The following is a 486787-nucleotide window of genomic DNA, read 5'->3' as shown; positions in this document are numbered from 1 at the left end:
CTCTAAAGTGTTGCTAAAAGAAATTAAAGATACAAATAAACGGAAAGACAGTCTGTGCTCATGGATTTTTAGTACTACCCAAAGCAATATACAAATTTAATGCAGTCCCTATCAAATCCCAACATTTTTTGCAGAAATAGAAAAATCCATCATAAAGTTCGTATGGAGTCTCAAGGGACCCCGTATAGCCAAAACCATCTTGAAAAAAAAAAAAAAAAAAAAGCTGATTTCAAAACTTACTACACAAAACTACAGTAATCAAAACAGTATGGTACTGGCATAAAGACAGTCATGGAATAGAATAGAGTCCAGAAATAAACCCTCACATATAGTCAAATGATTTTTTAAAATAAATAAATAAATAAATTTATTTATTTATTTATTTTGGGCTGAGTTGGGTCTTTGTTGCTGCGTGCAGGCTTTCTCTAGTTGCGGCGAGTGGGGGTTACTGTTCGTTGCTGTGTGCAGGCTTCTCATTGCAGTGGCTTCTCTTGTTACGGAGCATGGACTCTAGGCTCGTGGGCTTCAGTAGTTGTGGCTCGCGGGCTCTAGAATGCAGGCTCAGTACTCGTGGCACATGGGCTTTGTTGCTCCGTGGCATGTGGGATCTTCCCGGACCAGGGCTCGAACCCGTGTCCCCTGAATTGGCAGGCAGATTCTTAACCACTGTGCCCCCAGGGAAGCCCTAGTCAAATGATTTTTGACAAGGATGCCAAGATCATTCAGTGGGGGAAAGGACAGTATTTTCAAAAAATGATGCTGGGAAAACTGGATATCCACATACAAAAGAATGAAATTAGGCCCTTTCCTTACACTATATACAAAAATTAACTCAAAATGGATCAAAGACCTAATGTAAAATCTAAAACTGTAAAACTCTTAGAAGAAAACAAAGGGGAAAAGCTTCATGATGTTGGATTTGGCAATGATTTCTTGGATATGACACCAAAGGCACAGACAACAAAAGAAAAAATAGACAAATTGGACTTCATGAAACACCACTGTGCATCAAAAGCCACTATCAACAAAGTGAAAAGGCAACCCATGGAATGGAAGTAATATTTGCAAATCATGTATCTGATAAGGAATTGCTATCCAGAATATATAAAGAACTTCTACAATTCAACAACAACCAAAACAAGCAAGCCGCTTCAAAAATGGTCAAAGGACTTGAAGAAGATATACAAAGGAGATATACAAATGGTCAAAAAGCACATAAAAAGATGCTTAACATCACTAATCATTTGGAAAATGCAAATCAAAACCACAATGATATACCACTTCATACCCATTAGGACAGCTATTATAAAATAATAATGTAAAAAAAAAAACAGAAAATTACTAGTGTTAGTGAGGATATGGGGAAATTGGAACCCTTGTGTGTTGCTGACGGGAACGTAAAATGGCAAAGCCACAGTGGAAAACTGATGGTTTCTCAAAAAGTTAAACATAGGATTACGAAATGATCCAGAAATTTCACTTCTAGGTATATACCCAAAATAATTGAAACTATGGACTCAAACAGATACTTGTATGCCAGTGTTCATTGTAGCATTATTCACAATAGCCAAAAGGTGGAAAAAACCCAAGTGTTCATCAACAGATGAATGGATAAACAAAATGTGTTATATCCATACAGTGAAATGGTATTTACCCATACAAAGGAAAGAAATACTGATACATACTACAACATATTGAAAACAATATGTTAAGTGAAAGAAGCCAGAAACAAAAGGTCACATATTGTATGATTCCATTTATATGAAATATTCAGAACAGGCAAATCCATAGAGACAGACAGCAGATTGGTGGTTGCCAGGAGCTAAAAGGGGTGGGGGGGAGAACAATGGAGAATAAGTACTTAATGGGTATGAGGTTTCATTTTGGGGTGATGAAAATGTTTTGAAATTAGATATGTGATTTCATAACATTGTAAATGTACTAAATGCCACTGTGTTGCTTACTTTATTTATTTTGTTGAAATATAGTTGACTACAATGTTGTGTTAATTTCTGTTGTACAGCAAAGTGATTCAGTTACACATATATGTATATATATATATATATACATTCTTTTTTAGTAGTTCACTTAAAATGGTTAATTTTTTGTTACATGAATTTTACCTCAATTTAAAAGAAACTAGGGACTTCTCTGGTGACACAGTGGTTAAGAATCCTCTTGCCAATGCAGGGGACACGGGTTCGATCCCTGGTCCGGGAAGATCCCACATGCGGAGCAACTAAGCCCGTGCGCCACAATTACTGAGGCTGCACTCTAGAGCCCGCTAGCCACAGCTACTGAGCCCACATGCCACAACTACTGAAGCCCACGTGCCTAGAGCCCGTGCTCTGCAACGAGAGAAGCTACCGCAATGAGAAGCCTGCACACCGGGACTTCCCTGGTGGTGCAGTGGTTAAGAATCCGCCTGCCAATGCAGGGGACACGGGTTCGGGCCTGGGTATGGGAAGATCCCACATGCCTTGGAGCAACTAAGCCCGTGCACCACAACTACTGAGCCTGTGCTCTGGAGCCCACGAGCCACAACTACTGAGCCCACGTGCCACAACTACTGAAGCCTGCGCGCCTAGAGCCCGTGCTCTGAAACAAGAGAAGCCACCACAATGAGAAGCCCACGCACCGCAACGAAGAGTTAGCCCCCGCTTGCCACAACTAGAGAAAGTCCGCGCACAGCAACGAAGCAAAAATAATAAATAAATTTTTAAAAAAAGCCCGCACACTGCAACGAAGAGTAGCTCCTGCTCGCCAGAACTAGAGAAAGCTGGCGTGCAGCAATTAAGACCCAACGCAGCCAAAAATAAATAAATAAATAAATTTTTTGTAAAAAGATTTATAAAAATAAATAAATAAAAGAAACTAAAGCTCAAAGAGGTTGAGTTACATGAGATTTCATAGCTGGTAACCGGTGGAGTTATAATTTGAACACAGATCTAAGAATATATATATATTCACAGATCTAAGAATATATATATATATATACTCACATTGCACAGTGAGAAGACAAAGTGTTTACTAATCCATAGGTAAATGACTGTTATGCTGGTGCTTTTCTGAGAGTAGGTTCCAACAAGGGAGTAGGGATGATGCCTTCCAAGTCGTAGGTGATCAATACACATTTTTCTGAATAGGGTGGGAAGAATGGTCCCCACTTACAGACTCCAAGGTCTGTAGAGACCTTGGAAGTATCTGGGAGGGGCTGAAACTTCCTCTAAGCAGTGAGGGGTTCTTCCTTAGGGTTGGTGGTAGGGGGGCAGAGGCAGCTCCTCTCACATTCTGTATGACCTTGGACAAATCACTTAACCTCCCTGAGATGGGTTCTTCATCTGTAAAATTGGAATAACATGCTTGCAATGGTGAGAAAGAAATGAGAAAAATGGCTATAAACAACCTTTCAAAGTGCTAAACGTATGTGCAGGTTTATTTAGTTCAGAGAAATTTTGGCTAACATCTTTGCTGTTTTAAGTCAGTTCCACCATCTCCTTCTAGAGGAATTATAAGCTCTTACTTCTACATGAGATTCGCTGGGATTCCCCAGACTCAGTTGCACTTTTGCAATTATCTTGGTGATAGCACCTACCTCATGCTTATTGGAATTGTGTTTGACTCTTACAGATGGGACCAGATTGGTCCATCTCAGTAGCCTCAAAGTCTGGTACAGGACTGGGTTCCATGAACATGTATTGAACAGAATATTAAGAGTTGTCCACAGCCCCCATTTGCCATGAGGTGATTCAGTTTCAATTAAAACAAAACAAAACAAAACCCTGGGGATTTGTTATAGAAAGACGAAAAGCACACAGGCCCTGAGGCTCCTGGAGGATACAGACACACAAACATAATTATAATACAGTCTTTTTTTTTTTAAGTACCATATATTTTTTAAAAATTAATTAATTTATTTATTTTTGGCTGCATTGGGTCTTCGTTGCTGCGTGCGGGCCTTCTCTAGTTGTGGCGAGCGGGTAGCGCTACTCTTCATTGTGGTGTGCGGGCTTCTCATTGTGGTGGCTTCTCTTGTTGTGGAGCACAGGCTCTAGGCGTGTGGGCTTCAGTAGTTGTGGCACGTGGGCTCAGTAGTTGTGGCTCACGGGCTCTAGAGAGCAGGCTCAGTAGCTGTGGCGCACGGGCTTAGTTGCTCCGCGGTATGTGGGATCTTCCCAGACCAGGGTTCTAACCCGTGTCCCCTGCATTGGCAGATGATTCTTAACCACTGCACCACCAGGGAAGCCCTATAATACACTCTTAACTCCTGTGAGAACCAACTATCAGCAGAGGTTCAAAGGAGGAAACATTTGGTTCGACACTCCAGGAGTCTTATCTCCCCTTCAGCTACTTTTTACTCATTTCTAGGCCTAACCCTATTCCCATAACATCACTCAATGTATTGTTCATCACTGGGTGCTCAGTAACGTGTGGTTGGACCAATTCAGGCCTCAGGGCCACCATTCCCTCTTGCTCAACCTCTACTCCCAGTTAGTAAACTTACTCTGCTTAAGGCCTGGCCCAAACATCACCTCTTCTGTGATGCCTCCATGAACCTGAAGGCCAGTCCTTTCTTTGGGCTTTCTTGGCACTTCATTCCACAAATACTTATTGGGCCATTCTGTTTCAGCCCTGTAGACAGAGTTATACAACTTGACCCCTGTCCTAAGAGCTTGTGCCCACTGGGGGAGGCAGACCAATAGAAGGCAGTTACACCACTGCAAAAGGGAAACACAGGGTAAATACCCTAAGGGTTGTAGGAGACACCTTTGGTGTCTACTTAGCAGTTACTCCCCTTTCCAAAACTGCCCACCCACTCAGGAGTGAGGCTCATAGAGTATGTTTGTACTATGTGTCAGTTCCCTAGCAGTAGCTGATTGGCCCAGGGAGAATACCTAATTACAATTGGATTTTATGGCCCCAAAACTTGGAGTCAAGTTTCAAAGATGCAGAGAGTTATGAAGTAAACAGTCAGAGGGCACTGGGCTGAGAGTCCCAAAGGAGAAAGGGAAGAAAGGACCAGGGTTCCTGGCTGTGGAGTCCAAAAAATACTCACCTCCTTTCTCTCCTTATAATCAGGTCCTTGTTTTGCTTAAAGAAGCTTCAGGGGCTTTGGATATCATCACAACCGCCCTAATTCAGACAGGATTGGCCAGGCAGGCTCCCAACCTAGATTGGGGTGAAAGGAGGGAGGGAATAGGCAAGCCAGGTCAGGAGCAGAAGTGGGAGTTGGGTGAAAGATGGATAAGAGGATTCTGAGTGGGGGGAACAGGATAGGTAAAGGCCAAGAGGGGGGAACTGCATGAGTAAGATACAAAGAAACAAGGCTAGGGATATGACCAGGGGTAGGGTCACACAGGCTCTTGTAAGTCACATTAAAAGTTTAAGACATGCTTAGGTGGAAGGCTGTGGGCTTCCTGGGAGAGCTAACTCACCCCTGTGTCTTTTCTTTCTCTTGCTCCAAGAAGAGCCCTGTCTGCGCTTTGCTACCTCTTGGAGTCTCCAGAGGACATATAGGTGGAGAGGGGTGTGTGAGGAGAGTTATTTGTTTTTTTTCTGTGCTTTCCTTCTATCCAGAACTCCTCCTCTTCCTGTGAGGCCACTCTTGGCTGTGCCATGAGCTTTCTCAGAAACAGGCATAAACAATCTCGAGTCTCTCTTCTGTCCTCCCGGCCGGGCTTTCGTATTCCACCCTTTCTCATGTCTGCACTGCATGGATGAGACCCCGGCTGTTTTTCTGCTCTGTTCTGGCCCTCCATGGAGCTTTGGGCCTGAGCTTTCATGGGTTCTCTCCCCTCAGTTTCCTCCTGCCACCAGCTCTTTGTGAGTGACCGAAACCGTTTTCTTAAATGTGACTCTCCAAGAGGAGAAACCGCTGGCTTTACCCATATGAAACTTGAAGGCACTTTAAATAAGGTGCCACCCACAAACTTTAAGGGAGCTAAACTAATTTTTTAAAAAGATTCAATGTCTTTTTCATTCTCCTGATGTAGCTATTGACGTACATTTCACACTGGAGTGTCTCAAATTGTGGTGGTCCTAATTTATAGGATTTCTTAATTAAAATGTCTGCTGAATAAATTTGGTTTTTGTTTTGGAAAAAAGAAAAGTTTAAGACAACTTACATTTGAAATTGCACCACAGGTGGAGGTTGGGGATCACACCTGGGGGTAAGGGGACCTCTACAATGGTCCAAGCAGGAGACGTTGGTGAACTAAACTGAAGAGGGGGGTACAAATGGACAAATGGAGTCAGAGATGTTTAGGAAATGGCATCTCAGGTCTTAGTAACTGAAAATGGGGTTAAGAGAAGGGAGGAGTAAAGGTGACACCTGCCTACCTGGGGATGCCTTTTATGGAGAGGGGAACTTACCTGAGAAGCAGAGCTAGAGGGTGTGTGGTTGTTTAGAGTCTCATTGCTCAAAGCATGACCAGAACAAACAGCCTGGCCTCCCTGGGAGCTTTTGAGAAATGCAGATGCTCAGGTCCCAACCCAACCTACCACAATAAAGTTCAAGAGGCTCTCGCTGATTCAGTGCCTGATGAGTTGTCAGTGCTGGTCCCTTTGCTTGTCTTATGCCTTGTTCTTTACCCAGTTTAATCTTTCAGGGACCACTGGAATTTTAAGCCCTTCAGCACCAAAATTTGTAAATGGAGATCCTTTGGTTTCAGGGGTCTGTGAAGACTGACTGTGTATGCAGACTCTGACATGTATGGACAGTTTTCTGGGGAAAGGACCCATAGCAAGGTAAGGACCTAGAAGATAAATAGAGAATGGAAAAATAGAGAAAGTCAATGAAACCAAAAGCTGGTTCTTTGAGAGATCAATAAGACTGACAAACCTTTACCTAGACTGACCAAGAAAAAAAAAAGATTCTAGTTACTAAAATCAGAAATGAAAGTGGGAGTCCGCTCCGAGGGTTCTGAGCCAACGGCTTCTTTGCGAAGCCTCGTTGGAGAGAAGATAGAGGGCCGGAACAGCGCCATCTCCGCCGGCGTGCGCGGGGCCCTTTTCATTGGGTCCTGCATTTACTTCGACCACAGGAGACGGAGTGACCCCAACTTCAAGAACAGGCTGCGAGAACAAAGAAAGAAACAGAAGCTTGCCAAGGAGAGAGCTGGACTTTCCAAGTTACCTGACCTTAAAGATGCTGAAGCCGTTCAGAAATTCTTCCTTGAAGAAATACAGCTTGGTGAAGAGTTACTACCTCAAGGTGAATATGAGAAGGGTGTGGACCATTTGACAAATGCAATTGCTGTGTGTGGACAGCCACAGCAGTTACTGCAAGTGTTGCAGCAAACTCTTCCACCACCAGTGTTCCAGAGGCTTCTGACTAAGCTCCCAACAATTAGTCAGAGAATTGTAAGTGCTCAGAGCTTGGCTGAAGATGATGTGGAATGAGAAACAAATGTCAACATAATAATCTCAATTTAAAAATATTTTTAAAATCTTAACTTGGAAGATGATCAGCTCTGGGGGAGTAAGGGCAAATAAGCTTGTTATGGACTGTCCCACACTGAAATTTACCAAAGTTAATTTTTACTTTGTGTAGATCCATTTGTCTGTTTTATTTATTTTTCCCAGTGAAAAGTGTATTTTGATAGAGAGGTTTTCATTTTATAAATACACTATCAGTTACTGAAATATGGATTTTATTTATTCCTAAAATGTGCAATTAGAATGTACATATATAACATCACATTACTTACATTAAAAATACCCAGTGCTCAGTTTTGAAGGATAGGCCAAAAAACATGTAGAAGAAAACTGAAGAATGCACTTTTTTTTTTAAGCTAGTACAGTTCGCTATACATCAGAAAATTGGATGGAAACTTGATTGTGTATTAAAACTGAGCATTAAAATCTTTAAGAGATTCTTTCTTTCCATTTAATATCTTACCTATGTATAATGTGCTGCTATGCTATAATAACAACTTCACCCCCACCGTTGAACTGTTTTGTTTAAATCAGTGGGCCTAATGTGTTCCGGATATTTATCTCCTTGTACTTTAGATATGTGTAGTTGCAAATAGCACCAGGAATTAGATCTGTGTACACCCTTAATCTAGCTGAGTAAGCTTCGCCAGTTAATGTCTGCCCTCATTTATAAAATGAGGGAATTGGTCTGCTAATTCAGCTTCTAATTCCTTTGGTTCTGTTTAGCATTTTCAAATCCCTTTTTCTGAGGGATATATCTGTTTGGGCAACCAGTTGCATTTTTTAATACTCTGAATTTTGCATGCTTGCCTGACTTAGCATTTCTGAATTGATTTTTTTTTTTAAGGTATAACTTGTGTTGATTTTCACTTAAATCATGGTACTGTCACTAATTTGTAAATTAATCTGAAATTTAACTTTCAAGGTAACTGGGACAATATGCTTGTAAAAGTGTGTGTTCCCCTTTGCTTTTATCGTCAGTGTACCTCCTTAATCCCCTTCCAGCCTGATTCACTTATCTTGTTATGAGAATAAGGTGTAACTTTGTGGCTGAAGACTTGCAAAGAATGAAGATAATTCTCAAAATAGTGACATTATCTGCAGCCACAGATTCAGTATAAGACCTGAGAATAAAGATCCTTGGTACTTAACAAAGAAAAAAGAAATGAAAGTTGGAATATTACTACAGATTCTATAGAAATAAAAAGGATTGTAAGAGATTACTATGAATAATTATATGCCAACAACTTGGATAACCTAGATGAAATGGATACATTCCTTAGAAACATAAAACCTACCAAGACTAAATAATGAAGAAATAGAAAATCTGAATAGACCTATAACTAGTAAGGAGATTGAATCAGTCATCAAAAATCTCCAGCAAAGAAAAGCCCTGGACCTGATGGCTTCGCTGGTGAATTCTACCAAACATTTAAAGAAGAACTAGTACCAATCCTTCTTAAACTTTTCCAAAAAATTGAAGAGGCGGGAACACCTGCTAACTCATTCTATGAGGCCCTGATACAAAAGCTAGATAAAGACACTACAAGAAAACTGCATACCACTATCCCTTATGAACACTGATGTAAAAATCCTCAACAAAATACTAGCAAACTAAATTTAGCAGCATATTAAGAGGATTACACACCACAACCAAGTGCAATTTCTTCCTGGAATGCAAGGATGTTTCATCATTCTAAAATCGATCAATGTAACACAGCACATTAATGGAATGAAGGGGGAAAAGCACATGATCATCTCAATTGATGCAGAAAAGGCATTTGACAAAATTCAACATCTTTTCATGATTAAAATGAAACAAACTAGGAACAGATGGAAACTACTTCAACATAATAAAAAACATAAATGAAAAACCCACAGCAAAAATCATACTCAATGGTGAAAATCTGAAAGCTTTTCTTCTAACAACAGAAACAGGTCAATGATGGCTGCTTTTGCCATTTCAGTACTGAAATTGATAACCAGAGCAATTCGGCGAGAAAAAGAAATTAAAGGCATCCAAATTGGAAAGGAAGAAGTAAAATAATCTCTGTTTGCAGACGGTAGGACCTTATGTGATAAACCCTAAAGATTCCACACAAAAAACTGTCAGAACTAATAAATGAATTCAGAAAATTAGGCTGATACAAACTCAATACACAACTGTGTATTTCTATATGCTAGCAATGAAATAAACAAGAATAAGAAGTGTTGGCAAGGATGTGGAGAAACTGCAACCCTTGTGCACTGTTGGTGGGAATGTAAAATGGTACTGCTACTATGGAACACAGTATAGCAGTTGCTCAAAAAATTAAAAATGGAATTATCATATGATCCAGCAGTTCCACTGCTGAGTATGTACCCAAAAGAACTGAAAGCAGATATTTACACACCCATGTTCATAGCAGCATTATTTACAATAGATAAAATGTGGAAGCAACCCAAGTGTCCATCAACAGCTAGACAGATAAACAAAAGATGGTATATAGATACAATGGAATACTATTCAACTTTACAAAGGAAGGAAATTCTGACATATGCTACAGCATGAATGAACCTTGAGGACATTATGCTAAGTGAAATAAGCCAGTCACAGAAAGACAAACACTGTATGATTCTACTTTATGAGGTATCTAGTCAAATTCATAGAACAGAAAGTAGAATGGCGGTTGCCAGGAGCTGGGGGGAGTAGAGAATGGGGAGGTATTGTTTAATGGGTATAGAGTTTCAGTTTTGCAAGATGAAAAGACTTAAGGTTATGGAGACAGATGGTGGTGATGGTTACACATTATGAATGTATTTAATACCACTTAACTGTACACTTATAATGGTTAAGATGGTCAATTTTATGTTGTGTGTACTTTATCACAATTTTAAAATGGAAAAAAAGAGCTAAGATCCACTAGGATCCAGAAAAAAATGTTCCACAGTTGGGTGTGGGGCTTACAAACACAATACTGGGGGAACTCAATATTGTTTAAGATCAAAGTAACATCTTTTTCCTATAAAAAGCATTCATTTGCTTTGTAAGCATATTTGGGAGTTAAGAAATATAAGTCTGGACTTTCAAGAGCTACATGTCAACTGTCCTGGATTCTCTAACCTCTTAAGCAGCCTTTGGGGGTCCCAGAACATGTTCATTGTAGCCTTTGTCACATTGTAAGGCTTTTTGTGTGGCTGTCTCTCCTAAGAGCCTATGAACATGAGGCAGGACCCTGTTTCCTGCCCAGCACATGATGCTCAATGAATAAATGAAGGAATGAGCAAATGAGTGAGCAGCAGGAGAGAGAGATGCATCTGCAGTTCTAAGGAGGCCGAGGGAAATCAGAGTTCGGGTTCTTCCTGTGGTTCCCTTCATCTATTTCTCTTAACCTCCTTTGCAGCCTATTTCTCATACCACCTGCAGGAGGCCTTCCCAAATTGTGCCCAGCTACCACATTGAAGGACTGGACCTCCAGGAGAGCTCCTCCTCCTCATCTCCCCTTCACCTGGAGGAGGCAGCAGGCAAGGGCTTCACAAAGGGAGGCATGAGCTGCCTAAAAAGGATGTGGTAGGCCAGGGGGAATCAGGCTTCCTGCTCCAGCACCTCCAACTCCAGGCCCTCTAAGAGGGGGAACTGGCATGCTTCCTCATCTCTCCTCAGGGCAGGTGTCCCAACACCTGGTGGAGGCCACTGGGCTGCTCCAGCCCCTCTGGGAAGAAGATGTTGTTCTCCAAGGTGGCATCTTCGTGAGGCTGCTGAGGGGCACGGTTGAGTGCCACAGGCCAAGAAGTCCCTGGTGTGTTGGCTGAATGCTCACCTCCTGTGCCTCCATTCCTAATGGATGAGAGAACAGCTCTGTTCTCTTTGTCCTTAGAGCTGAGCAGCCTTGCACAAGTTAGTCAACTTCTCTGAGCCATAGTTTACTTATTTGTCAAAATGGCGCACGATGCCTACCTCATAGGACTGATGAGGGAAACCTTCAAAGGGCTGAGCATAGGACCTTGCACAAAGTAGGTGCTCAGTACCTGTCAGGAGTCTGGAGTGAGTGCAAACTTCAGCCCCAACAGAGGTTAGAAACTGTCCCCAGAGGCCTGGCTGTTGCATCACCAGTTAAACCATGTGATTGAGCTAGTGACAAAGGCTCTGGTGCCTCAGCATCCTGAGATAAAGGATGGGAACGGCCTGTTTCTCCCATCTTCCTCCCATGAGTGGCACCTGAGAGGGAACCACAGGACAGAGATGGCTTTAGAATAAAACACAAAAGCCAACACATATTGAGCAATCACCGGGGTCAGGCTAAGCCCTTTATGTCCATTAGATCATGTAATCCTTGCAAACACCATGAGGAGGGTACTATTCTCTGCATTTGTCAGTTTTACTTTTATTTATTTATTTATGTTTGTTTATAAATAGACTCTTTTTAGAGCAGTTTTAAGTTCACAGCAACACTGAGTGGAAAGTAGAGTTCCCTAAAACCCCCCTTCCCGACACATGCACAGCCTCCCCGCCATCAGCATCCCCCAACACAGAGGTACGTTTTTCTCAATCAATGAACCTACGTTGACACATCATTGTCACCCAAAGTCCACAGTTTACATTAGGGTTCACTCTTGGTGCTTGTACATTCTACGGGTTTTGAGAAATCTATAATGACATGCAGAGTTTTACTTTTCAATACCAATTTTATTTTTTATCAAAGTAGTACATGCTCAGTGTAATGCTTTGGCTTCAAAGTCAGAGCACAAAAAAGGCTTATATGGAAAACCAACCATGCCTCTTCCCTGCCCTCTCTGCCCTTCCTAACTCCAGGTCCAGGCTCCAGGGGCAGGATGGCGTCCTTCTTGTACACCTAGGGGGCCACACAGTTGGCACCAAAGTACCAAGAACGTCAAAAGGGACTGGAGACAAACAGCACATTAGGGCCAAGTAGCCAGATAGGCTGAGCACATCCTCTGCCCCAAGGGTGTCAACCAGGCATCTCAAATAAGACATTCTAGAGGTATTTTAAAATCTTTGCTTGCTTCTTTAGAAGCCCCAGTACTCATTTTCGGAGTTTTGCTGGATGAGGGGAGCTAAAGCCACACACAGGAAGGGCACTGTGATGCAAAGCTGCCTGGGTGGAGGGAGACTACGGTTCTGGCTGGCTGCATGGCCTGTGAAAATTTCTCCCCTCTGGACTTTGAGGTCTTTGTGCAAAAAACCAAGCGATTGGACAGGTGATCACTAGGGCCCTGCCGTGCTGACAGATTGAGTTTGGGCTGCTACTGCTGCTAACAGCCCCATCTCTGGAGCTCTTCCTGTGAGCCAGGTGCTTCCTTGCAACCACCCTCAAAACAGGCAATATTGCCTCATTTTACAGATGAGGATTGAGACTCTGAAGGGCTGTCGGGGCCACACAGCTAGAGAGGGGCAGGGTCAAGATTCTAAACCAGAGTGCACACTCTCCTTCCCTGGAGCTGGATCCCTGAGCCTTCTGTCCTGTTTTCCCCAAAATAGATGCTCTAGTCTGTGTGTGGCGGGTGGGTGGGTGTGTAGGTAGGTGGGTAAGAGGGGGTCCCATGGCTTCCAGTGACAGCAGGGCCCAGCTTGCTTGGCCTCCAGGATTTCAAAACTCTAGGCCCCACCTCAGGGTGAAGACCATTATGCCCACATCCTGTTTAATGCTAATCTCTCCTCCTAGGCCACTGGTTCTCTGCCTTCGCTGTGAATTAATCACCTGGGGAGCTTCGGAAAACAAAGATGGCTGCGCCTCACCTGTAGAGATACTGCTTTAATTGGTCTGGAACAGGGTCCTAGCACTGGTTGTTCTGAAGAGCACCACAGGTGATTCAAATGTGCAGCCAAGGCTGGGAACCTCACATTAGCCTGTCGGCTTACTGAGGATCCTTGTTCATTCCCTCACCACGCTTGCCTGGCGGTGGGGAGTGTCTGCTCTTTACCATGCCTCCCCAGCCATAAAGGCAGAGCAGCCTTTGTTCTCAGCTGCAATGTAGCTGCCTTTCTCTGTAACAAGCTCCACAGCATCATTACTCTGCTCTCCTGAATTCGTTGTCCTCCTGAAAGTAGCCAAGGCCATGATGCTTCTCAGAGATTCTCTGGAACAAAAGCCCCTGGAATCCAGGTCTTCCCTGGCTTGTGGTGTGGAGAGCCCACCTTGCCTGGGTCCTCTCTGCTCTGCATCTTAGGGGAAGAGAACTGGGGAGGACAGGGTTTGTCCCCCACCCAGGCTGCCCTGGGCCTTTTCTGGCTCCTAGGTGAGGCTATCAGCCTCACAAAATCAAATATGTTCCGTATTAAAAAAAAGGACAAGGACAATTCTGGAAGCTACAAGGGTCTCAGAAGAGAGTCAAGCAAAGCTGAATGCTACCTGAAGGAAGGGAGCCTCCTGTTTCCTGCCTACTGAACTCAGCTACAGAAAGGTGCCTGATATGCTCCTGACTTAGGACTCCTATGTGGGCTTCGGGCCACAGAAGCTTGGATGCTGATTTTAGAGCCTGCAAGAGAGAAGCAAAGTTGGCAGCAGAAGGTCAGGTGAGAGGTGGGCTTGGGGATGCATTGGCCGTTGTAAATAAGCTGAGTCAGAACCAGGAACTGGAAGTGGTAGTGGGGGAAGGTACTCACGGCAGGGCTCTGAGGGGGGCACTAAACATGGCATTCCTTGGCCTGTTCTCATCCTCCATGAAGCCTGGGCTTTGAAGCCACAAATTCATGGCAGGCCAAACCTGGAAGTGTCTGAAAGCCATGTGGCATGTGGTTTTCAAACTGAGTTTATTGGAACTGTAGGGGGTTCTTCAGAATTGGTAGGGACTCTGACACACCATGTAATGCAACTACCAACATGGCTCTCTTATCTACTTAATGAACAGGTGTACAAGATTTCACTGCGTTAAAAAAAAAAAATTCTGTGCTAAAATAATGCTATCAAAATTTGAAAACCATGGATCTAGTAAACTTATGAGGGATGGATGGGGAAACTTACCCAGAGTCACCCTCTAGTCACTTACCCCTCAGGCCAGGTCTATCCCCACAGCATACCCACTGGCTTTATGGAGCAGACAGCAGGAGGTTCTCTCTGGAGGCCTGTCTTGAATGCAGCAACAAAAATGGCCAAGAGAGGAGCCACATGGGGAAGAGCCACTCTCAAAAGAATGAGTGACCCCAAGACCCAGACTTGCAGACCCTGAAGGGCAGGGTGAAACTGCCTTGGCTCAACTGTCAAAAGCCCTCAAGATTCTAGTCTGTTCTTACCTTCAGGGAAATGTAAGGCCTTGGCCTGGGAGGTGGGGCCCCTGGATTCTAGGCTGCCCCACCATTTCCTGGGACTTTGGGCCACATTCCTGGGACATTAGCCTTCTCTTTAAGGGAGGAAGCTGGGCACGCTCACTCAGTCCCTAGACTGTGGGCCCTTGAGGACAGGACCTGTCATCTCCACTGTGTGCTGCATCCTCCTCAGTCCAAGGGATTCAGGTACAGGGCTAGGCACAGGAATCCTTAACTTCACGGAAAACAGTTTTGTTCATTGGTTTTTAGAACAGGGCTCCCGTCAAGTGGTTCTCCTCATCCTCCACATACCAACTGTGACCTTCGACAACAGTGGCTGACTTTCCACACTTTCTGTAGTGAAGCTTTCTCCTCCCTCCTGTTTTCTCCCCTGGGTTGGCTCCTCTGGCAGTGAGAATCTCAACACTCTGGAGAGAGTGAACGCTGGGGACTTGCATTTCTTCTCCTGATAGTCTTCTTCCTCTGAGCAGTTCAACAGGTGAAGGTGCCCCAAGGCCATCAGGGCTGCTTATTAACGCAGCAGAATTTGGCCGCATGTGCTTGCCCGAGAAGCAGGTGGAATATTCAATAAGTAGATGATCATGGATGGATTGCGTTGAGGGGAAGATCTGGTCCCCAGCTCAGACAGAGGTCTTAACCTCTTTTTGCCATGGAACATCCAGAACACCAGTGAAAAGGACCTTTATATGTACTCATTTGGGGCAGGGCCCTCCTTTCCCCCCCTCCCCCTGGGTCTTGAGGGACAAACCCATAGCCAAAGACCACAGCCCCAAGCCCCAGCTGTTCTCACCTCCTGGCAATGACCAGAATCTGAGAAACTGTCTTCTTCCCCAGGTCTCCAACAGACCCCTTCACCCCCTACAACCTGAGCCCCTCAAGACCCCTCTCCAGAGTCCAAAGGCCACTTCTGAAGCCTTCCATCTCCCCAAGTCATGCCCAGTAGTCCCTGGTTGTCCTGGTCCCTGGTCCTGTGGGAGGCAGCCAGCTTTGTGACATCACAAAAGGCTATCCTGTGACAAGTTTGGGCCTGGTGAAGAAGGAGCAGGGCAGAGGGGCTCCCCCCAGGAAAATCATGTGACTTTTCATGGAGAGACACCCCTGCCTCTGAGGGAATGAAGAGGAACTGTCTCATAGTAAGAGCCCAGGACACCCTCTGCACTTAGAAACACCTCCCCTTGATAACTTCGGCTCCCAGGACTAACTGGATACTCCTGGCTATATCTGGCAATATCTCTTTGGGGTCCAGGTCCAACGTGGCCAGGTTTGGGGGTGGGGCAGTAGGTGATTACTTCAGGTGGTAGTGGTGGGTCTCTGACCTCTGAATTGACAGATCAGCTTCCTTCCATCAAACAGTCATTCTGCCCCAGGCCTTTCAAAGTGAAAGAACTGATAGGGTGGGAAGCTTTATCTGACCTGAGTCTTCCTCAGGGTCTATGCCAGCAGTCCCCAGAGTACCTTCAGGTGGGTCAGGCCAGAGATCCCCGAATCCTGTAGAAAAGTCTTGTGCTTACAAACAGGCATTGTCAAAATCCAAGGGCTTCTCTCTCCAATGCTGACTCCACTGTTGTTTCTTCCCGGAAGGATTTACAATTCTAAAAACCTGAGGCAAAAGAGGCTCCTTACCTCCCCTGTACCTGTTCTCCAACCTCTAACTCTTACCTGGAGCATAGCCTCTGGGAAGAGCAGGGCCCCAGGAGTCAGCAGGGATGATAACTGGCAGCCAGGCTCGGGGATCTGACAGGTCCTGGGAGTAGGTGGAGGGCAGAATTTGGGCCTTTTCATGCTCCAGCCCCTGTTTGTGCTGGGCGGGTCCATTGTAAGGGTGGCCCAGGGGACACCATCTCTGGCCATCCTCTCTGGACTCTACTTTGATTGTGACATCGCCATCCTGCCAGAGGACCCCAGGGAAAAAAGTGAGTGCACTCTGGGCAGGGTTCCAGATGCAGGCTTCATCTCAGCAGGGAGGCAGGGTCGACAGGCTGGTTTGGGGAGGGCGACATGTCTGAATTCACATCTAAGGAGCTCCTTGGCCTTGACTGCCCTCACTCTTGATCGATGGCAGCCTTTTCAGGCATGAGGAGGCCTAGGAGCAGATCCTCTTAAATCCACCCTCTGATATGGGGATATATGTATATGTATAGCTGATTCACTTTGTTATAAAGCAGAAACTAACACACCATTGTAAAGCAATTATACTCCAATAAAGATGTTAAAAAAAAAAATCCACCCTCTGACCCACTCAGTTTTTAGTTCTGTGCTGGGACAGAGAGTAGACAGATGATCCCTAAGAGTGGTTACTCCACTACTTCCCAGTGTGTCTGAAAATGTGCCCCAGGATTTTTCTGGTAAGGAGCTCATTTCTCATTTTGAGGAGGAAAGCTTGAGCTCTTCCAGCAGGCAGTAGTACCGAGGGCAAAGAGAAATCAGCCAGGGCTGAGGTAGTCCTGAAGAACAGCAATAGGGACAGCCACAGACCAAGAGTAATCACAATAGAAATAGCCACCACTTAGCTAGCACCTCCTGTGTGCCAGACCCCAAGCTAAGCACTTTACAGGCATGGTTCCACTTAGTCCTCATTACAATGCTAGAAAGGATGTATTATTCCCATTTTCCAGCTGGAGAAACTGAAGCTCGAGAGGTGAAGTAATTAGGCCAATTACAGGAGCACTAGTGTTAGGATGCAGGTCTGTCTACCTCCAAAGCTAGACTCAACTGCTGACCTATCTCCTTCTGCAAACTCTTCCCAATAAAGAGGTAAAGAAACTATTTTCTTATCTGTCACCATCGGTGATAGGGTTAAAGAGAGAAGGGGGAGAAGGGAGGACTTTGAGCCTGATATTACCCAGATCAGCTTTCAGATAAGGCAACCTTGACTGCTTGGCCCGTCTAATCTTTAATGAGACCCATTGGGAGGCAGCTGTTCTGATTTACTTCTAACTATTTTGCAGGTGATTTAAGTGAGGCCATGGGGGCCATCAAGGGGAGTCCTTGGGGTCTGTGGCTGAGCAGTGGTTCTGAGGTGGGGTTGCTAGATAATGTATAGAATGTCCGGTTCAATTTTAATTTCAGATAAAGAATAATTTAAAATATATAAGTATGTCCTCAATATTGCATGGGGCTCTTCTGGGGGCTCCTCACTCTGGCTGGGGTCCTGGTACGTGGGAATTGGGGTGGGGCTGGGGGGTCGTTGCTTCATTTCTCACCTGAGTCTTAGGTCCCTCTGTGAACTTGTGCCTGTGGGAGCAGGAGGGGGTACTGACTTCTGGAGACTGCAGCGTCTGTGGCCACTGGACGAGGTGGAGCCTCAGTTTCTCACTCTGTGAAATGAGAATGGTGGATGCGGATGCCGTCATACGGGGTGGTTGCTTTGCACACCTCTTGGGCAACAGGGGTAGTGTTCCATCTTTCTAGGGGGCTGTAGGGGCTCCCAGGAAGGGGGAGGGCACCAAGTGAATGATTAGAATTCCCTTTTTTGTCCAGGTTGGGGTCCCCAGTGCCTGGAAGCCCAGAGCCTGGAAGCCCTGAGCCTCTCCTTGGTGGCTCCTGTGACTCCTGGACACTTGCAGTAGCAGTCTTGTTCAGCAAACAGCAGAGTGGGAATAGATGTGGGACAGGAGGAGGCACAGGAGTTGTGGTGGCACCAGGGTGGGGAAGGGCTGATGGGAGCACCTGGGTCCGGTGAACCTGGAAGTAAGTGATGGGAAAGAAGGGGTGGTGGAAAAGGGAAGAGGGGGAGATGGGGAAGACAGAGGATAGGGGAAAGAGGAGGAGCATCCTGAAGCTCAGAGGACATGGTGCTATTGATTTTCCTACCCTAGTGCATGGGCATGTGTGGGGATGAGGGCAGGTTGGATCATACCTAAGTCTGTAGCCCTTCGTGCTGGGACCAGGGCTGGGCTGCTCTTGCTCTCCCTTTGCCACTGGGCAGCCCTGCAAGCATGACTTCTTGCCCTTTTGGATGGTGGCTGCTGCTTTTTGAGGCATACTATAAGGGGAGATAGGCACACGCAGAGCAGAGGGAGAGAGTCCAGAAATGTTCTTCTAAAGAGGTCAAGGAATCTCTTTTTCCAATGATTCAGGTGTGATGTGCCAGGTCAAGCTGGGTGTGTGGGCCTGATTTATCTGTAGCTTTGTACTTGCACGTACTTAGATGTGAAAGTGTTGGCTGTGAGGACTGGCGCCAGTGCATGGGAGTGCATGCTTGTGTCTCTGGCACACGTTACCTTCGCCTACGAAATGTGACAGTGAGTGTGCTTGAAATGTGTGTGCAGCCCAGAAAACCTGAGTGCAGTCTTTTCCCAGAGTGGGAGTCTGGGAGTGCCTGCAGGTCTGGCTGCAGGTATGTGGGGGGGCTTTTGGCAGAGGTATGGGGGGCACAGGCATTATATAACAGAGATTATGGAGGGAGCAGTTGCTAGACAGGTCCTGTATAGCTCCTGTTCTGGTTCCCCAGCCTCCTGGGCCCTGGCTTCTCCAAAGGCCCTCTGGCATGCCCCTTATTCCCATCATTTACCCAGGGCCCCAGGCTGATTTTCTGAAGGGGAGCAGTGCCATCTGGTGGCAGGCTGAGGCTGTGCCAGGAGGAGGCAAGCTGGAACCTGGGTTCCCACAAGGGATCTGCCTTTCAGGACCTCAGTCAGTGGGGAAGTCACCACCGCACTGGCTAGATCATGGAAAAATGGAGGGTATCTAAGGCTTGAGTGCTCCATTCTCATGCATTTTGGGTTCATGACCCAGGGAGGCATGGCAGGAAAGTCAGGTGAAGGATTGCTGTAGCACCGATGTAGGAAAGTTATCAGTCCAGCCTCTGGACCCATGAACCTGGGCCCCATTCCTTGGGCCACCAATCTGGGCTCAGATTTCTCATCTGTGTAGGCGGCAAACTGTACCTACCCTGTGGGGTGGTAGTGAGGGTTATATGAAAAAGTGTGGTTAAAACACTTGGCTCAGAGCTATATAAAGTCAGAGGTAATGGTAGTGGCCATTATAGGCAAAGACCCAGAAGCACAGAGAACAGAGCTATGTGTTGTGGCAGGTGAAAGCGTTGCAGAGAGGTGGCACGTCTGCCACACTGCCACCCAACATTCTAGAATTTTGTGCCTGAGTATCACCTGTTTCAAGTTACATACTTAAGAGAAGGGAGGTCTCTTTTCTGGAAAGCGGGGAATGGGGTCCGGTGGGGAACAGAATCAAGAGACCCAGCACCCAGGCTCTGGCTAGCTTCTTAATCTAGCTATGGAACCTGAGCATGGCAGCCGGCCTGCTGTGTCCAATGTTCCCCATGTGAAAGTGCTGATTGTGAGGACTCCGTAAAAATGCACAGAAACTTGCTCAGGACTCCCAGAGATAAAGGCTCGATAGGATCTTGTCAGGGAGAGATTCTGCTCAGCTGTGGAGTTTACCTTTCACGTCTCCAAAAAGGGATCCCCGAGTCAGAGTCAGGAGTCGTTCTGGTTCTGCTGCTAATTGGTTGTGTGATGTGAGTCAAGTCACTCACTCTCTCCGCGTCTCAATTTTCCCAGCTGCAAAATAAAGGAATTAGATGACCTCTAAGGTCAGCTCTGCCTTAATCTATATCTTTTTGATTTTTTCCTTTTCTCTGCCTCACATATAATACCTAGGATAAATATTTATTGATCCTACAGGCTAGGTCTTGAACAGGAAGACCAGAGCCTTCTGCTTAATGACTGCTGTGATTTCTCATACACTTCGGGAAATATTTTCTTAGATCCTGGTAGGTTGTAGGTATAATGCGGCCAATGGGAGAATAAAACAACGGCTCTTCCCTGTCACACAGGGCCGAATAAGGTACTGGGAAGGTATCCAGCCGTTCTAGCTTTCGCTTGGGAGGATCGAGTCTTTCGCTTTTCGCTTCCGCCTTCCTGAGCAGCCAATGAATATGTAGCAGTTCTCGTTTATGCTAAAAACTACAAACCCCAGAAGTCAACGCGCGGGGCAAACTGCTCACGCGCCAATCAAGACACGGTGGGCTCCGCCCCTAGAGGCGGAACTTCATTTTCCACGCGACTTCGGGGCTCGTAGATATTCCTCCGCTCGCCCTCGCGTTCTCCTCCCGCCTCCTGCCAGCAAGCCTCGCGCCAAGTCGGGGGACGCGCGCGCGTGCGCGCGCGCAGCGTACGTAGCGAACGAGTGACGCATAATATGTGGGCCGCTCCGGAGTCGCGGTCGCGTTGTGTGTGAGTGAGGGGGAGAGAGTGCGGGACCTGAGGCGGCGTGTGTGAGCTGTGGCCGCTGGCGGGGTCAGGGGGGCGCGGCGGAGCCGCCCAGGAAGGTGAGTGGGGAAGGGAGGGAGACGGCTCTGTGGGAGGGGCGCGAGGAGACAGGGCGCATGGTCGGTCGGGCGGGAGAGTGGGCGCCGGGCTGGGGGAGGGGCGGCACCTGCCTGGGCCGCCGGCTGGGAGGGGGCGGGCCGGGCCTCCCGGGACGCTTGGTCCGGGGCCTGACAGGACTTTTCATCCTCCAGATTCTTGGCTCGGGGGCGGGGCCTCCACGTTCTTCCTCCAGTCCGCAAAAGAAGCTTCCCAAGAGTAACTCTTCCGCCCGGATTGGGGGGCAAGGGTGTGCCCGCCCCTATCTTGGGGAGGGGCGCCTCTCATTCCTCTCATCACTTTTTACCTCCCAGTTCTCCCAGGCTTCGTTCCGTACGGGCCTGGGGTGGGGGTGGGTGGCTCCATCTTCCATGTCGTATGGCGGCCCCCTTCCCATACTGTGTCTCCGCCTCTAGTTCCAGTCACCTGGGCTGGCTCTCTCCTCCCTCGGTCTCGTGCCACCTCCCTTTGCATCCGCCCGGCTCTTGGTCGGGCGAGGGGGGGCGGGCTCTCTGGGCACTCCTCCCACAGCCCCCGCCCCCATGGTGGAGGAGATGGGTGGAAGGAGAGGTGTCCGGGTCCTGCAGCTTAGAGCCAAACCTTGGAGTGCCCGCCAAGCTTCCCGGGATCCTATTTCCGGGGGTTACAGTCGTTTTTAACTGGATGTCAGGCATTTGTTTAGCTCCTTCTTCGTAGACGGTTTGCGTCTCACTTCCTCTTATTGCACTGTTAGCGCTTGGCTTTTGCTTGTGCTGAAGAAGTAGTTTTGGAGTGTTTGTAGTAGTTCTTTTTGAGTCCTAGATGACTCGTCATTGACTGTGTCACGTTGGCCTCAGTTTTTCCTTACTCTGTCTTTTCAATGAAGCCTTTTAATTAGTCTACAAGTTTTAATTATTAACAGCATCTTCCTGTTCTAAACACTTTGTTAATGTACAGAGTGAGGGGTTCATTGGCAGTGTTGTCCTGTAATCTTCTTGTCTCAGTTTACTTTTAAGGTTTTTGTAAGCTTGTATAATTAGACTCTTTAGGAACGATTTGTTATTCTTCTTGACGCTGTCAAGATTTGGGTTTTGTATATTACACTTATTATCCATTTTCGAGTGGTGATATATTTTTGGATGTAAAGGAAATGATAGATACAGAATTTGGGAACTATGAAGGAAATCCTTTTATGCTCAGCATCTCTTGAGTAGTTGCAGAGCACAGTGTTTTACTATGTTATCTGCTGTACAGTAGTTAAACTTTATTGAGGAGGAATCTGGTGGAATGAACCACATGTTGGTTTGAAGTGATTGAAGTTGGTTTGTTACCAATGTTTCTGTCATGGTCATGGACAGTAATAGAGTATTGTTATACATGATCTAATATGTTATACTAATTATTAGGTAAATTTTACTTGAAGCTCCAGACTTGGGTTTTTTTCCCAGTGGGTTTTTTCCTTTTTTTTAAAAAAGAAGAGTGCTTACAGGCATTTGTTTCAGAATTGTAACCTTATGGGAATCCTTAACGTGAACTTTTTTTTAGGCTTTGGGATAGTTTTTGCCGAATAGGCCATATAGTATTGTGTATTAGAAGAGAACAGATTTTATGGATTAACTCAAAAGTTACAAAAGGTAACAAAATAGTGGGAAAATGGTAGAGCTAGGATAGTAACATATAGTGAAAAAAACCTTTCTTCTACCTTTATCCTTCAGAAGATCAGTTACTTGCCACAAAAGTAATAGTTATTATCCGTTTCTTATATGTTCTTGCAGGGACACACACACACACACACACACACACACACACGCAAAGAGTGTTCTTTGTTTTTCTCACTTGACAGTGTACTGAGAGTTGGTCCAAATTAGGAAAGGAAATTCTTATTAGTTTTCTCCTACTTTATTTATTTTTGGCTGGGTTGGGTCTTTGTGGCTGCGCGTGGGCTTTCTCTAGTTGCAGCAAGGGGGAGCTACTCTTTGTTGCGGTGCGTGGGCTTCTCATTGCAGTGGCTTCTCTTGTTGCGGAGCATGGGCTCTAGGCGCGCGGGCTTCAGTAGTTGTGGCACTCGGGCTCAGTAATTGTGGTGCATGGGCTTAGTTGCTCCGCGGCATGTGGGATCTTCCTGGACCAGGGCTTGAACCTGGGTCCCCTGCATTGGCAGGCGGATTCTTAACCACTGTGCCACCAGGGAAGCCCATCTCCTACTTTTTAATTAGAAAAAAATTCAAGCATATTAAAAATTTGAAAGGATAGTAAAATGAATACTTATTTATCCATCTAGATTCAACACTTGTTATTAATATTTTGCCATGTGTTCTTTTAGTAGGTAGATGTGGTATATATTTATTTCGTGGAACCATTTGAAAATAAGTTGCAGACACAGCACCCCTAAATACTTTGGCAGGCATCCTTCAGGATAAAGACTTTTTTTTGGCCGCATTGTGTGGCTTGCGGGATCTTAGCTCCCCTACCAGGGATTGAACCCGGGGCCCCAGCAGTGAGAGCGCCAAGTCCTAACCACTGGACCATCAGGGAATTCCCTCTACATATTTTTTGTAGGGCTTTATATTATTCCATTGTATGGACAGTATTATCATTTAACCCTTGCAACAATTATTTCCATTTTACAGATAAGGAAATTGAGATTTGGAGAAGTTAAATAACTTGACCAAGATCTCACAGGTATGTTGGCAGAGTTGGGATTTGAATGCTTGAACCCCTTTTCTACCAAGTACCAATTGAGTGGTCTTGGGGACCTCTCTGAGCCGTTTTCCTCATCTGTAAAGGGCAGGGTGGTTGTGAAAATTCAGAATAATGTAAATAAATTACTTAACCAAGTGTCTGTGTCATACAGATATTCAGTAATTGGTAACTACTGTATCACTATTAGGCCATAAATTCTGCATACCATTTAAAGAACTCACTTTGGAACATGGTGAATTGAGTAATGTACCTTCACTGTCTTGTCTGTAACAAGATGACTGCACCTTTTGCATTTTGTTAATCTTTCATTGAGAGTAAAATGAATTATCATTGATATTATTATTTTAGTTTTAAGTTTGTATTTTCCCTGGGCAAGTGAGTATTCCCAAAGTTATAATTATTTTTAGGCATAGTTAATTGGAAATTTTGAAAATGATACCAGAAGTACATGTGTGTTTCTAAATTGAACTCTAAAATTTTACTATTTTAATGTCGTTGAGTTGACCTTTGTTAGAGGTAGTATTTCTTTTAAACTTTGCTTTTATAAGCCCTACTAGGCTGATTGCTTAAGTTATCCAAGAGGCATTCCCTCCTGGGCCTTTTTTCCCCCCATTTAAAAAAAATTGTGGTAAAATTGACATACCATAAATTAACAATTAACCATTTTAAAGTGCACAATTCAGTTGCATTTAGTCGATTAACAATGTTGTACAACCATCACCTCTTTTAGTTCCAAGACATTTTCATTACCCCAAAAGGAAACCCTATATTCATTAAGTAGTCACTCCCTATTTCCCCCTCCCCCAAGTCCCTGGCAACCACTAGGTAGCTTTCTGTATATGGATTTACCTATTCTGAATGTTTCATATAAATAAAATCATAGACTATGTGACCTTTTGTGTCTGACATTTTTCACCTGGCGTATTGTTTTAAAGGTTCATCCACAGCTGTAACATGTCTCAGTACTCCATTCCTTTCTACGGCTGAATAATACTGCATTGTATGAATATAACCACATTTTGTTTATCCATTTATCTGTTGGTGAACATTTGGGGTTGTTTCCACCTTTTGGCTCTCGTGAATATGCTTTGAACATTTGTGTACAAGTGTTTGAATATCTGTTTTCAGTTATTTTGGGTATATAACTTGGAGTGGAACTGCTGGGTCATATGGTAATTCTATGTTTAACTTTTTTTTTTTAAACTTTTTGAGGAGCCACCAAACTGTTTTCTATAGCTGCTGTACCATTTTACATTCCTATCAGCAGTGTACATTCTAGTTTCTCCACACCCTTGCCAGTGCTTATTTTCTAATTTTTTGCTTTTGGTCATCCTAGTTGTATGATTGGTATCTCATTGTGGTTTTGTTTTTCATCTCCCTAATGGCTAATGATGTTGAACATCTTTTCATGTACTTGTTGGCCATTTGTATATCTTCGTTGGAGAAATGTCTGTTCAAGTCCTTTGCCCATTTTTGAATCAGGTGTTTTTGTCATTGTTGAGTTGTAGGAGTTCTTTATATATTATGGATACTAGATCCTTATCAGATATATGATTTGCAAAGATTTTCTTCTATTCTGTGGGTTGTCTTTTCACTTTCTTGATAATGTACTTTGACGCACAAAAGTTTTAAATGTTGAGGTCCAATTTATCTATTCCCTTGTTGCTTATACTTTTGATGTCAAATGAAAATCCCTTGCCAATTTCAAAGTCATTAAGATTTACCTCTAAGAGTTTTATAGTTTAAGCTCTTATATTTAAGTCTTTGATTCATTTTGAGGTAGTTTTTGTATATGGTGTGAGGCAAGGGTCCAACTTCATTCCTTTGTATGTGGATATCCAGTTGTCTCAGCACAATTTGTTGAAAACATTGGTCTTTCTAGTAATGGTCTAATGGTCTTTCAATAAATTCTTTCCCTGTTGACTAGTTTTGGCCCACTTGTTGAATATCAATTGACCATAAATGTGAGATTTTATTTCTGGACTCTCGATTCTATTGCATTGGTATCTATGTCTTTCCTTATGCTAGTACCATACTGTGTTGATGATCGTACTTTGTAGTTTTGAAGTCAGAAGTGTGAATTCTCTAACTTTCTTCTTTTTCAAGATTGTTTTGGTTATTCAGGATCCCTTGCAATTACATATAAATTTAGGATTGATGTTTGCACTAATGCAAGAGAGGTCATTAGGATTTTGGTAGGGATTGTACTGACGGTTGACCACTTTGGAGAGTATTGCCTTCTTAACAATATTAAGTCTTCTAATCCATGAACACAGGATGTCTTTCCATTTATTTAGGTCTTCTCTAATTTATTCTAGCAATGTTTTGTAGTTTTCCTTGTGGAAGCCTTGTGCCTTTTTGGCTTAAATTGATTCCTTAACATTTTATTCTTTTTAGTGCTATTTTAAGTGAAATTGTTTTCTTAATTTCATATTGGATTGTTTATTGCTTGTACATAGCAATACAACTGATTTTTGCATGTTAATCATGTATCCTGTAACTTTGCTAACTTGTTTATTAACTATAGTTTTTATTTGTAGATTCTTTAGGATTTACTCTATATAGGGTCATGTCATCTGTGAATAAAGATAATTTTACTTCTTCCTTTCCAACTTGGATGGCTTTTATTTTTCTTGTCTAATTGCTCTGGCTAGAACTCCAGTACAGTGTTTAAGTGGTGAAAGCAGGCATCTTTGTCTTATTTCTGATTTTAGGGGGAAAACGTTCGGTCCTTCACTATTGAGTATAATGTTAGCTCTTGGTTTTTATAATTAATGCCCTTTACCGTATTGAGGAAGCTCTCTTCTGTTCCCAGTTTATTGAGTGTTTTTATCACAAAAGGGTGTTGGATTTTGTCAGATGCTTTTTCCCTATCAATCACATGATTATTTTTTTCCCTTCATTTTGTTAATGTATTGTATTACTTTAATTGATTTTCATATGTCAAACCACCCTTGTATTCCTGGGTTAAATCCCACTTGGTCATGATATCTAATCCTCTTAATATGCTGCTGCATTCATCTTTCTAGTATTTTGTTAAGGATTTTTGCATCTATTTTCATAAAAGATGTTGGTCTATAGTTTTCTTGTGATGTTTTTATCTGTCTTTGGTGTCAGGGTAATGCTGGCTTTATGTAATAAATTAGGAAGTGTCCCTCCTCTTCAATTTTTGGAAGAATTTGAGGATTGATCTTAATTCTTCTTTAAATGTTTGGTAGAATGCACCAGTAAAGCCATCTCTCCCCTGCACTTTTAGGATGTGTCTTAAGAGATTAATTTTGCTGTTACCACATATACTACTTTGCCCAGTCTCTAGGTCTTTTACCTTAGCATAAAATTTTACTGTTGAAAAAAATTGGTTAAATTATTGCTCCTCTCTACCCGCTGGCTAATACTCCTCCAGATTGGCAAGGTCATAAAAACGAGGAAAGACTCAAAAAATGTCAGAGACCAGAGGACACTAGGGAGACGTGACAACTAAACGTCATGTAGTAGCCTGGATGAGATATTGGAACAGAAAAAGGACGTGAATGGAAAAACTGGTGAAATCTGAATCAAGTCTGGAGTTTAGTTAAGATAATATACCAGTTTTTGGTTTCTTAATTTTGACACCATATCACTATAAAATAAGATAACATTAGGGGAACCTGAACTGAGTGAGGGGTATATGGGAATTCTTCTTACTATCTTTGCAACTTTTTTTTTTTTTTTTTACAAATCTATAATTATTCCTATTAAATTTATTTTTAAAAATGCATATATAGTTAGTAGATTGCAGTCAGAAATACAGCCTAGGTCTTCTCAAGTTAAGGTCAGAAATCCATATTAGTTGGTCACATCTGTAGTATATCTTTGGCTAGAAAGACTGAAAATGTGGATTCTTTGTAGAAAAGCATTTTAACTTTTTTTTTTTTCTTTTTTGGAAATATTTGTTCTTTGGAGTAAGGGGTAGCTCAGGTGACATGAATCACTATCTACTATTAGAATTGCGTCAACTTGATTAAAACATAAATGTCTAAAATTTAGAGAGTTGGTGGTAAATATATTTCTTTTGGTCTTGTGGTAGAAGAGTGAACAATAATCCTAGATGAGCTAGTAATGCCTTTGTGGACTGAAACTTTTTACAGAACAGTTGCTATTTCTGTGAAAATACACATTTTGCATGGCAGGATTTGACATTTTGATCCTAAGACTGCTTTGGCAAAGAAGTTGATCTGTAAACCATCTAAACGTTTGGGTCTCATTTATTCCTTTTGGAGTCCCTTATAAACCTCTCTTCCCCATGTGGATGTCACATGCAGCTCCTTCAGAGCCTGTCTCACCTCCCTGTCCTTCTGTACCCCTGGACTGATCACTCAACCCAGCAACTTTTTCTGCCTTTCTCCAGCCTCTTATCCTCCTTCCAGAAGATCAGCTGTGAGACAGATTAGGAAGGCTGAAGGATGAATGGGTTTATAATATTCTTTCTCAGCTTTCATGTTGGTAATGATATCCACTTCAGTTCTTGATCTGTTGTTAAGAATTAACAGGAATGTGTTGCTTATCTTTCATAGAACTTTCCCTGAAGACTTACAAGAGCAAAATATTTCTGGGAGTAGTTTTTGCTGTATTCTGTATTTAAAAAAAAAAAGCCTCAAAGGTTTGGACCTCAGAGTTCTAGACTTGGGATTATTATACATGTGGTGTATAGGTACAGGTTGTAGAGTGTTCTTGTGAAACCTTTCGTAAGCTGAAATGACTTGACGAGGCAATTACCTTAGGACACATCTTGCTCACGGATGCACAGAAATTGAGATAAAGCACAGATGCTCACAGGCACAGTTCAGAGCTGTAGCAGCTTGCTGCTGAGTGTAGTTCCCATGGAAGGAGCTTGGCGGGGCCACTCTCACTGCTTGGGGTGCACACTGCCTTTATAATGGCTCGCTGCAAAGCAAACAACGCTGTTTTTGCTTTTCGCCTGTTTTCGTAAAAGCAGAAGTCCTCTTCAGATTTCTTTGGGTTAACAAAAACAGATACTAATGTAGTTCTTTCATAAAAATGAAGTGGCATAAAGCGAACTTCTCTGAAAAGCAGGGATACCTGTATGTGTGTTTCTGAGGGGAGAAAGGAACCATAGGTTTTGTCTGATTCCCAGGAATTCCTGATCCTAGAAAGGTTAAGAATCATGATTTTGATCCAGTACCCTGTCTCATTTGACAGTCTAGCAAACTGAGGTTGAGAGAGATGAAAAGACTTGTTTGTCATGACTTGATGAGTATCCAGGCTCCCAATCCTGGGTTTCCTACTGTACCACAAATAAAATTATCTACAGGGTCCAAGGGTTAAATTTCCCATGCTTTTAGTTATTTCCCTTGCTTGCTCATCCCTTTTTTCCTCCCTCCTCACTTTTCTTTTCATAGGAAGTATGTCAAGTTTATTTGCCTGTGTTCATTTGTGTGTGTGTGGTTTTTTTTTTTTTTTTTTTGCTTCCTTAGGCCAAGTCATGACTACAGTAGCGGTACATGTGGACTCCAAAGCTGAGCTCACTACCCTGCTGGAGCAGTGGGAAAAGGAACATGGCAGTGGGCAGGACATGGTACCTATCCTTACCAGGTATGAACAATTAAGTTGTTTTTTTTTTTTTAAAAAGGAAAAATTGGGAATTCCCTGGCAGTCCACTGCCGTGGGCCCAGGTTCAATCCCTGGTTGGGGAGCTAAGATCCTGCAAGCCACACGGCATGGCCAAAAAAAAAAAAAAATTGGAGAATGGTATAGAACATTTTTACTTTGTGAATTCTTTTTGTTTTTTTTTCCATAGAAGTTTTTTTTAATGATTCTACTTAATAAAATATTTGTTTGTAGGAAGAAAAAAATTTCCCCAAAACTAGAAAAGCATTTTTAAAGCAATTTTTCAAATTACAATGTTAAACTCATCTCTAGCTCTGTAAAAGTATATGACACGAGATCTTTAAAGTTTCACTGCATTTCAGGATTGTTCTTGGAAAAGATACTCTGCCAGAAAATCAATGGGGTCATTGGGTCTGACCTTACAACACTCATTCAGACCCTGCATAAGCGTTGGCATAACGTAGGCCATTAAATAGTTTCTCAAGAGAACAGACTGGGCCTTCAGTAATTCTCTTTCTTCTCTTTTCACTTCCTTTAGTTTATTCTCACTTCTCAGAGCAAAATAATTTCTGGCTGCCCAGATGAAGCAAAGTGAGAGAGAGGAAGGAAGGAAGGGAGAGAGGGAGGGAAAGAGAGAGAGACAGAAAGACAGAAGGAAAGAAGGAAGGAAAGAAAGGAGGAAGAAAGGAAGGCTCACTTCATGAATTCTCTATCCATTTTTTTTCCCTGTCAGAACTAGTCTTTTATCTCTCTACTTCTTGAACCTTTTAAAATTTCTTCCCTTTCCTCTCAGGCCCTTTTGTTGTCATTCTCTTTCCTAGGTTCTTCTCCTGCCAGTGTTTTAGCGCCAAGGTTTTGTTTGTGGTTCTCTTCTCTCTTCACCCTAAGTATTCTACCTAGATAGTTTCATCTCTGTCCATGATTTAAAAAATTATTCTCATGTTAACTTTCAAATTTCTATTTTCACTTCAGACCCTTCTTTTTAAAAATTTCAGACCCATTTCTCAGCTGATTGGTGTACACATGTTTAACCTGGTTATTCCACAGACACCTGAAACATACTGTGTTCAAAATAGAGCTTATCGTCTTCATCCTACCTCCCTCTTCATTCACAGCTTATGCTTTTGTACTCCCTGCCTTGGTGTAAATAGTTATAAACTAAAAACTGAAAATCATTCTCCCTAGTGTATTCCTTTACTAGCACAACTTAGTCACCAAGCCCTGAGGGTTTCTGCTTCCTCTTCTTCCCCATTCCCACTTCCTTTATTAGGTATTGATCATGTCTTGACTGGCTCATTAGGCAGTGTGCATTATCCCTCTGTCTGCAGTTTACCCTCTTCTAATATATCATCCCCTTTGCTGAAAGATTTATCTTTTTCATACACAAATCTGATTGTCATACCTCAGCTCATAATTCTTCCCTGGCACCCTTTTCCTTCAGAATGAAATGTAATTTAGAGTGGCCTATGAGGCCATTTATGATTTAGTCTGTACCTCCTTTTTCTGCCTCATAGTGTTGTTCTTCAGAGAGGAATAGAGCCATATTTTCCAGTGTCTGTGTGCCTTTACACTTGCTGTTTCTTTGGCCTGAAATACCTTTCCTTGGTATATCTGCCTGGCAAGCTCTAGTCCTTTCAGGAGGCAGTTCAAGAATCATGTTTGTAAATACCATATGATATCACTTATATGTGAAATCTGAAATATGACACAAATGAACCTATCTATGAAACAGAAATGGAATCATGGACATAGAGAACAGACTGGTGGTTGCCAAGGGGGTTGGGGGAGGGATGCAGTGGGAGGTTGGGGCTAGCAGATGTAATCTTTTATATATAGAATGGATAAACAACCAGGTCCTACTGTATAGCACAGAGAATTATATTTAATATCCTATGATAAACCATAATGGAAAAGAATATTTGAAAAAAGTGTATGTATATGTATATATATATATAACTGAATCACTTTGCTGTACAGCAGTAATTAACACAACATTGTAAATCAGCTATACTTCAATTAAAAAAAGTCTTCCCCCCATTTTAATTACCACTTGTATTACAATTATCTTTTTACATGTGTCTCCTCACTAAATTGTAAGTTTTTTTTGAAGTCAGGTACTACTCATTTTTATTGGTGTCTACTTGTGTTTCCTCAGACACTGACTTGCCCAATGCTTGGTACATAGTAAACTGTGTGGGACATAATTTTATTGAATGAATGTGTTAAGGAAGAAGAGAAAGTGAAAAAAAAAGGCTGGGTTGGGATGCCCATGGTTTTTCTAAGCAGGAAGCCTCTGGAACATGGGGCTCTTTAACATCTAATCTGTGATATCATAGCAGAGAAAAAAAACTTTGTTTATGCAATGATCTGTTCTCTAGGGATAAAGAGAACTATGATCTTATGAAAGTTTAAACAGGGATAAATGCTTTGTTCATAATTGCTCTTGATAGGTAGGGAACATGTGAAAGTACAGTTTTTTTTTTAGGGAAAGGTTTATTGCTGACTGGTGGAAAGTGGATTTTCATTTGTAGAGGCATTGGAGATTAAGAACTATTAATCACAAGCTACTTGAAGTGCAGCCACAGTGAATTAAAGAATCTTAAGTATTGTGCATTTAATGTGTGTGGATTATTGATTGATGTACCTTTGAAAGGAGGAGAGAGTCATAAATGGGGATGATAGTGTTAGTGGTAGATTCATTTAATTGATCAAAAAATATAAAATATAAAGTATTTTTTAATACTTTATTTTCGGGAATTCCCTGGCGGTCCAGTGGTTAGGACTCGGTGCTTCCACTGCTGGGGCCCATATTCAATCCCTGGGCAGGGAACTAAGATCCTGCAAGCTGCGTGGTGAGGCCAAAAAAAACCCAAAAACCAAAAAACTTTATTTTCAGGATTATTTCATATTAATTATCATATTTGACCCTGAACTTTGTCATTATGCTATGGTATTCAGCAGTGCAGAGCCTAAATGGAGGGACCCTATCTTCAAGGAGATAACCATCTGGGAGGCAACTAATGGTTCCAAAAAATGCATAGTAGTACAAAATGGTATATAATGAAGTGCTAGATTGGCAGTGTGGTTTGTAAATATTCTAGGGGTTAGGAGAATGGAAAGAATTTGAATGAGTCCGTTTCTTCTATTCATTCAACAAATGTTTGAGGACCTTTTGTGTGTCAGAACTGTAGGAGACACTTCTCTGAACCTCAGCTTCTTCATTTGTCACTAAAAGTATGAGAGCTACATTGTTAAAAGATAGCCATCCTCTGAGCTGCTTGCAAAAGACTATAGGACTTCCCTCGTGGTGCAGTGGTTAAGAATCCGCCTGCAATGCAGGGGACACGGGTTCGATCCCAGGTCTGGGAGGATCCCACATGCTGCGGAGCAACTAAACCCATGCACCACAACTACTGAGCCTGTGCTCTAGGGCCCGTGTGCTGCGACTACTGAAGCCCGCGCACCTAGAGCCCGTGCTCCACAACAAGAGAGGAGCCACCGCAACGAGAAGCCCGCGCACCACAACAAAGAGTACCCCCCTGCTTGCCGCAGCTAGAGAAAGCCTGCGCGCAGCAACAAAGACCCAACGTGGCCAAAACAAACAAAAAAACAAAACAAAAAAACCCAAAAGACTATAGCCAGGCAGTAGAAAGCTAAGGTTGAAATACTGGGTTTTAACTCCAATTCCAGTGGGCTTTCCAGTGTAGGATGTGGTAAAGGTTCCTTGGAACAGGGACTTGAAAGTTGGTAGAATATACCTTGATTGAAAGCAGAGACAAGGTTTTCTAGGAAAAGTTCAAATGTGACTGAAAAATGTATCTAGGGGAGAATGAACTGGGGCATGTTTTTGTGGCAATGAGGAAATGGGCCCCACCAAAGTGGAGGGTGAATATAAGGTAGGAATGGAAGATAAAGTTACATGGAGCAAGATCTTAAAAAGATCTTTAAGGTTAGACTGGGACTTTAAGAGACAGTAGGATGAATTCAAAGTACAGTTTATTTTAGATAGGGGCAAAACTCTTACCATCCTTCAAATTGTGGGTCTGTTAGTTCACTGGCTATTTCCTAAAGTACCTTCACATCTGTCATCCCTCTCACCCTCCAAACTGGCTTCAGTTTGGGTGTTTTGGTGCATTCCATGAAAAGCAAATGAATTTCAGGCTTACCTACTCCTTTACTGACTATTTTTTTAAATGATCTTTTGGCTATTTTCCTAAGAAAAATGTACAACTCTATAACTTGATTGACTTTTTATTTTTTATGTTGTTTTATTTATTATAATCAAGCCTTTGACTTAATTCTGTGAAAAAGGACTGGCATTGCACCAAGCTGTATGAGCTTAACCCAGGTTTTGTGGGTTTTTTTTTTTATATTATTGAGATATAATTTATAGTCGACCCACGGTTGCTTGAATCTGTGGATGTGGAGGGCCAACTGTACTATGCCATTTTATACAAAGGACTTGAGCATTAGAGGATTTTAGTATCCCTGGGAGGTCCTGGAACCAATTCCCTGTGGATACTGAGGGATGGATTGTTTACTTATAAAATCATCACCTAGATCAAATTATAGAACTTGAGTACTACCTCCAGAAGTCTCCCTCCTGCCCCATTGCATCAATATCTACCTTAGATTAATTTGTTTTCTATTTGTTATTGATTCCCAGTTTCCATAGGAACACCACCTAAATAGCTCTGACTTAAGTTCTGTTTTAAGCAGACTACATACATTAACTTTAACTTCAGGGAAACTCTGTAAGATAGGGACTGTTATCCTCATTTTACAGATTAGGCACAGAGAGGTTAAATAACTTGACCGAAGTCACAAACAGGGGAAGAGATATGATTTGAACATTGGCCATCTGGCTCCAGAATCCATGTTTTTAACTTCTGCTGTGCTATGTTGCTTAGTTTCCACTGAAGATACTCGTAGATCTTATAATATGTAATTTAAAATACATTTTGTGTGATCATCCTTTGTGGCAAAGAGAGTTTTCAGAGTTTAGGGGGAAAGGTAGAAAAGGTAGAAATACTTTTGAGGCTTGATGGGGAAAAATATACCAGAGTGGGCAAGAATTTTTGCAGGGAGCTTAACCCTTAAGACTAGAAAGTATGGTTTTGTGGAAATAAAGCATGCAGGAAAATTTGAGTTAGCATAGAACATCCTAGATACTGGAGAGCATGAAAGCCTTTTATTTGATTGTCATTATAATAGGTTAAAATGTCAGTCCTTAGGGTACTCAGAAAGTGATTTTTCTTATTTCAAAAAAAAAGTGTGAATAAAAAAGAACAGTTGATAACATGCAACAACATGGATGACTCAACGTGCTGAGTGAAAGAAGTCAAACATAAAAAGAGTACATGTGGAGCTTCCCTGGTCGTGCAGTGGTTAAGAATCCGCTTGCCAATGCAGGGGACACGGGTTGCATCCCTGTTCCGGGAAGATCCCACATGCCGTGAAGCAACTAAGCCTGTGCGCCACAACTACTGAGCCTGCGCTCTAGAGCCCACGAGCCACAACTACTGAAGCCCGCATGCCTAGAGCCCGTGCTCCGCAGCAAGAGAAGCCCACGCACCACAACGAAGAGTAGCCCCCGCTCGCTGCAACTAGAGAAAGCCCGCACGCAGCAACGAAGACCCAACGCAGCCAAAAGTAAATAAATAAATAAAATAAATTAAAAAAAAAAGAGTATATGTGATTTCATTTATATGAAATTGTAGAACAGGCAAAACTAATCTTTAGTGAGAAAAAGTAGGTGAGTGGTTGCTTAGGGCAGGGGTGGGAACCTGGGTGGGTGGAAGAATGTTATAGGCTGAGGTAACAGCACCTAGAAAGGTCCTGAAGCAGCTACGAGTTTGGACTCTGAAGAGCAGGGAAGGCCATGTGACTGTAGCTTAATAAAGGAGGGGTGGAGGAGTACAAGAAGTGGTCATAGATGCAGACAAGAACCAGGTTACTGTAAACCTTGTAGTGCTTGGGTTTAATTTAAGTTGAGGGTAAGTCATTGAAAGTTGGAGGTGTATTGTGTCAGGTCAAGCATGGAAGCAAGAAACAAGGAGACCAGGGAAAAGCCTATTGCAGGTAGTCCAGAAGTTGATAAAGGTGGTCTGGACAAGGGTAGGAATGGTCAAGATTTAAGGAAATGATTGAAGTCAGGAGATACTTTGTAGGTAGAGCTTATAGGAATTATTGCTGTGGGGGATGGGGAGAAAAAGGAAGGTTTTAATGATGACTCCTTGTTTTTGGCTTCTGAGGGGATAGTGCTATTTTTTGAGACAGGAGAGTTGGAGAGAAGAATGAATTTGGGAGTGGAAATTGTTTTATGGGATAGTTGTTTAGATCTTTATGTTTGTTGGGAAAATACCCTTTTTCTAATTTTTTGCTTTTATTTTGTACCTTGATTGTTTAATTGATTATTGTAGGTAGTGATACATTTTTTTTGTATGCTTGTCTAGAATTGACCCTGTCTTCTCTTTGTGCTAGGATGTCTGAATTGATTGAAAAAGAAACTGAAGAATATCGTAAGGGGGATCCAGACCCATTTGATGATCGACATCCTGGTGAGACTGTGTTCTCTTAAGCCTGGCTCTCATTTTCTTACAAAAGAAAACTGCTTAATATAAGGAATATTTTTCAATTGAAATAGAATTTATTTGTTAAAATATTGCTCAAGGTGGGGGCAGAGAGGAAAAATAAATTCCTGGAAAAATGGAAATACTTTTAATATTTACCTATTAAATGGAAGATTACTATTACTAGAAGCTAACTTAAAGGAACTGAATTATATAGATATACCTTATTGACTCAGTTGATACGATTACAAAGATGTAAAAAGAGAAAAATGTTCTCTGTTTCTGACTTTTAAACCAAAAGATGTTATCCTCTGTGCCTTCATTTTTCTAACAACAGTAATTATCCTTTTACTAACGGGGAGATGTGGTTGAGAATGCATTCAGTGCCTTGCTTTTAGTTATGAAATTGATGCTTGGAACCTTGAATAATGAATGAATGGATTTCTTGATGTCTACTTTAGTGTTCCAACAGCTAAAATATGCCATCTCATGTTAATGTGGTTTTCTTTTGGGCTAATTTAATTAGAGCCATGACAAACCAGCCTGCTTTGGCATGGAATTTGCTATAATACAGAACTGTATGGGACTTGAGACTGCTGTTTTATGTTCTCTCTAAGGTAGATTACCAGTGGGCAAAGCTTATGTCGTGTGGGCCCACACTGCATATAAATCTTCTCTTTGTAAAACCAGGAGTCCTTTTTGGAGAGAAGAGTCTGAGATTTTGTATGTGGAGAGATAGTGAGAATGAGTGGGACTTATAAAAATAAGAACATTGTATATCCACCCAAATGTTCCAGGGTTTATTTCTGTTTCTTAGACTTTTATTCCCAAATGTAAGTAAGCTAAGCATTTCAGATTGAGTGTCCAGTTGTTTATGTGATGTTACCTGCTGCTCTTGTCCTAGACATCCCCACTTGTGACTTTGAGAACGGCTATTGAACTCACATCTTCAGTAAGGCAATCAGAGCATGAAATAGTAGGAAAGTGAAAAGAAATTAAGTTAATTAATGAGATTGTGAAAAGAATTAAAGAGATGATCATGCTTAGTGACATTGCCTTGGAAAGGATAAAATGATAACGAGGAAGAAGGGAGAGAAGAATGCCTTTTTTCAGCAGAAATTTAAAGACAGTTTTTTTCCTTCCTAACTTATGTTAAGTCATATTTGTCATTAGGCATAATTTCTGTTAATAAAAATAAGGGTCACAGTTTCATCTTTTATAAAGAGAGAAAGTTAAGTAATCTGAGGTCCACGTTTGTTTTTATGGTACCATTCTCTAACTTCTGTTTTTGTGACTGACTTTGGGATATTAATTACAGCTTGGTAAAAACTTTATATCAGCAGCTTATATCTTTTCTTCATCCTAAATTGTATCCTTTGACTAAATTTGCCACTCTGAAAGGAAAATTAAATAGATGATATCTGTTTTAAAAGCAAACCAGTAATTTTCCCAACCATTAACTAATTCTTTTACGTTTAGGCTGTGTGTTGAGTAAATCCTAGGTTCCTGGCCTCCTTTCTTTCCCCAGGAGCTCAGAAGTTAAGATGACCAGGTTTATTTTATCTCTAGAATTGGTGATTTCTTGGTGGGATTCCCCCTGTCCCCCAAACCTGGAGTGTCATTACAGGTTTGAGGACACATGTCTGCTGCTGTTGGCATTATAGTTGAGAGATTGGACTTGGAGCCTATCTTCTCCAGGCCACTCATCAAAAGAAGCTGTGCTTCCTTCCTTTCTTTGTCTGGGAAGTCATGGGTTTTCATTCTCTTAGGCTCCTTTATGATTCTTTTGTAGACCTTGTATACTCTTAGTGATACTGGTCTGGGTCTAGTGCTCATTTATTTAATTCAGCATTGATGTGTAGGCAATATGCTGGGAGATGGGAAGGTTAGAGAGCAGTGTCTCAAATTTTTTATTGTCATTTTTAATTTTAAAGAATGTTCCTTATGAAATCTGATTCATCAAAAGAATCTTTTCTTTGTTTCTGTTAATTTTTGCTGGCCCTTTAATAGTACTTAAACAACCCAGGTGCCTTTCCAGATGTCTGAGTTGCTTGACTGGGATGACTTACTCATTCCTTTGTTTGTTCCTCCCCTCTTCTTTTGGTAGGTCGAGCTGATCCGGAGTGTATGCTGGGCCACTTGCTGAGAATACTCTTCAAGAATGATGATTTCATGAATGCAGTAGGTTTGCTTCTTACTTTTCTCCAGAGATTATCATCAGCAGATGCTGTACCTTTATTGTTTTTTTGTAAATAGTCTGTTTTCTCCTGAGGCCTTGACAAAGTTGGGAATTGAGTGGGTAGCTTTTTAAATTTGGTATTGGTTCAATGAAATAGACTAATCATGGACTTCTTTATTACCAAAGTCCTGGTTGTGGCCAAGGTGTTTTCTCTTTGGTGTGTACTTTGTTCAGTTGAATATTGGTGAGGGTTCCCAAGGCATCTTTGCTCATTCTGCGGTGAGATGATTTTGAGTTTGGGAATATAGGAGTTCTCTTGGGTTCCTGAATAGAAAAATAAGAGTGATATGTACCGTATGATTCTGCACTGACACTATGGGTGTGTGCATCGGGCATGTGGAGGGAGAGAAAGGTGCCTTATTTAACTCCGGTCTGTTGAGGAGTAAATGAGGGTAAAAAAAAAAAAAAGTATGTATTACTCACAGCTCCTGAACATAGTAATTATTCAATAAATTGTGGCTGTTAGGTTTGATTTTGGAGGTGGAATAGCATGATGCTTGAGAGCATGGGCTTTGGGGTCCATGTTTTGGGTTTAAGTGCAGCTCCACTCTTCATTGACATTTTGATCTTTAGGCAACTTAAGCCTCTCCAAGCTTTATTTTCTCGAAGCTTTATTTCCCTAATCTATAAAATAGGGATGATAGTTCTTACCTTAAAATGTTTTTGTAATCCTTGATTGAAATTAAGCATGAAAAGTGCTTAGTGCAGAACCTGGCACGTGAGGGCTCAGTAATTATTAGCTATTATTTTTATCTGTATTATATTAATTCCCAATTTTATTTCTTTATCATTGGTGTCTCTTCTCTGCTTCAGATCACTTCCAGCTGCCTTCTAGACGTTCCCACATGAATATTTCCCACAGGCACCTTGAATTCTGCATGTCTAATTGTTTGCCCCACAATCTGTTTCTCTTATGCTCTAGCTCAGTAATGGTGTCCTTTCCTAGCCAGCTGGAAGTTATCCTTTATTCCTCTAAGCTTTTTTATTCAGTGAACTTACAGGTCTTATTGTGCCCTCCCCCTTAACCTTCACAAATCTCTCCACTTCTTTCTGCCCTTGTTGCCAGACCTTAGGTTAGCTACCACCATCTCTCGATACTGCAATAGCCTTTTAATTGGTTTCTCTTCTTATCTTGTCCCAACCCATTCTTTACTTATATCCCGAAAATCTTTATCAAATGCAAAAAATGATCATGGCAGTCTCTTGCTTAAAATCCATTAGTGCTTTCCCATTGCTCTCAAGATAAATTTTAAATTTTTTATTTTGGTTTATAAACCCAATCTCATGGCCTCTGTTCTCTCATTTTCAGTTCCTGACCTTTGGCCCTCCTCTCTTTCCCACTCCTCCTTAGCTACTCCTACTTGTCCTTCATGTTCTCGCTTCTGTAGCATCCTGTACTTAATGATATTTGTTTTTCCAGCTGTCACCTCTTTTGGATTATGAACCCTTTGATGGTGGGACTGTGTCTTATTCACTGTTGTATACCCAGCAATAGAACACAGTGCCACTTAGAAATCCAGTATTTATTTGATGAGTGCCAAAAGGAAAGTTTTATTGATACATTTATATATATAAAATATAAAACTCAAATTTTTTCATTAACTATTGTCAAGAATCAGGGAGGGGTGAGGGGAGGCTTATCTTGCCCTGTTTTATCCTTCTGAAAAAGTGTATATGAGGATGGGGGGTGTTTTCTTTGTGATACCCCTTGAGCTTTAATTTCTATGGTTGCTGAGTTGTTTTAGGGGGATTTGACTTTAAAGTGGTAGAATAAATTATATGGTATTATCATGGCTCAGCAGGATCATAACTATTTCTAATAATTAGAGGTTTAATTAGTAATGTTAGGTATAGTCTTCTTTAATACCCTTTAGGCAAACTATGGGAATGTATTAAGGATTTATTAGATGTTATTAATTTGATTGGGTTGAATTTCAGATGAGAAATACTCCTTTTCTTTACAGCTGGTGAATGCATATGTGATGACAAGCCGAGAGCCCCCTTTAAACACTGCCGCTTGCAGACTCCTACTGGACATCATGCCAGGGCTAGAAACTGCTGTCGTCTTTCAAGAAAAGGTACTTACTAAAAAGAAAAGTCAACATTTTATTTTTTAGTTGAATGCTGATCTGTTTTTCTTTGTTAAAATAATTGTTATAGTTTTTTCTTATTATAGTAGTAATCTATATTATAGAATCTTAAGAAATTAAGACAAACAATAAAAAAAAATTTTTAAATAACTATTTTAATGAGTACTTGCTGCTTGGGTGCTGTAGTCTTTTTTAAAATCTTAAGATCATATGTTTTTAGATATGGATTTGTGGATTTAACGATTTATGATCTTATTCAAACTCTTATTCCTTTTTTTTTTTTATTGGAATGTAGGTGCTTTACAATGTTGTGTTAGTTTCTGCTGTATAGCAGAGTGAATCAGTTATACATATATGTATATCCACTCTTTTTTAGATTTCCTTCCCATTTAGGTCACCACAGAGCACTGAGTATAGTTCCCTGTGCTATACAGTAGGTTCTCATTAGTTATCTGTTTTGTATATAGTAGCATATATATATCATTCCCAATCTCCCAATTCATCCCACCCTCCCTTCCCCCTTGGTAACGATGTTTGTTTTCTACATCTGTGACTCTATTTCTGCTTTGCAAATAAGTTCATCTGTACCATTTTTGTAGATTCCACATACAAGCGATATTATAAGGTATTTGTCTTTCTCTTTATGACTTCACTCTGTATGACAATCTCTAGGTCCATCCACGTCACTGCAAATGACGTTATTTCGTTCCTTTTTTTTTTAAAATTAATTAATTTATTTATTTATTTTTGGCTGTGTTGGGTCTTCGTTTCTGTGCGAGGGCTTTCTCTAGTTGCGGCAAGCGGGGGCCACTCTTCATCGTGGTGTGCGGGCCTCTCACTATCGTGGCCTCTCCTGTTGCAGAGCACAGGCTCCAGATGCGCAGGCTCAGTAGTTGTGGCTCACGGGCCTAGTTGCTCCGCGGCATGTGGGATCTTCCCAGACCAGGGCTCGAACCCTTGTCCCCTGCATTAGCAGGCAGATTCTCAACCACTGCGCCACCAGGGAAGCCCTATTTCGTTCTTTTTTATGGCTGAGTAATATTCCATTGCATATATGTATCACATCTTCTTTATCCATTCCTCTGTCAATGGACATTTAGCTTGCTTCCATGTCCTGGCTATTGTAAATAGTGCTGCAGGGAATGTCGGGGTGCATGTATCTTTTTGAATTATGGTTTTTTCTGCGTATATGCCCATAGTGGGATTGCTGGGTCACATGGTAGTTCTATTTTTAGTTTTTTTAAAGGAACCTCCATACTGTTCTCCATAGTGGCTATACCAATTTACATTCCCACCAACAGTGTAGGAGGGTTCCCTTTTCTCCACACCCTCTTCAGCATTTATTGTTTGTAGATTTTTTAATGTTGGTGATTCTGACTGATGTGAGGTTACCTCATTGTAATTTTGATTTGCATTTCTCTAATAATTCAGACTCTTATTCTTAATGATGAGTAGTCTTCCCCGGTGATGAGGACATTCTGTTCTGAGGAAGGCTGTTCTATTCTTGACAGTATTTAATATTCACTTTGAAGGCTGTGCTGTGCTGTGTTTTATGCTATGTGCTGGGAATATTTTGTCAGCAAGATAGGAGCTTACATTTATATGTTTGGAAGAACAGAGACAAACTGATAATTTCAAGTAAGGATAAGTGCTATGAAGACCAGAAGATGGTAATTTGTTAGCGACTGTGTATATTTCAATTGTCAAAAATTAGTTGCTGTGTTTTTAGAAGTAATGTCGATATTTTGTCTCTTAGCGTTAAGAATTTCAGTGTGAATTGCGTATGCCATATAGCTTTCTTTGCTTTTAAAGACACTAAAAATTTAATCTTCTGAAAAAATCTGGAAGTCTCAGTATAGTTAAATGCATAAGCCAAGCGAAAGATCTGGAAACAGATTTTCTTAACTTTTAAGAAAATTTTATTACAGAATTGTACCACATAATGTATCTTAGAGAATAACATTGTTATTAATGCTATAGTTTGCAGTATTGTGTAGACTAGATTTAAAAATCTCTAATTAGCTACCACTGTGGGAGACCAAAAAAATCTATCTCCTGTCAAAAATGTTTTAATGTGAGTTCGTTTGAAAAGCAGGATGAAAATGAAGCACTTACAGCAGTGTATTTGTTATATGCAAGATTTATAGAAGATTACGGATGATTTTACTGTGCTTTGTAAAAGTTTCCTGGTTGTCATTGTAGGAAAATCATCTCTGATTCTTTATAGTTTTATTGTATGTTTAGAATGAAGTGAATACCCTCTGGATGTTGGAAGCATGAAGGGATATTTTGAATAATAAAGCTCTCTGCAAGAACAGTTTTGTATTTTTATTTTATTTATTTATTTATTTTCAATAAATTTATTTATTTATTTATTTGGCTGCATTGGGTCTTTGTTGCTGCGCGCGGGCTTTCTCTAGTTGAGGCAAGCGGGGGCTACTCTTTGTTGTGGTGAGCGGGCTTCTCATTGTGGTGGCTTCTCTTGTCGCGGAACACGAGCTCTAGGCGAGCGGGCTTCAGTAGTTGTGGCTCATGGGCTCTAGAGCGCAGGCTCAGTAGTTGTGGTGCATGGGCTTAGTTGCTCCTCGACATGTGGGATCTTCCTTGACCAGGGCTTGAATCCATGTCCCCTGCATTGACAGGCAGATTCTTAACCACCGCACCACCAGGGAAGTCCTAGAACAGTTTTGTTTCTTAATAACTGATTTTTATTAAGTTGAAAGAAGTGAATTATTCAAAGATAATCATAATTAGGTTGGAAATAACATTGCCTTGAATCCAATGTCCTAGAGCGTAGATTATAAACCTCTTTAACCTTGTGAGACCTTACCGCTGGATTATGTGATGTTCTTTACCTTTCAGAAATATCCTATGCACATATTTCGGTGTGAATCAATGTTTTACTTCTTTAAAAACATTTAATTATAGTGTGTAAATTAATGAGTCAGAAATCATTATTTTTGGGGACTTCCCTGGCGGTCCAGTGGTTAAGACTCCACACTTCCACTGCAGGGGGCACAGGTTCGATCCCTGGTCAGGGAACTTAGATTCTGCATTCTGCGCAGTGCAGCCCCCCCCCCCAAAAAAAAAGAAGAAGAAAATGAAAACAAAATCATTATTTTTAGACAGATTGGCAACTGGTGTTTCACAAAGCTGCAGTTAAGACTCATTGCTTTAGGGCTTCCCTGGTGGCACAGTGGTTAAGAATCCGCCTGCCAGTGCAGGGGACACGGGTTAGAGCCCTGGTCTGGGAAGATCCCACATGCCACGGAGCAGCTAAGCCCATGCGCCGCAACTACTGAGCCTGCACTCTAGAGCCTGTGCTCTGCAACAAGAGAAGCCACTGCAATGAGAGGCCTGCGCACCGCAACGAAGAGTAGCCCCCACTCGCCGCAACTAGAGAAAATCTGCGTGCAACAATGCAGACCCAGTGTAGCCAAAAATAAATAAAATAAAATAAATAAATTTATTAAAAAAAAAGATTCACTGCTTTAGAGCAGTGTTTCTCAAACTTTCTGAACCGATAGTTACACATTTTACTTTTTTTTTTTTCCAAAAGGTGGGTACATTTTGTTTTACATTGCAACCCATACATTATATGTATCAGAGAGTTTTCTTGAACATTGTTTACCCCTATGTGTAGTGCATCGTTATAGTTTCTATTTCATTTCTTTTTAAGAGCTGGTTGTAAGTTACTAAATTGATTGTATTCCAGCTGCTGTTTAAAAAAGTTGCTGGATTGTACTTTCACAGATGTTGAAATAGCTTTAAATTTTATTTTGTCTTATTGTTTTCTGTTTATGCTTGCTGCTCTTTTTTTTTAAGTATAGTTGATTTACAATGCTGTGTTAATTTCTGCTGTACAGCAAGGTGACTCATTTGTATACATATATACATTCTTTTTTTTTTTAATATTCTTTTCCATTATGGTTTATCCCAGGAGACTGGATATAGTTCCCTGTGCTGTACAGTAGGACCTTGTTGTTTGTCTGTTCTAAATGTAATAGTTTGCATCTGCTAACCCCAAATTCCCAGTCCATCCCTCTCCCTCCCTCCACCCCCCTTGGTAACCACAAGTCTGTTCTCTATGTCTGTGAGTCTGTTTCTGTTTTGTAGATAGGCTCATTTGTGCCATATTTTAGATTCCACATATAAGTGATATCACGTGGTATTTGTCTTTCTCTCTCTGACTTTACTTAGTATGATAATCTCAGGTTGTATCCATGTTGCTGCAAATGTCATTATTTCGTTCTGTTTTATGGCTGGATCGTATTTCATTATATATATGTGCCACATCTTCTTTATCCATTCATCTGTCGACGGACCTTTCGGTTGTTTCCATGTTTTGGCTATGGTGAATAGTGCTGCTATGAACATAGGGGTACCTGTATCTTTTTATTTATTTATTTTTGGCTGTGTTGGGTCTTTGTTGCTGCGTGTGGGCTTTCTCTAGTTGCGACGAGTGGGGGCTGCTCTTCGTTGTGGTGCGCGGGCTTCTCATTGCGGTGGCTTCTCTTGCTGCGGAGCACGGGCCCTAGGCGCGTGGGCTTCAGTAGTTGTGGCACGTGGGCTCAGTGGTTGTGGCTCGCGGGCCCTAGAGTGCAGGCACCGTAGTTGTGGCTCATGGGCTTAGTTGCTCCATGGCATGTGGGATCGTCCCGGAGCAGGGCTCAAACCTGTGTCCCTTGTATTGGCAGGCGGATTCTTAACCACTGTGCCACCAGGGAAGCCCCTGTCTTTTTGAATTATAGTTTTGTCTGGATATATGCCCAGGAGTGGGATTGCTGGATCATATGGTAACTGTATTTTTACTTTGCTGAGGAACCTCCATACTATTTTCCAGTATAGTGGCTGCACCAACTTACATTACCACCAACATTGTAGGAGGGTGCCCTTTTCTCCACACCCTCTCCAGCATTTGTTATTTGTAGACTTTAAAAAAAAAAAAAAAAGATAAATAAATAAATGGCTGTGTTGCATCTTCATTCTGCACGCAGGCTCTCTCTAGTTGCAGCGAGCAGGGGCTACTCTTCATTGCAGTGCGCAGGCTTCTCATTGCGGTGGCTTCTCTTGTTGTGGAGCTCTAGGCACACGGGCTTCAGTAGTTGTGGCACGCAGGCTCTAGAGCGCAGGCTCAGTAGTTGTGGCACACGGGCTTAGTTGCTCCGCGGCATGTGGGATCTTCCCGGACCAGGGCTTGAACCCGTGTCCCCTGCATTGGCAGGCGGATTCTTAACCACTATGCCACCAGGGAAGTCCCTGTTATTTGTAGACTTTTTAACGATGGCAATTCTGACTGGTGTGAGGTGGTACCTCATTTTTATTTTGTTCTACATTTCTCTAATAATTAGTGATGTTGAGCATCTTTTCATGTGCCTACTGACCATCTGCATGTCTCCTTTGGAGAAATGTCTATTAAGATCTTCTGTCGATTTTTCAATTGGGTTGTTTGTTTTTTTGTTGTTGAGTTGTATGAGCTGTTTGTATATTTTGGAGATTAAGCAGTTTTGATCGCATCATTTCAAATATTTTCTCCCATTCTGTAGGTTTTTTCGTTTTTTTTTTTTTTTTTAACATTTATTTATTTATTTGGCTGTGCCGGTTCTTAGTTGCCATGTGCGGGATCTTCGTTGCCGCGTGTGGGATCTTCCTTGCCACATGTGGGATCCTTGTTGCTGTGTACAGGATCTTCAGTTGCGACATGTGGGATCTTTTAGTTGCGGCATGAGAACTCTTAGTTGCAGCATGTGGGATCTAGTTTCCTGACCAGGGATTGAACCTGGGCCCCCTGTGTTGGGAGTGTGGAGTCTTAGCCACTGGACCACCAGGGAAGTCCCTCATTTCTTTTAAATGATTTCCTTTGCTGTGCAAAAGCTTTTAAGTTTGATTAGGTCCCATTTTATTTTTGTTTTTATTTCTGTTGCCTTGGGAGACTGACTTAAGAAACCATTGGTACAATTTATGTCAGAGAATGTTTAGCCTGTGCTTTCTTCTAGGAGTTTATGGTATTATGTCTTATGTTCAAGTCTTTAAGCCATTTTGAGTATTTTTGTGCATGGTGTGAGTGTGTGTCCTAACTTCACTGATTTACATGTGGCTGTCCAACTTTCCCAGTACCACTTGCTGAAGAGACTGTCTTTTTCCCATTTTATAGTCTTGCTTCCTTTGTCCACGATTAATTGAATGTAGGTGTGTAAGTTTATTTTTGGGCGCTCTATTCTGTTCCATTGATCCATATGTCTGTTTTTGTACTGATACCACACTGTTTTGATTACTGTACCTTTGTAGTATTGTCTGAAGCCTGGGAGAGTTATGCCTCCTGCTTTGTATTTTTTCCTCAGGATTACTTTGGCAATTCTGGGTCTTTTATGGCTCCATATGAATTTTTGCATTATTTGTTCTAGTTCTGCAAAAAATGTCATGGGTAATTTGATAGAGATTGCATTAAATCTGTGGATTGCTTTGGGTAGTATTGCCATTTTAATAATATTAATTCTTCCAGTCCAAGAGCATGGGATATCTTTCCATTTCTTTGCATTCTCTTTAATTTCCTTTAGTAATGTTTTATAGTTCTCAGCATATAAGTCTTTCACTTCCTTGGTCAGGTTTATTCCTAGGTATTTTATGTTTTTTGGTGTGATTTTAAAAGGTCTTGTTTTTATACATTCTCTTTCTGATATTTCATTGGTTTTTAAAAAATACTTTTATTTATTTATTTAGCTGTGTCGGGTCTTACTTGTGGCACTCCGGATCTTCATTGCGGCATGCAGGATCTTTCATTGCGGCGCATGCTCTTCATTGTGGTGCACGGACTCTAGAGAGCATGGGCTCAGTAGTTGTGGTGAGCAAGCTCTCTAGTTGTGGCACATGGGCTCCAGACTCTGCGGGCTTAGTAGTTGTGACGCACGGGCTCCATGGCCCGCGGACTGTCCAGTTGTGGCGCATGGGCTCTAGGGCATGCAGGCTCAGTAGTTGACAGCACACAGGCTTAGTTGCCCTGCGGCATGTGGGATCTTAGTTCCTCGACCAAGGATCGCACCTGTGTCCCCTGCATTGGACGGCGGATTCTTAAGCACTGGACCACCAGAGAAGTCCTTGATATTTCATCATTAGTGTCAAGAAATTTATGCAACCGATTTCTGAATGGTAATCTTGTATCCTGCTACTTTTCTGAATTCCTTTATAAGATCTAGTCGTTTTAGTGTGGAATTCTTAGGGTTTTCTATATATACTATCATGTCATCTGCATTTAGTGACAATTTTACCTCTTCCCTTCCAATTTGGATACCTTTTATTTTTCTTGTCGGATTGCTGTGGCTAGGACTTCCAATACTATGTTGAATAGCAGTGGTAAGAGTGGGCATCCTTGTCTTGTTCCAGGTTTTAGTGGGAAGGCTTTCAGCTTTTCACCACTGAGTATTATATTGGCTGTGGGTTTGTCATAAATGGCTTTTATTATGTTGAGATATGTTCCCTCTGTACTCACTTTGGTAAAAGTTTTTATCATGGATGATGTTGAATTTTGCCAAATGCTTTTTCTGCATCTATTGAGATAATCACGTGGTTTTTGACTTTTCTTTTGTTTATGTGGTGTATTACATTGATTGCTTTGTAGATATTGAACCGTTCTTGTGAACTTGGGATGAATCCCACTTGGTTGTGGTGTATGATCTTTTTTATGTGTTGTTGGATTCAGTTCGCTAATATTTTGTTGAGAATTTTTGCATCTATGTTCATCAAAGATATTGGCCTGTAATTTTCTTTTTTGGTGGTATCTTTGTCTGATTTTGGTATCAGGGTGATGGTGACTTCATAGAATGTCTTTGGGAGTGTTTCCTCCTCTTCAGTCTTTTGGAAGAGTTTTAGAAGAATCAGTGTAAGTTCTTCTTTGTATGTTTGGTAGAATTTGCCTGTGAAGGCACCTGGTCCCGGACTTTTGTTTGTAGGGAGTTTTTTAAATTACAGATTCTACTTCACTTCTAGTCGTCAGTCTGTTCAGATCATCTGTTTCTTCTTGATTCAATTTTGGTGGGCTGTATGTTTGTAGAAAGTTGTCTATTTCTTGTAGGTTGTCAAATTTGTTGGCATATAATTGTTCATATTATTCTTCTATGGTTTTTTTGTATTTCTATGGTACCAGCTGAGATTTCTCCTTTTTCATTTCTTATTTTATTTGGGTTCTTGCTCTTTTCTTCTTGGTGAGCCTGGCCAGAGGTTTGTCAATTTTGTTTACCCTTTCAAAGAACCAGCTCTTGGTTTCTTTTTTTTGGGGGGTCACGCTGCGTGGCTTGTGGGATCCTAGTTCCCTGACCAGCGATTGAACCTGGGCCCTCAGCAGTGAAAGTGCGGAGTCCTAACCGCTGGACCACTAGGGAATTCCCTTTCTGTTGTTTTTTAAACCTCTATTTTATTTATTTCCACTCTGATCTTTATTGTTTTCTTCCTTCTGCTGACTATGGGTTTCGTTTGTCCTTTTTCTAATTCTTTCAAGTGGTAGGTTAGGTTGTTTATTTGAGACTTTTCTTGTTTTTTGAGGAAGGCCCGTGTCACTATGAACTTCCCTCTAAGAACTGCTTTTGCTGCATCCCATGGATTTTGTATGGTTGTGTTTTCATTGTTGCTTTTCTCAAGGTATTTTTTAAATTTCCTTTTTGATTTCCTTGTTGACCCATTGGCTTTTTAGTAGCATGTTGTTTAGTCTCCATGTAATCATTTTTTTCTCATTTCTTTTCCTATGGTTGATTTCTAGTTTCATGCCATTGTGTTCAGAGGAGATGCTTGAAATAATTTCTGTACTCTTAAATTTGTTGAGGTTAGTTTTGTGCCCTAGTATGTGGTCAGTCCTAGAGAGAGTGTTCCATGTGCACTTGAAAAGAATGTTTATTCCGGTTTTTTTTTGGATGTAATATCCTGAAAATATCAATTAAATCTAAGTGTTGTATCATTTAGGATCTCTGTTGCCTTATTGATTTTCTGTCTAGAAGATCTCTTCATTGATGTGAGTGGGGTGTTAAAAGTCTCCTATTATATTCCCATCAATTTCTCCTGTTATGTCTATATTTGTTTTACGTATTTGGTTGCTCCTGTATCAGTCGCACATATGTTGACGAAGTGTAAAATCTTCTTCTTATATTGATCCTTTTACTGTTATATAGTGTCCTTCTTTATCTTTCTTATGGCCTTTGTTTTATTTTTTTAATTTTTAAAATATTTATTTATTTATTTATTTTGGCTGCACTGGGTGTTAGTTGCGGCACGTGGGATCTTAGTTGCAGCATGTGGACTTCTTGGTTGCGACATGCGGACTGGACTCTTAGTTGTGGCGTGAGGACTCTTAGTTGCGGCATGCGGAGTGTTTAGTTGTGGCATGCATGCGGTATCTAGTTCCCCGACCAGGGATCGAACCTGGGCTCCCTGCATTGGCACAGAGTCTTACACATTGGACCACCAGGGAAGTCCTTGGCCTTTGTTTTAAAGTCTGTTTTGTCTGCTAGGAATATTGTAGCTCCTGCTTTCTTGTCATTTCTGTTTGCATGAAATGAAATACCTTTTTCCATCCCCTCACTTTCAGTGTGTGTCCTTTGCCCTAAGATGGGTCTCTTGTAGGTCGAATATTGTAGGCTTTTGTTTTTTTTATCCAGTCTGCCACTCTTTGTTTTTGATTGGAGCATTCGGTCCATTGCCATTTAAGGTAATATTGATACATATATATTTATTGCCATTTTAAACCTTGTTTTCAGCTGTTTCTATATTCCTTGTTTGTTCCTTGTTCTTTTTGTTTTTCTTTTTGGGGTTTGATGATTTCTTTTTATTTTATGCTTGGGTTGTTTTTGGTTTTTGTGAATCTATTGTATGTTTTTGATTTGTGGTTGCCCTGTTTTTCAAGTATGTTAACCCCTTCCTAGTTCTGCTTGCTTTACACTGATAGTCATATAGGCCCAAACACATTCTAAAAAAAAAAAATCTACATTTTCTTAGTCTTTCCCCAAATTTTATGATTTTGATGTCCTTTTTTTACATCTTCATCTTTATCCTTTTGCTGTTCCTTGCATTTATGATCACTTTCACAAATAGGTGGTGGTTTTTTTTTTTCCTTTTTGATTTGTATATTAGCTAATTTAAGTGGTTTACTTTCCAATTGCTATCTCCCTGTATCTTCCTGCTTCTTTTAGAGAAGAGCTTTCAATATTTCTTTTAGGATAGATTTAGTATTGCTGTATTCTTTTAGTTTTTGCTTGTCAGAGAAATTATTTCTCCTCCTATTCTAAATGATAATTTTGCTGGGTAGAGTATTCTAGGTTGCAGATTTTTCCCGTTCAAGACTTTCAATATATTTTGCCACTCCCTTCTGGCCTGCAGCATTTCTGTAGAGAAATCAGCTGATAGCCTTATTGGGCCTTCCCTTGTAATTAACTCTTTGTTTTTCTCTTGCTGCCTTTAGTATTCTCTCTTTATCTTTAACTTTTGCCACTTTTATTATCATGTATCTTGGTATGTAGGTCTGTCTGGGTTCATCTTGTTTGGGACCCTCTGTGCTTCCTATATGTGGATATCTGTTTCCTTCTTTAAATTTGGGAAGTTTTCAGCCATAATTTCTTCAGATACATTTTCAATCCCCTTTTCTCTTTCTTCTCCCTCTGGAATCCCTGTTATGTGTATTTTGGCATGGTTTATATTATCCCATAGGTCTGTTAATGTTGCTTTCATTTTTTTTTCATTTGTTTTTCTTTTTAAAAAATTAACTAATTAATTAATTTGGATGTGCTGGGTCTTAGTTGCGGCATGTGGGATCTTTGTTGCTGTGTGCGGGGTCTTCATTTCCGTGTGTGGGATCTTTAGTTGCAGCATGCGGGTCTTAGTTGTGGCATCCAGGATTTTTTTTTAGTTGCGGCACGTGGGATTTTTAGTTGCGGCATGCAGGATCTTTTAGTTGCAGCATGCGGCTCTTAGTTGCGGCATGCGGGATCTAGTTCCCTGACCAGGGATCAAACCCAGGCCCCCTGCATGGGGAGCATGGAGTCTTAACTGCTGGACCACCAGGGATATCCCTCATTTGGTTTTCTGTCTACTCTTTTGTTTGGGTAATTTCTATTATTCTATCTTGCAGATTACTTATTCTTTCTTCTGCATTATTTATTTTGCTATTCGTTGCATTTAGCTTAGATTTCTCCTCAGCAAATGAATTTTCTAATTTTTCTTGTCTCCTCCTTATAGTTTCTAGTTCCTTTTTACAGTAATCTGCATTTCTGTCGAAAACCTTTCTTAGTTCCTTCACTATTTTCATTACCTCCTTTTTGAACTCGGTGTCTGTTAGACTGAAGAGGTCTGTTTCATTGTTCCTTCAGGGGAATTCTCTTGGTCTTTTAATTGGGAGTGGTTCCTCTGCTTCTTCATTTTGCTTATATTTCTCTTACTCTGTGAGTTTAAGAGATACAAATACCTACAGTAGTCTTGGAGGGCTATTTATATGTGGGCGCGTCGCTGCATAGCTTGTGTGGGTTTAATATTTTTTTGGTCTGAGGGCTGTTTTTGGTTTGGGTGCTTGCTGTTTCTTTCCTCAGCATGTGCTGGTCATTATCCCCTTGTTAGGGGGTATGCAGGCCTGCAGCCTGCTCATGGCACCCTTGGTGCCAGTGGGCTGCATGTACTTCCGGGGAGGCGGGGGCATTGGTTGGTGCCAGGTTTTGGGACCCTTGGCCAGCCATCCATGCCTGACTCTGCAGTCTAAGATGGCAGCGGCAGCTATTGCCCACCCCTGGAGCTTGTGTAGGTGGTGCCCTGCTGCCTGAGAGAGGGCGTGGAGAAAGAAGCTCCTGTGGCAGGCCCACCCCTCTCCTCGTGGGCCCCCCAACAATGGTGCCTTGCCCCTCTGGGGGGCCCAGGCTTCCTCCCATAGTCCCTTGGTTATAGCGCACCACACCCTAGCCCCCTCAGGCTGTCACCATGCAGCCAGCCCCAGTCCTCTTCCCGGTTCTGACCTTCAAAGCACAAGCCTCAGCACTCAGCCCCTGACCCCCTCAGTGGAAGAGTGAGCATCTTGGGCTGGGGAGTGCCAGGTGGCAGCACCGACTGGCTGTGCTGGTGTTTCTCCTCTTTGCCCTCTGCAAACTGGTTGCTGCGCTCTCCCCTGAGGCTCCGGAGCTCCCCCTCCGTTCGGGCTGTTCTCCCTGCCAGTGAGGGGACTTCCCAGTGTGTGGAAACCTTTCCTTTTTCACAGTTCTCTCCCAAGTATGCAGGTGCTGTCCCGTTTCCTTTCGTGTTTTTTTTTTCTTTTGTCCTACCCAGTTACATGGAGATTTTCTAGCCCTTTTTGAAGTCTGAGGTCTTCTGCCAGCATTCAGTAGGTGTTCTGTGAGAATCGTTCCACATGTAGATGTATTTTTGATGTATTTGTGGGAGAAGGTGAGCTCCATATCCTACTGCTCTGCCATCTTTATCATTCTTTTAAATTTTATTTTTATTTAAAATTATTTGGCTGTATAGTTTCTTCATTATATTAAGTGTGTTATAGAACAGAGTACTTTTATATTGTTTACGTACCAGGTTTTTCGTACTGTTTACATTTATCAGTGTATGCTCTTAATCCAGTGAGAACAGGACCTTTAAGGACTTAATTCTTTAAGAGTACTGCTTTAACGTTTTTTTTCTTTGAGGTTGTCTCAGATTATTGGAGGTCAGAGGGATAAAATCGGAGAGAATGAAATCTCAGAAAGTGTAACCTTTAAGCCAGCGTTTTCAAGATTTTATACTCTGGAACATTAAGATTCCCCTAAAATGTTAATAGGTGTTTTATGATGAAAATGTCCATGTGGTCAGTTAGATAGATGGCTACTGTTTATTGAGTGCCAGTCCTGTGCTAAGCATTTGATTTGCATCGTATCACTTAATTCTCACAGCATCCCATGAGGTAGGAAGAAAACCATGAGTCTATGGTATTTCAGAATCAGAGAGAGAAGAAATGGTTTTAATACAGAAGGGACAAGACCCAGATCTATCAAGGTGACTAACCAGGATAACTTACAAACTCTCCCGTTGCACACAAATACAAATTTCGGGTAAACTATAATAAACTCTTAGAGAAATTCCTAGGTGCCAGAAATGAAGATGGAACTGTAAAAGTAAAGTGGTAATTGAGGACAGGGACAAAATCTTGGGTGAGGAATTAGAATGGGGACCCTGACCTCCATATAAAACTGGGATTCCCTAAGGACCTTCATTGAAACAATGGAAAAGGAAACTATCTGCTTTATGCTGTGGGAAGATGATAGATTTCTCACTCTCTGACTCCACTCTGAGGGGCAGGGGCATGGGCATGTAAGTCTCCCCTGAGAAACTCTGGGCATGGGCCTTATTTGGGTATATGTTTGAAATTTCTATTTTGATTGGGAACCCCAAAGTCAAGATATTAACAACGAACAAAATTGTTTTGGACCAGTGATATTCTTTGGTTGTCTGGCAAAAGCAAATACAGAACTCCTGTGGAGGAGAAGCTTTCACAATCTGGGCCACAAGGGATTTCCACAAAAAGTGAGCTGACAAAAAAATTACAAAGTATCCCAGCAAATAATCCTCCATGATTAGGAGTCAACAATTAAACAACGACTGGATATGTTTCCTTTTCAGATTTTTCATTACTAGTGTATAGAAATGCAACTGATTTTTGTGTATTGATTTTGTATTCTGCAACTTTGCAGAATTCATTTATTCTAACAGGTTGTTTTGTGTGTGTGTGTGTGTGTTGTGTGTGTGTGTGGAAACTTTAGAGCTTTTTATGTATAAGATCATGTCATTTGTGAACAGAGATAATTTTATTTCTTCCTTTCCAACACAGATGCCTTTAATTTCTTTTTCTTGCCAGTACTATGTTGAATAGAAGTGGTGAAAGCAGACATCCTTGTCTTGTTTTTAATCTTTGGAGAAAGTCTGTCAGACTTTTACGGTTGAGTGTAGTGTTAGCTGTGATTTTTTCATGACTGGCATTTATTATGTTGAGGAAGTTTCCTTCTATTTCTAGTTTATTAAGTGTTTTTTAATGAAAGGGATTTTACTTTTGTCAAATTCTTTTTGCCTCAGTTGACATGGTCATGTGGTTTTCTACTAATTCACAAAAATTAATTCACACTGATTCTATTAATGTGGTGTGTTACATAGATTGATTTTTGTATTTTGAACCATATATACCTGGGTAAATCCACTTGGTCGTGGTATATACAGTAATCCTCTTAGTATGCTGCTGAATTGAGTTTGCAAGTATTTTTTGAGAATTTTTGCATCAGTATTCATAAGGAATATCTGTAGTTTTCTTGTACTATCTTTGTGTCTTGCTTTGGTATCAGGGTAATGCTGGATTCATAGAATGAGTTAGGAAGTGTTCCTTCTCATTAATTTTTTGGAAGAGTTTGAGAAGTCTTGGTATTAATTCCTTAAATGGTAGAATTTACCAGTTAAGGGATCTGGTCCTAGGTTTTTCTGTTTTGGGAGGGTTTTGACAACTGATTCAGTCTCCTTACTGGTTATACGTCTGTTCAGTTATTCTGTTTCTTCATTAGTCCATTTTGGTAGATTGTGTTTCTAGGAATATGTCCGTTTAGTCTAAGTTACTCAATTTGTTGGTGTACAGTTGTTTATAGTGTTCTCCTATAATCCACCCCCCCCCTTTTTTTTCTGGCCATGCCGCATGTGGCTTGTGGGATCTTAGTTCCCCGACCAGGGATTGAACCTGGGCCCTCGGCCATGAAAGTGTGGAGTCCTACCCACTGGACCACCGGGGAATTCCCTTATAATCCTCTTTATTCCTGTAAAATTGGTAGTCATGTTCCCCCTTTCTTTTTTAAAAAAAATTTTAAAATTTATTTATTTTTTTGGCTGCATTGGGTCTTTGTTGTGGTGCATGGGCTTCTTATAGCGGTGGCTTCTCTTGTTGCAGAGCACGGACTCTAGGCAGTGGGCTTCAGTAGTTGCAGCACGTGGGCTACGTAGTTGTGGTGGGTGGGCTCTAGGGTGCGTGGGCTCAGTAGTTGTGGCTCACGGGCTCAGTAGTCATGGCTTGTGGGCTCTAGAGCACAGGCTCAGTAGTTGTGGTGCATGGGCTTAGTTGCTCTGCGGCATGTGGGATCTTCCTGGACCAGGGCTTGAACCTGTGTCCCCTGCATTGGCAGGTGGATTCTTAACCACTGCACCACCGGGGAAGTCCTCCCTTTTCATTTTTGATTCTAGTAGTTTGTCTTCTCTCCTTTTTTTTTTTCTTGATCAGTTTAGCTAAAGGTTTGTCAATTTTGTTGATCTTTTCAAAGCAACAACTTTTGGTTTCATTAATTTTCTGTATTTTTCTATTTGCTATTTTGTTTATCTCCATTCTAATCTTTATTATTATTATTTTTTACTTCTGCTGTCTTTGGGTTTTATTTGCTCTTTCTTGTTCCTTAAAGTGTACAGTTAAGTTATTAATTTGACCTTTTTTTCTTTTTAACTTTATGTGCTTGCAGCTGTAAATTTCCCTCTTTGCATTGCTTTTGCGGTATCCCATAAATTTTGGTATGTTGTGTTTTTGTTTTCATTCATCTCAAGGTATTTTCTAATTTCCCTGTGATTTCTTCTTTGACACTTTCGTTGGTTAAGACTGTTGATTTCCACATATGAATTTTCCAGTTTTCTCTTGGGATGTTGATTTCTCATTTCATTCCATTGTGATCGGAAAAAATTATTTGTAATTTTTTACAGTTCTTTTTAAATTATTAAGACTTGTTTTGTGGCCTAACATATAGTCTCTTCTGGGAAATGTTCCATGTGTACTTGAGAAGAATGTATATTCTGCTCTTGTTGGATGGAGTGTTCTCTATATTTCTTTTAGATCTAATTGGTTTGTAGTGTTGTTCAACTCCTCTGTTTCCTTATTGATTTTCTTTTTGGTTGTTCTATCCATTATTGAAAGTTGGGGTAAAGAGTTTCTGTTTAGGATAATGAAATTCTGGAAATAGATAGTGTTGATGGTTACACAACATTGTGAACGTACTGAATCCCACCGAATTGCACACTGAAAAATGGTTAAAATGGTTAAAAGTTATGAATGTAAAAGAAAGAATCAGAACTCCAAGAAAAGTCTAAGACTATGAAAAAAATGGCCATTTGGAAAATGAACAAAGGAACTACTGGAAATAAAAATTACAGTTATTGAATTTTAAAACTTAATAGATGAGGTAGCGTGAAATTTAGACACAGCTAAAGATAGAATTAATAAACTGGAATATCTGACAGGATAATCAATAATGAAGCTCTTAGAAATAAGACTAGAATTAGAAATTTTTAAATGTATCTAAAAGGAGTTTCAATAAAAGAGAATAGAAGGGACTTCCCTGGTGGTCCAGTGGTTAACATTCTGTGCTTCCACTGCAAGGGGTGCGGGTTCAACCCCTGGTCAGGGAACTAGGATCCTGCATGGCATGCGGTGCGGCCAAAAAAGAAAAAAAAAATGTGTATGTGTATATATATACACACACACATATATATAAAAGAAAAAGAAAATAGAAAGGTAGTATTCAGAGAGATGAGGCTAGGATCTTACAAATAAATGAAAGACATGACCACTCAGATTCAGAAAGCCCAATGAAGAATACCAAAGACAAAACGATTTTAAAAGCAACTAGAGTGGGACTTGCCTGGTGGCGCAGTGGTCGAGAATCCGCCTGCTAATGCAGGGGACATGGGTTCGAGCCCTGGTCCGGGAAGATCCCACATGCCACGGAGCAACTGAGCCTGTGTGCCACAACTGCTGAGCTTGCGCTCTAGAGCCTGCAAGCCACAACTACTGAGCCCGTGTGCCACAACTACTGAAGCCCCGTGCCTAGAGCCCATGCTCCGCAACAAGAGAAGCCACCACAGTGAGAAGCCCGTGCACCGCAAAATGAAGAGTAGCCCCAGCTTGCTGCAACTAGAGAAAGCCTGCGTGCAGCAACGAAGACCCAACGCAGCCTAAATAAATGAATGAATGAATGAGTAAACAAAACCACTCAAAAAAATAGTAATAAAAAGCAACTAGATGGGACTTCCCTGGTGGCGCAGTGGTTGAGAATCTGCCTGCCAATGCAGGGGACACGGGTTCGAGCCCTGGTCTGGGAAGATCCCACATGCCACGGAGCAACTAGGCCCGTGAGCCACAACTAGTGAGCCTGCGCATCTGGAGCCTGTGCTCCGCAACAAGAGAGGCTGTGATAGTGAGAGGCCCGCGCACTGCGATGAAGAGTGGCCCCTGCTTGCCGCAACTGGAGAAAGCCCTCGCACAGAAACGAAGACCCAACATAGCCAAAAATAAAATAAATAAATAAATAATTATAGAATTATTATTAAAAAAAAAAAGCAACTAGAGTAAAAAAGATTCCTGCAGATTAACATAGCATGCTTTGCCACAGCATCAGTAGAGGCCAGATAATAGTAGAAAATGTCTTCGGAGAACTTCTGTAAACCTAGAAATATTGACCAAAATAAACAATTTTGGAGGGCAAAAGGGCAAACAAATTCTGGGTAACATGTAGATGGAAGGGAATAGTTGAAGTTAGTGTTTTAAGTTTCTTATACTGTTTGGATATAGGGAAGGATGATAGACTTAATATTGATGGTATGTATATTTTCATATCAATAAGTATTTTATTTTATAATTATTATTTTAAATTAATTAATTTTTTTGGGTTGTGCTGGGTGTTCGTTGCTGTGCGCGGGCTTTCTCTAGTTGCTGCGAGCGGGGGCTACTCTTCGTTGCTGTGCGCGGGCTTCTCATTGTCATGGCTTCTCTTGTTGCAGAGCACGGGCTCTAGGTGCACGGGCTTCAGTAGTTGTGGCACACGGGCTCTAGAGCACAGGCTTAGTAGTTGTGGCGCAAGGGGCTTAGTTGCTCCGCAGTATGTGGGATCTTCCCAGACCAGGGATTGAACCTGTGTCCCTGTATTGGCAGGCGGATTCTTAACCACTGCACCACCAGGGAAGCCCCTCAATAAGTATTTTAAAACAAAATTTCTCAAAATGTGTTTTCAGAGTGTTAATTTTTTTAAAAAAACTTTAAAACTTGGAAATATATAGGAGAATGACACCATGACCCTAGGGAAGAGTTTCTTAAGATATAAAGTGCACAACGTTTAAAAGAAAATATTGCTAAGTATGATTACATAAAAATTAAGAACTTGTGCTTATCATGAAACACTGGTAAAAGACATGAGTATTTCACAGAAAGTGGAAGTATGAATGGTTAGAAGGCATGAAAAAAAATGCTGCACTTCATTAGTAAATGAGAAAATTCAAGTTAAATGAAATGTTAATTTTTTATACCCACCAGAGTGTAAAAAATTAAAAGTCTGATAGTAGCCAGGTGTTGGTAAAGATGTAGGAAAAAAGAACTATTCGCTGTAGGAAATGTGAATCGTCATTTTGGAAAATAGTTTGGCCTCCTCTAGTAAAGTTGAGCAAACACACCTGTGACTTACTACTGTTCCTAGGTGTCTACTGTAGGGACATGCTTGCACAAAAATAAGTATAGTTAAGCCAACAGAATAGCAGCAGCAGAATACGGAGATGAAGAGCATGTGGAGGTACACTGCCTAGGATAAGATCCCAGCTTTGCCACTTACTAGTTTTGTGACTTTTGGTAAGTTACTTAACCTCATTGTGACAGTTTTCTCTTCTGTAAATATAGAACTTACCTAATCATATAGGGTTGATATGAGGATTAAATGTTATGTGTAAAGCCTGTCTTATATTGAGTGCTATTTGTGACAATTACATGTAACCATATAGATGAATGTAAAAAACATAATGTTGTGTAAAAGAAACAAGTTGCAGAAAAATACATATGGCACCACACAATTTATACAGTTCAAAGCATATAACGTTTAGCAAAAGCCTTACAAGAAAATTATTAAAATTTAGTAATGCAGATACCCTTTGGGGAGGGAGGAGGCAGGAGGTATAGGGAGGGGGGACACATGGGAGGTTTCTGTTTCTTAAACTCAGTGGTAAATCACAGAGGTGATTTTCATTTTCTGTGGACTGTACATGTTTATGTATTTTATTTCATAATAAAAACTAAAAATAAGGGTGGGATATGTGGAGTTAAATACTTGTTTGATGGAGGACTTCTCAGAGCACTGATAATGTTAATTGTGCATTGTGAACTTCAAAGAGAGATATAGAATTTTTAAGGCTCCCCACTTGGTCATGGAACCTTTTGGGTCTTAACAGCTAAAGTAGGACTGCATTATGTGATTGTTGATCTTTAGCTTGAGTTTTAGTGGATAAATAGGATTTTGTTTCACAGTGCACAGATATTTTAACTAAACCACCTACTATTGTACATTGAGTTCACTTGGATTTTTTAAACTTATGAGCAATTTTGAAATGTTTTATTAAAAATTTTTTTTTTACAAGACTGAAGTCTTTGCTTATATCTCTAGCTATGAATTTTTTTTCCCTGAATTGTGCTATTTCATTTCCTTTACTATAGGAAGGAATTGTTGAGAATCTTTTCAAATGGGCCCGAGAGGCTGATCAGCCACTGAGGACATATTCTACTGGTCTGTTAGGAGGTGCTATGGAAAATCAAGACATTGCTGCCAACTACAGGGATGAAAATTCACAGCTGGTAAGGACCATGTTAGAATGATTTTTTTTGCATAAGATAGGAGTGTATTCACTCGTTCTTTCTTGCTACTGAACTTGAATAGGTAGATCTTATTTGTTACCTTGTACTAGAGTATAGCTATAATTTCAGTATTTCAAGACTAATTTTCATAAGAGTTTTGATTGGACCTTTTTTTTTTTTTTTTTTACTAGAAAATAGCTGTTTTTCATTTTGTCAAGGATCATGATATTTTGTACCAGATAAATAGTACCATTCCCTTTCCCTTCCCAACATCTGGATTATGAAAAATTTCAAACGTATAGCAAAATATAATTTTACAGTGAACACCTGTATACACACCACTTACATTGTTGTGAATATTTTACTAAACTTATATTCATGACATACCCATCCATCCATTCACCCCTCTTTATATCCATCCACCATTCTTTTTTTTTTTTAATGCAGATTAAAATAAATTGCAGACCTAATCACTCTCTCTTTTTAAAACTAAGCATAATACTACAGTTTAGGATTGGCCCAAAAAATGAGTACTTAAAGGAAAAGGTAAAACATAAGTGGTGAACTTGAAAATTAGATTATGTAATTATGTATAATGTGGATGACAATATTTAACAATACAACTTATGGCAGATAAAAGTTTCAGAAACCTTCATGTTTGATTTTCAAAGACACTTTTTAAAAATTGTGAATATATCTAGCGTCTGCCTCTTCAGGTGTGATGGTCCACCCCAGCTTGATCCAGCCAGATATGTTGTGAATTAGGTGTTTTATGTGCAAATCTTCTGGTTTGGGTTCTCTGGGAAATTTTATGGGGAATGAGGCTTTTAGCCATTATTTATTTCATCAAGCTGTAGGAATCAGGTCAACATATTTATCAAATCTTTACTATTACCAGGCATTGAGATAATTGCATGAGTATCCTTAAGTGGAAGTAAGAATTATTTGAATCATTTAAATTAAGATACAGAAGAGACAACCCCTTTTATTCCAATATCTGTTGATAGGTGGCAATAGTACTTCGAAGACTGAGGGAGCTACAGCTTCAGGAAGTAGCTTTGAGGCAAGAAAGCAAGCGTCCTAGCCCACGAAAGCTCTCCTCTGAACCCCTTTTGCCTCTGGATGAAGAAGCTGTGGATATGGACTATGGCGACATGGCTGTAGATGTAGTGGATGGCGAACAAGAGGAAGCTTCTGGAGACATGGAGATCTCCTTTCATCTTGATTCAGGCCACAAGACCAGTAGCAGAGTGAACTCAGCAACTAAACCTGAGGAAGGAGGATTGAGGAAAAACAAGTCAGCAAAACAGGGTGACAGAGAGAGCTTTAGGAAAGCCAAGCAAAAGTTGGGTTTCTCATCATCTGATCCAGATCGCATGTTTGTTGAGCTGTCTAACAGCAGCTGGTCAGAAATGTCCCCCTGGGTGATTGGCACCAATTATACCCTTTATCCTATGACTCCTGCTATCGAGCAGCGACTTATTCTCCAGTATCTGACCCCTTTAGGAGAATATCAGGAGGTAAGCTTATTGGGAAGAGTAGTGTTCACATTTTGGGACCACTGTGTTTATTTCTGGGATATTTTGTGGTGTCATTTTATACATTGATGTGTTTTTACTCTAATACAGAAAAGTCTTTGCCTCAAACTGGTAAAGTCTTATGGAGGTCACTCCTGATAAGGCCTTTTCGATCAAAGTGTGTTTGTATGTTTATCTTCATAAAGGGGGGGAAGAGGCACCTCATTTCTTTAATCTTCTGTCCTCATAAAGGAATAGGAAATATGTGAAAATAAATTCAAATGTTAAGACTTGTTTTTGGTGTTGATTTCAGTTACTTCCCATATTCATGCAACTTGGATCACGGGATTTGATGATGTTCTATATTGACTTGAAACAGACTAACGATGTCCTACTTACATTTGAGGCACTCAAGGTAAAGTTCTTAAAAATATTAGGTCACTGAGCATTTTATTGACATGGATGTGCCTATATGTTTTGGTATGTAGTATCTCTGGATTTTATTGTTCAGGGTGGTGGTGTTTTTTTTTAATAAATTTTATTTATTTATTTATTTATTTTTGGCTGCATTCGGTCTTTGTTGCTGCATGCGGGCTTTCTCTAGTTGCAGCGAGTGGGGGCTACTCTCCGTTGCGGTGCACGGGCTTCTCATTGCGGTGGCTTCTCTTGTTGCAGAGCACAGGCACTAGGCGCGCAGGCTTCAGAAGTTGTGGCTCGCGGGCTCTAGAGCGCAGGCTCAGTAGTTGTGGTGCGTGAGCTTAGTTGCTCCGTGGCGTGTAGGATCTTCCCGGACCAGGAATAGAACCCGTGTCCCCTGCATTGGCAGGTGTGTTCTTTTTGTTTTTGTTTTTTAAATTAATTAATTAATTTTTGGCTGCACTGGGTCTTCGTTGCTGCATGCGGGCTTTCTCTAGTTGCGGTGAGTGGGGGCTACTCTTCGTTGCAGCGCGTGGGCTTCTTGTGGTGGCTTCTCGTTGTGGAGCGTGGGCTCTAGGTGCATGGGCTTCAGTAGTTGTGGCACGCGGGCTCAGTAGTTGTGGCGCACGAGCTTAGTTGCTCCGTGGCATGTGGGATCTTCCTGGAATAGGGATCGAACCTGTGTCCCCTGCATTGGCAGGCGGATTCTTAACCACTGCACCACCAGGGAAGTCCCAGCAGGCAGATTCTTAACCACTCTGCCACCAGGGAAGTCCCCAGGGTGTTTCTATTGCCAGATGTGTCAGTCGTGACAAATGAAAATTTCTTTTTTAGATAGAAGAAATGAGGCTTACCAAGTGCCTCCACAGAAATTCAGGGGTCAGTCCTAGAGGATTGAATGTTAAGGGAGAAAGTGGATCTAGACCTGAGAGTGGCCTCAGTTATTGTTACTGGATAGGAGGAGAAATTAAGTGTATAGTACCTTAGGTCATACTACCTTTTAAGTATTCTGTCAGCTAACAACACTTCTTCTCAATTATTAACTATATACATATTGTATGATGTTAGATTATTTAGAGTGAACAAAATATAAAGCAGAAAATGAGTAAAGAAATAGAGGCATACTCAAATTCAGTAAAGGTAAATGATTTTCTAGGTTGCAAAGGGGCTAAATGTAAGAGGGCAAGTATGTCTAGCCCACCAAATCCATACCTTTTCATGATAATTAAGGTAATCTGAAGGGAGAGAGGTTAAGTGGAATGAATAATTTTGTGGCTATTATAGTTCTACCCAACAGGTAACTAAACACAGTACTATTCTGTGATGTTTACAATATTAGACAAATTAAGTCTCTGCTGTTTATTGTTTGGTTAAGAGAGACAGGCATGTAAGCCTATGATTTCTTTTAGATATTATAGATGTTGTGAAAAAAGTATGGGGCACAAAGGAAGGAATGGTCTGTTGTCCTTGAGAAATAGTAGCTTCTAGACAAGACCTCTGAAAAAGAGATAATGTTCTCACTGGCTGTTCAAAGTTACAATTTCATTCCTGATATTCCAGAGCCACGCTGTCCAATAGAACTTTCTGTGACGATGGAAATGTTCTTTGTCTGTGCTGTTCAAAACAGTGGCTACTAGCCATATATGAGCACTTAAAATGTAGCTAGTGCCTCTGAGGCATTGAATTTTTAACTAAATTTTAATTAAATTAGCCATATGTGGCCAGTGACTAGTGCATTGGACAGCACAGTTCCAGAGTATATTGAAATTAAATAGAAATGAGGAAATTTGCCTTACAGACCCCAGAAATTTTAAGTTTGGAGGAGGTCAGACATAAATTGGAGTAACATGTATTCCTATGTATGGGATGCAGTGTGTGTGTGTGTGTGTGTGTGTAAAGTGTGTAAACTCATGATTATGCTTTGAACAGTGGGATGAAGCTGGAGGTCAGAGTTGTCTCCAGTGACCCAAAGTTATTGCTTTCAGATGCAGCATCCTGTCCTGAAAAGGAAATAGTGGAAGAAGGGATTTGGGCAGTTGCTATTTCTGTAGGTCTTTGTATGAGGAACTGTAATGGGTGTCATTATTCAGCTGTTTTCTGTGCAGACTCATATAAGGGATTAAAGAAAATGAAATAAGGATGAACAGGGAAAAATCAGACAAGAGATCCTTCTTATAGGGAAATAAAAAGTATAGAAAGTTATGTGTACTGTTTTGTTCAAGAAGAAGTCTCAGTTGTGTAGAAGGAACAGGTGTTGAAGTTAGTATTGGGTTGGCCAAAAAGTTCTGGTTTTTCTGTAAGATCTTATAGATCAATAGAAACAAAATGGGTTAAAATAGTAAATTAAGAACTAGAACCTTATATGGAGGTACAATAATACAAGGAGAGAAAATAGAATCTTTGCCCACATGAGTGAGGTGAGCCAGGTTATGGGCTATGTTGAGCCAAGTAGAATTAAGGTTCTTGGTGAAGATTGAGCCTGTTTGTTCTCTGTTTCCCTACCTACTGATTCTGGCAGTGGAACTGCCACTTTATGGTAGTGACATTATTGGAAAAAGCACGTGCAGTGGCCTAAGTATTGGGGAGGGAACCATACATGGTTTAGTTGTTTCTTGGGGAAAGAGTTGGTGGGAATGTGGTAGAGGTTTGTGTATCAGCCAAGTAAAGAGGGAAGGGATTTGAATTATATATAAGGATTAGTCTGAGTCTGTGTGTTAAGAGGACTTCTGAAGAGGGTACATACATGTTTTTGCCATTGACCTTGGTGAAATTTATACAGGTATCAAATCATGTAATTACAAATCTGTGTTGTCTTGTCTGTACCTACTGCCTGTATCACCACCCAGAAGACACCTTGACATGAGAAACAGGAGGCCAACAGAAACAGGAGGCTCCAGTTCTCCTGAGGCCCCATCCACGTTGGCCTGGGTTCAAAGTCATTGAGTAGCCTGCTGCTTGCATTGCACTCCCTGCCCTTAAAATTGCCCAGAAGATCAGGTCCACCCAGAGAGGCTAGTAAGAATTGAACAGCAAGTTAACAAAACTTGATAACAAAGTCCTGTCTAATGGAAACTTAATAAAATAATTCATTAATAAAGGTCTATTTAAAGTGCATTCTGATTAGTTCTAAAAATTTACCAATTTTGGTAATTTGCTGAAGACTTTTCTTTGGGGATATATTGAGGATCAATTTAAAAGAAAGCAGAGTTTTGGATTTTATTAGATGATGAGTCAGTGACTGAGCCAAAGCTAAAACATAGAGCTGATGATGTTAAAAGGATTAAAATGGGAAGGGTAACAAAAATCCTTTAGGGAAGCTATGTAATAATAAAATGGTGTAGGATTATGTCATTATGTACAGCAATATTCTTCATTTCTTGTTTTTCACCTTCATGAAAACCTTTGGTATTAGGAGGGAATATTATGGAATCCTAGAGTTTTTTTGTTTGTTTTGTTTTTGTTTTTTGTTTCCCTTAAGCAGTATTGGTTTTACTTCTGTTTTGAGGGAGTGGTTGTCTGCTTCAGAGGAGTCTTTGTGTTTAGCAACTGTGAAGAGATATTTGTTCTAGATTGTTCTGTGAAGAGATATTTGTTCTAGATTGTTCCACGGTGATGTGTGTCTTCTTTGTTTAGCACCTAGCATCTCTCCTGCTCCATAACAAGTTTGCCACGGAATTTGTTGCGCATGGTGGAGTACAGAAATTACTGGAAATTCCTCGTCCTTCTATGGCTGCAACTGGTGTATCCATGTGCTTGTATTACCTGTCCTACAACCAGGATGCCATGGAAAGAGTAAGTCCAGTCCATTCAGATGTATGGGAATGGGATAGGGTGGGGAATATTCTGGTACATTCACAGGAAAACTTTTGGATAAGAAAAAATGAATAGGTGGATTAGGTTTTAATGAAAGAAGCAAGGAGCATGAATGTCTGATCTTTACAGAGCATTCTAAAAATGTAAAATTCTTTAGAAAAGGTCCAAAATGTAAAATTTTGTAGTCCTTTTTTTCCTGACTCTCTGAAAGAAAAAAAACCAACAAAAAACCCAAGATGGATTGGGGTCACAGAACTTTTTTTTAGTTTTTGCCATTTTTACTGCATTAGAATTATTTTCAGGCTCTTCTCAGATGTCCCTCAGTGGAGTTATATTTTGCATTTTTGAGTCAGTCTATTATGAAAACAACAGATGATGCTTTGTGTATGTTAACAAATAGTTCGTGGTAGAGACAGTAAAATCATTCCAGTTGTTCTCAGGGCTCCAGAAGTACCCCCTCTGGTTTTTCTGTTTTTTCCAGCTAAGACTTTTTATTTAGTGATTTTTTAAAAAAGTGTAAGTGGGTTGTACATTTGAAAAGAAATGGGTCCGTGGACACCACTAGGGAAGCTCTTGTCATTTCTATGCCTGGAATATTTTTCTAATATTCTATGTGGTGTGGCTTTTCTGGTAGAGTGAAGTTGGTAAATTCTTCTTGGGTGGTGTCTTTATTCATCTTTGCATATTTATTACTATTAGGGTAATATTTTGATTTTAATTTTTTTACTCCTTAAGATTCAGCATTATGCAAGGATATTGAATCTTTTGAGAGTAGTAACCTAATCTGTGTGTGTATGTACAAAATTAATTGTGGTTAAGATAAAAAAGTATCAAACAAACCTGGGTAATGCTTCAGAATTCATTGTCTGACTTACAGGAGACAACAAAATGTGTGTGAACGAATCAGTGAGTGAATGGATATTAAACTTGTAGACTTTAGTATCAGAAGGCTCAGTCACTTTTATCAGCCTGGGGAAGTCCCTTATGTCTCTGAGCCACTTCTTCATCTGTTAGGTGGGACTACTAATATCTGTGTAACAGAGCGTTGTGAGCATTAAAGGATATAAATATTTGCAGAATTTAGCACTCAGTATGTTTAGGTGGAATTAAATATTTCTCTAAATTTAGGTTGTTTTCAGGCTTGGAATAGATTGTTACAAAATTTCATTTGTAACTTAAGCTTTAAACTCAGAATGACTTGCCCAGGAGTGATTATTGTATTTTGCAAAGATATCTATCTACACTGTGAATTTTTCTTCCCTTTTGTGAAGGTTCCTTTCCCCCAAATTTTTAAAAATCACGTTTTATTTTTATTTTTTGCAGGTTTGCATGCATCCCCACAACGTTCTGTCTGATGTGGTGAACTACACACTGTGGTTAATGGAATGTTCTCATGCTTCAGGATGCTGCCATGCTACCATGTTTTTCTCAATCTGCTTCTCCTTCCGGGCTGTATTGGAACTCTTTGACCGCTATGATGGTCTTCGTCGTCTGGTGAACTTGGTGAGGTTCTTCAGTGGCTTCTCTTTGTGAGGAGCAGGGGTCCTGCTTGTCTGGGCTGCCCTTCAGTGGCATTGAAGAGAGGAAGCTTCTGACTGGAGGAATTTTGCTATCATTTTTATGGATGAAGTCTTTTTTCCTCCTTCATTTACAAGTTTCTTTTCCTCTTAAGAGGACTATACCATTGTAAACTTGCCTTGAATATAGTAATCTTACAGGGGGAATTGCTTGATCCTTCTAAAAAGCAACAGTTTTGTGCCTCTCTGTCTTTCAACATGATTGAAAACTATGTAATTTTTCAATGTAGGTTTAATGTTTTGCTTTCATATGGCTACTCTTAGCATGTAGTATGGACAGATGTACTTTGATGTTTGTCAATCTTCATGAGCACAAAAGTTGATTGAAGTCTTTCTCCTCTCCTTTTACTTTTCTCTTCCTCTTTGTTCTTCCTCCTCTTTTGCCCCATTCTTTTGCCTCTTTCTTAATAGATCAGTACTTTGGAGATTCTAAATTTGGAAGATCAGGGTGCTCTTCTGAGTGATGATGAAATATTTGCTAGCCGCCAAACTGGGAAACATACCTGCATGGCCTTGCGCAAGTACTTTGAGGCTCACCTGGCCATTAAATTGGAACAAGTGAAGCAGTCACTTCAGAGGACTGAGGGTGGCATTCTTGTTCATCCTCAACCCCCGTACAAGGTGAGAGGACCTTGTCTAAAAAGGAAACGTTGTTGGCACTGTCTGTAGCATCTTGGGCCTGAAATGCACATTCATATCAGTGGAGTCCACGTGGGATGTACATTGTTGGATTATACTTGCACTGTGTGGAGGCAGAATACTTGAAAATGGATGTAGGGAATTCCCTGGTGGTCCAGCGGTAGGACTTGACATTTTCACTGCAGTGGCTTGGGTTTGATCCCTGGTTGGGGAACTAAGATCCTGCAAGTCACACGGTGTGGCCAAAAAAACCCACAAAAAAACAAAAAAAAAGAAAATGGATATATCGAGGACTTATTTTGCTCCCAGTTGTAAGTTTCTATTTCTGGGATACTAGAACTAAAAGATGAACTGAGATGTCTGTAAAAGGGCTTTCTTTTATGGAAAGTACTAGATATTCTACCTTCTGTGTGGAATTTTTTTTCTGAAAGGGTGCATCTATAATTCCACTTCACTGTCATTTTTGAACTTAGTATGTTTTGGAACAAAGATTAGTATCTGCGTGTTTTAAAAATCACAAATTGAAAAGAAACCAATTATTTTACGTGGTGCTTCTTTTTCTTTTTAAGCTGTGAAATATATGCACCAGTGATTTGAACATTTTGTTACCTTTTTGGGCAAAATGTATTATGAGTCTAGTTATAAATAAAAGATTAAACATCATTTATATATATTCATTGTTTCACATGTGGGCTGTGGACTCAAGTGTGGGATTTGAAAGCTATTATTACTTAGCTTTATTATTAAAATCTGTTGACCACTGAGCTGTGCTGGAGAAGATAGCAGGCAGATTGAGTTCTTTAATAATATGTATCTCTGGGCTTCCCTGGTGGTGCAGTGGTTAAGAAGCTGCCTGCCAATGCAGGGGACACGGGTTCGACCCCTGGTCCAGGAAGATCCCACATGCCGCAGAGCAGCTAAGCCCGTGTGCCACAACTACTGAGGCTGCAAGTCGCAACTACTGAGTGCACGAGCCTAGAGCCCATGCTCCGCAACAAGAGAAGCCACTGCAATGAGAAACCTGCGCACCACAACGAAGAGTAGCCCCCACTCACCGCAACTAGAGAAAGCCCTTGCGCAGCAACAAAGACCCAATGCAGCCAAAAATAAATTAATTAATTAAAAAAAAATAATAATATGTATCTCTCCTTTTAGGCATGTTCATATACTCATGAACAGATTGTGGAAATGATGGAGTTTTTGATAGAATATGGCCCAGCGCAGCTATATTGGGAGCCAGCTGAAGTCTTCCTCAAACTTTCTTGTGTCCAACTCTTGTTGCAGCTTATTTCTATTGCTTGTAATTGGAAGACCTATTATGCAAGGTGGGACCATGAAGTTAAGAGTCTGCTTTTTGCTAAAGTTAATGTTGGTTTTCACATAGTGTATGCTTAACAAACATTTGTTGAATTGAAATTTTGGACTTGAATCTGAGAAACTAGATTAAGCATGATAATTAAGCATGATAATATTATTTTAAATTTATAGAGTGCTTGGTCATGGTGATTATAAATACTGCAAAATAGGCAAGGATCATTATCTGTACTCTTACAGAAGTTACATAATCTACATGGCTACAGCTGCAGAGGTGGGGTTGAAGTCCTGTCTGAACACTGGAGTCCAGTATTCTTTGGTACTTAGACTTTAAATATCTTTCTATTGCTTGACAACCATATATAATATTTATCTTACCTTCACATAAAACTGTATTTTTTGCTCTTGTTATGATTTTCACCATTCAGTTGAAAACAGAGCAAAGCGGGACAAGGCTCAGGGAAAAACAGGTAATGGAATCAGGAGGTTGGGTAGGTTCTATTTGAGGATGATGTAAAAAGAATTAAAACTATATTTTGGAAAAGATGGAGTCTGAAGGGAAGATAGTAACAAAATTTATAAACAGTGGTTCTTGACCTCCTTTCCCTATCCACCCACTGCCATAAAGACAAGAGGTGCTTATTTAGGGTGCATAAAGCTTGTTTGCTAAATCCCAAGATAATTAAATCTAGAGGAATACTTTTGGAGTGGCCATTTTCAAACTTTTTGGTCTCAAGATCCCTTTACTGTATTAAAAATTATTAGAACCCCAAAAAGCTTTTGTTTTTACATCTATTGATATTTAACGTATTGGAAATTAAAACTGAGAAAATATAAAAATATTTATTTATTTAAAAATAATCTGAACCCATTGCTTTTTTAGCATTTTTTATGAAAAGTTTCCAAAATAAAACCAGGTGATTTCAGCAAGCTTTTAAAATGTCTGGTTTAATATCTCATATCTGCTTCTATATTCAATCTTTTGTGACATCACACATGACAAGCCTCTGGAAAGCTCTACTATACACTCTTGAAAGAATGAGAGTGAGGAAGGAAAATAACATCTTAGTGTTATTATAAAAATAGTTTTTATATCTCAGCACCTTTTGAAAGAGTCTCAGAGGCTCCTAGGGTCCCCTAACCACACTTCAAGAACCACTGTTTTAAAGTAGGTTATTATATTTACTTGGAGAACATTGCTTTAAAGATGATGGCAACTCAGAAGATAATGAGGAAGGTTATAAATACATTTTTTGAGTGGTAAATTCATATTTGATTACATAAGAAAATATAAATATGTCCTTTAAAAGCTTAACTTTAAAAATAAAATTAAATACTTGTTTTTGCTTAGAATATATAAAACCTTAGAAATGAAAATTATTCTTAGCCACTGTTAATTTCTTTAGTCTTTTTTCCATAATGTGTGTAAATATACATAATTGAGATTATAGTATTTAATCAAACTCATCTTTTAAATGAAATATCTCAAAATACATAAAGATACAGAGAATAATATAACAACTACTCCATACCCAGGCTTGGCATGTTGCTGTATTTGCTTCTTTTTCAGTTCCTTTCCATTTTCTGCCTCCTGAGAGTGACCAGTCTTCTGAACTTGGTGTGCATTCTATCCATTAATTTTTTTATGCTATACATATGTGTGGGTGTGTAAACAATAATATATTATTCTTTTGTATGTTTTAAAGTTATATAAAGTATTATCCTGTATATGTCTTTTGCAGCTTGCTTTTTTCACCCTTATTTTTATTTATTTACTTTTTAAATGTAAGTTTCAGGTATACAGCCACCCTTACGTGTTTGAGATTTATGTGTTGATATTTATTTGAACTCTTGTATTTCTGTACTGTAGTTTATTCTCCTATTGATGAACATTTAGTGTCTTTTGTTTCTTTTTTTCCTGTTAAATGAATGGTACCACAAACCTCTTTTTGGAGTCTCTCTTGAGGATATGATGTGTATAACCTGGGTTCTAGTGTGTCTTCATTTCATCCATAGTGGATGTTGCCAAGTTGCTTGGAAAATGCTCATACTATTTTCTTCTCCCACAGCAGTCTATGGGCGTTTTCATTTTTATACCTTCTTGCCAATACTTGGTATTGTCAGATTTAAAATTTTATATCTTAGTTTTCTATTTCATTAATGTTGTATTTTGAGCCTTTTCATTTGTCCTTTAGAGTTCTTTGAAAATAATTGTCAGTAGCTGCCAAATAGTTCATCATATGAGTGTACCATAATTTAACACATATATTCCTTTTGTCTGTGTAAGTTTTCTTAATTCTTTTGCTGTCCATGATGTGTTAATGGAGATCTTAATACATAAATACTTGTTTGTATTGAATACTTCTGATTATTTCCTTAGGACAGATTCCTAGAGGTGAAATTCCTGGGCCAAAGGTTATGAACGTTTTAAGAACTTTGTTTCATATTTCCAAATTATTTTCTGAAAAGAGCATCCTTATTTCTACTCCCACCAAAAGTTTGAGAGCATTTGTCTCTGTACATCTTCATCAGCATTGGGGATTATCCCTTGTTTTTAATCTTAGCAGTCTGATAGGTGAAAATTCCATCCCCGTGTTTTTTGAAATTAAAGTTGTGGTGACTTACAGGCCCTCTCCTGATGCCATGGCTAGGGACAGAGCCATAGTCCCTACTACATCAGTAGTAGTTCTGATCCATTGTCTCTCTCTTTTAGCTGTTGTTGTTTCTTGTGGCTGTATCCTAGTTTCCCTTTGACTAATTCTTCTTCCTGTCCAGGAATGACACCGTGCGCTTTGCTTTGGATGTCTTGGCTATTCTCACTGTTGTGCCAAAAATTCAGCTCCAGTTGGCAGAATCAGTGGATGTGCTGGATGAGGCTGGCTCCACCGTCTCCACTGTAGGTAGGTTGTACCTTGCCATTTTTGTTATTACGTGGTCTTTGTTTTCCTTTGCCATTTCTGGTTGTTACTTACCTGACCTAATTGTACAGTATTAGAACAGAAGGTAGTAGAGGAGGGTACCTTGTAAGTCTTATAAGTCATGCCATTAGTTTCATATAAGGGAGTCATGGTAGTGAATTCAGGTTTTCTGGATGGTATAGGCATTTCCTCTCTAATTGTACATGTGCATTCCTGAAAACCTTGTACTCTGCAGAGTGTTGTGCTAAAAATAGAATTTATGAGAAAAATAGATTGGGGCAGACAGTAAAAAACTTAAGCAACTTTGTAATCTGAGCCCTAACAAAATTAGTAATTGGCAAGCAGTGCAGAATGGATAGAAGCTATTATACACAAAAACAAAAGGAAAATACACTTTGTTTGAAAATACCCTTTATTAAGAGCAGGGCTGATGAGGGCTGCTGCTAAGGTGAGCATGGCAAGTTGTGTGACTGGCTGTGGGCCCTAGGATGTACCACTCTGGGGAGAAAGCCCAAGGCATAGCCACTTGTTTTTAACTTGCTGCCACTATAGCAGCCAGGCTGAGGGGTTTTTCTTTGCCTGCTGAAGGTTTTTATTTATTCCCACTATTTTTGCTCTACTTACCCAGGAAAGTTTGTACATGACCCTGGGTGACTTCCACATAATACTGACATCATTCCCCTATTTAACAACTTCATACAAGGTATTATGTCATAAAGATGCATTGTAGTAGAACTGATTGCATTTTATTACAAACTATTGCTTATACTTTTTTTTAAAAAAGTGTAGTTTTCTTTTAAGTGGAACAAAATGAATAGAACTCTAAATTCTGACTCTGGAATAACCGTTGAATTTGGCCATTAGTTTTATGAGGAATAATATAAAATGTTTATTTTTTCCCCAATAGGTATCAGCATTATTTTGGGAGTGGCTGAGGGTGAGTTCTTTATTCATGATGCTGAAATTCAGAAGTCAGCACTTCAGATTATCATCAACTGTGTGTGTGGCCCGGATAACAGAATTTCTAGTATTGGCAAATTTATCTCTGGAACTCCTCGGAGAAAGCTGCCTCAGACTCCCAAAAGCAGTGAGCACACTCTGGCTAAGATGTGGAATGTGGTCCAGTCCAACAATGGCATCAAGGTGCTTCTGTCCTTACTCTCCATCAAGATGCCCATCACAGATGCAGACCAGATCCGGGCCCTGGCCTGCAAGGCCCTGGTGGGCCTGTCTCGCAGTAGCACTGTCCGGCAGATCATCAGCAAACTGCCCCTTTTCAGCAGCTGTCAAATCCAGCAACTGATGAAAGAGCCTGTGCTGCAGGACAAGCGCAGTGACCATGTCAAGTTCTGCAAGTATGCTGCTGAGCTCATTGAACGGGTGTCAGGAAAGCCACTTCTCATTGGCACTGATGTGTCCCTGGCACGACTGCAGAAAGCAGATGTTGTTGCCCAGTCAAGGATCTCCTTTCCTGAGAAAGAGCTGCTTCTGCTGATACGAAACCATCTCATTTCTAAAGGGCTTGGGGAGACAGCAACTGTGCTGACTAAAGAGGCTGACCTGCCCATGACTGCTGCCTCCCATTCTTCTGCCTTCACCCCAGTCACTGCTGCTGCTTCTCCTGTTTCTCTTCCCCGTACCCCTCGCATCGCCAATGGCATTGCAACTCGACTGGGCAGCCATGCTGCTGTGGGTGCCTCTGCCCCTTCTGCCCCCACTGCTCATCCTCAGCCACGGGCCTCCCAGGGTTCACTAGCTCTGCCTGGCCCGTCTTATGCAGGCAACTCCCCTTTGATTGGTAGGATCAGTTTTATCAGAGAGAGGCCATCACCCTGCAATGGCAGGAAAATCAGAGTGTTGCGGCAGAAGTCGGACCATGGCGCCTACAGCCAAAGCCCAGCCATAAAGAAGCAGTTGGACAGACATCTTCCTTCCCCACCTACGCTGGACAGTATCATCACAGAATATCTTAGAGAGCAGCATGCTCGCTGCAAGAACCCAGTTGCCACCTGCCCACCTTTCTCTCTCTTTACTCCTCACCAATGTCCTGAGCCAAAACAGAGGCGGCAAGCGCCAATAAACTTTACCTCAAGGCTAAACCGCAGGGCATCATTTCCAAAGTATGGAGGGGTGGATGGCGGATGCTTTGATAGGCACCTTATCTTTAGCAGGTAAGGAGAGGTTACGTCACTTCCTGGGAATTGGAATGATTTTTCTATTTAAGTCAAAGTATGTGGGCAATATCAGCATAAAGTAATTAGTCCAGAAAACCATCTATTGGCCTGAAATACCAGGAATTATCACTGTGTGAATACATGAGCAATGTGACTATACCCCCTTTAGTCAACCATGGGTTCCTCGTGTGATTATTGGCAATATATTGTTAAGATACTGTGTTCTTACTCTAACTAGTATGTTTTCTAGAACCCATGCAACACTCTGTCCCTAACTAGGCTCTCAAGCTTGTTGTTGTGCTGGTCCAAGTTGTCTCCTCTTCTCATTCCTTAAAAATCTTAAGTGAAGGTCATGGTATCCCAGGTTTTACACATGGGAATTTTTGTTATTGTTAAAATTTTTAAGTGAAGGTCATTTTCTCTCTTTTAAAATGAAGATGAACCACTGAAGGTCACTGATATTTTGGAAGAACCCATTTGAAACATAAATGCTTTGTTTTTCCTTCTGTCCTTCTAACAGAGTTTTCTTTTTCTGAGTCCTTGCCTGTTCTTTGTCTCTGATTCTCTTTTGTTTGCTTAGGTTCCGTCCTATTTCAGTGTTCCGGGAAGCCAATGAGGATGAGAGTGGCTTCACCTGTTGTGCATTCTCAGCACGAGAGCGGTTCCTGATGCTTGGCACCTGCACTGGGCAATTGAAGCTCTATAATGTGTTTAGTGGACAGGAGGAGGCCAGCTATAACTGTCACAACTCAGCTATCACACACCTTGAACCTTCCAGGGTAAAGGTCCCTTCCTAGGTTATTCTCAATCATTCTTCTAGGATAGGTTGGTGAACTGTGGGCTTGTGGTCTGACTGGTTGTCTGTATTTGTGCATAAAGTTTTATTGGAACACAGCCATGCTCATACGTTTATGTATTGTCATGGCTACTTCTATGCTACCACGACAGAGTTGGGTACTGTAGTTGCATGCAACACAGACCATATGGCCTGCATAAACCTAAAGTATTTACTATCTGGCCCTATGTTTGCCAACCCTTGTTCTAAGACCTGAACATAGATAGATTTTTAATTTGCTTCATTTGGAAACAGAGATTATCAACTATGACCACTAAAGTTTTCTTTTTGTGTTGGAAGGAAATCTCAAAGTACTGTGAATTTTTAGAAAAACAAGCATATGATTCCAGTGGTAGTTCACAGTTTATTAACACTATTCTATGGATGAAATTGATGCCTTTGCTGTTTCTAAAAGTCAAGACTGTTAAGATGACAAGAATAATTTTCCTAATTTTAAAGTAAAGGAGGTTGACCTTTTATTGGGCTTTCTCTTTGAAAAACCTTTAAGAATCCTTAACTAGGAAGTCTGACAACTGTTTCCAGTTGACTGATATTTCAGATGAGAGAGATGGAGAAATATGGCCAAATATTAAGAAAGGAGGAACCATCTTTGACATCTTTCCAACTGTCGCACCCCCCCACCCCCCGCCTTGGAACTATTATATTTTAGGAGGATTTAATATTCTCTTAAATTTAGTTATTTTTTAGGACATAGGAGGTACATGTTACTTAAGTCCTAGCAGCTTCTGACCATTTCTTGGTTCCTAAAAGTTTGTTTTCTTTATAATCCAACAATATATTTTATATTTTAGAATGCTAATGGAAGATGGCATTTATATAAACACATGATTACCCACCTTGGGCCTCCCATCTTCTTTTAGGACGGGTCCTTGCTGCTGACATCTGCTACTTGGAGCCAGCCTCTGTCTGCACTTTGGGGAATGAAATCAGTATTTGATATGAAGTATGTATCTACTTTTATCACCTAGTCTCTCTGTTTTACAATTTATCCCCTTCATCTGATTCTTTGACTTAAAGGCTTTTGGGAAGAAGAGGAATGCTATAAGTTATATTGCTGACTTCTCTCTTCCTCATCTGTGGTACATGCTTAATAAGATTTTATTTTTCTTAATTCCTGGGTTTTCTTACCAGGTATATACATTCCCATCACACAGCAGACCCTTCACTAATCCAAAATGGCACATCTGCGTATTTTCTCACGTTCACATGTGTACATTGCTGTCTTTGCTGGAGCATATTTCAAAGGCACATGTACCCTGTTAGCCATTTCTTTAACCAGGTAGTTTCCATTAATTATTTTGGATCTGCTTGGACAAACTGGTGGAGGGAATTTTCGTTTTAATCTTACGTGTACAATTTTTTCCTCTTTGGGAGCTGAGAATCTTTAGGTGAGTATAGTCAGGCAAGAGGCTGAGGATCACCTTATTTTAAGTCAGTTGAATAATTATGTCCCAAAGGTCAGTTACATCAGTACTTCTGTTGTTTGTTCATAGGCATTCCTTCACAGAAGATCACTATGTTGAGTTCAGTAAGCACTCTCAGGATCGGGTCATAGGCACAAAAGGAGACATTGCCCATGTAAGTACTTGAGAATCCACTTCTTTCAAGTGATTTGTCTGTTTGTTTATACTGAAATTTTCTGGACTGAGTGTGAGGACTTAAGTCCTGTGGGTGACGAGAAATTACTCAGTGATATTCTTTCCAGATAGAATCTGGAAGTGTAATGAAGTAATTCTGAGCTATATGGGAAAAATGTGAAAAGAACTTAATCTGACAATTTGAGAACTATTTCATTAGCAGAGCAGATATTTTCAAACACAAAGTTTTAGATGAAATAAAGTCCTTGCCTTTATGGAGCCTCACTGGGGAGACAATGAATAAAGAAGCAAATATATAGTATGTCAGGTGGTAAGTGCTGCCAAGGAAAAGAAAGCAGGGTAAGAGGTAGGAAGTGCTTGGTGGTGGTGTGGGGGACTTCCCTTTTTATCTAGGAAATCAGTGTCACTGATTGGGTAATGTTTAAGCAGCGTCTTGAAGGAAGTGTGGGCATCATGCAGATGTCTGGGGAAAAGTGATCTAAGATGGGGAATGGCAAGGGAAAAGCCCTTACTTGGGAGGTGGGAGGAAGAAGGCGGGGTAAGAGCTGAGGTCAGTGGTGGGGCATAGCATGTAGCCTCTTGCAATGTGTTGTTTAAGACCTTTGGCTTTTCCTCTGAATGAGATGCAGACACTGGAGGGTGAGCAAGAAAGCACATGACTGGATGTAAAGTTCCTGAAGTGTGAGTCTGGTTTCTGTGAGAGAAGCAAGAGGAGGCTTTCCAGTTAGGAGGGTGTTGTGCCAGCTAATATGTGAGAGCTGCAGTGGGGCTGTGCCTAGGTGGGCGTGGTGGAGGCAATGAGAAGTGATGCAGCTGGGCCCTGGGGTTTTGGATACATGGAGTTTGTGATTCTCTTAGACACTCAAATAGGGAATGGGCAGTTGAATATACAAATTGGGGTTTCAGGAGAAAAGTCTGGGGTGGGAGATATAAATATGGGAGTTGTTCACTTGTCGACAGTATGAACCGTGAACTTGGATGAGATCATTCAGGAGGCTAGAGAAGAGAAGTGTGAGGACAGAGTCCTGGCATGTGCTGGTATTTAGAAGTTGCCCGTGTGAGAAGGAACTTGGGAAGGAGAACAAAGAGTGTGGCCAGTTAGGTAGCAGGAGACCTCAGGAAAAAGATGTGCTCTAGAAGGCAAGGGAAGACTCTTTTGAGGAAGGATTGATCTCCTGGGTCAGAAACTGCTGATAGGTTGCATAAGATGAGAATTGAGGGAATTCCCTGGCGGTTCATTGGTTAGGACTCTGGGCTTTCACTGCTGAGGGCTGGGGTTTGATCACTGGTCGGGGAACTAAGATTCTGCAAGCTGTGTGGCGTGGCCAAAAAAAAAAAAAAGAATGAGAATTGAGAAGTGACCTTTGACTAACCATGTGGAGGTCATTGTTAACCATGTCAGGAGCTAGTTCTTGCACTGGGATGAAAAATCTGATTAGAGTGGGTTCACGAGAGAACAGGAGAGAAGTGGAGACACTGAGTATAGACAAGTCTTTTGAAGTATTTTGCTGAAAAATAAAGAGAAGAGGGGGTAGTAGCTTGAGGTGGGGGATATGGAGTGGTGAAGGGAGGGTTTCTCCCAAACTTAATTTGAAAATGTTAAAATATATAGAAGAGTTGAAATAGTAGTACACATAACTACCACCTAGATTCATCAGTTTAGTATTTTGCCATAGTTTCTTTCTGTGTAAATATGTGTGTTTTTCTGAATCATAGAAAGTAAGTTGCAAACATTTTATCCCTAACTCTTATAACATGTATATCCTAGCAATAATGACATTTTATTACATAATCACACTCTGTTATCAAATATAAGAAAATTTATAGTAATTCCCAAATATCATCTAATATCCATCCCATACTCAGTTTTCCCAATTGTTCCTGATGTGTTTGGTTTCAAATGTTTTTTTTTTTGTTTTTTTTTTGAACCAGGATCCAGCCAAGATTCACATATTGCATTTGGTTGTTATGTCTCACTAATGTTTTAAAGCCAAGAACCATTTCTCCAGTTTTCATGACATTGACTTTTGAAGAGACCAGGCTAGTTGTCTTGTCCCACGATCTGGATTTGTTTGTTTCCTTGTGGTGTCTCCCTATTTGTTCCTCTATTAAAGGAGGATTTTTTAAAAAGATTGGATATATTACAGCATGTCTGTAAGCTGATGGGAAAGATCTGGTCTCTGCATGGGTTGCACATTGTAGACTTTGGATAGTATATTGGGAGATTTTAAGGAGAAAAGGGCATTTCGTTGATGCCTTTCTCCAAAAAGTAACCTATAAGAGTATTCTATGAGTAATGTTGGTTAGTCCACATGGAGAGTTTCTCAGTTTCAGTCTTAGAAACATTTTCTGTTTCTTGAAAGTGGGATGGGGAAGAAGAGGGTTTTCTTATCCCTATTGCAGTCTCACTTCTTATTTTCTTACTTGTGGCAAAGAGACTTTTCAAACCTTGAATGGGAACCAAAGTACATAAACTTTGCTTGTATGGGTGTGGTCTTCCTATTTTCCAGTTATTTTCAATGTTAGGCCTTTTATAATTTTGATGGGCTTTGGAAAGCGTGAGAGAGATATTTTACGCAGCTTCTGTTTGAATTTGTCAGTGGATGGATTGGTCTGATTTTTCTCTTCCCACCCCTTCTTCTCTAAAGATTTATGATATTCAGACTGGCAACAAGCTGTTGACTCTGTTTAACCCAGATCTTGCCAACAACTACAAGAGGAACTGTGCCACCTTTAATCCTACAGATGATCTTGTCTTAAATGATGGCGTCCTCTGGGATGTCCGCTCTGCACAGGCCATCCACAAGTTTGACAAGTTCAACATGAACATCAGTGGCGTTTTCCATCCGAATGGGCTGGAGGTCATCATTAATACTGAGATTGTATCCTTTATGCCCATGTCTTAATTGCCATTTGTTACCTAGTTTGTAATGTAGAAATTATTTATCTTTCTACCAATACCTGGTCGAAGTATCCACACAGGTAAATAACCTGGTTTTTTTCCTTTGGTTTGAAGTATTATTGAATCTCTAGTGGATTCTTGTTGATATTGGTAATTATCGTTGACTTTTACTAGCATGTTTTCTTTGTATTGGGAAGTGACCAGATTACTCCCTCCCACTTCCCCAGGTGTCAGATTGACTTTTATCTGTCTTCAGAAGGATTTTACTTTTGCTCTATAGAAATCACACATAAGAGTAAAAAGAAGTGCTTCTATTGGGAGAGAGGGAGCTCATGTAGTTCTTATGTATATGAGGATATCATAGGAGATTTTCAGGGTCATTATTCACTAATATGCATTCTACATGCTTTTGCTTTATCTTGATCTTGTTGACTTTTAAAGCATTAATACCTAGAAGGAGGGGAAAAGAAAGTGGTATTTCAGAATTTCCCTCATGAGGTTAAATAAGAAGTTTTGGGGAAAATAGTTTTCCTTGACCGTTCCCCTCCTAGTGGGACCTTCGTACTTTCCATCTTTTACACACAGTTCCTGCTCTAGATCAGTGTCGCGTGGTGTTCAACCACACGGGGACAGTGATGTATGGAGGTAATAAACTTTTCACTTTTCATTATTCTCTTTCTCCCTTCTCTCCCCACTCATTTAATTTGATACTTCCTATTTAGAAATATCTGTCAAATGTGAATTGAAAAACATTTCAAAGTTGTAACATAAAAGATAAAATAATAGTACAAATGGTGACAAAATTTGTTGATGAGAATAATGTTGATTTAGAGTGGAGGGCCACTGGCTTTGAAGATAACAAGTAAATCTTGTACAGAAAGAAATTTCATGAGTAATTTACCATGCGTATCATTATGAACTTAAACCTTTTTTGTCTTGTGATTTTTGTACGCTTTCAGCTGTAACAGTTGTGGGAAGCTAGATGAGAGGTTGAGGATATTGTTTGGATATGCAAGGAGGATGCTTTGAGAGGAATTTACTACAGGGAAACTCTCTGAAGTCTTGATTGTCCATTAATATTTTCTGCAGTTGTGAATAGGGGATGTTTCTGATTCTAATAGTATTTTGCTTCCCTTTCGCATTTCCCCTTTCCGTCCCAACTAGCTATGTTGCAGGCAGATGATGAAGATGACTTAATGGAAGAGAGGATGAAAAGCCCTTTTGGATCATCCTTCCGAACATTTAATGCAACTGATTACAAACCTATTGGTAAGTGTGAAGGTCAGGTATTGATGATTTTGCCTTGTTTTGGTGTTCCTTATTTAAGATCCTCCATTTTCTGAGAGAATTATAATTTTTCTGCTTTTGAAAAGCAGAGGAGTTAGGGAAATATTTATGAACAGTCACCTTGAATTCCTTTAACAGAAAGGCTGGTTTTAAGATCACAGCAGTAGTCTAGTCCTGAGTCTTGTCACATTCTGTTTTCCAGCGACCATTGATGTGAAACGGAACATTTTTGACCTATGTACAGACACCAAAGACTGCTATCTTGCTGTCATCGAGGTAAAGGGAGCTAGAAGAAATCCTACTGTTTTATTCTGATATTTAAGATCATTTTCAACTTATACTCCAGACATTTTTGTCTGTTATGTGTTCTAAAGATGATGCATTTCTGGTGACAGATTATGATAATCTACTCATCTGATGGGGAGATACACAGTATAAGAGAAGTAGGAAAATCCTGATATAGAGCATTGTGGAGCGTCCCATCTCCTATTATCCTGGACTCACACTGTCATCCCTTTCTTAGAGGAGTCAATCTCTCTCTAGAACATCCTTGGAACAGTGTTGTTCCCAGGGATGGTGGTCTCTCCCTTGCTGTCCAGGCCTTCTCATCCTGTTTTTCTTTCCCTCTCTGTGTCCTAGGCATAACATTTTCAGAATCAGTTGAAGAATTTTGGGTATTGGAAGCTTTGATAGTTACAGGGTCAAGGTGTGTGAGTGCCAGTCATAGCTGAGGTGCGGATATGGGCCTTCTAAAAACTAACTTCTTGTGGACTGGGTGTTCTATTTCAGAACCAAGGCAGCATGGATTCTCTGAACATGGACACGGTGTGCAGGCTGTATGAAGTAGGCAGGCAGCGTCTGGCAGAGGATGAGGATGAAGAGGAGGACCAGGTTAGTGGTCTTTGAAATTTCTTTCTGCTGAATAATGCTTTATTAGAAATTATGCATTTCTGCTTTTAGTTATAGGGTTTTTCTTTTCTTTTCTTTTTTTTTTTTTAAAGATTTTTGCTATAGGGGTGTTTGCTACCTGTTAGCATATTCTGAAGGCCTGTCATGTGTCCTTGATCACTGAAACTCATTAGAAGAAAGCAGATTTTTATTATTACAGGACTTTAAGCAGTATCTGATAGTCCTGTGAGTTCCATTTATAGATTAATTTGCAGGTCAGCAATCTCTGATTTTGTTTTAGAGATTTCCTTGTACTCAACCTCAAAACCAGTGCCCTGTCTGGCTTCAGGATAAGCAGGCCCCCATTTTCTCAATGTCAATACAAAACCGAAAAGTCACTCTGCTGAGCTGGATCATAGAAGTGGCTTAACCTCTATAAAGTTCTGGTTTGCATTTTCTCAGTTTTATGGCATAGTCTATTTTCAGAGTATAGAATGGAGCTTACAGGTAAAGAGAAGATATTGATGCTTTTGAGAAATTAAACATTTATAAAATGTGGGTAGATGGTATCATGTCTCAGAATCTTAGCTTTTCCTTTTTTATAGGGGATTTTAATTTATGGTCATGTTATGCTAGGTGCTTGTCTGTGTGGTGTGTCAGTTGATGTCAGTTATGAAGAGTTTCTTAAACTTCTGAGTTTCAGCAGATCTTTCCTGTCTACTAGGCTCACACCACATTCTTTTTCTAAGGATGTACTCTCTTGGCCCGATTCTCCAGACAAATCTGAGAAATGTTTATTGCTGAGTAATATAAAGTTGAAAATGAACGACTAGGTTTTTACATTTTGTTGTAGATAATAAAGCAGATAAAATATCTTTTTTCCAGATCTTGGATTCATTTCTGTTTTTTCTTCCACTATGGTGTTGCTTGGTCTTGGTGCTCTATATCCTCTTTAAGGGCACAGAAGTGCCCTGAGTGAGGGCAGGGGCCACCATAGGACAAGAGGAAGCACACTTTCTTCTTTTTGCCCTGCCATTGCTCTCTCATCCTCACCCCTCCCCTATTCTTTGGTAAATCGTGCTCAATGGTTAGGGCTAATGGAATACCTTTCTGTTAGCATTCTTCCCCAGCAGCTTGTATTTAAGATTTAAAATAATTTTTAAGAGCAAAATTTTTGAAAGTGGTAATTTTAAAAGTTTTTTTTTCATGCAAGTCTAATACTATGGGCCAGTGACTCATGTTTTTTTCTGACAGGACTTAGTACTGACTAAGCAAGGGTGATTTGTTGTGCCAGTTTGAGATTTAGGTATGTGTTCCACTATCGGGCTTTATAGGTTATGAACCTCTACTTTCTCCTCTAAATTGAATCCTTGAGTAAACCCTGTCACCTGGAATCAACAAGCTAAAACAGACTCACCTTACAGTCCTCTGTGTATACTCTCTTGATCGCCACTGTCTCTGGTAGAATGTTCTAACTGGCTAAGTATGCATTTTATTAGAGCTCAGAGATAATTCATAATCCCAAGAAATGGGTTTCTGAGTAGAGTGAGGAGAGGAGACTTGTATGTATTTGGGGTTAGTGGTCACTGTGGGATCAGAGCAGAGCCTTGTGCAGGGCTTGCTTCTTGACCCAGAGGCATCCTGTGCCAGTGCTTCCCTCGTGGGATGCCCTCTTAGGGAGGGGCAGTTTCCCAGCTCTATCTTCCCTCTCCCCTCACACACAGATAAGATAGTCATGATCCTTGTTGGATACCATGGGGATATTATTTTATAAAGCACTTTACTGAAAATGACATCCTCAGTACAATAGTTTTTGTTTTTTCTTGGATAGACTTTATTTTTTAGAGCAGCTTTAGGTTCACAGCAAAATTGAGCAGAAGGTACAGAGATTTCCCATAAATGCACTGTCCCTGTATGCATAGCCTCCCCCATGATCAACATCCCACAGCACAGTGGTACATTTGTTACAGATGATGAACCTACACTGACACATCATTATCTCTCAGAGTCCATAGTTTACATTAAGGTTCATTCTTGGTGTTACACATTCTGTGGTTTGGACAAACATGATGTGTATCCACCATTGTAGTATTGTACATAGTAGTTTCACTGCTCTAAAAATCCTCTGTGCTCCACCGATTCATTCCTCCCTCCCCTCAGCCCCTGACAACCACTGATCTTTTTACTGTCTCTATAGTTTTGCCTTTTCCAGAGTGTCATATAGTTGGAATCATACAGAATGTAGCCTTTTCAGATTGGCTTCTTTCATTGAGTAATATGCATTTAAGTTTGTTCCATATCTTCTCATGACTTGGTAGCTCATTTCATTTTAATGCTGAATACTATTCCATTGTTTGGGTATACCACAGTTTATTTATTCATTTACCTACTGAAGGACATCTTCATCGCAATGTTGAATAGTTTTGGCAATTATGTTCTGGAGTAATTTGAATAAAGTTTTGGCAATTCAGAGTAAAGCTCCTGTATCAACTATACCTCAAAGAAAAAAAATCAACATATTGTGTACCGTGTGCAGGTTTTTGTGTGGACATCAGTTTTCAACTCCTTTGTGTAAATACCAAGAAGTGTTATTGCTGGATCATATGGTAAAAGTATGTTTGGTTTTATAAGAAACTGCTAAATTGTCTACCAGAGTGGCTGTACCATTTTGCATTTGTCATCAATGAATGAAAGTTCCTGTTGCTCCATGTACTCACCTGCATTAGGTGCTGTCAGTGTTTTGCATTTTGGTCATTTTAATAGATATGTAGTGGTCTCACTATTTAATTAAAAAATTAATAGACATTTATTCCTTTAGTTGAACAATCAAAATGTGTGGTTTAAGATTTTTTTGAGTGGAAAGGAATTTAGGTCTTGCAGTTTTGTTTTGGTTTTTTTTTATTGAAGTATAGTTGATTTAAAATGTGTTAGTTTCAGGTGGACAGTAAAGTGATTCAGTGATATTTAGTGATATATATTTTTTATATATATATATTCTTTTTCAGATTCTTTTCCATTATAGGTTATTGCAAGATATTGAATGTAATTCCCTTTGCTTATGCAGTAGTTCCTTATTGTTTATCTGTTTTCTATATAGTAGTGTATATCTATTAATCCCGAACTCCTAATTTATCCTTCACCCTTTCCCCTTTGGTAACCGTAAGTTTGTTTTCTACGTCTGTGAGTCTGTTTCTGTTTTGTAAATAAGTTCATTTTTATCTTTTTTTTAGATTCCACATGTAAGTGATATGATAGGTCATATGATATTTGTCTTTTTCTGACTTACTTCACTTACTATGATAATCTCTAGGTCCATCTATGTTGCTGCAAATGGCATTTTGTTCTTTTTTTATGGCTGAGTAATATTCCATTGTATATGTGTACCACATCTTCTTTTTCCATTCATCTTTTGATGGCCGTACTTAGGTTGCTTCCATGTCTTGGCTGTTGTAAATAGTGCTGCTATGAATGAATATCGGGGCACATGTATCTTTTTGAATTAGAATTTTCATCTTTTCTGGATATGTGCCCAGGAGTGGGATTGCTGGATCACACAGTGACTCTGTTTTTAGTTTTTTTTTTCTTTTTTTTTAAGATTTATTTTTTATTTATGTATTTAATTTATTTTTGGCTGCATCGGGTCTTTGTTGCGGCATGCGGGATCTTCGTTCAGGCATACAGGATCTTTTGTTGTGGTGCGCGGACTTCTCTCTAGTTGGCGTGCGGGTTTTCTCTTCTCTAGTTGTGGTGTGCAGGCTCCAGGGCACATGGGCTCTGTAGTTGTGGCACACGGGCTGTACAGCATGTGGGCTCTGTAGTTTGCAGCATGTGGGCTCTCTCGTTGAGGTGCATGAGCTCAGTATTTGTGGTGTGCAGGCTTAGTTGCCTCGCGGCATGTGGGATCCTAGTTCTCCAACTAGGGATCAAACCCGCATCCCCTGCATTGTAAGGCGGATTCTTTACCACTGGACCACCAGGAAAGTCCCTATTTTTAGTTTTTTAAGAAACCTTCATACTGTTCTCCATAGTGGCTGCACCAACAGTGTAGGAGGGTTCCTTTTTCTCCACATCCTCGCCAGCATTTATTCTTTGTAGACTTTTTGATGATGGCCATTCTGACCGGTGTGAGGTGATACCTCATTGTAGTTTTGATTTTCATTTCTCTAATAATTAGTGATGTTGAGCATCGTTTCACGTGCCTGTTGACCATCTGTATGTCTTTGCAGAAATGTCTGTTTAGGTCTTCTGCACATTTTTTGATTGGGTTGTTTGTTTTTTTGATATTGAGCTGTATGAGCTGTTTGTATATTTTGGAAATGAAGCCCTTGTTTGTCACATCATTTGCAAATATTTTCTCCTAGTCTGTAGGTTGTCTTTTCATTTTGTTTCCCATATAATGCCTTCTTTTTCTCTTTTCTTTTTTTTTAAAGAACTAACATTTAGTGTTTATTTATTTATTTATTATTTTTGGGTGCGTTGGGTCTTCATTGCTGTGTGCAGGCTTTCTCTAGTTGCGGCGAGTGGGGACTACTCTTCGTTGTGGTGCGCAGGCTTCTCACTGCAGTGGCTTCTCTTGTGGAGCATGGGCTCTAGGCATGAGGGCTTCAGTAGTTGTGGCACGTGGGCTCAGTAGTTGTGGCTCACGGGCTCTAGAGCGCAGGCTCAGTAGTTGTGGCGCATGGGCTTAGTTGCTCCGCAGCATGTGGGATCTTCCTGGACTAGGGCTCAAACCCGTGTCCCCTGCATTGGCAGGTGGATTCTTAACCACTGCGCCACCAGGGAAACCCTAATGCCTTTCTTTATCTCTAGTAACTTTCCTTGGTGTGAGGTGCTTTGTCTGAAATTAATATAGCTACCCTGGCTTGCTTTCTTTCTCTCTTTCTCTTTCTCTCTTTTTGTTTTTTGGTGGCACCACATGCCTTGTGGGATCTTAGTTCCTCAACCAGGGATTGAACCCGGGGCCTCAGCAGTGAAACTGCCAAGTCCTAACTACTGGACCACTAGGAAATTCCCTACCCTGGCTTTCTTTTGATTCATGTTAGCATGGTATAGAGTTCTCTGTCCTTGTAGTTTTTTTTTTTTAAGATTTTTTTTTTGATGTGGACCATTTTTAAAGTCTTTATTGAATTTGTTAGAATATCACTTCTGTTTTATGTTTTGGTTTTTTGGCTACGAGGCATGTGGGATTTTAGCGTCCCGACCAGGGATCGAACTCACACACCCTACATTGGAACGTTAAGTCTTAACCACTGGACCACCAGGGAAGTCCCATGGCCATTTAGTTTTAATCTATATGTGTCTATATTTAAAGTGGGTTTCTTATAGACAACATGTAGTTGAGTCTTATTTATTGATCCACTCTGATTATGTCTCTCTTTTAATTGATGCATTTGGAACATTGACATTCAAAGTAATTATTGATATAGTAGGATTAACATCTACCATATTTGTTACTTTCTCTATTTGTTCTTTGCTCCTGTTTTTGTCTTCCATTCTTCTTTTGCTTTTTGTGTTTTTTTGTTTGTTTGTTTGGCCACGCTGTGCAGCTTGCGGGATCTTAGTTCCCCAACCGGGGATTGAACCCTGGCCCAGGGCACTGAAAGTGCAGAGTCCTAACCACTGGACCGCCAGGGAATTCCTTTTTGTGGTTTTAATTGAGTATTTTTTAGGATTCCCCTCTCTTCTTTATTAGCATATTAGTTATACGTTGTGTTTTTTTTTTTTTTAACTTTCTTTAGTGGTTACCCTAGAGGTTGCAGTGTACATTTACAAGTAATCCAAGTCCACTTTCAAATAGCACTGTATCTCTTCATGAATAGTGCAAGTAACTTATGATGACAAAATCTGTAGTCCTAATTCTTTCCTCCTATCCCTTGTTTCATTGCTGTCATTCATTTTACTTATATAAAAGCATACATAATTGAATACATTGTTGGTATTATTATTTTAAACAAACTACTATTATTTTGAACAAAGATCAGTTAAGAATAAGAAAAATAAAATGTTTATTCTACCTTCAATTATTCCTTCTCCAGTGCTCTTCCTTAATATATTCAGAGTTTCTAACTTTTTTTTTATTATTAATTAATTAATCAATTAATTCTTTTTTGGCTGTGTTGGGCCTTCGTTTCTGTGCGAGGGCTTTCTCTAGTTGCGGCGAGTGGGGGCCACTCCTCATTGCGGTGCGTGGGCCTCTCACTGTCGCGGCCTCTCTTGTTGCGGAGCACAAGCTCCAGACACGCAGGCTCAGTAGTTGTGGCTCACGGGCCCAGCTGCTCTGCGGCATGTGGGATCTTCCCAGACCAGGGCTCGAACCCGTGTCCCCTGCATCGGCAGGCAGACTCTCAACCACTGCACCACCAGGGAAGCCCCAGAGTTTCTAACTTTTTTCCTTCTCTCTGAAGAATTTCTTTTAACATTTTATTTATTTATTTACTTACTTACTTACTTATTTATTTATGGCTGTGTTGGGTCTTCTTTGCTGCACGCGGGCTTTCTCTAGTTGTGGCGAGTGGGGGCTACTCTTCATTGTGGTGCGGAGGCTTCTCATTGTTGTGGCTTCTCTTGTTGCAGAGCACGGGCTCTAGGCACGCGGGTTTCAGTAGTTGTGGCACACAGGCTCAGTAGTTGTGGCGCACGGGCTTAGTTGCTCCGTGGCATGTGGGATCTTCCCGGACCAGGGCTCGAACCCATGTCCCCTGCGTTGGCAGGTGGATTCTTAACCACTGCACCACCAGGGAAGCCCTCTTTTAACATTTCTTGCAAAACAGGTTTACTGGCAACAAATTCTCTCAGTTTTTGTTTGTCTGAAAAAGTATTTTTCCTTCACTTTTTTTAAAAAAAATTTATTTAGGCTGTGCTGGGTCTTAGTTGTGGCACGTGGGATCTTCTCTGCGGCGTGCGGACTTCTTCTTAGTTGTGGCACGCAGACTTCTTAGTTGAGGCATGCGGACTCTTAGTTGCGACATGTGGGACCTAGTTCCCCGACCAGGGATCAAACCCGGGCCCCCTACATTGGGAGTGCAGAGTCTTACCCACTGGACCACCAGGGAAGTCCCTCTCCTTCACTTTTGAAGGATACTTTCACACGGTACAGAATTATAGGTTGGTGGTTTTGGTCTCTCAACATTTTTTTTTTTTTTAAATAAATTTATTTATTTATTTTTGGCTGTGTTGGGTCTTCATTTCTGTGCGAGGGCTCTCTCTAGTTGAGGCGAGTGGGGGCCACTCTTCATCGCGGTGCGCGGGCCTCTCACTACCACGGCCTCTCGTTGCGGAGCACAGGCTCCAGACGCGCAGGCTCAGTAGTTGTGGCTCATGGGCCCAGTTGTTCCGCGGCATGTGGGATCTTCCCAGACCAGGGCTCGAACGCGTGTCCTCTGCGTTGGCAGGCGGATTCTCAACCACTGCACCACCAGGGAAGCCCTCTCAACATTTTTTAATACTCCATTCCACTTTCTTCTTGCTTTCATGGTTTTGGAGACATCGGGTGTAATTTTTTTCTTTGTTCCTCTATAGGTAAGGTGTTTTCCCCCTCTGGTTTCTTTCAGGATTTATTCTTTATCTTTGATTTTCTGTAGTTTAAAAAATGATGTCACTAGGTGTGGGGTTTTTTGGGCATTTATCCTGCTCAGTTTTCTCAGAGTTTCCTGGATCTGTGGTTTGGTATCTGACATTAATTTGGGGGACATTTTCAGTCTTTTTTTTTTTTTTAAGTATTTGTTTTTATTTATTTATTTATGGCTGTGTTGGGTCTTCGTTTCTGTGCGAGGGCTTTCTCTAGTTGTGGCAAGCAGGGGCCACTCTTCATTGCGATGCATGGGCCTCTCACTATCGCAGCCTCTCTTGTTGCGGAGCACAGGCTCCAGATGCGCAGGCTCAGTAGTTGTGGCTCACGGGCCCAGTTGCTCCGTGGCATGTGGGATCTTCCCAGACCAGGGCTCGAACCCGTGTCCCCTGCATTGGCAGGCAGATTCTCAACCACTGCACCACCAGGGAAGCCCCATTTTCAGTCATTATTGTTTCAAGTATCTCTTCTGTTCTTTTTTTTCTTCTACTTCTAGAATTTCCACTACATGTATGTTATGCCTTTTGTAGTTATCCCACAGTTGTTATTGGATATTCTGTTCTGTGTCTTTCAGTCTTTGTTCTCTTTGCTTTTTAGTTTTGGTGGTGTCTTTTGAGATATCCTCATGCTTAGAGATTCTTTCCTTAGCAGTGTCCATCCACTAAAAAATCCCATCAAAAGCATTCTTCATTTCTGTCACAGTATTTTTGATTGCTAGCATTTCTTTTTGGTTCTATCTTAGAACTTCCATCTCTCTGCTTCTGTTGTCCATCTATTCTTGCATGCTGTCTACTTAATCCATTAGCGAGCCCTTAGCATCTTAATCATAGATGTTTTAAATTCCTGGTCTATTAATCCCTCCCATATCTGAGTCTGGTTCTGATGCTTACATTGTCTCTTCAAACTGTGTTTTTCTTTTCCTTTTAGTATGTCTTGTAATTTTTCCTCCCCTCCCCTCCCCTCCCTTCCTTTCTTTTTGGCTGCATTGGGTCTTCGTTGCTGTGCATGGGCTTTCTCTAGTTGTGGTGAGCGGGGGCTACTCTTCATTGCAGTGCGTGGGCTTCTCACTGTGGTAGCTTCTCTTGTTGCGGAGCACGGGCTCTAGGTGCGTGGGCTTTAGTAGTTGTGGCTCACGGGCTCTAGAGTGCAGGCTCAGTAATTGTGGCACACAGGCTTAGTTGCTCTGTGACATATGGGATCCTCCCAGACCAGTGATTGAATCCATGTCCCCTGCATTGGCAGGTGGCTTCTTAACCACTGTGCCACCAGGGAAGTCCCTTGTAATTTTTCTTGATAGCCAGACATGATGTGCTGGATAAAAGGAACTGTTGTAGGCCTTTAGAATGTGGTGGTAAGATGTGGAGGAAGGGGAAGCATTTTATAGTCTTATAACTAGGTCTTAGTCTTTTAATGAGTCTGAACCTCTGTACTGTGAACTTCACACATCTTCTCATTTTTTTCCACCTCCTTTCGATGGTATAGATGGCTAGAGTGGGCTGGAATTGGTTATTTCCCTTCCTCCAGCAGTTCAGGCTCTGGTTAAATAGTTTCTCCTTAGAGCAGCCCTTGTTAAGAACAGAATGCTCTGATGTATTTCAAAATGTTACCTTTTACCTTCCCCCTGCCAGAAGCACTAGGGGATTTTTCTCCAATTTTTGCCACGAGAACCAGGTCAAGTTCCTGCAGGTAAAACTCACAAATGTGTGGGGGCCCTGATGACTGGCCCCAGAAGTTTTTATCTCTCAGACGTTGCTCAGAATTGTCTCCAGCCATTGGTCAGTTACAGTTCAGGTTTTCCTACCTTGGTACTGGTTCCTTTGGAGGTTTGTGTTTCTGGGTTTATGCTCTGGCAAGTTGCAGTTCTCTGTATTTCTCCAATTTTGGGGCAGTGGTTTGCCCTGTCACCCCACTTCTCTGTCGAATCGAAGAAGAGTTACTGATCTTTTTAGTTTGTTCAGCTTTTTACTTGTTAGGGTGGAGTGGCAACTTCTAGCTTCTTATGTGCCTAGAAACCAGAAGCAGTACCATAGGTTTTTAAATACCATATTTATTATAAAGGACAGTTAGGTTCCAGAGTTTAAACCACTTCACCAGATACGGCCAGGAAATCCCTATTATAGAAAGGATTTCCTTTAATGCTTTCTGGCTGCTTGGCCATAGAGTCCTCAGTGATTTCCTTGGTTTCATGGGTGAGAGGATCCCACAGTATTTAAACCTCATGTGAGTTGTGAGATCTGGGTAAAAGGGAGAGGTCTTCAGATGGATACTTGAGATCTTTGATTTATTTGTGACATGGATCTTCATGTTTTCTTGAATGCAGCAGTGTTTAACTCGTATGTGTTGCTAGTATTTCTTCATACCAGAGCTTGCAAGTGGTATTAGATCCTCCAAACATCATGTAGTTGCTTTGAGTCAGTTTCTTAATAGTGTCTGGTCTTTTATTCTTGTGGCCTTTTGCTTCCTCAGATACCACCTTCCCTTAATGCATACTCTTCTCCACTTTAGCTGTCATGAATCAAGATGTAGTTTATCCTTGAGTAGGTATAGAAGGTGATGTTGTCAAGCTGTTTGTTGGTATATTATAGTGGTACAGGTGGCTGCAGACTGTCTCGTCCTCCATGGGTTCATTCATCACTACGATGAATATAAACATTATAGATCACTACGAGATATCAGTTTTGTCTCAAGCTTCTTGGATGTTACATGTTGAACTGTAAATCTGAAGCAAAAACTGGGTTTATTTAAAGTTATTTATCAACACCATTATTCCTACTCTCCCACATCCTTGCAGTTTACAAAGCAGTGGGCAACAGTCTTCTCTGGGAGCTATCACATGGGTCCATGTGATACCTGGTGTCTGTCTTTGAGGAGGAGGTCAAGAAAAGAGAAGCTAGATATTTCGGATGCTGGGGGGCTATTATTGGGGTTGGCCTCATTCTTCTTGCAGATGTGGAGTGATGGATGAGAAGTGAATCTTGGGTGGCTGGCTGTGGAAGCAAGAGACCACCATAAAGGAACACCCTAAGTGTTCTTCTCTTATTCCACCCTCTACAGGGAGGCTTGGGTCAGAGAAGAGACTGGTTCATTCTTCTTCTGTGGTTCTATTTAACTTTCATTTTGAGAGGTTAAGGGAGAAAGATACTAGAGAGAGGTAGGGTGGTGTTTAGGGCTTCTGACTCTGGTTCAGGAAGGAAAAATAGAGGCATAGACAGCCAAGGCCGAGAGGGACAGACTCAAGAGGGCCCTAACGAGTGGCCCTAGGGCTCAGTCTGTGGAAGGGCCTGAAAGGTTTCTAGTTGGAAGAGGAGTAGGTGTCTGTGTAGGTGTGCAATGTGGGTGACTTAGCATTGTTTCTGGATTTCTTAGGGTCAAGGCACATTGCATGGCACATACTGATACCACTGTCCTTAGGGATCAGCTGGTGCATTTCATGTTGAAAGGACATCCGTTAGAGAACTTTTTTCCCCCTAAGCCCTTGACATTTTGGTTTTTGATTCAGAGATGTTTCAGTGTGATAATACTGTATCTATTTAAGCAGGCTTCCTTTGTAACCTTAATTCTGTTGATTCACATGTCCTCTTAGTATCTTGCAGTGGGGTTTTCCTGTATTTACTATCTTGATCAGATTTCTCCTCATCACCTCTTCCCTGTATCAGCTTGATTTTTTTTTTTTAACTTACTTTCCTTTGTTTGCTTCACCTGATTTTAAAACTGGAGACTTCATTTTCATTTGAGTCATTTGCTATTCAGAGTTTTGTCCTAGTCCAGATATCTGCTCTCAGGTCTTCTGAGATGTTCCAGGTATGACTTGCATGGCTCAGGGATGCAGGCACCTGTGACCAACACCTTTGAATTTGCCTTTTCACCTTAGCAAAATAAACTCAGAATCCTGAATGGTCAGCTGCCATCTGATAAGATGGTCTAGCATAAAGTGCCTATATAAATGGTTTTTATTGATTGAAAAAGCTTTATTGAGATATAATTTACATACATAAAAATGGTTGTCTTTTGCCCTTCTGTTTAAATAAGCTTGGAGATTAACAAGAAGGGATGAACTGTACCACTGTATTGTTGAATGAAAACATAATACAGTGTATTTGACAGCTATAAATATTTGATTCCTGAGGTTGGTAGTCTACCAGCCTTCAGGCATTTGGTGAAAGCAGAGATAAGCTAGTCACTTATCAAAACTCATATTATCCATTGGAATTTCGGTATATGTGTTGTTTTTAAAAATTCAGTCAACTTTGATGTTAGCTTTTGGGAAAATTATAAAACCAAAGATTAGTAATTGATCATTGTTCTTAGATTTTGGAAAGCCAATACATTTCAACTAACTATAGTTAATCTTAAATTTCTTTTAAAAACAAAAACAAAACAAGGGAATAATCTTTCTTTTCTCCACTCCATTTTGGAATCTGGGACACACTGTGTGCTGTGCTTCCTGTGTGTTCTCCACTGCCTAGAAGCGGATGGTAAGAGTCTTTACTGATTACGCACCTGCTGTAAGCTTGGTCATTGATTCCTGAAAAACCTTTTTTTCCCAACTAAGAAATTTAAAATATATGTGAATTAGATTCTGCTGATGAGGAGAGAAAAGCACAAGTGTTTATGACCCTGAAATGAATCTATAGCTTTTAAGGATAGTTAACAACAGGAACAAGTGTCAGAAGGAGAAGCAAGAGTTTAAATTTTGCAAATATGACATTGAAATGTCAAGACAGTAGGCTCAGGTTTTAATTGCATTTTAAAAAAAGCTAGTTTTTAGATTAACTGTTTTTAAAGTATGACGAGAGGTTTGGTTTTTTTCTAAGAGATCGGTTATATTTTTGAAGGCAGTGTAAGCTAAAAGCTGTTTCTCTTGAAAAAATAGACATGTATTCAAGAAGAATTTTGAATGGTCTAGAAACAAATGGTGCACTAGTTAAAAGAAAGTCAAATTAAGTCCTAGAGAGCAAGACAGTTTGATAGGAGGAGGGAAGGTCACTGGTAATACCTATGCAGGAATACCTTGGAGATATTGTGGGTTCAGTTCCATACTACTGCATTAAAGCGAATGTTACAATATAGCGAGTCACATGAATTTTTTTGGTTTCCCAGTGCATATAAAAGTTATGTTTACACTGTACTGTAGTTTATTAGGTGTACATACCTTAATTAAAATATGCTTTATTGCCAAAAATGCTAACCATCATCTGAGCCTTCAGGGAGTCGTAATAGTAACATCAAAGATCACTGATCACAGATCACCATAACAAATATAATAATAATGAAAAAGTTTGAAATTCTGAGAATTAGAAAATGTGACGTGAGACATGAAGTGAGCAAATGCTGTTGGAAAAATAGTGCTGATAGATTTGCTCGATGCAGGGTTGCTTCAAACCTTCAATTTGTAAAACAAAAACAAAAACAAAAAATCCCTGCAGTATCTGCAAAGTATAATTGCAATAAAACAAGGGATGCCTGTATTCACCTTTTTGGTTCTGTCATTGGGAGTCTTTGGATAGGGTACATTATTACAGAAGAGTAGAACTTTAGAACCAGAGGTCATCTTGTACAGTGGTTCTTCATAACGGTGCACTCCACAATTCCTGGGGCACCTTTCCAAAATCCTCCTGTTGGAGCTTAATTTGTAAAGATTGGTTCTGTCAGCCTGGACCCTGGGTGGGGTTTAGGCATGTGTATTTTGGAGAACTTTCCCAGTGCTCCAAAATACACATTCTGATGGCCATACCTGAGTAGGAACCACTGATGTAATTAAATCCTCTCATTTAACAAGAAATTAAGATTTAGAGAAGTTGGCATTAAATGGTTGTTTAGTAATCATTGCTTCTGTTGTACTTCTGTAATGTGGGCAGCATTATGGAGTGCCTGGGTTTTTTGATCTGGGAAGGGATAAGACCATAGAGAGTTGGAGAGACTGGAGGTAGACAGGAGGAGGGAGAATGCAGTAGGTGAGTGGAATGAGAGGGAGTGCTGGGCACCCCAGATCTGTGAGTGACATTAGTTAACTGGGTGTGAAGCCGTGAAAGTGGGAGAAGTGAAAGATGTTTGAGATTTCATCTGGTAACTGGGAGAGGTGTGGGAAAGGTGCCAGGTTTAGGGGGTACTTTGAGTTGTTTTAGAAGTTTCTGTGGTACAGATGGGTAGAGCTATCTAATGTGAGTTCAGGATTTATGAATGAGAGGAAATGTAAAGGCAGAAATAAATTTTAAGTTGTAGGAACCTTTATGCCTAGGAGATCTGGAAGGGATCTGGTAAAGATCAGCAGCCCAGTGTGGAAGCCAGTATTGGTTAGTGTCAGTCATTGTAGAGAAGCCCCGTGGTTAGCCATTCAGGCCTTCATATTCCTTTAGGAAGCTTCCAGTTATTATAATGAGAGCAACAGACTAACTGACCACTTAGTATATGCCAGGCACTTTGCAAAGAGATTATATACATACATGCATACACATTTTTTCCCCCATTAAATCCTATCAACAACCCTATGAGGCTAAGTAAACATAGTGTCAGCAGAGTTCGGATCCTGTGAGGCAGCCTGGCTCCAGAGCACATACCATTACCTGCTACACTGTGGAGTGCTGTGGGCAGAAGCTGGACTGTCAAGTGTTAGAGGAATAGAAGACAGAGTGAGTGGATGAGTGAGCACGTGGTGGCTGAGGACCTGGAGGTCAGGAGTAGGGTTCAGGTTACCATTTTTCAAAAGTTTATAGATGGAAGGAGTTTAAAGCCTGTGTAGATTGAGAAGTTGTTAGGTTTGGGGGAAAGAAAGCTAGTGGAGCCAAGTGTGAGGGTGGTTGTGAGTGGAGTGGGCATGAGAAAGGTGCAGCGTGGTAATGAGGACTGGGGGGGGACTGAGGTCCAGAGCGGAAGTGGAAGGCTTTCTTCTTCCTCAGACTATGGTTGAAGTCAGGTTTAGATGTGGTGAGGGGACCAGAGGGCAGCTGAGGGAGCTTATGCCAGTTGACCTGTTCTCTGTACAGGAGAGGAGTGGGTTGATGTATCTGCAGGGGTTTGGGCCTTCGGGTAACCATGAAATTGTCTTAAGATGGAACCAAGAAGGGAAGAGTTCTAGAATTTTTTCTGTAGAATTTATCAGTAGTTTAAAACAGCCTGGCCCTGAATTCCTGTTTCTAAGCCCTAAAAGAGAGGTCTTAGAGAATTTTAAAAAATCAATATTCCTGGATCCAAAACATTATCTAAATGTTGCTGGAGTTGAATCGGGATTCAAGCAAGATTTGCTTTTTTCATTAAGTAATAATTTTTGGTTTTTTGGACCACTTTTTTGACCACTCATTAGTGGAAGCTTTATTCTCTAGATATGAAGGAGAGTGCCTCATGTTACCAACCAGGTACTTAAACCTGCAAGAATGCTCTTAAAATTGCTTCCTAGACTCTCTTTTGGGTTCAACCACAGAATTAGATTCTACCACAGCACTTTGGATAGATCTTGTGAGCCTCTGTTCTGTTTCATGCTCCACGTTTCAGATTTAAAATTTAGAAAGTGAGTTTATGGCCATATCCATGTGTAACAAAATACATGTTAAACCACTGGTCATTAAATCCAGAGTATAAATGATGAAGTGATGTGTTTGAGATTCAGGTAGGTCTCCCCTTCCTATTCATTTCCCTTCTCCTGTTGTGGTCACATATGTCATCATGGCCTTCTGGGATGAATAAATATAAATTATTTCTTCTGCTACAAGATTAAGTAAAAGCTGGGTTTGTAGGCTTCTGGAAGAATTTGGAATGGTATCTGTAGTTCAAACCTTAGACCCTGGTTGACCTATTTTCTAGGATTGCTCTTGACTTTGGAGCTTTTTCTTAGTTCTCCTGGATCAGCTAAGTTTTGATGTTTTTAGAAATGAAGAACGATCTTCCTTAAATTTGCTGGCTAACAGATGCCTGTTTGAACAGTTTAGCCTTTTACATACTCACTCAACTGTGGGCCTTTAAAAGTTATTCTATCCTGAGACATTGAAAATTTATGTAAATTGCCCAAGTTCATACAACATATAATTGGCAGAGCCAGGATTCTAACCCAGGCTTGTTGGATCCCAAAGCCTGGGCATTTTCTCCTATCCCATACTCCGAAAACAATGATGAGTGTATCTATCAATAACTGTGTACTAAATTAACTTCAGAATCAAAAATAAAAATAATTAACACTATCTTCATGTAATTATTCTATTCCACAGAGGCTTAAGAAACACAGGGCCCTGGATACTCTTTTTAATGTGCTTGTTTTTAACTGAGGGAACTTTATTAATTAGAACTAATTTTGGTCAAATCCCTGAAAACGTGTGTGGAAAAAAGAGGCAAAAGTTGTAATCTGGTAAATACTTTGAATTATTTCCCTGAATTTTGATTCCTCTCTCCTTTCCCAGTTATTTGTATGAGCTGATGTATTTGTAGGGCCAGAAGCTAGTCTGTGCGTCAGTTTATTGTTACTGCCTCCAGGCATTCTCACTTCCTTTCCAGTGGGCAGATGCTTAGTAGCTGTCCACGTGGAGGTCATGTGTGGCCAGGCTGTGGAACAGTGGTCTCAGGTTATCATGGGGGTACGTTCACACACACGTGCACACACAAACTCTGGTGTGGACACATACTTGTACAGGCATTAGGAATACTGGGTATTTAAAGGGGCCAGTTTTTCCCATGTATTTGCCAGAAATTGTTGAAAAGTCTAAATCAGTGGGTCAAACAGCAAATCAAAAAGCCTCTAAATGGTGGTTCCAAAATTATCAAAAGTTCATAAAGCAGAGCTACCCTGCTGAATATGAGCCTAGTTTACTTTACAGCTGATGAACACTAGTGGCTGGATAAGCAGTGTTTGGTTTTTAAGTGATTAGCATGCGGCAGCACTTTTTTTTTTTTTGGCTGTGTTGGGTCTTCGTTGCTGTGCAAAGGCTTTCGCTGGTTGTGGTGAGCGGGGGCTAACTCTTCATTGCAGTGCGCGGGCTTCTCATTGTGGTGGCTTCTGTTGTTGCGGAGCACGGGCTCTAGGCACGCAGGCTTCAGTAGTTGTGGCTCGCAAGCTCAGTAGTTGTGGTGCATGAGTTGCTCCGCGGCATGTGGGATCTTCTTGGACCAGGGATCGAACCTGTGTTCCCTGCATTGGCAGGCGGATTCTTAACCACTGTTCCACTGGGGAAGTCCCTTTTTTTTTTTTTTTTTAAAGCACTTCCAAAATGTTTTTAAAGTATTTTTTCTGCTTATGTAGGGCTTGTTCTGTCTTGACTTTCATTAGGCCGGTGTGTTAAATGAATTTTATATTTTATTATTGCAGGAATTAGAATCCTTTTGCTACTGGCAGTGCTGACAGTTGATGTTTGAGCAGAACGATTAGTGACTGAATGTTGGTCACTTTAACTTGGGAACACCGGTCGTCCTTAGGAAAGCAAAAAGGTGTCTTTGTGTCCTCTCTTGCTTGAAGGGAAACAGTTTGGAGGGAATGGAAGGCTGGACAATTTCTCTAGCATACTTTTTTGGTGTGTGTGTGGCTTGAAACAGAAAATGCAAGTATCTCTTAGTGGTAAAAGTCTATTTTGTTGGACATTCAGATCATTGGATGCTTGTGATAGCATTGTCAGAGGTGCTGACCCACATCCATGGTTATAAATAAGATCAAGGACAAGAATTTGAAGGGCTTAGGAGCTGGTGACTCAGCAGCTGTGTTCTTCCTGTTTTATTAAAGCACTGCTTTTTAGATTCCAGGTAGAAGCTTTAGTTCCAGTGCCTCAAGTGATTTCATTTGGTTTGGTTGATACAGGATAGAGAGAGGAGCCCCTTTGGGTTTACTATTAGTTAGAAACATAGAATGTTGATGGCAGAGACCTCTGTGAAGTGTGTTGTCCATTTCCTTGGATAAGGGCTGTGTGACCAGTAATGCCTTTGTGGAGTGACCAGTAGTCCTTGTCTGAGGAGTGCTTGAGTGTCTTGGGGGACATGTATGTGCCTGTCTCAGCCTTCACTGACGAGTCAAGCTGGCCCATGAAGTGTGTGCTAACCTAGATTACCATGCTCTCTATTGACTGTTACCTCCTCTGTCCTTTGGGAAGGAGGAGAGAGACTCCCCATGTGGTCCACATGGGCTGGGTCTCTGTGTTTGTCCTAATGGACCTCATGCTCTCTTACCAGGAAGAGGAAGAACAGGAGGAAGAAGATGATGATGAAGATGATGACGACACTGATGATTTAGATGAGCTTGACACTGACCAGTTGCTGGAGGCGGAGTTGGAGGAGGATGACAACAATGAGAACGCAGGGGAGGATGGGGACAATGACTTTTCTCCCTCTGATGAGGAGCTAGCAAACCTGCTAGAGGAGGGAGAGGACGGAGAAGATGAAGACTCTGATGCAGATGAGGAAGTGGAACTGATCCTGGGGGACAGTAAGTCTAGGGCTGACCACGAGGCTGAGCTTGGGTACCTAGGGAAAGGGCCCTTCCCTGTGCCAGCCCAGCCCAGAGGGCAAGCCACACCAGGGCTCTGTGCCCCATAAGTAGAGTCACCACCTGGGCCCTTGAGGAAAAGCAGTTTCACATCTCTCATCCTCAGTGCTCCTGTCATGACGACTCTGTAACCAAATGGCTATTATCTCTTTAAAACAGGGGTTGGCAGACTTCTACAAAGGCAGGACAGTAAATAATTTTGGCTTTGTGGGCCGAATGGTCTCTTTTGCAGCTACTCAGCTTTGCTGTTGTAGTGTGAGAGCAGCCAGAGACAAGACATAAATTAATGATGTGGCTGTGTTCTAATAAAACTTTATTTACAAAAATAGCTGGTGGTCTTGGTTTGGCCCATGGGTTGTAGTTTGTCGACCCCTGCTTCAGAGGATTAGCCTTAGACTGGACGGCAAAAGTGTAGTTCTCCCAAGAGGCAGAGCTGGTATCATCAGATGCAGCTGCTCATGGGGGTGCTGTACCTGCTCTTTTCTAAAGTTGTAAAGAAATAAAAGCCCTCTTGTGGGTTGCAGCCCCTTCCTGTCTGCTTTTGCTTAATCCCTCTTAAAGGCCAGGGGACAGATGTTTCTCTTTGGCTTCTGTTTTGTTCCTCCCCACCCCTCTTTCTTATTCCAAGTTTTGAAGAACAAGCTCCAGTTTTTCCAGTACCTTTCCATTAGAACAGGTTTCTGAAGTCAAGTTGTCCCCTGCCTATACTAATGGACCCTGAGTAAATCACCTAATCGTTCTAAGAGTCTGTGAGCTCTGCTGCTATACTCTGCATGTTTTAAGAGGACATATTTGGCAGCATCACTGTGACGTGTGTCACTGTTGACAGACTCATGCTTGCTGTGGTCCTGGTTCTTCCTAGTGCTGCCCTGCCTGACTGGGGAGTAATCACTGTGATATCCAGTCATTTTTCATGTAGCTAACCTGGCCAGCATTCTCACAGCCAAGGTAGGTATTATGCCTAATATGGTAGCCAGTAACCACCTGTGGCCATTAGAATTTTAATTAAATTTAAAATACAGTCCCTCATTTTCATGTCCACATTTCAAGTGCTCAGTAGCCACATGTGGCTACCATATTGAACAGCACAGATATAGAACATTTACATCATTACAGAAAATGTTATTGTATTGGCCTAAGCTCAACAAACTCCAAGCCTCTTCAGAGTAGATGCCTGGTTTTTACAGTCATTGGTGTTTGGTGGTGGGGGCAGGGGGAGGGAGGGAGTGTGTATGTATGGTAGGAGAGGAGAGGGTGGGTGGCAGTATATATATTTAAGCATATATGTATAAGACTCTCCTGTTCCACAGTGACCTAAATCCATTTTCTTTGGGATAAATCTTATACATGCTTCTAGAGCTCAAGATTGAAGGCAGTTGGCTTAGGGGAGACTGTCTTTCTTACGTTAAGTCCTCTTGCCAAAGTTGCATTTTGAGGAAGCTCTGTGGGGTGGGAGGGATTGCCTTGTATCTGCCCATCTGCTGTTTGCCAACTTCATTTTTTCGTACTTGGAGGTTGAGATGATTCATTGAAGGAGGACTTCCTTTGTCCCTAGCGATGGTCAGAGAGCCAGGTAAGAGGGACTCAGGGGCAAGGGAAACATGACAATATTGATGGGAATAAAAAGGAAGGTTTTACTAACTTCTTTGTCACCTGTGACACGTGGGCACAAGTTCTGTTTCCCTTCAATTATAAGTAATATAAGGTAGGTTAGGGGAGCAGCTGGTACCCCCGACCTAAGAGTATCACTAATTTTTCCATTCTCAGTTTGAATATAAATTAATTTTGTATTTGGCCTGTAAAATTACTGCTTCCTTTAGCCTTTTACTGTTTATTCTAGGAAATTCATTCTTTTAAGCCCAAGAGGTAATCTGGAAAACCCTAATTCTATCAGAGAATGTTACTTTTAACTTGGTGGGAATATTTATGATGTGAAAATGCCATTACAGATGACAAGTTGAGGACATGTCAGTTTGGGCTCTAGAATTGAGGTGGTGGCATGTGCAGCGTGTGTACTCTATTGCTCTTTCTCTGTTTTACAGAGACTGATTGATAGCGGCTCGAAACAGAGCAGACACAGGGAGCACCCTCTGTATCCTTGGTTTGCTGATATTTTGCCTTACACTAATCATCTGGTGTATTAGCTCTTAACCTTTTGGGGCTTATGGAGCCCTTTTAGGATATGATGAAAGCCGCTGTGACTATAGAAAACCCACACCCACATGCCCCCCATGTAACATTGCATAGGCCCCAGATCCCAGAGATCCAATGATTGATTTCATATACAGAACCCCAGCCCTAGGAAGAGAAACACCTTGACTCTGAGGTCTTTGTTTCTCTGTTCCAGTCAGTTCTGACCCCCCCCCAAAAGCCTGTATGTTGTAGAGCAACAGGTTAAATAAACATGGTAGGGACTAACACTGCCTTTGCTTCCAGGGCCTTTCAGAGGGAGAGGTCCCCACCAGGGTCTGAGTTTGGGTCTCTTCAACATTTGGAGAATGAGAAAAGGCTAAGGAAGGTAGAGAAGGGAGTCCTGCCACCTGACCACCAGGAGGGGAATCACTGCCTGACCCCTGAAAGTTTTCTGTTAAACCCTGTGCCTGACAATTATTTGCTTATGGAAGATTGTGTTATCCTCCTCCAGCTGCATTTACAGTCCTTAGATGTGATGCAGAGTTGTTAAGATTCTTAATTCTTAGTAGCTCTACAGCTGATGGTTAGAATAGGTCTCAGGCAGGTGGGTCTGGCATTGTTGGTTCATAGATCGCATGAGCACGAGGGGATTCTTTACGGTCTGCCATGGGCCCTGGACACAGTGCTGTGCTCGAGTCACCCCCTTCCCTGCTCACTTCCTCCTGGAGTTCTTTCAGCAAGGAAGCTGATGAGGCTTCGTTTGTGGTTTAGCGGTGTCAGGTATTAGTTTGATCTCCATCTTGTTTTCCCCACTCCTCACCAATAAAGTCAAGCCGTTAGACCCAGGAACACTGGTTTTTCCAGCCATCACTTTTGCTTACCTTCAGGACTTCGTTTTATCACGGCCATGCTTTTCTTGGTTTTACTTTATCCACTTCAGTTTTCTTCCTAAAGGAGATTGTAGTGAATGGAAGGTTTGGGAACATGTAGTTCTTCGTCAGCTTTCCCCGATTGGAGTCTCTCAGGTACCTGGGAAAGGGCTGATGAGGGATTCTTTGGAACCAGTGGCTGTCCCTCTCCTCATGGGAACCCCAGGGCCTATGGGCATTTTCAGGACTCCAGCTCAGGACCTGCTGGCCCATTTCCCTGGGGACCTTGTTAAAATTGTTTCACAGCTTCCTAAGCTGAGAGTGATCAAAATGGGCACTAGAATTTTTCCTTTACCTTCACTCAGCAAATACTAGAGCTAGGTACTATGTTTCTCTCCGATTTCTATCATTCAGACAGGTGCCATCTACCTCACTTTGAGGGTTCTTTCTGTTACCACCTAGCTTCACCTCTTAATGGATCCTTCCAGAGGTGTTCATGTGGTCTGTTCACTGCCTGGAAGGCGGATGGTCAAGCAGAGGGTCAGACACAGTGCCACCTTCCAGGGTGCCATAGCTACTCCCTGCTGGCCTCCAGCCCAGTTTTTCTGGTATTGCTGCAAGCTCTGGCTTGTATCTTTCTGGGAATTTGTTCCCTGCAGATTATATTTAGAAGTTTCAGAGGAATGAATCCCAGGTTGACTACCTCTGCCTTTATGAGGTCTTCTGAGAAAAGAGTGGCTGACGAGTTTAAGAGAAATCTCATCCTTGCTTGGGCTCAGCCTGCCTTTTTAGTGGTCCTGGGGGTTAGGCAGGCCTGTGCCCACCGGAGGGACTCCAGAGGCCAAAGGACTACACGGGCTCACTCACTGCTCCTATCAGCCCTGCCCCTTTGCAGCCACTCAAAGCACCATGGGCGAAAGCTTCAGAGGGGGCTTGCCTGGTCCCTTTAGGGCCTTTCAGGCAGGAGGAAAAACCTCTAGGAAGCAAGAGGGTACCACGTCCAGGTCCTTTGAAAGGTAAGCAAGCAAGAGGTCCCAGGAGTAACCATCATTGCCAAAACAGTATATTTTCCAGAGCCAGCTCCGAGGAGTTAATTGACATGTTTTCTTCTTTTTGGAAACTGGTAATTAACCTTGCTCAGGCATAAATTTATGTGTATGCAGGTGCTTTCTCCCTGAAAGCTTCCTACAAGCCTAGTGCGTAATCTAGTTTCTCCCTTTCCTTACCTTTCAGCCGACAGCTCTGACAACTCTGATTTGGAAGATGACATCATCTTATCTCTAAATGAGTGAGGAGCCATCACCACGTGGAAGAGATTCTTGGCAGGCGAGAAACTGAGTCAAATGAATTCAGAACATCTTCCCTTCCCTTTCTCCCAGGGCTCTTTTAAGGAACTGCATGCCCTGCATTCAGAGGATTATGATTTAGAGTCTCACTGGAATCTGAGTCCTTCTAAAAACAATAACCACAAAAAAAAAAGACAACAGGGGTTAGGCCCTATTCTGCTTCCCCGTTCTCCTAGGATGGACATATCTTTCCTCAAGGGAAAAAAAAACAACACGTCTCTGGGGTTATTTCACAATATATTTTCTTTGTATAATGTTCTTTACTTAAAGAACAAGAAATAGTTTTTTATAAAACTTAAAAAGAAAAAAAAAAGGCATTTATAACTGAGGGTATGAACTTATATCCACCAGGTCTCTTGTCCCTGCAGTTCATTTTCTATGGAAGAAAATGATGTCTAAATAACAATAGAGGCATTTTTACATACGTATTTAAATGAAAAGGAAAATCGTGGTTTCTTAAATTGATAAGGATTAAGAATATTTTATTATAAATATAATATATGATTTTTTAACCTGTTTTGTTGCCTCATATGCTGTCAGGTTAATTTGTTTTCCTTTGTGCCAGAGGTGGGGAGGAGGTGCTGCTTGTTTGCTGAATAAATGCCTAGGTTCACCCACCTTCATGGTTTGGGGGGGGCAGCAAGGTCATTGTGGATATTGGTTTTGTGGAGTTGAGGGAACTTAGGATATAAGTTCACCCCCTCTATTTTTCTTTGTGATTCAGTTTTTCAGAAATCTTTTTTTCTTCCCTTTCTCCCCAATGTGGAAAGTACAAATCAAAGGCCTTTTTCTTTAATGTAAAGTGTATTTATTTAAAAAAAATACAAAATAAACTACAAGTCTGTCTTTCTTTCTTTATGGCCTTTCCCTGTTCTCTTTTACCAAAGTGGGGTCTGTCCCTTTCCTTGTGGCTCTAGCCAGGCAATAAAGACGCCTTCCAAGAGAGGCAGCCCAGGACGGGGTGAGAACACGTTCTGCCCAAATAAAGCACTCTGGGGAGAAAAGCAGCTTAGTCACAGCATCTAACCCTGGTCTGCTGCTCGCCCCGAGGAGGACTGGGCAGGGGGCAGAGGGAGGTGCTCAGGGCACTGCCCACTCCACATGCATCTCTCTATTCTGGGTTCTGAAGCAAGAAGGCAGCTCCAGAGTAGATTTGGTGGAGCTGGAACGTTAGGGGTTCTGGGATGTTGTGGAGCAATGAGCTGGCAAAGCTAGGGAGTGAAAGCATTTTGGCCATCCCTGTAGTTGGGTGACTGACTGACTGTCATTACTGTTTTCTGAAGGGAGTACAACAGTAGACCTGGGCAGTTCTTCAGTTTTGGCAGTTTAGGGGCAGCTAGGGCTTGGTCAGGCTGGGTTTGCGGGTACTTCACAGGCCTCTACAAGTGGCCTATGGTTAAACTGTGCTACCACCAGGGAAAGTACCAGGTGCTTTTACCTTTTCACTCACCCCACCCCACCCCCTTCTTACCCACAATTAATAGGAGACCCTCGTCTCCTTCCTTTGAGTTTGCCCGGTTTCTATCATATAGGTATTTATAGCTAAAGAGACTTTTCTCCCTTTGCTAAGAGGACAAATTTGTGAAGTAAATAAGCAAGACAAGACAGCTAAAACTCACCAGGGGCTGGTGAAGCCCTGCTGGGCTTCGGAGCACCATACAGTTCATCACACACACTGAAGTGGTTGGTCCTGTGTCACACACAGGCACCTCTTGGTCCTCTAGAGAGCAGAGGTCTCAGCTCTTACGTTGCTTCATGCCTCAGCTTAAATGGACTGCTAACACCTAACCAGTGGACTAGTCTGACTGCTGGTGCATTAGAAGAAAACAGGTTAAAAGTCAAGAAGCACTAAACGCATTGTATTCTAGTCATTAACTCAGCAGAGCCACAGTCTCTCTGAACTCTGCCAGCAGCTCTTGGGAACACCCACAGGTCTCTCGGGTGGAGATGGGGACCTGCAATAAGAAAGCACATTCCTGTTCAACTTGACAACACACCCTTAGGGAAGTGCCCTAAGAGGCTAAGGAAACATCAGCTCTCTTTATCTGCCAGGGCACATGATCTCAGTCACTTAGGAAGAAACGCGCGGAATAGTAGCAAACCACCAATGAGGCAAATTTCGCCTTAGGTTGATTTTTGCCTTTAAGCCACACCTCAGATAGAACCTGAACCCCAGGTGGAGGCACAGGTTGCCTGCAGTTAAATAGTTCTCTCTCTGGGGGCAGCATCATAAATCAACCAGGGCCTTGACCACCTGACCTACCCTTGCTAGTGCTGGCCAAGGCCTTTCTGAGAAACGTCACAGAAGCTGCTGTCTTAAGAGAGGAAGGAAGGAGTTGAGAAGAGGGTCCAAGGAAGAGGAGGATGGTCACACAGCGGGAAAACTCTGTAGTTCAATTTGGGGCCAGAAAGCACCTATCCCTCAAGAAGGGTGAACAAAGCAAGGGTTTAAGTGTCCTCTCCAGCCAGACTTCCTAGGTTTCTGTCTGGGAAAACGAGGAGGCGTAGTATTCTGGGTCCTGAGCACCCTCTCTATGAAGGAACAGCCCAGAGAAGTTTTGGGCTTAATACAGCAAGGCGGCTCCGGCCTGTGTCCCAGGCATTCGTCCCTACCTCATCTGCTCTAAACAAGATGAGGCCCATTCCTGCTTCTGGTGGTTCCAACTGCCTGGAATGGTGCAGCTGTGGCCTACTGTGCCTCGCACTGCTTTGCTCAGATACCTGGCAGTTGTGGCCAAAGCTCAAGTACAAACAGGCAAATAAACACATTTAACAGTTCTTGTGTTTGTCATGAACGTGCTTTTTCTCTCACGAGCACCAGCTGAAGCTTAGTGAGCAGTACTTCCCCAGGCACCTTCCTTGCCCTGTTTATTTTAAATCTCTAAGGTCTCAAAAAGTCACCTCTTTCACTGTCCTTGTGGAGAGGCATGTATTGTCCATGAGGTCCGCACTGAGCCCCCGCCTCCATCTCACGAACTGTCTCTCTCAACACATCCCAGCTGTCACCTGCGCTGCCTCGTGCCAGCCAGGGTAGTGGACCAGACCTAGAGAGAGGACAGCACGGTCAACAGAATCCGGAGTTCCTGGTCATTTGGGGGCTCATTTCCCTTACTGGAGCTTCTGTTCTCCCTCAGCCTTGACAATGATCCTTTTGAAACATCTAAACTGCCACAAACATTCTGAAAAAGTGTTTTGGCTGTGCTCTGTGGTGACAACTGCTGTGTGACTGATTTCCCTCCCTGGTCCCTAACACTGCTGGCTTCATCTGCCAATGCTGGCCATACTGTCTTAGTAGAGATATGTGGCCACAGAACTCAGACTCCTTTCAAGCCATCTTTCCCTCCCAGCTTGACCCCTCCACATTCCTCCCCAGCTCAGCTTGAATGGCTGTGAGCTCTAGCACTGCCCAACACCTCAGCAACTGTGACATTTCCCCAAAGAAGCACCTCTCTCCCAGTGGTCCCCACCTCTGCAATATCAGGGCAAGAGACCTAGGCTTAAGTGCCTACTTGTACCTGGGAAAGTTATGTCAGTTAAGAAGAGCATCTTCCTAACCCACTGTACTACCTCAAAAACTCTTCAGGCCAGGGATTCAGTGTCCCTCACAAAGCTCTAGTGACTGGGCAGAGGCCCACTCCATTGACACATCAGCTCCGAACAATCAAAGGAAAAGCCAGAATTCACATACACCGGGATGGGAAAGTTTCAAGAATTAACCAAGGAAAGCTGCCTCCCACTCTCCATTCCAGCATTTGGCCTCCACTGTCCCTTGGAGTCCGAGGCAGCTGTCTCCAACTGGGTATCCCTGGGCTGCTGCATTAAGGATAGAAGGGAGGCTAACAAGAGAAGGAGGCCTCACGGATCCATGGTACCAAGACCCCAATATTGCACTGCTCCTCCCATGACTACAAGACCACACAACTGCTAAAGTCTACGTGCTTTCAAAAAGGCCTGAAGACTAGGTGCTTTGTTCAACAGCTACAGCTCAAACTGATGGACACACACATTGTTTAGGGCAAGAAAACAAAAAACTACCACAGCTGCTGGCCAGACTTAGGCTCAACCCCTTCCTGTGCATGGGCTCTGCTCAAGCTGGCATGGCAGGGTCCAAAATGAAACCCACCTGCTCGCAGCCAACATAAAAAACAAATGTGAGTAAAGTCCTGATTCAGCCCAAAGAGCTGAGGGGCTGAGAGCCACCAATGCAGGAGGACTGTGAGATACGCCAGTGGTGGAAAGATGACGTAGGGCATTTGTGTGCATACAGCTGGGAAGTCTTCCATCCTTTGAGGAAAAAAACTTAATTAAACCAGGACTCTGAACAGGATTAAAAATCCATCCTCTGACAAAGGCTTTACTGACAACTTTCCATACAGTTAGTCAAAAAATAAAAAAATACAGAACACAGCAGACAGTATCTCATATACACTAGAAACCAACATGACAGGAGTCCCTTCTCATTTTTCTCATCACTGTAAAAAAAAAAAAAAACCCCAAAACCTAAGAATTTATAGTTTTGGTGGGGGACAGGACTTTGGTCCCCTACCAAATGAACCGAAATAATGCAGCAGAGAATTCAAACCAAGGGGGTAAGTTTTGGAGTGGGGGTGGGGTGGGGTGGGGGGTGGGGTCAGATCTTAAAATAACTGCTTTTGTGGAAAAGACAGATTCAGGCTAGGCTGTGTCTCTTACTATAACTATCACCATGTGTTCTTCCTCTAGCTTGCCCAATGTCCTCAGTGCTGACTGGAGGTACTGCTGTGAAAAGTCGCAGGGAGGGAAGGCATAGAGCATGCCCGTGCTGTCTCTGCCCTTGGACCCACCCACTGGCAGGCTGATCACCCCTGCAGCCTGCTTCTGTTTCAAGTAGGAGACCAGGTTCCTGAGAAGCCGCCTCTGTAGGCCTGGCTCCACCGTGGGCATCCCCTCAGTGCCAGGCCCACTGGGGGTCGCCTGTGTGGCTAGGAGCACTGCGTAGCCATTGGGGCTCCCCTGCTTGATGCGTCGTGTGACCTCATCGAGCTTGGGCTGGTCCAGTCGAAGGCGCTGGGCAATCTTCAGCTGGGTCAGCTTACTCCCAGAAGTGTGGTCTTTGAGGAGACTGCTGATAACCCCCAGGTCCCCCTCTAGGATGTGCATAGATGTCGGGAAGCAGCTATTTTTCAACACTAGAAGCCCATTCCAACCTAGCTGCAGTGTCTGGGCATACTCGGAAAGATTCTTGAGCTTTTTGGTCTCGTGTTTTGGCTCTTCAAGAGGCTTGGGCTCAGCCTCAGTGGTCCGATGATTGCGCTCGCTCTCCCGTGTCTTCTTCCCGTGGGAAGAGTCTGGAGCCTCGTGATGGTGGTGGTGGCTCCGCTCCTCAGCCCCGTGTCTGCTGTTGCTGAGGGAGTTGCTGCTCGATTCCTTGGTCCCTTCACTGGAGTGGTTTTCCTTGCGACTGCGCTCAGGGGTGCGGTCAGGGCCTCGGTCCACAAGCTGCCCAGCACCCTTGGTCCTGCTCCGTTCCTCATAAGGGGAGTGGGTTGTCCTCCCACGATCACTGGAAAGGCTCCGGCGCTTCCGCCTGTCCTCCCAGGGCTTGGGCAGGCCCCGGTCCCCATCTCCTCCCCAGCGCTCACCACTCCGGCTGCGCACTGAGCGGCTGTAGCCCTCGAGGCTGTTTCGGCGGTCAGAGCTTTTACTGGGGCTGGTCCAGTCCCCTTCCAAAAAGGTCCGGTCTCGGTCTGCGTACAGGAGGTGTGGGGGGGTCCTATCCCTCACCCGCAGGTCGGCATCCAGGTTTCGGTGCCTGGTGTATCCATCTGGGAGCAGCTCGTAATGCACAGGGAGGGGGGAGGGCTGGTACTGCTGGGGATACCGAGTCTCCTCTGCTTTGGCAAAATCCACCCGCAGCCTGCGGTCTGGACCTCCCAAGGGAAAGCCCCTCATTTTAGCACAGGCGGCCTGGGCTGCGTCCAAGCTTTCGTACTGGATGTAGGCAAAGCTATCTCCTTTGACATGATCAATGGTCCGAATGCTCCCAAAGCGGTCAAACTCCCGGGCCAGAGCCGCCAGTGAGGTGTTAGGTCCCAGGCCACCCACCCAGAGGCGAGTAGTGGGGTTGGCCTTGCCATATCCTATCTTAATGGGGTTGCGGCCAATCACCCGACCCGACATGGCCACCTTAGCCCTGTGGGCCATGTCCAGGTTCTGGAATTTGAGGAAGGCATACGCACCGCCCTGACCACGGGCGGGTCTCTTGATGACCACCTCCTCAATGATGCCGTACTTCTCGAAAGCCCGTCGCAGCTCCACCTCTGACACGCTGTGGTCCAGGTTCCCGATGAAGAGGTTGCGCGTGGCCCGCTGGTCGTCCTCAGGCATCAGGTCCTCCTCGCACACTGCCGGGTAGCCATAGGGTCGCCCGCGGTCGTCGTACAGCCCATAGTAGTCCAGGGCCCGCTCCCGGGATAGTCCTACGGCGGCGGCGGCGGCGGCAGCATCCAGGGCAAAGGCTGCAGCGGCGTGGCGGGCGCGGGGCTCCCGCAGTGGCGGGGCGGCAACCGGGGACAGCGAACGCTGCTTGTACTGGTAGCCGCCGTGCAGCGGGAGGTAGCCGAGCGGGTCGGCGGGCGCGGGTGGCCCCGGGGGCGGCGTGGAGGCGGCCGCGCTGCTGCTGCTGCTTCGCCGGCTGCTCCCGCCGCCGCCACCACCGCGCAGGTACACGGGCTCCACCTTGAGCGGACGATCGTAGAGCAGCAGCTGGCGGGCCAGGGCGTGCTGGCGGGCCTCGCGCGCGTCCTGCGGGTGCCGGAAGTTCACGTAGGCCACGCGGCCCAGCTCAGGCGTGTGCGACAGGCGCAGACTAATCTCGCCGAAGCGCTTGAACTGGTGGAAGAGCCGGTCTTCGAGGTGCTCGGCGGGCAGCGCGGGACTCAGGCTGCTGATGAGCAGCGTCTTGTATTCGGGTGCGGCTGCTGATGAGCCGGGACCCGCGGGCTCGGCCCCGGGCGGCGGCGGAGGTGGCGGTAGTGGAGACGCGCGGGGCGAAGCGCCCGAAGCGCCCGGGTCCCCCGAGGCCTTGGCACCGCGTCCCCCGCCACCGGCGCCCGAGCCTGAGGAGCGGCCGCTGCTCGCACGGTGATTCGCGTCCCCGGCGCCGCGGCCGTCGCGATGTCCACCGCCGCCGCCCCCGCTACCGCGGGGTTTGTCGCGGGCCCGCGTTGGAACGGGGTGCTTGGCGCCGCCTGAGGCCTTGTGCGCCGCCCGCCGCCCGCCCGCCTCCGCCTCCCGTTCGCGCTCCCGCGGCCGCTTGGCCGACGATGACGAGCCGCGCCCGCTCGGGCTCGAGTCTCGCTCGCTCTGCCTCTTCATGGCGCCGGCGCGGCGGGCGGGCGGGCGGCCCGCAGGCCCCTCACAGCGGCGGCGGCGGCGGCGGCCGAGGAGGCAGCGCCCCCGGCGCCGCCATCTTGGACAAAAGGACTCGGCGCGGCGGAGGGGCGGGGCGGGAGCTGCGCCCAGGGCCTGGGCGTCGCGTTATCAAGCTGCGCCGGCCGTGCCACGTGACCCCGTGGTGGGCGGGGCGAGAGCTGCGCCGGGCGTGCGTCATCGGGTTGCGCCCCCCCCATTCCACGTGACCCCGGGGCAAGCGGGCGAGCGCGGCCAGGCTGTGAGCTCTGGCGCCACTGCGCGGCCGGCGTGGACGAGGCTCGGGGCTCCACGAAGATTGGAGACCTCGAAAGAGCCAGCCCAGGTGGCTGCGGGACGTAGGCCTCTGGCTCCCGGCTCCGGGGCCCGCGCTGATGGCAGCGGCTGTGGCAGCCTCTGTCGGCGCGGGTGTCCCAGGCCTTGACCCAGCGGCTTCTTTACGTGGTATTCCCCCCAACTCCAGGACTAGGCTCGGGTGACCCCCGTGCCCTGCCACAGCATCTCCTGACTGGGATCCAGCATGGACAACCCCAAGGACCGAAACACGCCGCTCCCTAGGACCCACGCCCCATATCTCAAGCATCCCCTGCGTTCAGGTTCACCTGCAACAGCGCCCCCCCCCCCCACCCCGCCCCGAAAGGCCATGAGGACTATGCCTATGCATGCAGAAGGCGCGACCTGTCTGGGCCCTGGGCACAGAAATCCGAAACAAACCTGTGGTTTCCAGAGTGGGAATAGGCTCCTTGGCGCCACAGGGCCCCACCCTCTGCTCTGGGCATTCAAGCACACAGAGGGCTATAAGGGCAGGGCCATGGAGCCAAGGGCGAAGAGAATGCCAAACCCGGCGGTTACCCAGTTTGCCACGCTTACCTCTCCCTGGCCAGTGCCCTTCTGTCCACCTCCATGGTGGTGAGGTGAGGGGGAATCCTGCCCAGGTGCCAAGCCCCTTGGGGAAGCGTTCATTCTCCATGGAGAGTTGCTGGAGGCTTCGCAGAATCTGACCCAACTTCAGCCACAGAAACCGTGGAGTGGGGAAGAGCGGACCACAGCTCTTCCCTCCTCCTCCCATGGCCAGAACGCTGTGGGAGGAGCTCCTGCAACAGCGAAGGCAGGTGCAAGAGGAAAGTCTTAGAAGAAACACCTGTTAACATTCCACGCCTCCTTTCACAGATAATCTTGGGGATCAGCTCTAGGGTAGTAGTAGTTGGGCTGTTTTCCCTGCTCACTGTGGCCTGGAGGACACAAAGGCCACAGGAACAGAGACCTAGGATGCTAGGCTGAAACAGCTCCATCTCCTAAGACTTCTGGCTCCAGCCATGGATTGTCTCAGCACCGTTCAGGGGGGCTCAGGATACTTTGTGCTTGTCAGATCTTTTTTGCTTGTCAGATCTTAACAGCCCATCTAATTCCTCCAAACAGGGAACACTTGGCCTAAGAGACTCGACCTCACTTTCCTCTCAGACATGGTGCTGTAGAGGTGAAAAACGTGGGCCTGGGCCTGCTCCTGCCAGGCGTTAGTGGACCCCACAGCAAGCTGAGAGGGCCCTTTACGTAGGCAAACTGAATTTAGGGACTGCACAAATGATGTGACCCAAAGTCAGAGCAATTCCTTGGAAAGCACTGCTTCTTAGTCCTTCCCTTCAGGTGGTCTCTGCAGGCATGAGGAGCAGAGGTGTCTCCACTGATTCACAGTTCATGCTGATAACTGGGTTTCCCCAGCACCAACCCCAAAGAGAGCAACTAAAAAACCAGACTCCAGGGACATGCTCTTGGAACCTCAACTGTTTGGCTTATCTTGGGTAAACAAAGGCAAAAGGCAGCCTCTCATCGGCTCTTCGTACAAACCAACTCCTGCCAGTCTTGCAAAATCCCAATTAGGCACCAGAGACTTAGGACTGACACTAGACCACAGACTCAGATGAGCAAGTAGATGGCCAGATCTGGACACTGATTGGTGGAGGTAGCCAGGCCATCAGCATCTTTAGAAATGTGACAGTACTGAACATATGCAGTTATTGAAGTCATCGTCACAGAAAAGTGCACTAAACCTCAGTCCTGCTCACAGCCAAGCCCCATGTCAGCCCCTCTCATATGGGTAAGACAGTCCCTGTGGGCTGGGGGTATCAAGCCCAATATTCTCCTTGAGAGACCCTCCGGTCCTGCACAACCCCACGTGCCTCAGTCCCCCTGGCATCTCCAGCACTGATTGGTGGTCGGGGGACAAATGTGAATATACCTGAAAACTTTATAAACTGGAAAGCATAAACCGGTGAAATCTTCATTACGGGTAAAACCCAATTTCAGTATTCACTTTAATTCTTCAAGGACAGCTAGAAATTTTCTTCCTTTAATAAAAAAATCTCAGACATACTTTGAAGTCCTAGAGTAAATCGGCAACAGAACAAAGTGAATCCCCCCCAAGGGGGCGCTGTGGACCCAGCATCATCAGGAAAGCTCCAGGCTTCAAGCCTGACTTTGTCAGGAGCCTGCCTAAAAAATAAATTACAAAAAGGCTGTTTGGGACTGACACAGATGAAGTGTTTTTCCCCTCAGGTGCAGCAGGCATCGGGTAGACTACAAATCAGTCCGTGAACTGGCTGCCTTGGGGGCGTATTTAGGCATCAGTTCATTAATCTTCCGGATGTAGTCAGACTTTTCTGCACAGCCTTTGCACGTCTCTCCCCAGTCGTCCAGGATCTTCTTTAGCTCTTTAACTCGAAGCTTCTTCAGGTCCACTGTGCTCAGGTCGATCTGCTTGTCTGGAGAGAGCAGGGAGAATAACCAGCTGGGTGGGAGGAACAGCGGACCCCAATAGTCCCGCACATCCAAACCATCCCTTAAAACAAGCAGCCCTACTGACTGCAGGGAGAGAGACACATGCAGGTGTGTCAGTGCCCACTGCCCCCAAGAGGGGGAACTAGCCCAGGCCCCTTCACCAGGAAGGTGGGTCTCATGCTGGCAATGTCCACCACAGACATGCAGTGTCACCAGGGACAGGGCTGGAGGCCATGTGGTCCTTACAGGAGGAACCTTATAGGAGGAATGTGGCTCCTCACTCCAAGTGCCTCTTAAATAGTCACAGTGCAGCCCACACCACTGTAGAATAAGAGCTTCAGGGTGACAGAGCAGATAGATCCCCTAGCCTCAACTGCCCAACACAGACCCTGGTCGGGCCCTTGAGTTAGGAGCTTACTCTTCCATGACCACTTGTGCCCACAGAGAGACCCTGAGTCATCAGGACTGAACCAGGATCACTCTCAGAAGACCAGTTATCCTTGACACAAGTGGGCGAACACAGCCCTTGGACACTCAATTCACAATAAAATATGTTGGTGCTGTTTAAAGTTTACAGAAGAGGACAATGATTCCTGGCCCTGACTCTTTCTGAAGACCTGAACTGTTTTTCCCACCAGAGACTTATTCAGCAAAAGAGATGCTGTGTGCCCATAATCTTGGGCCTTCTTGTTGGGACACAGCCATTCTTTTCAAAATAATAAAGATCGCTGGGCCTTCAGAGCTTGCAGTCAGGACAAGCCTGTTAAAGGCAAGTCAGACTACATCCCTTCTCTGGCCGAAAACCAACATTCTCATCTTCCCTCAGACTAAAAGCCAAATCTTCACCAACTTGCAAGGCCCTCTGTGACCTGCCCACCCATCTGTCATGCCACTGGCTGCCTTTGCACTGCCTGTTTCCTCTGCCTGAAATGCTCCTCCATTAGTTATGCCCTTGGCTAATCCCCCACCTCCTTCAAAGTTTGCTGAAATGTCACCTCCTCGATGAGGCCTATTCTGACCTCCACCCACCATGATGCAAGGTGAGTCTGTGCACTGCGCCGCCCCCCCCCCCACCATTTAACACCACCAACCATGCTGTGTAACTCACTCGTGAAGGCTCTAGTTTATCACGTGCCTTCCCCAGCTAGAAAGTAAACTTCATTAATGCCTGAGCAAAGAGGGGGTTCGGTGTCGGTTAAATAAGGCCACGCTCACCGTATTTTAGCTCACAGATCTGGCTGTCCTTCTTCTTGAGCTTCTCACAGATCTTCTCCACAGGGATGTGGTGGGCCAGGGGCTTCGACACCTCGTTGATGATCTTGGTGGCTGCATCATCTGTGGCCCCAATGTAGTAGCACTGCAGCAAGAAAGGACAATGGCCTTCAGAAGGTGCCACTTGAGAGCTGTCTCCTCCAAAGCATATTGACATCTGAAAACATCTTCTTTCTCTGCCAGGGCCTCATTTTCCCATGCCCCGCCTGTATTGGCAGTCAGATTCAGTCAGTGTAAACCCAAGGCTCTTAATACACGCTTGGTCCCAGAGCTGACAGCCACCAGATGAATTTAAAAGTCACCACGGTTCAAACCTTTAAACAGAAAGACAGACAAACCAGAGACTGCCAGGGAAGTTAAAGCCACAAAAGCCATCGTTTCATTAGGGTTCTTGTCCTCAATTCAGCCTTGGCCTATCCTGGGCACACTTTGTAATCTTCTATTGCCCTCACACATGCCAAGATTGCTCTGGCCTCTGGGCATTCACACTGGCTATTCCCTCTGCCTGGGATGCTCTTCCCCCTTCACAATGATGACCCTTTCTCAGAAGAATTCTTGACTACTGTCTAAATCAGCACCCACTCATTCCATCCTGGTCCATTTTCTGCATGACACCCATCCCACTGCATCATTTGCCTGTCACTGCTCTCCCCTGATATTTCCAGTGCCCAGCACACAGTAGGTGCTTAATCAGTACTAAGAGGGTAACATCACAACTGCAGAACACAGAAAGCCCTTCAGTCCCACATTAGTTAACTGACAGAACATCTGGCCTCCTGAATAGACAAGTGGGCAGGGCCTTTTACTGCGACGCCTGTGAAGCAGAGGGTTAAACACTGGCCAGGGCCAGCTTGGGGAGGATCAGACAGCTACTCACCAACCGATTCTCTTTGCCTCTTGCTTCACGGCAGAACTTTATAAGTTCTTTTTCAATAGAGGCTGGTGAGAATGTGACACCTCTGTCTTTGAGGTCCTGGTAAAATCTTCCCAGATAAGAAATACAAACTGGAAAAGAGAGGGAAGGGAGATGCTCAGCAATCACCAAGTTGCACCGCAATTCACCAGGAGGGAACTCCGTCAGCAATTTTAATAGGAGACACGGAGAAAGGTGAGTTTTTCCATCACCGATTTTTTCAGGTACCCACAGGTAGACAGAACCGCGCTCCGGGTTGCTGGGTCCCCTGGTTCACCCGGGGCATACGGGGAACGAGCATCACCCAATGACCCACAAACGGCTCCTCCCTGCTTTTTCCATAAAGTTTAAGCCGAGACTGAACACGTGTCCTTGAGATGGACTCACTGTGACCTCATAAATGGACAAACTGGAGGCCGAAGAAAAAAGCGATCCAAATGCTGCTCATTTCCAAATACGACACCGAACTCCGAGGTGCGGCTTCGCAACCCCATCAGACAAGGCGCGGTGCCCACGGCCGGCCCTCAGGACTCCCCACCCCGGCCAGGGCCGCTGCCGAGAGCCTCTGCCCAGTGATGGGAAAGGACCAAAACTCCAGCGTTATCCCAATTTCAGGCCAAGTTTTCTGCACGATCTAGTCCCAACTTCTCGTCGGACCAATGTTTTGTAGGCCCAGGAAATGTTTTCTAGGCCCGGCGTCGGCCCCTCCTCTGGCGGACCCCGCTGGGGTCGGCCGCCCCCGCCTCCCCCGCCGCCCCCGCCCGTATCAGCCCCTGCCACTGGGCCGCTCAGTGGTTTGGTTAGGTTTGGCGGCGCCGCCGCCAGGCGGGCCACAGCGCACGGACCCCCAACCCCGCAGCACCTTCGCAGTCACCCGGTCGCAGCGCCCGGCTGCCCGGCAGCACGCTCAGAGCCAGCGCCACCGCCAGCCCGTGCGTAGCCCACATCCTCCTCCACCCGCCGCCGCCCGACTAAACCGCGCCCGCAGAGCAGCGCTTCCTCCAGGTCCAGGCCGCGCGCCGTGGCTCCCCATTGGCGGGTGCCCTCCGCGCCCTCCCACACGCCATGTCCCCATTGGTCCACGCGCCTCGGAGCCCAGACGGGCGGCTCCACGCTGCCCTTCCCCATTGGCTGGTGGCGTCGCCCGCCCTCGGCCCTAGACAGTTGTCGGCCGCTGATTGAACCAGGGCGGCCGGCAGGAAGCGGCCGTGGAGGCGGCGGAAGCGGCTCGGGCTGCCATCTTGGGTAGGTTTCCCGGGAGTGGCTGAGGCGGAGCGCTGCCGGCTGAAGTAGGGTTGGCCTGCGTACCCCGTGTTCTGGGCCCCAAGTCGGCCCGAAAAACCCACGGACCTCCCCGCCCAGGCCCCGAATCGTGGCGCAGGTCAGGGGCTCTGGGGCCAGCCGCAACCCAACAACGCAGGGACGGCGGGCGGCGGCAGGCGAGGCTCCGAAGAGGTTGTTTTTTTCTTTTCCTTTTTTTTTAAAGGATCACGTAGGCGGGGGGGGCTAGACTTTGGGGAGCCCCTGCGGAGGCTCTGGCGCCTGCGAGGCCGGCGGGCCACGTCCGAATTGCCCCAGCAGCTCAGGCGCCCACCCTCTTGAGCCCCGGGTAGCCGGAGCCCGCCTCGCGCGGGCCGTCAGGGGTACCCGGGCCGGGGTGGACAGACTGTGGGCTGGAGGGGCGCCCGTAGGAAGGGCTCTCCTCCGGGCTGCCTTCCCAGAGCTCAGAGAGGCACCCGGGCCAGGGTTGGTTGCGTGGCTTTGGGATCAGAAGCATCCTGCCTCAGAGTGGGGAGGTTGGGGGTTCGGAGGCTTGTCCCGCACGCTGGGAAGAGGTGCCCCCCTTTCCTCACAAGCCTCGGAAGCCTGGCCGACGTGGCTGGCACGCCGCCTCCTGCTTCCCACTGAGCGCTCAGGGCCCTTGGCTGCCCTCATTTCCAGGGCAGGCAGGGCTTGGCTACCTGTCTTTGAAGGCAGGACGTGGGAAAGGTTGGCTCTGCGCTCAGGGCAGAAAGGAGATTTCTATGGGGCTAAAAGGGCTTGGAGCCTAGCGACAAGGGTTGGAGAGGGGCACTTGCGCTGCTCCCAATTCAGTGAATTCAGTGGGTCAGTATCAGGTATTCATCTTTAATTCACATCACAGCAGTCAAAGGAGTGGGGAAAGGGGGGAAATAAAGTGGCAGATATTTACATTTAAAATTCACATTACTTGTTGGATTTAGAACATGCTACCACAATATATACAGTAAAATACCTTTTGGGACACCAGTACAAATTTTTTTTTTCTTTAACTTTGCTTTCTGGTACAGGTAAGACCATTTTTAAGTCACTTCTTATTTTAAACATAAATACACAAAAGAAATGGTTAGAAGTTTTCTTATTTTAAATAAGCACAGAATGCCAGAGGTTAAAAACACATTTATAGGGCTGAATACCAATTGGACATCACACTCTATACATTTTTTGCTCAAATTCCTGTACAAATACATAGCATTCAAATAGGTATTTACAAATAAGCTTGAAAGAATGAAAATCAGTATTTCACAATCTTTTCAGAGGATTCTCATCTCTTGCCTCCTACTTCCCTTCAGACTGGCTGATTCTCCAATGAAAGGAATTTGGATTATGTCCTTTTCATCGAATTAGGGAAAATGGAGAGGGAAAACAAACCGGGCTCACCCTGTATAAGGCAAGGCCAAATGAACCCACATTCCACTCTCTACCCTCCCATGCCACCAGGTGGAGAAGGTAGATGTTCTTATGTGAGGACTGCCTTGTCCAGGGATTGAGGTTCAGAAGTGCCCTAAAACCTAAATATGCTCTCCTACCTAAGAAATCCAAAGCTAGTCCCCGACGGTCACACTTGTGAACACCAGATGGTCCAGGCCTGCCAGGACTGACCCACTCTGCTTGGAGTCACCCTCGAAGTATCAGAAAGGACCCACAACGGTGATAAACACTCCCAGACGCCCTGAAGCTAATGCGGCCCCCCATCTTTCCTCATAGGTTACTTGCTGGCATTCCTATTAAACAACCTGGCATTTGTTTACAAGTGAAAAACACCCTAACCATGGAGGTCAGATGGGCCAGCAGAAGAGGAACTAGGGGAGAACACACCTGCTCAACAAGGAGAAGGCAGCCTTGGGACCATCAAAGTTGTGAATGCAAGCAAATAAATGTTTCATAGACTTTTTAAAAGTAACTTAGAAGCACCCTGGTAAAATATTATTACCACCCTACCCTATTCCCGCAAATAATAAACCAAGAGGAAAATCGGTGCCCTGACCTGAAAGAGTTTCCTATAAAGACACCACTGCCTTCTGCCCAACAGACTGGGGAGGCTGGAGAAACTGTCCTCCTGCCCGCCCTGAACGCTGAGTGGTGGTCCCCACGGGCCTGGAGCTGAGGCCCTGCACTTGGCTACTGGGAGAGGACAATTCAACCTGCGTGGCTCTCTGCTTCTAAGAGGAGAAGCTCCCTGCCACCGTTTTTACCCAGGAGCTTGCTGAACCTGACCACAAGTCCTCCGGCCGTAGAAGCCTGGCTGGGCAGCCAACCCCACTGCTTGGAGGTAGTGCTGATAATCCCTGATTCAGGAGCTGATGACAGGCACTCTGGCCACGTCTGAAAGTTTAGAGGATTTCCGGCCCCTGCCACACCCCAGCCTCACTCCTGTATCAGCTTGTTTCTCAACACGTGGCTGCCCGGGCCCTGGGGAGGAAGGTGGCGAGGGTAGTCCCTCTGGCGCTACACCCCCACTCAAGCTCCAGAGGGTAGGAGATAACCACTGCAGATCCATGCACCAAGGGGGCTCCTGCAGGGCATGGGGTGTATTAAGAGTGGAGAGGGGCAAAGGGTCAGAAATAAAAACGATGGAGGGAAAAATCCAAGGTAGAGTAGGAGGCAGGGCTGGCCCATGGAAGCCTGGCAGTATGCCCTGGGCATGCAGTTAGGCCAGGTCACATGCCTGAACTGGCAGGTTGGTCTAGCCAGCCTCTCAGTTGCACACTCCTGGATGGAAGAGGGAGCAGGTGGGCAGACATTTGTGCAAAATGGCTTGTAGCCCCCTTGTCCACCGGTGACGTAGTCCACGTGGTCCTTCCAATCCCTGAATACAACCGTGAGCTCTTCTGTCCACACAGCAAAGGAAGAGGTCCCTAGTGCAATTTCCATTCTTCTGTGCATCTCTTCCCTGGAGGGAGGGCCTGGGCTCCTACCCCCTGGGGCCCTGCAAAGCAATCGATTCTGTCTGTGCAATATCTCCATATAGCTCCACGTAGTCTGGAACTGCAGGAGGAAGAAAGCATCTACTCCACAAAGGAAAAAGGAAAATCCATAGAAATGGAATGTAGAAAATGAAATAAAAAGAGAAGCCACAACCCTTCATGCTGCTGTGGCCTCTGTACATGGCAACACATGAGTTCACGGCAGTAGAATGTAGACTCGGGGTGGTCCTCTCCTGAGTGCCAGGCCTCTCTGGCTCCCTGCGGGGGGACTTGCTTTTCAGACCTGGAGTGGTGGGGCAAGCTGCTCACTGAGGGTGGTGTCCCAGCTGCCTCCCTGCCCCTCATTGTTCCCCTCGGCTGTGCTCCCAGGCCATGCGAGCCTGCTCTTCCTTGGTGCTCCCAGGAGGCAGCGAGGCCTTGCGATGCAGGCCCCGAGGCCTCTCGGCCTCCTCGCGCAGCAGCACACCGTCGTCGTGCTCCAGGGCCGGCAGGCGGGGGTGGTAGGGCTTGGGGGGCAGCGCAGGTGGGTCCATGGGGTCCTGAGGGATGACACATCCCGGGGCTGAGTGGCTTCGGCACGGCTGGGCCTTGATGGAGTCCAGGACAGCGGACTCGGAGAGGCTGTAGTGGACGGGGAGGTAGGGCGGCTCAAGATCTTCGTCAGCATTCCAGGCCTGGCTCGGCACAGAGTCCATGGTGTCGGTTCGAGGAGGGGCCTCCGAGGAGTGCCCAAAGTTACTCTCGCTTAGGGAAGACACACCGCTGCTGGCACTGCCAGACAGCGTAGAGTTGCTGCCATCCAGGCCCGACTGGGGGCTTGTGGGGGAGGCTGGGATAGGGTGGAGAGGAGACTGCAAAAGAAAAGGTAGAAATGTTAGAATCCCTCTTTCCAAACAGGCTGGCTGGCCCACCATGGGAAGAGAAGACCAAGAGTCTGCTTATTAATGAACTTTAAAATAATCCTCATCAACAGCATGTTTCTTGTTTCATCATCAGTCACCCCCTAGCTCTTCCCTGCCCCCAACAAGCCAGTGGAGCCCCAGAATCACCTGCATTTCTGTGGCTAAAAAGTGGCCCTGTCTTGGCTGCTGGGCAGTTGTGCCCCCTGAAGCCATGTCCTAGGCTGCTGGCTGTGGCTCTGGGGTACAGACAGAAGGGCTGGGTCATCAGGCCAGTTGGTGAGGGTAGAAAGAACCCTAGTGGGCCATGGACCAGATGAGTGCATTCTGCTGCCAAAATCTGTGACAGTCTTTTCCAATTTGCAGAAAAGTTAACGAGTTTTTCGTAAAGGTCTGGTATCTGATGCGTCTTGCTTTGAGTGGACTCCAGTTTAAAGTGCTCTATGATCCACCACAGGAATGTTTCTTTACGTCTTGAACTGTGGTGTGTTGATAAGTTGGGTGTTGGAAGGGAACCCCCTGGCTTCTCACTGCTCGTTGCTCACATACTCTGGGTAACATGTGTTGCCGTCTCCAGGACCCTCTGACTTCCCTGCCCCCATCACATTTGTTGCAGGACACATTGGTCATGTGCATCCCAAATGTGGCTCTGGCCACCCCCAGCTTCTGCCATGCTGGGCTCTCACGGACAGAAGCAGGAGAGGTAGACCTCAGGTGTCTCAGGGGTAATTCTAGCAGCTGAGATGACTCCTCTCACATCCTGGTGGGGGTGTCACCTTCATTACCTTGCGCAGGGTCCGGGCTGGGAGGGCCGGGGGGGTGTCACCCAGGGGGTGGTGGAAGGCGTCAAAGTGTAGGGAGTAATGACCTGCAAAGGAAACAGAACCAGAGCCTCAGCTGGGCCCTTCTTGCGCTGCAAGTCAGCATATCTTGCAGGGCCAACTGGACAGATGTGAGTCTCCTGCAACCCCTCAGCATTGAAGGCCACTGGAAAACCTCTCTTTTCACTGAAGTTCTCCAAAACAAGCTGCTGGAGTAAAGACACCCATGCTACACAGGAGGTCAAGAAGGTCGAGTGCATCAGAGCCCATGGAACAACAGACCGCAGACAGTGGAGCTCTCAGCCCACTGCTTGGCGACGACAGGCTGGTGAGTATCATGCTTGGCACGGTCAGTTCTGATGTCTTCAGCCTCCACGGTTGGAAAGGCCTCACTGAGCTCACCTGCTGTGCTTGGAAACCTCACTGACCCCAAAGCCCAGCAGGATCCTTCCTGCAGTGGGGATGTTTTTTCCTTGGCTGAGTCGGCCCATCTTCTCAGCCTGGAGGGCTGTTGCCCTTGCCTGTGAGTAGAATCTGAGACTGGGGACTATCTGGGGGACCCGCTGGAGGTCTTCTTACCATGCAGCAGGCTTCGGGGAGGCACTGGGGGGGCCAGGATGCACCCCGTGTGGGCAGACAGGAAGGGCTGGGCCTCTCGGGCTCCGCTATCCAGGCTCCAGCTGCTGGGGGCTGCTGGCACCGCTGAAGGGTGAAAACAGATGGCATGAAGGGAGGTTACTTCTTGAGCCACCCTCTGAGAGAAGCCTGTCCTACAGCCTATGGCTTCTGCAGGTGCATACTATGTACTCAGCACACGTGGGAGTGGCACGCCAGCTCCTAAGACACAAAACACTGGCCAAGCAAGACACTGTGGCCCACAGGGGACCATGGTCAGGACAGAAGCCACTTAAGAGGATGGCAACAGAGTGAACTGATGTCTGAAGAGTACTCAGGATACGGTAAGCGGAGAGAAAGTGCAGCAAGGAGTGAGCATCTGCAGCCTCCAGGACTTGCCAGGAGGAGAAGAGAGAACAGAAGAGGTGAGAAGAGGAGAGTCAAACAGGCCGATGGGACTGCAAAAAAAGAGAGAGAGAGAGACTGCGAGCGCGCACCTATGGAGAGTCTTACCAAGGTCAGGATTCAGGGCTCTCCCATAGCCCTGGCCCAATGGGAAAAGCAGGGAGCAGGATGGGCGGGCAGCAGAGACTGCCTCCATCCACAGCTGGTGCACGGCCAGGGAGTGGGCAGGAGCTGTCCCCAAGCTGGCCCCACAAAGAGCCTGTGGTACGTACAAGCTTTGCCCATCCCTGTTGCTTCTGTGCCCACTGGCCGGGCTTGGGATGCACAGGGGTTTTCTAGATAAGGACTGGTATTCACTGTGTCTGCTGGAGGAGAGTCTAAAGCCTGTGAGTCATGGCCCAGGTCCAGCAGGGACCACTGCTTCCAGAGAGGAGGGAGGGCTGTGGAGCCCATGGGTGCTTTGGGGCATGTAGAGAGGCCCAGTTCCTGGCACCCACATGCTATGGATGCAGGGTAGAGCGGGCCCTGGACAAAGGGAAACACAGGGTGTCCACCTATGGTAAGGAAGAAGTCCAGTGCCAGAATACTGGCCCTTCAGCCACAGCTGGGGTGTGTGACTTTGTAGGAGGGGAGAGGAGAGGAGGAATGGCTGGACCTTGGGGTCCGAGGAGCAGAAGGGGGGCATGTGAATGCTACTGGCCAACTCCTCCTGGAGAACAAATAACACTGACAAGAAATATACCCTTTCTCTTACAAAGCCAGACAGGCACCAATTCCCTTTTGGGCTCTCCTAGAGAGAGAAGCGGCCTACCCACTGGCTTTGTTCTGAGGCAGTCATAGCTAAAGTGAGCCTGACGAGGCTGGGGTTTGGGTTCTTCCCACTCCAGGTCCTGAGTGGGGAATGCCAGGGCCTAATGGGACCTGAGAGGCCCTGGGAGGGAAGGAGCTGTAGCTTAGCCATTGAGGAGGATGTGGCCAGGAGGGGCTGGGCCCCATGTGGTCCAGGGATAAGGTGATGGGTGATGTCCACCCTAGTCCTCCTCACTGGTCCAGAACTGCTGTGGGCTTGCAGCAGAACACAGGGTAGAACTCAACGACCTCAACAGCTTCAGTTCTGAGGAGCGTGGCTCAGTCTCATGGGATGGCTGACGGCTGGTGGCAGAAGGGAGGGCGTGGCAGTGATTGGGTAGACAGACACTCAGCTGTCCACTGAAGGGAGGAAAGAATTCTGACTCTGGTGAACACCAGGTGGATTCCACCAGAAGGCCTCCTCAGAGAGCCTGAGCCACCCTAAGAACAGGACAGGCCTATTCTCATGTAGGCTTTCCTCAAGATGCAGCATGAGCTTCCTGGTCCTCAGCACTTAGCCTCCCTCTCCCGAAAAGGAGAAGTTCCATCTCCATAAAAAGCCACCAAACCTCACGGAATAAGAAGCTTGGAGGTGGGTCTGGGCAGCTTCCCCAAAGGGGCTCTGACAGCCCAAGATCTCATGTGCACATCTAGACCCCGGAAGAACTGTGGGACTGCAAAAGTTTACCCACAAGGGCCCAGAGGATCTTGCAGGTAGGAACGCTATGGGGGAAGAAAGCTGGCAAGGCTGCAATGGTGTACAAAGGGTACCTGCCTGAGCCCCTCCGTGTGAACCAGAAATCATCAAGCTCACCCTGTAGCCTGCTGTTGGTGACCATTGAGACCAGTGAACTTGTGCCATATAGCACAAGTGCGTTGGGGTTACTGGAAAATCTAAGATGCACAGACCTATCCTAGGAGAAGAGGGGCAATCCCCACTGTGTCTTGGCCATTTCTCTCTCTCTCTGTTACGGGCCACCACTGGCCTGAGGTCCCCTGTGCACAGCCCACAGCCTCGAGGGCAGGCTTGCTTGGTCTGGGAGTCACTGCCTGGCAAAGAGAGACACATGTAAGTGAGAAGTGGAGTTCTCATGGGACTCAAGATCCCAATGACAAGAGAATGGTGACAAGTATGCACAGTTCCTGCCCTGGAGGATCCAGGTAGAGACTTAGGGAGTTATTACTCTGGCCTATGTGTTCCCCCTAGGCAAATGTCTAGTTTGCTACGCACTGAGCACTGGCTTTGTGGCCTAAATGGGCTTGCTCTGGGCTCAGCCTTTGTTCTGAGACAACCCTCTTTCCTTCCCACACCTGGGGGGTGGTGGGCATATCCAGCTTCTTGCTGCAGCTTGGTCTGAAGCCTGAAGCTCTTCTGGGTCCGGTTGGCATTAAGGTCCTGGTCTGGCCACCAGCACCCACTTGAGCTCTGAGCCCATCTGTGCTCTTGGCTAGATCTGAGATTGCTCCACAACTCAGGTAAAGAGAAGCCACTGTGGATTCTGGCCCTCAAGGCCAAAAGGGCACTCTGTTTTGGGGCACAGGTGCAGGGGTCCAGGTAAGCCGCATGTTTTGGGGATGTGCAACCTTGAGGCTAGGAAGGCATCTTCAGCCAGAACCTCCATGCCCTTTGTGGTTGAGTACCCGGTGCTGATGCCTACCAGGCACTGAGGTCATGGACCCCGTGCGTGGTCTCCTTAAAGAGGACAGAGAGGCATATCCTCCATGATGAGCAAGGGAGGAACAATGACAGTGGGAACAGCAGACAGTACTTGGTGAAGAGGTGCAATGATGACATGACAACAGCTTTGGAGGGACATGTTCTGATGGGACAGCAGGTTGTATTGCGGGGGACTAAGTGTGCCCTGAACTCCAACAGATGGAGGAGAGGGGAGGGGAACCTACAGGGAGCGGGCTGACATGGGTACGGTTCTGTGTGGCAGGTAGGCTTAGCATAGTCCCCACACAGGTATTGTTCTATGTTAAATGAACTCAGGTCTCCGTGTTTGGGCTGGGGTCATATGGGTTCAAGTCTGGTTCTTCCTTCAGCTTGCTGAAGCAGAACACAGGGTAAAACTCCACTATCTATAAACAGCCTCTGTTCTAATTATTGCCTAGTCTCATGGTATAGTTGTTGGACTTGCAATGTGTAAAAAATGGACTCACAGTAGCTGCAGGCCAGAGCGGCTATAGGAGGACTGAAGTCCCTTGGACAGGACTGTCTCTGGGAAACTCACTTTGCCATGGCCTATCCTTCCCATTATTCTTGGGGGCAGACTTGGCCACAGGCCTGTTCTGAGCAACAAGGAGAGGTCCCCGTGGGCCCAAGTTGAGAGGGACCAAAGGGGCCACAGGGCCTGCTGAATTCTGGGGCTGGTTGGGAGGAGCCCCGGGGAGTGGCTGCCCACCGTTTGCATATGGCAGCCCAAGTTTTCATAAAGGTGGGCTCAGGGCAGGTGGCAGCTGGGGCTTCTCAGAGGGTGGGCCCTGGGGAGGGAGAGATACAAACAAACAGGATCCAAACCTTAGCATCAAGCCAGACGTGGGTTAAATAGTGAACACAGGAACTGGTCAGGACTCTGGACAGATAGACTGGCCTGGGCATTAGAGTGTGGCTCAGCCTTGGCCAGCTGGTGCTTAGGGACAAAAGTCAGACGCTCAGGATGGGGATAAACATGGGAGGAGGCCACCTGGGAAAGGGAATTATACCTTTTTCAGCCACAGACAGATTGGGATCACTGCAGGGTTTGCAGGCTCCAACCACTTGCTGGAACAGGGCCCGCTGGAAGTTTGGCAGCTGAGGGAAGGAGAAAAACATCAAAGAGTGAAAACAACCAGTTACACCTTGGGGGCAGTGTTGTGGGCCACAGGAGCCAGGATATTCCAGGATCAGATGGAAAAATCAAAGCAGTGGTACAGCTCATGCTTGAGATGTGTTGAGAACATCAGGCCAGCTGGAAAACTATCCATGCTATCTGGCTCTGAGTCCTGCCATGTGCAGTGTTTGAGGGTCCACCCTCCAGTGTCTGCCTGGGCTCCAGGTTGTCCTGTACATGGCCAAGAAAAAGGACACAGGCACCCGAGGGTATCTAACTGTATCCTTCTGTCCTACCAAGGAGACCCACTGGTAGAAAGGATTTAGGGACCCCTTTCACCCCTGAGCACTGGCAGGTTTAGTCTCCTGGAGATGCCCCACAGGCACAGGCCCATGTGAGCACTGAGGGTAGGGAAAGGGAAGCACTCAAGCCCAAAGTCACAGACAGGACCTACTGTTCTGATGGGCAGCTGCCAGGCAGACCTGCTCCTTCCACCTGGCAGGGCTGACCAGGCACAGAGAGGTACTGCTGGGAAAGTCCTGGCACTCTGGGACTAGGTAACAGTTGTTTGGAGGTGACTTTCATGGACCCTGACAGAAGGGCAGGGCAGACTGGACAGGAGGGGAAGGAGCTAATCCCTGCAGCTTCTTGTTCAAGGGCCCCATATAGGATATTTGGAGAGCTGTGCAAATGGTGTGGAGAGTAGTCCCAGCGGGTAGAGAGGGGCTTCAGGTGGATGGATGGATGGATGGATGGATGAAAGAGGCAGAGTTTGCCCCAGTGAGGATGTCCTTCACACACACAGGGAAGAAGGCCATTTTCTAGACCCACGTCCACCACTGCCTTCTTGGGACAGAAAAGAACCAATTTTCTCTGCCAGACTGTTTATAGATGAGGAGTCCAGGAGGCTGGCCAGAAGGATAGAGAGCCACACAAACAATGGTGGTTCCAACCCTGCCACCACTCTACCCACAGCTGTACTCCATCTGGACTGCTGGTCCGCACATTCACTGCAGTTCCCATCTAGGAGCCCAGCAGCCTTCTGAGGGTCTTATGGCAGAATGAGGGAGGCACGAAGGACAATGCAGAAAGCCTAGCAAGTGCAACGAGGGAAGCCCAGGCCAACACACTTGCAGCAAAGGGCAGTCAGTAGGCTGGCTCCATTACCTGTCCGTTCTCCAGGATGGCTGCTGGATACATGGCACTGCTTGGGCGATCCCGGTGTGTGGGCAGCAGCAACATCATTTCCCGGGCATGGCGGTACTTATCTGGCAGAGAGGGAGAGCCTGTAACCAAGTGAGAACAATCACGCACAGATGACAAGCCACAGATGGAGGGCCCAGAGGGCAGGCATCCTTGGGGCCAAGGAACCAGGGTGGGTGTCCCCTTGCAGTTGGGGTGAGGATGAACTCAGCAAGCACAGGAGGAATGAAGCAGAGCCTGGTGGTTAGATGGTGGCGGGGGCTGCACATGGCATCCCAGCCAAGGCACACATACTACAGCCTGGGGCAATGCAGACTCGCCGACAGCGCCCTCACCATGCTCAGAGGCAGATCATGAGGAGAGCTGGGGACTGGAGCTGGGGCCCTAGGGGCCCTCTGCATCCAGCACTCTTGGGAGATGGGTGTGGCCTGGATGCTGAGCTCTCTCAGGGGGCCCAGGCATGGGCCCAGGCCAGCTTGCAATGGAGCCATCACACAGAAACAGACACACTCAGATAACACGGCAGCACAGTTCTTACTTGACACACTGTTTCTACACACTTACCTTCTCCAGACACCACTGGCCCTGTTCCCAGCTGGCTCCCTACCACCTCTTCCCAGATTCCAAGCCTCCAGTGCCTGGCCTCTGCCTTCCTGGCCATCCTACTGCAGACCCAGCCACACTGGCTGGGGGCCCAGGGCCCTGCACACAGGGGGCTCTCCAGGGTTTCTAAGACTTGCCCTTCAGTGAACTCGGGAGCCATGGAGCTAGTCTGGGACTTGTGGGTCTTTAACCCAGGCTCTTGAGTTGACTTGGTTCATGCCCTTCTCTTGTGAGAACTCCTCTGGCCTGAGGGGCTGTTATGGAGGCCAGATGTGGTGTGGCTTAGTCCCCATTGATGCAGGCCACAGCTATGGGCCCAGGAACCTGTCAACCAATGGTCCTCAAGGGGACCTTCCACAGAAGTAGTGAGAATAAACTTGCAGGCTTCCGTTGGGAAGATATAATTTAGAAGGCCCTCCAAACGTGTATCACTCATTGTGCCAAACACCAGCATGTCCATGTCAAACTAGTGGGGTCTTCTGGACCCTTCGTGGGAGGGTCACCTGGACCCCAGTGCCCCCTACTTGCCCACTGGCAGCTCGGCAGCCTCTGGCTGGTTCAAGTGGTTGAAACCCCTCTCTGTGATGTTTTCTTAGTGAGGCTCCATCTGAGAGGTCAACCTGCAGCTCAGGAGGCTGTGTGTCCCTGAAAACCAGGGTCTCTGGGCCTTCCTGTGAGTGTGCCGTCCAGGCACTGTCAGGGTACAACTAAAAAAGGTCTTCTGCAGCCAGGCGTTCTTGAGAAATGCCTCTTGTACTCATTTTAGTCCAAGAAGATGAGACTTAAATATGTCGAAAAAGTCAGTATATTAAAAACAAGTAAGGCAATTATTATTTAAGTAAACTTTTTCCACAGCTGGTCTGAGCGATACTGTTTACAGAACCTCAGGGCTGGCTCTAAGACCTAGTTATAAAAATATCCTTCATTGATAAGGGAATGAGTAAAGTATGCTTTTTTGAAAAACTAGGCCTGAATTGCTACTATTTGGTGATTTTTTTTACTTACATCAATATTTTCTTTTAGAACTTATGCTCTGAGGCAACCTCAAAAAGACGGCTGTGTAAAGAAAAAAGGAAAAGGGCTCCTAATCCCACTGGTTTCTATAGTCCCTTTCCAGCAAGAAACTCTGAATACTCCCTGGGTCCTGCTGGCCACATCTCTGGACAGGGGTACCCCCAACTTGGCGTGCACAGAGACACAGCCCCTTTATACCAGCTCAGTTACATCAAACTCATATCTAATACCCATCCCGCACCAGGCATGTGGTTGGAACATGGTGTACCGCCTTGCTCAGCTTGGCCATGGTCCCTCACCTCACGGAGCTCACAGTCTGGCTCACCAGGCCAACCCCAGATCTGCACACTCAATATCCTGATACATGTTGCAGGGCTAGGATGGAGGGACAGCAGCCTGCAGGCCCCAGGGGCTATGCTGAGGATTTGTATCCATGTTATGGAGGCCTCTCTGGTGCGAAAACAAAAGGGTGCTCTGTGCTACCACTAGATTTTCTAACTCTATCATCTTACTTCCTTCCCAGTTGTCTTCCCTGGGCAGCCAATACCATGGTAGGAGAGAGTGATGGCTACTTTTCATGAAAACATTTAAACACCACAAGGGCTTTTGTGTCACAGGACTTTTGAACTACTTCAGTTGTAGTTTGGTAAACCCCAGGGGGGCTAAGTCCCAGCATGACTGAGTTATTCAAGGAGGATCAATCAAAATCTCCATGTTTCCTAGCCCCACTCAGCCTTTTGACCACCAGGGGGCGCTGCTGACGTACAAGAGTTTAGACTATGCCTTGCAGGCCATTCAACTTGAAGGTTTCCAAAGCAACAAGAACCACAGCAGAGTGTCAATGGGCATGGCAAGGAAGGCTATTGGTGACATGACCACTCCTGGGAGTGGGGAAAGTGACTCCAATGCAAAGGACTCTCCAGGACACTCTCCATGAAAGCCTTCCCCTCATCCATAACATCAGACATAAACCCCAGAGTGGGCCGCTCTGTTTCTTCGGTGACCCCAGTGCATCTACTACTTCACCTCCCACATTTATCTAAAAACATCAGTCTTCCTCTATGACACCAGGTCACAGTCTGTATCTTCTCTCACATGTGGGCCTGACACATGTTGGGCCCATGGTTTCCTCCAGATGGGCCTACACATGGATTGCATGGATGCTGTAGCCTAGAAGTGACTTCCTGCTCTTTCTTAATAGCCTCTGCTCTTATCACGATTCCCAGCTTTGGGCCCCGTTCTGTTTAACCATTTTGTTCACTTTTATACTTCATATCTACTCCAGAAAGGGAGGGAGCTCCTATCAGCCTTTCACTATATGATATTCTAGAGTTTGACCATCATGATAGCTTACCTCCAGAGATGGCGACCATCAATGTCTTCCCTCCCAAAATACACATGCCACTCCTCACATCATGAGGTGCAGTCTTATTCCACACCCTGGTATTTGGGTTGGCCTTAGTGACTTGATTAACCAACAGAATGTGGCAAAAGGGATGTTCTGGGACTTCCAAAGCTGGGTAATAAGAAGTCTTGCAGCTTTTGACTGGGTGTCTTGGAATGCTTGCTCTGGGGAAAATCGGTTGCATGCTGTGAGAAGCCCAAGCTACAGAGAGAGGTCATACGTAAGGACTCAGGTTGACAGCCCCAGCTGAGCTCCCAGCTGACAGGTACTATCACCTGCCAGCCACGTGAGCGAGCCATCTTGGATGTCCAGCCTAGCTGAGTCTTGAGATGATTCCAGCCCCCCGTGACATCTGACTGCAAGCTCATGAGAGACTGCAACTGAGAATTGCTCAGTGAGCCCTGTTAACCCACAGAATCACGCAAGATGATAATAAATTGTGGTTTTAAGCCACTAAGTTTTGGTGGGTGGTTTATTATGCAGCAATTGATAACCAAGCCTTTTGAAATAAAAAGGGATCACTTCCAAACAGGGAGAACATAACTTCTCTCTATTCAACTCCGATGGTGTAAGAGCAACGCAGACTTCTCACTGAGCACTCGTAAAAGCTTGATGAGGGAATAGATTAGTATATGGTTAGCTGGAAGGACAAACGTGGTACCAGAAAGCCTGTGAGGTCCCTGATGGCGTCTTTGTCCTCTTCAGGGCACCGAGTACCAGGCACTGCCTAGAGGAAGTGTCTGAGCAATGTCAGAGTGGAAGTGAGTTAAAATGTCCATCCTTTGCTGCCTCTGTTTTTATCAATAATCATGGTTCAGAGATCTGACTTCAGCAAGAATACCCAGCTAAAGACTTAGATATGGCTGAGTATATCTTAGAGAGTGTTCAGGTTAGGAAAAAACCCACACAACAGATTAGATTACAAAATCTGTTTCTGCAGCTCTATTCAGGAGCATTACCTTAAGACACTGCAAATGCTAACCTCCACTACAGAAGTCATGGCTGACTTCTCAGGGTTTCCTTCCTTTTTATTCCCCAAACCATCTTTTGATGTACCTTCTTTATAACACAAATCACTGTTGCTTCTCTATGTTTGCAGCCCTCACATACTGACAAATCTTCAACATGCACCCATTTGTTGGATCATTTTTCTTCTTTTACACTAGAAATACCTGCTTCCAAATGCTGGCTCCCCTTTTTTGAGTGCCTTGGTCCATGTTAGGGAGGCAATCATGGAAGTGGAATGGGCATCAGACTGAGGGCTGGCAAGTGTAAAGACTCCAACTCCAAAATCAACTTGGCCACAAACTGGTTGGATGGCCTTAAGCCCCTCTCACTGGACCTGTTTCCTCCACAGGGAATGAGGGGTTGGGCTGGATGCTTCAGGTGAAAGTCTGTAACTGTGCCTGTTGCAGCCTTACCCCCCTTCTGCTGTCTGCTGAGGCTTTTCCCAGTTGGCCACTGCATCTCTCTCTCCATCACTGCTACTGTGGGCCTTTCAGGTTTGTGTGCTATGAAAGAAAAGGGTTTTTTTTTCCCCTCAGTGACCCTCTATGTCATACATTTGTGCTATTTCTGTTTATCTTCATAATAATGAGAAGAACAAAGAGACTCCACCCCTCTGAAGCCTGGAAGCAACAGCCAGTGACTAGCTGGTAAGCTCACCACTCTCTTCTGCTACTATTCTGCACAGCCAACCCTGGGAAGTGCTAGATTTTAGTCACCATAGCTAATTTCCATTCCACTGTGAATGTTTCTATCTAAAAGGACAGAGAATCAAATTTTACTACAGGAACTAGAATCGGAATGTGAAAAAGATGCTGGCTCAGAACAATATTTATTCAACTGAACAAGAAATCAAGCAATAATTGGCAAAGTTAATAGCTTTTTACAGAGCCATCTCTCCTGATTAAGACTTTCCCAACTGAACAAAGATTTTTTGGCTGTCGTTACCGTTTATAATAATATTTTCCAGGGTTAATTTTAGTCTTCAAATTTAATTTTCATACTTTTTCATCATGTTTGATTACTCAAGACAAAACTCACTTTTGCCTTAACTTTGAGCTTTATTCTTGCAAACACTTCAATGGAAAAGAACTGAGCCTTCCCCTAGGCTGTGTGTCCTCTTACTGAGGTGGAGATGTGATGGCTAGCTACCTCGGTGGCAGCATAGCTGCAACCACTGCTCCAAGCAGGGTCTGAAGCCAGCCAGAGAAAAAGATTTGGAGGTAGGACCCCTCGAGTCCTTGGTGCTAAAAGCGCAGGTGAGCATTCTCTAAGTCACAGGGCCGCTTTCAAAGACATAGCCACAGATAAGAGGAGGAGAAGTGGGGCCCATGAGGCTCTCTCCTCTCCCTTCTGCAAGCAGCGCCCTGCCATCCTTACCTCGGGCACTGGAAGGGGCAGAGGTAATCATCTGGGATGGTGCTGAATGAGTGGAACTCAGGCTGGAGGAAGAAGGGCTTGCCTGGGACGAGGACAGAACAGAGACGTTGGTGACTGAGCCCTGGTACCTGGGGTTGGGATACGCGAGCTGCAAAGGGAGAAAAATTAGCAGGATAGAGGTCTGAATGGCCAGGATTGTAGACTGGCCCAGAGTTGGCTTCTTCATGCCATGAGGTGCCCAGACCCAGTGTCTGATACTGTACCCTTGCCCTGATGGAGGCCAGGCTGATGGCCAGCACTAAGGGTCACCTATAACCCCAAAGGAGCAGGGCTGTTGGGTAGACTCTAGTGATGGTGCCCATGGAGGAAGCAGGACTTAGCCATCAGGAATGCCAGGCAGGAAGGCAATCTGTCAGAGGATCATTCCCATGGGATCTCTAAGAGCAGCCAGGACTGAAGCTAGATTTCCTTCTTGGGAAAGAAGGCCTGGGAAGTGCAACATGGGATGGTGTGGAGGGAAGGCAGTTTTGCTAGCTCTGGGTGTTCTGAATTCAGGAACAAGAGAACTAGGCAGGGATGCCAGTCCTCAGGCCAGCAGAGAGGTGAATCCTCTAGGTATGGTGCCCTGGCCCATTCTCCTTGGACAGTTCTTGTACCTGCATGTGATGGTACAGGTCCTCAGGAGCCTCGCCCATGGAGCTGTCACCCAACATCACCACGTTTCCAGCTTCGCTAGATGTGTGTGAGGAGAGAGAGGATGATGAATGGCGGCCGGTCCCCATCAAGTTCATGGGGCTGTGAACAAGAGTGGGAGATAGGGAGGAGTCAGGTCTGGAGCTGAGACACTTTGCTAGGTGGTGGGGGGGAGAGTCATGGGTGTGTATAAAACAGTCATCCCCAAGCCTTAGCCATCACTGGTTTGGATGGTTCCATAGCCAATGCTCATACCCATCTGAGGCCTGGAGCAGTCCTGAACCCCACCAGGGGCCCCTAGTCTGGGAGGGCCAACGGTAGCTTGGCATAGCCTCGACCTAGAGTTAAATGGTTTATGGCCACTCAGTCTGATGACATCAGCAGTGTCGCAGGAGGAATGAGAGATATGCTGAACCAGGTCAAGGATCCCAGGTCCTCCTTGCTATGGGGTGTTTATCTGAGCCAGTGCCCACACCCGGATGGGATCTGCTCCTAGGTCAGGGTGTCTTCCTGGTTTGGGGAAGCTATCAAAATAGCTGGCTGTGAACCATCTGTTGGCCTCCTTCCATCTCTGTGGCCACAGGCTTGCCAACAGTTCTCTTCTGTCAGTTCTAGGCAGCCCCCCATTCATTCATTCCTTCTCATTTGCTGAGTACCCCTCTGTGCTGACTTGCTGCTCACATTGGAAAACAAACCCAAGTGAGGGCTCCTCTCCAGGGTCATCCCCTGGCCTGGGCTTCCTGCCCTAGAGACTTGAAGTCTCCCCAGTGGAGCCCCGGCGACCAGGACTCCCGAGTGCAGAGCAGGGACACCTTGATGTTCACATCACCATGTTGTCCTCTTCCTTAAAACCAGCTGGTGATCCTCATTCCCCCTGGGATCAAGTCCAAAGGCCTGAATGAACCGAGCCCATCCAGAGCTGGTCCTGGCCCTCTTCCATGCCCTGGAATCCTGCACTCCAGCCACTTGGCTCTACCTGGAGTGCTGACCAGACTGGCTTGCTCATATCTTGAGGTGTCTGCACATGTTAGTGACTTTGCCTGGATCTTTTCTGCCCAGCAAACTTCTACTTACCCTTCGACTTAACCCAAATGCCCCCTCCTCCGTGTTCCCACAATACCATGTATACTCCTCTGTCACCCAGGATGACTGGATGCAGAGTGTAGATCCTGTAGCAGGAGCTGTGTGTTTGCTGTGCACATGGGTAAGAGGGCATGTGCGTACACACAAGCACTATTTTGGACTTCCTTGCTCTGATCTTTGACAGTCAGACTTACCTTTGTGGAGGGGACCCTCCTCAGCCCTAAGGCCATACCTGTGCCGGTGGGTCATCCTGATGTTCTCTGGGCTCATGGGGCTATGGGATGCTAGGACATTTCCCCGTGGGGTGCTGGTGCCTGAACATGCAGGACTTAGCTTGTCCAAACCCGGAAACTCCTGTTGAGAAACGAATGCCCCTTCATAATAAATAATTAAGAATAAATAAGTAATTAAGAGGTGAGAGGGAAGAGCAGGCTGGTGGCAGGAATGTAAAAGAAAAAAAAATCATATACTGTTGGCTGAACCTGAACTACTGGCTTCTTTTGGGCAGTGATCCCTTCACGACTAAAGCACCCTCCTAACCACACTGCAGCCTGGGGCAGAGGCTGTGAGGCCTAGGTCAACCCACTAAGAGCACATCTGGAGTAGGCTGAGGTTGGTCTGAGTTCATAAGAGTGTGTTAACAGGCATTTCTCACTATAGGAAAAGTAGAACAAGAGCTGGGAAACAGGAGAGGAAGAGCTGATTATCATCTGTCAGACAGTGGACACCTCTTACATAAGAACTGGAGTTGGGTTTTATTGGATTGCTAAATGGCCCAGTTCTCAGTGACCTGGGTTAAGTTGTCTGTGACACAGTCTATGGGGAGACAGGACACAAAATCCTGATGCAAGTAACTGGAAAACAGTACAGTTCTATTTTTGCATAATTAAGTATGTAGACATTTTGGCAGAAACTTTTGATCCCAAATCCTCCTGGGTGACAGCACATTGGTTTGTGTCCCTATTTGTGACTCTGAGGAAACAAAGCACAACTGTCCAGGCTTCCTGAAGTCCTTCACAATCTGTGGGCCTTAGATGGGGATGTTTCTGAGCTTGCCCTGAAGAAGCAGGAGGTTTTCCACTCCCTTCTTCCAAAGCATGCAGAAGGCTGAAATGTGCTTCTGCAGCTGGAGAGGACACCTCCATGTGTGCCCTGGAGACCCTGAGGTATGTGGGTGAGCATTTTGTGCCTTTTCCTGCAGTGACCTGACAGCCTGCATGCTAGAGAGCTCCCCCAGTGGCCAGGCTCTAGCTTGCCTGGGTCACCTGCTGTGATGGGGAAGTTCACACACAGAGAGACCAGAAGTTTTCGCTCAAGACCACCTGAAGCCTACTCTCAGCCAGACAGCATTCCCTGTAAGACCCCTGGAGGGAAACTAGCCCTGGAATACAGACCCTGCTACTGCTTGTGTGCATCAGTCCTTGGGTCAAACCCTGCCATGGAGACCTAGGAGGCAGGTCAGAGTCAGGGAGATCTTCTGGGGCCTGGGCCAGCCCCAGAACCTGCCTGACCCTTCTAAGAGAGGCCAGTACAAAAGTACTGCCCACCCTAGGCCTTCTCAGATGTGAGCCTGGGTCATCAGACATGATGGAGGAAGAGGGAGGGAAGGGAGGCAGGGGGTTAAAGAGGAAGGGGAAAGAGAGGGGAAAGAGGGAGAGGGAGGAGAGGAGGCTGGCTCAGGCTATGCCTTACCTCTGTAGGTTCCTGGGATGAAAAATATCTCCAAAGAGATCCCTGCATGTGGGCCTTAAACTTTTCCTCCTCATATGAAAACCTCTCTTCACCAGCACAGTGCATTGAAAAAAACATTCTCTGTCTGTCCTTGAATATGACTCCTCCTTAGGGAGGAAGTGAATAAGAGGATCCTGGGTGTCCTTCTCCTGGCTAGAGCACCCACCTCTGCCTCCTGCTATCCTGTGGTGGGAACAGCTTTTCCTTCACGTTCGCCTCTCCAGCCCCTCTTCCCACGCCCCCTTCCTCTGGCTTGCTGCACAGGTCTGGAGGAAGTGACACCTGGTTATACTGCAGCAGGGACAGGACAGGGATCAGCTTACATGGTAGAGACTGGCCCGCATCATCTGGAACTGATCAATCAGCTTCTTATGCAGAGGGCGCATTTCTGGGTGCACGAACTTCTCATGAACTGCCAGCCCGACTCCAAGAACATGAACCTATCAGGGTGATAGACAACACTACTCCGTTAGCCAGGGAGCAGACCTTGGGTGCTGCAGCTATCCAGCTATCGTGTGGTGCCTAGCCTTTCCCTCCTAGACACTGGCCTCCAACCCCGGCAAGACATACCTGCTCTTGCATGAGTTCCTTGAGCTGAGTGATCTTCTCAGCATCTCCTGGGTGCTTGGTGATATAATCTTTATCAAAGAAGGCCTGTGAAAGAAAAGGCCAAGTCAGGAAGACTCTTCCCAGGGCTACTACTTAGAGTCTGAAGGTGCCACCTGAAAGGTAGCCGGGCTGCCTCCAAACAGGTACACACACCAACGTACCTCTAGCTTGGCCTGCTTGAACCTCCGGCAATCACAGATGTGTTTTTTTGTGTCTTAAGAAGGACCGAAGGTGACCAAGTAATCTAAGCCTGAATGCTGGTCTCAGCCCCTCATGGAGCCTTGCTGGCTTGGGTAGGGCAGGCAGGGCTGGTGGCCAGGGTGAGGGGACTAGTCTCTTAGCCAGCCCACAACTCACTTCTTGTGAAGGGCTGGGCTCTCAGGCTCCTCTTGGAGGCCACTTAACATCCTTCCATAATCAGATGGATTACCCATCTGTCAGAGTTCAGAGAATAAAAAGGAAGAAAAGGCCCCATCAGAGAGCTGTGCAATGTAAATAGGGAGTGGCAGGGAGCTTAAAGCCTCATCCCAGGACCATCCTTGGCCAGCTGAGGCACAGCCAGGAGAGGGCTTGTTGGGAAGGCTTCCCTCAGAGGCTGGAATCTCAAGAAGAGGCACCTGAGAACTGCTTTCCCAGCCAGGGTTTGGTCTGGGACCCCAGCTCACCTCTTGGTAGCGTGCAATGCCTCCGTTGACAGCGGCGTCAATGACGCCATTCAGACACATGCTGAGCAGGTTGACGTTGCCGTGCACCTGCTTGTGCTGATACTGGCTGATCAGGGCCCGCAGCTCCTGGTTCTTATTCTCAACCACCTGGATGGCATTCTCCAGGGGGCTCACCTCCACCTGGGGACACACAGCAATGGTGTCATCCCAGGCACAATGTCAACCCCTCCCTCATCACAGTTCTGACAGCAGGGATCTATGACCTGTGATTCTGACTCCCCGCCCTTGTTCCTGTGGAGTTGGGACTCCCTGAGCCCTTTGTAATTTCCTCTTCTCATCTGTAGGCACTTAGAAGTACAGTAAATAGAGAAGAGCACCAGTTCTGAAGTCAGAGGTCTCTGGCTTCCTGAACTTCAGAGAATAGTTTCTGCATTCATAAATTGTGAGAAAAAAAAAATACCTGGTGCCTAAGGGTGTTGTGAATATTAAATGAGAGAACGAAGGTGCACAAAGCCTCCAGCACAGGATTGCCTGTGGCAGCCTAGGCCAGATAGGCGGCCTAAGCACTCTTTCTCTCTTCAGTCCTTAGAGAAAGGCCCCCAAAGCAAGAACTGAGGAAGCAGCTGTGAAAATCAGCCCCATCTGAAACGTGTCTCACCAGCTCCCTCCTCTCCACTTCGAACCACCGAGAGATGCCAGGCAAGCTGTGGGTCAGGGTCAGCGTGGTACGCTCGATCCACAGGCTCTGCAGGGAAGGCACAGGTAGGTTCAGGCCATTAAGTGATTTTTACCACACCCTGCCTGCCCGAAGGGTGAGACACTGATGAGCTCCTGAGAAAGTGGGGCTTGCCCCGGCCTCGCTATAAGCACTGCCCCCACTTCCCTAGATTTGTTCACCTTGAATTCATTCTCCTTGTCCTTGGGGCCTTTGTGAAAAGGCCTGTCGTACCGGAACTTCCTCACATTGTTGACGCGGTAGAAGCTCTTGACGCGATCTGGGACCCTGTCCATCTGCAGGACGTCCACATAATCTGGAATGGGCGTCACTGCATAGATCTGCAAGTCTGGGCAGGAAGTGAAGGAGAAACCCAGAAAGACTGAAAGAGAGATGGACCTGAGTGGCTGACCCCTGTCATCCCCCCAAAGGAGAGAAGAACACCACAGCCCTTGTTCCCTACTGGCAGCAGCAGCATTTCAAGAGGCAGATCAGACCCAAACACAGACCGAATCTCCCTATCTGCCCCCCTCCCCGCTCCAGCAGTCAGTCTCCTGAGCACTCAGCCAAGGTGAGATGTCAACAGCTAGGTGTTCTCCAGTGCCCCTTTAAGAAACAAGGGAAAGGGGTCAGGAGAATGCAGGTGCCCACCCCACAGAAATGAAAACGCTGCAAGGGCCTGGGCCTGCCCACTGTGGGTAAACTGTATTTACTGCAAAACAACATTTTAACAAAGTACTCTTTGGGATCTCTGTGGCGAGATAACATATGGGAGTCTACCTGCCCTCCTCTCTCTGGAACAAGCTTGCCACAGTCATGGCGACCGTCATGAGGTCTTCAAGGAAGCTGTGTGTGGGGAATGAGGGGCAGGCCAGTGTTTGCATTCAGACTTTCAAGTGCCTCAGACCCCCTGTCTCCTCCCCCATCCCCAGAGCTGTGCCTCAGTCCTGCTGGCAAAGGCTCTGGGTAACAACAGATGCACGTGGGAGTAGAGCAGGACACAGAAGTGGAGTATCCCTGCAGCAAGAGTCCACAGTCATTGCTGCTGGCTGCCTAGGCAGACCCTTCATAGGGCAGGGTGGGGACTCAGGTGCTGGCAGCAGCCAACCAGAGGGATAAAGGTCCCCCTGAAGCTCAGCTGATGACCAGGCCCCCATGGCTAAGGGCATGCCACGGCCCCTCTGTGAAGCACGAGTGCCCTGCTAAGTGTCGGTCAGTAATGAGGACACACTCTGCTTCAGGACTTATAGGTAACCTGGCCTGTATGGCCAACGACATGGCAGAGGGGCAGCTGACTGGGTGGGCCTCACCTCCCAGGATCCCAGCCCTCCTTCCCCTACTAAGTGTCAAAAGATACACTGGGCATCACACTGCAGGATGGTGTCATCAGGGTGGTTGGGGTGCTGCATGGCGACAGCCTGTGGGAACTCGCTGAGCATCCTCTGCTGGAAGGCCTCCAGCCTCTCGTAGTCGTGGCCACGGCACACGTATTCTTTGTTCTGCCACAAACGGGAGAGCACACTCAATGCCTCGCCTGCAGCCACCCATCCCCCGCCTCCTCATCCCACAGACGTGTCCTAGGAACCCCTGTGGCAGGCATGGACACAGCATTAAGTCTCTGCCTTAAGGGAAACGATGGTCAAGAAGGGTGAGGGACAGCAGAAGGGAGAACTGCACTGTGGTGTGACAGCCCGGGGTGGTAGGTACGGCAAAGGCTGCAGGAAGCTCGAGGGAGGGAGGGCTCCTCACACAGGAAGGGATGCAAGTGGGGAGGCAGGGTGAGATTTTGGAAACAGCCATGCCTGAAAAGAGTCCTTAGAAGGTCCACCTGGGTTAGCGCAGTAGAGAAGAGTGGGGGGCAATCTATGTGGGTATGGTGACAACCAGGGCCACAAGCCAAGACAGGAAAAGGCACAGCTAGAAAGAAGGTGCTTGTGGAGAACTGGTGGGAGGGTGACTGAACATGCCTGCAGGTGTGTGCCAAGGAGTATCACTATGGGTACCACCAAATAATTTAGAAAAAGGGGTGATCAGGTGTGTGCTTTTGTAGGATCACTTTTGTCAGCTGGGAGAAACAGTCTAAACGTTGCCCAGTGTCCAGTGGGCATTTATCAACCTCTCTGGCAGCAACTCCTTTGCAACTGTGTCAGCAGAACATCATTCCAGCTACACATTTCTTTCTTTTTTTTAAAAAATAAATTTATTTAGTTTTGGCTGCATTGGGTCTTCGTTGCTGCGCGTGGGCTTTCTCTAGTTGCAGCGAGAGGGGGCTACTCTTCGTTGCGGTGCACGGACTTCTCATCGCAGTGGCTTCTCTTGTTGTGGAGCACAGGCTCTAGGCGCGCAGGCTTCAGTAGTTGTGGCACGTGGGCTCAGTAGTGTGGCTCGCGGGCTCTAGAGCACAGACTCAGTAGTTGTGGCGCACGGGCTTAGCTACTCTGCGACACGTGGGCTCTCCCCGGACCAGGGATCGAACCTGCGTCCCCCGCATTAGCAGGTGGATTCTTAACTACTGTGCCACCAGGGAAGTCCCCAATTACACATTTCTTAAAACCTCATGTTACATCACACTTGGTACAGGTTAGGTCTCAGTTTTTTTCTTTGTGTACGGAAGGCATGACAAGGCACCTTCAACCCTGCTGCTCTGCCTACCTCACAGCTGGTCAAGAGTGAGTGGCTGGAGGAGGCTCCTCTGAAGCCCTCTGGTGACATCTGTCTGCCTGCCTAGCTGCCTCACTAGATTCACTTTGGCAAATGGTGTCAGGCACTGGCAGCCCCTCTTGGCATGTCTTCAGAGGAACGGGGAGAGAGAGGTTCCACAGGGCCAGCCCTATGCTTCCCAGTACAGGGATAATCACAGGCCAGGCTGTGGATGACCTCAGCCTTTTTGGAATAGGATTTCTGCCCACTTTTCACTTCTTCTCTTACTATGGGAGAACTCAGCTAAGGCTAGGCCACATGTCCAGATGGATCAGAATGGAAGGGCAACACTGGAAGGGAAGTCAAGGTCAGGAGGAGCAGGCTGGCCTCTCCAGTGGAACAGACAGAGGACAGAGACATTTCTAAGTCCCTTGCTTGATAAGGAGAACTGACAAAGAAGGTAACTGTTTAGAACTGGCCTTTTCATATCCACTCACAAACGTACAATCCTCTCCAGTGTCTGTTCATAAATCAAATGAAGAGAAACAGAAATTCCCCCAAGGAGGGAGGGCTGGATGTTTTCCTGTCTCCATGCAGATTAGTAGATAATCACATTTGTGAAGCAAGATGGGCAGATGGTCCAGAGAACTCAAGCTGACAGAGCTAGAGTAATAGATGGCCTATGTGGGAAGGTGAAAGAGTAGCCTAGTGTTCTGGGGAAGACCAGCAGGAGGAAGGCACAGAGCATTGACCTTGAGGCTGGTTGCTGCTTTCAAGTCTGCTCAGGCGAGAGCCCCAGCATCCCTACATGAGACAGATCTGGCTGCCACTGCTTTCCATTTTGCCCATGCCATTTATAAGGCAAACGGCTACCTCCACTGGACTTATTCCATTTGCCACAGATGAACTGAGCAGCTGAGGGAAGGGAAGGCAGCATGTAGCCAGGCCAGGCAGATTTGTATGCATGAAACATAGCTCCTAGTGTGGAAATGAGGATGGACTGATGGACGGTATTTCCTAACACCTCTTGTTATTTTTCCTCCATTACTGGCACCCTTGAAACCACGTTTGAACATATAGACTGTCACTTGAGAACACTGTATGAATGGCTCAGATGCAGGTTCTATACCAGGTCCTACTTGTCAGAAAGCTCTGAGAGCCCTAAGACACTGACATTCCCTGTGACATGAGCATGAGGGGTGGGAGCCAGGTGGAACCATGATGGAGACCTCCTGCTTGACAAAGACAGAAATGGGGAACATCAGGGCCTGATTTTGTATTACTCAAAATAATGATGTTTTGGAGTAAAATCTGGTGGATGACATACAAATTGTGGGACTAAACAAGGAGAATAAAATGACAAGCATAATTTGCAAAGATAAAATGTGAAAGAAATAACTTACAGGGCTAGAATCATTAGCTTATCAAAGGGCTTTCTAGAGATGCTTTTGGTTTCTAATTCTTGTACTATTCCTTCTTTCTCTTTTTTTTTTTTTGCCTTCTTTCTCTTCTGTTGACCTCTACCCCCACTGCTGTTGTATGATCTATGCTGATGGGGGCAACAAACATGCCACTTCTGATATGCCTGGACTGGATGGTCCCTAGAGAATGAAGGAGGTCCAGTCTCCTGAGGAGATCCTCTACTCATTCACATTCTGCTACTATAAACACTCCTGTGCAATAGACTTAGAGCCTTCCGGGGATCACGATCAGGCAGAGAGTGCTTGCTGTCCCTATCACTATTGCTAGTTCCTGTAGAAATCATTTTCTTTTTAGCCTATAATGATTACTGCCCAAGAAATGTGCATGTTGACCTGCCTTACATCTGAAATGTAGTCAACCTGGACTTTGTTGCTTAGCAGACTGGCTTTTTTTAAGGAGCCATTAAGCTCAGTTGACCTTTGATGAGATACCAAGCTTATTATTGCTCACTGGCTAAAGCAATTTCTCCAGTAAGATAGGATCCCAAACACATCAAGGGAATCCTATGAATTTTCCCAGCTGATTCCTGGACACTGAACCTTAGTATGATACTGGAACTGGGGACAATTGGAGCTACTCTTAGGTCTCAACTGCAGCCCTAGGGCTCTTTCATCAGCACAGCTTCGTTTAGGTCATTTGAGAACAGCAAATCCGTATGGGCTACAGCCTACAAGCCCAGGCTGACTTCTCCTGGAGCCTCTGGGTTGTGCTGATTAAAGACAAAAAAATCGCAACTGTTTAACTGGTGTCAGTATGTCTATGCTCAGTCGTTCCTTCCACTCTGTTTATATACCAGCTCAGCCTTTCCAGCAATGGTGGAGGAAAATGGCTGTAATCATCATGGGCCAGAGAACTGGCTGCCTAGGAAAGGCTTTCTACAGCCAAATCCAATGTTTGGCAGCTCCCACAAACCCCAGGAGCAAGGGGACTATCCTCTGAAATCTCTCAAATCAATAATTCTCCACCGTGGCTGGACTGCCTACTGTTGAGGTCAGGGCTGTACTGATGTCCTGTCTGGCTGAGAATAGTCACACTGGAGGATTCCAGGCACTGGAAACAGAAGTTGGAAGGTTTCTAAACATACCTATGGGACATTCTCACACCCTGGTCATTTCCTGCAGGAACTTGGTTGATTTGGTAAGAAAACCACCCTCATACATTCCAGGTAGCTACAAAACAGTACTGCAGAGAGAAACAGAGTCTAAAGTTGGTAGCTAGTCCAGTCAAATTAAGCCAAATTTTTTTTTGTTGGCTGGTCAGTCCTTCAAAAAGATGTGTTCAGTAGAATAGGAAAAAGGTTAAAAAAAAAACCAGGTTATAAATAACTTACGTGTAAAATATGATAGAGGTTCTTGTGACTACCTGAATGGACTCACCCGAAGGAAAAAAGGAAACTTCCTGCCATAGAAGCCGACCCGAAAGAACTCAGGCTCCAGGCGTTGCTGCTCCATGATGTTGTCATAGTAGCTGGCCTCCATTTTCTGTGAACGAGAAAGGAAGTTGGCTTGACTGCTAGTTGTGTTGGTTGGCTTGACTGCTAGTGGTGTCCAAAGCAAGCTCTCCCAGGCCTAAGTAGACACTGTCTTTTGGAAAGAGAACATGGTGACTCAGTCTAGATAAAAAGTGAGCCCCTAGCCCTGATCAACCTCTCCCTGGGGAACTGCCTGATGGAGAGGAAGTCTTCGCTCTCCATTGTCCCCTGACGGTGAAGCAGCCCTGAGAGGCTGCTTGGAGTGTCCTTCCCAATGAGTGGACTCAGCCCCACAGAGACTCAGGCTTCCTGTACTTTCAGGGGTACACATTTAACATGGACTTCCTTTTTTTGCTCAGGAATTCCTGGTTTTGACTGATACTCACTACACCAATTGAGTATAAGCTAGTGTTGCTTATAGGTGGCACCATTTTCCATCAGTCCATCTGCGTTGCTCTTGTTCATTTATCATCTGACTCGACGCTAACAGAATGAGGAAGGCTTAGTTACCAGCATCACTGGTACTGGTCCCAATTTAGGAGATTTTAAACTTTAAAAGTTGAACTAATATCCATGATGTCTGGTATTACCAAGGTCAATAAGTTTTTTAGTCTTGGCTGGCCTGGCTTCAGGTTCAGAAAAACTCACTGAAATCTGACTGGGAAGACAGCCCTAATGCACTCAATCAAGCCAGCCTGCCAGGGGGCAGCGGCCTTCAAAGACCAGTCAAAAAGCTATTGCTAGAGAACCACATCTATTATATAGGTCCAAATCCTGATCAGGATCAGGGAACACAGAAGACCTAGCCATGCTGACAAGGGTGCAGGAGGAGGATGAACTGAGATTCCTGACTTCTCTTTGTCAATGACCTGTTACGATTTAATACCCAGCACCGGCAACTAGGAAAAATTTGGGAGACCTTCAAAGTCCATTTCACTTAATTTTGAATATTTTTCATCACAGAAGGGAAGAAGAACTTCCTTTACTTGGCTGCTTAGAATTGACCATAAGCCAAGGCACTGAAAGATCTTATAATGTTTTCAGATGAAGCATACCTGAACAAAATCATTTCAGGAAAAGCTTCTTCATGAAGTCGAGCTGCCACCTCCTCCTTGAAACCCCCATCCTATCCTGTGTATGCTGCTTCTCCCTTCCTTGAGCACCAGTGGCCCTTGGGGTCTGGATCATACAATCATTTGTCATGTGTTTGTTTTGGTTCCCCAGCCATAATGCAAGCATCTTGAGAGCAGGAACCTTGGCTTTTGCTTCTCCTGTACTGTCCACAGCACTAAACCAAGGGCTGGGTCCACAGTAAACGCTCCCTTAGAAGTTGATGCCAGAAAAGTGCTAGCACCTCCACTCAGGGTTGGGGTGGGGGAAGGGGCAAAGCTCACCCGAATCCAGCTGAGGCTCTGATAATCATAGAGGCTCTCATACTGACACGCCAGCTCCCTGCACAGTGGGATCCCAAATTCCCAACTCTGCATCAGAAATAGGAAAAAGGCTTCAGCACCTCAGGCAGCCTCGGAATGGCCCAAGCCCACATCAAACATATCAGAGGGCACAACCAAAGGCCTCCTGCAACTCATATGTCACAAAGAACATATGCTCAAAACCAATTTGTGGAGAACACACAGCACTGTGGTTTTCTGGCTTGAGGCATAGCTTTCAGGTTTCTACTCAAATGTTTCCACTTCCAAGAGGCCTTTCCCTAACTACCTTGTCAAGGACAGGCACTACCCCAACCATTCTTTCATTACTCTGAAGTTATCTGGTATAAAAAAAGTATTTACTTTTTCAAATTGAAGTACGGTTGATTTACAATATTGTGTTAGTTTCAGGTACACAAATGTGATCCAGTTACATAAATAAGACTATACACACACACACACACACACACACATACACACACACGCATAGATATATTTTCAGATTCCAATATTACTAGATATTGAGTGTAGTTATTACAAGATATTACAAGATATTGAATGTAGTTCCCTGTGCTATATAGTACGTCCTTGTTGTTTATCTATTTTATATATAGCAGTATCTGTTAATCCCAAACTCCTAATTTATCCCTCCTCCATCCTTTCCCCTTTGGTAGCAATAAGTTTGTTTTCTATGTCTGTGAGTCTGTTTCTGTTTTGTAAATAAGTTCATTTGTATAATTTTTTTAGATTCCACATGTGATATCATATAATATTTGTCTTCTCTGTCTGACTTACTTCACTTAGTATGATAATCTCTAGGTCCATCCATGTTGCTGCAAATGGCAGTATTTCATTCTTTTTAATGACTAATATTACATTATATATATAATATATATACATACACACACATACACACACCCTCCCCCCATCTTCTTTATCCATTCATATGTTGACGAACACAGGTTGCTTCTATGCCTTGGCTGTTGTAAATAGTGCTGGTATGAACATTAGGTGCATGTATCTTTTTGAATTAGAGTTTTTGTCTTTTCTGGATATATGCCCAGGAGTGGGATTGCTGAATCATGTAACTAAAACTAACTCTATTTTTAGTTTTTTAAGGAACCTCCATACTGCTCTCCATAGTGGCTGCACCAATTTACATTGCCCCCAACAGTGTAGGAGGTTCCCTTTCTCCACACCCTGTCCAGCATTTATTATTTGTAGACTTTTTGATGCTGGCCATTCTGACCAGTGTGAGGTGATATCTCACTGTAGTTTTGATTTGCATTTCTTTAGTAATTAGTGACACTGAGCATCTTTTCACGTGCCTGTTGGCCATCTTTATATCTCTTTTGGAGAAATGTCTATTTTGGTTTTCTGCCCTTTTTTTTTTTTTAATGGTGCAACCACATTTTTTGTTTTAATATTTTTTCTTTTCTTTAACATTTAATTAATTAATTAATTTTGGCTGTGCCAGGTCTTATTTGCGGCACCCGGGATCTTCAGTTGCGGCATGCGTGCGGGATCTAGTTCCCCGACCAGGGATCGAACCCGGGCCCCCTGCATTAGGAGCACGGAGTCTTACCCACTGGACCATCAGGGAAGTCCCTCTGCCCATTTTTTGATTGGGTTGTTTGTTTCTGATATTGAGCTATATGAGCTGTTTGTATATTTTGGAAATTAGGCCCTTGTCGGTTGCATCATTTGAAATACTTTCTCCCAGTCTGTAGGTTGTCTTTTCATTTTGTCTATGGTTTCCTTTGCTGTGCAAAAGCTTGTATGTTCGATTAGGTCCCATTTATTTTTGCTTTTATTTCTTTTGCCTTGGGAGACTGATCTAAGAAAATATTGCTACAATTTATGTCAGAGATTGTTTTGCCTATATTCTCTTCTAGGAGCTTTAAGCTGTCATGTCTTAAATTTAAATCTTTAAGCCATTTTGAGTTTATTTTTGTGTATGGTGTGAGGGAGTTTTCTAACTTCACTGATTTACATGCGGCCGTCGAGCTTTCCCAGCACCAATTGCTGAAGAGACTGTCTTTTCTCCACTGTATATTCGTGCCTGAAGATTAATTGACCATAGGTGTGTGGGTTTATTTCTGGGCTAAAAAGTATTTACTTTTATGTTGTATTAGTCTCAATTAGATGATAAGCTGCATGAGGGCAGGGATCCTGTTTATATCCTTTATCCTCAGAGCCTAGAACAGTGCCAGCCATGAGCAGGTACTCAATAAAGATTTATTTAATGAGTTAATGAAGGAAACAATGACTTTTAAATTAAGATCATTTAAGCTTAGAAACAAGTATGGAAGCTAAGTAGGAAGTAGCTACCCAAGGGCTTGGTAGTAGGTGTGATAATTTCCTTTACAGAAATATTCAAATCTTAGAGCAGGCTTCAGATAATCCTTGCCTAATCACAGCTCGGGCTGTTTCTGTGGTGTGGCTCCTATTATGGTGACAGGCTCATCTAACAGTGGCCTTCACTAAGGGGCAATATTGTCCATTTCCTCCTCTTTTTAATACAGTGCTTTCTCTCTTGGCGAGATTGGGAATCAAAGGTTTACTTGACATTTTAGCCAGGCTCTTCTCCCCAACTTCTAAGTACTAATTAAATTTTTTTATTATAGGAAAATTTTAAACATATAGAAACATAGAAGTATGAACCCCTACTCATCGTTGGGTGGTACTCATCACCCAACCTCAACAATGACCAACTCATGGCCAGTCTTGTATCATTAAATATCTCATCCACTTACTCCTCCCCATAGTTTTGGAAGCAAATATCAGATATCATACTATAATTTCACCCATCAATATTTCAGTATGAATGTTTAATAAGGACTATATTTAAAAAATAGATTTGAAATAGCATCAGGGAGAAGGACAACACTGTTTTATTCAGGACTGTGTTTCTTTCTTTTTTTAAAAATTTAATTAATTAATTAATTATTTTTGGCTGCGTTGCATCTTCGTTGCTGTGCGCGGGCTTTTCCTCTAGTTGCTGTGAGCGGGGGCTACTCCTCGCTGTGGTGCGCAGGCTTCTCATTGCAGTGGCTTCTCTTGTTGCGGAGCATGGGCTCTAGGCGCACGGGCCTCAGCAGTTGTGACTCGCGGGCTGCAGAGCGCAGGCTCAGCAGTTGTGGCGCATGGGCTTAGTTGCTCCGCGCCATGTGGGATCGTCCTGGACCAGGGCTCGAACCCGTGTCCTCTGCATTGGCAGGCGGATCCTCAACCACTGCGCCATGAGGGAAGCCCAGGACTGTGTTTCTTATCCTTTGAAGAAATTAACGCCATATGGATTGAACTGCAGGACCAATTAAAAATGTTGAAACAAACCAAAGAGAATTTTAAATAGACCCTGACTCCCTGCTCCGATACAATGCCTCTGCCTCAGTGAGCTAGAAAGCCTCTTGTACCCCCACATCACAGCTTTTAAGGGGGCACATGTCTGTCCTCTCTCTGGCTCCAAGTGCTGCTTGGGCAGGTTTCAGTGAAGGGCCCACAGGAGGGTCTGCCTGGCAGGCAGCTCCAAGGGGGCTGGCTAAGCAGCTGAGCTGTGTGCAGACTGCTAGCCAGCCTGTAAGGAGCGCCCAATGGGGAACTGCTCATTTAGGTGATGAGGAACCCATGTGAGGCTAAAGGCGCTTTGTCTGCTGACAGTAGCTCCCAGTAAAGCAGTTCTACTCTCCTATTAGGATCAATGCTTATCTGCCTCGCTGGCATCTCTGCCCTAATTTGTAGCCCTGCTGCTCCAAGCCTGCCCCCCCAACCCCCAAGTGTGAGCCAGGACACTCTGTCAGCCTTGAGGGTTGTGCTGGAATGCTGGGGGTTTTGAGAGCTACCTTGGAACACAGGGAGGGAACGCCCTGCAGATACAATGCATCCCATCTACATCTTCTCTCTTGGTGTCCTTCCTTCTGGCAGGAGGCAAAGCCAACTACACAACTACTAACCAGTGTCTGAAATCCAATCACTTCAACCAGCTTGGGCAGATGTGTGTTTATACATCCTTGTTGCCCCCACTGACAGGGATGGCACAAAAGTTGCACTGACTTGGCTCACTCTACTCAAACTGGAAAGGAAGGCAAAAGCCTGGGACTCCAGACTGTCAGTCTTTGTACTTCTGTCTACACACAACATTTTAGAAGCAACAGACTCATTCCTTCAAAGGAGTGTGAAGAATAGCAGCCCTCAGTAGTAGAGCCCAAGCCCACCCCCACATGGAGGGTTGGTTCAGTCCTGATGGTCTGTATGCCTTAGGGGTCAGAGGCCTCCTCCCAGCTTCCCTTTCTGTCTGCTCCCTCTTCCCTGAGATGAAGGACCAGCTCCCATCTTCATGCCTCCCCTTCCTTCTTTTTTTAAAAATTTATTTATTTATTTTATTTTTGGCTGCACTGGGTCTTCATTGCTGCGCACCGGCTTTTCTCTAGTTGCAGATAGCGGGGGCTACTCTTCGTTGTGGTGCGCGGGCTTCACATTGCGGTGGCTTCTCTTGTTGCAGAGCATGGGCTCTAGGGCACGTGGGCTTCAGTAGTTGTGGTGCGTGGGCTTAGTTGCTCCGTGGCATGTGGGATCTTTCCGGACCAGGGCTCGAACCCATGTCTCCTGCATTGGCAGGCAGATTCTTAACCACTGCGCCACCAGGGAAGCCCAGGAGCACTTTTCTTGTATCAGCCAGGTTTTGCTTTTCTGGAGCCATTAGAAAAAAAACCCTGAATGCTTTCAAGAGAACTGGTTAGCCCTATCCACTGGTTCCGTCAGGTATGAAGGTACAGAAACAGAAAAGTTGGACCTTCTGTATGAGCCCAAGAGAATGATTGTGATAAATACCCCTTTGAGGATGCGCTCATGAAAGGGCTCACTGAGTGGTCTGTTCTCAGCACAGAAGCTGCTCCCCCAGCAATTCACACCAAAGGCAGGGCTGCTAGAAGGAGTGGGAGATCCCTGAGAAGGTAGCCTATGGAGCCTCCCAGTCCTTCTCCCCTTCCTGCTTATCCACAATACTCAGGCAGGTTTTGCATTACCTTCCCTTGTTCATACTAACCTTTAAACCTGCTTTCTTAACACTACTGTAGTGTGGGGTGAAAAGGGGACCATTAACGCTCACGTGTCCCACTGCTGGGCTCAATCAGATAAGCATAACTCTACTCTGTACTCTATGCCCATGGAAAGAAAAATAAGAAAAATAAGCTAATATATTAACAACACTCATGCACACTCACACCATGCTTATGCCATTCCCTCAGAGCTGGGAGGGCTCGCTGGGCATATGGGTAGGTGGCAGCTCCAGGTGGGCTGGGTGCCAGGAAGACAGACCTAAAAGTGTGCTGGCATGGGGCCCTCCGTCCATCTCTGGACCAGCAAGGAGAGGAGGCTTTGGGCTGGCACTGTGGCTCAGTCACGTGTGGCTGGCTGACAGCTAAGCATGGGTCTCCTTTCTGGGCTAGGTGAAATGAGAGCTCCTGAGGTTTTGGAAAGGTTCCTGCTTACCAGTGCGTTCCCTACATGGGTGAATGTTTTTGACAAACAAAAGTCTCCCATGTTGTGTAAAACTGATGAATGTTTTCTGATTTATGGGCAGAAGTTATTAATGTTTAAATCTTCCCTTTTTATGATCAAAAAGCTTATTTTAAAAAACCAATTTCCATTCAAGTCTGGAGTTCAGCCACTATAGTTCCCTGAACAATCCTGTTTCAGCTTTTTAACATGCTCAAAGCTGAGTAATGAGAGAACAGCTTCAACAAGTTACACAAGCCCAGCCTTTCCAGTGTATGGGCCATAGGTGGGTCAGAGGGCCCCACAAGGAGCTCTCCCAGAGATTGGAGCAGAATGGCTGGGAAGTCCCAAGGAAGCCTGAACCAATGCTGACAATGCCTGCTAATTCCACAGAATCAGGTTTAATAGAGAATAACCCCAATGAGAGGAGCCCAGACTATGCTGTAAGGAAGGGAAATCCAAGACAAGAACATGTACCCGTAAGAGGCAGTACAGGCCTCCGTTGGCTGTGGTTAGAATCCATTAATTTTTACAGCTCACATTTTCTATAGCAGAGTAGAAAGCTACAATAATTTAAGTAAATCTAATAAATATAAGCAGGGGGCCCAGAAGCCCTGGCTGTTGGAGCATTAGTATTTACAGATGTGCAAAGCTGGTATGTGGGGTTGTCTCTTACATCCCCAATCTGGAATTGGCTTCCAAGCCACAGAATTAACCTGTTACTTTTTTTTTCCCCAGAGAAAGTCATGCTGCCTCCAAATCTAATGCACGCATATGGGCCTCCACCCCCTCACCACCCCACACAGCACCCTCTGCAGCTGCTGCCATCCCTGTAGCGTTAAGATGCCATGTAGTACAGTAGAAGCTGAGACGCTCAAAGCCTTGCCTAATAACACCCACCTTGCCTTTGTTGAAGTAGTGGATGATCTTGCGGCACAGTCCCTCTTTCCGCTGCCACTCTGTCTGGGATGGGTAATGGAGGAATTCCCGCAGTGGCCTTTCCTCCCACTGTAGCAGCTCACAGTAGAGGAGCAGAGTGAATGCAGCTTCTGTGGGGACAGGGGCTATGGAGGTCCAGGGGCAGCCAGGTGCCAAGGGACCAGGCTAAGCAGCATGCCAGCGCAAGGCATGTGCAGCCCAGATCAGGGATGCTGGATACCAAAGCTGAGATAGAGGGGCTGTCCAGCCAGCCAATAGCCCGTGACCACAGCATGAAGGAACCAAAGATCCTAGTAGACACCTTCCTCCCTCAGCCTGGTCGCCTGCTCTGGGTGCTAGATAAAGTATGGCTCAGGTACCTAAGGGTCTGTGTACAGGTTGCTTTGCTCTGGGACACACTGACATGTCAGAGAGAAGTCTTGGGTTCCTTTTTGCTCAACTGACTAGAGCTCCTTTTCCAACCTTCTCAGAACTGGCTCTGAGGGGTAAGCACTGACTAAGGCTTTTCTCAGCCCTCCCGAAGCCAGCCTCAATGCCTCCAGCTCCATTTTCTGAGCTCAGCATGGCCCTGGGAATGACCCTTTCTCCTTATCTTGACTGTTTCTAAAAGGACCAGAGAGAAGGAGTGTGTACGGTGATAACTGTGTGATGGGCTCCATTCCTGGAGGAAGCTAAAGTTGATGCTGGGCCCAGGGCGGGGCCCTGTGACACCTCCCATACATGTGGAAGTTAGAGAGGGTTTATAAAACAACCGCAGCTAAATACTGTAGCTTCCTAAATCCCAAAGAGTCAGTCAAACTGAGTTACAGCTGCTGCTCATGGTCCTATGACACAGTCTGCTCTTTCCTGTTCTATTTGCTCATTTTTAGTGGGCATTTCCTACTGGCAAGTTAATTAGTTCTAGCTTCTGCCTGGCCTTCAAGGCCCTATTCAAATCTGCTCCCCATGACTATGAAGAATCTCTTTTCTAATTATCTAGTGACCCACTTCCAGTTTTAGCCAGGTATATTGCCTGCAGCCACTTTCCAGGCTCCTGCTCATGTTTGCTGCGCTGCCTATGCTCTGGCTACTGGACCCTCCTGCCCAGGGATACACGTGCCTCCTCACTGGAGCTGTGAAGCCCCTTCTCACTGGGAACAAGCCAGTGAGGCCCTCAAGGCCTCCCTTCAGAACTTAGAAAACCATGTGAAATCTTTTCTTCCCTGCCAATATTCTTTTCAGATGTTATTCCTGAGGCCACCAGAGGCAAGGCTCAGCACCCTCTCTCTGTCCAAATTCCTGACATAGCCTCTCAGTGATGGCCCAGTCCTCCAGGAGTTTAGTAAATGCCTCTATTGATACATGGAATTTTTCAGTCTATCACTTCACTGCCCTCTCAAAGGGCTGCTGGGATCATGGGTGGAAGTGGACGCAGAGAATGGCAGATTCATCCCAGTCATTTCAGATTTAATTCTTGCCAAGCTGTGTCAGGAAAGGTGGAATCTATGCCAAACACTCTTTAACATCTAACATAAAATAAGGAAGGAGGATTCTCTGCTTCTACAAATTCATCTAATTCTAGTAATGCTGTGGACAAGAATAGCTTGAATTTCCTGGTCTATCACACAAATTCAAGTCCTATGGCTCAAGGGCTAAGATGTGATGGCTGGTCACCACAGTGAAGAAGTGGCTATTTTGGGGGAACTATGACACAAGGTGATCAGGCAGGACACACATGGGTACACATATCTTCCTGACTCAAAGTGGCGCTCAGTAAACAGAGTGCGACAGGTATGTTGAAACGCTTTTAAATTTGTTCTTTTAGAAAAGGCTGTAGTAATGGATTAAATTGTAGATACAATGAAAGGGTCCCTGTCTGGTCTGTCAGAAAGTCAAGTGAACATTCTCCATACTCTCCACTGGGAGCTCAATGTGGGGCTGTCGTGTACTTGCAGGGGAAGAGCCCAGACTGCAAGGCAGGTCTGCCAGCAAGTTCTGGAAGTCCCAGGGTTAGGCTGATGTTCCTGTGTTATGGCCTCACTTAGTTCCAGCTGTGAAGGTCCTCAGAGAAGTTCTGCTCATGAAGAGGGACAGTGAGCTCAGGATGCTCTGAACCTGGCACACCAGAATTTGGAGGTCACCCTTGAGGCCTCAGAGGGGGTGAATAGGAGGCAAGGAGAGTGGAAGAGCTTTGGGCAGCAAGGCACAAGTGGAAGTTCCACCTGCTTTTTCTCCACCACATTACAAAGGAGTTGAGGGAAAGGAGTGAGGTGATGGGCATCATGGGTCCGGACACTCTGCTAAAATCTGGGAGGCACTAGCTCAGAGCCTTTCTCTTCCAGCTGTGCATGTATGTCCAGTCTGTCCTCATGGGGAGGCGTAGCTCCCCCTTCCCACTTACCTGTGTAGTTTTCGGCCTGCAAATGCATGTCACAAAGCTTATGGATATAGCGGATATACATCTCTTCTTTGTTAATCTCAGATTTGTAAAAGTTCTGTAAGAGAGAAGGAAATATAAATGAATATGGGAGAGGCTGCTGCCTGTGGAGGCCATCTCTGAACTCCAGGCAGCTGGCCAAAACCCTGGGTGTGCTGGACAGGAGGGAAAAGACAGGCTGTGGAGGTAGCCAGCACCAGGAAGAGAAGGGACCAGCCAGAAGGCACACCTGCTGGGGGTAAAACCTCTGGCAGATCTGCAGGAGCCCTGAGTGATGAGATAGAGGAAGAGTACCAGGGCAGACTGGAAATTAGAGTATGTCAGGGTTGGCGGGACCTTGCCAAGAGGCCAGGCTAGAGCTCTGTCCAAAGAGAAGCTCATTTCATTCCTTTCCCAAGTAGGAATGTGAGTGATGAGGTGCAAGTTTCCAAGATACCAGTAACAGAGCTGATGTCCTGACTCAGACCCTTAGGCTTGGGACTTCCCTGGTGGCACAGTGGTTAAGACTCCGCGCTCCCAATGCAGGGGACCCGGGTTTGATCCCTGGTCAGGGAACTAGATCCCACATGCAAGCTGCAACTAAGAGTTCACATGCCGCAACTAAGGAGCCTGCCTGCTGCAACTAAGGAGCCCGCCTGCCACACCTAAGACCCAGTGCAACCAAATAAAAAACAAAAAACCAAAAAAACCCCTTAGGCTTATAGCCATGTATAGTAGAAAGGACAGGCCAATCGCAGGACAGAAGCCACACTACGAGGCAGAGAGGAGGAAGAGCCCATGTTCTCTCACCATCAGGTTAACAGTGCAGCCGATCTTCTTATTCTCTGTCTCCTCTCCTTTCATGCAATCCCTGGAAGGGAGAGCACAGATGAATGCACAAAGTGGTGCCTCTGGGACAACACAGAGACCTGCAGTGTCACTGAGGCATTAGTCTGTCCAAACCCCAGATGAGGATGCTCTCCAACAGACACTTCTTCCACAGATGAGACTGTACTGTGAGCTCCCTCTAAGCTTTGGACCCACTCCTAGGGTTCAAAGATCTCTGTTCAACCGGACCCCTTGCTATGGTGGCAGAGTGTAGAGCCCAGATGCTATATCAGGGCATTAAGTAACACCTACCAATGTCTTCAGCACAAAAGAGTATGTCAGTAAAGTAGAAGGTTAAATCCTCAAGTTTCCAAAAGGGGAGGCACAGAGCTTTCCTTAAAGGGCAGTTTTCATTTTGTAAGACAGTGTTTCATGGAAGCCAAGACACTCTACTCTAGGGACCTACCTTCAGGACCCTGTGGCCATAGCAACCACGGCATGGCTGCCATGTTCATCATCTCATTGGCTTTTCTCCCTATGGTGTCCTTCCTGTGCACTAGTCTTTGGAATCCCCTCTAACTAGGAGCAGTGGGTTTGGAGCTTTTTTCTGATTTAGGGGTAGCTTCGGCCAGGGCTGAGCTGCGTTCATGCTGAGTAGGGCTGGGTTTAGGAGGGGTCATGGCTGGCCTGCCAGACACAGAACAGCGGGAACACTGAGAATGAATCCTTGCCAAGGGAGGGCAGGGACTGGTCAAAGCCAAGCTCCTCTGGGAAGGAGAAAGGCCTAGCACAAGGAGATGAAAGAGAATGAGAACCAGACTGGTGAATCCAGCAAGAAGCTTCCTGTACATGCAGCTAGAAGGAGTCCCAGATGCTCTCCCTTGGCATCTGCATGACATGTAGCACAGAGAAGACAACTATTGCTTGGGTCTGGGTTTCCTCTATCATTCCTCCTCATTCCTTATCACCTTCCTCTAGGCTCCCAAAAGGCACTTAGCTATCACCTGAACTCTACTGAGAGAATAACTAAGGCTGCAATGGTAGCATTATTGTTACTTTTAGGCTAAGTCAAAAGCCATGATATGACTGAGAAGGCAGGCTTTCACAAAAAAATGAATTTCACATGAACTTCCAGACTGAATGTATCATAAAGATCTCTGAGCTCACAGGCTGCCTCCTCTAATCTGCTCATGGCCAGGATCAAGGGACAGAAATAAACAGATTTTACACAAAGAATGGAGGCATGGAAAAGTTGGGTCCCCCTTCCCTGGAAAAACCAAATGAAAGTCCTCCTGGGTCACACTTCTGTACCAGGTGATATTTTCCTGCCCATCTGCCACATGGCTCTGAGGAAGGTCTGCACTAAGGACCTAACTTGCTCTGGAGACAGCCTTTCTCTTCCTCTCTGCTGTGCCTATTCCTCTGAGCCTTGACTTTTCTGGATGAAAAGCCAGAAGGATACATGTCCCTGGGATACCTCTTGGGTACACGTGCCCACGTATTGGGGGTAAGCCCAGGAAGCCCTGGCCTACCCCTGGGAGAAGGCTTTCTTCCTCTTTCTCCTTGGCCATCAGGAGATTCCTAACGACTGGTGATGGCACACAACACCAGAACAGTCCTACCTCTCATGGCCACGAGGTCTCAATTTTAAGGTCAGGGGATCCTCCTGCTGGGGAGAGCATCTGACCAGAGAAGAGGTCAGGTAGGTTCCTGAGAAGATACCTGTAGTCAAGAAGGCGTTCCATGAGGCGGGTGACCGAGGTTACAAAGGAAATGCCGGTCTCGCGCCATGTTTCCTGTTCAACTTTCTCCAGCAGGCTATTGGTGGAAGCAAACACAATGCACAATGCATGAGCCTTCCTTGGGCACCAGAGGAAGGTCCCAGAGCCCGTGGGGCCTGTGATGGATCTGGAGACGGCAGACTTACCACACTGCAGTCTTACCTGGGGTAGGGCCCAAACAGCTGGGTTCTACTCCATGCAGCAGAAAGCAAAGACAAAGCAATTACTGAACTGGCCAGCAACCAATGAACACGTCTTCCATTCTCCATTGCAAGTTCCGAACTGAGGGAGCGGTTTCAAAGCCCCAGACCCTTTAGGTGTACACACTGTGAGATCTGTTCTGAAGAAGCGGCGGAGTAAGAGTCCACTGAGGGATAGACCTGGCTTTGCCAATTGGCTGGCTGCCTCTATCACTGCTTAGAACCATCCTCAGCAAACATACTAACCAACGTTTTCATGTAAACCAAGGGAAAGATTCCAACCAGTCTTGAGGGCCCAGCGTGAAGGACAGTGAGTCCAGGAGTTACACTGTCATCTTCACTGTCATGGGATACTCCCATGTAAAATGTGCCAGAGCCAAGAGCTAAATGCCCAGGTGCTTTTCTCACTTGCCAGCCCATGCTCCTGTCACCTCCAGGTAGCCTCTGACTTCTCCAAAGAGCCTGGCTTCTGAGATCCTCTGCCTTTTCACAGATCTCTCCTAGGGGATGATGACCTGGATGGACTCTTTCTGTTTGCTCTAGTGATTATCTCAGGTCCAGGTCTCACTCCTGATCCCTTTGCACACTGTCCCTAGCTCCCTAAGGTCATGAAAGTCACCTAGAGTGCAAGGCTCAGCCAGGGACCCAGCACTGGGAACTCACACCCACAGCCTGACTGCCATTAACACTGCAATGATGACAACTGTCTTCCTTGCACACAGCATCTAACTTGAGCCGAGGCTTCTGGGAAAGTGAGGGTTTCCATGTGACCCATGTTACTAGAGCGAGAAGGTAGGACCATTGTCTTTCACCTCTGAGCTGTGTGGAAAAAGCCACTGTGTTCACATTTCCCAAACTCCGTTCTACAGAGCTCTGCTGTCCTGGAGGACAGAGAGAGGTGTTCTGTAAGCAAAAAAGCATGGAAGATGCTGATCACTACACCTTCCTTTTAGAGATTTTTCACATCTTTCTAAATATTAAAGGTTTTGAGAAGTCCTATAATACAGAGGCCTGTTCGATTTTATTTAACTGAGTCTTTTCTAAACTGATTAGCCCATGATCCACTCCCACCTCCCCTCAGCATACCTACAAACATCTTCCCCAAACACAAATTGGGACATGCTGCTCCATGGTTATCAGTGGCTTTCAGTTCTCAGATGTGAACAGTGTTTATGTAACACTATTTGGTCAGGTAATTATTAATAGCAAGTTATTTTTGTGCTTTTTCCTTCATAGTAAAATCATCGGTTAGTGGCTTAGGAACAGATTTCTCTTCCTTATTTCCACAATTAGAAACATCTTCAGCTAAAAGAGAAATACTAAAGGATGGATTCATTTTCACAAATTAAAATTACTTAAATTTCAAATGAATTCACATTTTATTGCATGACTCGTCAAGGAACAAAGTAGGCAGGGTGTAGCGGAAAGATTTCCCCCTCTTGAAACTGGAATATCTGGGCTGTACCCCCAGAGCTGCTTCTTACTGGCCATGCAACTGAGGCCATGCTACCACTTCTCTGAGCTCAGTGTCATCGCCTCTACTCATCAGGATAATATCTGCCTTGCCCACCTCACAGGTGTGTTGTGAGGATTAAATCAGATATGTCAACAAATTTTGTACACTGTAAAGTTCTAAGCAAATGTACAGTATTATTATTAGAAAATATATTACAGGCTTATCTTAAAAATGTCACTAAAATAAAGAAAATCTCAAAGCTAGAAATAATGAGTGAGATAGGAGAGGGCTCTAGAGCTGTAAATGTCTTAAAATTTTGTTTTTTAGAAAGATAAAATACCCAACTTTACTATCTATCTGGGAGGACCACGGCTCTCCTGAGTCCCTCCTCTGGGCTTAGCCCTGTGGCTAGTCCTGTAAGGTCTCTTGGCCTCCATCAACTCAAGACAGAAGCCACAACTGGTGGACCTGGGACCCTTGACGTCAGTCAGTACAACCAACCTGTTTCACAAATGGAAACTGGTTTGGAAGGGGGTATAATTTGTTCAAGTCACAAAACTCATGGCAGTGTTTTTCAAGCTGATTGTACAATCTTACAAAGCAGAGATTTAATTCCCTCCCTCCCCCCACCCCGAAATGTCAGCCTTGAGCCCTCATTGAGTCCCCATGAACTGTTTGCCCAACTAGATACAGTACATGGTATGAAGATATATGATGATCCTTTTCCTATAAGCAAATCCAGGAGCTCAGAGTTATCACCTGTCCCTACATCTTTAGTCAACTATGGCAATCCCTGAGAGAGCTTGCTGTCATGATGTCACTTTCTTGTTGACAGAAGGTGAGCACTGCTACCACCAGGAACAACCCTGGTCTCTTCTGATACCCACCCTCTGAAGCCTGCCCAGCGCAGGTTGCACCCCTACCCTTCATTAGCCCACTTCACCCCCTCCCCCAACGTGAGGTGCTTGGGGCTGAAGCAGCTTACAGCAGGCCGAAGAGCTCCCTGTAGCTCTCATCGCCTTTCCCTTCTGACACCATGCTGTCCAGCTTGTCAATCAGCTCGGCCTCCACCTAGAGGGAAGCAGAGATTTTGTAAACCCAAACTGACCTCAGAGGAAGGATGGGAAATCCAGCCCCTGTGATAGGTGAGGATGGTGGGGAACTGCTTCCTGATTTTTTCCTTGCACCAAATAAATCCTAGAGAAGGCAGGATCTCATCTACAGCACTGAGAAACCACCCTGCCTCCCCAATCAGGAAGGGCTCCCACTCTAGTGGTTTAAATGAGTTGGAACTTACACATACGTCTCAGATACTCTTTTCCCTAGGGGCAAAAGGCAAGGACTCTCTGGTGAGAGAAGTATTTCGGATCCAAAAGAGGCCTTTGTCAAGTGTTTTTCTTTCTTAAAAAATGTTCATTCAAAGGAATTTGTATGTATAAAATACATTTGGTTAGAACTTTACCCTCTATCAGCCAGTCACAAAGAAAGCTTGCTTTGGGGGGCTGGTCCTCACTTTAATGACTGGCATTAGTCTGGGCTGAGGGAGATGTGTTTCCTTCAAAGAGTCCCCTTCAGGATAAAAGGCTCTATTCTTTGTCCTCACAGGACCTAAAGCCCTTGGAGCTGCTGCCCCTGCCGCTGCCTCGTCACTGGGGCCCCCTGCACTTGTTATTGGATTCTTAAACCATACGGAGCAATACTGCATTCATTCCTACCCCACTAATCTGCAAGGCATTCAACAGTGTTAAGCCACTTCTCTAACAGGCCTCAATGCATATACTCTGAGGTGAGAAATTAGTTGTAAGTGATGTGAGATAAAAATCTTTTAAACTGTTCATTAGCCTTTAAAATGTGGTATTGTGCAATTATTTATACAGATTTTTATATAAACAAAAGTGGCATGGCTGCATTTAATAATGAGCTATAACAAAAGCATTTTCTCACTCCACATAGGGCCAGAGTCCTAAGATGGTGAAGTATTAAAAAAATAATTGAATTAGGAAATTCATCAAAGGCAGTTAACGGTTTCTGAAACCCTATCAGCAGAAAATGAGAATGGATGAATAAATATGGCCCTTTTATAGTGGTCTGGTATGGCCAGGATGGAGACTGTTGTACATTTATGTTTGGCCTAATCAGTCAGCTGCTTGAATATACTTTCCAGAGGAAATACAAAGTCTGAGATCAGGGGTCCTTAGGGATCGAGGCCATCTGCCTTTCTCCGTGTGGAGAAAAGGCACCAGCAGGGACTTGCCTGGGGTCATGTAAAGTCAGGTTGGGATCTCTCATCACACACGCAGGTACAGGTTGTGCTTTCCAGAACAGGGCAAAGGTGGGGAAGGGACCTGGAGCAGCAGAGAGTACAACAGTGCAAATGTGGGTGCAGCAGTTCCCTGGAGTTCTCAAAATGGGTCCCTGGGCCAACAGCATCAAGTCACCAGAAATCTTGTTAGAAATACAAATTCTCAGGCTCCACTGGATTAAAAACTCAGGGGTTGGGGGGCAGCAATCTGTGTTTTAATAAGCCCTCCGGGTTGTTATGATGCTTATTCAAGTGTTAGAACTTCTGTATTAGGCAAAGGAGCTGGTGATGGAAGGATTCAGGGACATTACTTCCTCACTCCCTGCAGTGCTGATAAAGGAAGACGTTATTAAGAAAAATTGAGATATCCAAAACAGGACACTGAAGATCAATGTATGCAAAATCAATGTCTCTAAGTTAAACAAAATGCTAAGTTCTTCAGATATATCATGTCGTAACTGGTAATACTGATGATTTCAGGTCTGCGGAGTTACTTTTATTTTATAAAACCAATATTCCTGAAGTGACACCTTGTTATTCATTCAACAAACATTTGTCCTGTGACATAACCAGCTGCCTACTTCTGTACAAAATATTTACCTAAGGCTAAACTTCTGCATTTGTGAAATGGTAATGGTGGTTAACATTCCTCTTCAGTGTCACTGTGCCCTAGCTCTTGGGAAGTGCTCAATGAATGTTAGTTTTGATTTTCATCTTCATGAACCCACCATGTCTCAGGCATGGGTTCTAAGAAATAAAAGCACAAGAAATGGTCCTGGTCCCAATAACTCATCATCTGGTAGAGGAGGCAGGGATAACAGCTGACACAGCTCAGCATGTGCAGTGCTTGGATGGGGCACACACAGAAAGTGGCTTGGGGTCTGAGTAGTCTACAGACAACAGAGGTTGTTGGAGAGACATAGTGCTGTAAAAACTTAAGAAATGTTTTTGCTCTTTGATCCATCAATTACAGGTGAGAGATTTACCTAAGAAAGTAACTTAAAATGGATATGTTTTTTGTAATATTAACAGCAAAAATTTGGAATGAACCTAAGTTCCTAAAACTATGAGACTGGGAATTCCCTGGTGGTCCAGTGGTTAGGAGTTGGCAGACTTGGTGCTTTCACTGCCATTGGCCCCGGTTTGATCCCTGGTTGGGAAACTAATATCCCTCAAGCTGCAGGGCACCGCCAAAAAACAAACAAAAAAACCAAAAGCCCCACAAAACCTAGGAGTCTGATTAAATACACTGTGGTCCAAGCTATGCAGTGGAATACCACGTAGCCTCTAAACTGACAGTGTGGTGCAGAGGAGCATTAACTGACATGAAGGATAGTGATGACAAGGTGCTACTAAAAAAGGGAGATTAAAACCCAGTATACACAATGGTTCCAAAAAAACCAACGTACACAATGATTCCATTTTTTAACTTAAAAAACTCTATGCATTGGGAAAAAAAGTCTGAAAAAGACATGTCCAGCCCCTCTCCCCCACAAGTTACTAACAGTACAATTATGAGTTAAATCTTTTCACTATAGCTTACTTGCATTTTTAATTTTTCTACATTAAATAAGTACTGTTTTTATAATTAGAAGAAGTATTTATAGTAGGTGGTAAGAAGTAGGGGAGGAGTTAATAGAGCCAAAGCTGTGGAAAGCACAACTAGAACCAAGACCAAAAAGTCAACTGGGGGCTTCCCTGGTGGCGCAGTGGTTGAGAGTCTGCCTGCCAATGCAGGGGACACGGGTTCGAGCCCTGGTCTGGGAAGATCCCACATGCCGCGGAGCAACTGGGCCCGTGAGCCACAATTACTGAGCCTGCGCGTCTGGAGCCTGTGCTCCGCAACAAGAGAGGCCGCAATAGTGAGAGGCCCGCGCACCGCGATGAAGAGAGGCCCCCGCTTGCCACAACTAGAGAAAGCCCTCGCACAGAAACGAAGACCCAACACAGCCATAAAAAAAAAAAAAAAAAAAAAAAAGTCAATTGGATTTTAATGATTAGAAGGTTATTCGAGAGAGCAATGTCAACAAAAGTGGGTGCACAATATACATTAGACTGAACTGATAGGAGGGTGGGAAGTGGAAATGTGGGGATGAAAAGAGTAGACTACTCTTTTAAAATATGTAATGGCAAAGGGAAGCAGCAGCAAGATTTTTTTAACCAGGGACAACGAGGTTTACATGGCTTGCTGGATATCAGTTATTCATGACAGTCTTATTGGAGGAAAGAATGCTACCCATCAGCTGAGTCTTGAAGTGTGAGCCAAATGAGCTCCAACTTAGTCTTCCACAAAGCTAACCTTCCTTATTCAGTGTTAGTGATGGTTAAGTACAGCCCAGCTCTTCTTTTAGTAAACTCAGGTGACCCATGGTGCAGTTCCACAATGTCATCTACTTCTTGGTAACCAGGTTCTCTCATCAGGCAGTTGTGCATTTTGCACAATTAGAAGGCACATGTTGTGGCAACATAGAAAAGCAACAGTTCTTTTCTGTTTGAAGTTATTATTTCCTGAAGTTCTGAAGGCAAAAGAGCTGCACACTCTAAAAATGGATTCTTATCTTAAATACTATTTACTCAAGATAGAGAGCATCTATGAAAAACCTAGAACTAGCATCATACTTCAGTGAAACACTGAATGCTCTCTCCTAAGATTAAGAACAAGGCAAGGATGTCTACTTTTATCACTCTTATTTAACATCAGACCAGAGGCCCTAGCCAGTGCAATGAGGCAAGAAAAAGAAATAAGAGGCTTACAGATTAGAAAGGAAGAAATAAAACTGTGTCTTTTCACAGGTGATAGGATTATCTAAATATAAAATCACAAGGAATCTACAAAAAAGCTTCTAGAACTAATAAGTGAGTTTAGCAAGGGTGGAGGATACAATGTTAATGTACAAAGCAATTGTATTTCTACATAATAGCAACAAACTGAAAATTAAAAATTTTAAATCAGAATAATTTATAATAGCACCAAAAAAATCAGAAAATATTTACATATAAATCTAACAACATGTGCAAGATCTGTATGCTGAAACTACAAAACATTAATGAAAGAAATCAAAGAACACCTAAATAAATGGAGAGATATACTGTCTTCAAGGACTAGAAGTATTCATTAAGTACTATTAAGATATCAATTTTCCCAATTTGATCTATAGATTACAATGCAATCCCAATCAAAATCCCAGCAGGAATTTTTATAGATACTGACATGCTGATTCTAAGATTTATAAGAAAAGGAATTGGAATAGCTAATACAATATTGAAAAAAAAAGAACAAAGTCGGAGGATTCACACAACCTGATTTTAAGACTATAAAGCTACCATAATAAAGACTACGTGGTATGGTGACAGATTAGACATATAGATCAATGGAAAGACTAGTGAGTCCAGGAAGAGAACCACATGCATATGGTCAACTGATTTTCAACAAAGAATACAGTCTTTTCAACAAAATGTGCTGGACATCCACATGTAAAAAGGAAAAATAAAAAGCCTTGACCCATACTTCACACCTATACAAACATTACCTCAAAACAGATCATAGATCTAAATGTAGAATTATAAAACTTCTAGAAGAAACAAAAGAGAAAAATTTTATGGTCCCGGGTTAGGCAAAGAGTTCTCAGATATGATCCCAAAAGCACGATCCATACAAGAAAAATAATGATCAATTGGACAGCATAATAATTAAAAACTTTTGTTCTGTGAAAGACATTGTTTAGTAAATGAAAAGACAAGCTAAGAGAAAATATTGGTAAACCATATATTCAACAAAGGACTTATGTTCAGAATATATAAAGAACCCTAAAAACTCAACAATAAGAAAACAAACAGCCTAATTAAAAATGAACACACGTTTTGAATAAAATCATTTCACCAAAGAAGATACAAAGATGGCAGATAAGCACATTAAAAGACGTTTGGCATCATTAGTCATTAGGGAAGTGAAAATTAAAACCACAGTGATATACAACTACACACCTACTAGAATGGTTAAAATAAACAAAGAGATAATATCAAATTCTGATGAGTATGTGGATCAACTGGAACTTTCATACGCTGCTGTAGGGATTTCAAAATGGTATAGTCACTTTGGAAAACAGTTTGATAGCTTATAAAGTTAAATATACATTTACCACAATACCCAACAATCCTACTCCTAGGTATTTACCTAAGAAAAATGAAAGTTTATATTCATACAAAACCTGTAAAGAAAAGTTTTTCAGAAGCTTTATTCATAATCACCAAAAAGTGTAAATAACCCAAATGTCTTTCAAATGGTGAATGAATAAACTGCAATGGCATACTACTCAGCAAGAGAAAAACTGATACATTTAACAAAATGGATGCATCTCTCAAAGGCATTATGTTAAGTGAAAGAAGTCAGTCTCAAAAGGCTACAGTCTACATGATTCCCTTTACATGACATTCTGGAAAAGGCACACTTATAGTGAAGGAGAATAGATCAATGGCTGCCATGGGTTAAAGGGAAGGGAAGGGTTTGACTACAAAGGGGCAGCAAGATGGAATTTTTAGGAATTAAAAAAATCTTGACTGTGGTAGTGGTTACATGACTTTATGTGTTTACCAAAATTTACAGAGTTGGAAATCCCAAAGACTGAATTTTACTCTTTGTAAATTTAAAAATAAATAAAAATTTAAAAATTACTGCTTGCCTGGTCTGTTCCTCACTGTTACAGTCACTCACTCTGCGAGCGCTGGTTCATCCCAGAATCACAGGGTTGGGAGGGAGCTTAGTGGGGAACTGGTTATAGCCCCCAAGCCAAAGTAGGAATTTCTCCTCGAGGCCTACAGGGAGCTTCTGTCTGAGAACCACCAGCAAAGAGGAAATCCCCATCTCTGAAAGCAGGCCAGCTTACAGCAAATAACTTGTTGCTAGCAAATTATTTCTTTTGTTAGCTAAAATTGGCTTTTCTACCACTGTTTTCTACCTATTGTTCCTAATCCTATTCCCTGGAGCTCTAGATAAAAGGGCAGGGGCCATCTCCTCCACCTTAGGGGTGGCAGAAGAACTGCACAGAGGGACAACCTGAAGTCACTCAGTCAGAAGCCAAGGGCTTACACCTCATGGACCCACCCCTCTGTGCAGGAGTCTGTGAAATTCTAGGCTATGAGAAGTCACCTGGTCTGGGCTTTAGCCTTAGAAATGCCCAGACCACACACACTGGGGAACCTCCAGAGAGAAGAGACAACACTCCCAGGACCTCCTCCTGAATGAAGCTGGGAGGTTACAGTCTCAGTCATTCTCTCCTTGATCAGAAAGTTCCTTTCACATGATGTTCAATTCCTTTCCTCTGATTCTTTTCTGGCCTCTAACTTCATGAAGAAAATCCACAAATCAATTCTGGCCAGTAAGTAAAGGAAACCCTTGAACAGGACTCAAGATGGCCAAGTTACAGCCCACTTCCACTGGAACTATAGCCAGGCATCTGGATCACGTGCCTGGGCAAAAGGGGTCCATTCCAGGGGAGAGCACCCTTAACACTGCCAGGTGTTGTCTTACCTGTTTGAAGTTGCCATTTTTCCTTTGCTCCCAGTCCATCATGTCATGAAAGATGGGAATCATGATATTCCGCACTTCTGGCTGTGGGACCAGTGTCACACCCAGAAAAGGACCAATCATTCCCGGAATAAAGTGGATCTTATGTTCACCTGAACAACAAAACCCAACAGATATTAGTTTATGCTTGCTTTGCTCCTTCCATAGAAGCTTCCCAAGTGGGGCCACAACACATGATTTGATCTTCACTGGAAGCATCTGAGAGCATAGCAAGCTCTCCCCTATAGATTTATGAGATACCCGCTTCTTTTGGCTTTTTAGAGTTCATGGATTAAACTGGCCCAGTACAGTTAAAACAAACATTCAACAGGCACAAATTCTTTCCAAAGAATTTACTGGGAGGTTCTACAAACTATCTGAAAATCATTCTGAGGTCAAGGAACAGAGTTCACTACTCTAGACAGAATAGAATTTCTGAGTACACTGTAATAGTTTCAGATAATCTGTTCATAGTGTTTATTTAGCAAGGAAAATTCATCTATTTCTACTTAAACACAATGCACTATCCCTGGGGTTTCTGCCTCTAGCCCAGAGGCATTTAAGTGATAAGGATGTTCAGTCCCAGGTCCAGCCACTAGTGATCTGAAATCCATGGGCCTCTTCACTGCCTGTGCTCAAGTGTGCCCAAGAGCCCCCTCCTGAGTTAGCAGGAGCCTCCTGCACAGCCCTACCCTGACAGACTGGCTGAGAGACTCTCTGTGCACCCTCCAACCCCCACCCCTTGTCTTCACACTGCATTTTTTTTTTTTCACACTGCATTTTTGATGGTAGCATTACATTTATTCAGACCAGCTTGGCTGATCCCTCATTTTTCTTAATGAGGCCTTTCCATGGGAAGTGTGTGGTGACTCTCCCTGTGACTAGCTTGTCATTTGGGCATGTTCCCAGAAGCCAGGGCCAGTCTTGAAGACCGTGGGCGAACTTTTCCTTGTAATGGTAAAGCGAGTGAACCATCTTCCAGAGCTCTGCTTTCAGTACTTCAGAGACTAAGGAGACAAACTGTGGGCCTGTGCAGTGACTGTTATGGTCAAGTAAAATCAGTTCTTGAGAACTAGAAAATGTCATTTCCACCCAAAACAATGAGGCAGGAATGGCTTTATCAGGCAAATTTGACATGTTTTTTGATTTCTTCCATGTTAAAAGCCTATTTAAAGAGCAACTGTTAGCTCTGAGGCAGATTCTGCATATTCCAATCTTGGTATTTGGTACAGTTGCTAGTCCCATGTGTTCCTGGGAATTTCAGAGTCATCTTCGGGGTTAAAATCTATACCTGGACCATGCTGGATGCAGGGAGTAAGAGTACTGAAGCTAGAAAGCTGGTTTGGGGAAACGCATCCCCACTCATGGACGGAAGGCCCTAGTGCTGGCAGGAATGCCTTGCACCTTGCCTGCTGCCTCTAGAGTTGTGACTGGGATGGTTAATGGAGAACTATAAGATTTTATGGCCATCATTTCTAAGACTTCAGAGCCATGAGCTTAGTTGAAAGCAGCCTTCACTAGGAAGAAGAGCAGCAGCTTCTCTAGCATCCTGACAGGCCACTAAGAAGCTTACGGTATCAGAGGATGGCCCACCTAGTCACCAGGGCAATCCAAGGATTCTACCAAAAACTGACAATTTGAGATCCAAACCAGCGGATATTAGAGAAGCTGTAAAGAGAAGCTGTCAAAAGAAAGGAGATGAAAATCAATCTCACCTAGAGGCTGCAATTCCTTTCTTACACGCAATTGGCAGCAGGAACCTCGTCTGGATGCCTGAATACCAGAGACCCAAGAAGTGTTTCAATCTTTATTAAAATGAATAGCTGCCCTTGATCATGTGCTGACTATCTCCAAGATCTATGCTTGTGAGCCTGTATCATCTGGACTGGGACATGAAGAGCACAGAGGATCTTATAGTCTTAGAGCCTCATCTTCTTTTCCTTTTGACTTTGGTTCTCAAAAAAGGGATTGTGCATATGTATTACTGGGGTCTTATTTCTCAGCTTAACTCTCCCTGCCAAGGGCTTTGTGCACATGTGCTACACTATACCATCCATCTGAGGTGTTATGTTAAAGATATGTAAAGATCTCTTGGGTCTGAATTAACATTCACAAAACCTGGGGGACGTAATTAGTCTTGTCACTTTTTATTTGGCTATGCAATATGTGTAAGGGAAAAATATGGAGAAAAGACCTACCCAAATTCTGCCACATGCTGAACAGTTCATAAGCCATCATCACACGCATGTCCCCATACCTGGGAATAGAACACAGGAACCAGCTATTAGTGGGAGAAGGTTCAGGAAGACGGGGCTACAAACCCCAGGAGGCCAGTACTTCAGCACTGTTTCTAAAGCTTCCCAAAATACTAAGTCTTTTGGCTCTCAACTGAATTCTTATACTTGGCTCCTTGGGAGGCTACCTCAGTGAGAACCATGTGGACTTCTTAAGGAGCCCCTTATGGAAACATAACCCCATCTGGGCACATGGTAGGAAGATGAATAAGAGACATATGTCTTACTTATCTAGAATCTTCTTCCTCTTGGTGGAAGTAATGATTTCTAGCTGAAGGCTTGGCTGATTTATGAACAGAACTGCCAGGCTAAAATAAGAATTCCACACCTAGACAGAGAGAGAGAGAAAGAGGAAATATGTGAAAGCCTGAGTCCTTAACCTTGCAAGGAGAGATTCTAAATATATGCATGTAGCACAGAATTCATTTTACAGTGTTAAGATCTTGATTTCTTTAAAAATATCTTTGCAAACGGGACTTTTCCCCCCCTTTCTTGACTTCCCTGAAACCAGTAGTGTTGATTCTGGACTAGAAAACAAACTCATGGATGTCTGGCTCCCAACACCTCCAACAGGGGTCTTCTAGGTCATACTCTAATTACTATCAAGCTTGGAAACTGTTTGATACTATGAACATATTAAGAAAGCCCCCAGCCACTTAGCAGACACGTAGCTGAATCCTTCTCAAATTCCTGACCTGCAAACTTGTGAGCAAAATAAAATGGTTGTTTTAAGTAAAACAAAAACAAAACAGTGAGCTTGGTTTCTGGCTTTCTAGGGTTATTACAAAGACAGTGATGGATTTTAGGAGCTCCTACCTTAAAGTCGAAGTCTGTCTCTGTGAAATTCTTGTGCAGTGCAGAAGACAGGTACTGGACTGTAGTGACTATAATACTGTAGTAAGGGAACAAGGTGTTGGCAGAGTTAAAAGACTAACGATGGCATCCTATAGCTTAGCATCAATGGTCTATGGCCCGTGTGCAAACTTCTTGAGTACAACTAGCTCTCATGTAAGATGTGACTTTAAAGGAGAGAGAGAGATGGCACAAACCCCACAAAAAACCCAGCTTGGAGAAATGCCCCACCAGTCGGTTCTAGACCTAGCTCTGCCATTACCTGGCCTTGGTACTACTTCTCTCTGGGCCCCAGTTTCCCTGCCTATAAAAGGAGGGGAGTGAGGTTTAATGGTTCTTCAAGGTTTCTTCCAGTTCAAAGAGTGATTCTAGTATTTTGGGGACCTTGGATAATGAACATATATTATGACCACCAGAGGACTTAGAGTAGCATTCTATTATTTTACTTGATAATAGGGGTTTATAGTTATTAAACCTCTACTTTTATCATATACTATTATTTTCATGTATAAGTCATTTGATTTCAGCCTTTGATCTAGAATATCACTTTCAATTTTCACCTGGGCACATTTAAGGGGCAATGGGAGGCTGATTTGTTAGAACCGAGGGCACAGGTCAAGGGAGGGAGAAAGTGAAGTGGGACAGGCAGGTAAGGGTTTGATTACAGAGGGTGTTGGATGCCTGGCAAAGGAGCTTATATCTAACAATGACCACTGAAGCCTTGGTGCAGAAGAGGGGCAAGGCAAAAACAGTGCATTAGAGAGACTAGTCACCAGCAAACAAATTTGAAAAGTAAAAGCTTTGAAAGAAGAGGCTGCTCCTGCAGAATGGGCTGGAGAGCCTGAAGTGCCCTGACTAGAGCTAAGAGAAGCAAGAGGGGGTCAAATGGAAAATCCACTATTTAAGGAAATATCTGTGCAACTCTGTTTAAAACCCTTCCTCTGTTCTGTATAAAATGTTTGCAGTTTTGAAAAAAGAAAAAAGAGTGCTATAAAAGGTACAAAGTAGAAAGACCATGCTGACACCTTGGTAATACATCTAACATAAATAATTTCACCACACTGCATAATGTCAACATAAAAGGCAGATCAGAGGGAGCGGGCAGTAGACTAGAGAGGGGAGGCCAAGCGGCCTTCTCCCACAAGCAAGCACCTTACCACCCACATTACTTGTCTGGTTTGTCAGTTAGAAGCACAGGGTAGAAATATGAATGGGGCAGACAATTTGGGGTCAGCCTTAGAGTGAATTCTGTGGCCAGCATTAGAAGTGGTCAGAGAGAGCCTCACAGCCAGGTCTCAGGTGGGTAATTAGCACTAGTCGTGGGAGGCAAGCAGTGTCTGGCAGACAACACAAATCAAATCAAGAGGAGGCCTTGGGATACTGCCTGAAACTACAGAGCAACAGAGGCCAATGAACAGGCCCTCCTCAAGGAGGAGCCCTTCTCTGGGTATTATATTTCTCATTCTTAAAAGTTCCCTTTCTATCCTTACCATGACATCGTCTGCCAGGCACTTAGATTCCAGTTTTAAACTGTCTTTGACTATTTCTTCTCCTTGAACTTTGGTAAATGGCCAAGTCCTGCTGATTGTGCCTCCAGACATTTTCACATTTGCCCTCTCCTCTCTGTCCCCACGGCTTCGACCTTGATTTCTGACTTGCTTCTTCTCACACATATACACACTCTCCTTAGTCTGGGAACAGTTCTGTGGATGCTGGTGCAGGGCCCTTCCACACTCACTTGCTTGTGAGAAGTCTCATCACCATCCAGTCCCGAGGAAAGACACTCATCTTCATCAGGTTCCGGAACACACAGAAAATCTTCAGCAGGAATTCCTGGTCCGAGAGGAAAATCTGATGTGAGACACCACACCTCTACCACTGCAGCATACATTTCCTCAACAGGGCTCTCCTGATCTCTAGACCATGAGAATGGATGGAACCAGTAGGTGAGACTCTGGTTCCCTTTGTGAGCTGCTTTTCTCTTAGAGGGCTGCATTAGAGTGAAGTCTGGGCACTTTCACAGGCCAGTCCAAAACTGGGTAGAAGAGATGCACTATACCCACTCAGCCCAGTGCCTAACGACCAAAGCACAGGGGGTCCAGCAGAAATGGCATCCACCAGAGTCCATCGTTCTCAATCTTTGGGGCATGACCCCTGAGCACTTGACTGTAAGAACTTGCTTTCCTGGATGTTAAGAACGCATTGACAAGAGAAGCACTTTAGGGCTAGCAGAGTAAGTACCTCCAAAAATGTGCTCCTCCATGAAAGCAATGAGAACAGTCACAAAGACTGGTTAATGAAAGGCTTGCAACAATAAGAAGTGTTATTTAAGAAAAATGGTTGAATCTCAGTAGGAAAAGTGAGCTTTATTGTGTTTTAACTTTCCCCATTCCCATCCCCTCTCTCTCCCTATCTTCAAGGTATCCTTGAAAATAAGCAGCTGTAGAACCATGGTAGTAGTAAAAACCAGCACCCTAGCAGTCACTAGAAGGGACAAAATGGTTTTGGAGCTCCCCAAAAAGTGCCATCCCAAGAGAATTGTTACTGTTTGATCTGTTTGGCAGCAACCTGGGAAAGCCCCATTCAGAGGGCTTAATTGACCGGACTCAGAGTTCACTAAGTGAGAAAAGCCTTATCCCTAGTGCAGTTGTTGAAAAAATCAGCCATAATAATTTAACATCCCAGCTGCATGAAGCAATCATATCAGTTGGGACAAACAAGAGAGTGGCCAAAACACTTAAAAGAAAAATCTGGGTAATGAGACACACACTTGGGGCTTTGAAAAGCTCTGACATATTCCTAGGAATCTAGAAGGCCACATATGTGTGCAGGGCTGTACACATCCCCAGGAAAGACCTAAGAAGCCTAATCTGTCGCCTCTGGCTGACTTTGAGGCTCTATGCAAGCAAGAAGTGAAGGCTAAGGCAGCAACGTAGACTGCTGAAGCACTGAAGGTGAGCCCCAACCCCACACAGAGACACTTAGTGAAGTGGAAGACTCATTGATTTAAAGTGTTTAAGGAAATCTCTGTCTAGTTATTAAGCTGATCATTAAGCTAACTGAATGAAAACTTCAGGGGCTGCACACAACAAAAAACGCAGACATTAAAGAATTAGTCCAGGAAAGTCACTAAACAAACAAATATCAACAACAAAAATGAAACAACAACAAACCCTGGGGATGTGGGCAGGGAGAAGGGAATCTGATTTCCAGACTTGCTACATTATTTAAATTGTCCAGTTTTCAACGAAGAAATTATAAGATGTGAAATGAAACAGGAAATTATGGAAACATACATAAGATATAAAACAAATAGCAAAATGGCAGGTGTAAATCCTCTTATTGGTAATTACAACAAATGTAAATGGGTTAAGCATTCCAATCAAAAGGCAGAGACAGGAAGAATGGATTAAAAAATAAACATGATCCAATTGTATGTTATCTACAAGATACATAAATATTTTAGATTCAAAGACACAAATATATTGAATGTAAAAGGATAGACAAATACATACAATGAAAATAGTACCCAAAAGAAAACTGGTGTGGCTATGTTAACATCAAACAATATAGACTTTAACAAAAATTGTTAATAGAGATTAAAAAGAACATTTTATAGTGATAAAGGAGTCAGTTGGTATGGAAGATATAATTATAAACATAAATAAATGCACTTAAAAGAGAGCCTCAAAATACAGGAAGCAAAACCTAACAAAACTGAAAGGAAAAACAGACAATTCAACAATGACAGTTGGAGACTTTAATGTACCATTTTCAATAATGTATAGAACAACTAAATAGAAGATCAGCAAGGAAAAAGAAATCTTGAATGGGACTTCCCTGGTGGTCCAGTGGTTAAGAATCTGCCTTCCAATGCAGGGGATGTGAGTTCAATCTCTGGTCAGGGAACTAAGATCTCACATGCCACAGGGCAACTAAGCCCACATGCTCTAGAGCCCACGCACCACAACTAGAAAGCCCGCGCGCCGCAACTACTGAGCCCGTGTGCTCTGGAGCCCGCGTGCCACAACTAGAGAGCCCGTGTGCTGCAACTACTGAGCCCACATGCTCTAGAGCCCGTGCATCGCAACTATAGAGAAGTCCGCATGCCGCAATGAAAGATCCTGCATGCTGCAACTAAGATCCTGCGTGTCACAACTAAGACCTGACGTAACCAAATAAATAAATAAATATTTAAAAAGAAATCTTGAACAACACTATATACTAACTAGACCTAACTGACATCTATACAACACTCCATCCAACAATAGCAGAATACACACATTCTTCTCAAATGCACACAGAAGGACAAGTGCATTCTCTTCTTTAGGGTAGACCATGTTAGGCCATAAAGAAAGCCTCAGTAAATTTAAAAGAACTGAAATCACACACAGCATGCTCTCCAACCATCATGAAAGGGAGTTAGAAATCAATAAGGAAAGAAGGAATCAAGAAGGAAATTAAGGAAAATTTTTTAAAATGTGGAATTAAACAGTACACTCCCAAATAACCAATGCATCAAGGAAGAAACCACAAGGAAATCAGGAACAGCTTTGACATGAATAAAAGGGAAAACATATCAAATCAAAACTTAACGGATGAAGCTAAAGATTATAGCTGTAGTGCCTATATTAAAAAGAAGAAAGATCCCAAATAAATAACCTACATTACACCTTAAGAAACTAGAAAAAGAAGAGCAAACTAAAGTAAGCAGAAGGAAGGGAATAATAAAAATTAGAGCAGAAGTAAATGAAATAGAGAAGAGGAAAACAGAGGAGAAAATGAAACCAAAAGTTGGTTCTTTGAAAAGATAACAAAATTGACAAACTTTTAGCTAGTCTGACCAAGAAAAAAAAGGAGAGAGAAGACTCAAATTACTAAAATTAAGGATAGGACTTCCCTGGTGGCGCAGTGGTTAAGAATCCACCTGCCAATGCAGGGGACACAGGTTCGAGCCCTGGTCCGGGAAGATCCCACATGCCGCGGAGCAACTAAGCCCGTGCACCACAACTACTGAACCTGCACTCTAGAGCCCGCAAACCACAACTACTGAGCCCGCATGTTGCAATTACTGAAGCCTGCGCGCCTAGAGCCCATGCTCTGCAATGAAGAGAAGCCACTGCAATGAGAAGCCTGCGCACCACAATGTAGCCCCTGCTCGCCACAACTAGAAAAAGCCCACTTGCAGCAATGAAGACCCAATGCAGCCAATAAATTAATTAATTAAAAATAAATAAATAAATAATAAATAAATAAATAAAAATTAGGGATGAAAGAAGGGATATCATTACTAATGTTACAGAACTAGAAAGGTTTATAAGGGACTACTATGGACCAAATGCATGCCAACAAATTATATAATCTAGATGAAATGGACAAATTTTTAGAAAGATACAAACTACTAAAATTCATTTAAAGAAGAAACAGAAAATCTGAGTAGACCTATCATAAATGAAGAGATCAAATTAATAATTGAAAAGCTTCACACAAAGAAAAGCACAGGACCAGACGGCTTCACTGGTGAATTCTACCAAATGTTTAAGTTAGAATTAATACCAATACTTGTCTTTTTAATTATATCCACTTTGAAAGTGAAGCAGTATCTTACTGTGGTTTTGATCTGCATTTCCCTAATGACTAATGATGTTGAGCATCTTTTCAACTGTGTACTGACTATTTACATATCTTCTTTGGGGACATGTCTATTAAAATCCTTTGCTCATTATTAAATTGGGTTATTTGTCTTTTTATTGTTGAGTTGTAATAGTTCTTTATATAATAGATACAAGTCCTTTATTAGATTCATGCTTTGCCAATATTTTCTTTCATTCTGTGGGTTGTCTTTAACTTTCTTGATGGTGTCCTTTGAAATAGAAAAGTTTTTAATTTTGGTAAAGTCTAACTTATCTATTTTATCTTTTGTTGTTCCTACTTTTGGCGTCAAATCTCAGAAACCACAGCTAAACCCAAGGATTTAAAGATATACTCCTATGTTTCCTTCTAAGAGTTTTACAGTTTAGCTTTTACAAATAGGTCTACGATCCCTTCTGAGTTAATTTTTTATATGGTGTGAAGTAGGGGTACAATTTCATTCTTCTGTATGTAGATATCAAGTTGTCCCAGCACAATTTGTTAAAAAGACTCTTCTTTCCTCATTGAAACTGTCTTGGCACCATTATTGAATATCAATTGACTGTAAATATAAAGGTTTATTTCTGGACTCTCAATCCAATTCCATTGATTTATCTGTCTAACTTTAGGTCAGTACCAATCTTGATTACTGTTATTTTGTTGTAAGTTTTGAAACTGGGAAGTGTGAAGCCTCCAATTTTGTTTTCTTTTTCAAGACCATTTGGCTATTCTGAGTTCCTCACATTTCCATATGAATTATGGATCAGATTATCACTCTCTGCAAAAAGACAGCTGGAACATTGATAGGTCTTGTGAAGCCTGTTTCATGAGCAATCTACAAATCATCTGTTGAGTTCATAAGAAAGGGAAGAGTCCTGGTTTGCTGACAACCAGTGTGGCCCAGAGTAGCCTCTCATAGAGGCACATGGTCACAGGGCTGCTATCAGTCAGGGAAAACTTGCCAATGTTACTGGGGTCTGGATCTGTGGGAATATTGCTGGCTTTCAGCTTCTGGAAGCCATGCAGTCAGCTGTAAAGTGAGGCTGGTACATCTTATACCCTTGGCAACACTGGCCACTTGCACTCACCCTCTGGCAGGGGAAAGACTCCTGGGTAGTCTTAGTTGCATGCTTCCTTTCCCGGGTGAAAGGTCAATGTTTTTCTGCCTACCTTGAGCTCATCTTTGCTCTGGAAGTTGTCCAGGAGGTGCTGGTAATGGGTGTCACACATCTGGCGGAGCAATGAGAGAAGGCAGGACACATACTCGCCCTGGGGACCAACCCAAAAAACACTTAGCAAAGCCAATGACAAGAGCTGTGTTCCCCCAATCCACAGAGGGCAAGGAGAGAAGGAAGGGTCTGAGATGGCCCCAATGATCATGAAAGGGAAGGTGACAACTCTGGCCCTGAATATGAATTTTCTTTTCAGCTAAGGGGGGCCTGAGGGGTTGGGAGTTTTAATAAGACCTCTGCAGCATGGGGCTAATTGAAAAACCTTAACCTATAACAAAGAAGTACTGCCAAGTAAGACAGATATTCTAGCTTTTTCCTAGGAAAGTTTTGGCTTCATAGTCCTTTGTCATTATATGTTGCCAGGGTACCATACTGAAGTCTGGAGGGGCTACTGGGAACAGTGCTCTCAGCCTTCTCTGCACAGAATCTGGGCTCTGCCTATCCTGCTGGGCTGGAGAAGCCCTTCTACAAGGATCTCCTTGGGGACCTCCCAGAGCTTACATGTGATTACTGGACCAGGCAGATGGAACACAGTAGATCAACATAACTCTCTGGAAAGCAGAAGAGTCAAAACTGACCTTTATGAGTAGATGAGCTAATGGCTTTAAGTAAAAATTTAAAGATAAAAAAATGAGTCTTTAAAATTTCAAGTTCCAACTGGGGTACATGGATGAAAACCCCACCTTAAGGACTCCAAAGACTCATCTCATGGAAATTTTTGGCACGGGGCAGCTGAGCATGGCTTCCTCTTACAAGGTTGCCTCCTTAGAAGGGATGGAGGAAAAATTACTTCATTTGGGCAGTTTTCAAATGTTTTTAAACTCATGGGAATTTGACAACAGTTTTTTAGTCTCTCAGATCCTTTTTAGACTCATGAAATTATTATACATACATGTATTTAAAATATACACAGGTACATGAACCTCAGTTTTATCTGAAAAAAATGGACATAAGCCATAATTTATAGATTTGTTGTGAGGATCAGATGCATTAATGTACATAAAGCATTTAAGTAAACAGTTCGCTACACAAAGCTGTGCTCAATAAATTGTTGCTATCATCTTCATTAAATCCATATAAAATAGATCACTTCTTTAGTATTACTAATGAGTTAATATTTGTAGAGTGCATAAAGCAGGATCTGGCCCACAGCCAGCACTGTGTCATTGCTGGTTAGAAGGATGGGCTGCCAGGACATGCCAGGGTGCATATGTTTTTACCTACAGTGAGGGTGTCCTGAATAGGGGTTCCTAAGAGAGCAGATATTCTTTCCAAGCCCAATGCTCCAGAACTCACGTCTGCTCTTTGCTCTCCCTAACATGCTGGAGCTTGGCTTGCTCCCATAGAAGGTTTTCTACAAAGGGATCATTGTAGTCTTCCACCTGCCAACTAGAAGATTCCAAGCAATCTGTTTATCATGTTCCAACATCAGGGCTAAGAAGTCCACTCTGTATAGGGGTGGGGGTTCTGGGGGGTGTCTCTTTGCCACACCTGAGAAGCTTTCCCAGTCTGTTTCTCTTCTAATTTGATCATAGGATATCATTGTTCAGTAATGCCAGTCCAATTCTACCTCATCACATTTTTCCTGATGCTAGACATTTAGATACAAACACTATGGACAAAAGCGACTAATTTGTAGGTACAAGCAAATTGTGAGAAAATAACTGTCATGCATGTCATTTATAAGAGCCTGCTCCTAGAAGGAATAGTCTATATTTTTCACCTTCAACCTCTTACTATGTCTTTGCTTTATTCCACATTATAGAAAATGACTTGGCTCAAATGCAAAGGCCAATGGAGGTGGTGTGCAGGAAAACAGGACAGGAAGCATCACTGGCTCTGCCCCGAAGTAGACTCCTGTGAGTATGAACCTAGAGCGTTCAGAGTGGAGATGGAGTCCGACTCGAGAAGGAAAAAGGGCAGCATGCTGACAACCAGGCAGGAAGGGAAGCTGAGATGAAGGTGGTGTGATGGTGAGATGAGGTTTGGTGTGGAGGAACCCCAGGTTAGAAAAGAAAGCAAGAAAACCTGAATGTTAGTTACTAACAGTGATCTCCGCTGTGCACTGCGGGCACCGCTGCCCTCTTACCGCCTCCTGAGCGTGCGATTTGCTCATGATGGTGAGCAGAGTCTGTAAGAGCACGTCCAAGAGGCTCTCCACCATCATTTCTACCTCCTCCATGACATCTGCCTCCTGGAGTGAGCAGCGAGAGAGCACACCATTAGTGCCAGACCTGCTGACATGCAGCTGGCAGTACTTACTAAGTCAGCCACATCAGGAGTGGTCTTCTGACTTAATTCTCAACACTGAGCTCCTGGCCTCACTGGTATGCAGTGTCAAGGAACCTGGAACAATGGTTCTGAAAGGAGGTGAGGCACACCTGCTGCTGCTGCGCTGGTTTGGTGGCTGGGGCCTTACCCTAACGTAGCACCACCCTGACACCCACGGTTGTGAACCTCAGACAAATACATTAATTTCAATATACAGGGCAGAAGTGAAGGTTCTAAGTTAAATGTTTTCTTTGATTTTCCTAGAAAAGTCAGGAGGAAGCACAGCACTGCTGACTAACATTTTGAGAAAATGGTAAAGAATTCACACCACGGGGTGTGGTGGCAGCACCTTTACTATTGCTAATGCACACAGAAGTATCTCAGTCTTTCTGAGAACCATTTTCTCCTTGAGTGACCTCAATTTTTGCCAGGCCTGACTGCTGCCCAGATATGCCACTTCTAGCTCCTTGGCATTCTTGCTCACGTTCCCTGGTCCACCAGAAGGACTCTGGTCTCAGTGCGTCTCTTTCAGGCAGCCTCACAAAAACAACGGAGCACGCCTCCTCACTAAGGGCTGCTTCCCAGTCACCAGGTTCTGAATTTAGGCAGAGTCTGTGCTATCTTTTTATAGACCTCTCACATGCAATCTCAAACCCTATAACTTGATTTTCATTATCTCACAAAGAGATTCCCATTGCCTCTTCTCCAGTCTCTTTATATTATTACTGGTCCAAATGTCCATCCATCCATCAACCCACCATTCAGTAAGTATTTACCATGTACCAGTCACTGTTTGAGAACTGAGTATACAGAAGTGAACAAGAAAGGTAATATCTCTGCTTTCATGGAGCTTAAATTTCACCCACCCTCCATCCATTCAATATAGTTACACTGAGCCCCATTCCACGTGAAAAATTTGAGCAGCTCTTGGGACCAAAGTCTTCTTTCTCATTTGCTGAACTGATCATAACACTCTTAAAACCTGTGATGGCTCTTTAAGTAGTTGTAAGCAACTAATTGCACTTGACTCTCTAGACCCACAAACACAACCAGATCATCTCCTTCAGGTTTTTACCTGTTCCCATTCCTCTGCCATTCCTCCCCTACCCTTTCTTTTCCCGTTCAATTTCTCTCTTTCCTTTAGCAGTAAGCCTCCCATCCCAAGTCTGACCCTGGGTTACCAGTACACCTTATGTGCCTGGTGTTGCTTCTCTGAGGCCTGATGGGAAAGAGAGCTGCCAGGCCTTGCCTGGAGCCAAGATCAAACAAAAGGGCCACTACAACCATCACAGTCACTCTGCCAAGCTGGGCCCCCACCACCAGATGGTACTTTAAGTCTGGATACCAGAGCCCCCTATTGAGTCCTTGTATCCTGTTCAAACCAAGCACACTCTTTCTTTTCAGCACCTCTCCTGCTCTATCTTCCTGGATAACCTAACCTCGTATGTTCCTATCACTTGGCTACTGGCATTCATTTTAAATGCACTTGAAATTTTATTCTCCAAAAACCTTATCTCAACTTAATAAGATGGCGTAATTAAAAACTCATTCTTGTTTTAAATTTCTTTATATTTTCCTATAGTTTCCAAATTTTCTAAAAGAAATATGCATTTCTTCCATTATCATAAATATATAAAATAAATATAATTAAAATAAATTCCTACCCTTATTCATGCCTGATACATGTTTTCCCTCCTTTCCTACCTCCCTTCCCTCCTACCACAGATCTCTTCTAAAAAATAAAAATAAAGAAGAAAGAAAATAGGCAAAAGCACTACTAGTTGAAACCTGACCCCTAAAGTACAATTCTACCATCCCATAAGGCTCAGAACTCTTGTGGACAACATTTATCTCTCGTACACCCTGCTCTCATCCGGCATGGTATAGGAATGCCATGTGGGTGGAATCAAGCTGCCAGGAAGCTGCCAGAAAAGTCTGAATGAGCAAGCTGCCTCTCAGCCTGGGCCTGCCTCCCTGTGCTTGTGCCTGAGTATCCTTAGAACACTCCCAGGAATACAGAAGTAATACCTTTTGACAGAAATAGAGCATGCACAGGATTGGGCTTTTTGGTACTACAGATAACTTATGTTTCTGGGTGTATTTATGGCAGTACAATTTTTTAACATAGCAAGACTGTTATGTTGAGAAGCCTGCTGGGCACACACAGGGAGGCCTCCATTCACTTGGGAACCCCCATCACTGATGAAAGCTTCTCTGACTGGGAAGTGTACAGAGTGGTCTTTGTTGGTCTGCCTCTGGCTAAAGTAACACAAGAGAGGGACAGAGCTTAGGGTGGGGAGTGGAGCGGGTCTAGGGCCACTACCAGAGAGCTGGTCTTGACGATGGAGAAGATGCTGCCAAGAATCCCTGAGCAGATTAGCAGCTCTTTCTGCTGCCTCAGGTGAAGGTGAATGTGATGGAGAACCACAGGAAGCAGGATGCGGCGGGATTCTGAGAGAGAAAACACAAAGGTGAAGAAGCCCTTCAGAGGAGAACCAGCTACCTTTGGAAGCAAGTGGCAATGTGGGATGCAGCTGGTCTCAAAGTAGGTGGGGCTGAGACTGGAGCCAAGCTGGAAATCACCCCCTTCCCTTATGTGGGCCTAAGAGCCCACTTCCTGGACATTTTAAGACATTGCACAGCATTATCCTTCTATCTCTCTTTCCTTCTTTCTCATTTCAGGCCTATATATCTAGGGCATGTTATTCAGGATAATGTTAGGAGACTGCTTCCAAATAAAATCTCTTTACTGACTAGACTCCAAATTAAAAGCACAGATTACAGTGAAAACCCCATTTAAATGACACAGTTCTATGAACTACACTGATTTTTTTTTTTTAATAAATAAATTTATTTATTTTTGGCTGTGTTGGGTCTTCGTCACTGCGTGCGGGCTTTCTCTAGTTGCAACGAGCAGAGGCTACTCTTCATTGTGGTGCGCGGGCTTCTCATTGTGGTGGCTTCTCTTGTTGCAGAGCATGGGGTCTAGGCACACAGGCTTCAGTAGCTGTGGCACGTGGGCTCAGTAGTTGTGGCTCGCGGGCTCTAGAGCGCAGGCTCAGTAGTTGTGGCGCACGGGCTTAGTTGCTCCGTGGCATGTGGGATCTTTCTGGACCAGGGCTTGAACCCGTGTCCCCTGCATTGGCAGGCGGATTCTTAACCACTGCATCACCAGGGAAGCCCTGAACTACACTGATTGAACTTGCAGACTTGGTATGGATTATAAATGGTCCCTCTTCACAATGCCCTGGATGGCGGCCTGGCACTTCCACCCCCGTAAGTTACGCACTTTGTGTCAGCCATCAGGCCTGCCTCCTTTTCCCCTCAGGCTTGTGGGATGCTACATGTATCCACAGCAATGAAAGGAATAGAAGCAGGACTTTTATCTTGTCATAAGCCTGCGATAATCAGCTAAACCTCACTGTCAATCCTACTGCATACATTAAAATGTTTTTCTTTTCTTTTCTCTTCAATGCTACCTGAATAATATTTTCATCAGGGGGTGACTATATTTAGAACTCTGAATTCAAGAAGGCTAAATCCTAAATCAAGCTCTTTTATTAATTCACTCTAAGATTTTAGGCAGGTTGACTCCTCCTGTGGGCTTAATTTCCCCCATCTATGACTTCACAGGTGTGGTGAGAAGGTGAAATACAAGTGTGAACATGTTTCTGGTATCTTGCACTCCAGTGTGGTCGATGACTGTGTGATAAAAGTACCACCATACCTGGCCAGCATGATTCAGTCAGACTACCAGTAACACAAACAAGCCAAGGCATTTGGGATTTATTATTCATATTTGACCATAATTAAGTATTCCAGATGAAATTCAGAATGAAAATCTTTTTCAGCAAAAGACAAACTACATAACATACAAGAGGTTTTGGGGACTGCCTTGTCAAATACTTAGAATATGTTCAAATAAAATGGAATGACAGCTATTCTATGTTTAAAAGGATGCTTGGATAAAAGGGAAGTTCATACTGTATTTTGTAGACCAAAATACCAACAGAGCAAGATTTGTAACAACCAACAGCTGCCTGCAGACAAAATAGTAGTTTGTTATTGGAGCCTGCTGATGAAGAAAACAAACTGATATGCTCTGAGAATATGTGTTGGTTAATGACACCACTGGTAAAAGCCTTCCTGCTTCAGGGAAGATGCTTCAACTCAGGCATTCAATGAAAGTGAGATGCAAGTGAAAATTTGGTGGTGGCTTATTATCTCAATATCCAATTACATAGTTCCAGCCACATAAGAACAATTTTTCTTAAGTGATTATGGGAAGCAGCAAGTACATGCAAAAGTATTAGAAATAACTATGTCAATGGGGGCAGTCTGCTGTCCGCCTTCCCATATATCCAGAAAGCATCTGCTTTAGGCAGTGCTCAAAGCTTGAGTGTATGCAGTGGCTTCAGTGAAAGTATGTCCAAACCATTGATTTTATCTTCAATCCAAGAACTGATGAAGAGAAAAGTGTTTACCATAAAAAGTTATAGGTGGAGAAAAGCTGAATTTCTTGGTGGCAGCTTTACCATTAGCAATACTTTACACAGGTAGAGTTAAGTTAAAGAGAGTATTTATTTAGTACTGTAAATGTGTGTAGCTCTGGGCTGAGAAATTATTGTTCTTATACTTTAAAAGTCAAACTTAAAAAATTTTACTACCAAAAAATTCTAATTATAAAAATTCTAATAATAATTGCTTTACTAGCATTTCAGATTTATTACTGTGCCCTAGAAATTTATTCCACAATAGTGATATTCTGCTTAAAGGATCAGGCTCACATTGATCTTAACATCTGACTATTGAGTATTTGATCACATTCAATGTGGTTTCAGGTATGAATCCGGGGTTTCCGTCTGAAAGACAGTCTGGCCTGCTGACGGTATTTGTTAGGCTGTCCTGACCTCTTTTGGAGTGTGGAGGGCTCCCTGTCCATCACTTTGTCTAATCTTTAGAAGCTCCTTCAGAGAGAGGAAAAGGAATCTATCTGACTGGTGAGGAAAGGAACCAAGAAAGTATAGTGGGTCCTCAGCGCCCCCCTTTCAGGGTCTCTTTTATTTCCTTGACTTATCCTATCCCCTTGGGCTAGACCTTTCTCTCTTATTCCCCCTCCTTTCCTTCTGCTTTTTCATCCTGCTGGGGCTATGGCAGGCCCCATTCTTGGCAGCTGGCTAGACTTGTGGGCCTGGAGGCAGGCCACCGCATGTGGGTCTCTAGGAATAAATTGTGAGTAAGGCAGTAGGCCTAGGTTCTGGCTGCATTCTCTAACAGAGTTTACCAAAAACTCTGCATTTGAAGGGCCACTGGCGTCTTGCATGATGGCTGATGAAACTGATGCTTTGCTTCCCACTCGGCCAACACCCTGATAAGGAAGAAAGGTGAGTCTGACTCTCATCCCAACTTGATTTACCTGAGAAAGAAAATAGGCGGCTATCCACAGTTCTGGCAATGGACTGCAGCTTGACCACATCCATTGACTGCCCAATGTGCACAGTGCTGGGCATGCTCCCCAGAGTCCCTCTCACAAACTCTGCTACCTCCTGCACAGTGAACATTTGCAGCAGCTCGTCAAAGATCGTTGGGAAGGAATTGAGAAGTGCAGCCTGCAGAAGCAAGTGAAGCTCTGGTTAGCTCAGAGTTAGGTATGCATCTATCTTGCATGCTTAGACAATGATACATGGTGGTGAGAGGTTGAGAAGTCATTGCAGCACCCCTGCCTCGAATGGGCTCCTCCCTGGCCTTGGACTCCACCCATCCCTGCAGCACTCTTAGGGCATGGAGCAGGGAGAACCAAAAAGGAAACCAAAACAAGAGAATTTACTGGGTCCCAGGCCGCTTGAAGCTTTCAGAACTTGCCAAGGCATTTGCTGGCAAGAGAAGGGAATATATAGAGAAATTAACTCTAGGGTTTAACATCCATAGCTGTTTTTGCTCATAAAATGGATTTAAATTTTTTGTCTGTCTCTATGATCAAGCTCTTGACTTTCCAGTTTCAGTCCCAAATTCAAGCCAGGAAGCTCTCAAAGAACGTAGGCAAAGATAACTGAGCACCATCAAGCAGCACTAGGTGAACTCCATTCACAGTCCTGCAGCCAGCAATCCAGCTCTGAAAACTGGACCATTTCCCCAGAATAGTGTCATTTATTTGAAACCATGAAATCTAAAGACTTTGTAAATTATTTCCTTCACGTGTGATGCCTGGCAGTTTCAAGTGTAAATCCAAAAGGATGGAGAATGTGTGGATTTAGTCAGCCATGAACTCTTGAGGACTGCTGATAATGTTGGCATAGAGTTCAGAGACCTAGATGGCCTAGACAAGTGGAGTATGTGTGTGTTTGGAGAATTCTCTCCTCGGATCTTAGCTCTGGCAGACCCATACGGTAACCTCTTGAGAACAATCTGAGCCTTTGGGAGGCAGAATAGTTTAGGAGCAAGAGAATGGGTTTTGGAATTGGACAGACATGAGTTTAAATCCCAGCGTTACCACTTATCTGCCACATAACCTTGGGTGAGTTACTACGTAATCCTCACTTTTCTCATCTATAAAATGGGGATGATGCTATTACTTTTCTCCTCGTATTGGTATGAGGAAAAAGTTTAGGTACATAAAATTAATTTCCAGTAGACTGCCTGGCACACAATAGACCTTCAATAATTGCTGGCTCTTGTTCATTTCTCTTGTCTAAATGGAAGCAGCATGAAGGAGGCTCTTCGTACTTCTCAGTCCTCTTACACTATTAAGCCAAGATTTACAAAGGGAAATGGAGTGTCACCTTGACACGAGGTGAGAGTGTGCTCTTCCTAAGTGGCAGTTTGGGGGGCAGGGTGGGGAGCTGTTTTTCCTGATTGCTTCAACAGGCAATAAGACACTGGCCTAGAGTGAGTGAAAATTTATCACATGGGGAAATGGGTCTGTCATACTGCAGTCTGTGTTCAGGCCAGGACCAAGGACTGAACTTTTATGAATTCTATCTGCAGATTTATAACTCCCTGGGATATCAAGGAGATCATTTTGCAGTAATTAGAACCAGTACAAAAACTATCATCATAACAACTAGATACAAAAGACAAAGGGGGAAAAGCAGGTATTTCTTTTTTGTTCCTTTCCTTTTGGCTGCGCTGTGTGGCTTCCAGGATCTTAGTTCCCCAACCAGGGATTGAACCTGGGGCCATGGCAGTGAAAGTGCCGCGTCCTAACCACTGGACTGCTAGGGAATTCCCAGAAAAGCAGGTATTTCATAATCAACAACAAACAGTAGCTGATTTGCTCTCTTAAATGGTGAAATTTCCTATACTTATGGCATCGGAACAGAAGGACACTTGCACCATAACATCTCCTAGTGGTCAGAATCAAAGATATAAAGTCTGACTGAATAGCATACTTGCTGAAAGTTCTGAAACTGTGAAACATGAGCCTGGCACCAAAGAAGCAGGTCTGATTCTGACTCAGGTCTAAGATAACACTACATCTAAGCTATTTATCCTGATGTGATAGGAACATGCCATTGAGTACAGGGCATTGCTGAGTTCTCAGAAAGCGTATCTGGCTTGCTCTGCTAGCTCCCCATATCTCCACAGGCTGAGGGAGGAGTAGGTGTCCTGGGCCCTGGTTGGCAGGAACAGATAGGCTGGGGGAGAGGAAGGAAGGAGAAACATGACTGGCTTGGGGTGTTCAGGAGGGGAGACCATGGAAGGAGCCTTTCTTATAGAGATACCTGGTGACCTTGATGTATTCCACTCTTTAATAGAGGCTATCACCCAGTTGCTCACCTGTTCTCTGGGCCAAGGGGCTTATGGGCAACTGGCATCAAGGGGCAACATAGAAGCAAGTGGAAAACAAAAAAAGCAGACTATTCTAATCTTAAATGAGATATTTAAACATACATTTGCGCTGACAGACCTGGCAGTGACTGAATGAATGGACATGAGAAAGGCTGTCTGGTCTTTGCTCATAGGTTTTGATGTAATAATTGGCTTCAAAAAAATCAAAGAAGTGAAATTCATTAGATAAAATTCTGACATTTATTTATAAGCAAAAATAACCCCTTTGTGACTGGGGTAATGAACAATATCCGTGATCCCTTCTAGGGTAAGGTTGCATGTAAAAGGTAACTGATTAGCTGGCCAGACGTTTTTAATATAAGGAAGCAACTTCCTTCCCACACTGGTATTTCTAATAGAATCTAATCCTAATTCTTAGCCAAAGTTTTCTAGTTATTTCTGCTGTTTTTCAACCTATTTCATTCTTAACTGCTAGGATGGACCAATACTAACCTGAGGTTTTTAAAATTAATACAGTGGCTAGGAAATAAAATTCTCTATACATTCTGAATATCCTCTATAAATAAGATGTTCATGAACAACTAATAGCATGGTAGCTAAATAAATTTGGTCTAAAGAGGGCAAAGTTGTGCTTCTTCTCCACCATAAAGCCACTGGGCTGTCTTATATTTGGAAGCTGGGGCGTAGCTGGCTTTGAAGTAAAAGCAGCATTTTATTCTATTAGGTATTTCCTTATAACTCACCCCTTACCCAAAACACAGGAGCTTGGCAGGGCTTCTTTGACTCTGGAAGCCAGAGGACAAAGAAACCACCTGCTAAGACAGACAAGAATCCAGCAGCAAAACTTTCCTGTAGCTCACAGACCTGAGTGAAAAGGAGTGTTTCTGAGTTTCTGCTGTCCAAACTGAGCACAAACCGGATGGACTGGAAAAGTTCTTGGATGCTGGACCGGAATTGCTCCTCTTCCATCCCACAGGTGGCACGTGAGTACAGGATCCTTGACTGCACAATAAACTTGAAAAGGTACTCCAAGGCCTGGAGGTGTAGGAGAAAAAGGGATAGAGAGGTGTTAAAGATGTCCAGAAGCTAACATATGAGGGAATGAAGGGTGGAGTACCAGAAAATTATACACCAAAATTGGGAGGTGGACAATTCCAACTATGGAGACAAGCAGTTTAATTTTTAAAAAATTTTTATTGGAGTAGAGTTGATTTACAATGTTGTGTTAGTTTCTGCTGTGCAGCAAAGTGAATCAGTTATACATATACATATATCCACTCTGTTTTAGATTCTTTTCCTGTATAGGTCATAACAGAGTATTCAGTAGAATTCCCTGTACTATATAGCAGGTTATTATTAGTTATCTACTTTATATTTAGTAGTGAACTAAACCTTTTCTCAAAACTCCAATGGTCACTGAGCAGCAACTGTCTATGTACTGAGAGAATCATCAAATTATTTCATGTGATTATGGAAGTGTATAACCACAGACTATTATGGAAGCAGTTGAATTCAAGACCATATAGGATCAAAAGAAAATTAAATTTCTCTCATTTTTCTCAGGTCTGGAAATAAAAGGCTACAAAGGCAATGATATAAGAACCTCTCTTAAATTTATTCCAAGAAGGAAGAGTCCTTTAAGGAGTCTTCTGCATCTTCGAGAAACAGCTGGTCCCTGACACGTGCCAGCCTTCTCACCAGGGGTCAAGTCTGAAGAACTTGCCCCTAGTTGCACAGGAGCTGGTGGACCTAACCCACCCATTTTCCATCCTCTTCCAGACCAGGACACCTGCCATCAATAGTTCATGAACAATACAGAAGACAAAGCTCCCATAACATGTTTTGGGAGCAGAATCTGTTTCTGAGGAGTCCCTGCAGCTTGGCCCATGCTTATGAGCTGAATAATTATCTTTTAAGAGAATTCAAGATCCAAGACTATACTTTCTAATCAAAGAAAGGCTAACGATTTCCCAGACACTGGAAAGGCAGAGACATTGAAAACTGAGGAGAAACTTATCCAAGGATGAAATATGGAGCTCAGTTACTTGAACTATATAACAGGAAACAATTCCCAAGCTACTTTCACGATCTATTCATCTGTCAGGTTTAGCAAAGCAAAACTTTGTGTGTGTGTGTGTGTGTGTGTTTATGTGTCCCACACTAAACTCAGTTGGCACTGGAAAATGGCTAGTTCAGAAAAATGTGTGTTCCAAGGCCTGCACCAGAGGATTCTGTAGAATAATTTACAGTGTTTGGCCTCATCTCCATAAATGCTACAGTCTCTGTTTCAGTAGCCTTTTAATGCCTGGTCTACAAATAACCTGGAAATTTAATGCCTGGTCTGTAAAGAACCTGGAAAGTCTCTGCTAAATTTATAAAGGAAAGTGTTTTTTTTTGTTTTTTTTTTTCAGTTTGAAACAACTACCACAAGAGATGTACTGAGTGGCTTAAAACATCCACTAGTTTCAGAGTGAGAGGCAGAACCAGACAGCAAAGTCGCTTGCACTTCCTGGGTATGAAAGATCAGTTCCTCCATTAAGTCCTAAAATATAAAACACTCCGCAGAGGAGTACAAGGCTGTCGTCGAAGACAGCCTGTGAACACCTGGATGAGGGCAAGGAAAACAAGCTCACTTCCAGTCATCCATCATTACCTGACTTCCCCTTTCCCTACTCCTCTTGATTTTTACCATCAGCACCAGCTGATGGCCAGGACCAGGTGAAGTTGGCCACCTGTGACAGATGCAACTGCGTAAAGAGAGGAGAGCAGAAGAGTGGGATAAAAGGTGAGGGTGGATCCTATGGAAGTTGTTTGAAGTTTACAGGTGTTCCCAACCCCGTGTGGAGACGATGGAACACTTAACTATGGCTGAAGCAGCTTCTCTGTCTTTTTCTACTTAAGTTAATAAACCTGAAAGGAAAAGAGATCCTAAAAGTTATTACAACCTTTCTGTCACTAAGGAGATCATTGTGCTTCCTCTTTCCTGGCTCCCTGGTAAGAACCTGATGCAGCTCAGCAGTGAAAAGTATGCTGCCTTTTTGGAACGCCCTGCCAAAAGCCATCCTCAGACCCACCAAGGATACCCCCTCGTAAGTCATTCACACAGGAATAATGTAACCAAGTAAGAAAATAAAAGACTCTTTATTTTCATCTTCTTTAGTGGCATAACTTTGGAAGGTCATGACTCTGAAAGGGAAAGGAAGAGATGATGTACAAGTAGCAAGATGTATTGAATCAAGAGCAATAAAGAAGAGGAGGTTTCCTGGTCCACAGATTATGATACCAGAATAAGAAATGCCAGGTCAGAAGCATATGCATTCTGTGAATAAGGATGAAATTAGGATCAGATAGAGACTTACACATTTGGTCAAGAGGACTTGTAAACTGAAATTTGACGAAGAAGTGGAAATGGCCTGATAAAACTGTTGGGCTAGATGCATTAGTATCAGATGCCACTCAAATACATTTGAAAGGTAAGAACAAGTATGAAAGTACCCCCTGAAAAGTGCTCCCCCACAATGGAACTCTTCCTTTTCCCCACCCAAACCTGATATTCTCCAGGAGTTTTGTACCTCCATAGGTGACCCTGCCATCAACCCAGCTCATCTAGCCAGACCCCTGGAACCAGGCTCAGGTCTTCCTTTCTGCCACCTCTCACATCCAACCTAACACTTGAAAGCTTCTGCTTTTGTCACATCAGCCACTTTATGGTTGCTTGAAAACTCCAGCTCTTTCCCATCCAGGCTTTTAAACATGCTGTTTCCTCAGTCTGAAATGTGTGTCCCCCAGTTCTTAACACTGATTTCAGCTCAGGTCACCTCGTCAGAGAAGCTTTCCCTAAACTCTTGATCTGAAGTAAACCCTCCTCTCCAGCCATTCCATCCCAAGATCCTGCTTATTTCCCTCATAGCATCATCAATTTTCTTTTCTCACTTACTTTGTGTATTTATCTGTTTGACATGTTTACTATCTGTCTTTTCCCCACTTGAATGGAAGTGCTATGAAGGCCTAGCCTTTCTACTTGGGCTCCTGCTGAATCCCCAGTGGTTAACACAGTGTCTGACATATGGCAGGTATCAAGCAATACTGACTGAATGAATGGTTGAATGAATGACTCTTAGGAGAAAACTTCTGAGATAGCATCTCCAGTAACCTTAAGCAATTAATTTATGAACTCACATAGAATCTTTTGCATTTAACTCAACTTGTATCCCCTCAAATACTATGCAGGGCACTTCACAGGCACTGGGGTTCAGAGAAGAACAGAACCCAGTGCTTGCCCTCACATTACACTCAGAACCCTGCTCCACACTTGTGTTTGAGCCTGATTCCCCTTAGGACACAGGGGATGTGTTCTTCAAGGGGAGAGGTCAGTCTTACTCTTTGCATCTTAGCACCCATGACATGCTGATTGCTCAGCTGACATGTATTGCGTGAAGAAAGACAGAAGTGAGACTTGTGGCCTTACATTTTTACAGAATGTGCAAAGAAGAGGCAGGGGAAATATGGATTTATGATTTGATTTTGCCTCTTTAATCTGATGATGCTTGGGGGAACATCTGTTTCACCTGTTACCACGTGGACAAGAATAACAAAATCATAGGCCCAGAAGTACTTAGAGCAGATGATGGGATATTAAAAGAGGACAGAGAGAAAGCAGAACTACTTTGCTGCCATTCTTCTTTTATTACTAACTAGAAAGGATGGGAAAGACATGGTTAAAAAGCAACTAAAAAAAGAGAGTAACTCAAGAACAAGAAAAGACGGACAAAAAAGCAAGCAAGCAAGCAAGCATGAACTTGCTTTAAATGAGTTCTCAGAGGATACGACAGTTTTCTTCAAATAGCTATATGGAGAACTGCTGAGCAAAAGAGGGATCAACATTCTCATAGGCTGTTCTCTACAGTAGAAGCAGTAGCCATGAGAAGAAGTTACCAGAAAGTATAGTTAACTAACAATGAGGACAGTCCCCTGTAAAGTGGAGCTGTCCAGCAATGCAAAGGGCTGCCTGGTCACGGTTTTTCTCTTCTCACGATTATCTTCTTCTCAACATATCTGCATACAGTGAATCCACTCAGCTCTTTTAACTTAAAACAGTTATAAAAAACAATGTTTAGTAACTACTGAAGAAGGGAAAAGTATTGGAAGATCTTATTTCTAATCAATGTTGCCACCAACACTGGCTTAGAAGGAGATGTGATATTTTAGCCAGTGGAAGCAAAGACTGACATTGTTGGTAAAAACCAAGCAGGGAGGATGGCTCAGAGCCACATGCACATCATCCCTCCCTCCTGCTTTAAGATAAAATTATGAGGAATAAAGACCTTTTAGGGCACAATCAAAGTGAGGAAAGGGCAGTTATGTGGATCAAGGCAGTCTTTCCTGAAAGCAGAGCAGTGTACTGGCTGTCTACACTTGTCCCGCACACTACTCAGTTGAGGCTACTTGCAAAGTTCTGCAGGGGTGGGCCCTTTTTGTATAGCAAGCTCAGTACATTACCCTCATGGCTTCCTGAATGTGGTCCTGCCGAATCAGTTCTGCTGAGCAGTCCATGTACCACTTCAAACAGCGGATTAGCTCCCTAGGAAAAAGAACAGTTCCAGAAACCCCACTTTAATCCAAAAGCAATGCAGTCTAAAATATTTGCAGTCCTGAATTAGCCATATAGGAAATAATATACTGCTAATGAGCTAGAATGGAGTGATGGATCCAATACAGCTGTGGAATCTTTAGATCATCCAAGACCAGACAACACTCCCTGTCCAAAAAGAGTTGCCACATTTCAATCAGCAATTATAATCATTCTTTCCCACTTTCCCTGACACACATTTTTTCTGATTACAAGAAAGTTTTCCCGAAGTCTGGGACTGGATGTGTGTTTTGTTTTGTTTTGTTTAAAACTGCTAAGTCTCCAGAACATACAACAGACTCTGAATAAAGGTGTATAGTCCGGTGTGCCCCTCCTTGCCATCCCAATGATCTTATTTCCTTAGGACCAAGTCATCTGAGTGGAATGGGATTACAGGGTCAGAAGGCCTTCACGTTTACATGGCAAAAGAGTACCCAGGGCAAGAGTGCAGGCCCTCGTCAGATAACAGTTCGCATCTCAGGCCTATCAGTTTCTAGCTTTGCATCCTTGGGCAAGTTATTTGGATCCTCTGTCCTCATTCTTTTCATTTAAAATATAGAGGAAACAACAGTACATCTCAAACTGTGAATTCTAATGAGATGACACAGGTAAAATATATAGCACAGTGCCTGCTCTCCAAAGTGACATCAAAGTGTCAGAGTTCCAGTGATTCCACAGCCTCAGAACCCTTCGGTTTTGTTTGCTAAACTTGTGCTGGGACGACCCTAGTGGCACAGTGGATAAGACTCCACGCTCCCAATGCAGGGCCCAGGTTCGATCCCTGGTCAGGGAACTAGATCCCACGTGCATGCCACAACTAAGGAGTCTATGTGCCGCAACTAAGGAGCCCGCCTGCCGCAACTAAGACCTGATGCAACCAAATAAATAAATAAATATTAAAAAAAAAAACTTGTGCTCATTCCATAGAATAATATGGTGACTTTAAAAATTGCTTTAATAGTTTTAGATAACCTGTGAGTGTTTCCCATGTTTATTATTCATATTATCTCTTTTATTGACTATCTTTTTCTTTTCTTTGATATTTATTTGTCAGTACTATAGTTAGCTATTCACATGTTTCTCACTGAAAAAGCAAGACATATTTTTAGCAGCTCTGCCATCATTTCTTAGAAGGAAAAGTATGACAACTATGTAATAAACTCTAGTTTAAAACATCAGCGGAAAGCTAACATCTAACATCATACTCAATGGTAAAAGACTGAAATGTGTTCCTCTAAGATCAGAAACAAGGCAAGGATGCCTGCTTTTGCTACTTCTATTCAATGTATTAGTAGTGAAAGAGCAACTGGGCAAGAAAAAGCAATAAAAGGCATCCAAATTGGAAAGGAAGAAGTAAAATTATCTTTGTTTGTAGCTAACATGATCTTGTATGTAGAAAAATCTAAAGAATCCACAAAAAACCCTGTTAGAACTAATAAATGAATTCAGCAACACTGCAACAAAATCAACATATATAAATCATTTGCTTTTCTATATACTAACAACGAACAATCAAAAAGGAAAATTAAGAAAACAATCCATTTACGGTAGCATCAAAAAAGAATAAAATACTTAGGAATAAAGTTACCCAAGGGGGTGAAAGACTTATACTTTGAAAACAACAAAATGTTGCTGAAAAAAAAAAAGAAAGAAATTAAAGAAGTTAATAATAAACAGAAAGACATCCACATTCATGGATTGGGAGACTTAATTTGGTTAAGATGTCAACACTATCCAAAGTGATCTACAAATTCAATGCAATCTCTATCAAAATCCCAATGACATTTTTTGCAGAAACAGAAAAATCCATCCTAAAGTTCATATGGAATCTCTAGGGACCCCAAATAGCCAAAACAATCTTGAAAAAGAAGAACAAAGTTAGAGGATGCACACTTCCTGATTTCAAACGTCCTACAAAGCTACAAAGAGTAACTTTAACTTTGATTATAAAGACTAGTCAAAACAGGGTGGTACTGGCATAAAGACAGATACATACATCAATAGAATAAAACAGCCCAGAAATAAACCCTCATGTATACGGTCAAATGATTTTCATCATTAAATGGGAAAAGGATATTCTTTTTCTACAACTTGTATTGGGAAAACTAAATATCCACACACAAAAGAATAAAATTGGACTCTTATGTTGCACAATAAACAAAAATTAATTCAAAATTAATCAAATACCTAAATGTAAGAGCTAAAACTATAAAACTCTTATACAAAAACATAGGAGAAAAGTTTCATGACATTGGATTAAGCAATCATTTCATGGATAAGACATCAAAACATAGGCAATGAAAGAAAAATTAGATAAATTAAACTATATCAAAATTGAAGACTTCTGTGCATCAAAAGACACAATCAACAGATTAAAAAGGCAATGGGAGAAAATATTTCCAAATCATATCCCTGAAAATGGGTTAATATCCAAAATTACAGCTCAGCAACAAACAACCAAACAACCTGATTCAAAAATAGGCAAAGGACTTACAGATTTTTCTCCAAAGAAGATATATAAATGGTCAATAAGCACATGAAGAGATGCTCAACATCACTAATCATTAGGGAAATGCAAATCAAAACCACAAGATACCATCTCATATCCATTAGAAAGGCTACTACAAAAAAAAAACGAAAAAACCAGAAAGTAACAAGTATTGGCAAGAATGTGGAGATATTGGAACACTTGTGCATTATCGGTGGGAATGTAAAATGGTGCAGCTGCTGTGGAAAATAGTATGGTGGTTCCTCAAAAAATTAAAAATAGGATTATCATATTATCTACCCATTCCATTTCTGGGTATATACCCAAAAGACTTGAAAGCAGGGTCTCTAAGAGATATTTGTATGCCCATTTTCATAGTAGCATTATTCACAATAGCTGAAAGGTGGATAAATATAGCCAAGTATTCATCAACAGATGAATGGATAAACAAAATGTGGTATATACATACAGTGGAACATTATTTAGAATAAAAGGAAGGAAATTCTGACACATGCTATGACATGGATGAACACTGAGGACATTATGGTAAGTGAAATAAGCCAGTCACAAGGAGACAAATATTGTATGATTCAATTTATATGAGGTCCTAGATTAGCAAATCCATAGACAAAAAGTATAATGGTGATTACACGAGGGCTGGGTGGTGGTGGGGGGAATGGGAAGTTATTGGGTAATGGGTACAGAGCTTCAGTTTTGCAAGATGAAAACAGTTCTGGAGATGAATGGTGGTGACGGTTGTACAAAAATGTAGATATACTTAATGCCACTGAGCTGTACACTTAAAAATGGTTAAGGGACTTCCCTGGTGGCCCAGTGGTTAAGAATCCGCCTGCCAATGCAGGGGACACGGGTTCGACCCCTGGTCTGGGAAGATCCCACATGCTGCAGAGCAACTAAGCCCGTGTGCCACAACTACTGAGCCTGCATGCCTAGAGCCTGTGCTTCGCAACAAGAGAAGCCACCTCAATGAGAAGCCCGCACACCGCCACGGAGAGTAGCCCCCGCTCGCCACAACTACAGAAAGCCCACGTGCAGCAATGAAGACCCAATGCAACCAAAAATAAATAAATAAATAAAATTGATTCTTTAAAAAAAAAAAAAAAAAAGAGGTTACCCTTATAAAAAAAAAAAATTGGTTAAGATGATACATTTTATGCTATGTGTATTTTACCAGGGTTAAAAAATAAGTAAATGAAGTTTAAAAAAAAAAGGTCTGCTGAACGAATGTTGGTTGCCACTGAACTTTTTAAAAGCCCATCTTTCTAGTCAAACACAAGTCCTAATGATGGTGCCAAATGCAACTTACTTGTATGCCAGGGCTCCAGCAAAGTGCTTCTGGATGTATGTGTCCATTACAGGTCGGAAGTGGAAATATTTGATGTCTCGGAGCAGGTTGATGATGAATACCTGGGAGAGATGGAGGGTAGCAGAATTCATTGGAGGCCTCAAACCTAACCCCAGCAGGAAACAACTCTTGATTCTTCAAGGAATGGCAAACTGCTAGTGTTTTCTCCAGTGTTCCCAGTGAATGTAGGATTTCCATTCTGTGTCTGTATTTCTGTCATATTTGTTCTATTCCTAACATCCCTGGCCTCCTATTCCAAACTTGGGACTCATCTGTCAATGCCAGTGTTACTTTGATCTTCTCTCTTCACGAATGCTAGGTGGTTCAATATGGACCTGGGGAATCAAAACAATACCTGTGTAGGTGTCATAAACACTAAGTTGTTCTCAAAAAACTTGGAAAAGAGAGAGAGAAAAATATTGTCCTCTAAGCCAAACCAGCCTATGAAAGGCTGCACCCTTCGGAAACAGGGTCGGCTGGCCAGGGAAACAAGGAAGAAGAAAAGCCAGAGAAGCAAGCTTTGCAAGTACCATTCTAACTCTTGCCTCTGCTCCTCATCTATCAGGTAGACTCAGAGTATCTGGTTCTCCTTGAACATACAGCCCTCCTGTAGGACTGGATATATTCAACAAAATGCACTAAACATCCAAATCACTGTCCTTTCACACTAAGCAACCTTCTGAGACTCTGGTTCCCAAACAACTGCATAGAGGGAGAGAGTGTGATGCTCCACCAGCACAAGTGAGTCTCTGCTTTTCCTGGTGGTTGTATCCTACTTTTGTAAGTGGAAAAACAGGCTGTCTTGTTTCCTATATTAGTCTCTGGGCCTTTTGTTCGTGTAGGTCACTATTTCAGGGGCTAGGAAACCCTGTAACAGTGGTGAGACTGAGTATCAAAACTACAAAGTTGAAGTCCAGATTTGATCTTGTAGGGCTCTGCCTGGTAGGGAGATTGTTGGTCTTCCTTGGGTGACACTCCTCAGTTCCTTTTCTATTGGAAACATCTACATCTTGTGCTGACTCACTCTAATAAATTGCTTTCCTTAGATTTTTAAAAAATATGTGACAGGAATAATTAATAAAAATCAGGAAGGGTGAGACTTACCAAAGACTGAAACACCAACAGGCCATATTTCTCTGTATTATCATCCAAAATCACAAACAGCGTATCTAAGATGTCCTGTAGAAACTGCAACAGCATAAAAATCAGAGGGCTCAGGTCTTCAGACCTTGGACACATGGTCAAACTTCCATACACCAATGAATTTATTTCCCAGTAAACGAAGTCAAAGATCTCCTAAGATCTCAAACCACCGCTTAAAAATAACCTAGTACCCCACCTTCACCTAGCCAAGAAATAACTAGGTGGACTTGGGGGTGTTTGCTTACAGCCCAAAGGGCCCTAAGAGAGACCTAAAGAGGCTCTTCCTATTGGGTAAGTGCTAAACTTATAAGGAAAGAGCAATTACTTAAAAAACGTAGGACATCCAGGTAGAACAGTAATTTTGAAATGAAGACAATCTAAGTGATTCTTTTTTTTTTTCCTATAAATTTATTTATTTATTTATTGGCTGCATTGGGTCTTCGTTGCTGTGCGCAGGCTTTCTCTAGTTGCAGTGAGTGGGGGCTACTCTTTGTTGCGGTGCGTGGGCTTCTCATTGCAGTGGCTTCTCCTGTTGTGGAGCACAGGCTCTAGGCGTGCGGGCTTCGGTAGTCGTGGCTCACAGGCTCTAGAGCTCAGGCTCAGTAGTTGTGGCTCACAGGCTTAGCTGCTCCGCGGCATGTGGGATCTTCCCGGACCAGGGCTCGAACCTGTGTCCCCTGCATTGGCAGGTGGATTCTTAATCACTGTGCCACCAGGGAAGTCCCAATCTAAGTGATTCTGATGCCAAATCCATTTTGAGAAAAAGGGCTTACTTTCCTGGGTCCCCCAAAATTTGATAGTCCCTTGTTCTCCTCTATGGCCTAACTCTGTAGAGGACATTTGGATGAGGCTGTGGCAAGCTAGGCCTTAACTACAGAAACTATTCTTTGGTCTAGAAATTAGTATCCCAGGAGAAGGGAGAATGCAGCTGATGAGGGCTGTCAAAGAGGGTAAAATATCTGGAGTCACCATTTTTTTTTTGAGCACGTGCCTTTTCCTTTCTAAGATGCAAAAACCAAGAGAGAGAATAATAAATACTCACAGATGCTCCCAGTCTTTAAAAATCAAATCTAATATTCTGTTGGTCAAAATGCAATTTAATGATATAATGTTTACAACTTATTTCAAAACAATATAAGGTAGAATGCATGGATAAGGAGTTTATGGGCAGGACTGACCATGGGCTGATGACAGTCAGGGGTAACTGATAGGATACGTACATGTACGGTTATTTATTCTATTCTGTCAACTTTTTTTGGTATGTTTGAAATCTTACAATAAAAAGTAAAAATTAATTAAAATGCTAGCATAATCTCTTTAATTCTCTCTGGCTGGCTTGAGACAAATACTGATGCTAAAACCAGAAATGCTGGTAGGATGTTCTTTTGTCGGGAATGTAACAACTCAGCCTTAAAAAGATCACAGACTTTTCTTAATACCTGGTCTGTTTTACTGGTTAAATTTTTCATATGTTTAGAAGGAAAAAAATGCCCTGAGTATAAGGGCATTTATCTTAAGTTTCAAAAACTAGTATTAGCTTGTTTGTATAAAGAGTTCTTTTAAAAATTTATGATACTCTGATCAACTGATTAACACAAAATTCATACAAGACTTCATAAAAGTACAAAGCCATACACAGACTTTAAAATTATTCCTCGTTTGGAGACACCATGTTGTGTATTATTGAGTCAACGGAGCTGTAAAATGAAAGTACAGACAGTGCAATGCTAATAGATTTGACACTTGCAATGATAGAGCCAAGAATGCTCACTGATAGACAAGTTGCCTTCTTGACATTTAATCTCTATCCTACATTCCATTGCCCTTGCTGATCACCAAAAGCACTTCCATTTTCCTCAGTTGAGTTCAGTCCATTGTGCAGAATCCACCTACTGGGCTTTCACCCTCAGGAAGTGCCTGGGAGTTTTCTTGAGCTAAAGTCAGGTGGGCAAACACCTGGCTTCTACACACTGCGGAGAAGCCCTATGGAAAACAACTGGGGTCTGGTAGTGTTGCTGTCAGCCTGCTCAGGCCATTAGATAGGAAATGTCACGAAAGTGCTTGAAAAAGCAATTGAGGAAGGGAGTAAGGAAGGGTCCCCTATTACGGACTCTAGTGAGAGACTGGGCAAAATCAAGTTACAGTTAATGGAGAGTATTCAGAGTTCCTGTAGATAATCAAGAGAGTAGAGCCAAGAAGACATCAGGTTGGATTTGTGGTAAAGGTTTACAAAGTAAGGGAAGAGAGAGGAAGGGAGAGGAGACCTAAGGCATGTGGGCAGCAGCACACACTGGGATTGTTTCTGAGAGGGTGTTTTTATCACTGCCTTTTAATTACCAGTTTGCTTTCTAGGAAGAAAAACAAGACAGAAAATAGGGCTTAAAACTTAAAGGTAGTTTCTAAAAGGTAATAAACCTGATGTGATACCTACTTTAAAAAAAGAAGTTAAGAAAGAAAAATACCTTTATTTCTACTCACGTAATTATAAACCTCGAGAAATGGTCTTAGAGGCTTACTGGCAGAAATCAAGGGGAAGTGAGGCCTTCTGCCCAGATTCTTGCTCAGGTAGCATGTGTGAATTGTGTGAAGCCATACCTTAACAATTTCCTCCCCACTGACATGCCGCAGCCGCCCTAGGATGTCCATGATCCGGTCTGGAAAGGCCTTCCATTTCAGCAGAGCAAGGAGGTCCACTAGGAAGCAAGCCCAAAAGACGGTGAACCCTGGCTATGTTATGGACAAGCAAAGCCCAGACTCTCCCTGCCAAGGACAGGTGAGACCTAGAAGGACAGAAATAGCTACGAGCAGTATAACAGCCTCTGGAGTGCTGAGATAAAGGCTAAAGACACATCTGTAAAGTCTGAATGTCACTCAGGAGCTGCTAAAACCATGGAAAATCTCATAGGCTGCTATTGCCAAATGATTCCTTCAATTTCAAATGAAAAGAATTCCCTCACTGTGGCATGAAAAAGCAATAATTTGTCTCTTTTAACATGTATCAGCAACATGAACCAGCAAGTGAGAACAGTGGAGGGCACCACACTGCAGGCACCATCACCTACCATTCTGGGTGAGTTTGGTGGAGGAGAGCTGTGTGGAAATGAAGAAAGACTCTTTGGTGCTGCGTTGGAAGATGAGGCTGGAGGGGATGTTAGGGCAGCCGTTATAGTCCTCTTTGCAGCAGGGCAGGCCCAGGTACAGAGCATGGTTGTTAAATGTGCTATTCTCATCACACTATAGGCAAAAGTAGAGAATACAGAATGTTTCTTGAACCATGCCACCTGTAAAAAATCAGGTCCCAGGGGATTTCTGAGTTGATGTTTACTCTCATCTTCCTGAGGCTGGACCTTGGACCTCAGGTCCTCTTAGAAGAGTGCTTTCTAAGCACTTTAAAAGTGCTTTTCATTTCTTTCCCCAGAACGGCTCACACGCCTTTTAAAGAGAACATGGCGGGGCTCGTGGCCTCTACCTGGTATGCAGGCAACCTTGAGTGCCAGCTATGCTGTGACAGCTGACAGAACCCCAATCTCAAATAGCAGGTCTCCAAATGAACAAGCCAAGGCCATAACAGCACAGAGGGGTTGGTAATAGATTTCCATGACTAGTGGAGTGGGAGGTGGAAAACAAAGGCCCTGCTGGCATTACTTATGGGAGGAAGCTCACCTCATTTAGAAGACAAAAGACTGCCCACAGCTGTCCTGCTGTCTCAACCAGCGCATTACCCTGGATCCTCTGGCCCGCTCAGTGAAAACCACCTAACTGAGAACCATGTGTGAGAGTGGTCTCAGCAGGGTGAGAGACAGCCAGGCTCTGTACCTTGTACACATAGAGCTCGTGGATATCATCTGAGAGGGTGGTGCCATCGTCCCGCATCAGGGGTGAGAATGCAAAGCCAAAGAGTTTCTTTTCCCCTTTGTCCTTTGCTGCAATCAGAGCCAAGCATTAGTTGTTTTGCCTCACACTTTGCTTTTTAACAGCAATTTCCTTTTGGCTTATCACCGATGCTCTTTACTTCTTTGTCCCTTACTTTGTTCATTAATTAGGTAGCAACCTGACAGCAAGAATGATGAGAAATGTACTAGACTGAGTTTCCATTCATATCCCAAGGTACATAGGCAACCTAGACTCAAATAGAAACTAAATTGCTAGTCTTGATAAACCAGGGGCTCTTTAAGAAGGAGTTTAATACATACAAAGGAAACCCCCAAAGAGGAATGACACTGGCAATTATCCAGCATCCAGGTCTGACACTACAACAGGCCAATACCAGATCCCATGTTTCTGAATCACTGTCCAAAGGACAGCCTCTGATGATATCCCATCTCTGAGTACACAACTCCTAATTTTATTCCCCCAATAGTAAGAACTCTCTTACTTCTGTTCCAGAGAGGAAAGAGTTATATTCATATCTTCAAAGGAATGTGGAGAGAAGTCTCACTCACTGGAACAGTGTCTGAACTCGAAGCGCAGGTGGGAGCCCCGGAACCGGTCAATGGGGATGGGCAATTTGATAATTTCTCCCCAGCGAGGACTATTACTGTGGTAGAGGACGAAGGAGTGGTAGGAACTCCTATTCGGCTCTCCTGAACCCAAGCTGATGCAATCCTGGAAGAGAGAAGCAAGGTAAGGTGCCATCTTCCTGGAGGGATCCCTTGGATTTCCGTGTCACTAGGACATTTCATTTTCTCCTTTGTGCAGGTCTCATTTTCCTATCAGGCCAAACCTATAAGATGACTTAAATTCAGTACTTTTGGAAACAACTGTCTAGATGGTATAAGGAATGAGCAGTCACAATGCTCCTTGTTTTCCTTGGGGCAGAGGTAACCACACACATTGCTTAATAAACTTGAGGGAAGCTGAGTGGTGCACCTGAATCACTAAGGTAGGCTCTTCATCCTCATTAAGAAAGGAAACAACGAATTCATAGGAGAAGTCAACCCTATATGGCACTTTCCAGATCAGAAAAATAATTAAATAATAATAAAATTAAATTTAAAAAATTAAATAATTAATTAAATAATAATAAAGTGGAGCTTGTTTTCTAATCTTTGGCCTAATGTTGCACTGGCATTTTAGGTTGCCCATGGCTGACTGTCCTTGGATATAAACAAGGTAGACCAGATTTAACTTGACCCCAGTTCCCAAATGTTGCTGTGAAAATCCAGTCCCAGGCCCCCCAGGAAGCTGCGGACAATACAATCAGGAGCAGCTCCTTGTCCACACAGGGTGGTGTGAACAGCTGACAGCTCTGCTGACCTCAGCATTATTCATACAAACAATGAACATGCCTTAGTCCTTGAGGTGGGTTTTTAAAATGACACACAAATCATTGTTTCTACCACCATTTCAACATTACCCTCCATTTCTTTCTAGGTTTGGGAGATGATTCTGACTAACTTTACCTTTTTCCTTCTGTAAAATACGGACGATCACTCCTGGTCTGCCTACCTCATAAGGCTGTTGTCAACACACAGAAGCAAGGTTTGTAAAAGAGTGATTTGCCTTCTACCAAGTGACATGCAAATAATGCCTTTTTATTTGCCAGGGACTAGACTGAGGGAAAAACTGACATAATGACAGTAGAAAAACAGCACTCCAGGTCTTCTCTTTTAATGAAGAGTGACAGAGGATCCTTGTACTGCACTGGCTGGAAATCATCTTTTAGGGCCTGAGTCTGCTGTTCCTTGCCACATAACTTGGTAACAGCAAGTGGGTACCTAAGTTCCACTCTTTACTAAAGGGAAAATATAACTTTCTGTATTAGCTCAAGGAACAAAAAGCGTGGGACCTAATAACAGTTACCAAAACTAGGCAGCTCGATGCTAGACAGGTGGCTGAAAAAGTAACATGTAGGACAGAACTAGAGGGAATAGGTCTAAATTAGAACAGAAAGGATTCAGGTCAGACACTAGGAATAATTTCTAAAAAGGCTGTATGACACTGCAAGTCATTATCAGAGCATACTGTAGAGTTTCCTTGAAGAAAGGCTAAGGCGGAGAAGAATGCATATGGGGTGATTTGAGTTCAGCTCTTCCTGAAGAGGATGGGTCTCTGGACAAAGTCCACAGAAGCACTAAAATTATTACAGGATTAGCCTCCATTCCAAACTGACTGGCAAACTTTACCTTCAAGATTTCTCCATCTGCGTAAAGCACATACATGGTCACTTCAATATTCTTCTGTACACTCTTTCCCCCTCTCTCGAAGTCCCCCTTCTCCAGGGTTAGGTACAGGTCATTGCGGATATCACCTGTGTGGAAAGAAATATCATGTCTTCATGACCGCAGAAGCCACTCTGCCCCATGCGCATGGAGGACAAGGCTAGCATCTGGATCCTCCAGGGTTCAGGTGGGTGCTCAGGGCATTCCAAGCTTGGTCAATAACAATGGACATTCTACCAATATCAGTGCAGCAGTACTCAGGTTGGTTAGTCATGTGCTCTCTAAGTCTGAATCTTAAAGGTGTTCACCACAGCTTGTCTAGGGTGGGAAAAGGCAGACTGCAGGTGTCTGCTCAGTCTCTCTCCCCTCCAGGAGAACAGCTGTAATCTAAGTCCCCCAGAGAGGAAAGATTTTAGAATCAACAAGAATAACACTTATTTTAATCATGTCTATGTCTTAACTACTAATCCCTACTCCTTTCCCTCAAAAAAAAAAAAAAAAACCAACAAAAAAAGTCGTTTCTCTTTTTTTTGCTTGGTTTTCTTTTTGCAACCCTCAATCCTTCTGAGTCTGACTAGAGGATAAACTACTTCTTCCTTCTGGAGGCTTACCTCCAAATCCCATTCCCTGCTGGAGTGTCAGGCAGAGGTCACTGGACTGTCAGTTTTTCTTCTTTTTGTAGCAAGTGCTCTGGGAGCAGATGACTCTTCAAAAGCACAGGTGCCAAAGGACTGGGGCGACAGTCTGTTGTGCTCTGGTTGCTTCTGCGTGCTCTGACTCTAGCCCATGCAGCCCATACCTGCTGCTTGAGACTGGGCAGCAGTAGCTCAAACTGCACGTCTGAAATGACCTAAGTCTCAAATGCCTTTTTTTAGGGGGGATGGAATTGTCTGTTCATGCATAAAAGGAGCTTATTTAGGCTGCTCTAAGCTTCTAAACCCATAAAATGACGAATTTTACTTAACACAAACTAACGAAGGGCTTTTGACTTTCAAAAAAAATAGTAAAGGCTGTGGGAAAAAAAATCTTCAAAGGAAGAAAATGACAAAGGAAACCAGGTAAGGCCAAAGTGAAGATGTGTTAGCAGCCTGAAGAAATCAACAAAAAGTTAATGGAACAATTAATTAACTTGCAAAGCAAGCCAATTCAGAAGCCAGAAATTTTTTCTCCTTCAGTTTTTAGAAAAACTGGCACACCTGGACGAGCTCCAGAGACGGGCGCGAGCCGCGGCTATCAGCGCGGATCCCACAGCAACAGGGACGCAGAGGGAAAAACGGAGAGATTCCCGCACAGAGGCTCGGCGCCGAGCAGCACTCACCAGCCCGAGAGGCTTGTCTGCTCACCCGCCGGGGCGGGCGGGGGCTGGGAGCTGAGGCGCGGGCTTAGGTCGGATCCCAGGGAGAGGACTGGGGTTGGCTGCGTGAACACAGCCTGAAGGGTCTAGCGCACCACAACTAGCCGGGAGGGTGCACGAGAAAAAGTCTGCAGCTGCCGAAGAGGCAGGAGACTTTTTCTTGCCTCTTTGTTTCGCGGCGTGCAAGGAGAGGGGATTCAGAGCGCCACTTAAACGAACTCCAGAGACGGGCGCGAGCCGCGGCTATCAGCGCGGACCCCAGAGACGGGCATGAGACGCTAAGGCTGCTGCTGCCGCCACCAAACAGCCTGTGGGCGAGCACAGGTCATTCTCCACACCGCCCCTCCCGGGAGCCTGTGCAGCCCGCCACGGCCAGGCTCCCGTGATCCGGGGACAACTTCCCCGGGAGAGCACACGGCGCGCCTCAGGCTGCTGCAACGTCACGCCGGCTTCTGCCGCCGCAGGCTCACCCCGCCTCCTCTGTACCGCTCCCTCCCCCCGGCCTGACTGAGCCGGAGTCCCCGAATCAGCTGCTCCTTTAACCCCGTTCTGTCTGGGCGGGGAACAGACGCCCTCAGGCGACCTACACGCAGAGGCGGGTCCAAATCCAAAGCTGAACCCCGGGAGCTGTACGAACAAAGAAGAGAAAGGGAAATCTCTCCCAGCAGCCTCAGAAGCAGCGGATTAAAGCTCCACAAACAACTTGATGTGCCTGCATCTGTTGAATACCTGAATAGACAACGAATCATCCCAAATTTAGGAGATGGACTTTGGGAGCAGGATATATTAACTTTTCCCCTTTTCCTTTTTTTTGTGAGTGTAGATGTGTATGCTTCTGGGTGAGATTTTGTCTGTATAGCTTTGCTCTCACCCTTAGTCCTAGGGTTAGGTCCGTCCGTTTTTTTTTTTTTTTTTTTTTTTTTTTGGCTTAAAAATTTTTTTTTCCCTAATAAATGTTTTCTTAATAATTTTTTCCTTATTTTCTATTTTTAAAAAAATTTTTAATAAGTTTTTTCATATTTTTTATTTTAAAAAATTAAAAAATTTTTTTTCTTAATAAATTTTTTCTAAATAATTTTTTTCTTATTTTTAGTATAAAAAATTAATAAATCTATTTTTAAAAATTAAAAAAAATTTTTTTTCTTAATAAATTTACTCTTAATAATTTTTTTTCTTATTTTTTATTATAATTGCTTTATTTTATTTTATTTTATCCTCTTTTTTTCTTTCTTTCCATTTTTTCTCCCTTTTATTCTGAGCCGTGTGGATGAAAGGCTCTTGGTGCTCCAGCCAGGCATCAGGGCTGTGCCTCTGAGGTGGGAGAGCCAACTTCAGGACACTGGTCCACAAGAGACCTCTCAGCTCCACGTAATACCAAACGGCGAAAATCTCTCACAGATCTCCATCTCAACATCAAGACCCAGCTTCACTCAACGACCAGCAAGCTACAGTGCTGGACACCCTATGCCAAACAACTAGCAAGAGAGGAACACAGCCCCATCCATTAACAGAGAGGCTGCCTAAAATCATAATAAGGCCACAGACACCCCAAAACACACCACCAGACGTGGACGAACCCACCAGAAAGACAACATCCAGCCTCATCCACCAGAACACAGGCACTAGTTCCCTCCACCAGGAAACCTACACAACCCACTGAACCAACCTTAGCCACTGGGGACAGATACCAAAAACAACGGGAACTACGAACCTGCAGCCTGTGAAAAGGAGACCCCAAACACAGTAAGATAAGCAAAATGAGAAGACAGAAAAACACACAGCAGATGAAGGAGCAGGGTCAAAACACACCAGACCTAACAAATGAAGAGGAAATAGGTAGTCTACCTGAAAAAGAATTCAGAATAATGATAGTAAGGATGATCCAAAGTCTTGGAAATAGAATAGACAAAATGCAAGAAACATTTAACAAGGACGTAGAAGAACTAAAGAGGAACCAAGAAACGATGACAAGCACAATAAATGAAATTAAAAATACTCTAGATGGGATCAATAGCAGAATAACTGAGGCAGAAGAACGGATAAGTGACCTGGAAGATAAAATGGTGGAAATAACTACTGCAGACCAGAATAAAGAAAAAAGAATGAAAAGAACTGAGGACAGTCTCAGAGACCTCTGGGACAACATTAAACGCACCAACATTCGAATTATAGGGGTCCCAGAAGAAGAAGAGAAAAAGAAAGGGACTGAGAAAATATTTGAAGAGATTATAGTTGAAAACTTCCCTAATATGGGAAAGGAAATAGTTAATCAAGTCCTGGAAGCACAGAGAGTCCCATACAGGATAAATCCAAGGAGAAACACACCAAGACACATATTAATCAAACTATCAAAAATTAAATATAAAGAAAACATATTAAAAGCAGCAAGGGAAAAACAACAGATAACACACAAGGGCATCCCCATAAGGTTAACAGCTGATCTTTCAGCAGAAACGCTGCAAGCCAGAAGGGAGTGGCAGGATATACTTAAAGTGATGAAGGAGAAAAACCTACAACCAAGATTACTCTACCCAGCAAGGATCTCATTCAGATTTGATGGAGAAATTAAAACCTTTACAGACAAGCAAAAGCTGAGAGAGTTCAGCACCACCAAACCAGCTTTACAACAAATGCTAAAGGAACTTCTCTAGGCAAGAAACACAAGAGAAGGAAAACACCTACAATAACAAACCCAAAACATTTAAGAAAATGGGAATAGGAACATACATATCGATAATTACCTTAAATGTAAATGGATTAAATGCTCCCACCAAAAGACACAGACTGGCTGAATGGATACAAAAACAAGACCCATATATATGCTGTCTACAAGAGACCCACTTCAGACCTAGAGACACATACAGACTGAAAGTGAGGGGATGGAAAAAGATATTCCATGCAAATGGAAATCAAAAGAAAGCTGGAGTAGCAATTCTCATATCAGACAAAATAGACTTTAAAATAAAGACAATTACAAGAGACAAAGACGGACACTATATAATGATCAAGGGATCGATCCAAGAGGAAGGTATAACAATTGTAAATATTTATGCACCCAACATAGGAGCACCTCAATACATAAGGCAAATACTAACAGCCATAAAAGGGGAAATCGACAGTAACACAATCATAGTAGGGGACTTTAACACCCCACTTTCACCAATGGACAGATCATCCAAAATGAAAATCAATAAGGAAACACAAGCTTTAAATGATACATTAAACAAGATGGACTTAATTGATATTTATAGGACATTCCACCCAAAAACAACAGAATACACATTTTTCTCAAGTGCTCATGGAACATTCTCCAGGATAGATCATATCTTGGGTCACAAATCAAGCCTTGGTAAATTTAAAAAAATTGAAATCGTATCAAGTATCTTTTCCGACCACAACGCTATGAGACTAGATATCAATTACAGGAAAAGATCTGTAAAAAATACAAACACATGGAGGCTACACAATACACTACTTAATAACGAAGTGATCACTGAAGAAATCAAAGGGGAAATCAAAAAATACCTAGAAACAAATGACAATGGAGACACGACGATCCAAAACCTATGGGATGCAGCAAAAGCAGTTCTAAGAGGGAAGTTTATAGCAATACAAGCCTACATCAAGAAACAGGAAACATCTCGAATAAACAACCTAACCTTGCACCTAAAGCAATTAGAGAAAGAAGAACAAAAAAACCCCAAAGCTAGCAGAAGGAAAGAAATCATAAAGATCAGATCAGAAATAAATGAAAAAGAAATGAAGGAAACAATAGCAAAAATCAATGAAACTAAAAGCTGGTTCTTTGAGAAGATAAACAAAATTGATAAACCATTAGCCAGACTCATCAAGAGAAAAAAGGAGAAGACTCAAATTAATAGAATTAGAAATGAAAAAGGAGAAGTAACCACTGACACTGCAGAAATACAAACGATCATAAGAGATTACTACAAGCAACTCTATGCTAATAAAATGGACAACCTGGAAGAAATGGACAGATTCTTAGAAATGCACAACCTGCCGAGACTGAACCAGGAAGAAATAGAAAATATGAACAGACCAATCACAAGCACTGAAATTGAAACTGTGATTAAAAATCTTCCAACACACAAAAGCCCAGGACCAGATGGCTTCACAGGCGAATTCTATCAAACATTTAGAGAAGAGCTAACACCTATCCTTCTCAAACTCTTCCAAAATATTGCAGAGGGAGGAACACTCCCCAACTCATTCTACGAGGCCACCATCACCCTGATACCAAAACCAGACAAAGATGTCACAAAGAAAGAAAACTACAGGCCAATATCACTGATGAACATAGATGCAAAAATCCTCAACAAAATACTAGCAAACAGAATCCAACAGCACATTAAAAGGATCATACACCATGATCAAGTGGGGTTTATTCCAGGAATGCAAGGATTCTTCAATATACGCAAATCAATCAACGTGATACATCATATTAACAAATTGAAGGAGAAAAACCATATGATCATCTCAATAGATGCAGAGAAAGCTTTCGACAAAATTCAACACCCATTTATGATAAAAGTCCTGCAGAAAGTAGGCATAGAGGGAACTTTCCTCAACATAATAAAGGCCGTATATGACAAACCCACAGCCAACATTGTCCTCAATGGTGAAAAACTGAAACCATTTCCACTAAGATCAGGAACAAGACAAGGTTGCCCACTCTCACCACTATTATTCAACATAGTTTTGGAAGTGTTAGCCACAGCAATCAGAGACGAAAAAGAAATAAAAGGAATCCAAATCGGAAAAGAAGAAGTAAAGCTGTCACTGTTTGCAGATGACATGATACTATACATAGAGAATCCAAAAGATGCTACCAGAAAACTACTAGAGCTAATCAATGAATTTGGTAAAGTAGCAGGATACAAAATTAATGCACAGAAATCTCTTGCATTCCTGTATACTAATGATGAAAAATCTGAAAGTGAAATTAAGAAAACACTCCCGTTTACCATTGCAACAAAAAGAATAAAATACCTAGGAATAAACCTACCTAAGGAGACAAAAGACCTGTATGCAGAAAATTATAGGACACTGATGAAAGAAATTAAAGATGATACAAATAGATGGAGAGATATACCATGTTCTTGGATTGGAAGAATCAACATTGTGAAAATGACTCTGCTACCCAAAGCAATCTACAGATTCAATGCAATCCCTATCAAACTACCACTGGCATTTTTCACAGAACTAGAACAAAAAATTTCACAATTTGTATGGAAACACAAAAGACCCCGAATAGCCAAAGCAATCTTGAGAACGAAAAATGGAGCTGGAGGAATCAGGCTCCCTGACTTCAGACTATATTACAAAGCTACAGTAATCAAGACAGTTTGGTACTGGCACAAAAACAGAAATATAGATCAATGGAACAGGATAGAAAGCCCAGAGATAAGCCCACGCACATATGGTCACCTTATCTTTGATAAAGGAGGCAAGCATATACAGTGGAGAAAAGACAGCCTCTTCAATAAATGGTGCTGGGAAAATTGGACAGGTACATGTAAAAGTATGAAATTAGAACACTCCCTAACACCATACACAAAAATAAACTCAAAATGGATTAAAGACCTAAGTGTAAGGCCAGACACTATCAAACTCTTAGAGGAAAACATAGGCAGAACACTGTATGACATAAGTCACAGCAAGATCCTTTTTGACCCAGGTCCTAGAGAAATGGAAATAAAAACACAAATAAACAAATGGGACCTAATGAAACTTAAAAGCTTTTGCACAGCAAAGGAAACCATAAACAAGACCAAAAGACAACCCTCAGAATGGGAGAAAATATTTGCAAATGAAGCAACTGACAAAGGATTAATCTCCAAGATTTACAAGCAGCTCATGCAGCTCAATAACAAAAAAACAAACAACCCAATCCAAAAATGGGCAGAAGACCTAAATAGACATTTCTCCAAAGAAGAGATACAGATTGCCAACAGACACATGAAAGAATGCTCAACATCATTAATCATTAGAGAAATGCAAATCAAAACTACAATGAGGTATCATCTCACACCGGTCAGAATGGCCATCATCAAAAAATCTAGAAACAATAAATGCTGGAGAGGGTGTGGAGAAAAGGGAACACTCTTGCACTGTTGGTGGGAATGTAAATTGATACAGCCACTATGGAGAACAGTATGGAGGTTCCTTAAAAAACTAAAAATAGAACTACCATATGACCCAGCAATCCCACTACTGGGCATATACCCTGAGAAAACCATAATTCAGAAAGAGTCATGTACCAAAATATTCATTGCAGCTCTGTTTACAATAGCCAGGACATGGAAGCAACCTAGGTGTCCATCATCGGATGAATGGATAAAGAAGATGTGGCACATATATACAATGGAATATTACTCAGCCATAAAAAGAAATGAAATGGAGGTGTTTGTAATGAGGTGGATGGAGTTAGAGTCTGTCATACAGAGTGAAGTAAGTCAGAAAGAGAAAAACAAATACAGTATGCTAACACATATATATGGAATCTAAGGGAAAAAAAAAAAAAAAAAAAAAGAGGTCATGAAGAACCTAGTGGCAAGATGGGAATAAAGACACAGACCTACTAGAGAATGGACTTGAGGATATGGGGAGGGGGAGGGGTGAGATGTGACAGGGTGAGAGAGTGTCATGGACATATATACACTACCAAATGTAAAATAGATAACTAGTGGGAAGCAGCCGCATAGCACAGGGAGATCAGCTCGGTGCTTTGTGACCACCTAGAGGGGTGGGATAGGGAGGGTGGGAGGGAGGGAGATGCAAGAGGGAAGAGATATGGCAACATATGTATATGTGTAACTGATTCACTTTGTTGTAAAGCAGAAGCTAGCACACCATTGTAAAGCAATTATACTTCAATAAAGATGTTTAAAAAAAAAAAAAAAAAAAAAAAAAAAAACTGGCACAACTAAATCTGTTCATTACTTGGAATCACAATGACATAAGTCTTTGTTTTTGGTTAGCAACTGAGCTTTCTGGTTTGGTCAGATACATGATGACTGACGGCTCCTTTTCTGCACTGCCCACCTCTCTAACTGTGGAAGTGTCCGAGTGTCTCTTACACATGAAACAGTGATAGACCAGGACTGGCATATATCTTGGGCTTTGGGGGTCTTCATGACCAGACCTTCTATTCTTCAGGTCGCCTTCCTACCATAGGAATGCAATCATGGTTATTTGGTCACATAATACTCTCAAAACACTTTGACCCAAGTGGGGAAGAGCAGTCCCTGAGAAACAATTATTCTCTGACAGCACAGAGAACTTTCTCTAATGCGTGAAAGCTATTTCCCCAAACAAATAGCCCTGAGGCTACCATGAAGGGAACAGGAAAATGTGTTCTTGAAAATCACACACAAATGCAACTGCTGGGTAGGTGGGACAGACTTCAGGGTGTCCATCCTTGCAGTCCATATAGACTTTCCTCCTGGGTTGAGCAGAACCTCTACTTTGAATTCTGATGAGTTTGACACTTTAATCTTCCTCTTTTGGACATCCCTGCTTGGGCCCTCCTAGCAAGTCATTAAAATAGCACTCAGGTGTGTAGGTAGGGTGGGGAAGACTAGCAGAAGGAGAAGGAAAACTCAAATTCATCAGTTTGCTACCGTCAGGAGAGAGGCTGAATAAAATCAGCCCTGAAAGTAAAATTCAAAATTAACTGGGAACTTTACTATGGGTTATTGCCATTATAATGGGATAAATCAGAGTTGGTTACACCTTAAATTTTTAACAACTGGAACAGACATCTCAGAGCTTTCTCCTGATAAAAGCCTTTTAGTTACACATTAGCTTTTCTATGAAATTTAAGTAATTGTTCAATTTCTAGGACAATTTGGCATAAAGTGAATAGTCTAGAGAATTTTAATATCTAAAGAATAGGTGCTTTGTTTAAAATCACCGTGGTATAAATCAGCACTCTCTGGCAGTTATTCTCAAGATAATTCACGTGACTTTTAAAAGCAGATGTTGGCTACCAGCAATAGAAGTCTGGCTTGTACAAACATATAAATTTCTGTGGCTCTATACAAAAGTTAACCATATTATAATAAGTATGTCCTTAAATGGAACATTTCAAACTTTTCCTAGCAATATATGATATAAAATACTAATACTAAATTGGGTATTGTCTTGGAGATTGATAATGACAGAATTTGGTCTGTTTTGGTTTTATAGAGTGAGCTCATAGCTTCTGGGCAGCTCCTCCAGGGTATTTTAAACCAAAATGCCAATTTCAAATGGAAGGACTGAGCTAGATATTCCTACAGTTTTCATTCTTTTAAAATTTTCTATTTAAACAGAATGCTTTGGTGATCGTTTAGCTGAGAAAATTTATAAATACAAGCAACTGTACCTTCTGGGTTACACACTGAAGCAGCTAGATTTCATCAGATCTTTGCTCTTTATTTAGAGAACAGACCTGCCTAGACCAAGGTTGTTCTCAGTCAGAATAGGTATCAGGCTGCCTTACGGGTTGCAATTTTGCAAATTATGGCCTCAGTTTTGAAAGCAGCACTTTTTAATAGTTAATGGTGCTGGGGCCTTCTTGTCAAAAGCTCTCTGGAGGATCATTTAAATTGAGCTCTCCACTAATTCTCAAGGAACTAGAAGCAACAAATGTGAAAAGCTCCAGAATGTAATGACCCAGGCCTGCCTTACACAGAGCTTCCCAGGGTCCCTGCTCTTCAGCTATCCTTATTGTATGTTACATGTTCACAAAGCCTACAAGTGGAATCATGCCTCTGGGTTAAGGTACTGTCTCCAGGAGGCTCATGTAAACTTTAGCACCAATGGCCAAGAAATATTACCAAGAGAGGGATGAGGACAGGCACCTTATCATAAGAATGGGAAAGAGAAGTCCTGAACAGTGGTTTCTGTGGTTAGTCTGAAGACCACTGCCTAGCTGACTGTGTTTGAATCACGTAGGGAGCTTGTTAAAATTAGATTTCTAACATTCACCCTTTGAGATTCTAGTGGGTCTTGGGTGGGCTTGTGTACTTGTATTTTAAAAAAAATCATCAGGTAATTCTGATGCTCTCCAGGGTTTAACATCAGGGGACTATAAAGTGGGGGTCTGCTGGGAAGATACTAGTGAAGTCTGGCTGAGGGTGGGGGACTGGGCACCTCTTAGGCAGCATGGAGGAATGCTGGGACGGGTATGGAAGGGGGAGGCTTTTCCACGGGGACTGGGAGTGCGTATTGTTGAGGGCAGCCCTGACTCCATTTGCTAGGTGTCCTCTGCTTCCTAAGGTTGGCAGAGCCTCTAACAGCATCAGCAATGCCTTACATCTCTGAATGCTTAGTGCTCAGTTGACATGCAACAGAGTTTCTTGAATGGGAAGATGAATGAATGAGGTTGTTCTTGTAAGAGGGCTTCAGAATAAATAATCTTTGTCCCTTTCACAGTTTCACACAGCAGCCAGTGACAGCTGTTGGTATAGCTGCATGTCAGAGAACTAGGGACTTAAGAGTAGGCAGAGGTTGGCAAACTTTTTCTCTAAGAGGTCAGATAGTAAGTATCTTAGGCTTTGTAGGTCACATAGGTCTCTGTCACATGTTCTTTGTTTTCATAACCCTTTCAAAATGTAAAAAACCATTCTTAGCTGGTAGGTAGTACAAAAACAGGCTGCTGGATTTGGCCTATGGGCTATAGTTTGCTGATACCTGAATTGGAGAGTGTCAAGTGTCAAAAGCAGCATCACTACGCTGCAACCACACATCAAAAATCCAGATTCCTAGAAGTCTACAATAAACAACTGCTGGGAAGGAGCAAGGTAATGAACTTGAGGCCACCTTATTACGTCAGGGATTGGCGTGAAACATTCTGGGGTCCTTAGAGAGTGATAGGTCTTAGAAGGAAACAGTGCTTTTCAGCTACCAGTAATCTCAGAGGGCTGGGGAGCACTGTGACAGAGCTGCATCCAGCAGAGAGAAAAGTGCATGCTTCAGTGGCCAGGTCTCATCATCCAAAGACCTGAATCCTAGCATGACTTTTGAGAAACAGCTCAAAATGTGTTTGCAGGTCTCTTCTGAAAGCAATCTCCATAGAGGTTTCAGAATCTTCAAGGTCCAGCTCAGGCACCAGAGCATCTGTTAGCAAGATAATCTCTTGCCAGACACTCCAGCCTTACTTGAAGTTTTGGGGCCACATAGTTCCAGCCTGTGTAGAATTCTATGCCAGGAGAAATGGTCCAGGACAGCCTACACAGGTTTGGGCACTAAGTCTTTTATTAAATAAATAAATAAATAAATAAATAAATAAATAAATAAATAAATAAATAAATAAATAAATAAATATGGCTACGTTGGGTCTTCGTTGCTGGGCGCAGGCTTTCTCTAGTTGTGGTGAGTGGGGACTACTCTTCGTTGCGGTGTGCAGGCTTCTCATTGCGGTGGCTTCTCTTGTTGTGGAGCACGGGCTTCAGTAGTTGCAGCTCGCGGGCTTCAGTAGTTGTGGTTCGCAGGCTCTAGAGTGCAGGCTCAGTAGCTGTGGAGCACGGGCTCAGCTGCTCCGTGGCATGTGGGATCTTCCTGGACCAGGGCTCGAACCCGTGTCCCCTGCACTGGCAGGCGGATTCTAAACCACTGCGCCACCAGGAAAGTCCCTGGGCACTAAGACTTGCTTGGATTCTTTATTATATTCATGTTCCTTCTGTATAAATTACTCACACCACATGTGTGGAGGCTCTAGGTTCAAGGATAACAGTATTAAATACTACATTATTTAGACCTTGTCTAATTCTAGATAGGATTAGGAAGAGCTTCTGTGGATAGTGCTTTCTTTCCCTTAAGACCATGTAAAACTAGAACTAACTTTCTCCCAGCAGACACAGCAGCCTGCTTGGGATGGTGCCAATTCTGTCTCTTGGCAGAATAGGAGTCTCCTGACAGCATTCATGGAGATGTGGAGATGTTAACTACCATTTAATATGGACACTTTCAGACCACATGACCAATGCTTTATGTTGTAGTAATTCTTATTCTGAGGAAGAGACTAAAAAAAGACTCTCGGGAGGATTTCTTTAGTATCCAGGAAAGACAGGTTCCTTATTTTTCTAACCATGTCTTCAGTGTCAACACTTCTGGTTTCTTTTGCTACAAAGTCAGTGATGTTCTCTGCTCTAACAGGATGACAGGAATGGGCATAGTGTGACATCACTGTGTACGATTATTCCAGATCAGGGATGTGATGATCTTCCAACCTGTTGTGGGACCAGATGTGATTATTCCTAAACCCTCCCTTAGAGATACTGCCAAAGCTTCATTTGACACTCAGACTGACCACAGTCCTATGAATCTACTTGTGGTAAATACTTTCATCACTCTGCTGAGAAGAGCTTTTCTTTCAAAAGTCGTGTCTCTTTCAAAAGTCATGAGATGTGTCCAGCAGAGCTGAAAAGAGCAGCTTTCTGCCTTTCTGATTCTTTGTAGCTTGGGATAACCTACTCATTTTCTTTTCAATGGGAGTAGCTGATCCATCTCATAAAAATCCTTTCCTGTATCTATTCACCTACGGCTTTTTAAGGTTTTTTAAACACTCCAACATGTCCTTAGTTTTCTCTGATCTTAATGAACACCCTAAGTAATACACAGTCTCTAGGCTGGGCTGGTAGCTTCTCTAATGTCTTGTCAGTTATCCCAAAAGGTGAGGCTGATGAAGGATTAATAATGTAAATGACAACCCACCCCAGTATTGCAACATAACATTCCCATGAAACAAATGAAGATGGAAACAAAGCAGGCAAAAGCAGACAGGACACACAAAAGCAGGAACTTACACCCAACTATCTTCATCTCTGCACCAGAAAGAAAGGGGCAAGAATGAGGGAACAGCACAGAGAGAAACAAGAACAATTAAGACAAACAGGAAAAGAGAAAAAAAAACATCACTTGCAGGTTGGTGATGAAGCATGCACTTTTTATCAGGGGTCAAAGCAAAGGACAGAGTGTATTTTTGAGCACAAGGGCAAGAGTCAGGGGGCCCCCTAGAGGGCTGCCATGCCAGCATAGCTGTCTTCTCAATTAGGGCAAGGTCAGGGCAACCCAGAGAGGAGCTTGTGCCAGGTCTGACTCAGGGAAGGGCAAAGCATCCCTAAAGCAGAGTACTCTCTAGGGCATAGTTCTCAAAGGGGGTCCGAAACCAGCAGCATCACCGTCACTTGAGAGCCTGTGAGGGATACAAATTCTCAGGTCCCACCCCAATCCTACCGTCTCAGAAACTCTTGGGTTAGGCTTAGCAATCTTTCCAAGCACTGCAGGTGATTCTGATACATACTAAAGTTAGAGAACTACTGCTTTAGGAAAAACTTGGCCATCAGCTAGAACATACTAAATCAAAGGGCAGATTTCTTCTGACAAGAGAGAAGCTCATTTAACTAACATGAAACTTGGCCCATAACGCCCACAGTAAATGATAACCTTAAAAATTCAAGGTTTAGAAAACAAGTTAAAATATTTATTTGCCACAGAGGCATGACAGAGCTCTGTATTCCTACTGACTCCAGGGAACAGACTCTCCAGGAAAGCTAACAGTTAGAGAACTGCACAGAAGCTGGTGGCACATCTCTGCTGGCTTAGATGTGGTCTGGAGAAGGGTACAGACCATTCTTGAGCAAGTGGTTTTAAATCATTCCTTTCAGTTTACAGTCTTTTGGCAGACAGTTTTCTTTAAAGTTTTATTTTGGCTAATGCTGACAAGTGAGTCACAGAAAACAATGTTAACTTCAACATTCACCTCATTCACCTGAAACACCTGCCCTGCTCCAATATTTCCTCTCCAGTTTCTTGAAAAAAATCTAAGAAAGGAGTAAAAGTGTGCTATAGAGTTATTAGCTTTCGTACGCAACTAAAATGAGTTTGGAGGGAAGGAGGAAATACCCATAGAAATATGGTGATAAACCAACAAAAGTCTGTTAAGTGCTCAGTTTCAAAGTAAGGTTTATATTCCCGTATATGTTTATTCTTCTATAATCTTGGATGACATTTCCTGGGTTGATGTGCCTTCTCTGTGACCTCCCAGAACACCAGCAATGGCAGTCTTGCCTCCTGCTCAGCACCGTGGGTCATGAGCACAGCTGGATGGCTGTGTAGTCAGGGCCTCAGCTGTGGCAAAGAGTAGGATTAATAATGTAAATGACACCCCACCCCAGTATTGTTCACCCCAGTGTGAACATCTCCTGTTCACACCAGTCACATGGTATATGTGTACACACTCATGGAAAGCAATAGGAGACCATCAGAAAGACCTTTTTCGAAATGGTATGTTAGATACTGGTGTGGTTAGAACTTGTCTAAATGCTGAAACTCAGAGCTGGAAGCTCTGTCAATATGCTTTGACAAGGACCTATCTGGGCCATCTGACAAAAAGGACCTCTCCAAATGAATGTCTGGTGGTTTCTGCCAAATGCTGGTAGTTTCAAAATAAGAATCACAGTATATGAATAATTCTAATTTTCCCATTTACTCTAATTTCTCAGACTTAAGTGTTGAAATGCTCACAGTTACTAACATAATTTATTTCCTTGTTCATTTCCCATATGACCATGCATCAAGAAGTCGCAACTTCTTGTAACTCGGTCACACCAGGACCATGAGGGCTGAGGGATTGCTGCAGCCCAGGTACAATATTTCCACAGGTGATGAGTGGACCAGCTGCAGGTGGAGGGGTGAACTCACTTAGGGACTTCTTGCCACAGACATGGTTTCCCAAGACAGGTTGACCACAATTTAAGACACTGCTGCACACTTTTCCTGCTGCTCCAGCAGGACCTTCAGGGCTAGCCCTATCCCCTTGCCCAAGGATGGCAAACCTACTCTGATGATATCTTGGGGTGCATTAAGGGGGCTGTCAGTTGTTAGTGCACAGTCCTGAGAGTGGCTATCTATGCAAAAAATTCTTTCCTCAGGGGGAGGAAAGGTAAAGGAGAGGACAGATGCATAAAGGACTGCTTCCTGCCTGTGAATCAATCCTTACTTTCAGCTCCAGCACTCAGTACTTCAAGGGCAGACAACGCAGTGAAGAGCACACTCACAGCCCCAGTTTGGACATCCCAGGATTGCCGGCGTCTCTGCCCTATAGGGCAAATCATATGATGATCTCTTAGCTGCCCAAAGGAGGGAAACTCCCCTTAAACTCAGCTTGCCTCGCCAATGATACTGATACTGCTTATTTCCATGGTCATGTCTAACATTCTCAGAAATCCTTTATAAACCTGTGTGCCAATGATACAAAGAGATGCAGAGTGCTCCACAGAAAAACCTCTTTCCATAGATGAGGTTTGGATACTGCAACTCCTGAAATTAAAGTTTGCTTAAAAATTTTTGACTGAAGCTTGCTCCTTTCTAGTCTCTGCTCACTTTGTTTTGATTCTGTGACTGTGTGAAGGCTAAGAGGAAGGAAATGTCCAAATCTTAGACAAACAAGTTCTTAAAAGAGAGAAAGAACTTTAAGTACATCTTTTAGAATATATGACTCTACATCATGAGCCCGGATACCTAATTAAAATAAGATCACCAGAACAATTTTGGTAACCACTAATTATTTCTTCAGTGACATGTTGCCAAGAAGCCAGGGACTATGCCTGGGCTCTTCTTTTCCTGATTACCAGGGCTATAGAGGGCTGAGGAACACGTCGGGAAAGGATGGGAGAAACATCCTGTGGAGGACATCACCTCTACAATAGTCAGATGGGGGCCTTTCATAAGCATGAAGTCTCCTAAGTATTTAAAGATAAACACAGAATTGATTAGGAATTGATTAAATGGCCTAGGACTCCCATACAAAAGACCCTCCTGTGTGCATGAGCAGGAGACGAAGGCTGTCACAGCAGCTTGCTCTGCATTCACAGTGTCTATGGAGAGAGAACAAAGGCAACAGAAAACAAGTCTGGGCATAATGTGGGAAGTTGGAGGGCAGCTGGAATCCATCACACAGGCCTTCTCTATACTCAGGCCATACTCTCCTCTGGGTATGTGCTGGCAAATATTTCCAACAAAAGGATTTTACAGCACCAGGAAGAACTCCAAATAGGTGATATTTAGAGTGGTCACAATCAGTTTAGTCTAGCCTGGCTTGGCTCTTTTAAACAAAGGCAAATAAACTTTCAGCAGAACATTAAAACTCAGGGAGGGTGGGAGGGAGACGCAAGAGGGAGGAGATATGGGGATATATGTATATGTATAGCTGATTCACTTTGTTATAAAGCAGAAACCAACACACCATTATAAAGCAATTCTACTCCAATAAAGATGTTAAAAAAATAAAATAAAATAAAATCACATCACTAAAAAAAAAAAAAACCTCATTGGAAAAGGTAGGGCTACTCCTCCCATAATTCATCCAGACAAACAGCAATTTGCTTGTTCTGCTTTCCCTCTCCTTGTTCCCATCTTGTCTGGTTATCAGACCACCTGCCATCCATCGGAGCCATGCCTCTACCCTTCCCTCACTCCCTACAGCCCCCTTGGTTCTGATGGCCTGTTTGGATCCACTTCTCTAGCTTGGCCTGCATCCCCCTGACCAGGAAGCATGAACTTGAGATTGACCTGCTGGAACCACACTTGAGAGTCAATGCATTCCCACTTTCTGCCCTAGCTCTCCATCAGGAATTAGATGAAAGGAGTTAGACAATTTCTGAGAAACTGGCCAGATAGTACTATTCACAGTGCCTAACTTATACCATTTGCCTGACCCATTTTTCTTATACATTATGGTATTTTCATTATGATTCATTTTTCTGATACAAACATATCTGCTATTCCTACATGAACTGGGATTCATTGACACTACAGGCACTATTTTCCTTAAAGAGGATGTTCCTATGAGGGGATTCTCTTCTAGGAAATGTAATTGAAGAGAAGAGTATAAAAAAGGCATCCCCATGAGAAGTTCTGTATTGATTCCTACCATCCGGTCTCCATAGGAGACAAAAAAGCTCATCTGCTGGATTGCTGTGCTGCACTGGTGAACATATGCGGGGGCTTCTGGAAAAGAACAAATGCCAACAAGAGTCAAAGGAGCCACTGGCTGCAGACTGTAGTCAGCAACCTAACTTTGGCTGTAGAGGCTTTTAATGGCTGCAGGGCTCCTCCACAGCATAGTTCACCACCTGCTCACAAGGGGAGCACTGGACTCAATCCTCCTAACCCTTCTCCCACCCCAGCCCCAAGAAGTTCTGCCTACCTGGCATGATGACATCAGGAAATCCCAATTTTCTTGTAATTGCCAATCCCCTATTAAATATCATAGGATTTTCTCTCCTAATCTGTTCCATGTCTCCACGAAGAAGCTGCAGAGAAATGATAAGACCTGCAAAAACAAAAGCATTTTTTAAACTCAGTATCACACTTCTACCCTAGAAAACACAGAGTCACATTTTTTCAGGCAAAAATGTGCAAAATTCAGCATTTTTCTTGAGAAAAGTTTTGATGCAGAAAATATACATTATTCTGAAGAAACATGCTAGAAAGCTAAAAGAATCTAAGTCAAGATAATCTCAAAAATCCAAAGAACTATTCTATTAAACACAAACTGAGGTCTGGGAGATTAAGTTGCCTTCCTCTTTGTTCCCCAGCATCCAGCCCAGGGCCTGACTGGGTCTTAGTGAATATTGAATGAGAGGGTTGATTCACATAAACTGTACATTTAGGAACCCAGAGAAGCCTATAGAAACAATGGCAGACTAGAAACAAGTGTAGCCGAAGAAGACCTTGTGTGAGGGTGTCCCACCAGTTGGAAACAACTAAGTTAAGAGATGCTGTGTTTTATGCCAAAGTGCGGGATGCAATTTTCTGGTTCAACCTTGCAATGGCTTGTACAGAGGGCAGCAGAGCAGACATCACATTCTCCCTTCAGGGAACCAATGCACTGCAAGGAAAAGAAGGGATATTTTGTGGGGCTAACTGAGCCTTGCTTCAGACTGTAAGAGTTTCAGATCCTCCAGATGATCCCAGGGACTTTATTCAGAACTTGGGAGAATGTGCAATGTCCCCTAAAGTGATCTGGCTTTTGCTCATTACTTGTACCTTAGGAGTTCTGCACAAAGAAACAGTCTCCTGGAAATCACTCTCCTCTCCTGCCCTCAAGGATCCTCACTGCAGCCAATGGCTAGAAGTCTGTGAAGTCAAGCCTAGATGGAGTTTGGAGTGCCTCTGAGACTCTGTGAATGAGATTAGCCGGTAGGAGGATGAGTTTAGGTGCTGATCTATGGGTCAGCAGGAAGCACCCTCGTCAATCTGGAAACTTGGGAGTTGAGCAGAAGATGAATATCTAGAAATGAGGGAAGATGTTATGATAATCAGGACAATCAAAAGAGTGGTGGTTAGAATGGAGACAGTAACAGTAACAAGTGGAGATGTAGAGTAAGAACAGTCTGGGAATGGAGAAGGGAGAGGAGATGGAGAAGTGGAGAAAGAGAAGTCAGAAAGGAGAGTCACAGATACTGTATCTAGCAGGTCAAAGTATTCTAGGAACTAGGAATATGTATTCTCACTGCTGGGTCAGTGGAGGAAATACAGTTCTACTGCCGCCCAGACAGAACCTCAAGATGATCTCATTGCTTCAGCTAAGCGCATCTCCCTCAAGAAACCCTGGGATTACACATACGAAGTCGCAGGTGTCATGAACACCAGGATCACAGTGCCCTGAAAAGCAGACATACGATATTCCAGTTGGCGTTCTGGTTAGATAATCAGTGTTTGAGATTCAGCCACCCTAAAGTAATTTTTTATAACCTAATCACTTGATGGACTCAGTTACAATTAGTTTATGACCCTGAACGGCTGAAGGCCTTTGATTTCTATAGAAGACAGCAGTTGGGGAGGTACTCACCCTCCCTGACAACCTCAGCTCATTTATCTACAGTATCTTTACACAGCTATCATTACATCTCATCCTCTGGGTGAACAAAAATCCACTGACTTAGGAGATGGCCTAGCCTGGAGCAGATAGCTAAGAATGAAACAGTTTCCAGAATTTGAGATAGTGGATGGAGGGCAAAGGAAAAAAAAATCAGTGAGTGCACTCTTACCATTCTCTATTGGCAAGGATTTATTCCAATACCCACTGACTGCCTTTCATCTCCTCATTTTTTGAGCTATCGAATTGGCCTATATATGCAAAGTACAACCTGTGAGGATGTAGACTGAAGGTGCTGGGAGAATCACATCTAGCTTTCAAGCTACTCAAAAAGATCCTGAGTAGCTGCTCTCCTCTTCCAAACATGACAATTAAGAGGGCTTCAGTTTATGCAAGAGAGCAAGTGAAAAGGCACATGAAGAATGAAAGAAACCACCAATGGAGGCTATAAAAATTCCATCACTCAGATTAAGAGATACAAACTACTATGTATAAAATATATAAGCAATAAGCATATAGTGTGCAGTACAAGGAAATACAGCCATTATTTTGTAATAACTTTAAATGGAGTATCATCTATAAAAATGCTGAATTGCTATGAAAATAGCGATTCATAGTGCACATGAAACTAATATAAATTGTAAATCAACAATACTGCAAGTAAGAAATAAGAAAATAGAGGAAAACTCCATCCCCTTTTGTTGGGGCTGGAATCCCAGAACTTCTGGATCACTTTTCTGGCTCTGAAACCCTGAGTGATTGAGGCACATGCCAAATAATGGTAAGGCATGGTCCTTAGGACGGAAGAGCCTCCACGAATAACTCAGAAAAATGACCACTCACCTACCCAGTACACAACCAGTCCTTTAGCAATTCTTGGTATTCTACCTACCAATCATCTGGCTCTCAAGCCAAAGAACTTGAAAGTAAATACGTCTATACAAGTTCTCTGTTAATCTGATCCCTGACACAAGAAAACTGCCTTTTTAACCTCAAGTTAAACACTGTCCCCATAAAAAAGTTACTGGACACAACTGACACCTATTTGGAATACTGGAGGGCCAGCAATCTGGCCCTGGCCCCTCGCCATCCCCATCCCTTGTGGAAGAGCTGGATGAGGATTAATAATGCAAATTAATCTTAGCCCAAGATTTGTAAATAAAGCTGTACTTAATAGCCATTTAAAAATACATAGAAAAGATGTTAAAAAAATAAAATAAAATAAAAATACATAGAGGGCTTCCCTGGTGACGCAGTGGTTAAGAATCCGCCTGCCAATGCAGGGGACACAGGTTCGATTCCTGGTCCGGTAAGATCCCACATCCCATAGAGCAACTAAGCCCGTGTGCCACAACTACTGAGCCTGCACTCTAGAGCCCATGAACCATGACTAATGAAGCCCGCGTGCCACAACTACTGAAGCCCACACGCCTAGAGCCCGTGTTCTGCAACAAGAGAAGCCACCACAATGAGAAGCCCATGCACCACAATGAAGAGTAGCCCCCGCTCACTGCAACTAGAGAAAGCCCGCATGCAGCAACGAAGACCCAACGCAGCCAAAAATAAATAAATTTATAAAAATAAATAAAATACATAGAAAACCACGGCATCAACTGTATTATTTGCTAAAAGTTGGGTTTGTGGCTACATATCTAAGAGGCCAATAACAAAAATGAAGAGCCACATATATTAAAGCTGCACCTAAGAGATTTACTGCTGGATGACACATTTACTCTCAGCACTCAAAACCAATATAGCAGGACTTCCCTGGCAGTCCAGTGGTTAAGACTCCACCTTCCAATGCAGGGGCTGCAGGTTCAATCCCTGGTTGGGGAGCTAAGATCCCACATGCCTCACAGCCAAAAAACCAAAACATAAAACAGAAGCAATATTGTAACAAATTCAATAAAGACTTTAAAAATGGTCCACATCGAAAAAAAATCTTAAAAAAAAAAACCAATATAGCAACTCCTTCTGCATTTTTGTATGATTTGACTTGACGGGAAAGCACTAATGACTTCTGAAACAGACTGCCAAGGCAATGAACTGTTCGCGATGTTTAACAAAGATGGGTGAGAGTTTACAGTAAAGTAAATTAACTTTTTATAAAGAAGTATCTTTAATTAAGGAGACTAATAAAGACCTGAAATATTCTTTGAGCAATTATGAAATTCTCTGACACGAAGACCCTGGAGTCCAGCAGTGGAAAACCCATGCTCAGAAGCTTTGACAATAGAGTGGAAAGGTCAGTGGCCTGCAGTATGGAAACCTGGGCTCCCTGGTTAAGCCACTAAATCATTTCACTGAGCTTCAGTTTCTTCATTTATTTAATGAGGGAGTTGAAACACGTGATTTCCAAGATCTCAACCAGCTTCCAAGTTAAGCCTTGCCAAGAAGCAGTCAGACACACACTTCAAAGAAAAGCAGCCTATTTCTCCTCCTGGATTTCCCACAAGTGCATGAAGACCTCCTCTCACTACGGCCACCCTAACTGAGGCTCTCTGAAGTCTATGGTGCCTGCAGCACAGAGGATGGGGTGCTTTTCTAACACTGTTTAAGTGGCCAGTGTCTGTGAGTTCTGGACAAAAATCACGGACACTGAAGATGGCATGGTCTCTTGCTCACTCTGGGAAGTGAGACAAAATTCAGCATTTTAACCTGGTGAAGTGATGGTGGAAACTGCTCTTTAGTTGTTTCTTTTTTAAAAAAAAAAACCTTTTTAAATTAACTTATTTTAAAAATTTATTTATTTTTGGCTGCGTTGGGTCTTTGTTGCTGTGCATGAGCTTCCTCTAGTTGTGGCGAGCGGGGGCTACTCTTCATTGTGGTGCACGGGCGCTAGGTGTGCGGGCCTCAGTAGTTGTGGCACTCGGGCTCAGCAGTTGTGGTTTGCAGGCTCTAGAGCGCAGGCTCAGGAGTTGTGGCGCATGGGCTTAGTTGCTCCACGGCATGTGGGATCTTCCCGGACCAGGAATCGAACCCGTGTCCCCTGCATTGGCAGGTGGGTTCTTAACCACTGTGCACCAGGAAAGCCCCTCTCCATGTTTTAATCACATCATATCCCAAGAACTTGTAGCCAAGGGTAGCTCTTTATAAATAAAATAAGGAAATAAAGCAAAGAACACTATAAATATTGGTGTGAACAGTTTTCCAAATTGTAGTAACTTCTCTGTATTTTAAAAACAAGATTTGTCTCTTGCTTTAGCCTAGTTTTAGGTGAGGAATATGAACTCCCTTCCCCTTCCAGCATACTGCCTGTAGCTCCTTGGCATCCAGGCACATATAAGGGGAAATAGGCACTTAAAAACAGTGGAAAAGGCCCTGAGGAACCCCATGCTACAGAGTTTTAGAGAAGTCTCAAGCTCTGAAGCCTCTGATTTGGAGCTGCTCTGAGGACCCTCCTAGTTCAATATATGTTGACCCTGAAAAAGAAAAAAAAAGTTCTTTTCAACAACTTTGGGAACTGCCATGCCCTGCAGTGGCTTTACACTGTCATTTAAGGGCAACTTTTTATTTACAACAGGTCTATGGAAGTTAAAACAAAGAAGGCTATATAAAAGAGGTTATGAAACAATTTAGCGGTATTGGGTTGGCCAAAAAGTTCCTTCGGTTTTAAAGTAAAAATAAAAGACACACTTTTCTTTCCTTTAAAAAAAAAAAAAAATTTATTTATTTGGCTGCACCAGTCTTAGTTGCGGCACACGGGATCTTCATTGAAGCATGCGGGATTTTTTAGTTGCAACATGCAGGATCTTTTAGTTGCAGCAGGTGGATCTTTAGTTGCGGCATGTGGGTGGGGGGGGTCTTCCAATTTTGACATGCGGGATCTTCAGTTGCGTCATGCGAACTCCCAGGTGCACCAGCGGGATCCAGTTCCCTGACCAGGGCTCGAACCCACCTCCCCCCCACCCCAATTAAGAGCACGGAGACCTAGCCACTGGACCACCAGGGAAGTCCCAAACACACATTTTTCATTTTCACCAAGAACTTTATTGAACAATATATTCACCGTTTTGTTCCACTACCTTCTGCCATTTTTCATGCAATTTCATAATTCCAACTTCCCAAAATTTTTAATCTTTTTGAGCAAAGAACTGTTCCAGGTGCCTTTTACAGTCTTCCAGGGAATTGAAATATTTTTCCATTAAGAGAATTTTGTAAAGACTGAAATAAATGGGAATCCGAAGGTGCAATGTCTGGTGAATATGGCGGATAAATCAGAACTTCCCAGCCAAGCTGTAACAGTTTTTGCCTGGTCATCAAAGAAACATGCAGTCTTGCGTTATCCTGATGGAAGATTATGTGTTTTCTGTTGACTAATTCCAGACGCTTTTCGTCGAGTGCTGCTTTCAGTTGGTCTAACTGGGAGCAGTACTTGCTGGAATTAATTGTTTGGTTTTCCAGAAGCAGCTCATAATAGAGGACTCCCTTCCTATCCCACCATGTATAAAACATCACCTTCTTTGGATGAAGACCGGCCTTTGGTGTGGTTGGTGGTGGTTCATTTCGCTTGCCCCACGATCTCTTCCGTTCCACATTACTGTACAGTATCCACTTTTCATCGCCCGTCACAATTTGTTTTTAAAACAGAATGTTTTCGTTATGTTTAAGTAGAGAATTGCATGTGGAAATATGGTCAAGAAGGGTTTTTTCGCTTAACTTATGTGGAACCCAAACATCAAAGAGATTAACATAACCAAGCTGGTGCAAATGATTTTCAGCGCTTGATTTGGATATTTTGAGTATGTCGGCTATCTCCCACATGGTATAACGTTGACTGTTCTCAATTAATGTCTTGATTGGATCGCTATCAACTTCACCTGGTCTACCTGACCATGGAGCATCATCCAGCGAGAAATCTCCAGCATGAAAATTCACAAATCACCTTTGACACGTTCAATCAGTCACAGCACCTTCTCCATACACTGCACAAATCTTTTTTTGTGTTTCAGTTACATTTTTACCTTTCTAGAAATAATAAAGCATAATATGCTGAAAATGTTGCTTTTTTTCTTCCATCTTCGATATTAAAATGGCTACACAAAAATCACCAATTTTGATAAGTTTTTTTAAACGCACGCTGATATGACAGCTGTCACAATATAATCTAACAAAACTGTTTCGAATGAAGTTGAAGACAACTAAGCGCTACTAGAGCCATCTTACGGAAAACCAAACAAACTTTTTGGCCACCTCAATAAAAACTATCTGGAGAAACACAGTTCTATGTAAATTTGATAGCTATCTTCAAGGGTATATAAAAGCTCATAGGCTTTTATTTTTATTTATATTATATATGTATATTTCATTGAGGTATACTTGATGTACAATATTATATAATTTTCAGCTGTACAACCATGATCGACAACTTTTAAAGGTTATGTTCCATTTATAGTTATTATAAAATATTGGCTATATTCTCTGTGTTGTTATATCCTTGCAGCTTATTTATTTTATACATAGTAGTTTGTACCTCTTAATCCTCTACCCCTCCCCATGTCCCTCCCCTCACTGGAAACCAACAGTTTGTTCTCTATATCTGCGAGTCTGTTTCTTTCTTGTTATATTCACTAGTTTGTTTTACGTTTTAGATTCCACATACAAGTGATATCATACAGTATTTGTCTTTCTCTAACTTATGTCACTTAGCATAATACCCTCCAACTCCATCTATGTTTTTGCAAATGGCAAAATTTCATTCTTTTTTAAGGCTGAGTAGTATTCCATTGTACATATATATACACTACATCTTCTTTATCCGTTCATCTTTTGATGGACACAGGTTGCTTCCATATCTTGGCAACTGTAAATAATGCTTCTATGAACACTGGGGTGCATACATCTTTTCGAATTAGCGTTTTTTTTTTTTTCCGGATATATACCCAGAAGTGGAATTGTTGGGTCACATGGTAGTTCTATTTTCAGTTTTTTGAGAATCCTCCATACTGTTTTCCACAGTCACTGCACCAATTTACATTCCCACCAACAGTATGTGAGGGTTCCCTTTTCTCCACAGCCTCACCAACATTTGTTATTTGTGTCCTTTTTGATGATAGCCATTCTGACAGGTTTGAGGTGATATATCATTGTGGTTTTAATTTGCATTTCTCTGATGATTAATGATGTTGAGCATCTTTTCACGTGCCTGCTGGCCATCTGTACGTCTTCTTTGGAAAAACGTCTATTCAGATCTTATAGGCTTTTAAATAGTGCTTCTAATTTAATCAAGCAATATTCAGTTTAGAATTAATGTTAATAGGTACAACTGTACCAAGATTTAGATAGAAGTTAAACAGAGTTTTAAAATGAGGGAAAAAGAAAAGAAGAAGTTGAGCTAAGATGAAAGCTGCTTTGAAATAAAGATCTTCTATTTTAGTTCCAGAATGACTGATACTGGCAGACTAATCATTGATTCTCATTAGCGTCAGGCTTTCTTGGTGATGCTAACAGTGAACAGGAATAGAAAAAGTGACATTTATGTGTGTCTTTTTTGGGTGTGTAATCTTTGTTCAGGAAAAAACAGACTTCACAATGTGACAAACCGGGCAACACTTTTGTTCACTCTGGATTCAAACTGGAACTCAAGTTACCTATCAAAGCATAAGGAATCCACCATGGAAAGAGCAGAAAATGTATTTTGGTCAGAAGAAATGGCCAAAAAGCACATGAAAAGATGCTGAACATCACTAATTATCAGAGAAATGCAAATCAAAACTACAATGAGGTATCACTTCACACTGGTCAGAATGGCCATCATCAAAAAGTCTACAAATAAATACTAGAGATAGTGTGGAGAAAAGGGAGCCCTCCTATACTGTTGGTGGGAAAGTAAACTGGTACAGCCGTTGTGGAGAACAGTATGGAGGTTCCTTAAAAAACTAAAAATAGAACTACCATATAATCCTGCAATCCCACTCCTGGGCATATATCTGGAGAAAACCATAATCCAAAAGGATACGTGCACTCTAATGTTCACTGCAGTACTGTTTACAATAGCCAAGATGTGGAAGCAACCTAAATATCCATCGACAGAGGAATGGATAAAGAAAATGTGGTACATACATACAATGGAATATTAGCCATAAAAAAGAATGAAATAATGCCCTTTGCAGCAACATGGATGGACCTAGAGATTATCATACTAAGTGAAGTAAGTCAGACAGAGAAAGACAAAAATATCATATGATATCACTTATATGTGGAATCTAAAAATAACGGTACAAATGAACGTATTTACAAAACAGAAATAGTCACAGATGTAGATAACAAACTTATGGTTACTATGGGGGGTGGGGGGGGAGGGATAAATTGGGAGATTGGAATTGATGCATACACACTACTATGTATAAAATAGATAACTAATAAGGACCTACTATATAGCACAGGGAACTCTACTCAATACTCTGTAATGACCTATATGGGAAAAGAATCTAAAAAAGAGTGGATATATGTATAGGTATAACTGATTCACTTTGTTGTACAGCAGAAACTAACACACATTGTAAATCAACTATATTCCAATAAAAATTTAAAAAAAAAGTAATTAGGGAAGGTCTCAAATTATCACAAAAAGAAATAGAAATTGCCTGAACAGGAGAATAAATGTCTGTAGGAGACTGAACTTTACATCTGGCAACTGATCAGCACAAATCAACTAAGGTGTGTATGATCAGCAACTGCAAATGCAACACAAATTCTCCTAGTCAGAGAAGCACGTTACCATGACTGGCGCTGGGGGCAGAGTACTTGGCACTGGACTTGCGGATGATATTCTCGTGGATCTGGGACCACTCACTCTCGTTGTTGCACCTGCAACAGAAGGACAGGCATTATGATTCTCAACAGTTTTAAACATCTGGTCTGATGTTCAATGTGTAACACTAAGTTTGAAGGGATACTTCAAACTCACTTTCCTAAAGAAATGAACATATATTTTACTAAATTAGACAAGCCTCATTTTCTGGTAAGGCACACAGAAGATTCATATTTGGGGAAAGAGTAGAAACTCTAAAATGAACCTCTGCAAATATTTTTGAGTGGCAAAATATCCTATTCTCTGAAGTAACACTTTCCCACATGACAAGTTTTTTTCTTTTTTAGTTCCTTATACACCCTTAAAACTAGGCGCTAGAGGAAAGCTCCTGATAGAGGAAAAAACAGTTCCTTTCAACAAGCACTACTGTTTAGAAACTTCCATGTCACACTTGCTCTACATTGTCATTCAACTGTTGCTGTAATGGCCCCAGAGAAAAGTCCTGCTAAGCTCAGGGCAATGTTGATATTTGCCTGTGGCTGTATTTCAGCCAGACAACGATAAGAAGAAAAGTTTGGGAGAGCAGTGGGCTTGGTTCACTGTGAAATCCTCTGTAGTCAAGGGGAAGGAGGGCTTAGTAGAGAAGGCTGGATGCCTAAATATGTAAGAATAAAGTTCTTTCCTAGGGACTTCAGGATTGGGAGAAAAGAGACAATGGAGGAACAACACTGCACCTCTATTAATTTCTGACATTTTTAGAGTCTTCCCCTCTAAAGGAAAATTCCAAGAAAGCTGCAGTCATACAACCACTTGGTATGGTTTAGGAACAGAGACTAGGAAGGAATTCCTCATCCTAATGTAGACATCTTGATGAAACAACTGAAATGAGATTAGAATCATCTCTTGAAAATTCCATGTGACACCCAGAGTCTCCACAGCCTTGGCCCCTCCCTTCCCCTGTTGGATAGGGAGAACCCAGTGACCCCAGAAAACAGAGCCCATGCACAAAGGAAACCACACAGGATCTTTCCATGGTAACTTAGAAGTGTGTAGTCCAGCCACAGCAAGAGGAAACTCCAGCAAGAGTTATATCATGTGCCATCCAGCAGTGTGAAGCACAACAGGTTTCTAAATAAAGGAGTTTGTATAGAGACCATTCAGAGATAAAGGAGGTTGGTCACTAGACTAATTTTTCTTAGTAAGTAGCTCTTCGGACTCCTTAGTAGAAATAAGCCTCACTTACTCAGAGATGTTACAAAGAATTGTCAAAGATAAGGTTCTCAAAGTCCAGAGCTGTAAGAATAACTTCTGCTCACAGAATTCCTTCCAAGGAAAGGAAGGGGGAGACTGTTCTTTAAAATGATCACTTGTGATTAGCAACTCAGTTGGAAATCAAAAGTGAGAGGTGCTGGCAGCAGCACGTCTAGCCCTTCCTGTCTGACATGCACACTGTCTCAGCTCTTCCAATCAGTCCATCAGAGAAGTGCCCAGCTGGTGAGGACTCAGACTTGTCTTGCTGTCAGATTTTTGTCACTTTCTAGGTTTACAAAATCAGTAGTTACTTTCTCTAACGGAAATCTGACTATAGTTTGTTATAAATAGTGTACTCCCCCCCACTTCAAAATAAGAGTCTTGACTAATGCACAGTATAATGAATACAGACAACAATATTGTACTATAATGATGCAATGTGATAAATATTGCTTGACTGGCAATCATAACACAATATATAAATACATCAAAGTAACACGCTATACATCTCAAGTATATATATATATAAAATACACACACAAAGAATCCAAATAAATAAATAAAACCAAAAGAAAAAAAAAAGAGTCTTGAAAATTAACTCCCTCTCTCCAATGGGTGGTATAATTTCAGTATTTCTCCAATAAAACACTCACTGGTTCTTTGGCAGTATAGAACCAGTGAGCTGGTGCTTTATCAACCACATCAACAGGGACAATGTGTATTATTTCACTGACATGTACTTTTCCACCCAACACATACAATTCAGATGCCAGACACCTGATGGCTTGTCCCCTGTACTCCTCTCCCTTTGTATACCCCTTAACTATCATTGGCCTTCAAAGATCTGCATTTGAAGCCCATTTCCTTCCTACCATATAAGCTTTCTGGGCAATCTCACCTGCTCCCATGGTTTCAACCACCACCAAAAGCTGACAAGACCCAAAGCAGTGTCTCCAGCCCAGACTCACCCCTAAGTTCCTGACCTGCATGGCCACAAGACAGCTTATCATTTCCTACCCGCATGTCTGCTCCTAGAGACTCCTTCTGAGTAGAACCCACTAGTTCACTAAACCAGAACTCTTCCAGCTGCCATCACGTCCTGTAGATTTTGTTATCTTAAACTCTGTCACATCTGACCTCTCCTCTTCATCCCTTGGTTCAGCCATTACCACCTCTCTTCCAGACCAGTGTAATCACCTCTTAACTGGCCTTTCAATTATCTCCCTTTCTAGAATGCCAAGGGAGCTACTCAAATCATCTGAAACTAAGTGGATGTGGTGTCATCAGCATATTTTAACCAATCACTAGGATATTTTGTAAGGAAAAAATATAAATGTAAGCATTTATTAACCAAATGAGTTATGATTATAATGAAGCATGATTATGTTGTATCCAATCAAATTAGTATTTAGAGCATGATTACTGATGTTGATAGTTTGTCCTCAATCATAAGACTCATGAGGGATTGTAATCTAAAACAGGTCTGTGTGCCTCTGTGGCACACCTTCCCCACAGAGGAGGTAACCAGCACAGGCAATGAAGTAGCACTTCAACCACTACATGTCCAGGGATTTTACTCAAGGGTTAACACAGAGGGGTGAGAGGTTTTTGGTTTTCTGCATGGGATCACTAAGCATTCCAAAGCATCAGAGCAGGTGTGCAGATTCTGCTCAGCAAAGAGTGTTCAGAATACTGTTCTTATTCACTCATGTACTAGAGCACACTTTACCATTTGCCTCTTCCCTACTACCTCCTTATCTTCTTAATTTCTGTGTTTCTCACGGGTATTCACCTAACTTTCTTCTCATCTTTCCCCAAGGTGGGCAACCCAAAAAAGTATTCAAGAAGTTTTAAAGGGCTGTTTGTAAGACCTTTAAGTCTGCTTTTTTAGGATGCCTAATATAGGTAGGTATGATCAGGATATTCTCCCATATTTTATTTCACTAAGATAGGTATTCTCATGTTCATCTTACAGATGAGGAGAGTGAGGTGAAGCTGTAGTCTAAACACAGGTCTGTCTGGACCCAAAGCAGGGCAGGGGTGAGGGTGGAGGGGCAGAGAGGAAGAAGCTGCAGAGTACTGTGACCCTGAAAACCTTACTCCCACACCAGGCTTCAGTGTACTTGTCTCCCTGACACCAGTCAGAATTCCCATTCTGTCTACCTTCATCTAACTGCAACTATTCAGTTTTGACTATGGCTTAAAACTTAATGTAGTGCAAATAATCCATATTAAAATTCTTTCTTGTAGAGTGGCCAAGATGGCAGAATAAAAACACTCTGAGCTCACCTCTTCTCACACCAAAATCACAACTATTTGCAGAACGACCATTGATAAAAAATACTGGAACCTACCAGAAAAGATCTTCTACAGCCAAAGACATAAAGAAGGAACCACAACGAGATCAGAAGAAGGGGCAGACTCATAATCAAATCCCATATCTCCACATGGGTGACCCACAAACTGGAGAATAATTATATTGCAGAGGTTCTACCATAGGAGTGAGAGTTCTGAGCCCCACGTCAGGCTCCCCAGCCCAGCACTGGCAAGATGAGCCCTCAGAGCATTTGGTTTTGAAGGTCAGTGGGGTTTAGTTAAAATAGAGACTTCAATCTTAAAGGGAGTGAAAAAAGCTCCCTTTTTTTTCACACAAAAGCTCATGTGCACCAGCACATAGGGCAAAAAAAATAATTTGACAGGAGCCTGGGCCAGACCTTCCTGCTGGTTTTGGAGTGTCTCCTGGAGAGGTGAGGGGGTGGATGAAGCTCACCCTGGGGACAGAGACACTGGTGGCAAACATACTGGGGAACACTGTTGATGGCTGACATCTTGGCTCTTTAGTTCCAAGACCTGGCCCCACCCAACAGCCTCTAGGCAGCACTGCTGGGACACTTTAGGCCAAACAACTAACTGGGCGGGGACACAGTGCCAACAATCAGCAGACAGGCTGCCTAAAGACTAAAGAGCCCATAGCTACCTCTGGGCTTGCCCCTAGACATGGCCCGGCCCACCAGAGGGCCAAGATGGAGCTGTAACCACCAGTGGACAGGCACTAGCCCCTCCCACCAGGAAGCCAGACCAAGCCTCTAGACCAACCTCATCCACAAAGGGGCAGACACCAGAAGCAAGAAAACTACGACCCCTCAATACAGCGCAGACCTTACCCTGGGATCAGCTGGGCCCTGGCCTGGCCCACTAGCGGGCCAATGCAACCTTCAGGACACCCCAGAACCCATACCCAACTGTGTCAGGAACCAACATCCCCCCACAAAACAATCTGAAATGAGCTCTGGGATCCCTGGGCTGTAGCCAGACTCCAGGAACAAGCTCTGCTTGCTAGTAGACCGGCACTAACCCCAGGATCTGGCTTCAGCTGCCAGTGGGAGGGCAACAGCCCCAGAGTCTTGAGGACTCTGACTCCGCCCACCAGTAAGCCAGCACTAGCCCTGGGGGCCATGTAGGATTGCACAACCAGCCACCTCATGACCAGGCCCTGCTAAACAGCAGCCAGTAGCATCCACACAAAGCAGGTTCTGGCAACCAACCAGACTAGGGGTCTATCAGACCACCCACACAGTTAGCCTGCCACAACAGAAGGACCCACGTAGCCCTCTTTGAGTGAACCCTTAGATCACATAGCTTGGGTGACGGGGGTGCGGAACTGCTGGGATGCATAGGACGCTTCCTACAGAGGGCCGCTTCTCCAAGGTCGAGAAAAGTAACTAACCTACCATATACATAAAAATACAAATAGCAACTGAGATAAAATGAGAAATATGTTTCAGACGAAGGAACAAGATAAAACCCCAGAAGAACAACTAAGTGAAGGGGAGACAGGCAATCCACCCAAGGCGTTCAGAGTAATGACTGTAAAGATGATCAAAGAACTCAAGAGAAGAATGGATGCACAGAAAAAGAAGTCAGAAATTTTTTAACAAAAAGTTAGAAAATATAAAGAACAACCAAACAGAGATGAAGAATACAATAACTGAAATGAAAAATGCACTGGCAGGAATCAACAGTAGACTAAATGAATCAGAAGAATGGATCAGTGAGCTGGGAAGACAGAGTAGCGGAAATCACTGCTGCTGAACAGAAAAAAGAAAGAATAAACAGCAGTCAGAACAGATTAAGAGACCTCTGGGACAACATCAAGTCTGCTAATATTCACATTACAGGGGTCCCAGGAGAAGAGAGAAAGGGCCCAAGAAAATATCTGAAGAGATAACAGCTGAAAACCTCCCTAATCTGCAAAAGGAAACAGTCACCCAAGTCCAAGAAGCAGAGTCCCATACAGGATTAACCCAAAGAGGAATAGACAAGATACACTGTAATCAAAATGACAAAAATTAAAGATAGAGAATACTAAAAGCAGCTAGGGGAAAGCAACAAATAACATACAAGGGAACTCCCATAATACTATCAGCCAATTTTTCAGCAGAAACTCTGCAGGCTAGAAGGGAATGGTATGATATATTTAAAGTGATGAAAGGGAAAAACCTCCAACTAAGAATACTCTACCCAGCAAGGCTCTCACTCAGATTAGAAGGAGAAATCAAAAGCTTTACAGACAAGCAAAAGCTAAAGAATTCAGCACCACCAAACCAGCTTTACAACAAATGTTAAAGGAACTTCTCTAGGTGAAAAAGAAAAGGCCACAACTAGAAACAAGAAAATTACAGAATGAAAAAGCTCATTGGTAAAGGGAAACATACAGTAAAGGTAGAAAATATCCACAAACAAAGCTCATAGGGAGGTTAAAACACAAGAGTGATACAATCACCTGTATCCAAAATAAGCAGTTAAGAGATACACAAAACAATTAGATATAAAATATGATATCAAAAACAGTAATCATGAGAGGAAGAGAGTACAAATGCAAGGAATCTAAAATGCATCTGAAATTAAGAGATCAGCAACTTAGAACAATCACATATATACAAAGACAGCTATACAAACACCTGATGTAATTGCAAACCAAAATTTATAACAGATATACACACAAAAAAGAAAAAGGAATCCAGGGCTTCCCTGGTGGTGCAGTGGTTGAGAATCTGCTTGCCAATGCAGGGGACACGGGTTCGAGCCCTGGTCTGGGAAGATCCCACATGCTGCGGAGCGGCTGGGCCCGTGAGCCATGATTACTGAGGCTGCGCGTCTGGAGCCTGTGCTCCGCAACAAGAAAGGCCACGATAGTGAGAGGCCCGCGCACCGCGATGAAGAGTGGCCCCCGCTTGCCGCAACTGGGGAAAGCCCTCGCACAGAAACGAAGACCCAACGCAGCCAAAAATAAATAAAATTTAAAAATAATCTGTTAAAAAAAAAAAAGAGGCAAGAACCATATATAAGATTGCGAGAATCACTTAAAATAAATCTCACATAACAAAGAGATGAAGTAAAGGCTAAACTTCAGCATCCACCCTGCAAAGTTCTTCAAAAAAAAAAAAAAGAAAAAGAAAAAGGAATCCAAACATAACACTAAAGATAGTCATCAAATCACAAGAGAAGAGAGCAAAAGAAAAAGAGGAAAATAAGACCTACAAAAACAAATCCAAAACAATTAAAATGGCAATAGGAACATACATATCAATAATTACTTTAAATGTAAATGGGCTAAATGCACCAACCAAAAGACACACACTGGCTGAATGGATACAAAAACAGGACCTGTATATGCTGCCTACAAGAGACTCACATCAGATCTAGAGACACATATAGACTGAAAGTGAGGGGATGGAAAAATACAGTCCATGCAAATGGAAATCAAAAGAAAGCCAGAGTAGCAATACTTATATCAGACAAAATAGACTTTAAAATAAAGACTGTTATAAGAAACAAAGAAAGACACTACATAATGATCAAGGGATCAATCCAAGAAGAAGATATAATAACTGTAAATATATATGCACCCAACATAGAAGCACCTCAATATATAAGGCAAATATTAACAAACATAAAAGAAGGAATCAACAGTAACACAATAATAGTAGGGGACTTTAATACCCCACTTAGGGGACGTCCCTGCTGGCGCAGTGGTTAAGAATCCATCTGCCAAAGCAGAGGACACGGATTCGAGCCCTGGTCTGGGAAGATTCCACATGCTGCGGAGCAACTAAGCCTGTGCGCCACAACTACTGAGCCTGCATTCTAAAGCCCACGAGCCACAACTACTAAGCCTGTGTGCTGCAACTACTGAAGCCCACGCACCTAGAGAAGCCACCGCAATGAGAAGTCTGCGCACCGCAACGAAGAGTAGCCCCTGCTAGCCGCAACTAGAGAAAGCCCGCACAAGCAGCAACAAAGACCCAATGCAGCCAAAAATTAATAAATTAATAAATTAATTTATTTAAAAAATACCCCACTTACATCAATGGACACATTATCCAGACAGAAAATCAAAAAGGAAACACAGGCCTTAAATGACACGTTAGACCAGATGGATTTAATTAATATTTATAGAGCATTCCATCCGAAAGCAGCAGAATACACATTCTTTTCAAGTGCACATGTAACATTCTCCAGAACAGAACACATGCTGGGCCACAAGGCAAGCCTCAGTAAATTTAAGAAAACTAAAATCATATCAAGCATCTTTTCCAACCACAATGCTATGAGGCTAGAAATCAACCAGAAGAAAAAAACTGCAAAAAACACAAACACGTGGAGGCTAAACAATATGCTACTAAACAACCAGTGGATCACTGAAGAAATCGAAGAGGAAATTAAAAAATACCTAGACACAAATGAAAACAAGATGATCCAAAACCTATGGGGTGCAGCAAAAGCAGTTCTAAGAAGGAAGTTTATAGCGATACAAGCTTACCTCAGGAAACAAGAAAAATCTCAAATAAACAACCTAACCCTACACCTAAAGCAACTAGAGAAAAAAGAACAAACAAAACCCAAAGTTAGTAGAAGGAAAGAAATCATAAAATCAGAGCAAAAATAAATGAAACAGAGACTAAAAAAAAATAGAAAAGATCGATGAAACTAAAAGCTGGTTCTTGGCAAATATAAACAAAATGGATAAACCTTTAGCCAGACTCATCAAGAAAAAAAAGGGAGAGGGCCCAAATCAATGATATCAGAAATGGAAAAGGAGAAGTTACAACCAGCACCACAGAAATACAAAGGATCATAAGAGACTACTATGGGCAATTATATGCCAATAAAATGGACAACCTAGAAGAAATGGACAAATTCTTAGAAAGGTACAATCTTCCAAGACTTAACTAGGAAGAAATAGAAAATATGAACAGACCAATTACCAGTATTGAAAATGAATCAGTAATTTAAAAACTCCCAATAAACAAAAGTCCAGGACCAGATGCCTTCATAGATAAATTCCACCAAACATTTAGAGAAGAGTTAACACCCATCCTTCTGAAACTATTCCAAAAAAATTGCAGAGAAAACAACACTTCCAAACTCATCCTATGAGGCCACGATCACCCTGATATGAAAACCAGACAAAGATATCATAAAAAAAGAAAATTACAGGCCAATATCACTGATGAACAAAGACACCAAAATCCTCAACAAAATACTAGCAAACTGACTCAAACAATATATTAAAAGGATCATACACCATGGTCAAGTGGGATTTATCCTAGAAATGCAAGAATTTTTCAATATCCACAAATCACTCAATGTGATACACCACACTAACATATTGAAAAAAAAACCCCATATGATCATCTCAATAGATGCAGAAAAAGCTTTTGATGAAATTCAACATCATTTATGATAAAAACTCTTCAGAAAGCTGGCATAGAGGGAACACACCTCAACATAATAAAGGTCATAAATGAAAAACCCACAATTATCATACTCAACAGTGAAAAGCCGAAAGCATTCCCTCTAAGATCAGGAACAAGACAAGGATGTCCACTCTTGCTACTTTTATTCAACATAATTTTGGAAATCCTAGCCACAGCAATGAGAGAAGAAAAAGAAATAAAAGGAATCCAAATTGGAAAAGAAAAAGTAAAACTGTCACAGTTTGCCAGTGTCATGATACTATACACAGAAAATCCTAAAGACGCCACCAGAAAGCTACTAGAGCTCATCAATGAATTCGGTAAAGTTGCTGGATGCAAAATTAATATACAGAAATCTGCTGCATTTCTATACAATAGCAATGAACTATTAGAAAGAGAAATTAAGGAAATAACCCCATTTAGCATCACATCAAAAATAATAAAATACCTAGGAATAAACCTACCTAAGGAGGCAAAAGACCTGTCCTCTGAAAACTGTAAGATGCTCATGAAAAAAACTGAAGACCACACAAACAGATGGAAAGATACACCGTATTCTTGGATTGGGAGAATTAATATTGTTAAAATGACTATACTACCCAAGGCAATCTACAGATTCAGTGCAATTCCTACCAAACTACCAATGGCATTTTTCACAGAACTGGAGCAAAAAATTTAAAAATTTGTATGGAAACACAAAAGACCCTGAATAGCCAGAAAAACCTTAAGAAGAACGGAGTTGGGGGATTTCAGACTATACTACAAAGCTGAATTTATCAAAATAGTATGTTACTGTCACAAAAACAGACATAGAGATCAATGGAACAGGATAGAGAGCCCAGAAATAAACCCGTGCACTTACAGTCAATTAGTTTTCAACAAAGGAGGCAAGAATATACCAATACAATGGAGAAAAGATGGTCTCTTCAGTAAGTGGTGCTGGGAAAACTGGACAGGTACATGTAAAAGAATGGAATTAGAACATTCTCTAACATCATAAACAAAAATAAATTCAAAATGGATTAAAGACCTAAACATATAAAAGTCCTAGAGGAAAAGATGGGCAGGACACTCTCTGACATAAGTCACAGTAATATTTTTTTGGATCCATCTCTTAGAGTAACTAAAACAAAAACAAAAATAAACAAATGGGATCTAATTAAACTTAAAAGCTTTTGCACAGCAAAGGAAACCATAAACAAAATGAACATACAACCCATGGAATGGTAGAAAACATTTGCAAATGATGTAACCGACAAAGGCTTAATTTCCAAAATATACAAACAACTTATATAGCTCAACATCAAAAATAAATAAATAAATAAACAACCCAATCAAAAAATGGGCAGAAGACCTAAATAGACATTTCTCCAAAGACGACATCCAGATGGCCAACAGGCACATGAAAAGATGCTCAATATCACTGATAATTAGAGAAATGCAAATCAAACCTACAATGAGGTATTAACTCACGCTGGTCACAATGACCATCATCAAAAAGCCTACAAATAATAAATGCTGGAGAGGGTGTGGAGAAAAGGGAACCTTCCTATACTGTTGGTGGGAATGTAAATTGGTGCAGCCATTATGGAGAACAGTATGGAGGTTCCTTAAAAAACTAAAAATAGACCTACCATATGATCCTGCAATCCCACTCCTGGGCATATATCTGGAGAAAGCTCTAACTCGAAAAGATACATGCACCTCAATGTTCACTGCAGCACTATTTACTATAGCCAAGACATGGAAGCAACCTAAATGTCCATTGACAGAGGAATGGATAAAGAAGATGTGGTACATATATACATGGAATATTACTCAGCCATAAAAAAGAATGAAATAATGCCATTTGCAGCAACAAAGATGGACCTAGAGATTATCATACTAAGTGAAATAAGTCAGACAGAAAAAGAAAAATATCATATGCTATCACTTACATGTGGAACCCAGAAAATCGATACAAATGAACTTATTTATAAAACAGATATAGACTCACAGACATAGAAAACAAACTTATGGTTATCAAAGGGGTAAGGAGGGATAAATTTGGAATTTGTGATTAACAGATACAGACTACTATATATAAAACAGATAAACAATAAGGATCTACTGTACAGCACAAGGAACTATATTCAGTATCTTGTAATAACCTATAATGGAAAAGAATCTGAAAAAGAATATATATATATGTATAACTGAATCATTTTGCTATACACTTGAAACATTGTAAATCAACTACACTTAAATAAAACAATTTTTTAAAAGAATTAAACAATAAAGTCTACTTTTGGGACTTCCCTGGTGGTCCAGTGGTTAAGACTCCGTGCTTCCAATGCAGGGGGCACAGGTTTGATCCCTGGTCAGGGAACTAAGATCCCACACGCTGCACGGTGTGGCCAAAAAATTTAAAAAAAAATAAAAATAAAGTCTACTATGATATTAAAAAAATCTTTCTCTTTGGGTGTAACTTGCTTTATTTTGGCATTTATTTGGTTGCAAGTCCTAATAAGCTAGAAAATAGGCAACAATCTACAGATTTAGGAACACTACAGATGCTGACAACTGGTTCATGCAGTCCTTACCTATAGCGTAAAAGAAGAGAGAAGCATTGAGAAGCCTGCATTTCTGTTAAAATGGCCCAGTTGGACAGAGTCCCTAAGACCAAGCTGACACAAATCAACCAATCTGATTCTTTTTGGATGGTCTCTCATGGGCCATGAGAAACTGCCTTTTCACTCATGAAAAATTTAAACTATTTCTTATTTTATAACATATGTTTATTTAATACAGTCAATTAAAAAGGAAGTCAAACAGCACGTATATGTATATTTACACATATATATGTAAAATTATAGTGCTTTAGCAAGAATACTTATTTTTATTCCTCTTTCCAGGTGGTGAAAAGCCTTATGTGAGTAACACTTCCGCCCCTTCCATCACTTTCCTGGGAAAAGGAGTGACTTCTTTGGCCAGTGCTTCTAGGAGAAGGACCCACACATGAACATCTCAGATCTGCCTCTTCCCTCTTTTGGGAGCAACCTGTTTGCAGACAGCACACAATCTCTGCACCAACAGGCTCCACATTGACTGTGACTTTAAAAGTCTTTCTAATTCAGGGTTAATCAAAAGTTAGAATGGGTTGAATGGTGGCCCCTAAAAAGATATGTCCATATCCTAATCCCTAGAAATGTGAATGTTTCCTTATTTGGAAAAAGTGTCTTTGCAGTTGTAATTAAGTTGAGGATCTTGAGATGAAATCATCCTGGATTATCTGCACTAGCCCAAGTTCATATGGTAGTTCTATTTTTAGTTTTTTAAGGAACCTCCATATTGTTCTCCATAGTGGCTGTACCAATTTACATTCCCACCAATACTAATGATATCCATTAGTCCCCTCAAACTGCAACAAACAGCATTTTTATTCTTAGTTTACTAAGCCGAAATTGTTAAATAATTGGGAATGAAGGTTGACCTTTGTCAAGTTATCTTTTCTGATATCAGAATTATCGTAAGGTCTTTCCCCTCTGGATGACTAATATGCTAATTGCACTGGGATCAGAGTGTGGCTTGTGCCATGTGGAATTTATGAAAATTTTTTCTCTGAATAATTTTTGTAAAATGTTCCATGGGCCCTGGAAAAGATGTATTCTGTTTGTTGGACAAATCTTTTTTTCTTTTAGCACTGGAAGAATCATACAGCCTGGTGAGCTGGGATACTCCAGTTACATCTGCTGTCCTGGCAAGCAATAGCACTCCATTTGACTATCAGCACGTACTGATTTAGATGATAAATTATGCTCACCCTGTGTAGAGGTAGGAGAGGAAGTGGCTAAGAGTATGGTCTCTTAACAAGGCTGCTCAGGCATGTGCCTCACCACTCTGTGTCCTGTCTCCCTCATATGTAAAAAAGAGATAACAGCCCAGATGAGTGCTCAATGATGCTGTTATTCTCTGTCACATCAACCTTACTCAGATTCTCTTCTAAGTCAGATTTATTTATCTGATTTAGATATTTATCTCCATCCTTATTTTTGTCTTCTTATATGTCAAAAGGGATGTTAACAAATCTCTTGCTTTTCCTGTACTTTTAGCTCATCTTTATAATAAATTGGACATAATAATTTTGAGTCATTATTATATTCAAAGGTCACAACAATTAGATCTTCACTATAAATTTCACCATGTATCAGTATAAAATGCTCTTTCTATCCCTGTAAAGGAAAAAACAGGGCTTTCTGGAACACTGGTGAGCTGGAGGCAGAGATGCTGGCAAGGACACCTGGGCTTCTCACTCTGCTTTCTTTCCCCAGTTAAGAAGGTGAGTGTGTTAAGGCTAAGTTTGGTCAACGTTTCTTTAAACTGAAGAACATGAACTGTTGAGTAAATATCTCCGGAATGAAGTGTGAACCCTGAATTTAACGGTAGTAGAGTAGTCACCCTCTACTTTGCAGAGTCCAAGTATCAGGGGCTGCTTCTGCTGGGGATTCTAGGGCTGAGGGAGTGAGTGGTGCGTTACATGTTATGTGTGTGCCTACGCTGAGAGGCCATTTTGCTTCCCGTGAGATATGTATTCTTGGAGGATGAAAGAGGAAACCAAATTTAACTTTATTGTGTGTGTGTGTTTTCTTTTTCTGTCAATCCCTGATACTCCTTACACAGCACATTCATTGCATACGTTTTACATTAGAATTTATTTTTTATCATTAATATTATGACATTTCATTTTGTTTGTATTTTATTATTATACTTAGCTTGTTTGTTATTAATCTTTTTGTTTCTCTTATTATATTTGTGAGTCTCTCACTAATATATAGATGAATTTTGTTTTTTGCCTCTATTTTGAGAATTTTTACCTAATAGGATTTTCTTTCATCTCAATTATATTTATTGTCATAACTGATATGGGCTTTCTACTGTCCTTTGCTCGAGGCTTTCTGATTTTTTAATGCTCTCTTACAGCAGCTTTTGTACTGTATGATATATATGCTTACATGCACCTTTGTGCTGAATGATTATACATCCTGCATCTATTTATATTAGGGTTTCCTTTAGGATAGAAATGTCTAAATTTTTACTAACAGAAATATTAATACAGCTTTTAAATCTAATTTATGCCTTTATTACTGGTTAATAAAAGGTATGACAACCCAACAGCCATAAAAACTAAATGTTGACCATAAAGAAGAATAAACACTTTAAAAATAACACGTTCTAGGAAGGATGGGGGCAAGGGATAGTTAGGGAGTTTGGGACTGACATGTACACACTGCTGTATTTAAAACGGATAACCAACAAGGACCTACTGTACAGCACAGGAAGCTCTGCTCAATGTTATGTGGCAGCCTGGATGGGAGGGGAGTTTGGGGGGAGAATGGATACATGTATATGTATGGCTGAGTCGCTTTGCTGAAACTGCACCTGAAACTATCACAACACTGTTAATCGGCTATACTCCAATTTAAAATAAAAAGTTTAGGGCTTTCCTGGTGGCGCAGTGGCTAAGAATCTGCCTGCCAATGCAGGGTACATGGGTTCGAGCCCTGGTCTGGGAAGACCCCACATGCCGCAGAGCCTGCACTCTAGAGCCCACGAGCCACAACGACTGAGCCTGCGTGCCGCAACTACTGAGGCCCACGCACCTAGAGCCCATGCTCCGCAACAAGAGAAGCCACCGCAGTGAGAAGCCTGCACACTGCAACAAGGAGTGGCCCCTGCTTGCCGCAACTAGAGAAAAGCCCGTGTGCAGCAACAAAAGACCCAATACAGCCAAAAATAAAATAAAATAAAATAAATAAAAATTTTTAAAAAAATTAAAAAGAAAGTAACACGTTCTATAAAGCCCATGATATGATTCTATCCCTACATTTTTTGTTATTGGTGCTGTTTTTGAATCATTATAGGTTAAATGAAAAATTAATTTAAAATCAAAATATGATTACTACCATTCTTTTGTTCTTCCAAGAAATGTCATTAATTTGCTTAGTCACTTACTTAACTGGTGTTGACCACCTCTACCTCTGTAAGACGGTGAAGCCCCACTCAGTGCACAGGCTTGTTATGAAGTTTCAATGTGATTATATAGCCAGAAGGGCTCTGAGAGAGTACAGAGCACTAAACACATGCACACTGATATTACCATTGAAAACAGGTGACATTTTATGTGGCCACCATGGAGTAATTAAGATATTATGGATGGAACTATGTAGGATTTGTAGTTTAGATGTGAAAGTGGAACTTGCCAATAAACAAGAGTCATTAGCAAAAAACAAAAAAAAGACAGGAAACTCCTTTTAGATGGCATGTAATACACCCATTATTTGGGTATACCTCATTTCCTGAACCACCAATCCTCTCATTTATTTTTCCACCTCTTTCCTGTTTGATTCACTAGTTTAAATGGGTTATTTTTTTTCTGTCTCTCTTATATTACCTTATTCCATCCTCCCACCCCCAATTTTTTAGATGAGGAAACTAAAGTTTGGGGAATTAGGATGACTTTTCCAAATCTCACAGCTTCTATCTATCATCACATCTATCTAATCCATCTAATAGATGAAAGTATTATATCTATGTTTTTAAAAACCAAGCCGGGATCATACATACTACTGACATACTTTTAAGTCAGTTAAAGTTGTTATACAAAGCCAGCTCTATGTTTGTATACTTGTAGAGCCACTGTTCTTTCATATCACTCTTTCTAGAGTAGCAGCAGAACAAAAAAGGGAAGAGAAAGCACATTTGTTTTTTCAATCCTGTGGTAGAGAATACTTGGGACCTCATGTGCCAACACTAGATCCATGTTAGAGACTCCTGTTGTGAACCTCTCACCTCTGCATGAACAGGGAGTCATCCTGAGCTAACTTTCTTTATTTTGGTTCATTATTTAATGTGTTCTGTTTTGCAGCAGCACTAACACACACAAAAACCCAGTTAGACACTGAGGCTAGAGACAGTGGGCACGAGAAGTCAAAATAGAGCAGTTCCATGGACAGAGACCTACTGGATTTGAGTCTTCCTTGTATGGCCTGAAAAGACTCTTGGTGCAGATGCTCAAACAATGCATGTCTGAACACTGATAATGGACCCAGCAGATAATGGTCCTGGGTGGATGATGATCCACTGAAAATTGAGAAGGCCTAGGCTAGGAGAAAGAGAAACATGAGCTATTTCTTTACCTGACTTGCAAGTGAGAAGCAGAAGTTTTCATTTAGAGTTATTACATATAAAGACATCAGACTCCTTTAATCTGTACCAAAATGAGAGTGACCCAATGGTCCTTTACCCATTTAAGAATGAGCTTCCATTTAAGAATGGCTCCTAAACAAGTCCCCTCAACTTAAGGCAGTTTCACAGATAAGGTAGTGATGAAACAAAGAACCCAAAGGCAGTGTTCTGAGGAAATGCCTGTGTCTATTCCAAATACAAGGAGAGGTTCCCTTCCAGGCATCACTCACAGAAGAGGCTGCCACCTTGTATTTCCACCCTCACAAAGCCTTTCATGTTATAGGGCATTCTCTGAATCCCTTTATTTTTAACATCACAGCACTGTTTGGATAAGTTACATTATCCTGAAATATCCTCAATCAATGCAAGTTTTAGATGCTTATAAATTTTATCTTGGTTAAAACATTTTTTAAGAGCAAAACTACACAGATTTAGTAATCATCCTTGGGTATGACCTCCAAATTGAAGTACTGGATGCTATTGTAAAACTCACCTTAGAAGCAGCATAGTAAGTGGCTGTATCATTAAGGTCATATACATAGGCCTACATGACAAATGAAAACAAAAAAACATCAAGTGTCCAACTATTCAGCAAATATGTAATTGGGCCTCAAGATGAATCTCCAGTGAAAGCATCATTAAGGATTCAAAGAGTGATGTATCAAAACCAACCTGATAATGTGCCCTGGAAAACTGTCAGATGACTCAGAATATGGCTATAGTGATGACAAAGACCTGATGGCATGGTTGCACATAAAGAATTCAAATAAAATCTTCTCATAAAATGTGAGAGTGGGAAAAAGCAATACTTCTCAATTTTACATAATATGTGATTGAGTACATAGTGTGTAATACACATTTTATATAATATGATTTAAAATATAACTAAAATGATAAATTTAATATTCTAAGTAGTTATTTATTTCATTAAAGTTGGCCTAAAAGTGTCTGGACTTTTTTCAATGTGAAGTTGGAGAGTGGTCATCACATATTCAGAGGCATCTTGTATTTGGTCACATGTACTGTTTATGGACACCCTCCACCCCATACCAATGCTGGCTTTAGCTCCTTGGCATTCCTCTCCTTTCACATCCTAGGCTCCAGATTCAGCAAGCCTTGTGCCTGCCTGAGAGTCCAGTCCCTCTGTCCAAGAAGAAACATGATATCTATATCAGAATGAACTTAACATAGTGGTTATTCGTTTGTGATTTTTAAGGTTTCTAGCTCACTAAAAAGCTACCTAGTTTTTACACCTCAGCTTCTTGTTGTGATTTTTTTAAAAAGGATGTGGTGCCTTCCCAACACACATGATATTAAATATCTATAAAGCCAGAGCAGTGGTCATGGCAAGAGACATACAGGGGCTTGAGGCCTGAGGCTGACTCTGAATAATAAAAGAAACGATGAGAAGGTCAACAACTAATGAGGTATTTTGCTAATTCACTGATTAAAACTATACAAGAGGGCTTCCCTGGTGGTGCAGTGGTTGAGAATCTGCCTGCCAATGCAGGGGACACGGGTTCGAGCCCTGGTCTGGGAAGATCCCACATGCCGCGGAGCAACTAGGCCCGTGTGCCACAACTACTGAGCCCGCACGTCTGGAGCCTGTGCTCCGCAACAAGAGAGGCTGCGATAGTTGAGGCCTGCACACCGCGATGAAGAGTGGCCCCCGCTTGCCGCAACTAGAGAAAGCCCTCGCACAGAAACGAAGACCCAACACAGCCAAAAAAAAAAAAAAAAACTATACAAGAGATTTTTTTATCCTTGCAAAATTCTGTCCTAGCAAAGGCTAAAACACTATCAGTAGCTATTAGTAAAACCTTTAAGCTTCCAATTAAACCTAACAAACATGTCCCCTAAAATTTATTGGAAAATATTACTTCTCCGTAGGGCTGAATTCACTGTGCTGATGTGGATTTAAAACACTAACCCTAGAGGAATTCCATACCGTGCACAAAATCGATTTCACAAACATGGAAGTGTCTTTGAAAGTCTGTTAATATTATCAAGTGGAAAAATTATCCTACATTTTAACTCTATTAGTCCTTCAAAAAACTTTAAAAAAAAACTATCTTCTCTGTTGAAAACGATATCTTTCTTTGGCTTTTTAGAACTGATATATTAGGCACAGCTCAGAGAAAGGAGCTAAGAAAAAGCTACACATGAATCCCACTTCTTGAAAAGTGACATGTTAGTACTGAAAACTGTTGTTTTAGAAGCAGTTAGGCTAATTAAGCTTGACAGCATGATTTCAAGAGAGATGCTGTGCAAGCCCCTATCCACAATGAGAACTTGCATTGAAGCAAGGAACAGCTGATATGTGCAGAGAGATGCAACTCTGGAGTTCTATCTATAAACTCCATGCCCTTAGAAAGGATACAGTGGAGTAAGATGATAATGATGATGATTTTGGATTAACATTTAGTCCTTTTCAAAGGGAGGAAGTTGTATCAAGAAGCAGGTCCCGGGACTTCCCTGGTGGCGCAGTGGTTAAGAATCCGCCTGCCAATGCAGGGGACATGGGTTCGAGCCCTGGTCCGGGAAGATCCCACATGCTGCGAAGCAACTAAGCCCATGCACCACAACTACTGAGCCTGTGCTCTAGAGCCCGTGAGCCACAACTACTGAAGCCCGCGCACCTAGAGTCCGTGCTCCGCAACAAGAGAAGCCACCGCAATGAGAAGCCCGCACACCGCAACGAAGACCCAACACAGCCAAAAAGATAAAAATAATAACTAACTAAATAAATAAATTTATTTAAAAAAAAAAAAAGAAGCAGGTCCCACCACCCATCATTGAAGAGATTTCGTAAATGAAGAAAGGCTGTGACTGATGCATGAAAGGAAGAGGAAACCTGCCAAAATTTCCTTTGTAAGTTATTATTTCAAAGGAAGATCCTCATCACATCAAGTACACAACTCTGAACAAAACAGAGCTTAAGGCAAAATAGGTAATAAGGATATCTGGGCTTTTATTTTGAAATTAACAAAATGTGGTTGATTATACAAAGGTCTAAATTAAGCATAATTGTGAATTAAGTTTACTTCATGCCTGAATCAGACAGAACAGATAATTTAGAAAAATACACACAAATACTACAGTAAAGGTATATTAACCTGGTGATTGACAGCATTAGACTTAATTTGAAAAAACAATATTGGGTTAAAACCAAAAGGGGAGAGATTTCTTTTTTTAATTCTTACAGTTAGAAATACACTTGCTTTAAAAACTCACTAAACTCACCATTGATCATGTTTTCAGCATTATGATTCATGCCTAAGTCTCTACAAGCAAAGACAGACGATATACCTGGATTCTGTGTTACTTTTCTTTGTTTTTTCTATTGTTTAACAAGAGTCAGGAGGAGATGCACTGCTTCTGTAAGGCAGAGCCCTTGGATGATGAACACTAAAAATAATGCCATGCTTGGCTGGTGACTTATAGATCGGTGGTGGCAGAAATGAAGAGTAAAACCTTAGCTCCTCAGAAAAACTGGCTTTTCTTCAAAGACAGGGCAACCTGACTTGTGATCATTCTTTGAAGCAATTTACATCAGTAGCCAGCTCAGTTACAACAGCTGGTGGGCAAGTATTAGACACAGATGACTCTTTTACAGCCAAAACACAGGAGAAATTAGATTATTAGCTTTCCTGTAAATATGTAATAAGGTTGGCTAGTCCTGGAGAGAAGAGGAATTGTGTATTACCAGACTTTTACTTTAGAATAGAATGTTCCAAGTTCAGCTGCTTCAGAATCACCTGGGAAGCTTATTAAAAATACAGTTGCCTGGGCCCACCCCAAACCTTTAGAAGGAAATCTTTGCATTTTCAAAAAACTCCCTATCCTACATAACCTGATGAGTCTGTGTCCTGCAAAGCTTGAGAACTTCTGCTCTCAAGGGCAGTGCTGGGATGTCTTATGTTGCAAATCATTAATATTTCTGAGGTCCATTACTTACGTGTAAACCTTAAGAACAAAATCCTTCTCTTCCTTTAATTCTGTGAGCGACTGCAGGACATCCAGGATGCTTAGGACTGCACAGCCATATGGCCGCCGATAGTGCAGGTGAGCAGGGCCCTTCTTTGAGTCATTCAGGAGCATCCGGCCTGGGGCACAGCAGAAACACCAGTCAGACTGAGAACTCCATGCTCCTCTATAGCACCACCGAATTATCATCCAAGGATGCCAGAGCTATAGGCACCTTAGAGATCTTCTAAATTGGAAGACTGAAGATGAAGGGAGCCATCCAAGGATGCAAGGATATTTATGTAGGGGAATGCCAAACAGGCCTTTGGCCAGGGCTCTTCCCCTGCACCACATTCAGTTAATCATTCTTACTACCCACCTCAACACCAACAGTCCATTTATTAATCATATGAGAATGAAACAGTGGTTTCATGAATTTCTTAGAAAAACCAATGTGCTAATATATTTTAACTTCTTAGTTGAGTATTTTAGCTGACAGGTAAAAGTTATGTATACAGAGATAAGGAGGACAATGTACTATTCTTCCAACCAAATTCTTTCAGCCAAAGCTGCTCCTGAACCACTGTAGGAGCAAGAAGAGTCTCAGAAAGTAGATGGGAGGTTGATTTTCCTGCTTACCAAGGCTGTGCTTACAGTGGCAAGAGGACTTGCAAATGCAGAACTGGAACCTCAACAAATGCTTTATCAAGTACAGCAAAACAAAAACCCAAAAGTACAGCAAAAGAGTTGTTTTGTTGTTGGCAAAACAACTCTTTTGCTGTATAAGATATGCTAGAACCCACTATGAAAGAAGACTTGGTTAGTCATAGGCCCGCAAATTATGTCATAAACTTAAAATAAGACTGGACAAACAAACCACAGGTAGCAAAAATCTTGGGTGGGGTAGAAGTGAGATACCATCCATCTAGTGCAGTAATGACAGTAACTCTAATTTTGTAGAAAATAGCATAGATACATACTTTTTGATACAAAACACAGCAAAGGCCATTCACTACCTGTTAAGCTGGCAACCCTGGCAACCCGTTATAAGATCTCTGAGGCAGAGGGCTGGTACAGAGGCAGAACATTAGATGGAGAGAATGTAAAAAAGCAGACCACTTGAAATAAAAAGTATGGGTCCAAAAACAAATAGGGAGCAGAAAATGCTTTAATTTCTATCAAATTCAGCTATTGCAGCAGCTGAGCTTAAGGTACAGCTCCAGTACAAGCTGGACTCTAATCCTAAGACCTGAAGTACCTGAAGTAATCCTAAGACCTGAAGAGCTAGGCAGAAGACAAAGGTCATACACAGTGGATATCCCAAGTTGGGGTGGTCTTAGTCATGTGAATTGATAAAGTGGACCGTACCTATTCGTATCACATGGGCAACTATATATAAATCTCTCTTCATATCTTTGCTGCTCAGATCCTAAGAAAAGAGAAAAAATAAATTAAGGCAATGAATACATAGAAAATAATTAAAATTTCATTTTGAACCTCATAATGGTTTGCTTTTGCTGCTTTTAGCATATGCTATAGGTGGGGGAAGGGGATTAAAGTACATAGCAGTTTAGTGTTTATAAGATTCCTGCAGTGAAAGTCTGGACATCTTATATGCCCTTGGAAGATTATTTTGTTGACAATATTTTTCCAGCTCTTATTTAGACCACCTATCTCCGAAAGTTCTCACATTAGAAATCTTCATGACATTGACTTATCCATGTTTATTCCAAAATCATATAGAAACATTCTGTAACAAAAGAAATTTCCAATGCAGAAAAAAAAAATGGGAAAACACCAAAAGGCTCATTAATGACTGAAATTCTGAAAGTTTACTCTCTACTAATTTTACATTTATTCTGCTGTCCACAAATGATTATTATACACTAGATACGTTCCCTTGAAAAGCGATTACTTTGGTTTTAGTGAAACCTCAATAATTAGATCTCCCATTTCTAAATTTAGATATGCATCATTTATGCTGAAGTATAAAGCTGAAAGTAATTTTATCTGGAAAATTTTAAGGGCTTCCTTTAAGTAAACAAATCTGATCCAGAATCACTTTTAAAACTAGAGTTATAAAAATAATTTTATACATTATTTATGTGTAGAACACATTTTGAAAAAAAATGTTTGAGTATATATTTATACTTTATTTAACACATTATACTCGAAGTAATAAAACTTCATTTAATATGTATTGTTTCAGACTTTCACCAGGTCATCAACCGCTGCTCACTCCCAGCCACGTTATGAATTAATGATGAAGGAGTAACCTCTATCTTTAATGGGACAGGTTCCTGTGAGTTCCCTTTTGCTTCTAGGAAAAGGTCCCTTAGTTCCATTTCCTTCCCATCTTTCATCTTTTGATTTGTCCCAGATACTTGTCTCTTTTCAATAAAGCAGGAAAAGGGACAATCAAGCAGCAGTCATGATTTTGAATGAGCTTTGGATCCAGAATCCCCATGTTTGCTTTATGTTTATGTTTACCCTGTAGCAGGGTTAGGTCTAGGGTGAAGCAAGCAAACCATCTAAGGTATAAAATTTAAGGTCTCATTCTCAGGATCCTGCGCTTTGCTTGCCTCACCATAATCCCAGCTCTGCCCTGTAGAGTGGTCCTGAACATATGAAAGAAAAGGAGACATTAAAAAGTACTTTGTAATGGTGAAATTGAAGCTTTTAGATTCTAGATGGTTATAATATTTTGCCAAATTCTTGATAGAATAATGAAATATACTTACAATGAAATGGGTTACAAAATAATTTAACATAAATTGTTATCTCTGGAATCACAAAGATATATTTTTGCATGAAAGTTGTCTTTTGATATTGAAAAATATGTTTTAGACTCCATTTCAATAATTCCTTTAATTTAAAATGATATCCTCCAAACACTACTACATTTTGCTAAATATTAAGATGACTACTAAATAACAAATAGAAATTAAAAAACAGATTACCATTTTTATATAATTTTTGGGATAGAAACATGTCTATTGCTAAAAGATATGTAAATGTTTGACACATTTCAAAGTGAAATGGTCTTCTACATACCTTAGATTGTGTTAATCCAAACTATCAAATAACCAGTATAATTATAAATCCCAATATACGTAGAGAATTCAAGCTAGTTACCAAAGATGACCAAACACTAACCAGACAGGCTGTACACAAGACCATGGGATCTCTCCTTTGGTTCTGTTCAGGTGAATGAAAGGAAGAAGCCTAAAATGTAATTTATAGTATTTTCTAAATGGCTGGGTAGGGGCTCTTTCTTACCATGTTGTACATGGTACCCAGAACATTCTGTGGTATTTATTTGAGGTCAGTAAAAATAAGATGATAATAATCAGTACCAGAAAATACTTTAAGTAAAATTATTATTTGTGAGTTCCACATAATTTCAGTGTCAAAATTCAGTATAAAGGCTATCTTATTAGATATGAGCATGGTTAAACACAGTTACCATAGAGTTATGTCACAAGACCTGTAAAACCAAGGTGGGAAGAGAGGTGACTCACCCACCATTCATCTGGTGAGCAGGGTTTGAATTTAGACTTACTCACTGGACCTTACCCTCCAATCCTACATAACTAGGAAGTTGGTTCCCAACTACCTGGTGGGTAGAAAGGACACTGACTCGGGGATCAGCATCTTGACTCAGTTACTAATATTTCATCTGAAACATGGAAAAGTCAATTCACTTTCCTGTGCCTGGACTACCCTTTTTCTGTAGAGATAATAGGATTTACAAATATAAAACATAGACAATTTATTCATTCTTATGCTGCAGAAAAGGAGGCAGTATTAATAAATGATGTTATTGCACTAATAATTAAATTCATTCTTAATTCCAAGAAAGCACTACCTAAAATTCTATTTTGAAATGTGAAAAAGTAAATGTAAAAAATATGATGCCAATTAATGCAGGGAAAATAACACAAGTTCATTCCCTGAGCTGATCACTCACCTATAACAGAAAATAAACATGTATTCATTTATTTATGTAACAAATCATTAGTATTTGCCAGGCACTGTGTGTGAGGCACTGGATATCTAGTAAGGAGTAAATACACAGACATGCTCTCTCATACACATACCACACAGCCACTGTTAATCATGAAAGTCATCAAAATCCTCACTGTATTAGACATTTACATAAATATGAAACACCTCCTTCTTGGATAAAATTCTTCCTGCACAGGAAGCTCTGAAATCTAACATAGTCAGAAAAAAACAGGATTTACCAAGAGCAAGATTGTGCATGGATAATGTGACTGTAATGTGGCTCTGAAGTCAGCTTGAGTAACCCTGCAAAACTGCTCCATTTGTATGGTTCCCTTTTCTTGATGCTAAGGTAAGCTAACATGCTGGCACTGACCACAGCTGTACCTGCATTTTCTTGCATTTACTCGAAAACTCTGTAACACATATGCCAATCTGGAAAACTCCTCTGGCCCACAGGAGGAACTCAAGTCTTAGATAGTCAGAAAATAGTTTCCACCAAAATTATTATTTCGTATAAGCTTAAAGTAAAACATGAAAATCCTGGCTAGAACAATCTTGTTCAAAAATCTTCTAGGCTTTAAAAAAAATTCCTCATTTTTTGGGGGGATCTTTAAGAAAAGATCCAGGGCTGTACTGCAAAGGGAACTACAAAAGTGGGTATTTTTAGCAGCCTTGTGCCTTCTCGTTGTGGCAGAACAAGAGCACATAATAAGTGTTACGTGCATCTCTGATTTATAAAGCTGGAGCTACAGCCTAGGCCTCTGGGCCCCTATAGATAATTAAAATGCTGTTAAATGAAAATTTTGATTTACTGTATAATTACATTCAAATATCATAATTAAGTTCATTTTTCAAGAGACAAGGACTGCACTCATCACATTCAAGGACAGCACACATGCACACACACGCACATGCACACACACACACACACACACACACACCGCTCTGTTCCCACAGTGCCAAAGAACAAGGAATCGACAATTTCTTTTGCTGCTTTAACCAAACAATATCAGAGCATGAGGATCTATAAAAGACTCCTAAGGTCACTGGGACATTCTAGACAGATGGGTGTCTCATCTCATTCTAATCCTGTTTCAGGAAGGTGGCCCTAGAGAACCAGCTCAGTGTTCAGGTAGTCTCACTTCAGATGCTCTCCCCCAATATTCTAACCTACATCCCATTACCTGCAATTTCGACTCTTTCCCTTGTTCTCCTGCTGAAGAGAGAGCACTGATCTTTCCAGACTAAACCATCTCAATTCCCTTAGCCGTCTTCCTGGATCTGCTTTTCCTGCTTTTTCTTCCTGTATTATCTCCTAAGCTTTGAATGCTGAGCTCAAAGATGTACGAAACTTCATGTTAGCTTAGCTAGATTTGTAAATCCTTCATATCTGAAGCAATTTCAATAAAAGTTATTCCTGTAAAAGTGGCTTCTGATTCTGCAGTAACATCATTTGAGATTTCGATAAAGTTGTAGTAAATGAACAAAAAAAGTCAGGTAAACAAATCCAATTTTATCTTTCAGAGAAAGTCACATATCAGAGCCCTAGATAAATCCCATTTGTGTTTAAGAGGCACACCATAAGGTTTGAGACACCTGACTGTCACCTATCAATCATGCACCACAAACGAGGGCAGTGGCACTGTGACACTATCATACCTCCCTGTACTCAACAGGTTTTAATGTATCTCAGTATCACTGAAGCACATCAAAGAATCCATGATAGTCAAAAGTGGTTTAAAATTGTGACACGGTCTTATTTTCTTCTTCAGCAAATAAATTAACTGAAATAAATAAAGCTGGGCAGTTAAGTTTTATAACTGGGTAAAAAAAAAAATTTAGTAAATCAGTAAAGAATACACAAGGCAACGTGGTATTGTGAGGCTTAGCACTTTTCAATAAGCAGGATACCAAGCCTTCTCTGAGCTGATGAGTCCATGAGCTCAGAGACCACGAATAACAGCATGGTTATTCAGAAAAAACTGAAGTATGAATCATGGCACGAAAAGACGCTGTTCGGTATTTGAAAGAGGAGGACTATTTAGTTTGTCTCTCTTTATATAAACTCATTAAAAAACTGCAGAGCTGTAAATTTGGTGGGTGCCTTTAGAGAAACGATACTTACACATCAGAGAAATTCCCAGTGGCCTTGAAGAAGAATTGTAAGAAAGACTTTCCTCAAATTTTATGTGTCTATTATATTAAATAGCTTCTAAAATGTACATCAGTAAAAGGTACTTGATTATATTTCTTTAATAAATTCAATTAAAAACTGAAGCTAATTTCAGTTTTCTTAAATATTTCATTAAAACCTGATAGACACATAAATCAAGTTCTATTCTCACCAGTGTGTGGGGAAATAAGAATAAATGCTTGTTTCCAGGGCAACAATATCCACATAGCAGGGCCCTAGTTAGAGTCAACAGCAGAGAAGGGAAAGAGAATTTGCACATACTGTAAAAAGGGCACACATTCGTTCTATCTTCTCTGGGTTCCTTGGCCCACCATTCTTGTTCAGTCTCACCAGAAACCGCTCACTGAAATGTAGGAGAGAGAGACAGAGAAATGTAAGGGACTGCATGCTCGAGACCAAATAAAAAGGGCATTTATAGAGAAACCCTAAACACTTTCAGGACAGCCCATAGTGACAGGCAAGGCCAAAAGTACATGTCTAGTGGCAGGAGACTATCTTTCTTGCCAAGCAACGTGCAATAGAGACTACAAACTGCTTCACAGGTGTTGCTGTTTACTTGCCAGTTGTGGCTCTTATCTCCCTAAAGCTGTGTGCTCCCTGAGGGCAGCAATGAGGATTATGTCTTGTATTTTCCCAAATACCCTCAAAGCTCTGGGCGTAACAGTAAGCCCACAAGAAGCATATACATTCTTTGATGTGAACACTCAGATCATCATAAAAATATTCACCACACTAGGTGCGAAAGAGTCTACATTACCCAGTTTACATCTTCCTTTACAATTTTTGAGAATCATTTTAGAGCCAAGAAAAAATGTTACAGGGACTTACAACAGTTTGGGTGAAAAGTAAAAAAGAAATAATGTACTGTAATTAAAGCTGTAATCAGAATTTAATAGGGCCATTAAGATATTTTATTCCTCAAACAATATAGGTTAATTCTTGAAGGACTGAAAAACTTTAGAAACAGTGTTTGCAACATTCTGGAGAAATGTCTCCTTGCTCTCTTATCTCCTTCCTGCCCCTGTCTAGGATCTCATTCCCATCTCCTCATCCCAAGGTTCTCTACCAATTATAACAGGAAAACTGAGCCATGGCAAAGACAAAGTATGTGATTCTAAAAGTAATTTGCTTCTCCTGTGCCCAGAGTCATGTACTCATTACATCTATTAGGTATCAGTAAAAGGGCCAATACTAAAATATTGTACTAGAATTATAAGATATGTTATAATATCAGCTGCACAGGTTGCTTAGTTTGTTCACATATTTATTTGTTCATTTAGTCAACAAATAGTTATTAAGTTCTCTGTGCTAAACATAGGAACACAAATGTGAACACAATATATATAGGGCACTTTTCTTCCTAGAGCTCATGGTCCTTCCTAGAGCTTAACTTCCTAGGCAGTTAAACGTGCAGAAATGAAGCTCAGAAAAGATCTGGCTTTTATAAATCTGGCAAATATAAATTTGAGATGCTTCAGCCAGTGGATTAGATGGGAATAAGCAGGGAATATGCACAGAACAAGAAGAAAAGGGGCTTTGTTCAGAATCCTGAGGGACATTGATAATTAAGAAACAGGTAAAAGAAGAAGAACTAGCCAAGTAGATATGTAGGGACAAATAGAAAAACAGAAGAAAAATAAGAAGAATGGTGGGATGCTATGTTAGTTAAGGGAAAAAAGTGTCTGAAAGAGGAGGGAGGGGTCAAGGAGGCCCAAGGACACTGAGAATCACATGAGACAACAATACAACTGTCCACAGGATGTTAAAACAGATGTCACTGGTGATTCTGGCAAGAACCGTTTTTGTGGAATGATAGTGAAAGAGGCTAGTGTGAGGAGTAAGAAATAAGGAAGCAGAAACAGTGAGTCTAGACCACTCTTTGAAGAGGTGAAGATGTGGAAGTGATGAACTTTTAGTTAAATGGGCATGTTGAGTTGAGGGAGGTCTTTGTTTAAAGATGGGGTAACCCACATATATTCAATTAATTTTCAATAAAAGTATCAAAATTCAGTAAGGGAGCACAGCAGTTTCAACAAATGGTGAACAATCCATATAAAAAATTAAACCTTGGGCTCCCCTGGTGGCGCAGTGGTTAAGAATCAGCCTGCCAATGCAGGGGACACTGGTTCGAGCCCTGGTCCGGGAAGATCCCACATGCCGCGGAGCAACTAAGCCCGTGCGCCACAACTACTGAGCCTGTGCCCTAGAGCTGGAATGCCACAACTACTGAAGCCTACGCACCTAGACCCTGTGCCCCGCAACAAGAGAAGCCACCGCAATGAGAAGCCCATGCACCGCAACGAAGAGTAGTCCCTGTTCACCGCAATTAGAGAAAGCCTGCACACAGCAATGAAGACCCAACGCAGCCAAAAATAAATAAAATAAATAAATTAAAAAAAAAAATTAAACCTTGATCTTGCCTACAAGAAATGAACTTGAATTTATCATAGACCTAAATATAAGAGCTAAAACTATAAAACTGTAAGAATACACACATGAAAAATGAGACAAGTACCTTCGTGTATCTTGTTCACATTTGTTTTTCCATATTTAGCACACAGTAGAAAAACCTTTGTGATCTCAGATTATTAAGCATATAACATGAATCACAAAATGATAAATTGGACTTTATAAAATTAAAACCATCTTCTCTTCGAAAGACACTGATAAGCAAATGAAAAGACAAGCTATAGACTGGGAGAAAATATTTACACTCACCTAAGAAAGGACTGTATTGAGAACATATAAAGTAAGCTCAGACACAATAATAAATAACTCAAAAAATGGACCAAAAAATATGAACAGACCCTTCACCAAAGAATATACAGGGATGGAAAATAACCTCAAGAAAACATTATTAGTAACTAGAGAAACGTAAATTAAAACACAGTGAGATACCACTACACACATACTAGAATGGCTAAAATTAAAGACTGAATATACCAAGGATTGGCAAGAATGTAGAGCAACTAGAACTCTAATAATCTGTTGAGGAGAATGTGAAATGGTACAGCCACTTTGGAAAACAGCCTGACAGTTTCTTATAAAGTCAAACATGCACTTACTATATGCACCAACAATTTTACTCCTAGGTATTGACTCAGAAGAAATGAAAACATATGTCCACACAAAGACCTGACTGTGAATGTTCATTGCAGCTTTATTCATAATCGCTAGAAACTGTAAAGAACCCAAATGTTCATCAGGAGATGAACAGACAGATATACCATTGTATGGTATACCCATACAATGGAATATTACTTCACAATAGAAAGAGCAAACTACTAAGATTTATAACAATATGGATGAATCTCAAAGGCATTATGCTAAGTGAAAGAAGTCAACCACAAAAGAAAATATACTGTATGTCTCCATTTATAGTACATTCTAGAAACGTAAAATTATAGGAACAGAAATCACATCAGAAGTTGCCAAGACTGAGGAAGGAGGGCAGGGGTTGACTGCAAAGGTACATAAGGGAATTTTCTGGGGTGATGAAATGTCTGTTTCTTGACTATGGTAGTGGTTTCACAACTATAAATTTGTGAAAACTCATCAAACTATGCATTAAAAAGGGTGAATTTTACGATATGTAAATTGCAGTTCAATAAACCTGACTTCAAAAAAGATGGGACACACCTAAGAACATTTACATCTAATGGGAAAATGTTAGTAGAAGGGGAGAGATTGAAGACAGTGGAGAAAAAATGGGTAAAGGAAAAAAAGGTTCCCACCTACTCAGGGAATTGTGAGAATCCAGGAGAGAGTTAAGGAGAAAACAACAGGTGTGGATACAAAAAAATCTGTAGTTTTAGTAATGGAGAGTTGAAGGTTAACAGAGAAACAGGAAATAAGAACATACGGGTAAAGTTTAGAAAAAAAAGACATCCAAAAACATCAGGAAAAATTCTCAAGACCATCTGAAAGAAAATGTAACTAGGAAAAGTAAAAATGATGGTTGTCACATGGACAAGTGCAAAGTGGAAAAAAGGACATTCAGTTGAGTCAATTTTCTCTCGAAAGTATAATCTTGAAACTTTAAAAATCTCTCCATCTCTTTCACTACCTACCACTAGACTAGGCTACTACTGGACTGTAGCTGGGATTATTATAACAACTTCCCAGCTGATCTATTTCCCTTTTTGCCTCTCTATAATTCATTCTTCGGAGAGATTGATCCTTTTAAAATGTGAATCAGATTACACTACCTCCCATATTAAAAAATTTTTCATATGTTCAACGTGATTTTTTATACAAAGGTATCAAGACAATTCAATGAAGGAAAGAATAATATTTTTAACAAATGATGCTGGGACAACTGGAAATCCACATTCAAAAGAATGAAGTTGAATCTCTATTTCACACCATATGTAATAATTAACTAAAAATGGATTATAGCTGTAAATGTATGAGTGAAAACTATGTAACTCTTTAAAGAAAACATAAGCATAAATCTTCATGACCTTGGATTAAGCAATGGTTTCTTAGATAGGACTAGAATACTAAAAGCACAAGCAATGAAAGAAAAAAATAGGTAAGTTGGACTTCATCAAAATTAGAAACTTTTGTGCTTCAAAGGACATCATCAAGAAAGGGAAAGGTAATCCACTGAATGGAAGAAAATATTTTCAAATAATATATCTGATAAGGGACTTGTAGCTAGAATTTATAAAGAACTCTTACAACTCAATAATAAAAGAACGAATAGACATTTCTACATCGAAGATAAACAAATGGCCAATAAGGATATGAAAAGCTGTTCAACATCATTAGCCATCAGGGAAATGCAAATCAAAACCACAATGGGGGCACTACTTCACTTCCACTAGAATGACTTTCATCAAAAAGACAGATAATAACAAGTGTAGACAAGGAGGTGGAGAAATTGGAACCATCATATAATGTTGGTGGGAATGTAAAATGGTGCAGCCACTTTGGAAAACAGTCTGGTGGTTCCTCAAAAGGTTAAACATAGTTTAACATATGACCCACCAATTCCATCCTTAAGTATATATCCAAGAGAAATGAAAATATATGGCCACACAAAAAAGTACATGAACATTCATAGCAGCATTTTTCATAATAGCCAAAAGATGAAAACCACCAAAATATCCAACAACAAATGAATGGATAAATAAAATATGGTAGGTATATCCATACAATGGGTTATTATTTAGCCATAAAAGGAATGATGTATTGATATACACTACAATGTAGATGAACTTCAAAAACATCATGCTGAGTGATAGAAGCCAGACACAAAAGGCCACATATTATATGACCCCATTTCTATGAAATGTCCAGAATAGGCAAATATATAGGAACAGAAAATAGATTAGTGGTTGCCTAGGGCTCGGGATTTGGCAGAAAATGAGGTGACTTGTAAAGGGTATGGAATTTCTCTTGGGGGTGATGAAAATGTTTTAAAATTGACTGTGGTAAAGTTTGCACAACTCCAATATACTAAAAGCCACTGAATTGTACCCTTTGAATAGATGAATTCTATAGTGTGTGAATTGTATCTAATAAAGCTGTTGCAAAATCAAACAACAGCAAACTTTTTCATGGCTTACTCTTGCTCTCAGATAAAATAAAAATACCATATGCTAACACATATATATGGAATCTAAGAACAAAAAAAAATGGTTATGAAGAACCTAGGGGCAGGACGGGAATAAAGACGCAGACCTACTAGAGAATGGACTTGAGGACACGGGGAGGGGGAAGGGTAATAAGCTGGGACAAATTGAAAGAGTGGCATGGACATATATACACTACTAAATGTAAAATCGATAGCTAGTGGGAAGCAGCCGCATAGCACAGGGAGATCAGCTCGGTGCTTTGTGACCACCTAGAGGGGTGGGATAGGGAGGGTGGGAGGGAGGGAGACGCAAGAAGGAAGAGATATGGGGATATATGTATATGTATAGCTGATTCACTTTGTTATAAAGCAGAAACTAACACACCATTGTAAAGCAATTATACTCCAATAAAGATGTTAAAAAAAAAAAATCAGATCTCTAAGGTCTCCAAGGCCTTGTGTGGAACATTCAGTGTATCTTTATAGCCCCATCTCACAAGAGCTTTTCTTGCTTGCTATTCTCCATATACACTGTTCTCCTAGATACAAGTTTCTTGAACGAGCCAAGCTCCTTCTTGCTTTAGGACCTTTGCACATGCTGTTACCTCTGCCTGGCATACTGTTCTTTCAGCCCAAGTGGCTCGTTCAAATGCCAATTGCCCAGGGAAGCCAACTACAATGATGTTAGCAAGAGCAATACCCCTCCTCTCCCATACCCTCTCTCTCCTTTACAGCACTTGGCACAAACTAATTATTTTCTTTCTTTATTATCTTTCTCTTACATGAGAGAATAAGCTCCCTAATAATAAGGACGTTTGTTTACTGCTGTATCTCTAGTACTTCCAAGAGGCTAACCTACAATAGGTGCTCAATACATGTTGAATGAAAGAAGGTGGAAGTTCCCTGAAGAATTGCTGTGTGGTGTGTGGAAGCCTGCTGACAAAGGTCACCATAAACTGGATGGGTAGCATCACCATCATACTATGCAGAAACATTGATGAGCCAACAGTGAGCAAACAAGATGGTCAGGACAAACCAACCTTCTAACTTGGTGGATAAAGACTGAGAAACATCAAGCATGTTGTGGCAGTCAGAGTCTCCCAGCTACTCACTAAAATCCATGTTCTCTGTTTCTTCTTGGGCAGGCAGATAGACTATACTTCTCAGCCTCCCTTATAGTTGGGTGTGACCATGTAATGAGCTCCAGACACTGAATGCAGATAGAAGTGATGTACACCACTTCTCAGCTTAGCCCTAAACACGGGTTACATGTTTGTCTTCACGCTCTTTCCCCTCTCAGATGCCTAGAGTGGAGATGACCCCACAGGGCAACGTTGGGGCCATGTACTGGCGTTGACAGAGTATTTATTAGTCTGAGTCCCTGAATGATTGTATGGATGAGTCCCACCCTAGTTACTGCAAATTCACCCGCCTGGTATCAGTATACAAGCAAGAAATACATTTCTATTGTGCTTGAGCTGTTATGCATTTTTCTGTCTAACTGTTACAGAAGTTGATCTATCTTAATACGTATAAATGCATATAACAACCACTCAATTAGTTGTTAACTTGATAGATGAAAAAAAACAATTTTAAGAAGTTTATGCCTTTTCAAGAGAATTTATCATTACTTCTGTTCTCTTCTTTGGAAGGAAGACATACAACTGCTCTCACCCTCACATTACCTCACATTACCTCTCTCACTGAATCTCTCAAGCACAGACATCTACCAAGCAGGCTGCCATTTGGAGCTTCTTGTTACCAAACTAGGTGCTATTCGGAGGGGCTACACCAAGCTGTGATCCAAAGAAAAAAGGGTAGATAAAACAAATTCCAGGGTAGACCGTATTGCTGGCCCTATGAGAACCCAAGAACTTCTCTTTCTCCTCAACAGTAAAAGGAGGCCCCTAAGGTGGTTCTCCCAGTGCCCAGTTGAGCTTCACATTTCCTAGAGCCTTTCACACTCCCGGTATCACCTGGCTTTCTTCACAGTTTGTGAGACTGAAAATAACTGTTTTTTGTTTGTTTGTTTGTTTGTTTCATTTCAAAGGGCTCTAGGTATAAATCGAATTACTTCCTGTTTTGCTGGCTTCACCAATGGGTATGAAATAAATGCTGCTTTCTGTTAACATTCGAACTATCTGAAGGCAAATATCTACCCAATGTTTCCTAATTTGGCAACAGCTGTTCTGCAAAAGAAGTGGTCAATATTGCTGGGAAATATTGCATTAAACACAGAGAGGTTTCTACCCTCTAGGACTTCTCAGAGGTTTAAAATGTTGTTATGTGCTTAAGTACCAATGGGACAGGTGACTTTTGACTCCACAACCTGCCTTTGCATAAGGTGATGGAATCTGTACAAATACAATTTGATAAATGCTGAGTGAATCTATTTGCCAACTAGAGGCATGACTCCTTTTCATATATCCCAAAAGTGTGAAAGGAACTGTGGCCAAAGAAAAAAATTTATTTATGAGATTTTACAAACATCCACACCTCTATATGAGAGCAACGGGTCAGTTTTTCTCCTAATACTCTGGGTAAGAAAACTCTAATTCTTTCAAGAGAAAAAAGAGATGGTTAAATTCTTATTCTTCAATAAGCAACATTATGAGAGAACTGCTCTACATTTACTTGTCTTTATGATGAGCTATGCATGAACAGTATATGAAGTTACATTAATTTCATATTATTGAGCAAGTTCTTACAAATGAAATCCATAATTTGAATCTGTGACAAGTCTAATAGAGTCTTAATTTTAAGATCACTTGCTTTTATGAGAGTTCTAATTCCTGGGTGGTACTGCATTTCATACACTTCACCATTGATGGTAATTCACGCATGCCTACAGCAAATGTTTGGTGACCAACAATGAGGTGCTAGTCTATGCCAGGCACTGAGGCAGAGACAAAGTCTTTAATCCTTAGGGAGGTTATTTCCTGAAGACACTGGTTTGGAAATATAAGCACACGCCTCAAATAAATGCAGAGGAATTCTCCCAACTCTTTCAATTTAATCTTCATGTTTCTAATTTGGGCCTCTGTGGAGATGGATGCCAACTACTTAGCATCTCTCTCATGATCACCCCCAGGTGCTTGAAAACAGTAAGTAGCCCCAAGGCCATACTACACTGTACAACCCAACAGATTAGGAAATCTCTATTATAATTTCCTCACAGATGCATTTTCCAATTTAGATCCTTGGCTTTATTTCTCAAGTTCTTCAAGTTTTCCCACTTCATTCTAAATCACAGAGAGTAGAAATGCATAAAGGGGTTTCATTAAGGCAAATCAGTGCTGTGGTTTTCAAATTTATTTTTAGTATCAACTTTTCCCTTTTTTACAAGACCTTACACTATTCACCAACACATGAAAAATTTAAAAATATAGCTACTTTGTGCAAACAAAGGAGAGAAACGGAAATTTCTCCCTGCAGCCTCAGGAGCAGCGGATTAAATCCCCACAATCAACTTGATGTACCCTACATCTGTGGAATATCTGACTAGAAAATGAATCATCCCAAAATTGAGGCAGTGGACTTTGGAAGCAACTGTAGACTTGGGGTTTGCTGTCTGTGACTGATTTGTTTCTGATTTTTATGTTTATCTTAGTATAGTTTTTAGCGCTTGTTATCACTGGTGGATTTGTGTTTATTGGTATGGTTGCACTCTTTTTAAAAAACATTTTTTTTTAATTTTAATAATTTTATTTATTTATTTACGTATTTTTCTTTCTTTTTTCTCCCTTTTCTTCTGAGCCATGTGGCTGACAGGGTCTTGGTGCTCCAGCCTGGTGTCAGGCCTGAGCCTCTGAGGTAGGAGAGACAAGTTCAGGACACTGGACCACCAGAGACCTCCTGGCCCCATGTAATATCAACTGGCGAGAGCTCTCCCAGAGATCTCTGTCTCAACGCTAAGACACAGCTCCACCCAACGGCCAGCAAGCTCCAGTGCTGGATGCCCCATGCCAAACAACTAGCAAGACAGGAACACAACCCCACCCATTAGCAGAGAGGCTGCCTAAAATCATACTAAGCTCACAGACATCACAAAATGCACCACCGGACGTGGCCCTGCGCAACAGAAAGACAAGATCCAGCCCCACCCACCAGAACAGAGGCACCAGTCCCCTCCACCAGGAAGCCAACAAAAGCCACTGAACCAACCTCACCCACTGGGGGCAGACACCAAAAACAACGGGAACTACAAATCTGCAGCCTGTGAAAAGGAGGCCCCAAACACAGTAAGTTAAACAAACTGAGAAGACAGAGAAATATGCAGCACATGAAGGAGCAAGGTAAAAACCCACCAGACCAAACAAATGAAGAGGAAATACGCAGCCTCCCTGAAAAAGAATTCAGAATAATGATAGTAAAGATGATCCAAAATCTTGGAAATAAAATGGAGAAACTACAAGAAACGTTTAACAAGGACCAAGAAGAACTAAAGAGCAAACAAACAATGATGAACAACATAATAAATGAAATTAAAAATTCTCTAGAAGGAATCAGTAGCAGAATAACTGAGGCAGAGGAATGGATAAGTGACCTGGAACCTAAAATAGTGGAAATAACTACCACAGAGCAGAATAAAGAAAAAAGAATGAAAAGAATTGAGGACAGTCTCAGAGACCTCTGGGACAACATTAAACACACCAACATTCCAATTATAGGGGTCCCAGAAGAAGAAGAGAGAAAGAAAGGGCCTGAGAAAATATTTGAAGAGATTATAGTTGAAAACTTCCCTAACACGGGACAGGAAAGAGTCAATCAGCTCCAAGAAGCGCAGAGAGCCCCATATAGGATAAATCCAAGGAGAAACACGCCAAGACACATATTAATCAAACTAACAAAAATTAAATACAAAGAAAAAATATTAAAAGCAGCAAGGGAAAAGCAACAAATAACATACAAGGGAATCCCCATACAGTTAACAGCTGATCTTTCAGTAGAAACTCTGCAAGTAAGAAGGGAGTGGCAGGATATATTTAAAGTGATGAAAGGGAAAAACCTACAACCAAGATTACTCTACCCAGCAAGGATCTCATTCAGGTTCAATGGCGAAATTAAAACCTTTACAGACAAGCAAAAGTTAAGAGAATTCAGCACTACCAAACTAACTCTACAACAAATGCTAAAGGAACTTCTCTAGGCAGGAAACACAAGAGAAGGAAAAGACCTACAAAAACAAACCCAAAACAATTAAGAAAATGGTAATAGGAACATACATATCGCTATTTACCTTAAATGTAAATGGATTAAATGCTCCAACCAAAAGACATAGACTGGCTGAATGGATACAAAAACAAGACCCATATATATGCTGTCTACAAGAGACCCACTTCATACCTAGGGACACATACAGACTGAAAGTGAGGGGATGGAAAAAGACAGTCCATGCAAATGGAAGTCAAAAGAAAGCTGGAGTAGCAATTCTCATATCAGACAAAATAGACTTTAAAATAAAGACTATTACAAGAGACAAAGAAGGACACTACATAATGATCAAGGGATCAATCCAAGAAGAAGATATAACAATTGTAAATCTTTATGCACCCAACATAGGAGCACCTCAATACATAAGGCAAATGCTAACAGCCATGAAAGGGGAAATCGACAGTAACACAATAGTAGGGGACTTTAACACCCCACTTTCACCAATGGACAGATCATCCAAAATGAAAATAAATAAGGAAACACAAGCTTTAAATGATACATTAAACAAGATGGACTTAATTGATAGTTATAGGACATTCCATCCAAAAACAACAGAATACACTTTCTTCTCAAGTGCTCAAGGAACATTCTCCAGGACAGATCATATCTTGGGTCACAAATCAAGCCTTGGTAAATTTAAGAAAATTTAAATCGTATCAAGTATCTTATCCAACCACAACACTATAGACTAGATGTCAATTACAGAAAAAAAACTGTAAACAGTACAAACACGTGGAGGCTAAACAATACACTACTAAATAACCAAGAGATCACTGAAGAAATCAAAGAGGAAATCAAAAAATACCTAGAAACAAATGACAATGAAAACACGATGACCCAAAACGTGTGGGACGTAGCAAAAGCAGTTCTAAGAGGGAAGTTTATAGCAATACAATCCTACCTCAAGAAACAAGAAAAATCTCAAATAAACAACCTAACCTTACACCTAAAGCAATTAGAGAAAGAAGAACAAATAAACCCCAAAGTTAGCAGAAGGAAAGAAATCATAAAGATCAGATCAGAAATAAATGAAAAAGAAATGAAGAAAACAATAGCAAATATCAATAAAACTAAAAGCTGGTTCTTTGAGAAGATAAACCATTAGCCAGACTCACCAAGAAAAAAACGGAGAAGACTCAAATCAACAGAATTGGAAATGAAAAAGAAGTAACGACTGACTGCAGAAATACAAAGGATCATGAGAGATTACTACAAGCAACTCTATGCCAATAAAATGGACAACCTGGAAGAAATGGACTAATTCTTAGAAAATCACAACCTTCCGAGACTGAACCAGGAAGAAATAGAAAATATAAACAGACCAATCACAAGCACTGAAATTGAAACTGTGATTAAAAATCTTCCAACAAACAAAAGCCCAGGACCAGATGGCTTCACAGGCAAATTCTATCAAACATTTAGAGAAGAGGTAATACCTATCCTTCTAAAACTCTTCCAAAATACAGCAGAGGTAGAACACTCCCAAACTCATTCTACGAGGCCACCATCACCCTCATACAAAAACCTGACATAGATGTCACAAAAAAAGAAAACTATAGGCCAATATGACTGATGAACATAGATGCAAAAATCCTCAACAAAATACTAGCAAACAGGGGGCTCCCCTCGTGGTGCAGTGGATAAGAATACGCCTGCCAATACAGGGGACCTGGGTTCGAGCCCTGGTCCAGGAAGATCCCACATGCCGTGGAGCAACAACTAAGCCCATGCTCCACAACTGCTGAGCCTGCGCTCTAGAGCCCGCGAGCCACAACTACTGAACCCACGTGCCACAACTGCTGAGGCCCGTGTGCCTAGAGCCTGTGTTCCACAACAAGAGAAGCCACAGCAATGAGAAGCCTGTGCACCTCAACTAAGAGTGGCCCCCACTCGCCGCAACTAGAGAGGGCCCACATGCAGCAAGGAAGACCCAACACAGCTAAAAATAAATAAATTAAATAAATAAATTTAAAAAAATACTAGCAAACAGAATCCAACAGCACCATTAAAAGGATCATACACCATGATCAAGTGGAGTTTATCCCAGGAATGCAAGGATTCTTCAATATATGCAAATCAATCAATGTGATACACCATATTAACAAACTGAAGGATAAAAACCATATGATAATCTAAGTAGATGCAGAAAAAGCTTTTGACAAAATTCAACACACATTTATGATAAAAACTCTCCAGAAAGTAGGCATAGAGGGAACCTAGCTCAACAGGGAAAGCTGTGACAACGTGAGAGAGTGGCATGGACATATATACACTACCAAACGTAAAATAGATAGCTAGTGGGAAGCAGCCACATAGCACAGGGAGATCAGCTCGGTGCTTTGTGACCACCTAGAGGGGTGGGATAGGGAGGGTGGGAGGGAGGGAGATGCAAGAGGGAAGAGATATGGGAACATATGTATATGTATAACTGATTCACTTTGTTATAAAGCAGAAACTAACACACCATTGTAAAGCAATTATACTCCAATAAAGATGTTAAAAAAAAAAAAGGCCATATATGACAAACCCACAGCCAACATCATTCATGAAAAACTGAAACCATTTCCCCTAAGATCAGGAACAAGACAAGGTTGCACACTCTCACCGCTATTATTCAACATAGTTTTGGAAGTTTTAGCCACAGCAATCAGAGAAGAAAAAGAAATAAAAGGAATCCAAATTGGAAAAGAAGAAGTAAAACTGTCACTGTTTGCAGATGACATGATACGACACATAGACAATCCTAAAGATGTTACCAGAAAACTACTAGAGCTAATCAATGAATTTGGTAAAGTAGGAGGATACAAAATTAATGCACAGAAATCTCTTGCTTTCCTATACACTAATGATGAAAAATCTGAAAGAGAAATTAAGGAAACACTCCCATTTACCACTGCAACAAAAAGAATAAAATATCTAGGAATAAACCTACCTAAGGAGATAAAAGACCTGTATGCAGAAATCTATAAGACACTGATGAAAGAATTTAAAGACAATACAAACAGATGGAGAGATATACCATGTTCTTGGATTGGAAGAATATTGTGAAAATGACTATACTACCCAAAGCAATCTACAGATTCAACGCAATCCCTATCAAACTACCACTGGGATTTTTCACAGAACTAGAACAAAAAATTCCACAATTTGTATGGAAACACAAAAGACCTTGAATAGCCAAAGCAATCTTGAGAAAGAAAAACGGAGCTGGAGGTATCAGGCTCCCTGACTTCAGACTGTACTACAAAGCTACAGTAATCAAGACAGTATGGTACTGGCACAAAAACAGAAATATGCATTAATGGAACAGGATAGAAAGCCCAGAGACAAACCCACGCACATACGGTCACCTTATCTTTGATAAAGCAGGCAAGAGTATACAATGGAGAAAAGACAGCCTCTTCAGTAAGTGGTGCTGGGAAAACTGGACAGCTACATATAAAAGAATGAAATTAGAACACTCCCTAACACCATACACAAAAGTAAACTCAAAATGGATTAAAGACCTAAATGTAAGGCCAGACACTATCAAACTCTTAGAGGAAAACATAGGCAGAACACTCTATGACATAAGTCACAGCAAGATCCTTTTTGACCCACCTCCTAGAGAAATGGAAATAAAAACACAAACAAATGGGACCTAATGAAACTTAAAAGCTTTTGCACAGCAAAGAAAACCATAAACAAGATGAAAAGACAACCCTCAGAATGGGAGAAAATATTTGCAAACGAAGCAAGTGACAAAGGATTAATCTCCAACATATACAAGCAGCTTATGCAACTCAATATCAAAAAAACAAACAACCCAATCCAAAAGTGGGCAGAAGACCTAAATAGACATTTCTCCAAAGAAGATATACAGATTGCCAACAAACACATGAAAGGATGCTCAACATCACTAATCATTAGAGAAATGCAAATCAAAACTACAGTGAGGTATCACCTCACACCGGTCAGAATGGACATCATCAAAATATCTACAAACAGGGACTACTCTGGTGGTCCAGTGGTTAAGAATCCGCCTTCCAATCCAGGGGACACGGGTTCGATCCCTGGTCTGGGAACTAAGATCCCACATGCCATGGGGCAACTAAGCCCACGCACTGCAATTACTGAGCACACGAGCCACAACTAGAGAGCCCACGTGCCACACACACAAAAAAAATCCTGCACACCGCAATGAAGATCCCACGTGCCGCAACTAGAACCAACACAGGCAAATAAATTAATAAATAAATAATTTATAAAAAATCTACAAACAATAAATGCTGGAGAGGGTGCGGAGAAAAGGGAACCCTCTTGCACTGTTGGTGGGAATGTAACTTGATACAGCCACTACGGAGAACAGTATGGAGGTTCCTTAAAAAACTAAAAATAGAACTACCATATGACCCAGTAATCCCACTACTGGGCATATACCCTGAGAAAACCATAATTCAAAAAGAGTCATGGACCCACCACCAGAGCCTCCCATCAAGCCCCTTAGATAGCCTCAACCACCAGAGGGTAGACAGCAGAAGCAAGAAAAACTACAATCCTGCAGCCTGTGGAACAAAAACCACATTCACAGAAAGATAGACAAGATGAAAAGGCAGAGGGCTATATACCAGATGAAGGAACAAGAAAAAAACCCAGAAAAACAACTAAATGAAGTGGAGATAGGCAACCTTCCAGAAAACGAATTCAGAATAATGATAGTGAAGATGATCCAGGACCTTGGAATAAGAATGGAGGCAAAGATCGAGAAGATGCAAGAAATGATTAACAAAGACCTAGAAGAATTAAAGAACAAACAAACAGAGATGAACAATACAATAACTGAAATGAAAACTACACTAGAAGGAATCAATAGCAGAATAACTGAGGCAGAAGAACAGATAAGTGACCTGGAAGACAGAATGGTGGAATTCACTGCTGCAGAACAGAATAAAGAAAAAAGAATGAAAAGAAATGAAGACAGCCTAAGAGACCTCTGGGACAACATTAAATGCAACAACATTCGAATTATAGGGGTCCCAGAAGGAGAAGAGAGAGAGAAGGGACCAGAGAAAATATTTGAAGAGATTATAGTCGAAAACTTCCCTAACATGGGAAAGGAAATAGCCACCCAAGTCCAGGAAGCGCAGAGAGTCCCATACAGGATAAACCCAAGGAGAAACACGCCGAGACACATAGTAATCAAGTTGGCAAAAATTAAAGACAAAGAAAAATTATTGAAAGCAGCAAGGGAAAAATGACAAATAACATACAAGGGAACTCCCATAAGGTTAACAGCTGAGTTCTCAGCAGAAACTCTACAAGCCAGAAGGGAGTGGCATGATATACTTAAAGTGATGAAAGGGAAGAATCTACAACCAAGATTACTCTACCCGGCAAGGACCTCATTCAGATTCGATGCAGAAATCAAAAGCTTTACAGACAAGCAAAAGCTAAGAGAATTCAGCACCACCAAACCAGCTCTACAAGAAATGCTAAAGGAACTTCTCTAAGTGGGAGACACAAGAGAAGAAAAGGACCTACAAAAACAAACCCAAAACAATTAAGAAAATGGTCATAGGAACATACATATTGATAATTACCTTAAACGTGAATGGATTAAATGCTCCAACCAAAACACACAGGCTTGCTGAAAGGATACAAAAACAAGACCCATATATATGCTGTCTACAAGAGACCCACTTTAGACCTAGGGACACATACAGACTGAAAGTGAGGGGATGGAAAAAGATATTCCATGCAAATGGAAATCAAAAGAAAGCTGGAGTAGCTATACTCATATCAGATAAAATAGACTTTAAAATAAAGAATGTTACAAGAGACAAGGAAGTACACTACATAATGATCAAGGGATCAATCCAAGAAGAAGATATAACAATTATAAATATATATGCACCCAACATAGGAGCACCTCATTACATAAGGCAACTGCTAACAGCTATAAAAGAGGAAATTGACAGTAACACAATAATAGTGGGGGACTTTAACACCTCACTTACACCAACGGACAGATCATCCAAAATGACAATAAATAAGGAAACATAAGCTTTAAATGACACAATAGACCAGATAGATTTAATTGATATTTATAGGACATTCCATCCAAAAACAGCAGATTACACGTTCTTCTCAAGTGCGCATGGAACATTCTCCAGGATAGATCACATCTTGGGTCACAAATCAAGCCTCGGTAAATTTAAGAAAATTGAAATCATATCAAGCATCTTTTCTGACCACAACGCTATGAGATTAGAAATGAATTACAGGGACAAAAACGTAAAAAACACAAACACATGGAGGCTAAACAATACGTTACTAAATAACCAAGAGATCACTGAAGAAATCAAAGAGGAAAACAAAAAATACCTAGAGACAAATGACAATGAAAACACAACGATCCAAAACGTATGGGATGCAGCAAAAGCAGTTCTAAGAGGGAAGTTTATAGCTATACAAGCCTACCTAAAGAAACAAGAAAAATCTCAAGTAAACAATCTAACCTTACACCTAAAGAAACTAGAGAAAGGAGAACAAACAAAACCTAAAGTTAGCAGAAGGAAAGAAATCATAAAGATCAGAGCAGAAATAAATGAAATAGAAACAAAGAAAACAATAGCAAAGATCAATAAAACTAAAAGCTGGTTCTTTGAGAAGATAAACAAAATTGATAAGCCATTAGCCAGACTCATCAAGAAAAAGAGGGAGAGGATTCAAATCAATAAAATCAGAAATGAAAAAGGAGAAGTTACAACAGACACCGCAGAAATACAAAGCATCCTAAGAGATTACTACAAGCAACTCTATGCCAATAAAATGGACAACCTGGGAGAAATGGACAAATTCTTAGAAAGGTATAAGCTTCCAAGACTGAACCAGGAAGAAACAGAAAATATGAACAGACCAATCACAAGTAATGAAATTGAAACTGTGATTAAAAATCTTCCAACAAACAAAAGTCCAGGACCAGATGGCTTCACAGGTGAATTCTATCAAACATTTAGAGAAGAGCTAACACCCATCCTTCTCAAACTCTTCCAAAAAATTGCAGAGGAAGGAACACTCCCAAACTCATTCTATGAGGCCACCATCACCCTGATACCAAAACCAGACAAAGATACTACAAAAAAAGAAAATTACACACCAATATCACTGATGAATATAGATGCAAAAATCCTCAACAAAATACTAGCAAACAGAATCCAACAACACATTAAAAGGATCATACACCACGATCAAGTGGGATTTATCCCAGGGATGCAAGGATTCTTCAATATACGCAAACCAATCAATGTGATACACCATATTAACAAATTGAAGAATAAAAACCATATGATCATCTCAATAGATGCAGAAAAAGCTTTTGACAAAATTCAACACCCATTTATGATAAAAACTCTCCAGGGCTTCCCTGGTGGCACAGTGGTTGAGAATCTGCCTGCCAATGCAGGGGACACGGGTTCAAGCCCTGGTCTGGGAGGATCCCACATGCCACAGAGCAACTAGGCCCGTGAGCCACAATCACTGAGCCTGCGCGTCTGGAGCCTGTGCTCTGCAGCAAAAGAGGCTGCGATAATGAGAGGCCCACGCACCGCGATGAAGAGTGGCCCCCACTTGCCGCAACTAGAGAAAGCCCTCGCACAGAAACGAAGACCCAACACAACCATAAATAAATAAATAAATAAACCCAAAAGTTAAAAAAAAAAAAAAAAAACTCTCCAGAGAGTGGGCATAGAGGGAACCTACCTCAACATAATAAAGGCCATATACAACAAACCCACAGCAAACATCATTCTCAACGGTGAAAAACTGAAAGCATTTCCTCTAAGATCAGGAACGAGACAAGGATGTCCACTCTCACCACTATTATTCAACATAGTTCTGGAAGTCCTAGCCATGGCAATCAGAGAAGAAAAAGAAATACAAATTGGAAAAGAAGAAGTAAAACTGTCACCGTTTGCAGATGACATGATACTATACATAGAGAATCCTAAAACTGCCACCAGAAAACTACTAGAGCTAAGCAATGAATTTGGTAGAGTTGCAGGATACAAAATTAATGCACAGAAATCTCTTGCATTCCTATACACTAATGATGAAAAATCTGAAAGAGAAATTATGGAAACACTCCCATTTACCATTGCAACAAAAAGAATAAAATACCTAGGAATAAATCTACCTAGGGAGACAAAAGACCTGTATGCAGAAAACTATAAGACACTGATGAAAGAAATTAAAGATGATACCAACAGATGGAGAGATACACCATGTTCTTGGATTGGAAGAATCAATATTGTGAAAATGACTATACTACCCAAAGCAATCTACAGATTCAATGCAATCCCTATCAAATTACCAATGGCATTTTTTACGGAACTAGAACAAATCATCTTAAAATTTGTATGGAGACACAAAAGGCCTTGAATAGCCAAAGCAGTCTTGAGGGAAAAAAACGGAGCTCAAGGAATCAGACTCCCTGACTTCACACTATACTACAAAGCTACAGTAATCAAGACAATATGGTACTGGCACAAAAACAGAAACATAGATCAATGGAACAGAATAGAAAGCCCAGAGATAAACCCACACACCTATGTTCAACTAATCTATGACAAAGGAGACAAAGATATACAATGGAGAAAAGACAGTCTCTTCAATAAGTGGTGCTGGGAAAACTGGACAGCTACATGTAAAAGAATGAAATTAGAATACTCCCTAACACCATACACAAAAATAAACTCAAAATGGATTAGAGACCTAAATATAAGACTGGACACTATAAAACTCTTAGAGGAAAACATAGGAAGAACACTCTTTGACATAAATCACAGCAAGATCTTTTTTGATCCACCTCCTAGAGTAATGGAAATAAAAACAAAAATAAACAAATGGGACCTAATGAAACTTCAAAGCTTTTGCACAGCAAAGGAAACCATAAACAAGACGAAAAGACAACCCTCAGAATGGGAGAAAATATTTGCAAACGAATCAACGGACAAAGGATTAATCTCCAAAATATATAAACAGCTCATGCAGCTCAATATTAAAGAAACAAACAACCCAATCCAAAAATGGGCAGAAGACCTAAATAGACATTTCTCCAAAGAAGACATACAGACGGCCACGAAGCACATGAAAAGATGCTCAACATCACTAATTATTAGAGAAATGCAAATCAAAACTACAATGAGGTATCACCTCACACCAGTTAGAATGGGCACCATCAGAAAATCTACAAACAACAAATGCTGGAGAGGGTGTGGAGAAAAGGGAACCCTCTTGCACTGTTGGTGGGAACGTAAATTGATACAGCCACTATGGAGAACAATATGGAGGTTCCTTAAAAAACTAAAAATAGAATTACCATATGACCCAGCAATCCCACTACTGGGCATATACCCAGAGAAAACCGTAATTCAAAAAGACACATGCACCCCAATGTTCATTGCAGCACTATTTACAATAGCCAGGTCATGGAAGCAACCTAAATGCCCATTGACAGACGAATGGATAAAGAAGTTGTGGTACATATATACAGTGGAATATTACTCAGCCATAAAAAGGAACGAAATTGAGTCATTTGTTGAGACGTGGATGGATCTAGAGACTGTCATACAGAGTGAAGTAAGTCAGAAAGAGAAAAACAAATATCGTATATTAATGCATGTATGTGGAACCTAGAAAAATGGTACAGATGAACCGGGTTGCAGGGCAGAAGTTGAGACACAGATGTAGAGAACAAACGTATGTACACCAAGGGGGGAAAACTGCGGTGGGGTGGGGATGATGGTGTGCTGAATTGGGTGATTGGGATTGACATGTATACAGTGATGTGTATAAAATTGATGACTGATTAAAAATAAGTAAATAAATAAAAAATAAAAACAACCTTTTTACCAGTCTTAAAAAAAAAAAAGAGTCATGTACCAGAATGTTCATTGCAGCACTGTTTACAATAGCCAGGACATGGAAGCAACCTAAGTGTCCATCAACAGATGAATGGATAAAGAAGATGTGGCACATATATATAATAGAATATTACTCAGCCATAAAAAGGAACGAAATGGAGTTATTTGTAGTGAGGTGGATGGACCTAGAGTCTGTCATACAAAGTGAAGTAAGTCAGAAAGAGAAAAACAAATACGATATGCTAACACATATATATATGGAATCTAAAAAAAAAATGGTTCTAATGAACTTAGGGGAGGACAGGAATAAAGACGCAGACATAGAGAATGGACTTGAGGACACAGGGAGGGGGAAGGGTAAGCTGGGATGAAGTGAGAGAGTAGCACTGACATATATACACTACCAAATGTAAAACAGATAGCTAGGTGGAAGCAGCTGCATCGCACAGGGAGATCAGCTCGGTGCTTTGTGACCACCTAGAGGGGTGGGATAGGGAGGGTGGGAGGGAGATGCAAGAGGGAGGGGATATGGGGATATATATATACATATAGCTGATTCACTTTGTTATACAGCAGAAACTAACACAACATTATAAAGCAATTATACTCCAATAAAGATGTTAAAAAAAAAAAAGACACCTGTTCTCCTTGCTTAAAAAAAAAAAAAAATACAGCTACTTTGGTTGAATCAGAGGCAGGAAGAAGGGACAGAAGCAGGAATCTTTCCTACTCAGGCCTCTCTCCTAACCACCACCTGTCCCTGAGACACCTCAGGGCTCCAAAAAACATTTTTATGACTCCTACTACAATTCAAGAGTTCTTGGACTTCCCTGGTGGCGCAATGGTTGAGAATCCACCTGCCAATGCAGGGGACACGGGTTCAAGTCCTGGTCCGGGAAGATCCCACATGTTGCGGAGCAACTAAGCCCGTGCGCCACAACTACTGAGCCCGTGCGCCACAACTACTGAAGCCCGTGTGCCTAGAGCCTGTGCTCCGCAACAAAAGAAACCACCGCAATGAGAAGTCCACGCACCGTTACGAAGAGTAGCCCCCGCTCGCCGCAACTAGAGAAAGCCCGTGCACAGCAAAGAAGACCCAATGCAGCCAAAAATAAATTTATTTAAAAAAAAAAAAAAAGAGTTCTTTCTAGCCTTCCTCTCTCCTTTTTATTATTTCAACAAGCATTCGTGAACACCTATCATGTTCCAGAAACTACGCAAGATGCTGGGAATGGAGAAATGAAATGGTCCCTATCCTCAAAGGTTCTGAGTCTACTGGGAGAGAGACACACATAAAACAAAAATTGCAACACAATGTGAAAATGCTATAATTAATTGCACAGAAATGGGCTGACAAGCTCCACTGGGATGAAGGTAGGCTGCCTAAATGAGACACTGGGACAAATTCTTGCAATTTTGCTAGACTTTTAGCATTTGGTAAGGGGTAGTTAGAGATGAAGAGAAGGGGGTTCCAGGAGAAGAGTGTGCCAAGTACAGACCCTCTTAAGTATGAGGCACCTTGAGGGTAGGGAAGCTCAGATCATGAGTTAAGAGGGCACTGGAGAGCTGGGGCGTGTTGTGCAATGTAGAGTGGACAAACCCATGGAGTGGATTATATGTGAGGGTTGTCCCAGCTTGGCTAACACCAGGAGTACCTCCCAGCTTATAAAAAGTACAGATTGCTGTGTCCCATCCCAGATCTTCTGGATCAGAATCTCTAGAGGAGAGGACTCCTGGAGGGGGCACAAGAATCTGTATTTTTAAAAAGGTCTCAGTTGGTTCTTAGGATTAGCAAGTTTGGAAAACCCCATTATGGGCCTTACAGAAGATCTGAAAATTCAACTATGAGAAGCAATGTTGATCTTATAAGTTTTTAGGATGATCACTAGGGCTGCAGTGTGGAAGGCAGGTTGGTAACATAGAAAATACTCCAAAGACAAAGCAGAGTAGCCCCAGCAAGCTATGATGCAGTTTTGGGACCGAAGAGAGGTGAATGGATGCGAGATGTATTTAGGGGACAAAGCTGACCAGATTTAGCAGTTAACTGAATGTGGTAGTGTCAACCAGAGAAGATACAAGGAGGAAGATATAAAGTTCAGAAGTGCATACTGGATTTGAGGTCTCTGGGACATGTAGGTGAACAAAAAACTAGGCAGCTAGAAGCCCAAGCCTGAAGCTCAGGGGAAGATGTGGGGGTGGGGGTGGATAGAGCCCTGGTACTCATCAGCCTGCTATAGCAGCAGCAACAGCGGCCCCTTAATGAGTGTCTTCTGTGTACCAGGCATTGTTTAAAGTGTTTCTTTTCTTGCCTAATTGCATTTAATCCTCATAACAGTTATTTCGCCTCTGAAGAAACTGAGAGTCAAAGTTTCTGACCTGAAATAAAAAGGTAGAGTGGTACAGTTAGAATTCAAATCTGAAGCTGTCTGACTTCAAAGCCCATGCTTTACCTGTATTTCATCTTATGAAATAAGCATTGGGAAAAGAAAGTGTGTGGTGGAAGGGAGGAGGGGATCCCTGGGCAAATATATCTGGGAAATGCTGCAAACCACATCCTGCCCTAGATAGGCACAGTGAGTGTCTGTGAATGAAACCTAGCTAGCCCCAGGATCCCGATCACCCACATGGGGCACCTGACCCTTCTGATTAGAAAGGCCATGCCAAGCCCCATTCCAGCTCTGCTGGTGGCACCTAGTCTCTTTGAGGTTCATGGCATTCTCCACCCAAAAGACTGAGAGGTCGGGGAGGGGGAATACTTTGTCTGATTTGGAACAAGCAGAAAATTGTCTGAATGACAAATGATCCCAGAAAACAGATTCTTTCCGTTTTCTCTAAAGCAAAAGAGACACTTGAGTAAATCTGTTATCACATATTCTGAAAATTACAATAGCATTGCTATAATTATACAGCCCCTACAAGGTCTTTAGAAATCATGTCCTTCTCATGAAAATGAACAAAATGGTAACTTAATGATCAGTTATGCAGGGAGCTACAAACAGTTGTTTTTACTCTAATGATTTATGCTCCCACCCCAGGATCAGGCTTCCAATTCTAACAATAAAAAGCATGTAAATGAATAAATGGGGGTGAAGTGAGGGTGAGACTCCGCTGACAGGACAGCACAATGCTGAGTCAGTTCATCTTTGCCATCTCCAACATCAAGCCATAATGCTTCTGAGGAAGGTGTACCTCCATGTGAGGAAGGTGGGGGCAGGGGGATTGACCCTGCCTTCTTTATGATTTGCTAACCATGCCTACGGGGACTAAAGAAGTGCCACACTTCTTCACTGTTCAGCTGAAGGTCAAGCAGTCTTAAGTATTCTAGAAAAGTAACCATGCTAGCCCTTGAGGTCAAAAAAGCAATGTTAAAACAGCAGCTGCCATCTTGGCTGCTCTCATTCTATCTTCCTGATCTTGCTTCCCTCCTCCCTCTTGACCCAGCACTTATATTGATAATCTTTTGTTCTGTGATTTCCAGTTCTTTGTTCATGATGTGAACATTACTGTTCTTTTTAATTTCATTCCTTTACTCACGTTTTTCTCTGTTTAGCATAATACCCCACACCCTACAGATCTGGCCTGTTGTAACTACATAAATCCTCTGATTAATGATACCAGAATACATATTATTTACACTTATTAACTTGTTCTTGTCAGTATTTCTGCTGCTGTTTCTGTGCCTCAGTGAAGCAAAGACTTGCTGTTTAAAAGGTCATGAGGGAGTCCTGATGGGAAGAGCAGAGCTTACAAAAGCCAAAATAAACATACACAGAATAGAAAAATTTTGATTGTTTCCTGAACAGAAGCTAGAAAACTCAATGTGAAAACCAAATAAATATTTATATCTGTCAGACATTCTACTAGATATTTTCTAGGCTTTTAAAGTATGACTGAGAAGCTCAGGAATAATCTCAGGGAACAAACAGCAAATAAAGATTTCCTAAGTACTAAAACTTTGAATGAAGGGTTTAAGAATTCTAATTTTTTAAAAGTTTAAGATATAGGAACAGTGTCCACTGCACTATGTCAAAATCTTTCTTACTTTCCCTTAATATTGAAAAATTGATGATATTATTTAAAAAACAATATTATAGTAACATAGCTAACATGGTATAGAGATAAGACTTCAACTTAAGTCTGTAAGTTGTAATATTAAGCCTGTACTAGTTCCTGTAGTCAATTGTCTTTCATGATACATATTTAAATAGTGAAAGTAAGATTTAATATTGATCAAAAAGAAATAAACCAATTTAAAAATAGTATGTCTCTAAATATTATATACCTAGAAATGTGCACAAATGGATAGATCTGAGACTACAAAGGACTTTCTCCTTAATTTTCCTCTTTTGCTTCATGTCTTTCCCTCCTCTTGATATCCTGTGCACACAGACTAAGTCTACCCTTTCAGCCATGGCCCTGCACAACTACTTCACCAGATCTCTCCCACCAGGTTCTATGCCGTGCCATTATAATATGGTAGCCACTAGCCACATGTTGTTATCTATATTTAAATTTAATTAAAATTAATAAAATTAGTAACTCAGTTCTCAGTCACACAGGCCACATTTCAAGTGCTAAACAGCCACATGTAGCTAGTGGCTACCATGCAGACCATAATCTTCTGCCATATATAGAACATTTATATCATCCTAGAAAGTTCTATTGGACAGCACAGCTCTATAGGGTCAGGGGAGGGAGTGGTCACTGAGACAAAGAGCTCTGTATTACTGCACAGCAGCATTGTTCCAAAGCACAAAATTATAATGCTGTCAACACTAGGGTCAGGATACACAGGTGGGGTTTTGGGGTTCGAGGAAAGGTGTTCAGAGGGCCAGGTTCAGGAATGGCACTCTTCCGGGCAGGCGTTCCTGGTCTCTAAGGCTTAGAAATGGGCACGTGATAGGCAAGTAGACTTCTGAAAACCTAGCAATCAAAGCATAGATGAGGAAGTCTACACAGATGAGCTGGACCAAAATTGTGAGCCAGGAGTATAGGGCCCAAGTAAGGCAGTCTAAGATGTCAATGGCCAGGGATCTGGAACAAGAATCTAGGAAGTCAGATAGCATATAAAGAATTGCCAGTGAGCAGGTCCCATGTGGTCTGCCCTTTGGCCCCTTCTTAACTTTTTGTTGAGAGTGGGGCAGCCTTGAGACCCAGATGTGTGCATAAAGTAACTTGCAGCTTCACAAAAGATCTGTTCTACCTGTGCTTAGGGCTGGGACAAGACAGCCAGCTATTTGTGCAGACTTGAATTGGGGATTTGGCAGTTTCTGAGTACTCTAATCAGTACAGGTTGTACATTATTTTTAAGTAAATACAATCTCTTCTCTGCATTTAGAACATTGCCGCAGTAGGCACAAATTCACTGCATGTGTCAAGACAGGCCTAGTCAACTCTGGCCTGCCTGCCAAGGTACTAAAGGGTAATCTACAACACAGACATAGTCAGAGTTTGCCTTCCCCATTTATTTTACATATTTCCTATATATTAAGGTGGACCATAAACAAATGAGCATCTTCTGAAGCCCAGGCCTTTTGGGAATATATCCAGGTATCTTCAGTAGCCTTCCATCTCTAGGACTCTGACCTTCAGCTCAGCCTATCCCAAGATATATCTATACCCCAAGATACATCTCCTGCAAACATGGCTTGAACTATATGACTTCCTTTCTTAAAAGAGAAACTTTCAGTGGTGTTCTATCTCTGTAGATAAAGCCCACAAGCCTCCACCTAGTAGTCCAGGTCCTGTGGCACCTGTCCTCTCTCTGCCTTCCTAGGTTCTCCTACTTCCATCAACATACCTTGTTTCTGGTCAGATGGGCCTGCCTGCCTTTCCCTGAAAGTACTCTTTTTTTGCCCACTGCGTCTTATCTCCCCACTTCTCTCTGCTGCTCAAACCCTGCCTAACCTTTGGGGCCCAGCTCAAATGTGCAGTGTCAGAAAGGTTTCTATGACCCATCAGTCAGAAGGGACCTGTTCCTTCTCTGACATCGAACCATTTATGGCAGTGACTCTGATAGGCTAGCATTAGAGCTGGTTGTGTATGTATGTGGCACCTTTTCTGTACAGAAAAGAGTTAATGTAGCAGGCCTGAGACTGCTATCTTTAGAAAGGCCTGCTTGCAAGGTTAGCCTTTGGCTGGCATCTGGGAATTGGCTCTTAGAGTGTTCCCAACAGTTAAGGGTGGCTCACTGTGCCTAGACTATTTGTGTGAACAATATGGTTTATGCTGAACACTTGCTTCCCTTCTGGACATCTTGTACACGCTAAGCAGAGGGCCCCTACGTGACAGGCCCCAATAAATGTTGGTTGCTGAATCTCTAATGGGCCTCCTAGAGCAGAAATACCGCACACATGCTGCTGCATTTTAACTGGAGATGTGTGCTCTGTGTGACCCCTCATGTGAAGGAGAGAGCATAAGGAAGCCTGTGCGTGGACCCCTTCAGACTCTACCTGTGTCTTTCTTCCTTATGAGTCACTGGTGTATCCTTACTGCTTCGCTGTAATAAATCTCAGCCACGATTACAACTATATGCTGAGTCCCATGAGTCTTTCTAGTGAATGACCACTAGGGGTTGTCCTGGGGATCTCCACACATCCTTTAAGTCCAGTGTCCTTGCCTGTAAAGCAGCAGGGACTGTGCCTCCTACATCTCTGCAACCCTCATCAAGCACAGAAGTTTACAGTTTCTAGAGACCTGACTTATAATAACTTTACAAGGACTACGCAATTAAAATACCAGGGTAGCTGAGGGCAAAATGAAAAATAATAAAGGGGCAGTTTTCCCCAAAGAAGGTTCCTATTTATATACACACAGCTTTTTCCTGCTTTAAAGGCTCTCAGGGGCTTCACAGCAATAAATGAGTATGCTGAATGTGCCTGCTGCTGCCACAGGGCTCTTACGACTTCTTAGCTTGATGGAATCTCTCTGCTATCCCGCCACCTAGACAAAGCTAACAGAGACTCTGTCACTTGAGGTCCTAGGGGAGGCTACCTGCCAGATGCGCAGCAAAAGCAGGGCCTCTGTGGTGGGAAGAACCTTTGCAGTGGCGACATACCTATATTTGCCCTTCCTGTCTTTTAGAGGGAAGCACACAAAAACACTGATGTTTGGACTCGAGAGCAAAGTTCCAACGCATATAAAAACAACAATAATTATGAATATTTATTGAGATTTACTATCTGCCAGGGCCTGATCTAAGGACTTGACACGTATTACCACCTTGATGATGTAGACACTAACACTACTATTTCACAGCTGAGGAAATGGCAGCACAGAGGGGTTAAGCAGCCTAGCTTATTTGGCAGCACTAACCATGGTAAGGCAGGTAGGCTCTAGCAGGAGGGTGAGTTCAGGGAGCTTAGAACAAGGGCAAGGACAGACCTCAAAGGTCAAGTCCAGGAATCCTGAGTACTCCTGACTTACAGGGCTGAGGCTGAAGAATTTCAAGCGGGGCTGGTATTGGGGATGGACCATGGATGGACTGAATTATCTTCAGGGGCAGGAGGATGAAGCCACAGACTGATCATGGCTGACCACACCCTGGTGGAGGGGCAGAGTGTGGAGCGAGAGTAGGTAAATGGGATGAGGTGGATGCCAAGGCATAGGTCACAAAATAGCAAAGGGACTATTTCCAGAGTGGGTCTTTTATACCTTAAAGGAGAGTTCTCAGCCTGGGGTCAGACAGGTTTTAGAAGCTCTGTGTACCCTCAGAGGAAGGACGTAAAGAGGACATGTATGTGTCTCTGGGCACATGCAATCTTCCAAGGGAAGAGTATCAGAAGGTCCTCAGCTTCTTCTCCTTGGTTTACTTCTGTGTCTTCATACATCCATGAATCTTGCAGGACCATGTCAGAGGCTAGGATGCTCTTCCAGGCAGTGGGAAGCTGACTGCAAGCTTATTCCTCCATTTCCTCTATTGCCATACTTTTTGACTTCTGACCCTACACAAATGCCACTAACCAATGAAGATAAACTAAGCTAACTGTTCCTCTGAAGCCATCCATACGGTGCTCAGCCTTATCAGTATGAGCCTTAACATATTCCACAAATTTCTTGGAATGGAAGTAAACAGGTATTTCAGTGCAAAAATTCAAGGCAAACTATTTAAGTCAAACAACTTATATTTCAGGGTTTCTGAAGCAGATAAATGTTTAACTTTGATCTCAGTAAGGTTCTTCCTCAGCTTTTCTCCTAAATTTGGGCTCCTGCTGTGCTTCCAGTGATATAACATTCTGGAATCAAGAATCTGTATCTCAGAGTATTGCTAGTAGGGAAACCTGCCTGTTGTTTTTTGGAAGGAACAGTGAGCAGTCACTAAATACAGATCCCTGGGCTGCAGGAATCCATGACTATGACCATTAGGTCCCCTTGAAAGTTTCTGATTTCTATCTCTTGCAATTCTGCAATATGCTTGGATATTCTCTCATGAATTCCTGTGGCAATGTGGTGTAATGGAAATAAAGCAGGGAGCAGACCAGGACTTGAATCCTGGACTGGAAACCAGCAATCTGTTTGACTTCAGAGTTGATGTAGGGACTAAATTAAGTGACATATGTAAAGCTCGTGGCTTGGCACATCACATGCCCTCAAGGAGTGTTTACTCCTGTTTCTTTCTATCCCTCATTCCCCACAGAGACCAAGCCAAACCTCTACCTTTCCCCTTAAGCCTCAGAAGAAAATAAAAATCACTGGATATGAATGTCTTCCAATTTACCACAGCCTAATGCAACCTATTTATGATTCCGGGCATTACCATCCCTCCTCCCCAGTCCCTGCAGGACTGTGCCCCATCGCAGTCTCTTCTATCTTCATGCTCTCCTCTGAAAGCCTCTCTTCAGCCCTCTGTGTGGATTCAGTGATTTACTTGGGGTCCTGTGGTGTTTGAGTGTCTCATTACTGGGAGAGTCTGTCTGACTTATAGTCAAAAGGGTGTTGTGAGCAGCTCTGGGGTCTGGGAGGATTAGAGACTGGGGTATGAAGACAAATGTTTGAGAAGCTTAAGAGTTTGAGTGATGTAAAGCTTCCAGTGATAGTATTTGGGGCCCAAGACAAATGTGTTACGGGTTTTTAAAAAGATCAATGGTTGAGGGAGTCTTCTGAGCTCAGAAAGTGAAGGGGATTTGTTGGGTGGCAGGGCGTCAATCGCTGGGGGCCTGAGAGGTTCTGTGATTTAATAACCTGAGGAGTCAGCGTCATCTCTTTATAGGGATCTTCCTTATGCACCTTAATTTTAAAAGTGCTATGTCTCATTTCCGTGATTCTCAATTTCTTCAAAGTATTTATATCTTCCTGGTTTTATAGTATACATTTATTTATTGTCTATTTCCCCCTCTAGAATGTAAACTACAAGGGGAGAGGGATTTTCTGTCTTGTTTTGTGCTGATTCCCTGGCACCTGGAACAATATCTTACACATGGTAGTTATATAATGTGTGTTGAATAAATTAACAAGAGGGATATAATTATAACCACAAATCTACTCTATAAAAAGTACATAATTTTCAAATCAGTACTGTAACTACATTACTAACAAATTATTTCTAACACTCTCCTACTGCCTTCTGCACACAGTAGCTCTACCCAAAATCTGATAGTTCCTTAAACTCGGCTGTCCCAGGCAGTGGTTCTTAACCTTCCCAGCACATTGGAATCACTTGAGAACTCCTGATTTAATTAATGTGGGGAGTGGCCTGGGCATTGGGAACTTTAGTTCTAATGTGCCGCCAATGTTAAGAACTACTGGTCTAAAACCAGTTCCCTTAAACCTGTCCACTCCTTTTGTATTCCCTCCTGTGGTTAATGGCCTGAACATACACTCAACAGTCACTCCAAAAAGTAATTAGAGCTAAGTCTGGAAAAAGTGGATAATAAAGGAGGATAATATTTTTGTCCAATAAACAAGGGATGACTATGAGACTTGTTTTCCTGTGAAACTTATAAACTAACTTTGCTTTCATTTTTCCAGATGCTAGAATCTCTCTTCTCTGTTCTGTTCCCTTCTTCTGTACGAGCATCTCATCCACTTCACTCTATAGACATCTCAGCCCAGGCTCCAGTTCCTGGGTCTTCATTATCACTGATTTAATAATCTGCTAGGTGTGTCTCTCCATTCTGTCTTGAGGTACTGAAATATTTCTATTTTCTATTAAAAGCCCTTGAAAGAAAAACCTACTTTTTAATGTGTTTAGGTTCAAAACTGAAGGGTAACAATCAGGTAGATATTTAATAAAGTTTTACAACTTTGATTTGAAGAGTCCATATAAAGTGTAATATGGCTTTTGGGGGAAGGTGCTAGGAGTGTTAATAATAATTGAGTTCAAGGTAAACTACTAGCAGGATCTATTTCCACATGAGTCTCTGCTCTAAACGTGCTCAGAGGGAAAGCCACTTGCAGTGTTCCCTCAGAAAGCAGCAGCTACATCTTTAGATGCCATATTAAGATAAAGTAAGTTTATACAGGAGTGTTGTGACAAAATATTCTCTACTGTTTTCTACCAAAGAACTGATTTTCTTAAAACTTGTAACTGTTTATATTTTGAATTTGAAATTCTAAATTTTCATTTTCCTCTCATACCATTTAGCTTTGTCTAGTAAGTCCAACTGTGGACTTTCCTGGTTCCCACATACTGCAAAGAATCAAATCAGTCTCAGATTTCCCCATTTGTGCTATTTCTCCACTATTTCTTCTCTTCCTTTGTGTCTGATTTCTAGTTACCCTAACAACAGCCATTCATCTTGCTCCATGGACACTAAGCCTACACATCCAATGCTCAGTTTTCCATTCTCTCTCATGAGTCTCAATTGTTTGCTTTTAAACAGCACATAACACATCCTTCAAAACACAATCTTGATGCACTGACTGATCTGCTGACAGAATCTAGCACCTAGTGTTTTTCCACTTCCATGTGAGGATTCAAAGATTTCATTTTTAAAATCTTGGTCTTTCTTGAGATGATCTCTAATAACTTCAGATATCAATCCAGGCAGATATTTTACACTGCTTTGTGAAGGCAGAGAAAATAATCCCTAGTTTGTGAGGAAATGCCTCTAGTTCCGACAGAAACACTTCCAATCGCTGTAAGTTGTGTCTCAGGGCACGTAGCCTCAGAGATCCATCAGGATTGTGACTCTAAGGACAGCAGCCACAGGTCTTACAGTTAAGCTGTTTCTCTAATCATCTGGTTTCCAGAGAAACACAAATTAGTTAAAATCTCTCCCAGCTAAATATATTTTAACAACAATAAAGCTTTTTGAAAGGAACATTAGAAAGAGCAAACTTCAATCCAGTATTTTCTTTCATCTTTTCATATTTTCTTTCATCCACTATTCTGGAACATCTTAAGTTGTACTTTGCAAATCTGAGATTTAGAATGATAAAAGAAGTTAGTTTGTGTTGGTATCAGAGTTGGCAAGAGCAGCAAGAAGGGAACCTTCAATGGCCTAAGAAAAGAGCAGGCCCTAGCTGGCACTACATGTGTCTGAAAAGTAGAAGTCCCCTTGCACAGAAAAGTCTACGCACCTCTCTGGAAGAAAGGGCTGTTAGTCTACTGTCAGTTCACTGAATCATGGGACTTCCACTCTCACACCTTTAAATGCTTCCTGACAGATTATTTCCCAAAGCTTTGTTCATCACCTGGCTCAAAAAGGCTTCACAGAATACTCAGGGCTATGGAATTGCCTCTTACAAAGCAGTCTCCTTAGCTGTAGTAGTACCTGAAACTGTCTTGTTTACACATTTACCAGTTGTGCCTCTCTGAGGGCAGGGATTCTCTTGATCAGGAACACAACAGGTACTAGGTCAGACATTCTTTGGCCAAAATCAGACTGTACATGTTGAGAAGGAAGCTGACAGAGATTCTCTCCTTGCCCAAACTCTAGTCAGGCTCCTCTGAGTTTTTCAACTAGACCTGAACTTTTAGAGTCCAATGTCCTTCTCTGCGTTACCTAATTTTAGCAGGAACCCTGCTACGTTGGTTTAGCCAAAATCCTCCACCTTCAATATCTGACCCTCCTCAATATCAGTCAGACTCTCCCCATCACCCTCAAGTGATGTCTGATCACCCTGGCCTGCCTTCAGCAAGAATCCTGTTAGGTTGGTCTAGCCAGAATCCCCCCAACCCCTGATGTTTCTTTTTAGTAACTGTCAACCCACTGACTCCTACCCTGCTCTTTGGCTATAAATTCCGACTTTCTCTTATTGTAGTCACAGTTGAGCCCAATCTCCCTCCTCTACTGACAGGCTGTACTGTAGTGGTCCTTATACCTATTGCAATGGTCCTGAATAAAGTCTGCCTGTCTTTAACAAGTGTCTGAATAATTTTGATCACCACTAAAGCCCTTAGTGGTGATCAGTGGATATCCCAACCTGGCCTCTGACATCTCTGGTAGACACTGTCTACTGGTTTTTAGCAGACTGCCATCTGCAGTAGTTGTATTTGAGAAGACAAAAGCAGTTAAATGATCTGTTGGATCAGAATGGTTGGAATGAATCTTTTGAGAATTGTCTTCTGTTGACTAGCACCTAGTGGGAATCATCAACCCAAGGCATGGAGCCAAGTGGATGCCTGGGAAAAGAGTGGGGGTGACTAACCTAGTTGAGTTGCCCTACCTGTGGCTCTGGCCTTGAGGCAGGAGTAGAGACGGGGGAAAGGAAAGAATGCCTTTAATATGAATTCAGCCAGATTTCACACAAAGTCATTTCTGCAACTACAGACTCAATGCTTGAAGTCCATCTTGAGAGTTTATAACAAATCATTCTTTCATTTGATAAATGTTACCAGCTCACTCAGGCTCTGTAATATTTTTGCTTGCACATTTTAATACTCTAAAGAAAAAGAACTGAGCAAGGAATTAGTGTGTGTATATTATGGCAATTTTCTAGTTTTCAACTTAAGTTAAAAAACTTGCTCAAAAGTTTACTGCCACTTTATTCACAAAGCATTTTCCTTCTACTGTAAGTTATCTGTTTTCTTCTCTGCTGTCTTTTTTTTTTTTAAATAAATTTATTTATTTATTTTTGGCTGTGTTGGTTCTTCATTGCTGCGCACGGGCCTTCTCTAATTGCGGCGAGCATAAGCTACTCTTGGTTGCGGTGCGCGGGCTTCCCATTGTGGTGGCTTCTCTTGTTGCAGAGCATGGGCCCTAGGCACACAGGCTTCAGTAGTTGCAGCAGGCGGGCTCAATAGCTGTGGCTCGCGGACTCTAGAGCACAGGCTCAGTAGCTGTGGCGCACGGACTTAGTTGCTCTGTGGCATGTGGGATCTTCCCGGACCAGGGCTCGAACCCATGTCCCCTGCATTGGCAGGCGGACTTCCAACCACTGCGCCACCAGGGAAGCCCTTCTCTGCTGTTTTGATAATTTTGATCTCTACTGTATAGCAATTTTCTAAGAAAGACTTATTAAATTTAGCCACTGAGGCAACTCATTACTGTTTTGAATGATACCTGAAATCATACTCTCAGTGTGGATTTGGCTCCTCAGACACTATGAACATGTACTTTAGAATGTGAGGAAAGAAAGAACCAAAACAGTTCAGGAATCTTCTGTTATTGGGTAGATTTTAGAATTCCATTTATCTACTGACTTTTTAGCTGTACCTCTTTGCATTATTTTACACATCCTTAACTTCTCACAGTCAATTTCAAGTTAATATTTTCTCATTTTACAAAAAATGCAGAAACCTTGCAACTGTAGAGGTTAAATTAACCATCCTTTCTGCTATAGGTGTCATATGTACTACAGGTATATACATTAGAATACCCTCAAGAAAATGGTATTTTTGGGGCTTCCCTGGCAGCTCAGTGGTTAAGAATCCACCTGCCAATGCAGGGGACACGGGTTCGAGCCCTGGTCCGGGAAGATCCCACATGCTGTGGAGCAACAAAGACCATGCGCCCCAACTACTGAAGCCCGCGCACCTAGAGCCCATGCTCCACAACAGGAGAAGCCACCACAATGAGAAGCCCGCGCACCGCAACGAAGAGTAGCCCCCGCTCGCCGCAACTAGAGAAAGCCCGCGTGCAGCGACGAAGACCCAAGGCAGTCAAAAATAAATAAATAAATAAATAAATAAAAATTTTTAAAAAAGGAAATGGTATTTTTATTTTACACAGTCATGTATTTTTTAAATTAAGAGACAAATAGTCTTTTATATTTATCCATATATTTACCATTTCCAATGTTCTTCATTCATTTCTGAGGATCTGAGTTTCCCTCTGATTCTTTTTTTAGCCTGGAGAACTTCCAGTAGCAAGTCTTAAAGTGCAATTCTGCTGGTGACAAATTCTCTTAGTTTTCCTTTATCTGAAAATGTCTTTATTTTGTCTTCATTCTTGAAAGATTTTTTTCATTAAATATGTAACTTTGTGTTTGTTTGTCCTTCTTTAAAGATGAACAAAGTATCTTTTTTTTTTTTTTTTAAGTTGAATCTTTTTTTTTTTTTAATTTTATTTATTTATTTATTTGTTGCTGTGTTGGGTCTTCGTTTCTGTGCGAGGGCCTTCTCTAGTTGCGGCAAGTGGGGGCCACTCTTCATCGCGGTGCGCGGGCCTCTCACTATCGCGGCCTCTCTTGTTGCGGAGCACAGGCTCCAGACGCGCAGGCTCAGCAATTGTGGCTCACGGGCCTAGTCGCTCCACGGCATGTGGGATCTTCCCAGACCAGGGCTCGAACCCGTGTCCCCTGCATTGGCAGGCAGATTCTCAACCACTGCGCCACCAGGGAAGCCCAAGTATCTTCTTTAAAGATACTTTAAAGATGTTTAAAGATATTCTCCTATTATGTTCTGGACTCTGCAGTTTCTGATAAAAAGCCCATGAACACTTGAATTGTTGTTCCCATGCATGCAATGTGTCATTTTTTACTAGCTACTTTAAGAATTTTAGTTAGACTACGATGTGTCATATTTAATCTGTTTGGTGTTTGACAGGCTTCTTGAATATGTAAGTTTATGTCTTTCACAAAATTTGGGAAGTTACATGCCATTATTTCTTTAAATGTTTTTTCTGCCCCATTCTTTTTCTCTTTTCCTTCTGAAATTCCAATATGGGCCTTTTGAAACTGTAACCCTAAGGCTTTGTTAATTAAGTTTGGCTTCAATATTTTTCTTTCTTTAGATTGGATAACTTATATTGATATTCAAATTCAAAGATCCTCTCTGCTATCATTTCATGGTTCAATGACTCTCATCCGGTGATATTTTTATTCCGGATATCCCTAATATAGATGTTGTATTTTTCAGTTCTAAAATTTCATTTGGTATTAAGAAGTATTTCCTATTTTTCTGTTGAGATTTTTACTATCTTTTCATTCACTGAACATGTTATGATAGCTCCTTTAAAATCCTTGTCTGATAATTTCAACATCTGAGCTATCTCAGGATTGGCTTCTGTTGACTGTCTTTTCCCTCAGACTGGGTCATATTTTCCATGTTCTTTGAATGTCCCATAATTTTGGGTTGTACCCTGGACATTGTAGTTGTTATGCTGTGGAGACTCTGGATTCTCTTACAGTCTTCTGAAGAGGGTCAGTTAGTATTTTTATTTTAATAGGAAATTAACTTGGTTAGACTTAATCTGTAATCTGTTTCTCCTGTGACTGATGGCAGGTCAAACTTCAGTTTTCTCTTTATTTATTTTTAAAAATATTTATTTATTTATTTGGTTGCACTGGGTCTTAGTTGTCCTTAGTTGCGGCAGGCAGGCTTCTCAGTTGCAGCATGCATGTGGGATCCAGTTCCCAGACCAGGGATTGAACCCAGGCCCCCTGCATTGGGAGCGTGGAGTCCTATCCACTGCGCCACCAGGGAAGTCCCTCAGTTTTCTTTTAGTCTTAGTTGCTAGCTGCTTTGAGTTTGCCCTGCATATGTGTGATTCAGGGATCAGCCAGTGACATGGGCAGAGGTGATATATAACATCTGGGATTCTCCATCTCCTGCTCTCTCTTTCCCAGGATTCCCTTCAAGCCCCAAGCTCCATCTCTTGGTTCCTCAGGCTAAAAATATGGCAGGCTTCTATTAGCGTTTTAGCTACCCCATGCTATGTTGAGAGTACAGCTCTGACCAAAACCACAAAAACAGGACACTCACCCTGTGTTGGTCCCTTTCTCCAAGTTTTTACTTCCCTCCAAAATCTGCTGCTTCTGTTCATTCAGCAGAACCCTAACGTGGTTGTTTTTCTGGATTTTACCCACTGTTAATAGTTAATTGTTGGAGGGCTGGCCTGTTCGGAGGTCACTCCACCATACCAGAAATGAAACCAGCACAGATCTACCTCAAAAAAAAAAAAAAAAAAGCCCAAGTCGAAGCCACCATCATCTCCCATTTGGATTACTGCAAAGGCCTCCTATCTAGTTTCCTAATTTATCTTTAAGTGACCAGGGGTGAGAAGGCTGGTTGTAATTTCATCCCTTGGTCCACCTCATTAATTTGGAAGTCATTTTGAGATCCAAGGATGAGAAGATGGTAGAAAAAAGGTCTCTCCCCTGGAAGATAGCCCCATGGTATGTTCACCTTCTCAGTAAGGCCTACCCTGAACACCTTATCCAAAACAGCAAATCCTCCTTCGTACTTTAACTTTTTCTATTCTATATCATTTATCCCTCCAAATACACTCTACAATTTACTCTTTGTTATATTTATTGATTGACTCCCCCTACCAGAATACAAGTTTCACAAGGACAGGAATTTCTGTGTGTTTTCCTCACTGCCATGTCTCTAGAGCCTATACCAATGGGAGCACATAACAGGTGAAAAATAAACGTCTGACTATATCAATCCACTATAACTTCTACCTCTGATACCCCTTAATTTTCCACATTCCTCTCTAGGCAGAGGATTTTTCCAAACTTATGTCAGTAGCATTAGTTATTCTATTCTACTTTGCACTGTGTGTCATGGTCTAGACAGAGTAGACAGCAAATTTCTTGTAAACAAAGAACTTCTTAAAGAAGCCTGACCACTTCTTTTACTGTTTTTGTCCCGACTCTGTAGGACATTGTATTAAAAAATTTCCCCAGCCTGATATTTAGACTCTGAACATAATGAAACGATGGCACATAGAGGAGAGCAATTTCTCACCTTATTCTCAGATGAAAAAAGACACATTAACCACAGGCCAAGGTACATATCTAAAACGGCAGTTTCAACTTGTCTATCTCTAAGCAGATTTTCACTGTAATGTTTCAGAGCAAGATATGATACCTTGGGCATGTATGTAGAAACATGTTGAGTTAGCCTGGCCACTGAAATGAAATATATTTAGCTTTAAGCTGCATTTGCATTCATTCTGTCTATATTTTCAGCTTTGTGTTATATTAGAAAAATATATTCTTATAAGAGAAAACTTATAAGACAATAGATTATAAATGGTTTCACTTAAATATTCATGCGTTGGCTTCTCTATCCATAGGGCACAGGTTCCTGGCTTTCTTTGTGTGAGAGAGTGAGCTAATTTTTAATTTCTCTAGATCTTTGTAATTTCCAGGGAAGATATGCATATTGACAATGAGAGCAGGGTAGGAAAAGAAAGTGATGTTGATAGTCACCACAGTCAGGGTATTAGCCTCTCTTATTCCTGCTGGGACTGACAGAAAATCCTTGGGGGAATGTTGGGTAGTGAGCTGGAGTCTATGTCCCAGACAAAGTTAAGACAGGTTAGACCATACCTGTCTAACTTTGGGGCCCTGAGTGGAAGGACCAAGACTGATGTGCAGGTCCTTCACTGGCTGCCTGAGCACCCGCAGATAAGCTCTAGTTGCATCGTAAGACATGACCTCTTTTGCAGAGAAAAGAAAAACTTTGATTTAATTAACAAAGTTCTCCACCATCATTTTAAAAGGAAATTTCTCTCTAGGGGTACCTGAGATTTTCAGAGGCAGATTATCTCTTTTGGGTAGAAAGCTTGCCTCTCAGGCAGAACCCTCTATTTCAATTACAGAGGCAGCTGATTTTCAAGAAAAAGTTCATTCTACGCAAGGGTATTTTGAATGCTGACTAAACTCCAGGAGAATTAGAAATGAGGCTTTTAGCTTGCTTTGCACAGCATCCATGAAAAGATGGCTAACATAAGTGCTTTCACATGATAATCAAGAGAGGTTAAGTTTCTGAGGGCAACTTTGTATTCCCAAGGCCTAGGAGAAAAAACTGGCATACTGAAGACTCCTTAGGGAAAGCCGGTTGAGTGATAAAATCAATCACTAGCACCCAGAGGCTTTAGAGCACTCTGCTAAATTTGTAGGGGGCCAGCGAGAGAATCAGGCATATTAACAGGTACACCAGTAACGTAGAGAAAATTAGTTAAACAATAATACTCCTCCTGTGAATAAGGAAATTCACATAAAAGATAACTGTATCCATATAGAAGCAAATAAAGATCAAAACACAAATTCTTTTCTAAAAGAATATTCTTTATACGATTTTGAGGAGGTAATTAGGTGGTAATTATTAAATAGATTAAGATAACAGTTAACACTCATAATGTGTATACAGAAAAATATTTTCTTTCTTTTTCTTAACAGAAAAATATTTTTTAACAAAGGCAATGAGTTCCTTATAGAAGGGAATCCATGATATTAGAGAAAAAATATAAAGGACATTTAAAATTCTAGCCATTTATAGGCTTTGTCCTTTTCTTACCCCATTATCACTCAAAAGCAAGCAGATGTTTATTCTGGATTGCCAAGCCAGAAGGCTTGAAGAAGGGGAGAAGTATAACTGAGAAATTTTTTTTCTTATTTTTCTCCTCATACAGCAAAACCAATATTTGCTATATTTTTTTATAACTGTCTTTCCCTTAAGATTGTTGCCAGCTACTTTAAAAAAAAAGAATTAGTACCAAAACATCAAATATCTGTCAGTTCAAGGATTATTTTAAAAAATTTTAGTCTTTTAAAAAATTAATAATTATAATACATATAAACATTATACACATATAGATGTATGTAGTTTTTCCCCACAAAATAATACTACACATACAGTTGTAAACTTGCTGTTTTCACTGAACAATATCTCATTAACTTTCTTTCATATATAGAACATGTTTATGTATTTAGAAGTAGTCTCTGTTGTAAGCAGAACTCTAAAATGGTCCCCTAAATTTCCCCCCCAATAATCCCAGGGCTGTATAATCCCTGGGACTGTAAGTATGGTGACTTTTAATCCCATAATTAGGTTATGTTATATGGCACAGCTGACTATAAAACAGGGAGATTATGTGGGTGAGCCTGACCTAACCCCATGAGTCCTTTAAAAGTGCCAAATTTTCTCCTGCTAATTGCAGAAAAGGAAGTAAGAGATTCACAGCATGGAAAGGATTCACTGCACTATTGCTAACCTGAAGATGGAGGGGGCTACATAGCAAGAAAGGCAGGTGGCCTTTAGGAGATAAGAGCAGCTCTCAGCTGACAGCCAGCAAGGAAACTGAACCTCAGTCCCACAACTGTAAGAAACTGAATCCTGCCAACAACAACCAATGAACTTGGAAGCAAATTTTCCCCTAGAGCTTTTAGATTAAAACACAGCCCAGTTGACACTTTGACTTCAGCCTTGTGATATCGTGAACAAAGAACCCAGAAATGCCTTCTAACCTACAGAACTATGAACTAAAAGATGGGAAATTTTAAAATCCATTAAATTTGTTGTAATTTGTTATGCAACAATAGAAACCTAATTCAGTCCCTCTCTCACTTCTTTTCACCTCAGTTTTTTCAAAGGTTACACTATTATTTATCTAGTCATTTCTCTTCTTATGAACATTTAGACTGCCTTAAAATATTTGCTATTACAAAAGTAACATTCTTATACATATGAGCACAAGTTTATTGGTATCAGATTGGTCATAGTATACATACACAATTTTAAAAATGTGTTCTATGATACCAAAAGCACAAGCAACAAAAGAAAAAACAGATACAGTAGGCTTCATCAAAATTAAAAAGTGTTGTGCATCAACATTACCAAGAAAGTGAAAAAAGACAACCTACAGGAAGAAAAAAATATTTGGAAATCATATCTCTGATAAGGGTTTAGTATCTAGGAAATATAAAGAACTTTTGCAACTCAACAAAAAGACAAACAAATAATCCAATTAAAAATGTGCATGGAACTTGACTACACATTTCTCCAAGGAAGATATACAAATGGTCAATAGACACATGACAAGATGCTCACATCATTCGTCATCATGAAAATGCAAATCAAACCACAATGGGGGAAAACCCCCAGAAAATAGCAAGAATTGATGAGGATGTGCATAAACTGGAACCCTCATATATTGCTGGCAGGAATGTAAAATGGTTCAGCTGCTATGGAAAACAGTTTGGCAGTTCCTCAAAAGCTAAACATAGAACTACTGTATAATTCAGCAGCTCCACTCTTAGATATATACCTTAAAAAACAGAAGACAGGCATTCAAACAAGTACACATACATACATGTTCATAGTAGCACTATTCACTATAGCCAAAAGGTAGAAACAGCACAACTGTCTACCAACTAATGGATGGATAAACAAATTGTGGCATGTCCATATGATGAAATATTACTCAGTCATATAAAGAAATGAGGTACTGATGCATGCTACAACATGAATAAACCTTAAAAACACTACGACAGGGGCTTCCCTCGTGGCGCAGTGGTTGAGAATCTGCCTGCTAATGCAGGGGACACGGGTTCGAGCCCTGGTCTGGGAAGATCCCACATGCCGCAGAGCAACTAGGCCCATGAGCCACAACTACTGAGCCTCCGCGTCTGGAACCTGTGCTCCGCAACAAGAGAGGCCACGATAGTGAGAGGCCCGTGCACCGCGATGAAGAATGGCCCCCGCTTGCTGCAACTAGAGAAGGCCCTCACAGAAACGAAGACCCAACACAGCCAAGAATAAATAAATAAATAAAATAAAAAATTAAAAAAAAAAACACTATGACAAGTGAAATAATTCAGATGTACAAGGTCACACATTGTATGATTCCACTGACATGAAATATCCAGAATAGATATAGCCACAGAGATGGAACGAGACTGGCTGCTGTCAGGGGCTGGGGAGAGGGGTGGGGTGGGGAGGAGGATGAGGAACAATTGTTTATCAGGTTCATGGCTTCCTTTTGGGGTGATGATAATGTTTTGGATCTAGACAGAGGTGGTGGTTGAACAACATTGTGAATATAGTAAATGCCACTCAACTGTTTACTTTAAAATGGTTAATTTTATGTTACATGAATCTTACCTCAATTAAAAAATGTTTTCCATATAATTTTTAGTATTTATAGTTTATCTTTTTTCTTGATTACTCTTGCTACTGGTGTGTCTACTTTTTTAAAGTTTCTTTTTTCAGAGAATCAGTTTTTATTTTATTGATCCTCTCTATTGTTTCTTTTTTTTATTTCAATTTTTATGTGTTAGTTTCTGCTGTACCTATTGTTTATTTCTTTAAGTTCTATAATTATATTAGTTTTCTTCTTCTACTTTCTTTAAGTTTACTTCTTTTTCTAGCATCCTAAACTGAAAACATAATTCATTTATTTTTCTTTATTTGGGGGCCGGCAATTTGCCAATGACCTGGTTTGTTGACAACCAGAGTGTAAACGTGGAGGAGATGCGCAGCAAAATTGAGGGGCACAGCAGCACATAGAAGCAACCTAAATGTCCACTGACAGATGAATGGATAAAGAAGGTGTGGTGTGTATATATACATATGCACACACACACACACACAATGGAATACTACTCAGCCATAAAAAAGAATGAAATAATGCCATTTGCAGCAACATGGATGGACCTAGAGATGATAATACGAAGTGAACTAAGTCAGACAGAGAAAGACAAATATCATATGGTATCACTTTTTTGTGGAATCTAAAAAAATGATACAAATGAACTGATGTACAAAACAGAAACAGACTCACAGACACAGAAAACAAACTTATGGTTACCAAAGGAGCAAGGGAAGGGAGGGATAAATTAGGATTTGGGATTAACAGATACACACTACTATATATAAAATAGATTAAAAAAAACAAGTACAGCACAGGGAACTATATCCAATATCTTGTAAAAAAGAATATATATAAATATATATAACTGAATCACTTTGCTGTACACCTGAAACACTGTAAATCTACTATACTTCAATCAAAAAATTAAGGGGCACATGAAGTCATCCATTTGCTGACAAACTCTCAGGCAATGTTTGGGCAGCTGCCCACAAAGGCCAGTATTTGGAAGCAGCAAAAGGAACAGCTATACCATGACTCTTCCATAAGGGTGCTCTGTCAATGGCAGTCCTTGACAGTATTTAAAGTCACATCTGACTCTAAATTGGGTTAGAGAATCTAAGGATTCATTCTGTGAATACCTTTATTTTTTTCATTTAAAATGTAACTGAATCTATGTGCTATAGTGTTTTCAAAAGTCAAATAGTTTAAAAGTGTTTTTGTTGCTGTTGGTGGTGAAACCTTCTTTTATCAAGATACCATAAACCATCAGTGGGCTTCATGTCTTTTCCCAAGTTATACTATATTTGTTAAGAATACAAGCAAAAAAAAAAAAAATACAAGCATTTTGGGGACTTCCCTGGTGGCACAGTGGTTAAGAATCTGCTTGTCAATGCAGGGGACACGGGTTTGAGCCCTGGTCCGGGAAGATCCCACATGCCGCGGAGCAACTAAGCCCGTGTGCCACAACTACCGAGCCCGCACTCTAAAGCCCACGAGCCACAACTACTGAGCCCGCAGGCCTAGAGCCCGTGCTCCGCAACAAGAGAAGCCACCGCAATGAGAAGCACTGCTCGCCACAACTAGAGAAAGCCCGTGCGCAGCAACGAATACCCAAAGCAGCCAGAAAAATTAATTATTTTTAAAAAAGGAAAAAAAATTAAAAAAAAAATTATAAAGCATTTTGGCCCACCTTGGATGTTGTAAATTTACCATTACCATAGAGTGAAGTGATGGAAATGAGGACAAGTTCTATTTAACAACCTTGGCTTGCCTCTGACAACAGTCAGAGAGTACATTGCTCCCAAAGAGGAATCTTGTGAGAGCAAAGCAAATAAGTAGCTTTATATTTGTATCTTCTTGTCTTTCATCAGTGATGAAAAATTATCAGCCATTATCTCTTGGTGTATATATTCTTCTTTTTTTTTTCTCTTTGTCTGTGATTCTAATTAGATGTTTATTACCCTCTCTCATTCTATCCTCCATGTTCCTTAATTTTTCTTTCATATTTTTCATCTCCTCTTTATCTCTTTGCAATATTCTGGAGAGTTACACTCATTTATTCAACAAACACTTATTGAGCACTTACTAGGTGACAAGCACTGTTCCAGGCACTTGAGTACCTTAGTGAACAAAATACATCCATCTCTGTCCAGGAAACACAAAATGAGGAAACAGATAATAAGTGATAAGTACAATAAATGACTAAACTATGTAGAATGTAGAAGGTGATAAATGTTATTAAAAAACAAACAAACAGGAGAGTAATTTCTTCTTTTTTTTTTTTAATCTTCAAAAAAAGACAATTTTATTTGCCTATAATGTTATTATCGATTGTCTTAGAAAATTCTGTTTCAGAGCATAAGCGAGGCAAATCTGCATAATATTTGTCATACTGGTTATGTGATGACACAGAAAATACATACACATTTTAGTAAGTCTTGTATTTATATTAGGTGTAACACTTGCTAGGAAAATTCACATCTCCCAGCATTTCTTTTTTTAAAACCACTTTATTGCGGTATAATTGACAAATAAAAAGCTATATATATTTAATGTATACAACTGGAGGAGTTTGGAGATAAATATACACCTGTGAACCGAACATCACCACAATGTTATGTTATGTCTAAGTCATAAACATATTCATCATCTCCAAAAGTTTCTTCCCATTCTATTTATTATTATTATCATCTACTTAGAGTGTGAAATGAGAATACTTAACAAAAGATCTAAACTCTTAGCAAATTTTTAAGTGTGTAATACAGTATTGCTAACTGTAGGCACCATGCCATATAGTAGATCTCTAGAATTTATTCATCTGGTATAACTGAAAGTTTGTACTACCCTTAACTAATACCTCCCCATTTTCCCCTCTCCCTAGGCTCTAGCAACCACCATTTTACTCTCTCCTCCTTTGAGTCTGACTATTTTAGATTCCTCACATAAGCGGTATTATGTATTATTTGTCCTTCTATGTCTGGCTTGTTTCATGAAGCACAATACCCTCAAAGTTCACCCATCTTGTTGCAAATGGCAGAGTTTCCCTCTTTTTAAAGGCTAAACAATATCCCATTTTATGTATATGCTACATTTTATTTATGCATTCACTCACCAATAGACACTGAGGTTGCTTCCTTGTTTGGCTGTTGTAAATAATGCTGCAACGAACATGGGAGTGCAGCTATCTCTTTGAGATCCTGATTTCAATTCCTTTGGATATATACCCAGAAGTGGGATTGCTGGATCATATGATAGATCTATTTTCTATTTTTTTGAGGAACCTCTATGTTGTTTTCCAAAGTGGCTGGATTAATTTACATTTCCACCAACAGTATATAAGGGTTCCCTTTTCACCACATCCTTGAGCCATTCTAACAGGTGGGAGGTGATATCTCATTTTGGTTTTTATTTGCTTCTCCCTGATGATTAATGATGTCGAGCATTGTTTCATGTGCCTCTTGGCCACTTTGATGCCCTCTTTGGAAAAATGTCTGTTTAGTTCTCCTGCCAGTTATAAAATTGGATTGTTTTTATGTTATTAAATTTTATTTGTTCTCTATATATTTTGGATATTAACTCCTTATCTGATTTGGATATTATTTTGGTTTGCAAAAATTTTCTCCCATTTCATAGGCTGCCTTCATTTTGTTGATTGTTTCCTTTCCTGTTCAGAATGAAGTTTTTTAGTTTGATGTAATCCCACTTGTCTATTTTTGCTTCTGTTGTTTATGCTTTCCATGTTGTAGCCAAAAAATCATTGTCAAGGCCAATGTCAATAAACTTTTTCCCTGTGTTTTCTTCTGGGAGTTTTATGGTTTCAGGTCTTACATTAAGTCTTTAATCTATTTTGAGTTGATTTTTGTGTATAGCGTAAGGGTAAAATTTCATTCTTTTGCATATGGATATCCAGCTTTCCCGACACCATTTATTTCAGAGACTATCCTTTCCTCACTGTGTATTCTTGGCACCTCTGTCAAAGATCAGTTGACTGGACATGTGTGGGTTTATTTCTGGGCTCTCTGTGCTGTTCCATAGGTCTACACGTCTGTTTTTATGCCAGTACCATACTGTTTTAATTACTGTGGCTCTGTAATATATTTTGAAATAAAAAAGTGTATACCTTCAGCTTTGTTCAATTGTGTTTTCTCCTTTACGGGCATTTTTTCCCCAATCTTAAATGAACTCTTTTTTTTTTTCCCATAGGCACTGTGCCCCTTCTTAGATGGTAGCAAGGGTCAGATGCAACAAATTGCTTTTATAATGAACTCTTATATTACCTAACAGCACGCTGCATGTTAGGTGCATAAAATGTTTTCTTAATGACTGAAATATTCCCTGTGTTTTGCCCTCTGCTCTTCTCACATGCTATTTAAATAGGTTTGGATAGCTTTGTTTCTGCACACAGGAACTATCCCTAAGAAAATTCTTATCTTCATCTGTGACACCTTACCTGCATCCCAGATGCCCCCACTACATGGCATGTGGTTTGCATAGCTATCACTTAAAACTCAACATAGCCCAAAATGAACTCAACATTTCTTTCACTTGGCTGGATTCAATAATTATAGTACCACTCTCCTTGCCTCCAAGGTAGAAAAACATTGAGTTACATGTTTTAAAAAGAGAGAGAGAGAAAAGAGATAAGAGGAATAACTAAGTTTCTTGCAACACTTAGTTGACTACTCATTCATTCAATAAGTAACTTCAGTACCTACCAAATGCTAATATTCTCTTAGGTTCAAGGGATTTGCTAGTGAATAAGATAAAAAAATTTCTGTTCTCATATAAAATAGGTAAATAACAATGACCTACTATATAGCACAGGGAACTATACTCAACATCTTATAATAACCTATAATGGAAAAGAATATATGTGTATATATATATATACGTGTGTTTAACTGAATCACTTTGCTGTACACTTGAAACTAAAAAAATATTGTAAATGAACTATACTTCAATTAAAAAAATAAAGAAAAAAGAGAAAAATACCTCTGTTCTCACGGTGCTTACAGCCCAGTGATGAGACACAGATAATAAAAAAGGTAAATAAGTAAACTATTTAGTATGCTAGATGGTAATAAATGCTTGGGAAATATAAAGCAAGGAAGGGATTGAGAGTATGCATGTGTATGTGGGAGATGATGGTAATGATGGTTTCAGTTCTAGACAGGGTGGCCAGGAAAAGCCTGAGAGGGTGATATTTAAGTAAAAACATGAAGAAGGTCAGGATGCAAGCACCACGAGGCTATCCAGGAGACAGCATGTGCAAAGAAAGGCCCTAAGGTAGGAACACGTGTTATGTTTTTAGGGCATAGCAAGGAGGTCATTGTAAAGTAGAGTGATCAAGGCGGGAAATGATAGGAAATTAAATTATAGAGGTGATGAGTCTGGGACCACATCTTATATGGTAAGATGCCCTTTCTTCTCTAATCTTAGCACTAGTCCCCTTATCCTGAGGCCTTATCAACTCATATCTGCAACAGCTCCTAACTCATCTCATCCATTTTCCAGTTTAACCTATATATTGCCACTGGGATAATCCCAAATCACCATGTTCAACATGGCAGTCCCCCATTCAAGGATTGAGAACAGTTTATCTAATACATCAAGTCTCAGTCAGTCTACAGGGTTTTCAGGGCTATCTCCAACCTATTCAATCTTGTATTAGCACTTGTTTTCTGACCATTTACTGAGCTCTTTCTTTGTTCAAGGAGCTATGAACAAAGATGGGTAAGAAACAGATTCAAGACTTGGAGTTTACTGTCAACATAAACTTTCCTAGCTCTAATAGCCTCTTCCAATTTCGTGCATACATGCATTCATGTCTTTATTATTTCTAACTCAAGCTTTTGCTTTTGCTACTTTTCATACTTGAATATCTCCTCTTCTTGAACTTACAATAAAATCCAAAATCTTTCTATGGCTGTAAGGCCCTGCATAATCTGGTCCCTGACTATCTCTTCTTGTGACTGCTTCTTGTGATATCCTTTCCTTCCCTCACTCACTATATTCCCCCAACAATGACTACCTCCCAGTTTTCTGAATGTACAAAGTTTTTCCCTGCATCTAGACCTTCTTCTGCCTAGATCATGTTATCCACTTTTTTTCTTACTCATACTTTAAGCCTTAGTTTGGATGCCATAAGAGCTCCCTTCCCTGCACTCCAATCTACATGAGGTTTCACAGCATGCTGCATGATTTTCCTTTATAGCACTTATGACAATTTTTAAACTATGTGCTTATTCATGTGATCATGTGTTTAATGGTCTCTCTACTAGAAACAGTTTCTCTACTAGATCATAAGCTCCAGGAAGACAAGCACATCTCTCTCTTGCTCACCTCAGTATCCTTAGCACCTAACGCAATACTTGGTAGATGCTTAATAAATATCTGTTGAACAAATGAGTTAATACCTTATCTGGATCCTGGCCACTGTTTTTCAACTACTTTCATTTTCTCCAAGAGCCCTTGAGGTCTTCTCAGTCTCTCAATGACCCTTTTCTTCCCTGACTTCTTTTCCTCTTAAAAAAAATAGTTCTTCAAATGTTGAATTCAAAACCCTGGTGACAACTGATCCAGCTCACCATGACAGGATAAGTCATCTCTCCCAGTATATCATTGCAAAGCTGTCTGTATTTCTTTCCCAAACCTTTAACATTTAATCCTAAATATGAAGCAAAGTCTGAAATGTAACTGATTAGAAAAAATATATAAAACAACCAGGATTTGGATAGGACTTCTAATTTTTTGTTTGTTTGTTTTTTTTATAAATTTATTTATTTTATTTATTTATTTTTGGCTGTTGGGTCTTCGTTGCTGTGTGCGGGCTTTCTCTAGTTGTGGCGAGCAGGGGCTACTCGTTGCGGTGTGTGGGCTTCTCATTGCAGTGGCTTCTCTTGTTGCGGAACACGGGCTCTAGGTGTGTGGGCTTCAGTAGTTGTGGTGCACGGGCTTAGTTGCTCCGCGGCATGTGGGATCTTCCCGGACCAGGTCTCGAACCCCTGTCCCCTGCATTGGCAGGCGGATTCTTAACCACTGCACCACCAGGGAAGCCCCAGGACTTCTCATTTTTTTCAGCTTGAAAAGCTCTATAAAAGTTTCTATCTTAATAGGTTGTATTTTTTGTTTTTCCCTGAATTTTTTTTTTTTTCCTGAATTTTTTTTTTTTTTTTTATGTGGACCATTTTGAAAGTCTTTACTGAGTTTGTTACAATGCTGCTTCTGTTTTATGTTTTGGTTTTTTGGCCGCGAGGCATGTGGGATCTTAGCTCCCCAACCAGGAATCGAACCTGCACCCCCTGCATTGGAAGGCAAAGTCTTAACCACTGGACCGCCAGGGAAGTCCCTCCTTGACTTCTTTTTTTTTTTTTAATACATCTTTATTGGAGTATAATTGCTTCACAATACCATGTTAGTTTATGTTGCACAACAAAGCGAATCAGCCATATGCATACACATGTCCCCATATCCCCTCCCTCTTGAGCCTCCCTCCCATCCTCCCAATCCCACCCTTTTAGGTCATGGCAAAGCACCGAGCCGATCTCCCTGTGCTATGCTGCTGCTTCCCATCAGCCAACTATTTTACATTCACCTCCCTGACTTCTTATTGTGCTTAAAGTCTTGCCACATGTCAATAAGACATCTGCCCATCTTTTCCACTCAGCTTGTTTGGTACTTAAAATTGGGAATAACATGTTTCACATCTTTTAGGAATTCTGTAATACCCTGTTCAGACCTCCTCAGGGGCAGGGACATTTCTTTTTTTAACTCTAAATCCCTAGCAGGTATTGCAGGGGCCCACAAACAAGAAACCCTCAGCAAATGCTTGCTAAACTGTTCAACTAAATGAAAATTTCTTGATTCACAGGACTGACTGGTACTTATTTGATAGATGGATTTTTTCATTCATTCACTCAATAACTATTTATTTAATGCTCCAATATCCAAAGTCCTGTGGTTAGCACTGGGGAGAAAATGGTACAAAAAACACACAAGGAAGCTCCCATTCCAGTGGGGGAAATCTACATGCATGTGTATAATTACAGTATAATATCTGGTAATGGGATAAAGCTAGGTACAGGGTGACATAATGTGTACAATGAAGCCCCAGGACTGATTCTACTCATAAATAGAATGAGGAAGGTTTCATAAAGTTGAGTTGTAAAGAATGAACAGGAGTTTACCAAGCCAACAAAGGCAGAGAGGCACGAAAGAGCAAGGCATGTTTAGAAAAAGCCAAATAAGTCATCAGGAGTAAACTAGGATGCATGAAATAAGGTTAGAGAAACAGGCAGAATTATATCATGCTGGGCCTTTTATGCCATGCTAAGTAACAAGGGCTTTTAGCCTAAGTGGGAGCTGACATGAACAGTTTGTATTTTTAAAAGAGAAGTATGGTGGTGGTGTGGAAGATAACTCAGGGTAGGAAGACAGATTCAGGGAGTCTACATTTGGGGAGAAATGTGAAGGATCTGGGGTGACAGGATAAAGTGAGGGTAGTGATTTGATTGGCATTAGGAGATAGAAGTTAATAAGATACAGTGATTAACTGAGAAGGGATGGAGATAGAGAGGGAGGAGCCTAAGAGGACTCCTAAGTTTCTGATATGGATCTCTGAGCAAATGCCTTTCACTTGATTTAAGGAGGAAGTATATGTGTGAGGATAGAAAATGAACACAGTTTAGAAATGTTGATGGATGTCTGAAGGACATCCAAGGGCATATGTCTGGTAGAAAAAAGGAAAGGAGGACCTGAAGCTCAGGGGAGAGGTCTTAATTAGAGATTTAGATTTCAAGGCTAAATATTTATGATTCTGTTTGGAATGATGAAATGAAACAAAAAAATAGAGCTACCAAGGCCCTGCCAGCTGCTGTTTCTGCCCTCCAGCAGATCATCTAATACTCATCAGTCAACATGTATCAGAATGCACGATGTGGGTTGGCAATTTGTCATTCACTTTAGCCCTTCTAGGTGTGCCTGTGGAATCAGCAATAAGACTTAAGAGTAGAGGAATAGCTGGTCTTCTCTTTAGTTTGCTCCCCCGCTCACATGTGTTCTTTGGCACAGAGGTTGAGTGTGTCCTGGCAATACTGAACACTAGACTAGCACCATTTGATTGGAGGCCAGACTAGAAATATTTGACTGGAAAAATAGTTACTCAAGGAGTTATCTTGAGGAGAAGAAACAATTAAACCGATTGCTCTGTATCTATTCTCTGTGCACCTGATGTAATACATCCCCCTAATCTTTTGTGACTTCTGACAACTGCTTCAAAAAAGTAATATGTGACCAATTTGATAATTAATCATAATGAAAGCATAATTATCTGATAATACCAGCTCAATGACCTAAAATTTTTAAGGGCTTACACACTACACAAATCTTAATGGAAAGAAGAAAGAACATTTATTGGTTAAACCTATGTCTAAAATTCTACTTGTTAGTTCACACTTAAAACTAAAGAAAGTGTGTATTTTCAACTAAGAATCTTAGTTTTATTATGTGAATGTTGTTGTATAGTTCTCTAATATGTAGGGATTTTAAATGACCTAATCATTTCCAGCAACTCTGTAAGAATTTTTTTTACATTTCTTCTTTTAAAGTGTTTTATTGTTTCTTGAGACTAAATTATAAACAGTAAGTTCAAAGATAAAACAACTGCATGGACTGATGATCCTGCATGAATTACAAACCAGGGCAATGGGGTGCCTGTACTGGGCTTGCATCTTCTCTGTGCAGTAAGTCCGATAAAGAATGTACTGGGCACAGGCACTGTGTGTGGTGCTAGGATCATGGAGAGAGAAGACAGAGTCCCTGGCACTCAAAGATGACAAAACAGTGTGCTCTGGTTTTCAAACTGTAATCCATGTACTTTCAGTGGTTCCACAGGGTACTTACTAGGTAGGGGCAGGGACATTGTGAGATTCCTGTTACTTCCCCTTTCATCAGCAGAGTAGTTCTATTTTATGTTTCATTTATTGAACTTTCTTATAAAATTTAGCTTGAAGAAAAAGGACTCTTCCACACACAAATGTAAATAAGAAAGTTTACAAACCTCTGGTCTAGTAGAAAAACAAGAGCAGTCAGAATCTACATCCATGCAGCCCTGGCCTATAGTGTTGCCTATGTGCAGCAGCTGTAGTTGCCTTCACCACCACAGCTTTCCTAGAAGCACATACTGGGAGCCACTGGTGACAAGGAAAACCCACATGCCCTCATCAGTGAGTATATCATTTTACTCCTATGCCAAAGTGAAGCACAGTGCTTTAATTTTGGGGGGGGCAGGGTGGGATAGTCAAGACTAGAGGCACTGTGGAACATACAAATTAACTGCTTTCTTTTTGTACTCTGTTATAACTTCCATTTAAAATCTTCCCACATGTAGCACGCAATTGGAAAAGTAAAAGTTATTTTCAAATCTTAAGTAAAACAACAACAACAACCCATAAAGCAGTCTTAACACAGAAAGTTCCCATGCAACATAAAAGTATCCCAAGATTTATTTTCTCTCTGCCCCACCTAGAAGATAATCACAGAGAAAAGTCAGGGCTCCCTAAAATTCCAAGTTGGCTACAAAGGTCTTCTCACCCTTTTAGAGCCTTGCTGACATCTAGAGGAAGAGAAGCCTAGAATGTCTCCTTGATTTCTCCCTACCTTTCAAGGGGAAAAACACTGCTGCAGTTGCTCATGCTTAAGGGTCTCATTGCTCTGTTAAGACACACAGTCTACTGCATGTCAGCCCCTTTCTGTGGCTTCTCCTCCAATCCAAGTGAAAGAGGAATGATAGAGTCAGGCCAACTTTCCCTTTTGTCCACAATATGCTCTTCCTTTTACAGGGCTAGGTGGACAATGAGGGCTGGGGCTGCCCTCAAACAGGACAACATTAGCCTATTTCCTTGTGAGCCCTCTCTATCCCACATGCAGGAAAGCAGAGCCCAGGGCTTCCTGCATTCAAGAGCTGGGTCGCTTTGCTGAATTTGCTTTGTTCTATGTTTCTCCTATGTGTTTCCTCTGGCATTGAATAGATGCAGCCTTTGCTTTCCCTGAGGTGGTGATGGCCAAGACTGAGTTTTGAGCTTCCATGTGGAAATAGGCACAGGGACAAAAGAGGCCACATGTGACTTCAGGGTACACTGGGATTTGAAGCAAAACTCTCAGCTAAATAAGAGGAGGTTACTTTATCTTGTTTTGCCTCCTCTGTCCATCTATCTTCTCTGAAGTCCAGAGATGCCTATGATCTAGGACACACCATTCTAATACAGAGTCTCAACCTCACCAGAGCTTCTAATAACTTTTACCTGATCTGCTTGCCTTCTCTCATATCATATAAGGAAAAGAAGACATCGGTATCTTCCCCAATGGTATTGTAGGTGAAACTCTTCAGACTGAGGAAGAAGTGATGTGGCACTGGTATCCGACAGGTTTCCCCATGTCGTGGGCGCATTGTATCTACCTGATGAGGAAGGCAAAAAACAGTGATTGTTAATATTGTAGTTATTCATCATATTGATCATAAGTAAAATTAAAACTAAATGACTAACTCTCCTCATACTGCTGAAGGGGATCATTTAAGAGAAAGGGAGATTGAAAGTGTTTTCTTTGCTAGTAGCAGATGTTGCGTCAATATGCTTGATTTGAGGTAGGCAAATATGCAGCTGGGAAAAGTAAACAGAGTGAAGGAGATATGGGAACAGTAATTCCAACTTATAAGTGAACTCAAAATCTCCACCAGGTCACAAACATCTAAATTCTCCAGAGAATCATTTTCAAAGTCACCTCTTGGAGATGCTGTCATGACCCTGATGCACTTGGTTTATACTGTTAGATAGTAATAGTTACCATTCTAAATACCATTTTTATTTTCTCAGACTGATTCATTTTAGTCTCTCGGTCTACTCTGTTTCAACTGTGCTTGTGTAAATTTGCACAGAGGAGTGGAGAGTAGCCAAGTCCGCTTGGAGGTCAGGGCTCCTTAGGTCACAATCAAGAAGTCAGTGGTAAAAATAAATAAATAAATAAAAATAAAAGATTATCAAAAAGAAAAAAAAAGAAGTCAGTAATTTCTTGGTGCATCCCTATTTTATAATCGCATAAAAGAAAGAATTGAGGGAAAAGAGAGGGAGGCCTGGTTAAGTTGCTTACCTGAGATGTGCTTTGCTGTACGCTCTGCCGGCTAGATAAATGCTATGGAAAGAAAGAAAAACTCAATCAATTGGGAAGGAAACTAACTTTTATCAGGAACCTTCTATACGCTAGGCATTCTGATATATATTTTACATATATGATCTCATCTAATTCTAATAACCTTGTTAGACAAATGTTATTTGTATTTGACAGAGCCAACTAAGGTTTAGTGTAAGGAAGTGAAATGCTGAAGGTCCCACACAGCAAGAAGGTGGCAAAGTCTGGATTCAAACCCAGGCCTTTCTAGCTTAGAGTACCAGCCAAGTCACAGGTGGGTGCTTGCTACTGGATTTTTGCTTTGCCACTGTCCTCTCCACACAATGTATCACATCCTGCACTGCGTGACACAGCTTCCTCAGGCTCTCCACACTGGAGAAGGTATAGCCTTTAACCACAAGTGGCTCCTTCCCAAACATCTCTCCATGCTGTTCCTTTGCTGCTAGCTAAAGTTAGAAGAAGCAGATTCCAATCCCAGCTGCATGCAAATGGGTTGTGAAACTCCAGACAAATTGCTTACTCTCTCCAAGGGACATTTTCCCTCAACTATAAAAATGAAATAAAAGTTTTTGTTGTCTTCCTCACAAGGTTAATGCAAGGTTCAAACAACATAATGGGAAGGAGCAAGACATAGTAGTTAGGGACCTAAGTGCAAAATTTTAAACCTTGACTCTCACTTTCCTCATCTGTAAAGTGAGGATAACATTTCATGCTGAACTTCATAGGGTTTTGTGCAGATTAACCCAGCATAGTACACACTGTAAGTGGTTGATCATTGTTATCTATAATTAGTATTCTTATTATTATTGCTGTTCTATTTTTATAATTAGTTATTAAAGAAAAGTCAGTCACATTTAGAAGTAAACCCCAGCCAGGAAGAAAGGTGTGTTCACCATTCTTCAAGTCCCTGGTCTTAGGAGACTTGAAAATGAGAGTTTCTATCCTGCCTCCTTTTGGCCTCTACAGGTTGTGAGACAGCTCTCATTTGGTGAACTGTTCCACATCACATGGCTAATAAGACTGGTTGCTGAGTAGAATGGTTTCATTCTTTTAACAAGTATTCACATTTAACCCTAAATAAAACTGAAGTACAATTAAATATTAATTTAAATGCATCTCACTAGCTATATTAGTTAATTATTAAATATTCATGTGCATTATTAGCTATATTAGCTAATTATTATTGACTATTAATGTTCATCCATGGGAATATATGTTCCCATGATACATATTAAATATAATTAAAACAGGTCTCCACCAGCTGGGGAAACCATCACATAGAAGGCTTATGTACAACAGAAAACTTCATATATAAAATAGTTCACACAAAAAAAAGCTTTAAAAAAATCAGGCTTTCAAAAAAAAAAAAAAAGCAAGCTTTCTATGGTTTACTGACCCATATCCCACTGGGAAGGTTACTGGCCTACAACTCTTTCCATTGTTTTATTTTTAGGGTCTACACTAAGGCATTCTTCTCAAGTGAATTTACTGACTAACTCTTACAAATGACTACCAATCATAAACATTAATGTTCAATTATAACTATATATGGGAGTTTACAGCTAATTTCAGTGTAAATCATCCTGGTTGACAATAAAAGACATCATTCTAGACTTCAGAGGCATCAAATTTGGGGAGAACTTGGGTCCTCCCTGCTGGCGCAGTGGTTATGAATCCGCATGGCAATGCAGGGGACACGGGTTCGATCCCTGGTCCAGGAAGATCCTACATTCTGCGGAGCAACTAAGCCTGTGTGCCACAACTACTGAGCCTGCGCCCTAGAGCCCGAGAGCCACAACTACTGAGCCAGCGTGCTGCAACTACTGAAGCCCGTGCGCCTAGAGCCCGTGTTCTGCAACAAGAGAAACCACCGCAATGAGAAGCCCGTGCACCGCAATGAAGAGTAGCCCCCGCTGAGAAGCCCGTGCACCGCAACGAAGAGTAGCCCCCGCTCGCTGCAACTAGAGAAAGCCTGCGGGCAGCAAAGAAGATCCAACGCAATCAAAAAAATAAATTAAAAAAAAAAATTGGGGGAGAACTCTTCAACCTAGTCTGAAAGCACCCCACATGGGTAGCCAGAGAATGGCATCAGAACTGGCATTTTGGAATGTACAAATGTACATTTCCACCAAAAGTGCATAAGAGTTCTCTTTTCTCCATATCCTTGCCAGCATTTATTTAATGATAAGCAAATAGGTGTGAAGTAATATCTAACAGGTGTGAGGTAGCATCTCATTGTGGTTTTGATTTGCATTTCCCTGATGATTAGTGATTATCAAACACCTTTTCATGTATGTATGACTTCTTTGGAAAAAAGTCACATCTTTTTCTCATTTAAAAACTCAGAAGAATTGATTTTTTGCTACTGAGTTTTAAGAGTTCCTTACATATTTTGGATATTAACCCTTTATCATATATAAGGTTTGCAAACATTTTCTCCTCTTCTGCAGGTTGAATCTTCATTTTGTTGATTGTATATTTTGCTGTACAGAAACTTTTCTGTTTGATATAGTCCCACTGGCTGATTTTTGCTTTTTTTGCTTGTGCTCTTGATGTCATATCCAAAAGATCACTGCCAACACCAACATTAAGCAGCTTTTCCCTTATGTTTCCTTATAGGAGATATACGGTTTCAGGTCTAACATTTAAGTCCTTAATCCATTTGGAGTTAATATTTGTGCGTGGCATAAAACAGGAGTACAGTTTCGTTCTTCTGCATATCCAGTTTTCCCAACATTTATTGAAGAGACTATCCTTTCCCCAGTCAATATTACTGGTTCCCTTGTTAAAATATTACTTGACTGTATATGTGTGGGTTTATTACTGGGATTTTGATTCTGTCCCATTGGTCTACGTGTCTGTTTTTATGCCAGTACAACATTCACTGTTTTGAATTACTACAGATTTATAATATAGTTCAAAATCAGGAAGTGTGATGCTTCCAGGCTTTTTTCTTTCTCAAGATTGCTTTGGCTATTCAGAGTCCATTGTGGTTCCATACAAATTTTAGGATTGGTTTTTCTATTTCTGTGGAAAACACCACTGGAATTTTTATAGGGATTGCATTGAATCTATAGATGGCTTTGGGTAGGGTGGATATTTTAACAATATTAACTCTTCCAATTCTTGAGCATGGGATATCTTTCCATTTATTTTTGTCTTCTTTAATTTCATCAATATCTTACAGTTTTCAGTATACAGATCTTTTACTTACTTAGTGAAAGTTATTCCTAAGTATTTTATTGTTTTTGATGCTATTGTAAATAGGATTGTTTGCTTTATTTTTTTTCAGATAGTTCATAGGGTATTCTGATTTTTGTAATTGATTTATGTATGTTGATTTTGTATCCTGAAACTTTATTGAATTTTTTTATTCTAACAGTTTTTTGGTGGAGTCTTCAGAATTTTCTATGTATAAGATCATGTCATCTGCAAGTAGTGACAGTTTCTTTCTTTCTTTCCCATTTGGATGCCTTTTCTTTCTTCTTCTTGCCTAACTGCTCTATTGTTCTGGCTAGGGCTTCCAGTACTATGGGGTTTTTTTTGTTTTTTGTTGTTGTTGGTTTTTCTGGCTGCGTTGGGTGTTTGTTGCTGTGTGCAGGCTTTCTCCAGTTGCAGCGAGCGGGGGCTACTCTTCATTGCGGTGCATGGGCTTCTCATTGTGGTGGCTTCTCTTGTTGCGGACCATGGGCTCTAGGCACGTGGACTTTAGTAGTTGCAGCACGTGGGCTCAGTAGTTGCAGTGCATGGGCTCTAGGGTGCGTGGGCTTCAGTAGTTGTGGCACGCAGGCTGAGTAGCTGTGGCTCACGGGCTCTAGAGTGCAGGCTCAGTAGTTGTGGCACATGGGCTTAGTTGCTCCTCAGCACATGGGACCTTCCCGGGCCAGGGATCGAACCCACTGGCAGGTGGATTCTTAACCACGGCGCCACCAGGGAAGTCCCTCCAGTACTATGTTGAATAGGAATGGTGAGAGTGGGCACCCTTGTCTTGTTCTTGATCTTAGAGAAAAAGCTTTCAACCTTTCAATGTTGAGTATGATGTTAGCTGTGGGCTTCTCATATATGGCTTCATTATATTGAGGTGTGCTTCTTCTATGCCCACTTTCTTGAGAGTTTTTATTATAAAGGATGTTGAAATTTTGCCAATTGCTCTTTCTGCATCCATTGAGATGATCTTATGATTTTTTAATTGAACTACAGTTGATTCACAATGTTGTGTTGGTTTCAGGCATATAGCAAAGTGAGTCAGTTATATATATATATATATATATATATATATATATATATATATATATATATATATATATATACACACACATATATATGTATATATATAATGTTTTACAGATTCTTTTCCATTATAGGTTTTGATCATACGGTTTTTATCCTTTATTTTGTTAATGTGGCACATTACATTGATTGATTTGCAGATGCTGAACCATTCTTGCATTCCTGAAATAAATCCCACTTGGTCATGTGCTGTTAATGTGCTGTTGAATTTGGTTTGCTAGCATTTTGTTGAGAATTTTTGTATCTACATTCATCTGGGATATTGGCCTTCTTTTCTTGGAGTGTCCTTATCTGGCTTTGGTATCAGGGTAATGATGGCCTTGTAAGATAAGTTTGAAGAGTGTTTCCTCCTATTCAATTTTTTTGTTAGAGTTTCAGAAGGATTGGCATTCATTCTTCTTAAATGTTTGATAAAATTCACCCATGAAGCCATCTGGTCCTGGGCTTTTCTTTGTTAGGAAGTTTTTGATTACTGATTCAATCTCCTTACTCGTTACTGGTCTGTTCAGTTTTCCTATTTCTTCATAATTTAGTCTTGGTAGGTTGTATGTTTCTATTTAGGGTGTCCAATTTGTTGGCATATAATTGTTCATAGCAGTCTCTTATGATCATTTGTATTTCTGTTTATCAGCTGTCTCTTCTTTCATTTATAATTTTATTTACTTGACTTCTCTTTTTTCTTGCTAAATCTAGCTAAATATTTGCCAACTAGTCTTTTCAAAAAAAAACCCCAACTCTTAGCTTCATTGATCTTTTCTATTGTTTTTCTGTTCTTTATTCCATTTATTTTTGCCCTGATCTTTGTTACCTCCTTCCTTCTGCTGACTTTGGGAATAGTTTGTTCTTTTCCTAGTTCTATGGAGTATAAAGTTCGGTTATTTGAGATCTTTTTTTCTTAACAGAGGCATTTATCACTATAAACTTTCCTCTTAGAATTGCTTTCACTGCATCCCTAAGTTTTAGCATGTTGTGTTTCCATTTTTGCTTGTCTCAGGACATATTTTTTTATTTCCCTTTTGATTTCTTCTTTGACTCATTGGTTGTTCAGGATTTTGTTGCTTAACTGCAACATATTTGTGGATTTTCCAGTTTTCTTCCTGTTATTGAATTCTAGTTCCAAATCACTGTAGTCAGAAAAGATATTTCCTATGATTTCTATCTTCTTATATTTGTTAAGACTTATTTTGTGGCCTAACATGTGATCTATTCTGGAGATTGTTCCGTGTGCACTTGAGAAGAATGTGTATCCTGCTGCTATTGGACAGAATATTCTTAATATTCCAAATATGACTGTTAGGTCCATTTGGTACTAAGTGTAGTTCAAGTCCAACGTGTCCTCATTGATTTTCTGTCTGAATGATCTATCACTTGTTGAAAGTGGGGTACTAAAGAATCTAATATTGTTGTATTCTTGTCTATTTCTCGCTTCAGTTCTGTTAATATTTGCTCTATAGATTCAGGTGCTCTGAAGTTGGGTGCATATATATTTACAGTTGTTATATGCTCTTGATGAATAACCCCTCTATCATTATATAATCACCTTCTTTGTTTCTTGTTACAGTTTTTTAATTAAAGCCTATTTTGGGACTTCCTTTGTGGTGCAGGGGTTAAGAATCCGCCTGCCTATGCAGGGGACACGGGTTTGAGCCCTGGTCCAGGAAGATCCCACATGCCACAGAGCAACTAAGCCCATACGCCACAACTACTGAGCCTGCGCTCTACAGCCTGTGAGCCACAACTCCTGAGCCCACGTGCCACAGCTACTGAAGCCCACGTGCCTAGAGCCCATGCTCCACAACAAAAAGAAGCCACCACAATGAGAAGCCCATGCACCACAACGAAGAGTAGCCCCCACTCACCGCAACTAGAGAAAGCCCGTGCACAGCAATGAAGACCCAACACAGCCAAAAATAAATAAATAAATAAATTTATTTATTTAAAAAAAATAGCCTATTTTGTCTGATATAAAAATAGCTACTGCTGCCATCTTTTGGTTGCCATTTGGATGGATTATCTTTTTCTGTTTCTTGCTTTCAGCCTATGCATGTTCTCAACACTAAAGTAAGTCTGTTAATAAACAGAATATTCTTGGTTTTTTTTTTTAAATCCATTTGGCCGCTCTATGTCTTTTGATTGAGAATTTAATCCATTTACATTTAAGTAAAGTAATTATAGATAGGTAAGAAATTTCTGTTGCTATTTTAAAAATTGTTTTCTAGCTCGTTTTGTAGTTCCTTTCCTCTTCTCTTGCTGTCTTTCTTTGTGAACTGATGATTTTCCATAGTAGTGTGCTTTGATTCACTTCTCTTTATCTTGTATGTATCTACTGTAGGTTTTTGCTTTCTGGTTACGTGAGACTTACATAAAACATCTTATAGATAAAGCTATTACAACTTAACTTCAATCCCATACAAAATCTCCACCCTTTTACTCACTTCCCACCACTTTATGTTTTTGATATCACAGTTTACATCTTTTTATACTGTGTATCCATTAACAAATTATTGTAATTATAGTTATTTTTAACTTTTCTGTCTTTTCACCTTTATACTAGAGTAATATACCGCCATATTACAGTATTGGAGTATTCTGAATTTGACTATATACTTAAGTGTTTTATATCTTAATGGTTTTTTTAAAATTTGTTTTATTTATTTTATTTTTGGCAGCGTTGGGTCTCATTGCTGCTTGTTTGTTTTTATATATAGTGGTGTGTATCTGTTAATCCCAAACTTCTAATTTACCTCCCCCCCTTTCCCCTTTGGTAACCATAAGTTTGTTTTCTATGTTTGTCAGTCTATTTCTGTTTTGTAAATAAGTTAACTTGTATCATTTTTTTAGATTCCACATGTAAGTGATATCATATGGTATTTTTCTCTGTCTTTGATTTTTGATAGTTTTATTATAATGTCGTGGAGAACATCTCTGTGGGTTCAAATTGTTTGGGAACCTATGAGCTTCATGAACTTGATGTTCAAATCTCTCTCCCCAGATTTGGCAAGTTCTCAGGCATTACTTTAAGTAAGCTTTCTGCCCCTTTCTGCTCTCTTCTCTTCCTGGTTCTCTAATAATGTATAGATTGATTCTCTTAATGGTAACCTTTAAATATCATAGGGTTTCTTCATTCTTTTTATTTTTTGCTCCTTTGACTGGAAAATTCTGATATATCTGTCTCTAAGTTCACTAATTCTCTCTCTCTTTTTTTTTTTTTTTGGCTCCACTGGACCGCCAGGGAATTCCAGGTACTCTTTGTTTTTTGGGTTTTTTTAAATCTTTTTTGGCTGCATTGGGTCTTCGTTGCTGCACACGGGCTTTCTCTAGTTGTGGCAAGCGGGGGCTGCTCTTCATTGTGGTACACGGGCTTCTCACTGTGGTGGCTTCTCTTGTTGTGGAGCACGGGCTCTAGGCACGTGGGCTTCAGTAGTTGCGGCACGCAGTCTCAGTAGTTGTGGCTCACGGGCTCTAGAGCACAGGCTCAGCAGTTGTGGCACACGGGCTTAGTTGCTCTGCAGCACGTGGGAACTTCCCAGACCAGGGCTCACACCCGTGTCCCCTGCATTGGCAGTCGGATTCTTAACCACTGCACCACCAGGGAAGTCCCAAAGTTCACTAATTCTTTCTTCTGCTTGGTCTAGTCTAATATTGAAGCTCTCCACTGAATTCTTCAGTTCAGTCACTGTATTCTTCAGCTCCAAAATTCATTTGGTTCTCTTTTATGTTTTCTATCTTTTTGTTGAACTTCTCATTTTGGTCTTGTTTTATTTACCTGATTTTGCTGAACTGTTTACTGGTGTTCTCTTGTAGCTCTCTGAGCATCTTTAAAATAACTACTTTGAATTCTCTGTCAGGCAATTTGTATATCTCCATTTCTTTAGGGTCAGTTACTGAAAATTCACTGTGTTCCTTTGGTGGTGTCATGTTTCCCTGATTTTTTGTGATCCCTGTAGCCTTTCATAGTTATCTGCACATTTGAAGAGCCATTATCTCTTCAAGACTTTATGGACTGACTTTGGTAAGGAAAGACCTTCACCTATGGATGTGAGGATGCTAGAGCATGCTATGACTCTGGGTCTAATGGTGCAGGGTGCCCAGGTTAGGGCATATCGTAGCTCTGGGCTCAGGGTGCAGGTCTCATTGGCTGAGGTCACATAGGTCCACAATATCAACAATTCTGTGATCCTTAGGGAAAGCTGTGGAGGGTCCACAGTAGCTGCAAGGGATGTTGGGGTCCTCAGTGGCTCTTCCAGGTCCAGTGGCTAGGGACCAGGGCAGGCAGCAGTGGTGGCCAGAGTCAGAAGTGTGTACACACATGGCTTCAGGGTCCAGCTTCAGGTGCCTGCATAGTGGGAGGGGGAAGCTGCAGACACACACATAATAGCAAGGGCTGGGACTAGCAGAAAGGGCTGGTGCCAACTGCAGACTGACGAGCAACTGCAGGAACCCTAGCTGTTGGCACATATTCATGAGGTTGTAGAGGCTAGCCATGAGCACATGCATGGCAGTGGAGGCAGGGATGGGAGTTGGGCTGGCAGTGTGCAGGTGCACAGCTGCAGGGGTTACCTTTAGGTGAACCTAGGGTTGCAGGCCAGTGACAAGTCAAGGCTGGATATGGGCCACAAGCAGCTGTGGGGGCCTTGGCTGTTGGCATACACTCCTGTGGCTACAGGGGCTTGCCGTGGTTGTATGCATGGCAGTGGAGGCCTGTGTTGGGAGTCAGGCTGGTGGCGTGCAAGTACACAGCTGCAGAGGCTAGACATGAGCACACACAAAGCAGTGGGGGGGCCAGCTGTAGGGGTCTAGACTGGTGTCTTACATGCACACAACCACAGAGGCCAGGGCTGCTTCATAACTCGTGCTCTGTCAAGAGATGTGGAGGGAGCTGGGGGACTCAGGTGGCTGGCATCTGTGAATGCAGATACCTGTGGGGTGAAAACCTTAATGGCAAAATCTGCAGGGGTTCTGTGGTGGTTACTGGTTTCTTCAGTGGTGAAAAATGCTGGGGTCCTCTGTGGAGCAGTCTGCTGGGGTCCATTATGAGGTCCCCAGTAATAAAAGCTGAGGGGTTCTGCAGTGTCCACAAGGGTTGTTGAGGTCCACAGCAGCAAAGGCTGCTGGGATTCTAGGCAGAGCAGGCCACTGTGAGCCATGGTTGCTCCCAATGCATGACTGATACTGGCAGCCTCTGTCTGCCCTACTTCCTTGTTCCTAGCCATGTCTAGATGTCTCAGTAGTTATACCAAGTTTATTCCAGTTATCTCATTTGTAATTTTCTAGAGCTTCTGGGCTTGCTTCTTAGATTGCTCCACTCTGCTTCCTCGCTCTCTCATTTCTCTTTGCAGACAGCAATCACCATTTTCTTCCACTGAGTTGTCTGTTTTTTCCAAGTTTCTTTCATAAGTATTTCTTTTGGTCTTTAAGTTTCATGTGGGAGGTTTCTTCCAATGGCTGTTGATGCTTGGCTGTCTGGAATTGCTGTGTAGGACCTGCTGACCACTGGGTTTCACTGTATGGAGGTTTGTGGAAAGCAGTGGTCATCTCATCCAACAGCTTTTAATACCATATATACTCTGATGACTCCAAAATTGTCATATCTTAACGTCACTTCTGAACTCCAGACTTTCAACATCTTAGTCTGGAGGTCTAGAAGACATTTAAACCTTGAAAGGAAAAACCAGAAATATTGATCCCCACTGCTCTACTCTCAAAACTTCTCCCACAATGTTTCCTATTCCATTTCCACCCAGGTCAAAGTTGGGCAGGTCAAAACATAGGAGTCATTCTTCTCTGACCTTTCTCTTTTTTGTATACACGCACACCTATTCAATCTATCAACAACTCTGACTGGATCTATCTACAACACATATTCAGAATCCAACAACTTACCACTTCCACCGTTCCAACTCTATCTAGCTCAAGATACTGAAATCAAAATCTTTTGTTCGAATGACCGCTCCCTGTTTCCATTCTTGCTCCACTCCAGTCCTTCTGCACACATCAGCTGGAGGAATCCTTTTAAAATGTAAGCCAAATCATGTAATTCCCCTGCTCAAATACCTTCACAGGCCTTCTGTCACACTTAGAATAAAATGCAAAATCCTTACCAAAAACATCATCCTCCAAGCCACCATTCTCACAGGAGTTCTTAGCTTCAAACTGTCATTCTTCCTTCACTTTCCATATCTAATTCACCATCAAAATTCATTTTTACTTATTAACATCTACATTCTCTGTTGCATTTTTTCTCCATTCCTATTGCTGCCTAGCCATTATTTCTTGCCTGAATCACTTCCGTGGTCTCTTTCCTCCCTGATTCCAGTCTTCTGCATTTTATACTCTCTCAGCATTTAAAACCCACATCCAACCATGTCACTCCATGGTTCTATCAGGCTAGCAGTTCTACCAATTTGGGGTTTACAAAGCTCTTTGTGATCTGGCTCTTGCCTCCTTCTTGGCCTTATCTCCCAATTGCTAACACATACTTACATGCCAAAGTTACCAAGTATCTTATAGTTTCCTGGAATTACTACTTCCCTATGCTCTGTGTCATTTTGGAAAGTCTTTCCTTATGGCTTGTCTTCCTGATGAAGCCCTGAGCATCTCTCAAGACTCACCTTAAGCATTACTTGCCTCTGGAAGCTTTCATTGATTTCTCAAAGCCCCAGGAAATCAGCTACTCCCTCTAACAGCATCAGTGTATATCTTAATTATGACATGCAGCTCATAAACATTCTTGTTTGTGGTCTATTTGATCCCACTAGAGTAGTTTCTAAACATGGGGACCATGCATGGGGTTCAGAGGCAACTATCAATTCCCTAAAATTGAGTATAAAATTTGTATGCAAAATCATACTTGCATCGTCCTGGGGAGAAATTTTATCGATCCTCCATAATCTAGAAAGAGTTAGAAGCCAATACCCTAGATGGTGATATTCTTTTTTTTTTTTTTTTTAATTTTATTTTTATTTTTGGCTGCGTTGGGTCTTCGTTGCTGTGTGCGGGCTTTCTCTGGTTGCGGCGAGTGGGGGCTACTCTTCGTTGCGGTGCGCAGGCTTCTCATTGCGGTGGCTTCTCTTGTTGCGGAGCACAGGCTCTAGGTGCGCGGGCTTCAGTAGTTGTGGCACGTGGGCTCAGTAGTTGTGGCTCACGGGCTTAGTTGCTCCACGGCATGTGGGATCTTCCCGGACCAGGGCTCGAACCCGTGTCCCCTGCATTGGCAGGCGGATTCTTAACCACTGCGCCATAGATGGTGATATTCTTAAAGGAAGAAGTAAGTCTCGTTCATCTTTAATTTCTATATCTCACACATATCACTTCGCACAGAGCATAGTTAAGGCAACTGAACACAAATGCTTTTGTATACTTGTAAATATACATAAGCAAATACACAGAAGCAATTGATATGTTATTTGTATATTATTTAGGCAAATTTCCTATGGTTCTTGACCAGGCAACATACTTTGCATCCTCTATGTTTCCTACAAAGATTACATTTTCTTAAAGAGAAATTTGTAATTCTTTCTAAAACTTGTAATTCTCACCAATATACACTCCTTGAATATATACTCCTCAAAGTAAGGTTTTACCCAGTCCTTTAGTCTAAGCTTAATAGTCACCTAAGGTTTCTGATGTTTATTTGTTTTATTTTAAAATTTTGTACCTTTTAGTTACTTCTTCTCATTCACCCTGCAAAATGTAATCTTGGTTATCAGTCAACTCAAAACACTTTTATAATAACCAACAGACAGTTAAGGATTTATCTTAGAAATACTGGTACACTGATAAACAACAAGGCCCTACTGTATAACACAGGGAACTATATTCAATATCTTGTAATAAACTCTAATGGAAAAGAATCTGAAAAAGAATACACACACACACACACACACACAACTGAATCACTTTGCTATACACCAGAAACTAACACAACATTGTAAATCAACTATAGTTCAATAAAAAAAGTTTTAAGAAAGAAATGCTGGTACATTATTTCCAGGGTTAATCATTACATTAATTAATAACTGGCTGTTTTCAGCTTCAACTACCTTCTCTTCTTAAGAGGTAGAGAGAGACAAAATTTTAGTAACTGCTGCAGGCTGAAGGAGCTCTGTTCACCAGCAAAACCAACTGAGAAATGACCGCTAGACATTACAGTAGGTCCAACAGCCCTACATAGAAATTCCATTTAGAGAGCAAGTGTGATAGGTACTGTCCAGATAAGGAAGAGCCCTTAAATACATTGAAACAAAGACAAAGGAATGATTTTAGCAATATTGTTTCATAATGTAATTAGGGACAATAAGAGAGAAAAAAATTAAGTGTGCAGGAGCAAGCTACCCTGTGTAATATTTCTTACCATTTTATAGAGATCTGAGACACTAATCTGGTCCACATCCACTACTTCAAAGTCCTTTCGAGGCACCAGGTCCAGGCCCAAATGCCTAGCAAAGAGAAAGACCACATTCAGCATGCCATGTCCTCAAATTACTCATCTCTCTTTATGTGCCTGGGAGCCCATGCCAACCATGACCTTATGGACAGAAGTTCAGACACTGCCTCCGCAGGGACATGCCTTTATCCAGTAACCTAACTGTGTTCACCTTTAGGTAAATAAATGAGGCTAGGAATTTTAAGACTGTGACAATTTTCGTCATCAAGCAGTTCCCCCTGTGACGGTAAAAAGGATTCATTCAGTATCACATTTATAACAGATTGCTTGAGTTCACTAAGGATGGATTTTCTTAGATCATTAATAAGTTGTGTTTATTTTTTGATATCCCCCATCCTGCAAGTATGCACAGGCTCAGCCATGCATTACTTTCATTAGGATAAAAAAAATTATTCAGTGTCCAAGTAGATTTGTAATTCAAAGTCAAACACATAAAAATCACCTCCTGGGAATTCCAGGAGGTCCACTGGTTAGGATTCTGCTCTTTTACTGCCATGGGCATGGGTTCAATCCCTGGCTGGGAAACGAAGATACTGCAAGGCACAGCCAAAAAAAAAAAAAAAAAAAATCACCTCCTAAAGGTATTAAACTCAAAGAAATGTATGTTTTGGTTGAGTTTTATCTCATTTTCAATTTAATTAATACTGACACTGGGTTATAGTGAAGAGCTCACCACACATTAGCCAATACCTTAAGACACTTTAGATGGAAGTTTAACCAGGGAGCACGACTAATAAAGAAAACAATACTTAGAAGATCTGGTATAACCTGGGCAGGAAGGAATAAGTGATAATGATTAATAGTTGATTGGGAGGCAGTATGAGACAGTGGAAATAACTCTGGACAGGCAGAACTCTTGGGTTCAAATATGATACATAATTTATATTCAATACATGTTACGCCCTTTCTCACTCTCTAGAACATCAGCTCTAAATCTGGAGTCAGTGGAATTAGGGGTTGTGGACCCCTGTAACTACGTATAAAAGTATGTGCATGTGTTCATATATGCATTTTCTCTGAGGAGAGGGCCTATAACTCTCATCAGGGTTTCAGAGCTGCTCTGTGACCACCCTACTCTAAAACGAGTGTTATGAATTACTGCACCTGGCAAAAGTATGCCATAGATGATGGAAGGAGAAGTGTATATATTTTTTTCTTCACCTAGATTATGAACTACATTTAGAATATGCTAGCAAAACTAATTCCCTAGGCTCTTTCTGTACATAAAACTCCCACTTATTTAAAATAAGCCACATATACATCCAAAATGCAGAATTATTTTATTTACAATTTAACCCTATTTTATAGGAAACGATATGAAGAAGTTAAATGGTAATAAGACTGATAAAATAAAAATGGGGAATCAAACCTACATGAAGAAGCTATAAGCGAACACACTAATCACACAGACTAATATGATTACTATGATTAAGAATTAAAATTTAGATGTGTACTTTTTAGCAGGCAAAAAAAAAGGAGAAACCTATTTTTCTATTAAAGGATAAAAACCCATATTTTTCTATTACCTATTACTATAACTTGTATTATTCTATAATAGAGAAATATGAGTTTTTAAAGAGGAAATAATTTTTTGGTATTAAATGCAGAAAAAAAAAAACCCTCGTAGTTTTGCATGATGAGAAGATCAGTAATATACGGTTGTCCTTAACTACAATAGTTCACAGCTTAATGGTAAAACCATGCCATCAAATCTGATTACTGACGTTAATGCACTTAAATCTGTAAGAGATTTGATTTCCTGTCTTCATACATCAAAGAAGTACTCCATTCAATCACCTCTTATTAATTATTCTTAATTTCCCTGAAATAATTTCAGGCCTCTGGCTTCTAATACTTATAGCGTGTAAAGGCAGTAGTATCATGGAGAGCAAGATATAGCTGAAGCACATCCTTTCCACCTCTCTCATCTTAAAAAGCAATTTACATCTGAAAGATAATTTTACAGTTTTGATCTCAAATATTTAGAATACTTTTACATGCATGTGGAAAAACAGTGGAAAGATCACAAAAATGGTATTAGTATTTGTATAAGGAAAGTGAAATTAAACAATTTATCAATTTAAGATATTTTACAAATTTTCTGTAGTCATGCTGTTGAAAATTCTTTAAATACAAAAATGAAGAGATAAAATTTCAAACATATTCTTTAACCACTGATGGTCACAAAATATATGAGGTAGTCTAAATATTACAATTAATTAACAAAAAGAAGACTGTACAAATAATCCAATCAAAATAGATGTTTTCAGTACAACAGCTTAAGAAAAAATCCAGATGGATCTAAGTCAGTAAGGCCAGGGGTGAGAGTATATGCTCTGTAGTAGTGCACTACACGCAGTGATGGGGCTTGTCTGGAGAATGGCATCTATGCAAACTCTACCTTGGCACTATGCCACCCTTAGCCTGCTTGTCCATTCAATTATCCACCCATATACCCATCCACTCACCCCAAAGACACTCTCTGAGGATCTATCATGTACCACCAATGGTACTGGATATAGGAAATAGAGCAGTTTTGAGTCAAGCAAATGTTCATATTCCTCATGCTAATTCTCCCAAGATCAAAGTGTTTTCCCTCTCCTAGAAGTTGTTAGAACACAGTACCTTTTAGTTTCTTGATTTCGTTACCTTAGGAAATAAGAAAATGATTAACCGAAGAGATTAACCGAAGAATAAAACCGAAGACTGATTTCCTTCTACTAAGATCATCTTCAATGGAGGAAGAGTAGTTTCCAAAAGCTAAATTGAAGGACTGTCCTCATTGGAAGAAAGCAGAGGTGCTGCACAGTGAGAAACAACACATGTTCACTAAAATTTCACTCTGTAAAAGAGGTTCCTGGCTATTTCTTCCTATGGCATATTCTAAGAACAGTGAACAGTAAGTGCAGGGAATGGTCAACTTAGTCTCTTTATCGTCACAGCAAAGGAAGGCAGTGCATCAGAGTAGTTAGGAGCATGGGCTCTGATGTCAGATTGCCTAGTTTGTATCTTGGCTCTCCCACCAAGCAATACTGTCTTCTCTACTGTCACAGGCTATTGTAAGGATTAATCCATGTAAAGCACTCAGTACACTGCCAGGCATTGTGAACTGCTTCTGCTGTTATCATTATGTGTTACATCGTTAGCTAAAATATGACTTAAAGTACAAGGATTGTGATTAAAGAGAATTGTGTCTGAAAAAAGACTCCTAAACAAGCAGGAGGCATACAACTACATATACATCTACATACAGATGTAGTATAGAGCTGAGTTTTTAACATGGTCTTACCAACTGCTTAGGTGAATAGTCTTCACAAAAATAGTCTTCTCTCACCACTTGTCACTAATCACTCATCCATTCATTCCAATAATTCAATAAATATTAGCACCTACTCTATGCTAGGCTCATGATGAACTTAGGGACACAGCAGTGAATAAAAGACATATTTCTGCTCCTGCATTCTTTTAGGCGCACCACTCTAAAGACCGTGAATCTCTCTCTATCAAATTCTTTGAATTTTACTTGTCTTTTGAATGTTCCATATTCTATTCTATTTTCTATTGTATCTTTTTCTTCTGGGTTTCCTCATCTGAACCACAGAACATAGAAAATAACTTGAAGTTAATTAATTATATACGATGGATGTTTTAAGGCATTTAAGATCTAGTTCTCCCCCAGAATCAGTTGAAAAAGGCTAGAGATACTAAGATTTTCTATGGGCAGTGCCCTTTTCTAATACTTATGAGAGCATATAGATATAACTATACTAATGAAAGCATGGTATATTTATATAGTAATAAAATACAAGATATAACTAATAATAGCTACCTTTTACTGAACATTTAATTGGAATAGGCATTTTATGTATATCCCCTCTAAGCACTATGGGAAGTACACAGTATTAGACCCATTTTATAATTGAGGAAACTGAAGCCCAGAGAGGTTACTAAGTAGCCTATGAAGGGAGTACAGTTGAGCTTGTCTCAAGCTAGGTCTGTCTTACTCTGAACCCATGATATTTCCACTATACCTGCCACCTTTCTACTAATAACCATTAAGTTAAATACTAATGGCTATAAGTGATTGTAATCAATTTGGTCATAATATTTTGAGGAATAATTTTGTGTCAATACATCAATCCAGAAGGAAACAAACATAGACTGATGAATGAGTAGCCAACAGGCATAAGAAAAACCCACCTTGTTACTTAGATACATTCATGTAGTGCCTATCAAGTGCAGGCACGGTGCTAAGTGCAGGGTATGCTGATGAGCAAAACAGATGCACAAAGAATGAGTGTGTGTGTGTAAGTTAATCATTTGAACATGGTAACTTGAGAGAAGAATTTTGACACATGCATAGTTTAAACATAGTTATCTCAGACTTCTTAAGTATGGCAAGAAACTGATTGATGGGTACAACACCTTATATCAGAAGAACTCTAAGAAGGCATTGGAAGCTTCTGCTAATTTCAGATATCCTGAAGCTGGAAAATATCACTATGTCCTTAAAGAGAAAGTACTGAACCATAAACTTTTCTGAGTCCTAGCTAAAAATTTACTCAGAGGAAACTCGCTGGGGTTGGGGGCGCGGGGGGTGGTGGTGGTGGCAGTATTCTCTGCATAGTATAACTCAAACTACTGCTTGTGTTGCTTCCTCCAAGAGCAATTCCCTTGGTAAGGAACATAAACTAAGCAGGAAGAAAGGGACATGGGTAGGTTAGGATCTTTGAAAACCTGAGAGAAGGTACAAAAGAGAAGCGAGGGAGGGAAATAATTTGATAGAGAGGGAGAGAAAGAATAACTAGAAAGTATATATTTATTGGTGATTTGTCTTAAATGATGAGACTTCACAATAAAAAGATACCAATTTTTTCATTTGATACTTGAAATCTATAGAAACATTATTCTAATTCAACAAAAGCTTATAAAATGTTTACATTTTAATCAAATTGTACTTTCTACCTAAAGAAGAAATAGAAAAATCCTACAAATTATTCTAAGAGTAAAGTATTTCTTACTTAGGTATTCTTCTATGGGAAAGATCAATTAGGCTGTGTCAGTCCTGGGTTAACGCAACTTTTAACTCAGCTATGCTATATTTACTGTAGTGATGATAGTAGAGACTGAGAAGAAACTTTTCTCTATATCTTTATGGAAGGTGTCAAAAATATTAAATTAACACATTAAAGTTACATTGCTAGACAAATTATTTTAAATTTCCCTTGGAGAGGATGTAATTAACTGACTTAATCTTTGAATAGGAGACTTGAGCAGAGATAATGGCTAGTTAATTTGAATACAACCTTGTTTTATGCCCTTCCTGTATTTTAGAACACAATACTATAAATGCTGATTTCTACCTAATACAATTTTAATAATTTTCACTTATGGAATGAGTGTGCACATAGGCAAAGAGGCCAACAAGTATAAGCCACGTAAATTTAATGCCAGAATCCTCAAATTTTCAGCCAAATAAATAAAAATTCCTAATCTCAGGAAAAAAAATTATAATAGTTGTTATGTAGATGTGGAGGGCTCTGCATTTAACTTAAACTCTAAATACAGGAGTATAGTACCAGTTTAGTTTTTATCCTTGAAAGTTCTAACTCAGTGTTAAAGCAGATATATATATTATGAGACATGTGGTATAGATAACAGAACAAAGATCAAATAACCCACAGACTAGAGATACTGACAATAATTTTCCTGGTTTTAAGACTCACACTTAAAAATGATCATAAAGATAGTAAGGTCCTACATAAACTATATGGACTTTGGCATCAGTTCTGGGTACAAACACCAGTTCTACCACTCACTATGCAACACTGGAAAAAGTTCTTCTGAGCCTTTTTATGAGTTTCTTCATTAGGTAAAACGGAGCTCTTGTCTTGGAAAAGCATAATCGCATTTCATTATAACAGTGCAGATAAGTTAGACCATGCACTTGCCACAGTGATACAGGTAGATGTACTCAATAAACTATTAATAGCTGTTATTAACAGTGTCTGAAATAGGTTTTGAAAAGGCAGAGCTATAAAGTTTAAGAGTCTAAAGAAAAAGGCATAAAGTTTAAAATTATATACGATTAATATTTAATTACATTACAACGTAAAAATACATTCAGAAAATATTGATTGTGCACCCAAAACATGCCAGCATATGCTAAGCTTATCAATATTTTATGGCATTTATAAAAGTGTCGTGGAACAAGAAGAGTGGAATTATGAGGGCATACAATGGGAAGAATGGATACGGTTATCAGTGCTCAGCTGTTGCATGGAGCAGTCTCCTATATCTAACCTATTGGTACGAAATGACTTTATTTTTGCAGTACACCATCGTTTCTTTCAAATTAAGAAGGAATGTTTTTAAAAGGGTTACTTCGAGTGAGAACCAGAGAGAACTGTCCTATTGGTTTGGGAGGCAATACGTCTTTTTCCTTTAGTAACAGTAGACCTACAAAGTTCTCATTTAAGTTTTTAAGTGACTGTATTTTCCACTCGGGGTAAAGGGGAAAATGGAAAGAAGAAGAACTGGGGAAAGAAAGAAGTGGAAGGGGAGGGAGAAAGGAGAGAAGAAGATACAGAAGCACCAGGAGAGGAGGATCAGGGTTTCGAGAAAGGAGGGAGAAGGGAAAAAAGTGGGGTGGGGGGGGGAAATGGAACTATGTTTCTGGTTTAAATTGTTTATCAAAATGAACATATAAATACTCCCCCTATACACACACAAGCACATACAGACTTTGTTGAGAAAAAGTTATTAATGAAGGTGGAACAGCTCTGTACTTTACTGACAGGTATTTATAATGTTCTCTGCCTTTTTCAAATATAATTTGAACTTGTTTCCAAGCTATCATCTTTAAGTTTTCAGATTTGACTGCAAAATCTGATTGGTCTGTTTTCTAACTTTTATCATAAAGAGGTATTGATATTTCTAAAATATTTCTCTTGTTCATTTACTGGTATGTATAGTGCAGTTAAACTGCAACATAATGATTTATACAACTATTAGTGTCATCAGTTCAAGAGTAACAATTTGCTTGGCACATAGTGATGCTATGTTTGCAAATTACTACCATTATTGATTTTTTAAAATAAATACAATGATACCATATAGTACTGTTTGAAGCTGAGGAGACAGGATCAGTAGCTATACTGTAAGTTAACATACTACATTTTGCTAAGATTTTTACTGCCCAAAGTTAGATTTAAAGAACACTGTCTGATCTATCGTACATCTGAATTCATGTTATATCATACAAGGAGTCTGTGGTGTATGCCAAGCAATCCTATTAACAGTCAAGAGAGGTTGTAATTTAATGAAACAAACAAGGATAGGATGGTGTCACTTCAAAAGGTCACAAATAACTAATGTAGAGTTGTTCTTTTTTCTTTTCTACTGAACAGTACCACTCTGTTCACTGTTTATTAGATCCCGTGTTTCCTCTTTCCTGATTTACTCTTCTATTTCTGGAAGAACACATTCTCAAGTCTCTTCTTAAGAAAGGAGCCATGACAGGTAACTTCTGCATCCTTGAATACTTTAAAAGGGCTTTATTTGGCCCTTACACTTGATTATATAGTTTGGTTGTTTATAAAATTCTGGCTGGCAAATCATTTCCCGACAGAAATTTGAAGATATTACTTCATTATATTCTAGCATCCAGTGTTACTGACAAAACTTTTGAGGCTGGTGTGAATCTTATTCTTTTGTAAGAAGACCTGTTTTTCTGTCTGATAACCTTTTAACATCTTCTCTTCAGCCCCAAATATTGAAATATCTTAATGTGCCTCACTGTAGGTTTTGGTTTTTCTTCTCTATTCATTATACTAGGTATTTGACGGACTCTTCCAATCCTAAGTCACCTGCTCTTTGGCTCTAGGAAATTCTCTTCTATCATTTCTTTAGAATTTCCTCTTTATTGCCTTTGTTCTTTTCCTGGAAATATAATGTCTGATGTTGGATCCCCTAGATTGAATCTCTGTATTGTTGTTTTTTCCTCAACCATTTCCCATCTTTTTGTTTTATTTTCCTAGAGATGACATAAAATTATCTTCCTGTTCTCTTCCTAAATTCTTTTTTGAAATCCTATTCTCCATTCCTTTTTCGTAGCATTTTATAATGCATAATGAATCTTCTTGATTCTCTTGGAGGATACTCAGAGATTTTTAAAGTTCTTTACTAATCTCTAGCTCTCTCTAGGGCCAAGTATTTTGTTTATCCTGGTCTCCCTCTCTTCCCTGTGAAAGGATTTCTTCAAATACCTGGTAATACTTGATTGTCCATTCAAATTTAAAAGGCACTAGAAATGTGATGTGTTTTTTGTACATGGGTGGGTGGCTAGCAAGCTTCTCTTTCTGGTAAGTGGAAGGGATTTGTTCATTACACTTTGAAACCCTTAAATGCCTCAATATGGAGGGCTTTGCAATAAAGTCCCAGTTCAAACTTTTGTTGCCCAGTTTCCCCCTAGGCAATTGGTCTTTGTATTTGTCTATCTGAAAGGGAAACACCTGGCTGCCAGGCTTGCTACTCATGGTGGTGAATTATTACTTTACATACTTTTAAGCACTTCCTTTTTTTAAGCTCCAGGGCACACTCCCTTTCTTCCATGATTCTAGCAGCTGCAAGGCAGACCAGCTCCTTCATTAGCTAAAGTTTCCTCAATACATTACAGGCTTCTTCTTCTGTTACTAATCCTCCATCTACTTTTCAGCTTCTAGAAATGGGTTCACATATCCCATTTATTGCTGCGCTCCTCCCACTCTTTTTATTTTTTATCATCAATGATGTCTTGAGGGGGAGAGGAGCTAAAGACTTGTTCTAAAATATACTTAAGGTAAATGTATATCTTAAATAGGAAGCAACCTAGTCACTTCAAAGTTCAGTGGACCCGATTTTAAGAGAATGAGGCAAAAGCATTTGAGAATTATATCAATTATTAAATCTAGGAAGAAATAAAATCTGAGTACTATCTACTCCAGCTTCCCATGACAAAGTCTTATAATTGTACTTGTATGGCAATAGTAAATAGTCATACCCACTGCATAAATACAGAACTATTTCTGAATGATGAATTAGTTAAGAATATTCTGATGTACAGATGTAGACAGTTCCCATTTGTAGTATATGCTTATTCGGATTCATTATATGGCTATAAAATGTAAAGGACACCAAATTCACATGAAATTCAAAGGTACTAAGAGATGAAACAAAAGAGTATTCTGATTACTGAGGTTTAGAATCAAGGAATTTGAGATGGAAGAAACCCCAGAGGCTAATGTAGTCCAATTATTTAATTTTCTGGAAGTGAAAACAGAGGCTGAGAGAGTTTCAATGAGTAGAACCAGTGAGTGTCCTTTGCTATAAACTGAAAAAAACGACTACTCATTGTAAAAATGATCAAAGCTTAGTGGAGAATACAACAATGTCTTTAATCCCTAAAGATAAGCTTTGATCAGGTACAACTCTATGAGGACTGAGTTATCATAAATGAAACTGAGAGATGCCCAAATGACATTCATACTTACTCATTGCCCCAGTCCAGGCGCACGGTGATGTGCCGCTTAACCTCCCGCACCTGATCCTGAGTCAGGTGACCAGACAGGAGCTGCCTTCGAAGGTCAATAAGTTCATTCATCACATGGCGTAGCTTGTAGAAAAGATCTACTTTATGTTTCTGAAAGGGCATTTTTGGTGTTGGGTGAAATAAAAAAGGGATATGGAAAGGGAATGAAAAAAAAAAGAGAAATAGTTAAACTATGAAAAGTGCTCATTTCTCTGAACCTCTAAAAAAAGGCAATGTAAAGAGAGGCTTATTTAAGAATCTTAAACCAAAGTCCTTAGTTCCTACTGTCTAAAAATCTCTATAAAGTGACATCTAACAACATAATTGATCTGGCTCATGCAAAGTACCATTTGTCTATCTCTACTCTATACTGGACTATTAATTTTCCAGTAACTTACTAAACTTAATCAGAACCAAAAGAAACACAGGAGCCTAGAGTGGTTTTCTCTGTCAGAAGTTACTATGTATGACAAAGATTTCAACCATCCAGCAACATCTCCAGTTTCTCCAGGAAGGATACTCAAGTTGGGGTAGGGAGAGAGAGAATCACTTGCCCTATTTTAAAGAACTGTTTCAACATAAAGCTACAGTCTCTGGAGTGAGATTCATTCCAGGTTTCCAGGCCTCATCTAGCTTTAATTAGCTTTTGAAAACAGTATGTGTCCCTAGTGTCATAGAGTTCTACTCTTTGCAGTTCAATAAAAAGCGTCACCTTTATAAGAGTTAAATGGAAACAGCTTAATGAACTTAATTATGGACATCACAGTGGTTTTAACAAGTAAAAAATGTAAATGCCATGACAGTAGATGCTTAACAAAAATAAGCATCTTTACTTAAGAATATAGGTTTAAGAACTAAAGTTCTATTTGCTCACAAGTGAAATCTTGATTTTGGAATCTTTCAGTTTCTGTTTTTATTATAGAGAAGCACAATTTTATATGATAATTAAAATTCTTGGAATATAACTAATCTATAAAGAATGCTTTTAAAGACAGATCAATCTCTACCATAGTGTTAGTAAAATCTCTATCTAGGATTTCCCCTAAAAAGACACTTGTCAAAATAAGCTGGATTCAAGTGACTGTAAATAAAATTATAATTATAAAGCAAATTACAAATCAGTAGAATCAGCTAATGTTTTTAAGTGGCTCTGAGCTTATGATTAAAATGTTTGGAACATCATACTACTTAGAAATCATCTAATGGAGCACTAGAGCATTAGATTTTTAAAGGTCCATTTAAAGAGAAATTATTTTTAACTAGAAGACATTAGAAATCACGCACTCTAACTACATCAAGCTGTTCTTTCTTCACTCAATGAACATATGAAGAAAAGTTAAGCACCTTGATGGTACACAATGCTGGCAGATGGGCAGAACTCAAATGCTTGCCAGCTCAAATGAAACAAAGCCTAAGCAAATTACATCTGCAAAATTGAGATCTTGAGATAAGCAATAAAGGCAATGTGGTGTTTGTTTCCAGCACATTCATTTCTTTATGATAAATCAGGGCCACCTGTCTAAGTTTAAAATAGAAAGTTAGGATTATTATTTTCCCATCAAGCCATACACAACAATCCACTACATACATATACAAGCATTGATTTATTCATTCAATTAACAAATGCTTATGGAGCACCTGCTGAGTGTTATTACTTTGTTGTGATCAAAAGTCCCTACTCTCATGGTGCTTTCATTCTAGAGAGCAGAGACAGACCATACACAAATACACAATGGTGGTGAAAATTCTAAGAAGAAAAATTAAAGCAGAATAGGGACAGTGGGTGGCCAAGGGTACGTTGGCTGGGGAGTAGGAGAAGTTACTGCTTCTGGTAGAATGGTCAGGGAAAGGCTTCCTTGTGAGCCGAACTTTAAGTAGAAACCTGAATGAAATAAAGTGACAGCATTTAAGAAAACTGGGGAAATTTTATAGGCATGAGAAACAGCAAGAGCAAATGCCTCAATGTGGAAGTGAACTTGGCATGTTCACAGAGAATAAAGAAGTCAGTGTACCTGGAGCAAAGTGAACAAGGGGGAAAGTGGTGATGATGCAGTCAGAGAGGCAACACAGACCAGATTAGGCAGGGCCTTTGTAAATTATGTTAAGGTCTTTAGCTTTTACTCCCAGCAAGATGGGAAGCCACTGGAGATTTGGAATAGAAGAGTGATGTGATATGACCTAAGTCTTGAAAGCATTACTCTGAGTGCTCTGTTGAAAATAAATCATGAAAAGGCAAAGAGGACAGTCGGGGTCCCAGTTAGGAAACTATTTATTGCAACAATCCACACGATGATGGCTGACTGGACAAAGGTAAGAATGGTAAAGGTAAACATTTCAGAGTTTGGAATTTTGACATGTTTTGTAGTTAGAGCTGTCAAGATATGCTGATAGATTAGATGTGAGATATGAATGGAATCAAGGATCATTCTTTTTCCTAGCCTGAGAAGCATGTCTGGAAGAGGGAAACAAGGCTCAATTAGGACATGCTAAGTTTGACACCAAGTTTCAACATTTAGAGGTCAGGAAAGTGAGGAGAATCCAGCAAAGGAAATTGAGAAGTAAGCAGTGAAGTGAGAGGAAAAGCAAGAGAGTACTGAAAACAGGGTTTAAGGAGAACTTTGTTAAATGCACTGAGAGGTTAAATAAAATATAGACTGAGAACTGGCCACTGGATTTGGCACTGTGGTGGCCATCACTGACCACTGATGGAATGGGTGGAGTGAGTTCAAGCGTAATGGGAAAGGAGGGAATGGAGACAGAGCATAGACAACTCTTTTGTAGAACTTTCAGTAACTGGAAGCAGAGAAATGTAGCAAAACAGGGTTGTGCTATGGAGGGAGGGGTTTTTTTTTAATGAAACACAATTTTAGGCTATTTGTATACTGAAGAGAATAATCTAGTAGAAGGGAAAATTTGATGATGCAGGTGTTAAATCCTTAAGTAGTCAAGAAGAGATGGGTCCCATGTTAAAAGGCGGGGGGGAGGTTTCGCTTAACCAGGATACTCTATTGTCACAGAGAGGAAAGGCACAGAACTGAGTAATGACACAGGTAGTTGGGAGACTTGGTGATAGAACTAAATTTTTCCTCTGGCTGCTTTATTGCCAAGGAAATAAAAAGCAAAGTCATCAGCTGAGAGTGAGTAGAGTGGGAGGGGGTGTTAGAGGTTTGAAAACAGAGGAGAAGATATTTAAAAAGTGTCATGGAGAGTGGTAACACAAATCATTAGGGGAAAGACAGTTCAACTGTTAGATGGTTTTGAGATTTGTGAACACTAATTAAAAGTGCAGTTTTGTGTTTTTTTTAAAGCCACGTATAATGAAGTATATTGATACTGAAATATCACATATATATGTATGTGTATACATATGTGTATGCATATATACATGCACACACATAACATATACTCACATACATACAATATCTATGTAATAACATGTACACACACATACAATAGCAATGCAAGAATATACTAATATACTCTTTTAAGGCATTATATGGTTATTTTTTTTAATCAAGAGCTTCTAACAGACTGTATTTTCCAAACATGACAACAATATCTCCCATCCCAAGTGCTCTTCTGCAAAAATGTGAATCTGACACTCCCCTGGTATGAACCTATTTTTCTTTCTTTCTTTCTTTCCTTTTTTTTTTTTTTTTTTTGCCCTGCCTTGTGGCCAGGGGGATCTTAATTCCCCAACCAGGGAATGAACCCAGGCCACCAAAGTGAAAGCTTACAGTCCTAACCACTGGACCACCAGGGAATTCCCTGGAACCTGTTTCTTTACAGCCTTAAACCTGGGCAGGCCCTGAGACTGCTCTGACCAATCAAACATTACAGTAGTGATCTGAGCTAGTTCTAGGCATAGCCCTTAACTAGTCTGGCAGCTTCTGCTTCCTGTCTCTTAGAATACATGCTCTTGGGAGGTTCCCTCTCAGAATCCAGCCGCCTTGTGGTGAAAAGCCCAAGCTACATGGAGAGGCCACAAGGAGACGCTCCATTAAGCAGTCCCAGCTGTGTGAGTGATCCATGTTAGATGCCACACCTAGCCGAGCCACACTGTCAGAAGACTACAGCTTCTGCCAATATCTGACTGCAACAGAATGAGAAACCCTATGTGGAACTGCCCGGCTGAGCTCACTCTATCCAGAGAAGAATGAAATATAATAAACAGTTGTTTTAAGCCACTAAGCTTTGGGGTAGTTTGTTATGTAGATAACCAGAACAACTGTACAGTATTTTTTTCCAATAGAAAATCAGTTACTGTTCCTAATTATATAAAGCTGGGACTACTAACCCTGCACTAAGAATGAAATGGATCATACCATCAGAAAGCAGCACTATTATTATAATCAACGTGGTGCTAATTTCTTTTTCCAGACCAACCTAATGGCCTCTTTGACCAGAGGTCCTAGCCCTAGAGGCTCTACCAGCACTGCTCTGACACCACGTGGTACTCTTGGGTTTGTTAGCAGAAGAGAACACACGCCATTCAACCTGAACAATATCGGAGACTGGCTCCAGAGCACACAATTTACCTAAGAGCACTTGATGCCACAGGACAGCTAAATACCCGACTCAGGCTGAAAAATCCTTTTCTACTGAGAAACCTACTCCTTAGTAGATCAAAATAACAGTATATGAGGGATACCTAAGAGATATTGCGGGTTTGGTTCCAGATGACCACAATAAAGTGAATACTGCAATAAAGAGAGCTGCACAAATTTTTTGGTTTCCCAGTGCATATAAAAGTTATCTTTACACTATTCTGTAGTCTATTAAATGTGCAATAGCATTATGTCTAAAGAAACAATGTATATACCTCAATGAAAAATACTTTACTGCTAAAAAATGCTAATCATCATCTGAGCCTTCAGTGAGTAATAGTAGTAACAAAGATTACTGAACACAGATCACCATGACAAATACAATAATGAAAAAGTTTGGGCTTCTCTGGTGGCGCAGTGCTTAGGAATCCGCCTGCCAATGCAGGGAACACGGGTTCGAGCCCTGGTCCGGGAAGATCCCACATGCCGTGGAGCAACTAAGCCTGTGTGTCACAACTACTGAGCCTGCGCTCTAGAGCCCGTGAGCCACAACTACTAAAGCCCGCGTGCCTAGAGCCCGTGCCCCGCAACAAGAGAAGCCACCGCAATGAGGAGCCCGCACACGGCAACGAAGAGTAGCCCCCGCTCGCTGCAACTAGAGAAAGCCCGTGTGCACCAACAGAGACCCAACGCAGTCAAAAATTTCAAAAAAAAAAATTTTTTTTTAATTTTTTTAAAGAAGAGGAAAAAGAAATCTTAGCAACACATTTAGTCTCTCCAAAAGCTCTAGTATTTGTCTAATATTTATCAAGAATGGTCACAGAATTTGGAAAGTATACCGAAGAATCAGTAGAAATGATACATTTAGAATAATTAAACTACTTTGCCAGCACATGCCAGGTAGAATTTGCCTTATCATTGTGAAAGAATTCCTGGAGCTCTGCAGAAATACTCCAGATTTAAAAATTATTTTTACTAAACTGCTTGTAACTCAGTGTTGCAAGAAAGATTGTGCTGCAATGATGCCTCTGAGTCAGTAAATGAGTAAAGTTGTAGAATATCCATCATAAAGCATGCTAACTTTATTTTAAAACTATATATGCATAAAGATTGTTTAACATATGCTAATATAAGATTATAAAATCTAATTAAAAGAAAATTACATCAAAAGTACTGCTCTCGGGCTTCCCTGGTGGCGCAGTGGTTGGGGGTCTGCCTGCCAATGCGGGGGACACGGGTCCGAGCCCTGGTCTGGGAGGATCCCACATGCCGCGGAGCAACTAGGCCCGTGCGCCACAACTGCTGAGCCTGCGCGTCTGGAGCCTGTGCTCTGCAACAAGAGGGGCCGCGATGGTGGGAGGCCCGCGCACCGCGATGAGGAGTGGCCCCCGCTTGCCACAGCTGGAGAAAGCCCTCGCACAGAAATGAGGACCCAACACAGCCAAAAATAAATTAATTAATTAATTAAAAAAAAAAAAAAAGTACTGCTCTCATCAAAGAGGACAAATGCGTTGCCATAGTACCAAAAACTTTAGGTCAAAATCAATTTAATGGAAATTAAACACTGCATCTAAAGTTTAAGTTGTTAAGGGAAGATTCCCAGATCTCTCTCCATTTTACCTTTTACTTTTGAACATTCTTTTATTTACTCCTTTTATTTCTTGCTAAAAGATTAACCATTAAGAACCCGGATGTATTCAAACTTCTCCAGTATTTCTTTCTTTAATTGCTATTAATAATCAAGTGTCTTACTGTGAAGTAAACTAACCCTATTTGAAATATTTATATTATATACCAAAGCTCTAGCACTCATCCCAGTATAATATAAAAAATATTTAAACTGCAGTACTTGCAATTTTAATGAACTTTCTGCCAAAAATATCTTTAAGCCCAAGAATTTAAACTTTCATTTTACGTTGTTCAACAACTTAGTTGGCCAAGGCTTGAAACTGATTTTCAAAAGAGAAATTTCTGTGAAACAAGAGATGTAAATCCAACCTATTTCACACTGATCTTCAAGCATATATTTTCAAGAAATAAGAATGCAAATAAGTAATGTGAAAATTCTTTTTAAACTCCTCACTAATATGGAGGTGTGTCTATATACTCTCTTTGCTTGACATACATATTTACTCCTCCACCTCTCACAGGCCTACATGTCTTCCTCACTCCAGTCTCGACCCAAACACATCCTCCCTCACAGACTTGTTGATAACCAAAATAATACCACTTATAGCTTCAATCCTCTTTTACAACACAAATATTTACAAGAGAGTTAAGACTTAAAAATCTTAGTTTAAGTAAGCTGATTCTTTCCCTAGAGCAGATAAGAATCTTGCTAAGAAGGGAACAAAGCTAACTGAAAGGTAAGTAAAATATCAGTGATATGAAAAATGGAAGCTCCAGTTGCTGATGTCAAGGGCACCCATTCACAATTCTGAACACAGTGAACTTACCTAACAGTGGGCTGTGGACAGCTGAGGCATTCTCAGGCTCACAGCCCTTCTACACAAGACTGAACAAAGCTCTACTTAAAGGCAGCATTTAATCTGTCTCCCCTAGATACCTCTTTTTAGATACAGAGACCAATAAGAAACCAGCCCCAATTACCCACTCCTCCAAATGTTAAAGTTGAAAGCTGGAAAGTAGATAACTGGGCCAAAATAAAAGACTGAAAACTAAGCCCTGGGGACAGGGTGGGGAAGACAGGTGAGCGTAGGTGAGGTAGTAGGTAGATATGCCCCTGGGCTGAACAGCTGGTGTTTGTCTAGTGGAGTAAAACTGAAGCTTTGTTTTCCCTAGACACTCCAAGGACAAAGTTAGTGGCAAGAGCTGAGTTTGCTGAAGTAAAGAGATAAGATGACCACTCCTGAGGTCGAGGAAAACTTCCGTGTCTGCGCATGCGCAGGAAGGCTCCTTGGAGGTCAAAAAGGGAGGGGGGCGCCACCCCATAATAAGTGTGGACATACCCCCACAGGCCTCTGCGGTGGACTCCATCTTAGCAAAAAGTTGTGCACGCATGTTGGGGAGGGTCCTAGGACTGGTCAGGTGTGAAAAGAAACAAGATAACTGACCAAAGGTAAACAAAGACTCAGAAGAACTGTCCTATATAAGTGATTTAAATCACCTCTCTACTGTGCTCCTCCTCATTAGAGAGGACGCCCATACCCTTTTTCTCCGGGTGTGTATTTCTGCCTTGCTTCTGCCTTAAATAAACAAACTGCCTGTCTGTGTGCTCTCCCACATGTTATGCTGTGTCTCTGATAATAAACTTTGTACCTTTTTTTTTTTTTTTTTTTTTTACAGTTTTTGCCTACTTGAGACATTCATTTTTCAAACGGGGTAAGAGCCAGGGCCACTTTGCTTCTAGCCTCTAGCCCCTCGTGATCTGATGGCTAGGATTCCTGGTTTTCATCCAGGCTACCCAGGTTCAATTCCTGGACAGGGAACTAAGATCTCTCTTCAGGACCACTCACTGCTATCTCTCCGAGATCAGAGTGGTGGGGAGAGGAAGGAAATCTATAAGAATGAAGCCCATTATGTGCAGAAAGGCTCAGGCACTGGAGGTACCAAGAACCCCGGAAGATGTATATGTGCATGTGCCAGGGCGGTAGGTCTGGCGCATGAGCTTGGGAAATGGAAACAGGAGAACTGGTTAAAAGTCTTTTAAAAGGCTTTAAGACCTTCAGATCATCACCCCTACTCTATTCTGCCAGGCTTTTTCCACATGATAGTTTTACTCCCTACAGAGGTTAAAACAGAGTCTAAACTACTGCAGGGCACCAAACAGAGCTGATGATGTTAAAACAGGGAAATTAAGCCAAAGACTATGTAATAAATGATGCCCTTGGTGCCCTTCCCACACGGAGCTCCCGAAGTGTTGATAGCCAGACTTATGCCTTCCTAGGAAGGAGAATGAAGGATTCCTCACTGGGAAAATTCAGCCAGGGGAAAAGACCCAGAAATATTGACAGTTGCTCTCCTTCTCCCATGAGAAGCCAGGCTCTCTTCTGATCACTGTACGTAATATCTGCCAGTTGGTAAAAACTAGCCCCATTCACAGAGCTTTCTGTCAAATTTTTAATGCATCATTCTTAAATATGAATGGAAAAGAACACCATATAATGAATAAAGCTTCCAACATGAAGGAATGAGACCTAAAGCAATCAGAAAAATGGAAATTGGAGGAAACAGAAACAATTCCAGGAATAAAAGAAGATTCCAAAGAAACAATAATTAACATTCATGAGAGCATAAAGATTATAGTACATCCCTGAAAAAAGAAAAGGATATAACAAAACAGGAGAAAAAGATCCAGAGCCCAAAAAAGCTTTCAGAAGGCAAAAAGAGGATAGCTGTAATTTAAAACAAAATTCAGTAATAATGATAGAATAGAACTTTGAGGGATTCTGCCAGAGAGTAAAACAAAAAACATAATACAATGGATAAATGGGTGAGAAAATATAAGAAAACTGGTGAATCATTCCAGGATGTCCAATTCTAATAAGAGTTCTAGGAAGAAAAAACTGTGAAAACAGAGAGGAAGAAACTGCAAAAGAAGTAATACAATAAATATCCCAGAACTGAAGGAAATGAGTTTCCAGGATGATAGAACTCATTGGCTAGCCGGCATAATCAACAGGAAAAAACAAAAAAAAAACCCCATCTAAGACACATTGCTGTAAAATTGCAGACCACTGGGGACAAAAAGACCATCCTAAAATCTTCCATGAAAACAACTTGTCAATAAAAGACTAGAATGACTAGAATGACATTGGACTTCTCAAAAACAACACTGGAAGCTAGAAAATAATGAAGCAATACTTTAAAACTTCTGTACTTTATTTGTAACCAAGAATTTTATATCAAGCTAAACTAACTATCAAGGTAATGGTAGTCTAAAGACATTTCAAGTATGTAAAATCTCAAAAAAATTTCTCCTACACATTTTTCTCAGGAAATTATGGAGAAAGTAATTCATCAAATGAGGAAGTAAACCAAGAATTAAGGTGACACTGGTTTAACCCAGGAGACAAAGGAACATAGGAGGGGGCAAAGAAAATTGTTGGGTCAACACAGGAGGTTGGAGGGCTCCATACAGGATGTCTCTGGGAAAAAAATTAAACTTATAAAATACCTAAAGTATTTGAATATACTCAAAGGAGATTTTCATTTCTGCCAGAAGTCTAGGAGAAGGAAAACCAAGAAAACAAAACAAATGAAAAGAGAAACAATTATTAATATAAAAAAACAAAGTTACACAAGAAAGAAAGGAAATGTAACTTTAATTCACTATATGGCTCAGAAGTAAAAGTAATTACACAGACATAGTAGCAACTGCATATTGACTTAACCAAAAAAAAAAAAAAAAAAAGGTGATATAACTATTTTGGAAGTACTGGAGGAGGGAAAGAGTATATGTGTATGGAGAAGAACATTCAGAGCTTAATTCTTATCTTCTATAATAAGAGATCATTAAATGACATCTAAAATAGAAAAAATCAAGATGTACATTAAAAGAATATTATTTAGAAATATGAAATATTAGAAGAAACAGCTAAAAGAACTGAATAAAATAAGTATGGAACAGAAATCAGGAATGGACCAAGAACTACTATTTTTCATTAAAGGCCTAGTTATTTTTAATATATTATTTAAAAATCCATATATACATATTTCTTTGATTTTTTTAAAAAAATGAAATTAAATAACCCTTAACATAAAAGCCCCTCCCCCATCCCCTACACCAAGTGTGTTTCTCTGAGTCACAAAGTTAAGCAGTCTCAATTCAGCCTTCACTGCTGTTTATCACTTTAAATATTAACAAATGAAAGCAGCCAAACCTGCATAAGTGCAATGATCCCCTGCCGAATCAACACAAAAGCTAGATCATTTATATATCTCACTCCCAGAGTGAATGAAAAATGAAACACATTCCACAGCAGAAAAATGCCCTTGAGAAAGCTTTGTCTCTTGACTGCAGCACAGCATCTGTCCATTCACAGCTTCCACACTCTGGTGACAGTATATACAGGGCAGAAATGATAGCAGCTACCCTGCCAAGCAAGCCCCTTCCGAATATGAGTCACCCAGCTTCAGCAAAGAGTGGGAAAGGCAGAAGGTGCACATTTGCATCCAAGTTATCTAGAGATGCTTCATGAACAGTACTTTCACACAAGGCCATAATTCCAAGGGCATAAAGGGATTTTGCTGTCCCAAACCCTACCCCTGTCTGCTCTAGTCTTACCTACTGAAACAAACAAACAAAACAGCTGGGAAATTTAAATAAAAACACAAATTTACTTCACCCCACCACCCCCCTCTTACAATTTATATTTAACACAATTAAAAACATTCAATCTGTGAAATTTATCCAGACCATCTCCTGCCTTCCTACTACTGACCCTTGCTCTGGGGGTTTCATAATTCTTTAATATCAAGACAGTACAGCATAGTGATAAGGGTACTGACTCTAGAGTCAGAATGCTTAGTTTTCTATCTCAACTCTGTGAACTGCGGTGCCTCGGGCAAATTTACTAATCTCTGCGTGACTTTGGTTACCTCATCCTTTTAACAATAACAACAAAAAAAGGAGCATCTATCTAGGGTTATTACAGGGGTTAACTGCACCTGGAACCTAGTAAGTTCTCTTGAGTAAAGTTATTACCACAATACATTCCTTGCCCTCCCTCCAACAGACATTCTTCTCTGGACCAGGCTACCAAACAACACCAAGTCATCTAAATGTGCTTCCAAACTATGATCATGGCACCCCTGCCAGGGCACCACGTCTGGCCTTGGCCCTTGAATCTTACTATGCGCACATCCCTAATAATAATCCTTGTCAACCTCCTGGTAACCATGGTCTTGATTTGTATCCTTTTATTCTTTCATGTTTTAACTACCTATGTATGTATTCCTTAAAAAGTATCCTCGCCAATGCTTATTTGTGTTTTTTGTTTTTTGTTTTTTTTGGCTGTGTCGAGTCTTCATTGCTGCGCGCGGGCTTTCTGTAGTTGCGGTGAGTGGGGGCTACTCTTCGTTGCAGTGTGCGGGCTTCTCATTGAGGTGGCTTCTCTTGTTGTGGAGCATGAGCTCTAGGCGCGCGGGTTTCAGTAGTTGTGGCTCACGGGCTCAGTAGTTGTGGCTCGCAGGCTCTAGAGCGCAGGCTCAGTAGTTGTGGCGCACGGGCTTAGTTGCTCTGTGGCATGTGGGATCTTTCCAGACCAGGTCTTGAACCCATATCCCCCGCATTGGTAGGTGGATTTTTAACCACTGTGCCACCAGGGAAGCCCCTATTTGTGTTCTTTTTGATGATAGCCATTCTGACAGGTGTGAGGTGGTATCTCATTGTGGTTTTGATTTGCATTTCTCTAATAATTAACGATATTGAACATTTTTTCATGTGCCTATATATTTTCTTTGGAAAAATGTCTGTTTACGCCTTCTGTCCATTTTTTAATTGGGTTGTGTTTTTTTTGCTATTGACTTGTATAAGCTGTTTATATATTTTGCATAGTAACTACCTCAACCAGTCAGAATGGCCATCATCAAAAAGTCAACAAATGATAAATGCTGGAGAGAAGGAATGGAGAAAAGGGAACCCTAGTACACCACTGGTGGGAATGTAAATTGGTGCAGCCACTATGGAAAACAGTATGGAGGTTCCTCAAAAAACTAAAAGTAGAACTACCATATGACCCAGCAATTCCACTCCTGGGGATATATCCAAAGAGAATGAAAACACTAATTCAAAAAGATACATGCACCCCAATGTTCACAGCAGAATTATTTACAATAGGCAAGATATGGAAGCAACCTAAGTGTCCATCAACAGATGAATGGGTAAAGATTCACTTTGTTGTAAAGCAGAAGCTAGCACACCATTGTAAAGCAATTATACTTCAATAAAGATGTTTAAAAAAAAAAAAAAAAAAAAAAGAAGATGTGGTACATATACAATGGAATGTTACTTGCCCATAAAAAATGAAATTTTGCCATTTGTAACAACATGGATGGACATGGAGGGTATTATGCTTCACGAAATAAGTCAGACAGAGAAACACAAACACTGTATGATATCACTTATATGTGGAATCTAAAAAAATAAACAAATGAATACATCAAAACAGAAACAGACTCACAGATATAGAGAAGAAATGAGTGGTAACTAGTAGGTACGGGGAAGTGGGGAGGGGCAAGATAAGGGTAGGGAATTAAGGGGTACAAACTACTGTGTACTAAATAAATAAGCTACAAGGATATATTATACAACACAGGGAATATAACCAATATTTTATAATAACTTTAAATGGAGTATAATCTATAAATATACTGAGCCACTATGTTGTTCACCTGAAACTAATATAATAAATCAACTACACTTCAACCAAAAAAGATATAAAAATTATAAGGAATTGCTACAAATCAACAAGAAAAATCCCAAATGAAAAATAGACAAGTGATATGAATAATAATTAACAAAAAGGGAAATCCTAAAAAGAAATACATAAAGCAATGGTCACCAATACTGCTAGTTTAAAAATAAAAGAAAAGCAAAGGATGACAATAAGATGCCACTTTTATATCCAACAGAATTGTAAAAAATCATGAAAGTACAGCCCAGTCAGCAATTTGGGAGAGTAATCTGGTGAAGTTAAATAGGCGTATACTCTACAATGCTGCAATCCCACTCCCAGTGATATCCCAGAGAAACTCTCACATAGGTCCCTGAGGAAATTTATAGGATGTTTATCACAGTACTATTTCTAGCAGCAGGAAGCTGGAGGCAAACTAGGAGCAACAGCAAGAGAATAAAGGGGAAAATAAGGTGTAAGAGAGGAGGCTTAAATGTACTGATGACTATAGTGTGCCATGAACCAGGGAGTATAAAAATATCTCAACCGTCCCTTGAGTTCCAAAAGAAAATATAATAAACAAAACAATATGCCAAGTTATCACTCTACAATGAAAAATAGTAAGAGAGCCTGATGTTGGCATTGGCCTTACCAACACTGTACCTAAAGAGTCAAAACATCAGAACGCTGCACACTTGGAGTGAACTCTAACAAGGGGAAATGGATGTGTCATATGAATCATCAAAGGATATTCAAAGGACAGTCAGATGGTCTGATGCATGCAGCTCTATAACGTAATGAAACCAGATCTCTCTCTGCTGTATAAATGCCTCTTCTTCTATAGACTGGGCTTTATGAAATCTCCACTGGCTCTGATTATTCTGAATAGGTGATTTATGCTGCAGTCCCTGGCTTTTACCTTTTTCTGGTTCAAATCTTAAATTCCACTTTACTTCATAGCTGACTCCTGAAAAATCAGTTCTTTCCTGCCTAGACCCTGGAACCTTCCTTACCCATACATATATGCACCAGTTTACCAGAAGGATGTGCCCCCAAGATGGAAAGGGTAGGGCCAGCTTAACAAGACTCCCTTTTCCAGGACTTCCCTGGCGGTCCAGTGGTTAAGACTTTGCCTTCCAATGCAGGGGGTGTGGGGTTCCATCCCTGGTCAGGGAGCTAAGATCCCACACGCCTTGGAGCCCAAAAGCAAAACACAAAGCAGAAGCAGTACTGTAACAAATTCAATAAAGACTTTAAAAATGGTCCACATCAAAAAAAAAAAAAAAAAAAAAGACTCCCTTTTCCCTATAAAGTATCTGGATGGGCAGTACTAACATCTGACTCTGTGATTCTCCTTTTTTCTATGTTTCTATCATTTACAAATCACTTTTCTGGCTGACACACTTTTCTTTAGATAAATTCATGCTAGTTCCTAAAAAGTCCGGTACGCTGCATTCCTTTTCTAAGGCAATTGCAACTATGCTATGAACAATTATATATTGCCTTTGTAACTAACTCCCAAAGGGAAAACTTATTTCCGTAGTTCAAAATTTCTTGGGGATGATAACCTCATTTTTACCTTCTTTTATTGACTTTAAGGTTGTAATAGGGAAGAACAAATCTGACTCCATATTAGATCTGTTTCTTTTACTTTAACCTTTGTGCTCTGTTGCCTGTGCTTGGTTATGCTGGCTCTGCACCTTTTGTCAAATAATGTTGCCTATAGCCCGAAATATACAGGATAGCCTATTCTTAGGGCTCTGACCTTTATTTCTTTTTAATTTTTCAAAATTTATTTTATTTTTTTGGCTGTGTTGGGTCTTCATTGCTGCACGCAGGCTTTCTCTAGTTGCGGCAAGCGGGGGCTGCTCTTCATTGCAGTGCGTGGGCTTCTCATTGCGGTGGCTTCTCTTGTTGCGGAGCACGGGCTCTAGGCGCGTGGGCTTCAGTAGTTGTGGCATGCGGGCTCAGTAGTTGTGGCTCATGGGCTCTAGAGTGCAGGCTCAGTAGTTGTGGTGCACGGGCTTAGTTGCTCCGTGGCAATGTGGGATCTTCCCAGACCAGGGCTTGAACTGGTGTCTCCTGCACTGGCAGGCAGATTCTTAACCACTGCACCACCGGGGAAGTCCCAGGGCTCTGGCCTTTAATGGTCCATTCATATAGAGATAAAAAGTTGCAGAACAGAGAATAACATTTGTTTTGTTGGAGGTTTACAAGAACATCATGACCTAAGTGGACAGCTGCAAGAACAAAGGATTCCAACACCAAGAAGTGTGCAACAACTAACCACGCCCCTCCCTCAGTTTGCCTTTAAAAGTGCTTTGCTGAAACCCTTCAGAGAGTTCAGGGATTTTTGGGTACGAGCCACCCATCTCCTTGCAAGGCCCTGCAATAAACCTTTCTCTGCTCCAAACTCCAACATTTCAGTTTGTCTGGCCTCACTGTGTGTTGGGCATACGAACTTTGTTCGGTAACAAGGCCAGAGCTAGCATTTAACTTAGATCTGGCCCCTGAATTGCCTCTTACTGACGTTTCCTAGTCACTGACTTGCCGAGTGTAATGAATTCCTCCCCAGTTCAAGCCTTTTCTCTTAATAATCAGTATACATCTTTTATGGGACCCTCAACTCTGATCAGCATTTGATAAGCTTATGGCAACTTTAATTCATAGTTTAAGGGTCATGGCCAGAAAATCAAGAGTTCCCATTCAGTTGAAAGTCTGAAATAATTGGGACCAGGAATTTGTAAGATTAAATGATATTAAATGTCATGAAGTTGTCATTATACTTGTTTTAATTATACTTCTATTAGGTAGGAAGCAATACAAGAGACGATAATAAGCTTTGAATTATTATTATCACTACTGGTCCTTATTTTAACAACAGAATCCATCTATATTCATCTTAAAGAAACCATGTCATGTTATGATTATCCATAAAAATAAGTTTAATTCATCAGCAGTATCACTTTCAAATACAAAGAAGAATAAACAAAAGTCTATTTTGGAATTATACCTGGTTAAAGCTAAATATTTCAAGGCGCAAATCCAAGGCACTGCCATATGCAAAGGAATGGTACTGGAAATGCTCTTAATTCTATTAAAAAAAAAAAAAAAAAAAGAAAGAAAGAAAAGCCTTTTCTTCCTGCATTAAGAGCTACTGTCAAAGACTAGGAGAACAGTGACTAATACCCAAACCTGTTATCACTATACTCTATAATTAACAATGAATCAACATATGCCCAACTTCTTAATTCCCTTCAGGTTTGATAAGAGAAACAATAGTTCAAGAGATCTATGCTGAGCTACTCTTCCTTCCCACATTAAAAAGAATACTACTTCTCTTTAGCAATCTTATAGTTATTTTTCACCTACCTAGACCAATTCCCTTCCTTATAAATATTCAGTCTTAGAAATGACTGACTTACATAGTTGGTTCAATACTGTTGCTTTCAGCAAGTTCATCAGTGGTTAAGGACAAGGAAGAATAATAAAAAGTCAGTGTCTTGCCACTATGGAAAATAGTATGGAGGTTCCTTAAAAAACTAAAAATAGAGTTACCATATGATCCAGCAATCCCACTCCTGGACATATACCTGGAAAAGATGAAAGCTCTAACTCAAAAAGATACATGCACCCCAATGTTCACAGCAGCACTATCTACAATAGCCAAGACATGGAAGCAACCTAAATGTCCATCTACAGATGAACAGATAAAGAAGGTGTGGTATATATATATGATGGAATATTACTCAGCCATAAAAAAAGAATGAAATAATGTCATTTGCAGCAACATGGATGGACCTAGAGATTATTCATACTAAGTGAAGTAAGTCAGACAGAGAAAGACAAATATATGATATCACTTTTTTTGTGGAATCTAAAAAAATGATACAAATGAACTTACTTACAAAACAGAAACAGACTCACAAATATAGAAAACATACTTATACTTACCAAAGGGGAAAGGGAGGGTAGGGATAAATTAGGAATTTGGGATTGACAGATACACACTATTATATATTAAAGAGATAAACAATAAGGACCTACTGATAGCACAGGAAACTGTATTCAGTATCTTATAATAACCTATAATGGAAAAGAATCTGAAAAAGAATAATATGGGTATATGTATAATAAATATGTGTACACCTGAAACACTGTAAATCAACTATACTTCAGTTTTTTAAAAAGTAAATAAATATATAAAAGTAACTACCTCTTAAAAAAAAAAAAGCCAGTGTCTTTTACATGGTAAGATAATGTCTTAGACCATTTGGGCTACTATAACAAAATACCATAAACTGTATGGCTTACAAACAATAGTAATTTACTTCTCACAGTTCTGGAGTCTGTAAGTACAAGATCAGGGTGCCAGCCTGGTTAGGTTCTGGTGAAGGCCCTCTTCCAGGTTGCAACCTGCAGAGTTCTTGCTGTGTACTCACATAGTGGAAGAGGCTAGGGTGCTCTTTGGGGTATCTTTTATAAGAGCATTAATTCCATTCATGAGGCCTCTACCCTCAAGACCCAAAGGCCCTGCCTCCTAATACCATCACATCAGACATCAGATGTTCAACCTATGAATTTTGGGAGGACATAAACATTTAGACCATAGCAGATAAAGATTTAGCTTAACACTTATATGACAAATTCATCTGATGCTGCTAAAATAAGCTGAAACAGTTGGGGGAATCATTCCTAATCTGTAAATTGTCATCAAGAAAGAAAATCAGATTCCTTTACCAACATGTTTATAAGGCCTGGAACTCTTGTCAGTTTTTGCTCTCCACTGAATTCTAAGGTTTAACACAGTTCCTTTAAAGTACACAATAAATATTTGATAAATGAATAAAAGAATGAGACATAGGAGAAAAACTTTTTTAATGATCTACAGATATGATGCTATCCGATAAATCTTCTAGGTTCTGAGAGGTATTTTAATAAAATTAATCATAAAATGTAAGTTCTATCACTAGGTTGCAAAGTTCATGAAGGCAGGTATTATGTCTATTTCATTTACTGCTGCATCTCTAGAACCTATAACAAAGTATGACATGTAATAAGTGATTAATATTTCTGGAATAAATGAATGAATGAAAAGCTCACAAGGTCTTCACATAGGAAGAAAATTGTAGGGAAAAAGAACAAGGAAATGATTATCACAAAAGTCAAGATAATGACTTACAAACAGGAATTCAACAATTCTTAGATGGATGTACCACATTGGTCCTATTTACAGGACCAATGCATGACATTATGAGACTGTCCAACTTCTCTAGGTTAGAACACTTCCTTCCTATTAGCTCCTACCTTCTTGCAATCTTTCTATTTTTTAAATGTACTTTCTCTTCCTGAGCATCCTTCCTGAACTGATCCTTGCAGGTGGAGAGATTGGTTGATCTCTCTAATCTCTAACATTCAAGACCCATAGCACTCACGGTCTTTACTACTCATTAGGGAGTAGGAATCATTTTTATTGTCCTTTATCACCTCATTTATGAATCTTTCCTTCCCCAAAGTCTGTAAGTACTTGGAAATCTGGGACCAAACTTTATACTTAAGTTCATTCTCCACACACCATCCTATTCCTTTCCCTCAACTGCAAAACGAAGACCCTGGTGGAGTAAGAGTTCAAATGATGGCTGATGACAAATTTTTTGCTGCAGACCTAACGGTTTGTTTCCTGCTGTTGCTTCATGGTTATAGATGGCTTAGCCATCCTATTTGCTTCACTGAGTCCTAAAAATATGCCTTCCACATCCCCTAACTGCAGATCCCATGCTTTAGCTCTTTGGTAGTTTCTTTGGTAACCTGGCCTCCACCTTTTCAGCTATGTGAAAAATGAACAGCACTTCAGTGCACTAGCAACATTTCAGAGCCTTATTGCTAAGGATTGTGCCTCCTCATTAAATATTAAATAAGTTTTGTAGGTGGCACTGATTAAACTGCTAAAACAAATTCATACCTGAATCTGTTTAAAGAGACAAAAACTAACAGCAGTCACTCCTCTGGCAGACAATTATAGCTTAGGTTCTTTTTTTTTTTTTTGGCTGCATTGGGTCTTTGTTGCTGTGCGCGGGCTTTTTCTCTAGTTGCAGCGAGCAGGGCTACTCTTTGTTGCGGTGCAAGGGCTTCTCATTGTGGTGGCTTCTCTTGTTGCGGAGCACAGGCTCTAGAGTGCAGGCTCAGTAGTTGTGGTGCACAGGCTTAGATGCTCAGCGGTATGTGGGATCTTCCCGGACCAGGGCTGGAACCTGTGTTCCCTGCATTGGCAGGCGGATTCTTAACCACTGTGCCACCAGGGAAGTCCTAGCTTAGGTTCTTTATTACAGATGTCGGAAGTTATTTAAATCAGCTGACTTTTCCAAATGAATTTAATCACCTGAAGAAACATATTTCTCCTACTGAGAATATTTTTTAAAGTGACAGTAACAGTTCTGCACATCAATGCAAAACACTATATAAAAAATAAAACTAACAATGAGAATCCAAACCCTTTTTGCTGTTTCAGGAATACAGAGTTACTTATCTCCTACAGAATGCTTGATCTTTCACAACACACCTGATACCATCATAATTTAGTTTAAGAAAATCATGCTTCATATGTTTAATAAGATGTCAAAAATTTTGTTGCATTCTCAAACTTATTCTCTATTTATGTTACACAATAATAATTATAATAGATAACACTTACTGATCACTTAAAGTGCTCCAGGCACTGTGCTAAGTGCTCTTTACATGTCATGTAGTTAAACCTTCACACAAGGCCTCACACAAGGCCTATGAACCCTCACACAAGGTCACACTTTCTCCTTGGGTAATCTTGGGCCCTTCCATGGCTCTAAACATCACTGACTGATGACTACATAACCTCGTTCTCCAACTCCAGTCTCCCTTTGGAAATCCACACCCACATTCCCATTTGGGTGTGGATATCTCCTTCTGGATGTCCAAAAATACTCATCTTCTATTTTCCACTTTCTTCCTCATCTTCATACATATACAGACTTGCTCCTCAAAGTCTGCCCCCATCTTATGTTTTATACCTTAGATAACACAACTACTGCCCACTGGATTTCTCGAGTAAGAAATAGCACAGGTTTGAAATCACACTGCCCAGGTTTGAAGTCTTATCTCAATCACAGAATAGCTGTTCGAAATGGGAAAAGTAAGTAATCTCTCTATGTTGGCATTTCCTTTACTGAAAAACTGAGGATGTAAATAATACCTATCTCATAAGGTGATTGTGAGGAATAAAAGAGAATACGCTTAAGTTTTATAACAGTGTCCAATATACCTATCTGCTTGATAAATTTACATGTGAAATATTTTATTACAATTTTCTTTGATTTCTCCTTTTCCTTTAACAACCACATACAGTTAGTTGCTATCTAATTCTATTTCTAAAAGCTTTTTTGTGTGCAACTCCTGCATCCTCTGCCATTCTCCGGGCTCAGGCTCACACTATTTCTCATCTTCACAGGTTCCTCAGCCTTGCCACTCCACTCCACTAACAATGCTGCAAAAGCAGATAATTATATCCTTCCATTGCTTAAAAAAAATTCTTCTGGCTCCTCACAGCCTTAAAAAATAAAAAGCAACTTCATAACCTGGGACCAACAGCCTTTTCTAGTCATGTATTATAGAGACCTACTACCAAGACCTTGTGGCTGAGGCAGCACAGATCAGACCCTACAGGGCCTGGTCAACAATAATAAAGATATGGGTGTTTTTTCTGAAAGTTATGGGAGGCCATTAAAAGATTTTAAGCACAGCAACGGCATGATCAAATCAATTTTAAAAGGTCATTTTGGCTATAGTTTGAAGAACAGGATATAGGAGCCTAAAAATGGAGGTGTAGATTCTATTATAGTTGTATTGGTGAGAGATGGTGGATCAGGTTGGAAGCAATGGAGGTGGAGAGATTAAAGAAATATTTAATAATAAAAATATAGAGAACAAAGTGATGAATCCATATGGATTTCTCATGTGCAAAAATAAGCTGATAAGCACTGGGAAAAGACCAAGCTGGAAGAGCAAAGGAGGCTGGGAGAGTCTTATTTTGGAAGTGCCAGGTTTGAGATGCCTTGAGACAATCCAAGGGAGATGATAAGTAGGAAGATTTCCATTTCCAGTTATTCAGGGCCAAGTTATTTAAATCTTCTTGCTGAAAATATCTAAAAAGTACTACACAAAATATTTCAAAAACCCAGTTTCTGAAAAGCATCAAAGAGCCAACAATATGGTAAGGAATTATTAAGCCAATTTTCCAAACAAATCAAAAACCCAGAGAAAGAAGCTAAATGACCTAATCTGCTTTCTCCCTAAGGGCAACTGCTAATCTAGGCAAAACCACAGTTTGACAGCCTCTTTGGACTAGGGGGGACAGATGTGAGAGCTCATCCAAGTGGAGAATCTAATCGGAGATACTCCCATATTAAAATAGGACCTCAAAGGGCTACACTCCAGATAAAGGGAAATTAGAAGTAAATCATGTTACCCCAAGGGTCTGAGGAGATGGTCTAGTGCTAAAGAGATGGAGTAGGGAGCCTTTTCCCTAAAGGTTGTAACCACCACTGCAGTTCCTTTCTGTAAATTTGACGTTCAGTGTGCATCACTGATGTAGTCCAGAAAACCTCAATTTCAGTTTTGTTGAAAATGGTTCCAAGTAAATTTACAGAAGTAAATGCAATTTTTCTCTAGAGGAAGGCTCTTTTATCCTATGCCTTAAAATATCTCCACAAATAAAATTTCAAAACAATGAACAAGCACTTGAGTTGTAAGACAGATTATAAGACACCTATGCTTATTACATTTAGAGGTAGCAAGTAGGCAGCAGGATGTATCAGTCTGAATGTCAGAGAGAAGTCAAGGCCAGAGATACAGATCTGGTAGACATTGGTAAATAGATACTGAAGCTGTGGGTATGACCTAGGAAGAGTGAAGAGAAGAAAAGGGAGTATGGGTCAGAGCCTTCAAGAACTCCAGTATTTAAAGCCAATCTAGAACCACTCTGGATGCAGAACCAATCCCAAACTCCCAATCTTTTTGAGGGCTGAGCATTTTTTATTTTACTGGGTTCCTGTGTAATGAACTTCCACTATTTAAAATAATAACTGAGAGAGTCTATTCCTGACAAATAGAAAATCTAAACAGAATGATGAACTTCCTTTTTTTCCCTTCACGTATCAAGGATCATGCCATACAAAAACCCAATCTTCTGAATATCCATGTATTTTTTCACATTCTCATGTCATGTTCCTTCTGCTTGGAAAACTACCCCCGTGTTCTCCACTAGTCAGAATCCTACTAATTATTTATGAAATAGTTCAAGGTTCTGCTCCTTTTAGTATCCTTCTTTATCACCTCCGGTTAAGTACCCTACCTCCCCACCTCTCTCCTTCCCAGACTCTTCTCCTCATATCTTTTTAAACAGCATTTATCACATAGCACTATTAGCTGCATGCTGGTCCGTCCAGTAAGAGTGTGGGCTTCCTAAGGGCAGGGACAATGTGTAAGTTATCTGCAAACAGTGGGTGCTCAAGTGTTGGATAAAATGTGTAGCGAGCTTACCAGTTGTAAATAGCAATACAACAGAAAACTTCCAGATGACACTAACATTAATTCCATTTATAAAAGTTGCTTTTAATTTTCATTCACACTTTTCTTTAAATCATCATTTTCCTTTCATCTTCATTGAATAAAATATGATCACATGAACATACAGATTAAATTATATATTCATATAATGATGTGTATGGTTTTATTGTTTTACATCTAAATATATCTCTGATTCTAACATTTGGTGGCTACACATAGATAAAATGAAAATCTCAACTTACAAAAATGTCCAAGAAAAAAAAATCTATGGATAAACGGTCAGTAAATGTCATTACTTTGATGGTCATGAGTATGAAAACGATAGTATGTCTCACCTAAATACAAGATTCTAGTTAACATTAAGCCTGTGAAAAAATTCATTGCTCGTTTCTCAGTTCTGAATATGAGAGTTAAATCTATAAATCAACGAGGTTATTCCTACACAAGCAAGATAATAAAAATCACTTTGAAAAAGCTGAATTTTGAAACATTAAGACTTTAGTTCACTTACTTAGAAAATTCAACAGCAAGCTTTAAATCAATGTATTTCTTCTATTTAACCTTAACCATCATGAAAATTAATTTTAAACCAAGACTCTAAGCATTTTCCTGGCTTATTTTTGCACAAAAAAGCCACAATATGACAGTTTACTTAAAACTATTTTCCCTTTTGCTAGAGATAGTAGGGTAAGAGAAAGAAAGGAAAAATAAGAACACAGGACTTAGAGCTGGAAATGTTGGATTCACAATGTACTCGCTATGTGGCCTTGGAGAAAGACTTTTCCTCTGAAGCTATGTTTCTTTTACCTGTAAAAGGTTATTACTAAAATTAAATAAAATAATGTAATTAACAGCACTTAACAAATTAGTACTCTTCAAACTGTGGGATGCATCCCATTAGTAAGTCATAAAATCTATTTAGAGGGTTGGAATCAGCAATTACTTTAAATTATACCAGAACAGACATAACAGAGTACATTGCATGGAGTAAATATTGCTTTATCAAATAATACTTGTTTCAGTATGCCTATGGGTGTGTCCATGTATATGTATGTATGTGCATTTATATATGTGGATTGGGTTTCAATATAAAATGTATTTCTTACTGTAGGATGCATGCAAAAAATTTCAAAGTCACTGCTGTAAACCATAATGTATGTTAGTGATCAAAGGTGACCTGAACAGCCTATCTAACCTTTTTGTGCCTCAGTATCCTCCTCTATAAAATGAAAATAATTGTATTTCCTCATAGACTGTTGCAAGGGTTAAATCAGATCAGGTAAATAATCAATACATGGCAAATTTTAAAATATGACTACCAGTTACCTTTATTAATATATTAAAGTAAACTACATTTTAAAAGATCAGGGATGATAAATCCTAGAATACATTCTTTATTTTTATCAATAGAATTTCTAAATATTAATCAGTGTAAAAAGAAACACTTGTTACAGATTCAATTGATCAATCCCACCAATGTGTGTTCAACAGCAGAAAATCAGTATTTTGATAAAGAGACCAAGGAAACAAAACTAATTAAAAATGCACATAACCCTTATCATGTGGTCTTATGGGAGGTAATCACAAAGATAAGAAGCAATCTTTGCTAAAACATTACAATTTCTATGGCTGAAAAAGATGAAACACCAAGACATAAAAATGGACTGGAGATCGCAGAATGTTGCCTGGAGAATGGGCAAAGTTATTATGAAGTTTCAAGGTAGTGAGTTTCCAGGCTCCAGTACCTTAGGACCACAGCAGTGTGCTATTCCTAAAAATGATACTTTTCTCAACAAATCAAAGTGTTATGCTTGAACAACTTTAGGATCCTTCTGTAACACCCTTTCTTGTAAGATATAAGCCTGAGCTTAGACTGATGACATACAGAGTTCTATGTGTATGTATATTGTTTTTATGCTATGTAATTTAATGTCTCTCAAAAATATTTTTCATGCTATTCTTTTAAACTATAAAACATATCTGATGTAAGGCAGAAAGAACAAATCTAGATTTTCGATAGAGAAAATCCAAAAGAATATGATTATTCAAAACACTCAGAAAGGCAATGCAAACTGTAATAAGATTTATTTGGAAATTCCAAAAGATACTCTAGTAAGAATGGAAACCAGCCTAAGACAGGCTGTACCAAGATCATATCGCTGTGTAATGAGTGGGGATACAGTGGTGTGTGTGTGTGTGTGTGTGTGTGTCAATTTGTACATTTGCATATTGGAAATGGCATTTATAATAGCCAAACATCTTCACAGTTGAATGTAGTTTGTCATTTGGAGATACATGCCACAGACAAACTCAGACAAACAGGATTAAAGGGGTTTACGATAAGGAGGAATGAATGGACATAATATAATTGGATTTTACTCTAGATTGTTACTCCACACTTGCATTTTTTTTTTAATAAAGACCATTTTTTAAAATAACAGTTTTAGGTTCACAGCAAAATTAAGAGGAAAGCAGAGATTACCCATATACCCTCTGCTCCCACACATGCACAGCCTCCCAGATAATCAAATCATCCACCAAAGTGGTACATGTTACAATCGATGAACCTACATTTGCACATCATTATCATCCAGAGTTCATAGTTTACATAATGGTTCACTCTTGGTGTTGTACATTCTACAGGTTTGGACAAATGTATAATGACAGGTATCTACCAGTATTATACAGAATGTTGTCACTGTCCTAAAATCCTCTGTGTCCTGCCTATTCATTTCTCCCTCCCCCATAACCACTGAGAACCACTTATCTTTTTACTGTCTCCATAGTTTCGCCTTTTCCAGAATGTCATATAGTTGGAATCACTCAGTATGTAGCCTTTTCAGACTGGCTTCTTTTACATAATAATGTGCACTTAAGGTTCCTCCATGTCGATTCATGGTTCAATACCTCATTTCTTTTTAGCACTGAACAATATTCCATTGTCTGGATGTACCACAGCTTATTAATCCATTCACCTAATGAAAGGCATCTTGATTGCTTCCAAGTTATGGCAATTATGAATAAAGTTGCTATAAACATCCATATGCAATTTATTGTGTGGACATAGTTTTCACATAGTTTTTTTTAGTCAGTTTATTCATCTATCTTTTCTACCACTCTTTAAACTCTTTAATGATAAAGACTATATAGGCCATTTATCTTTCTATTCCCACGTCCTGATATAGAGAGAGTCTGAGATATAGTAGGTTCTTAATAAATGTTAGTTGAAAATGATAGAGACTGAATCAGACCAATACTCCTCAAGTAAGTATGTTATTGGCAGTAGTGAATCATGGGTTCACAGTCCAAATATTTGGGGACTGGGGGAGTAGACAGACAGAATAGACAGATACAGTAAAGGAAAGCACAAGATAGACTGCACAGAGAACAAAAACATGCTACACTGGTACAGGACAAAAAAAATTATTAAAAAAAGATAAGCAGAAAATATTGGAGGAGGGTCAGTGGGATATTATGGGAATAATACATCCCTGATTTACTAAATGAATTTAAAATAGTCTGTCTGAATGGCTCTGAAAATACATTCATACTTGGAAAAAATGGTTATCTTAGGTATGATAGAGGCCTGTCTTGATAATTTCTATATCACAGTTGTATAGACTATAGGCAGAGTTGTCATTTTAAATGGTAACACAGTGTATACCAGTTCAACAAATAAATATGCTCTCTCAAAGTCCATGAACGTGATAAGATGTACAATCAGAACTAAGTGAAGTATCTCTATACTGCCCCTGTTAAAATCACCAGAGACCTTTTTCATCTATTAAATGGAAAACAAAAAAATATTTAATGTTAGTGAAAATATGGGAAGAAAACCAGTTTCATATGACACACTGGTAAGCGTATATGTGGAAGAATATTGTTGAAAAGCAAAAATTCCTCTTCAACAAATCTACTCAAAAGGACAATTTTGAAGGCACAGTTGAAAATTATTACATAATTTTCAATTAGTCCGCAATACAATAAGGGCTCTTAATACTCACTAAATTTAAGAACGTATGTCCAAAACAGTAAAAATTAACATGCATTCTATAACATTTGACTGTTCATTCAGTTTAAAATTTTTAGTGATTGAGAAAACACCAGATTTACATTTAAGATATATTAAATAACAAGGCTTAGGGACCTCCCTGGTGGCGCAGCGGTTAAGAATCCACCTGCCAATGCAGGGTACACGGGTTCAAGCCCTGGTCCGGGACGATTCCACATGCCACAGAGCAACTAAGCCCATGCACCACAACTACTGAGCCTGTGCTCTAGAGCCCAAGAGCCACAATTACTGAGCCCGTGTGCTGCAACTACTGAAGTCCGCGCGCCTAGAGCCCATGCTCCGCAACAAGAGAAGCCACTGCAACGAGGAGCCCGCACACCACAATGAAGAGTAGCCTCCACTCGCTGCAACTAGAGAAAGCCTGCGCACAGCAACGAAGACCCAACGCAGCCAAAATAAATAAATACATACATACATAAATAACAAGGCTTATAAATTTTCTGACATTTGAGGAGTACAAAATTGAAAAAAAGCAAGTCTCATTAAAATTATTTAATGTAATTATATTTACATGTATACTTAAGACCTGTACATTTATATGTATATATGTACATATGTGTGTATGTATATGTATACAGACAGGTAGGTAGGTAGATAATTTTGGTTATTCTGTCTGACATTCAGGGGGCTCTTTCAGTCTGAAGTTTACGGCACAGGAATTATTTTGTTCTATTATTTTTAGCTATTTTTACTTTTATTTCTTACTAAGCAGATATTGGATCCCTTGAATATGTCCTCTGTATTTTCTAACAATTCTCTCATAGTTTCCATTTGTATTTTTGTTGTATGTTGTGAGTGATTTTCCTTGATGTTGGCTTGCAGATTCCTAATTTTTTCTTTGGCTATATCCATTCTGAAATTCAGCTGTTCTAATGAACTTTTTAAAAAATATTTTTACTGTTAACTAAAACACAAATACAGAAAACCCCACAAACCAAATGTATGGCTTAATGAATTATCATAAAGTGAACACTTCCCAGGTCAAGAAGTAGAACTTGCCAGCCACCCCAGAAGTTCACCCCAACCACAGTTCTGTCTCCTCAATTCCAGTAGCCCACTGGGCTCCACTTGAATTCCATCTCCCTGTGATGCAATGTGGAAACTCCCTCAAGGCACTAAACTTAGGTAAACTTAAGGCTCACCTTATTTCCTTTCTCTCAAGGACCACTATACTACCCTTTGTTGACTGATATCCAATTTCTTTAAAACCATTGTTTCATATTTTGTCTGTGTTGCTGTTGTTCAAGTGGGAGGGTATGTATAGTCCCAGTAACTCCACCTTGAGCAGAGGAAGAAGTCTACATTGATTTTTAAATGTTAAGCCAGGTTTTTATTTCTGATATAAACAGCACTTGGTCATGATATATTATCCTTCTTACATAGCTGGACTCAATCTTCTAATATTTTATTTCATATCTAAGTCCATAAACTAAAATAGATATAATGATTACCAAATAATATAATAATATAATATAGATATAATGATTACCAAAATGGGAGGGATGAACACTGCCACCCTGTCACACCTAATTAGAATGAGAGAAGTATAAAGATAGTCACAAACCCCAAACAACCCCATTAAAAAAGGGGAAAGGACTTAGACATTTCTCCAGAGAAGATATACAAATGGCCAACAAACACATGGAAAGATACCCAACATCACTAATCATTAGGGAAATGCAAATTAAAACCACCATGAGATACAACCTCACACCCATTAGGATAGCCGTACAGGAAATAACATGTGTATTGGTGAGGATGTGGAGAAACTGGAACCCTTTGGCACTATTGATTGGAATGTAAAATAATGCTGCCATGATGGAAAACAGCATGGAGATTTCTTAAAAATTAAAAAAAAGAATTACTATATGATCCAGCAATTCCACTTCAGGGTATATACTCAAAAGAATTGAAAGCAAGAACTTCAAGAGATATTTGTACATCTGCATTCATAGCAACACTATTCACAACAGCCAAAATGTGGAAGCAACCTAAGTGTACATTGGTGGATAAACAAAATGTGATATAAATAAAAAATAAAAAAATTAAGATACAGATGCACAAAGCTTATGGAAAACTTTAGAGGTATCAATAAAACAAATTCAAGACTTTCATATAATATAGTAATGGTACACATTATGACATATTTTAAAAGATAATTTAACAAACAGTGTATCTAAAAGGCAAGCTTAACTAATGCATTTAAAGTTGAGATAAACTTACAAAGCTATTACATACAGGGAGTAATAAATATATGTATATATATGATTCCTGGGGCCCGTAACTGAAAAAAATCAGGTAGAACCTGGAAGGGATCAGAGCAGGTACAAGGAAGAACAGGATTTTAGATATACAGACAGAATGTATAAGAGATATATGTATATCTCCTATATTTATGAGAGAGAGAGTTATGAGAAGGAGGGCTTCCCTGGTGGCACAGTGGTTGAGAATCTGCCTGCCAATGCAGGGGACACGGGTTCGAGCCCTGGTCTGGGAAGATCCCACATGCCGCGGAGCAACTGGGCCTGTGAGCCACAATTACTGAGCCTGTGCGTCTGGAGCCTGTGCTCCGCAACAAGAGAGGCGGTGATAGTGAGAGGCGCGGCGCGCACACCGCGATGAAGAGTGGCCCTCGCTTGCCACAACTAGAGAAAGCCCTCGCACAGAAACGAAGACCCAACACAGCCATAAATAAATAAATAAATAAATATTTTTTTAAAATGCATTAAAGAAGAGAAGGAGAATGAGGGGGAGGGGAAAACAGTGTGCTCACGCTCACCCAGGGTGTTAGCAACGTTCTCTGAGCTACAGATTTCACTGGATCTGTCTCCTTGCATAGTAATAGTATTGTCCTGCAAGCCTGCTGAGTTTTTTAAATAATTTGGTTTAAATATTGATAGCATACATGGATTTATTTGAGCTGTGGGAAAGAAAAGTAGTGTCAGTTACTCTCGCTCTCCTCTATCTAAGAATATAGCTGTGTCCCATGGCATATATTATTCTAAGTCCGCATGGAAACTAGGAAGTGAGAAAAAAAAACCTCACACAAAAGAATGCCTCAGTACAAGATTCACGCATATGTGAAAAGTGGAAAGAGTCACTTCCATACCAACATCAGGAAACTAAATAACAACTTTTTAGATATCAGCAGAGGAAACTTCACTCAAGTATACATCATAAACCATAACTTTCAGAAAATATACATTTAGGTCTTTTGTTACAAGGACATGCTTCTTGTTAGATGTATAATTTCAATGACTTCTAGTAGATGTATACTATGGACTAAGCAAGATTATGCTTGAGTTTTTTCCCCATAAGAAATGAGGATGGGAGAACATTTAAAAGATCCCAGTTCCTTTCTATTAATTACAATTGTGGGGCCATTTCATACACATCATAGTGAACGGATAAGAGATGTAATAAGACAAAGGAATGAACAAAGGTGGATAAAGTGACAAATTATATCATGTAATGCCTGCACTGCCTTTGGAAGAAAATAATCATATTCTCCCTAAATATTCACCGAATGTCATTTCATTTAATCTTCAGAGAAATAAGATACCTAAAATCTAAAGTAGTTCTTAGCCCATTTACAAATCTCTCCCCTGTCAAATCCCTACAGCCACACATACTATGACCTATTTGTTCCTGGAAAAAAAACCCAATGTGTTCCTAATTCAGAGCCTTTGAACTTGTTCTTCCTCTGACAGTACCACTTTCCAGAAATCACCATGATTCATTTCCTCACCTTCTTCAACTCTCTTTCAAAAGTCACCTACTCTGGAAGACCTTCTTTCACCACTGTTTTATAAATAGCAATGCAACACCAACTCCAGAACTTCCTATTTCTCTCACTGCTTTATTTCTCTCCTTTGCACATATCATTACGATATTTTACCATGTTTCCTTGAATGTAAGATATGATTCAACGTAAGTAACATCACTATGAAAGAAAAGAAGTGCCAATTATAATTGTAAGAAGTCATGAGTTGTAAGATGTTCCCCAATTTCTTTGCCAAGCTAATTCTAAAATTTACATAGAAATGCAAAGGACCCAGAATAGCCAAAACAATTTTGGAAAAGAAGAACAAAGTTAAAGGACTCAAACTTCCCAACTGTAAAATTTACTGTAAAACTATAATAATCAAGACAATGTGGTATTGGCATAAAGACAGGAATACAGATCAATGCAATAGGATTAAAAGTCCAAAAGTTTTCCCTTATACTTTTGTTATATTGATTTTTGGCAATTATACCAAGGCAATTCAATGGAGGAAATGATATTCTTTTCAACAAATGATGTTGGAACAACTGCACAACTACATACAAAAAGATTAATTTAGACTTTTATCATACACAAAATTAATTCAAAATGGACCATAGGTCTAACTGTAAGGCCTAAAATTATAAAACTCTTAGGAGAAAACATAGAGTGACCTTGGGTTAGATAAAGAGTTCTTAAGTATGACACCAAAAGCACAAAGCCATAAAAAAGGGATAAATTGGACACCAAAACTAAAATAGATAACAAGGACCTACTGTAAAAAAATAAACAAACAATTAATTAATTTTTAAAAAACTTCTCTACTTCAAAAGACATATTAAGAAAATGAAAATAACAGCCATATACTAGAGGGAAATATCTGCAAATCATATACCTGATAAAGAACTTATATTCAGAATATATAAGGAACTTTTACAACTCAACAAGAAGGCAAACAGCCCAATGAAAAACTGGACCAAAAATATGAAGAGACATTTTACCAAAAACAAAAAACAAAAAAAAACTGAATGACCAATAAACATTTGAAAAGATGCTGAACAACATTTGTCATTTGGAAAATGCAAATCAAAACTACAATAAGATACTATTTGTTACCCACCAGAATAACTATGATAAAGAAGTCAGACAATAACAATAACAAATGTTAACAGAAATATAGAGAAAATGGAACCCCCACACTGTTGGTGGTAATTGAAAATGGTGCAGCCACTTTGGAAAACAGTTTGGCAGTTTCTTAAAAAGTTAAACATTAATTTACCCTATGACCCAGAAATTTTCCTCCTAGGTATCTACCCCCACTCCAAGTGAAAACATGTGTCTATAAAAAGACTTGCACACAAATGTTCACGGCAGTATTATTCATAACAGCTGAAAAATACAAACAATTCAAATGTTCACCAACTACTGAAAGGATAAACAAAATGCATATCCGTAGAATGGAATACAATTCAGCAATAAGAAGGAATGAACTACTGATGCATGTTACAATATGGATAAACCTCAAAAACATTATGCTAAATGAAAGAAATCAGACACAGAAGACTACACATTATATGATTCTACTTAAGTGAAATGCCCAGAAAAGGCAAATCTACAGAGACAAAAAGCAGATAAATGGTCACCTGGGCTTGGTGGAAGTGGGGATTGACTGCAAATGGATACAAGAGATTTTTTGGGGGTGATGGAAATACTGTAAAGCTGGATGTGGTAATGTTTGTACTACTCTGTAAATTTATTAAAAATCATTTAACTGTATACTTAACATGAATGAACTTGAAGGTATGTAAATTACAGAGCTGTTTTTAAAAAGATGCTTTCCAATTTCTGATATAAATCAGCACTATGAAATACCCTGTATCTCAGAATATATTAAATACATCTCTTGTTTATTATCTGTTTTCCCACACTAGAAAGTGAGCTCCAAAAGGACAGGAACTTTATCCTTCTGTTAAATGCTGAATCCCCAGCAGCAATATGGGGCATGCACAGTAATGTACAGAATATTGAAAGCATTCAGTATTTGTTGAATGAATGATTGAATGCATTATTATTTATGAGAATACAAATTTCAAACTTGTGTTATGCTCAGCACTGCCCACCATTAATCATACACCCTTTTATAAGTGCATCCTGAACAATGATTATCCAGGACTTACATCTGTATTATCCTAGTTGATCCTCACAAGAGCCTGATGACACATAAAAGATGAGAGAGCACAGGGACTGGAATGAACATGTTGGCCTTGAGCCACCTGCAGTACATCTGGGCAGCTATGACTACCAAGCCAATAGGCAGCTGGAAATAGGGGGATGCTGTTTAGTGGAGTGATCTGGCTTATCACAATTTGGGAATCATAATGTTTGTGAAACCGTGAAAATGAGTGAGCAGAGGCAGTATATACAGAAGAAATGAATGTGCAGCTATTCTTCCTGCAGAAGACAACTATGTCAAGGAGAGCTTATAAGAAGAGGAATAACAAAATAAGAGTGACATGAATAGTTTGGAGGAGGAAACAAACTAAATCTCATCAAAGAGGATGAATTTCCAGATGACAGGAGAGGGACTGGATAGAAAGAGGATAAGTTACAAGACATATCAAAGGAAGGATTGCTACAGGTGTGAAAACATATGATGCCTGCAGGGCAGGAGAGAGAGAGAGAAGAGAAGAGAAATCTACAGGAAAAAAATTAGAGGTCATCAATAAGCACATGAAAAGATGCTCAACATCACTAATTTTTAGAGAAATGCAAATCAAAACAATGAGGTACCACCTCACACCGGTCAGAATGGCTGTCATTAAAAAGTCTACAAATAACAAATTCTGGAGAGGGTGTGGAGAAAAGGGAACCCTCCTACACTGTTGGTAGGAATGTAAGTTGGTGCAGCCACTATGGAAAACAGTATGAAGGTTCTGCAGAAAACTAAAAATAGAATTACCATATGATCCAGCACTCCCACTCCTGGGCATATATCCAGACAAAACTATAATTCAAAAAGATACATGCACCCCTATGTTCGTAACAGCACTATTCACAATAGTCAAGACATGGAAACAACTTAAATGTTCATTGACAGATGAATGGATAAAGAACATGTGGTACATATATATAATGAAATACTACTCAGCCATAAAAAAGAACAAAATAATGCCATTTGCAGCAACATGGATGCAACTAGAGATTATCATACTACGTGAAGTAAGTCAGAAAGAGAAAGACAAATACCATATGATATCACTTATATGTGGAATCTAAAATATGACACAAATGAACCTATCTACAAAGCAGAAACAGACTCACAGACATAGAGAACAGACTTGTGGTTGCCAAGGGCGGGGTGGGGGGGGTTGGATTGGGAGTTTGGGGTTAGTAGATGCAAACCATTACTTATGGATGGACAACAAGGTCCTACTGCATAGCACAGGGAACTATATTAAATGTCCTGGGATAAACCATAATGAAAAAGAATATAAAAAAGAATGTGTATATATATGTATAACTGAATCACTTTGCTGTACAGCAGAAATTAACACACTGTAAATCAACTATACTTCAATTTTTAAGAAATAAATTAAAAAATTAGAGGCCATAAAACAAAAACAAAAATTAAAAACCCTGCTAAATTGCAAATAAGCTTTCAAACAGACACGAAGAGAATAAAGGTAGGAAATTATGGAATGGATAATTTGGCTTTAGGTAATTTAAGTAATTTAGGAACCCTTCCTTCTAAATTAACCTAGTGAAGTCAATGAACAAATGAAAACCAGAATTATTCTAACGCACTGCTCAGTTTTATGTGTTAATACAAATACTTAAAATTTAATAAAGACATTTAAAGAATAATACAAACAATCTGTCACATATCAGAAGGCTTTTGGATGAAAACCTGAAAGTATCCATCTGGTGTATTCTGGTACTTTGGCTGGTGTTCAACATGTAAGCATTCCTTAAAATACCTGAGAGCCACAGATTTAGTAAACAGAAATGTTATTTGTCTAAAAAAAAAAAATCCTTGCCTGAAATACATTGTTCTACTTTAACAATGTGTTGTTACGTAAATGCTCAGAATAAGGAAACAAAAAGAAGCTGGCATTCTGTTTTTATAATAGTAGCACCCAACAGAAAAGTGTCCCTAATTCTGACAGATGAGCAGAGTAATTTTCAGAGTAAGGCAGTCCTAAGGACGTCCAATATTTGCAATGCCAACTAGGTAATTCTAGATTATGGAGGCTAACAGAGTAAGAGGAAATGAAACCTAATGTTCGCTAAATGATATTTCCATTCTGTTTGTTTCTATATTTAAACAATAGCTATTTACTTGAAATACCATGTATCGAAATTTTCTTAAAATTTTAAACACTTGAAACAAATTTATAAATATTAAAGAAAAACGCTCAGGACAATATTACAATTTGCCTGTGTATTAGCATTATCCAGATGTTACAATGAAAAATTGATTAATATAAGATACCAACTTTTCCATTTTAACATCTTTACAATTAATGGTTAACAAGTACTATGAATTTGTTCAATTTAATTGAGTCTAAATCTCTTAGAACAGCAGTCCCCAACCTTTTTGGCACCAGGGACTGGTTTTGTGGAAGACAATTTTTGCACGGATGGGGGCCGGGGGGTGGGGATGGTTCAGGAGGAAATGCAAGCGATGGGGAGCCGCAGATGAAGCTTTGCTCCACTCGCCCACTGCTCACTTTCTGCTGTGCGGCCCGGTTCCTAACAGGCCGCACGCACCGCTACTGGTCCGTGGCCTGGGGGCTGAGGACCCCTGTCTTAGAATGGAAAACTTGCAGTCAAAGCAAGAAACCTAAATTCCAGTCCCGTTTTGCCTCCTCAACTAGACAAAATCTATCTCCTTCAGCTTGGTTATGATACTCCAGTTCTCTAATGCTCAGTTTCTTAACCTATAAAACAAAGGGAGAGGGAAAAAGCAATCGTCCCTGCCGAACTTCTAGGATGTAGCAAAGATAAAATGGAAAAATGGATGCCAAGCACTCGAGCTGCAACATTCCAACCAAACATGTGGTGGTATAATCTTTACCAAAATTCAACCTGTATTTCAAAAATTAAATACCAGGATGCTTATTTTTATTCAATCTCATATCACAAAAAGCCAAAATGAATTAAACTCAATTCATTCTGTGACTCACAAGGAAAAGATAAAAGATCTAATTATACAGGGAGTTATGCTGAAGACACAGGGAATATAGATTTGACAATCTGTGGTTCTTAAAATATCTGTGCTAACCAATAGAATCTTCTAACAGCTAGTCCATGGGTAGTAAAGTTTCTCATTTTTTTTTTTAATTGGAGTTGCTCTCCAATCATGGACTTTTTCCTATTCTCAAATAATTCCCGAAAACACCTTTATATAAAAGGCAATTTGAAGTTCAGATAGATTTGATATATCATCAGAATGCTGCAAAGTCAGTTAACTTAAGGAATTCTGAAATACAAATGGAACAGTGGCTGATGAACTAACCAGCTTAAAAAAAAGTGATGCATAGCAAATGAGAAGCAGTTGTCCTGAGTAAAACGTTAGGATCACAGTCAGGGCAGGTTCTGCTGTGGGTGAAGGGAAAGTCCCAGGAATGACTAAATACTGATTTGAAATGATAATAATTTGCAACACAAATGCCATCATCCTCAAAGGGCCTGGAGAAACTAACAGCACACACACATCAGAGTCATCACTTAGAGTGGGTAGTAAGGATAACAGCAACTGCTACCATGGACTGCCAATCACTGTATTGGGTGCTTTATATAAACAATGTAATATGTACAGCAACTCCATCAAAAAGGTTTTGTTTTCATTATTTTGTAGGTGGGGAGACTGAGACTCAGAGAAATTATAAATCTACATCAAGGTCACTGAGCACGTGAGTGGCCTAAATAAGATTTGAACCTAGGCATATTTAACTCCAAAATCTAGGTTCTTTCCAATATTGTTATATATGTGAAGCTCAGATTCCACATATTCATCAGATTCTGGATATCCCAGGCAAAATTAAGAAAAGGAAAAAATATTACAAACAAAATACTACACCATACAAGAAAAGAACTATATGTATCTGATGCAAAGAGACAAAACAAAGCCAAGCCTATAACGTTAGTCAGAAAGCTGATAAAGACTGAATGTGAAACATAAACCCCAAGGGCTCAAGGAGAGGGGAGCAGCCTCTTGCAGATACTGACACGCTTGATGAGCAGAGCTTTTGACAACAGTCGCCTCCACTGTGCACTCTGGGAAGTTACTATGGCAAGATATCCTGTCTGCTGCTGCCACCTGGTCACACTGTGAGCACAATCATTCCAACACAGATTCATTTATACCCTCATCTTGAAGATTTAAGCTGCCAATTTCAAACACTGAATTACACTTAAAGATAGCCAAGTGCCATTTTTGAACATTTGTGTCCAACTCTTCTCAGCATAACTTTATTCAAGAAAAAGTGGGGAAGATCATTCCTAAGTTGTACTTGAAGATCTCAGGTGAAGATCTGGGGTGATACAATTAAGGACATTTAAAATCATGGTTGAGCTAGAAAATTACCCAATGGCCCTGAAGCTGCTTCTTAGGAGAAGTATCTTCATCATTAGCAAATAAAATCAGAGCACAGACTGGTGAAGCTTTAGAGTTTGGCGTTCTCAAACTGGAGAAACTGCAACACAATGGAAATGTAATAAAGGCAGTATCTGATGCCCCCTTTAAAGTATGTTGGAAAAGTGCTATACTGTAAATGCCTTCCAAGTTTATCTCCATAGCTCTCATAACACAAACATATTTGTTTATATCAAAAGAAGCAGTCCCCTTGACCCAAACAATCCAAATGTGGATGAGAAATCACAAATGATGTGTAAACAACAAACCAAACCAAACCAAAATGCCCTGGCATTCTGTTAGCAAACACGTGTCTAGGGATTCAAAGTTCAGCAAACAGGGCAAATCTTGAGGCGGAGTCGAGATGGCGTACTAGGAGGACGCAGAATTCGCGTCTCCTCACAACTAGGGCACCTACTAGGCACCAGTGGGGGACCACAGACACCTAAGGAGACAGGAGGAACCCCCAGCGACCAGGTAGGATGTGGGGCATGGGGGGAGTGAAGGGGGAGGAGAAGTGGAGGCGGGATGGCCCTGGCACCCCTGAGGGGCGGCTGGGGGAGGGGAAGGGATCCCATGCCTGAAGGGGGAAATTGGGGAACCATCGGGAGGGAAGAGGATCAAAAGGGAGTGTGGTCAGATTTCCCCTGCCCACTTGGGCCCCCAGGAACCTGTTGAGATCCCAGGCCTGATCTTCTGCCCACCTAGACTCCCTCCAGCCGTGCGGGTCCTGAGGGAGTAGAAGGGAGGGAAGGGGGAGCAAAAGTAAAGGCCAGACCTCCCGGACGGGCACACCTGAGGGGTAGCTGGGGGAGGGGAGGAGTTCCTACACCCAGCAGGACCCACACACGGTGAGGGGTCCAGTGCAGGGGAAACCCTGGGGGAGACGGTGGGGGAGGGGCACAAAGGAACAAAAGGGAATGGGGGCCAGTGCTTTCCCTATCCACTTAGGCACCGGGAAGTCTGTTGGGCTCCCGGGCGTAATCCTCTGCCCTCAGAGCCTCCCTTCTGCCCCGCAGAGCCCAAGCCCCACCCTTACACCCCCACCCAGGGCCCTACCTCTACACTCGGAGATCCCCTCCAATGAGCTGGGCCTAAACCCCACCCACACACCCTCACTCAGGGCCCTACCTCCAAACTCCAGAATCCCACACTCCGGAGGCCCTCCTTTCCACCTGCTGCCTCTCCCCTTCTGCAGAGGCCTTAAGCACCGCCCCATGCTTGAACGTCACCTGGCCTAGGTCCCGCCCCACCCTAAACCCCACCCCTGCCTAAGTTCCAGCCCTATGGAACTTAGGTGCCAAAAAAAGGCTTTTTTTTTTCACCCCCCACCTTTTTTTCTTTTCTTTTTTCCTCTTTTAGATTGGGGTTCTGTTTTACCTTGTTGATTCACTGTTGTTGATTCCTTTATATTTTTATTTTTCCTAATAAATCTTTTATTTTTCTAATTTTATTTTATTCTTTATACTTTGTTAGTGATCTCTCCTTTTGGCTTGTTGCCCCCCCCCCTTTTTTTCTACTGTGGTTTTATTTTACCTTGTTGCAGTTGTTTCAATTATAGTTTTATTTTTCCTAATATATTTTTTATCTTTCTAATTTTATTTTGTTTTTTATTCTTTGATATTGTACTGCTCTTTTTTCTTTCTTGCTTTTTTTTTTTTTTTACCATGCCACGAAGTTTGCAGGATCTTAGTTCCCAGGCCAGAGGTTAGGCCCAAGTTCCTGTGGTAGTAGCTCGAAGTCCAAACCACTGGACTAACAGAGAACCTCAGACCCCAGGGAATATCAATTGGAGTGAGGCCTCCCAGAGGTCCTCATCTCAGCACCAGCACCCAGCTGAATCTAACTGCCTGCAAACTCCAGTGCCTGACGTCTCAGGCCAAACAACCAGATAGACAGGAATACAGCATTACCCATCAAAAACAAACAATATAAATGAAACAGCAAAAAAATATGTTACAGACGACAGAGCAATGTAAAAACCTACAAGACCAAATAAATGAAGACGAACTACGCAACCTCCCTGAAAAAAAATTCAGACTAATGATAGTAAAGATGATCCAAAATCTCGGAAACAGAATGAACAAAATACAAGAAACATTTAACACGGATCTAGAAGAACTAAAGAGCAAACAAACAGTGATGAACAACACAATTACTGAAATTAAAAATACTCTAGAAGGAATCAATAACAGAATAACTGAGGCAGAAGAATGGATAAGTGAGCTGGAAGATAAAATGGTGGAAATAACTGCCAGGGAACAGAATAAAGAAAAAAGAATGAAAAGAATTGAGGACAGTCTCAGAGACCTCTGGGACAACAGTAAATGCAACAACATTCCAATTACAGAGGTCCCAGAAGAAGAAGAGAAAAAGAAAGGGTCTGAGAAAATATTTGAAGAGATTATAGTTGAAAACTTCCCTAATATGGGAAAGGAAATAGTCAATCAACTCCAGGAAGCACAGAGAGTACCATACAGGATAAATCCACAGAGAAACACGCCAAGACACATATTAATCAAACTATCAAAAATTAAATACAAAGAAAAAATATTAAAAGCAGCAAGGGAAAAGCAACAAATAACATACAAGGGAATCCCCATAAGGTTAACAGCTGATTTTTCAGCAGAAACTCTGCAAGCCAGAAGGGAGTGGCAGGACATATTTAAAATGATGAAAGGGAAAAACCTACAACCAAGATTACTCTACCCAGCAAGGATCTCATTCAGATTCGACGGAGAAATTAACACCTTTACAGATAAGCAAAAGTTAAGAGAATTCAGCACCACCAAACCAGCTTTACAACAAATGCTAAAGGAACTTCTCTAGGCAGGAAACACAAGAGAAGGAAAAGACCTACAAAAACAAACCCAAAACAATTAAGAAAATGGTAATAGGAACATACATATCGATAATTACCTTAAATGTAAATGGATTAAATGTTCCAACCAAAAGACATAGACTGGTTGAATGGATACAAAAACAAGACCCGTACATACGCTGTCTACAAGAGACCCACTTCAGACCTAGGGACACATACAGACTGAAAGTGAGGGGATGGAAAAAGATATTCCATGCAAATGGAAATTTTAAAAAAGCTGGAGTAGTAATTCTCATATCAGACAAAATAGACTTTAAAATAAAGACTATTACAAGAGACAAAGAACGACACTACATAATGATCAAGGGATCAATGCAAGAAGAAGATATAACAATTGCAAATATTTATGCACCCAACATGGGGGCACCTCAATACATAAGGCAAATGCTAACAGCCATAAAAGGGGAAATCAACAGTAACACAATCATAGTAGGGGACTTTAACACCCCACTTTCACCAATGGACAGATCATCCAAAATGAAAATAAAAAAAGAAACACAAGCTTTAAACGACACGTTAAACAAGATGGACTTAATTGATAGTTATAGGACATTCCATCCAAAAACAACAGAATACACTTTCTTCTCAAGTGCTCAAGGAACATTCTCTAGGATAGATCATATCTTGGGTCACAAATCAAGCCTTGGTAAATTTAAGAAAATTGAAATCGTATCAAGTATCTTTTCCGACCACAACGCTATGAGACTAGATATCAATTACAGGAAAAAATCTGTAAAAAATACAAACATATGGAGGTTAAACAATACACTACTAAATAACCAAGAGATCACTGAAGAAATCAAAGAGGAAATCAAAAAATACCTAGAAACAAATGACAATGAAAACACGACAACCCAAAACCTATGGGATGCAGCAAAAGCAGTTGAGAGAAGTTTATAGCAATACAATCCTACCTCAAGAAACAAGAAAAATCTCAAATAAACAACCTAAGCTTACACCTAAAGCAATTGGAGTAAGAAGAACAAAAAACCCCAAGGTTAGCAGAAGGAAAGAAATCATAAAGATCAAATCAGAAATAAATGAAAAAGAAATGAAGAAAAACAATAGCAAAGATCAATAAAACTAAAAGCTGGTTCTTTGAGAAGATAAACAAAACTGATAAACCATTAGCCAGACTCATGAAGAAAAACTGGGAGAAGACTCAAATCAACAGAATTAGAAATGAAAAAGGAGAAGTAACAACTGACACTGCAGAAATACAAAGGATCATGAGAGATTACTACAAGCAACTCTATGCCAATAAAATGGACAACCTGGAAGAAATGGACAAATTCTTAGAAAAGCACAACCTTCCAAGACTGAACCAGGAAGAAATAGAAAATATAAACAGACCAATCACAAGCACTGAAATTGAAACTGTGATTAAAAATCTTCCAACAAACAAAAGCCCAGGACCAGATGGCTTCACGGGTGAATTCTACCAAACATTTAGAGAAGAGCTAACACCTATCCTTCTCAAACTCTTCCAAAATATAGCAGAGGGAGGAACACTCCCAAACTCATTCTACGAGGCCACCATCACCCTGATACCAAAACCAGGCAAAGATGTCACAAAAAAAGAAAACTATAGGCCAATATCTCTGATGAACATGGATGCAAAAATCCTCAACAAAATACTCCGAACAGAATCCAACAGCACATTAAAAGGATCACCAGGAATGCAAGGATTCTTCAATATACACAAATCAATGTGATACACCATATTAATAAACTAAAGGAGAAAAACCATATGATCATCTCAATAGATGCAGAAAAAGCTTTTGACAAAATTCAACACACATTTATGATAAAAACTCTCCAGAAAGCAAGCATAGAGGGAACCTACCTCAACATAATAAAGGCCATATATGACAAACCCACAGCAAACATCATTCTCAATGGTGAAAAACTGAAACCACTTCCTCTAAGATCAGGAATAAGAAAAGGCTGCCCGCTCTCACCGCTATTATTTAACATAGTTTTGGAAGTTTTAGTCACAGCAATGAGAGAAGAAAAAGAAATAAAAGGAATCCAAATTGGAAAAGAAGAAGCAAAACTGTCACTGTTTGCAGATGACATGTTACTATACATAGAGAATCCTAAAGATGCTACCAGAAAACTACTAGAGCTAAGCAATGAATTGGGTAGAGTAGCAGGATACAAAATTAATGCACAGAAATCTCTTGCATTCCTATACACTAATGATGAAAAATCTGAAAGAGAAATTAAGGAAACACTCCCATGTACCACTGCAACAAAAAGAATAAAATACCTAGGAATAAACCTACCTAAGGAGACAAAAGACCTGTATGCAGAAAACTGTAAGACACTGATGAAAGAATTTAAAGATGATACAAACAGATGGAGAGAGATACCATGTTCTTGGATTGGAAGAATCAACATGATGAAAATGAGTATACTACCCAAAGCAATCTACAGATTCAATGCAATCCCTATCAAACTACCAATGGCATTTTTCACAGAACTAGAACCAAAAATTTCACAATTTGTATGGAAACACAAAAGACCCCGAGTACCCAAAACAATCTTGAGAAAGAAAAACGGAGCTGAAGGAATCAGGCTTCCGGACTTCAGACTATACTACAAAGCTACAGTAATCAAGACAGTATCGTACTGGCACAAAAACAGAAATATAGATTAATGGAATAGGATAGAAAGCTGAGAGATAAACCCACGCACATATGGTCACCTTTGATAAAGGAGGCAAGAGTATACAATGGAGAAAAGACAGCCTCTTCAATAAGTGGTGCTGGGAAAACTGGACATCTACATGTAAAAGAATGAAATTAGAACACTTCCTAACACCATACAAAAAATAAACTCAAAATAGATTAAAGACCTAAATGTAAGGCCAAACACTATAAAAGTCTTAGAGGAAAACATAGACAGAACACTCTATGACATAAATCACAGCAAGATCCTTTTTGACCCACCTCCGAGAGAAATGGAAATAAAAACACAAATAAACAAATGGCACCTAGTGAAACTTAAAAGCTTTTGCACAGCAAAGGAAACCACAAAAAAGCCGAAAAGACAACTCTCAGAATGGGAGAAAATATTTGCAAACGAAGCAACTGACAAAGGATTAATCTCCAAAATATACAAGCAGCTCATGTGGCTCAATATCAAAAAAACAAACAACCCAATCCAAAAATGGGCAGAAGAACTAAACAGACATTTCTCCAAAGAAGATATACGGATTGCCAACAAACACATGAAAAGATGCTCAACATCACTAATCATTAGAAAAATGCAACTCAAAACTATAATGAGGTATCACCTCACACCGGTCAGAATGGCCATCCTCAAAAAATCTACAAACAATAAATGCTGGAGAGGGTGTGGAGAAAAGGGAACCCTCTTGCACTGCTGGTGGGAATGTAAATTGATACAGCCACTATGGAGAACAGTATGGAGGTTCCTTAAAAAACTAAAAATAGGACTACCATATGACCCAGCAATCCCACTACTGGGTATATACCCTGAAAAAACCATAATTCAAAAAGAGTCATGTACCACAATGTTCATTGCAGCACTATTTACAAAAGCCAGGACATGGAAGCAACCTAAGTGTCCATCGACAGATGAATGGATAAAGAAGATGTAGCACATATATACAGTGGAATATTATTCAGCCATAAAAAGAAACAAAATTGAGTTATTTGTAGTGAGGTGGATGGACCTAGAGTGTGTCATACAGAGTGAAGTAAGTCAGAAAGAGAAAAACAAATACCGTATGCTAACACATATATATGGAATCTTAAAAAAAAAAAGGTTCTGATGAACCTAGGGGCAGGACAGGAATAAGGACACAGACGTAGAGAATGGACTTGAGGACACGAGGAGGGGGAAGGGTAAGCTGGGACGAAGTGAGAGTAGCACTGAGATATATACACTACCAAATGTAAAATAGATAGCTAGTAGGAAGCAGCTGCATGGCACAGGGAGATCAGCTCAGTGCTTTGCAACCACCTAGAGGGGTGGGATAAGGAGGGTGGGAGGGAGACACAAGAGGGAGGGGATATGGGGATATACGTATGCATATAGCTGATTCACTTTGTTATACAGCAGCAACTAACACAACACTGTAAAGCAATTATATTCCAATAAAGATGTTAAAAAGAAAAAAGAAGAAGAAGGGCAAATCTTTCTTTCATCTTTAAATAAAGAAACATCTCAGCAATTTCCCCAACTGTTCCATGTAGCATCCTCCTACTGCATCTATTTCTAAGCTCCCACGTTACAAACTTCACTCCTGGTGCTCGCATACAATGCTAACCCCAAGATTCTCTGCTTTGTAACATGCACAGTTTGTGTAATTAGCTGATCCTGATCACAAGCGGCTGTGGACAATCTTCCTCAGAAACGGACCCTGCATGGTATCTGCTGCCTTACCCTCTCCTTCTCAGTCATTTAACTTTTTTTTCCTTATCTTTAACTTTGAGTTAAAGACTTGAAAAAGATCTTTATTTTATCTACATACTCTCTTCGAGTTTTTTTTTTTTTTTACTGTACTGTAAACTTAACATTACCATCACCTGCTCAAAAACATGTTTATTTTAGTTTCCCTGGCTTCATTATTTCTTCGATGTGTACTTTTTTTCTTACACATTTCTGAGTTACAGATAGTAGGTATCCTCTGAATTAGTGTGAACCAAATGACAACTGCTTTTCAAACCAAGACATTCTAAATAAGACTGAACAGTCCCCAAGTTTAAGACAGCAACAACATTGAGTAAACAAGACATTAGTCAGAACTGAGATGTGGAGATGGTTCCATAAGCAAGCAGATTACCACTGGTTCTCAAACTTTAAAGAAGGTAAATCCGGTCAAAAAAGCATCAAAGGATGTAAGCTCACAGTGTGAATTAAGAAAGATATAAGAAAATTTTATCGATAATTCAACATACATTTACCAGTGCCTACTGGGTGCCAGGCACCGGGAAAATAAAGATTCTCCCTCACCTCAGCTTTAGAATATTTGTTGAATAGCTTTAAAAAATAAACATCAACAATTAACTTTGACCTTTATGCTGTCCAATTATTTATAAACATTTAGCCTAGAACATTCAAACTTGAGTATTTACCAATCAACTTGATAAGTACCATTTTTGCTCATTGCCCACAAATCTGTTGTTCATTTGGTCTTTTTGGCAACTAATAAAAACCACTGAAAATAGAAGCAAGGAGAACAGCTCAGTTCTACCTGCTGAACTCCCTTCCATCCATCCTCTAGGACCCATCTGAATGCTAAGATGTATTTGGAGTCTTCCAGAATTCCCCCAATGCCACACTGCTCTTCTCCTATTAGAAATGACCTCTTTCTGTTTCAAAATCTCAAGCACATCATGCCGCTGTTACCTTAAACCAACCACCAGCCTGGCCTGACTTCTGGCATTGGTCTCATGATGTGACAGAGGGTCCATGTAGTCTGCAAGGCTGAAGACTTCACTCTACCATTAACCAGCTAAATGACTGTGAGTCAGGCACTTTTCCTCTTTGAAAGGCAGTTGTTTCTTCTGTTTATATAGACTATTGTTAATACCACCTGTCTAAGAGGAAGAGGTATTAAATAATTTATATAAAAAGCTTTTTAAAAGTCCTTCTTAACTCATACCTAGTGAAAATATCTTGAAATCAGAGTCTATCTCTCTATTATCACAGCACAGTCTAACATTAATAGATTAAATAGTTATCTATTATCTATTATAATTTTATTATAATTTACTTAGAGCACCAGAGAAATCAAACCAATAGCTGGCATGTTTAATCAGTGACTGTATGTAACCAATTACTTAGCAGGACATGTCATCTCTAATTAAGCCAGTAAAACCTTCCTCAAGCCTAATGGGAAGGTATGAGTTTCATACACATACATGTCAAGTGCCACTGGCAGCCATAATATGTTGTATGGTACTATTTATTCTTTAGATCTACTCATCTAACATACTCAGATTGGTGGTTTAATAATTATCCACAAGAAAATCAGCAAGCCTAAGTTATATTTCTTAAAGTCTCAACAAATTTTCTAAATATTGATCATATAAAAATGTCTTTGAACATTTAAATTCTTCTTTAGGAAAATGAATGATTCCATAAGATGGACACAAAAGTGAGAATGATTTTTTAAAAGACCATTCAAAAATTTAGTTTCATTCAATTGAAGGCAAGAATTTGAAAATGCTTTTAACCTAAACTCAACCTGCTAATCTGTAAATAAAAAGGTTGTAATATTTACTTTCAAGGAGCCAGGTAAAAGAATGGTTTGAGGCTTGTTCATCACAAGAGGGGTTATTTTTCAGAAATAGGTCACAGGGATTAAACGTTATCCAGGACTAGAATCTAGGTGTTTTATTAGAATGCAAAAAGCATTTTAATCAGAACACAAAAAGCAGAAATGTATTTTTTGAAAGTTCAGTTTGGTCTTTATGTTACATGATGAGTTATAAACTCAAAATTCTATTTACACCTCTGCAAATAACTATGGACAAGTAATTTAACTTCTCTACATGTCAGCTCCCGTGCCACTAAAACAGAAATTAACCAGCTCTCTTAGGGGTAGAGTGAGGATTGATTAATTCATTTATAACAAACTCAGCTTCCTTAAGAAATGTACAATAGATAAATACGCTAATAAAGATCATCTGAATCTACCCACATTTAATGCTACAGGACCTTTCTTTCACATGTGGCAGTGACATGATTTTTGAAGCAACCTAAACAAATAATTGGAGCTGTTTTTCCTTCCAAATCAACCAAAACCCACCAAAACACACACAGGCAACCTGCAAAAAAGCAAGCATGTGAAACAAAAAACTTCTTGCCAGAAATATATTTGCTTAAACTATCTCTCTGTGAAGTTTACATCTATCTTCTACTTCATTTAAAGTATAAACTCCTGAAGGACAGGAGACATATTATAAACTTTGGCATGATACTTTACCCAGGATCAAAAGTGCATGGGTTCTGGTAAAAGATGGCAACATGGGAGGCTCCTGAACTCACCTCCATGGACACACCGAATCTACAGCTACAAGAGAACAATTTCCTCTGAAAGAAACCCAGAAATTAGTTGAGTGACCCCTACACATCAAGTGAATTAGAAAAAGCCCACATTGAAATGGGTAAGAAAGGCCAAGACACATAAACCCCACCCCTAGCACAATGACACAAAACTGAGAGGAAACTCACAACTCTTAACTCCTCCTTGAGGAGTGAAAGGTTTGGACCGCACATCTGGCACCCCACCTTCTAAGACTTTTACCTGAGAGATGGACCCCCAAAATACCTAGCTCTGAAAGCCAACAGGGCTTGTGTCCACAAGACCTACCAGACTATAGCAAACAAAGAAACAATTCTTAGTGGGCTTGCAAGAACTTGTTGTGGCTATTCCCCTCCACCCGTCACCCCCCCTCACACACAGGGCTCAGTACAGAGGGAACAAACAGAAATGTCCATCTTCTAGCCTTTCCCTAAAAGAGGTCCTCTTGCATATCTTAAAAGCTGTAGCCTGAGAGTCAGGCTGCTAATTTAGCATACTAGGGACTGACTGTAATCCTCCCCAAGGACAGAGAAGGCTAGCAGCTGCCATCTTTACCATCTCCCTCTGCCCCCTCCAATACCTAGGAATAAATTTAGTCAATGAGGTAAAAGACCTGTATACTGAAAACTACAAGACACTGATAAAAGAAACAGAAGAAGATACAAATAAATGAAAAGATATTCTCATGGACTGGAAGAATTAACATTGTGTTATAATGTCCATACTACCCAAAGCAATCTACCGGTTCAGTGCAATCCCTACTGAAATTCCAATGGCATTTTTCAAAGAACTAGGACAAATTATTATAAAATTTGTATGAAACCACAAAGAATTTGAAAAGCCAAAGCAATTTAAGAAAGAAGAACAAAGCTGGAGGTATCACATTCCCTGATTTCAAACTATGCTACAAAGCTTCTGAAATTAGGGAATCCAGGTACTTCAAAGTAGTAATGATGGTCTCATGTATTAACTTTTGTTACAATTGCACTGCACTGTATTTTTCTTTGTGTGTGATTCGGATTGCATCAAGTGAGTGCGATAATACTGGTTACCTTGTGCTACTTGAAAGTCTTTGATTATAAATGTCCTTGATTAAGGACAAAAACAGGTGTCTAGCCTGTGCTATAGCTTGCCAATTCCCATCCTAAAAGACAAATTTCCAAGTTCCAAGAGGGTGGATTTCTAACAATTTCTGTCAGAACAGCCACAGTAACTTCTCTGCAATCCAGTGAGTCATGGCCATGCCCTCCCCCAACAAAGTCTAGATCTCTGCACTGGAGGGGATCCTCTTCTTTGGGTCCTCTAATCTAGGGGTTGTAGCTGATTCTTCTATTACTCTTATATTCTTTAGAGATCTCTTTACTTCTTACTGTCAATCCCTTGTTATTCCAATCCCCTGTTTTAGTGAATAAGTCTCTATATTACACTTTCTCCATTCCAATTACTATGTGGTTTCTTTATCCTGAATGAACCCAGATGATGCAGACACAATGCTAAGTGCTAGATATCAAGATTAAACAAGAGAAACTCTGGCCCCTTGCCTTGATACATCTAAAAGTCTAGTGGTGGACTTCACTGGTGGCGCAGTGGTTAAGAACCCGCCTGCGAATGCAGGGGTCACAGGTTCGATCCCTGGTCCGGGAAGATCCCACATGCCACAGAGCAACTAAGCCCGCGCTCCACAACTACTGAGCCTGCGCACTAGAGCTCGCAAGCCACAACTACTGAAGCCCACGCGCTCTAGGGCCCGTGTGCCACAACTACTGAGCCCGCGTGCTGCAACTACTGAAGCCCTCATGTCTAAAGCCTGTGCTCCACAACAAGAGAAGTCACCACAATGAGAAGTCTGCACACCACAACAAAGAGTAGCCCCCGCTCGCCACAACTAGAGAAAGCCTGCACGCAGCAACGAAGACCCGACGCAGCCAAAAAAAAAAAAAAAAAGTCTAGTTGTAAAGACAGGTAATAAATACACAAACAAACAATAACATACAGTGGTAAGTGCTAACAAGAAGAAATATACAAGGAAGAAAAGACAAGGGCTCTTTAGATGGGGTGACGAAAGCAAGCCTCTTTGAGAAGGTAAAATGTGAGCTGAGACCTAAAGAATAAAAAGACAGTCAAATGAACTTTAACATATTACCTCTCTCATTCTTCCCAAAACATGCCAGGAAGAGCCTATCTGTGTATGCATACATCTGCTTATATATTTATGTCTGTCGTCTTTCTTAAGAAATACATTATTTGAGAGATGCCCCTGTGCATTTTACATTCAATGTAATGAATTTTCCAGAGGTTTTTAGACATTCAAGAAATAGACATTTCTAGTCATTTAGGGAATGAACCTTTCCTGTTTCTATGAAATGAGTTGTCAATTGGCAAGCCACTGTGCTAATGTAGATGGTTGTATAACTGGGGGTGGAAAGTGAAATAGGATCATTCACAATACTCTTCTAGGATTCTCTAGGAAACCAGGAAGGACACAAGCTCTGATATATCCAATTTCAGAATAGTACCTAATGTAGATACAATGTCTTCTCCACTTTTTTGGTTTTGGGCAATTTAGTAGGTTAACCAGATTCATTTGTGGACCATCCTGGAAATCAAATGTTTTCTAAACAGAAAGAATCTGAATTTTTAAAATTAGATTTTAAGACTAGATTTTAGATTTTTCTTTACACTACAGATTGCTTCATTCTGTTTATTTCAAAAGAATGTTTTCTCAAAGAAAGAGTAATCAAGTTTCAAAGAAACAATTAATGAATGTGCATCAACTTTTAAAAAATATCTAGTTAGGCCAGAGAATGGTTTTAGGAAGTGTGACATCTAAGGAAGAAGACTGTCATAAGCAATTAGCAAACATTTTAAGAAAATCACTTAAGTATGATCAACCTTTAGCACCTCCTACATGCAGATACTTTACAAAGGGCCCTTATATACTATTATTTATTTTGCTTATCTTCATGATAACCCCACGTGCCAGCTCTTGTCTCAGTTTTACAGATGAGAAAACTAAGACTCAAGAGTGTTTAAATAACTTTTACTAAGCCACAAAGCTAGAAACCTGGGGGGCTGAGATTCAAGCCCAGGTGTATAATGCCAAAGCCCATGTAATTTCCACTCCTACCACTTACTATATGCAACTAATTGGTATTGTACTTGATAATTAGGACCTGTCATGGAACCCAGTGAGGCTGATTCTCCTGGGTAGAAGTTGTGACCAGGAAGCAAAAAGAAGCTGGCCATCTGGGGAAACATTATTAAATACTTTATGTAAGGAAAAATTAATAAGTAGATGTATTAAGCAAGAAAATATATGCAGCTTCTAAAAGCAGGTTTCTAAAAAAATGTGCCCTTCTGTAGGAGAGAATTTTGAGAAAAGCAGACATCTGCTTTCTTGGAAATACTCTTTTCTATGAATAATAATAACAGAATTTCTTAGCCCCTAGTTTAGTCTTTTGGGGAAGAAACAAAGATTTATACCTTTTGAGCCATCTCTAAACATTGCTATGTTCCTGCATGTTTTTGATCCACAGCTTTAGAACAATTCATATCTGAAACAATCACTTTCAGTTCCTGTTAGGTAAAAACAACATTTCTCAGAAATTAGGAAAGTAATGTAATATTTTAACCTCTTTACATACGCTGCTCTCATAACTCAGATTTACAAAGCAAGCTTCAGAGCTGGTTACGTCTCATTGAAAGAATGTCCTTGGGTATAACTTGCTGGCCCAATGCTCTACACACAAATGTAAGAGGACATGCAACTCTGCTGGGGATGCCTCTGAGAGAACTCAAGCTTCCCAGCCAATCTGTCACTATCTGCCTGAAATATTAAATACATTTCTATTGAAAGTGTGTTTGAAAGAAGCCTAATAACTCAGCCCAAAATACATTTAAACAGGAGGATGTCCTTTCTCACTGAAAATTCATTTTTACAGAATATTGAAAATGAATATTGTATATAACTGCCACAGTTCATAATGGTAAGTAAAATGAAACCCAAGTGTGTTATGGCATCATAGCAGTAGTGAGGTCCCAGGTATCATTTTTTTCAACTTTATTTTAGTATTGTATAATCTCCTCTTATAGTTTTCATGAACAGTATTCTCTCTCGAGATTATTTTACACCAGGACAACAGTTAAAAACACTCTTCCTAAAATTATGGATAACCATTAGAGAATTATCTGACAACCCAAAACAGTCTTAGTGATCCTAATATGAATGAAAGAAAAACTCTAACAGCAAATTAGACAAAATCATACATCTCTAAATAATCTTTTACATCCATTGTTCTATTGACATAGATCAGGACCAAATGCTTGCCAGATCATGATATTTATATAAATTTAATTCTGATACTGACTCTTAATGGGTTTAAAGAAAAGCCATTATGTAGTCCATAAAGCGTTCATATGAGAAAAAGATACTGGTTTTTGATTTGTTAACTCACATGAAGACAAATATGGAGAGGTGAAGATGATTAGTCAATGTAGCAATATGGTGAATCTTTCTGGGATTTGGTTGGAGACAAGGTTTAGAGCAAAAAGAATAACTCAGATTTGTTCACCTATCAACTCCTATCCAGCAAAATCTGGTCCATGGGAGAGGAAGAAAGAGGGAGGCAGTGTGTTATCAAGTCACCTTGGTCACTTCCTCACTGTATGATTCACCAGAGTATGAAGTGAGAATATCAGTGCCATCTCACAAGGCTGCTATCAGTATAAAATGGTTAGGAATGTATAAACAGTGTTGAGTCCATAGTATAACATCAATAAATGATGGCCATTTTTTACTAAGGGAAGATGACCCTTGGAGAGAGTTGTTTTAAAAAAGAAACAGAAGCTTTCAAGAGCATGGAACAAAATGTAGAAATATCACAAACCAGAGATAATCCCTTCACATAAAATAAAACCTACAAATTATGGACATTAAAATGAAATCAAAACACCTAATATATGGCTGAGTGAGTAGGAAAGTAAGGCCATAAACTACTATAACATCACAATAAGGAGAATTTGTCATGGCATTAGCACTTACCCTGTGGGCATCTGCCAATCCTTGGGTTTTAGCCAAGTATCTTAGGCCAGAGCTAGGTGGGAAGTGGGGTCAAACCCGAGAAGGCTAGAATTCTAGAAGGCAGGTACCCTTAGGTAAAAAAAAAATCCCACCAAGCACAGAGAGATACTGAGACTAGGTATCTGTCTCAGCTTTGGTTGTGGATGGGGTGAGGAGCAAAAAGGAATAGTAACTGCAAATGAGCACTCCCAAGGGTCTGAGGAAGGAATCCATACTACTGGTATAGCCTAAGGAAACTTAATCTAAATTTTAACATGTTTCCAGGTAGGTAATACCCCAAGAACCTGGCAAAACAAAATGCAAATCCTCTCTGAGAAATGTTTTAACCCTTTAAAAAATTCCTACAGTTAGAGTTCCAAAGAATGTCAGTTCAAAATAAAAAAACCGCCAAAATCAGGATTAAAACAAGTGAATGTTAGCAATAAAAAATAAAATAAAGTATAAGTAAAAGAAAAACTGAATAAACCCACAAAAATGTAGAAGGAAATAAAAACAAGAACACAAATTAAGTAAACAGAGAATGAAACTATAAAACCAGAAGATATTACCTGAACAAGTTATTAAAACAGACAAACCTCTGGCAAGTCTGAGTGAGATGAATAAGATGGCACGAATAAACAATATCAGGAATGAAAATGGGAAATAACTATGGATTCTACAGAAGGCAAATTTATGTCTTTCCTAGTAAAAACTTGATAGAAAAATTCCTAGACAAAGAAATTACCAAAATTGTTTTTAAAAATCCTTAATGATTTCTAAACCATTACAGAAATGGAATCAGTTATTTAAAAAATCATCTCATGAAGAAAACACAATCACAGATAGTTTACAACTGAGTTCTACCAAATATTCAAGGAATAGGTAATGACAAACTTATACAAACTCTTTTAAAAAAACAGAAAGAGAAGAAAACTCTCTAATTCATTTTATGAAGTTAGTATAATCTTCATACCAAAACCCAACAAAGGCCACTGGAGAAAGGCAAATTATAGACCAGTGTCACTACAGAACACGTGCAAAAATTTGGAATTAACCTTAATGTCAACAAACAATGGAATGAATAAATACAGTATAATCATATGGAATACTATATAATCATGAAATGAACAATTAGTAATACAATAACATGAATAAGTCTAAAACATACTACTGAGGAATAAAAGAAGTTGTACAGAAGTATGTGCACAGTAATTTTATCCATATAAACACCCAAACAAATGTGTATAATTTAGGTTTGACATATTTATTATACTATAAAGATTTATATATATATTTATATACAATAATATATGATATATTTTATATATATATATCAAGAAATGCAGGGGAAATTTAACACAAAATGCCAAACAGTCATTAACTGTGCAGAGGAAGGGAATGTGATTGTAGGGGAGTATTAAATGGTCTTCAAAGATTTCCAAACTGGTTCTACTCCTTAAGGTGCATAGGTGCTTGGACCATTGTTGTTGTTGTTATTTAAGCTGTATACGTGAGATACGTATTCATGTATGCTAAATTACAAATGTAAGACCACAACAGAAAAATGGGTGCTCATTCAGAATCAAAGACATCAAAGTAAGTAGGTTGCTTTTGACTCAGATAAAGGTTTATGGATGGGCAATATGAGAATTCATGATCCCCTCATGGTAGAAATACAATTACTCTCAAAATTTCTAACAGTAAAAGAAATATTTAATGTTTGGAACATGATATACAAATTTATTCTTTAAAAAATGGTTCCCTAACTAGAACTGTATTCAGTTGTACCTAACTGGTGGCATTAATTGAATAAACAGAGATACTGATTAGGAAAAGTGTCCAACTCGAACATCTATTTCTTTTGCTTGGAAATTGTATTTCTCACAATACAGTATTTCAATGGAGTATTTCAGTTTACATATAATAAACTGTACCTATTCTAAGTGTACAATGAGTTTAACAAAATGTATATACCATGTAATTCTTACAACAATCAAGACATACATCTTCTCCACTCTCCAAAGTTTTCTTTGCATTTTTAGCCTATCTGTTTGCATTTAAGCCTCAACTCCACTTCCAGCCCCAGACAACCACTGATTTGCTTTCTGTGAATACACATTAATTCTACCTGTTCTAGAACTTATTAATGAAATCACAGAGTACACGTACTCTTTTGAGTCTACCTCCTTCTATTCAGCATGTTTTTAAGATCCATCAATGTTGCATTTACTGGTGGAGTTCATTTATTTTTATTGCTTAGTATTCACTTAAATGGACATACAAAAATTTGATTATTCTTCTACTGATGGATATTTAAGGTATTTCCAGTATTGGCTGTTACAAATAAAGCCACCAAAAAAAAAAAATCTGTATACAAATCTCCATGTCAATGTAAACATATCAGGGAGACGTATATTTAACTGCATAAGAAACTGTCACACCATTTTCCAAAATGGGTCTACCATTTTACATTCCCACCAACAGTGTATGAGAGTTCCAGTTGCTCTGCTTCCTTGTCCACACTTGATACTGTCAGTCTTTTTAATTTTAGCCATTCTAATAGATGCACAGTGGTATCACACTGTAGTTTTAATTTGTATTTCCCTGGTAACTAATGATGTTGAGCATTTTTTCATTGTTTACTGGTCATTCGTATTTCTTCATCTGTAAATTGTCTATTCAAATACTTTGCCTCTTCTTGTTGGGTTGTCTTATTAATTGTAAGAGTTCTTCTTTCTGCATGTGATTCACTTGTCAGATATATGTAACAGAATATTTTCTCCCAGTCTGCACTTATTTTTCATTTTCTTGACAGTGCATTCCAAGGAACAGAAGTTTTTAATTTTGATGAAGTCTGATATTGTCAGGTTTTTCTTTTATGGTTTGTGCTTTTAATGTCCTATGAAATCTACCCTATCTCTGGGTTGCTAAGATTTTCTCTTGTGTTTTCACTGAAGTGTCAGATAGAGTTTTAGCTTTATATTTGGGTGTAGAGTATGGTATGAAGTAAGGGTCAATGTTCATTTTCCCCTGCATTTGGATATTCATTTGTTCTCATTTGTTAAAAAGACTTTCCTTTTCCCCACTCAGCTGCTTTGTCATCTTTGTCAAAAATTAATTGACCATAGGTGACATCAGCAAGATGGTGGTATAGGACTTTCCAGCACTTGTCCCCTCACAGAAATTTCAATCTGAACAACTTTCTATGCATGCAAATACCTTCAGGAGAGCTAAGGATTCCTGGGTGTAGCACAGAAATAAGAAAAGACACATTGAAGAGGACAGAAAAGACAATTTCATGTTACCCCTGTCACTGCTCCTAAAAGCCTCAGCAGCCCAGTGCAGAGAGATACAGTCTCTCCATAGGGAAAGGAGAGCGAAGTGAGCACCTTACTTCAGTGCAGACACCAGCACAAGGCCAGCCAGTGCCAAGCGAACCCCTGCAGCCCCAGGCAAGCTCTCATGGAACCAAATGCTGGCCTGCCCCATCGCCAGCCACAGGCTCACTGTAGTGCCAGGCTAGTTCCCATGGACCAAGTGCCAGGCCAGCCTCCATGGATCCAGCCTCCAGGTGGGCAACCACAGACCATGGTCCCAGCTCCCGCCCTGTGCCACACCAGCCCCTGTCGACCTGACCTCTAGGCCTACCCCATGCACCCAGGCTTCCGGCACCAATCTGTGCCAAGCTGATCCCTACGGACCTAACTTCCAGGCCCAACACTGTGCCAAGCCAGGTCCCAGCCTCCCCATGGATCCAACCTTGAAGCCAGCACACACAGACTCCTGGTCTGCCACAGCACCAAGCCAACTCCCAAGGCACCAGCCTCCAGACTAGCTCCCACGGCCAAGGCTCTAGGGCTTCCCCAACACCACAAGAGACCCTACAAGCCCAATCTCAAGGCCAGCCTTGGGGGCCCCTCCAGCACCAGAACAGACCAGATCCTGTGGCCCCAGGGTCCAGTGAAACCAGCACACAGGCCTGGCCTGCCGCAGTAGATCTTGGCACTGGGCCAGTATCCTTGGACCCAGGCTCCAGGACTGCCACCACTGATTAATGCCCTAGGCTCATCATAACAGCACTCTAGCTCTCACAAACCAACACCACAGTCCCAGACACTGAGCATGACTCTGTGGTCTCAGGTATCAAGCCTGCCCATAGTGGACCCCAGTACCAGGCTAGTCCCTGCAGGCTCAGGATTAAGCCAATTCATGTGTAATCAGGCACTGGGCTAAACCCGGTGCCAGACGGGCCTGGGAAGACTCAGGCTCAAGGCCCACTTGCGTCAGCCCCCATGCATCCAGGAAAGAGGAGACATTACAAATGATACCAAAGAAATAGAGAATCACAAGAGACTATGATGAACATTTGTAAGCCAACAATTTAGACAACCTAGAAGAAATGGATAAGTTCCTAAAAGCATACAACCTTCCAAGACTGAATTATGAAGAAACAGATCTACAGATTCAATGGAATTCCTATCAGAATACTAATGGCGGGCTTCCCTGGTGGTGCAGTGGTTAAGAATCCGCCTGCCAATGCAGGGGACACGGGTTCGAGCCCTGGTCCAGGAAGATCCCACTTGCCACGGAGCAACTAAGCCCGTGCACAACTACTGAGCCTGCGCTCTAGAGCCCATGAGCCACAACTACTGAGCCCGCGTGCCACAACTACTGAAGCCTGCGCGCCTAGAGCCCGTGCTCCTCAACAAGAGAAGCCACCGCAATGAGAAGCCTGCGCACCACAACTAAAGAGTAGCCCCCACTCGCCGCAACTAGAGAAAGCCCGCACACAGCAACGAAGACCCAACACAGCCAAAAATAAATAAATAAATAAATTTATTAAAAAAAAATACTAATGGCCTTTTTTCATTTTTCACAGAAATAGAAAAAAAATCCTAAAATTCATATGGAACCACACAAGATGGTGAAAAGTCAGAGCAATCTGGAGAGAGGGGAAAAAAAACCCCACCAAAGTTGTAGACATCACACTATCTGATTTCAAAATATACTATAAACCTTAATCAAAACAGCATGGTACTGTCATAAAAAGAGACATACAGACCAGTGTCTATGATGACCAGAAATAAGTCTACAGACTTATGGTCTTCCACAAAGGTGTCAAGAATGCACAATGGGGAAAATACAGTCTCTCCAAAAAAAATGGCATTTGAGAAAACTGCTTTTCTACCTAGAAAGAATGAATTGAACCCTCAACTCGCTCCATCTACAAAAATAAACTTAAAATGGATTAAAGACTTAAATTTAAGACCTGAAACCGTAACACTATTAAAAGAAAATATGGGGGAAAAGCTTATTGACACTGGCCTGGGTAATGCTTTTTTTATATATGACATCAAAAGCAAAAATAGATACGTGGGACTAAAACTAAAAAGCTTCTGCAGCAAAGGAAACAATCAACAGAACGAAGAGACAATCTACACAATGGGAGAAAATATCTGCAAACCATACATCTGATAACAGGTCAATATCCAAAATATATAAGGAACTCAACTCAATAGTAAGAAAAGAAATAATCTGATTTTAAAATGGGCAAGACTTGAATAGACATTTCTCAAAATTAGACATAAAAATGGCCAACAGATATATGAAAAGGTGCTCAACATCACTAATCATCAGGGAAATGCAAGTCAAACAACAATGATATATCACCTCATTGATATTCAATGTATTGAACTGTAGATCTATTTCTTTTAAAAAAATTTTTTTATTTATTTTTGGCTGTGTTGGGTCTTTGTTGATGCACGTGGGCTTTCTCTTGTTGTGGAGAACAGGGGCTACTCTTCATTGCAGTGCGCAGGCTTCTTGCCTTGGCTTCTCTTGTTGCAGAGCGTGGGCTCCAGGCACACGGGCTCAGTAGTTGTGGCTCGCAGGCTCTAGAGCGTAGGCTCAGTAGTTGTGGAGCACGGGCTTAGCTGCTCCGAGGCAGGCAGGATCTTCCTGGACCAGGGATCGAACCCGTGTCCCCTGCATTGGCAGGCAGATTCTTATCCACTGCACCACCAGGAAGTCCCTGTAGATCTATTTCTTCATGATTCAGTCTTGGAAGGGTGTCTGCTTTTAGGAACTTATCCATTTCTTCTAGGTTGTCTAAACTGTTGGCTTACAAATGTTATGTAACTAGAATGGTTATTATCCAAGTCAGAAGATAACAAATGTTGGTGAGGATGTGGAGAAAAGGGAACCCTTGTACACTGTTGGTGGGAATGCAAATTGGTAAAGTCATTATGGAAAACAGCATGCAGATTCCTCAAAAAACTAAAAACAGAACTACCGTAAGATCCAGCAATCCCACTTATGGGTATATACCCAAAGAAAATGAAATCAGGACCTTAAAGAGATAGCTGCACTCCCTTGTTCATTGCACCATTATTCACAATAGTGACACCCAAGTGTCCACCAATGGATGAATGGAGAAAAAAAGATGTGATATATATAATTATATAATGGATATATATTAATGCTTATATAATATATATATATAATGGAATATTATTCAGCCATGAGAAAGAAGGAAATACTGCCATTTGCAACAACGTGGATAAAGGTGGAGGGCGTTATGCTAAATGAAATAAGCCCCAGACAGAGAAAGACAAATACTGTATGACCTCGTTTATATGTGGAATCTTAAAAAAAAAAAAAAGAAAGTAGAACTTACAGAAGCAGAGAGTAGAACAACAGTTATCAGGGGCTGGGGAAATGGAGAGATGTTGGTCAAAGGGTACAAAGTTGCAGTTATCTAGGATGAATAAGCCTAGAGACCTAATGTACAGGCATGATGACTATACTTAATAATACTATATTGATTACTGGAAATATGCTAAGAGAGTAGATTTCGGGGGCACTCATCACACACACAAAAAATGGTAACTATGTGAGGAGAAGGTGACATGTTAATTAGCTTGACTCTAGTGTTCATTTCACTATGCATATTGTGTATCAAATCATGTTGTACACCTTAAATTATATATAATCTTTATTAAAAATATATAAATAAAAAAAAAAAATATATATATATATATATAAATAAATGGAAAATACTGACCATATCTGTGTGGTCAATTGTTGTCTTTGTTCAGTTCCAGTGATGTACATGTCTTTTCTTTCATCAATACCGCACTACCTTGATCACTATACACTGATTATCTCTCCATTTATTTAGGTCTTCTTTAATTTCTTTCAGCAATGGTTTGTAGCTTTAGTGGACAGGTGTTACACATATTTCATTAAATTGACCTAATGCTAGCCAAACATGCTTCACAGTTTCTAAGCATATCTTGCATGTGGGTGGCAGGAGGGTAGTTCTGTTCATAATAGGATGTGAGTGTATGTAAGACAGAAACAGTGCAGTTTTAACATTCTGTTCCCATACTAGTATCCCAATATTATCTTATTCTATTAACACAATTCCCCTACGATGATACAAAAGTAATCTAAGAACCGTGATAAATCATTTCTCCTGCAAACAAATACTTTCAAGCACACTGAAATGAAAGTTTACTTCACAAAGAAAACTGAGCTGACTGGAAAAGGCAGTAAAATAAAATGAAATGATATCAACTACTTAAGGTTATCTTTTCTACAGTTATTATGTCTTCATGGAGTCTATTAAGATTTCAAACTATAGAATATGTCTCGTATTAAGATTCAAATGATCAAATGACTGAAATTTCAACTTGAAAGAAAAAGTACATTTTAAAATATGCATTTTTATATAAACAATTCAAAAATCAATTTTTCCATTTCAATGGATACAGACAGTAGTGAAGGCAAGCCCCCATTTTACAGAAAAATAAAATCAGTAAATTAAAAGTAGTGGGAATCAATCATTTAATTAGTAAATTCACTATTCTTTCAGTGACATCTCATCAGTCAATGAGGTTTGTGTTTGGCTGCATTTAACACATATGATAAAAGGAGTTAACAAAAACAAGGATTATTTTTTCACATAAGAAATTCAAAAGTAAACAGTCCAGGGCTTTTACAGTGATCCTACAATATCAGTAATATCTTAAATACCTTCCATCTTTGTGCTCTGCCATCCTTGGAAGGTACTTTTTAACATAACCGTCATCTCTTGGTAATAAGATGGCAACTCTACCATATGCCAATACAGGAAGTCACTTATTACAAGAAAAACAATGGCTCATCCAGAAACCCCTTGTAGAAACTTTTGCATATAATTTATGGCCAGAAATGCATCACATGGTGTCCCCTAACTTCAAGGGAGTCTGGAAAGATGGATACTTTAGCTGTACACAATGCCAACCTAAACAGTTCTGGCTCTTTTAATAAGGAAGAAAAGGAATCCAGCTACTGGATAGCCACAGGGTGCCTGCCAAAATACTCTTTCAGATTTTAAACCTAGCTAAAATAAAACACACTAAAAGTTATGCTCATTTGAAAAAAAAAAAAGTCTTAAGTCATTAAAATACTGATTTACAACATAGTTTGAGAGAAAACCCTTTAAAAATATCATTTTGTTATATACAAAATTATTTCTAAATGCAGCAAGAAAAAGAGCTTGCCAGTTTTAAAGACTGAAATTTTAAGAGTAAGATGGGATGGGGGCTAGGATATATTTGAAAAAATGTAGGACTAAAGCAAGTGGAAAACTTGGTTTAGGAATAGACTCTTAAAACAGCAAATATCATTCTTACTAACAACAAAAATGAAATAACAAGTAAGCGTTCAACCAAGCACTTAAAAGGTGTTCTAAGTTTTTTATATCATCTAGACAACATGGTAACCCTAGGAAGCAGATACCATTATCATCTCCTAGGAGGAAGCTAACAGGCACAAAATCATGCAGCTACCGAGTTGTGGCATCTGAATTTGAACTCAGGAAGTCTCTCTCCAGAGCCTATGCATTCAGTCTCTGCTGAATTCCTCTTATATGCACCCTAAACATATGATGACGTAAGCACGTATGTTCTTAATGTTTGTCAAATCAATATTCTTGAGACAAACATAAAAATGAATTTTATATCTTCTGTTCTTTAGGTGGGGCCTCAATATGAAATGTTGCCTTCCATTTACAGACTTAATCTTCCAAAGATTAGAAAGACACTATTCAGCAGAATTTAGAGAACTGTGCCTTATTTCTAATAAAATCTAGAAATTGTTCATTTTTAGGATTCCTGAAAAAAATTTTTAAAAACTCTTATAGCAATACAAAGTAGAACTGTTATAAAGCATATCATCTTCAGTAACTAGGTTCTAGTAGAAATGTGTTTAATAGCTTTCCATAACATGAAAATATTGCTGTACTAAGATATATTCTATCACAAAGGAAAAAGTAAACTACAGGGTAAGCTTCATCATAGATATCCAATTAAATAAAGGTGAGTTTTTAATAGAAAAGCAAAATTTCTAATGTCACCCTAAAATAGTACAAACAAATGATTTTAGCTACAATTATAAAATCCTTCAGTTACACACATGAAGGAAAATTCATAGTCCAAGATTAATGCAAGTACACATGCCTTTTCTATTTAGTTTTTACTGTCATCTTAATAGACACTATAATTGGATGTTAAACCCTATCACGGAAAATGGAAACAACTACACAGTTTTTTGATGAAGATTTCTTAGTTGCTGCAAAATTCGCTTTTTCTCATTTCTGTAGTAACTCTAGAGATGAAGAATAAGGATAATTCTGGGTAACAAGTTTCTTTTCTAGCTTTACTGGCCTCAATTGTTATCTTGGCAAAAGGAGAAAGGTATCTTCTGTATGTGACTTCTAATGTGCTTTTGGTTTAAAAAAAAAAAAGTACTGTAGCATAAATATCTATTTAAAATTTGACAATCTTGCTTTTGACAGGAATGAGTAATGATGTCACTGTTTGCCACAAATGATGGTTCTCAGATAATCTTTTTCACATCCAAATAAGATTACTGGATGAGGAGATTATGGTTTTAACTGCCTCAGAGAGATGAGGGTTTTTCTACCCTGGCTCAAGTATACATATACTCTTATCCAAATACCCCATTATGCAAATGAAGTCCATTTCATTGAGTCTATTTATTTCTCTATGTATAGATACTTCTTAAGTGATAAGTTGCGACATCAGTTATGCATATCTGGAGAGATATATAGTTCATATCAAAAACTGAATAATGCAATTAACACTGATTGAGTGCTTGAAGCTTTATATGTAATTTTATTTAATCTCTTACAACCCTTTGAAATAATTCTCTCTGCTATAAATGGGTATTTTAAAGCTAAGACCTAACGAGAAGACTAACATAGAAGGTGAAAAACCAAGATCTGAGCCTAGGTCCAAAGCCCTTTCCCTAGAATTTAACATACACTTGCTGATGCTATGATAAAAGTTAAACATAGAAAATTAGGTGGTGTCATCTCTTACCTTAAGCTCTTGTATACACATATTATTCACTTAACATTGGTAGTATTATTTCACAATATCATTATTTTTTTGATGAAAGCTTTAGGTTATTTTTTCCTAACAATCAAAATAATATATATTCACAATTCAAGATGTTGAAAACAAAGATTAGAAAAAGAAGACATCTAACATCTTAACCCCTCAATTAATCTCCATTAATATTTTGGTGAATTTTCTTCATTTTTTCCCCAAATATGTTTTCAGAATATAGATGAAGTTATACTTTATAATTTTGCATAAATTCACTTTAGTATGTAACATACTATTTAAATTTTTCTAACAGCTCTTTAGATGTAAACCCCAGCTCATCTGTGTCTTACTTGGACTACAGTTGGCACATTCAGGAAAGTAAATTTATGTTTGCTATTGCAAATAATGCTTTAATGGAAATATTTATGAGATTGCAATTCAACCCACTCCCATATTTAACTTTATCTTAAAACAAATTCCCAGAATTAGAATTACTAGGGTCTGAAGAATCTGAAGGTTTTTCCCAAACTATTTTTCAAATGTGCCAACAAAAACTTGATATCAACCAGCAAAGTGGATATGGAGGTATTCATTTCAGCAAAAATTCAATGGCAGAGGATAATTTCCACTTTCTTACTTGTTAATTTGAAGGAGAATTTATTACTTCATTGATTTACTTTCCATGTCCTTGATTGTTAGTAAGACTGAATATTTCCCTAATGTAATGCTTTATGAATGGCTTGTTTTATCCTTTGCTGAATATCTGCAGTGTTTTCACTGGTTTTCTTATTGACTTGTACACACTCTATTTACAGAAAGATATTAATCTTTATAGTCACATATGTTGAGACTTGTTTCTCATAGTTTACTGTCTTTTATTTAAATTATTTTCATTTTGTTTTCAAAATCAGATAAATTAGACTTTAGACATTGTTAACCTAGATTCATTCGGGCTCTTAAGTATACTTCTCAGAGGACAGCCAGGTAATTAACTGCCTCTTAGTAAAGTTAGATCAAGAAAAGAACTATAAGGTTTGAAATTAAGTAGGGAAAACAAAGGGAGACTGTTTGGCTTTCTGATTTTAGTAACATAACAGATTTTTATTCTCTTCTTGTAGAAAGTCATTTGGAAAAGACTTGTATTCATTTGTTTTGAATTCAATTGGCTACATGTCTGACCTCCTACCTGCATAAAAGAATAAGAAAAATCATTTGACACTTGTGATATTAACAATAGATTAAAAAGAATTAACCAGAAACACTGCGGTTTGTTAAAATGGCAAAGAAAGGCAACATTCCATTCATCAAAAAGTGAATTTAAAAACTGTAATGGCAATTTCAAATTTGGGGTATAAAATAAAAATCATGATTTGCAGTAGTCCTCTTTCCAATACAGCCTCTCACTTTCAAGTTTTTCCATATCTCTGGAAAACTGGTAAGCAAATATATAAGCCTTAAAGCACATCTAAAAGATTTTTCAAACGTTAAGTGTTCTAAACTATTGCATCAAATAGCAGCTCTAATTTATCCAGAACATTTCTGAATAAGATGAGCTGTTGTAAAAGAAGACATCATATCGGTATGATTTTAACTTTTAGGTACAATATATTTACCCTCACAAATGCATGTCAAGTTACCAAAACATATTAAAGGCAAGCTTGGGTGATTCTAATGATTCTTACCAACAACTTCATTACTTTTTCATGTTTTACCTAAAATTCACTTCTCCACATATATTAAAGTGTTGGTGAAGGCATTATTCCACTATTTCACAAATAAATTTGGCAGAAAAGAAAAACACAACAGAACTTTACAGGAAAATAATTTTCACAGTTGCTGTGGCAAAGATTGCTAGTGGTCCCTCAGTATTCATTCTCCACTTTTTCTACAGTCATAGAATGCCTGATTTGGGGCTAGTATATGGCCATCTTAAATAAAGACCAATTCTCAGCCTCTTTTTCAGCTAGAGGTTACCCTGTGATTGAGTTTTGACCAACAGGAAGTAGGCAAGAAATGTTCTGAGCAACTTCCAAGAAGTATCCTTTAAAGGAAAGAGCATGACTTTTTTCTTTCTCTTCCTCCTTCCTACAGCTGGTGTGCAGATGTGCTACCTAGAGCTAGGCATTTGGGGCTACAAAGCTGAAGCACTATAATGAGGAAGATAGAGCAGGAGGACAGAATGAGCCTGAGTCCTTTATGATGGTAGAGCTGCCATACCAAATCCAGACTGCCTGTGCCTACTTGAAAAAGAAATAAAGGTCTATTTTGTTTAAGGGACGATTATTTTACATTTTTTGGAGGGGGTGCTGTTGCCACATAATCTTCATTCTAATAAATGCAACTACCATTTCAGAAGATGATAATAAGTAACTACTAAAATCACCATAAATTGTATGCGAGATATATCAATATTAAAAGAATTTAATTCAGAAGATAAATAATGAGTTATTAAGAGCCCTGGAGTCTAATGAACTTAGATTTGGGGTCTGGCTGAACATTTACTTTTTATATGACTTTGGGCACATTCCTTATCCTCTCTAAGGATCAGTTTCTAATCAGTAATATGATGAGAACAATAGTAATTGTAGTGATAATTAAAATGAGGTAATGTATGTAAAAAATGAAGCACAGGCACAAGGTAAGCACTCAAAATAAGTGGTGCTGGGAAAACTGGACAGCTATATGTGAAAGAATGAAACTAGAACACTCCCTAACATTGTACACAAAAATAAACTCAAAATGGATTAAAGACCTAAATGTAAGGCTGGACACTATAAAACTCTTATTAGAGGAAAATATAGGCAGGGCTTCTCTGGTGGCGCAGTGGTTGAGAATCTGCCTGCCAATGCAGGGGACACGGGTTCGAGCCCTGGTCTGGGAAGATCCCACATGCTGCGGAGCAACTAGGCATGTGAGCCACAACTACTGAGCCTGTGTGTCTGGAGCCTGTGCTCCGCAACAAGAGAGTCCACGATAGTGAGAGGCCCGCGCACGGCGATGAAGAGTGGCCCCCGTTTGCCACAACTAGAGAAAGCCCTCGCACAGAAACGAAGACCCAACACAGCCAAAAATGAATATAAAAATAAATTAATTAATTAATAAAAGAAAATATAGGCAGAATACTCTTGGACATAAACTGCAGCAAGATCTTTTTTGATCCACCTCCTACAGTAATGAAAATAAAAACAAAAATAAACAAATGGGATCTAATTAAACTTGAAAGTTTTTACACAGCAAAGGAAACCATGAACAGAACAAAAAGACAGCCCTCAGAATGGGAAAAAATATGCATTAATTTGCATTACCCTAATGGCTAATTATATGGAAAATCTTTTCATGTTCTTACTGACTCTCCATATATCCTCCTTGATGAAGTGTCTATTCAAGTTATCTGCCCATTTTCTAACTGGTTAGAAATTATTGTTAGAATTACTGTTCAGTTTGGAAAGTTGTTTATATATTCTACATACAAGTCTTTTGACAGATATGTGATTTGAAAATATTTTCTTCCAGTCTATGACTTATCTTTTCATCCTTTAACAGGGTCATTCAAGAGCAAAATTTTTCATTTTGATGAAGTCCAATGTATCAACCTTTACTTTTATGGACTGTTCCTTTAGCGTCATGCTTAAGAACTCTTCACCTAATTGCAGGTCATGAAGATTTTCTCCTATATGTTCCCCTAAAATTTTTATAGTTTTATGTTTAACATTTAGGTCTATGATGTATATCGGATGAGGTTTAAGTCAAGTTTTTTGTTTTTTGTTTTTGCCTCTGAATGTCCAACTACTCCACCTAACCATTTGTTGACAGGAGCATCTTTCCTCTGTTTAATTCCGTTTGCACCTTTGCCACAAATCAGTTGCCCTTACTTAACTGAATCTACGTCTGAACTCTCTATCCTGTTCCCTTAATCTATAATCTGTGTCTATCCCTCTGCCAATACCACTCCATCTTGATTACTGCAGCTACAGTAAGCTTTAAAATTAGGTAACATGATTCCTCTAACTTTATTCTTCTTTTGTATTCCTTTATAAATTTTAGAATCACCTTCTCTATATTTATGAAATATCCCTAGGACTGTTTCAAGAATTAAATATACAGATCAATCTGGGTAGAAGAGACATTTTTAATATCTGAGTCTTCCAACCCATGAACATGTCATGTCTGTCCCTTTATTTATTGTCTTCTTTGCTTTTGTTCATTAGCATTTTTGTGGTTTTCAGCATATAGAAATTGTATGTTTTGTTGGATTTATACCTAAATGTTTCATTTTTGAGCAATTGTAAACGGTATATGTTTTAAAATTTGGTTTCCAATTGTTCACTGCCAATATGTGGCAATATGATTGAGAGAGAGAGAGAGTTTGTGTGTGTATTTTGACCTGATATCCTGCAACTGAAAACTTACTTATTTTCAGAACTATCTTTTGTAAACTCTAGTGTTTGTTAAATTCCTTGCGATTTGCTAGGTAGCCAATCATATCGTCTGCAAATATGAACAGCTTTATGTTTTCATTCTAATCCACATGTGTCTTCCTTCCTTTTCTTGCCTTACTGTATTGGTTAAGTATTCTACTACTAAGTTGAATTGGCTTGTTGAGAGCAGACATCCTTACCTTATTCCCAAAAGCAGACTTTTATCATTAAGTATGATGTTTGCTGTACATTTTAATAAATGTCCTTTATCAGGGTGAGAAAGTCCCCTTATATTCCTAGTTTGCTAAGAGTTTTTATCATGAAAGTTGAATTTTCTCAAATGCTTTTCCTGAATCAATTGATACGATATGGTGGTTTTTCTTCTTTAGATTGTTGGTAGAATTCACCACTAGAACCATCTGTGCCTGGACATTTCTTTTTTTAGAAGGATTTTCATTATAAATTCAATTACTTTAATAGTTGTCGGATATTCAGATTATCTATTTTGTCTTGGGTGAGTTTTGGTAATATGTGGTTTCAAGGATTTGTTATATTCCTCTAAACTGTCATTTATGTGTACAAAGTTGTTTATAGTATTCTCTTATTACCCATTTAATATCTGTGGTATCTATAGTGATATCTTTTTCTTTACTCCTAATATATTGATAATTACTATTTTCTCTCATGTTGCTAAATGTTTATCAGTTTTATTGATATTTTCAAAAACTGGCTTTTGGTGTGATTGGTTTTTCCTCTACTGTTTTTCTATTTTTAATTTCATTAATTTCTGCTATTTTTTTTTCCTTCGTTCTGCTTGTTTAGGTTTAGATTCTTTTTTTGTTATTACATTTTGACCCCCTTCAGCCATTCCTCCGACTCCCCACTTCTGGCAACCACCAACCTGTCTCTGTTATCTATATCTATGCGCTTTTTTTTTCTTTTTTTAAGGTATCACATATAAGAGAGATCATGTTCATATGATATTTATCTTTGTCTTTCTCCACCTAACTTAAATTCTTGAAGTAGGAGCTGAATTTGACACGTTTTTCTGTTATATGCACTTAATGCTATAAATGTCTCTCTTGGCACTGCTTTAGCTGCATCCCACAGATTTTAATATGTTATATTTTCATTTACATTCAGTTTTAATATATTTTTTTATTTCTCTTGAGACTTTCTCTTTGATACATGGATTATTTAGGAGTGGCTTGTTTAATTTCTAAGTGCTTCAATATTTTCCTGTAATCTTTCTGTTATCAATTTCTAGGTTGTCTCCATTATGGTCAGAATACCCTTTGTATGACATGAATTATTACAAATTTGTTAACAGCTGTTCTATGACCTAAGATATTGTCACTCTTGGTGAATGTCCCATGTATGCTTGAAAACAATCTTTATTCTGATTTCACTAGGTGGAATGTTCTAAAAATTTCCATTCGATCCTGATGGTTGACGGCACTGTTCACTTCTTCCCTATCCTTGATAATTTTTAGTAGTTATATCCTTTAGTAAGCAAAGGGGTTATAAATCCCCAGGTATAATATCTGATTTCTCTAGTTTCAACTATTTTCTCCACTCAGTCCTTTAAGGTTTTACTTCATTTATTTCCCAGCTCTGTTTTTTGGTGCATGCATATTTAAGACTGCTATGTCTTCTTGGTAAATTGATCTTTTTATCATTTTGTAATGTCCCTTTCTCCCTGGTAGTTTTCTTTATTCTGACATCATTTTTTTCTACTAAAGTAAGTTTATTTATTTTTATTTACATTTATTTAAGGAAGAGATAATTCATACTTAATATTACTATCTCTTTTCAATACAGCCATTCCAGTTTTCTTCTGATTAGTGTTTGCATGGTATGTATTTTTCTATCTCCTAACCTCCCTGTGTCATTGCATATGAAGTGAGTTTCTTATAGACAAAACACAGTTCAGTCTTTTTTGATCAATTCTACCATTTTCTACCTTTTAATTATTCATATGTTAGGACTTAAGTCTGCCATTTTAGTACTTCTGTTTGTTCCCTCCATTTTACCTTCCTCTGTTTCCCCTTTCTTATGTTCCTATAGGTTACTTGAACATTTTTAGTACTCCATTTTGATTTATTTACAATATTTTTATTATATCACCATATAATACTTTTTTTAACATCTTTATTGGAGTATAATTGCTTTACAATGTTGTGTTAGTTGCTGCTGTATAACGAAGTGAATCAGCTATATGTATACATATATCCCCATATCCCCTCCCTCTTGCATCTCCCTCCCACCCTCCTTATCCCACCCCTCTAGGTGGTTGCAAAGCACAGAGCTGATCTCCCTGTGTTATGTGGCTGCTTCCCACTAGCTATCTATTTTACATTTGGTAGTGTATATATGTCAATGTCACTCTCTCACTTCATCCCAGCTTACCCTTCCCTCTCCCCGTGTCCTCAAGCCCATTCTCTACGTCTGTGTCTTTATTCCTGTCCTGATCCTAGGCTCTTCAGAACCATTTTTTTTTTTTAGATTCCATATATACGTGTTAGCATATGATATTTGTTCTTCTCTTTCTGACTTACTTCACTCTGTATGACAGACTCTAGGTCCATCCACCTCACTACAAATAACTCAATTTCATTTCTTTTTATGGCTGAGTAATATTCCACTGTATATATGTGCCACAACTTCTTTATCCATTCATCTGTCGATGGACACGTAGGTTGCTTCAACGTCCTGGCTATTATAAATAGTGCTCCAATGAACACTGTGGTACATGACTCTTTTTGAATTACCATATAATATTTTAATGACTGCTCTAGAGATTACAATGTGTGTGTGTGTGTGTAACTTACTATAGCCTACTAGTATCAACATATTACTACCCTGAGTGGAATACAAATACCTTGCCACAATTTATGTCCCTTTCCTTTCCCACTTTCGATACAGTTTTCTTAAATATAACCTCTATATACATTGAGAACCACGTAAATGTAATAATTTTTGCTTTGTATCATCAATTTTTTAAACTGAAGAGAATTTATTTATCTCTTCCATTGCTTTCTCCATTTCTAATATCCCAACTGTCCTTCCATTATCTCTTCCTTTGTGTCTGATGAACTTCCTTCATAGTCATTATTTTACAACCAATTTGCTGGCAACAAATTTTCCTAGCTTTCCTTCATCTGAGAATGTGTTGATTTCTCTTTCACTCCTTAAGTATATTTTTCCTGGATACACAATTCTGGGGTGACATCAGGTTTTTTTTTTTTAGCACTTCCTCTGTTTTCCGCAATTTCTGATAGGAAATCTGTTGTCATTTCAAATTGCCCTTTCCCTAATAGCAATGTTTGGTTTCCCTTTCAAGATTTTTTCTTTGGCTTTAATTTTCAAAAGTTTAACTATAATGGGTCTGGGTATGGATTTCTTTAGGTTTATCGTGTTGGGAGTTCACTCAGCTTCTTGAATCTGTAGGATTATGTCTTTTGCAAATTTGCTAAGATTTAAGCCAATATTTCTTCAAATATTTTTTAAATTCCACATCCTGTCCTCTCTGTCTAGTACTCTGATGCCTCAAATGTTATACTTTTTGTTATTGTCCCACAGATCTCTGAGTCTAAGTTCACTTTTTCAATTTCTCTCCATTATTCAGACTACATAATTTCTACTGATCCATCTTGAAGTTCACTAACTCTTTCCTCTGTCCTTTCCATTCTGCTATTTAGCCTAACCAGTAATTTTTAAATTTTGGTTACTGTATTTTTTATTTCTAAGATTTTCATTTGATTCTTTATATTTTCTACTTATTTGCTGCAGTTTATGTTTTCATTTGTTTCAAGAGAATTCATAATTGCTCACTGGAGCAGTTTTACAAAAGCTGCTTTAAAATCCTTGTTGATGATTCCAACATTTGTGTCATTTCAAAGTTAGCCTCTGTTGATTGCCTTTTCTTAACAGAGTTGAGTTTTTCCTGATTTTTTCATATGACAAGGAATTTGGGGCTGTAGGCTGGACATTTTAAGTACTATACTATCACACTCTAATTCCTACTTAAATCTTTTATTTTAGTGAATGGTTAACCTGTTTAGATTCCGAATGTGATCCCAGGCTCACTTTTGTGGACTGTGATTCAAATGTCAATTTAGTTTATAAAGTCTCTCCAGTACTCCTTGGTTTTCTCTATTTACATGTTACCTATATAACAGAACTCCACTCCCCATTATCCTCAGCATGGGCTTGAGTGGGGAGAAGCACTGCCTCATTTCAGCAGGGCAGGCATAGAAAATAGGGTAATATGCAGGGGAGTGGGGAGTTGTGAAAGTCAAAGTACTACCCACAGGCTCAGTTGGGGAGGGTACCAACTTATTACTGCCAGGGGAGTGGAAATCAAAAGCTCCAAACACAGGCTCCTCTGCGGAGGAATGCTTCTTCTTTACTTCAGAGCATGGAAGAAAGTCGAGTTCTGCCTCAGAACTCTGCAGGGTAAGGACACCATCTTGTTAATCCTGTGTAGTTGTGAAAGCCAGGGTCTCACCCACAGGCTCTGCTGAAGAGAGCTGCCACCTTGTAAATTCTGGTGGGGTGGAAGTCAGTCCTCCCTACAGGCTCTGCTGAGGAAGGGGACTGCCTCATTACTGAGCAGGGAAGAGGAGAAGTCAGAGTTTGACCCACAGGCTCCACTGAGGGGGACATCTCCTTGTTACTGCAGGTGGGGGAAGGGTGTCTGTGAGACAAAGCTCTGGTCATGGATACCGCTGCTGTAATGCCTGTTTGAGTGGGAGGGGGTATAGATTTTATTGTGATGTTCTCCTAGAGAACGGATGGGATAGGTTAGGATGTTTCTATCTTGCTTGGCCATACTTTGGCTAGAGAGAACAGGCTTTCCTTGGTGCTATTTTTTTGTCTGCACTCATTAGCATTTCCAGGTTGTAGTCTTCTCTACAACCCAGGCCAGGATATATGGGAGGCAAGAAAAAAAGACAATCAGGGAACTCACTCAATCCTTGAGTCTCAAGGTCCTTACTCAGTCCACCTTCTTTTCCCTAACTTTCAGAGTTTTCTGGTAGGGTATTTCATGAGTTTTTCCAGGATTTTGTGATTAGTAGGAGAAAAATAGAATGTGTTTACTTCATCTTGTTCAGAACCCAAACCCTGTCACTTATTTTCAGTCTATATTTTTTGTGTCCTATCACCCTCTACTCTCTAAGTTTCCAGAGGATATTAACTGAGGTTTTATTAACCTAGTAATTGTTGGCTTGGCAAAAAGTATCATATATGACATATCCTTTAAGCTTATTAGCTGTAAGAAAGTGTTGATACAGCTTCTTGGCCTTTACCCACCATTAGGTTCACAATGTAACTCTGAAGTTTGTTCATTCATTTAATAAAGACCTGTTTTGTGAAAGCTTCTGGGGATACAGCAATGAGTAAGACAGCTAAAATCCTTGGTGTTATGGAACTTACATTCTATTGACTGGAACAGGATGGAGAGAACTGCAGGCATATGAATAATGTGTTCTCTTCAGGTTGGACAAAACTCAAGTCTACTATGTTTCAGTTAATATTAGGAATATACATTTGAAAAACTGTAGATATTCAGAAATCTATAAATTTGCAACTGGCACAAGTACAATAATTTTTTCACTTGGTACAATTAACTTTAATGACCTAGTAAACTAGTTATAAACTACTTACCACATAGAGTTGTTTCCACAGACTGGCCCATTCTTGCAGAGTTGCTGTAACTTCAGTCACAATAGAATCTTCAAGTGGAACCACAGTTTCATACTGCCTAGAACCAGAGCCACAACAAACAGCCCCATTATCTTTGATAAAATACCAGAATACTGTCTACTGACCTTTTCAACACATGTAAATCAAATTTAAATTCATGCAAATATAAAGAGAGGTATATCTAATTGAATACAGATTCTTTAGCAGTAATATACTGCAATAATATAAGTGAACTGAATTAATGTAAACAAGTTTCCTCAACTTGTCCATTGAGGAATTCTGGGTCTGGTAGGGGAACTCTGATCCTGGAAACAGAAAGGTACTAGGTTTCTCTCCAACTACCTTGTAAGCAACATCCATTATGGTGCCAGTCCCTGTGCTAATTGCCAAGGATTTATCAGTGAACAAAAATGGACAGGGTCCCTATCTTCAGAGAGCTCTTATTGTGGATAGGGAATCAGACAAATAATCACAACAGGTATGGATAGCGATGAATCTAAGAAAGAAACCAAATTGTACTATCAGAGATTTTAGCTGGGGGACACGACTAAAGAAGAGAAGATCAGTGAAGTCTTCTCTGAAGAAATGGCAATGCCCAAAAGATGCAAAAAGGTCACAACAGAAAAGTTTGTTGGGAGGGAGAGGTGTGGTGTCACCTGCAGAGGAAACAATGTACAAGAAGTCACTGAGATGGTAAAGAATTTCACATATCTAAGAACTTAAAGAAGGCTAGTATGACTGAGGCCAGCTCTCACAGGGCCTTTCCAAATGATACTAAAGATACCAGACCTTTTTTTAAATTAATTTTTATTGGAGCATAGTTGCTTTACAAAGTCATGTTAGTTTCCGCTGTACAGCAAAGTGAATCACCTATACATATACATATATCCCTTCTTTTTTGGATTTCCTTCCCATTTAGGTCACCACAGGGCATTGAGAATGAATGAGACGATACTGAAAGGTTGTTCAAAGTAAGGGCATGACTTGATGATATTTTTATAATGTCTATGCCACTTTTGAGAGTTAATGAAATATTTTCTGGGACCAAAGATTTTATATACTGATATGCTGAGGTGGATGGAACCTATACTCCGATTTGTTAGCCAAAGAGAACATCATCCACTTGGAAGTAACAAAGGAAAATTCCTTTCACAAATTAGCATTAAGTATCATTTCTCTACACAGCTGGCAAATCACCACTGTGTTCAAAGGTGACAGTGTATTAATATGGAGCATCAATGAATATATGTTACTTGATTATGCTATACGGCTTTCTTTTTTATTTTGTGTGATTTATCCCAGCAGATAAAAAAAAATCATCTTGGAATGATGCCAGAGCACTATCCATATTCATCAAATTTATAAGGTGAATTTGCAGTGCAAGGCTGAGATTTAAACTTGACACTATGGAAATAGAGAGACATGGGAGATGTTGTAAGAGTGTTGTGTTTTAGTAACATTAATGCAGAAATACTGTATAGGATAAACTGGAATAAAATTTCTTGAGTGTTTCATCTACTGGGTCTCCAGCTACTTTAATCATTGAGATCTATGGGAAAATTACATTGTTCCTATTTTAAAGTTGTAAAACTTTAAAAAAAGTTCTAAAACTTTGGACTTACCTCAATTTATACTAACCCAAGTCTATACTAATACTGATGTATTTTTCTTAGACTATAATATATAATCAATATCCTGAAAATTCTTAAAATTCAGATACAGTGTTATTTATAAATACACTGGTCCACAGACCAAATAGAATGTAGTCAGAACACTAAGAAAAATAACCAAATAAAGTGAATTAATAAGCAAATTTCCAAAGAAATTCTGGATTCATGCAGAGTAAAGAGTTTGTTAGAGGCCTGAACCAAGATGTCCGAGTAGAAGGACGTGCTCTCACTCCCTCTTGTGAGAACACCAGAATCACAATTAGCTGCTGGACAATCATCTACAGGAAGACACTGGAACTCACCAAAAAAGATACCCCACATCCAAAGACAAAGGAGAAGTCACAATGAGATGGTAGGAAGGGCGCAATCACAGCAAAATCAAATCCCATAACTGCTGGGTGGGTGACTCACAGACTGGAGAACACTTATACCACAGAAGTCCACCCACTGGAGTGAAGGTTCTGAGCCCCACGTCAGGCTTCCCAACCTGGGGGTCCGGCAACGGGAGGAGGAATTCCTAGAGAATCAGACTTTGAAGGCTAGTGGGATTTGATTGCAGGACTTCGACAGGACTGCGGGAAACAGAGACTCCACTCTTGGAGGGCACACACAAAGTAGTGTGCGTATCGAGACGCAGGGGAAGGAGCAGTGAATCCAGGGGAGACTGAACCACACCTACCTGCTAGTGTTAGAGGGTCGCCTGCAGAGGCGGGGGTGGCTGTGGCTCACCGTGGGAACAAGATAACTGGCAGCAGAAGTTCTGGGAAGTACTCCTTGGTGTGAGCCCTCCCAGAGTCTGCCATTAGCCCCACTAAAGAGCCCAGGTAGGCTCCAGTGTTGGGTTGCCTCAGGCCAAACAACCAACAGGGAGGGAACCCAGCCCCACCCATCAGCAGTCAAGCAGATTAAAGTTTTACTGAGCTCTGCCCACCAGAGCAACAGTCAGCTCTACCCACCACCAGTCCCTCCCATCAGGAAACCTGCACAAGCCTCTTAGATAGCCTCATCCACCAGAGGGCAAACAGCAGAAGCAAGAAGAATTACAATCCGGCAGCCTGTGGAACAAAAACCACATTCACAGAAACATAGACAAGATGAAAAGGCAGAGGGCTATGTACCAGATGAAGGAACAAGATAAAACCCCAGAAAACAACTAAATGAAGTGGAGATAGGCAACCTTCCAGAAAAAGAATTCAGAATAATGATAGTGAAGATGATCCAGGACCTCGGAAAAACAATGGAGACAAAGATCGAGAATATGCAAGAAATGTTTAACAAAGACCTAGAAGAATTAAAGAACAAACAAACAGAGATGAACAATACAATAACTGAAATGAAAACTACACTAGAAGGAATCAATAGCAGAATAACTGAGGCAGAAGAATGGATAAGTGACCTGGAAGACAGAATGGTGGAATTCACTGCTGCGGAACAGAATAAAGAAAAAAGAATGAAAGGAAATGAAGACAGCCTAAGAGACCTCTGGGACAACATTAAACGCAACAACATTCAAATTATAGGGGTCCCAGAAGGAGAAGAGAGAGAGAAAGGACCCAAGAAAATATTTGAAGAGATTATAGTCGAAAACTTCCCTAACATGGGAAAGGAAATAGCCACCCAAGTCCAGGAAGCGCAGTGAGTCCCATACAGGATAAACCCAAGGAGAAACACGCCGAGACACATACTAGTCAAATGGGCAAAAATTAAAGACAAAGAAAAATTATTAAAAGCAATAAGGGAAAAACGACAAATAACATAAAACAGAACTCCCATAAGGTTAACAGCTGATTTCTCAGCAGATACTCTACAAGCCAGAAGGGAGTGGCATGATATACTTAAAGTGATGAAAGGGAAGAATCTACAACCAAGATTACTCGACCCAGCAAGGATCTCATTCAGATTTGATGGAGAAATCAAAAGCTTTACAGAAGAGCAAAAGCTAAGAGAATTCAGCACCATCAAACCAGCTCTACAACAAATGCTAAAGGAACTTCTCTAAGTGGGAAACACAAGAGAAGAAAAGGACCTACAAAAACAAACCCAAAACAATTAACAAAATGGTCATAGGAACATACATATTGATAATTACCTTAAACGTGAATGGATTAAATGCTCCAACCAAAACACATGGGTTTGCTGAATGGATACAAAAACAAGACCTATATATACGCTGCCTACAGGAGACCCACTTCAGACCTAGGGACACATACAGACTGAAAGTGAGAGGATGGAAAAAGATATTCCATGCAAATGGAAATCAAAAGAAAGCTGGAGTAGCTATACTCATATCAGATAAAATAGACTTTAAAATAAAGAATGTTACAAGAGACAAGGAAGGACACTACATAATGATCAAGGGATCAATCCAAGAAGAAGATATAACAATTATAAATATATATGCACCCAACATAGGAGCACCTCATTACATAAGGCAACTGCTAACAGCTATAAAAGAGGAAATTGACAGTAACACAATAATAGTGGGGGACTTTAACACCTCACTTACACCAACGGACAGATCATCCAAAATGAAAATAAACAAGGAAACACAAGCTTTAAATGACACAATAGACCAGATAGATTTAATTGATATTTATAGGACATTCCATCCAAAAACAGCAGATTACACGTTCTTCTCAAGTGCGCACGGAACATTCTCCAGGATAGATCAAGTCTTGGGTCACAAATCAAGCCTCAGTAAATTTAAGAAAATTGAAATCATATCAAGCATCTTTTCTGACCACAACGCTATGAGATTAGAAATCAATTACAGGGGAAAAAACGTAAAAAACACAAACACATGGAGGCTAAACAATACGTTACTAAATAACCAAGAGATCACTGAAGAAATCAAAGAGGAAATCAAAAAATACCTAGAGACAAATGACAATGAAAACACGATGATCCAAAACCTATGGGATGCAGCAAAAGCAGTTCTAAGAGGGAAGTTTATAGCTATACAAGCCTACCTAAAGAAACAAGAAAAATCTCAAGTAAACAATCTAACCTTACACCTAAAGAAACTAGAGAAAGAAGAACAAACAAAACCCAAAGTTAGCAGAAGGAAAGAAATCATAAAGATCAGAGTGGAAATAAATGAAATAGAAACAAAGAAAACAAGAGCAAAGATCAATAAAACTAAAAGCTGGTTCTTTGAGAAGATAAACAAAATTGATAAGCCATTAGCCAGACTCATCAAGAAAAAGAGGGAGAGGACTCAAATCAATAAAATCAGAAATGAAAAAGGAGAAGTTACAACAGACACCGCAGAAATACAAAGCATCCTAAGAGACTACTACAAGCAACTTTATGCCAATAAAATGGACAACCTGGAAGAAATGGACAAATTCTTAGAAAGGTATAACCTTCCAAGACTGAACCAGGAAGAAGCAGAAAATATGAACAGACCAATCACAAGTAATGAAATTGAAACTGTGATTAAAAATCTTCCAACAAACAAGTCCAGGACCAGACGGCTTCACAGGTGAATTCTATCAAACATTTAGAGAAGAGCTAACACCTATCCTTCTCAAACTCTTCCAAAAAATTGCAGAGGAAGGAACACTCCCAAACTCATTCTATGAGGCCACCATCACCCTGATACCAAAACCAGACAAAGACACTACAAAAAAAGAAAATTACAGACCAATATCACTGATGAATATAGATGCAAAAATCCTCAACAAAATACTAGCAAACAGAATCCAACAACACATTAAAAGGATCATACACCATGATCAAGTGGGATTTATCCCAGGGATGCAAGGATTCTTCAATATACGTAAATCAATCAATGTGATACACCATATTAACAAATTGAAGAATAAAAACCATATGATCATCTCAATAGATGCAGAAAAAGCTTTTGACAAAATTCAACACCCATTTATGATGAAAACTCTCCAGAAAGTGGGCATAGAGGGAACCTACCTCAACATAATAAAGGCCATATATGACAAACCCACAGCAAACATCATTCTCAACGGTGAAAAACTGAAAGCATTTCCTCTAAGATCAGGAACGAGACAAGGATGTCCACTGTCACCACTATTATTCAACATAGTTCTGGAAGTCCTAGCCACGGCAATCAGAGAAGAAAAAGAAATAAAAGGAATACAAATTGGAAAAGAAGAAGTAAAACTGTCACTGTTTGCAGATGACATGATACTATACACAGAGAATCCTAAAACTGCCACCAGAAAACTGCTAGAGCTAATTAATGAATATGGTAAAGTTGCAGGATACAAAATTTATGCAGAGAAATCTCTTGCATTCCTATACACTAATGATGAAAAATCTGAAAGAGAAATTATGGAAACACTCCCATTTACCACTGCAACAAAAAGAATAAAATACCTAGGAATAAACCTACCTAGAGAGACAAAAGACCTGTATGCAGAAAACTATAAGACACTGATGAAAGAAATTAACGACGATACCAACAGATGGAGAGATATACCATGTTCTTGGATTGGAAGAATCAACATTGTGAAAATGACTATACTACCCAAAGCAATCTACAGATTCAATGCAATCCCTATCAAATTACCAATGGCATTTTTTACGGAACTAGAACAAATCATCTTAAAATTTGTATGGAGACACAAAAGACCCCAAATAGCCAAAGCAATCTTGAGGGAAAAAAACGGAGCTGGAGGAATCAGACTCCCTGACTTCAGACTATACTACAAAGCTACAGTAATCAAGACAATATGGTACTGGCACAAAAACAGAAACATAGATCAATGGAACAGGATAGAAAGCCCAGAGATAAACCCATGCACCTATGGTCAACTAATCTATGACAAAGGAGGCAAAGATATACAATGGAGAAAAGACAGTCTCTTCAATAAGTGGTGCTGGGAAAACTGGACACGTACATGTAAAAGAATGAAATTAGAATACTCCCTAACACCATACACAAAAATAAACTCAAAATGGATTAGAGACCTAAATGTAAGACTGGACACTATAAAACTCTTAGAGGAAAACATAGGAAGAACACTCTTTGACATAAATCACAGCAAGATCTTTTTTGATCCACCTCCTAGAGTAATGGAAATAAAAACAAAAATAAACAAATGGGACCTAATGAAACTTCAAAGCTTTTGCACAGCAAAGGAAACCATAAACAAGACGAAAAGACAACCCTCAGAATGGGAGAAAATATTTGCAAACGAATCAACGGACAAAGGATTAATCTCCAAAATATATAAACAGCTCATTCAGCTCAATATTAAAGAAACAAACAACCCAATCCAAAAATGGGCAGAAGACCTAAATAGACATTTCTCCAAAGAAGACATACAGACGGCCACGAAGCACATGAAAAGATGCTCAACATCACTAATTATTAGAGAAATGCAAATCAAAACTACAATGAGCTATCACCTCACACCAGTTAGAATGGGCATCATCAGAAAATCTACAAACAACAAATGCTGGAGAGGGTGTGGACAAAAGGGAACCCTCTTGCACTGTTGGTGGGAATGTAAATTGATACAGCCACTAGGGAGAACAATATGGAGGTTCCTTAAAAAACTAAAAATAGAATTACCATATGACCCAGCAATCCCACTACTGGGCATATACCCAGAGAAAAACGTAATTCAAAAAGACACATGCACCCAAATGTTCATTGCAGCAATATTTACAATAGCCAGGTCATGGAAGCAACCTAAATGCCCATCGACAGACGAATGGATAAAGAAGTTGTGGTACATATATACAATGGAATATTACTCAGCCATAAAAAGGAACGAAATTGAGTCATTTGTTGAGACGTGGATGGATCTAGAGACTGTCATACAGAGTGAAGTAAGTCAGAAAGAGAAAAACAAATATCGTATATTAACGCATGTATGTGGAACCTAGAAAAATGGTACAGATGAGCCGGTTTGCAGGGCAGAAGTTGAGACACAGATGTAGAGAACAGACATATGGACACCAAGGGGGGAAAACTGCGGTGGGGTGGGGATGGTGGTGTGCTGAATTGGGCGATTGGGATTGACATGTATACACTGATGTGTATAAAATTGATGACTAATAAGAACCTGCAGTATAAACAAACAAACAAAACAACTAATACTAAACTTTCATTGGGTTATTTGTATGGAAATATGTTAATATAAATGTTTCAGACATTACATGAAATTTCTAAAAATCTTATATGTTCTGGTATAATGTTATAAGTCATAATCCTAGTTATTACTTTAAAATGTATATCTCAGAAATAACTAATTTTCTTGTCAACTGCATTATTATGAACTTTCATCAAATCTTTAACTGTGGTCATTTTTAAGTCTTCTGTCATTTACAGACAGTTCCAGGTGTACTCTGATGCTTTTGTAAATATGTTCCTATAAAAGGGTTTCATCTTCAGGAAATTCATGGAAAAGACTCTGACAAGTACAGGTTTCTGGTACCTGACTGTACTGCTGAACTGAATGAATAAGCATTTTCAGAACTCTAATGAAAAACTGATGAGCTCATAAAAGTGCTAACAAAAGATCAAGATGAAAAAAAAAATTAATTGCATGGGACTGAGTGAACTGATGAGGATGAGTATAATTTTTGTGACTTTCTGTTTGAATTTAAAAAAAGAAAAAATCCCACAAGGACTCAGAGGCAAAGAATATACAAATCAATTTTCACTGCAAAGTAAAGGTGCTGTTACAGTGGAGGATTACTGGACTGAATGTCAATATTATGACATAGTATGAGTGTGTTTCATGTTTGGTAATTGCAATCATTGTTGCTTTTGTTGTGGTCATCCATGCACAATGCTTGGTGTCAGTCTATTTATCTCTTGTAAAAATAAAATACAGTGTGTGTGTGTGTGTGTGTGTGTGTGTGTGAAAAAATAAAAAAAATTAAATAAAAAAAAAATTTAAAAAAAAACCATTCTAGCAGCTATATTGAGAATAAACTATAGGTGGGCATGGATAGAAGTGGGGAGAGCAGTTAGAAGGCATTGCAGTAACACAGGTAGGAAAGCGTAATCATAGAAAGTCCCTGCTTTTCATTCCATGTCAAGCTATGACAATTTAGGACATAAGCTTGTCTTTCTCTAAGCTGTCTAATACTGTGCAAAGCACAACTCTATCCCATAGTCCTTGAGATGATCACGTCCTTTGCACTGTTCTTTGACAGCAGACTCTCAATAACTCTCCCAATATTTCTTTAGTGGATGCCATTATAGATTCCCTTCTTATTCCCTCTCTCATCTATCCACTTTAAGGCCACAGATCCCCAACCATATGTGGTAAAGGTAATAACAACGTTCCCAGAACACATGCAACAGAAATCCATAAAATTATAAGCAGAGTCTAACACTATCTTCTCAGCTCCATCTGAGAGCTTTTTTTTGGGGGGGGGGAAGTCTGAGGCTAAGTTTGAGGGAAGTTTTAAAAATAGACCAACAATGAGGTCAAAGGCAATTTTTTTAAAAAAGACAGGTATAAAAGGATAACTTGGCCTACATGATCAAAAAGCAAGAGACCTTCTGGGTACTTCTGACCTACCGTTTCTCCCTTTACCTGTATTCTAAACTAAGAGTTAAATAAATCTAGCAGACATAGAATGGATAGATGAGACAATTTGATACTTTGTAATATCTAATTGGAAGGATAATCTCTAGTCAAGAAACCAGGGCTGCAAAAAGCTGAATGCTCACTTTACTGATGTTCTGTGTAAGAGTTCAGAGCAATCTTCTCTTTCATCTTCAGTGTTCAAATAGTCAAAACCCATACTCTAGTTTTTGATCCTGATCATTGCTGAATTACAAGGTCAGTTGAATTTATGGCCTTTTATATATTTTAAGATAAAAATCAGGCTACTGACTTGGAAAAAATGGTAGAGATAGAGACACTGGATAACACAGAAGACCCTAAGTTTCGCTGCTACTAAACCTCCCTTTGCAGCAGAAAAAGGCCCTCCTTCTCTACTGTGATGAGGGTGCTCTTGCCTTGCTTGAAGACTTTTAGATTGGCTCACGCAAATGAGCTGTCTTGCAGAGCAAGCCAGTTTTCGTTCTGCCCTATGCCAACTATCCCCAGCGTTCCATGAAATCAATCAGTTTCCTTTCCTAGCCATCCCAGGATGAATGTGGTGTAAATGATAGGAGTTATTCACGAGCTCAGCTCCATGGACTTTCACTCATCAAGGCTGATCTGGTACTGTAACTGAGCAGGACCCTATGGGGCCTTCGCAGAACAGAATGCCTCCCTCCATCGCCCGCAATGTCCTCCACCTGCCTCTTGTCTATAGAAAACCTTTAGCCTCCTAGGCCTTCCCCAAGTTCCAAACAGTAAATTTAATCAGAGAAGTGAGAAAATACAGAAATAAAGGAAAACAGTCGAGCAAGACAAATTAATAATAATTTAGCCATTAAACAAAGTCAAGGACCTTTAGTTCCTCCTCAAATACTATAGATAATATTATGAGCCATGTCCTTTGTTTCAGATACTGAAACCCCCACCAGGTGGAAGAAGTTAACTATATACTGCTTACAAGCAGGTAGACCCCAGACCAGTCGGAACCAAAAGGCTGATGATATTGACTCCCGATTATCTCACCACCAACCAGTCAGCAGAATATCCACAAGCTGACCACACACCCCACAACCCCCCTCCCTCACCCAGTCTTTAAAAACCTTTCCCTGAAAGCCTTCAGGGAGTTCAGGACTTTTAAGCACTTGCTACCTGGACTCCTTGCTTGGCGCCCTGCAATAAATGCTGCACTTTCCTTCACCACAACCCAGAGTTAGCAGACTGGTTTAACTGCATGTGGGCAAGGAGACCAAAGTTTGGTTCAGTAACAGTACCATAACTGTTGAATCAGAACTGGCCAGTAGGGACTTCCCTGGGGGTCCAGTGGATAAGACACCGTGCTCCCAATGCAGGGGGCCCAGGTTCGATCCCTGGTCAGGGAACTAGATCCCACAGGCATGCTGCAACTAAGAGTTCGCATGCCACAACTAAAGATTCTGCATGCTGCAACTAATGATCCTGCATGCCACAACTAATGATCCTGCATGCCGCAATTAAAAGATCCAGCACAGTCTAAATAAATAAATAAAATTTAAAAAAAAAAGAACTGAGTAGCATTGAGTCTCTGATATGGTACCATACACCAAGTGGATTAATTAGCCAACACCGATAGGCAAGCTCATTACAGTGGACTCCACTGATAATGAAAGGGATGGGATTTGAATTTTCTTTCTATGCCTGCTTTATTTCTGGCAACAGACCTTCCATAGACTACTGAATACCTGATTTGCCATCACATTAATATGTTTAAAACTACAATATGAGGAAGGAACTCACTTTAAAGTAAAAGAAGTAGAATAAGGAATTGAAACTCACAGGATTTACTGATATTACTAATTACTTCATCACCCAGAGCACTGTATGATATAAAGCAATAGAGAGAACTATAAGAGACTTTGTTATGCCACCTTTTTAAAGGCGCTATCCACATATTGTGATAACTGCTCTGAACCAGCAACCAATATAGAGTTATGTTTCTCCCACAGGCAGAATACATGGTTCGAAAAAGAAGAGATAGAGATGGAAGGGGCACTTCTCACTCTCAAACATAATGACTCACTTGTAAAATTTTAACTTCCCATCTCTGAGGACTCAGACTCTGCTAATACAGAATCCAATGAAGCATGAATATACCAGATGAGAACATTATTCAATTATAATGAATTTGAGATTACCATGAAGCCTTTTCAGGTTTAGGTTCTTCCTGACACTGGGCAAACCAAAAAAAGGCACTTTTGGTATTGGCTGGCATGATTAATTTGTACTAGTCCTCAAGAAGAAACAGGCTTGCTGCTATACAAAAGAAGTGGGGAAAAGTATAGATGTAACCAAAGGGATCCTCAAGGGACATCCTAATACTGCCATGCTCTGTGCTAAAAGTTAATGGAAGACTATAGCATCCTGAAACATACAGAACTACCAAGGGCTCAAATACCATTAGCTGAGGTACTAGCTAAAAGGAAGAGATCATGAAATGGGTAGCAAAGATGAGAAGTTATTGATGCAACCTGCAACCAGGTAGACAAACATGTCTATAACATCTACTATATATTACTCCATGCTGTATCATATACACTTATAAATTTTACTTCATTGATGTCGTCCCTCTTCCTTTCCCCACCTACTTTTTTTTTTTAACATCTTTATTGGAGTATAATTGCTCGACAATGGTCTGTTAGTTCTGCTTTATAACGAAGTGAATCAGCTATACATATATCCCCATATCTCCTCCCTCTTGCATCTCCCTCCCACGCTCCCTATCCCACCCCTCTAGGTGGTCACAAAGCACGGAGCTGATCTCCCTGTGCTATGCGGCTGCTTCCCACTAGCTATCTATTTTACATTTGGTAGTGTATATATGTCCATGCCACTCTCTCACTTAGTCCCAGCTTACCCTTCCCCCTCCCCATGCCCTCAAGTCCATTCTCTACATCTGCGTCTTTATTCCTGCCCTGCCCCTAGGTTCTTCAGAACCATTTTTTTTTAGAATCCATATATATGTGTTAGCATACGGTATTTGTTTTCCTCTTTCTGACTTACTTCACTCTGTATGACAGTCTCTAGGTCCATCCACCTCACTACAAATAACTCAATTTCGTTTCTTTTTATGGCTGAGTAATATTCCATTGTATATATGTGCCACATCTTCTTTATCCATTCATCCAATGATGGACACCTAGGTTGCTTCCATGTCCTGGCTACTGTAAACAGAGCTGCAATGAACATTTTGGTACATGACTCTTCCTGAATTATGGTTTTCTCAGGGTATATACCCAGTAGTGGGATTGCTGGGTCATATGGTAGTTCTATTTTTAGTTTTTTAAGGAATCTCCATACTGTTCTCCGTAGTGGCTGTATCAATTTACATTCCCACCAACAGTGCAAGAGGGTTCCCTTTTCTCCACACCCTCTCCAGCATTTATTGTTTGTAGATTTTTTGATGATGGCCATTCTGACTGGTGTGAGATGATATCTCATTGTAGTTTTGATTTGCATTTCTCTAATGATTAATGATGTTGAGCATCCTTTCAAGTGTTTGTTGGCAATCTGTATATCTTCTTTGGAGAAATGTCTATTTAGGTCTTCTGCCCATTTTTGGATTGGGTTGTTTGTTTTCTGATATTGAGCTGCATGAGCTGCTTGTAAATTTTGGAGATTAATCCTTTGTCAGTTGCTTCATTTGCAAATATTTTCTCCCATTCTGAGGGTTGTCTTTTCGTCTTGTTTATGGTTTCCTTTGCTGTGCAGAAGCTTTTAAGTTTCATTACGTCCCATTTGTTTACTTTTGTTTTTATTTCCATTTCTCTAGGAGGTGGGTCAAAAGGGATCTTGCTGTGATTTATGTCAGAGTGTTCTGCCTATGTTTTCCTCTAAGAGTTTCATAGTGTCTGGCCTTACATTTAGGTCTTTAATCCATTTTGAGTTTATTTTTGTGTATGGTGTTAGGGAGTGCTCTAATTTCATTCTTTTACATGTACCTGTCCAGTTTTCCCAGCACCACTTATTGAAGAGGCTGTCTTTTCTCCATTGTATATTCTTGCCTCCTTTATCAAAAATAAGGTGACCATGTGTGCATCACCACCTACTTTTAAAGGGTATAATGATGAGGTTTCATTTACACTACAATCCACATATTATAGAAGAGCAAAAGAGAAATATTATGAAACTATTCTCCATTTCTCTAGAAGGGAAAATATTCTAGATATCATCAATCTGGAAAGACATACTAAGGATAAAACCTTGTGTAATATAGCTAAAGCATTATATAGAGGGAATTCTATACTCTCCAATTCTTGTATTAGAAAAGACTAAAAATAAATTCACTAAGTGCCCAACCTAAAAACTGACAAAAATTTTAAATTTTTTTATAAATTTAAAAACCTAGAGATCAACAACAGAAAATAGAAAATGTTATTTATGAAAACTGACAAATACATTAACAAAACAGAAAACAATGAGAGACAAGAGTCCGGATCAGCAATGTGAAAAGGATGGTTCTTTGCAAAATCATAACAGATAAACTTCAGAAAGACTGATGATGTGAAAATGAATTTTAAAAAGCACAAAAACAATATCAGTATAAAAGGAGGGACATAACCATAAATGCAGTCAAGATTTTAAAGTATCCTAAGAAATACAATAAAAAACTTTCTGACAAAAAATATGAAAATGGGGAGACTTCCCTGGTGGTGCAGCAGTTAAGAATCCGCCTGCCAATGCAGGGGACATGGGTTAGAGCCCTGGTCGGGGAAGATCCCACATGCCGTGGAGCAACTACGCCCGTGTGCCACAACTACTGAGCCTACGCTCTAGAGCCTGTGAGCCACAACTATTGAGCCCACATGCCACAACTACTGAAGCCCGTGTGCCTAGAGCCCATGCTCCACAACAAGAGAAGCCACCACAATGAGAAGCCCACGTACTGCAACAAAGAGTAGCCCCTGCTCGTTGCAACTAGAGAAAACCCGCGTGCAGCAACAAAGACCCAATGCAGCCAAAAATAAATGAATTTATAAATATATATATATATATATGAAAATGGGGATGTAAAAATTTCCTGGAAAATATAAGAGAACTGATGTTTTTAAGGTTTTTAATATATAAGATCATGTCATATGCAAAGAGAAACTATTTTACCTCTTCCTTTCCTATTTGGATGTCTTTTATTTTTTCTTTCTCAACTGCGCTAGCTAGGAATTCCAGTACTGTGTTAAATAGAACTAGAGAGAGTGGCATCCCCTTGTCTTATTCCTAACCATTGAGTATGAGGGTTAGCTATGGGCTTGTTATATATGGCCTTTATTATGGTGAAGCATAGTCTTTTTATACGTAATTTGTTAAGAGTTTTAAATATGAAGGCATGTTGTATTTTGCAAATGCCTTTTCTGCATCTATTGAGATAGTCACTGGATTCTATCATTCATTCTGTTAATATGATGTATCACATTTATTGATTTGCATATGTTAAACCATCCTTGCATCCCAGGGATAGATCCCACTTGATCATGGTGAATGATTTTAATGTGCTGTTGAATTTGGTTTGCCAGGATTTTGTTGAGGACTCTGCATCTATGTTCATCAGAGATAATGGCCTATAATTCTTTTCATGTAGTATTCTTGTCTAGCTTTGATATCAGGGTAATACTGGCCTTATAAAATGAGTTTGGGAGTGTTCCCTCCTCTTCAACTTTTTTGGAAGAGTTTGAGAAGGACTGGTATTATTCCTTTAAATGTCAAATAGACAGCAATACAATAAAATTTGATGTTGAAAGTGGGGTACTGAAGACATCCAATATTATTGTATTGCTGTCTATTTCTCCCTTCAGTTCTGTTAATACTTGCTATCTTTAGGTGCTCTGATGTTGGGTGACATATATTTACAACTGTTTTTTGCTCTTGATGAATTGACCCCTTATCACTACATAATCACCTTCTTTGTTTGTCCTTATAGTTTTTGACTTAAAATCTATTTTGTCTGATATAAGAAAAGCTGTCATTGACATCTTTTGGCTTCCATTTGCATGGAATATCTTTTTCTATTCCTCCGCTTTGAGCCTATGTTTACCCTTAAAGGTGTAGTGAGTCCCTTATAGGCAGAATATAGGGGGTCTTGTTTTTTATCCACCAGCCACCCTATGTCATTTGAATGGAGAATTTACTCCATATACATTTAAAGTAATTATTGACAGGTAATGACTTACTAAAGCCATCTTACTAATCTTTTTCTGGCTCTTCTGTTGTTCCTTTGTTACTTTCTTCCTCTCTTGTTGACGTCCTTTGTGATTTGATGGATTTCTCTGGTGGTATGCTTTGATCCTTTTATCTTTATCGCCTGTGTTTCTACTATAGGTGTTTGCTTTGTGGTTACACTGAGGCTTACACGAAACATCTTAAAGTTATAACAGTCTATTTTAGGCTGATAACTACTTAACATCAATTGCATATAAAAACTCTACACTTTCACTCCCCCCACTACATTTTATGTTTTTGACATCACAATTTACATTTTATACTGTGCATCCATTACAAATTATTGTAGCTATCATCATTTTGAACATTTTTGTCTTTTCACATTTATACTAGAGTTAAGTGTTTCACACACCATTACAGTATTAGCGTATTCTGAACTTGACTATATACTTACCTTTACCAGTGTTTTATACTTTCATATGCTTTCATGTTATTAACTAGCATCCTTTGATTTCAGCTTGAAGAACACCCTTTAGCATTGTTTGTAAGGCCGATCTAGTAGATCTAATGGTTATGAACCCCCACAACTTTTGTTTTTCTAGGAAAGTCTTTATCTCTCCCTCACATCTGAAAGACAACTTTGCCAGGTAAAGTATTCCTGGTATTTTTTCCTTCAGCACTATGAATATATCACCCCTTCTCTCATGGCTTGTTAGGCTTCTGCTGTGAAACCGCTGATAGCCTTATGGCTAAAAATACATATTTTAAATGAATGCTGATTTAATTAAATGGGGGTTTTTTTGCATCTATTATATTTACTTAATGTACTAAATCTACTGGGTGCACACAACCCAACCTCTGCCATTCTGCCACTCTCCTGATAATCTGAATCTCAAGAGGAGCAACAAAAACATGGAAAACAGTGTAAAACTTCAGAAGTAGCATCCTGAAGAGACTGTCCTCTAAGTCTTGCTATCCAGATTCACAGAGCTACTCCAGCTGCTATCCTTTCTGAAAACTAGTACCTTAGCTTTTCATTTAGAGCCTATCTGTTTTACATACTTAATGAAACTGCTCCCAATGTCTGCTAGCCATAGATAAGACAAACCTTGGGGCTATAAAAGATTCCAAGCTGCTGCTGTCCTGCGGTGCTCTCTGAACAGAGAATTCCCATCTTGTAACTGAGTGACATGATCTAGACACATGAGTCTCCTCTCTGCTACCCCTCTCCCCAAAGAGTTCAAGTACCCTTTCCCCCTTCTGGTTGTGGCCCTGCACTGCTGTCTCTGAAAGGTCTCCTGCTGTGACAGATTTCCTGTGCAACTTGTCAGAGCTCTGCCTAAATAAAGCTCATTATGTGCTACTACTAGCTCATGGTCATGTCTTTTATCAGCCCTAAAATCCTCTAGTTTACTACAAATGTATAAGTTTTTCAGTGAAACTTTATAAAAAGTAGCAACGATACCTGAATCATTTTAAGAATGAGAAAACCCAGATATCAAGGAACACTTTAAAAGATAACTGAAAATATGAAAATTTTTAAAGTTCCCGTAATAACATTCCCACAGATGGATTATTCAAGCAATTTCACTCCCTGTCAACCAAATAAAACAAGAAGTACTTCAGTACAAATGGCACACGTTTTTCAAGAAGCAGATGATATACCCTATGAAGCACTGAGAGCACAGTTATGCTCCCAAGTATGGCAGGATGCAATGAAGAAGGTACATGATAGAAACACAATGCATGTTCTCTGATTGAGAGGCCCTCAACTCCTGGTTGATATTTGCTAAGGTAGAGCCCCAAGTCCCAGTCCTGCTGATCTACCCAAGCACTGGGAAGATATCCAGGAGAAATCTGACCATTTTAATGCACAACACCACCCATGTAGTATTGCTATCTAAGATGCTTAAGCTGAATCTAACCATGAGGAAACAGACAAATACAAATTGAGGGACATTTTGCAAAACAACTGGCCTGGGCACTTCAACAAAGTCAATGCCATGAAAAGAAAAAAGAAAAGCAAGGCTGGAGAACTGTTCTAAATTAAAAGAGATTATGACATGACAATGATAAAATATAATATTTAATTCTTGACTGGATCCTGGACCACACCCCACCCGACCCCCAAAAAACCAACCAAACGAAAACAGCTATAAAGGACATTCATGGGACAATTAGGGAGACATCTGAATATGGACTATATATCTTATAGTACTATTATATCAATGTTACATTTCCTGAGTGTAATAATTATACTGTGATTATGTTAGAGAATGTACTTTTTCTTAAGATGTATATACTAAAATATTGAGCAGTTCCTGGGTTCTGGTATCCCCAACCTATTATCTTTTGTATTCCCAGACATTAGAGTGTAGAATGCTTTAATGCAGTGATTATTCTGGGTTATATCAGTATTTCCTCCTTTTTTTCTTTCACTCCTCAAATATGTGTCTAAAATTCCCTATATTAAATTCTATTTCACAAAGTGACTCATAAGTTTCTCTTTTCCTGACTAAACCCTAACTTACCAGAAGGATACTCTGATGCTAACTCAACCTCTGGTCAAAAACATAATTTCTAGTACCAAAAGCTACATAGTTAGTACCTTAAATTTTATATTTTAAAATGATGAATTTTAAAATACAAAATCACAATCTAATAATAATACATATTACTTTTAAAAATAAGACATGACAGTAAAGAATTTTTAAAAATCACCCAAAATCTGAACATGCAAAAACAACAAATGTTAACATTTTGATATATTTACATCTTGTCTCTCCTCTATTCAGAGATTGCTTTTGTTTCACAAATTTGTGACCAAACTACATACCCATTTTCTACACTGTCCTTTTATCCTTAGGTATGCCTTTACAGTTTTTTCAATTTCTATTTGCAGAAAGAAAAGATTTTAAAAGTCTCCCTCACTTTCACATACAGAAACAAAATGACAGATTTATCACTAACTCCTATCCTCTCATCGAGGACTATTCTCAAAATAGTACATCATTTTTAAAAAACATGCTGCATGCATAATTGTTTTATAAAATTTGTAACAAATTACCTTTCCAGTATACAGGAAAAGAGGTTAAAGTTGTCAGTATTTTAAGATAAGATTATGTCCTCAGAATTATACATGATAAAGCAGGTATATTTTTTGCAGGAAAACATGCCAATAGCATATTTTATACTATGAACCAAAAAGAAAAAAGCCTTCCTCTGCAACCAATAAAAATTATAAATAAATTTAGTAAAGCCAGCTACTCACCCCCTATTACTGACAATTGCTTTTTTCAAATGAATGTAATTTGCAGGAAAGATCCCCTGTAAAAGAGAAAAGATTTCCCATTAGAAAAAGTAATTTGTGATTAACATCTCATATAGACTAAAACAGCAGCCAGATTTCAGCATGGAACTACTCTATCAACAACACAGTAGATCTTTTAATGTAGCAACCACTTTTCATATTAATTAAGAATACAAAGTTACACAAACTATATTCAACAGGAATTTCACTGTCATTTGCAGTCAGAGTCTATCCTCAGGGAAAAAACAACTGTGATGTTAAGCAACCACCAAAAAACAATTTTTTTTAAGTTTTAGAAATATTCCATCAAATCACTCTTAAGATATAGACTTAACGTACAGAGCTTGACATGTATCTACAAAACGACATCATCATCTAACCAACAATTTACAGATTATCCAGCTCTGAGCTAGAGAAAGAATTCTCACATTCTGGGTAACATTTGTATTCACAAGAATAAATCAATTTGGGAGCTTCTATAAATATTTCTTCTTTTACTCTTTCCAAATGGTTTCTACTTTGGTATCTGCCATAATTTGATTTCAATTCCTAAGGGATAAAAAATGTATTCTGTTTTAGAAAACAAATAAGTTTTCCAAACAATGTTTCACTCTTTTTCCTGATGTATAAAACTCCCTTCAAATAAAACACAGATGGCCTATTTTTTAAATACTTTTTGGCCCACACCACTATCAGTAATAAACTCAATCTATACCACACAAACCCATCAGCAGCTGGACTACAGTAATGCATTTTACAGTTTTTAGTGTACAGATCTTTCACCTCCTTGGTTAAATTTATTCCTAATTATTTGATTATTCTGATGCTACTGTGAATGGGATTGTTTCCTTTATTTCTTTTTCAGATATTTCATTGATAGTGCATAAAAACACAACTAAATTCTCTGTGTTAATTTTATATTCTGCAATTTTACTGAATTTATTGATTAGTTCTGTTTCTTGGGGGAATCTTTAGGATTTTCTATATATCATATCATATGCAAACAAATAAAATTTTACTTCTTTACTCCTTTTGATGCCTTTTATTTCCTTTTCTTACCTGACTGCTCTAGCTAGGACTTCCAGTACTATGTTGAATAGGCGTGGTGAGAGTGGGCACCCTTGTCTTGTTCCTCATCTTAGAGGAAAAGTTTTCAACTTTCACCACTGAGTATGACATTAGCTGTGGGCTTATCACATATGGCCTTTATTAGGTTGAGGTGTGTTCCTTCTAAACCCAATTTGTTGACAGTTTTATTCATGTAAGGATGTTGTATTTTGTCAAAAAATTTTTGCATATATTGAGATGATATGATTTTTATCTTTCATTCTATTGATGCAGTATATCACACTCACTGATTTGTGAATGTTGAACCATCCTTGCATCCCTTGCATTAATCCCACTTAATCATGGTATATGACCCTTTTCATATGCTATTAAATTTGGACTGCTAATATTTTGTTGAGAGTTTTTGCATCTATATTCATCAGAAGTAATGACCTGTATTTTTCTTTTCCTACAGTGTCCTTATGTGGCTTTGGTATCAGAGTAATGCTAGCCTCATGAAATGAATCTGAAAGTGTTCCCTCCTCTTCAATTTTTGGAATAGTTTGAGAAGGACTGGTGTTAATTCTTCTTTAAAGTTTAGTAGAATTCACCAGTGAAGTCATCTGGCCCTGAACTTTTCTTCGTTGGGAGGTTTTTTATAACTGATTCAATCTCCTTACTGATTATTGGACTATTCAGATGTTCTATTTCCTTGTGATTCATTCTGGATAGGTTGTAAGTTTCTAGGAATTTATCCATTTCTTCTAGGTGGTCCAATTTGTTAGCATATGATTGTCATAGTAGTCTCTTATAATCCTCTGTATTTCTGTGGCATCATTTTCAATGTCTCCTCTTTCATTTCTCATTTTGAGCCTTTTTTTTTCCCTCAGTCAATTTTGTCTATCTTTTAAAAGAACCAGCTCTTAGTTACATTGATCTTTTCTCTTGTTTTTTGGTCTCTTTTTCATTTCTTTTCACTCTGATCTTTGTTATTTCCTTGATTTTGCTAAATTTGGGCATAGTTTCTTCTTTTTTCTAGTTTCTTCAGATGTAAAGTAAGGTTGTTTATTTAACATCTTTTTTTTTTCTTACTGTAGGCATTTATCACTATAAACTTCCCTCTTCAAACTGCTTTTGCAGTATCCCACAGGTTTTGGCATACTCTGTTTCTGTTTTCACTTGTGTCGAGATTTCTTTTTAATCTCTTCTCTGGTCCATTGGTTGTTCAGAATGTGTTAATTTTCATATATTTGTGAATTTTCCAGTTTTCTTGCTGTTACTGATTTCTAGTTTCATACTGCTGTGGTCAGAAAAGATACATGGTATGATTTCAATCTTCTTAAATTTGCTAAAGCCTTGTTATATGACCTATTCTGAAGAATGTTCCATTTACAATTGAGAAGAACATGTACTCTGCTGCTGATGGATGGAATATTCTATATATGTCTGTTAGTTATATTTGGTCTAAAATATAGTTCAAGTCCAACATTTCCTTGTTGATTTTCTGTCTGGATGATCTACCCAGTGCTGAAAATGGGGTGCTGAAGGCCCCTATTATTATTGTACTGTTATCTACTTCTCCCTTCAAATCTATTAGTATTTGCTTAATATATTTAGGGGCTCCATTTTGGGTGAACATATATTTATGATTGTTATACCTTCTTGATAAATTGACCCCTTTATCATTATGTAATGACTTTCTTTGTCTCTAGTTAATTTTTGACTTAAAGTCTATTTATCTGATATAAGTATAGCTCCCTGGGCTCTCTATTAGTTTCCCCTTGCACGAAATATCTTTTTCCATACGTTAACTTTCAACCTACATGTGTCCTTAAAACTGAAGTAAGTCTCTTGTAGGCAGCATGTAGTTGGATCTTGTTTTTTTTAATACATCAAGCCACTCTAGGCCTTTTGATTGGAGAATTCAATCCATTTACATTTAGAGTAATTATTGATAGGTAAAGACTTACTAATGCCATCTTAATTGTTTCTGGCTGTTTTATAGTTCCCTTATTCCTTTCTTGCTGCCTTCCTTTGTGAATTGATGATTCTTCCACAGTGGTATGCTTTGATTCCCATAACTTTATCTTTTGTGAATCTACTGTAGATTTTTGCTTTGTGGTTACCATGGACATCAAGGCCACCAGAAATGTATTTTATATATTGACTCATAATAAACTATAACCTATGCCAACAGAGAAATCTAATATGTGAAAATATGGGATTGAAAATAGGATAAAACACACGACCACATATAACCAAACCTAAATGATGACAACTGGTTATCTGTAAGGGAAGAATTAATAGTAAAAAGTTTAAAACACACAGAATTAGCATATACTTCTAAGAAGATGGAAGAAGACATATTTTTCACTATTCCTCCTGCTAAGTACAATGTAAAACTCTGGACATTATATATATAACATGCATATGGATACACAAAAAACACATAAAAATATACATCATATGTCATATATATAACGTGTGTCATATATATATATATATGGACATAAAAGTATTTTTAAAAACTGGAAGACTCTGAAAGGTGAAGAGAAGAAGGCAAACCAACTGGGTTGAGATGCAAGAAATAGCACAGTGGTGAACTCCCTAGATTTTCTTTTGCATTATGTATCCACTACTTGAAGCTAAAAAAGCTGGAGACCTGGAAACACCAAAAGGCACAAACAAAAAAACACCCCATAAAACCCTGCTCTTTCTAGTTTAAGAACCAGGAAAGGATCCACCTATCAAAACAAAAAACTTTTCAATAACAACCGCTATATTGCTTCCAAATACCACCAAAAAAAAGGAATGGCCCAACTCCCACCCACACAAGCAAGGTCAATTGGAGGGACTGAACTTAGACCCTCATCAGGCTGTAATGAGGCACCCAAACTGGTACAGTATCAGAGAAAACCAAGTTGGGAGCCAAGACCTTCTCTGCCAGTAGGCAATAATAAGCCACCAGCACTCTGGCAGTGGAGACTACTTGGGGGCACCTGAACTTCCACCCCTAACAAGTATTAATGAGATTCCCTCCATCACCCTGCTGTGCTGGTATAAGAAGAGGCCAAGGGGAGAACTGAAACTTTCACCATCACTCAGAAATAACAAGACCACCACCCTCCTCCTGGTGTCATTGAAGGCCACATGGGGAGCAGTAAGGAAGTACTACAATGCCTTCCAACCAGTGAATAATCAGTGGAACACTAGTAGGAAGCTGGAATTCCCACACAAGGAAAAACAAGGAGGCTTCACCCTTTGGTGTCAACAGAGGCTGAGTGGGAAACATGGGATTCAAACCCCCTTGGCAGTAATTAGGTAAAACCCCTCTTCCCTCTGCAGAAGCACTGTCACAAAAAGCCGGGTAAAACTGAAGGTTTAAATAAAATGCAGAGTCTCATAACATAATACCCAAAGGTCCAGGCTTCAGTTGAAAATCACTCATCATACCAAGAACCAGGAATCAAAGGGCATCAAAGGGACATGGATCCTACTAACTACTTCATGGACTCCATCAGGAAGCCTGTCCATGAGCCAATGGAGATGTCTCACACCTGCAGATCTTCCCAACTGGCCCATGAGCATCCCCAATGCTCTGCACACTCCATCACACTCCCTAACTCTGTGGCCAGTTCCCTGGGCACACCACCAAGGGTGGCAATGAGTGCAAGCCTTTGTACATGGCTACTAAGCACATGCAGAAAGCCATTCAATTCTGCAGAATTGGGAGAAAGCACATAAACTTAAGCATGCAGCACCACCCTAGGTGAAGCAAACAAGAGACTGGCAGCAACCAGCCTAACTTTGCAGGATTGAGAAAAAGCATACAATCTTAGAAATTCCACCCCAAAAAAGAGAACAAGAAGTGTGGAGTAGGTGCATACATAGCAAAGGTCTAAGAAAGCCTCAGAATAACCAGCAGGGCTGACAGAAGATACTTCTCTACCAAAGAGAGTCAGTAAAAATGGAGGAGGTGACTGCTTCTTCAAACGGAAAGACAGCAATGCAAGACTTCAAGGAACATGAAAAATAAAGGAAACATGATACCATAAAAAGGGGACACAACAATTTTCCAGTAACCAACTTCAAAGAAATGAATCTGTGATGTGTCCAATAAAAAAGTCAAAATAGTTGTTTTAAGAAAGCTCAACGAACTACAAGAAAACACAGAAAGATCATTCAATGAAATCAAGGAAACAATACACAAATAAGAAGTTTAAAAGATGTACACAAATCATAAAAAAGAACCAAACAGAAATTCTGGAACTGAAGATTACAATGAATTTAATGAAAACTGCAATAGAGAATGTCAACAGCAGACTTGATCAAAAAGAAGAAAAACTTAGTGAGATTGAACACAGGAACCTTGAGATCATCCAGTCAGAAGAGAACAAAAGAAAAAATTTTTAAACAGCAAAAAAAGTCCACACAAATTACAGAATACCATAAGGGGAAACAATCTATGTAGTATTGCAGTTCCAGAAAGACAAGGGAGGGAGAAAGGGTTAGAGGGCTTATTTAAAGAAATAAGGGCTGAGAACTTCCCAAATCTTGGGAGATTTGGACATCCAAGTTCATAAAGCTAGGTCTCCAACAACATTCAACCCAAAAAGGTCAATTCCAAGACACATTATAATAAAACTGACTCAAATCCAAGACAAAGAGAATTTCAAAAGCAGCAAGAGAAAAACAAGTTTGTAACTTATCAGGTAAACCCAATAAGGCTATCAGTAGTACTCAGCAGATATGCCAGGCAAGGAAACAGTGGAATAATACATTCAAAGTACTGAAAGAAAAAAATTGCCAACTGAGAATACTGGCAAAGATGTCTTTCAAAATTGGAGAAATGACTTTCCAAGACAAACAAAAACTGAAAGAGTTCATCACCACTAAACCTGCCTTATAAGAAATGATGAAAGAAATTCTTCATCTGAAATGAAAGGACATAATTAGTAACATCAAAGCATGTGAAAATACAAAACACAGTGATAAAGATAAATATATAGTTAAATTCAGAATACTCTAATACTGTAATATGGCAACATATTAATCAATTAACTCGGGGGCTTCCCTGGTGGCGCAGTGGTTAAGGATCTGCCTGCCAATGCAGGGGACATGGGTTAGAGCCCTGGTCCGGGAAGATCCCACATGCCGCGGAGCAACTAAGCCCATGCACCACAACTACTGAGCCTGCGCTCTAGAGCCTGCGAGCCACAACTACTGAAGCCCATGTGCCTAGAGCCTGTGCTCCACAACAAGAGAAGCCACCACAGTGAGAAGCCTGCACACCATAACAAAGAGTAGCCCCCGCTCACTGCAACCAGAGAAAAGCCTGTGTGCAGCAACGAAGACCCAATGCAGCCAAAAATAAAATAAAATAAAATTAATCAATTTACTATAAAGGTTAAAAGACAAAAGAATTTAAAATAACTATACCTACAACAATTTGTCAATAGATATATAAGAAGATGTAGATTGTGACATAAATATAAAATGTGGAAAAGAGGAATAAAAGGGAAGAGTTTTTATATGAGTTTGACGTTAAGATGTTATCAGTGTAATAAAACAGACTGTTGTAAGACATCTTATGTAAACTTCATGGCAACCACAAAGAAAAATCTGCAGTAATACACAAAAGGATGGCATTAGTAAATGAATTAAATTCACCAATCAAAAGGCATACAGTCACTGAATGGATTTAAAAATATAACCCACCTACATGCTGCCTACAAGAAATTCAACTCACCATTAAGAATAAACATAGGCTCAAAATGAAGAAACAGAAAATGATATTCCATGCAAATGTAAATCAAAAGAGAGCAGGGGTAGCTATACCTATATCAGACAAAATAGACTTCAAGTCAAAAACTGGACAGCATAAAGAATGATTATTTAATGACCAAGGGGTTAATTCATCATGAGAATATAAAAGTTGTAAATACATATGCACCAAACAACAGAGCACCTAAATATATTAAATACTAACAGAGCTGAAGGGAGAACTAGACAACAATATAAAAACAGTAAGGGATTTCAATACACACTTTCAACAATGGATGGACCTTAAAAACAAGAAATCAGTAAGAAATCATCAGACTTAAATTATACTTTAAACCAAATGATCAGAAATACACAGAACATTCTATTCAACAGCAGCATTCTTCTCCTGCACACATGGAATATTCTCCAGGAGAGATAACATGTTAGGTCACAAAGCAAGCTCAAGTCTTAACAAACTCAAAAAACTGAAATTATATCTTTTCTAACAACAATAATATGAAACTAGAAATAAATAACAGGAAGAAAACTGGAATATAAACAAATATGTAGAAATGAAACCACACCATCCTGAAAAACCAATGTATCAAAGCAGGAATCAAAAGAGAAATCAGCCTGTGTCCTCTAAGATGGGCGGACAGCACTTCCCTCAGGGTCCATGCATGAGGAGGGCAACAGACATGTCTACGGCAGGCGTAGCAGTAACTCTTAGCATGTGGCCTGTCTCTGGTCGGGTTGTAAATCCAGAAGGCAGGACCAAGACTGTATTCCTCACAGTCACATTGGGACAAAGCAGAAACTAATTGTTTGCATCTGAAACCATCTTACCCAGCAGCCCCCAGGCAGGTTTACCTTAACATCGTTCTTCCTGCTGCCGGTCCTGCTCAGGGCTCCAGAGAGGTAGGTCCCAGGGCTTCCACCGATCACCCGCTCCTGGGAGTTTTTCATAAACCCCACTTACTGCTTTTAAAATTGTGTGACCAGTTCAACCATGTAGGAAACGATCCTGAAGTCCACCACCACGTAATCACTGTTGATGCTGTGATACTGTATTTTTCTAAAATGCACGTGTGTGTTTGTGTGTGTTTTTTAAAACAGATGTCCAACTGTATGTATGGTTTCTATCCAGCTCTTTTCACTTAACATGTGAATTTCTGTATCATTAAATTATTTTTGAGAATGTGAAAAAGAGAAATCAAAAAATAACTTTACACAAAAGTGGAAACACAACATATGAAAATTTATAGGATGCATAAAAAGCATTTCTAAGATGAAAGTTTACAGTGATAAAAGCCTACATTAAGAAAAAAAGAAAAACCTCAAAAAACAACCTAACTTTATATCTCAAGGAAATTTAAAAAAGAACTAATTAAGCCCAAAGCTAGCAAAAAAGATCAGAGGAGAATAAATGATAATAAACATAAAATAAACTTAAAAAAACAGAAAAGATCAAAGAAATTAAGACCTAGCTTTTTGAAAAATAAACAAAATTGAAAAACCTTTAACTAGACAAAGAAAAAAGAGAAAAGAATCAAATAAATAAAATTGAAAATGAAAGAGGAGACACTACAACTGATACAACAAAAATACAAAGGATTGTAAGAGACTACTATGAACAATCATACATCCACAAACTGGATGACCTAGAAGAAACGGATAAATTCCTAGAAACATACACCCTACCAAGACTGAATCATAAAGACAGAGAAAATCTGAACAAATCAATTACAAATAAGGAGAGTGAATCAGTAATTTAAAACCTCTCAACAAAGAAAAGTCCAGTACCAGATGGTTTTACTGGTGAGTTCTACAAAGATTTAAAGAAGAATTAATACCAATTCTTCTCAGAGTCATCCAAAAAAACTTAATAAAAGGGAACAATTCCAACTCATTTTACAAAGCCAGCATTACCTTGATATCAAAACCAGACAAGGACACCACAAGAAAAGGAAATTACAGGTCAATATTCTGATGAACATAGATGCAAAAAAATTCTCAACAAAATATAAGCAAATCAATTTCAACGTCACATTCAAAGAATCATACACTGTTATTAAGTTGGATTTATCAGTCAAATGCAATGATAGTTCCACATATGCAAATCATTAAGTAGGATACACCATATTAACAAAATGAAGGATAAAATCATATGATCATCTCAATAAATGAGGAAAAAGCATTTGACAAACTCAACACTTCCCTGATTATCAGTGATGTTGTGCCTGTTGGCCATCTGCATTTCCTCTTTGGAAAAACGTCTATTCAGTTCTTCTGCTAATTTTTTAATCAGATTTCTCTTTTAATGTTGAGTTGTATGAGCTATTTATATATGTTAGATATTAACCCCTTATCATTCATATCACTTGCAAATATCTTCTCCCATTCAGTAAGATATCTTTTCATTTTGTTGATGGTTTCCTTTGCTGTGCAAAAGCTTTGAAGTTTAATTAGGTCCCATTTGTTTATTTTTGCTTTTGTTTCCTTTGTTTTAGGAGACAGATCCAAACAAATATTGCTGCAATGTATGTCAAAGAGTGTTCTGCCTATGTTTTCCTCTAGGAGTTTTAATAGTATCCAGTCTTACATTTAATCCATTTTGAGTTTATTTTTGTATATGATGTTAGAGAATGTTCTAATTTCATTTTTTACACGGAGCTGTCCAGTTTTCTCTGCACCAATTACTGAAGAGACTGTGTTTTCTCCATTGTATACTCTTGCCTTCTTTATCATAGATTAACTGACCATAAGTGTGTGGGTTTACTTCTGGGCTCTCTATTCTGTTCCACTGATCTATGTGTCTGTTTTTGTGACAGTACCATATTATTTTGATTACTGCAGCTTTGTAGTATAGCCTTAAGTCAGGGACCATGATCCCTCCAGCTCTATTCTTCTTTTTTGAGATTGTTTTGGCTATTCAGGGTCTTTTGTGTTTCCATATAAAGTTTAAATTTATCTGTTCTAGTTCTGTAAAAAATGCCATTGGTATTTTGATAGGGATTGCACTCAATCTCTAGACTGCCTTGGGTAGTATAGTCATTTTAACAATATTAATTCTCCCAATCCAAGAACATAGTATATATCTTTCCATCTGTTTGTGTCGTCTTCAATTTCTTTCATCAGTGTCTTACAGTTTTCCGAGCATGGGTCTTTTACCTCCTTGGATAGGTTTATTCCTAGGTGTTTTATTCTTTTTGAAGCAATGGTAAATGGGATTGTCTCCTTAATTTCTCTTTCTGATACTTCGTTGTTAGAGTATAGAAATGCAACACATTTCTGTATATTAATTTTGTATCCTGCAACTTTACAAAGTTCATTGACGAGCTCTAGTAGTTTTCTGGTGGCATCTTTAGGATTTTCTATGCATAGTATCATGTCATTGGCAAATAGTGACAGTTTCACTTCTGCCTTTCCAATTTGGACTCCTTTTTCTTTTTCTTCTCTGACTGCTGTGGCTAGGACTTCCAAAACTACGTTGAATAAAAGTGGTGAGAATGGACATCTTTGTCTTGTTCCTGATCTTAGAGAAAATGCTTTCAGCTTTCCACCATTAAGTATGAAGTTAGCTGTGGGTCTGTCATATATGGCCTTTATTATGTTGAGGTATATTCGCTCTATGCCCACTTTATGGAGAGTTTCTATCATAAACGATGTTGAACTTTATCAAAAGCTTTTTCTGCCTCTACTGAGATGATCATATGGTTTTTATTCTTCAATTTGTTAATGTGGTGCATCACACTGATGGGCTTGCAGATACTGAAAAATCCCTGCATCCCTGGGATAAATCCCACTTGATCATGGTGTATATCCTCTTAATGTATTGTTGGAGTCAGTTTGCTAATATTTTGTTGAGGATTTTTGCATCAATGTTCATCAGTGACACTGGCCTGTAATTTTCCTCTTTTATGATATCTTTGTCTGGTTTTGATATCAGGGTGATGCTGGCCTCATAGAATGAGTTTGGAAGTGTTCCTTCCTCTGCAATTTTTTGGAGTATCAGAAGGATGGGTGTTAACTCTTCTCTAAATATTTGGTAGAATTCACCTGCGAAGCTATCTGGTCCTGGACTTTTGTTTGTTGGGAGTTTTTAAATAACTGATTCAATTTCATCACTGGTAATTGGTCTGTTCATTAGAAAATATGAAATAGAAATTTTTCTTCCTGGTTCAGTCTTAGGAGATTGTATCTTTCTAAGAAGTTGTCCACTTCTAGGTTGTCCATTTTATTGGCATATAGTAGTTCATAGCAGTCTCTTATGATCCTTTGTATTTCTGTGGTGTCGGTTGTTACTTCTCCTTTTTCATTTCTGATTTCATCGATTTGGGCCCTTTCCCTTTTTTTCCTGAGAGTCTGGCTAAAGGTTCATTTATTTTGTTTATCTTTTCAAAGAACCAGCTTTTAGTTCACTGATGTTTTCTACTGTTTTTTTAGTCTCTATTTCATTTATTTCTGCTCTGATCTTTATGATTTCTTTCCTTCTAGTAACTCTGGGTTTTGTTTGTTCTTCTTCCTCTGGTTGCTTTAGGTACAAGGTTAGGTTGTTTATTTGAGATTTTTCTTATTTCCTAAGGTGAGCTTGTATCGCTATAAACTTCCTTCTTAGAACTGCTTTTGCTGCAGCCCATGGGTTCTGGATCATCCTGTTTCGTTTTCATTTGTCTCTATGTATTTTTTTATTTCCTCTGATTTCTTCAGTGATCCACTGGCTGTTTAGTAGCATATTGTTTAACCTCCCTGCATTTGTGTTTTTCTGCAGTTTTTTCTTGTAGTTGATTTCTAGTCTCATAGCATTGCAGTTGGAGAAGATGCTCGATATGATTTCAATTTCCTTAAATTTACTGAGGCTTGTTTTGTGGCCTAGCATGTGACTTATCCTGGAGAATGTTCCATGTGCACTTGAAAAGAATGTGTATTCTGCTGCTTTCAGTCCAATCCTAATTCTTGACAATTTCTGTAACCTTGTGGGTCTTGCCTTTATAAGCTTCCCCCATTTTGTACTCCAGTGGAATACAATTCAAGTGCTGTCTTGGATTTATGCTTCCTGGGCTGCAGTCCTAAAAAACCCCAAATAAACTTTTTTTTTTTTTTGGCCTCAACCAGGTCTCCATTCTTGGAATTCTTGGTTAATGATATCCTAGTTTTGATATGGTACTATAGTTTTCTAAGATGTTATCAATAAAGGAAACCAGGCAAAGGGTACACTGGATCTGTTTATATTATTTATTATAAGTGCACATAAATCTTTAATCATCTCAAAAATATAAAGTATAATGATGGAAGAAATTTTTGCATATTGGGGTATGGGGAAGCCATTCTGGCTTATACATGATTTGGCCTGAACTTTATGTCAACTAGAACAGCCTGGCTTACAGTCTGTCAAACATACATTGCATATCTGCTTTCACCATTAAAGAAAAGAATGCGTTATCTAGAAGTAAAAAGAATGTCCACTTTGAAGATAGGGATAAATGCCTCCCCTCCTATGACACCAATGCTAGTACTGCTTCGAAGACAAGGTTTTCCTCCCAGATGCCAAGGTCATACTGACTCACTGTGTACGAGCTAATCTGTCTCTTTTGAAACCTTGAAGGAATGGAGCCCTGTCATGTTTGATGCAGTTCTTTGTTCTTACAAGATATAAAACTGTGCTGAAAACCATGCTTCTCCTGAGTGCTTTGGTGGAGGCTGCACTCCAAGCTGGTCCTCAGCTTGGCTCGAATAAAACTCTCTTCTATTCCTTATGATAGATTGCTTACTTATTATTTCTCAACAATAACAACAACAGGATCTGTCTCCGTCAAAAACAACTAGAAGTCTGAAATATATGCCAAATGTTTTTAGACACTGGACAACCAGCAGCACAGGAATGTGATCTTCAGAGAAGAGAAACAAATGAAATGGGTCATACAATTTTCCAACGCTTTTTGCCTGGAGGCCTTTATTGATCAGAGAGTGACAGCACAGAGTAAGGCACTGTCACTAAGATTAAAAGCCAAACACCAGTAGGAGAAGGCTGAGAGAGCTGAATTTTGTGGGGCAGAAAACAGAAGGGAATCATGAAGAGAAAGAAGTACAGAATTCTTCAGAGAGACTCCATTGAGTACTTAGCTGAAAACTAAGCTGCAGTTACACAGAGTGAGACTCTATGTGGCCAAGGAAAGAGTAACTAATAATTGGCAGCTGTAAGCTGAGCAATTCCTAGAGCATACCTAAGACTGGTACACATTAAAGTTCTAATCAACCACAATGGAAAGAGCTCAGTGAACACATGGTTCTTCAAATAAAGATCCAGTAACACTGCATGTTAAATGTAAGGTCAAACGGGGGCTTCCCTGGTGGCACAGTGGTTAAGAATCCGCCTGCTAATGCAGGGGACACGTGTTCGAGCCCTGACCCGGGAAGATCCCACATGCTGAGGGGCAACTAAGCCCATGTGCCACAGCTACTGAGCCTGAGCTCTAGAGCCCACAAGCCACAACTACTGAGCCCACGTGCCACAACTAATGAAGCCTGCGCGCCTAGAGCCCGTGCTCCGCAACAAGAGAAGCCACGACAGTGAGAAGCCTGCGTGCTGCAATGAAGAGTAGCCCCCCACTCACCGCAACTAGAGAAAGCCCGCGCACAGCAACAAAGACCCAACACGGCCAAAAATTAATTAATTAATTAACTTAAAAAAGTATATATGCTGATTATCCTTTTTTTTAAAAAAAAAAGGTCAAACAACCCTAGAGTAAAGGCTACTCTAGGCACGCTCTAACAAACCTTAAGGATCAAGCTGAATTACAAGCAAATTAACTGCCTGCAAAAATGAATTCAATTTTTTTTAAAAGAAGGTGACAAAATTCAGCTCAAGAAATTCAACAATATAACTTCAAAATTCTAGAAAACAAAACAAAAAAATTTCCAGATATGTAAAAATTTAAACCATAACCAGGAGAAAAAGCAGTTAATAGCAAGAGACCAAAAATGATATATAATGGGAACTAGCAGAAGTTTACAGTGCTATTAAAATTTCTCCAAGATTTAAAAGAAAACATAAACATAAGGAAAGTGCTATCAATATACAAAATGGAACAAAATGGAAATAACAGAGCTGAAAAACAGAATACCTAAATGAAAACGTGCATTTGAGGTGTTTAATGGCAAACTAGATACATGAAAGAAAGAGAAGCACACTTTAACACCTAGTATTAAAACTATCCAAACAGACTTGGGGGAAAAGACCGAAAAATAAATTAAAATAGAAGTAGAAATCTTTGAGATAATATAAAACAGTGTAACATATGTGGAACTAGAGAACCAAAGAGAAGTAGCAATATTTCAGGAAATCATTTAAAAAATTTTCTAAATTAGATGAAAAACACAAACCCACAGATATAGGAAACTCCATGATATAAATTTGGATGAACACACACATACACACACAACACCAAAATATATCATAAGCAAATTGCCCAAAACAATGATAAAGATAAATCATAAAAGCATCCAGAAATAAAAACAAAACAAATATTTTAAAACACTACAGTACAAGAAACAAAGATAAGAATTAATAAAGACTTTTCATTAGAAATAGTATAAAACCAGAAGACAATGAACTGACATATTTAAAGGGAATTATATAAACCCACGCACATATGGTCACCTTATCTTTGATAAAGGAGGCAAGAATATACAGTGGAGAAAAGACAGCCTCTTCAATAAGTGGTGCTGGGAAAACTGGACAGCTACATGTAAAAGAATGAAATTAGAACACTCCCTAACACCATACACAAAAATAAACTCAAAATGGATTACAGACCTAAATGTAAGGCCAGACACCATCAAACTCTTAGAGGAAAACATAGGCAGAACACTCTGACATAAGTCACAGCAAGATCTTTTTTGACCCACCTCCTAGAGAAATGGAAATAAAAAAACAAATACACAAATGGGACCTAATGAAACTTAAAAGCTTTTGCACAGCAAAGGAAACCATAAACAAGACAAAAAGACAACCCTCAGAATGGGAGAACATATTTGCAAACGAAGCAACGGACAAAGGATTAATCTCCAAAACATACAAGCAACTCATGCAGCTCAATATCAAAAAAACAAACAACCCAATCCAAAAATGGTTAGAAGACCTAAATAAACATTTCTCCAAAGAAGATATACAGATTGCCAACAAATACATGAAAGAATGCTCAACATCATTAATCATTAGAGAAATGCAAATCAAAACTACAATGAGATATCATCTCACACCGGTCAGAATGGCCATCATCAAAAATCTACAAACAATAAATGCTGGAGAGGGTGTGGAGAAAAGGGAACCCTCTTGCACTGTTGGTGGGAATGTAAATTGATACAGCCACTATGGAGAACAATATGGAGGTTCCTTAAAAATCTAAAACTAGAACTACCATACGACCCAGCAATCCCACTACTGGGCATATACCCTGAGAAAACCATAACTCAAAAAGAGTCGTGTACCAAAATGTTCATTGCAGCCTTATTTACAATAGCTAGGACATGGAAGCAACCTAAGTGTCCATCGACAGATGAATGGATAAAGAAGATGTGGCACATATATACGATGGAATATTACTCACCCATAAAAAGGAACAAAATTGAGTTATTTGTAGTGAGGTTATTTGTAGTGAGTCTAGAGACTGTCATACAGAGTGAAGTAAGTCAGAAAGAGAAAAACAAATACAGTATGCTAACACATATATATGGAATCTAAGGAAGAAAAAAAAAAAAAAGGTCATGAAGAACCTAGTGTCAAGACGGGAATAAAGACACAGACCTACTAGAGAATGGACTTGAGGATATGGGGAGGGGGAACGGTAAGATGTGACAAAGTGAGAGAGTGGCATGGACATATATACACTACCAAACGTAAAATAGATAGCTAGTGGGAAGCAACTGCATAGCACAGGGAGATCAGCTCTGTGCTTTGTGACCACCTAGAGGGGTGGGATAGGGAGGGTGGGAGGGAGGGAGATGCAAGAGGGAAGAGATATGGGAACATATGTATATGTATAACTGATTCACTTCGTTATAAAGCAGAAACTAACACACCATTGTAAAGCAATTATACTCCAATAAAGATGTTAAAAAAAAAAAAGAGAAAAACAAATACCGTATGCTAACACATATATATGGAGTCTAAAAAAAAAAAAGAAAATGGTCAGAAGAACCTAGGGGCAAGACGGGAATAAAGATGCAGACCTACTAGAGAATGGACTTCAGGATATGGGGAGGGGGAAGCGTAAGCTGGGACAAAGTGAGAGAGTGGCATGGACATATATACACTACCAAACGTAAAGTAGATAGCTGGTGGGAAGCAGCCGCATAGCACAGGGAGATCCGCTTGGTGCTCTGTGACCACCTGGAGGGGTGGGATAGGGAGGGTGGGAGGGAGGGAGATGCAAGGGGGAAGATATATGGGGACATATGTATATGTATAACTGATTCACTTTGTTATAAAGCAGAAACTGACACACCATTGTAAAGCAATTATACTCTAATAAAGATGTTAAAAATAAAATAAAATAAAATGAAAATAAATAAATAAATAAATAAAGGGAATTGTATACCCAATGAAAATATTTTTGAAAAACAGAGGTGAGTAAATCCAAAGCAAATAAAATGAATAGAATAAAGAGAAAAAATCTGTGAAACAGACCAAAAAAAACCTTTTAAGTCAGAAGTTAAGTTGAGAGGATCAAAACAACAAAAATCTAAATAGATCTGACCAAGAAATATAGAGGACATAACTCCCTAAAGAATAGAATGAAAGAGGGATCATCACTAAATGTCTTACAGACATTAAAAAATAAATAGCATGAATATCTAGGACAATTCAAAAACATACTGAAATAGAAAAATCTCTTGCAAAATACAACTAATCAAAACTGAGAGAATGAGTTAGACAAAGATACTAAAGATAGACTATAAGCCCAGACCAAAAACAAAAAAATTTAATGACAAATTAGACTTCCTCAAAATTAAAATCTATTCTTCAGGACACAACATTAAGAAAATGAAAAGGCAAACCACACAGTGAAAGAATATATTTACAAGGACTTGTATTCAGAATAGAGTATTCATATAACTCAATAAGAAAACAACCCAATAAAATATGGGTGAAAGATATGGACACTTCACAGAAAAAAAAGAGGTTAAAGGACAATAAACATTTGAAAAGGTGTTCAACCTCTTTAGTCATTAGGGAAATAAAAATTAAAAGCAAAGCAAGAGACCACTAGCTCATCCATTAGAATGTCTAAAATTAAAAAGACTGAAAATAAAAAGTGTTGCTGAAAAAGTGGACCAATTGAAAGTCCGATACTTAAATTTATACTTAAATTTTGGGAGGGTTCCCACCATTAACTGATAAGAAGTACTCACTGTGCCTCAACTATCTGTACAAACAACATGGTTTATGCTGCTGAACACCTGCTTTCCTTCCAGGAATGTGGAATTTTGTTACATGCTACACAGAGGTCGCGTACAGGACCAGTGCCTGATAAAAACTCTGGCTATGAGTCTCAAACAAGCTTGCCTGGTTGGCAACATTTCACATGTGTTGTCACAATATTCCTGGGGGAATTAAGCTTCTCCTGTATGACTCCACTGAGAAAGGACTCTTAGAAGCTTGTGTCTGGTTTCCCCAGACTTTACCCCATGCACCCTTGCTATTTTGATTTGTATCCTTCCACTGTAATTATTCACAGCTTTGAGTACAATTACATAATGAGTCCTTTGGGTCCCCACAGCAAATCTTCAAGTCTAGGGGTCTTGAGGGCCTCCAAACACAACAACAAATAAGCATGACACAAAATATCACCTAGCCTTCACTTCCTTCAACTCCCACCATCTTCTCCCCCACTGACAACAACACAAACACACTAATAATAAGATCCATTAATGGAGAACACTTAAAATGTGGCTATTAGGTAAATTCCAGATCACAAACCCACATTTCAGTACTGAATAACAATGATAAAATGTCAATTTTTTTTTAAGTTTTCAGTTAGGAGAGCTCCTACTGATGATAATTAGCACTTTCCTTCATTAAAAAAAAAAAATCATTAGATTAGGTCTCATTATGACTTGGTGTATGACCAAGTCTGTATTAAAATGAACCACCACAGCTACAAAGTAAGTTGAGAGACTGAAATGATAGTGTACCACAAACTACACATATTTAAAGTGTAGAATTTGATGCTTTGGCATATACATACACCAGTGAAACCATGGCACAATTAAAATAATGACATTTGAATCACCCCCCAAAGTTTCCTCATATTTTTTTGTAATCTATCCCTCTCTTCAGGGATAGATTGGCAGGCAACCATGTAACTGGTTTAAGGCATTACAAATTATTAGCATTTTCCAGAATTTTACCTAAATCAAATTTGAAATGTTCATCAGTCCTCCACTCACAAAATCACCACTACAGCCTTATTTATATTCCCAAGAATCTACATCTACTTCCTTCCTTTCACCCATAACCTACTGTGGTAACTACTCTACCTTCTCTCTCTTTATCACTCAACCCACTAGACTCTGGCTTTCTGCCACTATCATCCTATGACTACATGGGATTCTCTAAAACATCACCAATGGCCTTCTGTCAAACACAATGGCCCCTACTCAGTACTCATTCTATTCTACTAGACTACTCCACAGTACTTGAAATCATTAATTACTCTGTTTTTAAAAAACTTTTTCCTTAGCTATGACCTCCATTTCTCAAACTCCATGTGCTAATACCTCTTTTTCTGTCCTCCAAGATGCTGGCAGTCTTTAAAGTCTCATTTCCAGCCCTATGCTATCATAGCAGTTGTTGTTATAGCAACAGAAACAAATATTTACTGTACTGTTACCATATGCTAGGTGCTGTGTTAAGAGCTTCATATAAGCGCATTGATTTCTAACAATTCTACAAGATAAGTAATAATGTTACACTCATTTCAAATTACATACAAAATTAAGAGAGAACAGTATATTGAACCTCCACAAACCTACCACCCAGCTTCAACAATGATCAATGTTTTGCCAGCCTTGATTAATTAATACCCACGTACATATTCTCACCCACTGCCATACTTTACAGCAAATTTCAGAAATTACCCATAAGTACTTAAATATGTATCTTTAACAGGTGCTTACTATTTCTCCAATAAACTCTATTTCATGGTTATACTGTATGGCAAGAGTGAATCTGTGCCTCTGTTAAATGACAGATTCCCTGCTGCCAAAGAGACATAATCCAAATTCCTTAGGATTCCTTATAGTCTTTGGTATATAAGACTCTGTAAATATGGATCCAATGTACCTTTCCTGCCTTACCATCCATCACTTTCATCCAGGCACTATGCCCTAGCCAGTTTGGACTATTTACCATTCCCTGAACATGCCTTGCAATTTCACGCCTCTATACCTCTGTTTTTGCTGTGTAAAACATTCAATAATGTCCTGTTCCTATCTGGCAGAATTCTAGGTATCCAGTTGATAATTACTGTATAAGAACTGATCCTGAAACCACAAAATGAAAGTAAATATAAATTCTCTTGAATTTCATTCCTTTTCTCTTGGGCATATGCTTTATAAAATGCACAAAATTATCATCAAATATCTGTTCTCCTTTTCCTTAATTTTATCTTATTCTCCTACTTTTTAATTCACAAAATTTAGTAGTACATATTACCTGCATATTATACTTCTCTTAAACTGTACAATTTTAATATATGGTCACAAAAATATATAACTGAAAGGGCATTTTATAGTAAAACTTTTTATACAAAGAAATGTTTTACCATTTACTAATTATTTCTGAACGCTATCTAGTTCAGACACTATTTTATTTGGGCTATTTCAAGTTTTTTTTTTTTTTTAATAAATTTATTTATTTTATTTATTTATTTTTGGCTATGTTGGGTCTTCGTTGCTGCGCGCGGGCTTTCTCTAGTTGCGGTGAGCGGGGGCTACTCCTTGTTGCAGTGCGCGGGCTTCTCATTGCGGTGGCTTGTCTCGTTGTGAAGCATGGGCTCTAGGCGCGTGGGCTTCAGTACTTGCGGCACGCGGGCTCAGTAGTTGTGGCTCGCGGGCTCTAGAGCACAGGCTCAGTAGTTGTGGCACACGGGCTTAGTTGCTCCATAGCATGTGGGATCTTCCCGGACCAGGGATCGAACCCGTGTCCCCTGCATTGGCAGGCGGATTTTCAACCACTGCACCACCAGGGAAGCCCTCAAGTTTTATTATTAGTATAAATTGTACATAACTAAAGACATAGTTTAATAAGTAAACTTTTTCATTTTTCTTTAGCCACTAATAGCTATGAAAAACCTATTGAAATTTCTAATTATTGTGATCATAAGATTAAGATAAATAAAAGATATATAGGGATGCATTTTTTAATCATTCTATATGTGTAAAATCACTAAATGATTATCTTTTACAAACATGAAAGAATTTTCAACATAGTTCCATAAAATATCACTGCCACAGGGTGAAATTTAGTTAATACTGTCTTTCCATCTGTTAATTTTTTTAAGTTTAAGAATATAAATACTAGCTATCAAGAGGTATATACATACATGTCGCTAATAAATGCTACAGTAATCTAAGATTCTAGAATGGAGTTGGTATTACCAAAATACACAACCTCAAAAGTGCTACATTAGCCCAAACTAAAAAAATTAAAGGAGTCTGATCAGACAAAATGAGCTCTAACACTTCTTTTCTTTTTTTTTTTTTTTTTTGGCTGCGCCACTCGGCTTGTGGGATCTTAGTTACCCAACCAGGGTTTAAACCCGGGCCACCGCAGTGACAACACCGAGTCCTAACCACTGGACCGCCAGGGAATTCCTTCTAACACTTTAGATTAGTGTCATCTGGTTCCCTCATTTTGATTAGTTTATCAAATCACTGCTAAGATTAATCACAAAATGGCCTCTCCCACAGGCTCTAAACACCTTTGTTTCAGGAAAAAGAATTTAGAAAATAGGTATGAGATTCTGAGCACTTTTCCTTAACTCTAAAATAGAACTCTGATTAACCTGCTGGAGAAGCCACATGGAAAGATAGAGACCTTGAGGTTACAACATGTAGCTATTTCGGTGATCCAGCTGAGGACAGCCTTCTAGCCATCCCTGCCAACATACCACACGTGTGAGTAAACCCTTTTGGACGTTCCAGCCAGCTGAGCCCCCAGATAACTGTAGCCACAAGTGGTGTCACCTATACAGAATGATGATTAGTTTTAGTCCACTATATTTTGGGGTGCTTTGCAGCACAGCAATAGATTATTGTAAGGGTATCATCATTCATGTCCCACTTAACAAGGTTTTCAAGCCACACACTGTGCATCAACTGATATTTTAAAGACAAAAATAAAATAATTTCAGAGACCACTGTCTCCACACTGATCCCCAAACCCTAGTATTCGACGCAAGGTGGTGGGGTGGCTAAGATCACAAATATTAATAAAAATAAATAAATAGCATGTAATATCACAAATTACAGCTTTCCAATCATTTATAAGATTTCTCATTTATTCAAGTTCTAAATTTTTAACAATTTCAAATCAAGATAACAAACATAAAATACAAATAGAAATTATTTCCACATGAGCCTTCCTGAGATGGAAATAACACCTGAAAGTGTGTCTTAAAACTAGAGACACAAGGTAAAAAATTACCTACAAGCAGTGGTTCTTAACTGGGGCAATGTTACCACCACCACCCCACCTACCTCCCACCCCCAAGGCCCAGGGCCTTTGGCAATGTCTGGAGACATTTTTCACTGCCACAACTTGAGAGGAGATGTTAGTGAGTGGAGGTCATATATGCTGCTAAATTTCTTATAATGTACAAGATAACAAAGAATTATCTGGCCCAAAATGTCAATAATGCCAAGGATAAGAAGCCCTAGCTATGAGGAATGAAAGTTTGAAGATATTGTCTTATGATCACTACCTTAAAAACTAACGAAACAAGTGATTCTACTGGTAAAATCGATGATTACAACTCTGAAAATTTTAATTTTTTAATAAAAATAATGTGATAATTTTGGTATTTTCTACATAAGAAAAAGCATAATACACTAAATATTAAGCCTACAGAAAATATATAAGAAAAACTGATAATATTATAGAAAAAGTAAAGCAGAAAGAAGTTTTTGCAAATGCATTACTGGAAAAAAATGTTGCTACAATGTATTATAACTGCCAATTAAAATATATTTTGTTTGATCAAATTACTATTAATTGGTAATAGAATAAACACATAAATCTAGTCCATAAAATTAGCATTTGGCACTTAAAAGTCTTATTTAAATTCATATTTTAACAAGAACATTATGATCAACAGAGATGTATCTAACTGAACATTATTTTTAAAGTTTTTTCCATTTTAGAAATAAATTCATCTAACTAATCACATGACTATACAGGACTAGGCCTATGAAAAAGTCAATATACTTTTGTCAACTGTTTTAAGGAAAAAATATTAAATGTCCTAAATAGGCTTTTTCAAAATAAGCTTTGCATCTATTACCATACACACACTTTTCTGTCCTTTTTAAAAAGTCATTTTAATACTGCTGAGACAGAGTAGAGTCTGGTACAGTTCTATAAAGGGAAGAATGAATGTGGTTACTGTAAAAGATTCAAAGACTGACAAGTAAGAATTGTTTTTATATCAAACAAATATACTAGGCTGCTTTGTACCTTAGAAAAGGTAACAATAAACTTTTCATTACCTTTACATTTGGCTTCTTTGTTGAGACTCCTCTATACCAACCTAAAACAAAGCATACAAAAGATATTAAAATCATATTGTTGTCATTTTCTGTAAGAGACATTATTTTTAGGATAATTAGTTAATTAATGCAAAACTTTCTAGTAAGTTTTAGGCACTTTATGCCTTTATTAAGTGTAGTTTACTCCAAAAGAAATAATCTTACAATAAATACAACATTCCCGATTTTCATCAAAAAGCACAAAATCCCTTTCAACTGAATAAGACCAAAAAAAAAAAAAATTAGAAAAGATTTCAGAGGACGTATATTCAACTCCTTGAAAATTCCCAGAGGAAACTGTTAGGGGTTAGGAAAATGCCAAAATCATATAGCTTTTTTGGTGGCAGATAGGGAGTACAGCCCAGACTTTCTATTTCCTGGTCTCATTGACTCTCCCATGCACTAAACTACACCACCCTCATTTCTTGGCTTTCCAGCTGCTGAAGTTGACATCAGTGCTTCATTTATTCCCTCTCACCATTCATACACAGCAATAACAATGAAAGTTAAAATTACACAATAAAAACAATTTTCAGAGAAAGGAAATTTTTTTACCAACTTTTCTCAAATCCAATCTATTATTTTCAGAGGGTTGCTATAGTTTCTCTACTTGGGTTTAAGGGGAAACAACTCCAATGAGTAGAAGAGGAAGCTAAGAGTTATATTTAAAGGAGGAATATGAAGAAAAAAGAAAGAGGAGATTGTTGATGATAGCTAATATTAACTGAGAGCTTACTATCCTTAATTCCATGTTCTGAAATTGAGTTGTTCCATGTATTAACCTTTAAGTCCCACAACAAAGCTATGAGGAAAAGAATCAACTTTTTCTCCCCTGAAATCATAACAAACAATAAAAAAATACCCTTATTTCTGTTTAGTACAACAGATGAGATCATAAATTTGAATAACTCAATTTACACTTGAGAGTCTCAATATCTTCATTTTTGGTAAGTGATAACCTTACCAATGTGACACTTTACCATATCTTAAACAGGATAAAGAATGACATCAGCAGGTATGGCAGAGTAAGGACTGCCAAAAAAACCCTATCCTCAGTAAAAGCAATAATAACACTGGCAAAAACTGTCAATATCAACTTTTTTAGAACTCTAGAAGCAAACTAAAGACTTGAAATATTCCAAAGAGTATTTACTCAAGAAATCTGAATCTCAGTCAGAACGACCCTTTTAACTTGCCCTATCCCATCTCCCTCTCCATAGCCCTGTGTTAAACTTGAAAACCAGTCCCACATTCACAGTGAAAACCAGAAAACTAACAGCCCCTGAAGAGGACGGAAAAGAAGAAATGCAGGAAGACCTAAATAAATGAAGAGGTTTATCATGCTCACGAATTATAAAACTTAGCACTGTTAAGATATCAATTATCCTTAAATTGATCTATAGATTCAATTCAATCCCAATCAAAATCCGAGAAATTTTTGGTAGGGTATTAACTAGTTCTAAAATTTATAAGGAAAGACAAATGACTACTATAATAGTCAAAACAATTTTGAAAAAAGGAAAAATTTGAATGACCCACACTACCTGATTTTAAGACTTAAAATAAACCTACCATAATTGAGAGTGTAATACTGGTTAAAGAATAGACACAGAGATCAATGAAATAGATTGTAAAATCCAGAAATTAACCCACACATAAACGAACAATTGATTTTTGACAAAGGTACAAAAGCACTTCAATGGAGAAATGATAGTCTTTCAACAAATGGTGCTGAAACAATCAGACATACATATACAAAAAGAAAAAAAGAACCCCAACCTATACCTTGCACTATAAACAAAATTACCTCAAAATGTATCTAAAAGTGTAAAACTTATACAAGGACAACAAGAGACCATTTTTGTGATCTTGTGGCTAGACAAAGATTTCTTAAGCACACTCCATATAAGAATAAATTTTTAAGGTTATACTCCATTTATAGTTATTATAAAATATTGCCTATACTCCCAGTGTTGTACAATATATCCTGGTACCTTACTTTATACCTAATACTTTGTACCTCTTAATCCCCTACCCCTATATTGCCCCTCCCCCCTCCCCTCTCCCTACTGGTAACTACAAGTTTGTTCTCAATTAACAAATGGGCAGAGACCTGAACAGATACCTCACCAAAGAAGATATACAGTTGGCATATAAGCATATGAAAAGATGCTCAACATCATATGTGATTCAGGAGCTACAAATTTAAAAAATGAGATACCACTGCACACCTACTAGAATAGCCACTATCCAAAACACTGACAACACCAAATGCTGATGAGGGTGTGGAGCAACAGGAACTTTCATTGCTGATGGGAATCCAAAATGGTACAGCCACTTTGGAAGACAGTTTGGCAATTTCTTACAAAACTAAATGTACTTTTACCACAAGATCCATCAGACTCACTCTTTGGTATTTATTCAAATGAGTTGAACACTTATGTCCACACAAAAACCTGCACATGGATGTTTATAGCAGTTTTATTCATAAGTGCTTAAACTTAGAAGAAACGAAGATGACCTTCAATAGGTAAATGGATAAATAAAACTGTGGTACATCCAGACACTGGAATATTATCCAGTGATTTTTAAAAAATGAGCTATCAAGCCACAAAAAGACATGGAAGATCTTTAAATGCATATTACTAAATGAACGAAGCCAATATGAAAATGCCACACAGTGTATGATTCCAACTATATGACAATCTGGAAAAGGCAAAACCATGGAGACAGTAAAAAGATCAATGGTTGCCAAGGGTTAGCGGGGAGGGAGGGATAAATAGGTGAAGAGAATTTTTAGGGCAGTAAACCTACTCTGTATAATACTATAGTGGCAGATACATGTCATGATATATTTATCTAAACCAATAGTGTGTACAACGCCAAGAGTGAACTCTGATGTAAACTATGGACTTTGGGTGATAATGATTTGTCAATGTAGGTTCATCAATTGTAACAAGTGTACCCATTCTAGTGAGTGATGTTGATACTGGGGGAGGCTGCACATGTGTGAAGGCAGGGGGTATACCGGAACTCTCTGTACTTTCCACTCAATTTTGTCTAAAACTGCTCTAAAAAATAAAGTCTTTTGTTTTTTTAACGCATTTACTATATGTAATCCCACACCTAGGTATTTGTCCAATACAAAAAAGCCTACACTAAAATCTATACTCATTGTTTATAACAACTTTATTCATAACAATCAAAAACAAAACAATTCAAATGTCCATCAACTGCTGCACAGATAAATAAAATGTGGTTTCAACCTGTATGATGAAATACTGCTAAGGAAGAACACACTACAGATACATATGACATGAATGGCTTTCCAATGCATTATGCTAAGTGAAAAAAGCCAGACACTATATAATGTGTGATTCCATTTATATGATACTCTGGAAAACACAAAACTAGAAAGACAGATCAGTGGTTGCCAGGGTTGAGAGAAAGGGGTTGGGAAGGAAGTTTGACTACAAGGAGCATGATGTTATATTTGGGGGTGGTGAAAACGTTCTGTATCTAGATTGTGATGACGGTTACAAGATTATGCATTTGCCAAAATTCACAAAATTCTTATGACTATACTCCAAAAAGGATGACTCTTCCTGTATATAGGTTACACCTCAATAACCTGACTAAAATAAATACACACACAATACTATACTTCACATCTACCACAATGGTTAGAATTTTTATTTGAAATTCTAACAATATCAGGTGTTGGCAAGACAATGTAGAGCGATCAGATACTGCTAGTGAGGGCGATAATAAATGGTCCCCACTTTCAAAAACAATGCAATATTATCTGCATATTGTATGACACTGAAATTCTACTCCCATATATTATCCCCTATACAACAGCATTGAATTGGGGATATTACTCACTCTAGAGGAATTTTTAGAAATCTGTGGGGTGGTTCTGAGTTACCAGAGAAGATATTAAAAATATTTATATTTTGAAAAGACAAAGATTCTTAGAAGAAAATATAGGAGTAAATCTTCATGACCTTGGGTTAAGCAACAATATCACACAGAAGCAACAACAAAGTCCCAATTTTTTATGTTTTTATAAAACAACAGTGAGAGAATAACTGGGATAAAATCACATGCAGATTAAGCACCACCTCAAGATTTCAGGTAAGTACTTGATCAGATAACATAACATGTTTACAGAGGCCAGCCATTTCTCATCAAGTAAACTCTCACAATATTGTTTATCAAAAAGCTCTGTCCTGGGCTTCTCTGGTGACGCAGTGGTTGAGAATCCGCCTGCCAATGCAGAGGACACGGGTTCGAGCCCTGGTCCAAGAAGATCCCACAGGCCACGGAGCAACTAAGCCCGTGCGCCACAACTACTGAGCCTGCGCTCTGGAGCCCGCGAGCCATAACTACTGAAGCCCGTGTGTCTAGAGACCATGCTCTGCAACGGGAGAAGCCACCGCATTGAGAAGCCCACGCACCACAGCGAAGAGTGGTCCCCACTTGCCACAACTAGAGAAAGCTTGCACGCAGCAACGAAAGCCCAACGCAGCCAAAAATAAATAAATAAAAATAAATAAATTTATTTTTTTAAAAAAATCAACAGTAAATCAACAGAATCAACAGTAAAAAGATGTTTTTAATGAGCTAGTACAATGACACATCTTCTAAATTTCTGTTTTCCTATTACAATAACCCTGGACAATGTACGTTTGCAACTATAATTCTCTCCTTTCATTTTCATCATTTATCTTTGACTTTCCAAGATTTCACAGTGCTGGCACACAAAGTGAAACCCCTTTGATGGTCAGACTGCTGGACTCCTCATCAATTTCACTGTCACCATATACATTTAATAGAAGAGTATATCAGTCTTTCTCATCTGATGAGTCAACATCTGATGGTTTGATCACTGTTAGGAACTTAAGAGTCAGATATATTTTTATACTTCAGCATTTTCAGATATAAATTTTTGTAGAAAATTGAATGAGGAAAGGAACGTATTCTTAAAACACCAAGTTTATAACTTACTACAAAGACTGCTTCCTTCAGGGAATCAATGATCATGTATACCTTAGACTTAAGTCACATCATGATTGAATTCTAAGAAATGCTAAACTAGTGTTGCCTCCCGAAACACCAGCTCCTCCTTCCTCAATAACTTGCTACAACTCTCCAACTTCTAAGTTAGGGGAATGTTACTCACAGGATTTTACCCAAATATTTGGTGATATAACTTTATAATGCAAGAATTACTGGGGAAAGTTTGGGTGCTGACTTCAAACTCCAAAAGCAAAGTATAACTCCTTGGGCCTTAGTTACTCCTCTGCTCAAAACTGTCCAATGGCACCGCATCTCAAAATAAAATCCAAAGTCCTGGGACTCCCCTGGTGGTTCAGTGGTTAAGAATCCGCCTGCCATTGCAGGGAACACGGGTTCAAGTCCTGGTCCGGGAAAATTCCCACATGCCGCGGAGCAACTAACCCCGTGTGCCACAACTAGTGAGACTGTGCTCTAGAGCCCACGAGCCACAACTACTGAGCCCACGTGCCACAAATACTGAAGCCCGCGCGCCTAGAGCCTGTGCTCCACAACAAGAGAAGCCACCGCAATGAGAAGCCCACGCACTGCAACGAAGAGTAGCCCCCACTCACCGCAACTAGAGAAAGCCCACGGCAGCAACAAAGACCCAATGCAGCCAAAAAAAAAATCAATCCAAAGTCCTTACTACAACCTCTGCTTATTGCATCTCCCACCACACTCCCTGCTCCTCCCTAACCAACCCCTCAACTACAGCCATACCAGTTTTGCTGCAATTCCTTCAACTCACTAAGCAAGCTCCCATACCTCAGGACTTTTATACTCCATGCCACATATGCCTGGCCTGCTCTTCTCCTAGAGAACCACAGAATTGCTTCCTCACTTCCATCTATTCTCTGCCCAAATGTTATCTTCTCAGCAAAGGCCTTCCATGATTATCCTATATAAATACATAGAAAACATAATCCCCCACCCCACCCCAATGCACACTATCACTCTATCTCCTTCTACCTGTTTTGTCCTTCCTTATTCTTCTCAATGAGAAGTTTGTTTTATCCTTTTCAGCTGAGTCCCAGCTGAAAGAGTGCTTGATCAGCATTAGGCACTCAAATATTTGGTAACTGAAAGAAATTAATAAATCTGTAATATATGGGCTAATAATACCTAACTGGCAAGTGGTGTTGATAAAGTTGATATATGTAAAGTGCCTTGAACAATGTCTCATACTCAATTACTGGGGGTGGGGGGGGGGGAATGACAGAGAAACAAGACACACTAAAACTCTATGTCTGCTAAATAATACTGTAAAGTGTATTTCTAAACCTCCCCAAAGGAGACTGGGCCTATAGGGGGAAAAAAAAAAAAACCTGCAGTCAGAAGTTTCTTAATATAAATGGTGTTCATTCTAAGAAACATTAAGGGCCCAAAAATATACTCCTAAATGGCCCTCTTAAATCATTTCTGGAAAAAGTAGGGATATAAATAAAAAAGAAATACTCTTACCCATCTAACAGAGATTCAAATTAGTGCATGAATTAATACCCGTGTTCTCCTTTCTCACCAGCAAAATGTTGATACAGACACTTGTACAGAGAAGATTTACTACTGCAACAGAAAGTACAATCACTGAACCTAAAACTGGAGAGAATGAGTATGAAGGGCCTCCAAACACATGGAAAGTAACTCTTCCAACATTAAACAAAAATGACTTTTTCACCATATAATCTGTCCATAATTAATTATCACTAATAGAACCTGAATGACGAATATGACTTTAGCCACAATTCCTTTATTCTTAAAAAGCCACCATTGAATCTTTCATGCTTACAACCATAACTCTGTCTCAATGGACTTTTACTTATAACTCACCTTCATACAAAATGCTATCTAGAGCTATCCATCCACTGGAGGGCTTTATATTTCTGACCTAAAGTAAGATTTCTACTAAAATCAACAAAATGTAGAAAGTAAATTAGGAATAGGATAGCTAAAATAAACCAAAATGTCTCTTTAGTGTCCCAAAACATAGCCTGGCCTAAGAGAATAAGCTTATTTTCTTAGTCTACATAGTTTTTTACTGGGTGTACAGTTTTCATGAAAAGCCAAACTAGGTGTCCTGTTAGCTAGGTTTACAAAAATTCTTTATAACATCAAATTTATCAACACAAGAAATAAGTAACAGTCACTACTGAGAAAAGTTCTGTGCTGCAAAGAGCCAGGAAAAGAACCAGTACTAAGTAAAAAAATTAAATGTGGGTTGTAATCCCACATAAAAAAATACATCAATGCAAATATAATCTCACTTGAAAAAATTGTAGAAGGCCCACAAGATAAGATAGAAAATGACAAAACAGAAAAGTAAAGTGGAAAAACAACAGTAAAACCAAAAGCTCTAAGATATTAACTGGACTCTGAAATATTAGACTTGATTTTAGGGACCCCGTGAAAGCATGTAGTGTCGTGATACTGTGGCACAGATGTCTAATAAAAATGTTTCCTTATGGAGTTTGTATTCCTCCAATCTTGGCCTCATTTGATATAGAAACAGTCCCATGTTGTGTTAACTTCTTTCACCCAGACATTACAATACTTGTGAAGACCACTGAAAAAGTGACACACTTTCATTTCATCAACTTAAATGTTATTGGTTACATTTACTAAAAATGGTAATTTTACCTAAAATAAATTTTTAAATTACATACTAGTAAAGTTAGAAAACTCAATAATGTATATACAAAAAGTCTACTTTAAAAATGTCAGAAATTTAGACTCTAAAAATGCCATTTTATAAAATGTGATTAAAAATTAAGGTAGTAAATGAAAATTTCTAATTGAGATGCAATATTAAGTCCTGTTTTATACTGAAATCACTAGGGATTTTACTTTAGTTTTTTTTTTTTTTAACATCTTTATTGGAGTATAATTGCTTTACAATAGTGTGTCAGTTTCTGCTTTATAACAAAGTGAATCAGTTATACATATACATATATCCCCATATCTCCTCCCTCTTGCGTCTCCCTCCCTCCCACCCCTCTAGGTGGTCACAAAGCACCGAGCTGATCTCCCTGTGCTATGCGGCTGCTTCCCACTAGCTATCTATTTTACATTTGGTAGTGTATATATGTCCATGCCACTCTCTCACTTTGTCCCAGCTTACCCTTCCCCCTCCCCGTGTCCTCAAGTCCATTCTCTAGTAGGTCTGCGTCTTTATTCCCATCTTGCCCCTAGGTTCTTCATGACCTTTTTTTGTTTGTTTTTTAGATTCCATATATATGTGTTAGCATACGGTATTTGTTTTTCTCTTTCTGACTTGCTTCACTCTGTATGACAGACTCTAGGTCCATCCACCTCAATACAAATAACTCAATTTCGTTTCTTTTTATGGTTGAGTAATATTCCATTGTATATATGTGCCACATCTTCTTTACCCATTCATCTGCTGATGGACACTTAGGTTGCTTCCATGTCCTGGCTATTGTAAATAGAGCTGCAATGAACATCGTGGTACATGACTCTTTTTGAATTATGGTTTTCTCAGGGTATATGCCCAGTAGTGGGATTGCTGGGTCGTATGGTAGTTCTATTTTTAGTTTTTTAAGGAACCTCCATACTGTTCTCCATGGTGGCTGTATCAATTTACATTCCCACCACAGTGCAAGAGGGTTCACTTTAGGAGTTATTCAAAGTGTATTCTATTTAAGTAATTATTCCACAAAGGAGATTGAAAAATATAGAAAATAGATTTTTAAATAAAATATAACCATATCAGACTGAAGAGCAAGAAGCAAATTGTAGATTTTAGAAAGACAGCAAGGGATTCACTAGACTCTCAAATATAATAAAACTCAGAGAAAACATTACATACTATTTAAAGGTAATTAATGTACAAAAAATAGAACTGAGAATACTGGATTGTCAAAGAAGTAGGAAAGTAGCACACTAGTGTGTATGTGTGCTTACTGTCACTAAGTAAGTGCTCAGTGAGGATTTAACGTGTGAATGAAATGAGACAGATGTAAGGGTTTACATTTGTCAACTTAACTCTGGATTGATTACACCTTCCACAATTGGTGTATAAACACACTTGGTGTATAAATTTAAAAGTCAGTTCAAGTCTGATTTTTTTTAAAAAAACAAAAACTTTTTAAAACTTTAATCCCATTAGGTTAGAAAAGCAATCAGTAAGAAAGGAAGTACAAATTAAGAAGAAAGGCTGTTTGGGAAAATATTCTGGATCCTGTGTGTAAATACATATATGAAAGATTAATTCATCTGAAGGCTACAATTATTTAAACATATAGACAAAAAAAAATAGTGGTCACCTGTCCCTGTGCCATGCTCTGTGCCAGGCGTTTTCACATCTACAATCCCAAAACACTGCTGAATACCACTTTGTTAAATATGCATCATCATTTAGATTGTGAAATGTTCTTGCCAATGTAAGTAAGGCTATACTATCAAAAAGAGCCAACACTGGGCTTCCCTGGTGGCGTAGTGGTTGGGAGTCTGCCTGCCAGTGCAGGGGACATGGGTTCGAGCCCTGGTCCGGGAGGATCCCACATGCCGCGGAGCGACTGGGCCCATGAGCCACAATTACTGAGCCTGTGCGTCTGGAGCCTGTGCTCCGCAACAAGAGGGGCCACGGTAGTGAGAGACCTGCGCACCGCAATGAAGAGTGGCCCCCGCTTGCCGCAACTAGGAAAAGCCCTAGCGCAGAAACGAAGACCCAACATAGCAATCAATCAATCAATCAATAAATCTAAAAAAAAAAATTAAAAAAAAAAAAAAAAAAAAAAAGAGCCAACACTACCACTACAATTGCTACTGACAGAGAGGCTACAGAACAGTGTTAGCAGTGTTAACCCAAAAGAATGAAGCCTCTATATAATTCAGGCCTTGTGACGGTCAACAATCAGCAATCCTTTAAAAAGATTCCGGGTGCAAACCAATCAAGCCAGATCAAAAGTACCAAATGAAGTCCAACAAAAAGTATCCTTCAATAAGAAGTTTCAGACTTTTTATTTCGAAGGTATAACATATTCTTCACCGTCTGACAAAAGGAAAAAAAATGCAAATGTATCTATCCCCACTCCCATCCCAGGGCTAACAGCTGCTCAGGAAGTAGAGACAGGTAGACAACAAGCACAATTTTTATTCTATTCCATATCATGATTAAAAATAGTTTACAAAATCATCATTCATTATGAAGGGCAGATTTGCATGTAGATCCACTTTAGAGATCATTTAAGTAACCAACTATAAAATCAAGGACCAAAATACTAATTTTTTCTTTGGTATATCAATAAAAATATGCACAGCCCATCTAATTCTTTATCCTTTTTCCAATTATATAACTAATAGGCAGGAAAGAAAGTACCAACCACTTACATGAAAAAAGAAACTTACAGAGAATTCAGCCCCAAAGTGGGGGAACATAATTATTCAAAAGGTCTACATTCAAAATCCTCTTTCCATTATTTTCATTGAAAACTGTTAAAGAATAACCCTGTGTATTTATTTGCATAAAAAATAATGTAATGCTATTTTAAATCTTCATTTATGAGCAGTAAGTATAAAAGACAATAATTGGCAATAAATAAATGTACATTAAAAAATAAGAACTTTTACTTCCAAATGAGTTATTGTTCCCTTAAGAGTAGTCATTCGGGAGAACCATAAACAAATTTCAATAATATTGTCATTGATTAAGATATTTTAAAAACTCTTTTAGAATTCAAATATATATAAAATACATTTACTAACTTCTGGTTCTAGCCCTGGCAAAACACTTTGCATTAGACAAATATAAACCTGAACAAAATACATGAAACAATTGTGTAAGAGCAATGGAGAGCAACTATCATAGACAAGATCTAAGGAACTATAATCCTTGAAAAAAGAGAATCACATCAAAGCGAGCTCCTCATTCAGCTGAGTTTTTCCCTGAGGACATCCCAGCAAAAATGAGAGTCCCACTGAGGTAAGAAGAAAAGGGTTGACACTGAGAGCTACCTGATACAATCCCCACTCTTGGGATTGCCTAATTCCTACAGTTCTAATTCAGGGCAAGGTTCCAAGAAGCCCAGCAGAAAGTAGCAGCTGACAGGCTAAAGAGCTGAACAGAGCCACATTACCTTTAGGAGAACTATAATAATACAGTGACTTTTCAACAGAAATGATGGAAATCAAAAGTTAATGAAGTAAACCTTTAAAATGCTAAAAGTAAGTATTCATCAACCTGGGTGTAGAATACTACACCCAGGGAAAAGATCTTTCAAAATGATGACAAATGAAAAAACAGATTCACATAAACAAAAGCTGAATGAATGTGCAGCAAACCTGCACTAAAGAAGCATTACTAAAAGGAGTACTTATGGTAAAATGAAAGTGATCCCAGATGCACCCATGAAAAAGAAGAAAGAAACAGCACTGGAAAGGGTAAAAATGTGGGCAACCAAATGAATATAGACAGAAGATATATGACAATAGTGGTACAAAAGGTAATAAAGGAGTAAACGCAATTAAATCACTGTAAAGTTCACGCATTGTTGGAAGGTGTAAAAGTAAAAATTCAAGGTAGACTCTAATAAGTCAAGGATGTATGTTTTAACTCTAGGGTAACACCAAGGGACACATAAAATACTTCAAAACCAACAAGCTAATAGAGGAAAATAAATAGAAGTTGCTAAGTCAACTTAAGGAGGCAAGAAAAGATAAACAAATTAAGGCACAAAGACCAAAATGACAGACTTAAACCTAGCTAGATCAATAATTAAATCAACTGCAAATGAAATAATCCAAATTCTCAGACTAAACAAAAAGAAATCCCCTATTATGTGCTATTTACACACTACACACACACACACATTTAAACATAAGAATGTATAAAAGTTAAAAGTAGAAGCATAGGTGACTTTCACTTGGCCCCAGAATAATGGAAGTCACTGAATCTCTCCACATAGCCTCCAAAGGACACACAGATTAAAAAAAAAAAAAAAAAAAAAAAAAGAACATTAAAGCCATGATTAATCTATGCCTTCAACATTACTAAGTGTCAGAGAATACTATGGACTTCAAATTACATTTACATAGAGAAAAACTCCAAATTAAAAAGAGCTAACTCTAGAGCACCTGCTCCTACTGTACAGCTCTTCACTACTACATCTCCCACGCAGATGCAACACTTTTCTAAGACTGCCAGTTCTTTTTTACATGGACTCTCTGGACTTCTCCTTGCTTTCTACACACAGGCTTGCAGTGGTAGAATGAGTATTCTCAGTTTATATAGGCAAAAGAGTATGGCGCCTTGTCAAAACAAGGAACCTTGTCAAAACAAGTCAAGTACATGTAATATTCTAGGGCAAGCTCAACTGGTCATTCTGTCCTTGGATTTAAAAGGCAGATAATGGCAGCAAGGCAAATGGTGATGACAGCCTTCAATATGTCTGTTTCTCTGCCTCTCTCAAGTCTCACAGGTTTAATTTGTTCTGATTACTTTCTACATCTGGTGCTCATATGTCACCCTGATTATCACCCTTTACATTCATCCAGGAAATAACCTTCAAGAATCTCTCATGTGCTGGATTCTCTTGTTTCCTGAATCCCACATCTTCTTATTGCTTTATTTACTGCTTTTAAAGGAACACATCCCCTAATACCTTCTTGAGAAAAATTATATGGAAGGAAAACTGAGACCTTTGCATGGCATAAAATATATTTAGTATACTCTCATATTCAATTCATGATTTGGCTGGGTTATAAAATTCTAGATTAGAAATCACCTTCTGTCAACATTTTGAAGACACTGCTCTACTGTCTTCTAGCTTCTATAGTTAAAATCTAATCCTCTGTATGTACTATGCTCTTTCCTGTCTCTGAATGCTTGCTGAATCTTGTGAAACATTGTGAAATTTCACAGTGATATGGGTGTATTTTCATTCATTTGTGTTAGGTACTTTCAATCTATCAATCCACATCCTTCCATTCTGAAATACTTTCCTGAATTATTTCATCATTGATTTCTATCCTTCAGTTTCTCTCTTCTATGTTTCTGAATCTCCACCAGGTGATATATCTCTTGAAGCTGACCTCCAATTTTCTTATCTTCTCTAATTTTCTATGATTTGTATTTTTTCTCTACTTTCCAGGAAATTTCCTCAACTTTATCTTTCAACCATTCTACTGAGATTTTTCATGTTTCATGATGTTCTATCATGTTTTTAATTTCCTAGGGCTCTTTTATGTTGGCTGAATGTTCCTTTTTTTATGGTATCCTGTTCTTGTTTCGTGGATGCTATGGCTTCCTTTATGTCTCAGAGTGGTATTAATGATAAGGTTTAAGTTTTTCCCACACTATGTAGTCTCTTTCCCCAAGGTGCTTTTTCTTTTTCTTTTTTGGGGGGAAGGAAGGGAGCCATCTTTCATATTAGAGGCATCCTCAAATATCTCGTATCCTCGGTTGTCTGCTCAATTTAAAAGGAAGTAAATTAAAAGTTAACTGGGGGAGTCCCCTGGTGGCCTAGTCGTTAGGATTCTGGGCTTTCACTGCTGTGGCCCGGGTTCAATCCCTGGTTGGGGAACTGAGATCCCACAAGCGCAGCAAAAAAGAAAAAGTTAACTGGAAGCTCTAAATGCATGTGTGAAGTTTGCTGACCTTCTGATTCACTGTATGGAGATTTGACTACCATTTGTTGTGAAAATTCTGATATCAAGGTATCTACTAGAGTCCAGTCAGGAAACAGAAACCACACCAACCTTTCAAAGAGGAAAAATTTTAATATAAAGAATCGTTAACTAGGTAAGAAGACATGGAAGCAACCTAAATGTCCACCGACAGATGAATGGATAAAGAAGACATGGTATATATATACAATGGAATACTACTCAGCCATAAAGAAGAATGAAATAATACCATTTGCAGCAACATGGATGGACCTAGAGATGATCATACGAAGTGAAGTCAGAGAAAGACAAATATCATATGATATCACTTATATGTGAAATCTAAAATACAATACAAATGAACTTATTTACAAAACAGAAACAGACTCACAGACACAGAAAACAAAACTTATGATTACCAAAAGGGAAGGGGGGAGGGATAAATTAGGAGTTTGGGATTATCATGTACAAACTACTATGTATAAAATAGATAAACAACAAGAAGAACTATATTCAATATCTTGTAATAAACTATAATGGAAAAGATATGAAAAAGAATATACACACACACACATATATATATATAGCTGAATCACTTTGCTGTACACCAGAAACTAACACAACATTGTAAATCAACTATACTTTGATTTTTTTAAAAAGGAAAATCATTAAGTAGGTAAAAGATAGTAAGTGATTAAAAATGTGAAAGAGGACTCTAGGATATAACTGAGGTAGCAACTACAAAAAAACTATTGCCACTCTTCAGGCTAAGGGAAAAGTAGACAAGAAATAAAGCTTAGAAACTTAAAGAAGGGGTCCCAAAAGGCTAAGATACAGATCTCTGAGGAAGAGCGTGCTGCGGCAAAACATGCTAACCACGGCCACAGTGACAAATGCTGGACGCCATTCACGAGAACCAACACCACTGCCTGCCATAAGGAATACTGCAGGGACCAACTGCCTTCACAGCAGTTTGCCAGTGGGATAAAATAAAAACAGGAAGAATCAACTCTCTTCATCAACCTCCAGCCTCATAGTCTCCCTACAATGCCCCTTTATTGGCAGAGCCTAACACAGATTTCGCTGTCAAAGAAGAAATGTGGTTTTCAGAGTCTCCAGCTCCAGCATCACAGGAAGGGCTAAGAAGGGCAGGTTTGGAACTTAGCGGCAGTAATAAGTCAATAACTGGCACAGTCAGCATCTTTAGGTCTCTCATCTTGCCATGTTCAGATAGCTGACAAAAGTCTTCTAATCTCCTGTTTGGAAGGTAAATGTCTGGCTGCCATGATTTCAAAGGCCAAGTGGAAGATGAAGGCTAGAAGTTTCCATATTCAATATTCTGTAGGCATGTCGTGACTTAATCACCCAGTTTTCAATACAGAACCTATTTCCTGCAAAAACATGCATGAAGTCTCTCAATCCACAGATGCTCTATTTATGCTTTATTTTCTAATAAACCTCAAAACTTCTACCAGATGAAGAAGGAGCAGCCACCAAATGAGCTGAAGTAAGGGAGAAGACTTATATAATTTCATCCTCATTTCTAAAGGTATCTGGTGCTATAAGTTCCTATGCCTTTTAAGGATCTGCTGTGTAAATGAGGGTGGTTCCCAGATATTCCTACTACATGCTTGGGATTCAGATATCTTGGGTCTGTAAAGTCATAGTTTCCACTCTTCCAATGCCTTACCAACTTTCTGTGTCCCTGAGAGTATACTACATTTTTAAATCCCTGTATTTTCATTTTTGTAGTGTTTCAGCAACAAGCAAAACCAAATGCAGATAATCAATATTCCACGGTAACCCAAAAGCTCCCAACATTCTTTTCAACATGGTAACAAATTTTCATCCTTTTAGAGTTTGTAAGCTTACTTTAAAGAGTATTCCAAATACTTTTTGAAAAAAGCTCACTATTATTAGAATAATTATATAATTTGTCAAGGTGTCTACTACTCTAAGGATAAAATTCATCTAGATGTATGTAACATTTGTTTTTTAACAGTTTGTTAATTTATGGTCACATTTAATATTAAACAAAATCAAAAGAAGGATAAAGATCTGATACAAAGACGTATTCTTTTTTGAGTCCTCGTAGTAGCACTCAAATAAACTGTAATGGAAAAATTATGAAAAACACCATCCAAGGTACATTCATTTGAAATATAAACTGTGGTTTCCTACTAAAAGCTCTAAGAATATTTCACTCATCCACCTAAAATTTCCATGCAAAAATAGCTATCTTGTATATCTTATAAAAGGGGAACTTGAGAAATCATAAGCTCATGCTCAGTCATAAACCTTCCACAACAGAGATAGACCCCTGATTTCCCAAGATCCACTTTATTATTCTCTCCACAAACCATTGACGTATCCTGATGAAGGTACACTATGAAATGGCAGTGAATAGGTAGGATGTGAAAATACAAAGAGGAGAGATACAGCAGTTTGAGATGCCTGGGGCCATTCAACAAAGGCTATGTGAGACTAATATTATCAGCATCATTCTGAACCCCTAACAAATTTGGTTTCAAATATGTACACAAAACTACAAAAATAAAAAATTACTACCCTCCTCTGCCCAAAACAGGCCATCTTCAAGACCCAGGGGAGGCAAACATCTGTCTATATAAAACTTCAAACCCTGGCGCTTATTTTCTATGACCCACAGTCTGTTACTAACTTAAACTCTCATATAATACTCCACGAATGAAAACTTTCCTGGTGACCAGAAAACCGTGAATTGCTCCAACGTCCAAAAACAGAAAACACATTTGTTAAGTGTTCATTCATTCACTTATTAATCTATTAGGAGAAACAGCTGTCCCACACAACCCAATAGACTTTAAAATGGAGCTCAAGAAACAGTGGTTTTTCCAAAACTAGAGTCTCATTGAATGCCAAATAGCTTAATACTCAGGACAAACAGAATCTTCTTTCTACCACATACCCCTATGTTCCCTTCAACCTCCTGATCTTCAGTTTCCTCAACTAAAATATAAAGGTAATAATGTTTCATATGGTTATTCTGAGGATCAGCTGAAATAATGAATGTATAATATCTACTACTATTACCTAGAATATGGTAGGTAGAAAGCAAATGACTATTTTTTAATAAGTTCTGTTTATGTATTTATTATTTATTTATTTATATTTATTTTGGCTGCACTGGGTCTTAGTCGTGGCATGTCGGCTCTTAGTTGTGGCATGCAGACTTCTTAGCTGCGGCATGTGGACTCTTAGTTGCAACATGCAAACTCTTAGTTGCGGCATGCATGCAGGATCTAGTTCCCCAACCAGGGATTGAACCCGGGCCCCCTGCATTGGGAACGCGGAGTCTTACCCACTGGATCACCAGGGGAGTCCCGCAAATGTTTATTATAAAACTCTTACTTCTAAACATCAAGTTGCAAGCATAATGGAAAATCAGCCAAAGGCATTTAAAAGTAATGCTGTTAAGTGTTTAGAACTATATTATACAAAATAGTGTACAAAATTGTACACTAAGTACTATGATTTGAAATTGTGACAATTTTCATACATAAATCATTTCCTAAAGTTAATAAAAATGAAGTCTTTATAATTACAAGAATTCTTTCTTCTTATCAGAAAGGTGCAAAATTTTACTATCCATAAATCTCATTAAAACTTAAATTTTTACATGCCATTAGAAAGTGACAGGGAATATTTATCCAACAAAGTACAGTAGAGACTAATAAAAATAGTACCCAACCTAGGAGTCTCTTTAATTATTTATTATACAATTTTTCAATAACCTTGGAAGTAATGAAACACGTTTCATTTCTATATGTGTATCAGAAAGTTAACATTCCTTTGTTGATGCTGATACTGATTCTCGGTCTAAATATTAAAGCAGAACAAGATGAGAAAAGGAAAACCAATCCCATTAGTGGCCAAGATGGTGGAGCAGGAAGGCCGTGAGCTCACCTCTTCCCACAGGCACAGCAAAATTACACCTATTTACAGAGCAACTATCGATGAAAGAACAACCCGAAACTAGCAGAAATGATTTTCCCAACAAAATATATTAAGAAAGAACCACAACAAGATGGATATGAGGGGCAGAAATGTGGTACAGTCAAGACCCATACTCCTGGGCAGGCAACCTGCAAATGGAAAGATGATCACAACTGCAGAGGTTCTCCCCAAGAAGCAAGGGATCCGAACCCGACATCGGGCTTCCCCAACCCAGGGATCCTACAGCAAAAAGATGAGCCCCAAACGTCTGGCTTTGAAGGCCAGTAGGACTTGCATGTGGGAGAGCCAGAGGGCTGTAGGAAACAGAGACTCTATTCTTAAAAAACTCAGGCAAAATCTCCCATGCTCTGAGACCCAGAATAGAGGCAGAAATTTTAAAAGAGCCTGAGTCAGACCCATTTGCTGATTTGGAGAGCCTCCTAGAGAGGAAGGAAGCAACTGAGTTTCCCCATGAGGACACAGACACGGGTGGCACCCTGTTTGGTGAGCTTGTTCTAATACAAGGACACTGGTGCTGGCAAGCACCAATTTGGAGTTCTCCCTCTAGCCTGTTAGCACTGGGGGCTTACCTGCCCACCAGCCAACTGGCCCCAGCCCTGGGACACCCCGGGCACTACAGTCAGCCATACCAGCACCCAGTCCCACCAACCAGCAACCTGGCACCAGACCTGGGAACCCCCAGGTCCCAGAGCCAGATGACCCAGAACCTATCAACACCCACCAGCAAACCAGCACCAGCGCAGGACCCCCAAGAAACACAGCCAGGTGCACCAGTAGGCCAGCAGCCTCTGCACTAGGCAGGGACTGGCAACCAACCAGGCCAGAGATCAGCCTGTGTACCAGAGTGCCCCCAGTAGTCGGCCCTGCCACAACAGAAAGGCCCATGCAGCCCTAGAGCATATAACTCTAAAGACCACAGGGGAATGTGCTGCTGGGACACACAGGACAACTCCTACATAAGACCATTTTGCCAAGATCAAGAAATGTAACCAACCTACCTAATACATAGAAATAAAAACAGAGAATTAGGCAAAATGAGGGAATAGAGAAATATGCTCCAAACAAAGCAACAAGACAAAACCCCAGAAAAAGAACTAAGCAAAGCAAAGATAAGCAATCTACCCAATAAAGAGTTGAAGGTAATGGCCATAAAGATGCTCAATGAATTAAAAAGAAGAATTAAAGAACACAATGAGAAGTTTCGCCATTAGTAAACTCAATGAATATGCATTCAATTTAATTTTAAATTTCAGGTTTTAACTTTAAAAAGTTGATTAAACAAAATTGTTCATCTCGGCTCTCTCCCAAAACCTCAGTAAAATGACAGTAAGTAAAAAAACTGTCAATTAATTAATAAACCTACATAGTCTAGGAAAAGGTAATTTAGATACCAGCAGACAATAATCACTTAAAACATTTAGAAGCTTGAAGGCAAACAGATAAATACTAAAACCTATCTACAAGCAGAGAAGCCAACAAGAGTCAATTCTTAACACAAACCCCTAGCAAATCATAGGAATTCAAGGTATCAGGAGTTCAAGAATGCCTGCAGGCAATATGATCCTACATACAGAAAATCCTAAAGACTCCACAAAAAAAAAACTATTAGAACTAAGAAATAAATTCCCTGAAGCTGCAAGACACAAAATCAATATTAAAAATCAGTTGAGGAGGGGGTGCCTTCAAGATGGCAGAGAAATGAGACACAGAGATCACCTTCCTCCCCACAAATACATCAAAACTACATCTACATGTGGAACAACTCCTACAGAACACCTACTGAACACTGGCAGAAAAACTCAGACTTCCCAAAAGGCAAGAAACTCCCACATACCTGGGTAGGGCAAAAGAAAAAAGGAAAAACAAAGACAAAAGAAAAGAGACAGGACCTGCACCTCTGGGAGGGAGCTGTGAAGGAGGAAAAGTTTCCACACACTAGGAAGCTCCTTCACTGGCAGGGACGGGGGGTGCGTGGGGGAGAATCTTCGGAGCCACGGAGGAGAGCACAGCAACAAGGGTGCAGAGGGCAAAGCAGAGAGATTCCCGCACAGAGGATTGGTGCCGACCAGCACTCACCGGCCTGAGACGCTCGTCTGTTCACCCTCAGGGGCAGGTGGGGGCTGGGAGCTGAGGCTCAGGCTTCAGAGGACAGATCCCAGGGAGAGGACAGGGGTTGGCTGGGTGAACACAGCCTGAAGGGGGCTAGTGCACCACAGCTAGGAGGGAGGGAGTCCGGGAAAAAGTCTGGACCTGCCTAAGAGGCAAGAGACCACTGTTTTGGGGTGCACAAAGAGAGGGGATTCAGAGCACCGCCTAAACGAGCTCCAGAGACGGGTGCGAGCCGCAGCTATCAGCGCGGACCCCAGAGACAGGCATGAAATGCTAAGGCTGCTGCTACAGCCACCAAGAAGCCTGTGTGCAAGCACAGGTCACTATCCACACCTTCCCTCCTGGGAGCCTGTGCAGCCCGCCACTGCCAGGGTCCCGGGATCCAAGGACAACTTCCCCAGGAGAACACACAGCGCGCCTCAGGCTATTGCAACGTCTGCCGCCAGAGGCTCGCCCCGCATTCATACCCCTCTCTCCCCCGGGCCTGAGTGAGCCAGAACCCCCTAATCAGCTGCTCCATTAACCCTGTCCTGTCTGGGTAGGAAACAGACGCCATCAGGTGACCTACACGCACAGGCGGGGCCAAATCCAAAGCTGAACCCCAGGAGCTGTGTGAACAACGAAGAGAAAGGGAAATTTCTCCCAGCAGCCTCAGGAGCAGCAGATTGTATCTCCACAATCAACTTCATGTACCCTGTATCTGTGGAATACCTGAATAGACAACAAACCATCCCAAAATTGAGGTGATGGACTTTGGGAGCAACTGTAGACTTGGGGCTAGCTTTCTGCATCTAATTTGTTTCTGGTTTTATGTTTACCTTAGTTTAGTATTTAGAGCTTATTATCATTGGTAGATTTGTTTATTGATTTGGTTGCTCTCTTTTATTTTATATATATATATTATTTTTTCCTTTTTCTCTTTTTGTGAGTGTGTATGTGTATGCTTCTTTGTGTGATTTTGTCTGTGTAGCTTTGCTTTTGCCATTTGTCCTAGGGTTATGACTGTCCATTTTGGTTTTGTTTTGTTTTTTTCTTTGTTTTTTTAGAATAGTTTTCAGCGATTTTATCTTTGGTGGATTTTTTTTTTTTTGGTTTGGTTGCTCTCTTCTTTCTCTCTTTTTCTTATTATTTTTAATTTTTTTATTTCCAATAATTTTTTCCATTTTTTTTTCTTTCTTTCTTTCTTTCCCTCCCTCCCTCCCTCCCTCTCTCTTTCTTTCTTTTTCTCCCTCTTATTCTGAGTGATGTGGCTGACAAGGTCTTGGTGCTCTGGCCGGGTGTCAGGCCTGAGCCTCTGAGGTGGGAGAGCCGAGTTCAGGACACTGGTCCACCCGAGACCTCCTGGCCCCATGTAATAGCAAACGGCGAAAGCTCTCCCAGAGATCTCCATCTCAACGCTAAGACCCAGCTCCACTCAGCGACCAGCAAGCTACAGTGCTGGACACCCTAAGCCAAACAACTAGCAAGACAGGAACACAAACCCACCCATTAGCAGAGAGACTGCCTAAAATCATGATAGGTTCACAGACACCCCAAAACACACCACCATAAGTGGTCCTGCCCACCAGAAAGACAAGATCCAGCCCCATCCACCAGGACACAGACACCAGTCCCCTCCACCAGGAAGCCTACACAACCCACTGAACCAACCTTACCCACTTGGAGCAGACACCAAAAACAACGGGAACTATGAACATGCAGCCTGCGAAATGGAGACCCCAAACACAGTAAGTTAAGAAAAATGAGAAGACAGAGAAACACACAGCAGATGAAAAAGCAAGGTAAAAGCACACCAGACCAAACAAATGAAGAGGAAATAGGCAGTCTACCTGAAAAAGAATTCAGAGTAATGATAGTAAAGATGATCCAAAATCTTGGAAACAGAATGGAGAAAATACAAAAAACATTTAACAAGGAACCAGAACTAAAGGGCAAACAAACAATGATGAACAACACAATAAATGAAATTTAAAATTCTCTAGAAGAAATCAATAGCAGAATAACTAAGGAAAAAGAACGGATAAGTGACCTGGAAGATAAAAAAGTGGAAATAACTACCGCAGAACAGAATAAAGAAAAAGGAATGAAAATAATTGAGGACAATCTCAGAGACTTCTGGGACAACATAAAATGCACCAACACTCGAATTATAGGGGTCCCAGAAGAAAAAGAGCAAAAAAAAGGGACTGAGAAAATATTTGAAGAGATTATAGTTAAAAAACTTCCATAATATGGGTAAGGAAATGGTCAGTCAAGTCCAGGAAGCGCAGAGTGTCCCATACAGGATAAATCCAAAGAGAAACACACCAAGACACATAACAATCAAACTATCAAAAATTAAATACAAAGAAAAAATATTAAAAGCAGTAACGGAAAAGCAACAATTAACGTACGAGGGAATTCCCATAAGGTTAACAGCTGATCTTTCAGCAGAAACTCTGCAAGCCAGAAGGGAGTACCAGGACATATTTAAAGTGATGAAAGGGAAAAACCTACAACCAAGATTACTCTACCCAGCAAGGATCTTATTCAGATTTGACGGAGAAATTAAAACCTTTAGAGGCAAGCAAAAGCTAAGAGAATTCAGCACCACCAAACCAGCTCTACAAGAAATGCTAAAGGAACTTCTCTAGGCAGGAAACACAAGAGAAGGAAAAGACTTACAATAACAAGCCCAAAACAATTAAGAAAATGGTAATAGGAACATACATATGAATGTATGTTAAATGTAAATGTAACTGGATTAAATGCTCCAACCAAAAGATATAGACTGGCTGGATGGATACAAAAACAAGACCCGTACATATGCTGTCTACAAGAGACCCACTTCAGACCTAGGGACACATACAGACTGAAAGTGAGGGGATGGAAAAAGATATGCCATGCAAATGGAAATCAAAAGAAAGCTGGAGTAGCAATTCTCATATCAGACAAAACAGACTTTAAAATAAAGACTATTACAAGAGACAAAGAAGGACACTACATAATGATCAAGGGATCGATCCAAGAAGAAGATATAACAATTGCAAATATTTATGCACCCAACATAGGAGCACCTCAATACATAAGGCAAATGCTAACAGCCATAAAAGGGGAAATCGATAGTAACACAATAATAGTTGGGGACTGTAACACCCCGCTTTCACCAATGGACAGATCATCCAAAATGAAAATAAACAAGGAAACACAAGCTTTAAATGATACATTAAACAATAGGGACTTAATTGATATTTATAGGCCATTCCATCCAAAAACAGCAGATTACACTTTCTTCTCAAGTGCTTATGGAACATTCTCTAGGATAGATCATATCTTGGGTCACAAATCAAGCCTTGGTAAATTTAAGAAAATTGAAATCATATCAAGTATCTTTTCTGACCACAACGCTATGAGACTAGATATCAATTACAGGAAATCTGTAAAAAATACAAACACATGGAGGCTAAACAATACACTACTGAATAACCAAGAGATCACTGAAGAAATCAAAGAGGAAATCAAAAAAATACCTAGAAACAAATGACAATGAAAACACGACGACCCAAAACCTATGGGATGCAGCAAAAACAGTTCTAAGAGGGAAGTTTATAGCAATACAATCCTACCTTAAGAAACAAGAAACATCTCAAATAAACAACCTAACCTTACACCTAAAGCAATTAGAGAGAGAAGAACAAAAAAACCCCAAAGTTAGCAGAAGGAAAGAAACCATGAAGATCAGATCAGAAGTAAATGAAAAAGAAATGAAGAAAATGATAGCAAAGATCACTGAAACTAAAAGCTGGTTCTTTGAGAAGATAAAATTGATAAACCATTAGCCAGACTCATCAAGAAAAAAAGGGAGAAGACTCCAATTAATAGAATTCGAAATGAAAAAGGAGAAGTAACAGCTGACACTGCAGAAATACAAAGGATCATGAGAGATTACTACAAGCAACTCTATGCCAATAAAATGGACAACCTGGAAGTAATGGACAAATTGTTAGAAAAGCATGACCTTCTGAGACTGAACCAGGAAGAAATAGAAAATGTAAACAGACCAATCACAAGCACTGAAATTGAAACTGTGATTAAAAATCTTCGAACAAACAAAACCGCAGGACCAGATGGCTTCACGGGTGACTTCTACCAAACATTTAGAGAAGAGCTAACACCTATCCTTCTCAAACTCTTCCAAAATATAGCAGAGGGAGGAACACTCCCAAACTCATTCTACGAGGCCACCATCACCCTGATACCAAAACCAGACAAAGATGCCACAAAAAAAGAAAACTTCAGGCCAATATCACTGATGAACATATGCAAAAATCCTCAACAAAATACTAGCAAACAGAATCCAACAGCACATTAAAAGGATCGTACAACATGATCAAGTGGGGTTTATCCCAGGAAGGCAAAGATTCTTCAGTATACGCAAATCAATCAATGTGATAAATCATATTAACAAACTGAAGGAGAAAAACCATATGATCATCTCAATAGATGCAGAAAAAGCTTTCATCAAAATTCAACACCCATTTATGATAAAAACTCTCCAGAAAGTGGGCATAGAGGGAACCTACCTCAACATAATAAAGGCCATATATGACAAACTCACAGCAAACATCATTCTCAATGGTGAAAAACTGAAAGCATTTCCACTAGGATCAGGAGCAAGACAAGGATGTCCACTCTCACCACTATTATTCAACATAGTTTTGGAAGTCCTCACCACGGCAATTAGAGAAGAAAAAGAAATAAAAAGAATCCAAGTTGGAAAAGAGGAATTAAAACTGTCACTGTTTGCCAATGTCATGATACTAGACATCGAAAATCCTAAAGGTGCCATCAGAAAACTACTAGGGCTAATCAACGAATTTCGTAAAGCTGCAGAATACAAAATTAATACGCAGAAATCTCTTGCATTCCTATATACTAACAGCAAAAGATCAGAAAAAGAAATTAAGGAAACAACCCCATTTACCACTGCAACAAAAAGAATAAAATACCTAGGGATAAACCTACCTAAGAAGGCAAAAGACCTGTACTCAGAAAACTATAAGATACTAATGAAAGAAATAAAAGACAACACAAACTGATGGAGAGATATACCATGTTCTTGGATTGGAAGAATCGATATTCTGAAAATGACTATACTACCCAAAGCAATCTACAAATTCAATGCAATCTCTATCAAATTACCAATGGTATTTTTCACAGAATTTGAACAAAAAAATTACAATTTGTGTGGAAACACAAAAGACCTCGAATAGACAAAGCAATCTTGAGAAAGAAAAATGGAGCTGGAGGAATCAGGCTCCCTGACTTCAGACTATACTACAAAGTTACAGTAACCAAGACAATATGGTACTGGCACAAAAACAGAAATATAGATCAATGGAACAGGATAGAAAGCCCAGAGATAAACCCATGCACATATGGTCATCTAATCTATGACAAAGGAGGCAAGAATATACAATGGAGAAAAGACAGTCTCTTCAATAACTGGTGCTGGGAAAACTGGACAGCTACATGTAAAAGAATGAAATTAGAACACTCCCTAACACCATACACAAAAATAAACTCAAAATGGATTAAAGACCTAAATGTAAGGCTGGACACTATAAAACTCTTAGAGGAAAATACAGGCAGAACACTCTTTGAAATAAATCGCAGCAAGATCTTTTTTGATCCACCTCGTAGAGTAATGAATATAAAAACAAAAATAGGGGATTCCCTGGTGGTGCAGTGGTTAAGAATCCGCCTGCCAATGCAGGGGACACGGGTTCAAGCCCTGGTCCACGAAGATCCCACATGCCATGGAGCAACTAAGCCTGTGCGCCACATCTACTGAGCCTGCGCTCTAGAACCCGCGAGCCACAACTACTGAAGCCCGCACACCTAGAGGCCATGCTCCACAACAAGAGAAGCCACCGCAATGAGAAGGCCACAAACGGCAACAAGAGTAGCCCCCGCTCGCTGCAACTAGAGAAAACCCGCGTGCAGCAACAAAGACCCAATGCAGCCTAAAATAAATAAATAAATAATTAATTTTTTTTAAAAAAGTATGGATACCAAGGGGGGAAGGGGGAAGTGGGATGAAGTGGGAGTTTGGGATTGACATGTATACACCAGTAGTATAAAATAGATAACTAATGAGAACCTACTGTATAACACAGGGAATTCTACTCAATGCTCTGTGGTGACCTAAATGGGAAGGAAATCCAAAAAAGAGGGGATGTATGTCTATATATAGGTGATTCACTTTGCTGTACAGCAGAAACTAACACATTGTAAAGCAACTATACTCCAATAAAAGATTTTTTTAATTTTTTTAATTTAAAAAAATTTTTAAAAGATAGAAAAAAAAAAAGAAGCAATCCCACTTACAATAGCATCAAAAACAAAAAAAAGAGGAATAAATTTAACCACGGAAGTAAAAGATCTATACACCAAAAACTATAAGACACTGAGGAAAGAAACTGAAGAAGAACATACATAAATGAAAAAATATTCTGTGTCAAATAGATTGGAAGCGTTGATATTAATAAAATATACATACTAGTCAAAGCTACCTATAGATTCAATGCAATCTCTATCAAAATTCCAATGACATTTTTCACAGAAATAGAAAAAACAATCCTTAAATTCATATGGAACCACAAAAGACTGTGAATAGCCAACATAATCTTGAGAAAGGGCAAAGTTGGAGGCAAAAAAAACAAAAAACAAAAGAACTGAGAGTTCAGAAATAAACCCATGAATAAATGGTCAAGTAATATTTGGCAACAGAGTGAAGAATAATCAATAGGAAAAGGACAGTCTCTTCAATAAATGGTGTTGGAAAAACTGGATATACACATGCAAAAGAATTGGACCCCTATCTTAAATAACTCACAAAAATTAACTTGATATGGATTAAAGACTTAAACAGTAAGACCTGAAACCATAAAATTCCTAATAGGGAAAATGTACCCTGACATTAGTCTTAGCAATTATTTGTTGGATAAAGTGCCAAAAGCACAAACAAGAAAAGCAAAAATTAATAAGTGGGACTACAAACTAAAAAGCTTCTGCACAACAAAGAAACAATCAACAAAATGGCCAGGTAACATTTGGAGTAGGAGAAAATACAACTGACCCTTGAACATCATGGGGTTTAACATGGCATGTGCCAACCCTCCATGCAGTCGAAAATGTGCATGTAACTTACAGTCAACCCTCCACATATGCAGTTCCTCTATATTGTGGCTCCTCCGTATCCATGGTTCCACACCCACAAATTCAATCATCCAAGGATTGTGTAATACTATAGTAATAAGCACTATTGAAAAAACTGGCATATAAGTGGACCCTTGCAGTTCAAACCCATGTTGTTCAAGAGTCAATTATATTTGCAAACCATATTATCTGATAAGGAGTTAACATCCAAAATATATACGGAACTCATACAATTCAAATAGCAAAAAACAAACCGACTAAAAATCAGGTAGAGGACTTGAACAGACATTTTTCCAAAGAAGACATACAAATGGCCAACAGGTACATAAAAGGGTGCACAACATCACTAATCATCAGGGAAATGCAAATCACAACCACAATGAGATATCATCTCACACCTGTTAGAATGGCTATCATCAAAAAGACAAGAGATAACAAATGCTGAGAAGGATGTGGAGAAGGAACCCTGGTGCACTGCTGATGGGAATGTAAACTGGTAGAGTCAGTACGGAAAACAATAGGGAAGTTCCTCAAAAAACTGAGGAACTAGAACTACCATACAATCCAGCAATCCCACCGCTGGGTATGTATCCAAAGAAGATCAAATCACTATCTCAAAGATATCCCATGTTCACTGCAGCATTACTCACAATAGCCAAGACATGGAAACAACCTGTGTCCATAGACAGATGAATGAACAAAGAAAATGTGAGATAGATATAGATATATCTCACACAAACACAATGGAATATTATTCAGCCACTTGAAAGAAGGATATTTTACCATTTGACACAACATGGATGGATCTTGAGGGCACTGTGCTAAGTGAAATAAGTCAGAAAGAGAAAGATAAACACTGTACGATCTCACTTATATGTGGAATCTTTAAAAAAAAAAAAAAAAAAAAGCCAAACTCACAGGAACAGAGAGTACAATAGTTGCCAGGGGCTGAGTAGTAGGAGAAATGGGGAGATGTTAGTCAAGGGGTTACAAACTTCCAGTTATAAGATGAGTAAGTTTCAGGGATGTAATGTACGGCATGGTGACTACAGTTAAAAATACTGTATTGTATACTTAAAAATTGCTGTGAGACAACTGGAGAAGAGAGAACCTGCACACCACAACTAGAGATAAGCCCGCACCCCACAATGAAGAGCCCACGCACTGCAACGAAAGATCCCACATGCCTCAATGAAGATCCTGCATGCTGCAACTAAGACCCGATGCAGCCAAAAATAAATAAATAAAAAATAAATCTTAAAAAAAAATTGCTGTGAGAGTAGAGCTTTAATGTTTTCACCATAACAACAAAATGGTAATTATGTGAGGTAAAATATTTGTTAACTAACCTTACAATAGTAAACATTTCACAATATATATGTATATCGAATCATCACACTGTACACCTTAAATTTATACAATGTTATATATCAATTTATATCTCAACAAAGCTGGGAAATAGGGGAAAATGTAAGGTCTAGGTGTGATATGGGGTTGAAAACAAAAGGACTACTTGAAACTCTTTAAGAAAAATAGTCAAAACACTGCAGTTCTTCTTTATTCTGCCCACAATGTAAGACAAACATCCCTCTACCCCCACGCTATCAGAAAAACCAAGGGTCATTCCCTGGGGAGTTTGGACAAGGCCAGTTCAGGATTCAGGGACCCACACTTTGCTGAGGACAGAGATGAACATCAAACTAAGAACAGAACCCAATACCTACTCCTACGGGGCTGGTGATGCAAATCAGAGCTTTGACAAATGTAACACCCACATAACATATAACAGCCATATTTCATTAAGACACAGAACTTTTCAATCACCCTAAAAGTTCCCTCATGTCTCTTTCCAGACAATCCTCTCCCAGAGGCAATCACTATCCTGATTTGCATCACCATAAATCTGTAATGTTGCTTGTTCTTTCATATAAATACAATCAACCAGAATGTAATCTTTTATATCTGGCTCTTTTGTTCAACACAATATTTTTTAAATTCATACATGTTGTTCTATCTCTACATTTTTATCTATTTTTACAAGGATCTCCTGTTTTTAAGCAAATTTTTTACTGATACGTAACATCCATAAGTATGCAAATCATTAGTCTACAGCTAAACAAATTTACAAGGAGTATGTACCTATATGCCCACCACCCAGTAAATAAAATATTAGCAGCATCCCAAAGCCACTCATGTCTCTTCCAGTCACTAACACACACACAGACACACCTTCAAATTGAATGTGATAAATAAAGGAAAATGGATGAATTGCTGCTATACACAACGATATCACAGATACGTTCTTGATTTAAAAAGCCAGATATAAAAAAAATAAATAAAAATAAAAAAAAATAAAAAGCCAGATATAAAAGTGGTTATCTAACCACTCTCTGACAAACATCACCAGCTATTAGTTTTACCTGGTTCTGTATTTTATGTACATGAAACCATAACAGCATGAACTCTTACATCTAGCTCCTTTTGTAAAGATTCTATCTGTGATGTTCATCTGTATTGTTGTGTGTAGCAATAACTCACTCATTTTCCTTCTTGTGTCACTTTCAGTTATCTGAATATATCATAATTTATCTGCCCATTCTACTGCTGATGAGCAGTTTGTTTTTTTACAGTTCACAGCAATTATGAATACAGCTGCTAACATTTTACATATGTATTTTGCTGTTGGATTTACACCTATGAGTAGACATGCTGGATCATAAGGTACCCATACATTCAACTTTTGTAAATAGTGCCAAAGAGTTTTCCAAAGTAGTTAAGCCATTTTCTCTCCCACCAGCAGTGTATGGAAGTATCAGTTGTTCCACTTCCTTACCAGCACTGGGTATTGCCAGTGTTTTGAACTTCAGTCATTCTAGTGCTGTGTGGTGATATCTCATTGTGGTTTTAATTTGCATTTCCCTGATGACTGAGACTAAATACCTTCCCATATGTTTATGAACCATCAGAATATCTGTTTTGTGAGGAGCCTATCCAAGCCTTTTGCCCATTTTTCTACTGAACGGTCTTATTTTGTTTTATTGAGTTATAATTAACATACAATATTATACTAGTTTCAGGTATACAGCATAGTGATTTCATATTTTTATACATTATAAAATAATCACCAAAATAAGTTACCATCCATCACCATAAAAAGTTGCTACAATATTATTGACTATATTCCCTATGTGTACATTACATCCCCATGACTTATTTATTTTATAGCTGGAAATCTGTACCTATTAATCCCCTTCACCTATTTCATCCGTCCCTCCACCACCTCCCCTATGGGAACAACCAGTTTATTCTCTGTATCCATGAGTCTTTTCCTGTCTTGTTTTGTTTCTTTTCTTCTTTGTTTTTTAGATTCCACATATGAGTAACATCATACCATATTTGTTTTTCCTGTCTGATTTGCTTCACTTAGCATAATACCCTCTAGGTCCATCCATGCTGTCACAAATAGCAAGATCATATTCTTTTTTATGGCTGAGTAATATCCCAGAGTAATGGACACTTAGATTGCTCCCATATCTTTGCTAATGTAAATAGTACTTCAATGAACATAGGGGTACATATATCTTTTCAAAACACTGTTTTCATTTTCTTCTGATAAAGACCCATAAATGGAATTGCTGGATCATATGGTAGTTCTATTTTTAATTTTTTGAGGAACCTCCATACTGTCTTCCATAGTGGCTACACTAACTTACATTCCCATCAATGGTGCACAATAGCTCCCTTTTCTCCACATCCTTATCAACACTTGTTGTTTCTTGTCTTTTTTATAACAGCCATTCTCACAGTTGTGAGGTGGTATCATTACGGTTTTAATTTGCATTTCCCTGATGTTTAGTGATGTTGAACATCTTCTCATGTGCATGTTGGCCATCTGTATGTCTTCTTTGGAAAAATGTCTACTCAGATCCTCTGCCCACTTTTTAATTGGGTTGTTTGGGTTTTTTTGACAATGAGTTTTAAGAGTTCTTTATATATTTTGGATATCAACCCCTTATCTATTATTGGCAAATATATTCTCCCATTCAGTAGGCTTTTTGTATTGTTGATGGTTTCCTTCGCTATGCAAAAGCTTTTCAGTTTGATGTAGTCCCATTTGTTTATTTTTGCTTTTGTTTCCCTTGCCTGAGAAGACAGATCAAAAAAATACTGCTAAGACCAATGTCAAAGAGCATACTATCTATATTTTCTTCTATGACTTTTATGGTTTCATGTCTTACAATTAAGTCTTTAACTGATTTTGGGGGGGTGTTTGTATATAGTATGAGAAAGTAGTCCAGTTTGATTCTTTTGCATGTAGCTGTCCAGTTTTCCAAACACTATTTATTGAACAGGTTATCTTTTCTCCACTGTATATTCTTGCCTCCTTTGTCATAGATTAATTGACCATGTAAGTATACGTTTATTTCTGGGCTCTTTACTGTGTTCCATTCATCTATGTGTCTGTTTTTGTGCCAGTACCATACTGTTTGGATTACTATATGTTTGTAGTACAGTTTCAAGCCTGGGAGCATGATACCTCCAGCTTTGTTCTTCCTTCTCAACATTGTTTTGACTATACAGGGTCTTTTGTGGTTCCATGCAAATTTTAGGATTATCTGTTCTAGTTCTGTGAAAACGCCTTTGGTATTTTGATAGGGACTGCACTGAATCTGTAGAATGCCTTGGGCAGTATGGTCATTTTCATGATATTGATTTGTCCAATCCATGCACATAGTACATCTTTCCATTTGTTTGTCTTGTCTACAATTTCTTTCATCAATGTCATAGTTTTCAGAGTACAGGTCATTCACCTCCTTGGTTAAATTTATTCCTAGGTATTTTACTCTTTTTGATGCAAGTATAAATGGGATCACTTTGTTAATTCCTCTGATAGTTTGTTGTTAAAATAGAGAGATGCATCAGACCTCTATACATTAATCTTGTATCCTGCAATTTTCCTGAAGTCACTTATTGAAGTCAGTTTTTGAATAACAATTCACTTACTGAATAACAGTTTTTTTGTGAAGTCTTTGGGGTTTTCTATATATAGTATCATGCCACCTACAAACAATGACAGTTTTATTTCTTCCTTTCCAATTCTGATTCCTTTTTTTGTTTTTGTTTTTTTGCCTAACTGCTGTGGCAATAACTTCCAATACTATGTTGAATGAAAGTGGTGAAAGTAAGCATCCTTGTCTTACTCCTGATCTTAGAGCAAAAGCCTTCAGACTTTCTCCATTGAGTATGATGTTACCTGTGGGATTTAATGTATGTATGGCCTTTATTATGTTGAGGGAGGTTCCCTCTATACCTACTTTGTTGACAGTTTTTGTCATAAACAGACATTGAATTTGGCTAAGGCATCTATTGATATGATATGATTTTTATTCTTCAATCTGATAATGTGGTGTATCTTGTTGATTGATTTGCAGATATTGTACCATCCTTGCATCCCTGGGATAAATCCCACTTGATCATGGTGTATGATCCTTTTAATGTATTGTTGAATTTGATTTGATAATATTTTGTTGTAGATTTTTGCATTTATATTCATCAGTGATACTGGTCTGTAATTTTGTGTGTGTGTGTGATGTCTCTGGTTTTGTTATCAGGATGTGCTGGCCTCATAGAATGAGTTCAGAAGTGTTCCTTCCTCATTGATTTTTTTGAATAGTTTGAAAAAGAAAAGTGTTAACTATTCTTTAAATGTTTGGTAGAATTCGCCTGTGAAGCCATCTGGTCCTGGACTTCTGCTTGTTGGAAGTTTTTTATTACTGATTCAATTTCATTACTGGTAATCAGTCTGTTCATATTTTCTATTTCTTTCTGATTCAGTCTTGGGAATTTGTACGTTTCCAGGAATTTATCCATTTCTCCTATGTTATCCATTTTATTAGTGTATAATTGTTCATAGTAATCACTTATGATCTTCTGTATGTATGGTGTTGGTTGTAACTTCTCCTCTTTTATCCTTGATTTTATTTATTTGGGCCCTCTCTCCTTTTTTCTTGATGAATCTAACTAAATGTTTATCAATTCTGTATATATTTCCAAAGAACTAACTTTTAGTTTCATTGATCTTCTCTACTGTTTTTCAGTCTCTATTTCAGTTATTTCCACTCTGATCTTTTATTTCCTTTATTCTACTAACCTTGGGCTTTGCTTGTTCTTCTTTTTCTAGTTTCTTTAAATGTACATTTTGATTGTTTGAGATTTTTCTTGTATCATGAAGTAGGCTTGTATCACTATGAACTTCCCTCTTAGAACTGTTTTATCTTCATCCCACAGATTTTGGATCACTGTGTTTCCATTTTCACTTGTCTCCAGGTAATTTTTGATTTCCTCTTTGACTTTTCAATGACCCATTGATTGTTTAGTAGCATGTTGTTTAGTCTCCATATGTTTGTGGGTTGGTTTTTTTTTCAGTTTTCTTCTTGTAGTTAATTCCTAATTTCATACCAGTGAAGTCAGAAAAGATGTCTGACAAATGCTGGAGAGGGTGTGGAGAAAAGGGAATCCTCTTACACTGTTGGTGGGAATGTAAATTGGTGCAGCCACTATGGAGAATAGTATGGAGCTTCCTCAAAAAACTAAAAGTAGAATTGCCATATGATCCAGCAATCCCACTCCTGGGCATGTATCTGGAGAAAACCATAATTCGAAAAGATACACGTACCCCTATGTTCACAGCAGCACTACTTACAATAGCCAAGATATGGAAACAACCTAAATGTCCACCAACAGATGAATGGATAAAGAAGACATAGTATACATATACAATGGAATATTACTCAGCCATAAAAAAGAATGAAATAATGCCATTTGCAGCTAAATGGATGGACCTAGAGATTATCATACTAAGTGAAGTAAGTCAGAAAGAGAAAGACAAATACCATGTGAAGACAAGTCCTTTATCAAATAGCTCTTTCACTCTGTGACTTGTCTTTTCCCTCTCCTTAATGATATCTTTTGAACAACATATCTTCATTTTAATAAAGTACAACTTATCAATAAAAAATCTTTGTCTACCCCTAGGTCAAAAAGAATATTTTCCTATGCTTCCTTTAAGGTGCATGATTGTTTTACATTTCACATTCTACCATCCATCTGGAACTGAATCTGGAGTATATGCTGTGAAGTCAGGTTCACGATTCATTGGTTTCAATATTGACCCAATACCATTTATTGACTAGGCCATCATTTTTCACTCCAATCAGCCCAGCATCACTTATTGTAAAGGACATCATTTCCCCACTGCACTGCAATACCACCTTTTTCATATATCACTGGATGATAAACATGATGGTCTATTTCTGGACCCTCTGTTTCATTATTCTGTCTTTGCCCCCAAACCACAATGTCTTAATTTATAATAGTCTCATTTCTAGATCTCAGTGGGAAATCTTTCAATATTTCACTACTGAATATGATGTTTGCTGTAGGCTTTTAGATATCCTTTATCAGATTAGGAAAATTCCCTTCTATTCTTATTTTGCTGAGTTTTTTATCATGAAGGGGTTTTTATTTATACTTCTGCTTTAAGAAAATTATTAAAATGCATCCTGCACTAGAGCTCCCTTTCCAGAAAAGTGTACTCCCCAACTTAAACAGTTCCTGGGTTATAGTAGGTTGCACTTACTCCCATACCCATCTGAACAGTAACTGGATCAGAGTTCTACTTCCATGTGTACTATCTCCATGCCCACATACCAACATTTCTATTCTGTTATATAATTTGAGGTGGCTTCTAGTCATGCTGAACTGCTATCAATTTTGGTATCAATTTTGTTTTTGTCCATGCTCTGATTTTGGGTGATTTCTCCGGAACTGTATTTTTTCCACATATCTTGCTGATTTCAGTGCATAATTTTGAAGAACGTGATATTTTTCAATAATGCATAAATATTATAGCAGAAATACCCAAATATATCACAGAAGAAGACAGTCAGGCCAAACTTCATTTGAGCACATTTACTGCCTTGTTTTAATTACGACTGATCATGTCCAGCCAATCAGACAGAAACATACAAATGAACTGATTACAATTCAATTCTATTCAAATGCAGACAATCAGTAAATATTATCTATTTGATTGTAGGAAATCAAAAATAAGTATTTGATATAGTATGTAAAAATCATGTTCTGATTGACATGTATACACTGATGTGTATAAAATTGATGACTAATAAGAACCTGCTGTATAAAAAAATAAATAAAATTTAAAAATTAAAAAAAAAATCATGTTCTGACAGCCAACAATAGTTATTTGCCACTTTTAGATTAGAGCCAAAATAGCTCATCCTTTATGCTGAACATAGATCAGGAATGATTTTATAGCAGTGTATCATAATGTGATTAATTACAGCTTCAAAATGATTGCTTATAACCTCGTACTACAAAATAAATGCATATCATACTGCCCAAAATGATCACCATTTGTGTTTTACAATTTATGGGTCCACTTACCTTCACATTTTTCAAGAATCTGGACTGTTTCTCCTATTTCTAAGACCAACCCTTGAGGGACAGATCCTCGAAAGCTGCATATCACTAGAAAAACAAGGATAAACATGTCAATTAGCATTTTAAAATACTGGGACAGGGTCAGTGTCAATGAAATTAAGCACTAAATTTTCTTAAGTATATACTCTCCCTTCTAATTCATTTTTCAAATATGTAAGTCTCTTTCAACTTAATCTATATTTTGAAAGGTAATATTAAATGGTTCAGAACACTGAAGTATACTTTGGCAGAATCACTATTACTTAGAGGTGTGTGCATGCATGCATGTATGTGAAAACATTTCTGTAAACAGAGTCTCCCTCTCTCTCCCCCTCAGCATATCTTGTGTTTGCCTGTTCTTTCTGGTCAAGTATGTATCAATTAAGAAAAAATGAACATTAGAAGCTTATTATCTACTATAAACAGACAAATAGATAATTTTAAAAGGATCACCAAATAAATATGATTATGCTTTGAAAAAAAGAATCCCCATAATAAAAATAAACAAAAATTAATGAAGTAAAAAGCAAATGTACAAGAGAAAATCTATACTCATCAAAATCCCACATACTTTTATTTTTAGAAAACTGATAAAATGATTCTAAAATTTACATAATACAAAGAACCAAGAAAAGCCTTGTCAATCTTAAAGGAGGTACACTATCATATACCGAGTCTTATAATCTAAAATTAGTTCTTTGAAAATACTAACACTGATAGACACGTAGGCAAGACTGATCAAAAAAAGAGAGAGAGAGAAAAGGTATAAGTTATCAGTATCAGCAATAAAAACATTAATGTAATTAATAATTAAATGATGTATAAAAGGACATTAGATAAAACTTTATAACAAAAATTTAGAAAATTTAGAATAGATGGATAAATTTGTAGAAAGATCAACTTTACAAAAACTGACAGAGCAGTTAAAAACTTGAATAGTCCTGTATCTATTAAACAAAAGTGAATCTGTAATTAAAATTTTCCCACAAATGAAATACCAAGTCCTGACTACTCTACCAGCGAATTTGTCCAAACATCTGGAGAAGAAACACCAACCACAAATAAATCCCTCCAGGAAATAGGGAAAAGAGAATTCATTTTTAACTCAGCATGAAAATAAAAGCTGACAAAGACATTATAAGAAAAGAAAGTTACAGGCCAATCTGTCTCATGATCACAGATAGAAAATCTTTTTTAAAAAAAAACAAACAACCCAATCCAAAAATGGGCAGAAGACCTAAATAGACATTTCTCAAAGAAGATATACAGATTGCCAACAAACACATGAAAGAATGCCCAACATCATTAATCATTAGAGAAATGCAAATCAAAACTACAATGAGATATCATCTCACACCAGTCAGAATGGCCATCATCAAAAATCTACAAACAATAAATGCCAGAGAGGGTGTGGAGAAAAGGGAACCCTCCTACACTGTTGATGTGAATGTAAATTGATACAGCCACTATGGAGAACAGTATGGAGGTTCCTTAAAAAACTAAAAATAGAACTATCATACAACCCAGCGATCCCACTACTGGGCATATACTCTGAGAAAACCATAATTCAAGAAGAGTCATGTACCACAATGTTCATTGCAGCTCTATTTACAATAGCCAGGACATGGAAGCAACCTAAGTGTCCATCAACAGATGAATGGATAAAGAAGATGTGGCACATATATACGATGGAATATTACTTAGCCATAAAAAGAAACGAAACTGAGTTATTTGTAGTGAGGTGAGTCTATCATATAGAGTGAAGTAAGTCAGAAAGAGAAAAACAAATACCGTATGCTAACACACATATGTGGAATCTAAAAAAAAAAAAAAAAAATCGTCATGAAGAACCTAGGGGCAAGACAGGAATAAAGACGCAGACCTACTAGAGAATGGACTTGAGGACACGGGGAGGGGGAAGGGTAAGCTGGGACAAAGTGAGAGAGTGGTAGTGTATATATGGACATATATACACTACCAAATGTAAAATAGATAGCTAGTGGGAAGCAGTCGCATAGCACAGGGAGATCAGCTCGGTGCTTTGTGACCAGCTAGAAGGGTGGGATAGGGAGGGTGGGAGGAGGGGAGACGCAAGAGGGAAAAGATACGGGAATATATGTATATGTATAACTGATTCACTTTGTTATAAAGCAGAAACTAACACACCATTGTAAAGCAATTATACTCCAATAAAAATGTTAAAAATAAATAAATAAATAAAAATAAATAAAAAATAAAAAGCAAACTGGGAATTCCCTGGTGGTACAGTGGTTAGGACTCGGCACTTTCACTGCCATGATTCCCAGGTTCGAGTCCTGTTCGGGGAACTAAGATCCCGCAAGCCATGTGGTCATGCATGCATGCATGCATGAATGAATGAATGAATAAATAAATAGCAAATCAAATCCAACTATATATAAAAAGAAGAACCATGACCAATTTGGGTTTATTCCAGAGCGCAATTGGTTTAATGTTAAAAAAATCAATAAAGGGGAAAAAAAATCACATGATCATATCCATAAATGCAGAAGTGGCATTTGATAAAATTCAATGTCTACTCGTGACTAAAATTCTTAATAATCTAAGAATAGAAGGGAACTTCCTTAACATGATGAAGGTTATGTACAATGTATCTATAGCAAACATCATATATATTAGTGAAATACTCAGCATTTTATCACTAAGGTTAGGAATAAGAAGAGCACGTCCACTACCATTTCTATTCAACATTACACTGATGGGCCACCCTGTGCAAATAAAGCAGAAAAAGAAATAAAAGGTATAATGATTAGAAACAAAGAAATAATAGTATCATTATCTGCAGGTCTGAAAAAATCCCAAAGTACCTAGACATAAACCAACACAGAAAATATGTCAATGTGTAACAAGGTCACTAGATACAATATGAATTTTTTTAAGTCTATATAGGAACAAACAACTACAAAATGAAATGTTTTAGAAATATACAATTTATAACAGCATCAAAAATGTCAAGTAACTATAAATAAATCTAAGAGACATATGGAAGAACTCTATACAGAAAACTGTATGACATTAGATACAGTAAAAGTCTAATAAATGAAGGCATACATCCTATTCATGAATTCCAAGACTCAACAGTATAAAGATACAGATTTTCCCCAAATTGATCATTAGATTCTATGCAATCTCAACCAAAACCCCAATAGACATTCTGTGGAAATCAATAAACTGATTCTACAATGTGCATAAAAATGCAAAGGATGAAACAGAGGAATATATACTACCTAATATCAGCCTTTCCATTGTTGGAAAAAAAAAAAGCCCAAGCTATAAAATTGTGTGTGTGTGTGTGTGAATAGCATGAGCCTATTTGCATGTGTACATATATATGTATATATTTAATCTCTACTGAAGATATCAAATTTGCTTACTGGTTACTAAAGACAACACTTGTGTCCCCCCAAAATTCCTATGTTGAAACCTAATCCCCAGTATGATGGTATTTGGAAATGGGGCCTGTGGGAGGTGATTAGGTCATGAAAGTGGTTCCTTCATGTATGGGAGTAGTACACTTATAAATCAAGACCTCAGAGAGATCCCTCTCCCCTTTCACCATGTGAGGACACAGAAGT

The 486787-nt window shown here is 40.4% G+C and overlaps 5 protein-coding genes, 1 long non-coding RNA gene and 1 other non-coding gene across 12 annotated transcripts; 3 read left to right on the top strand and 4 right to left on the bottom strand.

Moving 5' to 3' along the window:
• Positions 1 to 6894: 6894 nt before the first annotated feature.
• On the top strand, positions 6895 to 7525 carry LOC133095758 (mitochondrial import receptor subunit TOM20 homolog). The gene has a single exon (XM_061197476.1). The coding sequence runs from the start codon at positions 6895 to 6897 to the stop codon at positions 7399 to 7401; it is 507 nt and encodes a 168-aa protein (XP_061053459.1). The 3' UTR covers positions 7402 to 7525.
• A 13356-nt stretch (positions 7526 to 20881) lies between these two features.
• Positions 20882 to 104952, top strand: DCAF1 (DDB1 and CUL4 associated factor 1). Of its 3 annotated transcripts, XM_061196896.1 has the most exons (25): positions 20882 to 20993; positions 23640 to 23691; positions 29187 to 29304; positions 35803 to 35879; positions 37999 to 38072; positions 40095 to 40208; positions 59707 to 59844; positions 60852 to 61364; positions 61675 to 61776; positions 65412 to 65570; positions 66915 to 67094; positions 67580 to 67789; positions 68963 to 69132; positions 71897 to 72021; positions 72947 to 74210; positions 74794 to 74992; positions 75930 to 76012; positions 76563 to 76647; positions 79316 to 79549; positions 80121 to 80214; positions 80734 to 80838; positions 81059 to 81132; positions 81646 to 81747; positions 99452 to 99704; positions 104000 to 104952. In XM_061196896.1, exons 3-25 carry the CDS (start codon positions 29195 to 29197, stop codon positions 104056 to 104058), a joined length of 4524 nt encoding a protein of 1507 aa, XP_061052879.1. In that variant the 5' UTR covers positions 20882 to 20993; positions 23640 to 23691; positions 29187 to 29194; the 3' UTR covers positions 104059 to 104952. The 3 variants fall into 3 exon arrangements, with proteins under 3 accessions (XP_061052879.1, XP_061052878.1, XP_061052880.1); XM_061196895.1 differs by lacking the exon at positions 23640 to 23691; XM_061196897.1 differs by lacking the exons at positions 20882 to 20993; positions 23640 to 23691 and adding an exon at positions 34732 to 34971 and having other exon boundaries at positions 29218 to 29304.
• On the bottom strand, positions 104049 to 111506 carry RBM15B (RNA binding motif protein 15B). 4 transcript variants are annotated; one of them, XR_009701610.1, is made up of 3 exons: positions 108805 to 111506; positions 105732 to 108396; positions 104049 to 104169 (listed from the first exon to the last, which is right to left on the bottom strand). XR_009701610.1 is itself a non-coding variant. In XM_061196898.1 (2 exons), exons 1-2 carry the CDS (start codon positions 111466 to 111468, stop codon positions 108172 to 108174), a joined length of 2889 nt encoding a protein of 962 aa, XP_061052881.1. In that variant the 5' UTR covers positions 111469 to 111506; the 3' UTR covers positions 104568 to 108171. The 4 variants fall into 4 exon arrangements, 2 of the variants coding, with proteins under 2 accessions (XP_061052881.1, XP_061052882.1); XR_009701611.1 differs by lacking the exon at positions 104049 to 104169 and having other exon boundaries at positions 104568 to 106067; positions 107014 to 108396; XM_061196898.1 differs by lacking the exon at positions 104049 to 104169 and having other exon boundaries at positions 104568 to 108396.
• A 2297-nt stretch (positions 111507 to 113803) lies between these two features.
• Positions 113804 to 117557, bottom strand: MANF (mesencephalic astrocyte derived neurotrophic factor). The gene is given in 6 exon segments (XM_061196901.1): positions 113804 to 114281; positions 115513 to 115654; positions 116447 to 116574; positions 117345 to 117439; positions 117441 to 117518; positions 117520 to 117557. Coding segments are annotated over 6 exon segments (666 nt in total). The 3' UTR covers positions 113804 to 114096.
• A 124-nt stretch (positions 117558 to 117681) lies between these two features.
• Positions 117682 to 119759, top strand: LOC133094726 (uncharacterized). The gene is made up of 2 exons (XR_009701491.1): positions 117682 to 117727; positions 119489 to 119759. It is a non-coding gene; the product is annotated as an uncharacterized LOC133094726 (long non-coding RNA).
• A 1290-nt stretch (positions 119760 to 121049) lies between these two features.
• On the bottom strand, positions 121050 to 483243 carry DOCK3 (dedicator of cytokinesis 3). Its single transcript, XM_061197475.1, has 53 exons — positions 483138 to 483243; positions 447648 to 447688; positions 425028 to 425083; positions 406309 to 406405; positions 333810 to 333958; positions 324187 to 324271; positions 311505 to 311546; positions 310661 to 310815; positions 257716 to 257797; positions 252621 to 252681; positions 251245 to 251392; positions 231019 to 231107; positions 221625 to 221750; positions 204019 to 204143; positions 202336 to 202498; positions 201710 to 201816; positions 200956 to 201127; positions 200489 to 200586; positions 197855 to 197938; positions 196712 to 196812; positions 192767 to 192848; positions 188132 to 188302; positions 184896 to 185088; positions 181803 to 181930; positions 179256 to 179402; positions 177147 to 177245; positions 172084 to 172178; positions 170310 to 170385; positions 169721 to 169821; positions 169398 to 169456; positions 167164 to 167312; positions 160320 to 160405; positions 157841 to 157867; positions 157620 to 157715; positions 155880 to 155940; positions 155055 to 155148; positions 152636 to 152784; positions 146204 to 146290; positions 144715 to 144819; positions 140574 to 140715; positions 139399 to 139565; positions 139160 to 139246; positions 138502 to 138681; positions 137798 to 137881; positions 137551 to 137667; positions 135729 to 135850; positions 134377 to 134515; positions 133721 to 133868; positions 128278 to 128396; positions 127004 to 127091; positions 123008 to 123130; positions 122393 to 122475; positions 121050 to 121559 (listed from the first exon to the last, which is right to left on the bottom strand). Exons 1-53 carry the CDS (start codon positions 483241 to 483243, stop codon positions 121050 to 121052), a joined length of 6201 nt encoding a protein of 2066 aa, XP_061053458.1.
• TRNAR-CCU (transfer RNA arginine (anticodon CCU)) lies at positions 147770 to 147842 on the bottom strand. Its single transcript has one exon. It is a non-coding gene; the product is annotated as a tRNA-Arg (tRNA).
• Positions 483244 to 486787: the final 3544 nt, after the last annotated feature.

This window comes from Eubalaena glacialis, chromosome 7, assembly GCF_028564815.1.
Source record: "Eubalaena glacialis isolate mEubGla1 chromosome 7, mEubGla1.1.hap2.+ XY, whole genome shotgun sequence".
Taxonomy (NCBI): domain Eukaryota; kingdom Metazoa; phylum Chordata; class Mammalia; order Artiodactyla; family Balaenidae; genus Eubalaena; species Eubalaena glacialis.
Note: the sequence above shows the minus strand (reverse complement) of the source record. Positions and strands in the feature narration are given on the sequence as shown.

Bases quoted from the DNA above. Each gene is read 5' to 3' on its own strand.
- LOC133095758 (XM_061197476.1), top strand. From the start codon at position 6,895: ATGAAAGTGGGAGTCCGCTCCGAGGGTTCTGAGCCAACGGCTTCTTTG.
- DCAF1 (XM_061196895.1), top strand. From the start codon at position 29,195: ATGACTACAGTAGCGGTACATGTGGACTCCAAAGCTGAGCTCACTACC. The intron at 80,215-80,733 runs GTAATAAACTTT...CGTCCCAACTAG, and splicing joins GGGGACAGTGATGTATGGAG to CTATGTTGCAGGCAGATGAT. The intron at 81,748-99,451 runs GTTAGTGGTCTT...CTCTCTTACCAG, and splicing joins AGGATGAAGAGGAGGACCAG to GAAGAGGAAGAACAGGAGGA.
- RBM15B (XM_061196898.1), bottom strand. From the start codon at position 111,468: ATGAAGAGGCAGAGCGAGCGAGACTCGAGCCCGAGCGGGCGCGGCTCG. The intron at 108,397-108,804 runs GTAAGAGACACA...TTTTCCTCAAAG, and splicing joins AACACATGGTGATAGTTATA to GATGGAAGACTTCCCAGCTG.
- DOCK3 (XM_061197475.1), bottom strand. From the start codon at position 483,243: ATGTTTATCCTTGTTTTTCTAGTGATATGCAGCTTTCGAGGATCTGTC. The intron at 204,144-221,624 runs GTAGGCAGAACT...CTTTCCACACAG, and splicing joins TCCTGATGTCATCATGCCAG to GTGATATCCGCAATGACCTG. The intron at 188,303-192,766 runs GTAATGTACTGA...CTACACCTCCAG, and splicing joins ACATTCAGGAAGCCATGAGG to GCCTTGGAGTACCTTTTCAA.